At 39.5% G+C, this 487587-nt stretch overlaps 2 protein-coding genes and 1 non-coding gene across 13 annotated transcripts; all 3 read right to left on the bottom strand.

Annotated features, from left to right (window-relative positions):
- Positions 1–246: 246 nt before the first annotated feature.
- FANCC (FA complementation group C) lies at positions 247–285568 on the bottom strand. Of its 7 annotated transcripts, none has more exons than XM_036856712.1 (15): positions 285365–285568; positions 192530–192772; positions 190777–190861; positions 185392–185486; positions 82228–82341; positions 81246–81310; positions 54980–55144; positions 37188–37344; positions 28123–28175; positions 26706–26805; positions 19364–19439; positions 17044–17125; positions 12184–12364; positions 8352–8558; positions 247–2321 (listed from the first exon to the last, which is right to left on the bottom strand). In XM_036856712.1, exons 2-15 carry the CDS (start codon positions 192692–192694, stop codon positions 2178–2180), a joined length of 1689 nt encoding a protein of 562 aa, XP_036712607.1. In that variant the 5' UTR covers positions 192695–192772; positions 285365–285568; the 3' UTR covers positions 247–2177. The 7 variants fall into 7 exon arrangements, with proteins under 7 accessions (XP_036712607.1, XP_036712603.1, XP_036712606.1 ...); XM_036856708.1 differs by having other exon boundaries at positions 495–2321; positions 185392–185501; XM_036856711.1 differs by having other exon boundaries at positions 495–2321; positions 185386–185486.
- Positions 2990–3095, bottom strand: LOC118897565. The gene has a single exon (XR_005020460.1). It is a non-coding gene; the product is annotated as a U6 spliceosomal RNA (small nuclear RNA).
- An 89481-nt stretch (positions 285569–375049) lies between the features above and the next one.
- Positions 375050–433677, bottom strand: PTCH1 (patched 1). 5 transcript variants are annotated; one of them, XR_005020401.1, is made up of 25 exons: positions 433336–433634; positions 431535–431727; positions 413838–414027; positions 412142–412211; positions 411949–412040; positions 410385–410583; positions 409963–410084; positions 409000–409147; positions 408039–408170; positions 407462–407617; positions 406623–406721; positions 405972–406097; positions 400469–400587; positions 399443–399845; positions 398711–399020; positions 393764–393906; positions 391472–391655; positions 389729–390009; positions 388157–388294; positions 385122–385264; positions 381696–381795; positions 380890–381144; positions 378718–379273; positions 378068–378169; positions 375050–377366 (listed from the first exon to the last, which is right to left on the bottom strand). XR_005020401.1 is itself a non-coding variant. In XM_036856437.1 (24 exons), exons 1-23 carry the CDS (start codon positions 433531–433533, stop codon positions 378719–378721), a joined length of 4356 nt encoding a protein of 1451 aa, XP_036712332.1. In that variant the 5' UTR covers positions 433534–433677; the 3' UTR covers positions 375050–378169; position 378718. The 5 variants fall into 5 exon arrangements, 4 of the variants coding, with proteins under 4 accessions (XP_036712332.1, XP_036712335.1, XP_036712333.1 ...); XM_036856437.1 differs by having other exon boundaries at positions 375050–378169; positions 433336–433677; XM_036856440.1 differs by lacking the exon at positions 433336–433634 and adding an exon at positions 432402–432563 and having other exon boundaries at positions 375050–378169.
- Positions 433678–487587: the final 53910 nt, after the last annotated feature.

The raw sequence follows: 487587 nt of genomic DNA, 5'->3' as shown, positions 1-487587 counted from the left end.
CGTGCTTCAAGGATGAATGGAGCCGCGGGCCGAGTCCCTCCTTCCTGACACCCAGGGGAGCCCAGGGAGGCCGGAGCGCCAGGGCCATGAGTGTGAAACAGCAGAACGAGCAAGAGGGTGGGCTGTGCTTTGTCAGATGCATTCCCTCTTGAGAAATGGGGGGAAACAATGTGTAGATCAATTCAACTTACACTCAGTGGTAATATTTAAGTCTGGCTTAAAGGAAAAAAAGTGTATATATGTATGATGCATTTCATTTGGTTTTAGCAGCTCCTGCTGACTGCCTGCCCTACAGTCACTCTCCTTGGCAGTTTTCAGACATCTGGTGGCAAGATTCCCAGGCCTAGAGATAAACCACAGTTGGTCTTTTCCAGGGGCAGACCTATCTAGGTTTTGTGAGACCTGAAGCTTCCATAATTGGGGAGTAGAGGGAAGCTTTCTCTGAGAAAGATGATAATACTTAATGAATACAAAATTAGGTGTCATGTGACTTTTTATTTAGAATGACAAACTATAAAACAAATTACAAATTTTAAAGAGCTAACAAATTCTGCAAACATCATGAAGTCCCGATGAATAACAAAACCTCTGTATTAATGGGTGGTCATTAATGCCTTTTCTCCCTATAGTTTTGGGCTCTGTCCTCTTTGATCCAAGTCCAAGGCTTAGGAGAACGTTAGAGGCTTTGTAAAGGAATTGGGAAACACTACAAACAGACTGAGGTAAGGTCAGGACAGGAAGGGGTTTTCCAGAAATGCAGCTTAAACAATCTGAGATAACCGTCTGGTTTTTATTGTTTGCTGTGAAGCACAGTGTGAATGGATGTCCACGTGGCAGCACACTCCCCACAGGGGGGCTGGTTCCCAGCGGCCACTCGGTTTAGGGGTTACTCGCTGCCACCAAACTAAGCCCTTTTCTTCCTGTCCACAGAGGTTGCTCACAGCTTCCCTGGCAAAAGCCAACACAGGAGAGGCGTCCTCAATGCCAAGGGAAGCATATGATGATGGCACTTGTGATAAAAGTATTTTAACAATATACCTTTCATACTGTAACATTTTTCTAAAGAAAGGCTCAGGTCAGAAGGTCTTGGAATTTTCCAGATCTTCAGGTGGATCCATATACCAAAACAAGTAACTCCCCTAAAAGCTCAACCTCTAATACATCAAAACTTTACTTATACCTCAAACAGGAGCCAAGAATGAGGGAGATTCAGAGATGACTGATGCAGAAATCCAAGTGGTCAGAAAAGTCTGGACTCACTCGACAAACAGATCATACACAAAAGAAGCAAAAGAATAAACCTGAAAGGAAAAAAATATCTTCAACTGATGTGAAATAAATATTAATGTTAGCACTGCCAATTCTTTATTAGAAGTTTCCAGTTCCCATTTTAGTTAACAGAGAACTGACACCTAATCTCTTCCAATGTTTCTAGAACACATCCTGTACCCTCCCCTGTCAGCCACCTTTGAGGTAATATGAGCTCTTTTGGTAACAGCCAGTGCTTAGCCAGTATAAAGCAAAAAGCCCCAAAGCTGGCTTTATTTCATTGCTAAGCAGTGTCGCTCCCCCGTCACCACTCCTTGCTACTGGGCTTGGGTGGGCTCTGCTCAGGGGGCATGGGAGGGAAACTTGAGGGATCCTGACCATCCTGGATGAAGAAGAACGTCTTAGGGGAGCAAGAGAGTATCCCGGTGGATAAGACGAAATACCAGTAACAATTACAGGACTTCTTAAAAAAGAGATCTGTGAAAAACGGCTACGTTACTTTCTAAATTGATCAGTGGTTCATGACCAATTTCTTGGTCCAAAGAGTTTGAAACATCCAAATAATAGTTGTGCATCTTGGTTTGATATGGGGGGGGGAGGGCGGCGGGGAAGGAAATAAAAATCTGTTCTCCCATCCAAGCCTTTTCTAGAGTGATTCTCTAATCGACATCCGGGCTGAACAGGCACAGGGAATGCTGAACCATAATCCCGTCATTAGTGAGTAAATCTCACTGAATTCAAGCTAAAGCACCTGACTTCTCATTCTGTAAAATATGTACTACCAGATCTTGCCAAGATGTTTATGGCTCATTCTTGCAACTCAAAGAGGGAATGCATTCTACAAACGGAGGCCATAAGAAGCGGCCCCACCATTTCATCGCGTAGCCTCCCTGGTTAACTGGCCTGGGCTAGGCTTGCCCACGCAGCTCTGCAAGGAGCTCTTGGGCCAGTTTTCTTGACCTAGGGGCTTCCACACAAAGACGGTCCCATCTGTACAAGGTCTGGTCCAGAAAGCCAATAATCTCGTGCATTATTGCATCCGTCTGAGCCATCTGCAATGAGGACAGAAGAGAAGGCAAATTAAAACACTTTCCAGACGGATTCATCTCTTCGTCCAGTGGACCAGCTGTAACCATCCCGTCCCCAAAAAGCACCTGCATTCCTATCAGCTCCAAAGGGCTCTTGTTTTGTCTTCAAGGTCATGAGCAAAGCGAGTGTGTTCGCAGAAGTGGGCCATCTAGTGAGCAGAGCCATTCCTAACGCTGGCCCTCAGACCCACAGCGGCTACAGACAAATGCTGTTTCTTGGAACGCCCATCACAAGCTTTGGGGTTATTTGCCGTGGGGAGCAGAGGCCAATGAGCACGCCGTGGCTTGACTTTCTGCAAAAGGCTCACACTACTATGAGAACTGGAAAATGCTGAAAGGAGAGTGCCACCTGTTCTTGCACAAACAGCTTTATAAATGGCGTTCTTGGGCTAGCGGCAGGCCCACTTGTTTGTTAATAGGCACCTAAGGTTTTAACACTTGATTCCTAAGGGAAGCAGGAAACACAGGAGCTGTCAGTTCTGCTAAATACAGCCTTAGCTGTTGGCACCCATAAAGGGAGGGTGAGAATCTAACGATTTATCTGCGTGGAGAACTTACTGTGATTTTTTTAGACGCAAGCATATTAAGAACCTCTGTTTTTGAGAGTAGTCCACATATTCAGCTTTTTTCTTTTAAATATGGAACACGTCACGAATTTGCATGCCATCCTTGCACAGGGCCATGCGAATCGCCTCTGTGTCCTTCCAGTTTTAGTCTATGTGCTGCCAAAGTGAGCACCACACGTTCGTTCTTCATGTGTGAGGCAAATATTTAAGTAGCCTGAGCAGCCCAAGGTCAGCTCCTCCTCTGTGTCCACACTGGGCCCTTCTGGTGGGGTGACCAGCCGCCCTGGGCCACCCGGGACTCTCCTAGGGCCAGGACAGCCTTTAATCCCAGGCCACCTCTGGGCATGAGTCAAGGCAGACTCTCTCTGCAGCATGGGTACTAAGTGAGTGGCAGCGGGGGACGCCCTGGGCCCCCTGGACAGCACTGGTGCTCCCCGGCCATCTACTGGCAGTGGCCCAAGCTGAGAGGGCTCTGCTGGGGTCGGGGGGCAGGCTGCTAGCCTGGGTGGGGTTCACTGTGGCTCTTGGTGTCTACAGAATCCTCTCTTGGTTTTACTCAGAAGTCACAGATGCTGTAGACTTTATGGATGAAACAACATGAGCTTCCCTGGGGCGCCTTAGAAGAGCTAATTTACTACCTCAGACCCGAGTGGGGGGAAGATTGCCTCCCGCTCCAGTGCCCAGGGACCACGGGGGCTCCTCGGAGCCAGACGCGGGGCAGCAGTGCCATCACTGACCCTCTTTACAAGCCACCTCAATGCCCATGTTCCACTCCAGGTGTCCGGTCACATACAAACCCCGCCTCACTGCCACTGAGGGAGGGGAAGCCGCGTCCTTGAGCTGAGCAGGGCTCAGCTGAGGGCATCCTTGTGGAGGTCAAATTCATTTTGAGCTCAACAATTATAGAACTGAACTCCTCTATATTTCAGATTCTGGCTAACTTTTGGCTGCTATTGCTGTGGTCCAGCAACAGAAGACAGAAGGAGAGGGAGAGAGAAACGTGAACTCAGGGCAGGACGAGGGGCAGGAGAGGATGAGCCTTGGGGGCGGGAGGAATCCAGGCACCAGCCAGGCTGCTCGTGCCTCATGCTCATCATAGAGGCTCAGGAGAGGAGAGAGTGGAGATGCTAAACCAGGAGCAGGGGCAGAGAAGCAGAACAAGGGGTGGGAAGGGCAGGGGTTCTGACGAAGGGATTCAGTGGACACTCAGAAGCTGAGCCCTGGGGCCCGTGCGGGAGCCTGAGGAAGTGGGGGAGCGTGCTGTGGCCGAGGTTGGGGTGTGAGGCCATGAGAGGAGGAAGGAGGAAGGTGAGCCGATGGCACAAGGGGCAGCTCAGAGGAGGATCGAAGGCCGCAAAGAGGCAGGGCTCAGACACGCAGCCTACAGCGAGCACGGCTCTCCAGAGCTGAGGGCAAGACAAGAGGGCCGAGACCAGGACCCAGGCCCAGAAGCTGGCCCTGCTCCCGCCTCTCTGGGTTCACATCAAAGCCAGGCCAGGGCTAGGGTCCTGAGGGTGGTGATGCCAAAGCCCCTGAAAGAGAAAGGCCGTCCACCTGCTCCTGGCCAAGCAGACCTGGCCAGGGCTCTTCCCAGGCTGCTCGCAGGGGGAGGCACCGAGGAGCCCACGAGGGGCTGCCTTCCACCCGTCCTGTTTGTAGCTGCTCTGCCGGGCAGCCTTCAACCAACTGTGTGGCCACTGCAGGAAACCTTCGAGTTAGGAAGGCCGGTATGTTGTTAGCTAAAACAGTTTCTGAACATCTGCAAGGACAGCGCCCAGGAGGCGCTCTCAGCTGTGACGGGCTCCGAGGTGCCCGGGAGGCCAGCGCCCACCTCCTAAGGAGCCGGTGCAGGAGGAGAAAACACCGAGCTTCCTCCTTTAGTTAATCTTTTTGGCAGCTGAGCTGACTTCTGAACGTGAACGAAGGCGCCGGGGTCTTCCGCGTTGCCCCAGGCTCAGGTGCCGACTGGCAGCGCCGACGTGAGCTGTTCTGTGGCGACGGGGCTCCAGCATCGGCGGCAACCCCGAGCCGGGTGACACGACCCAGCTTCGAGCCCCAGCAGCCAGTCTGTGGGTGAGACCTGAGGGCGGTCCGCTGTGAACCTGGACCGTCTCCCCGGGATGGAGGGAAACGTGATTGGAATACAGAAGCAGAGACCTGCGTGTCTCCGAGGAGCTTTCTCTGGGTTACGTTCTCGCACACCCTACGTGCTGGGCCGGCCGTGGTCTCCTTGGCCTGCTCTCCACTCCCAGGGTGACAGGACAGCAGAGGAGCAGGAGGGTGCAGGCTCAGGGAGGCGGGGCAGCCGGGCCTGAGCTGGCTCCACGGGCTGAGGCCCCTCCCACAGGTGTCCAGGGCCTGGGCAGGAAGTCAGGGGTCAGGCAACAAAAATGCCACCAGCACCTGCATGATTCAGAAGTGTCTGCCTTTGACTTTAAAAATAACTTTCAATTTTAGAACAGTTTTAGATTTATAGTTTGACCCAAAAGAAAATAGAGAAATCCCATATCCCCTACACTCAGTTTTCCTGTTAACATCTTACATTAGTATAGTACATTTGTCAGAATTAATGAACCGATATGAATATGTTTTATTAACCTCATCTTTAGGTGAGACTTTATTCTGATTTCCTCAGTTTTTCCCTAATGTCCTTCTTCTGTTCCAGGATTCCATCCAAGACACCACATTACATTTAGTCATCATCCCTCCTTAGGCTCTTCTTGGCTGTGACAGTTTCTCAGATTTTCCTGTTTTTGATGACCTTGACAGTCTTAAGGAGGACTGGTCAGGTATTTTTGTCAAATGTCCTTCAACTGGGGTTTCTGTCAACTGTTTTTTCATAATTAGACTGGGGTTATAGGTTTGGGTTAGGAAGGCCACAGAAGTAAAGTGCCATGTTCATCACTTCATATCAACATGACTTATCCCTGCTGATGCTGACCTTGATCACCTGGCTGAGGCAGTGGTCGAAAAGTGACTATTATAATTTACACTTGGCCAGAGAAAAAGTTGGTTGATACCAAGTTCTACAGATATGAGGACATTATTTAACTCTCACCTATGGAGGTCCCCACCCCAAAAGGATTTGGAGGTAAGTGAGATGTGCATTTTATAAAAGCACGTGATAGATCATTGTGCTAGGGCGGGCCCTGAGGAGATGGCACCCAGCAGGTGACAAGCAAGTCCTCCTCTGCTCTCGGCCACACCCAGGCTCTGGGAGGTCTTCTGTCTGTCTGAGCCTGAGAGGGCGGACTGACAGGCTGGCTGCGTGGTCTGCCCACCCCACACACGTTGTTCTCCTAGGACCAAGGAGAACCTTGTGGGCACTGGTTACTGAGGTTCTTGGCAGTCCCACTGGTCACTGGGACTTTCTTCATGTTCACATTCAAACAGAGCCTGCCCTGGAGGGGGGCGGGAGGGGGCCTCTGGGTACTGCAAACATTCCTTTCTTGATTTGGTTGCTGGCTGCATGGGTATTTTTGGTTTGCAAAAATTCATCAAGCTATACCTTTCTGTATATACCTTATATGACAATAAAAAGTAAAAACAAAAACAGAAAAAAACCTAACAACTCCAAGAACCAGCACGTTGTGTTTTTTTTTTTTTTGAGATGAGCTCATAACATAAAATTTGCTATTTTAACCATTTTTATATGTACAATTCAGTGGCATCAAGTACATTCACAATGCTGTACAACCACCACTACTATCCATTTCCAAAACTTTTTCATTATCCCAAACAGGAACTCTGCACCACTCCCCAGCCCCTAATAACCTCTATTCTACTTTCTGTCTCTATGAATTTACTTATTCTAGGTACCTCATATAAATGGAATCATACAATATTTGTCCTTTTGTGTCTGGCTTATTTCATTTAGCATAATGCCCTCAAAGTTCATCCATGTTGTAGTATGTGTCATTCATTCGTTTTTTGGGATTTTTAAAATATTTATTTCTTTATTTTTTGGCTGCATCAGGTCTTAATTGCGGCACGCGGGATCTTCGTTGCGGTGTGCGGGCTTATCTCTAGTTGTGGCACGCAGGCTTAGTTGCCCCGCGGCATGTGGGATCTTAGATCCCCGACCAGGGATCGAACCGGTGTCCCCCGAATTGCAAGACGGATTCTCAACCACTGGACCACCAGGGAAGTCCCCATTCATTTTTAAGGCTGAATAATATTCCATTGTATGTATAGGCCATATTTGGTTTATCCATTCGTCTGCTGATGAGTATCTATCTGGGTTGTTTCTATCTTTTGGCTATTATGAACAACACTGCTATGAACAGGCATGAACAAGTATCTGTTTGAGTCCTTGCTTTCAATTCCTCTGGGTACATACACAGAAGTAGAATTGCTGGATCATATGCTGATCCTATCTTTAAATTTCTGAGAAGCCACCAAACTGTTTTCCACAGTGGCTGCACCATTTTAACATTGCCAACTGGAAAGGTGCAAGTGTTCAATTTCTCCATGTCCTTACCAAGACTTGTTTTCCATTTTGTTTGGCTTGGTTTATAGTATATGTCCTCGTGGGTATGGAGCGGTACCTTATTGTGGTTTTGATTGCATTTCCCTAAGAGCTAATGATGTTGAACATTTTATTCATATGGTTATTGGCCATTTGTACATCTTCTTTGGAGAGATGTCTAAATTCATTGCCAGTTTTTGAACTGGGTTGTTTTACTGTTGTTGGGCTGTACGAATTCCTTTTATAATCTAAACACTAAACATTAAACCCCTATCAGATACGTGATTTCCAAATACTTCCAAGTATAAATTCGAAATTTTTCTCCCATTTCAAGATCTGTCTTTTCACCTTCTAGATAGTGTCCTTTGATTTGCAAAGGTTTTTATTTTGATGAAATCCAATGTATGTTTTCTTTTGTTGCCTGTGCTTTTAGTGTCATTATTCAAGAAATCATTGCTAAGTCCCATGCCATAAGCGGTGCTCACGTTTGACTTGGACCGTAAAGAACCCCTCATGTCAGCTGGGCTTCCACAAGGAGCTCTTTGTAATTAGCAAACGTTTTTTTAAATTAACAAATGAAATTCTTTGAGCCACTGCAGTGACCACATTCTCACTGAAGTCTTGTTTCTCTTCATGAGGAGGAGAGTCATGAACTGTAACTGAAAGACGACAGCCTGGGGAGACAGGAGATGAGCCTTCACCGTGGGCCCTGGCAGTGCGCTGTGTGACCTGGGAGAAGTCCCCTCTCTTGTCTGAGCCTCCCTTCCCTCTCCTGTGCCACGCAGGTGTCGCATAGGGCGGGCTCTGGGTCTGGCCCAGCTGTCCCCTCCCAGCCTGTCCAGCCGCATTTGGACAGCATCTTGGTATCCACACTCTTCAAAAGCTGGGTCCTTGGGTGATAACCCACCTTTTCCCTGGGATGAGAATGAGGACCAGGATGCCAGAAAAGGGGAGACTTACGAGCGTGATGACTTCCCGGGCAATCGCGTGGCCTCCGGGAGCCCAGAGCAGGAAGTTCAGGAGGAGGCGCCTGATCAGCTGCTGACAGGCAGGCGGTCTGGGAGCTCCCTCTCCGCCCTCTCCAGCTGCTGCCTGCAGATCCCTGGCCGAGAGGGTTGGACTCCTGAGCAGCTTCATGAGGCAGCTGAGCACTGCCTTCACCTCCACCTGGGAAGTATAATTTCAAAAGGAAGAGATTAGGGAAGAGTAGGGACACGCAGGTTGTAGGATGACTCAGTTCTTTGAAGCAACCCCCAGAAACAGGAGAGGACTGGCGCCCGAGGGAGGGCAGATGGGGCGGACCATGTCAGAGTTTACACACTGCTCCACACAAACCCAAATGGGCGTAATGGAAATTTCTTGACTTTCTTTCGTCCTGCTCACTAAGCAGCCAGGGCATCATGCCAGGAATCGACCTTTTTTTGTATGAAAGGAAATGGAGAAAAGTCCTCAGCAGAATGTAGTCAGATTTTTATATTGTGGGAAAAAGAACAAAAGGCTCCTTGAAGACTTGCTCACTATCACAGCCACAGGTCAATTAAAGCCCAGTGCTCGGACCTCCGCGGAGCCAATGTGCTGATAAGAATGAGGTTTGCCTTTCTGCCACCTTCGGCGGGGAGGAAGCGCGTGTGTTGCACACACACACACACACACATACACACCACACTGGTTTGGTTTAGACACTGGGACACTGTTCATACATGTTTAAAGCTCAAGCAGAGGTCACAAGTCTGTGGAATCCACATAACAATAGTGGCTGTTATAGGTCTGTGGGTTGTTTTTGCATAAAAAATATTTCATGCTGAGATTTCTGTTTGCTATAAGAATGGTACATCAGGTTGTGACTTGGAAAACAGTAAAAACTGAAAGCTGTAGATCCAAAGTGCCACATGGAACTCATGAACAGCTATGTTCCCTCATTTTCAAAAGAATACTTAGGCCTACTCTGAAAATTCCCATGACCAATTTTATGGATTTTGTGTGAGTCGTTTTTTTCCCTGGAAGTTAAGGCTTCATTCAATGAAGTCTGTCATAAGCTCCAGTACACTAGCAGTGCTGTGTGAGCGATTCCAACCACAAGGCAAGACCGTGAGAAACTGCACCCCAGGGCCCTTCCATGCAGGAGGGCAGCGTCCCTCACCCCCTCTTCTCGTGCTGGGACCAGCCTGCCCTCGTCTGACAGCGTCTACGGGGTCCCACGGCCGTCCTGCGTCTAGGTAGGTCTGCAAAAATGTCAGGGCTTAGGAAGCAATGCCTCTGTATCCATTTTCTTCCTGACTGGCATTTGATTTTCTCCTCTCATCCATTATTCCCTGAGGCTTGTCTTCTTCCTTTCTCTTTCACTCCAGGCCGTCTTTCCCTTCAAATACCTTCCTCACATGCCCAAAACTTTAATGCTTTCTAAAAATCTTTTCAGGAGAAAAATATAAACTTTCTTTTCTAAGTATTAATTTTTGTCCTGCATTATGAAAATTTATATATGCTCACTGTAAAACATTTGAACAAAAAAGTAAAAAGAAAAAAAATCAAAATGACTATAACTCCACTATCCAAAGAGACTCATTGAAAGTGAGGTTTACATCCTTATCATCTTTTTTCTATGCATCGTGAACACAGCACTCACTATACACAAGGTATTCTAGAGTTTTCACAGTTCACTATAAGCAATTTATCATTATCTATAGCACATGTTCTTTGATAACATGATTTTTCATGGTAGAATGCTATTCTGTGGTTGTAATACACCACAGTTTATTTAGCCGATATCCTTACTATTGAAATGTAGGCCATTTTCAGTTATTGCAGTTACAAACAATGCTGCAATGATCTTGTACATAAATCTTTATATGGCTCTCTAACTACTTCCTTAGGATAACTCCTAGAAGTAGAATGACGGGGTTAAAGAGTATGAACCCTCACCTGATTCTTTCTTAAGAGTATACAAACATAGACAGTTTTTGTTTTTTATCATGATTTAATTCAAAGTTAGCAAAAGAAGATGAACACTGGCTGGCAGAGAACATGGTCTGCAGAGTGGAGTGGGTCTCTGAGCAGGCCGTACGCGTCCCAGGCACCCCCTCCCAAACCCGAACCTCAAGGATGCCCAGGAGAGGTGACGGTTCCAGTCACAGAACACTGCTGCGTACGGTCTAGTACCGTGATTTAATTATGCCTTTCAAGGCAAAGGCACAGATATTGTCAAGCTCAGTCAAATCTTATAAGAATCATGCTTTCAAAGACAGTTCACAGTTTGTCAAGTCATCCAACAGACCATCAAAGGTCAGGAGAGCGAGAAGTATGCACTACTAGTTAAACTAGGAAAACTGGGCCCCATTTGCTCCCCGGATGCTGCACAAACCGGTGCCTCAGGCTGAGCACCGAGAAGGAAGAGGAAGGAAACAGACAAACGGGCACTAAACTACTCTGAGTGAGCTCATCTGTTTTTACCCAGGCTGCCAAAGCACCCCCTGAGTAAGAACTAGGCGTAAGTTTTATTAAAAAAAAAAAAAGAAGACCAACTTAACTAGTAGAAAGATAGGCCAATGCAGAACTCTCTAGAAAATAAACCTTATTGGACAATTTATTTCTCTACACTTCAAAAGTAATCTGTCAGCTTCTACGATCGATTTGGAATTTAACATATAACCTACCAATTTAGCTTATACAGAATCAAATATAAAGTGTATATAAAAAGGCTTCAGAAATCATTAGTGCTTCATACTTTTTAATTATTATTAAAATTAAGATAATGAAAAAATAGGATTCTCTTTAATTAGTTTAATGTGATATTTTAAAAGGGAAAAAAATAGGCTTTCTTTTTAATCAGATAGCAATTCTGAAATACATGTTAATTTCTAAAACAAAAATGTTCTATTTTTGATCCAAAATCATCACCAAATTTCAACTTTTTAAAATCCCAACTCTTTTCTTTCTCCTGCCATATAACATGCTTTTAAACAAGTAAAATATACAGCCATATCTGAACTAGTCTCTGTTTTTTTCAAACAGAAAACATCAAGCAAATAGGAGCACTGCTCTCTACATAAAGAAACCTGCTCCGTTTAACTATTAAAATCAGCAAAAAGTGCTGGCAGTTGAACTTTTAAAAACCAGCAAATAAATGTTTGCAAGGAAGGCGCAAATGCCTTTAATCAAAACATTGCTCCTGTAATTATTACATTCCACACAAAATAACAACTGTCTTTGCCACAGACAGTTAGCCACTCCTGTACTTTGCTGCTCTGTTATTTAGGAAATGACCAAGTCCTTTTTCAGAAGCAAAGTGGTTAATATCATGTGATTACTGTCTTAAGAGTTCTAAACAAAGCCGGTACTGTGAGGACCTACTGACTGATCCAAGAAGGGAGTTGAGTCAAGGCGGAAGCAGACAGTGCCAGGCCACTGATCAGAAAGAGGACGGTGCTCCTCAGCAGGGCGGTCACACCCTGCACGGCATTCCCTGGAGGGAGCGGCCCCAGGGCCAGGCGCGCCTGTGGAGCATGACAGAGTGGCAGTGACCAAGAAGAGATAAAATGACCCAGGGATGGAAGGGCTGCACCTCATCTCCTCGGTGCCTCCCAGGACAGCAGGCGGTGCCTGGCCTCCAGTCCACTCCTGAGGGCAGGAAAACACCTCGACCACAGGCCCAGCTCCCACTCACTCGTCCGGGTGGATGTCTGCATGTACCTGCTGAGGTGCCTGGGGGTCAGTGAAAGCCAAACCCACTGCAGGGCCCCTTCCAGCCCCTGAGAGACTGATCCTGAGGCCGCACACCATAGGCCTGGCCACCCACCATGGTCTGTGCTCTCTGCTGACGCCCAGCGCCTGGACCGCAGCTGAAAGCCAGGAGCCACAGCAGGGCCTCTGGAGCTTCAGCCTCAGCTTCCGACGTCAGTAACTGCTCAGCCGCCATATCAGCCCATCCTCCAAAGTGAACGAACAAAAACCAGCTCTCAAAGGGGCCTCCGTAGGACCTGGAACAGAACCAAAACACATGGCAGCCGGGCAACTTGATTTCTTTTTCCTTTAGGTTCTTAAAGCAACTTAATGTTTGTGAATGGTTGGCTTCAATTGTTCTTATCCACTGAAGTACAACTTGCAAGGAATACGAGTTAGCCTCAGAAAAAGAGCTCACAATGCCGCCCTGAACCTGTCACAGGACTTTCAATGGCATGCCTCTCAAAACCTCATGTGCCCTGAGGACCTCAGACATTTAAATCTTTAAATCAAGGTCATCCAGGGACCTTGAGTGAGCACAGGCCTTCGAGAAAGGAAGGTTTTGGCCCGTATCATCGAGAACGATGCAAGATGAGAACCTGCAGGCCCACCGCTCTGCCTTCTGCGTGGCCTGCACAGCTGGGCTGCTGTGGAGGGTGCGGCCCCTCAGCCACCAGGCAGCCACCCAGGTAGCCCCGAGCAAGAAACAAGGGGGCTCCCTGGGGTCCAGATGGAGACCAGAGAAGGGATGCAGGCCGAAACACGTGCTATTCATTTTCTCACAAGACAAAAGATTCTGGTCAGTATTTTGGCAATTATGAATTTTTAATGAGCTGTATATTGTACTCTTTCCTGTCATCAAGTATACATCAATGCTAAAAAGTTAAAGCTTTTGTGAAGCTATCCTCTTGTCATACAGGGAACCGGGAGTTGCAATAAAGGGTAGACTCTACTTAAGGTAAGGACCCACTAATTTTGCATAGTGACAGTCCTAGCAGTTTAACATCTCCCCTGGGAGAAATGGAGCAGGACTGGCCTGAGATTAACGTAGAGCAGAACTTTCCTTCTGAACTGGGGAAGCTCCTAGAACAGGAAAGCTCTGAGCCCCCCCGCAGTGCTCCGTCTTTGCTGGATCTGGGTGCGTGGTCCTCTGCTTGGCCCCTGGAATCCCCAAGCCAGCACTGTCCCCACCTCTCCTAGTCACTGCTTTCCTCCTGTTCAAGTCCTCCCCGAAAACAAGTGATTAAATGTTCTGAAATCTAGCTTGCAAAACAGTGACAGAAAAGGAAGGAGGAGGAGCATGAGTCTTACTCCCTTGTCCCCACAGGAGGGAGAACTGATGCTCCAGGGGCCACGTGAGTGGTGGGCTGGGTTATGTCTCAGAAGCAAGGAGCCAGCTCCACGGGGTCTCCTTCCTGCAGGCCTCACGGACGAGTGAGCTGAGCAAGGGCTCCCCCATGCTCGCTGCTCCCACATGGGCATCCCTCCTGGATCACGGCTCAAGGCCTGGTCATTCTGCCTCTCTTCCTCTAGCAGCTGAGTGTGCAATGCAGTCCCATGGGGCTGGCTGAGAAGGTGCCTAAAGCTGCTCACAGACCCCTCCCTGCAGGTGGCCCTGAAGCCTAGTTGAGGCAGATCTGGGTTAGGCAGGAGCCCCAAGAGGTTTGGGGTCCAGGCCCTGCTCTTCAACAGAGACAACCAGAAGGGGTGTGTATGGGGCTGCCAGGGTATGGCAGGTCGTTAATATGGCCAATCCTCTGATCCCCACTTGGCTGACAGTTCTGTCTGTCTCCTCTACTGGTAAGAGTTCGGGGGCAGGGTCGGGGAGGGAGGCTGTGTAAGTGAGTAGCTGGCACCCAAACCTGCATCAGTGATGATAAACAGAAGAGCACCAGCCATAATATGTGATGGCTCAGTAATGAGATCATAGAGAATTTCAAGAAGGAAAAGTGGCAACAAATAAAGACAGTATTAGTAGGCTAGTATAGACAATGAATAAAATATGTATACTCTAAAAGCAAGGAAGTTAAGAGGAAGCCGAAGGGTACTATGTTACAAAGAACTTAGCAAAGCCTAAATGTGAATGCTTCTAGGGAAATAACACATATAAGAGGGTACCTAATATCATAATGTTAGAAATTACTTTATGTTAGAATGGATTTTCTAATTTTAGACAAATATTTATTACAAAGAGGAGGAAAAGAAACATTTCATCCTACTGTGCAGGAGAAGTTTAGAATTTCCTTCCCTAGAGAGGTAGAGAAGACCGAAGGGCCCAGAGAGGTGCCCTTCTCGTTCTGCAGGCCAGGGGTTGCAGCATGTTAGCACTGCTTTTTTCCTAAGGTCTATTCTTTTTATTGTTATGCTTGTACATTTCAAAGCCTAACACTAGCCATTACTCAGAACAGTTTCTGTGCCAGGTATTTACACATGCAGCCTATTTATTCTGAGCTGCTCGAAGTGCTTCCTCCACTTCTTACTCAGCGGTGTGCTTACCTGTTTGGGGATGGAAACAGACCAATACAGCCATACCTCATTCTACTGCACTTCACAGATAATTGTGTTTTTTCACAGACTGAAGGTCGTGGCAACCCTGCGTCCAGCAAGTCTATTGGCTTCATTTTTCCAACAGCATTTGCTCGCTTCCTGTCTCTGTGTACATTTTGGTGATTCTCACAATATTTCAAACTTTTCCATTATATTTGTCATGGTGATCTGTGATCAGTGATGTTCCTTGTTACTATTGTAATTGTTCTGGGGTGCCATGAACTGTGCCAATATACGATGATGAACTTAATCAATAAATGTGTGTGTTCTGACTGCTCTACCAATTGTCCGTTTTCTCTCCTTCTCCTTGGGCCTCCATAGGAGACACAACAATATTGAAATTAGGCCAGTTAATAACCCTACAATGGCCTCTAACTGTTCAAGTGAAAGGAAGAGTGGCATGTCTCTTGCTTTAAATCAGAAGCTAGAAATTATAAAGCTTAGTGAGGAAGGCACGTCTAAAGCTGAGATGCGCTGAAAGCTAAGCTTCTTGCGCCAAACAGTCAGCCAAGGTGTGAATGCAAAGGAAATGTTCTTGAAGGGAATTAAAAGTGCTACTACAGTGAACACATGAATGATGAGAAAGCAAAACAGTCATTGCTGATATGAAGAAAGTTGTAGTGGTCTGGATAGAAGATCAAACAAGCCACAACATTCTCTTATGCCAAAGCCTAGTCCAGAGCAAGGCCCTAACTCTCTTCAATTCTATGAGGGCTGAGAGAGGTAAGGAAGCTACAGAAGAAAAGTCTGAAGCTAGCACAGGCTGGCTCATGAGGTATAAGGAAAGAAACCGTCTCCATACGTCAAAGTGAAAGGTGAAGCAGCAAGTGCTGGTGTAGAAGCTGCAGCAAGTTATCTGGAAGATCTAGCAAGATAATTAATGAAGGTGGCTACATTAAACAACAGATTTTCAATGTAGATGAAATAGCTTTATATTGGAAGAAGATGCCATCTAGGACTTTCATAGCTAGAGAGGAGAAGTCAATGCCTGGCTTCAAAGCTTCAAAGGACAGACCAACTCTCTTGTTAGGGACAAATGTAGTTGGTGACTTTAGGTTGAAGTCAATTCTTATTTACCATTCTGAAAATCTTAGGGCCCTTTTAAAAATCTACTGTGCCTGTGCTCTATTAATAGAACAACAAAGGCTGGATGACAGCACATCTGTTTATAATATGTTTTACTGAATATTTTACGCCCACCGCTGAGATATACTGCTCAGAAAAAAAAATTCCTTTCAAAATATTACTGCTCATTGACAATGCACCTGGTCACCCAAGAGCTCTGATGGAGATGTACAGTGAGATTAATGTTGTTTTCATGCCTGCTAACACAACAGCCATTCTGCAGCCCATGAATCAAAGAGTCATTTCGACTTTCAACTCTTACTATTTAAGAAATACATTCCTCTGAGGGATCTGGGCAAAGTAAACTGAAAATCTTCTGGAAACGATTCACCATTCTAGATGCCATTAAGCACATTTCTGACTCATGGGAAGAGGTCAAAATATCAACATTAACAGGAGTTTGGAAGAAGTTGATTCCAATCCTCATGGACGACTTTGAGGGGTTCAAGACTTCAGTGGAGGAAGTAACTGCAGATGTGGCAGAAACAGCAAGAGAACTAGAGTTAGAAGTGGAGCCTGAAGATGTGACTGAATTGCTGCAATCTCATGATAAAATTTTAATGGACGAGGAGTTGCTTCTTATGGATGAACAAAGAAAGTAGTTTCTTGAGACGAAACCTACTCCTGATGAAGCTGCTGTGAGACTGTTGAAATGACAACACAGGATTTAGAGTATTACATAAACTTAGTTGATAAAGCAGTGACAGGGTTTGAAAGGAATGACTCCAATTTTGAAAGTAGTTCTGCTGTGGGTAAAATGCTATCAAACAGCACTGCATGCTACAGAGAAATCGTTTGTGAAAGGAAGAGTCAACTGATGTGACAAACTTCATATTGTCTTATTTTAAGAAACTTCCACAGCCACCCCAACCTACAGCAACCACCACCATGATCAGTCAGCAGCATCAACACTGAGGCAAGATCCTCCACCAGCAAAAAGATTATGACTCACTGAAGGCTCGGACAATGGTTAGCCATTTTTAGTAATAAAGTATTTTTAAATTAAGATATGTGCATTGTGTTTTTTAGACATAATGATATTGAACACTAAATAGACTACAGGATAGTATAAACATAACTTCTATATGCACTGGAAAACCAAAAAAGTCGTGTGACTCACTTTATTGCTGTGGTCTGGAACGAAGCCTACAATATCTCTGAGGTATGCTTGTAATGCCTTCCCGTCAGGCCTGCTCAAAGGGAAGATAAGGATACAGAGCAAACGCGTGTGAAACAGACCTACGAGCCATCAGTGTTTGCTTACCCATGAGTTTGGTCTTCAACTACTTCTTTGAGCATTTCAGAGATATGTTTCAGTGCCTGGTGCCAAAGTCCCTGTGGGATATCTGTGGGTGGAGAGAGCCATCAGAGAGGAGCTGAAGAAAAGTCAAACCTATTAGGAATCATCTACAGCTAAGACCAGAAGAGGGCTTTTGGAGGAAAGGCCTTAATTTTCCTGGTCCACGGAATCCGTACCACTGCTCTCATGCTGATCCCAGCCAGAATCTATGTCCCTGGCCTGGGAAGAAAGACGTGTCAGTGTTACACAGGGCTAAAGAGCTAAGGCTCTTTAACTCGGGTACATGGGAGTGGACAGAGACTGCACAGGCAGCCCACTGTAGGGTTTACAAACATTATGTGGAAGATGCCCCAGGTTTTTTTCTTTTCTACTCACCTACCCCCTCCTCTATCACTAGTAATCTGTGATTTCAACATACATGGAGATTATAATAAAATAATCAACAAGGAATTAGGAATGGGCTGCCCAACTGTTTTTCTACGATTGTGATGAATTTAGAATAAGATTTCAGGTGTATAGTTTTTTTAAAAAAAAAGGTCAGAAAAAAATACATGGGTATCATACAGACAAATGTATTTTCTTTAGTTAGTTTTTCTGGTTTCACAATTTTCCCATGGTCTTAAACACTTCTGAGCATGTATGTATCTGTAGTTCTAAACAACATCTGAAAAAGGTTACCACATTTCCATGTAGTGATAGGTTCTGTAATTAAATACACGAGAAAGATAATGTAAGTGATACAATAACCACTACTACCCCACAAATGTTAAAGAATCATAAATTATCTCTCTCCCTCTTCTGAACTCCCATAACTCTTGATTTGCAGGCTTTGAAGGCATTCTTGTTTTCTTCTTTTTATTAGTTGTTTAGATATGTATTTTATGTCTCCTTTACTTGTAGCTCCTGGATAGTCAGGGCTCATAAGTGACCCATCTTTTATGCCTACAAGACTTTACAGTGGGCACAAAATCAATTTCTGATGAATAGAAGATTCTACTGTTAAAAAACACTTCAATTTGTGAATGTAACATTATTTTTCCAAATGTAATATGCAGAAAACTGTTCTAGAAACTAGCAGCGGTAGTCTTTTGTTTATAGATTTCCAAATTTAAAAAATAACAACCCCAATACTTTTTCTGGAGCTCATTCAGCTGCTCACATAGGTTGACCTTAGGCTTTGTTGATCTGACTTAGGCTGTGAGACGTGGCCCTGGAAAGTGAATTACTGACTTTTCTGTCTTGTTATTAAAGTTTTCCCGTTGTGTCCCCACAGGTTAAGTTCCACAAAACTGTTGACTAGAGATCCCACCAGGCCCGTCACCACCTCCACCTCTAGCATCTGAGAGGACAGCATCAAGTGGGTCACTTTGGGTGAGAACCTCATCTTTTAGAACAAGGAAGAGGAATTTTGATTTTGTAAAATGCTCTGAAACCTCGAATCATACTTTCCTCAAATAAATTTACTTACTCAAGTCTCAGGAAAAAGCCAGGGAAAAAAACGGCATAAAAAGGAAATATTATGGATTCTTTTACTCTTTTCTCTCCTCTTTCCTTCCATGGTCAGATGAATGCCTTTTTCTAAGGCACAGAGTCTGTCTTGTGTCAGTGTTGCCTCTGCTTCAGATTTCAGGCTTTAGACGGGAAGGATGTCTATATTCTCTATTTCTGAAATGTTTCCTAAACAGGAGCTCACAGGCATGTTAACAGATCAACATCAGTGGAATCAGGGCAGAATCATCACTTCCCCAACTGGATATGGCCTCTGGAAGGCTGGTAAATGAAATCAGAGAGGGCTGTGGTCTAATACACTTACTGAATTCTTTCAAAAGGCTTCTCTTGGCTTGGTTAGGAGAAATTTCCACTAAACTTCTTGGCTTCATTCATCATTTTATCTTTTCTTTTGAAACAGGGGGCACAGAGTAGAAAGAATGAAATACAAATAAACGTACTGTTTGATTCCAAATCAGCCAAGTCTTAGCCTGTTCCTGGCATCCAGGTAGATCTGGCTGGCACAAGCAGAGGCCTTGTGTTACCCAGAACAGACTATCAAAACCCAACTAGAGGCCATTCTGTTCTTTTTTCTTTCTTGTGGTAAATGATTGTAACTGGGAAGTCAAGCAAATTCTCACATCAAAATCCACAGAATGTGAGACCCTGAGAGCTTAAAGGATGTTAGCAATGACCAATTCCCTTTACAGATAAGGAACTGGGAGGAAACAGTTATAATTTAATCAGTGTATTCCCAGAAGTTATTTTAATATGGGCAGAATCAACCTTCACATACCTTGTGGGTGTTGGAGTAGCACCATGACAAGAGACGGAGAAGCATAAGGAAAGTAGGTCTTGAATGCAAACTTCAGCTACAATAGAATCAAAAATTCAAAACCATTTGAACATTAGCATTGGAAAGGGTGTTAAGAAAATACAAAATCTTGCATCCTCTGCCCAAAAAAGACCCTCTACTTTATGTGGTCAGAATGTTTCCTTGCACGCTTATCAAAAAAAAAAAAAAAAAGATTCTCCTAATAATCTTGTAAATATGTTCCAAAAAATTAAACCTTTTTAAAGTCACCTTCTAGGACTTAAGAAAAATAGTTATACTCCTGATGTCTTTATATCAGTTCTTCACCTCACATGAACTCAATTATACACATAAATCTTCTAGTTAAGTGAGAGTTTCCAAGGCAGGCAGTTGCGAGATGGTTTTTTTATAATCAAAAAAGCATAAAACAACGGTGCTCACAATACTTTGAGGGCCAAAGCGCTATCCTATCTATACCCTCAGAAGGCACAGAAGTTTTGAAGTACTTTTGTACAAAGTTGAGGTAAAATCTATAAGCAGTTAAGTGCAAGGGCTTTAAGGGTACAATTTGATGACTTTTGGTAAATGTGTAAATCCAATGTGACCATCACTCCAATCAAGACACAGAACATTTTGATCACCCCAGAAAGTTCCCTTGTGGCTGTTATAGTCAATCCCTCCACCCCATCCCGGCAACCAATATTTTATTTCAACAAGAGAGAGTAGTTTTGTATTTTCTTGAATTTCACACAAATAGAATCATAAGAGGATGTATTTTTTTGTGTCTGGCTTCTTTGGCTCAACATGTTCTTTTGCAACTCATCCATGTTATTGTGTATGCGGAGTTCATTTTTTAAAAAATTGCTCTGAAGTAGTCATTGTATGAATATGCCATAATCTGTTTATTTATTCTCCCATTGATGGGCACTTGGGTTGTTTCCAGTTTGGGGCTGTTATGAATAAAGCTGCAGTTAACATTCACATTTATGTCTTTTTGTGGATGTGTGCTATCATTTCTCTTGGGTAAATACCATAGGAATGGAATTAGTAGGTCATAGAGTAGATGCTTGTTTAACTTTATATGAAACTGCCATGTAATTTTTCAAAGTGGTTGTACCACTTCACACTCCCATCACAATTTATGAGAATTTCAGTTGCTCCACATACTTGTCAACTTTTGGTATTGTCAATCTTATTAAGTTTAGCAATATTAGTGGGTGTGAAATATTACCTTATTATGACTTTACTATTCATTTTCCTGATGTGTTTACTGCCAACTTACACATATTTTTTGAAGTGTGTATTCAAGTCTTTTGTCCATTTTTAAAACTGAGTTGTTTCTTATGTTCTTGAGTTGTAAGAGATCTTTATATATTCTGGATACAAGTTCCCTGTCAGATATATGTATTGAGAATATTTTTTACCTGCTGGTGGATTGCTTTTTCATTTTCTTAAGGATGTCTACAAACACCAGAAGTTTTAAATTCTGATGAAGTCTAATTTATCCATTTTTCTCATATTGTTAGTGCTTTTCTGCATTTCTTCTAAGAAATCTTAGATTATCCCAATGTCAAAAAAGATATTCTCTTCATTTTCTTCTAGGAGCTTTATGGCTTTAGCATTTATTTTGAAGTCTATGATCCATCTCAAATTAATTTTTGTGTTTGTGAGGTAGAGGTTCATTTTTTCCTACCTGGATATCCACTTGTTTCAGTGCTGTTTGTTGAAAACTTTCCTTTCCCCATTGATTTTCCTGGCATCTCTGTCAAAAATCAGTTGACTACATATTAATATATGTATGGATCTATTTCTACACACTATTCTGTTCCACTGATCTATCCTTTTGCCAGTACCTCACTGTCTTGGTCTTGATTACTATAGCTTAAAGTCTTGAAATCAGGTAGTTTGAATCCTCTGGTTTTTTTTTTTTTTTTTTGCCTTTGAAATCTTTTATTGTCACTTTGGTTAAGGAATAAGTATTGTCTCACAGTGACCTATGGTCTTATTTGATCAAGTGTTTTAAAACTTTTTGACAAACTTCCCAAAATATCAAATTTTAATTAAAGTTCTTTTGATTTCCAGCTAACTTTGGGATACCTTAGAGGGCCCCTGAGGTATCTCAAAGAGAAATATTTAATGAGGATTATTTCGTATGTTAAATTGAATGTAATCGCATGTTTAACCATGCCTTTTAAGTCTTTTGTCACTTACAGATATTTTTGTACTCTGATGCTGTTACAAAAAGTGCTTCATCATCAAGGAGATTCATGGAAAGGCTATGGAAACCGTTACAACAGTTCCACATCAAGATGATGGCTATGCGAGGATTCCAGCCCATACCAACTTAAAACAAGGAGCTGTCCTGCCCCTGGGGCCCCTAGATCAGGCATCCAGAGATTTTTACTTCCTGACAGGCCCCTACTCAGCCTTGAAGCAGTTACAGAAGATGGACCATTGCCCCTCTACTTCCCATAAGAATATGGAAGTCTGAATTTTTTTTTTCTCTTGTTTTTTCAAAATTGTTCTGGCTACTGTAGGTCTTCTGGCATTTTCATGTAAGTTTTAGAATCAGCCTGTCAGTTTCTGTTTTGAAAACCATGTTGGGATTTTAACTAGGATTACACTGAACCAGGCATCTCAACAATTCATGAATATGGTTTCTCTCTTTATATGTTTAAGTTTTCTTTAGTTTGTCTCACCAGTGTTTTATAGTTTTCCAAGTAGAGGTCTTATACACCTTTTTTTTTCTTTAATAAATTTATTTATTTATTTATTTATGGCTGCACTGGGTCTTCATTGCTGCGTGAGGGCTTTCTCTAGTTGCGGCGAGCGGGGGCTATTCTTTGTTTTGGTGCACGGGCTTCTCATTGCAGTGGCTTCTCTTGTTGAGAAGCACGGGCTCTAGGCATGCGGGCTTCAGTAGTTGTGGCACGCGGGCTCAGTAGTTGTGGCTTGTGGGCTCTAGAGCACAGGCTCAGTAGTTGTTGCGCACGGGCTTAGTTGCTCCATGGCATGTGGGATCTTCCCGGACCAGGGATCGAACCTGTGTACCCCTGCATTGGCAGGTGGATTCTTAACCACTGTGCCACCAGGGAAGTTCCAGGAAAACTGATACACCTTTTTAAAAATTTACTTCCAAGTGTTTTATGTGTGACTGTAGATTTGTCTATTTCTCTTTTTACTTCTGTCAGTTTTTGCTTTGTGTATTTCAGAACTCTGCTATTAGGCATATATCCATTTGTAATTGGCATTTCTCCCGATGAACTATTGCATAATTATAAAATGTATCTCTTTTTGTCTGGTCATACTCCTTATCTTGAAACCTAATCCATCTGCTGCTAGTAGAGTGATACCAGCTTTCTTGTGCTTATTATTTACATTAGGTATCCCTTTCCTTCCTTTTAACTTATCTGTGTCTTTATAATTAGAACGGGTCTCTTGAAAACAACAAGTGGGTCTTGGTTTTTCATCCAGTCTGACATATTTGCTTATTTATTTGTTTATTTATTTATTTATTTTTGGCTGCGTTGGGTCTTCGTTGCTGTGCACGGGCTTTCTCTAGTTGCGGTGAGTGGGGGCTACTCTTCTTTGTGGTGCGCAGGCTTCTCACTGCAGTGGCTTCTCTTGCTGCAGAGCACGACTCTAGGCGCGCAGGCTTCAGTAGTTGTGGCTCACGGGCTCTAGAATGCAGCTCAGTAGTGGTGCACGGGCTTAGCTGCTCCACGGCGTGTGGGATCGTCCTGGACCAGGGCTTGAACCTGTGTCCCCTGCATTGGCAGGTGGATTCTTAACAACTGCGCCACTAGGGAAGTCCCATATTTGCTTTTTTACTAGTATATTTAGTTGATTTTCGCTTAGTTTTTGTAATTAATGTACTTGTAGATATATTTGGGTTTATCTTTTTATATTAGTTTCTTTTGCCCCATCTATTTTTTTGTTCCTCTGGCAGCCCACAGCTCTGTCTTTTGACACCTCAAGTCAATCAGATTGTGCCTTGAGTTCTGGCCACCCCCTCACCCCTCCACCCACTCAACCCCCCTTCCACCCCTTACATGAGAGCCCTCATGGAAAAGTTAGAAGATTACCCAATGTGGTTTCCTTTTTCAAGGGTTGAATCCCCTCCACTTTTAATCTGCTTTTTGGGTTGCTCTCCAGTACACCTTCAAATAGTTTAAAAAAATATTTTCCCCAGGGTTTATAGTTTTTATCTGTGGGAGATTTAGTCTAGTACATTATTAAACTCTGCACTACTGGCACCAGAACCTGAACTGATTTGCTGTTTGTACTGGAGCCATTCGTTATGCAAGCTCAGAAAAGAGGCTTGTCATGACAGCCTTAAGTTTTTGCCTACTAGTCCGACTGGGCACATTGATGGAGCTGCACTGTGCTCTCCAACTCAAACAAGGGTGAGAGGAAAGGATGAAAAGAGAATGAGAAGCACTGAAGATAAACATTTCTGACAATGGGAAAGAATGTGGATTAATGGGATTTCTCATAAACTGCTGGGGGGAGGGACTTCCCTGGCGGTCCAGTGGTTAACACTTCACCTTCCAATGCAGGGGGTGCCGGTTTCGATCCCTGTTCGGGGAGCTAAGATGCCACATGCCTCGCAGCCAAAAAATGAAAACATAAAACAGAAGCAATATTGTAAAAATTCAATGAAAAACTTTAAAAATGCGCCACATCGGGGCTTCCCTGGTGGCGCAGGGAAGAATGGTGGAGAATCTGCCTGCCAATGCAGGGGACACAGGTTCGAGCCCTGGTCTGTGAAGATCCCACATGCCGCGGAGCAACTGGGCCCGTGAGCCGCAACTGCTGTGCCTGCGCGTCTGGAGCCTGTGCTCCGCAACAAGAGAGGCCGCGATGGTGAGAGGCCCGTGCACCCCCGCTCACCGCAACTAGAGAAAGCCCACGCACAGAAACGAAGACCCAACACAGCCAAAATAAATAAATTAAAAAAAAAAAAAGGTCCACATCAAAATAAAAATGTAAAAAAAGAAAAAGAGATATCATTCTAAAAAAAAAAACAAACTGCTGGGGGGAATGTAAATTGGCACAAGCATGTACGAGAACAATTTGGCAGTATCTGCCAAAGCACTCCTAATAACCAGCACTTCCAGTCCTAAGTATATGCCCCAGAATGTTCAGAGCAACACTGTTTATGAAAGAAAACAAAATCTGGAAATAATCCAAAAGCCCACCACCAGGAAGATAGCTACATTGTGGTACACTTCCCCAGCAGAGCACTACACAGCAATCCCCACCAGGACCACGACCACGCACAGCACAGAGCAATCCTGGTAGCACGATGCTGGAAAGAACAAGGCTCAAAAGACTACATACGGTGTGCTACTCTTATCTGTTGTTTGTTTTATAAAGTGCAAAAACAGTCACAGGTAAAGAAAACATGGGTTAGCAATCATATACACGTGATCAAACTACTTTCAGAAAAAGCAAAGGAGTGATAAACATAAAATCAAAACAGCAGCTACCTGAGGGGAGAAAGTCAAAGTGACAGGATTGAGGAGGAGCACGTGGACACCTGAAAGTTGCTACTAGTGGGCCAGGTCTTGTTGGGCGTCAGGTTGGTAGATACTCATTTATTAAGAATGAATATGTGGATGGATGAATAAAACAGAAAGAAAAGAGGGCCATGCATGGAACTAGTAGGACAAAGGATGTCATGCATCAGCGATTATGATTAATCTACAAAGGGGCACTCAGGAAGGCAGGGGATTGATGATGAGAATGGCCTCGACTAGAAAGGCAGGCAATCAGGAACAGCCCCAGGGAAAGAAATGACATAACAAATGTGGATGAAGGCATTTGCAAAGTTAAGAGGCTATTGCTCTTGTATCCTGAACCCCAGGTGAGGGCAATGAATTCCTGTTTCTTTTTGGATCCCTGCCCTGCCTTCCACCAGAACCCAATCTGTGCCCCTCACACCAGCAAACACATGTAGCCTGGGCAGGGTACTATTTTAACTTAAAAGTGACTGTAAGAACAGTTCAACCAGTCCAAATCTAAAGTGCCAAGGCCAACCCTGCAACTCAGGGGAAAAGCTGGTAAGGAAAACAGACTCAAGCTAACGGTACAGAGCAATACTTCTTTCACCAATGCCCTCCGCCCTAACCTAGGTCTGTTCCAGAAGTCAAAGGCACAGGTTTTCTAGAGGTCAGTTCCTAATTGGAAATACTAAGAATATTCAGGGAAGATAAAAGATATTTATAGTTATGCCTCAAAATAAGCGTGAGGGCCAGCCAGTGCCTTTCAGCAGAGCTCTCCTCCCGAATTCCAGGCTGGGTACCATTGATAATGCTGTTTGCTACAGTCTAGCTAACTTCCCTTGGGAAAGAAAAGATGGGAAAAAAGCATCATAAATATTTATCATTGCCTTAAAAAACAGAAACCTCTGCTAAAACCTGAGAGGTTTCTTGGCGTAGGAGTGTATGGGATTTTAGTACAACCAAGCATCACAGCAGTGCTCTCCTAAGTCAAACTGCAGAAGGCATACCAAGGGACCATGACATCTCACAGGAAACTGCAGTGGACTTGGGCACTTGAACAGGCAAAGCACCACACAGACATTAGGTCTGTGGCCGTCAGAAGTACAGGCCAGTTAGAATGCCCAAAGACAGAAGCTCTCTGGTAGAAAAGGTTCCTGTTTACACAGGTCACTCTGATCGATCAGCTGCCTCTGCTGACGGCCCCCCAGTGCAAGTCCTCCTGCAGATCCCTAGGTCCAGCTTCTTGCTTACTGAGTCCAACTGACACCTCTTGATCATGGCCATTCCTAGCTCCTCCTCTACAATTATTCAAATATTTCCTTGTCACTCTATCTCCTTTCTCCCCTGGAACTCAATTCACATTTAGGTCTCTGATATGAATGGAAACTAATAATTAAGAATGTCCAGTATTGCTTTGTAATAAGTGGCATTTCCTTCTTAGCACATGCCATATAGACTCCAGAATACCTCTCTCTAGCCTGGGAGGGGCAGAGTCCTGCTTGACAAACAGCATGCAACACAGGGCCCAGAAAGTTCACCCTCTGGGGTGGCACGTGCTGGCATGGCAGAGTTCTCTGCGCAGCAGTAGATAAATGCTTCTGGGTACCAGGACACAGGACGGACAGGAACCATCTTGATTTACTTTCAATTAAAATGGTTTTACCTTTGCTGGGGTTTTCATTTGGAAGCTTTCTTCTTGAACAAAACAGTCTATCAAAATCACTGAAAATAAAGTGCTCCCATCTGGTGATTAATCAAATACTCTTAACAGCTTCTTTTTCTTTGGGGGAATGAATAATATCTGCAATATAACGAACCTGCTTGTTTTCTTTTTCCAGAGCTTCTACAAAGCATCGTGTAAACACTTGGAGAGTGGCTAGTACTTCTAGGGCTCCATCAGTTTCCAGGAGTGCGTACCTGAGCAATGCAAAGCCAGATCACAACACATTCAGTGATTAACCTGGCAAACACGTGAACCTGAACATGTAAAAGGGAAAAATGGAAACATTTTTTTGTGCCATAAGCTTCAACAGTATCTCAACTCATCAGTTTTCAGTCCTTGCGTGAAATCCCTTTTCTAAAGATTTTCTTTAAAATTGCAAACATGCAGAGCTCCCTTTCTTGTTTTCTAAATTATTAAGCACTTCATATCCCTTCCACATGGGCCTGGAATGCTCTTTACAAATATTTGCGCACTGTATGCCCAGAAATGCAACATCCACAGAACTTTTGCTTTTGCAAGTGGAGAAAGAGGTGCCCCCGGGGTTAAAATGGCTCAGTCAAATCCACCCAGCAAAGTGGTGGAAGAATCTGCATGTTCCTGGTTTGTTTTCTATGCATTTTCACACAACTAACTTTTCTTTATGTTTGTTTAAACAATAACAAAAAAATCAACTGAAACTTTGCTAGCTTTAAACTAAAAACAGCATTCTGACTTATTTCTATACTCATTTAGCTTAAAGTTGGTATGTTTCAAGACCAACCCAAGTGCTGGATTACTTGCTATTGTAAAAATTCCTTTCCCCAGTGTCTGCTGTCTGCCATGGGGCCTCTGTTTGCTGAGTGTGAGGGGGATGGGATAAAGAGAGTAGATACCCTGGCTTTACCAGCACCCAGAAAAGAGGCTGGAAACCCTCCCTGGGTGGGCAAGTCCGGCCCCCCACTAACTGTCAGCCATAACCCAACCTAGTGTCCAGGGGTCTCCTCATCTTTCATCATTGTAAATCCAATGCCTTTACCAAGAAGTTCTGGTATTTGCAGAATAAAAACTAGTGTGCTGTAAGATAACATGCATAGTTGATTCTGCCTTTCAGAAGAGCTCTGTTAAGAATGGCATCATTTATTTATTATTCTTGGTTTTCCTTAGCTTTCAAATCCTTTAAAAAGATTGGTCAGCCCTCATGTGGTGAAGGGAGAACACTACTACCCTTTATTCTGAGTTGAGAAAAATTCTACATGAATATTGAATGATGTAAATCTAAGGCAATTTTGCTTTTCTACCATTATTATTAGAATTCTAAAAGGTTAAAAAAAGATAGCTACCTTAATTTTTAGGCATTGGCTTTTAAATATACATTGACATTTGGGTTTTACCAAAAAGCTCAGCAGGAGGGGATGGAAGCAGAAACTAATTCCCTCATGGTACAGCCAGAGACTACCACAGAGGTTTTTATTCGCATTTGGAAGCTGAACATATTTAGACCAATTTACTAGCAGAAACAGCACAATACTGACCTGAACATTTCATCAACAACTCTGAATATGGCAGGGTGGCAGGCAGCTGCAGGCTGTAAGGAAAAGATCATGAGAAAGTAAAATATCAGAAGCATTTCATCAATAATGACTTGCTCTTATCAGGCAAATGAGTTGTCTAGAACTGCTGGTGTCTAGAAAATGGGTACATTCCTGTGAGTTAGAAAAAAAAACAAGAACCAGTTCATAGCCAAAGCCCTACATACAAACAGTAGTTCTCTTGGGGCAAGGGGATTATGTACAACCTTTATTTCTTCTTTATACTCTGTACATTCCACACTTTCAACAATAAGCCCATATGATACAGAAAAAAGAGTCATTAAGTATCATGGAACATTAAAATATACCTTCTACCGGCATGCTGTAATGAAGACACAGAGCCTACCTGTGTTGCTAGTTTTACATAATGTGCCCTGTGTGTCTGACCTCCTCACATGACTTAAAAGTGCCTCAAGGTTGAATCTGGGCCGGCTATCTTTTCATTCCTGCTTATTAGGAAATGAGTGCATAATTTAGAATTATTATTGAGGAAAGCAGTGACCACTACCATGCCAGACTAAATAATATTACATCTTAGTGCACTATGAATTTAGCAGCTTAAATTACTTCAGATGAAAAAAGAATAAAGATACCATCATCTTGAATGATGAAAGCAATCTAATTTATTCCATGAGTATTTTTATGACAGGTTTTGATTGTATAAATCTGCAGAAGCCGACCTACTGTGGCCTGGGTGGGGCTTCAGTGGGCCTGACCCAGATTCCATATATTTTTGGCCAGAGCTCAAAGCATGACATTAAGCCAGAGGAAGATGCCATTTGGGTTCTAAGATATTTTACAGTAGCATCCAAAGGCTAGTGAATTGGCTCTATAGGGAATTTCTCTGAGTCACATTGAGCTTGATATGACTAGTTTTGGGAAACATTTTTTCATACCCCCTCAATTAGGAAAACAGAAAAAAGGATATGCGTTTTATCTTAAGTTTTCTAGACCAAGCTGAAGAAAGAATGATGCCTATCTCCATAGACTCTCTTCCACCCTGTTCTGTGCTGGCATTTCGAGTTGTAACATTGAATGTGCGCCATCTAGTGTTCATACACCACCATACAGGCTGTTACAGAAGGCTCCAGGCAAGAGCATTGTCACTTGTTAAAATGATGGGATAATTCCTTTTATTTGAAGAGAGATTTGCGATTTGTAAGTTACAGATCTCTATTTTCTGAGTAATCCATACTCCCTAATCCTTCATTGATGTCCATTTTTATCTAAAAGAAACCAACTAAAATTTTTCATAGATAAATTCATTATATACTCAGAGTGATTTGGCAGAATTCAAACAGAAGAGAGGCAGAAGAAAGGCAGGTTCAACAGAAGAGAGGCAGAATATTTTTTGGCTTTGATTTCAGACAAGTTAGTTAATCTCCCTGCTTTTCAGCCTCACTGTAAATAATAACCGTTATTAAAAGGTCACTGGATATATGCCCAGAAAATATCATGGAAGTTTCTATGTATTCATAATGGAAAAATCAAACAAGAAGGGAAAAGCAGGGCTTCCCTGGTGGCGCAGTGGTTAAGAATCCGCCTGCCAATGCAGGGGACACGTGTTTGAGCCCTGGTCCAGGAAGATCCCACATGCCATGGAGCAACTAAGCCCATGGGCCACAACTACTGAGCCTGCACGCTAGAGCCTGCACACCACAACTACTGAGCCTGTGCACCACAACTACTGAAGCCCACGTGCCTAGAGCCCATGCTCCACAACAAGAGAAGCCACCGCACTGAGAAGTCCGCGCACCGCAATGAAGAGTAGCCCCTGCTCACCGCAACTAGAGAAAGCCCGTGCACAGCAACGAAGACCCAATGCAGTCAAAAAATAAAATCAATAAATTAAAAAAAAAAAAAAAGGGAACAGCAAACTGCATGTCCTGAAGAAATGTGATTCATCAAATTTGCCAGAACAATTTTTCAAAGTCTTATATATAGACAATGTGTGTTTAAGACCAAACAACACTGTCATGTGACACACAGAGCCTAAAAATGCATTGATAGAAAATAAGACTAAAATTGAAAATGGTAAAATAAAACCATTCCCTTTGTTCTAAATGGCTTAACTACTCCAGAACCACTCTATAAATGTGATGCTAGTAGAAAATCATTCAATACTGATTACAGGGATTTCCAAATGGCAAAGAAAAGCCTGATCCAACATGTAGAACAGGGCTACCTTGAAAAGCAAGGGGGAAAGCAAGAAAGCTCTAACTCAGTTTGCTGAAAGAGGACAAGAGCTTGGACATGCTCTTCTTTTCTGCAGTGTTTTCTAGCAAAACAGCTCAATCAAATGTTTTAAATATCTACAGACTGTGTGGAATCTGCCTGTTCTCTCCATGCCAACGGACTCTCCTCTTTGATTTCTTTCTGTCCAAATATTTCAGACCTTTGGTTGCTCTCAACCTGCTTCTACAACCTGTTTTAGCTTTTAAAACAGATAAGATGTTAGGAGGCAGGGGAACCTCCTGGAGGTGACCAGGCTTGAAACAGCAATAGCAGAGATTTTGATTTAAAAACCAGTCTCCCTCGCCACTCCAGAGTTGTGAACAGCTTTCTCATCTGCAGCCTTTACGGATGGTTTTAAAAATGACACTCTTCACACTTCCCGAGCACATAATTTCAAGGTCAGTGAGTCCCCTCATGAAGCCCTGAGTGCTCACAGGCCAGGCATGTGTCCCAGTGACATCAAATCACAAAAGCAAACGCAAGCCGCTTTTCTTATCAAGGGAATCCTCTAAATAGAAATAAAGTCTTAATTTATGCTCCTCTGGAAGCCATAAATTACCCCCCCTAAATCTTTACAGCATCCATGTGAAGGAAGAGGCAAACACTTAACCCCTCTGTATCCTGTTTTATTTTTAAAACGGGACCCTACATTAACACAACAGGTCACTCTGCAACCCAGAGTTCCACACCCTAGCTCCGAAGCCCCACGATCCAGGCAATTATCTTTCCTGTTAAAATGGGGACAGAAAAGAAAACCTTTCTTGGGTTCCATCTGTTTGTCTGTTTTTCTCCATCCTACCAAAATCTGTTCCTTCTCAAGTTCTTCTCTTCTCCATATGGTCTAACGATTTCCGTGTACAGATTATTTCAAGTCTAGGGAAACTGTGTTACCAGGAGGCCATCAATAACAGGAGTTATGCCGTCCTTCTCTCCCCTCACGCTGCCCCCAATTCTTTCACTAAACGTCAGAGGATGAATGGAAGATGATGACGGTGAGCTCCAGCCTCTGGTTTCCTTTTCTTATGGACCAGATTGTTCTGGGGTGCTCATCCCTTTACCTCTGCCACAGCTACCCAGAACTGCATTGCTTATCTCCTCTCTGCCCAGAAGGACAGCCCATTCCCATCCCTCGAAAAAACAAGGGAAGACTAAGCAACATAGAGAAGTGCGCGGCGGCTGCATTCTCTAGGCCTGCATTGTAGGCAGAGGTGAGGGAGAGGCCAGCTTGTCATCCTGAGCCGTGAACTGTACAAATAACATCAATGCTTGCTCTCTGTCCTTAGTGTCTAACCTGTTTTCATCCCGATTCATCAATGATTATTACAAGCCACCTGCCACTTGAAAGAGGCCCAAGAACACGGAAGAACAGAATTCTCAGGAAGAAATCTTTCCTTTTTTCTATCATTTTTTGATTCTTTGTGTGTGTGAGAAAGAAAGAGTATGGGTAGAGGGGAGAAAAAAGATAGAATACAAACCAGAAAGGGAAATTATACTATGATTTGAGGTAATTCACAGAGAAAAGTGAATGCCTCTCATAAAAAACAAAAAGGCAGTGAAGACACAGAAAAAAAAAAATTCTCAAGCCGTCTTCATTTATCACCCTTCATAGATATTTTTCCTAAAAAAATAAAGAGAGAAATTTCAGGTGAGAGATAAACTGAAGTTCAGTAAGCCTGGGATAGCTTCTCTTTCATAATCTATTTTTATGTAGTTTCATATAGTTTACTCCGGAATGGAGTTGTTTTTTTTTTAAAACTAATGGCTGATGACGCTTTTCCTCCAGTTTACCCGACAGCCGGCAATCACGTCCCATTGTGTAGCTGACTCTTCCAAACCCCTGACAGGGAGGAGCCCTTGTCTTAATATATAAATTAAAAGGTGACTATTCATCAAGAAATAACACTCTTCTTTAAAAAAAAAGATTCGTCATAAGTTTCATTTCAAAAAAATCCTTTACTGAGTTCATAAACAATTTGGTTTAAAAAAAAAATCTACTTATATAAAAAATCTTCACCTCTGTCATGTAAAATAAGGGACCTTTATAAACATGTATTTTCTTTTATTATGCCACTTTCTTCTTTTCTTTCAAATACCAAACTTAAGACTGTAAATATCCCTTTTGCATTTTAAGATCTATTTTGTTTCAAAACATTCACATTTCTTTCAACAAATTTGAGCTTGGAAAAATGATTCTTTCTTTTTAATCTTTACCAGATGTTGTTTATACTACAAGCAATTTTTTTTTCAGTACTCCATAATGCAATTATTGTTTAATTAGTGATAAATCTGTCATTTCTGGGCTTAAAAAAAAAAATTAACAAGTACCAAATGTACTTTTGTATTTTGAATTTACCCGTGCTCTCTGAGAGGGTTAAGACACAGGGATGCCAGCTCTGGAAGCAGAGCAAAATCCCCCAAATCTGAAGTTCCTCTTCTAGCCTCGCCCAGTGGCCTCTATCCTGTTGGTTTGTGTAGCCTGAGTGGGGAAGATAGCTCTTCAGGCCCCTGCTGCTTCTTGGCTCAGCCTCTGAGTGGCAGTGACCTCCCAGGTCAACTACTGCCCTGTTTTGTTTTCTTTTTTTGGTTTTTTTTTTTGTTTGTTTCTCTCCCTTCATCCCTGACTGGCTGCCAAGTCCTGCATCCCCAGCAGTGAAAACAGAACTTGAGATCTAGGCCTCTTTCTTTACAGACAATGCTGGGTGATCTGGTGCCCCCCTGAGGTCAATGCTGGAAAGTGCAATTACTGTCTGAGATTTTTTTTTTTTTTACCTCCTAGCTACAAGCAGAAACCACCTCCACACTTTTCTATTCGATCACTGCTAAATTATCTACCTCAGCTTTTGTTAAATTACATGCATCACATTAAAGAGCTCAAAAAAGAAATGCTTAAAAGACTGCTAATGAGAAAGCAGGAAAAGAAAACCCTAGAACATTAGTAAGAAGTTATTCAAACAGAGAAAACTGACATCATCCAGGATGTGAAGTTAATTCTTCAGTATAATATTTTATTAAAGGGGAGCTGTGTTTGGAATTTTGTGTAAAAGAAGTTTCTTTTTCTTTTGGAAGTGGCTATGATTGCTATCTGGAGAAATGAAGACAAGAATGCATCTTATCTCATATGAGGGAGGTCAAGCAGGACACTGAGGTATCTGCATGTTTATTATTCTTAAGCTCTTATTAGATCAAGAACTACTTTTTCACCCTATCTTTATTGAGGTATACTTGACAAGATAAAGAACTAATTTTAAGGGCACTATGAAGAGAATACCCGGAGTGTTTCCTGATTTAAAATCTGAATAAACAAAACCAACCCCCCCGCCCCACCCCCACACTCTTTCGTGGGCAAATCTCTAGATCCCGCTGGAGGGGCCAGCTAGCGAAGGATCAAATGGGAGGGCATGGGAACCAGGGTATATCCTGGCCCTGGCATGCAGCAGGGCAGCCAAGCACACTGCCACCCAGCCAGCACTTTTCATTCAAATGTGGAATATAAACAATAGCTTTCTGGGCTCCACAAACAGAATTGTAACTGGAAAACATAACATCCTTCTGATTTGGGGCCAGCCTTGGGAAACCAAACAGTGCCAAGAAAGCTGAATAATTAGCAAGTGGCTTTCACTGCTTTTGGTGACATCAGTTTTTAAGGTCAGGTCTGAAGCTATGGATTAGGTCTTCCATTGCCTGTTCTGTCAAGGGACACACAAGACCATCTGCTTTTGAAAAGTGTCAGTCTGCTCAGTAGATGACAAACTGAGGTTAATACCTTGGTTTATTTAGGAGCACCAAATGTGGCAGGTGGGCATGTACTTGGGGGAGGTCCAGCCCACGAGAGCCAAAGGGTGAGTCTCAAAAGTAAACAGGTTTTGAAAACTTACTTTTATTTTAGAAGTCAAAAACATATACATGCACTTAGAATTCAGGTGATTATTAGGTTAGTGCCTTATTATTCATAGTCTTAATGGAAAATACCAAGCCTCGCGTCCTTGAGAGGCCAAAGAACATTTGGGGACATTATTTCACTTTGTACAACCTGTACTACACTTTTATCTTTTGTTTTTGCAACATCTTGGTAACTATAGAATTTCTAGGGCTAATTCTGGATAGTCCCAAGAGATGGAAACATAATTAACAGTGCTCCATATAAAATACAAGTTATATAGACCATCACACTTTAATTACTCTCAGAATCCAGCTCTAATGTAATAGGCATCGAGTTTCTTCTGGAGGAAAGTACCGCAGTCCTGTGCTAGCTGAGTCTTCAAGATCTCTCTGATACTTATGCACGGTCCTGTCACTGCACCAAGATACTGTGCTATGATAAATGAATCAGATGATGCAATTAGGAAGCACGTTCTTCAGGTTACCCTTCCAATCACTCAGTCACGTCACAGGCTTATTCCGGCCTGCCTGGTTTTTTGGCTCAGTATGCCTGAGGAGAGCAGCCCACGCCAATCAAGGACTTGCAGCTCTGTATTATAATTACCTCCTTGAACCATAAGGCACAGAGGGGTTACATCCTGCCAATGCCACAATACATTAAACCAAATAACACCCTCTGGAATCCCCCCTTTAACCATAATGGAAGCTCTGAATGTCTACACACATGATCCTGATAAATGCTCTTGGTAAATCAACTGACTTCAAAACTGTTCGGGGGAAATCATTTTAAACTGTAAATTGGAGACCGAAGGTTATACAATGCGATGTTTAATGGGAGCGCCTGCTCTCTCTCTCTCATACACAGTATCCTGTGTTTACTGAAGTGCTGCTCAGGCCCTAGGGCCACAGGGAAAAGGACGCAAAGAGGCTCAGAGAAGAACCACAAGGTTGCTGAATCAAACCAACCTAGAGAAGTCGATGAAACTGGAATTTTTCTATAGGGAGAACACTTAAAGGAAATTTAATGAGAACTTTGAAAGCAAGAAAATAGCCCAGTTACTATATTTTGCCACTGAAAAAGGACCAGAGAAAATTAAATTACAGCATGTATATTTAAGTTAGAAATAGATTTACCTGATAATAAAGGTAATGTTTTGAATGGGTTGCCAGGGGCTTCTAAAAGCCTTTGTTTATACTGAATTTTATTATAATTATTTTTATATAAAGTGACTTCTTATTTTTCACCATAATATGCAACTCTTTTGAATGATGAGGTCAAGGAGAATTTTCCTAAAAGTAACTCTCTTTGGGCTCTCTCAGTCTTTATACCTATCTTCTTTTCTTTTTTTCTATCAAACACTATAAACTTCTAAATCAGTTGGGTTCTATTTGTGCCAGCTAACTTGCAGATGAAAGCATCATGGCTGTTGGCGACTACAACACTATCCATGGTCACCTGGGAGGCCCCAGAATGGGAAGGCAAAGGGGAGCCCAGGAAACAGGGAGAAGGCAAGCACGGCCATGGTCACACACGTGAGCTGGTAGGGACTGATCAGGACCTAAAAAGAGAACTGGGATATTGTAAGACGGCAGCAGGTTCGGTTTTGATTCTCTTACACAGCCTCCAATTTAAAAGAGAAAGAAAAAAACCAGGAAGTTCTAAGTGAATTAAACAAATAGAAGGTGTTGGAGGCGGGGCTGTGCAAACTCAGCCAACCTCAGCAGCACACTCTATGCAGAGACTCACCCGCCCCCGCAACACACGCCTCAGCTCAGCAGGGAGGCACGCACGCTCCTCCGCCCAGTTTCCTGAACACCAACATAAGATCTGACGGTTCACCATCTCCCTCGAGCTAAGTTTCTCCATCTGTACAATAGGAAGCAAATCTCTGCCCCATATCTCCCCTAGGTTACAAAAGCTAATGAGAAAACATGTTAGAGCCCACTGAGGTTCCTGTAAGAGGCCCCAGAAGCATGACACCTCCTGCAGTTTTTTAATTGTTTTTTTCAGAGTGCATTGGTCTTTATTCCTGTTCTTACAAAAATGCACATAAATTCCAGAGCTGCCTCCCACAGAGGGAAAGCATCCCCATTGGTCGGTTCCTAGGACTGCCTGAGGGCCTGGGCCCCTGACACTGGATTAGGCAATGGGGCCCATTTGGCCCACTGAGCGCCCGACTTCCCAGGCCTGAGAAGTTCTGAGTAGAGGGGAGACTGGCAGCCCCTGAATGGAGGGAGGGTTCAAGGCTGGCAGGCTGACACCAAAAGAAAACTGACAGGATTCTCAGTTGTTTTTGTTGTTTTAACCATTTTTCTGGGGTTTTGTTTTGTATCTTTTAAGTATTTTATTTTTCCTCTAGTGAAGGGTTAAAAGTTTATTTTTTGAATGCTTTTCTTTGTTAATTGATCCCTCCTATTGTTCATAAGATCCTCACTTTTTAAAACTCAATTTTTCATGTGGAAATGAGAAATACTGTTTTAAAAAATTTGTTGTCCAAATGTCACGTCAATTCTTGTGAATATGCAATATAAGGTGCAATGATCAAATAAATCTTGAAGCTTGCCTTTTTTTTGCCTGTGCCACTCAGCTTGTGGGCTGGTGGGATCTTAGTTCCCTGACCAGGGATTGAACCCGGGGCCACAGCTGTGAAAGCACCAAGTCCTAACCACTGGCCCACCAAGGAATTCCCTCACCTTATTTTTAATACATGCTCTAAGTATGCAGAAAAGCCCCCTACATTAGGCATTTCAAAAATAAAATGTAGATAGATGATTATTTTAAAAGGTGCCAATTGCTCTTTAGTTTACATTTTTTTCCACTTGGGCTGACTAAAAGAAATGATACCCAGCATCGTCTTTAAGGATTTTTCTCCTCATCAAAACCTGGCACATACCAGCAATGAATCTTTCATAAAGCATTCGATCCTCTTCAGAAAATTTCTCTCACTGGAGATAAGCTTTTCAAAAAGATGCAGCATTGTATTTTCAAGGCTGGGAAGGTGCCGAAGCCAGAGGCAGAGTATAGCTGACATGGGGAGAGAAATCTTCTTCCTTTCAGTAAGAAATAAACAAAACTTTAATATAAATGAGTCACTGAAAAAAGAAGCAACTGACAAAGGATTAATCTCCAAATTATACAAACAGCTCATGGAGATCAAGATCAAAAAAACAAACAACCCAATTAAAAAATGGGCGGAAGATCTAAATAGACATTTCACCAAAGAGGACATACAGATGACCAAGAGGCACATGAAAAGATGCTCAACATCACTAATCATTAGAGAAATGCAAATCAAAACTGCGAGGTATCACCTCACACCGGTCAGAATGGCCATCATCAAAAAATCTACAAACAATAAATGCTGGAGAGGGTGTGGAGAAAAGGGAACCCTATTGCACTGTTGGTGGGAATGTAGATTGATACAGCCACTATGGAGAAAAGTATGGAGGTTCCTTAAAAACCTAAAAATAGAACTACCATACGACCCAGCAATCCCACTACTGGGCATATACCCTGAGAAAACCATAATTCAAAAGGACACATGTACCCCAATGTTCATTGCAGCACTATTTACAATAGCCAGGACATGGAAACAACCGAAATGTCCAATGACAGATAAATGGATAAAGAAGATGTGGTACATATATACAATGGAATATTACTCAGCCATAAAAAGGAAACTGGGTCATTTGTAGAGATGTGGATGGACCTAGAGTCTGTCATACAGAGTGAAGTAAGCCATAAAGAGAAAAACAAATATCGTATATTAACGCATATATGTGGAATCTAGAAAAATCGTACAGATGAACCTATTTGTAGGGCAGGAACAGAGATACAGATGTAGAGAACGGACATGTGGACACAGTGGGGGAAGGAGAGGGTGGGTCGAATTGGGGGATTGGGTTTGACATAGATACACTGCCATGTGTAAAATGGATAGCTAGGGGGAACCTGCTGTATAGCACAGGGAATTCAGCTCGGTGCTCTGTGACGACCTAGATGGGTGGGATGGGGGGGTGGGAGGGAGGTCCAAAAGGGAAGGGATATAGGTATACATATAGCTGACTCACTTCATTGTACAGCAGAAACTAACACAACATTGTAAAGCAATTATACTCTAAAAAAAAAGAAAGAGTTCAAAATGCAATAACAAATCCAATCTGTGACTTTTTTTCATTATGGTCATAGTAGCAGTTAATATTTATAGTATCAATGAATATGTACCAAGTATCCCTTTGCAAATATGCTTCCACTTCAACTCAAGAAAAAAAAATGCTTTCAAAAAGGACAAATAAATATATAGTGAAGAAAGAAAGTGATAAAAAATGTGATGGAAAAAGCCCTTGAGATATCCAGGTAAATGCAGTCCCTAATTTAAGAAACAGTTATGTTTGAAAGTGCATCATAATGGTTTAAAATGTGGAGTCAGCCCTGGGTTTGAGTCCCAGAGCCATCACCTACTCACTATATGACCTTGGGAAAGTTACTTAACCTCTAAACCTCAGTTTACTCATCAGAAAAATAGGCCTACCTCCCTCCTGGTGTTGTCAGAAGGATCAAATGCAATAATAACACATGTACAGTGAGTGCTTAGGACAGTTCTTGGCACATAGTAAATATTTAATCACTGTATTTGTAAATCTGTTGAAAATTTTCTTTAGTAATAGTTTCATAAAAGGTGGTTGGACTGGTTGATCCACAGTTGATCCACAGCATGATACACTATAGACCCTAACCATTTTGTATAGTTACATTTCTATAGGATAATGTATTTGGAGATTCCTCCTATGTCAGGTCAGTGAATCAGGGATTCTACTTCTCCTGGGAGGGAGCACTAGGGGGACATCTGTCTAACTCTGAGCCACCAGCAGGGGGCCCTCCCTGTGAATGCTGAGCCTATTCTGGCCTGGTGGAGCTTGGCTTTCTTCTCTCGGCCCTGCTTTTCCAAGGCCTCCTGCCCTTTCACCTGCAGGACCACAGAGAGCAGAGTGATTTTCCAGGTTCTGCTAAAGATATTTACTGCTTTTAATAAGAAAAAGGAAAGCTGGGGACACAAAGGTTTCCCATTACCCAACAACCCCTTCAGGGTCTTTCCCTTCACCATCACTTCTGGGCCATTTCTCTGCAGGAGCTGGCATGAAGCCCAGGGAATGGGTACAGGGGCAGGAAATGAATAGGCAAAGACACAGGGTAGCAATTTCTAGTAGTTTCTTTTTGTTCTTTGCCCATAGCCTAACTCCTGTAGACCTTGTCCTAGATTAACTCTGGGGCAAGACTGGAAGAGGCTGAAGAATTGTAGGGTCTGTCACAGCAGCAGGTAGAACGGCAGGAGAAAGGGAGGGAGGCATGGCCCTCATCTGACCCTCTTTATAACTCCCATCTCACCCTGAGCTTCAGCTCTTCTGGGAAGTCTTACAGGACCCCCTTCCCTCACCTCTCCGTACCTGGCAATGAAGAACTGCCATGGTGCCCCAAACTCGTATCACCTGGCACATTCTGGGGCCACACTATGGATGTCCTCTATTGTGGCACCAGTGCTTTGGGCTGCCATTCCCATGCCACCACCCCTGTTATACTCGATGGCAAGGAGCTGGTAGTCACGCATTCAAGGAAGATTGACTAAGCACTTCCCGTGTGGCACTCAATGTGCTGGGTGCAGGCCAAACAACTGGGAACAAACAGACCTAATCTGTACCCTTAGCGGTTTAGGGCCCAGTGGGAGGTATACATACATATATACATGCACACACACACCAAACTGTGATAAAGGCAATGAAGGAAAAGGACAGGCTGAGGAAAAAGAGAATATCAGGAGGGGCCCAATTTAGATCAGGTGGTCAGGGACAGCCTCTCCAGTTGAGTTTAGCTAGAGACTAGCTTGCTGGGATAGGCAAGGTGAAGAGCGGTGGGAAGAGCACCTCAGCAGAGGGAACAGCAGCTGCATCAGAAGAGAGCAAAGGTGAGGCGGCCAGTGATGAGGCTGTGCAGGACCACAGGCAAGGCAACGGTCTGGTGTTTTATTCTGGCCCAGAAGGTTTTTGGTTTTTTTAAAAAATTTATTAATTTATTATTTTTGGCTGCATTGGGTCTTTGTTGCTGCACGCGGGCTTTCTCTAGTTGCAGCGAGCAGGGGCTACTCTTTGTTGCGGTGCACGGGCTTCTCATTGCAGTGGCTTCTTTTGTTGCAGAGCACGGGCTCTAGGTGCGTAGGCTTCAGTAGTTGTGGCATGTGGGCTCAGCAGTTGTGGCTTGCGGGCTCTAGAGCGCAGGCTCAGTAGTTGTGGCACACAGGCTTCATTGCTCCACGGCATGTGGGATCTTCCCGGACCAGGGCTCGAACCCGTGTCCCCTGTATTGGCAGCTGGATTCTTACCCACTGCGCCACCAGGGAAGCCCTGGCCCGGAAGGTTTTAAACAGAGGAGTGCCAGGATCCAATTTACATTTCAAAGATCACTCTGATTGCTGCATGGAGAACTCAGTTCAGAGAAAAGAGTGGGTGCAAATTTCCAGGGGGAGCTGGTGTTAGCTTGGACCTGGGTGGCACTGGAGAAGGAGAGATAATGTATTTTAGCAGTAATATCAAGAGATACTGGCAATGAATTCGATGAGAGCTGGTGAAGATGAGGTAGGAATCAAGGCTGTCGCAAGTTTCTTGAGCTGCAAGATGGATGGACATACCATTTACTCAATGGAAAGAAGGGAAGAAAAGATTTGTGAAGGATTTACTCAGAGCTTAGTTTGGGGTGTGTGAATTTAGAATGTCTGAGGCACAATCCAACAGAGGTATGACGTAGGTCCTTGAATGTATCCATTGGCAAATAGCTAAATAAATTAAGGTCCATTCATATCAGGAAATATGTTCCTATTTTATAATGAATTGGATCTGTATCCCTTGAGGGATACCCAAGATACATTGGTTAAAAAACAGGTTCCAGAGTCATGTGTATGATGCAATGCTGTTTTTCTTTTTTTGTTTTTTTAAAAAGCTTATTAAAAAAAGAGAGAAAATTGAAATTGTTTCACATAGATTTCTAATGTTTACAAGAGTATAAGGTATGGTTACCAGAAGTACTACAGTGTGATAAGGAGGGGATAATTGACATTTTCTGTATATACTTCTGCATTGTTTGACCTGACCTGATAAAATGTATATATTTCTGTGGAAAGGTTAAAGAGCCAATAAAGTAAAAAAAGAAAAATGTTTTTAGGGACACTGAAAAATTTCATTCTGTTCAACATGTGTTAGTTACAGAAACTCTAAGGCTGTCCTTTTCCTACTTTGTCTATAGTTATTCCATCCATCTAGCCTGGATACTGATCAAAATGACAAATTCAAGAAAAAGGGATTAAGATTAAAAACTTGGCTCTCCAAAATTCCTACCTAATAATCACAGGAAGTTTTCTGCATTATAGCTGTTTTATAATTTCTGACACAGAGCAGGAGAGGCCTGGACAGGACACTCTACCCTGTCCAACATCTCCTACTATTAGACTCTTCTGGACAGATGCCTCCTGGACATTTAAAAAACTGTACTTTGTTTCCCCAAATACTCAATTTAGTGAGTTAGTTGTGTGCCCCATCCTCTTGAAAAAAGATGTAATTAGGTAAAGAAATTGGTCCAGATGCTTATTAAATAATTTTGGCTCCAAATGTTTTTTATAGCTATAATACAAAACCAGAATATGAAATTCAATACTTTGCAAGAGAGGTTCCGGCGGGCGGCGATCATCGGTAGGGAACGTGTTCTAACACTGTCTAAGAGGTAGAGGAGAGAAAGGAGCTTCCTTACTCAAGAGGAATGCAGGCAGTGTTCCATCTTTCCAAACCAGAAAGAGATCAAGGGCTGCCTGGGCTGCTGGAGTAGCCCACAGAAATCAGGACCAACTTTTTTGGAGAACTACTTAATTCCAAGGACCCGGAAAGAATATTCTCTATTACATTTCAAAGGTGAATTTCCATGAAAACTTGATCGAAGAAGTATATCAAATTTGAGGAAACTGTGCCATCGTTATCACTTATATGTGCAGAGAAGTCACTTCTTAAAGCAAAGAGCAGCAACACCAATCAAAGGAAATGTACAAATCCAAACATACTGGACTGTCTATTACAAGTCAGTATCAGCAGGTTTTTACTTGAAAAGTAAACTTTTTCAATAACTAATTTTGTGATATCTTAGTAAGATTAAAAAAAAAAAAGAAAAAAAGAGGATGCCAGGATAGATAGAAATGGGAGTATTAGTTACTACTACTGCTTTGCTAACTTTTTGTCCTTGGTATTACACTAGCTTTTCTTCATTTAGACATTCACCTATACTGACAATATTTAAAGCCTGATTTTTCTTTCTTTTTTTTTTTCTGGCCGTGCTGCACGTTTTTCGGGACCTTAGTTCCCTGACCAGGGATTGAACCTGGGCCCCAGCAGTGAAAGCTCCGAGTCCGAGCCACTGGATTGCCAGATTTAAAGCCTTAAAGCCTGATTTTTTCTTATCAGAGCTGAAAAAACACAAAACTAGAAGCTTGGTTGAAGGTTAGCCTTTTCTTGTAATTTATTTTTTTCTTATTTAGCATCTTTGGAGGCTGTATTAGCTTTTTAAGCAATGGAAATTTAGCTACATCTGGCCTTAGTTCAGTGATAATTTCATTAGGAGGAAAAGATATAAGCTTGAGAAAACCTAATAAAACATTATCAAAAATAATATAATAATTATTAAAGTCAACAACAATAATAACAGCAACAAGCGAACAGTTATTGAGTATTTATTTTGGGTGCCAGGCACCGTGCTAAACATTTTATAGGCACTGGACCCATTGAAATATGTTCCAGTGTGCCTGGGACAGGTTTGTGTCTGTTATCCCACCATAATTATAATAGGTACCTCTTCTAACTCTCAAAAGTGTCACAGTCTACAATTTATAATTGTATGGTCACCCTATTTGACACTCACAGTTACTGCATGAGGTCAGTTGCTTGGTCAGTCACACACCCACTCTTTCTTTCATTTGTTCATTGGCTCATTCATTCCAGTATGTAGAAAAAATTCTCCAACTAGTCATCAAACTTCTCAATATTTTTGAAGCAATGGACTTATGTTTACCTTAGAGGCCATGTCATGCAGAATTACTTGTACTCCACAGACTTATGAAAGGGTTGCAGCAGCCCTCCCAGAAAGGTTTTACACAATGTGCAGCCTGCAGGTGGCTATTACGGCAACCCCAGGGATAGACTTAAGGAGTTAGGTTTGACTTTTAAGCCAAGAAATTATAAAGTTCCTCTAGGTTATCTAAACTGCAGAGAGAAGCAAGCATCTGCTGTTTAAAAGAAGACAGGCTGCCCATTTCTGAAAATACATGACTGTATTTGGAAGCCAAGGCCAAAGACACCCAACCAATTGTAAACCAGATGAAATTCCACTGGTGATTGTGGTAAGCAAATAGTTGGAAGGCTAAACACAGGGCAGGGCACCTTGGTCAAAGAAAGTACGTGGTTTCTAAATGACCACGCAGCACATCTGAGGAACTCTTTAAGGGGCTGGGGGAAAGGGGGTACCAGTGCGGAGGTGGTAATGTGAATCAGCCTCCCCGTGTCAACATGTGGCTGGGATGCTCTGTCTATGGGAAAGTGTCCATGGAAAGGCTCCAGCCCTTACGCCACTGCTTGGGGAACTTGCTGAGCTGAAGCCATAAGAATTGGACAAGTTGAAGACCACCCAGCATTTCTCGACAGTCTGTCCCCTGTGGATTAGCAGACATAATTTTCCAAACCAAATAAATTTTATTAGTTACTGAGGGAGAACATGCTATCACAAGTAAAATAAATAGCAAAGGAGTTCAGGCCTACTCATGGAACGGCTACCCTCAGCTTTCCATCTGAGCCCTGCTGGTCGAGGAAGAGTGGCTATTCTCTAAGCAGGCCTCCTTCTCGCCAGTAATTTCTGCAGCAGCTTTGTGGGGTTTCACAGAGGATGCCGAGGGGCATTCCCCTTCTCATTCCCTTTAATTCAACTCTTGTTGAAAAAGTAAGACTGGAAATACAAGTTGTTAAGACCATATTCTTCAATAAAATGTATTACTAAATAAATCGGAAATAAAGCTACCAAGGTGAAATGCAAAGAGCATTTTACTTAAAAGTAAATACTATGAATAATTGCTTTGGAGGGTAAAAAATGAAATTTGCTGGGGTGAGCCACTAGAACCTGCAGTGTGTACTCAGGTAAATGATGTGACGGACACATGCATGTGGAGCACACTTACCACATTATACAGACTTTCAGATTGATTATTACCCAATATCTTACATAAATAACAAAGATAACTGATCAGACTCCTCAGGAAGTTCAGACTCTTGGATAAATTTTGACATAAGTTTAAAGTAGACAGAAAAAAAGACTTCATGTTTTTAACCATGAAAATTATGTTCTGACCTTTTTTTAAAGCATCAAATGTAACATTCTATATCTCTTTCTAAATCTTACCTTAACAAATTCCTGAGATAACTTTCATAAAAAATGAAATTAAAATATACATTATAATTTTTAGGAATTATATATGAAAAACAACAAATACTCTATTGGTAACTACTTCTTCTGAAAGAATGATGGCAGCTTTGAGGTTGTTCACTTTCCAAATGTAATAAATCAATTTGAAAATGGGAAGAAGATCCACTTACTACAGCATAAATAAATAAATGAAACCATTAGGAATAAGAAATGTCTAAAACCTATATGTGAAAAATATGTAAAAGACTCCTTAAAATCATAAAAGTAAACCTGAACAAAATGGAAAGACATAAGTGTTCTTGGATAGGTGGATAGAAACCCTTAACATCATAAAGTTGTCCATTCTTCCTCGGTTAATCTACATATTTAACATGAGCCTCCCTCCAAATAACATGAGTTCACTTTCCTGGAGCTAGACAAATTGGTTTCAAAGTTTACTTGAAAGATAAGACAATCAAGAATTGCCAGAAAAACCCAGAAGAAGAAGAGAAATGAGTGGGAAATAGCCTTACTTTATATTAGAAAGACTCTGTTATTAAAACAAAGTGGTACTAATGTGTAAACATATGATAGGCCAAAGAAACAGAACAGAAAATAATAAAACAGGCCTAAATGCATATAGAAATTAAGTACAATTCAATCCACGGATAAGGAGGGCTAACTGTACTACCAACTGTACTCTGCCATTTTATATAAGGGACTTGAGCATCTGTGGATTTTGGTATCCACGGGCATCCTGAAACCAATCCCCCATGGATACTGAGAGATGACTGTATATGACTAAGGGAGCATCTTAAGTCCGTGGAGGGTTGAGGGGGCGAATGCACCCTTTATCACACTCAAGGTGGTAGGATGCTCTGTAACCTGAGAGTGGGGAAAAGCAACAAAATTACTTCAAGAAATAATTTGCAAAACAAAAGGAACCTATAGATTGAAAGAGATTTGTGAACCCATCAACCAAATGCAATGTGTGGACTTTGGATTCTTTTTTTTTTTTTAAAGAAATTCACGTTCTTTTATTTATTTATTTATGACTGTGTTGAGTCTTCGTTTCTGTGTGAGGGCTTTCTCTAGTTGCGGCAAGTGGGGACCACTCTTCATCGCGGTGCGCGGGCCTCTCACCATCGCGGCCTCTCTTGTTGCGGAGCACAGGCTCCAGACGCGCAGGCTCAGTAATTGTGGCTCACGGGCCCAGTTGCTCCGTGGCATGTGGGATATTCCCAGACCAGGGCTCGAACCCGTGTCCCCTGCATTGGCAGGCAGATTCTCAACCACTGCGCCACCAGGGAAGCCCTGGACTTTGGATTCTTAATTCCAGAAAACCAAACAGGAGAATTTGTTCTCTGCCTAAATACGTGGTGATGATCATGAATCAGTGTCAATTTTAAGATAAAATAATGGTACTGTAGTTAATGCTTTTAAAAAATGGACCATAGAGAGACTTCTGGTTTCCCATTCTGCATGTCAGAAGCTTGGAAGTCACCACTTTGTCCTAACAAAAGTAAAAAGCAGAACAGACTGAAAAATCAACAACTCTTCTTGCATCCTTAAGAGAAGGGAGGACACAGGGCAAACCTTGGTCCCCAAGACTGGAGATAACAGGTAAGCGAATACCGGGAATCATGGCTGACTGGAGCAGAGATCCACAAGTAGAAACCACCACAGGCACCAGTGCTGGGTAGGAAAACCTGAACTGGAATTAGCAAATGGCTGGAGGGTCAGTGTGAACAACTCTGAGAGATAAAAACTCCAGGGAGACTCAGTCCTAGAGCGGCCCCCACAATATTGTGAGATTTACCTCCAGGAGTTGCCACCAAGTTCACATAGTAAATATCAGAGAAGAAGTCACCCCTGCTTTAGGCAGAAAGACGGGAAAGGGAATCACTTTTAAATACAACAGAGCTCTCTGTTTTTCTTAACAAGGCCTGACCTCAGGAGTATTATCAGAGCCTAACTGACCAGGAGGAAAGGAAATAACCACTTCCAGACAGCTCTAGGCATACTATTCCACTTAAGAGGAAGAAAAAACTGAGAAAAACTTATGAAGTTCCCAGTGCAGAGGCACAGGCTCACTGAAAGACTGAGACCTAATCATAAGACTATAGAACACTTCCCCTCCCCTCACATCTCACCACCACATTACAAAAAGCCTATTTACAGCAGTTCCTTTTATGTAGTATACATCTTGTCCAGCTATTAAGAAAAAAATTACTTGACATACCAAAAGGGGAAAAAAACACAATATGAAGAGACAGAGGAAGAATCAGAACCAGACATGGCAGAGATGTTGGAATTATCAGACTGGAAATTAAAAAGAACTATGATTAACATGCTAAGGGCTCTAATGGATAAAGTAGACAGCATGCAAAAACAGATGGGCAATGTAAGCAGAGAGATGTAAATACTAAGAAAGAACCAAAAAAGAAATATGAGAGATAAAAAAACACTGTAAAAGAAATGAAGAATGCCTTTGATGAGCTTATTAGTAGACTTGGTGGGAAAAGAAATCTCTGACCTAGAGGATATATGAATGGAAACCTTGAAATCCGAAAAGCAAAGATGACAAAGACTGAAAAAAAACAGAACAGAATTTCCAAGGGATGTGGCACAGCTTCAAAATACAGCATATGTGTAATGGGTCTAACAGAAGAAGAAAGAGAGAAAGGTTCAGAAGAAATATTTGAAACGATAATGACTGAGACTTTTCCCAAATTAATGTCAGACACCAAATCACAATTCCAGGAAGCTCAGAGAACACACGCAGGATTAATGCCAAAACCCTACACCTAGGCATATCATTTTGCAACTACCAAAAAAAAAAAAAAAAACTAAAGATAAGGAAAAACCCTGAAAGAAGCCAGAGGAAAAGAAATATCTTACCTATAGAGGAACAGAGATAAGATTACAACCAACTTCTCAGAAACCATGCAAGCAAGCAGAGAGTAAAATGACATACAAAAGTACTGAGAGAAAAAACCCACCATCTAGAATTCTGTACCCTGTGAAATTATCCTTCAAAAGTGGAGAAGAAATAAAGGTTTTCTCAGACAAATGAAAATTGAGAGGATCTGTTGCCAATACACCTGCTTTGTAAGAAATGTTGAAAGAAGTTCTTTAGAAAGAAGGAAAATAATATAGATCAGAAACTCAGAACTACATGAAGAGCATTGAAGAAGAAATAACTGAAGACAAAATAAAAACTTTTATTTTCCTATTCTTAATTGAGGTAACAGATAATTGTTTGTTCAAAAATAATAATATGAACAATGTATTCAATTATGTATGTTTATCTGTATGTATATGCTTACGTATGCTCATATGTATGTGAAACGAATGACAGCAATGATATAAGGAACGAGAGGGAGGAATTAGGATTATTTTGTTATTATAAGGTATTCACACTACCTGTGAAGTGGTGTAGTGTTACTTGAAAGTGGATTTGGATTAGCTGCCGATGTATACTGCAAACTCCAGGGCAAACACTAAAAAAGGTAAAAAAAAGAAGTGTAACAAATATGCCAAGAAAGGAGATAAAATGAGATCACATAAAATGTTCAATTAGAACCACCAAAGGCAGAAAAAGGGTAGAAGACAAAAAGAGGAACAAATAGCAAGGACAACAAATATAAAGCAGTAATAAATATAATAGATATTAGTCCAACTATAACAATAATCACGTTGAACCTCAATGGTCTAAATGCATCAATTAAAAGACTGAGATTGACAGAGTGGATCAAAACAGGACCCAACTATACCTTGTCTACAAGAAACCTATGTTAAATATAAAAACACATATAGGTTAAAACTAAATGGATGGGACTTCCCTGGTGGCAGAGTGGTTAAGAATCCGCCTGCCAACGCAGGGGACACCGGTTTGATCCCTGGTCTGGGAAGATCCCACACGCCGTGGAGTAACTAAGCCCATGCGCCACAACTACTGAGCCTGCTCTCTAGAGCCCATGAACCACAACTACTGAGCCCTCCTGACACAACTACTGAAGCCCACGTGCCTAGAGCCCATGCCCTGCAACAAGAGAAGCCACCACAATAAGAAGCACGCACACTGCAATGAAGAGTAGCCCCCGTTCACCACAGCAAGAGGAAGCCGGCGCACAGCAACAAAGACCCAGTGCAGCCCAAAATAAATAAATAAAATAAATCAAAAAAAAAAAAAACAACGACTAAATTGATGCAGAAAAATATACCACGCTAACACTAATCAAAAGAAAGCAGGAGTAGCTATATTAATTTCAAATACAGCAGACTTCAAAGCAAGGAAAGTTATCAGGAATATAGAAGCTCATTACATAATGATAAAGGGGTTCAATTTTCCAAGAAGATATAACAATCCTTAACTTGTATGTGCCCTAACAACAGACTGTCAAATTATGTGAGGAAAAAAACTAATGGAAGTGTAAAGAGAAATAGATGAATCTACTATCATAGCTGGAGACTTCAACATCCCTCTATCAAAAATGGACTGATCCAGGAGCCAGAAAATCTATAAGAACATAGCTGAATGCAACAAAACCATCAATCAAGTGAATATGATTGTCATCTATAGACTACTTTATCCAACCACAGCAGACACACATTCTTCTTAAGCTCACATGGAACATTCACCAAGACAGACCATTCTGGGCTATAAAACATACCTTAACAAATTTAAAAGAACAAAAGTCATATAATGTCTGTTCTCAGACCACAATGGAATTAAATTAGGAATCAATAACAGAAAGTTAACTTGAAAATCTCAAATTATGTGGAGATTTAATAACATACTTCTAAGTAACACACAAATCAAAGAAGAAACCTCCAGAGAAATTTAAAATTATTTTAAACTAAATGAAAATGAAAACATAACTTATCAAAATTTGTGGAATACAGTGAAGCAGTTCTTAGAGGGAAATTTATAGCACTGAATATATATTTAGAAAAAAAAGAAATATCTAAGATGAATAATCCAAGTTTCCAACTCAGGTAACTAGAAAAAGAAGAGCAAATTCAATCTGAAGTAAGTAGAAGAAAAAATAGAATTAGAGCTGAAATCAAATGAAAATGCAAACAGGAAATCAATAGAGAAAATAAATGAAACCAAAAGGTGGTTAAGGAAAACACCAATAAAATCAACTAGCCAGGCTAACTAAGAAAAAAAGAGAGGGCATAAACTACTAATGCCAGAAATGAAAGAGGAGACATCACTGCAGATCCTATAGGCATCAAAAGGATAATAAATGAGTATTCTGAACAAGTTTATGCCAACAAATTTGATACCCTAAATGAAATGGACCAAATACTTGAAAGACACAATCTGCCAAAACTCACACAAGAAGAAAAAGACTAAATGAGTAGGCCTACATCTCTTAAGAGAAATGGAATGAATAAGTAATAACCTTTCAAAACAGAAAGCACCAGGCTTGGATAAATTCACTGGTGAATTCTACTAAACATTTAAGGATGAAATTATACCAATTCTTTACAATCTCTTTTGGAGGACAGACGCTGAGGGAATACTTCCTAACTCATTCTATGAGGCCAGAATTACACTGATACCAGTGTCTGAAAGCAGACAAAGATATTACAAGCAAAGAAAACTTAGAGACCAATATCTCTGATGATCATAGATGCAAAAATTCTCAACAAAATACTAGAATCCAACAATGTATAAAGAATTAAATATCATGCTCAAGTGGAATTTGAGTGGTCTGGGAATATCCCACATGCCGTGGAGCAACTAAGCCCATCTGCCACAACTACTGAGCCTGAGCTCTAGAGCCCGCGAGCCACAACTACTGAAGCCCACGTGCCTAGAGCCTGTGCTCCACAACAAGAAGCCCACGCACCGCAACAAAGAGTAGCCACCGCTTGCCGCAACTAGAGAAAGCCCGCACAGCAACAAAGACCCAACGCAGCCAAAAATCTTTTTAAAATAAAAATAAAAATAAAAAAAAATAAAAACTGTCTTTGTTCACAGATTAACTGATTATCTACGCAGAAAATCCAAAATAATTGATAAAAAAAACTGGAACTAATAAGCAATTAGAGCAAAGTAGCAGGATACAAGTTAAAATACAAAAGCCAATCACCTTCTTACATACCAGCAGTGAACAAGTGGAGTTTGAAATTAAAAAGAAGACACCAAGTACCTCCCAAATTAAATAATTATGTATAAATCTTACAAAATATGTACAAGATCTAGAGTAGAAAAAAATACGAAACTCTGATGAACAAAATCAAAGAAGAACTACCTAAATGGAGGATATCCATGGATAGGAAGACTCAATATTGTCAAGATCTCAGTTCTTCCCAATTTGACCTATAGATTCAATGAAATCTCAATCAAAATCCCAACAAGTTATTTTGTGGATATCAACAAACTGATTTTAAAGTTTATATGGAGAGGCAAAAGACCCAGAATAGCCAATACAATATTGAAGGAGAAGAGCAAAGCTGGAGGACTGACACCACCTGACTTCAAGATTTACACAAAGCTACAGTAATCAAGACAGTGTGATATTGATAAACAGACCACTGCAACAGATAGAGAGACCAGAAATAGACCTAAGTATAGTCAATTGATTTTTGATAAAGGAGCAAAGGTAATACAGTAAAGACTGTCTTTTCAACACATGGTGCTGGAATAACTTGACATCCACATGCAAAAAATCTGATTCTAGACACAGACCTTATATCCCTCATAAAAATTAACTTGAAAATGGATCCTAAATCTAAATTTAAACCACAAACTATAAAACTCCTAGAAGATAACACAGGAGAAAACCTAGATGATTGAGTTTGGCGATGGTGATGACCTTTTAGATAAAAAAAAAAAAAGATACAATCCATGAAAGAAAGAATGAAAGAAAGAAAGAAAAGGGAACCCTTGTGCACAGTTGGTGGGAATGCAAATTGGTGCAGCCACTATGGAAAACAGTATGGTGGTTCTTCAAAAAATTAAAACTATAACTACCACATGATCCAGCAATCCCACTTCTGGGTATATATTCAAAGGAAATGAAAACAGGATATCAAATAGATATCTGCACTCCCACGTTTATTATGGTATATTCATAACAGCCAAGATATGCAAACAACCTAAGTGTCTATCAATAGATGAATAAATAAAGAAGATGTGGTATATATATCTGTATCTATATCTAGTTATATATATGCTATATATACATAGTGTGTGTGTATATATATATACACACATACACAAAATCGGCTATTATTTAGCCATGAGAAAGAAGGAAATTCTTGGCTGTGATAACATAGATGGATATTGAGGGCATTATGCTAAGTGAAATAAGCTGGAAAGAGAAACACAAGTATGATATCACTTTATGTGGAATCTAAAAAAGCTGAACTCATAGAAACAGAGACTAGAATGATGGTTATTAGGGACTGGGGGGTGGGAGAAATGGGAATATGTTGATCAAAAAGTACAAACTTCCAGTTATAAGTTCTGAGGATCTAATAATGTACAGTACGGTGATTATAGTCAATAATACTGTATTGCATATTTGAAAGTTGTTAAGAGAAATGTTCTCATCACAAAAAAAGAAATGGTAATCCTGTGATGTGAGGGAGGTGTTAACTAACACTATGGTGGTAGTCATTTTGCAATATAAAAGTGTACATCTTAAACATATGCAACGTTATATGTCACTTATATCTCAATAAAGCTGGGAAAAAATAAAATGTAATAAATTAATATAAATTCTGATATTTTCTCTTGTGCCTATATGGAAACATAACAAGAAGCAAGTGCATTTTTGTCTTATTTGGTAATAATATTAAACTTTTTTTTAAACTTTCCTAAACTTTATCCAAATTATTGTAGATATAAATATATTTTATGTTTCATATATTTTTACAAATTTTATATAACGTATTTTTAGATTTATTTTAGAATTTAATATTTTATTCAAAAATAAAATTTATTTATAAAATATTTTCTTATATTAAAAATGGACCCCTGGGGCTTCCCTGGTGGCGCAGTGGTTGAGAATCTGCCTGTCAGTGCAGGGGACACGGGTTCGGGCCCTGGTCTGGGAGGATCCCGCATGCCGCAGGGCAGCTGGGCCCGTGAGCCACGATTGCTGAGCCTGCGCGTCCGGAGCCTGTGCTCCGCAGCAAGAGAGGCCGCGATAGTGAGAGGCCCGCGCACCGCGATGAAGAGTGGCCCCCGCTTGCCGCAGCTGGAGAAGGCCCTCGCACAGAAACGAAGACCCAACATGGCCATAAATAAATTAAAAAAAAAAAAAAAAAAATGGACCCCTGGCTTTACAAAGGAGAATTAAGAGATTTCTCTTCTCATCTCACAAGTGTTTCATCAGGAAAAGATGAAACCAAAACGTCAGAGATTTCTCTGACTTCTGAGAGTGGGACGTCTACTCCAAAGTAATGCGCTAAACTGTAAATGAAAAACAAATATGAGGAAAGTTATTTTTCCCTTGGCTTTATAGATGTTAATAATTTACCTTACTGTGTCTTATTCAATAGATTGTTTTCAAATACTATTATAGTGTTAATTAATTGCAGCAGCAACTTGAGACCAATCATTCAGAATCTAAACAAAAAGGAATTAAATAATTCAAATGTGTATGTGGTAAGTTAATATTTCATCAACAGAACTGTACTTCTGCCTTAAAATTGAATCTCTAGATATGGCTGGACAAGTTGTGTTGCTTGTATTCATCTGGTATTAGCACCAACTAAGGACAGGAGTTTTTTTAGGTGAACTTGGCAATACACACATGTGGTACAGACATACTTGAAGTGCTGAGTAACTATGCTGAATCTCATGGTTTTCCTAGAACAACTGTGTTGACATATGCATTCATAGTGCAAAAGCAATAGTGAGTAAAACTGCTATGCCTAACACAAATCAAAGCAGGGACAGTAGTCACTGTATTCTTTACTACTACATACTCACAGTAAAAACACTGCCAGTTTCACATAAAAATGCATTTCATGAAAAATATTAATATAAAATATTGATTTCATTAAATTTTACCCTTGAGGATACTTTCAATTAAAAAAATTCTGTGTGGTGAAAAGGTATGCATTAAGCATTTCTGCTACATACCAAAAAACGATGATTGTCTAGAGGAGAAGCACTTGGGCAACTTGCTGAGCTATAAGATCAACTAGCCACTTTTTTCCTTCTTGGAAATTTACTTGAAAAAAATGACTGGCAGACAAACAATGGTTATTCAGACTTGAGTATTTGGCACATACTTTCTCAAAAATTAGAGAAGTGACCCCAGTACACTAAGGAAAACAACTTACAGTATTTATAACCAATGATAAATTTGAGTTTTTAAGCTCAGAAATTAGAATCTTAGAAAATCTGCTTTCACCAATGTGAGCTTTACAGCTTCCCAACACTTATATTTCTGATGAGACTGGTGGTGAATGAATGTAAATTTTGATAGTATAAAATGAAATATGTCAATGTTTGGAAGATCTGCCTAACTTAATGAACCAATATTTTCCAAATGAACCATGTATGAAGCTATAAAATAAGATCCATTAAAAATGCAAGGCTGACCAATTGGTTTTAATGTAATAGCATGAACAGCTCATTGATATAATTTCAGATTCCACATTGCAACTAACCTTTAAAAAACCACCATTTTCAATTTTTGGTGAGGTATCCATGTCGAATATCCACAATTACCTGAGATGGTTATTAAAATATGTCTTTAACAAGTACATATCTGTGTGAAGCTGGATTTTCTTCATATATCTCAACCAAAAAAACATATTGCACCAGACTGAATACAGAAATATCTGTGAGAACCTGTCTTCTTTTAAGTCAAACATAAAGAGGTTTGCAAAAATGTGAAAACAATGCCACTCTTGTTAGACAATTTTTTTCTTGGAAAAGGCCACTGTTTTTCATTAAAAATATGCTATTTGTATTAACATGTAATCAATTTATTGTTATTTTAAAATGAAGTGATAAATATTTTTTAAACTTTTGTTTTAATTTCAAATATGGTAAATATTGATAGATAGAACCCACATTTTTTAGAAAGCTCATTGAGATCCTCAATAATTTTTAGGAATGTAAAGTGGTACTGAGACCAAAACATTTGAAAATTGCATTTCCAACATACTAAAGTATTCTAAGAAAAGGAAAAATAAAATTGGATGATAAGGTAAATGGTCATCACTTACAGCAAAAAAGCCTCATTCACAGCATCACAGAACTCAGGCCAGAGCACTTCCTGAGGTTCATGTCCATGGTAGGTGAGCAGAGCCTCCACCAATGGTTCAAAATCTGGCAGAGTAACAAGTGGGACACAAACTCGTGACAGGGACCTTACTCGTTCAGGAGCCATTCTATGGAATAAATAAAATGAGAAATAAGTATCCAAATCTTAGAGCCACAGGTACTGATAGTTAAAGGCATATAAAATCTTCATGTTAAAAAGGTTCATGACAGGTCACTTGCTTTGCCCCTCATATAAAAAGGCGAACCCTAACACCATCTATGACCTCTATTCTCTTACATAGTTCTCTTGGAAGAAACCCTTTAGCTGCAGTTCCCATTTTGATCTCCCTCATTGTCAGGACTGTGGCTTAACCCTCTATAGGCACCTCCAGCTTACCGTGCCCAAAATAGAACTTGAATTCCTTCCTCAAATGTTCTCTTCCCCCAGTGCTCCCTATCTCATTTGCTCAAGCCCAAACCCTTAAGTCCATCCTTGATTCCTCCTTTTTCTCTCCTGCCCCTTATCTGATCCAGTGGTTAATACCATCAGTTCATTTCATTACTTCTCTACACATCCATCACTACCCCCTAATTCACCATCACCTCCAGCCTGGGTTACTGTAGGATCCTCCTAATTTTCTCCCTGCTTCTGCCCTCACCTGCCTTGTCTACCATTGGAACAGGTACAGACCCCTTAAAAATTCAGATCACTTCACTTGTCTGCTCAATGGCTTTCCACCTCACACAGAGAACAAGCCAAGTCTTATATTAGTTGCCAAGGCCTTCCATGGCGGGCCCCCCTCTGTTTCTCTGGCTTCATCTCTTTCCACTCTTACCTTGCCCATTCTGCTCTGGCCTTTCCAGCCTCTGACTACTCCAGATAAGGTCCTGTTGTTCATTCTGCCTGGAACACATGGTTAGCTCCTTCATCTCGTATAGGTCTCAGCTCAAATCTTGCTTTATGTAAGGGAGTTCCCTGACCATCCCATATAAATGCACTGGCTAATATGGTAGCAATCAGCCACATATGGCAACTTAAATTTAAATTAATTGGAATGAAATGAAACTTAAATTCCATTCCTCAGTTGCACTAGCACAGATCAAGAGTTCCAACAGCTACATGAGGCTAGTGGTTTACTGTATCACAGTGCAAATTCACAAGGCTTGTCCATTACTGCAGAAAGCTCCACTGACAGCAGAGCTAAACATAGCAAGTGTCCTCTTATCTCACTGTGTTCTTCCTATCTCTCTTACCCTGTTTTACTTTTCTTCACAGTACTTTTCATCACCTGACCTATAATGTATTTGCTTGTTTATTGTTCATGGTCTGTTTCTTCCTGCTAGGACATCCACTCTGTAAGGGCAAGCACTTTTCCTATTTTGCTCACTCCTCTATTCCTAGTATGTAGGGACAACTCCAACTTATAGCTCCAGAAACAGATATCAGATATTAATAAATGAACAACTAGAAATCAGGAAAATGAAAGTTTGGGATGTATGCTATTAGATCATTCTTTAGGTATCTTCATATAAAACCATAAATCTACAAATTTAGTTTTTTGTGAAACACAGATGAAACCACAATATAGAACATATAGCTGTCACTCATTTCTTTTTTTTTACTTGCTGCCTATTATTAAAATATATGTTTTGTAATTTAACAGTATCTCCATTTATGGGCATTTAGGTTGTTTCTAATTTTTCACTATGAAATACTGCTGCAGCAGTATCCTTGCACATGCCTGTTTGTGTCCCCATGTGAATATCTGCATATTGAATTGCTTTCCAAAAGACTACCAATTTACTTTTCTACCCCTGACAGTGATATTATTCTGGATATTTTTATTTCTTCCTAATCTGGGCAAAAATTATCCCATTGCTTTCATCTGCATTTCCCTGATATTTTTTGAGATTGAATATTTGTTTGTTACCCACTTGTATTTCTGCTTCAGTGAATTTGTTTTTAAATTTTTGTATATTTGTCCTATTTATTCATCTAATAAATATTTTTGGAACCCTTACTATATTCAAATCTGTTTGCAGTGGTAGTGCTACAGAAGCAAAGACAAGACAAAGCTTAGTAATGAAAAGCATAAAATGCCAGATGATATCAAGTGCCATAATGAAAGTAAAGTACACTGAGGGGTAAGAGAGGGCAAGAATTTACTGAGGGGAGCATTTAAGCAGAGATCTAAAGGAAGTGTATGAACAAACCATATATGTATGTGGGAGAAGAATGTCACAGGCAGATGCAAAGCAAACACGAAGGCCTGGAGTATCTAAGTACAACAGAGTCCGAGGTGGCAAGTCCACAGTGAATGCGGGGGGTGGGGGGAGGAGGAAGGCAGGTTTTGAAGAGACCAGTGTAAGAACCTGGGATGTTAGTCTTTTTTTTTTTAACTTATGTTTTAGTTTTATCAAACTTACAGATACAACTACCTTAAGTAGTCAAATAGCTCTTCGAAACTTATGAAAAAACAGCAGCTTTTGAACGAGCACTCCCACTCCCATTTTCTGATCTCAGAGGCAACCACTTTCAAGCCTAACTCATGCTTTAGATATTCAATATGTTTTGTGTGGGTTTAGTGACTATTACTTGGCTTGCTTGTTTGCTTTTTTCTTTTTTTTTTTGGCACTGATGATTATTTTAACGTTAAACTCCCGCCCAAGTATGTAATCTCCTTGCAATACATTCAAACATATCTGATATTCTGCCATTTTCATCTTCTTATAAGAAATTTCTCCTAGAACCTTCTGACCTGTTCCAATCTGAACAGGTTGCTTTTTACTCCCTCTGTACAGTTATCGTGGGACCTCTACCATAGGGATTTCCTTCACTTCTCTCTTGGATCCCATATCTTCTTTCTTGGTTCATTCTTCTTACATGAGAAAAGGTACAAGAGAGGTAAAGTATTTGAGACCTTGCATGTTTGAAAATATCAGTATTTTACTCTCATACTTGATTGATACTTCGGCAGATTATAGAATTCTGGTAATTTTTCTACAGAATTGTGAAAGTGTGGTTCTACTATCCTTTAAATTTCAGTGTTGTTCCTGAGAAGTCCCATGCTGTTATGAATCCTGACCCTTTATATAAGTCCTGTTTTTACTACCTGGAGGCTTTTGGGTATCCCCTTAGAAATTTCACATTGATGTGTCTTGGTATGGATTTATTTCTATTCATTGTGCTGGACATTCAGTGGACCTTAAATCCAGAAAGATCTTTTGAATTATTTCTTTGATGATTTCCTTCCTATTCTTTTCTCCGTTCTCTCTTTCTGGGGACTCTGATTTTTTGGATATTGAACTTCCTAGACAGTTCTCTCTTATCTTTTCTTTCTTATTTTTCATCTCTTGGTTTTCTTGCTCTAGATTTTGAAAGAATTGTTCAACTTTACCTTCCAATCTTTTACTATGTTTTTAATTACCACTCTCTCATTATTAATTTCCAAGAACTATTTTCTTCATTCTCTGGATGTTTCTTTTTTTTAAAAAAAAAAACAGCATTCTGTTCTTTTTTTAAATTTTATTTTTGTCTTAGGACTCCTTTATTAATTTATTTTTTATTGAAGTATAGCTGCTGTACAATATTATGTAAGTTACAGGTGTACAATATAGTGACTCACAATTTTTAAAGGTTATACTTCATTTATAGTTATTATAAAATATTGGCTATATTCTCCAGGCTGTACAATATATCCTTGTAGCTTATTTTATACCTAATAGCTTGTATCTCTTACTCCCCTACTCCTACATTGCCCCTCTCCCCTTCCATCTCCCCACTGGTAACCACTAATTTGTTCTCTATATCTGTGAGTCTAGCTAGTATTCTGCTCTTGTTTAGTGGACATAATATTACCTTTTATTTTAATGGGGACTTTTTTTTTTTGGCTGAGTTGGGTCTTAGTGGCGACAGGCAGGATCTTTTTGTTGCGGCGCGTGGGCTTCTCTCTAGTTGTGGCGTGCGGTTTTTTCCTCTCTTTAGTTGTGGCGCAGCAGGCTCCAGAGCACGTGGGCTCTGTAGTTTGTGGCATGTGGCTCTCCAGTTGAGGCGGGCAGGCTCAGTAGTTGTGGCACACAGGCTTAGTTGCCCCGTGGCATGTGGGATCTTAGTTCCCCGAGCAGGGTTTAAAACCACATCCCCTGCATTGGAAGGTGGATTCTTTACCACTGGACCACCAGGGAAGTCCCTTAATGGGGACATTGACATGAATTTATTTTAGATGATCTTTTCTTTAAATAATCTTTTTTTCTTTATTTTTACTGGTTTCTACTTTCAATACTATATGCTTAATATATTTCCTTAAATATGTAGTGACCATTGCCTGTCATCTTTTTTTTTAAACACCTTAAATATATATATATCTCAATTTATTTTATTTTACTTAACACTTTCAAGAACCTTTATTGAAACCAACATTCAAATAGCATCTCAAGGGTGAAATTCTGTTTCAGCAAAACCAATTTAACAATTTCAAATATATATAAAAACATTTAAAAATTAATCTTGTTAAAGGTGATCATTTCTCCTTCCCCCATTTTATCTTCTATACTTCACTGCACCAAATAAACAGGGAAGACTCTGTTCAATCATCTGCACCAAAAAAAAAAAAGAAGAAGAAAAAGAAAAGAAGGGAAAATTGCATTTTGACAAGTGCCAAATATCAGAAATCACATCAAATCAGAGTGTAATTATAGGCTTAATGTGTTATAACTAAGGCTTTCGATACTACACTCCACAAACCCAATGTGAATTCCCACCATTTTAAGGGCTCCCATAGCTTGACTTTGCTGGACTAAAAGGAACAGGGGCCCCTACCTATGATAAATGAAGTGATGCAGTACTTTTGGAAAAGTAGAAACGGGCAGTAACTAAGGCTTTACTTTCAATTATTTCAGCAATAGTCTGGCTTGACCAGCCTGAGAAAGATTACATTTCTGGTTCTTGTTTCTGAGTTGGGCCCAAAGAGGTGAGCTGCTAGTGGAACAGAAGTTATGGCCTGTCATCTTATATTTAACAGTCAGGCACTAAAAACCCAGTAGTGAGTAATATGTGCATGGGTGGGGAAAGCTGACTGTGATGTTCACTATAGGACAGTAGTTTTTAGACTTTTTGAGTTTCAAAAACCCTTAAAAATTACTGAAAGACCAAACAGCTTTTGTTTCTGAGGTTATAACTATTGATACTCATATCTGAAATTAAAACAAAGACACCTAAAAGTATTTATCAATTCACTAAAAGTAACAATAATAAATCCATTAGGTGTTAACATGAATAACATTTTTGTTGAAAAATTACTATATTTTACAAAACAAAAATATTTAGTGAGAAGAGTAGCACTTTTTTTAAAAAAAATTCTTGGTAAAACTGGATCTCTTAGTTACTTGATTCTCAATTGAAAGTTCTTTTATTTTTTTAAATTTATTTATTTTTGGCTGCGTTGGGTCTTCGTTGCTGCACACAGGCTTTCTCTAGTTGCGGTGAGCGGGGGCTACTCTTTGTTGCAGTGCGCGGGCTTCTCATTGCGGTGGTTTCTCTTGTTGCAGAGCACGGGCTCTAGGCGTGCGGGCTTCACTAGTTGTGGCTTGAGGGCGCTAGAGCGCAGGCTCAGTAGTTGTGGAGCACGGGCTTATTTGCTCCGCAACACGTGGGATCTTCCCGGACCAGGGCTCAAACCCATGTCCCCTGCATTGGCAGGTGGATTGTTAACCACTGCGCCACCAGGGATGCCCGGCACTCTTTTATATGTTTGCAAATTTCTTTCCTATATAGCTTGAAAGAAGACGGCTGGATTCTTATGTTTACTTCTGCATTTAATTTGTTGCAATACGTTTTTTTTTGGTTGAATTATATGGAGAGTCTAGCCCCACATAGATATGTAGTTTCAAAAGGCAGGACTATTATAGTAGCTTCTTCACACAATTACACATATTCTCCTTCGATACTACACCAAAATTTATCAAGCGCTGCTCACCCTTTTTCCTCCAAGCTTATCTAGGAATGCAGGTAGAGCTGCCTGCCATAGGTCTAGGGGGTTGGTGATGGGTGGTCTCTACCATGAGAAGGGCTGAAATTATCCACAATTTACTGGCCAAGCCTTACCCTGAAAGCTGAAAGTCCTCAAACAGACTAGAGTACTAAAATAGTTATATCAAACAGATCCTGTCAATGAAATTTTTGTCTAGGTCAAGAGATGGATTCCTGGCACTTCCTAATCCACCATCTTCCTTGACACCCCTTTTGATCTCTGTATTAAAAGTTATAAAAAAACAAAAAACAAAAAACACTTTTCTTACTTTCCATTTCTTTGTCCTTTTGTATTATATCCTAGGAGAACTACTCAGCTCTATCTTTGGAGTCATTGTTTGTTAATATTTAGCTTTATCTCCTATTCATAAACTCAATAAACTCCTGTTTATTGAATTTTCTTTTTTTTCCCCCTGTAAGTCTCTTTAGAAAAAACCTCAGCTTATTCCTACTTCAAGGATTTGATAGTTTCTCTTACTATTTTTTTTTTTTTTTTTAGAAATTTCATGTAATGTCTGAAACATTTATATTAACATATTTCCATACAAATAACCCAATGAAAGTTTAGTATTAGTTGTTTTGTTTGTTCTTTTTTTATACTGCAGGTTCTTATTAGGCATCAATTTTATACACATCAGTGTATACATGTCAATCCCAATCGCCCAATTCAGCACAACACCATCCCCACCCCACCGCAGTTTTCCCCCCTTGGTGTCCATATGTCCGTTCTCTACATCTGTGTCTCAACCTCTGCCCTGCAAACTGGCTCATCTGTACCATTTTTCTAGGTTCCACATACATGCGTTAATATACGATATTTGTTTTTCTCTTTCTGACTTACTTCACTCTGTATGACAGTCTCTAGATCCATCCACATCTCAACAAATGACTCAATTTCGTTCCTTTTTATGGCTGAGTAATATTCCATTGTATATATGTACCACATCTTTATCCATTCGTCTGTTGATGGGCATTTAGGTTGCTTCCATGACCTGGCTATTGTAAATAGTGCTGCAATGAACATTCGGGTGCATGTGTCTTTTTGAATTACGGTTTTCTCTGGGTATATGCCCAGTAGTGGGATTGCTGGGTCATATGGTAATTCTATTTTTAGTTTTTTAAGGAACCTCCATATTGTTCTCCATAGTGGTTGTATCAATTGACATTCCCACCAACAGTGCAAGAGGGTTCCCTTTTCTCCACACCCTCTCCAGCATTTGTTGTTTGTAGATTTTCTGATGATGCCCATTCTAATTGGTGTGAGGTGATACCTCATTGTAGTTTTGATTTGCATTTCTCTAATAATTAGTGATGTTGAGCATCTTTTCATGTGCTTCGTGGGCGTCTGTATGTCTTCTTTGGAGAAATGTCTATTTAGGTCTTCTGCCCATTTTTGGATTGGGGTGTTTGTTTCTTTACTATTGAGCTGAATGAGTTGTTTATATATTTTGGAGATTAATCCTTTGTCCGTTGATTCATTTGCAAATATTTTCTCCCATTCTGAGGGTTGCCTTTTCGTCTTGTTTATGGTTTCCTTTGCTGTGCAAAAGCTTTGAAGTTTCATTAGGTCCCATTTGTTTATTTTTGTTTTTATTTCCATTACTCTAGGAGGTGGATCAAAAAAGATCTTGCTGTGATTTATGTCAAAGAGTGTTCTTCCTATGTTTTCCTCTAAGAGTTTTATAGTGTCCAGTCTTACATTTAGGTCTCGAATCCATTTTGAGTTTATTTTTGTGTATGGTGTTAGGGAGTATTCTAATTTCATTCTTTTACATGTAGCTGTCCAGTTTTCCCAGCACCACTTATTGAAGAGACTGTCTTTTCTCCATTGTATATCTTTGCCTCCTTTGTCATAGATTAGTTGACCATAGGTGCGTGGGTTTATCTCTGGGCTTTCTATCTTGTTCCATTGATCTATGTTTCTGTTTTTGTGCCAGGACCATATTGTCTTGATTACTGTAGCTTTGTAGTATAGTCTGAAGTCAGGGAGTCTGATTCCTCCAGCTCCGTTTTTTTCCCTCAAGACTGCTTTGGCTATTCGGGGTCTTTTGTGTCTCCATACAAATTTTAAGATGATTTGTTCTAGTTCCGTAAAAAATGCCATTGGTAATTTGATAGGGATTGCATTGAATCTGTAGATTGCTTTGGGTAGTATAGTCATTTTCACAATGTTGATTCTTCCAATCCAAGAACATGGTATATCTCTCCATCTGCTGGTATCATCTTTAATTTCTTTCATCAGTGTCTTATAGTTTTCTGCATACAGGTCTTTTGTCTCCCTAGGTAGGTTTATTCCTAGGTATTTTATTCTTTTTGTTGCAATGGTAAATGGGAGTGTTTCCATAATTTCTCTTTCAGATTTTTCATCATTAGTGTATAGGAATGCAAGAGATTTCTGTGCATTAATTTTGTATCCTGCAACTTTACCATATTCATTAATTAGCTCTAGCAGTTTTCTGGTGGCAGTTTTAGGATTCTCTATGTATAATATCATGTCATCCGCAAACAGTGACAGTTTTACTTCTTCTCTTCCAATTTGTATTCCTTTTATTTCTTTTTCTTCTCTGATTGCCGTGGCTAACACTTCCAGAACTATGTTGAATAATAGTGGTGAGAGTGGACATCCTTGTCTCGTTCCTGATCTTAGAGGAAATGCTTTCAGTTTTTCACCATTGAGAATGATGTTTGCTGTGGGTTTGTCATATATGGCCTTTATTATGTTGAGGTAGGTTCCCTCTATGCCCACTTTCTGGAGAGTTTTTATCAGAAATGGGTGTTGAATTTTGTCAAAAGCTTTTTCTGCATCTATTGAGATGATCATATGGTTTTTATTCTTCAATTTGTTCATATGGTGTATCACATTGATTGATTTGCGTATATTGAAGAATCCTTGCATCCCTGGGATAAATCCCACTTGATTGTGGTGTATGATACTTTTAATGTGTTGTCGGATTCTGTTTGCTAGTATTTTGTTGAGGATTTTTGCATCTATATTCATCAGTGATATCGGTCTGTAATTTTCTTTCTTTGTAGTGTCTTTGTCTGGTTTTGGTATCAGGGTGATGGTGGCCTCATAGAATGAGTTTGGGAGTGTTCCTTCCTCTGCAATTTTTTGGAAGAGTTTGAGAAGGATAGGTGTTAGCTCTTCTCTAAATGTTTGATAGAATTCACCTGTGAAACCATCTGGTCCTGGACTTTTGTTTGTTGGAAGATTTTTAATCACAGTTTCAATTTCATTGCTTGTGATTGGTCTGTTCATATTTTCTGTTTCTTCCTGGTTCAGTCTTGGAAGGTTATACCTTTCTAAGAATTTGTCCATTTCTTCCAGGTTGTCCATTTTATTGGCATAAAGTTGCTTGTAGTAGTCTCTTAGGATGCTTTGTATTTCTGCGGTGTCTGTTGTAACTTCTCCTTTTTCATTTCTGATTTTATTGATTTGAGTCCTCTCCCTCTTTTTCTTGATGAGTCTGGCTAATGGCTTATCAATTTTGTTTATCTTCTCAAAGAACCAGCTTTTACTTTTATTGATCTTTGCTATTGTTTTCTTTGTTTCTATTTCATTTATTTCTGCTCTGATCTTTATGATTTCTTTCCTTCTGCTAACTTTGGGTTTTGTTTGTTCTTCTTTCTCTAGTTTCTTTAGGTGTAAGGTTAGATTGTTTACTTGAGATTTTTCTTGTTTCTTTAAGTAGGCTTGTATAGCTATAAACTTCCCTCTTAGAACTGCTTTTGCTGCGTCCCATAGGTTTTGGGTCGTCGTGTTTTCATTGTCATTTGTCTCTAGGTATTTTTTGATTTCTTCTTTGATTTCTTCAGTGATCTCTTGGTTATTTAGTAACGTATTGTTTAGCCTCCATGTGTTTGTCTTTTTTACGTTTTTTTCCCTGTAATTCATTTCTAATCTCATAGCATTGTGGTCAGAAAAGATGCTTGATATGATTTCAGTTTTCTTAAATTTACTGAGGCTTGATTTGTGACCCAAGATGTGATCTATCCTGGAGAATGTTCCGTGCACACTTGAGAAGAACGTGTAATCTGCTGTTTTTGGATGGAATGTCCTATAAATATCAATTAAATCTATCTGGTCTATTGTGTCATTTAAAGCTTCTGTTTCCTTATTTATTTTCATTTTGGATGATCTGTCCATTGGTGTAAGTGAGGTGCTAAAGTCCCCCACTATTATTGTGTTACTGTCAATTTCCTCTTTTATGGCTGTTAGCAGTTGCCTTATGTATTGAGGTGCTCCTATGTTGGGTGCATATATATTTATAATTGTTATATCTTCTTCTTGGATTGATCCCTTGATCATTATGTAGTGTCCTTCCTTGTCTCTTGTAACATTCTTTACTTTAAAGTCTATTTTATCTGATATGAGTATAGCTACTCCAGCTTTCTTTTGCTTTCCATTTGCATGGAATATCTTTTTCCATCCCCTCACTTTCAGTCTGTATGTGTCCCTAGGTCTAAAGTGGGTCTCTTGTAGACAGCATATATATGGGTCTTGTTTTTGTATCCATTCAGCAAGCCTGTGTCTTTTGGTTGGAGCATTTAATCCATTCACGTTTAAGGTAATTATCGATATGTATGTTCCTATGACCATTTTCTTAATTGTTTTGGGTTTGTTTTTGTAGGTCCTTTTCTTCTCTTGTGTTTCCCACTTAGAGAAGTTCCTTTAGCATTTGTTGTAGAGCTGGTTTGGTGGTGCTGAATTCTCTTAGCTTTTGCTTGTCTGTAAAGCTTTTGATTTCTCCATCAAATCTAAATGAGATCCTTGCCGGGTAGAGTAATCTTGGTTGTAGGTTCTTCCCTTTCATCACTTTAAGTATATCATGCCACTCCCTTCTGGCTTGTAGAGTTTCTGCTGAGAAATCAGCTGTTAACCTTATGGGAGTTCCCTTGTATGTTATTTGTCGTTTTTCCCTTGCTGCTTTCAATAATTTTTCTTTGTCTTTAATTTTTGCCATTTTGATTACTATGTGTCTCGGCGTGTTTCTCCTTGGGTTTATCCTGTATGGGACTCTCTGCGCTTCCTGGACTTGGGTGGCTATTTCCTTTCCCATGTTAGGGAAGTTTTCAACTATAATCTCTTCAAATATTTTCTCTGGCCCTTTCTCTGTCTCTTCTCCTTCTGGGACCCCTATAATGCGAATGTTGTTGCGTTTAATGTTGTCCCAGAGGTCTCTTAGGCTGTCTTCATTTCTTTTCATTCTTTTTTCTTTAGTCTGTTCTGCAGCAGTGAATTCCACCATTCTGTCTTCCAGGTCACTTATCCGTTCTTCTGCCTCAGTTATTCTGCTATTGATTCCTTCTAGTGTAGTTTTCATTTCAGTTATTGTATTGGTCATCTCTGTTTGTTTGTTCTTTAATTCTTCTAGGTCTTTGTTAATCATTTCTTGCATCTTCTCAATGTTTGCCTCCATTCTTATTCCGAGGTCCTGGATCATCTTCACTATCATTATTCTGAATTCTTTTTCTGGAAGGTTGCCTATCTCCACTTCATTTAGTTGTTTTTCTGGGGTTTTTTCTTGTTCCTTCATCTGATATATAGCCCTCTGCCTTTTCATCTTGTCTATCTTTCTGTAACTGTGGGTTTTGGTCCACAGGCTGCAGGATTGTAGTTTTTCTTGCTTCTGCTGTCTGCCCTCTGGTGGTTGAGGCTATCTAAGAGGTTTGATGGGAGGCTCTGTTGGTGGGTAGAGCTGACTGTTGCTGTGGCGGACAGAGCTCCGTAACACTTTAATCCACTTGACTGTTGATGGGTGGGGCTGGGTTCCCTCCCTGTTGGTTGTTTTGCCTGAGGCAACTCAACACTGGAGCCTACCTGGGCTCTTTGATGGGGTTAATGGCAGACTCTGGGAGGGCTCACGCCAAGGAGCACTTCCCAGAACCTCCGCTGCCACTGTCCTTGTCCCCACGGTGAAACAGAGCCACCTCCCGCCTCTGCAGGATACCCCCTAACACCAGCAGGTAGGTCTGGTTCAGTCTCCCCCAGGGTCACTGCTCCTTCCCCTCGGTCCCGATGCGCACACTACTTTGTGTGTGCCCTCCAAGAGTGGGGTCTCTGTTTCCCCCAGTCCTGTCAAAGTCCTGCAATCAATTCCCACTAGGCTTCAAAGTCTGATTCTCTAGGAATTCCTCCTCCCGTTGCCGGACACCCAAGTTGGGAAGCCTGACGTGGGGCTCAGAAGCTTCACTCCAGTGGGAGGACTTCTGTGGTATAAGTGTTCGCCAGTCTGTGAGTCACCCACCCAGCAGTTATGGGATTTGATTTTACTCTGATTGTGCCCCTCCTACCGTCTCACTGCGGCTTCTCCTCTGTCCTTGGACGTGGGGTATCCTCTTTGGTGAGTTCCAGTGTCTTCCTGTCGATGATTGTCCAGCAGCCAGTTGTGATTCTGGTGCTCTCGCAAGAGGGAGTGAGAGCACGTCCTTCTACTCCGCCATCTTGGTTAATCTCTCTCTCTTACTATTTTTAAGATAATTAATTATTCATTTTTTATTTAAAAAATCCATTTGCTTGTCCTTGGGAATGCATATAATTGGTACATTTGCATTTTCTGTTTGTTGCATTTGGTTCATTTTTCCCTTATGGTGTCAACTTTTCATGAATGTCTGGTGATTTTCGTTTATTTGCTCTTTCTGGCATTTGGGGTTCCATGTTAGTCTCTCCGTGAGTGCTCTGTTCAGTGCAGCCCGCCTCCAGTACTTGGTCAAGGGTCAGGACTCGGTGCTGGCCGGGGCTGCCAATAAACTGCATTCTGGGCGTTACAGCATCCCCACACTGCTGGGAGTTGACAGCCATCCGGTGCTTGTTCTCCTCCAAAGCCTCCTCTCTCATTCTTGTGGGAAACAGGACACCTTTGTTGTCTCTTTTTTGGGGGCAGCGGATGAGTTGGAGGAGTGTATGAGGGACTAGTCAGCTGGCTGCTATTACTGCAGTACTCTTAACAGGTATCTTGTTGGCTGCCATGTACCCTCCTACTCCTTGAATCCACCCCCAAAGTAACCCTCTTGCAAGCTTTCTGGGATGTGATATTTGCCTTAAAAAATATCCCACTACCAACCATTTTAAGCCTTTCTCACAGTTTGTGGGTCATCAAAAGCCCCCCTTATTTCACAATATTATATATTTAATTGTTAAAATTTCCCTGTAATTTCTAGAGGTCGGAAGCATAAAAAGAATGCTAGGACATTCAGGTGCTTAGTTCATCACTTGACTTAATTTTTTAAATTACATTTTCATCTTAATCTCCTGGCTAGATTATTAGAGTTGCTATTACTCATAGGTCTTGCACTTAGTCTTTAGGATCTGTCCAAGTTCTCTACTGCAGAGCTACTCAAAGTATGGTCCTGGGAATCAGCAGTATCAGCATCCCTGGGAGTAAGGCCAAGAAAACTGTTTACATTTTTCCAGGGGAATCTTATACACATTGAAGTTTGAGAAACACTGCTCTACACTTTAATAGCAGTCCCCAGAACTAGATATCAATCTCTAGCAATAATCTGAACACTTTAAGGAAACATGATAGAACTGCATTTCAGGTTTATACTTTTATTAATTAATTCCTACAAATTATTAGTTTAGCTGTATTATTTTCTTGATAATCAAGAGTAAAATTCTCATAATTTTTTTGTCGAACTACACAATGATATCTTCTTTTGTGCGAACAGTTTGTCTTTTCTCTTTAAATATTCACCCTTTCTGAAACTCACTTCTTGCTCTTTACCATTTTCCTAAATGACTGAGGTCTCTTCGACAGCATTTATCTTCCACAGCGCTCTATCATCTTTCTCTAACTTACCATCTAGGTGGTTTCAGACCTAAAATTAATTCATGAGTTTTGTTTTGTTTTTTTTTTTTTTAATTCATGTGTTTTTGAGTCTATCATCTAAGTTGTTAACAAAAAGACATATTTATCTTGAGTTGTAAATACCTTAAATTTTTGGAATATATGAGCTTACTGGGTAGGATAAGAGAAGGGAAAGTTGTGTTTGTGTGTGATGTAGGATGCTTTTTTGTATGCATATTTTGTACAGAATCAAGCAAAATATTTTGTATAGCGCAAGGGCTCTATGAATGTTTGAGAAATTGAAAAAAAACCCTGAGAATTACATGCACTCATAATAAATCCAGAACTCTGAAATATAGGAGGACAGAGATGGTGATCTTGCCTCCACAGCCTTAACTCATCAGTCCTCCTCTTTAAAAGACCTATAAGTACAACTTTTCTCTCATTATCTTAAAAAAAAGGAAGAGAGTCAGAGACTATCACTGGTGACTGAGTGGGTGGAAAAGATGACCTCAGCACCAAGGGCATTTATCAAGCACTGAAGCTTATGGGCTGCAGATTGTATCTCCCATTAGACTGAAAATAATCCAAGATAATTTTCCTGAAAAATTCTAAAGTCTCAGGTAAACTGAGGTAGCTCTTGGTTCTACCAAAATGCAGGCAGGCCAAATGATAATCTTCTGAAGGGCTGCAAAGTGCTCACAGCCTTCAAGGCTCCCTCTTTTGGCAGAAGCTTGCCAGAGAGCAGAGATCCAACTTGAACCAGAGTTACGCAATGTTTTCCAGACTGGATTACACTAAGCATTAGGTCTTGACTGATTGCCAGAGCAGCACTTCCAAATGATTTCTGCACAAGAATTCAACTACAGAAGGCTCAATGGTAACCATATACTGCTGGAGACATCCTTCCTATGTGGTTGTACTGAAGTTTCCAAACCATCTGCAGCAAACCATAGAACTACAAGATAAACTGATCATGCTCAGAAAGTCCACAATGTTGCTCCTTCTAGACAGTTTGTAGCAAAGAGCAAGAGAGATTCTAAACATTCTGTCATTGGATTGTTGATTTTACTTGGTGGCAAGTGAAACTCTATTTAAAGCACTATGACAAGACCGTTTATCAGGCGTCTAAAAATAATGCAAAAAGAACCAAACAGATTTTCCTAATTTCTCCTTTTGTTCCACTGACAATTTATGCATTGACGTTATTACATTAATTTCTATATTTTCTATGAGGCTTTCAAATCTTTTGAAATGAACTTTAAGCATTCAAGTGGCAAAAAGAAAAAAAGTGTAGAAACCCTCTATAAAAAAACAAACCCCAGAAAAAAAAGCAGTATAAAATCATTTATAAGCGATTTAAGTTTGAGAGTCTTTTGGTTGTTTTAACATTTGAAGCCATACAAGTAGAAGGAAAGTAATGATAAAACTCAAGTTTCATAAATAATAGGAATATCTGGATTCAAGTATATCAGAAAGTAGTTTTGCCCACCATGCTGTATTCAAATTAAACTTTTTTATTAAAAATGTACAGATAACTTCAGATATATAGTAGGACGAACACATTATTATGATACATATTTTAATTATTATAATAACTTATTACAGCAACAACTGTAATGGCTCCAGCATGTTTGGTAGCTCTTTCAAATATTATCATGATGCCATTCCACTAACTGATTTCACAAGATCAGTTCCTACTCAAGACAAAAGAACACACTTGGTTCAATTTATAATTCACTAGAGAACTGTAGACTTAAGAGTTCTGAGTCTCACACAAGGTTTTATGGACCCGGGTCTTTTCTGGAGGTAGAAGAGAACTTCTTGGTTTTAGGTCTTCAAAGTAGGATTTTCAAAGCTCTCTCTCTTTATGAGACTCAAAAAGTATGTTGGGTATCAAATTCCTTTTTAAATTCAACCTTCTGGTAAGTATAAATGAACCTAATCCAAGAGATTGAATTTCCCTAAAAACACAACACATTCAGAAAAATATCCACAAGAAGTTTCTCTTGTTGAATTCTAAAATTCCCTCCAAAAAGGAAAAAAAAAAAAAAAACTCCATAGAAAACATCATTCAATAGAGCAAATTAGGAATGTATCGATGTGTCAGTGTCTAGAGGACATTCTATTAGCACAGGTATCTCATATTCCTGGTAAATTCAGTTAAGAATTTTACTAATTAAATCACAGATTTGCCTTGACTAAGAATGTTCTTAACTACTAACCAAATTAATCACCATTTTATCCTTGCTGCTACTGCCAGCTGGGGTGCCAGCATGGACTCCCTTCAGTGGACTTTGCTCTGCACCAGGAAATTTGTCCATGTTGTTTTTAAAAAACAAAAATCCTTAATGAAGAAACAGTCATGAATTTGGAAATGAACCTGCCCCACAAAATGGCCCAATGTGCTACAAATGGAGCCTCAGCTATAAAGAGAGGATCTGCTAATATCTTCCAGCAGGCTCTCCTGATTGTGGTCAGCAGAGTTTAGACACTTTTCTGAACTGCTGTCTTCTCTTGTCCAAAACTGAGAACATGAAAAGCACAAATAATTCTGAGAAAAAAGTCTGAAGAGACCAGTATAATTAAATAATGGATAGAGTGCAAAAATATGTAAATAAAGGGGAAAAATTGCAGAGAGGAATACATACTAAGCAATCTAAGGCTGATTAAAGATGATTATTTTTTCATGAACTACACCTGCTATTTTGGAAACAAGACCTGGAAGCAGGAAATCATTTCTTTATTTTGAATATTATCTAATTTTTAGCATTTTACTAGGTAACACTGCATTTTAGTTTTTAAAAGTTTAATTATAAAACTTATGACGTATACAAAAACATAGAGAATTATTAAACATCAACTGTATACCCACTGCCCAGATCTTACAATGCTAACATTTTATTAATATTATATTTGATGTTTTAAGAAATAAAATGTTTCAATTACAGTTGGAACACCTTTCTTCTCATCCCATTTCCTCTTCCAGGAGTTAGCACTCCCCTAAAATGGTGCAGATAATTTCTGAATAGTTTTAACACTTTTACTTTATATGTAAGTATTGTTTTGAGTGTTTTGAAATTTTATGTAAGTAATGACATATTACAGGTATCTTTTTGCAACTTCACTGCTAGTCTGTTCCATGGGTCTACATGTCTGGCTTTATGCCAGTAGCAAATTGTTTTGATGAATGTAGTTTTGAAATCATGGAGTATGAAGGCTCTAGTTTTGTTTTACTTTTCAAGATTGTTTTAGTTATTTGGAGTCCTTTGAGATGCTATATGAATTTTAGGATGTTTTTCTATTTCTGCGAAAGAAGAATGCCATTTGGATTTTGACAGAATTGCATCACACCTATAGACTGATTGGGTTGTATGGATATTTTAACAATATGGAGTCTTCTAATACATGAACACAGGATGCCTTACCATTTATTTGTGTCATATTTAATTTCTTTCATTAATGTTTTGTAGTTTGCAGTGTGCAAGTCTTTTACCTCCTTAAGTTTATTCCTAAACATTTTTTTCTTTTTGATGCTACTGTAAATGGGATTGTTTTTTAAATTCCCTTTTTGGATTGCTCATTGTTAGTGTATAGAAACAAAACTGATATTTTTAAAATTAATTAATTAATTAATTTATTTTGGGCTGTGTTGGGTCTTCGTTTCTGTGAGAGGACTTTCTCTAGTTGCGGCAAGCGGGGGCCACTCTTCATTGCGGTGCGTGGGCCTCTCACTACCGCGGCCTCTCTTGTTGCGGAGCACAGGCTCCAGACGCGCAGGCTCAGAAGCTGTGGCTCACGGGCCTAGTTGCTCCGCAGCATGTGGGATCTTCCCAGATCAGGGCTCGAACCCATGTCCCCTGCATTGGCAGGCAGATTCTCAACCACTGCGCCACCAGGGAAGCCCAAAACTGATTTTTGAGTGTTGATTCTGTGTCCTGTAACTTTGCTGAATTCATTTTTTAGCTCTAACTGTTTTCTTGTGGAGTTTTTAGGGTTTTCTGCATATAAGATCATGTCATCTATGAACATAGATCATTTTACTTTTTCCTTTTATACTTGAATGGCTTTTATTTCTTTGTCTTGCCTAATTGCTCTGGCCAAGACTTCAGTACTATGTTGAAAACAAGTGGTGAGACAGGGTATCTTTGCTTCCTGGTTTTCAAAAAACAGCTTTCAATCTTTCACCAGTGAGTCTGATGTTAGCTGTGGGCCCTTTACATATTGTCTTTATTATGGTTGAGGTAGTTCCCTTGTTCCTAGTCTGTTGAATGTTCTTATCATGAAAGGGTATTGAATTTTATCAAATAATTTTTCTATATCAATGGAAATTATTGTGTGGCTTTGTCCATCATTCTGTTAATATGGTGTATTACATTGATTAATTTTTGTATGTTGAACCATCCTTGCATGCTAGGAATAAATCCCACTTGGTCATGCTGCATCAGTTTTTAATGTGTTGTGTCATCTTTTGCTAGTATTTTGTTGAGGATTTTTGCATCAATATTCATCAGGGATATTGGTCTTGGTTTTCTTTTCTTGTGGTATATTTGTATGATTTTGATATCAGGGCTGGCTCCATAAAATGAATATTGAAGTATTCCCTTCTCTAACTTTTTGAAAGAGTTTTGGGAAGGACTGGTATTAATTCTTCTTTAAATGTTTAGTAGAATTCTCCAGTGAAGTTATCTGGTCCTAGACTTGTCTTTGTTGAGAGGTTTTTGATTACTGATTCTATCTCCTTACTAGTTATAGATCTGTTCAGATTTTTAAGTTTATAATTCAGTATTAATAGGTTGTATGTTTATAAAAATTTACCCATTTCTTCTAGGTTATTCAATTCATTGGTGTAAAAAAGTTCATAGTCTCTTTTATGATTCTTACTATTTTTATGGCATCAGTTGCAATGTCTCCTCTTTCATTTCTGGTATTTATTGCTTGAATATTCTATTTTTGTTAGTCTAGCTAAGGGTTTGTCAATTTTGTTGATCTTTTAAAAAAACCAACCCTAGTTTCTTTGATTTTTTTCTATTGTTTTTCTATTCTCTATTTAGTTTATTTCTGTTGTAATCTTTTTTTTTTTTTCATTCATGCTGTATCTTTGGGTTTAGCCTGTTCTTCTAGCTCCCTGAGTTATAAAATTATGTTGTTGATTTGAGATATCTCTTCTTTTTTATTTTTATTTTATTTTATTATTTTTTTAATATTTATTTATTTGCTGTATCAGGTCTTAGTTGCGGTGCGCGGGCTCTAGAGTACCCAGGCTCATTAGCTGAGGCATGGGCTTAGTTGTCCTGTAGCATGTGGGTTCTCAGTTCCCTGACCAGGGATCGAACCGGCATCCCCTGCATTGCAAGACTGATTCTTAACCACTGGACTACCAGGGAAGTCCCCTCTTCTTTTTTAATGAAGGCATTTACCACTAGATACTTCCCTCTTAATAATGCTTTTCCTGCATCCTATAATTTTTGGTATATTGCGTTTTTGTTTCCATTTGTCTCAAGATATTTTCTAATTTCCCTTGTGATTTCTTATTTGACCCATTAATTTTTCAATAGCATACTGTTTAATTTGCACATATTTGTGAATTTCCCAGTTTTCCTCCTGTTACTGATTTTTAGTTTCATACCATCATGATTAGAAAAGGTATTTGGTATGATTCCAATCTTGAATTTGTTAGGACTTGTTCTGTGACCTAACATGATCTATCCTGGAGAATTTCTGTGTGTGCTTGAGAATAATGTACATTCTGCTATTATAGAGTGTTCTACATATAACTATAAGGTCCAGTTCATTTATGATGTTTTTCAAATCCTCTGTTTCCTTATTGACCTTTGGTGTGGTTGATCTATACATTATTGAAACTGGGGTATTGAAATCTCCTATTATTATTGTCCTGCTTTCTATTTCTCCCTTCAATCAATGTTTGCTTCATATATTTTGGTGCTCTGCTGTTAGGTGCATATATATTTATAATTGTTATATCTTCCTAGAGAACTGATCCTCTTTATCATTATATAATGTCCTTCTTTGTCTCTTGGAACAGTTGTTGACTTAAGTTATACTTTGTCTAATATAAGTATGGTCACCCCTGCTCTCTTGTGGTTACCATTTGCATGGAATATCTTTTTCACTTTCAGCTTATATATATCCTTACATCTAAAATGAGTCTCCTGTAGACAGCATATAGTTGGCCCTGTTTTTTATCCATTTAGTAACTCTATGTTTTTTGATCAGAGCGTTTAATCCATTTACATTTAAAGTAATTACTAACAGAGAAGGACTTACTATTGCCATTTCATTGTTTTCTGTATGTCTTGCAGTTGTTCTGTCCCTCTTTTCCTTACTTGCTGCCTTCCTTTGTTTTGTTGAAAAAAAAATTTTTTTTTTGGTGGGGATATGCTTTGATTCCCTTCTCATTTTCCTTTGTGCAACTTCTATAGGTATTTTCTTTGTTGTTACCATGGGGATTACATTAAATATCTTATGGTTAAAGCAATCTATTTTATTTTAAAAATTTTTTTAACTTTTTCTTAAATTGAGATGTAGCTGATGTACAATATTATATAAATTACAGCTGTACACAATTTTTAAAGGTTATGCTCCATTTATAGTTATTATAAAATATTGGTTATATTCCCTGTGTTGTACAATACATCCTTGTAGCTTATTTATTTTATATATAATAGTTTGTACCTCTCTATCTTGACTCTCCACCTTCCCTCTCCTCACTGGTAACTACTAGTTTGTTCTCTATATCTGGGGAGTCTGTTTCCTTTTTGTTATAGTCACTAGTTTGTCTGATTTTTTAGATTCCACTTATAAGTGATATCATACAGTATTTGTCTTTCTCTGTCTGACTTATTTCACTTGGCACAATGCCCTCCAGGTCCATTCATGTTGCAAATGGCAAAATTTTGTTTTTTGTGGCTGAGTAGTATTCCATTGTATACATATATACCATCTATTTTAAACTGATAACTTCAGTTGCAGAAAAAAACGTTACTGCTTTATATCTCCTCCCTCTGCTTTATGTTTTTGATGTCATAAGTTACACCTTTTTAATATTTTGTATCCATTAACATAGTTTTACAGTTACCGTTATTTTTTCTGATTTTATATTTTAAGTTTTATAAAAGAAATAAAAGTAATTTATGCACCACCGTTACATGGTTTTGTATTTGTTTACATATCTACTTTTACCAGAGAATTTTGTATCTTGGGATGCTCCTGTGTTGCTGTCTAGAGTCCTTTTGTTTCAACTTGGAAAACTCCCTTTAACAATTCTTACAGCAAGTCTAGTGGTGATGAACTCCCTCAGCTTTTGTTCATCTGGGAAGGTCTTAATTTCTCCTTCCTGCCACAGACAGTTGGCAGAATATTATCATCTTGGTTGGCAGGTTTTTACTTTTAGCACTTTGAATATATCATCCCACTCCCTTCTGGCCTTAATGTTTCTGCTGAGTAATCCACTTATAATCTTATGGGAGCTTCCTTGAATGTGATGAGTTGTTTTTTCTTGCTGTTGTCAACATTCTCTGTCTTTGACTTTTTTTTCCCCCTCCAACCTCTTGTCTTTGACTTTTGACAGTTTGATTATAACATGTCTCAGAATGGGCCTTTTCGGCTCATCCTAGTTAAAGTTCTTTAAGCTTCTTTAATTTGGATGTCCAATTCCTTCCTCAGATTTGATAAGCTCTTTGCCCTTTTCTTTCTCTCTTCTCCTTCTAGGACTCCCACAATGCATATAATTGGTCCACTTGATGGTGTCCCATGAGTTCTTAGGCTTAATTTACTTTTCTTTATTCTTTTTTCTTTACATTCCCCTAATTTAATAATTTCAAATAACATGTCTTCAAGTTAACTGCTTGATCAAGTCTACTGTTGAACTCTTCCAGTGAATTTTTCAATTCAATCATTGTATTCTTCAGCTCCAGAATATCCATTTGGTTGTTTCTCAATAATTTCTATCTCTTTGTTGATAGTCCCATTTTGTTCATGCATGATTTTTCTGATTTTGTTTAGTTGTTTATCTGTATTCTACTGCAGTGCATTGAGCTTCTTTAGAATGATTATTTTGAGTTCTTTGCCAGGTAATTCATAGACCTCCATTTCTTTAGGGTAGGTTTGTAGAGATTATTTTTATTCCTTTGATTGGGCCACGTTTTCCTGTTTCTTTGTGTGCCTTATTATTTCTTTCTGTTTTGTGAATTTGAAGAAACAGTCACCTCTCCCAGCCTTTACAGACTGGCTTTGTACAGAAGACTTTCACAATCAACCTGGCTAGAGAACCTGTGGGTCCTTCAAACATTTTCTGGGGATGCATCTTCTCTGGGCCTAGGCACATAATTTCCCAGTTAGAGCTTTGCCAGTTTCTTTTTCAGGAGTTTATAATCTCTTCCTCCCTCTAGTGTTTATCTGTGGTACCACAGGTTCTCTGATGCTGCAACAAGCCACTAAGCTCTTTTGTTCTCTCCAGCCCCCCAGGCATCCAAAGTATGCTGGTTCTGTTACTGCCTCAAGTCAGGGGAGACAGAAACTAATCACTAGGGTAGCCCCTTTAAAAGTTGTAACATTGTATGCACATTCCACTCTTCTCCCCACCCCCACCCCAAAAGAGAAGCTGTGAGTTGGGTACTTTGTCCTAATCATGCTGACCTGAGCCAACCTGTCTGTGGCACTGCCAGTTCTCTGTTGCTGCAAAGAGCAGCTGAGCTCTCTTTAACTCTCCACGGTCTCCAGCAATTGAAAGTATGCCGATTCCCTGTCAGTGGTCAGAGTCAGGAAGGACAGATAGCAGTCCCTCAGGTAGCCCCCCAAAAGTTAGAACACTGGACACATTCCAGTCTTTCCCTCCCAAGGGGGTTACTTCAAGCTGGACTTTTCCTCCCAATCCTCCCAAGCCAGGCCAGCTTAGGGGAGGGGCTACTGTGGTTGATATGAAATGGCTTTCTTACCCGTTTCGATATAGCTATGCTTGACTTTGAGTTTGCCAGGAGTATTGTGACTTTGTAATTGATTTCTGAAGTCTCATAAAGTCTCTTTGGGTCATACACTATTTTTAAGTTAGTGTCTCTGTGGAGGAACAGGACTAGGGCTTCCTATTCTATCTTGCTGACATCACTCCTAAAGAATTTTTTAAATGTTTATTATTTATTCAGTTTTCCTCTTTTGGTAATGACCTGCTTATATAGCTTGTCCATTTCCATACTGGAGTGTTTGCCTCTTTATGAGTGATTTGCAGGAGGCATTTCTATAGTTTGCATACTAGTCCTTTGTCTGTTTTACAAGTTGCAAATATCTTCTACGTCTGGCTGCTCTTTTCTATTTGTTAACAGCTTTTTGTTTTTATTTATTCTTAGCTGAATTTTAAGAAATCAACTTTACCTCCATTGGGAGTTTGGTGTGGGGTGTATGTACACATTGCATCTTATTGATTTTTGAAGTCCCCTTCAGTAATTTTTAACTCTATTATTTAAAAGATCCATTATTCAACATTCACCTCAAGGCTAAATCAAAGTCTTTACCTGACGTGTAAATGATGGTAAGTGCTTTCCATGCACCCTACGGGCTCTTCTTATTACTTTTTAAGGTATACTTTATATACCACAAAATGCACCTATTTGAAATGTACAATTCAAAGATTTTTAACAAATTACTGACTTGGACAACCATCATCATCATCATCATCATCCACTTTCAGGACATTTCCATCACTTCAAGATCTTTTGTGCTCATCTGCAGGAAATCCCTGTATCTACCTCTAGTCCCAGGCAACAACTAATCTACTTTCTGTCTCTATAGTATGATTTGTCTATTCTGGACATTCTATAAGCATGGAATCATACAATATGTGGTCTTTCATGACTGGCTTCTTTCACTAAGCATTATGTTTTTGAAGTTCACACATATTATAGCATGAATCAGGAGACTGTTCCTTTTTTACTGAGGAATAGTATTCTATTGTATGGACATACTATATTTTGTTTATCCATTCATGAGTTGATGGATATTTGGGTTGCTTCCATTTTTTGTCTACTATGAATAATGCCACTTTGAACATTCATATACAAGCATTTGTGTGCTTATTAGCCATTTGTATATATATTTTTGGTGACATGTATTCCAATCTTTTGCCTATTTCATAACAGGGTTATTTGTCTTATTACTGGGATATTTGTATATTCTGGGTATGAGCCCTTTATCAGATGTATGATTTGAAAATACTTTCTCACAGTCTATGACCTGTCTTTTCATTTTTTAAAAAGTGGTAAAAGATAATTTTTTATTTGTTTATGCATTCACTTGCAGATGGTCCTTTGGATTGTTTCTAGTTTTGAACTATTACAAATAAAGCAGCTATGAATATATAGAAATATTTGTGAATACTTATATTTTCATTTGTTATGACAATACTCAAGAGTGGAATTGGTGGGCTCAGTGGTAAGTGTATGTTTAACTTTATAGTAAACCGCCACACTGTTTACCAAAGTAGTCACCCCACTTTACATTCTTAAAAACAGTGTCTGAGAAATCCAGTAGTTCCATATCCTTTCCAACACATAATGTGAGTGTTTTAAATTTTAGTCATTTGAGGGAGTGTATAGTGGTATCACATTTGGTTTTTTTTTCTTGTTTAATTTTTTTTTTTATTGTGGTAAAACACACATAATAGTTATCATTTTAACCATTTATAAGTGGTAACCATTCCATGGTATTAAATACATTCACCTTCTGTCACCACAGTCTACACCCAAAGTTTTAATCATCTCCAACATTAACTATGTACCTATGAAACAATAATTCCATTCCCTCAAGCCCCTGATAACCTCTATTCTGTTTCCTACCTCTATGACTTTGCTTATTTTAGGTACCTTATATAAGTGGAATCATAGAATATTTGTCCTTCTGTGGCTGGCTTATTTCACAAAGCATGATGTTTCCAAGGTCCATCCACGTTCTTGCATATGTAAAAATTGTTTTCCTTTTTATGACTGAATAGTATTCTTTTATATTTATATACCACATTTTGTTTATCTGTTCACCTGTTGATGGGCACTTGGTTGTTTCCACCTTTTGGCTATTGTGAACAATGCTGCTATGAACATTGGTTTACAGGTATCTGTTCAAATCCCTGTTTTCAATTTTTTGGAATATATACCAAAGAGTGGAATTGCTAGGACTTATGGAAATTCTATGCTTAACTTTTTGAGGAACTGCCAAACTGTTTTCCACAAGGGCTGCACCATTTTACATTCTCATCAGCAATGTATAAGGGTTTTACTTTCTCTACATCCTTGCCAACATTTGTCATTTTCCATTTTGTTTGTTCAGTTTTTAAATTATAGCCATCCTACCAGGTATGTTGTGGTATACCACTGTGATTTTAATTTGCATTTCCATAATTGGTAATTTTAAACATTTTTTAATGTGCTTATTGGATAGTTGTACATCTTTGGAGGAGTGTCTAGTCAAGTCTCTTACCCATTTTTGAACTGAGTTTTTTCTTGTTGTTGAGGTTTAGGAGTTCTTTATATAGTCTGGATATTAGTCCCTTATCCGATATATCATTCCCAAATGTTTTCACTCACTTAGTAGGTGTTGTCTTAATATTAATGAAATCCAATTTATCTACTTTTGCTTTGTTTCTTCTGCTTTTGGTGTCATATTCCAAAAATCCCTGCCAAATCTAATGTCATGAAGATTTTCTCCAGTGTTTTCATATAAGAGTTTCATAGTTCATTTTAAGGTGCTAAATGCAAAGGATTCCTAAAGGCTGAGGGCAAAGACCATTTCTGATAGAGCTTTAATTGCCAATAGCTTTACAAAAAAAAAAGCCACAAATTTCTTTGGCCCCCAGATTCTCTTAATGAGTTGTTAAAAATGAAATGCTCACCAATAAAAACAACTTTGAATTCCTTCATATAGTGAAGAAACATTTTGTAATATGATTAACTGACTTTTAATTTGTCTGAATCTGTTTGATTTGTTTAGTCTAGACTTTGGAATATTATGTTTCTTAAAACAGGTTATTTGTGTACATCAAATATCTATTGCCTTATAAATATTCTGATCGTGTATGTGTGTGTCTGAACGATACACACTCACACTGAGCTGCACACTTCTTCCTTTTGTGTTCCATACTGCATATGTGGGGCTTTTTACTCAATGGGTGCCCAAGAGTCATTGCATGATCTACTTACTGACCTGAGAGTTGAGAGAACAGTAATTAAAAAAAGAAAATTTGTAAAACTTACCAATTTGCCATGTATCCCCTGAAAATAATCTCGCCACATAGAATACAACCATAACTATGAACATGCATTTCCTAAGAATTATAAAATTTTTCTCTCATAACCAAACTGATACATTTTGAAACTTGAGAATAGGGACGTTTAGTTTAACACCTACCGCCTTTGAGTGTTAAATCCATTAAGATGATTCTCTCTGAGTTCAGACACTAATGATAAAACCATCTGTAAAACAAAATCAGTTGCAGGTTAACTCACGCTGCAAACAGGATTACATCAGTTCTATTTTTCTTGATGTGAGTGATATTTCCGTTGAGATTCCCTACTCTCTTCCCCCACCAATCCTTTCCTTGTCTTACTTTGTCAAAGCAGTGCCAAGTCACATTTACTAATAACTTGGATTTTATATTTAATGTCTGTTACTCCAAATTCTGATGTAAGCAAATGAGTAATAGACAAGTCATTGATTTCCCCCAAATTAAAACCAAACCTGTTAAAAATAAAACCATGTTAGAGTTAGCTTACTTTTTTTTCTTTCTTAACTTAGTTCTTTATTCTTTTAAAATGCTATTCATGTATAAAGCTTCCAAAAGACAGGAATAGTTAATAAACATTAAAAATCTCATAACATTTTTTAGAAGAGCTATGTTAAGACCATAAGTTAAAATTTCTTGAATTTGGCTAAAATTTAAGGTAGACGAAATCACAGCTTTAATACTAAGATGTAAATATATAATACTATTTACAAGATTGTTATTTATTGAATATTTTGCTTTAACATAAAATTCCTATCAGCTTATTTTTAAATATGAAATTTGTCCAACAGTAAAAGGCTGTGTTTATATTGGTTAAGGAAATCTTTTCTCCCAAAAATCTTTGAGAGAATAAATGAGATGTATGTGTTAAGGGACAGAGAGGTTGGTTGATTTAGAATAACCTCTCCTGGTTTCCTTCTTCTTTCTCATAATCTCCCAACTCACATTTTTTCCTTACATGGCCATAAGTCCGCCCAAGGTAAGAAGAGATAAACATAGAAAAGTTAAACATCTCTCCTGGAGAAGTGAAATATTTCCGTTTACCTTTTTTGCAGATGGTACATTAAGCAATGAAAATTTCAATACTAATAAATTAAAAATACTCACATTTTTAAGTAAACCAGGATAGTAATCTGTGGGTGCATATCCAAGAACTTGAGTAAAAAGATCAACTTCTTTTATATCAGATCTGAATGTGGAAAGTATGTGAGATAACAACCCCTAAAAAACATAAACAGAAAGAGAAAAAGGTCTTAAAAGTGAATGTAAGTCCCCATTATATATAATGCCTAGAATCTGGGTCATTTGTAAATGGGGTGGTCTCTGTGAAATGAATAATCTTAATTTGTCCAAATAACCCAGGTCACTTTGATTCAGATATAAAGAAGAAATAAGTTAGTGATAAAATTATTACATTAAGTAAATTTAAACAAATACTAACAGTGAAAAAAATGTATAACTAATGAACAGTGCTTTAACCATATTAAAAATGTGATCTTTACTGTTTTCAAACTCAGTAAAATATTTTTATCAGAGTAGAGATGATAATTTAATACATAACAAGGAACACACCACAAATCACAAAGGAAAGATTATGCAATAAATGGTGCTAGGAAAACTATTTGAAAAAAATTAGATTCTCACCTTACGTTATTTATCAAAATATACTTGAATTTACTGTAAATTAAAGAGATCAATGTAAAACTGAAATAAAATAATAAACAAGAAGAAAATACAAGTACTTTTCACATGTCTGAATGGGGAAGAACTTTGTAAACTGAAAATCAAGGGAGCAAATCACTGATCGTTCTAAATTAAAAGACAAAAAAACTCTTGTGTTTTCCAGCGAATAATATAAGCACAAAACTATGAAGAATATTAACAACAAATAATATAGACATATGTAATCAAATTAGTGTGCAAAATACCATATGACAAATACTAAGAGCATAAAAAAGGAGTATGAACAGATAATTCCTAAAACAAAACACAAATGCCCAAGAAACACATGGATAAATGTTCAGCCTCATAATCCAAAAGGCAAATTTAAATATCAACATAACATTTTCCACTAAATGAATTAAAGAGTTTTAAAGACGTGAATACCTAATGCTAATCTGGGTTCTCTGAAACAGGTACTCTGTGTGAGCTTTTGGAAAAATACAAATGGGATCCACACATCACTGCTACTGTGAACTGCACGAAGGCATCTATAGAGTGTAAGCAAGTATAACACAAACCATACCCACGCCCAAGCTTGGACTGCCAGGGCTATGTCTGCCTAGATATTTGTAACATGAAGACACCTGATAGGTTGGTAGAGGCGTACTTTATAGAAAACAACTTGAGAATGTATATTAAAGGTTTTAAAAGCATTCAGAACTTTTAACATACATTTAAGGAAATAAATCCAAATATCATGATGGGGATTATGCTCAAAGATGTTCACTACAGTGTTATTTCTCATAGTAAAAAATGTCTAACAGCAGGGAATGATTAATTTATAATACCCTCAATACCATGGCTCACTGTAAGCCATTAAAATGCTTATAAAGAATTTATGACAGCATTTTAAATGGTTATAAGGTTAAATGAAGAAAGGAAGATGCAAAATTGTATATACAGAAATGATCTTATCAATATAAAAACAATCCAGACATGGGAATGAAAAAATAATGGAAGAAAATATCAGCAAATGTTAACAGTCTCTGGGATGGTGCTAGTACGGGTTTATATCTTTTTTCTTCTTTCTACTTCAGTACACTTTCCAGTTTCGTATATTTGTTTGTACTACTTTTTAATCAGGAAAAATATCTTTACTTTCTGAAAAGTGTTATTTGGAAATATTTTATGTTTTAACAACAGCTTTATTGAGATATAATTCTTATACCATAAAATTCACCCCTTTAAGTGTATAAAACCCAGTGGTTTTTTGTATACTCATTAGCCAGCCGACAGTCATTTTAATTCTTTTTTTAAAGTCTTGTACTGCATTTTGTGAGTACACATTACAAGATAAAATGAATTTGTATAAATGTGTGTGAGTTCATACACAAATACTTAAGGCAGTCAAATCTAGGGAAGAGGCTATGCATCACTTCAGTCACGGGTAGGCCCCACGAGGCTGGGGCAACAAACACACCAGTTAACACAAAAGGGCATATATCACTAATCCATCATGTCACTCTTTTCAAATCTATCATGAACTATTTCACATATTCAAAAGATATAAAATGACAAATTTTGCCCACCATGTAACTTAATAAAGCATTAGAAACACCAAGGAAGACTTCTGTGCCATCTCTCCTTTTCCCCACCACAATTCTACAGCAGTCCTTCCCCCCAGGGAAAAATCTACCCCAATCTGGTGTGCATCCTTTCGTGTGGATCATGGTACTTTCTCCCTGTGAGCTCAGACTTGCCTCAGTATCCTCAAAACAGAACTCCAGGCAACACTACTAAGTAATAGAGATTGAAACCTGCTGTCCTTACATGAGATCCCATTTACTGTTTTCAAATTATAAGAGTTTATAGCAAGCTAACAAAGTAACTTTGAAATATTACTACTCAGTAGAAGATATTCATGATTTAAACAACAACAAAAAACGGCCCAGCCACATGCATAATGTGATTCACAAAAAATGAAACAACTGGAGAGGGAGAAAAACAGAAAATTTACAGAGTTAAAGTGAACTTTTTAATAAGGTATAAGATAATGAAAAGGCTCCTTCTAGAGTGAAGAAAAGTCTGGATGGAAGCTACCTGCATGTATTGGCCTTTTTTTCCTTTCAGTTCAAAGCTGTCCTTTATAAATACAGAAAGCAAACAGGAGCTGACAATAGCCCCAGGAGAGTTCATCTCCCAGTTATTTTCAAACACTAAGTGCAATCTGGGTGAGATCAAGCAGTTGTGGTTAGGTTGGCAGAGCCAGGAGAAGTAAATTACAGCCAATGTACCATCCTTTGAGAGGCGGTGTTTACTGGTGGATTCTGCTTAGTTCACCACAGCAAGGAGCACACATGGTGCTCTCAGCAAGTGGGACATGACTCCCTGTGTGGGGTGCAATGTAGGTGTTCTGGTGAAGGAAAGTCCAGGCTTGGCCAACCATATGCCGCATCCATGTGGAGGTGCCCACACCAGACCAGGCAGGGGGAGGGAGGAAGCCCAGTTTCCTTATTTGGAAACGAGGCAGCCAATGGTTCAGAGTCAGGAGCAGTCTGGGTTTTTCACAGAGGAGGTCAGTCTGATGTTAGATGGAGGGAGGGCAGCACTAGAACTGCTTAACTTTCTGCTACCAGACTTTTGGCATTCTATTTAACAAACATTTAAAGCACTTATATGCTGGGAGCTGTTCTATCAATATCAACTCATTTAATCCCCACAGCCTATGGGGTAAGTGCTACTATTAAATGTGTTATAGATGAGGAAACTGAGACACACTGAAAGTAAGTAACATGCCCAAGGCTGGTTACCTACTCTGTGGCCAAACCTTGTAGGGAATCTCCCTGTATGCATTCTCCATGAAGCAGCTAGAATAGGTTAACAATGCAAATCTGATTGGTATTCAGCTTAAGACTCCCAATAACTCTTATGGTGAAGCCCAAACTTCTCTCCAAAGGATGAACCTGGCCCCACTGGTTTTGCAGCCCTTGCCTAGGGCTGACTTTCCCTCACTAGCTTGTTTGGGGCCCTGAAGGCTCTCTGGTCCCCCAAGATTTTAGTATGTTCTAGTCCATTTACCTGGTTAAGTGTTGCTTCTTGAGGGAATTCTAACAATTATAACAACCAAAGTTTTTTGAGTGCTTACCATGAGTGAAGCACTGGGCTACATTCTCTAAGTATGGCATATCACTTAAAGTCCCATAAATTCAGTTTTTAATACAATTCAATTAAGCAAAGTTTCAATTAAGCCACCTAGAAACCGGTGGCTGCCATCATAATTCACTTGTCACTTTTAAAAATTAAAGCATGAAGTACTACAGACCCAGTTGAGATAGAAAGTAACACACTGTATGCACAATAGAAGAAAACCAGTTTCAACCCAGTAACAGTTAAGGATCAGCTAAGATTGTAGGTCTTAAGGAAAACCATGTAAAGGCTTTCCCTTGTAATCCAGTGCTGTCCAGAAGCACTCACATGCTGGGTGCTCGACCAAGGCATGGAGGCTGTCTCCCCAAAACTGCATGGGTTACTCCGGTAGTTGAGCCAATGAAAGTTAAAAAAAAAAAATCTAGGACATTCAATAGATTCAGAAGGTGCAATCAGGGACTGTAAATAATTCCTGAGTAATGTTTAAAATAGCCATAAACAGTTTCCTCGATAGTATTCACAACACCTGCATTATACAAGCTGACTATAATGCTTAAGGTCTTGGAAAGACGAAAATAACTTAACTGGCAGACCTGTCTTGGCTTAAATTCCCAAAATGATATGGTTAGAAACTGATTTTTTAAAAAATCAAATGCTATAAAGATTAGTTCCCCACCCTACCTCTTGCTCTGTTTAAAAAAGAAAAAGAAAAACAACCCTATACCTTAATACTCAGTGTTGGCAAGGATGTGGTAAGGGGCACTCCATTGCTGTTGGTTGCACAAATTTTTTTTTAAATAAATAAATTTATTTTTTATTTACTTATTTACTTATTTATTTTTGGCTGCGTTGGGTCTTCGTTGCTGCGTGTGGGTTTTCTCTAGTTGCGACGAGTGGGGGTTACTCTTCCGTTGTGGTGTGCGGGCTTCTCATTGAGGTGGCTTCTCTTGCTGCGGAGCACAGGCTCTAGGGCACGCGGGCTTCAGCAGTTGTGGCGCATGGGCTTAGTTGCTCCACGGCATGTGGGATCTTCCCAGACCAGGGCTTGAACCCGTGTCCCCTTCACTGGTAGGCGGATTCTTAACCACTGCGTCACCAGGGAAGTCCTGGGAGCACAAATTTGTAAAGCCTTCCTGGGAAGTCACTTGATAATATGTAACCAAAGCACTGAAATTCATATCCTTTTATCCAGTAATTTGATTTCCAAAAATATATCCTAAGGAAAGATTTAAGTTCATGACAGTATTACTTATAACAGTGAAAAACTAGAAGCAACCAAAGCACCCAACAACATTGGATTGGTTGAATCCATCATGGTTTATCCAACAGCATGAATCACATTGTAAAAAAGATATTTAATGACATAGGAAAAGACAATGTAACATTAATTTGAAAATCAAGGTGTAAATACTGTATATTCAATGTGATATTAATTTTGTATGCAAAAAAATACTAGGAAGAAACATGACAGTTAACATATATTATTTCTGGGAGTGATTTAAAATTTCTTCTTTATACTGCTTGTATTTCCAAAGTTTCTACAATTATCATCTTACTTTTTATCATAAAAAAATGTTTTGTAAAATGCAATTACGCGCTTTAACTTATGTGTTTTTCTCATAATTCCCTAATACAAATTGCTATGAAGGGACCCAAGAGTTTTATCCCTGGATGAAATAAGCATAAGTCCTAGAAACAACATACTGAGGCCTGGCTATGGGTGCATAACTTCAAAACAGACACCTTAAACTTTAGACCTCCAAATCTCTCTTTTAAAGTAAACTTAAAAATTGATAAGCACTTCTCATAGCTAAGAATAATTTTTCTTACTGCCACCTAGTGGCAAACATTCTAAAGAAAAAACCATTAAAGATTCTGTAGGCACTGGCCCTTGGACAAAAATTAATTCCTACAGTCACAAGATAATTGACTCATTTTAAAATGCTGACAAAGCAATCTTGGAAATCTTCTACTCCAACCCCCTCATTTTACTTATGAGGAAGTGAGCTTCTAAATACATAAATCATTATCTACAAAAAGATGTGCATGTATATGAATAGGCTCCGATTTGAAAGGCATAAAGAAAACATGCAAATGCAACACGCTGACTAGTGATCTAAAATCCTTCAAGCGTGGAAAGTGCAGGAACCAACATAGCTGTGCATAAAACATTTTAAGCCCAATTTTGATTCATGTACGAGTTTGAAGAACTCTGCTAATGTTTGAAAAGCCACTTAAAACTGCTTATACCATGAAAGTGAACTTTTGAGAAGAAATGTTTTAAATAAATCAGGGGAAAATCCATTTCCCTTGTTTTCAGGTGTTCTTTCTCGTCCTAGTCTCATTGTATCTGCTCCGTCTTGTAACAGGCAGCACATTCACAGGCGGGTTAGTAAAGCTGGAGCTATGAGGCTGTGGTTTGGCACAGGGTATGGGTGTGGAAGAAGGGCTGTGGTTTATGCTCAGGCAAAGGGTTAGGAGAGCCAAATTGTGGTCAATACTCTTGAACTGAAACAGAGCACATATTTTATACTTCTCCAAACCATTTCTTCATCTGATCATTAAAGTCCTTTAGAATTTCCACCACTTTGGTCTCTACTACATCTATCTCTTTACACATAATATAAATAAACTTTTGTAAACAAGGATCCCTTATTCATTCATTCATTCATTCATCAACAAACATATATTAAGTATGATCTGCATTCAAGCCACTCTACTGGGGCTATTGTGATAAGAAGTTCCCTACAATCTGATGAAGGGAGATAGAGATGGAAATATCCATAATACAAGACAGAATGCACTAAGTGCTATAATGAAGGGGTAAGACAATCACTGTGGAAACAGAGGAAGTAATGATTAATTCTAACTGTAGGGTTTCAGAGTGCTCCCAGAGATGATGACTTCTGAGCTGATTCTGACAGCTAGGGAAGCAGAGAAGGAGAGAGGAGAAGGAGGTACAGGAAAGAGAGGGTATGTAATGTTGGCTGCGCTAGACAGAGAAAAATGACTAGAGGGATTAGAGAAGGGTGGTGGAAAAGTGGCCATGGTGTGTGGGCAAAGACATGGGAAATGTTCCTGTAACCCCTACTACTCCAATCCTTCACTGGATTCCTAAGCATAGCCTCCCCTACAGGGCCTCAGCCTACCTGGTCAAACTTACTTCTCCTGAGGAGGGACCTTCAAGATGGTGGAGGAGTAAGACGTGGAGATCACCTTCCTCCCCACAAATACATCAATAATACCTCTACATGTGGAACAACTACTGAGCACCTACTGAATGCTGGCAGAAAACCTCAGACTTCCCAAAAAGCAAGAAATTCCCCATGTACCTGGGTAGGGAAAAAGGAAAACAGAGACAAAAGAATAGGGACGGAAAAAAAAAAAAAAAAAAAAAAGAATAGGGACGGGACCTGCACCAGTGGGAGGGAGCTGTGAAGGAGGAAAAGTTTCCACACACTAGGAAGCCCCTTCACTGGCAGAGATGGGGAGTGGGTGGGGGGGAAGCTTTGGGGCCACGGAGGAGAGCGCAGCAACAGGGGTGCAGAGGGCAAAGCAGAGAGATTCTCGCACAGAGGATCGGTGCCGACCAGCACTCACCAGCCCGAGAGGCCTGTCTGCTCACCCGCCGGGATGGGTGGGGGCTGGGAGCTGAGGCTCAGGCTTCGGAGGTCAGACCCCAGGGAGAGGACTGGGGTTGGCTGCGTGAACACAGCTTGGAGGGGGCTAGTGTGCCACAGCTAGCTGGGAGGGAGTCCGGGAAAAAGTCTGGAGCTGCCTAAGAGGCAAGAGACCATTGTTTTGTGGTGCGCGAGGAGAGGGGATTCAGAGCACTGCCTAAACGAGGTCCAGAGATGGGCGCGAGCCGCGGTTATCAGCACGGACACCAGAGACAGGCATGAGACACTAAGGCTGATGCTGCAGCCACCAAGAAGCCTGTGTGCAAGCACAGGTCACTATCCACACCTCCTCTCCCAGGAGTCTGTGCAGCCCGCCACTGCCAGGGTCCCGTGATCCAGGGACAACTTCCCCGGAAGAACGCACGGCGCGCCTCAGGCTGCTGCAACGTCACGCCGGCCTCTGCCGCCACAGGCTCAGCCCACATTCCGTACCCCTCCCTCCCCACAGCCTGAGTGAGCCAGAGGCCCCTAATCAGCTGCTACTTTAAGCCCCTCCTGCCTGGGCGGGAACAGACGCCCTCAGGCGACCTACATGCACAGGTGGGGCCCATCCAAAGCTGAACCCCAGGAGTTGTGCGAACAAAGAAGAGAAAGGGAAATCTCTCCCAGCAGCCTCAGGAGCAGCGGATTAAATCTCCACAATCAACTTGATGTACCCTGCATCTGTGGAATACCTGAAGAGACAACGAACCATCCCAAAATTAAGGTGGTTGACTTTGGGAGCAACTGCAGACTTGGGGTTTGCTTTCTGCATCTAATTTTGTTTCTGGTGTTATGTTTATTTTAGTTTAGTATTTAGAGCTTATTATCATTGGTAGATTTGTTTATTGATTTGGTTGCTCTCTTCCTTTTTTTTATTATATACATATATATTTTCCTTTTTCTCTTTTTGTGAGTGTGTATCTGTATGTTTCTTTTTGTGATTTTGTCTGTATAGCTTTGCTTTTACCATTTGTCCTAGGGTTCTGTCTGTCGGTTTTTTATTATTTTTTTTAAAGTATACAGTGTGCTCTTCTTTTTTACTTATTTTGGGCTGCACTGGGTCTTTGTTGCTGCGTGTGGGCCTTCTCCAGTTGCAGCGAGTGGGGGCTGCTCTTCGTTGCGGTGTGTGGGCTTCTCATTGCGGTGCGCGGGCTTCTCATTGTAGTAGCTTCCCTGGTTGCGGAGCACGGGCTCCAGGGGCAGGGGCTTCAGTAGCTGAGGCAAGCGGGATCAGTAGTTTTGGCTCATGGGCTCTAGAGCGCAGGCTCAGTACTTGTGGAGCATGGGCCTAGCTGCTCCAAGGCATGTGGGATCTTCCCGGACCAGGGCTTGAACCCGTGTACCCTGGATTGGCAGGCAGATTCTTAACCACTGCGCCACCAGGGAAGCCCAGCACTCTTTCATATGATTGCAAATTTCTTTCCTATATGGCTTGAAAGAAGACAGCTGGATTCTTGTATTTACTGCTGCATTTAATTTGTTGCAATATTTTTTTTTGGTTGAACTATACAGAGAGTCTAGCCCCACATAGATATGTAGTTTTCAAAGGCAGGAGTATTATAATAGCTTCTTCACACAATTACACACATTCTTCTTTGATACTACACCAAAATTTATCAAGCACTGCTCACCCTTTTTCCTGCAAGCCTATCTAGGAATGCAGGTAAAGCTGCCTGCCATAGGTCTAGGGGGTGACGGGTGGTCTCTACCATGAGAAGGGCAGAAATTATCCACAATTTACTGGCCAAGCCTTACCCTGAAAGTCCTCAAAGAAACTTTTACCTTTAGTCCTAGGGTTCTGTCTGTCCGATTTTTTCTGTTTTTTTTTGGTTTTGTTTTTTGTATAGTTTTTAGCACTTGTTATCATTGGTGGATTTGTTTTTTGCTTTGGTTGTTCTTTCCTTTTTTTTTATTACTTTCATTTTTTAATTTTTAATATTTTTTTAACTTTTTATTTTAATAACTTTATTTTATTGTTTCCTTTCTTTCTTTCTTTCTTTTTCTCCCTTTTCTTCTGAGCTGAGTGGCTGACAGGGAATTGGTGCTCCGGCCGTGTGTCAGGCCTCAGCCTCTGAAGTGGGAGAGCCAAGTTCAGGACACTGGTCCACCAGAGACTTCCTGGCCCCATGTAATATCAAATGACGAAAGCTCTCACAGAGATCTCCATCTCAACACTAAGACCCAGCTCCACTCAACAACAAGCAAGCTACAGTGCTGGACACCCTATGCCAAACAACTAGCGAGACAGGAACACAACCCCACCCATTAGAAGAGAGGCTGTCTAAAATCATACTAAGTTCACAGACACCCCAAAACACACCACTGGATGCGGTCCTTCCCACCAGAAAGACAAGATCCAGCCTCATCCACCAGAGCACAGGCACCAGTCCCCTCCACCAGGAAGCCTACACAACCCATTGAACCAAGCTTAGGCACTGGGGGCAGACACCAAAAACAATGGGAACTACCAACCTGCAGCCTGCGAAAAGGAGACCCCAACACAGTTTAAGTCAAGCAAAATGAGAAGACAGAGAAACACACAGCAGATGAAGGAACAAGGTAAAAACCCACCAGACCTAACAAATGAAGAGGAAATAGGCAGTCTACCTGAAAAAGAATTCAGAGTAATGATAGTAAAGATGATCCAAAATCTTGGAAATAGAATGGAGAAAATACAAGAAACATTTAACAAGGACCTAGAAGAACTAAAGAGCAAACAAACAATGATGAACAACAATAAATGAAATTAAAAATTCTCTAGAAGTAATCAACAGCAGAATAACTGAGGCAGAAGAACGGATAAGTGACTTGGAAGATAAAATAGTGGAAATAACTACCGCAGAGCAGAATAAAGAAAAAAAGAATGAAAAGAATTGAGGACAGTCTCAGAGACCTCTGGGACAACATTAAACACACCAACATTCGAATTATAGGGGTCACATTAAATGCACCAACATTCCAATTATAGGTGTTCCAGAAGAAGGGGACCCATATAGGACATTAAACGCACCAACATTCGAATTTTAGGGGTCCCAGGGACAACATTAAACACACCAACATTTGAATTATAGGGGTCCCAGAAGAAGAAGAGACAACATTAAACACACTGGGACAACATTAAACGCACCAACATTCGAATTATAGGGGTCCCAGGGACAACATTAAACGCACCAACATTCAAATAATAGGGGTCCCAGAAGAAGAAGGGAAAAAGAAGTAGTCTGATAAAATATTTGAAGAGATTATAGTTGAAAACTTCCCTAACATGGGAAAGGAAACAGTCAGTCAAGTCCAGGAACCACAGAGAGTCCCATACAGGATAAATCCAAGGATAAACACGCCAAGACACATATTAATCAAACTATCAAAAATTAAATACAAAGGAAAAATATTAAAAGCAGCAAGGGAAAAGCAACAAATAACATACAACAGAATCCCCATAAGGTTAAGAGCTGATCTTTCAGCAAAAACTCTGCAAGCCAGAAGGGAGTGGCAGGACATCTTTAAAGTGATGAAAGGGAAAAACCTACAACCAAGATTACTCTACCCAGCAAGGATCTCCTTCAGATTTGACAGAGAAATTAAAACCTTTCCAGACAAGCAAAAGCTAAGAGAATTCAGCACCACCAAACCAGCTTTGCAACAAAAGCTAAAGGAACTTCTCTAGGCAGGAAACACAAGAGAAGGAAAAGACCTACAATAACAAATGCAAAACAATTAAGAAAATGGTAATAGGAACATACATAACAATAACTACCTTAAATGTAAATGGATTAACTGCTCCAACCAAAAGACACAGACTGGCTGAATGGATACAAAAACAAGACCCGTATATATGCTCTCTACAAGAGACCCACTTCACACCTACGGACACACACAGACTGAAAGTGAGGGGATGGAAAAAGATATCCCATGCAAATGGAAATCAAAAGAAAGCTGGTGTAGCAACTCTCATATCAGACAAAATAGACTTTAAAATAAAGGCTATTACAAGAGACAAAGAAGGACACTACATAATGATCAAGGGATCAACCCAAGAAGAAGATATATAACAACTGTAAATATTTATGTACCCAACATAAGAGCACCTCAATACATAAGGCAAATGCTAACAGTCATAAAAGGGGAAATCGACACTAACACAATAATAGTAGGGGACTTAAACAACCCATTTTCACCAATGGACAGATCACCTAAAATGAAAATAAATAAGGAAACACAAGCTTTAAATGATACATTAAAAAAGATGGACTTAATTAATATTTATAGGACATTCCATCCAAAAACAACAGAATACATCTTCTTCTCAAGTGCTCATGGAACATTCTCCAGGATAGATCATATCGTGGGTCACAAATCAAGCCTTGGTAAATTTAAGAAAACTGAACTCGTATCAAGTATCTTTTCCGACCACAACGCTATGAGACTAGATATCAATCACAGGAAAAAATCTGTAAAAAATATACACACATGGAGGCTAAACAATACACTACTAAATAACCAAGAGATCACTGAAGAAATCAGAGGACATCAAAAAATACCTAGCAACAAATGACAATGAAAACACGATGACCCAAAACCTATGGGATGCAGCAAAAGTAGTTCTAAGAGGGAAGTTTATAGAAATACAATCCCACCTCAAGAAACAAGAAACATTTCAAATAGACAACCTAACTTTACACCTAAAGCAATTAGAGAAAGAAGAACAAAAAAACTCCCAAAGTTAGCAGAAGGAAAGAAATCATAGAGATCAGATCATAAATAAATGAAAAAGAAATGAAGGAAATGATAGCAAAGATCAATAAAACTAAAAGCTGGCTCTTTCAGAATATAAACAAAATTGATAAACCATTAGCCAGACTCATTAAGAAAAAAAGGGAGAAGACTCAAATCAATAGAATTAGAAATGAAAAAGGAGAAGTAACAACTGACACTGCAGAAATACAAAGGATCATGAGAGATTACTACAAGCAACTATATGCCAATAAAATGGATAACCTGGAAGAAATGGACAAATTCTTAGAAAAGAACAACCTGCTGAGACTGAACCAGGAAGAAATAGAAAATATAAACAGACCAATCACAAGCACTGAAATTGAAACTGTGATTAAAAATCTTCCAACAAACAGAAGTCCAGGACCAGATGACTTCACAGGCAAATTCTATCAAACATTTAGAGAAGAGCTAACACCCATCCTTCTCAAACTCTTCCAAAATATAGCAGAGGGAGGAACACTCCTAAACTCATTCTACGAGGCCACCATCAACCTGATACCAAAAGCAGACAAAGATGTCACAAAAAAAGAAAACTACAGGGCAATATCACTGATGAACATAGATGCAAAAATCCTCAACAAAATACTAGCAAACAGAATCCAAGAGCACATTAAAGGGATCATACACCATGATCAAGTGGGGTTTATCCCAGGAATGCAAGGATTCTTCAATAGACGCAAATCAATCAATGTGATACACCACAATAACAAATTGAAGGAGAAAAACCATATGATCATCTCAACAGATGCAGAAAAAGCTTTCAACAAAATTCAACACCCATTTATGATAAAAACAACCCAGAAAGTAGGCATAGAGGGAACTTTCCTCAACATAATAAAGACCATATGTGACAAACGCACAGCCAGCATTGTTCTGAATGGTGAAAAACTGAAACCATTTCCACTAAGATCAGGAACAAGACAAGGTTGCCCACTCTCACCACTATTATCCAACATAGTTTTGGAAGTTTTAGCCACAGAAATCAGAGAAGAAAAAGAAATAAAAGGAATCCAAATCGGAAAAAGAGAAGTAAAACTGTCACTGTTTGCAGATGACATGATACTATACGTAGAGAATCCTAAAGATGCTACCAGAAAACTACTAGAGCTAATCAATGAATTTAGTAAAGTAGCAGGATACAAAATTAATGCACAGAAATCTCTTGCATTCCTATACACTAATGATGAAAAATCTGAAAGTGAAATTAAGGAAACGACTGCAACATAAAGAATAAAATACCTAGGAATAAACCTACCTAAGGAGACAAAAGACGTGTATGCAGAAAACTATAAGACACTGATGAAAGAAATTAAAGATGATACAAAAAGAGGGAGAGATATACCATATTCTTGGATTGGAAGAATCAACATTGTGAAAATGACTATACTACCCAAAGCAATCTACAGATTCAATGCAATCTCTATCAAACTACCAATGGCATTTTCACAGAACTAGAACAAAAAATTTCACAATTTGGATGGAAACACAAAAGACCCTGAATAGACAAAGCAATCTTGAGAAAGAAAAACGGAGTTGGAGGAATCAGGCTCCCTGACTTCAGACTATTCTACAAAGCTACAGTAATGAAGACAGTATGGTACAGTCACAAAAACAGAAATATAGATCAATGGAACAGGATAGAAAGCCCAGAGATAAACCCTCGCACATATGGTCACCTTATCTTTGATAAAGGAGGCAAGAATATACAATGGAGAAAAGACAGCCTCTTCAATAAGTGGTGCTGGGAAAACTGGACAGCTACATGTAAAAGAATGAAATTAGAACACTCCCTAACACCATACACAAAAATAAACTCAAATTGGATTAAAGACCTAAATGTAAGGCCAGACACTATAAAACTGTTAGAGAAAAACATAGGCAGAACACTCTATGACATAAATCACAGCAAGCTCCTTTTTGACCCACCTCCTAGAGAAATCGAAATAAAAACAAAAATAAACAAATGGGACCTAATGAAACTGAAAAGCTTTTGCACAGCAAAGGAAACGTATAAACAAGACGAAAAGACAACCCTCAGAATGGGAGGAAATATTTGCAAATGAAGCAACTGACAAAGGATTAATCTCCAAAATATATAAACAGCTCATGCAGCTCAATATCAAAAAAACAAACAACCCAAGCCAAAAATGGGCAGAAGACCTAAATAGACATTTATCCCAAGAAGATATACAGATGGCCAACAAACACATGAAAGGATGCTCAACAACACTAATCATTAGAGAAATGAAAATCAAAACTACAATGAGGTATCACCTCACACTGGTCAGAACAGCCATCATCAAAAACTCTACAAACAATAAATGCCGGAGAGGGTGTGGAGAAAAGGGAACCCTCTTGCACTGTTGGATGGGAATGTAAATTGATACAGCCACTATGGAGACCAGTATGGAGGTTCCTTAAAAAACTAAAAATAGAACTACCATATGACCCAGCAATCCCACTACTGGGCATATACCCTGAGAACACCATAATTCAAAGAGACATGTACCACAATGTTCACTGCAGCACTATTTGCAATAGCCAGGACATGGAAGGAACCTAAGTGTCCACTGACAGATGAATGCATAAAGAAGATGTGGCACATATATACAATGGAATATTACTCAGCCATAAAAAGAAACGAAACTGAGTAATTTGCAGTGAGGTGGATGGGCCTAGAGACTGTCATACAGAGTGAAGTAAGTCAGAAAGAGAAAAACAAATACTGTATGCTAACACATATATATGGAATCTAAAAAACAAAAACGAAGGTTCTGAAGAACCTAGGGGCAGGACAGGAATAAAGACGAAGACGTAGAGAATGGACTTGAGGACACAGAGAGAGGGAAGGGTAAGCTGGGACGAAGTGAGAGAGTGGCATGGACATATATACACTACCAAATATAGATAGCTAGTGGGAAGCAGCTGCATAGCACAGGGAGATCACCTCAGTGCTCTGTGTCCCCCTAGAGGGGTGGCATAGCGAGGGTGGGAGGGAGACACAAGAGGGAGGGGATATGGGGATATATGTATACATATAGCTGATTCACTTTGTTATACAGCAGAAACTAACACACCATTGTAATGCAATTATACTCCTATAAAGATGTTAAAAAAAAACACAAAAACTTATTTCTCCCAATCTTTCTCTTTGATCCCTGTGATTTGGTAACATCAGACTCCCTGATGGTCACCAGACTCACCCAGCCCTTTCCCACTGCCATACCATTTCTTTCTCCTGAGAAACCCAACAACCCTCACTCATCTCTAGCTGCCAAAGGTATACCAGTCTTTCAAAATCCATCTTTCTCCAAGATTCCTGTTCCAGTTCCCAACAGTATGAGATAGAATTCTCCTGAAATTTCCATGGTACCCTATTTGTATTTCTCTCGCAATGCCTTCCAAGTTCTGCCTTGTAGTTATATTTCCCCATTCTACTCGTTTGCACACAGGCTCTCCAAGGAAAAGACTGTCTTACTAATATTTATATTCTTTAGAGCAACTGTTAACTTGCCCTTGGCATTTCACACACTAGGTGTTCAATAAACCTTAGCTGAATCAAACTCATTAGAATGAATTGCTCATTTACACTCACTGAACAATAAAATTATTGCAGGATTCCTTTGTGACCTCATTACAGTACAAAATGATAAATCTTTTCACAATTTCCTAAGTTTCAGTCCATGAAATACCCACATAATACTGGAAAAAACCATTACATTGCTATGTACTTTTACTTCAAAGAGTTTTACTTAATTTCATAACACTGACTGGAACCTGGCACATTGATGTGGATGTAATTTCATTGAATAAAACACTGCTTTGGTGCAACTCTGCCTGTGGCAACCTATGAGTATGCCACAGTATTAGAGCACCCAGAAGGGACAGGAGAATCAGTAAGTAGCAAGGACCATCTTTGCTGAAAGGGGCACTGGAAAATTACAAAATTATCTCAGATATGCTTAAATAAGAATTATACATTTGAAAAACTTTTTTTCCTTAGCAAACCCAAATAAGAAAACAAACCTTTTGTTAGTTCAATCCAATTTATTCAATTATCTTTGGCCCAAAAATTTAATCCTCGAGGTACAGCACAACATGTTTAATCTTCTCTTTTCTCAAGCTTTCACAGAAGTATCTGGTGTATTCAGACCTTGGCCAGCAGAGATGCTGCCATTTTGAATATCTGGCAGGTTCTTTTACCATATGAAATAACTGTGCCCAAACACTGAATTAGTCACTTTCTTTTTTATGTTCCCATGACATTTTATGTAAATATCTAATAAAACATTTATATTCTTATCCTGAAATTGTTTGTTTACTTAAGCAATATTAAAATTCCCAAATTACTAAATCACTGGTAAGTGATTTAGATTTTTCTAAATTAGACACCATAGTGAAAATTGTCTAATTTTCTTAATAACACAATCTTAAATTATCATTTCTCCCTGCCAAAAAAGGCAATCTAGAAACTAGACCAACATGTAAGCATCAACTAAATATATTACTTCACTGAAAAAAAAGTTGCCCTCTATAAAGTACTAAAATGGCAAGAAATGCTCTGTGCACAGCACTACATAACAAAACAAGAAAGAAGACAAGTGTTATAAAACTTAAAAAAACACATAGTAAAGACCTGCATAAATGGAGAGATAAATCAATACTATGGTCGTATCAAGAAAAATTCAATGTCATAAAGATGTCAATTCTCTGTCATACAGACTCAATGCAATACCATCAACAACCCTAAATATGTTTTTTAGTGGAACTTCAGAAGCTTTTCTAAAATTTCAATAGAAAAGCAACTGGCCAAGCACAGCACATGCTAAGGGAAGAAGAAAATTATAGAAGTAAACATATAGGGTGACTCCATTTCTATGAAGTTCAAAAACAGGCACACTAAACAAGATGCTGATCGGGGTACATATACAACGGGCAGAACTACATATTCTTCAAATTACTTCTGGATGCAGGTTCTAAGAAACAAGGAATAAATCAAATGAAATATTTCACACCATCACAACAGCTATTCTGTGCCTGTTAGTCTGACACACCCATAATTCTGAGACTTCTCAGGAAGGAAATATTATTATGATGTAGTTTCACTTCTAAGTCTTCTAAAATCTGAAATCCTTAATATCTGAAATTATAAGGAAGAAGACTTCATTATATAAGATATAATGCATACCCATTGCTGATAAAACTAAAAAAATATAAGATAAAAATTGCTTGAAAACTTATTTAGAATTCTGTTAGTTAAAATTTCTTTAAGCTTCCATGTATTTGTTATTTCTATAAATTAAGAATTAAAATATAGTTCAACATGTAACTGGTACACCCAATACTAGAATAATCTATAATTAAGATCAAGAAGAAATGAATCCTAAACTAAGGTATAGGTTTATTTCTAATGCATTCTTTCTAAAAATCAGACATGTCTAAATTAATTTAAAATCATTTTGAGGAGAAAAATACCTCATTATTTTCATTACAAATATTTGTCATAATGTATTCTTTAGCAAAGTAATAATGGATGGTTAAACTTTTTAAGGAATAAAGACAGGCTAAGCTTAGGATCTGTACATTATTTCCTTCAAACACAAAACGGCAGTCTGAATAAATTAATCTAAACAATGCCAAAGAAAACAAACAATGCCCAATTCCCAACCTGGAACCCAACAACTTGTTTCCTATAGTTAACGGTCTTGCTTATTAGTCTTACTAGGGCATCATAGGTTCAAACTAATAGATCTACAATTACAAGAGTTCCTTTTATTTCAATACAGTATTTCCCTGTTAAATGACTTCCAATTTCACAGAGTCTATATCTACTTAAGCACAAGTGGACAAAGTTGAATTCAGTGAACAACTTACTACTGAAGAAAAACTAACCATATAAAACATGTGTTGAGAAACAGTTTTCCCTATTACATGGTTGGGAAGCAAAATTCAATTAGTAGTTAGTCATTGATTATTTTGCCTCCTTCATAAACCACACATAAACCACACTCTGAGATGTATAAAATTTCAAATATGATTTCAAATCAGGGAAGAAGCCAGAGTATAACAGTTTTTTTTTCCCTTAGAAAGCCTGAAAGCCTACCATTTAAAACAAATGGATTTATTACCCAGCACTCTTTTAAGTAAACGTTAGTACTGAGAAACTATGTATTGATCAAGCCCCTTCACGGGGCTGCTGAAATGCCTTGAGATGAGTAGGTTTTCTCAATCTCGGTATTATTGACATTTTGGGGCCTGATAATTCTTTGCTACAGGGGTGGTGGTGCTGGTGAGGGGGGTGCATTTCTGGCCTCTATCCACTAGATACCAATAATAACCCCCCCTCCAAGTTGTGATAACCAAAATTGTCTCGAGACCTTGCCAAATCCCCTCAAGAGCAAAATAGTCCTGGCTAAGAAACTCTGGTTTAAACATATACAATCAGCCCTCCATATCCATGGGCTCTGCCTCTGCAGATTCAACCAACTGTGGGTTGAAAATATTTGGGAAAAAAAGTTTCCAGAAAGTTCCAAAAAGCAAAACTTGAATTTTGGTGTACCGGCAACTAATTACATAGCATTTACAGTGTATTTACAACTATTTACATTGCATTTACATTGTATTAGGTATTATAAGTAATCTAGAGATGATTTAAAATACACAGGAGGATGTGTGTATGTTATTAGCAAATATTATGCCACTTCATATAAGGGACTTGAGCATCAGAGGGTTTTGGTATCCTCAGGGAGGGGTGGGGATGGGGTATGTGGTGTTGGGGGTACTGAAACCAACCCCCTAGGACAGGGACGGATAACTGTCTGCTTTTTAAAATCAGTTTGGATTATACTTTTTGAATATTCCTTTGTCTCTGGTATAAAGATGAATACTGGCAATATAAAGGAGACCTTGTGACTGATATGGAAATAACTCCAGGAGTTAGTATTTTATGAAGAAAGTAAGTTGCAGAATAATACATCCAGTAAAACTCCATTAATGTGAAAAGAAACATAAAACAAATTAATATATTTTCATATATAAATGCAGAGAAGACTAGAAGGATCTACAGTCAATTGATATATCAGAGTTACTTCTGTGGAGGGATATAAGGTTGGGGGAAGGCTGCTATGTTTGGATTTATTAGATTTTCTTTTGAGACTATTAATGACTTATTTGTATAATTTAAGAAATAAAGAAAAAGAAAGGTCACGGGACTTTCAAATTAAACAGACTTTGAGTCCTAGTTACATGACCTTGGGGTAATTTTTTTTTTTAACAGTGTTAGGTCTCCTCAGTTCCTTCTTCTATAAACTGTAGATTATGAAATTGATTTTATAGGTTTGTTATAAAATTAAATGAGACTTATACACGGGAAGTAGCTAGTGTGTCAGCTCACAGTGCATCCTTGACCATCAGTGGCTGCTGTATCTTAAGTCTCAGTTTGGGTAAAAATGAAACCTATTCCTGGGTTCTGGGTACCTTTAATCTTCTCTCTCTTCATTATCACAGTCAAGGTCTGTGTCCTGCTCTCTGACTCATCATAAACGCCTGGTCTCGCATATACTTACCTAACAGTGAGGAGAGCATCTTTGGGTTTGCCACAATCAGATAATAAATGTATGAGGAGACCCAAGAGGAGCTGTATGTGAAAACTGGGTTGCCTACCTCAGTGTTTCTCCTGGTGTGATGTGTAAATACCTGGATCTGAATCATCTTTTTTTTTTTTACTACCATACAGACAGTCCACTGAATCAAAACCTCAGGCTGTAGAGCTCTAGAATCTGCTTTTCCAACAGGACCACCACCCATCTCACTGCACTGTGACCCGAGCACCTGACCACAGCTCAAACACTATGTATCTAAACGCTATGTATATTTATCTCCTATGCACTGGGGAGAAAATTGAGAGAACAGAGAGAAGCCCAGGTCTGGGGTTCCTGGGAAGGCAGAAATTATTGCCCAGTGAAAGGAAAAACATTAATTTTCTTTGTACTTATTATTTCTGTCCACACTTTTAAGTCTTTATAATCAATAAAACTTATATCCCTAAAATTGTTGTTACCAGGAAGTCTGAAACAATTAAGTGTTTGAGTTTGTTTTCTCTATAGGTTATCTGTTTCCTACTAATTTCTACTCCTGCAGTTTCCCGTTCTCTCATTGTATAAAGTCCACCTCTCATCCCCCAACTAATAATCCTTCCCTGAATGACTTGTGGGCCCCTGTCTCTTCTCTTAACCCTTTTCTCATTTCACTCTGGATACTCAAAATTATGGTATGATATCCCTGTATAATTTTTTAAAATAATATTACAGATGAAAAGTTATGAATGATATCTAAAATCAAATTCAAAATGAGAATTTCTTTTAATTTAAAACTTGGTATATGTAATATTTTCACAATGGCATATTGTGCATTCTGGTATGCTATTATTCAAGTCCTTTGAACATCAATTAAATGTACCAATTTCTCTCACTTAAAATATGGAACAAAGTTATTCCCATTCCTTTTGCACTTTTACATCCATAGCCAGAACAAATTACTGCACAGATTTCTGTAGCTTTTCCTTCAAAATCCTGCTTTCAAATTTTTTTTTAAATTTATATGTCCCATTGCAGTTTAAATGAAATGATCTACAATAAAAAACTTAACTGGCCTGTTATTTTTAGAGTCTTTTTTACTATGAAATAAACACTCAGAAATCTGGAGAATTGCAGTGGTTAAGTTTGTAAGTGTGAAAGAAGGCTGCTCATTCACAGAACCGCCTAACATCCATTGTTTACATAGCCTACTCCATGAGCAGGATGCTGACATGACACAATTCACAGAATTTCTAAACACAGCTCCAATCATAACAAAGTCTGCAATTTTTACTTTTGCTTACAGAACCTCTTGCTTGCTCACTCATTAGTTCCAAGGGGCAGGGGAGAGAGGATAGAGTTAGTTTTCCAAAAACCAAAATCAAAAGGCTTTAGAAGATAAGCCTGAACTAAATAACAGTATGAATGATTTAAACAACAGCATTAAAACATATCAATAATCATGTAACATAGAAAGACTATAAGTAGATAGACCTAGAAATGTATACTTTACTAAATACACTTACTATAAGCCAGTCACGTGTTTGATAAATACATTGCCAAGCTTAAATAATCACACCCTCAACTCCCTGCTTTCTGCCCACTCCCTTTCTAAAGTACTATGGTACTTGCCTTGTAAAACCCTGACCCTTGTGAATCCAATTCTGCACTTTCTCCTTACCAGTCAGTGCCCACAAAGCTGAACTGCTAAGAACATCAGACACCTGAGCCAATGACTCTGATTTCATTACCACAATCCTTGACGGGCTCTGTGCTGCCTCCCAACCCACCCTCCTATGCTTCCCTAGTCAGTCTGCTTGGCAACTTCCTGAGCAATTATTTCACGTCTTCTCTCTCATCACTTCACCCCCGCTTCCCCGCTGAGGACCTTGCCTCATATACAGTTGAAAAAACAGCAATTAGCTTGAACCTCTCATCTTGTCACCAAGCGGCTGACAACCCTACACGCACCTACACACACCCCTTTTCTGTCTTCCCTCCTGTTCTGAAGGAAGAAGTGTCTCTGTTCCCATGAAGTGGAGTTGGCCACTTGGTCTCTGACCCCCTCAACTCCCTTCTTGTACCTCTACAGCAGTGATCCCTACTCCCTCTGGCATGAGCACTGAATTGCTCATGTCAGCTTACAAACATGCCCTAAGATGTCCCTACATTAACATCTCCTTCCTTCTAATCACTGCCCATTTCTTTGCTCTCCATTTAACAGTTTCCTGAGAAAGATGTCTAAACTCACCTTCTCTACTTCCCACCTCACATTCATTCTTCAGTCTTCTCTAATCTGGCTTCTCTCCCTACCAACTCACCGATCAGAACTCCATGATGCAAACCAATGGATCCGCTTCTGCCCCATCCTTGCTCATGTCCTCAGCAGTATGCTACTGTTGACTCTCCTCCCAGGGGACCACCCTGCACACCTCCAGTTCAGACATAGACTGCACCTCATGGCACTGTGGCACACACCTGTGCGGATACACATGGTGTCCCTAGCTTCTGCTTGCTTGAAATACTTTTGTCTTAGCTGGTAGCACACTACACTATACACGTTTCTCCCCTCATCCTGTCTAATTTGCTGCTACTTTCTCCTCAACCTGATTTTTAAATGCTGGAGTCCTCAGAGTTCAGTAATCCCCCAGGAGATCTTATCTAGTTCCATGATTTTAGATACCACTTATTGCCAATATCTTCTGTCATAAAGAGTTTAAATCCATTTTTGATGTCTGACTGCTGACAGCTTTCAAGTCCCACTGCTCCCCTTTCCCCACATCTGGGCAAGCTGATAAAGAAGCTGATACGAAGGCCTGGGTGGAAGTTCAAACCTTGCGAGGCCCAGCTCACACAGGGTAACTCTTGCCTCAAGTGCATCCTCTATTCACCATGAAAGCTAAACCAGTCTCCTTTCCTGCTCTCTCAAGCCACTTTGGAACAGCTGGGGAACCAGCCCTGCTCCCCCATTATGTGAGTAATAAATCTTTTCATACCCTCTTGGTATGGGTGTGGTACCCTCTTGGTTTGGGTATAAGACCATCAGTCTCTATATCAGAACCAAGTTGGGGGATGGTGTGGTAGGAGGTCCATCCTCTCCTGTAGGGTGACTGCAACACATTCCAAAATTCTAGCTCCAGCCCTGCCCCCTCTCTTATGCTCTAAATTCATATACGTAATTGGCTTACTTGATATCTTTTAATGTGTAATAGATATCTCAAAAAAAATTCCTAGTTTCCCAACTTAGCCAGCTTTCTAAATGTTTCTTGACTTTCAGAGCCTCACCTTTTTGGAGTGAAGATATGATCTTTTTCATAGTGGGTTGGTTAAATACAATTATGTGTGAACAAACTATAGAGCACCATCCAAATATAAGTTGTTAATATAACTCCCTTTGACATGCCCTTTAGACAAAAAGTACTTTTAATTTGGCTTTTTTTTTTGTTTACTAAAAATTATAGGAACAACAGATAAAGATCATTATGGAAGTTTAAGAGATATATAAAGCTATATTCATAAGGTAAAAATTCTTAGATATTGCAATAATTATAGAATTCTATTTCTAGTTTGTTTTTCCCCGGATATCAGTCTTTTCCTATACAGTTTTGTTTCCTACCACATTCCTGGCCTCCATTCATCCAAAGGTTACATGTGAGAGACTGTGAATACAAAGAATTTCATTAAACAAAACAATTTCATAAATTAATATATGTTAAAATCAATGGAAACCAAGATTCTCTTGTCAGAGAGTTGTTTTAATATAAAAACTTTACCATAAGTATCTATAATTCAAAAAAATTAGAGGATATTTATTGAGCACCTACTTTGTACCTCACAGCAGTGAACAAGACTGTTTAGTCACTGCACTCATGTAGTTTTTACTCTAGTAAGGGGAGGGGAAAGAGGTAAACAATATAATGACAAGTGTTGTAGAGGAAATAATCAGGATGCTGTGATTAGAAAAGAAAAAGGGAGGGAGAGAATGGATTTACGTCAGATAAGTAAGGAAAGGCAACTTTGAAAACTGAGCATGGGACCAAAAGCTGTTGAAGGAAGAGCATTCCAGGCCAGAACAAATGCAAGAAAGAAAGTACTGCTGAAGAAAGCCCAAGAAGGCCAGTGGAGCTGGGCCGTGGTGAGCAGAGGGAAGAATGGTATGAGATGAGGATGGAGATGAAACAGGATTCAAAACAGTGTCTTATAGGCTGTGGTAATAAGGACAACGGATGTTATTTCCAGTGCAACAGAATGACACTAAAGTGTGTATAGTAGGAATGTAACTTGATTTGATATTTTTAAAGGTATTATGTTTGAGCTTTATTTTGTGGATAGTGAGGAACAATGAAAATGTTTCTCAGTGACATTAGCTATGCTTATGAAGATTGGGTTGGCAACACTGTGCAAGACAGACTGGAAGAAGAGGAAGATACTGGAGGTTGAGAGACTAACAGCCAGCTATTATGTAAAGCCAAAACGTAGTAAGTGCTTGAATTGCAACGATAGCAAAGAAATGAAAAAGAAGGATGAAAGGGACATACACTACACAGGCAGAACAGATAGAATTTGGTTTGACTGGTGCAAAACAAGAGGAATCAGAATTGTGGAGGAGGTTTTCAACCTAGAGACTAAATAATGCTGCCATAAGGAAGACATACAAAGTACAAAGGCATAGGCTTGCTAAAGGGAAGATAATAAATTCAGTTTTGGCCATGACACTACTTTCTTTTCATTCTGCTACCTCACTACATTATTCTGGTCCAGCATTCCAGTGTGTCTCATCCAAGGCTGGGCATCAGTGTCATTAGGGACCCCAAGCCACACATCAATCCTACAGAAGAACGTGGAGGTTATTTTCTTTTTAATTCCATTGGTGATTCTGATGTGCAGCTAGAGCTGAAACTTACTGGCTCGCACAGAGTACAAAAACAGGATTGATTTCTTGTATTCTTTGCTGGAGGATTATTTTGGTCATTTTCCTTCTGCCTGAAGAAAACTTTCAGTATTTCCTTTAGTCTGCTGGTGATAAATTCTCCCACTTTTTGTTTACCTTAAAATGTCTCATTCTTAAATGAATGAGTCTTTTTCCCCCCGCTGGCATTTGAAGATATCATTATCTTGTCTTCCATTACTTCTATTAGAAGTCAACGGTCAGTCTAATTATCAATGCTGGTACTAGAGTAATGCAAGTAAGGTGCTTGCCACGGATGCAAAACTGCATCCACTGTCACATTCCTACCAGAAATGTAAGCGATCCAGTTCCTCCACATCCTCACCAGCATTTAGAGGTCTATATTTCATTTGAGCCACCGGACAGGTGTGTAGTGATATCTCATTGTCATTTTATTTTTTGCATTTCCTGATGGCCAGTGAGGTTGAACATCTTTTCATGTGCTTATTTGCCATCTGTACATGTTTTCTGATAAAATGTCTGCTCATGTCTTTTGCCCATTTTCTAATTGTGTTGCTTGCGTTTTTACTATTGAGTTTTGAGACTTTATACAGTCTGGACACTAACCCTTCATCAGATATGTGGTTTGCAAATATTTTCCTACAGTCTGTAGCAAGTCTTTTCATCCTCTTCACATGGGTCTTCACAGAACAAAAGTTTTTAATTCTGATGAGGTCCAGTGATCATTTATTCTTTTATGTACTATGATTTTGTTATCAAGTCTAAGAACTCTTTGCCTAGCTCTAAGTTCTAAAGATTTTCTATATTTTCCCCCAAAGTTTATAGTTTTAACTTTATATTTAATTCCCTGATCCATTCCAGTTAAATTCTGTGTCAGCTGTAAGGCTTAGATGGATGTCCAATTGCTTTGGCACCATTTGTTGACATTCCTCCATTGAATTGCTCCTGTACCTTTGTCAAAATCAGTTGAGCATATTTAAGTGGGTCTATTTCTAGGGTCTCTGTTCTGTTCCACTCATCTCTGTGTTTATGCCTCTGCCAATATCACGTGATCTAATCTTATAGTAAGCCTTAATATTGAATAGTGATTCCTCCCACTTTATTCTTTTTTGTTAAGATTGTTATAGCTAGTGCCTGTATCTTTCCATGTAAGTTTTAGAATAAGTCTGCCTTTGTCTGCAAAAAACCTAGCTGCAATTTTGATAGAAAATGCTTTAAACTTATAGATCAATTTGAGGAGAACAGACATTTTTACTATGTTGAATCTTTCAATGCACAAACACTATATGTCTCTCCACTTTTAAAATTTAATTCATCAGCCATTTTGTAACTTTTAGCATACAGATCTGTTTTGTTAAGTATATACAGAAGTATTTCATTTCTTAGGAATGACTGTAATATTGTTTTTAATTTTGGTTTCAACATGTTCATTGTTATTATATGGAAATGTAGTTGATTTTTGTGTATTGATCTTATATTTCGTGACTCCGATGAACTCATTATTTCTAAGAGATGTTTTCTTTTCTTTCCTTTTTTTTTTTAGGTAGCTTCCTTGGGGTTTTCTACATAAAGAATTATATCATCCGCAAACAGGGACAGTTTTATTTCTTCCTTTCCACTATGTAGAGCTTTTAGTTCTTTTTTGTGCCTTATAACAGTAGCTAGAACTTTTTTGTGCCTTATAACAGTAGCTAGAACTTCCAGTGCTGTGAGATCAGACATCCTTATTTTGTTTCTGATCGTAGGGGAAAAACATCCAATCTTTCACCATGAAGTATGATGTTATTAGTGTAGATAGCTGTAGATGCTCTTTATCAAATTAAGGTAATTCCTCTCTATTCCTAACTCATTGACAGATTTTTGTCATGAATGGATGCTGGATTTCATCAAATGCTTTTTGCTGCATCACCTGATATGATAATATGATTTTTCTTCTTTTGCTTGTTAATATGGTAGAGTATACTGATTGATTTAGAATGGTTATTTTAAAGTCTGAGTTCTATAATAATGCCAGTATCTGGAGCCCTTATGTGTCAGTTTTGTAGCCTGTTGTTTCTACTGATTCAGTTTTGCTGTCTAAACTTTTCACCTGACTGGTTATTTTTATTTTGTGCCAAACACTGTTATTTGCAAAACTGTTGGTAGAAATAATCTGAATCACCAAGGTGATGCTAGTTTCTTCCAAAGAGGATTCTGCCAGACCTGAAGCACTAGCAATCCAGGATCACCTTAATACAGTTTCAGCAACTGAGAAGATCTGAACCTAAGCTGCACTCCTTGTGAGGGTCTGTTTACTTCAGTTAACACTTGCTCTTAAGGTATATCCTTTCAGAGTTCCAACCTAAATTGAAGGGTTGACCAGGACATCCTCACTTGGCAGGCCATGAACTCTAATTCCTATCCTCTTAGCCTGCAATGCTGTAAAAGCACCTTGCTTCTTATAAGGTTGCCCCCTTTGGAATTGGTAGACACACCCCCAGCCCAAACGATGGATTTACTTCCCTTGGCCTCTGTCCTTACATGGATCCTGATTTGTTAGTCTTTACTAGTTTATCAGCTTTTTCATTCCTTCAAGCATGTTTTTAAAATATTGTTCATCTAATTGTTGAGTTTTCAATTGTTAGAAAAAGAAGTCCCTCAAAACCTATTCTGAGTATCTGAGAAAAGGAACGATCTTTCTTCCAGGAAAACTGTACAGACCTACAACATTCTAATACAATTTCGTGGAGTTTGCTGACCCTCTAAAGCCCATCCATGAACTCCAGGGTCCAAGGTCCTCAAGTTAAAAGCTTAATATAGTAAAAAGAAATGGAGACTGTATGGTTCACATATACTGACAGCTTTCTCTGCCAGGTATGATGCTAATAGCACAGCCCTATAATCATGCTTGTTTTTGTGCTTACCCCTTACAGTCTCTGCAGGAAGCATAGCTTGTTGGTATTGAAAGTGCTGGGCTGACTCATGAGGAAAACCATCAGTGCTAGGGGCAGAACTTTCTACTGCTGCTCCTGCTGAGATGCTACTGAACCGAGTCAACATAAAGGAGTTGCTAGGCAGAAGGCCAAGGAACAATGTCTCAGACCTGGCCATGGTTTGAACTGATGGAGCCATCCAAATAGACCTTCCTGGTAGGAGGAGTAAAAAAACAGAGGTCCCCATAGGATCCAAAAATGGTAGTCAAGAGGGCAATAGTGGTCATTTTCCAGGAATCCATAGGGAAGGGGTCAACCTCAAAAGGGGAGATGGCCTACAATCAAGAATATAATCAGAAGCTTGAGACTCAGACCCCTAGAATGGGCACATGGCTTCACACCAGAGGCAACAGCTGTAGCTAAGTAGGCCTCGATGTATACTAAAGGCACCCAGAGCCAGCACTCAGAGGAGTGAGACACGCTTCATGACCTAGCAGTAGCTAGTGATAATGGAATTTCCAAAATGCTAACACACTTGACTTGTGTTAAAGGCTGTAGATTTGGGCAGAAAATGTCTATAGTGCAGAACAGTGGTTCTCAATGGGACTAATCAAAATCCACTTTTTTCCTTTAAATTTGTGGCTCTAGTGGCATTTAATGGTTAAGAAGGCAAAGCCTAGAAATAAACCTTACAATGATGAACTGTCACATACAATTTTCAGATGTCCCATGTATGTGTCTTCATGCATCTGAAACCTATTGTTAAAGCCTAAATCTGTTTTATACATAAACACAAAGCATTATTTGCATGTTTTGACATCCTCTGACTTCTCCAAAAATGTAACTACCATGTTGTCAGGGCAGATCTTACGGCATTTTATATTTATGTATTTATTTTTTTAGATTTTACGGCATTTTAGTCAGAGCTTTATCAGAGTTGTCCATCATTTTAGAAGATCACCTCACAGAAGGCAAGGTCACTCATGGTATTTGCCTCACTGCCACATCACCCTCCTATATCAGCCTTCATTTGTGGTGGTCACACTCTCACAGAACCTATGCATACATCAAGCTGTTATTATGTCTTCTAGGGTCATAGTGTCCAGGTACTTACATTTCAAAATGTACATTATTTTATTTAAAATTATTTTCCTTTTATTTTTTCCTTTACTTTAGTAAAGGCAATATAATGATTTTTTTTTTAAAGAAAGTATTTATGGATTTTCACAGTAGGCACTCTGAAGGGCTGGGTATGAGGCCTCTGCGTGTGGCCCCCTATGAGCAAGTGAAACTAGTCTAAGCAGAAAGGAGAAAAAGAATCCATTGCCGGGGATTGGAGACAAAATGGCTGAGCAGAAGGACTCTGAGATCACCTCCTCTCACAAACACACCAAAATCACAACTAACTGCTGAACAACCATTGATAAAAAAGACTGGAACCTACCTAACAAAGATATTCTACATCCAAAGATGTAAAGAAGAAACCACAAGATAGTAGGAGGGGCATACTTGTGATATAATCAAATCCCATACACCCTAGGTGGTGATCCACAAACCGGAGAACAATTATATTGGAGAAGTTCTCCCACAGGAGTGAGAGCTCTGAGTCCCATGTCAGGCTCCCCAGCCTAAAGGTCGCCATTGGTAGGAGGAGCCCCCAGAGTATTTGGTTCTGAAGGCCAGCAGGGCTTGATTGCAAGAGCTCCACAGGACTGGGGGAAACAGAGACTCCACTCTTGGAGGGCACACAGAAGGTCTCTCCTGTACTGGGACCCAGGCCAAAAGCAGAGACTTCACAGGAACCTGGGGCTAATCTACCTGCTGGTCTTGGAGGGCCTCCTAGGGAGGTGGAGGGAGGATGGCAGTGGTTCTCTCTGGGGTCATAAAAGCTGGTGGCGGACATATTAGGGACTGTTCACCTATGGGAACTCTTGCTGGAGACACATAGCAAGACCCTTGCTTGGGTCATAAGCACCAAGACCTGGCCTCACCCAGCAGCCTGTAGGCTCCAGGGCTGGATGCCTCAGGCCAAACCACCAATGTGTCAGAACACAGGACCACCCATCAGCAGACAGGCTGCCTAAAGAGTTCCTGAGCCCACAGCCACCTCTAGACACACCCCGTGACACACACCTGCTCACCAGAGGGCCAAGACCCAGCTCTACGCACCAGTGGGCAGGTGCTGGCCCCTCCCAGCAGGAATCCTGCACAAGTCTCTAGACAAACATCAGCCACCAGGGGGCAGCCACCAGAAGCAAGAAAACTATCATCCCGCAGCCTGTGGAACCGAGTCTGCAAACAGAGGTCAGAACCTACCCCAGAACTAGCCAGTCCCTGGCCCTTGGGTGACGAGAGGGGAGTGTACTGCTGGGACACACAGGACATCCCCTACAGAGGGACATTTCTCCAAGGTCAAGAAACGTAACTAACCTACTACATACATAAAAATACAAATAGAAATTTAAACAAAATGAGACGGCAAAGGAATATATTCCAGATGAAGGAACAAGATAAAAGTCCGGAAGAACAGCTAAGTGATGTGCAGATAGGCAATCTATCCGAGAAAGAGTTCAGAGTAATGATCATAAAGATGATCCAAGAACTCGAGAAAAGAATGGATGCACAGAGTGAGCAGTTATAAGAAGTTTTTAACAAATAGTTAGAAAATATAAAGAACAACCAAACGGAGTTGAAGAATACAATAACTGAAATGAAAAATACACTAGAAGGAATCAATAGCAAAATAAATGAGGCAGAAGAAATCTGGAAGACAGAGTGGTGGAAATCACTGCCACAGAACAGAATAAAAAAAAAAAAGAAAATAAATGAGGACAGTTTAAGAGACCTCTGGGACAACATTAAACACACCAATATTCACATTATAGGGGTCCCAGAAGGAAAAGAGGGAGAGAAAGGGCCTGAGAAAATATATGAAGAGACAATAGCTGAAAACTTCCCTAACACGGGAAAGGAAACAGTCACCCAAGTCCAGGAAGCACAGAGAGTCCCATACAGGAGAAACCCAAGGAGAAACATGCCGAGACACATAGTAATCAAACTGATTAACAATTAAAGACAATTAAACAGAAACAGAAACAGAAAAAAACAATTAAAGAGAAAATATTAAAAGCAACAACGGAAAAGCAACAAATAACATACAAGGGAATCCCTATAAGACTGTAGCTGATTTTTCAGCAGAAACTCTGCAGGCCAGAAGGGAGTGGCAGGACATATTTAAAGTGATGAAAGGGAAAAACCTACAACCAGGAATACTCTACCCAGCAAGGCTCTCATTCAGATTTAATGGATAAATCAAAAGCTTTACAGACAAGAAAAAGCTAAAACAATTCAGTACCACCAAACCAGTTTTACAACAAATGCTAAAGGAACTTCTCTAAGCAGAAGACAAAAGGTCACAACTAGAAACAAGAAAATTACAAAATGGGAAAGCTCACTGGTAAAGGCAAACATACAGTAAAGAAAGGAGACCTTCTACACACAAATATGGTATCAAAACTAGTAATTGTGATAGGAGGGTACAAATGAAGGATATTTAAAATGTACTTGAAATTAAAACACCAGCAACCTAAAACAATCATGTATATATATAGACTGCTATACCAATACCTCATGATAACTGCAAAACAAAAATCTATAATAGATATACACACAGAAAAGAAAAAGGAATCTAAATACAACACTAATGGTAGTCATCAAATCACAAGAGAAGAAAAGAAGAAAGGGGGGGAAAAAAAAAGACCCACAAAAGCAAGTCCAAAACAATTAACTAAATGGCAAAAAGAACATACATATCGATAATTACCTTAAATGTAAATGGATTAAATGCTCCAACTAAAAGACACAGACTGGCTGAATGGATACAAAAACAAGACCCATATATATGCATATATGCTGTCCACAAGAGACCCACTTCAGATCTATAGACAAATACAGGCTGAAAGTGAGGGGATAGAAAAAGATATTCCATGCAAATGGAAATCAAAAGAAAGCTGGAGCAGCAATACTTATATCAGACAAAATAGACTTTAAAATAGAGAAAGTATTTATGAATTTCACTTCAGGACAGCCAAGGCGGCATTATAAAATATCTGTTCTAAGAAACTGGTGTTGGGTCTGAAAGTACCATACTATTTACCATGTCCTTAAAACAATCTGCGCTCAGGTCACACTTTCAAAGTTCCCCCACCCCTTAAAATCCCTTCCATGTCCTCCTGCTGCAGCTCAGATACAAACAAACCCCAGGGTCGACCTCTGCAGCCCTACCTTGTACCCCACAGCCTTCACTGCTTCATTCAGCCCCTTATACTCATCATGTTCCCTCCCACTACATGTTGCCTGTTTCCTGTATCCCCTTCCCTCTGCTCTTCACCTACTAAACCCCTAATCCCTCTTTACGTATTAGCTCCAACCAAGAGCACTTCATGTCCATTTGCCATGATGTTACTGGCCCACCCTTCTCCCAGGTATGGTCCCCTGGTCTGAGTGAGCACTGACTGATGGCAGTCTGCCCCCTGGAAAATATGCTCCACAGGGCAGGGCCTGGGTCAGTTTGAGCACCACTGTATGTTCAGCACAGAACAGGTAGGGCCTGGTACAGACAGGCATTCCATCTGGTGAATGATGGAGTGGAAGAACAGAGAGAAAAACACCGTTAGAGGCCCCTGGTTTCCACTCTAAGAATGAGTGTTTTACAGCAATGACTTCCTTACAGGGTTCTAAAAGGTGCACATTCACCTTGGTACAATGACTCTCTTGTTTAGATGAGACTCTTCCATACCTCACTCCCCTCTCAAAGTTTTATATTACATTATTAAGAACCTTTTATATGAGAAAGGACATATATTAGGTTAAAATTTTCAAAGCTCATATGAGGCTTCTTTCTCAGCAAACATTGGTCTTACTTTTATACTAGTTAGCATCTATCTGCTCCAGGTAGTATATCTACTGACAATAATAGATAATTAACATTTACAAATGTTTTCTCCTTCTTTCTTTTGGTGTAAATCTAAAGAATAAAACCTCTTATTTCTAAATTTTCATTGTCAAATCTTTAAGATTACAGGCAAATGCAAAAAGATGCTATTAGAAATACTAGTGAATACTTGGAGTTTGAAAATTAGTGCAGATGAACCACTATTGGGAGCTAATGTAGCACAGCAGTTAGGAATCCTGAATCTTAGAGCAAAACCTCTGGGGTTCATACTGGTGCCCACCACTTACTGGCTTTATAACCTTAGGAAAGTTACTAATCTCTCTTTACCTTAGTTTTCTCATCTACAAAATAGGGAGGCTGTTGAAGGGATTAAATGAGATAAGACATTATCTCAAAGTGTGTGGCACTTTGCGGTCAATAAATGTGCATTATAAACAATACTACTACTGCTCTTCATCCACATGTAAAATACAAAGGAGATCTAACTGGAAGCCAATGTGGCTGTTTCGCTTTCATAGAGGAGCAGCAAGATGTTCAGTGAAGAACCTTCATTTGCCAAATGGGAAGTTTCAGGCAAATTCTTTATGGGTCTCATCTCATCTACGACATGGAGATAATTATATCTGCCCTGTCATATCACGAGGTTGTTGTGAGAATTAAGTTAGATAACATATGGATTTACTTCAAAATCTACTAAACAGAATCAAATCTAAAGTATTAATACAGTTTTATTTTCCTTAGAAATTCACTATTCCTCAAATAACTGACATGTATAATAAGCAGATCACATATAAATGGCAGATCATTTTTTTCTTAAAAACTGTAACAATATAAAGAATAAAAGGCATGTATTTTAACTTCATGATATTTATTTGAATAAGAATAAGACTTTCCCAATCATGAACATAGTCAAATGTTCTTTTCAGACAATCAAAATATACTCTCTAGAACAAATCAACTAAGATTATACTTAGTTGTAAACTGAAGAACATCTCCCAACAAGAAAACAAATCCACACAATACAATCTGGTACTAAGCAATATAAAAATACAGTTGACAAAAGATCATTTCAAAAATCTTTAAACAATGTAACATTAAGCATTTTTGAATCATTTGATTTGCTTCCTTTTTAAGCAACAGGCAAATGTTAATTCTGCTAAAGCATTCTTTATTACACAAATCAAGAGGGAAAAGGCCAAACCTAACACACACACACACACACACACACCCCACACACACCCATGCACTGCTAGTCTCTCATCAATTCCAGCTCAGTTAACCTCTGTGAAACTAGTACAGGAAAAATAAACTGAGCTGCTACTGTGGCTAAGACCACACAACTTTTTAATGGAACTGATCCAAGATCTGAAGTTCCACTTGAAAGTCACTAACAAAACCCTTGGAAATGTTAAGGGGAAAAAAAAAAAAAAAAAGCCAAAGACTGAAGTCCTGGCAAGCTCTGAAGCCTATGCTTATCCACACTCATGAAAAGTAATCACAGGTCCAGTCCAGTTCTCTCCTTCCCTCTGCATTTTCTTCAAAGCAACCCACTAACAAAATTGCTAATTTTTTTTTCAGTGAAAAAAAGGAAAAGGATGAAGGAATGCAGACAGACTCTGCATAAACGAAATGTGGAAAAAACCCATTTATGCCACCACATAACAAAAACTACAATAGTTCTTAACTAATCCACAGTGAAATCTGTTGGTTTAGCACCTAGTGATTTAAATTTCTTTATGCATAAGAAACACCACACTCTCATACTAACCAAGGCACAGAAGGCCACCTACTTAGACAGTAGTAGATCCATTTTTAAGTGATAGGTAATAGCTGGTTTAAAAGGTTTCCAAGTTTAAAAAGATTTCCAGAACTGAAGTCCAAAGTCCTTTAATATACTCCAAACCTCAGATTAGGATATTGCATTACTTTCTATAATAAGGTACACACCTATATTTTGCTTATTTAAAGAAAGCATTTACAGCTGTACCCATGTAATACAGAAGGCCGATGGTTCTTGACTACTATAATCTTAGAAGAAAACTGAAAATACCAGTTAGGTATGTATTTGGTAGAACTCAACAAACAGCATAAGCTCATTATCATGCAAATCACCTGCAATGCCAAATATATAGAATTGCTGCATTAAGTTCAGAAGAGGAAAACTTCCTCCCCATCCATGTGACTACAGACTAAATGGAAGACTTCAGAGGTGCTGCTGGCTGCTAGGGCTGGGGAAACTCCCCCAGCAGAGGTGGAAAGGACAGGGTGTAAAGGAAGAAACTCTAGCCTCAAGAAAAAGCCAGCTCTCTTAGCACAAGTCAGAAGTTAGACAACTTCCTACATAGATGAGTGAATCAACCCAACCCTAAGTTGCCAAGTAATACTCTCTGTTTCTGGAGATACACAGAAGATAAGCAATCACTTGTCCCAAAGATTTAAGAAAGGAACTGGATCAGATCTTACATGACTCCATTTCCAATACAGAAGTTTACTCCATAGGGCAGTTAGCCCCTTCTAAGTCAGAAGTAACGACATTCTAAGAGATTAGTTACAAAGCAAGATAAACTAAAAATGGAAGAGTTAAGGTAAGACAGAGACAAATGAAAATGACAATCCAAAACCTATGTGATGCAGCAAAAGCAGTTCTAAGAGGGAAGTTTATCCCTATATAAGCTCACCTCAGGAAACAAGACAAATCTCAAACAATCTAACCTTACACCTAAAGCAACTAGAGTTGCCATACTGAGTAAAGTAAGTCAGACAGAGAAAGACAAATATCATATGCTTTCAGCTTTTCACCATTAAGAATGTTTGCTGTGGATGTGTCATATATGGCTCTTATTATGTTGAGGTAGGTTCCCTCTATACCCACTTTCTGGAGAGTAAATATATGATATCACTTATATGTGGAATCTAAAAAAAGAGTACAAATGAACTTATTTACGAAACAGAAGTAGAGTCACAGATATAGAAAACAAACTTATGGTTACCAGGGGGTAAAATGGGGGAGGGATAAATTGGGAGATTGGGATTGACATATACATACTATTATATATGAAACAGATAACTAATAAGGACCTACTATATAGCACATGGAACTCTACTCAATACTCTGTAGTGCGCTATATGGGAAAAGAATCTAAAAAAAAGAGTGGATATACATACATGTATAACTGATTCACTTTGCTGTACACCTGAAACTAATACAACATTGTAAATCAACTATACTCCAATAAAAATTTTTTAAAAATTATAAAAAAATAATAAAGGAACTAGAGAAAGAAGCATAAGCAAAAGCCGAAGTTAGTAAAAGGGAAGAAATCATAAAGATCAGAGCAGAAATAAATGACATAGAGACTGAGAAAACAATAGAAAAGATCAGTGAAACTAAAAGTTGGTTCTTTGAAAAGATAAACAAAATTGATAGCCAGACTCATCAAGAAAAAGAGGGAGAGGGCCCAAACCAATAAAATCAGAAATGAAAAAGGAGAACTTACAACCAACACCACAGAAATACAAAGGATCATAAGAGACTATTATGAGCAACTGTATGCCAATAAAATGGACAACCTAGAAGAAACAGACAAATTCTTAGAAAGGTACAATCTCCCAAGACTGAACCAGGAAGAAATAGAAAATATGAACAGACCAATTACCAGTAATGAAACTGAATCAGTAATTTAAAAATTCCCAACAACCAAAAGTCCAGGACCAGATGGCTTCACAGGTGAATTCTACCAAACATTTAGAGAAGACAATCAAAATACACTTATCCTTCTTAAACTATTTCCAAATAATTTCAGAGGAAGTAACACTTATGAACTCATTCTATGAGACCACCATTACCCTGATACCAAAACCAGATAATGATATCACAAAAAAAGAAAATTACAGGCCAATATCACTGACGAACATAGATGTAAAAATCCTCAACAAAATATTAGCAAACCAAATCCAACAATACATTAAAAGGATCATACACTATGATCAAGTGGGATTTATCCCAGGGATGCAAGGATTTTTCAATATCCACAAATCAATCAATGTGATATATACCACATTAACAAATTGAAGAATAAAACCCATATGATCATCTCAATAGATGAATAAAAAGCTTTTCATAAATTTCAACATCCATTTATGATATAAATTCTCCAGACAGTGGGCATAGAGGGAACATACGTCAAAATAATGAAGGCCATACATGACAAGCCCACAGCTAACATCATACTCAACAGTGAAAAGCTGAAAGCATTTCCTCTGAGATCAGGAACAAGACAAGAATGCCCATTCTTGTCACTTTTATAAACATAGTTTTGGAAGTCCTAGCCTCAACAACCAGAGGAGAAAAAGAAATAAAAGAATCGCAAATTGGAAAGGAAGAAGCAAAACTGTCACTGACTGCAGATACACAGAAAATCCTAAAGATGCCGCCAGAAAACTATTAGAGCTCATCAATGAATTTGGTAAAGTTGCAGGATACAAAATTAATATACAGAAATCTGTTGCATCTCTATACACTAACAATGAACTATCAGAAAAATTAAGGAAACAATCCTATTTACCAATGCATCAAAAAGAATATAATACTGGAAATAAACCTACCTTAAGAGACAAAAGACCTGTACTGGGAAAACCGTAAGACACTGATGAAAGAAACTGAAGATGACATAAACAGATGGAAAGATAGACTGTGTTCTTGGATTGGAAGAATCAGTGTTATTAAAATGACCATACTATCCAAGGCAATCTACAGATTCACTGCAATCCCTAACAAAATACCAATGGCATTTTTCACAGAACTAGAACAAATAATTTTAAAATTCCTATGGAAACACAAAAGACCCTGAATAGCCAAAACAATCTTGAGAAAGAAAAACAGCTGGAAGAATCAGGCTCCCTGACTTTAGACTATACTACAAAGCTACAGTAATCAAAACGTAATGGTATTAGCACAAAAACAGATACATAGATCAATGCAACAGGATAGAGAGCACATATACTTATGGTCATTTAATCTACAAGAAAGCGGGCAAGAATATACAATGGAGAAAAGACTCTTCAATAAAAAAAGTCTCTTCAATAAGTGGTGCTTGGAAAACTGGATAGCTACATGTAAAAGAATGAAATTAGAACATTCTTTAACACCATACACAAAAATAAACTCAAAATGAATTAAAGACCTAAAGGTGAGACCAGATACTATAAAATTCCTAGAGGAAAGCACAGGCAGAACACTCTTTGACATAAATTGCAGCAATATTTTTTGGATCCATCTCCTAAAGGAAATAAAAGCAAAAATAAACAAATGGGACCTAATTAAACTTAAAAGCTTTTGCAAAGCAAAGGAAACCATCGACAAAATGAAAAGACAACCTACTGAATGGGAGAAAATATTTGGAAATGATATGATCGGTAATAAAATTCAACATATCTAAACAGCTCGTACAACTCAACATCAAAAAAACAAACAACCTGATTAAAAAATGGGCAGAAGAACTGAACAGACATTTTTCCAAAGAGGAAATGGCCAACAGGCACATGAAAAGATGCTCAACATCACTAGTCATCAGGAAAATTCAAATCAAAACCACAATGAGATACCACCTCATACCTGTCAGAATGGTCATCATCAAAAAGAACACAAATGACAAATGTTGGCAAGGATATGGAGGAAAGGGAACCCTCATACAATGTTGGTGGGAATGTAAACTGTTGCAGCCACTGTGGAAAACAGTATGGAAGTTTCTCAGAAAACTAAAAATAGAACTACCATATGACCCAGCAATTCAACTCCTGGGTATATATTGGAAAAAAACAAATACTAACTCAAAAAGTTACATGTACTCCAATGTTTACAGCAGCACTACTTACAATTGCCAAGATACAGAAGCAACCTAAGTGTCCATCAAAGAGGAATGGATAAAAAAGATATGGTATATACATGCAATGGAATACTACTCAGCCATAAAAAAAGAACAAAATTTTGCCATTTGCAGCAACATAGACGGACTTGGAGGGCATTATGTTAAGTGAAATAAGTCAGACAGAGAAAGAGAAATACTGTATGATATCACTTATATGTGGAATCTAAAAAATAAAACAAACTAGTGAATATAACGAAAAAGAAGCAGATTCACAGATATAGAGAGCAAACTAGTGGTTACCAGTGGGGAGATGGAAAGGGGGAGGGGCGACATAGGGGTAGGGGATTAAGAGGTACAAACTCTTACATAAAAAATAAGCTACAAGGATGTATTGTATAAGATGGGAAATACAGCCAATATTTTATAATAACTATAAATGGAGTATAACTTTTAAAAATTGTGAATCACTATATTTTACACCTGTAATACATAATTTTGTATACAACTATACTTCAATTAAAAAGAAAAAGATTTAAGGTAAGAATAAAGGCAAAAGTAATGGTTATTTTGCCAGTTACTTTCTTTTTCTTCTTCATTCCCAAACTAGAAATCAATTGAAAAATAAAAAACATTAGGTAACTGACAAAAATGTGGTAAAAAACATCCCAAGTACACATAAGAACAAGGTATTCTACGCTTATTAAAATTGCTGTGGATTCTATGATTGCCATGGAGTCATACATGAAATATGGCAATCTATAGTGTTTGTTAAAAGCCATGTGTTAAGATGCAGATGGGAGCATATTATGTCAAACTACAAAGAATATCAGTTATATAAGTAAAAGGGATCATAACTCTATAACCTATGTCTCCTTCTTAAATTTACAAGAGGACATTGGCAGCTTGCTTGATATTTCATTTATAAAAAGACACATCATGAAAACATCCTGAAAATGTAAAGGAGACATTTCATTAAAACCTCATGCCTGTGGGCTAATTTTATACATTTTATAGGCTCACTTGGATCAGACTCTCAGAGGAGCCAATGGAAGATTGATTTGAGAACCACAGCAACAGTCTTAATATTTAACACAACAGTTCTTAAATTTTCTGGTCTTAGGACCCCAAAGAAAAATTTTTATATAGATTTTATATATCAATATTCACTATATTAGTAATTAAATCTCAGAAAATTTTACAATATTATATATTAATTCATTAGAGATAATAATAAACCCTTTACATGTTAACAGAAATATTATTTATGAAGAAAACTATATTTTCCAAAATAAACAAATTTTGAGTTAGAGTGGCATGGTTTTACATCTTTTTGGCAAATCTCTTTAATGTCTGGCTTAATAGAAGACAACTGTGTTCTCATGTCTGCTGCTGCATTCAATCTGTTGCAATATGTTGCTTTGGTTCAATTTATAAAGGAAATCCAACATAACAAAGATACATAGCTGGAAAAGGAAGGACATGGCAGGCTTCCTGGAAGGGTCTCAGAGACCCCAGTGTCCTTGAACCACACTTTGAGAGCTGCTAATCAATGACACAAAACATAATGATGAATATTTACACTTTGGGTGAAGTGAGGGGAATACAGGACTGTAAATTCCACCAGGAGCATATAAACACCACATTGGTATATGTTAGTGTGTTCTTTATAGACCAAAAGCCAGGAAAGGAAATTAATTTCAAGAACAGTAATCTAAGTTCATGTAATATATTTGTGCTTTAATTTCATTCAAGAATCAAAAAACATAACATACAGAGCATTATCTTCCAGTTTTATTACTTTTTTCTCTTGTATTGCTATATATCTTTTTTTATGAAAGAAATTCAAGGGGCTACATCTGTATAAACCCATGAATCTCCCTTATGAGGACATCGGCATAATTACATACTGGTAACCAGGGAAATGTTCTGAAAACAGGTCTGTGACAGAAACCTGCTGCACCTCCACTGGGTCTCATGCAGTGAGGAACCACACATGAGCCTGAAATGAGACTTTTAAGACTCTAAGGCACATTTTCTGTGAAGGAGGGTTTACCCTGATGTCTTAGGCAAATTCTGGGAACCATCAGGAAGCTCAGGAAAAGGGAGATGGAACACTCAGTCGTAAGTGTATATTAACCAGTACTATTAAAATTTAAAATGTCAACATCCCTGCTTTTGATATTGTTACTAAACTCCAAATGGTAATTTCTAAAACCAAAACCAACCTGCCTTACCCCTACTCCATTTAAAATTAAATGTAATCCTTCAATTTATAGATGAAAGACAATTCCAAAAGAAAGTTAATTTCAGCATCCTTAACTTATCCCAGTTGCACCCAGACTCTCAAGTTCCAATCCCCTCTGCCAGAGGGTCCCACATCAAACACCCGATGGCTCCCCATAAACAGACTGTAATGTACCATAGAACAAAGGGTGCCCAAAATAGCTTCAAAATACCAAAGGGGATTAGCCAGCAATTTTTTTTCTTAAATTAAGCCGTTGTGATCTAAAGCTTGGCAAGTAGCATTAGAACAGAGAATTAGATTAGCTTTATCATAAACGAAAATGACTAAAGTATTTTTTAAACGCTTTCATGAATAACAATAAAATTCTCCAAAGATCTATGTAGAGTACTGGATTTTTTACAGGTATGACTTTAAAAGGAATTTATTTCTTCCAAAATGTATAATCACTCTACTTTCTCTTTAAGCTGGTTTTGACAATGTCGTTATACATTATAATTGTAGGCAACTTATTTATAATCAGTTTACGGGAAAGAAGTACAATAAATGTGACTTTATTAGGGACTATATCTTATATAAAAGTTTGCAAATTATTTTCTCCTTTTTTACATACCTTCTTTATATTACTTATGTATGCTAACATAAAATATCAACTAAAATGTCATGTTTTATTTAAAAACTTGACAACTAGAAACAGTCTGTTTATAATTTTATATATGTTCTTATATATAGGAACAGCCTGTCTATAATTTTAAGCAATAAAACAGAGGGGTGAGAGGAGGTAAGGGTACACATTTGTAACATTAACTGTTCTTTTATTAACATATTTACATTTTCCAAGTCTTTCTTTTAAAAATCCCTCTTTCAGAGAGAAAATGTTAAAGCTTCAGATAATACATTACCATTTGTACACATTTATCATTTAAAATAATTCCTCCCTAGAGAAATCGACCAAGAGCTGTAATAAATTCCATTAATTCTCATGAATGGACAAAAACTAGTGACTTTGCATTTCCATCACTTGCTTCTTTCTTTGATATTCATAAACATTAAGGACTAGGACAATACAAGCTTATAAAAAGGGAAAACAGATTACTAAGGAACAAAATAGGGTAGCAAGGACAACATTTTTGAATGGGGAAGAAAAATCTTTGCAAATGATTCAAATTTTCTTTCAGTCAAACAAACATCAAAGGAAACAAGGGACAGAAGTTAGATGTTTTAAAAAATGAAATAAGAAAATAAGTTGATTAAATGCAATTTTCCAGGGCTTACTGCAAGAAGTTGCTAACTTGTAATGATCACAACATCCTACTGGTCATTTTCAGCTTTTGTGCTGAAATAGAACTTCAAAGTGTTAAACATATTTTATTTTGTTGCCAAAAAAAAAAAAAAAAAAAAAAAGCTGAACAAAGAAAACAAAAGCATATGCAATAAGGTTTCATCTGATAAAAGCAAATAATCTAAGCAACAAAATTTAGAGGAGGAGGTTGGAGGAGGAGAGAAAGTGGAAAAGCAACCTAAAAGAAATGGAAATCCTGAAAAGCTTGTGAAATGCTGTTTACTTGTGCTCTGCTTCACAATCCCTCTACCAAGGGGGCTGGACTGCCTGAAATGTCTGCGGACTGTGACCACCCACACTATGGGAAGCACCGTGATTAAAGAGAGTGCTGTACGCCAGTATCTGCCAGCACAGTCTATGCCATGTTGTAATTATTAAATTTGCAGTCTTTTTGTAATCTGTTGCATGTGTCATGACAAGTTCCCTACACTGTCTAACAAGAAAACCACTGAACATGAATAGCAAGTTATTTTTAATGTGCATAAATGCCTAGAAAACTGAATTCTTTTAATATTACACTTTCAACTTTCACAAAAATGGTTTAACTTACCATACATCTAACACTACAATGAAAACAGATATGCCACTCCAAATTCCCTTCAATCCTCTTAAAGAAGATATATAGCCCAAGTTAAACCCCTTAATAAGTAGCTAAGAGGCAGGTTAAACATATACCAAGGAACAGTTCACCCGTATCTCTCCAGTGATTAAATACACGGGCGAATACCAAGGAATACAGCAGTTGTAAAATTCTGCAGGTCTGTTTACCCCCCCAAACTTTTGTTTTCTATAAAAAATTTGCTTTCCATTGTAATTTTTTTCCCCAACAGTAATGTGGCTTTAAAGACATAGTTTCAAGAAGCATTATCCCAGGTAGTGTGAAAACGTTAGTCAGAACACCCAGAATAGGCATTCAGAAAAGGATGTGAACTAAATGAATGGGAATGCTACCAAATCCTGGCTCAACAACTTCCCCCAACCCTACCCTCCCACCCCACTGGAGAAGCTGTTGCCCCAGCATAGCTGGCTCCTCTGCAGGAGCCAGGATAATATGAAGTTGGGGTTTTTTTTTTTAAGTCTTTTTAGAAAAGAACAAGTCATCTCAACCAGAAATTGGCAGGCAGGCCTGGCCCAAAGGCAAGTAAGGAAGACCTCCAAACCTCCACCTAAACCTGTCTACTTCAGAGCCCCTGCCTTGGGAGGGGTGCATGAGTGAGCTCACACAGACAGCTGGCCATGGCTTTTATCACTAAATAGGAGGGAAACCGAAAGAATAAAAGAAAACAAAATAACCATAAGAATTTTTTACAAGATCCTTTATAGGAGCATAAAATCAAAACAACCAAAAAATCATGACCCATCTCTGTAATGCTCCTGCCAAAATGAGCCTTTCATCTGGAGGACAGATGACAGCCTCGTTTTCCTCTTCCCAATGATCAAAGTCCTTAAAGATTATTTGCATAGGTTAAGCAAGGAATGAGGATCCTTCATTCCCAAACATACCTCAGAAAGCCATAAAATCCCCAAAACCACAAGACCAAGACTGAGAAAATCAACTTTGAACTGTGCTGGCCTCCAGGAGACAACATTTCCCATCTCTCCCCTGGATGTATGCTCCCGTGAATTGCAGATGGCTCCACTACTCAGTGATGGGGCAGAGAGAAGAAGGAACAATCCGAAGTCTCTCTCTCACAACCTTCCCACGACCCACTCCAACCTAACTCATTATGTATATACTTTACATGTGGCAAAATGCTACATAGATAAAAAATGACACAAAGCTGTGTGAGCCATGAATTGACCTTACAATCATAAAGCAGTTTATGTTTAGAGGCTTAATTTAACTTAAATTTTACTTCGTTCCAAGGAAGGGGAAAACAAAAAAATAGATATATTTAAGTTTGTAAAGTTATGTATTTGAGTTAAAGGCCTCAGATTGAGAGTTCCTTTTTGAGGTTTATTTTAAAACTTTACTAATACAGATTAGACTGTGCTTATGAGTATGACACGAATGGCTATGATTGCAATATTTTGTTCTGGCTCTTAATCTCCATCTTCTAATAAACTTTTTAGGGAGGAGGCAAGGGATTCAGGGAGGAGGCAAAGGACTGGAAAGTAGTAAACTCTTTAAATGACTTCTGCTAATCTGCAAGCCTTTTAAGAGAAAAGTCACCCATATATATCCTTTACTACTTTACTGCTGTTTTATATGAAGGCTATTTTCTTTTCTTTTTATAAATCTAATACAATTTCAAGTTTAAGGAGTTTTCAATAGAGCCAGAGGTCTTGGGCCCATAAAGTTATTTGTCCCTGACCTAGCTAGGAAATGGGGATTAGAGTATGTGTAATACACATTTAAAATATCTCATTTACACACATTATACAAAATACACTAAAATTCATACAAATCTCCTGAATTTTAAAGTGCCTGATTTATGGACACACAGATACAAGCTTAAAGTGGATTATGAGCCTTTAAGGGTCTTCTTGTATTACATACTGGCTTCAGTATAAATTGTAACAAAAATAACACTTGCAACATTTGCAAACTGTTTATTTTTTTAAAGTCTTCCCCAAAACCCCCACAACTGTTTGTCTAAATCTGGAGGTGGGTGGTGGCATTATTATTGTTATTATTATTATTATTAATTTCATAGATAAGAAAGCTGCTCAAGTTGCCCATGTGACTGGTCTATGGACATCAAATTTGTGGTAGGTGTGCATGTGTGCACATAAACATGTCCTATTCCCTGGAAATTGTAAATACGTTACTTTATATAGCAAAAGGGAATTAAGGTTGCAGATGGAATTTAAATTGCTAATCAGCTGACTTTAAAATAGGGAGGTTATCCTGGATTATCTACATGGGCTCAGTTTAACCGTAAGGGTCCTTCAGAGTAGAAATAGGAGGCAGGAAAGGAAGAACCAGAGATGGCAGTCTGAGAAGGACTTGTTGGTTCTGAAGATGGAGGAAGGGGCCACAAGCCAAGGAATGTGGGGTGGCCTCTAGAAGCTGGAAAAGGCAAGGAAATGGATCCTCCCCTAGAGTCTCTAAAAGGAACACAGCTCTGCTGACACCTGATTTTAGCCCAGTGAAGACCCATTGGACTTCTGACTTGCAGAGCAGCAAGGTAAAAATGTATTGTTTAAGCCACTAAATCTGTGGGAATTTGTTAAAGAAGCATTAGGAAACTAATACACATCTCATCAGTAGCAGGGCCAAGATTCAAACAAAGAGCTTCAGACTTCATCTCATTTGCCATGGCCCTTATTTTCCACTGTCCTTTAACAGATAAGGCATAATCTTTTACCTCCAAATGTCACTGCATTTAAATTACTTAAATATGGATAAAAGACCTTAACAGGATCATACCTAACCTATATGAAACTTAGCCAACTAACAACCTCCACCAACACAGCTCAAAACTGGGTGTAATCAAGAGATATCAAGTTCAAATCTCAGGATATTCCTAAGGGAGCCTCTTGTATCCATATTCAGTGTCATTACATATAATCCCAAACCATTTAGTTCTTATTTATGTTTAAAGCAGATCTAAAGCAGTATATGGGAAACAGAACAGTACAGTTTATAGGCAAGCATACTGACATTACGAATAGTAGCTAATGGGATATTAAAACTTAAAAAAAAATACCCATGGATGAAATGAAATGAAATAAAATAAAGTGTCTTATCTATTGTGAGAAGTCCCCATTTCAGTAAATGGGACCTCCATTTAAAATCCTGGGAGTCATCCTTGTTGTAGCCTTTTCTTTTCCACTTAGAGAAGACCCTTTAACACTTCTTGTAAAGTCAGTTTAGTACTGATGAACTCTGTTAGTTTTTGCTTGTTTGAGAAGCTCTTTCTCTCTCCTTCAATTCTGAATGATAACCTTGCTGGGTAAAACATCCTAGGTTGTAGGTTTTTTCCTTTCAGCACTTGAAATATATGTCACTCCCTTCTGGCCTGCAAAGTTTCTGCTGAAAAATCAGCTAACAGCTTTATGAGGGTTCCCTTGTATGTGACTCTCCATTTTCCTCTTGATGCTTTTAAAATTCTCTTTTTATCTTTAACTTTGCCATTTTAATTATGATATGTCTTGTTGTGGGTCTCTTTGGGTTCATCTAGTTTGGGACTCTCTCTGCGCTTCCTGTACCTGGATATCTGTCTCTTTCTTCAGGTTCAAGAAGTTTTCAGCCATAATTTCATCAAATACATTTCCTACCCTTTTCTCTCTTCTCCTTCTGGGACCCCTATAATGCAAATGTTAATATACGTGACGTTGTCCCAAAGGTCCCTTTAAATTATCCTCATTTTAAAAATTTTATTTTTCATTTTGCTGTTCTGATTGGGTGGTTTCCATTATTCTATCTTCCAAATTGCTTATGAGTTCTTCTGTATCACCTAATCTGCTGTTAAGTCCTTCTAGTATATTCTCCATTTCAGTTATTGTATTCTTCAACTATTACTGGTTCTTTTTTATATTTTAGGTTCTTTTTGAAATTCTCACTGTGTTTGTCTGTTCTTTTCCCATTCTTTTTCACTATTGCTTTTTTTTTAAAAAACTATTTATCAGGTAAATTATCTGTTTTTATTAGGGTTTTTTCTTTTGTCCTTCCTTCTAAAACATGATTCCTCTCTCTGCGGTCTGTATGTGCCCAGTGGCTTTGGTGGGAGGTCTGGATATGAATTGAGCATGGGTCACGTGTCCCAAGGTGTGCTGGCAGCCGCCGCCTTGGTGGGAGGTAGGGCTGGAGTTGCAGGGGCTAGAGCCAGAGTCAGGTGCAAGCAGGGGCTTCTCCTATGCTCAGTGGCTGTCACCATTCTATCAGGGGTGGGGGAGGGACCCAAGGAGCCTTAGGGAGTTGGGTTTCTCCTGGGTGTGATGGCAGTCTCTGTCTTCGTTGGGGCCTGGGAGTCATCCTTGATGCTCCATCTTCCTTGCATGGTCCCCCTTTTTATGAAATACACTATCAACACCTGTTAATTTCCAAACAGAATCTGAAATACATCTGCTTCCCTTCATCACCTGGTAACCCTTATGGTTCAAGCCCCAGAAATCCTTTGCCTGGCCTACTGCAACAACTCACTTCCATGCTGACTGCTTCCTCCTGGCAGCTGGCTGAAAATTACAACCTGAAATTTCTGTTTCTAGACATATACTCAGAAACTCTAGCACATGTATACCAGGAGGCATGCATAGAAATATTCAGAGCCACACAATCTGTAACAGCAAAAACCTAGAAGATAAATACTATATAGTAGTGAAAATGAATGTACTACAGCTACATGTGGCAACATATATGAATCTCAAAAATATATATAACATTGAGCAAAACAAGCAAGAAGTAGAAGAACACATCATCATATTTAAATGAAATTCAAACAATATGAAAAATTAAGTTATATACTATTTATGGTTAAATCAGTATATAGTCAAACTATTTTTTAAAAAGGGCAACAATAAATAGAAAATTCAAAATAAGAGAGAGAATGGAATATGTGAGTGGGGAGAGCTGTATGGCTGACTTTGAACATAATAACATTCTATTCCTAATGCTGAATGGTACATATGTTATTTATTATTCTTTAAATTCTACGATGATATATATGGTTAAAAAAAAGGGGGTTGGGGCTTCCCTTGTGGCACAGTGGTTAAGAATTCGCCTGCCAATGCAGGGGACACGGGTTCGAGCCCTGGTCCCACAAGATTCCACATGCCGCGGAGCAGCTGGGCCCGTGAGCCACAATTACTGAGCCTGCGTGTCTGGTGCCTGTGCTCTGCAACAAGAGAGGCCGCGATAGTGAGAGGCCTGCGCACTGGGATGAAGAGTGGCCCCCACTTGCCACAACTGGAGAAAGCCCTCGCACAGAAACAAAGACCCAACACAGCCATAAATAAATAAATAAATAAAATTTAAAAGAGATAAGCAAAAAACATTCTCTCTATAAATTTGATCTTTAAAAAAAAAAAAATCAGGTTTTAAAAAAAAAAAAAGGGATGTTTCGGGACTTCCCTGGTGGCGCAGTGGTTAAGAATCTGTCTGCCAATGCAGGGGACATGGATTTGAGCCCTGGTCTGGGAGGATCCCACATGCCATGGAGCAACGGAGCCCGTAAGCCACAACTACTGAGCCTGCATTCTAGAGCCCGCGAGACACAACTACTGAGCCTGCGTGCCTAGAGCTCATGCCCCGCAACGAGAGAAGCCACCGCAATGAGAAGCCCTCACACTGCAATGAGGAGTAGTCCCCACTCACTACAACTGGAGAAAGCCTGTGTGCAGCAATGAAGACCCAACACAGCCAAAAATAATAAATAAAATAAATTAATTAAAAAAAAAAAAACAAGGGATGTTTCCACTAAAATGGTAAAAAAATTTTTTGAGGTTTAGAGGAATAAACATTAATCTAATCAGAAACTCAGTCCCGATATGACAGTCACAACAATGACAATAATAACTAATATTTATTGATCACTTAATGTCAGCCATTGCTATAAAAACTTTACATACACACAACACAACACACATGTACACACATGCACATATATCATACATATAATCATTTAATTCTCCCAACAATACTATGAGGTGGTAAAACTATTTTCCCTTTGCAGAAAAAAAATTGTGATTCTGAGAAGTTATGTGATTTGCCTAAAGTAATACCAAGCTAATAAGTGGCAGACCCAGAATTTGAACCCAGTCAGTTATGTTGCAGAGTGCCTACACACAACCATTCCAAAACACTGTCTCAAACTGGAATAATTCCTACTAGATCTGACATGAATGCCCAACAATGTTTAAAAATTTAACAATCTTAACAAATGACAATTATTAGAGAACAAAGACTCTTAAAACATTTCATGTACATTCTGTAAACTTTTACAATTTATATGCTTATAGGACAGGTCATAATAGAGCTTTGTTACCTGAAAATGTTAATTATACAGAGGCAAGTAGCATGTTACTATATATGCTAATATATAAAACTGATTTGGAAATTTCTTAAAGCCTTATTAATTTGTTCAAATATTTTAAAGCACCCCAGTCATCCTCAGGACTTCTAATCATAACATACGTTCTGAGTTCCTGACTGACAGAATCCAAAAGGGTATTAAAATGATTATTATTTCATCCCACTAATTTTGGGATGGCTTGTTACTTCAGAATAGCAACTGGTACAAAAGTTTTAAACCCAGCACATCAAGAATTACATTAAGTACAGATATTTAAACACTTTAAACATGAAGAGACAGCAGTTGTCAGACTGAATAAAAACCAGGAACCAACTACATGCTACCTGTAAGAAACCCACTTTAAATATAAAGACACAAATAGTTTAAAAGTAAAAGGATGGAAAAGGATGTACCATGCAAACAGTAATCAAAAGAAAGCTAGGGTGTTTTTTGTTTTTTTTTAAAATATCAGACAAATTGAACTTCAGAATAAAAAGTATTACCAGGACAAAAACAGACATTTCATTAACAATAAAACAGTTGATTCAACACGAAGACGTAACAATTCTAAATGTGCTTGCACCCAATAACAAAGCTTCAATATAAATGAAACAAAAAAATGACAGAATTGAAAACAGAAATGGATAACTCACAATTATAATTGGAGACTCCAACATTATCTCTTAGTAACTGATGGAAAATAGAAAATCAGTTAGTCTACAGAAGACTTGAATGACACTATTAGTAAGAGACAATTCCCATGAGTCTCTTGTAATATGTATGTTTTGTGAGCAGATGCATTGACTGCCTTTGTGCCAGACTATCTTTTCAAAGACGCTTCTATAGCAAAAAGCTTTGGAAGAGAGAAGTAGGGTCTCAGTCAGAAACAAAAGGCAAGTTTGTTTACTATCCAATATATTATGACTCCCTCCAGGATAAATGAAGTTTGTCTTTAGCCTGTTATAAAAGATTTGAGTACTCCAAGCTGAAGGTTCCTCAGCTGTGACTGAAACACACGTATGAACGGTATTTACCTGGGACTCTCTGAATCTCCCCCATAAGATATGGGAGACACAGGGAATAGACACAAACATCTAACTCATACTGTTTCTTGTGCTCTGAGTAATAAAGTCCTTTGTGGCTGATTCAGGAGATCTATGTCTTCTGCCAGCGGGCATTAAACAGTGGCCGGCTAACTTGTCAGCTTGCAAGGAGGGAAAAATCTCAGACCATTCACAGTCTTCAACAACATTCAACTACTTGACTCAACTGACATCTACAGAATACTCCATGCAATGTTATTTTCAAGTTTACATGGAATACTCACAAACACAGACCAAATTCAGGGCCATAAAGCAAGTCTCAGACAACTGAAAAGGACTGAAATAATATAAATATTTTCTTAGTCACAATAGAATTAAACTATGTATCATGAACAGATATATATACATATACACATATGTATATATACCTGGAAAACCCTCATATACTTGGATATTAGACAACACATTTCTAAATAACCAATGAATCAAAGAAAAAACTTACAAGCAGCAAATGTAGTGACTAGATGGAAATTTATAGCAGTTTTATTGTTACAGATGCAGAAGGGTCTCAGATCAAGTATTTAAACTACAGCTTAAGAGTTAAGGGAAAAAAAGATTCAATTAAATCCAAACTAAGCAGAAGAAAGGAAATAATAAATATAATAGCAGAAATAAAAGAAACAGAAAATGCACCAATAAGATAAAAATCAATGAGGCTCAAATCTGGTTCTTTAAAAAACAACTTAGTAAATTAGTTAAAATCTAGCTCCTTTCATGAGAAAAAAAGGGAAGAACACACAGGTTCTAATGTCAAAAATAAATGTGAGTATATCACTACATATCCTACAGAAACTAAAGCATTTTAAAAGAATGTTATGTCAAGATGAGATGAATAAATTACATAAAAGTGAAAAATTACTAAAACTGACTGAAAAGGAAATTAAGAACCTCAATAGAATTACCTATTAAAGAAAATAAACCCATAATTTAAAAACCTCCCACAAAGAAAATATCAGAACCAGATAGTTTCATTAATCATATTAATTAAACATTTAAGAAATAAAAATATACTATTACTACATACACTTAGAAAATAAAGATGAATTACCCTGATATCAAAACCACCAAGACATTATAAGAAAACTACAGATCAATATTCTTCATGAACATAGATATAAAAATCTTTGAACAAAGTTTTAGCATGTAGAAAGCAGCAATATACATAAAAAGGATTACACTACATCACTAAACGGGGTTAATCCCAGTAATTAGAGCTGTGGTTAACAATCTAAAATCAATAAATGCAATTCATGATACTAGCATTAATAGTATAAAGGAAAAATATTATCATTCCAATACATGAATAAAAAAGCATTTTCTTATTATTATTATTACTTGGCCGCACCACATGGCATGTGGGATTTTAGATCCACAACCAGGGATCAAACCTGCACCCCTGCATTGGAAACGTGGAGTCTTAACCACTGCACCACCAGGGAAGTCTCTTACTATTTTTTTAAAGAAAGATTTTGTGATGGATTGTTTTCTTAATTAAAATATAGTTGACATACAATATTATGTTAGTTTCAGGTGTACTACATAATGATTTTATATTTGCATACATTATGAAATCATAACCATGATAACCTGCCCTCATACAAAATTATTACAATATTACTGATCATATATCTTATGCTGTATATTACATCCCCATAATTTATTTATTATATAACTGGAGGTTTATACCTCTTAATCCCCTTCAGCAATTTCACCCACTGACCCCAACCCCTTCTCTCTGGCAATCACCTGTTTGTTCTCTGTATCTATGAATCTGTTTTTGTTTTGTTTTTTAGATTCTACATATTAGTGCAATACTTCTCTTTCGCTAGCTGACTTATTTCACTTAGCATTATACCCTCTAGATCCATTCATACTGTCCTTAATGGTAAGATTTCATATTTTTTATGGTTGAGTGAATTTCCATTATATATTTAATTGCATCTTCTTTATCTGCTTATCAATGGACATTTAGGTTGCTTCCTTATCTTGGCTATTGTAAATAATGCTGCAATGAACACTGAAATTCATATATCTTTTTGAATTAGTGTTTTTGGTTTTTTTTTGAGGGGAGGGTAAATATAAAAAAGCAAAATAGTATGGTAGTTCTATTTTTAATTTTTTGAGGAACCTCAAAACTGTTTTCCATTGTGGCTGCAACAATTTATAATCTCACCAACAGTACATGAGAGTTCCCTTTTCGCCACATCCTCAGCAACACTTGTAATTTCTTGCCTTTTTTTTTTTAATTAATTAATTTTATTTATTTATTTTTGGCTGTTTTGGGTCTTAGTTGCTGTGTGTGGGCTTTCTCCAGTTGCGGCGAATGGGGGTCACTCTTCATCACGGTGCGCAGGCCTCTCATTATCACGGCCTCTCTTGTTGCGGAGCACAGGTTCCAGACGCGCAGGCTCAGTAGTTGTGGCTCACGGGCCCAGTTGCTCCGCGGCATGTGGGATCTTCCCAGACCAGGGCTCGAACCCGTGTCCCCTGCAATGGCAGGCAGATTCTCAACCACTGCACCACCAGGGAAGCCCTCTTACCTATTTAATGAAAGCCATTCTGACAGGTGGTATGAGGTGGTATCTCATTCTGGTTTCATTTGCATTTCCCTAATGATTAGTGATATTGAGCATCTTTTCATGTGAATCTTGGTTATCTGTATGTCTTCTTTGAAAAACGCCTACTCAGGTCCTCTGCCCATTTTTAAATTGGGATATATATTTGACGCTGACTTGTATGAGTTCTAACATATTTTGGATATTAACCCCTTATCATATCATTTACAAATATCTTCCCCATTCAATAGGCTGCCTTTTTGTTTTTGTTTTCTTTTTTTCACACACACACACACACACACACTATATTTTATTTTTACAAGAGATAAATAGACTGACACCAAGCCTTGTAAATGGATGACCACAACAAAAGCAACAATGATTGCAATTACCAAACATGAAACACACTCATACTATGTCATAATATTGACATTCAGTCCAGTAATCCTCCACTGTAACAGCTCCTTTACTTTGCAGTGAAAATTGATTTGTATATTCTTTGCCTCTGAGTCCTTGTTGGATTATTTTTTTTTAATTCAGACAGAAAGTCACAAAAATTATACTCATCCTCATCAGTTCACTCAGTCCCATGTAATTAATTTTTGTTTTCATCTTGATCTTTTGTTAGCACTTTTATGAGTTCATCAGTTTTTCATTAGAGTTCTGAAAATTCAGTTCTGCTTATTCATTCAGTTCAGCAGTACAGTCAGTTATCAGAAACCTGTACTTGTCAGAGTCTTTTCCATGAATTTCTTAAAGATGAAACCCTTTTATAGGAACATATTTGCAATAGCATCAGAGTACACACAGAACTGTCTGTAAATGACAAAAGACTTAAAAATGACCACAGTTAAAAATTTGATGAAAGTTCATAATAATGCAGTTGACAAGAAAATTAGTTATTTCTGAGATATACATTTTAAGGTAGTAACTAGGATTATGACTTATAACATTATACCAGAACATATAAGATTTTTAGAAATTTCATGTAATGTCTGAAACATTTATATTAACATATTTCCATACAAATAACCCAATGAAAGTTTAGTATTAGTTGTTTTGTTTGTTTGTTTTTTTATACTGCAGGTTCTTATTAGGCATCAATTTTATACACATCAGTGTATACATGTCAATCCCAATAGCCCAATTCAGCACAACACCATCCCCACCCCACCGCAGTTTTCCCCCCTTGGTGTCCATATGTCCGTTCTCTACATCTGTGTCTCAACCTCTGCCCTGCAAACTGGCTCATCTGTACCATTTTTCTAGGTTCGACATACATGCGTTAATATACGATATTTGTTTTTCTCTTTCTGACTTACTTCACTCTGTATGACAGTCTCTAGATCCATCCACATCTCAACAAATGACTCAATTTCGTTCCTTTTTATGGCTGAGTAATATTCCATTGTATATATGTACCACAACTTCTTTATCCATTCGTCTGTTGATGGGCATTTAGGTTGCTTCCATGACCTGGCTATTGTAAATAGTGCTGCAATGAACATTCGGGTGCATGTGTCTTTTTGAGTTACGGTTTTCTCCGGGTATATGCCCAGTAGTGGGATTGCTGGGTCGTATGGTAATTCTATTTTCAGTTTTTTAAGGAACCTCCATATTGTTCTCCATAGTGGCTGTATCAATTTACATTCCCACCAACAGTGCAAGAGGGTTCCCTTTTCTCCACACCCTCTCCAGCATTTGTTGTTTGTAGATTTTCTGATGATGCCCATTCTAACTGGTGTGAGGTGATACCTCATTGTAGTTTTGACTTGCATTTCTCTAATAATTAGTGATGTTGAGCATCTTTTCATGTGCTTCGTGGCCATCTGTATGTCTTCTTTGGAGAAATGTCTATTTAGGTCTTCTGCCCATTTTTGGATTGGGGTGTTTGTTTCTTTAATATTGAGCTGAATGAGCTGTTTATATATTTTGGAGATTAATCCTTTGTCCGTTGATTTGGTGGCAAATATTTTCTCCCATTCTGAGGGTTGTCTTTTCGTCTTGTTTATGGTTTCCTTTGCTGTGCAAAAGCTTTGAAGTTTCATTAGGTCCCACTTGTTTATTTTTGTTTTTATTTCCATTACTCTAGGAGGTGGATCAAAAAAGATCTTGCTGTGATTTATGTCAAAGAGTGTTCTTCCTATGTTTTCCTCTAAGAGTTTTATAGTGTCCAGTCTTACATTTAGGTCTCTAATCCATTTTGAGTTTATTTTTGTGTATGGTGTTAGGGAGTATTCTAATTTCATTCTTTTACATGTAGCTGTCCAGTTTTCCCAGCACCACTTATTGAAGAGACTGTCTTTTCTCCATTGTATATCTTTGCCTCCTTTGTCATAGATTAGTTGACCATAGGTGCGTGGGTTAATCTCTGGGCTTTCTATCTAGTTCCATTGATCTATGTTTCTGTTTTTGTGCCAGTACCATATTGTCTTGATTACTGTAGCTTTGTAGTATAGTCTGAAGTCAGGGAGTCTGATTCCTCCAGCACCGTTTTTTTCCCTCAAGACTGCTTTGGCTATTCGGGGTCTTTTGTGTCTCCATACATATTTTAAGATGATTTGTTCTAGTTCCGTAAAAAATGTCATTGGTAATTTGATAGGGATTGCATTGAATCTGTAGATTGCTTTGGGTAGTATAGTCATTTTCACAATGTTGATTCTTCCAATCCAAGAACATGGTATATCTCTCCATCTGTTGGTATCATCTTTAATTTCTCTCATCAGTGTCTTATAGTTTTCTGCATACAGGTCTTTTGTCTCCCTAGGTAGGTTTATTGCTAGGTATTTTATTCTTTTTGTTGCAATGGTAAATGGGAGTGTTTCCATAATTTCTCTTTCAGATTTTTCATCATTAGTGTATAGGAATGCAAGAGATTTCTGTGCATTAATTTTGTATCCTGCAACTTTACCATATTCATTAATTAGCTCTAGCAGTTTTCTGGTGGCAGTTTTAGGATTCTCTATGTATAATATCATGTCATCCGCAAACAGTGACAGTTTTACTTCTTCTTTTCCAATTTGTATTCCTTTTATTTCTTTTTCTTCTCTGATTGCCGTGGCTAAGACTTCCAGAACTATGTTGAATAATAGTGGTGAGAGTGGACATCCTTGTCTCATTCCTGATCTTAGAGGAAATGCTTTCAGTTTTCACCATTGAGAATGATGTTTGCTGTGGGTTTGTCATATATGGCCTTTATTATGTTGAGGTAGGTTCCCTCTATGCCCACTTTCTGGAGAGTTTTTATCATAACTGGGTGTTGAATTTTGTCAAAAGCTTTTTCTGCATCTATTGAGATGATCATATGGTTTTTCTCCTTCAATTTGTTAATATGGTGTATCACATTGATTGATTTACATATACTGAAGAATCCTTTCATCTCTGGGATAAATCTCACTTGATCATGGTGTATCATTCTTTTAATGTGTTGTTGGATTCCGTTTGCTAGTATTTTATTGAGGATTTTTGCATCTATATTTATCAGTGATATTGGTCTGTAATTTTCTTTTTTTGTAGTATCTTTGTCTGGTTTTGGTATCAGGGTGGTGGTGGCCTCGTAGAATGAGTTTGGGAGTGTGCGTTCCTCTGCAATTTTTTGGAAGAGTTTGAGAAGGATAGGTGTTAGCTCTTCTCTAAATGTTTGATAGAATTCACCTGGGAAGCCATCTGGTCCTGGACTTCTGTTTGTTGGAAGATTTTTAATCACAGTTTCAATTTCATTGCTTGTGATTGGTCTGTTCATATTTTCTGTTTCTTCCTGGTTCAGTCTTGGAAGGTTATACCTTTCTAAGAATTTGTCCATTTCTTCCAGGTTGTCCATTTTATTGGCATAAAGTTGCTTGTAGTAGTCTCTTAGGATGCTTTGTATTTCTGCAGTGTCTGTTGTAACTTCTCCTTTTTCATTTCTAATTTTATTGATTTGAGTCCTCTCCCTCTTTTTCTTGATGAGTCTGGCTAATGGCTTATCAATTTTGTTTATCTTCTCAAAGAACCAGCTTTTAGTTTTATTGATCTTTGCTATTGTTTTCTTTGTTTCTATTTCATTTATTTCTGCTCTGATCTTTATGATTTCTTTCCTTCTGCTAACTTTGGGTTTTGTTAGTTCTTCTTTCTCTAGTTTCTTTAGGTGTAAGGTTAGATTGTTTACTTGAGATTTTTCTTGTTTCTTTACGTAGGCTTGTATAGCTATAAACTTCCCTCTTAGAACTGCTTTTGCTGCATCCCATAGGTTTTGGGTCATCGTGTTTTCATTGTCATTTCTCTCTAGGTATTTTTTGATTTCTTCTTTGATTTCTTCAGTGATCTCTTGGTTATTTAGTAATGTATTGTTTAGCCTCCATGTGTTTGTCTTTTTTACGTTTTTTTCCCTGTAGTTCATTTCTAATCTCATAGCACTGTGGTCAGAAAAGATGCTTGATATGATTTCAATTTTCTTAAATTTACTGAGGCTTGATTTGTGACCCAAGATGTGATCTATCCTGGAGAATGTTCCGTGCGCACTTGAGAACGTGTAATCTGCTGTTTTTGGATGGAATGTCCTATAAATATCAATTAAATCTATCTGGTCTACTGTGTCATTTAAAGCTTCTGTTTCCTTATTTATTTTCAGTTTGGATGATCTGTCCATTGGTGTAAGTGAGGTGCTAAAGTCCCCCACTATTATTGTGTTACTGTCAATTTCCTCTTTTATGGCTGTTAGCAGTTGCCTTATGTATTGAGGTGCTCCTATGTTGGGTGCATATATATTTATAATTGTTATATCTTCTTCTTGGATTGATCCCTTGATCATTATGTAGTGTCCTTCCTTGTCTCTTGTAACATTCTTTACTTTAAAGTCTATTTTATCTGATATGAGTATAGCTACTCCAGCTTTCTTTTGCTTTCCATTTGTATGGAATATCTTTTTCCATCCCCTCACTTTCAGTCTGTATGTGTCCCTAGGTCTAAAGTGGGTCTCTTGTAGACAACATATATATGGGTCTTGTTTTTGTATCTATTAAGCAAGCCTGTGTCTTTTGGTTGGAGCATTTAATCCATTCACGTTTAAGGTAATTATCGATATGTATGTTCCTATGACCATTTTCTTAATTGTTTTGGGTTTGTTTTTGTAGGTCCTTTCCTTCTCTTGTGTTTCCCACTTAGAGAAGTTCCTTTAGCATTTGTTGTAGAGCTGGTTTGGTGGTGCTGAATTCTCTTAGCTTTTGCGTGTCTGTAAAGCTTTTGATTTCTCCATCAAATCTAAATGAGATCCATGCTGGGTAGAGTAATCTTGGTTGTAGGTTCTTCCCTTTCATCACTTTAAGTATATCATGCCACTCCCTTCTGGCTTGTAGAGTTTCTGCTGAGAAATCAGCTGTTAACCTTATGGGAGTTCCCTTGTATGTTATTTGTCGTTTTTCCCTTGCTGCTTTCAATAATTTTTCTTTGTCTTTAATTTTTGCCATTTTGATTACTATGTGTCTTGGTGTGTTTCTCCTTGGGTTTATCCTGTATGGGACTCTCTGCACTTTCTGGACTTGGGTGGCTATTTCCTTTCCCATGTTAGGGAAGTTTTCGACTATAATCTCTTCAAATATTTTCTCTGACCCTTTCTCTCTCTCTTCTCCTTCTGGGACCCCTATAATGCGAATGTTGTTGTGTTTAATGTTGTCCCAGAGGTCTCTTAGGCTGTCTTCATTTCTTTTCATTCTTTTTTCTTTAGTCTGTTCTGCAGCAGTGAATCCCACCATTCTGTCTTCCAGGTGACTTATCCGTTCTTCTGCCTCAATTATTCTGCTATTGATTCCTTCTAGTGTAGTTTTCATTTCAGTTATTGTATTGGTGATCTCTGTTTGTTTGTTCTTTAATTCTTCTAGGTCTTTGTTAATCATTTCTTGCATCTTCTCAATCTTTGCCTCCATTCTTATTCCGAGGTCCTGGATCATCTTCACTATCATTATTCTGAATTCTTTTTCTGGAAGGTTGCCTATCTCCACTTCATTTAGTTGTTTTTCTGGGGTTTTTTCTTGTTCCTTCATCTGATATATAGCCCTCTGCCTTTTCATCTTGTCTATCTTTCTGTAACTGTGGGTTTTGGTCCACAGGCTGCAGGATTGTAGTTTTTCTTGCTTCTGCTGTCTGTCCTCTGGTGGTTGAGGCTATCTAAGAGGCTTGATGGGAGGCTCTGGTGGTGGGTACAGCTGACTGTTGCTGTGGCAGACAAAGCTCCGTAACACTTTAATCCACTTGACTGTTGATGGATGGGGCTGGGTTCCCTCCCTGTTGGTTGTTTTGCCTGAGGCAACCCAACACTGGAGCCTACCTGGGCTCTTTGATGGGGTTAATGGAAGACTCTGGGAGGGCTCACGCCAAGAAGCACTTCCCAGAACCTCCGCTGCCACTGTCCTTGTCCCCACGGTGAAACAGAGCCACCCCCCACCTCTGCAGGAGATCCCCCAACACCAGCAGGTAGGTCTGGTTCAGTCTCCCCCAGGGTCACTGCTCCTTCCCCTGGGTCCCGATGCACACACTACTTTGTGTGTGCCCTCCAAGAGTGGGGTCTCTGTTTCCCCCAGTCCTGTCAAAGTCCTGCAATCAATTCCCACTAGGCTTCAAAGTCTGATTCTCTAGGAATTCCTCCTCCCGTTGCCGGACCCCCAGGTTGGGAAGCCTGACGTGGGGCTCAGAAGCTTCACTCCAGTGGGAGGACTTCTGTGGTATAAGTGTTCGCCAGTCTGTGAGTCACCCACCCAGCAGTTATGGGATTTGATTTTACTCTGATTGCGCCCCTCCTACCGTCTCACTGTGGCTTCTCCTCTGTCCTTGGACGTGGGGTATCCTCCTTGGTGAGTTCCAGTGTCTTCCTGTCGATGATTGTCCAGCAGTCAGTTGTGATTCTGGTGCTCTCGCAAGAGGGAGTGAGAGCACGTCCTTCTACTCCGCCATCTTGGTTAATCCCCCCTGCCTTTTTGTTTTGTTGATAGTTTCCGTCGCTGTGCAAAAGCGTTCTAGTCTGATATAGTCCCATTTGTTAATTTTCTTCATTTTTTTCCTTGCCTTCGGAGACAGATTCAAAAAACTATTGCTAAGATGTCAAAGAGCATACTGCCTATGATTCTTCTAGGATTTTTATGGTTTCAGATCTTACATTTAAGTTTTTAATCCATTTTATTTTTATACATGCTGTCAGAAAGTAGTCCAGTTTGATTCTTTTGCATGTAGCTGTCCAGTTTTCCCAACAACATTTAGTGAAGAGGCTGACTTTTCCCTATTGGATATTCTTGCCTCTTCTGTCATAGATTAAGTGACCATATAAGTGTGGTTTCATTTCTGGGTTCTCTATTCTGTTCTATTGATCTATTTGTTTTAGTACAAGGACCATAATATTTTGTTTACTGTAGATTTGTAATATAATGTGAAATCAGGGAGCATAATAACTCCAATTTTGTTCTTGTTTCCCAAGATGGTTTTCGCTACTCAGGGTCATTTGTGTTTCCATACATATATTAGGATTATTTTTTCTAGTTCTGTGAAAAATTTCATGAGAAGTTTTACAGGGATTGCATTAAGTCTGTAGATTGCCTTGGGTAATTTGGCCATTTTAGCAATATTAACTCTTCCAATTTGTGTATACAACATATCTTTTCATTTCTTTGTATTGTCTTCAATTGCTTTCATGAATGTCTTCTGGTTTTCCATGTAGAGGTCTTTTACCTCCTTGGTTAAATTTATTCATATTTATTTTATTCTTTTTAAAACTATTATAAATGGGATAGTTTTTAAAATTTCTTTTTCTGATAGTTTGTTATAAGTCCATGGAAACACAACAGATTTCTCTATATTAATTTTGTATCCTGCAACTTTGCTGATTTCACTTATTAGTTCTAAAAATTTTTTTGGTGGCATCTTTAGGATTTTCTACATATAGTATCATGTCATCAGCAAACACTGACCATTTTATTTTTTCCTTTCCTATTTGGATGCCTTCTCTTTTTCTTGTCTGATTGCTGTAGCTAAGACTTCCAATACGATGTTGAATAAAAGTGATGAGAGTGGGCATCCATGTCTTGTTCCTGATCTTAGAGAAAAAGTTTTCAGCTTTTCAATGCTGAGTATAATGTTGGCTATGGTTTGTCATATACAGGTTTTATTAGTTTGAGGTATGTTCCCTCTATAATCACTTTGTTTAGAGTATCATAAATGGATGCTGAATTTTGTCAAAAGCTTTTTCTGCATCTATTGAGCTAACTATATGGGTTTAGTCTTCAATTTGTTAATGTGGTGTATCACATTTGATTCTTTGCAGATATTGAACCATCCTTGCATTCCCAGGATAAATTCCAGTTGATCATGGTGTACGATCCTTTTAATGTTGAATTCAGTTTGCTACATTTCTGTTGAGGATTTTTTCATCTATGTATATCAATGATACTGGCCTGTAATTTCCTTTTACTGTTGTGTTTTTGTCTGATTTTGGATTCACGGTGATGCTGGCCTTATAGAATAAACTCTGAAGCATTCCTTCCTGCAATTTATTGGAATAGTTTGAGGGGAATAAAAGGGTATTAATTCTTCTTTAAATGTTTGGTAGAATACACCTGTGAAGCCGTCTGATCCAGGACTTATGTTTTTTGGTGAGTTTTTTGATTACTGAAACAATTTCATTACTGGTGATCAGTCTGTTCATACTTTCTATTTCCTCCTAATTCAATCTTGGGAGATTGTACATTTCTAGGAATTTATCCATTTCTTATAGAATGTCCATTTTATTGGCATACAATTATTTGTAGTACTCTCTAATGATCCTTTGTATTTATGTGCTGTCAGTTGTAACTTATTTTTCATTTCTGATTTTCTTCATTTGGGCCCTCTCTTTTTTTCTTGATGAGTACCACTAAAGGTTTATCAATTTTATCTTTTCAAAGAAACAGCTCTTAGTTTCATTGATCTTTTCTATTGGTTGTTAGTCTCCATTTCATTTACTTCTGCTCTGATATTTATGATTTCTTTCCTTCTACTAACTTTGGTTTTTGTTTCTTCTTCTTTTAGTTCCTTTAGGTATAAGGTTAGATTGTTTATTTGAGATTTTTCTTGTTTCTTGAAGTAGGCTTGTATCACTAAGAACCTCCCATTTACAACTGCTTTTGCTGCATCCTATAGGTTTCGGAGTGTCATGTTTTTGTTTTCATTTTCGTGTTTCACTGTCTCTAGATATTTTCTAATTTCCTCTTTGATTTCTTCAATGATCCACTGGTTATTTAGTAGTATATTGTTTAGCTTCCACATCTTTGTTTGTTTGTTTTTCTTTTTGCAGTTTTTTCTGGTCTCATACCACTGTGGTTGAAAAAGATACTTGATATGATTTCAATCTTAAGTTTATCGAGACTTGTTTTGTGGCCTAGCATGTGATCTATCCCTGAGAATGTTCCATATGCACTTGAGAAAAATGTATATTCTGCTGCTTTCGGATGGAACTTTTTATATGCATATATATATCCATCTGGTCTAATGTGTTGTTTAAGGCCAGTGTTTCCTTTTTTTCTACATAGATGATCTCTCCATTGATGTTAGTGGGGTATTAAAGTCCCCTACTATTATCAGGTTACTGTCACTTCTCTCTCTTTATGTCTGTTTATATTTGATTTATGTATTTAGGTGCTCCTATGTTGAGCACATACATTTACAATTGTTATATATTCTTGTTGGACCGATCTCTTTATTATTATGTAGTGTCCTTATTTGTCTCTTGTTACAGTCTTTGTTTTAAATTCCATTTTGTCTGATAAAAGTATTGCTACTCCAGCTTGCTTTTCCATTTCCATTTGCATAGACTACCTTTTCCATCACCCCTCACTTTCATTCTCTGTGTGTCCAGATCTGAAGTGCCTCTTATAGACAGCATATATGGGTCTTCGTTTTATATTCATTCAGCCACTCTTTGCTTTTTATCAGAGCATTTAATCATTTTTTTTTTTTTTTGGCAAGATCTGTGCACAGAGCTATGAAAATCTTTATTCATCCCGTGGTACTCAGGTGTGTGCTGCCTCCTATGGGTCTGCCCACCATGGGTCAAATCTGCTGTAATCATTCATGTTTAAGTAATTATTAATAAGTATGTACTTACTGCCATTTTGTTAACTGATTTCAGGTTGACTTTGTAGCTCTTTTTTATGCCTTTCTTCTTCTTTTGCTCTTTTCCCTTGTGGTTTGGTGTCTATCTGTAGTGTTATGTTTGGATTCCTTTCTTTTTTGTGTGTGTATCTATTAAAGATTTTTTGGTTTGTTCTTACCAAGAGGTTTATATATAGCAAACTCCATATGTATGTGTGTGTATATATATATGTATGTATGTATATATAAATATAAAATATGTTCCCATATATATATACACACACACGATTATTTTAAGTTGATGATCTCTTAAATTTGAACACATTCTAACAACCCTGCATTTTTACCCTTTCCCTCCCCATTTAATGTTTTGACATCATATTTTACATCTTTTTGTTCTGTGTATCCCTTAACTACTTATTCTGGATGTCAATAATTTTATTATTTTGTCTTTTAACCTTCCTACTAACTTTATAAGTGGTTGATCTACTACCTTCACTATATATGAGCCCTTACCAATAGGACATTTCCTTTTGTATGGAATATTTCACCCAATAATCCCAGAATACACATGTTTCTCAAATGCACATGGACTGTTCTCTGGAACAAACCACAACTTAGGGTGCAAAACAAGTCTTAATAAATTTAAAAAGCCTGAAACCACACAAAGTATTTTTTCCAATCACAGTGGAATGACACTAAAAAACAATGATAAAATAAAATAAGGAAAATCCACAAATATGTGGAAATTAAACAACACACTCTTAAACAACCAATAGTTCAGAGAAGAAATCTCGAGGGAAAGTAGGAAATATGTTAAGACAAATGAAAATGAAAACAAAATATATGCAAACTTATGGGATGCAGGGAAAGACATGGTAAGAGAAAAATTTACAGTTATAAATGTTTACATTAAGGAGAAAAACAATCTTAACAACCTAACTTTAAATCTTACGAAACTAGAAAAAAAAATAAAAACTACATCAGTTACCAGAAAGAGGGAAATAACAAACACTAAAATAGAGAGAAACAAAATAGAGAATAAAAACTAGACAAAAATCAACAAAACCTGGAGTTAGGTCTTTGTAAAGAACAAAGAATAGGGGCTTCCCTGGTGGCTCAGTGGTTGAGAATCTGCCTGCCAATGCAGGGGACATGGGTTCGAGCCCTGGTCTGGGAAGATCCCACATGCTGAGGAGCAACTAGGCCCATGAGCCACAACTACTGAGCCTGCGCGTCTGGAGCCTGTGCTCCACAACAGCGATGCCGCGATAGTGAGAGGCCCACGCACCACGATTGGAAGAGTTGGCCCCCCACTTGCCACAACTAGAGAAAGCCCTCACACAGAAACGAAGACCCAACGCAGCCAAAAATAAATAAATAAATAAATAAAAATTAAAAATGCTTTAAAAAAAAAAAAGGAGGGCTGGGCCAGATGAGGAGGCAGCTCTGTAAAAAAAAAAAAAAAAAAGAACAAAGAATAAAAATTGACAAACTTTAACCTTGACTGAATTCAAAGAAAAGAGAAAACTCAAGTAACACAATTGAAAATGGAAGAGGAGACATTTTACAGAAATAAAAAGGATTGTAAGAGAGTACTCAGAACAACTGTATACCAACACATTGGATTAGCTAGATGAAATGGACAAATTCCTAGAAAAAAATAAACTACCAAGACTGAATCATGAAGAAATAAATAATCTAAACAGATGTATAACAAGTAGGGAGACTGAGTAATCAAAAAACTCCCAACAGCTTTTGGTCCTCCAAAAGCCCAGGACCAGATGGCTTCAGGGGAGAATTCTACCAAACATTTAAAAAATAATTAACACCACTCCTTCTCAATCACTTCCAAAAAACTGAAGAAGAGAGAACACTTACTAAATCATTCCGAGGACCAGTATTAACCTGATACCAAATCCAGATAAAGACACTATAAAAAAACTATAAACCAGCATCTCTGGTGAATACTGATACAAAGAACTTCAACAAAATACTAGCACACCAAACTCAACAACACATTAAAAAGTTTATACACCATGACTATGTAGGATTTATTCCTGAAATGAATAAATATAAAATAAAGATGACTCATTATACAAAAATCAATTGATAAATGAACCATAATAACAAAATGAAAAAAACACATGACCATGTGAATTGATGTAGAAAAAGTATTTCACAAAATCAAAATTCAACACCTGTGCAGGATGAAAACACTCGAACAGGAGTACAAGGAAACTATGTCATATAATAAAGGCCGTATGTGAAAAGTCCACAACTAACATCACACTCAATGATGAAAAACTGAAAGCTTTCCCTCTAAACATGAGGAACAAAGCAAGGATGCCCTCCCTCAACACTTCTATTCAACACAGTACTGAAAGTTCTAGCCAGGGCAATAAGGTAAGAAAAAGAAATAAAAGATATCCAAACTTGAAAGGAAGAAGCAAAATTATCTCTTTTCATAGATAACATGGTCTTATATGTAGAAAAATCTAAAGATTCCACCAAAAAAAAAAAAATGTTAGAACTCACACATGAATTCTGCAAAACTGCAGGAGAGAAAGTCAACACACAAACATCAATTATGTTTCTATACATGAATAATGATGACCCGAAAAGGAATCTAAAAAAAAATTTCATTTACAATAGCATCAAAAAGAATGAATTACTTATGAATAAATTTAAGCAAGAAGAAAATTTATAAACTGAAAATTACAACACAATGCTGAAAGAAATTAAAGAAGATACCAATAAAGGCATCCAATATTCACAGACTAGAAGATTTAATATTACTATCAATACTCCCTAAAGCAATCTACAAATTCAATGCAATCCCTATTAAAATTCTAATGATGCTTTTTGCAGAAATAGAAAATCTATCCTAAAATTCAAATTAGACTTTCAGGGGTGTCCAAATAGCCAAAACAATCTTGAAAACAAAGAACCAAGGTAGGGGTCTCACACTTACTGATTTCAAACTTACTACAACTCTGCAATAATCAAAACATGGTGGTAATGGCATAAAGGCGAAAATATAGACCAATGAAACAGAATAGAGAACTCAGAAATAAACCCTCATGTATTTGTTTAAATGATTTTCAACAGGGGTGTAAAGTCTCTCTGATGGGGAAAAAGTCTTTTTGTCAAATGGTGTTCGGAAAACTGTATATCCACACGCAAAATAATAAAATTGGACTTTTACCTTACACCATATACAAAAATTGACTTAGAGTGGATCAAGGTTCTAAATATAAAACCCAAAACTATAAAACTCTTAGGACAAAACATAAGGAAGAAGCTTCATAACATTAGATTTGGCAATGATTTCTTGAATAGGACACCAAAAAAAAAAGGCAACCAAAGAAAAAAATAGATAACCTGGACTTCATAAAAATTTAAAACTTTTGTGCATCAAAGGATGCTATCAACATAGTGAAAAGGCAGATCTTAATATACTGGATCTCAACCTTTTTCATACATAAGAATTTTCTGTATGGCTTGAGGAGACTGGTTCAAGATGGTGGACTAGAAGGACATGCGCTCACTCCCTCTTGCGAGAGCACTGAATCACAACTAACTGCTGAACAATCACTGCCAGGAAGACACTGGAACTCACCAAAACAGATACCCCACATCCAAAGACAAAGGAGAAGCCACAATGAGATGGCAGAAGGGGCGCAATCACAATAAAATGAAATCCAATAAGCACTAGCTGGGTGACTCACAAACTGGACAACAATTAAACCACAGAAGTCCACCCACTGGTGTGAAGGTTCTGAGCCCCATGTCAGGCTTCCCAACCTAGGGGTCCGGCAGCAGGAGGAGGAATTCCCAGAGAATCAGACTTTGAAGGCTAGAGGGATTTGATTGCAGGACTTCGACAGGACTGAGGGAAACAGAGACTCCACACTTGGAGAGCACACACAAAGTAGTGTGTGCATCAGGACCCAGGGGGAAGGAGCAGTGACGCCATAGGAGACTGAACCAGACCTACCTGCTAGTGTTGGAGGGTCTCCTGAAGAGGCGGGGGGTGGCGGTGGCTCACTGCGGGGACATAGACACTGGCAGCAGAAGTTCTGGGAAGTACTCCTTGGTGTGAGCACTCCCGGAGTCCACCATTAGCCCTACCAAAGAGCCTGTAGCCTCCAGTGCTGGGTTACCTCAGGCCAAACAACCAATATGGATGGAACTCAGCCCCATCCATCAGCAGACAATTGGATTAAAGTTTTACCGAGCTCTGACCACCAGAGCAACACCCAGCTCTATGCACTACCAGTCCCTCCCATCAGGAAGCTTTCACAAGCCTCTTAGATAGTCTCATCCACCAGAGGGCAGACAACAGAAGCAAGAAGAACTACAATCCTGCAGTCTGTGGAATGAAAACCACATTCACAGAAAGACAGACAAAATGAAAAGGCCAAGGACTATATACCAGATGAAGGAACAAGATAAAACCCCAGAAAAACAACTAAATAAAGTGGAGATAGACAACCTTCCAGAAAAAGAATTCAGAATAATGATAGTGAAGATGATCCAGGACTTTGGAAAAAGAATGGAGACAAGATTGACAAGATGCAAGAAATGTTGAACAAAGACCTAGAAGAATTAAAGAAAAAAAACCTAGTAGAATTAAAGAAGAAACAAACAGAGATGAACAATACAATAACTGAAATGAAAAATACACTAGAAAGAATCAATAGCAGAATAACTGAGGCAGAAGAACAGATAAGTGACCTGGAAGACAGAATGGTGGGATTCACTGCTGCGGAACAGAATAAAGAAAAAAGAATGAAAAGAAATGAAGAGAGCCTAAGACACTTCTGGCACAACATTAAACGCACCAACATTCGCATTATAGGTGTCCCAGAAGAAGAGAGAAAGGACCGGAAAAATATTTGAAGAGTTTATAGTTGAAAAATTCCCTAACATGGGAAAGGAAATAGGCACCCAAGTCCAGGAAGCACAGAGTCCCAGGCAGGATAAACCCAAGGAGAAACACTCCGAGACGCATAGTAATCAAACTGACAAAAATTAAAGACAAAGAAAAATTATTAAAAGCAGCAAGGGCAAAATGACAACATACAAGGGAACTCCCATAAAGTTAACAGCTGATTTCTCAGCAGAGACTCTGCAAGCCAGACGGGAGTGGCATGATATATTTAAAGTGATGAAAGGGAAGAACCTACAACCAAAATTACTCTACCCAGCAAGGATCTCATTCAGATTCGACAGAGAAATCAAAAGCTTTACAGACAAGGAAAAGCTAAGAGAATTCAGCACCACCAAACCAGCTCTACAACAAATGCTAAAAGAACTTCTCTAAGTGGGAAACACAAGAGAAGGAAAGGACCTACAAAAACAAACCCAGAACAATTAAGAAAATGGTAATAGGAACATACATATTCATAATTACCTTAAATGTAAATGGATTAAATGCTCCAACCAAAACATGCAGGCTCGCAGAATGGATATAAAAACAAGACCCATATATATGCTGTCTACAAGAGACCCATTTCAGACCTAGGGACACATACAGACTGAAAGTGACAGGATAGAAAAAGATATTCCATGCAAATGGAAATCAAAAGAAAGCTGAAGTAGCAATACTCATATCAGATAAAACAGACTTTAAAATAAAGAATGTTACAAGAGACAAGGAAGGACACTACATAATGATCAAGAGATCAATCCAAGAAGATATAACAATTATAAATATATATGCACCCAACATAGGAGCAGTTCAATACATAAGGCAAATGCTAACAGCTATAAAAGAGGAAATAGACAGTAACACAATAATAGTGGGGGACTTTAGCACCTCACTTACACCAATGGACAGATCATGCAGACAGAAAATTAATAAGGAAACAGAAGCTTTAAATGACACAATAGACCAGATAGATTTAATTGATATTTATAGGACATTCCAAACAAAAACAGCAGATTACACTTTCTTCTCAAGTGCACATGGAACATTCTCCAGGATAGATCACATCTTGGGTCACAAATCAAGCCTCGGTAAATTTAAGAAAACTGAAATCACATCAAGCATCTTTTCTGACCACAAAGCTATGAGATTAGAAATAAATTACAGGAAAAAAATGTAAAAAACACAAACACATGGAGGCTAAACAATACTTTACTAAATAACCAAGAGATCACTGAAGAAATCAAAGAGGAAACCAAGAAATACCTAGAGACAAATGACAATGAAAACACGACAATCCAAAACCTATGGGATGCAGCAAAAGCAGTTCTAAGAGGGAAGTTTACAGCTATACAAGCCTACCTCAAAAAACAAGAAAAATCTCAAGTAAACAATCTAACCTTACACCTAAAGGAACTAGAGAAAGAAGAACAAACAAAACCCAAAGTTAGCAGAAGGAAAGAAATCATAAAGATCAGAGCAGAAATAAATGAAAGAGAAACAAAGAAAACAATAGCAAAGATCAATAAACCTAAAAGCTGGTTCTTTGAGAAGATAAACAAAATTGATAAGCCATTAGCCAGACTCATCAAGAAAAAGAGGGAGAGGACTCAAATCAATAAAATTAGAAATGAAAAAGAAGTTACAACAGACACCGCAGAAATACAACGCATCCTAAGAGACTACAACAAGCAACTCTATGCCAATAAAATGGACAACCTGGAAGAAATGGACAAATTCTTAGAAAGGTATAACCTTCCAAGACTGAACCAGGAAGAAACAGAAAATATGAACAGACCAATCACAAGTAATGAAATTGAAACTGTGATTAAAAATCTTCCAACAAACAAAAGTCCAGGACCGGATGGTTTCACAGGTGAATTCTATCAAACATTTAGAGAAGAGCTAACACCTATCCTTCTCAAACTCTCCCAAAATATAGCAGAGGGAGGAACACTCCCAAACTCATTCTACAAGGCCACCATCAACCTGATACCAAAACCAGACAAAGATAGTACAAAAAAAGAAAATTACAGAGCAATATCACTGATGAATGCAAAAATCCTCAACAAAATACTAGCAAACAGAATCCAACAACACATTAAAAGGATCATACACAATGATCAAGTGGGATTTATCCCAGGGATGCAAGGATCCTTCAAAATATACAAATCAATCAATGTGATATACCATATTAGCAAATTAAAGAATAAGAACCATATGATCATCTCATTAGATCAAAAAAAAGCTGTTGACAAAATTCAACACCCATTTATGATAAAAACTCTCTAGAAAGTGGGCATAGAGGGAGCCTACCTCAACATAATAAAGGCCATATATGACAAACCCACAGCAAACATTCTCAATGGTGAAAACCTGAAACCATTTCCTCTAAGATCAGGAAAAAGACAAGGTTGCCCACTCTCACCACTATTATTCAACACAGTTTTGGAAGTTTTAGCCACAGCAGTCAGAGAAGAAAAAGAAATAAAAGGAATCCAAATAGGAAAAGAAGAAGTAAAACTGTCACTGTTTGCAGTTGACATGATACTATACATAGAGAATCCTAAAGATGCCACCAGAAAACTACTAGAGCCAGTCAATTAATTTGGTAAAGTTGCAGGATACAAAATTAATGCACAGAAATCTCTTGCATTCCTACACACTAACAATGAAAGATCAGAAAGAGAAATTGAGGAAACAGTCCCATTCAGCACTGCAACAAAAAGAATAAAATACCTAGGAATAGACCTACCTAAGGAGGTAAAAGACCTGTACTCAGAAAATTATAAGACACTGATGAAAGAAATCAAAGATGACACAAACAGATGGAGAGATATACTATGTTCTTGGACTGGAAGAATCAATATTGTGAGAATGACTATACTACCCAAAGCAATCTACAGATTCAATGCAATCCCTATCAAGTCACCAATGACATTTTTTACAGAACTAGAACAAAAAATCTTAAAATTTGTATGGAGACACAAAAGATCCCGAATAGCCAAAGCAGTCTTGAGGGAAAAATACGGAGTTGGAGGAATCAGACTCCCTGACTTCAGACTATATTACAAAGCTACAGTAATGAAGACAATATGGTACTGGCACAAAACAGAAACATAGATCAATGGAACAAGACAGAAAACCCAGAGATAAACCCATGCACCTATGGTCAACTAACCTATGACAAAGGATGCAAGGATATACAATAGAGAAAAGACAGTACCTCCAATAAGTGGTGCTGGGAAAACTGGACAGCTACATGGAAAAGAATGAAATTAGAACACTCCCTAACACCATACACGAAAATAAACTCAAAATGGATTAGAGACCTAAATGTAAGACTGGACACTATAAAACTCTTAGAGGAAAACATAAGAAGAACACTCTGACATAAATCACAACAAGATCTTTTTTGATCCACCTCATAGAGTAATGGAAATAAAAACAAAAATAAACAAATGGGACCTAATGAAACTTAAAAGCTTTTGCAAAGCAAAGCAAACTATAAACAAGATGAAAAGACAACCCTCAGAATGGGAGAAAATATTTACAAATGAATCAACGGACAAAGGATTAATCTCCAAAATATATAAACAGCTCAGGCAGCTCAATATTAAAAAAACAAACAACCCATTCCAAAAATGGGTAGAAGACCTAAATAGACATTCCTCTAAAGAAGACATACAGATGGCCAAGAGGCACATGAAAAGATGCTCAACATCACTAATTATCAGAGAAATTCAAACCAGAACTACAATGAGGTATCACCTCACACCAGTCAGAATGGGCATCATCAGAAAATCTACAAACAACAAATGCTGGAGAGGGTGTGGAGAAAAGGGAACCCTCTTGCACTGTTGGTGGGAAATGTAAATTAATACAGCCACTATGGAGAACAGTATGGTGGTTCCTTAGAAAACTAAAAATAGAATTACCATTGCTTTGGATTACCAGCAATCCCACTACTGGGCATATACCCAGAGAAAACCATAATTCAAAAAGACACATGCACCCCAATGATCACTGCAGCACTACTTACAATAGCCAGGTCATGGAAGCAACCTAAATGCCCACTGAGAGACCAATGGATAAAGAAGATGCAGTACATATATACAATGGAATATTACTCAGCCATAAAAAGGAACAAAATTGGGTCATTTATAGAAACGTAGATGGACCTAGAGACTGTCATACAGAGTGAAGTAAGTCAGAAAGAGAAAACCAAATATTATATATTAATGCATACATGTGGAATCTAGAAAAATGGTACAGATGAACCAGTTTGGAAGGCAGAAATAGAGACATAGATGTAGAGAACAAACGTATGGACACCAAGGCGGGGAGGGTGGTGGTGTGATGAATTGGGAGATCAGGATTTACATATATACACTAATATGTATAAAATAGATAACTAGTAAGAACCTGCTCTATAAAAAAATAATAAAATAAAATTCAAGAAAAAATACAGTGAAAAGGCAACCCACAGAACAGGAGAAAATATTTGCAAGTCATATATATGATAAGGACTTAATATTCAGAATATATAAGGAATTCCTACAAGTCAATAACAATAAAACAAGCTGGTTAAAAAGTGGGTAAAGAACTTGAATAGACATTTCCCTAAAGAAGATTTATAAACGGCCAATAAGCATGTGAAAAGGTTCTCAATGACATTATCATTAGGAAAATGGAAATCAAAACCACAATGAGAAACCACTTTACACCCATTAGGATGGTTAATATTAAAAAAACAAATAAAAGATAAAAAGTGTTAGGAAGGTTTTGGAGAAAGTGGAAACCTCATGCACTGCTGGTAGGAATATAAAACGCCCCAGCCACTATGGAAAACAATATGGTGGCATCTCAAGAAAAAATATTAGATGACTCAGCAATTCCACATTTGAGTACCTGACCAAAAGAACTGAAAGTAGAGATTCACAGAGACATTCGTACACCCATGTTCTTAGCAGCATTATCCTCAAAAGACAAAAGGTGGAAGCAATCCAAGTATGTTTTGACACATTAGTGGATAAATACATGTGGTATGTACATACAATGGATTATCACTCAGCCTTAAAAACGAAGGAAATTCTAACATATGCCACAGCACGGATGAATTGTGAATACATTATGCTGAGTGAAAAAAGCCAGTCACAAAAAGACAAACGCTGTGTGAAACCACTAATATGAGAAACCTGGAGTAGTCAAATTCATAGAGACAGAAAGTAGAATGGTGGTTAACTAGGGCTGCGGGACGTGGAGTTCTTGTTCAGTGGGTACAGGGTTTCAGTTCTTTAAGATGAAAAAAATTCTGAAGATGAATGGTGATGGTGGTTGCACAGCAGTGTGAATGTATTTATGCAACTGAACTGTACACTTAAACAGTTAAAATGATAAATTTTATGTTTGTATATTTTATCATCATGTTTAAAAATTAAATAAAATTTTTAAAAATTCACCATTCATTTATCATAAAACTTTCAATAAATTATAAATAGAAGGGAATTTCCACAACTTTATAAAGGACAACCATGAAAACCACAGTCATGCTTAATGGTGAAAGGCTGAATGCTTTCCTCTTAAGATCAGGAAACAGGCTAGGTGTCTACTCTCACAGCATGTATTCAACATTGTAGTGAAGTTTTAGCCAGTTCAATTAAGCAAGAAAAAAAAGTTAAAGGCATACAGATGGGGAAGTAAATATTAAAACATGACTATCTATGTACAAAATCCTAAAGAATCTATGTAGAGCTAGTAAGTATAGCAAGGTCCCAGGATACTAAGTCAATTTTAAAAAGTATATTTCTATCAACTGGCCACCAAAGACTAGAAAATGATATAAATTATAAGCATCCCAAAACATGAAATACTTGGTATAAATTTTACATGAGCAAGAAATGTATACTATAAATTATAAAATACCAATGAGAGACATTAAAGACTTAAATGGATAAATGGATAAATGGATAAATACTATGCTTACAAATTGGAACACTCAATACTGAATATTCAGTTGTCCCCAAATTGATCCATAGATTCCAATCAAAATCATTTCACACATTTTTGAAGAAATTGATAATAAATATGGCTAATTGAATAACTGGATATCAATTTAGAAGAAAACAAACCTCTACCCTTACCTCACATCTATATAAAAAGTTAACTCAAAATAGATCATGTATCTAAATGTGAAGGCTAACACTATAAAACTTTTGGAAGAAAACACAGAAAACCTTTATAAACTTGGTATATGCAAAAATTTCACACACAGAAGTCTGAATCATAAGAGAAAAAATTGACAAACATAAATTTGAGCAAAATTTAAAACTTATGCGCTCTAAAGTATACTATTAAGAAAATGAAAATGCAAGCCACAAATGGAGTGAATACTTTCTCTAAGAAAAGACAAAGGAGCACTATCTGTAATACTTAAAAAAGCACTCTTACACTTTAGTAAGAAAGCAATTTTTTTTAAATGAGGAAGATATTTGAATAGACACTTTACAAACGAAAATATAAGTACATAAAAGTTGCTTTAACACTAAATCATCAGGAAAATTCATATTAAAATCACAAAAAGAGACAGCCATGAGAATGACTAAAACAAAAATAAACTAAAAATACTAAGCGTTGGTGACTATGTGGAGGTACTGGAACTCTCATACATTGTTGCTGAGAATGTAAACCACTTGGCAGTTTCTTATAACATTAAGCATATACTTATTACACAATCCAACAATTCCAAACTTAAGCATTTATCCAACAGAAATAAAAACATATGACTACACAAAACCTGTACAGGTATGTTCATAGCAACTTATTCATAGTAGTCAAAAATTAGAAACAATCTAAATCAATATCAACAGATAAATGGATAAACAAATTGGTATATCAATACTAGGAAATATACTCCTTAATAATAAAAAGGAATCAACTACTCAGATAAGCTACAACATGGATAAATCTCAACAACATTATGCTGAATGAAAGAAGCCAGACAAAAGAGAGTATACTATTATACTCTGTTTAAATGAAATTACAGAAAAGAAAAAGCTAATCTGTGGTGACAGAAAACAGATCAGAGTTGACTAAGACCAGGATTGAGAGAGTGACTGACTATAAAAGGGCAACAGAGAACATTCTGTGATGAAAGAAATGTTTTATTCCTTGATTACAATGGTGGTTATAAGGACATATACACATTAAAACTACCCAACTGTACACTTTAAAAGGGTAAATTTTATTCTACATAAAATTTGCCTCAATAAAGTTGATTTTTAAAAAATAATATTGCAACCACAATAATACATTAGCCTAATTATATGTAATAAAAGTAACAAATTAAAAGAAACATTAAAAGGAAAAACCCACCTAGATCCCACTTTCCTAACAAAGCCTTTTCATTTCTGTGTTCCCTCCTGATCTTAGTGAATGCATATGTACTTTGCACAGCTGTTATCATTTTGTATAAACAATTTTGCATTCAACTTTTTTACATATTTACATTACACACATTCTTTACATTCTTTCATAGGCTATATAAAATGACAATATAATATTTCATCAAGTAGATATAATTTGGTTATTTACTAATGCCTAGACATTTTGGTTACTTCTCACTCTTTCCGATCATAAAAATTATTATAATGAACATCATGTATTAAGATCCTTTCTTAATTTGAATATTGCTTGGGATAAACTCCCAGGAACTATGGCTAACTTTTTTTTCTTTTTCTTTTTCATTTTAGAAGTTATAGTAGAGGGCTAGGGCTACTGTAAAAAAGTACCACAAACTGAGTAGCTTAAAATCACAAAAATTGGGACTTCCCTTGTGGCACAGTGGTTAAAAATCCGCCTACCAATGCAGGGGACATGGGTTCGATCCCTGGTTCGGGAAGATCCCACATGCAGCAGGGCAGCTAGGCCCGTATGCCACAACTACTGAGCCTGCGTTCTAGAGCCTGTGAGCCACAACTACTGAGCTTGACAGCCACAACTACTGAAGCTTGTATGCCTAGAGCCCATGCTCTGCAACAAGAGAAGCCACCACAATGAGAAGCCCACACACCACAACAAATGAGTAGCCCCCCCCCCCGCCACAACTAGAGAAAGCCCGCGTGCAGCAATGAAGACCCAACACAGACAAAAAATAAATAAAATTAAAATAAATAAACTTAAAAAAAAATCACTCCTTGGCTCAAAGAGTATCACCCCAATCTCTAACTTCATCTTCACCTGACATTCTCCCTGTGTGCCTGTCTCTGTGTCCAAATTTTCCCTCTTTATAAGGACACAAGTCATATTGGATTAGGGGCTCACCCTACTCCAGATGACCTCATCTTAACTAATTACATCTGCAATGATCCTACTTGCAAATAAGGTCACATTCTAAGGTACTGGGACTTAGAACTTTAACACATGAATTTGGGGGGAACACAATTCAACCCAAAACAAAATTTATACTTGTTATTAAAAACTCAAAAGGCAGAAAAATATACAATGAAAAGGTGAAGGCCCTTCTCAGTCTCTGAGAACCAAGCCTTTCTAGAGAAGTAATCACTATTAGCACCTTAATTTTTCTAACATTTGAATAACACCTTGGCCTGCCATAAACAGCAACTGGAGCTGTTGATGTACCACAGACTAAATCTAGTATGGCAATTTTTATTCACTATAAATGGTAGAGGGGTAGTCTCTGAACACCGAACATTGAAACTTTTTTTCCCCCTCACTTGTAAGATCTCTGCAGGGTCCCTGGGGCATCTCAGAATCATAGAATCACATATTCCAGAGCTAAAAAAGCAGGAATAGTATGATTTATGCTTAGCTGGTAGCACTATATTTTTTGAATGGGTTTAGAGTCACACCTAGATCCAAAATGGCCTGCCACTTACTAGCCAGTAAATTACTTCTCTAAATCTAAGTCTTCTCATCTATAAAACAGGGTAATAATACCTGCCTTCATGGAGTTGTGAATATTTATTGAGATAATGCATCTAAGGTACATACTAAGCACTCAATTAACAATAACACTATTAATTTAAAAAATTAAAACATTTAAAAATTGTGAAAAAAATAACAAAGATTCACCATCTTAACCATTTTAAATGTACAGTTCAGTAGTGTTAAGTATATTCACATTGTTGTGTAACAGATCTCCAGAACTTTTCTTCTTGCAAAACTGAAACCCTATGCCCTTTAAACAAACCCCCATATCTCTCTCCCCCCACCCCTGTACTTTGTTTCTATGAGTTTGACTACTTTAGATACTTCATGTAAGTGGAATCATATAGTATTTGTTATCCTTTTTTTAAGACAAGGAAATGAGGGTATGTGATTCATAAAAGGTCTCACTAGCAGAGCCAGAACAGATTTGGATTTTCTGATTCTTAAAAGAGTGACTCATTTGAGGTCATTTTTTAGTTCCAGTTGAACTATGAAAGCCTTCTGATAGCCAGAATTTTTATAAGTACTGCTATGTCTACCATAGAGTAAAGGACTATTTTAAACCACAAAGCTTTTAAAAGATCTGGAAATCAAGATTTATGGGTTTAAATATGCCTGGTTCTTTTGCCATGCTGCTAATTTATAGAAACTCCAATGTTGTCAATATTAAACAGAACCAGATCTGATAGGAACAACAGTCAGTAAACTAAGACAAAGTAGACAATCTCTAGGTCAAAAAGAATAAGCCAGTTATAGTTACCAGCTTACAATGCCTGGGTGCTGGGAGGGATGTCAGTCCCCTAAAGAAATACACATGTAGTTTGGGAAACAAATGACCTCAAAACAGATGTAGAGATCATGCTGCCACATGTAGTATAGATATCCACACAGCCCCTCACCAGTGGCTATTCAAATGCCTCCCACTACAGACATTACTGTTTAAATTTGCCCTTCACAGGGACTTATTCCTAAACAGCCCAAGGAGCACCAGCCAGACAATTTAGATTGAAACACAGTGAGCCCATATCTTAGAAACATATATTTTATCTGTAACCCACAGACCTAAAAATTCCAGTCACTCCAGACTAAGGTTGGGGCACAATAAGAGAATTGGGGGGAGGGGTGTGGAATGAGGAGAGAGCTGGGAGTTAGAGAAGGGGATCTGGTTAATGTTCTATTTACTAAGCCAACTCAATTAAAGTTATAGTTTAATGGAAAAGCCAACATGATCATAAAAAAAAATAAAACAAAATAAACAGAAAACATAAAACAGGTCATCCGGAGAACATCACTAAACATCTCAAACATCCTGTTCCTAATTGGCAATAAATGCCTTGATCTGGCCTATTTGAGCAGTGGCAACTTACTAAGAAACAATCTGATACGATTTAGAGTTAAAATGAGCAGAACTCCATCTAAATGAAATCAAAAACAGAAAAACCTAGCCAAAACACAAATGGTATCTCATTTTGCCCCTTCAGAGGAAGCAAATTTTCAATCTGGGAAGTTTAATAATAAGTTCAGTGTATTTCAACTCCCTCAAAACACGGACATATAAAGACAAAAAACATTCACAATTAGACTTCATATATGCAATGAACTGCTGATCACATCAAATGAACTTAAAATACTTGGGAATGAGAATTACAGTGATTTTCCATTTTCCAGAGCCCTGAAAAATCCTAAATATCATATTTATACTGCAAAACTATGAAATGTTGAAAAAACTTTATCAGACTAAATAAAAACATGATATTTAGTAAGGCAGATGCCATTTTGTGGATTTACTTAAGTATTTGCTGAATCCAGCCTACTACCAGACTCCACTGCCCAAACACAGTATGACGGACAGCTCTGGTGGTTTCCAAAACCCCAGGGAACATACATTAACAAAATTATAAAGAAGTTTTCCACACTTTCCCTTTCTCAGTGGCCTGTTCCCCGCCAGTTCTACTCAATAACAGACAGGAAGATAAATGGAAGAGGACTCAATTTGTATTATATTCCCTGCACTATGGTCCCAAGCATGTATAGGGGCAACAAAAAGCAGTGAGGAAGGCAGGAGAGAAGACAGGGTCTCTACATGACACTGTGCTGGAACATGACACAGAAGAGGAATATGGGACACTTGCTGGGATGACCTGATCTCCACCTCCTCACTCTTATATGTTCTTTCTTGGCTTATTTCAGGGATCCTGCCACCTCTGCCCCTTACATTTCTCAGTGAATGGTACTACCATCCACCATGATGCCCAAGTCAGAAACCTAGGAGTTCTCTCTTAGAGGGAAACATATTGCTTAGTCCTCGTATTTCCAGAGAAGATAGAATATCCACCCCACTCCCTAGGAGGGAAGCAGAGAAGGAATACTTTTGGTACATGTGATGGATGTTGTGATGTCACATCTATATCATCCTCAGCTGTCTCTACCTTGCCCAAGATCACACCCCCTTCCCAGAGGTGGCCACACCCCCATGACTGATAGACAGAGAGGTATAAAGGCCCAGTCCTCTTTCCCAAAGCAGAAAAGCTCTGAATGGTCTCCCATCTTTGCCCCTGTAGGCACAGCAGAAGCTTCTGTTGAGACTACATTGAAGCTAATCTTTTCCCTCTGCACAGTCCTGCCTCCTTCCTTTCCCTTCCACAACTGTCACTCCCCCAAACACTCCCTGCACACTAATCTCCATCTCAAAGTCAGATTTCCAGCGAGCCCAAACTATGACATCATCTCTCAATTCCCTCACTCTCTCCTCTCCAGGGAAAGAATTGGTCAATTTGCAAGAAGAAACTAAAAATGCCCAGCACCACACACTGCTCTCCCTGTGTCTTTCTGATTTACCTTACTTGAGAAGGGATGTGATCTGATCTACTGCTGCACCATGCTTAGCCAGGAAGGCTTACTCCCTGCCAGGCAGGCCCTATGGTGGTTCATCTTAGCTGTGACTGGCTGATTTGTCTACCAGATCCAGAGGAGCCCAACTGAACCATAAGCTACATTCTTGAATCTGTTTTAACAGTTAAGGGACAGATGTTTTGATTTCCAACTGTCTACCTCTGATATCTTATATCTCAACTGGTTCCTGTCTCAGGAGAAGACAGAGGTGTTCTTTATTAGTTCCTCCAAAGCTCAACATTATTCTTAACTGCTCTTCTTTCCTTTCCCTAACAACTAATCAGTACCAAGCCCTGCCCTAATACACTCTCAAGTGTATTTTCAACACTAAAGCTACTATCTTATTTATATTTACTGAGGGAATAAATATATTTATTTAGAAAAAAATATACATTTAGGAAATATTCCCTTTTTAGGAGTACTCATATTTTCCTGGCCATGTCCAACCTTCCGTGTGTTCATTCTCTTCTTTCCAAGTGGAAATTGCCTCCACCAATCACCACCACCAGATTTTACCATCTAAAACTGTACTCATTTATTTACTAATTCAGCAAACAATCATCAAATGCTTATGTGCCAGGCACTGTTCTAGGCTTTAGAACAAAGTCTCTGCTCTTATGGAACTTGAAACCAAGTTGGGAGGTAACAGGGAGACAAAAAAAAAATCAGTCTGTCAGGGGATGATCAGCACTAAGAAGAAAAATAGTTCAAAATAAGAAGAGCAAGTGCTTGAGACAGGATGAGAAGGAAGGCCTCTCAGATAAGATGATATTTGAGCTGTGGCCTGAAAAAGGTGTCAGAAGAACCATGTGACTCTCTGGGAAAGAGCTGTGGAAACGCTTGCATAAACTCCAGGGACGGGGTTGCTGGGTACACATGAAGAACAGCAAGGCCAGTATGGCTGGAGTGAAGTGAGAAAATGGGAGAGAAGATCAGAGAGGTCACCTGGGGCCAGGTCATGGAGGGACTCATACCCCAAATACACATTGCATTTCACTCTGAATAATATGGGAAACTGTCAAAAGGTTTTGAGCAGAGGCCCTTTTAAAAAGATCATTTGGACTGAGACTATAGGAGAGCAAGGGTGAAAGCAGGAAGACACACGAGGTATACTGCAGGGGTCCTGATGAGAGGTGATGGTGGCTTGGATGGAGGCAGAAGCATTGAAGCTGGTGAGAAGTAGTCAGATCCTGGATATATTTCATAGATAGTATCAACAGATTTGTTGACAGACTGAAACGCAAGAGGAAAAGAACAGCCACAGATGATTCCAGAGTTTCTTAGTTGAGAAACAGGAAAGATGAAGGTTGCTTTTAACTGGATTAGGGAAGCCTGTAGGAGAAACAAGTTTTGGGGAAAAGATAGGAATTCATTTTGGACAGGTTCAGTATAAGATGCTCATGGACATCCAAGTGCAGATATCAGACAGGCAGTTATGAGTCTGGGGCTCAGAGGAGAGGTTTGACCTAAAGATGTAAGCTTAGGACTTAGTGCGTATGCACACACATATATCTCCCCGTGCCCTCCCCCGGTACAACAATTTATCCCTCTTTCATGGCTCCTTCCACATTTGATCTGGAAACAGATTCATCTCAAAATAAAACAAAAAGTATGATAATCTACAGTTTAGTAAAAAGAGAATGAACAAAATTCTGAATTAAAATTTACTTAATTTTAATCCATTCAGTAGTTTTAAATTTTGTGCCTGTTATAAGCTAGAAATACAATGCTAAACAAAACAGACACAACTCAATTATGTGGAATTTAACATCTGGTAAGCTGACAAATACTGCTTAAACAGTACTTCCTTAATTTTTTTTAGTAATAAAAAAATTTTTTTTAAGTATTCAATTCAGAAAAAATAGAGACTTTTTCAAGGTCACATGAAGAAAATTCTGCCCTCTGTTGTCCCCAGCAGTCTGGAGGACAGCGAATGAGCTCTCCTTCACTGGTTACTACCAATGTCCCGCTCCAGAAAATGCAGACACAGTGCAATCACACATACTGCATGAACTTTGGGCCACTGGCCAGAGCAGGCCAGATGTCATGTAGCACAGAGTCTAAATGCTTTTCACACAAGGGAGTGGTTTTACCAGGTTAAGTCTGTTTTCATGGGTAAGAAGTCTGGAGAAGCACATATCTTGCTTTCTACATTGCATCTGGCCTACGGATGAATAAAAGACCATCATCTCCAGTGCAAAACTGTTTAACCTTAGTAGGAGAATTTTTTTGTTTAACTTTATACCATTTTAAAAATCTGACTTATTATATTCAATTTTAAGCCTGAACCTTTGAATTCTGCAAATTTTAACAAGTACTATTTTTAGAACATTAGTTTACCCTTATGCTTAATTTTTCTGAGATGGTCTACATTGCAATATTTTCAGAAAGTAAAAACCAAGTCCATAAAATATCTAAGTTATGTCAGTTTTCCAAAGGAGGTTGCAAAGAAGCTTTTTAAAAACAATGATTCATCAAATCAAGGTCACACTATATTTGAAAGTTTCAAATGTGGACAAAGAAAGAGGTATACGGCTCATGATTGACTTGAAGAAGAATTTTTATGGAGACGCAAATCAGAGAAAGGGACATTTTAAAAAGAAATTTATATTGGCCAGTCCTTTATTATATGGTAAGCTGTAACATGGGATAAAGGTTATCACATGCGGGCTAGTCTCTCTTTCAGCAAGATCTTGTGGTGACACTTTTTTGGTTTATGCCATTTCAGTCTGCTACTATGTAAATGAGTGTGAGGTGACAATTACATTACAATCTCACTTCAGGACTGTGCAAAACAGTGAAATGAACTAAGGCTAGGAAGGGCCCTAACCGCAACCCAGAGTTTTTCTGCCTATTACCCAATGCACAGGCAGGCAAATATATGGCTGTTAGCATGACCGACACCATTTTGGGCCCTTACAGTTTCTCCTATCCTTTCACTGACTCTACCCAGGACTGTACTGTGCAGTGAATCACTTCTCTGCTGTTAAGGGCTTTGTAGTTTGAACAGATACTGTTTAATAATCATTAGGACTAGGTGGATTCTAGTCCCCGAACAATGATGAAAGCCTTCCCTAACATATTCCCAGAGCCCACAACACTAGTTACTCATTCATAAATCTTGACTTTGGACTGTATATCCTGTTGCCAAGCACCTACCCCCACACCTTCGGTTAACTATAAAATTATCCCCATGTCCCCTCAGCAGAGTGGAGTGGGTCTGCGAATGCTTCCAGATCACTGTCCACCCCATCCGGATCCCACCTGTGAGTAACTTACCCTATACTAAACGGATCCATTGATTCCATGGAGCTGTCTGCCTCGTTTTTCCATCTCAAGATGCGTTCTCAGTTCAGTAGGCACTTTCACTCCCTCCATCTTCCAACAGTGAGACTCCTCCTGGGTCCCCTGGTGTACAGTGCTAGATCCCACAACTCCCACAGAGGCACTTTTGTTCACAGACAGTTGTCAAATTATAGACGCTATGGGGAGACTAAATTGAGGGAAGTCTTATGTCACCATGATGCTGCTGTCAGTCTTTTAAGGACACCTTCTTCAAAACATATCTTCCACAAAGAGTGGTAGTGGTAAAAACAACTATGAATCAAGTATGAATTAAAAGCAACTTTTAAGAAACTAAAAGTATTTCATTAAATTCACTGTTTATTCAGAGTATCCTTTGAATAAATAAGACTTTAACCCAGCTTTGTCCCTGAATTTCACCTTGCCTCTACTGTGTTTTACTAATCACCTCCAGGAAAATGGTATTTTCTCTTTTAAACTACCATTCAAATGTGGACAGAAATTCTTTCCCTAAGTTTTGATATCCCAGCCGCACCAGGCTAGCATTTTCAAATCCAAAATAGCAAAAAAACAAATAACAGTAGAAACTACCAATAACACAGACATCATCATGTTTCCAAAATAACAGTGTCTGTCCCTTGGCTGACCAATTCCTAGTGCACTTGGGCTGCATCAAACCTGCTGTCTGTTTCTTCTGAGTCCCCTGCCTGTCTTACATCTTGCTGTACATACCACCATCATGTCTAATAATACTGGTTTTCTAAAAATGCAGAATGCTCTCTGTAGAATGCCCTGACAATGATATGTTACACTAAAAATAACAAAATGTACAATTTGGGATTCACTCAAGAATCACTTTTTTTCCCTCCGAGTGCACAACATAATGATTCCATATTTCTATACACAGTGAAATGATCACCACAGTAAGTCTAGTTACCATCCATCACCATACATAGTTACAATTTTTTTTCTCATGATAAGGACTTTTAAGATCTACTCTCTTAGCAACTTTCAAATATGCAATATAGTATTATTAACTATAGTCACCATACTATACATTACATCTCCATGACTTATTTTATAATTGGAGATTTGACCTTTTAACCATCTTCACCCTTTTACCAACTCCCCACAACCCCTCCCCTCTGGCAACCACAAATCTATTCTCTGTACCTATGAGCTTGGGCGTTTTTTTGCTTGGGTTTTTAGATTCCACACAAAAGTGAGATCATACAGTACTTGTCTTTCTCTATCTGACTTATTTCCCTTGGCATAATGCCTTCAGGGTCCATCCATGTTTTTTTTCACAAATGGCAAGATTCCATTCTTTTTATGTATGAATAGTATTCCATTATATATATACACACCACATTTTCCATTCATCCATCAATGGACCTTTTGGATGTTTCCATATCTGGGCTGTTGTAAATAATGCTGCGATAAATATGGGGATGTATATGTATTTTCAAGTTAGTTTCTTCATTTTCTTCAAATACCTAGAAGGAGAATTGTTGTGTCATATGCTAGTTCTAGTCGTAACTTTTTGAGGAACCTCGATACTGTATTCCATAGTGGCTGCACAAATTTACATTCCCACTAACAGTGGACAACGGTTCCCTTTTTCCATATCCTCAGTGACATTTGTTATTTGTAGACTTTTTGATAATAGCCATTCTGACAGGTGTGAGGTGATAATCTCATTATGGTTTTGACTTGAGTTTACCTGATGATTAGTGACATTGAGCATCTTTTCATGTGCCTGTTGGCCATCTGTATGTCTTCTTCAGAATAATGCCTATTCAGGTCCTCTGACCTTTCTTTTCTTTTTTTTTTTTTTTTTGCTATTGAGTTCTCTGAGTTTTTAAATGCATTTTGGATATTAGCCCCTTATCAGATATACAGTTTGTAATATTTTCTTCCAGTCAGTAAACTGCCTTTCCATTTTGTTGATGATTTCTTTTGCTGTGCAAAAGCTTTTAGTTTGATGTAGTCCCACTTGTTTGTTTTTGCTTTTGTTGCCTTTGCTTTTGAGGTCAGATCCAAAAAATCATCGCCAAGACTGATGTCAAGGAGCTTACCACATATACTTTCTTCTAGGAGTTTTATGGATTCAGATCTTACCTTGAAGTCTTCAATCCATTTTGAGTTAATTTTGCTGGCCTAGTTTTATTCTTTTGCATGTGGCTGTCCAGTTTCCCCAATACCATTTTTTAAAATTTAAGTACCATTGATTTACAATATTGTGTTACACTGGTGTACAACAAAGTGATTCATTTATACATATATATACATATTCTTTTTCATTTTCTTTTCCATTATAGTTTATTATTGGATATTGAATATAGTTCCCTGTGTTATACGGTAGGAACTTGTTGTTTATTTTATATAGAGTAGTTTGTATCTGCTAATCCCAAACTCCTAATTTATCCCCAACCCCCTTTCTCCTTTGGTAACCATAAGTTTATTTTCTATGTCTGTGAGTCTGTTTCTGTTGTAAATAAGTTCATTTGTGTCATATTTTAGATTCCACATATAAGTGATATATGGTATTTGTCTTTGCCTGACTTTATTTAGTATGATAATCTCTAGGTCCACCCATATTGCTGCCAATGGCATTATTTCATTCTCTTTTATGGCTGAATAGTATTCCATTGTATATAATACCACATCTTCTTTATCCATTCATCTGTCAATGGACATTTACGCTGCTTCCATGTCTTGGCTATTGCAAATAGTGCTGCTATGAACACTAGGGTGCATGTATCTTTTCAAATTATAGTTTTCTCTGGCCTAATACCATTTATTAAAGGAACTTTCCATTCCCTACTGTATATTCTTGGCTCCTTTGTCCTAAATTAATTGACCATGTATGTGGTTCTATTTCTGGGCTCTTTATTCTGTTCCATTGATCTATGTGTCTGTTTTTATATCACTATCACACTGTTTGAATTACTATAGCTTTGTAATATAGTTTGAATAAAGAAGTGTGATCCCTCCAGCTTTGTTCTTTCTCAAGATTTCTTTGGCTATCTGGGGCCTTTTGTGGTTCCATACTAATTTTAGGATTGTTTGTTCTATTTCTGTAAAAAATGCCATTGGAAATTTGATACGGATTACACTGAATCTGTAAATTGCTTTGGGTAGTATGGTCATTTTAACAATATGAATTCTTCCAATCCACGAGCACAGTATATCTTTCCATTTATTTGTACCTTCTTCAATTTCTTTCATTGGTGTCTTATCATTTTCAGTACACATCTTTCGCCTCCTTGGTTAAATTTATTCCTCGGTATTTTATTCTTTTTGATGCAACTGTAAATGGGACTATTTTCTTAATTTCTCTTTCTGATAGTTCATTATTAGTGTATAGAGACACTAATATATTATACTGCATACTGGTTTTGTATTCTGCAACTTTATCGAATTTGTTTATTACAACAGTTTTTGGTGGAGTCTTTAGAGTTTTCTCTATGTAGTATCACGTCATCTGCAAATAGGGACAGTTTTATTTCTTCCTTTCCAATCTGGATGCCTTTTATTTCTCTTTCTTGCCTAATTCCTCTGTCTAGGACTTCCAATACTATGTTGAATAAAAGTGACGAGAGTGGATATCCTTGTCTTGTTCCTTATCTTAGAGAAAAAGCTTTCAGTTTTTCACCACTGAGTATGATGTTAGCTGTGGGCTTGTCATTATATGGCCTTTATTATGTTGAGGCACATTCCCTCTATACCCACTATGTTGAGAGTTTTTATCATAAACGGATGTCAAATTTGACATATGCTTTTCCTGCATCCGTTGAAAGGATCATATGATTTCCACCTTCATTCTGTTAATGTGGTGTATCATACTGACTGATGTGCAGATATTGAACAATCCTGGAATAAATACCACTTCATCATGGTATACAATCCTTTCAATGTATTCTTGAATTCAGTTTGTTAATATTATGTTGAGGATATTTGTATCTATATTCATCAGGGATATTGACCTGTAATTTTCTTTTCTGTGGTGTCCTTATCTGGTTTTGATATCAGCGTAATGCTGGTCTCATAAAATGAGTTGGGAAGCATTACCTCCTCTTCTATTTTTTGGTAACTGATTGGTATCAATTCTTCTTTAAATGTTTAGTAGAATTCACCAGTGAAGCCATCTGGTTCTAGACTTTTGATTGTTGGGAGGATTTTGATTACTGATTCAATCTTCTTACTAGTAATTGGTCTATTCAGATTTTCCATTTCTTCATGATTAAGTGTTGATAGGTGGTATGTTTCTAGGAATGTATCCATTTCTTCTAGGTTGTCCATTTTATTGGTGTATAATTGTTCATAGTGGTCTCTTATGATCCTTTGCATTTTTTGTGGTTATCAGTTGTAACATCTCCTCTTTCATTTCTCATTTTATTTATTTGAGCTCTCCCCTTTTTTCTTGGTGAGTCTAGCTAACAGTTTATCTTTTCAAAGAAGCAGCTCTTAGTTTCATTGATCTTTTCTATTGCCTTTTGAGTCTCTATTTCATTTATTTTCTCTCTGATCTTTGTTATTTCCTTCCTTCTACTAACTTTGGGCTTTGTTTTATTCTTCTTTTTCCAGTTACTTGAGGTGTAAGTTAGATTGTTTATTTCAGATTTTTCTTGATTCTTGAGCTAGGCATGAATCACTATGAACTTCCTTCTTGGAACTGTTTTTGCTGTATCCCATACATTTTGGTATGTTGTATTTCCATTTTCATTTTTCTCAAAGTATTTTATTGATTTCCCTTTTCATTTCTTTGTCAGTCCTTTGGTTGTTCAGTAGCAGGTTGTTTAATCTCCACATTTTTGTGATTTTTCCAGTTTTATTCTTGTAATTGATTTCTAGTTTCATACCATTGTGGTAAAAAAAAAGTCCTTAATATAATTTCCATCTTCCTAAATTTGTTAAGACTTGGTTTTTGGCCTAACATATAATCTATCCTCGAGAAAGTTGTAGGTGCACCTGAGGAGCAGATCTTCTGCTTTTGGATGGAATGTTCTATATACATCTATTAAGTCTATCTGGTCTAAAGTGTCATTTAAGGTTGATGTTTCCATATTGATTTTCTGTCTAGATGATCTATCCATTGATGTGAGTGGGGTATTAAAGTTCTCTAATATTATTGGATTGCTGTCTATTTCTCCCTTTAGGTCTGTTAATATTTGCTTTACATATTTAGGTGCTCCTATGTTGACTACATAAATATTTACAAATGTAATACCCTCTTGTTGGATTGATCCCTTTACTGTTATTTAATGCCCTTGTCTTTTATTATAGTGTTTGTTTTAAAGTCTATTTTATCTGATATAAGTATAGCTACTCTAGGTTTCTTTTATCTAAAGTGAGTCTCTTGTAGGCAGCATATAGATTATTATTATTATTACTGTTTTTGGCTGCATTGGGTCTTCATTGCTGTGCACAGGCTTTCTCTAGTTGCGGCCAGTGGTGGCTACTCTTCGTTGGGGTGTGCAGGCTTCTCATCGTGGTGACTTCTCTTGTTACGGAGCCCAGGCTCTAGGCACATGGGCTTCAGTTGTTGCGGCTCGTGGGCTCTAGAGCACAGCCTCAGTAGTTGTGGCGCATGGGCTTAGTTGCTCTGTGGCATGTGGGATCTTCCCAGACCAGGGATCAAACCTGTGTCCCCTGCATTGGCAGCAGGATTCTTAACCATTGTGCTACCAGGGAAGTCCTGGTCTTATTTTTTTTAACCCATTTAGCTACTTTGTCTTTTTAGGGAATTTTAGTCCATTTACATTTAAAGAAATTATTGATATGTATGTACCTATTGATAGGTATGTACTTATTGCCATTTTATTAACTGTTTTCTGACTGTTTTGTAGTTCTTCTCTTCCTTTCTTCTTCTCTTGCTCTCTTCCTTTGTGGTTTGATGACTTTCTTTAGTGGTATGCTTAGATTCCTTTCTCATTAATTTTTGGGTATATACTATTGGTTTCTGCTTTGGGGTTACCATGAGACTTACATGTAACACTTATATTTATAACAGTATATTTTAAGTTGAAAACAACTTAAGTTTGAATGCACTAAAGCTCTACATTTTTACTCTCCCCCAACACATTTTATATATCTTATTACATCTTTTTATCTTGTGTATCACTTTAAAGATAAAGATTCTCCTTTTACCTTTAACTTTAGACATTTTAATCATAATGTGTCTTGGTGTGGATCTCTTTGGGTTCATCTTATTTGGAATTCTCTGGGTTTCCTGAATCTGGATGTCTGTTTCCTTCCCCAGGTTAGGGAAGTTTGCAGTCATACTTCTTCAAATAAGTTTTCTCTCCCTTTCTCTCCCTCTTCTCCTTCTGGGACCCCTATAAAGTGAATGTATTCTGCCTGATGTTGTCTCATAGTTCCTTAACCTATCTTTACTTTTTAAAATCCTTTTTTGTTTTGCTGCTCTGTTTGGGTGAGTTCCACTGCCCTGATTTCAAGATCACTGATCCTTCCATCTGCTTCATCTAGACTCCTGGTGAACCCCTCTACTGTATTTTTCAGTTCAGATTATTGTATTCTTTGGCTCTGTAATTTTAGTTTGGTACTTTCTTTAATCTTCTTCCTTTTTGTTGAAGTTCTCACTGTGTTCATCCATGCTTCCCCCAAGTTTGTTGATCAACTTTATGACCATTATTTTGAACTCTTTATCAGGAGTTACTGATAATTACTTATCTATGTTTCACTAAGGTTTTTCTTTTTTTTTTCCCTGAGGTTTTACTTGGTTCTTTCATTTAGAACATATTCCTCTGTTTTCTTCATTTTGCATGACTCTCTATGTTTCTATGTATTAGATGAAACAGCTACCTTCCCAGTGAAGGAGTGGCCTTGTTAGGAGGTTCACCTTCATTCAACCTTGCCTTAGCAATGGTTGTGTCTTGGACCTTTGTGATTGTCCAAGCAGCCTATTTTATTTTTAACAGCTTCTAGAGCTTAAGCATGTGCCAAGACCTGTCAGTGTCCCAACAAGAGGGATCTCAGTCAGCACCTAGTTTAAGGCTAGAGGCCAGACCTACAAGTAAAAGCTTTTAAAGTATGCAAATATATACAGTTGTATGGGACCCCAATCGTAAACTCTGGTGGTCTCTAGACTAGGCAATCTGGAAATGTCCAATTGTTAAAGTCTGTGAGACTCAGGAACACAAGCTCCAATGGCCACCAGAGCCAGGCAATCAATGAGTGTCCCCCATGTGGCAGCTGCAAAAACTGGGGAACCAGAGGGCAGGAAGGTAGAGCCCACCTTCTGAGGTCCCTAGAAAGGTTAACAGTCATCAATGAGATGTATGTTTAATTAGAAGCCTGCCCCTCACGCTGCAGCTATGATGATGAGCTTATAGGCCTCTTTCACAGGAAGACTGATCTCCTGGGTCTGTTGCCTCTTCCTGGTGGAGGACGGTAGCTGTTTAAGAAGTCTTTCTCTGTTGGTTACAGTCCTGTGGGATCTGTGAGTATAAGCCATGATGACCTCCAGAGCCAGATGATATACAGGTGTCCCCTGGCAACAGCTACAAAAAAAAATCAGGGCACCAGACTAGGGAATTAGCTCCTTTCTGGGAGATACCAGCAAGCTGTAGCAAGGCAGAGGGGGAGCTCAGTGACTCATCCACCAGCCTCTGTTCCCTGAGTATTCCACAAGCCTCGAGGAGTGTGCCAGACTAGAAGCCTGCCCCTCAAGCCAAAGCTTCTGGGCATGCAAATAGGCTTCTTTACCAGAAAGATGGGAGTTGTGTTTCAGTCTGCTATCTATGCAGTGCCCTTGGCGTGGCAGACTGCCAAGAACTGTCTCTCCAACTGTTACAGTCCCATGGGACCCAAGATGGACCCCCACCATCCTTCAGAGCCAGGCACTCAAGGGGTGTCCCTCAGCTATGGTTGCAAAAACTGGGGCACCAGGTATATAAAAACCTGGGCACCAGGCATGTGTAAAAGCTCCCCTCCAAGAGATACTGGCACTGTGGAGCATGGCAGAGGGAGAGCACAAAAGATGGCCTGCACTAAGGAAAAAAGAAAAAAGGAAAAAACTAAGCAAAACTAAAAAACCACTGTTTATTAGATTCCAACAGAGAGAAAACTTAGGGGAAAAGCAAAAAAAAGAAAAAGAAATTATACCTCTAAATTTATTTTTCTTTGCCTGAATATTGAGATCAGACCATCATATTCATTTAGAGGCAAAGTCTTTGTTAAGCTTAGGGACAGCAAAGTTTAACACACAATGTTATAATATAATATATAATTATTATAATATAATATAACCAAAAATCAGAATATATGATATATCTACCAGACAAAATGTTTAAAATTATAACTTTTCCCCAAAACCTAGGCCATTCAGTTCTATACCTTTGCACCAACATGATAAATGGTCTTAGGGGCCTGAGCTTCAAAGTCACACAGATCTGGATTTGAACTGCAGCCCCACCACTTACTCACTGTGTACTTTTGAACAAGCTCCTTAATCTCTCTGTGTCTTCATTTCCTCATCTATTAAAATAGGGCCAATAATACCTCCCTGACAGAGTTGCTATGAGGCTTACATGAGATCATCTATGAGAAGTACCTAGTACAAGGCCTTTCCCATAGGAGATGCTCACTCCTTCACCTCACAGGACACTGTTTACGTGCAGCAGTGACAGACACATAAAAGATACACTAAAAATCCCAGAAAGTATTTATGAAAAAAAAAGTATCATAAAAACTGAAAAAGAATTAATGAGATAGATACAAAAGTAAAATATTTAGTACTTAATAGGACACACATCCACCAAAGGGCATAAAGGGCAAAGAAAAATCAAGAGGTCAGTATATAAAACAGGTAAAGAGAAGGAGGAAAAATGTTCTGATGGAGAAAACAAGTGACAAGGTAAAGAGTGTCTTCAGTGGATGGAAGTGCATAAGATGACAATAAGAAGGAGAAGCAAACACAAGGACAGATGTTCAGGTCCCAGGTACTGCACACCAAAACATATTAAGAAAAACAAAAACTACATATATGATAAGTTCTACTACCATTAAAAGGAGTGAAATAGAGCCAGGGTAAAGGAAGACCCTCTCAATGGTCCCCCAGAGACCTCTCAGTGCAGCGGCCCTGGGTCTACTCCTCGGCAGGGCAGGAAATCTGAGAAGCAGCACACTGAACACAGTGAGGCTTCTCACACACTGACCCATGCTGGCAAAACTTATAGGAAATGATATATAGTTCAGACCAACAATTTACTGATTATAACAAGAAATATATTTTTCCATTTGAAGAGAATACTTAATGGTTTACTCTTCAGGATATGAGGAATACCAATTTTAAAAACTAGTAAAAACTAAGATTGGTAAAAATCAAAGTATCATTGGTCATTCAACAACAATCATATATCCAGCAAATATTTATTGAGCACTGACAGTATATGGTAGACACAAAGCTACATAAGCTTCAGCTACAAGGATTACTATGACACTGCCCTGCTCTTGACCATGGTAAAAGATACCTATAATACAATTACTTTCAGTATGAAAGACTAAGAAATATAGCTACCATGCAAACAGAGCAATCCTACTTCAGGAGAACTAGGGAAAGGAAAGGGACAAATAAGCTGGATATTTTAAATTACCTTTCAAATATGAGCTTTCTAGAAAAACAAGGGTTGAAAACCATTCCAAGAAGAGGAAAAGGAATATGCAAAGTACAAATCTGTGAAAATGTTTGCCATATATGGAACCAATGTGGTAAGATCCTAGGATGTAGTAAGATCCTGAGATGGCCTTCCTGGTGTGTGGGGTGCAGACAATGGGAAATGGCAGGATATGAGGATTGAGAAAAGGTTGAGAAAAGCTGCATATACCAAGGTAGCATGTGGATTTTGTCAATTAGACTAGTAGTCACTAAACTTGGGGATGTGCAAGCCAACTTGTGTATAAGATAATCCACTGAGTTGTGAAAAAAAGTTAGAATTTTTATATAAAAGAAAAAATTAAGCTTTAGTAAGATTTCATAAATGGATCAACCCTGCAGCCTCATTCAATCTTCACATAAGGTGGTCATGTGTCACAAACTGTCCAAGTGGTATCTTGAAGAAAGAGTAGTGGTTCTACCACATGCAGGGAACCCTCAGGCTTTCGTTCACTTTCAGGATATACATTACAGTTTCTACAGGACCAGCAAGGAAGATGTACTGAGTATACTATTTAACTAAAGTAACCATCAAATGGACACATTGCTTAAAAAGATTCTTGCAAAGAAGTCAGAGATTAAAGATAATACTATCAAGGCAACAAAAGCTGGAAACTAGGAAATGATAGAGCTGACACTTCTATTCCCACTGTGAACTATTCATCAGCCTCATTAAGAGAATAAGCTAATAAGAGGTCAGCAAAAATTTTTCAAAATTATCAGGAAGACCATTTAAAATAACGAATTTATAGACCTTAATAAGAATTCATTCACTCTTTCAAAATTTTACTGTGCAGGTATTGTTCAATTTGCTAACAGTTAAAAAGCTGATAACAAGCAATTTTGCCCTAAGGGTACAGTGTTCACTGAGAGTCTCACCAATTGATTGATTATAATGTCAGTCAAAATCCCAACAAGTCATTTTGTTTTGGGGTGAAACTTGACAAACAGATTCTAAAATCTATATAATGGTAATGCAAAGTTCAATCATCAGTCAAGATGATTTGATGATTTTTTTTGACAAAAAAAAAAAAACCAAGCTGCAAGGACTGCCTCCTTGATAGTAAGACACTTAGAAGGCCACATGAACGAAGACAATGTGGCATTGGCATAAAGATACTGTTTTAGTGGGGAATCTCCAGAGAAAAAGAACTAACAGGAGATTATATAGATACATATAGAGAGACTTATTATAAGGAATTGGCTTACTTAATTATGGAGGCAAGCTGAAGACCCAGGAAAGCTGATAGTTTAGTTCTAGTCCAAATTTGAGGGCCTGAAACAAGGAAAGCCAATGGTTTCTGAAGGCTGGCCAACTCAATACCTAGGAAGGTCCAATGTTTTAGTTTGAGTCTGAAGGCAGGGGAAAAACTCAGGCCCCAGTGCAAGCCCTGTCAAGCAGAAGGAATTCTCTTACTCATGGAAGAGTTCAGCCTTTTTGTTCTACTCAGCCCTTCAACTAACTGGATGAGGCCCACGCACATGAGGTAGGGTAACTGCTTTATTCAGTCTATTGATTTATATGTTAATCTCATCTAAAAATACTCTCGCAGAAACATCCAGAAAAATGTTTGACCAAATATCTGGGCACCCTATGGCCCATTCAAGTTGACACATAAAATTAAGCATCGCAGATAGACAATGAGAACATTGGAGACATTTAGGATCAAACCTGCACATAAAAAGACATTTGATTTATGGTACTTCCCTGGTGGTCCAGTGGGTAAGACTCCGCGCTCCCAATGTAGGGGGCCCGGGCTCGATCCCTGGTCAGGTAACTAGATCTCACATGCATGCCACAACTAAGAAGTCCCCATGCCGCAACTAAGACCAGGCGCTGCATAAATAAATAAATACTTTAAAATTTTTTTTTAAAAAGACATTTGATTTATGATGAAGGTAGCACCACAGCTCAGTGAGGAAAAAAGACTTTTCAATGATGGTGTTGCGACAATGGGGTATCCATGTGGAAGCAAAGTGAAAATGAACTCCTACCTTAGACCACACAATGAAACAGTTACACGTAGATCACAGACCTAAATGGGGAAGGCAAACCAATATACTTTTAGAAGATAACGTGAAAGGTCTTCATGACCCTAAAGTGGGGATAAGTTTTCTTAAATAAGATACAAAGTTATTAACCACAAAGGAAAAGACTGATAAATCTGACAACAATAAAATTTTAAATGTCTTTCTTAAAAGAAGGTAAGACAGGTACTTCAGAGGCCAGCCCAAGCCCATGTTGTTACCTGTGATTCTGACTGACTGGCTACATTGTGACTGGAGGTCCCAATGACCCCCTCCAACTCAGGATGCTAATCCCAAGTCCAGATTATTACCTGTACTTCTGACCAACTGGCTAAATCAGAGGTTCCCACAACCCCCTCACTGGGTTCAATTAATTTGTTAGAGTGGCTCACAGAATTCAAGAAACCCACTTACATACTAGATTACTGATTTCTTATAAAAGAATATTAAAGGATACAAGTCAACAGTCAGATGAAGAGATGCATAGGGCAAGGTCCCAAACAGAGAAGCTTCTGTCCTTATACAGCTTGGGGTCTGTCAAGGTGGCATGCAGAAACATTCTGCTTCCCCCATGTGGAAGCTCTCTGAAAAGGGGCCAAAAAGCGGTCCTTTGGGTTTTTATTGAGGCTTCATTATATAGTCATGATTGACTAAATCACTGGCTAACGGCAACTGATTCAACCTCAAGCCCCTCTCCCCTCGCAGGAAACCAGACGGTGGGACTGAAAGTTCCAACCCTCTACTCACAAGGTTGGTTCTCCTGTCAAGCAGCCCTCATCCTCAGGTGCCCTCCAAAAGTCACCTTATTAACATAACACAAGACACCTTTTATCACTCTCAACACTTAGGCGATTCCAAGAGTTTTGGCAGCTGTGAGCTGCCAGGAACTGCAGACGGAGACCAAATATAAATAAAAAATATATTTTGGTCATCTGAATGACCAAATATATATTTCTTATAAATCACAATATCTCAAATACATACTGCATTATTCCATTTTTACCAAGATAAAATAACAGGCCAAACTGCATAATTAAGTGGTAAAACCATAAAGCAATGTAAATAAAAGTCAGGCTAGTAGTAACTGCTAGCAAGGCACATAAGGGCATATAAATAGGAAGGGGCACTTGGGAGCTTCTAGGAGGGAGACAATGTTCCATTCTATTTCCTGACCTGGGTGGTAGTTGAAAGGGTATTTATTTGCAACAATTTGTTAAGCTTGGCATTTATGCTTCATGCACTTTTCTGCATGTTGGTTAGATTTTGTAATTTAAAAGGGTTTTTTTTGTTTTAATCCTAAAGAATGAAGTAGAGGACTGAAGCAATACAGGAACATCTGGATATTGCTTACTACTGCATTTAAAGGGAATAAAGATTGAATAAAACCCTTCTGACTGATCTCCACTCCTGGTATTCTGCCATTCTTTTCTCATCAGAATAAAATATAATACTGGTATGGTCTTGCCCAAAGAAGATAAGTAGTTGCTAAATTTGGCAGGCCCAGAGACCTTCCCTTTGGATTATAAACTCTGAGAACAGACTGTCTTTAGATCCACTACTGTATCCTCAGCTTCTTTAATAGTGCCAGGCAAACAGTAGGTTCTCAAAAAGCATCTGTTCAATGGATTCACTGGTAAAACTAAGTTTTTCAAGAACCAAATATTCCAAAAAGATGTGAAAGAGTCCTGTGACTTCAACCAGTCTCTAAGGGCTGTAAGAGGAGCCATAGAGGTGGTGTTATTTGACAGTACATTTGAGGTTACTAGTAAGACTCCAAAAAAATTAATGTATTTCCAATATAACATATTAACAAAGGCTAACATATGGCAAGCATCAAACAATTTCTAGGACAGGTGTGGAATTTGCCTCTGCGCCATCTTCCATTGGATGCTGTTTGTGCCGTCATTGGAGGGCTGGCAAGATGACGGAGTAGAAGGATGTGAGCTCACCCCTTCCTACAAAAACACCAAAATCACAACTAACTGCTGAAAGACCACTGACAAAAAAAACACTGAAACCTGACAAGAAAGATACCCTACATCCAAAGACAAAAAAAGAAGCCACAAGATGGTAGGGGGGGCACAATCACGATAAAATCAAATCCCATACCCACCTGGTGGGCAACCCACAAACTGGAAAATAATTACACCACAGAAGTTCTCCCACAGGAGTGAAAGTCCTGAGCCCCACGTCAGGCTTCCCAGCCTGGGGGTCTGGCAACAGGAGGAGGAACCCCCAGAGAATTGGTTTTGAAGGCCAGTGGGGTTTGACTGAAGGAATTCCACAGGACTGGGGGAAAAAGAAACTCCACTCTTGGGGGGCTCACACAAGGTCCCATGCTCACCAGGACCCAGGGAACAAAGTAGTGACCTCATAAGAGACTGGGCCAAACCTACCTGCTAGTATTGGATGGTCTCCTGCAGAGGCAAGGGATGGATGTGGCTCACTGAGGGGGAAAAAGACACTGGCAGCAGAGTTCCGGTGAGTACTCATTGGCGTGAGCCTTCCTGGAGGTCACCATTTCCTCCCCAAGGCCTAGCCCTACCCAACAGCCTGTAGGCTCCAGTGCTGGGCACCTCAGGCCAAACAACAAACAGGGCGGGAACATAGCCCCACCCATCAGCAGTTAGGCTGCTTAAAGTCTTCCCGAGCATGGCCCTGCTCACCAGAGGGACAAGACCCAGATCCACCCACCAGTGGGCAGTAATCAGACCCTCCCAACAAGAATCCGGCACAAGCCTCTTAGATAGCCTCATCCACCAAAGGGCAGACAGCAGAAGCAAGAAGAACTACAATTCTGCAGCCTGCGGAACAGAAACCGCAATCACAGAAAGTTAGACGAAAAAAGACGGCAGAGGAACATGTCCTACATGAAGGAACAAGATAAAACCCCAGAAGAACTAAGTGAAGTGGAGATAGGCTATCTACCGGAAGAAGAATTCAGAGTAATGATAGTGAAGATGATATAAGATCTCGGAAAAACAAAGGAGGCAGAGTTTGAGAAGATGCAAGAAATGTTTAACAGAGACCTAGAAGAACTAAAGCACAAACAAACAGAGATGAACAACACAATAATTGAAATGAAAAATACAGTAGAAAGAATCAATAGCATAGTAACTGAGGCAGAAGAACGGATAAGTGAGCTGGAAGACAGAACGGTGGAAATCACTGCCGCAGAAGAGTATAAAAAGAATGGAAAGAAATGAAGACAGTCTAAGAGACCTCTGGGACAACATTAAATGCACCAACATTTGCATTACAGGGTTCCCAGAAGGAGAAGAGGGAGAGAAAGGGCCTGAGAAAATATTTGAAGAGATAATAACAGAAAACTTCCCTAAAATGGGAAAGGAAACAGTCACCCAAGTCCAGGAAGTGCAGAGAGTCCCAGGCAGGATAAACCCAAGGAGGAACATGCCAAGACACATAGTAATCAAACTGACAAAAGTTAAAACAAAGAAAAAATATTAAAAGCAACAAATAACATACAAGAGAATTCCCATAAGGTTATCAGCTGATTTCTCAGCAGAAACTCTGCAGGCCAGAAGGGAGTGGCACGATACCTTTAAAGTGATGAAAGGGAAGAAACTGCAACCAAAAATACTCTATCCAGCAAGGCTCTCATTCAGATTCGACAGAGAAATCAAAACCTTTACAGACAAACAAAAGCTAAGAGAATTCAGCACCACCAGACCAGCTTTGCAACAAATGCTAAAAAACTTCTCTAAGCGGAAAAGAAAAGCCCACTACTAGAAAGAAGAAAATTATGAATGGAAAAGCTCACTGGTAAAGGCAAGCATAAAGTAAAGGTAGGAAATCATCTGCACAGAAATATGATATCAAAACCAGCAATTGTGAGAAGAGAGCACAAATGTTGGATATTGGAAATGCATTTGAAATTAAAAGACCAGCAACTTAAAACAATCTTGTTTATATATAGACTGTTATATCAAAATCTCATGGTAAAAGCAAACTGAAAATCTACAATAGATATGCATTTCTTTAAATGTAAATGGATCAAATGCTCCAACCAACAGACACATACTGGCTGAATGGATACAAAAACAAGACCAATATATATGCTGTCTACAAGAGATGCACTTCAGATCTAGGGACACATACAGACTGAAAGTGAGGGAATGGAAAAAGGTATTCCAGGCAAATGAAAATCAAAAGAAAGCTGGAATAGCAATACAGACAAAATAGACTTTAAAATAAAAACTGTTACAAGAAACAAAAAAGGACACTACATAATGATCAAAGGATCAATCCAAGAAGATATAACAGTTGTAAATATATATGCACCCCGACATAGGAACACCCCAATATATAACAGAACAGCCATAAAAGGAGAAATCTACAGTAACACAATAATAGTGGGAGGCTTTATTTATTTCTTTGTTTGTTTGTTTATTTTTATTGGAGTAGAGTTGCTTTACACTGCTGTGTCAGTTTCTGCTGTACAGCAAAGTGAATCAGCCATACGTATACATATATCCCCTCTTTTTTGGATTTCCTTCCCGTTAAGGTCACCACAGAGTAGAATAGAATTCACCGAGTAGAATTCCCTGTGCTATACAGTGAGATCTCATTAGCTTTCCATTTTATACACAGTAGTGTATGTATGTCAATCCCAATCTCCCAATTCATCTCACCCCCTCTTTTTCCCCCTTGTATCCATAAGTTTGTTCTTTACATCTGTGTCTCTATTTCTGCTTTGCAAATAAGACCATCTATACCATTTTTCTAGATTCCAATAGTGGGGGAATTTAACACCCCACTTGAATCAATGGACAGGTCATCCAGACAGAGGATCAATAAGGAGACACAGGCCTTAAATGTCACATTAGACCAGATGGACTTTATCGATATTTATAAAGCATTCCATCCAAAAGTAGCAGAATACACATTCTTCTCAAGTGCACATGAAGCATTCTCCAGGACTGATCACATGCTGGGACACAAAGCAAGCCTTAGTAAATTTAAGAAAACTGACATCATATCAAGCATCTTTTCTGACCACAATGCTCAGAAATTAGAAATCAACTACAAGAAAAAAATCGTAAAAACACAAACACATGGAGGCTAAACAATATGCTACTAAACAACCAATGGATCACTGAAGAAATCAAAGAGGAAATCAAAAAATACCTAGAGACAAATGAAAACAAAAGCACAACAATCTAAAACCTATGGGACGCAGCAAAAGCAGTTCTAAGAGGGAAGTGTATAGCAATATAATCTTACCTCAGGAAACAAGAAAAGTCACAAACAACCTAACCTTACACCTAAAGCAATTAGAGAAAGAAGAACAAACAAAACCCAAAGTTAGTAGAAGGAAAGAAAACATAAAGATCAGAGCAGAAATAAATGAAATAGAAACGAAGAAAACAATAGCAAAAGTGCATGAATAAAAGCCGGTTCTTTGAAAAGATAATCAAATTAGCGAGACTCATCAAGAAAAAAAGGGAGAAGGCCCAAATCAATAAAATTAGAAATGAAAAACAAGAAGTTACAATGGACCCCACAGAAATACAAAGGATCATAAAAGACTACTACAAGCAAGTATATGCCAATAAAACTGACAACCTAGAAGAAACGGACAAATTCTTAGAAAGGTACAAGCTCCCAAAACTGAACCAAAAAGAAACAGAAAATATGAACAGACCAATCACAAGTACTGAAATTGAAACTGTGATTTTAAAACTCCCAAAAAACAAAAGTCCCAGACCAGATAGCTTCAGAGGCAAATTCTATCATACATTTAGAAAAGAGCTAACACCTATCCTTCTGAAACTATTCCAAAAATTGCAGAGGAAGGAGTACTCCCAAACTCATTCTATGAGGATACCATCACCCTGATACCAAAACCAGACAAAGATACTACAAAAAAAGAAAATTACAGGCCAATATCACTGATGAACAGATGCAAAAATCTTCAACAAAATACTAGCAATCTGAATCCAACAATACATTAAAAGAATCATACACAATAATGATCAAGTGGGATTTATCCCAGGGATGCAAGGATTTTTCATTATCTGCAAATCAATCAGTGTGATACACCACATCAACAAACTGAAGAATAAAAACCATATGATCATCTCAATAGATGCAGAAAAAGGCTGTGACAAAATTCAACACCAATTTATGATAAAAACTCTCTAGAAAGTGGGCATAGAGGGAACATACCTCAACATAATAATGGCCACATATGACAAACCATAAAAAGAATTAAAAAGAATGAAATTATGCCATTTGAAGCAACATGGATGGACCTGGAAAATTATAAATGATCACATTAATAATTTTTATATTGATTACATATTTAAATAATGGTATTTTGGATATACTGGGTTAAATAAAATAATCATTAAAATTAGTCTCAACTTTTTCTTTTTACATTTCTTCAAGCAGCTGCTAGAAAACTGAAAATTATCTATGTAGAATGTACTTTGTTTCTATTGGACAGTGGCATGCTATAGCATTCGATATAAATGACCACTCATTCCTTCTTAAAATGCTGCTGCTTTTCTCCTCCTTCTTCTTGGACTCCCCCTTTCTAGTGTGCAGTGTAACTTATTCTTCCACTCACTCCTTAAATGCCAGTGTCTCCCAAGGTTGTCCCTAGGCCCTTTCCCGTCCTCACACAGGTACTTTCCTTGGGTGATCTCACCCTCACGCATGGCTCCCACTGGTCCTGTACCCTGAGGACTGTCAACCCTCTGTGCAAATCAGCCCCTCTCCTGAAAACACTAAGTTCAACTCCACCTACACCTAAGTACACCTGCACTTAATTTGCCGTTACATCCTTACATATTTACCTTATTAATATCATAAATCTGGTCCTTCTTTTCCATTTCATTCAGGCCTTCATGATTTCTCACTTTTATCACTACAACTGCTTCGAAAGTGCTATCCCTGGCACCTTCCAAAGCAACTTCCTTTTGCTGGTAAGTTTCTAAAATTCACACCTGGCCACATGATTTCTCTATTTAAAATACTTCGGTGGTTTCCCCACTGCCTTCAGGTTAAAAGAAAAACTTCTTATAATCATACATAAGGCTTTATGGTTCATCATCAACCCTATAAAATCCCAAGCTCAGGGATATCTAAGCACCTGCAGCTTCCTGAACACAGCATTTGCTTCTTCACCACCATTCTTTGCACATGCTCTTTTTGCTGGCAGGAATATCGTTCCTAAAACTCTATCCCTGTTCTCTTAGTCATCCTTCAAAACTCAGCTGATATATCATCTCTCCCAGGAAACATCTCCAAACCATCAAGTCTGAACAAGTGTCCCTCCTCTGCGTCACCATCATCCCTATACACAGCTCTACCAATAACCCAATGACACTGCCCTAGAATGACCTGGTTACTAGTCTGTAAACTCTCTGAAGGTAGGAATTAAGTGTTTTAACTTTACCTCCCTGTGCTACACTTAATGAGTACCTATTTATTAAATGGACACAATATTAAACAAGGGAAACCCACAGAATAAACTGCAAGGCTAGAAACTTAAAACTAGGCTAATATAAGTCACGAGTTAAATGAAGAAAGTTAACCTAATCACTCTAAAAAACACTTTATTAGATGGCCTATTTCTGGACTTAATGAGCTAGCCAATAAAAATATATATCCTAAATAATCACTAAAATAGCAAATACTCAACAAAAGCAATAATTTAAAAAATTGAAAACTAAATATGTTATTCTATTTCTATAGCCTTGTTTTTCATACCTTTTCTTCCCTAATTCTACTTATCAGTTCCTTCCTTCAGCTCTTTAACTTTCCTTCCAGTTAAATGTTGCATTTTTTCCTTCCCTCGCCCAATCCTTTTCACTTCTACTGTCCCTCCAATTCTTCTTTTAATCTAACAAAAATGCAAATACTGTCTTTGTCATCTCTGTCAGCAATTCTGTATAAAACAAAGGAATGGTAAAAAGCAGTGAACGGAATGATATCACCAGTCAGATTGGTAGACAAAACCATATGCATTAATCTGGGTGGTTGGTTTCGTAATACTAAGCAGCTAATCTAGACCATATGCATAGTAAGTGCAGTCTGACAGGCATCAGCAAGTCCTTGAGGTTACTGCAGCAGGACAGTGGGGGGTAAGAGAAAAGACCAGCCAACTTGCTGGTGGTGAGGGCAGCTACAGCACAGCCTTACAACATTCTCCTATTTGTGCCCACCATTCAAGAGGAAGCAGACACAGGGGGAATTCAGGAAGCTGTCAGCTATCTGGACTAGCACGGTCAGGTAACCGATTTGACGGTGTTTGCAGCATTAGCCAACCAGCCCTAGATGCTAGTCTGAGCACACTGGCCAGGGTACCAACTTTAGGACACAAAATAAAGACTGCTGCTCCCTGGGCACTTCTGAATTTTAGTTTTACTACAGAATAGATTCTGAGAGAGGCAGAGAAGTACCTGAAGAGAAATTATGTAAGTATTTAAAGTAGGTTGGTAGGAAGAAACAATTGTTAGAAGGAAGGAGAGTACATTATTTTAATTACCTGAGAGTAACTTTCTAAAACCACTCAACATTAGTTCTTGCAGGCATGGGGAAGTTCACCCTGAGGACCTATCTCTTAAGGAATTCACAATCAAACAGAAATGAAATCTCTTGTAAAGCTTTACAAGTTTAACAGTGAAGGATGTGTTTGAAAAAGTTTCTGGACTGTCAAAGCAGCACCTTTATTGAATTCAAAGCAGTATAGTGCAAGATTTACTTTTACCCGTGTCCAGGAGTTAAGTTTCGATTCTCCAGAATTCTGTGGATCTTTCTTAATCAGACAACACAAGCACCATATTAGAATTTTTTGGCTTTCATCTGCAAAAAGGAAAACTAAAATGAGTAGGTTTTATCAAATAGAAAGAAAAGATAATCAGTAGAAAATTTGTAACATTATATACTAAAGGAAATATATTTATTATATTTTAGGAAAATCACAAACTACTAAGTTCATAGAACAAGCATCCAGGACCATGTGTGAAACTTTGTGGTTTTTTTCCTTCTTGTGGGTTCAGGATCACTTATGCTTAGCCCTTGTGAGGTCAATTCTCTTTCTGTCACAGCAGCAATTTTTAAAGCCAAAAGAGAATGATGGAAAGAACTAAAAGAACTAGCTTTTTCAAGATCAGTTCTTTATTTTATATTCAAACCATTAGTAATTTCAACCTTTTTAAGGCAGTATCACTGCTATAAGCAGTAGTCGATATTTCTGATTTAATCTAATTGGCCAAAATACCCCCACTTAAATAAATTTAACAAAAAGAATTGTTTTAAAATACATTCTTGGGCTTCCCTGGTGGCGCAGCGGTTGAGAATCTGCCTGCCAATGCAGGGGACACGGGTTCAAGCCCTGGTCTGGGAAGATCCCACATGCCGTGGAGCAGCTGGGCGCGTGAGCCACAACTACTGAGCCTGCGCGTCTGAAGCCTGTGCTCCGCAACAAGAGAGGCCGCGATAGTGAGAGGCCCGCGCACCGCGATGAGGAGTGGCCCCCGCTCGCCGCAGCTGGAGAAAGCCCTCGCATGGAAGCGAAGACCCAACACAGCCAAAAATAAATAAATAAAAATTTTTAAAAAAATTTAAAAAAAAATAAAAAAATAAAAATTATAAAACACATTCTTTTTAATACCAAATGGTTTGGATAAAATAGAAGCCTTTTACATGCTCCTAATTCTTTACTCTAAAATGTAAAACTTTACTAAATATGTGATAACAATGCTGACCTTTGAAATCTATTTGCCTAGAACATCTACTTGGTAAGCCATTTTCTCTTTCCTCCTTTGGTAACTAAGTCCATTCAAGTTGGAGATTCTATAACACAACTGAGAAGCAAAAATGAGACCTAAAAACTGAAGATGTCAGTACCTGAACTAGAACCAAGCTACTATGGACTTTACCACAAGGCCATGGAGGTGACGCTGAGGAAACCCAGCACCTGGAATCACTCCTCTGCAGGATCACCTGATGCTCTTTACTTTGTTATCTACTGCAATTTCATAAACACAGCATTTCTAAGGGCTTCATTAACAAGAAATAAGGAGAATACAAACTACAGTAAGCTATCTCGGCATTTTCAACCACAAACCAAAGGACCCTGATAGTAATTTTAAATCCATTTTCCCCCCATAAACTTAGGCTCTCCTAATAACTAACATCTCTGAACAAACTTTATCAGGGGTTATCCTGAGGGATATTCCTATTTTTCCTAGCTTTTATGAGCTCAAATACATCACTGGCTTGCCTGAAATCAGTTCATTGCAAGAATCACATAATTTAACCGCTGGAGATCCTAGGGTTCTTCAGGTTGAACCAATGCCCCTGATTAAAAATCTGATTGTTGTACTTTCTATGTTTTAAATATCAGAAGAAATTATAACTATCTGCATGTCACAAGTGTGACAAACACATCTAATGATATGCTTATGTAAGCAGCTTCCCATGTTATACAGAATGCAACCTGATGGGGAGCATTTCCAAAAATCAGACACTCACCACTAAAGAGAAAAAAGACAGAAAATGTTAATTATGGAGTGTAAATCTAAAAGAATCCAAAAGATAGGAGTTTTCCCCAGATGCTGAGTGACTCTGCACATTTAGTTCAACAAGCATATTATTTTTTACTTTTCTCTCAAAAAGAAAAAGAAGAGCAAGAGTAACTTGCCCCCAGCCTTTATTCCTTTGCCCAGAGTCAATGCACTGAAATGCACTACTAATGAGCTTACTTTGTTTTAGGGATTTAAAGATGCAAGCCATCACCTATTATTCATGAATGCCACCAGCACTGTCTACAGGGGATGGCATCTGTCAGGCTCCTCCCTAGAGGCTCAGACATCGGAGCTGGAGCACTGGGGATAGAAAACTGCCTGGGATTCATCATGCAGACAGTCATTAGTGCAAAGCACTCATCTAAAAATGAGTGTAAGGGAAAGGAATATACCAACATATATTTGCCACCTAATATTTTATTTTTTGATATCTTGAACTGAAAGCTCAAATGAAAGCTAAATTAATTCTTTAAATTAATTCTATAGTTTAAAAGTGTGATGGCAGCATTTTTTTTAGACAATAAATATTTGTTTTAAGCTGCCAAGTTTGGGGGCAAACTCTCACACAGTAATAAAAAGCATGAGGAAAACAGGTTATAGCTATAATATGTTAATCATAAGTTCAGACCTAGAACCTACCAGCCAGAACTCCAAGGAGGTGAAGGCAGTAATTTTATGGAGAGAACACCACTGAATAAAAGGTGTTTTTTCCCTTTCTATTACCTCTTTTTTCTCTTCCCTTTGCAGAGGCTTTTAATTTCCAAATCCTTCCTCGTCCTCCTTCCTTATTATCCTTATTTCTGATCCTATTCTCATTTACTTACTTCTTTCCTTGATGGAAATTGTTTACTTTTACTGTACTTAAAAAATAATTTTGATATTACAAAACCATAAGAAAAGATCCTTTCCTGGAAGAAAGTGCCCAACTAGTGAAACAACAGTGGCAACACAGGCAAGATTTGATTACTCATGAGTTCTGTGCCTGTCAGTCTCCTCTACGAGCTCAAAACCAAATGCATACCTCAAACAGGAAACTGAAATTTAATGGGCAGTTCAAATGGTAACACAGGCATTTAAACAGAAAGAGATGGAGAATTTGTTTCTGGTTGATAGAGGGGGCCAAAGCAATGGAGATTAGGTGCTAAGGAAAGATCACAGACAGATACAAGTCTAAATCCACAGGGATAAATCAGTCCAGCCTCTCACTTTTACAAATAAAGAATCGGAGACCCAGTGAGTTCTGTGGCTTGCCTTAGAAAATCCTATCTCATCTATTTTCCTCCAAAAGTCAGCACCCACAAAACCTCCCCTGTGAAACTCTCCTTCCCCTCAGCAACTTATTCAAAGCTCCACAGTACCAACCATCATCCTGACTCTGGCTGATCTCCTTAGGTTTCCTTTTTCCCTGACTGGAAGCTCCTAGAGGGCAGAAATTGTGAGCCATGTTCTCCTAGGGCTTGACATTAAAAAAAAAAAAAAAAAATAGTGACTATATACATTCACATGAAGCTGGCTGGTGGTAAAGCCAGGACTGGAACATTTCAACCACAGTGGTACAATCCATGGGGGCAGATCATTACAACAATATGGGCTTTAGAGGAGTAGGATCCTGGATTTTATTAGTTGTGTATTCTGAGAAAAGTGACATATTTAGGCTAATCCATAAATACCTATCCTGCAAGCCTATCAAGAACTCAATTAGACCCACTATGCAATCCATAGAGAATAGTGCTCAGCACAAAGTGAGCAATGCCCCTCATTCTACTTCAATTCTACAACCCAAACTTTCCCACATTTTAACATTTCTCAATTAAGGATGTGTCCCAAATCCACTAGGTACATTTAAAGGGCATATTATTTCTTTTTTCTAAAAAGTGGTTATTCAATCCATGAAGTATCTAACAATGAGTGATGCCTTTAAATGGAGGAAATCCAACAGTTTCTTTTCCTTTCTCCTGCCATCAACAGCATTGGCCTAGCTCAATGTTTTTCACACTTTTGGTCACGACGTATAGGTGGATTGTAAAATCAGTTTTGGGTCATAAAAATGGTATAGTGAATATGAATTGCGCATAATAAAAGCAAGCATTTTTCCATGAAATGTGTGGGTGTATGTGTATAACTGTATGTATGCATATATACACATGTATAGAAAATGTATTTCTGGTCAAAGGTTTTTTGAGAAACACTGGCCTAGTTGAAATATATAAATTTAGGGCAGGTAAGCATGGCCCTGGTAGGCAAACACAGTGATGGCTTTGCCATTTTAGATCAAGAACTTGAACAAGCTAAGTGGGTAAAGGAGGAAGCGTCAACTTAAGGGGGAGGAGGAAGCAAGAGGCATTAAGTGAAGAGGAAAAGGAATAGAATGAAGATGGGGGTGGAGCCAGTAAGTTTGAGTATATGCAGTGCACCCATGCATGTATGCTCATGGAACCAAATGCAAATGTTGTCCCTTCCCCACCTAGTTCAAGCTCCTTCTAACGACTTAGAACAGGCTAGGAAAGAGATACTGTATAATTCTCTAAACATCAAAAGGGAATATTCATATTATTTTTGATTCTACTATCATTATATTATGCAATTAGTCTCTGACTTTAAAAATATGAAAAGTAAGTATTACATTAGCTAACAATATAGTCAAATCAAGGCAATAAACCTCCACTATATATCTTCAGATGTGCCTATTCACCCTCTGCTAAGCTCTGGGACAACAAAGAGAACTAAAACCACAGTTCCTGCTCTTGAGAGGCGTTCAGTCTTCCAGGGCATCAGACAGGCAAACCAACAATTACATAGCAGGGTAGTAAGTGTTTTAATTAAGGGAGATACTGGCAGCTATGCACACACTAAGAAAGGTTCCTAACTCAGCCCTAGCAAGGCTATTTCGAAGAAGATTTGAGGACATGAGATGAGAACAGAGTTCCAGGCAAAAAGAACTGCATGTCGCAGGCCCAGACATCAAGCACTGTTAGTAATTTAAACTGTCTACAATGCATGTGGTATAGCTGTGGAGGATTAAACAGGAAATGAGGCTAGACAGGTAGGCAGGAGGTCAGTGAAGGGACACCTCCCCCAAAGTATCCCCAAATTCCTCTTAACCTTGGGTAAAACCAAACTGTCACCCCTAAATAACGGCAGAGTCATGGCAGGATTCAAACACTGAAGAATTTTACACATGGAAAACGGCGTGTGAGTTAATATGAAATTGCAAAACAAAGAAATTATTTCATTATTATAACCATTTTACACTGAATTAAAAATGAGGTTATAACAGTCATCTGGGAGTTTCTACCCTCTAATCAAGGAGTTCTATTCTCCTACACATCTGCATGTATGTGTTTGCTTGTGTGTGTTTATCTATATACACATACACAAACATATATGGACAACAATAAAGGATGCCTTCTTTGTAATGGAACAAGGAATATATTTGGTAAGTTGTTTCATGAAAAATAAGAGAAAGGCTTATAATTTAAAGTTCTGTGTTTTGTTAAACAATGCAAAGATTAAAATTATCATTAGAAGTTTGTATTTTGAGAGGACATGCTTTGGATTCTTACCATATGCTAAGATAAAAGGATTCCAGCAAGTTTTTGCCAACAGTTGACCAATTGTGGGGAATCTTTCAATAATTGCATTTGAATCCTATAAAAGAAAATTATGTTTTGGTCAGTAAAAGGACACTACACAACTCAGAAAAGCCTGAACTGCCATTTTAGGTTGAGGGAGCTTGAATGTTTCTTGTTTAGCATATATTTTAGAAAAGTAGGGGGAGAAAAAGGTTAGAGAAGATCTTTAGGTAAGTAATTCTAATAAAGTTTAACAAGCAATCACCATACTTCATCCTTAAACCAGGCCACCAAAACTAAGAAGTACAACAAGTTTAGGTAAAATCAATATTATTGCAGAATTAACTTTATTTTACTCATATTTAAGTCAAGAAAGGCCACTTTATCTAAAAAATAACAAAGACTGCATAATAGTGAAAAAAAATTATAGGTGATTAATATCTATGTAACACCATATGTTCATCCTGGGTTTTTTTTTCTAACATAATAAGAGAAGTTCCTGAGTCAGCTCCAGTAGCACTATCTCAAAGAAGGTTTAGCAGGACAAGAACTCTGGAACTTGTAAAAAGAAATAAAAGCAGCCAAAGCATATAGATATATATCTCTGTTTATTACTATTTTGATTACTATATGCTAAATGACATCATACTTGTCTGCAACGACCTAAAACCTGACACAAAAAACAATCAACCAAATAGAAAACAGCTTAAGATTAAAAAATACACTTGCTGTTGTACACTTGGCCCTTTCCCACTTCTTTACCTTTCAAGAAAGTTAAAAAATAAGACCAAACTGGGCTAACATGCACATAAGCTGAAATGATAAGCATTTCCTACTGCTGAAGCAATAAATTCTTCACATTCGTCTGAGCATCAAGGTCAGTCTTGGACTTTCTGGAATCACTTTAAGGTCAAGTTACAAAAGTCTCATTGCCAAAAAACAATTTTAAAAGTTAGCATTAGTTGTTCATACAGACAGTATCTTTTCTTCTACTTTCTAAAGACATGTGAACTCATATCATCACTATGAATTATTCTTCAAATTTCCTACTTGCTTCTTTGATTAAGGAAAGAAAAGTATAACACAAGAACACCTACATTAAATGACAATTTTGCTTTTCATTTTGAAATTAGAAAATAAGTATAAACAAATAATATTTTCATATTATGAAAATACATTAATTCACAAAAATACCTATTGCAATGAAAATAAGAAATCTTATGTCAAAATGAAAAAATACCAAATTTTGAACACAATAACTTATACAATAATAGTGAAGACGCTCATAATCTTAATATCCACAAGAAAAGTCTACTTAAAATATTTATAAAGAAGAGATCTTAACATTTATCATCTCTTATTAGAGCCCACTTTAGAAGAGGGCTGAGAAAAGAGTAAGCATTTCAGCAAACCCTTCAATATTTAAGAGATACAAAGGCCTTTAAAAGAAACCCAATTATTACCTGACAAGTGTCAAAGTCTTGTTTATTTAAAAACAACTTGATTGGTCGGGAAGTCTCATGTGACAATATAACTAATCAAGAAAGAAAAGACTGAAGTCATAATGAATCAGACACTAGGAAACCACATCCTGTCTGCAATATTTACAGGTAATTTGTCTGTCTAATCCTTCAATACGTTAGGTCAATAGCACAAGTCCCTGGACTGCATTCAGGCTTAATAAAATCTGGTAAAGAGTTCCTGATGTCACAAAATAACCTTATTATTTTGGTCCACTACTCACCATCTCTTTCAAGGCTTCATACAACTGCCTCAGGAACTCCTGGAACTGAGGCAGGTGAAGACAGGTGTCTTGTTGGGTTTCCAAAGTGGATGCCTGGTCCCATACGGAAAGCTTCCGCATCCAAAACTGAAAATCAGAAGGAAGGCCTACTGAATCTTGAGCCATCTCAGAAAAAGGGAAAAGGTGATGTACCTTCACAGTGGTTTGTCACACACTGAAGGAAACAGTGAACACACATCGAATCTATAAGAAAGGGGGAAAGAAATGAAACATTTAAAAAAGGATCTTTTATCAATGCCTTCATAACCACTGATGAGTGAAAGGAGGATTACAAGGGACCAAAATAGCATGCCTTCTGTGAAGTCATCTTTGAGTTATTTTAAAATGTGTCACCCAGCTGTATCTCCAATTTTTACCATCTGAACTTTTTATCATGAGTAATATCATTACACTAAAAGTCATTATACCTCCACAGGCACATGCTAATTATGTACAAAAAGCACAGCTGATAATACTTTATATCTTCTTTTTAAGATTGAGCTATTTTTAAATGTTCTGAATATGAAGTTCATTTGAGTATTTTAATGTAATGGGAAATCAAAAACATCCATGGGAGTTTCATAATAGTCTATGCCTAAGAAATGTTTTTGAAGTTCTTATGTTTTATATGTACTTCTGGCTTCTCATTTAGGTGTAAAAAAAATCTCTATGCATTACTGTCTAATGAATTTTCTTCCTAGTTTCTCAATTCTGAGAAAAGAGTAAAATAATTCATTCCACATGCACCAATTTGAACAATCTGCTTAATTTAGTTAATGACTGCTGTATATGCTTGGTCTCCATTCACAAGAAGAAATCATATTTTGGTAAAATAAGATAAACTCCAATTGTTGAGGAGATATGCCAGTCCTAAGTGACAGAAAATAAAAACTCATAAACTTGACTTACCACATCTGAAGTACATGTTAAAAAGAATAGTGGAGTTACATGCAGAGTGAGTGAGTACCTCAGGCAGAGATAGGTAAATAAACTCCAGGTGCCTCACCACCATCCCAGCTCCTTGCCATCCACACCCATGGGAAGCATACTGGGCAAAGAAGGGAAGGCTGCTTCTCAACAGGTGCAGGCTTTTACAGACTCATAGTTTCCTGGGGCAGGGATAATACTCAGCTATCTAATTTCAAAAGATTACTCTGCAAGTGGTAAGTGAGTTTAAATCTTCAACAGCGATAATTAACAGATAAAGTGCTCCCAATTAAATGCCAATAACATCAACAATGGAGGTTTTCATTACTAAACAGGAAAATAAGAAAAAAAATAGGAAGATTGTACAATTTTGCTGCAGTGCAAAAAAAAATCTAGACCAGGAAGATGAATGTTTTAAAATAGTACTAAAAATTTAGCTCTGAAAAGTACCATAAAATTTTTTTAAAGTTTAATTATAGAGGGAATATATGCATACTGTCAAATGGCACATACATAAGTCAAAAATCTAGACGTCTGATTCCTCTTTCTCTATCTTCTTCATCCAAGCCACCACCAATACCTGTCAATTCTACCTCTAAAATAAATATATGTGATTTCATTTGACCTCATTCACTTCTCTCCATTTCCACTACTGCCATCCCATCCCATTCCTGTCCATTTCTTCCCTAGAGTCTTCTATCTGGTCCTACCTATTCATCTCCAGTTCATTTTCTACACTGTCAACAAAAACAACTTTCCCAAATGTAAATCAGACCTAGTACACTCCTGCTTAAAACCCCCTTCAATACATTCCTTGGAAGGAAATCTCAACCCCCTACAGAAAAGATACCAGCTCCTTACCAGAGTCTCCAAGGCCTTGTAAAACATAGCTCCAGCACACCCTCCCACGTCCTATGTTGCCTCTCCCCAGCTGACCAGAGTCCACTGCAGGCCTTTCATCTGTTTACCAACACACCAAACCCTCCTTCCAGGCCTTTCTGCTGATGCCTCCACAGCTCTGAGCACATCGGTTAATTACCCTGGGCATTTATTTGTTCACTCAGTTATTATTGCCTCTACCGGTACATGCATTCTCTGTCTTCCTTGAATTTAGCCCAGGCCTGGAAAATACTCAATAAATGTTGAATGAGGAAATATTTTTCAAAGTATAGTTCTAAGCTAAATGTTATAACAAAATGCTTTTCCAGGTAGAGCAATTTAATTTTTAAAAGGTAACTCCCCCCAAAAAGAAATTTTGAAGGTATTTTATGTTATCTATGTAAAACTTAATTATTAATATTCCATTTTATAAATATAGTAATAGCTTACATATTCATATAATTACTATGCTCTTGGCAATATATTAAATACCTTATGCATACTAGCTAATTTGATCCTCACAACAACCCTATGAAATGGGTATGTACTACTATTCTCATTTTACAGAAGCACAGACAGATTATGCAATTGCCCAAAGAAAGATTATGTAAAAGCCAAAGGAAGTAACTGTTAGTAAGTAGCAAGGCTATGGTTGTGGAATTTGAATTCAGACTTCAGCCCTGAAGTCTGTGCCCTTAAACAAAGAAATAAACTGAAGAAACAAAGTGATGAATTTCTAACATGTTTCATATGGCTCTACATGTAAGTCAGCTTAGATATTTGGGGACATCAAATTGAAGAACTTTTTGATAGAAGAGACAAGAAACTATTTTATTTTAACAAAATTAAAAACAACCTTTAGTTTAGCAATGGAAATGCATCTGATTGTTTTAAATGGAAAAAGCTTTAGGGATCATGCAGTGCAGTGGTCCTGGACGCTCTATTTCACAGCCTATCTGGGGAGTGGGGGCAGTGGGAGTAGGGAGATGATAGTGGTTGTGAAACAGGTGGTGCCCTGGTTGTGATGGTAGCAGTGGAGGTGCTGCTGGCATTTACTGTCCAAGAGCCAAGGATGCTGAACACACTGCAATGCACTGGGACAGCAGCTCAAAAAGGACAATGGTCTTCCCCCAAAGGCCAACGATGCCCCTGCTGAGAAATGCTGACCTAATCTGCACACTCTAGAATGGGCATCTGTTGGTTTTGCCTGTTTACCATTCCTCCTCCATTTTTAGTTATAACACCTTACTTTTCCTTTAGCAAAGTATCTCCACTATATTCCCCAAGTCTTGGCAGGTCCATTAATCAAGGTACCTATGCCATCAGTCAAGGGGTGAGATGATGATTCAAATTAGGCAAACTAGACTCTCTACTGGGACTCTGAATGTTGAGCAGATTGCCATAAAGGTGGAACTAAGTCATTCAAAGATTCTCTTAGTCTAGATCCCTATGTCGTCTTCTTAACAAGGTATGACTTTTCAGCTTTCTCTTTAATTCCGTCAGCTACCCAGGGGCCGTCTAATAATTTTTTTTTTTTTTTTTTGCTTAAATTAACCACTCTTGGTTTCTGTGATTTTCAATAAAAGAACACAAACTGATATAGTCTGATGTTATACAGTATCGGATACAAACTGATACCAGATAGTGGGCTGCAGACAACAGACCTTTGGAGGAAGGAGGGGAATTTAGAACTGCTACTGGGCCAAGTCAGGTAAAATGACAGTGAAACTTCTGTTCCTATTAGGGAACTGGAAACCAGAAGTCCATGGAAGAAGAAGGTAATACAGATCAATGAGGTATCACCCTCACACAGGGGTCCTGAATCATTATACTCTTCTAGAAGGAATGGCCAAGTGAAACCACTTGACTATCAAAAAAAAAAAAAAAGGCACATCTGATGACTTGCAGAGAACCTCACTCCCCAGCTGAGGGGCCAATGGGTCTTAGTCAGTGATATTAGGCTGTCAAAAACGTAATCAAATGGTGACTCCAACTCAAGGTGTACTTTTAGATATGAATCCTAACTGGGGCAAATTAATACCACCCTTGCCACCTAGAATACAGTTACGAAGCTGGTAAATGCATTTCTCCATGGGGATAAACTGAGGACATGAGAAAGCAGGTGACTTTCACCTGACTCAAAGATATCAACTCCAGATACAGCACATTACACTGGTCTACCATATTGAAGATACCAGGCTGATCAAAGTAGGAAGATACGGGTGCCTTGTTTGTATTCCATATGGTGGGATATAAATCCCATGAACATACAGGGCCTGCCACTTCAGGAAGTTTCTTGTAATCCAATGGTCTGTGGTCCGGTCAGGATATGCCCTTTAAAATGAGGATACACAAGAATCTAGTACCAGTGGTTGCCTCCATTGTGGAGACCTAAGTAGATGGATAATAAGTGCAGGAAAGGAAATGTCCTTTTCTGTACTTTTACTGTACACCTTTTTGCACCTTTTCAATTTAATGCCATGTGTACTAGTTACTGACTCAAAATTAATAATAATAAACAAACAAAAAAGAAAGTGAATGATAACTGCTATACCTTACACCTGCTAAGAAGCAAAATGCTTGGCTGATACCTCTGGGATTCTGAAGGTAACATATACTACATGGGTTTTAGACCATTTATCTGCTTCTACCCACTTGCCTGGCAAGGAGAAAACACGGGTAGGCCCAGAGGACTAATCACTACACAGCTTATCTGTCCATACTGAAGTGCTCTGCCACTCAGCTACGACCCAGCAGATCCTACACTCTTTAAAGCTTGTGTGGAAGATCTGGATTCTGGAAAAACCTTATGGCAGGCCTCAGTGACTGGACTGATCTTCCAAGCCACAAAGCTGGGTGTACCCAGCAGCACTCTATCATCATGTGCAAATTATGCCTGCTTGGTCAAAATGCATGAGTGAGGTTTTTGGATGCTATCTGTATATGTCTTGCTTACTATGTCATATAATTTTTAAAAATTCCCTTCTCTTTCATTTTCCCCTCTCCTACTACTGCATATATAAAGTATATTATTAGTAGATAAATTTGCTTAAATCTATAATTTACAGATAATAACAAAGATGGGAAAAGGAACTGACATTATCCAGAACTTCTGGACTTGAAGCCAGATGCATTAACTAGGCATTACTTTGAATTACCTCCCTTTTTGGAAGGAAGAGAAAGCTAAATTATGTTAGTGGAAAGTGTTTTAAAAATTCTGTGTATGGAAAGCAATAGGTTTGAATGTCTTGAGTAACCAACAAGAGACAGTGGGCATATCTGTTGTTTTTGCCCGCCTAACACCCTTTTCCTGTTCTTTTAATATACAGTCAGTGCTCCCTATCCACAGGTTCTGCATCTGTGGATGGAAATTTTTTTTAATTTCAGAAGGTTCCAAAAAATTTGCCATGCACCCACTACTATTTACAAAGCATTTATCTTGTATTTACAACTATTTACACAGCATTTATTGTATTAGGTATTGTAAGTAATCTAGAAATGATGTAAACTATATGGGAGAATGTGTGTAGGTTATATGCAAATATTATGCCACTTTATATAAGGGAATTGAGCATCTGTGGATTTTGGTATCTGCGGGGGTCCTGGAATAAACCCCCTGCAGATATCGAGGGACAACTGTATACGCACCCCACTTATGCTCTGAAAAACTGCCCTTCTTTTCCGTATAGTTTTAATGAGACTGGTTTGCCTCCTCAGAAGTGGAAGAGTTAACACAATTCTAACAGACAAAACTAACAGCTAAGGAATACACTATACAAATAAAATGAGTTTATGCCCTTTTTATCTGACATAAACCGTAGACTTTCACCCATTAAGGAGAGTACTTTATGATGATCTCACTTAAAACACAAATTGTGTGGCACAAGTGAAATTCTGTTTATGATGTTTTCTTTTTTTTTTTTTTGGTACTGTTCAGTGAGTATTTTTTAGTATACAAAAAAAAGTAAACAGCCAAATGAATCCTATGTACCCTTTAAACAGTTCAAACAATTATCAAGATTTTCCATTTTTAAAGCAAATCACAGATACCATATCACTTTACTCAAAATACCTTGATTTGTGTCTCTTTTTTATAAAGACTTAAAATAGAAGAAACTTAACTACAATATCTCTTTCATATCCAATAAAGCCAACAATGATATCATCTAATAGCCCTTCTATGTTCAAATTTCTTAAAAACTTCCCTTTATATTTGGATCATTTATATTCGGATCCAAACAAGACCCACACATTGAATGTAGTCAATATTGATATTTCTCCTTTAATCTGTAACAAAATGATGTAAAAAAAAAAGGCTTCTCTAATCTGTAACAAGTACCCCTCTTTCATTTTTTTTTAACCTCTTCATATCATTTATCCCCGGGAAAAACCAACACATTTGACCTACAGAATCTCTCACATTTGTGCATTTAGCATTTCTTGTGGTGGTCTTTAACATGTTTTGCTCTCTCTTCTATACTGCTTGCAAACTGATAGGTAGACCTAGAGGTTTCATTAGATTCAGAGTTAGTTCTTTTGCAAGAATACTTCGTTTGTGGTGGTGTGTTCTTTGAATCAAATCAGAAGTAACATAATATTTGGTTGTCTCGTGTATCATAATGTTGAAACTGATCAGTGGTTTCAGGTACTGTCAAACAAATCCATCCATTATAAAGTTCACCACCACCTTTTCTCTAACGGTTTTAGGATCTTCTGATGATCATTTTAGGTCCATGAGAGGTTGAAAAATAGTGATTTTTCTAATTTTATCCATTCTCCTGCTTTTATGATGCTTCCTGACGTACAGAAGTTTCACATTTTTAGGTAGTCAGGTTAACAATCTTACCATTGGAACTCCGATGTATATCTCTCCAATCCTGTGAAATTGCCAAAAGTTCTGCTAACTTCTCTCACTTTTAGTAGTACAGGCCCTCTTCTAGGTTCTTGGTCTCTCCCAGCTTCTCAAGAAATGACAAATGCCCTGAGGTTGAAAAGCTGCTGTGAAATGTCTGGTCAGAACTTTGCACCTCCCTTCATCCCAAGATCTTAACCCCTTGAGTCATGAGTACCTTCATAGTCCTCCAGTATCTTCCAAATATGTTTTATCTGGCTTTTCTAGCCACTCTAAAATAGCTGGAGGTAAAGTCTATAATAAGTTCTCTTGATTAACCAGGATAGGTGAGGTAGAAAAAAGTATGATACAGACTATTTAATGCAAACATACTTTCTTTAAAATTGCACCCAATTTCAGTTCTATTTCAGACTACATAGTTGAGACCAACCTTCCTGCTGAAAGTTATTCTATAAGGCTACATGAAATATAAAAACATAATTCAAAAATCACCAAAGAAACAGCAAGATAGTGCGGAATTTTCAGAGAAAGATCTTGGCACATAAGGTGGCACAGGCCTAGGGAGGCTTTTCTGATCCTGAAGAGGTAGTTTAAAGACAAAGCAGCAATTCTAACAGCCTTGCTAAAGAGTAAAAGTAGGAGGCCAGGCCTGTCAACATGAGGTCCTGGTAAACCACCCCACATTGAGGACTGCACCCACAGAGGTCCACCCTGAGAGTATGGGTGACCCAGAAGTAAACCAGCCTGCATACAGACTACAGCCTAACTATGAAACTGGAACTGAATTAAGGTGGTCCCAGGTCGCTAGTGCTGCTAGGTACCTGCAAGATGCAAACAAAATTCCTCTCTGGAGAAAAATAACATCATCATACCTTTCTAATTATTTCTGAAAATAATTTTTCAAATCCAACAAAATTAAATAATTAAAGACAGGCACACAGGAAGAAAAGAACACATGAACAAGAACCCAAAAACAATGGACAAGAACAACAACAAAAAACCCCAAAACAGAGAGGTACTCAAGATAGTTCAAAAACTAGACAAAAACTATAAAGTAACGAAGAGGGTCCCTTGTGAAGATAAAAGCCAAAATTTCATCAAGGAACTGAAAACTATTAAAAAAATGACCCTGTAGATGAAAAACAAACAAACAAACAAAAAAGCAGGAATTCCAGAACTAAAGAAAAACTGAAATTAAGAATTCAACAGATGGGTTTAACAGCTAATTAAACACAGTTGAAAAGGGATTTGATAAACCTTGAAGATACATTAGAAGAAACTATCCAGAATTCAACATGGAAAGTAAAGACAATGGAAAAATACAGAAGAATGGATAAGATACACAGAAATACAGTGAGAAAAAGCTAGAAAACCTATCTTCAATGCAATGAAAGGAAGAAAGGACCAACCTAGAATACTACGCCAAGCTAAAATACTCTTCAGGAATAAAGGTAAAATAAAGCCCTTTTGACACACTGAAAGAATCTGTCACCAGTAAACCTGCTCTAAAGGATGCTCTTCAGGCAGATGGAAAATGATTCCAGATGGAAGTCTAGAGATGTCAGAAGAAATGAAAAAACAATAAAAAATGATAAATACATGTGAAATTTTAAATTAACACTTATGATATAAAATAAGAATAGTATTATTGGGGTTTTATACATATATATACTGAAATTAAAATATACAAAACAATAGTACATATGCCAGGAGAATGACAGACTTAAAGAGTTCTAAAGTCCTTGCATTTTCCAGGAAAAGGAGGATAAAAGTGTTAACATTCGACTTTAATAATTCAAAAAAGCATACCATAATTTCTAGGCTATCGACTAATGGAAGAATAAAAGACAGTATATAATTTCCAAGTTATCAGGGGGGAAAAATTCATAGTAAAAAACACTTAACCCCCAAAAGGGCAAGACTGGAGAGAAAAGGAATATAGAATAGACAAAATAAATAAAAAGCACACAATAAGATGGTAGATTTAAACTCAAATATATCAGTAATTATATAATATGCAAATAGATTAAATTCTACAAGTAAAAACCAAAGATTATCAGTTTTGAATTTTTTAAAAAGCTAAATGTTGTTACAAAAGACACATCTAAAACATAAGGATATAGGGATTACAGACAGGTTAAAAGAAGAATAGGGAAAAAAATGCCATGTTAACTGAACCAAAAGAATCAAATAGAGAGGGTGGGAGGGAGGCACAAGCAGGAGGGGATATGGGGATATACGTATACATATAACTGATTCACTTTGTTATACAGCAGAAACTAACACAACATTGTAAAGCAATTATACTCCAATAAAGATGTTAAAAAAGGAAAATCAAATAGTTTCAATTTAAACACACTTTGGGGCAAAAAGCATTACTAGAGGTAAACAGAATCACTTCATAATGATAAAATGTTTAATTTACCAGGAATATGTGACAATTTAAGTCTGCATGTACATAATAACATGGGATGTAGAACAACATATAAAGCTTAAAATATAACACAGAAATTAACATAACTTACAATGAAAAATAATAAATTCCAATCATAGCAGGAAATTTTCACACACTTCTCTCAGTAAATCATAGGATAATCAGACAAAAATCCATGAATTACAAGTTTTCCCTCAAAGCGCACTCTAAGCTTATGTGTTTATGTACATTAGTAGAATGCTCATAGCAGTATTATTCATAATAGACCTAAATTGAAAACAACCTATATGCCAATCAAAAGTATTCATACAAGGGAATACTATGGAGCAATGAAAATGTAGAAACTACTACTACAGTCATAGAGATGAACTGATAATCACTGGTTGAGAGAAAGAAACCAACCCATAAGCATATAAGGTATGGTTCATTTATATAATGTTCAAAAACAGGTAAAACTAAACTGTAGTGATTACCCCAAAAAAGCCAGGAAACCTGCTACATTTAGAGGAAAGGAAGCAGTATTATTGGGAGGGTATGTGAGAAAGGCTTTCAAGATGCTGGCAACATTCTATTTATTGACCTGGATGGCAGTTACATATGTATTAACGTTTTAATAATTTATTAAAGTGTAAATCATGTTTATGCACTTTTCTACATGTATTATTTCCACAACTACAGAAAAATTGTTTTAACTTCTAGCTACAGATTTGCCATACAGATATCACCCCAAAGGTAAGGAAAAAAAAGAAAACATAGTATAGTTTGTAAATGCGAATCAAGACGTAAAGTACTTGATGAACATAATAAAAGGTTTTTTTGTTTTTGTTTTTGTTTTTATAGATTTGGCAGGAGGTTTCATGGGGTATGGGGCTTTAGAGTTCAACTTTGGAGCCCCTGAGAAGGGCTGATGCTTTCACCTGTAACTGTGCGGGGGGAGCTCCCTATGATTAGAGCTTCAGACCTTTTTTTTTCATTCATTTATTTATTTATTTATTTTTGGCTGTGTTGGGTCTTCGTTTCTGTGCGAGGGCTTTCTCTAGTTGCGGCAAGTGGGGGCCACTCTTCATTGCGGTGCGCGGGCCTCTCACTATCGCGGCCTCTCTTGTTGCCGAGCACAGGCTCCAGACGCGCAGGCTCAGCAGTTGTGACTCAAGGGCCTAGTTGCTCCGCGGCATGTGGGATCTTCCCAGACCAGGGCTCGAACCTGTGTCCCCTGCATTGGCAGGCAGATTCTCAACCACTGTGCCACCAGGGAAGCCCCAATAAAAGGTTTTAAATTGTTGAAATAGTCTGCATTTTCTATTTTTTAGTTGAGTTCTCTGTTTGAAAAAATTAAAACCACCAGAATTGGCCAGGGATACAGTTCCAGCGCTTGCTTCCTCTTCTTCATTCCTGTCCTCAAAATGGCCCCATTTTCCCAATCCTGGCTCTGAGGAAGAGAAAATCCACAGCCTTCTCCCTCCATCTCCCTTCCCTTAGCTATATGGCTACTGCTTTGCCCGGTGAGGGCCACTGCCACAAGAAGGGAGAGATATCCAATCTACCACGCAGGGGAGGATAACTGGTGAGAGCATGAGGTGGTCTGTGCTCAGGTATGAGGCAGTGTCCATGTATCTCAAAAAAAAAGAGAGAGAAATGCATGCCTTGTAAAATGGGATTCACAATGATTTCAACTTTTTTCACAAATCCACTGATTTTTTTATACCAGTTATTCTGCACACTTACTACACAACTGAGAATTAACTATACTTTTGATTGATACCACATCTTTTGATTGGTACCAAAATCCTTGATACTGCCCTGAATGTAAATCCTTGGCTTTCTTATGATCCTGCTGAGTGTATATGCCCTCACATGGATGTCTATGCCTATATTCATTTCATACAAACAACTAAAGAAATATTGTTTAGCATCTTTTATTAAAGAGCATAAAAGAAAGGTGGACGTTCAATGACATATTTCCTCAAAACTCAAGATTTTAACACGTATTTTGTGCACACACACACACACACACATATATTACTAACGTATACTAATGTAGCAAAAGCAAAGGGCATGGAAAGTTAGAAGGAAATCCCCTTTTACATTTCTTGAATATTTCTCTTTTAGCACATTTACACAGGTTCCTAAGGAATCAAACCATGATTTCACCTTCTCTACATACAGAGACTAAAAATAACAGAAATTGCTAGTCTCCTCAGTATATATATCCAAAACAAAATAAAATGACCTTCAGAAATTCTTATGTAGAGTGAACTAAAGGGAAAGTCCTATGAGCAGAGAGACCTAGACACCTGAATGGAAATGACTGTCCTGTGAAAGAGTCCCATGTGCTTGTTCATGTCCCTGTTTCCTGCTGATCAGAGGAAAGCAGGAGGTGGGAGGGGGAGGAGTAAAGTGGCAAGGGAAGCCAGCTATGGGGTCCAGCAAACATCTGAGATACCGAAAAGAGACAGGGTCAAAATGGTGTCAGGTTGGGATCACTGCATTTGCCCTTCCCCTCTCATCTATAAATTGGTCAAAAGTTACTTTGTTGCTTGCCAAGTACTATTCTATGAACTCAAATCACATGGCACAAAGATACACTATTGCATATGTTCAATACCCTCAATGTCTATGAGGGTTCATACTCAGACTCAAAGTACAGCAGGTGAGAGAGAAGTAATACTTCAGGGCTAAAAGATTCCCCATCTTGGTTGACTTCTGTTCTTTAGAAAAAGGATATATTCAAAAACTTCATAGAAATGTCGACACAAGGTATATGGATTTCACCAGGCACAATTCATTTGAGTAGAAGAAGGAAATAAAAGCATCAAAACACTTAATGTACTGTCTGAAGAAAGACAACAAAAAGTGAAGAAACAATTGGGAGACAGGTTGGAACAAAATGTCCTAATTCATTAAAAACAAAAACATTTCCCTTAATTTAGAAATCAAGAGGTTTAAGAACCTGGCAAGGGACAGCCCTAGGCCAGTGGTTCTCAAATTATCTTTCAGAAAGCAAAGTGGGTTCCTAAAGTTCTATGTTAACACCTGAGCATTTAAGCAGCCCCGACTTCAAAAAGCCAAAGGCAGGGCTGCACAGTATGTCCAATCTACCACAGTGCTAGGACTAGTGACCAGTAATGACATGAGCAATTTAGCCTCTTGCTTAACATTATATGACATTATTTCCCTCTCCTAAGTTACTACGTTTCAGGATGGAAAAATAAACATTCTATAATTTAACCTGTGATATTCTGGTTCTCCATTTGCATTACTGTTGGTTGAATGATACTTTCACATCTCAAATGGTGGTTCCATCTAGGAACATCTTAGAACTCAGCCTTTTAAAGATTTTCTGAAAAGTCTAAAAAGAATCCCTACTCAGCTGATAGAATCTGGTACCTTTAAAGTTCTGTCAAAGGCTACAATTCCCATGGATGAAAGAAAAAATATTTTAAAAATCATTTAGCCTTAATCATCGTTTTCTTTCATGGCAAATATGAGGTAATCTATAAAGCCATGTATACAAATAAGAGTAGCCAGTGTCACATATGGAATAGTGTGAGAAATTCTAAAGCAGTTATTGTAAATTAATCATGAGCACTGAAGTAATTACCAAGGTCCTACCATCTATACCTTCTAAACCAGTGCAGTGTGTAAACACCTAGGATGACAAACATGAAAATAACAACAGTGATATAGAGCTTTAAAGCTCTTTTAAAAATCATTTAGCAAAATGAAACCTTGTGTAAAAGTTCTACATACAAAATGGACAGACCCATGCAAATCATATATCTGATAAGGGATTAATATCCAGAATATACGAAGAACTACAACGCAATGACAAAAAAACAAATGACCCAGTTTTTAAAAAATGGGCAAAGGGCTTGAACACACATCTCTCCAAAGATATACAAATGGCCAATAAACACATAAAAAGAAGTTCAACATCACTAATCATTAGTGAAATGCAAATCAAAACTGCAATGAGATACTACGTTATACCCATTAGGAGGGCTATCATCAGAAAACACAAAAAACTACTACTACAAAGCTACAGGAATCAAAACAGTATGGTACTCCTACAGAAACAGAACTATAGGTCAACAGAACAGGACAGAAAGCCCAGAAATAAACCCACACACCTCTGGTCAATTAATCTATGAAAAAGGAGGCAAGACTAGACAATGGAGAAAAGACAGTCTCTTCAGTAAGTGGTTCTGGGAAAACTGGAGAGCTACATATAAAAGAATGAAACTAGATCATCTTCTAACACCACAAACAAAAGTAAACTCAAAATAGATTAAAAACCTAAATGTAAGACCAGATACTATAAAACTCTTAGAGGAAAACATAGGCACAACACTCTTTGACATAAATTACAGCAATATCTTTTTGAATCTACCTCCTACGGTAGTGAAAATCAAAACAAAAATAAACAAATGGGACCTAAAGAAACTTAAAAGCTTTTACACATCAGAGGAAACCACAAATAAAACAAAAAGACAACCCACACAATGACAGAAAATATTTGTCAAACGAAGCAACCAACAAAGGCTTAATCTCCAAAATACACAAGCAGCTCATACAGCTCAACATCAAAAAAAACAAACAACCCAATCAAAAAATGGGCAGAAGATCTAAATAAACATTTGTCCAAAGAAGAAATACAGATGGCCAAAAAGCACATGAAAAGATGCTCAACATCACTAATTATTAGAGAAATGCAAATCACAACTTCAATGAGGTATCACCTCACACTGGTCAGAATAGCCATTATCAAAAAGTCTACAAACAATAAATGCTGGAGAGGGTGTGAAGAAAAGGGAACCCTCCTACACTGTTGGTGGGAATGTAAACTGGTACAACCATTATGGAGAACAGTATAGAGTTTCCTTAAAATACTAAAATAGAACTACCATATGATCCAGCAATCCCAATCCTGGGCATATATCCAGCGTAAACCATAATTCAAAGAGATACATGCACCCCAATGTTCACAGCAGCACTATTTACAATAGCCAAGACATGGAAGCAACCTAAATGTCCATTGACAGATGAATGGATAAAGAAGATGTGATATATATATATAATGGAATATTACTCAGGCATAAAAAAATGAAATAATGCCATTTGAAGCAACATGGATGGACCTGGAAATTATGATACTAAGTGAAGTAAGTTACTTATATGTGGAATCTAAAAAATGAAAAATGAACTTATTTACAAAACAGAAACAAACTCACAGACTTCAAAAACAAACTTATGGTTACCAAAGGGGAAATGTCTGGGGAGGGATAAATTAGGAGTTTGGGATTAACATATACACACTAGTATATATAAAATAGATAATCAACAAGGACCTACTGTATGGCTCAGGGAACTCTACTCAATATTCTGTAACAACTAGATGGGCAAAGAATCTAAAAAAGAATGGATATATGCATATGTATAAATGAATCACTTTGCTGTACGCCTGAAACTAACACAACATTGTAAATCAGCTATACTTGAATATAAAATAAAAATTAAATTTAAAAAATAAATAAAACTAAAGCACATTTTGGATAAGCTGAATCTATGGCTTTCTTTGAGGGAGTTTTGGACCTAAGTGCTTGAGTTTCACCATTTAACACTGGTATGGGATATATGAGATCTTGGCCTTGAGTGGAGCAGGGAATCAGAACTGAGATGCCTACATGAAGGCTGTAACCTTTGAAGAGATCCACCCTCAATAAAAAGGCAGATTAGTGAAAAACTGATTCACCAGCCTTGACAAAAACAAAGCCTGTCCTAGTCTAGGCTCTGAAGTAGAAAAAACTTCCCTGTGAATATCTATGGGACAATATTTGGGGTTCAAATTTACCTTACCCACATCATTACAGAAATCCAACACCAAGAAATTAACATACAAATGATCCTGGAGGAAGGATACCTCTGTAATATCTGGCAGAAGCAAATATAAAAGTTCTCCAGAGTTGTGGTTTCTAAGGGGGAAGGGAAGTGGGGGAGGGGTGGGTTGGGAGTTTGGGATTAGCAGATGCAAACTATTATATATAGAATGGATAAACAACAAGATCCTACTGTAGAGTGCAGGGAACTGTATTCAGTATCCTGTGATAAACCATAATGGAAAAGAATATGAAAAAGAATGTATATATATGTTTAACTGAATCATTTTGTGGTACAGGAGAAATTAACACAACACTGTAAATCAACTACACTTGAATAAAACTTTTTAACTATTTAAAAAAGAAGCTCAACATCACTAATCATTAGGGAAATGCAAATCAACACCACAATGAGATATTACTTTATACCCATTAGGCTGGCTATCATCAAAAAACACACAAAAAAGCAAGTGTTTGTGAGGATGTGGAGAAACTGGAACCTCAACTGCTGGTGGGAATGCAAAAGAGTGTAGCTACTGTGGAAAATGGTATGGTGGTTCCTTTAAAATAATTAAACATTGAATTACCATATGATCCACTTCTACGTACATACCCCAAATAATTGAAAGTTGGGCTTCCCTAGTGGCACAGTGATTAAGAATCCGCCTGCCAATGCAGGGGACATGGGTTCCAGCTCTGGTCCGGGAAGATCCCACATGCTGTGGAGCAACTAAGCCCGTGTGCCACAACTACTGTGACTGCGCTCTAGGGCCCACAAGCCACAACTACTGAAGCCCGTGTGCCCTAGAGCCCGTGCTCTGCAACAGGAGAAGCCACCACAATGAGAAGCCCGCACGCCATAACGAAGAGTAGCGCCCGCTCGCCGCAACTAGAGAAAGCCCGCACACAGCAACGAAGACCCAACGCAGCCAAAAATAAATTAATTAATTAAAAAAAAAAAGAAAGTAGGGACTCAAACAGATAATTTGTTTCCCCATACTCACAGCAGCATTCACAGTAGCCAAAAGGTAGAAACAACCCAAATGTCCATCAACGGATGGATAAACACAATGAATATATACAGACAGTGGAATATTAGTCATAAAGAGGAAGGAAATTCTGACACATGGATGAACCTTGAAAACGTTATGCTAAGAGGAATAAGCCAGACACAGAAGGACAAATACTGTATGATTCCACTGATAGGAGATACCTAGAATGGTCAAACTCAGAGGCAGAAAATACAATGGTGGTTGTCAGGGGCTGGGAGAAATGGAGGAGGTGGGGATATATTGTTTAATGGGTAAAAAGTTTCAGTTGAGAAAATGAAAAAGTTCTGGAGATGAACGGTGGTGATGGTTGCACAACAATGTGAATGTAATAATGCCACTTAACTGTACACTTTTAAAAAATGGTTAAAATGGTAAATTTTATGGTATGTCTATTTTACCACAATTTAAAAAATAAAGGATAGACCTGGGTGGAGTGGCTCCAGTCAAAGCAGAGGCAGGGCCTGGAGCACACCCTGGGTCTCAGCCATGCCCTCCCTGCCAAAGCCCCCTCCTCAGAATAGTTCTATAAACACTGCTGGTTGCCCATCCAACAGCCTAACCCCTCTACTGCTTCTTTGTTAACAGAATCAGTTTCGTCCAGGAATCTCACAGCCACTGAGTCTTGGGGGAGGCTGGGATTTTCCCAAATGCCAGGGGTGAATCTTGATTAATGAAGACCAGTGGATCTCAAACATTTTGTTCTCAGGCCCCCTTTATACTCATACATGTTATTGAGGACATTACTGAGAGCTTTTGTTTAAGTGAGTTATATTTATCAATATTTACCACGTTAGAAATTAAAACTGAGAAAACTTAAAACCCAAGAATATATTCTATTAGTTGCCAGAGCAATGATGTCATCATATATCATGTAACCTCTTAACAACTCCACTGTAGACTAGTGAGAAAATTAGACTAGTAAAAAACACAAATGATGTTTTAGCATTATTATGAAAATAGTTTTGCTCTTGTGAATCTCCTGAAAGAGTCTCAGAGATACCCAATGCCACATTTTGAGAATGGCTGGTGCAGACCAGTCATGGTATTTCCATTTGTCTTCCGACTAACTGTAGGAATGTAGGGATGGGCAATGTTACGCAACTCTGGACAATAAGAACTGAGTTTCAGCTGGAGGATTATTGAGAGAGTCTTTCTCAATCTTAAATAAATTCACTTTTTTCCATATTAGACACTGTAGTCTTCATGTGACACAAAATAACAGCAGTAGTTACCTTGGGACTCAAGCAATAAGTAAGCCTGAGGGGACTGGCCAACATACTGCAAATAGCAAAGCAAAAAGATGGACCTGGGTCCTCTCACTAGCACAGCTGAGGGAATGAAGGAGCCAATCTTGAAATTTTCCTTTTGGCTTAAGTCACCTTTCATTGGGTTTTCTTACAGTCAAATGTGTCCTAGCTGGCACATCTCCTCAGAACCTAGTTTGCTGAACACATTCTGAAAACCACCATTGTGTACATAGCTGGCACACAGTAGAAGCTCAATAAATATTTGTTAAACAAATGTGTGAATAAATAAATAAGTAAACAAACAAATCCACTAAGGCTGTTGTAGAGGAGAGACTAAGATAAAATGTTGACTGATTTTGTGTTGATAGAACATTGTGTAGCTCCCAGATTGTCAACATTTAAAACAAAGCTCATTATAAACCTCATAGTACCAAAAATGGCTGCATACTGTACCTGTCAGGGGGGTCAAGAGAGTTAGAAATTGCTTTCTTTTAGTCTGCACAATCTCCAAGCCAGAGGTATGAGAGGTAAGTCTACACATGCCAAATACAGACCATAACCTACTCAAAGTGGCAACCTGATAAAAAGCACTGGTTTTTATTTTTCCTCATTTCCCCTGAGCATGAGTCAACTGAAGTCACTTCTCCCAGGAAATAAGCACCAAACAGAGATTTATGGACAGAATGCTAGAAAACACACTGTTTATGGAAGAAGGAAAAGAGACAAATCAAATACCTAGCCTCCAATCAATGTCACTAACTAGGGGCACGATGACCTTGTCTGAAACTACTTAAAACCTCCATAAATATAATCAAATATAAAGTTAAGAAATTTAAGCAACTATGCTTAAACTTGACAATATTCCTCCTCTTCCTTACTGAAAACCTGATACCAGTATTTTTAATTTACTTTAATGTTTCTTTCCTTCATTACTTTAAGTAGAAGTGATCGATTTGTCTTTTTGTTTGTAGTGTTCTTAAAAAATTCACAATAAAATATTCTTGTTCCCATAAAGCACTTATGATAGAAACAAGTGATATTTTTTTCCCTTAAAAACAATGAGGTTTTAAGAAAAGGTCCACTAGGAGGAGCTGGCTTTTTTCTCTGTTGAGTCAGGAGTGTTTGGCCTCTGAGCTACTCTAACCAAAAACACAGACCTGAAATTTGTAGATAATTTGAAACAAACCCCAATCATAAACAAAATCTGGGCCTAAGGAATCAGAGGAGGCAACTGCAATCCAGGTGCAGAGTGTACACACTCTTCACTCAACCTTGCAAAGAATTAAGGAAGTTTAATCTAGCAGATAACTTTCTGGGGGTTTACTGAGCTCCATTCTCCCACCCATGTCCCTAGCCGCGTGGGAAGTAGAGCTGCTCCCTGGATCTGGCTTCCAAGTAGAAGCATCCCTTCATGAGTGGTTTACCTTTGAAGCTGCTCAGATAGAAACCCCTGACCTTGTTCTCCATCAGAGAACCGAAGACCTAGTACTGGGACTTGAAAAATACCAGTCTTCCCACATACATTCTGTTAGAAATAGTGGTTACTTACTTTCCTTGCATTCTTGTTCTCAATTCACTTAACTGACAGTAAGACTGTGAGCTTTCTGTGAGACCAGATACAAAAATGGGCTGAGGAGCATCTAAAAGTAGTGCTACCTGGTGCCAAGACAGGCACAACTGCAGGCACTGACATCTTAAGACACTAAGACACTATTCAGTTAGAACTGTGGGCAGTTAGTTAGGTGTTTGGAAACAACTGAATTCTTAAAATTACCATCAAAATGAAAAATAAGGGACTTCCCTGGTGACGCAGGGGTTAAGACTCCTCCACCTGCCAATGCAGGGGAACAAACATAACAAAACAGAAAAAGACTCATAGATACATAGAAAAAACCAGTGGTTGCCAGAGGAGAAGTGAAATGGGCAAAATAGGTGAAGGGGATTAAGAGGTACTACCAACTTCCATTTATAAAATAAATAAGTCATGGGGATGTAATGTACAGCACAGTGAATATAGTCAGTAATATTGTTATAACTCTGTATGGTGACAGATGGTAACTGGACTTACTGTGGTGATCATTTTGTAATGTACAAAAATATCAAATCACTATGTTGTGCACCTGAAACTAATATAACATTGTAAGTAAATTATACTTCAATTAAAAAATCAAAATAATTGTATTTAAGATGTTATAAAGCTAATTAAAAACAAGAAATTATAAAGCAAAAAATGCAGAATTAAAACAATAGATGGTTAAAAAAGAATCAATTGAAAATTATGTAAGTGAAGAACACAGTCAGTAAAATTAAAAACTCAGTATACAAGATACTTTAGACCAGAAAAAACTGAAGAAAGAACTGGTAAATTTGAAGATAATACTAAGGAATTCACTCAGAATGCAGCCCAGAAAGAAAAACAGAAAATTATGAGACAGCAAATAAGAAACATATAAGGATAATTCCACAAACATCTAGGAGGTGGCATAGCAAAAAAAAAAAAAAAAGTGAAGAGAATGGAAGAGAAGCAATGTTTAAAGAGATAAAAGCTAGGAATGCTCAAGAAATACATGAGTTCTCAGATTAAAAGTACATTCTAAATACTGAGAAGGACAATTTAAATAATGAGATAAATAAATCAAGTGTTAAAACCCACACAAACTAAAATATTAATTGTAAAAAGAAAATCTCAAAAGCTACCAGAAAGCACCCTGAACATCACTGGATCTGCTGGGTCACAAGGCTTAAGAGGCAAGCTGCTGGAGCTCCGGGTGAGCTCACTGAGACCTGACAGCCTGCCGAGACAATGGAGAATTAAGCAGCTCAGATCAGCACACCCAGGCTGATTCAGAAGTCCCACAAGAATTTTGCCTCTTCCTTAACAGTTGGTGGATACAAAGTGAAGTGACTGTCTTTCATTTTAGAGACAACCCCAAGAAACTCCCTGAAAAAGTAGAACCTTAAATGTTTCCAGCAACTTCTAGCAACAAGAGATTTGTCCTCCCTGGAATGATACTCAGTCTGGATTTAAATTTCTCTTCCTTGCCCACCACGCTTCTGCCAGCAGCATCAAACATGGACTTTCTTGGATGCCTTGTTCACCATCATGGTATCACAACCAACTTCAGACCAAGACTCATTATACAGCGAAAGAAGTGAGGCAAGGAGCTGATGCCAGCAGGGTTCACTGTCAGCTCTGGTTATTACTAGCTGCTATCTAAACTTGATGTTTTTCATCTGTGTTCCTTCATCACAAATTTCTCTACCACATATTATTTCATTCCATTGCATCTTATCTGAAAACATAAAGAAACAAGAATGATAGCCTGAGTTATCTGGAAAAGAACTTGATTTGGAGGATCATAGCTGATTTCCAGTAGAACAAATGGTCTCAGAAAATTCGTAACACACAACACACATCATAATTGTTTGGAAAAAGACTAGAGCCACAAATTTTTTTAAAAATGTCAGCAAACCTCTCATTTAGGTTCCCCTGGAAAGCAGAGCTCAGGCAAGCTAGAGAAGGTGAAGACCTAAATTCACCTTATTTCCAGACATAAAATCTCTCACCAAAACCACCATATGACACTATCCAAGTGGTGCATCTGGTAGTCACTCAAGGGGATCAATAAGGACAAAGGCTCTAGAACTCGCCACCGGGTCTCAGAAATTTTCTAAAAAGATTTGTTATATTATGACACAAGAGCACCACCTACTGAAATTGTTCCAAGGGACAAGTTAGTCCATTTATTGGAAAATGGCTAGCTATATACCCACCTCTGACCAACTGTTTACCTTAGCTTCAGAAAAATATGACTGTGGAGGGATGGACTTCAAATCGTTTCAATATAACTGGCTGTGTCTCTTTCTTGTTTAAAACTAGGGCCCTTGCCAAGACCACCTGAAAAAGAAATCGCTCTCTTCATTTTTGCTTTAATAACCACAGTAAAATGAGTCTTGCTACCGTCAATATCCTCTTTCTCTCCTATCCAGCTTCAGCTATCTCAGTGAATACCACTATTTCTAGAACTCTTCCCCTACCTGTTTTACAAGAAGCAGAGAAAACTCAAGGGGAGAACCTATAGTATTTCTAATGGGCCTGGAAAGGATATATATGTCAAGTCATTCAGTCAAATTTTAAACCATACAAGGCACAATACTAAGATTAGGGAATTGTGCTTTTTTTTCCAAACTCATTTAAAGATGATTACAATAGTCTCCCAACCCTCAAGGAGCTTAAAATGAACACAGAAGTTCTAGACCAGCAAAGCTGGAGGCCAAATGAGATACTAGTAAAATAGAAAAAAGAAGAAAACACATAGGGAAAGACAATTTATGGGATATTATAACTAATATCAGAGTATGACATTGTTTCTGCAATGCTATATACATACAGAATAAAACTAAAGCCATGGCAAAAACAGGGTTCTTTCTGTAGCCCTTCAGGCTTTCATGAAGCTCTTAGTTATTGCCAAACCCTGGCCCAGACTCACTTGAACAATTCACATAAATTCTAGCTTGTAAGTCATTTAGTTTTGTTACATTTTATTGGTCTGATGGGGGTACTCTATTTATGAGCCATTGTATGTGTAACCTCTACTAGGCCTTAGATGTAATGAAATTCTAAGATAAAGAGCAACTGACTAGTTGACATAAGTAAAGCAGAAAAAAACCCAACAAGTGATTCACAGGCCCATAGAATTAAAAAAATAAAAGGCATAATATTGGGTTTTATTTGTCCAACATAAAAGACCATAATGTTAGACTATACCAACAAGGACCTAAAAAAAATTTAGTAGGTCTGCTACATTTGACCCAATTTTGGTCCTCATTAGAATTTCAGGTGTAGTGAAAATTCGCAGTTACCTCTCCAACACCCATTTTCTACATTCCTCCTTCCTAACAAGACCCGAAATTTCCTAGCCAGCAGATTTTGGTGAGACAAGAATAGCTCTGACTGGTTCTCAATCAGGGGCAATCTTGACCCACAGGGGACCTTTGCCAATGTTTGAAGACACTTGTGGTTGTCATAACTGGAGGAGTGTGCTGCTGACACCTAGTGAGTACAGGCCAGGGATGATGCTAAACGTCCTATAATGCACAGGACAGTCCTCCAAGACCAATAATTATCTGGCCCAAAATGTCACTCCCTCGCCCATGCTAGAATACTCTTCTCTCACTCAGGAGCTACTGAAAAAAGACTCTCTCTTTGTCAGATGTAAAGGAAATAAGAATTCTAGTTGCTGCTGGGAGCCATCTCACAACCACACGGAAGCCAGCTTTAGGGTGAAGTGTGGTAGGCAAACACAGATTTCAGGTGATGACCTCCTGCCAATAGGGCTCTTAAAAAGATATACCACTTTTTGGACAATGACTCCTTTTTTTCCCCCTCATTATATGACCTTTTCACCCCATAGCACACTACATAAATCACCAAAGGTAATATATCGACATTACGATTTCAGAGAAAGAACACTCACTAATTTACAGATCACAGCAGTTTTTTGTCAAGAATATCATAGAACAAAAAGATTTTAAAAATCGTTCAAATATGCCACCTCATCTGCAGTAGGCTAAATGACGGGCCTCTCAAATGTAAGGTCCCCCTGAGACCTGTGATTATTACTTTGAAGGAGTGAATTCATATTCACCTTGTAAGGCAAACGATGTGATAGTTAAGGATCTTGAAAGGAAGTATCAATACTTATAACGGATTATCAAGGTAAGCCATAAAAGTAATCAGATGTACCCTTATGAGAGAGGGAGAGGGCGTTTGAGACAGACACACAGAGGAGGAGGCAATGTAAAGACAGGCAGAAATTGGAGTGACGTAGTCACAAGCTCAGGAATGCCACGCTGGCAGCACCAGAAGCCAGGACCAGATTCTCCTCTAGTGTCCCCAGCAGGAGAGCGGCCCTGCCAGATTTCAGATTTCTGGCCTCCAGAACTATACAAGAATAATACATTTCTGTTACTTTCAGCCACTAAATTTGTAGTCATTTGTTACAGCAGCCTCAGGTAACTAACACAGCATCCTACAAAGAGGTATAAGAATTGCAGACTACAAAAAGGGAAGCAGGGCTTCCCTGGTGGCGCAGTGGTTGAGAGTCTGCCTGCCAATGCAGGGGACACGGGTTCGAGCCCTGGTCTGGGAAGATCCCACATGCCGCGGAGCGACTAGGCCCGTGAGCCACAATTGCTGAGCCTGCACGTCTGGAGCCTGTGCTCCGCAGCAAGAGAGGCCGCGATAGTGCGAGGCCCGCGCACTGCGATGAAGAGTGACCCCCGCTTGCCGCAACTAGAGAAAGTCCTTGCACAGAAACGAAGACCCAACACAGCCATAAATAAATAAATAAATAAATTTATAAAAAAAAAAGGGAAGCAAACTTGTATCTTGCTATTTTTTTGTTCCCAAAGATACTTCTTCTTTGATGCCAAAGGTTTCCACAATCACAAGTTTCTCCTGTCAAAGTCCCAAAGAAAAACAATTATCACTAAGCACTCCTGATATTGAATACATGCCTGAAAACCCATCACCTGACTCTACCATCTTCCAAAGAATGGCTCCTTCCCTCTTCCATCAATCCCCACAGCCTGTCAAGATGCCTCCTTCTTATTTATTGAGGCAAGAAAGCAACATTTTATTATATTTTATGTATAAACTGTAGTTGTTTTCAAATTATTGTTTACTTCTTACATAAAAATGTTTTCATTGCTCGATATATTTGTCTATTTGTGGAAAATGTTTGAGTATCTTAGGTTAGGTTGAAACACCTCATAAATTTTCCCATTAAAATTAACAGAAGTAGTTTTTTCTTCACTAGCTTTTCACTTAGTGACTGAGTTTACAGAAATGAATTAAAGTCATTAAAGTATATCTATTTCATCTATAGTAAATGCCTGGTAAGTAGACTGATTTCTTAACCCTCTTCATTAATGCCTTATCAAGAATATGGAACAAAAAGTTTTAAAAATAGTTCAAACATGCCATCTCATCTATTGTAAGTTAAATGGTACTCTCCCATTCCAAAATATTGAATATATGTCCACATCCTAATCCCTGGAACCTGTTAATATTACCTTTAAGGAATGCAAGAGCTATAAGTTGGAAATCAGTGATCCAGCCCAACCCTTTCACTTCACTGAAGAGGTAACAGGGGCAGGATGAATGAAGTACCTTCCTTAGACCATCCATCTGGTTGGAGTCCCAGCAAGAACAGAATCCAGGTCTCCTAGCACCTAGTCCAGTATGCTACCTAAGGTTATATGAAGGAACTGAAGAAAAATGCGATGAATAAAGAGTCAGAAAACAACAAAACTTTTTTCTTTTTCGAGAAAAGATGAAATGATACAGACATTCTTTAGCCTAGAAAAGGGAAGGGTAGTGAATGAGTTAATAAATGCCTAGAGGTGAAGAAAACACTGACTGACTAAAGGCTACATGACATACATTTATTTTGCATTGATAACAAGACCTTGACTTTCTTTTTTTGAGTCTTACAACCCAAAGAGTCTTCAAGACTTTAATTATACAAGACTCTCTTATATTAGATTCTACTAGCACTATCTCAGTTGCAAAACAAAAACTCACACAACTAGCCCAAGTCAAATGGGGGGTGGTTACGAAAAGGCTACAAAAGATATCACGGATACACAAGGAAAGAAAACAAAGTTTAGGTGGACCAAATGAGGACTGGAACTAGAAGCTCCCACCACCGTCTCTCATGGGTCCCTATACATCTGCTCCACTCTACAGCTTCTCACTATAGACTAGCTTCCTCTGCTTTTTTTGTTGCCTCTGACTTGCACATGGCTTTTATGGTGTAGTTCAAAACCTGGTCACAACTCTATATGATCCTTCAGCCCAAGGATTCATCATCAACCAATTAACTCAGAATCTCAAGGTCCCCATTCTCAGGAGGAAAATTTAATTGGCTCAATCCATCCAATGGAGTCTCTAAATTGTTTTCTATTGGGTCAGCTGCTCATCCCACAAAGACTGGTGTTCGACAGATACTAAAGTCTGTGCAGATTCTTCAAAGGCGGGTATAGCAAAGAGGAAATGATCAGCATGTGCATTAAGGTACTCAAGAGTTATATAGCTCTTTTATTGGGTTAGCCAAAAAGTTCGTTCACGTTTTTATGAACATCTTACGGAAAAACCTGAACAAACTTTTTGGCCGAACCAACAGTTAAGCCTACCCAGGAAGATTATGTCATTTCTGTATTTGAGATCTGTGGAAGAGATGACCACAATCTGTAAACAGAGAGAAGAAGTCATTTAAAAATGTCCTTCTAGCTCTATGGGTCTAAAGCAAAACCTTACTACTTAGGGCTGTATTATCAGATTGTATCATTTATCCAGAAGTATCTGCAATTAGCAGACCATCAAGGAAATCTCAGGAAATGAAAGAACATGTCTGTTATACAATATGGTCACTGACTTGCCATTATTGGGGGAAAGGAAGGGAGGAAAGGAATAAAGGGAAGATATCAGCAGTCCTTACAGAAGTAAAAATCCTCTGAACTAGTTATGGTCAAAGTACAGTGCAACAGTTCAACAGAGCAGTGGAATTGTAACACAACTGGTCCTTGGGTAATTAAAAAAAAAAAAAAAGCCTGACAGGAATTGAGGAGAGGGGAGGATGAATAGGCAGGACACAGAGAATTCTTAGGACAGTGAAACCACTCTGCATGATACTCTAATAGTGAATACATGTCATTATATACTTTCCCAAACCCATAGAATGTACCACACCAAGAATGAACCCTAAAGTAAATGATGGACTTTGGATGATTATGATATGTCAATATAGGTTCATCAACTGTAACAATTGTACTACCGTGGTACAGGATGTTGAGAATGGGGGAGATTGTGCATATGTAGGGGAAAGAAATATATGGGAAGTCTGTACTTTCCACTCAATTTTGCTGTGAACCTAAAACTCCTCTATTAAAAAAGAAAAGTCTTTTTAAAAGGCCATGGTGACAGGAGCAATTTTGGCACAACAAACCCAAACCTACTCTAGACACTCTGAGCATAAGGGTCAGAAATAGCAGGAGCAGAGTGAAAAAGGCAAGAACAGCTCTCAACTATTATCTGGCAGCAGCTGCAGCCCTCATACCCTATATAATAAAAGTAATCAGTTCCCTGAGTTACAATTTCATAAATTCAGACAGCCAGATGCTTGCTTCCTCCAGACACAGAGGATAATTCCTGTTGGTTATACTATGAGGTATTATCTGCTTCAAAGTCTACTATGTGAACTCCTCAACCACCAGGAAATTAAAATACAGAAGTTTTTTATTGGGTCTCCCCCTAACTCTACCCTCAAGATATTATGCATTTCCAATGTCAACTAAGAATTTCACAGGGGAAATCTCTCACATGTAAGATATGAAGGTTTTTTTGTTGCTGGGTTTGTCTGTTCTTAAAGAAGTTTTCATCCCAACTTAGACTGTAGAATATTCTAACAGTACCATATGGCCTCTGGCATTAATTCCATGGACCAACTTTTCTTTAATCCCTTCCTCTAACAGATGTTCCTCTCCCTGTCACAAGGAACCTAGTCTTTTTCTTACCCTCCTCTACCTCATCTTCAAGACCCCTCATTTAGGGGCAAGGTAATCTCAAGTAACAGCTTAGTTATGTATGTATGTACCGAGCCTAAGTATTAATAAAGTGCTACTCATCATTCCTTGTCACACCCCAAGAATTGTATTTGGTCTGGCAATCCTCAAAAGGTTTAACCATATTTATTTGGCTAAGATCTTTAAAAAGGGCTTCCCTGGTGGCGCAGTGGTTGAGAATCTGCCTGCCAATGCAGGGGACACGGGTTCGAGCCCTGGTCTGGGAAGATCCCACACGCCGCAGAGCAACTAGGCCCGTGAGCCACAATTACTGAGCCTGCGCATCTGGAGACTGTGCTCCGCAACAAGAGAGGCCGCGATAGTGAGAGGCCCGCGCACCGCGATGAAGAGTGGCCCACACTTGCCGCAACTAGAGAAAGCCCTCGCACAGAAACGAAGACCCAACACAGCCATAAATAAATTTTAAAAAAAAATAAAAACATTAAAAAAAAAAAAGATCTTAGAAAAAAGAAACAAAAAAAAAAAAACAAAGAAAGAGTATGAGTCCATTTGCTTACTAACTGTGGGTAAAGATCTTGAAATTTTCCACTAGCTTAAGAAGTATAAATGTAACCTTTGGCTAATTAAAGTTAAGACTTGAAAATAAACTAGCTCATACATAATTACTTTTGTCTACCTTGTCTTCTGTCTCTATGCCTCCTTTCTAATAGTACAGATTTCTTCCTTTAAACATTTGGGAAGGAAGGTCCTATGAAAGTACAAAATGTTTACATGGTATATCCTGGGTTTTACCCATCATTTTCATTGGAGAAAGAAATTTACAAGCCATACTTCTATTCATTAAAAAAAAAAAAATTTCCCAAGCACTAGTTCTGAGATACTTATAGGGACTCCACAATCAAAGGGTTCAGGAGTCAGGTAAGGTTTCTAACTGTATGCTATAATCTCTCTTAGGGTATCTCAGTGCACAGTAACTTGTTAAAGACTGGGAAGTCTGGCATTCACATGATCATTCAACAAACATTCATTAAATGGCTACTGTGTACCAGGCACTGTGCCAGAAATTAGTGACAAAATGTAAGTCCCAGGAACAGTCCCTTGCCTCAAGGAGCCTCTGTCTAAAGAGTGATTTTCAAATTGCAAGTTGTGAAATCAATTAGGTAGATTGCAACCAAGGATTTTTTTAAATGAAGTAAGATATAATAGAAAATATCATAGTGTATCATACACAGAAAGAGTAGGTGCTATTTGTTGAAACCTTTTAAAAAATTATGTGTGTGTGTGTTCTAAATAGGATATAAAGTGTATTTTTTATTGTGAAACACAGTGAAAAAGCTTTCGAAAACCCTGCTCTAGCAGAAGAAATACATTACAATAGAGATTATAATAAAATATAATGGGTGATGTAAGAGAGTAAATAGAGGATCCTATGGGAACAGCAAAGAGCATTCCCAAAACTTTTTTTGAGCCTAAACCCATTATCACTTCACACTCGTTAAAAACCTACAGAAGAATGGATCAACTTCCAGCAAGACAACATGAGGAGCTCTGCTGACCTGCTCCCCTGTGAAACTGGTGAAAATTATTAAAACACAACAATGTAAAGCCTCTGGAAATGGTCCTACAGGCAAACAGCAAATGAAAAAAATTCAAGAAAATGTATGAAAATTTGGTAAGAGTGAGTCTGTGGTATTTAAACCAGACCACTATCTACTTCCCTCCTCTCAACTCAGTGTGGCCCACTCCACACAGCTTCATCCAGAACAGCTCATGCTCCCTCCAGCTACTAGCCAAAGGGCTTTCTTTCTAGAAGGAGTGGGACTTTAGCTTTTCTCATCTTGCCTCCAGCCACCTGTTGTTAAGTCCCAGAGGAGTAAGACTAAACGGTGGGAGCTCCTTTCTTCCACCCAGCCCCCACTTGCAGAATGGCAGCTCTACCTTGTGTGTGGCACACAGAGAATAATGCAGCCCTGAACACTTCTGTGCCAGTGGTTCCACACCAGATATGGCAAGCTGAGAAGACCTCAGGCTATTGCACTCCCACCAAGTGCTCACCCCCTGGAGCAAGAATGTCACTCAAAGAAGCTTGTCATTGTCACCAACCCAAGCTCCAGAGCCCCAACTCAGAGATTTTACCTGAAAGGGGAAGCCAGCCGTAAAAGACAGCTTCTAATCTTTACCCAAAGGAACTGATTTCATTTGCAACAGAGTCTGAAGAAGTTCAAGCCTAAGTGTGCTCCCCAAAACATTGGAAAATGTGGGAAAAGGCAATTGGGAGGAGATTCAAGATACAGGCTTCAGTGCAGGCTAGCTAGTTTGCAGGAGAGAACTGTGGATAAGTCAGGAGAAGCCCTTCCCGGCCTGGAACAAATATCAAACTCTGATCTCAAAAACTATACTTTCAAAGGAGTCACAATTTGATTGGATTAGTTTGTAGAGCAATGTATGTCCCAGGGCACTGTTAAAAACATAGAGTAATTAGCCAGCAATCAGTGGAAATCATCAGCTGGGTGTGGTCAGAGAAAGAGTTGAACAGAGCCCTACCACTATCACTGTCATCCCAGGGTGACAACTGGCATACCAAAACTGCTGAGGAGCAACATCAGAGGCTTAACACTGTAAAGGAAAATAAACTAACCAGTTGTTAAAGAAATAAACAAGTAAATAGCATAACAGGCCCTGGAAGGGGGTAGGGGAAGACAACCAGTGTCCAGGTTTGCTACAATATATTATTCAAAATGTCCAGTTTCCAACAACAACAACCAAAAACACCTATGAGGAATGAAAACAAACAGGAAAGTATAACCCATACTCCTGAAAAAGCAGGCAACAAAAACTGCCTGTGAGAGCAATCAGATGTTGGATTTATCAGAAAAAGATTTCAAAGTAACCACTATAAACATGTTCTCAGAACTAAAGAAAACCATGATTAAAGAAATAAAGGAAGGTATGATGACAATGCTGCATCAAATAGAGGATATCAATAAACAAATAGAAATTATAAAGAAAGGACCAAATGGAAATTCTGGAGTTGAAAAGTACAGTAACAAACAATTAAGAAAACACCTCACTAGATTGGCTCAATAGCAGATTTGAACTGACAGAAGAAAGAATAAGCAAACTTGAAGACAAACTGACATAGATCAACTCAAAGAAGAAAAATAATGAAAAAAATGAAAAGAGCCTCAGAGAAACGGGGGATCCATTAAGTGCACCAACATCCTCATAACAGGAGTACCAGAAGAAAAGAATAGAGGGAAGGGAGCACACAAATGCGCACATGCGCGCACGCACACACACACACACACACACACACACACAACTAAAAATAATGGTTAAACTTTCCCAAATTTAATGAAAAAAATGCAGGAAGACCAACAAAGCCCAAGTAGAATAAAAGCAAAGAGATCCACAAACAGAAACATAGTAATAAAACTGTTGAAAGTCAAGGACAAGGAAAAAATCTTAAAAGCAGCAAAAGAAAAATAACCCATTACTTACAAGGAAACCCCAGTGAGATTAAAACCTTGAGTTCTCAGCAAAAACAACAGGTGCCAGAAGAGACTGGGGTAACATATCAAAGTGCTCAAAGAAAAAAACTGTCAACCAAAAATCTCATATCCAGCAAAACTATCTTTCAAAAATGAAGATGAAATAGAAACTTTCCCACATCAAAAAAATAAAAAGCAGAAGATTTGTTTCTTAGAAGAAAGTCAGTTCTTCATATTGAAAGCAAGTAACCAGAGTTCACACAATAAAACAAAGAACACTAGTAAAGATAATCATGTAATTGTAATTGCATATTTTTCTTTCTTCTCATAACTGTATAAAAATCAATTAAAACATTATGTATATAATGTACTGTTGGCCCTATAACATAAAGAAATGTAAGATATGTGTGATATATTTGCCAATACCAGTGCAAATGAGGCGTGTGGGAGCAAAGCCCAGTAAGGCTAAGGAAATAACTACATATGGTAAAATAATACCTATAACAACATATGGTTGGGTTTGAAACATTAAATGATGTAATCTGTATAACACAAAAAGGTGGGGGGAGAAGGGAATAAAGATATATAGGATTAACATTCCTATATACCACTGAAATTAAACTGGTATAACCTGAAAATGATTAAAATAAGTTAAAATATATATGGTTAGCTTTCGAGGAACCTCTAAAAAAAAAAAAAAAAACTCAAGCTGGTGTGGCCAAGATGGCAGAGTAGGAAGACCCTGAGCTCACCTCTCCCATGGGCACATCAAAATTACAACTATTTACAGAGCAACTATCTATGAGAACAACCTGAAGATTAGCAGATAAGATTTTCCACAATTAAAGTTACAAAGAAAGAACCACGTGAGATGGGTAGGAGGGATGGAGATGTGGTACAGTCAAGACCCACACCACTGGGTAGGTGACCCACAAACAGGAGTTTAATCAGAATTGCAGAGGATCTCCCCAAGTAGCAAGGAGTCTGAGCCCCATATTGGGCTCCTCCGACTGGGATGCACTGGGATGATGAGCCTCCAGAACATCTGGCTTAGAAGACCAGTGAGGCTTGGGTACAGGATAGCTGGAGGGCTGTAGGAACCAGAGACTCCATTCTTAAAGGGTGGATGCAAAATATCACAAGCTCTGAGTCCCAGCACAGAGGCAGTAATTTTGAAGGAGCCTCGGCCAGACCCACCTGCTGATCTTGGAGAGCCTCCTGGAGAGTCAGGACGCAATGGGGACTCACCCTGGAGACACAGGCGCTGGAAGCAGCCATCTGAGCGAGTTCATTTTACCACCAGGACAGTAGTGCTGACAGTGCCGTTTTGGAGTCCTCCCCCAGCCTCTTAACACTAGAGGCTTACCCATCCACCAGCTGATTGACATCAGTTCCAGGGACCCCCAACCCCTGCAGCCAGCCACCCCAGAATCATGCTCAGTAGGCAAGCACCAGCCCTGGCCCTACCCACCAATGGCCAGCAGCCTCACCACAAAGCAGAATCTGGTGGGCAACTGGCTGAGAAGCCAGCCCCACCTACCAGCATGCTCACAGCAGTTGGCCTCATGACAACAGAAGGGCCCACAAAACCCACCTAGGGGGCACCCCTAGAGCAGCAGTCCCCAACCTTTGTGGTACCAGGGACTGGTTTTGTGAAAGACAATTTTTCCACGGATGGCAGGGGTAGGGGGGGATGGTTCAGGCGGTAATGCAAGCAATGGTTCAGTCAGTAATGCAAGTGATGGGGAGCGATGGAGAGCAGCAGATGAAGCTTCTCTCACTCGCCTGCTGCCCACCTCCTGCTGTGCGGCCCAATTCCTAACAGGCCATGGACTGGTACCAGTCTGCAGCCTGGGGGTTGGGGACCCCTGCCTCCTAGAGTATGTTGCTCTGATGACCAGAGGAGAGTGTGTTGCTGGGCCCCATAGAATGTCTCCTACATAAGACCACTTTGCCAAGATCAGGGACATAACCCATCTACCTAATATATAGAAATAAAAACAAAGAATTAGGCAAAATGAAGCGACAGAAGAATATTTTCCAAACAAAGGAACAAGGTAAAACCCCAGAAGAACTTAACAAAGTGGAAATAAGCAATCTATCTGATAAAGAGTTCAAGGTAATGATCATAAAGTTGCTCAACAAACTTAAGAGAAGAATGAATGAACAAAGTGAGAAGCTGAACAAAGAGTCAGAAAACATAACAAGAACCAAACGTAGCTAAATAATACAGTAACTGAAATAAAAAATACACTAGAAGGAATAAATAGTAGATGAGAGGATACAGAAAAACCAATCAGTGAACTGGAAGACTAGTGGAAATCACCCAAGCTGAACAGAAAAAAGAAAAAAGAATTTTTTTAAAAAATGAGGATAGTTTAAGAGACCTCTGGGACAACATCAAGCATAATAAAATTTGCATTCTAGAAGTCTCAGAAAAAGAGACAGAGAAAAAGGGGCAGATAACTTATTCAAAAAGATAATAGCTGAAAACTTTCCTACTCTGGGGAAGGAAACAGACATTCAGGTCCAGGAAGTACAGAGATTCCAAACAAGATGAAACCAAAGAGGTCCACACCAAGACAAAAATGGGAAAAACTAAAGACAGAGAATCTTAAAAGCAGCAAGAGAAAAGCAACTAGTTAAGTACAAGGGAACTCCCCTAAGACTATAAGCTGACATTTCAGTGGCAACTTTGCAGGCCAGCAGGGAGTGGCACTATTTATTCAAAATGATGAAAGAAAAAAAAAACTTAAAACCAAGAACACTCTACCCAGCAAGGCTATCATTAAGAGTTGAAGAAGAGAGAGAATTTTACAGACAAGCAAATCTAAAAGAGCTCAGCACCACTAAGAAATGTTAAAGGAACTTCTCTATGTGAAAAAGAAAATATCACAACTAGAAATATGAAAATTACAAAAGGAAAAATCTCATTAGTTAAGGCACACATCATACAGCAAAGGCAGTAGATCAACCACTTATAATCAGATAGGAAGGTTAAAGACAAAAGTAGTAAAATCATCTATATCCACAATAAGTATTTAAGAGATACACAAAATATAAACATGTAAAATAGAAAGTCAAAAATAGAATGTCAAAAACATAAAAAGTGGGAGAAGGGGAAGTAAAAATGCAGGGTTGTTAGTGTTTGAACTTAAGAGATCACCAACTCAAAATAATCACTCATATTCATATTCATACTTATATATGTTGTTATATATGAATCTCATGGTAACCACAAACCAAAACCTATGATAGATACATACAAAAAAAGAAAAAAAAAGAAAGAAAGAAAAGACTCCAAACATAATACTAAGACAATCATCAAATCACAAGGGAAAAAAGCAAAAAATGAGGGAGGAAAAGAAACTACAGAAACAAGCAGGGAACAATGAACAAAATGGCAATTAGTACATACTTATAAATAACTACTTTAAGTGTAAATGGAACAAATGCTCCAATCAGGAGACTCAGAGTAGCTCAATGGATTAAAAAACAAGACCCATATATATGCTGCCTACAAGAGACTCACTTCAGATCTAAAGACACACACAGACTCAAAGTGAGGGGATGGAAAAAGATATTCCACGCAAATGGAAATGAACAGAAAGCAGGAGTAACAATACTTATATCACACAAAATAGACTTCAAAATAAAGACTTTAACAAGAGACAAAGGACATTACATGATGATAAAGGGATCAATCCAACAAGAAGATATAACAATTGTAAATACAGATGTACCAAATGAAGAAGCACCTAAATACATATAGCAAATATTAATGGACATAAAGGGAGAAAGTGACAGTAACACAACGATAGTAGGGGGCTTTAACACTCACATCAACAAACACATCAACCAGACCAAAAAAAAATCAATAAGAAAACACCGGCCTTAAATGATCCATTAATCAGATGAACTTAATAGATATATACAGAACATTCCATCCAAAAGTAGCAGAATACATTCTTTTCAAGGGCACATGAAACATTCTCCAGGATAGATCACATGCTAGGTCACAAAACAAGTAATAAATGTTAAAAGACTGAAATTATATCAAGCATCTTTTCTGGCCACAATGGTATGAGCATAGAGGTAAACTACAAGGGAAAAAACTGCAAAAACACAAACATGTGGAGTCTAAACAATATGCTACTAAACAACCAACAGGTCACTGAAGAAATCAAAGAGGAAATCAAAAAAATACTTGGAGACAAATTAAAACAGAAACATAATAATCCACAATCTATGGGACCCAGCAAAAGCAATTTTAAGAGGTAAGCTTATAGCAAGCCTACATCAGGAAACAAGAAAAATCTCAAATAAACAATCTAACCTTATACCAAAAGGAACGCAGAAAGAACAAACAAAACCCAAAGTTAGTAGAAAAAAGAAATCATAAAGATCAGAGCAGAAATAAATGAGCTGTTTCTTTGAAAAGATAAACAAAATTGATAAACCTTTAGCCAGGTTCATCAAGAAAAAAGAGAGAAGGCCCAATAAATAAAATCAGAAAGGAAGGAGAAGTTACAACTGTCACGAGAGAAATACAAAGAATCATAAGAGATTACTATGAACAATTATATATATGCCAATAAAATGGACAACCTAGAAGCAATGGATAAATTCCTAGAAATGTACAATCTCCCAAGACTAAATCAGGAAGAAACAGAAAATATGAACAGACCAATTACCAGTAATGAATTTGAATCAGTAATACCAAAACTCTCAACAAACAGAAGTCCAGAACCAGATGGTTTCTTGGATAAACTCTACCAAACATTTAAAGAAAAATTAACACTCACCCTCCTCAAACTATTCCAAAAGATTTCAGAGGAAGGAACACTTCCAAACTCATCCTATGAGCTCAGCATCACCCTGATAGCAAAAACAAAGACACCACACACGTGCGCGTGCACACACACACGCACACACACACAATTACAGGACAATATCATTGATGAACATAGGTAAAAAATCCTCAATAAATATTACAAACCAAACTCAGCAATACATTAAAAGGATCTTACACCATGATCAAGTAGGATTTAGCCCAGAGATGCAAGGATGGTTCAATATCCACAAATCAATCATTGTGATACACCATATTAAAAACCTAAAGAATGAAAATCGTATAATCATCTCAGTGCAGAAAAGGCTTTGGACAAAATTCAACATTCATTTATGATAAAAACTCTCAATGAAGGGAGTATAGAAGGAACATATCTAAACGTAATAAAGGCAATATATGGCAAACCTACAGCCAACATCATACTCAAGAATGAAAAACTGAAAGCATTTCTCCTAAGATCAGGAACAAGATGAGGATGTCTACTCTCTTGCCATTTTCATTCAACATAGTATTGGAAGTCCTAGCTACAGTAATCAGAAAAGAAAATGAAATAAAAGGTATCCAAATGGGAAACAAGTAAAACTACCACTGTTTGCAGATGACTTGATATCATATATAGAAAATACTAAAGATGCCACCAAAAAAATATTGAAACTAATAAATGAATTCAGTAAAGCTGCACGATACAAAATTAATATACAGAAATTTGTTGCATTTCTATACATGAACAATGATCTTTCAGAAAGAGAAATTAAGAAAACAATCCCATTTACAATTGCATCAAAAAGAATAAAATATCTAGGACTAAAATAACCAAGGAGTAAAAGACCTGTACCCAAAAAATTATACGACATCGTTGAAAGAAACTGAAGATGGTGCAAAGAAATGGAAAGATATACCATGTTCATGGATTAAAGAATTAATATTGTTAAAATGACCATACTACAAAAGGAATACAGATTCAATGCAATCCCTATCTAAACACCAATGGCATCTTTCACAGAACTGGAACAAATAATTCCAAAATTTGTGTAGAAACACAAAAGACCTTAAATAGCCAAAACAATCTTGAGAAAAAAGAATAAAGCTGAAGGTATCACATGCCCTGATTTCAAACTATACTACAAATCTACAGTACAGTAATCAAAACAGTATGGTACTGGCACAAAAACAGACACATAGATCAACGGAACAGGAGAGCCCAGAAATGAACCCACGTTTATATGGTCAATTAATCTACGACAAAGGAGGCAAGACTATACAATGGGGAAAAGACGCACTCTCCAATAAATGGTGTTGGGAAAACTGAACAGCTACATGCAAAAGAATCAAACTGGAATACTTTCTCACACTTTATACAAAAATCAACTCAAAATGAATTAAAGACTTAAATGTAAGACCTGAAACCATAAAACTCCTAGAAAAAAACAGAGACAGTATGCTCTTTGACACTGGTCTAAAGGAATATTTTTTTGGATATATCTCCTCAGGCAAGGGAAAGAAAAGCAAAAATAGACAATTGGGACTCCATCAAATTAGAAAACTTCTGCACAGCAAAACTTTTACACAGCAAAACAAAGGGACCATTCAAAAGATGAGCACTGATAACATTTCTGAAGGCACCCACCAAAAATATCACCACCACCCCATACTCTCCTTAACAGCTGCAATTCATATAACATTTTACTTTTATCTTTAATAGATTATTTTCAAAATGTATAAAATGTTTACATCATTTTAATCAATTGTGTACTAGGAATAATTTAAAAGATAACTAAATTCAGGAAAAAAGTTAAATGCATCATCTTAAATTATATACATTTTATTGCAGAATTTTAACTCTATTACGTAACATACCTATATTGTTTCACTGTATTCTACTCAGTCAGAAGTTTCTTCATCTTTGAACTATCTATCCTGAATATCCTCAACTTCCCATACTTGCCTCATTTCCAGATGAAGATTCATCCTTTCCTACTTCCCTGAGTTCCCTCACTTTTCCCACCGATGATCCCTCACTCTTCCCACCCATGATCTACTCATATCCCTTCCCATCTCATTTAAGACTTTCTCCATCTACTGTTCTCCCTGTCCATCACCTCTTCTTGAGGTCTAGACTTGACAGCAAATCAGAGAGACTGCTGGAAGAGAGATGAGGATGAGAAGGAGAAATCTCCTGAGCCACATGAAGAAGAGAGGCAAATAGTGAAAGTAATTCTGCACCCTGGCCTTTGATTTTTTATTAAATGCAAATTCCCTGAGAAGATGAAACATAATCTTAAACATTAATATGAATATCTTAGGAGGGACTTGTTGACAGTGAGCAAAGGTGGTTAGGCACCCCATCCCACCTAGTAATGGGGAAAGGCAGAAGAGACCAAGGTGCCAATGATAGGTAAAATGAGAAGGTGTCAAAGACAAATTCTGCCTACAGCCAGCCTGGGCAATTCCAAACTATTTAGCCTGTCATTTCTAGAACATTCAGTTATAAAGGATGGAGTACAGGACCAATAAGGCATGGTCTATTTATTACAGAGCATTAACAAGATCACTTGATCATTCTGTGACTATCACTTTGATTCTGAACCCACTCTTCATATTTTGTTTTAAACACTGTCTTTCTAGGAGACCATTTTATTTATTAGAAATGCAAGCTTATCTAAATTTTTATAATCACATAAGAATATGCTTTACCCACTGTTTCCACCATAATATTAGGTACAAGACAATTCATTTTTAAGAGTTAAGAATTTAATGAATGGCAACAGCTTAACTATTTTGAGTTGCCAGTAGACATAAAATTAAACCTTTTCCAAAAACATGAACAGCTACTTAGGAGTCATCTATCCCCCTCTCTCTTTTCATCTAATAAATGTCAGTATAACAGAGTAATTAAAGAGTCTGCCTCTGGAGGCAGACTGCCAAGGTTTGAATCCCCACTCTGCCCTGTGACCTTGGGAAATTATTTAACCTCTCCATGCCTCAGTTTCTGCATCCATAAAATGGGGACAACCTAGGAGGGTTACTGTGAATAATAAAATATATTACTATCTAGAAAGCACTTAGACTTGTGCCTGGCACATTGTAAGCACTCAAAAAATGTTAGCTACTATCATTAGTTATGGCATTTCTAATAAAAAGACTATGATGGCTTTCTCCAAGATTTCTCCACTAGGTAGAGATAATCTCTCTTGGCGAATCTAAATGCCTGTCAGCAAAACTGTTCATGAAAGCAAGGGAGTCAACAGTGAGAATCAGCATCAAAGCCTTGGACAGGCTGCACCACACAAACCTGAAAGCCACAAAGTTGTTTGTTTTACTATACCACAAATATTAGAGTCAGAAGTTTCAAGATTTTGCTAAGCCAGTTTTCCTGCTACATTCAAAATATGGTAATATAAGATGGTTTGGTCTGCTGTCAAGTCATGGGTTGTATAAACACTAGTTTACAACAAAAATGACTGTAAAAGTGGTATGGTTCTTAATGGTTATATTAAATTATATTTGAGGCCTTTTATTTTTCTAGCTGAAAATAATAGCGAGAAGAGTCTACTTGAAAGCAAGAAACAAATTTAAATAAACTGTAAATTTCTCAACATAACTTGGAAACTTCAGTTCAGTCTCTTTTTATGTGTAAGACCAAACACAGTACAGTTTATAATGTGAAATCCAAACACATCACTAGCAAACTAGGTTCCAGTCTAGCTCTACCACTATTAGCTGTGTGTCTCAAAATATTTCACCTCTCTCTAAAAGAAAGGGGTAATGATAACAATCTCCTAGAACCAAAAAGTAGATTAAATGAGATAAATGTTAACAATAAGTAGAGTTGTAACTATTAAAAAATAACACAGGAAAATATCATTTACTTGAGCTCTGAGATTACACACACACACACACACACACTCTCTCATACAATTAAAAAAAAAGAAAAAGAAAAAAGAATCTGATCTAAGAAGTGAGAAGGAAAGCTTAGAAAGAACATAATTTAAAATTCCTCCTATATAGAAAGGTTTTTATACCTGGGAGAAAGTGAAGATAAATAAAATGCTATGTTGTCAAAGCAAAGAAATGTGAGTAAGAGTCACAGATATTTACTAAATAACATAAAAGAATCTGAAAAGAAACAATTTATTTTTCAGTCAGTATCAAAGATGAAGTTTATACGTAATTAGGAGCACCAGGAAGGATGGAATAACTCACCCAATCAGAGTTGGCTCTAAGAAACTATAATATTATGTTCTTTATGTATATTATAATAAAGTAAAAATAATGATGCCACGTAAAGGAGATCACATCAAGAAACACACATTTATTCTTTCATTCAACTGATATCTGGATTGCTTGACTAAATGAAAAAGTATTCAATAACACTGGTAATCCAAAAAAAAATTAAAAACCAGAGTAAAACAGAAGAATACCACTTCTTGCCTATAAAATTAGCAAATAAAAAATAATTCCCAGTGTTGGCAAGAATACAGTTAAATAGTCACTCATATACAGGTTTATGGGAGTGTAACTGACACAAGTTTTCTGGACTTCTAGGAACTGAGCCTAAGGAAATAACCAGAGGCGTAAGCAATGATTGATATAAAATGATGTTCACTGCATATTTACAACAGTAAAAAACCACTATCTAAATTTCCAACAACAAGCAATTAATTAATTTGTAATATAGCCGTATGAAGGAACCAATGAACTCCTGTCTCATTTTAGATGAACGTGATTTAGTGGCATGGAAAAATGCTTGTGTCAGACTGCTGAATTTAAGACTCTAAAACACTATATACAATATGATTGCAATTTTCTTTTATACACACAAAATATATCCATATACAACCAAAAACTGAAAAGTGAACACTGCAATGTTAACAACAGTTATCTTTGTGTGATGTTTTTATTTTCTTAATTATACTTTTCATTATTTTCCAAATTTCCTATGATAATTGTGTATTATTTTTATAATCAGTACAGACATCTTTGCGGTTTACCCAAAACACTTATTCCACCTAAGTCTATCAGGGTAATCCCACTCCCCTGTCATGACTATATCCTGGCCAAGGAGATACAAGGAGACATCTGGGACGGAGGCTTCCAGGAAAGGTTTCCTTGCTTCTGAGAAGAAAAGTGGGAGAGGTATTGCTTTCTTCTGAAAACGGTCACATCTAGATGTGATTCATTTATTTATCATTCAATACACATGTACCTGAACACCTACTGTGCAGTTCTCAACCCATACCTAAATAGAGAGATTATGTTTGCTATTACTTCTAAGAGTCCTAAATTAATAGCTTTAGTAGTTAAATACAAAAATCTTAATTATCATCCATCTTCCACTTTATTTGTCACAGGTAAGAGAATTTGCTGACTCCATGGCAGTATTGTACAAGAAAACAAAACAAACTTAAACACAACAACAAAAACCTGACCAATTGCATAGGTTAAGCAAAACAAAACAAAAATAGACAAGACAGCTTCAAGCCATCATTACCGTATTACACATTATAGACAGACAATATTACAAAAGACAAGAGGAGTATGAAAGTCTGGAAGGAAGATTAAGGGCTTTGTTTCTCTCATGCTAACTTTAAGGCTGTGAAAAAAATACATGAATCTTTCATTTCAATGCACCTAAGAATACACTAAACCTGACAGAAGTTGCTAAAATCACAGAGGAATTTTAAGTACCAAAACTTGCTATATGTATTCATGATGGAGATCTTTTTCAAAAGCAGATATACAATTCCATGTCTTTTTAAAAGCACATCTGAAAATCTGGATGACTTTGGGGCTGGCCACCATTAAGAATATTACTCAGTCATAAAAAGAAATGAAATGGAGTTATTTGTAGAGAAGTGGATGGAGTTAGAGTCTGTCATACAGAGTGAAGTAAGTCAGAAAGAGAAAAACAAATACAGTATGCTAACACATATATATGGAATCTAAGGGAAAAAAAAAAAAAAAAAGGTCATGAAGAACCTAGTGGCAAGACGGGAATAAAGACACAGACCTACTAGAGAATGGACTTGAGGATATGGGGAGGGGGAAGGGTAAGATGTGACAAAGTGAGAGAGTGTCACGGACATATATATACTACCAAACGTAAAATAGATAGCTAGTCGGAAGCAACCACATAGCACAGGGAGATCAGCTCTGTGCTTTGTGACCACCTAGAGGGGTGGGATAGGGAGGGTGGGAGGGAGAGAGATGCAAGAGGGAAGAGATATGGGAACATATGTATATGTATAACTGATCCACTTTGTTATAAAGCAGAAACTAACACACCATTGTAAAGCAATTATACTCCAATAAAGATGTTAAAAAAAAAAAAAAAAAGAATTGCTGTGTAGCTCCGTAATATAATAATGCCCTTAGGGCACACTGGGGTGTGTAGAGTTCTTTGCCCCTACACTAAATGGCTTCATGTGGCTGTATTTTTATGTGACATTTACTGGCTCATGTTTTAATTAGGAAAAATGCTAAGAAAATACTTACATTTTTCAAAAGTTAATTTTTCAAAGGTAACATGGACATATTACAAATCACCTTAAACACTGAACAATTAATTCATTCCTAATTCATTTTCATAAAAATACATCAAATATACTTAGGTTATTAGAAGAAGTAACTTCCTCTTCAAGAGACTTTCTTAATCTATTGATATAAAAATGATGATGATAATTATTATTATTAGACCAGCTAACACTTAAACAGTGCTTATTCTATGCCCACAACTATAAGCTCTTTTGACATACCTCAATTAATCTCCACAATCCCATTATATAGATGAGGAAACTGAGGCAAAGAGAGATGAAATTTCTTGCCCAAGGTCATGTATCTTGTGAGATAGAACCATTCACTGAGGAACAGATCAAATACTCATCCACAACACAATCACTGATGCCATGTCACAAAAGGAAAGAAGCCTGAATATAAAAAGTAACTTTTGTTTGTTTTTATCTATAACAAAAGCAAAATTTTGGGGGGACCTTGACCTAAAATTTTTGGCTTATTTCTTAAGGAGAAATTGCCATTTTATTCTGAGCATTTGCATTCCTCATTTACATTCAAATTACTTAATTCTTCTCTCAAATCTCTCTAACAACCCTGTCGAATCCCACATCATCAGGGTCAACTGTCTCATTCTAAATTCTCAGTGGGTCCTTCCAACTGTCAGAGGCAATCTCTCTGTCTGCTGTTTCTATTTACACATCCCATTTCTACCCACCCAAACTTCTGTGGGGAAACCACAGACAATGTCTGCCTCTGCCAAAGGATAAAGGGAGCAAAATGTTTTCCACACAGTTAAAAGAACGCCTTTTGTCAAATCAATCTGATGATGCTGAATAAACTGAACACTTCCCTCTGACCACCTCATCACCATTAAATTGCATAATTTCCAAGATGGAAACTATTCAAATTGCCCTCAAAAAGTTAAACTAGAAAATCTTTTTTGTCTATAACAAAAAGGCAGGCATTTGCAGACAGAAGCTGTTACCTGCAATATGCTTTTTCCTGAATAAAAATGTGTTTCTATTCTCTTATATAAAAATTCAAGACACATATCCAAGATAAGGGATTTGGTATAGATGTTTTTACCATGGCTATACAGTAGTAAAATCAGTTTTTCTAGCTGATAAGGTTTCCCTATCTTCCCAAGTCCAATTCACAATTTCTCTCAAGAGCTCTGAAATTTAATTTCTAAATTCATGTCCTCAGTTGTAGAAAATTCATGTCCCCAGTTCTTGATAATCTATGTACGTATTAGAACAGGGTATGTGACAGAAGTAAAATGTTTGGCATTTAACATTAATGAATGGGATTAAAAATTGTTTCTTTTTTATCTAAAAACATTCGTGCTTCCTCTACAACAAAGGCTAATGTTTCAGCAAGGAAGAATAATTTTCAAAGTAGGGTTTTATTTACAATTTCATTGTCCAAGTGCTTGTGTCTTTTTTATGTAAGATGACGTGTCTTTACTTAGACCATAATAAGAGAAAATTAAACTTGGTATGGAACTATTTTCTCCAACAGATCTTTTTTTTTTTTTTAACATCTTTATTGGAGTATAATTGCTTTACAATGGTGTGTTAGTTTCTGCTTTATAACAAAGTGAATCAGTTATACATATACACATGTTCCCATCCAACAGATCTTAATAGTTATAAATAAGACATTGATGTATTTTATTTATCTGCCCATGTACTTGAAAACTGGACCATTTCAAGGTCATTGCTTAATCTTAGCACGCCCTGATACAAACTCCCCTGGCAAACTGCACTCTCATAAAGGTGTCCGTGTTTTTTGTGTTTTATGTAAATTTCCTTTTAAAAGTTCTCATAATAGGTAATAGTTATAACACATAGCACATGGATTCAGTGTTTAATGCTCGTGCTGCATTAATATCTTGCATTATCAAGCTCTTGCCAGGACACAAATTTCCTATGCTCTTCCACCTTGATTAGTTTCTTCAGTATTTGCATCCAGTGCTTCTACTTGATTAGCATTATAGCACTTTATTCTTTTTCTTATTTCCAATCACATTTCTCTTTCTTCACTGTTTTCTGTTCCTCTAAGAGTTTCATTTCAATCTATAGTTTCTCCTTTTATATTTCACTAATGTGTCTTTTACAGTTTGTCAAAGGTACTACATGGGGTTCAGCCTTTCTTTTTTAAATTTTCTGAACCTTTGAAATGTCTGGTGCAGTAAATGCTCAGAAGCATATATAATTCCTATATATAGCACTACCTATCTCCTGACACTGAGGTATACATAAATTAATGGGTATGGTTTTCACACAATCACTGAGTGTTTGCATTTCCACTGGTTGGAGTAGGAACCTAAAAACTATACAACTGAACCTTGACAAAATATACATAAGTATATTATAAACAGAGCACACCATAAAAGGGCAGTTGTCTTTTACACTTGTATTTCACAGGGTAGTAATAATTTCATGTGTTAATATCTATAGTTAAAGCTTCTGATCATGCTAAAATTCATAAATCATTCTTCTCCACAGAATTCATATAAATTCTAATATTCATAAATTCTCTATTGTTCTCAAATTTTTTAAAAATTTAATTTTAACCTGAACTGTAGCACACAGATGTCAGAACATGCTTGGACATGTCTTAAGTTTAGGCCTGCTGAGAGAATGCTCCCAGAAAACTGGTCTTCATGTCCATCCAATCTTGCAGTAAACTCTGAAGAATGTGTGGGGATTGCTATCTATTACTTCTACCTATTGAGTGGGTAGGCATGTCACTGGGTTCCAGAACAATAACATTCAAGCATGAGGGGTGCTAAATGACCAAAAATGTAAAAAAACTCATGAGAACTACTAAGGGGGCTTGATTCACAGATCTCCAAATCTATTACCATTAAGGAAACTGAACATCTTCCAATTGTATCTTTCCATCACCAATATGCACATTAATCCACAGATCTTAGAACTCTAATTAATGCCAAGAACGATAAATGCCTTATTTTGGGTTCCCTAGAAGTAGTTTATTTGGAAGGTAAACTGTTAGGGAAGTGGAGAAAGGATACAGGGAAGAGAATTTTGAGGATAACCATTAAAAGAACAGACATAGAGTATGTAATTTTGAAACTAATAGAAATAAACTATGGAATGATTTTTTTAATTATCAATCAAAAAGAATGCAAGAAAGGAGAGAAAATGGAATGCAGAATAGCTGGAGTTCAAAGAAGGAAGGAAATAAAAGACTGATTTATCATTGGTCACACCAAATGTAAATATACTAAAATGATCTAGTTTGAAAAAGATGATCAAATTGGATTTTTAAAATCCAAACATACAACGTTTATCAGGGTGACAAGTAAAACATAAGGATAAAGAAGGGCTGAATATGGATACAAACATTGTCAAAAATAAGGTTGGTGTAGTGATTTCTATTAAACAAAATAGGCTTTAGAGCAAAAATCATTACTAGAGAAAGAGGTTCACTTCACAATGACAAAATTCAATTCACCAGTATGCTATAATAATTTTAAATTTGTATTCATCAAACAATATAGTATCAAACTATATTTGATACTATAAAGTGAAACATAAAGCAAAAACTGGCAAAACTCCAAGAAGAAATGGAATAGTTCCACAAGCAAAACAAGTGGGACATAATTAAAGCATTTATAGCTGTAACTGTGTACATTTTTTAAAGGCTTAAAAATTAATGTACTCTAACCTTATACCATATACAAAATTAACTCAAAATGGAACAAAGATCTTAATGTAAGTGCTAAAACTATAAAACTCTTAGAAGAAAACATAGGGGGAAAGCTTCATGACACTGGACTTGGTAATGTTTTCTTAGATATAACATCAAAAATACAGGTAACAAAAGAAAAAGAGATTGAACTTCATAAAAATTTTAAACTTTTATGCATTAAAGGACACTATGAAGAGAGTGAAAAGAACACACAGAATGAGAAAAAAAATTTGGAAATCATATTTCTGATGTTAATATGGAGAATATATAAAGAAGTCCTATGACAACAACAAAAAATACAAACAACTTGATTAAAAAATGGGCAAAGGTCTTGAATAGACATAACCCCAACAAGATATACAAATGGCCAATAAGCACATGAAAAGATAGTCAACATCACTAATCATTAGGGAAATGTAAATCAAAACCACCATGAGGTATCTCTTCACACCCATTAGGATGGCTATCATCAAAACAAACAAACAAAACAGAAAATAAGTGCTAGTGAAACTGTAGAGAAATTGGAACCCTTGGGCATTGCTGGAATGAATGTATCATGATGCAACCACTGTGGAAAACAGTATATGACTGTTCCTTTAAAAATGAAACAGAATTACCATATATGATCCAGCAATTCCACCTCTGGGTATATATCCAAAAGAACTGAAAGCAGAGAGCAGAACATGTACACCCATGTTCACATCAGCATTGTTCACAATAGCCAAAAGGTGGAAACAACCCAAATGTCCAACAAGAGATGAACAGACACATAAATTGTGATATATACATACAATGAAACTTTTATGTTCTGTATATTTTATATGTTACATAACTTTTATGTTAGGTATATTTTACCACAATGAAAAAAATTTTAATTAATAAGTTAGGTATCTCAAGAAGTTAGGAAAAAAAAAGAAGAAGAATCCAAATAAGAGCAAAAAGGAAGAAGTACTAGATTATTACTCAGAAGAAACTGTTCAAGAAAAGTTTATAACCCAGTTATGAATCTCTGTTATAAATTAAATTTCCTAACTATAAAAGACCTTATAAGAAATAGTTCTTGAGACCTTTGTCAATACCACTAAAGTATATTATAGAGCAAAACATAACTAAAAGTTTTAAATGACTCTTTCAGACTTTAATTGTTGTACCAATCAAAACCATCTATGGTCAGGCAGAGAAAGAAAAATATTATATGATATCACTTACATGAAATCTAAAAGAATAATACAAGTCAACTTATTTACAAAACAGAAACAGACCACAGACATAGAAAACAAACTTATGGTTACCCAAAGGGAAAGGGGAGGGGGAGGGATAAATCAGGAGTATGGGATTAACAGATACACACCACTATATATAAAATAGATAAAACAACAAGGATTTACTGTATAGCACATGGAACTATATTCAGTATCTTGTGATAACCTATAATGAAGAAGAATCTGAAGCTGTACACTGAAAACTAACACAGTATTTTAAATCAACTGTAAATAAATTTTAAAAAAATCATTTGTAAACTAGTGATACAAAAAAAACAATAACAAATGCTGATGGGTTGTGGAGAAATCGGAATCCTCATACACTGCTGGTGAGAATGTAAAATGGTGCAGCAAATTGTGGAAAACAGTTTGGCAGCTCCTCAAAAAGTTAAACATAGAAATACCATATGACCCAGAAATTCTACTCCTGGGTATAGCCCCAAGAAAATAAAAAACAGGTATTCAAACAAAAATTTGTATACATATATTCCTATCAGCATTATTCATAATAGTCAAAAAGTGGAAGCAACCCAAATATCCATCAACTGATGAATGGATAAAATATGGTATATCTATATGATAGAATATTATTTAACCATAAAATGGAATGAAATATTGATACATACTACAATGGGGAACCCTGAAAACATTAGAATATTATTTAACCATAAAATGGAATGAAATATTGATACCTACTACAATGGAGAACCCTGAAAACATTATACTGAGTGAAAGAAGAAAGACACAAAAAGCCACATATTGTAAGAATCCATTTATACAAAATGCCCAGAATAGGCAAATCCATAGGGACAGCATATTAGCAGTTGCCAGGGATGGGTGGGGGTCAAGGGTTCAAGGGGTGTTGGGAGGATAACAGGGATTTTCTTTGTGTAATACAAAGTTAATGTGAAGCATAAACCAATCATAGTGCTAGGGACAAGTTTCCTCTTGAGTTCCAGAAGGTGAAGATGTTATTGACCAGAAATGTACTCCATAAGATGACAGAGACAAAACAAGTGGTGAGGAATATGAATAAGCAGTGTGTGATGTTCAGAACCCTGGAGAAGTACTCTAATATTAGAAGTTGCTAACTGCCATATTCAATCATTTGTGACATACAGTAAGTCTCCTACAAAGGAACCTTCAAGTTGCGAACTCTCAAAGATGCAAACGTACGTTCCATCAACGTCAGGCGTGAGTGAAATTGCAGCTTGCCCTCCGTCTCCTATTGCTGATGATCCTTCAGCTCTACCATCTCCCACCTTCTCTCCCTCCTCCAGTCAGTAACTCTTCTTGCCTATTCACTCAATACCAGTCCCTGTATGCCAGCTGTTGTACTGTACTACTGTACTTTTCAAGATACTGTACTGTGAGATTAAAAATGTTTTATTTTTTGTGTTTGCTTTTTATGTATTATTTGTGTGAAAAGTATTATAAACCTATTACAGTACAGTACTATATAGCTGATTGCGTTAGTTGGGTACCTAGGCTAACTTTGTTGGACTTACAAACAAATTAGACTTACAAATGCGCTCTCGGAATGGAACTCGTTCGTATGTAGGGGGCTTACTGTATTGATGAATTGAAGAATGCCTGAGCAGTAAATTTCTCATTAGCCCCATGTAAAATAAATTTATAAGAAGGTAGAAAGGGAAAAAATAGTTATTAAATATTCTTTAAGGGGCAGTAATAGGGTAGCGGATTAAGAGGTAAAACTACTATGTATAAAATAAAAAAGCTAGAAAAGATATATTATACAGCATGGGAATATAGCCAATATTTTATAATTACTATAAATGGAGTATAACCTTCAGAAATTTACCTCATGTCTTAAAATTATGGACCTTTAAAAGGAACAAAGGATCATCTAATCTTACCTTCTACATATTAATTACAAATAGTTTGGTGACTATTCATTTAGCCTTTGTTTTCTATGTGTAGTATAACAAAAATATAATTTTCTATTCTGCCCCCCCCCAAAAATTATGGACCTTTACTCTCATTAAAGATTATTTTTAGAAATTGACTAGTGCCTTCAATACTTGATGTTTCATATTTTATATCCATGACCCTGGTTTTCTACAGAATATTTCCACAAAGAATAACAGACTTCTTCCTATCTTCAGAGCACAAACTAATTACCTATCCAACTTCTACAATTTCTCATTCGCTTGAGCAACTTTCACACTGGCTGCAGTACTCAATGCAACAGGTTCACTAACTTGATGACTACCATGGACTCATTCACATTTTAGTTCAGAATTACAATTTAATTAGACATCCTAATCTTTAATTTATACAAAACTTTACTATTCACACCTAGAATCAACATGTTCTTAGCTCTTAATATTTTCACTTCTCTTTCTTCAACAGGACTAGCAGTTGGCTTTCTTTATAAAACCATTTAAAAAATGTTTTATTAGTACTTCATAAGAACTATTGTGTAAGCTCTTATGATGAGCAGACAGCAAAGTCACTCTGAAAGGCAGACTCTGAGGCATGAGTTAAGCTTACTCACTAAGTCAGGGCCTCATGCCCACAAACTTGCCTCATAGTATCGATTACTCAAATATGAGTCTCAGCAAAACTACAACTTACTGCATCTCATAGATTTTTGAAATCAATTGCAAATTGTCAAAACTGCACATGTTAAATCTGAAACTATCTAAAGTCTACTGTATATTATACTGAAAACCCTCTATATCACACTCCAATTTAAAATGAAATAAGGATCATGATATAGACATACTGATTTAATATATCAGGAGGCTTCATTGCCTAGAAAATAGAAAAGAGACAGAGGCCCCAAATGTCATGTCTTTTGGATGACAAAGACGACTGTGATAAAGTGAAAAAAACATATTTGAAAAGAAATGTACTCTTTTTTTCATTGCTCCTTTAGATTCCACATCAAACCCATATTTCTTTGTTAAGTATTTTTTTTCTTATTCAAAGGTAATTTATTTGGATTTTCCAAAAGGGTTCCAGTAAAGCATAAATTAGGAAATTACATATCCTTATTGGATTACAGTATGTCAAGCATATTAAACTCCTCTGAGCATAGAAATAAAAGTGGTCTCAGAAACAACAGTTCTAGACAACACCACCTGAGGAAAAACACCTGGTTAATAAAAGGTAAATATCCATTCTAACAGGAGGGGATTTAGGGGCTAAGTGCTAAAGAGGGCAAAGAAAACTTTTAGGCTGAAAGTGGAGAAAATGCAGGTAGGGTATATCGAGTTAGCCAAACAAGCACAGGTCATGTATTGGGACAAGACTGGGCTGGCTTTAAAGCTGGAGTATATACCAAAATAAAGAACATTAAACATGAACACCAGCATTCACATTCAAGTCATTCACAGCTAGACTGGGGCAGGCTAGCTCTCCTCCACAGAATACCTTATGGTATGCTCTGCCTAAAATTTTCAAAGTTGTAATTAGGTTCAAAGGCAACTCATGGCTTTATTGGTTTCAGGAGTGGAGAAATGCCTCGTGACTCTAGTCAATTCTCTTTTAAAAACCTCCTAAAATCCCTTTCATTTTAAATGGTAAAATTAGTCACAGTCAATGAACATAAACTAAAGCTGCAGTATGAGAAGTGTTCTGTGGTATGGGAGACTCAGCAGAACACTTAATCCAGACTTGAGGTGTCAAGGAAGGTTTCCAGAGAAAGAGACCTGAACAACATGTGAGGGTTCATCAAGTGAACAGTAGGCAGAATGTTACAGGTAGAGGGAACAGCATGTGCAAAGACTGAGGCAAGAGGACCTGTCAGTAGACAAAGCACAGACTAACAAGAGAGCTGTTTTAGGATCTTGCCAAATCAAGAAATACTCCTTTCTCTGGGAGAGGCCAACACTGACTTCTTTTTTAATCATGAAAACAAACATTTTAGGGCATCTAGAGATAGAGACCAGCCAAAGGATTACTCTACTGGTGCTTCTGTATTCTGACCTCATCATTTATATCCTTCCACCAGAGACATTCTTTTCTTTGTTCCTTCCTTCCTTCCTTCCTTCCTAAGATTTTCAGGAACCCCACTCTCTTAGAGGGAGACTTACCTACAGCCAACCTCTGTTGGCATGTTTGGGCAACTGCTTCAATGGGAGCTGTTGTTAACTCTTTTATTACCTTGTCTGGAGAAAAATGACAGGCTGCGGTGACATCTAATCACCTCCATTACTTTATTTGAGTCAGGCTCAATAAAGTAGATAGCCTCTCTATAGTCTGTAATAAAAACATTAAAATAACATCAAGCATAACTTCTAGAGATTTCTCAATGGAATTTGCCAACTAGTACAACTATCTACTACAATATGTATAATGTATCTTTAGGAAGAAGGGCACACAGCTCTGACTGGGGTTTACTAATGGACAATAGACCACAATAAAATTTCTGGCTTCTCATAAGAAAAGCATCATGAATGATAAGTGTTAGGGGGACTTCAGGCTAAAAAAGTAAATTTGACCAAGGCTGTCACCTTGTTTAGGCAAGCAGTAGATGGATTTGAAAGAACCTTATAAGATTGGTAAGGACGCCAGACTATATTCTAAGAGCAATGGGAAGCCACTGAAGAATTTTTAGCACAAAAGTGATATAATTAGGTTTGTATTTTAGAAAGATCACTAAGAAGTAGTGTAGAAAATGAGTAGAAAACAGGAAGACTACACTGTAGGATAGAAGATCATCTTTTAGTAATCGAGGCCTAACCTAAATGCATGAAAGAATGTAGAAAATTGTGTAGATATGAGAGATACTTAAGACGTAGAGTATATAATATTTAGTGTCTGATTGAACATGGCAAAAAAGGAATAGGGAGGAACTAAAGATGGTGTTCAGGTTTCTGATTAGGGAACTAGATGCCTGGTACCACCATGTACTAAAAGAGGAAACAGAAGAACAAGGACATACTTAGATAGAAAGATGAGTTCAGTTTACAGCATGTTGAGTATAAGATACTTGACGCATCCAAGTGAAAATGTCCAATGAGCAATGGGCTATATGAGTATGCAGGCTAGGAGACAGATATGAGCTAAAGACGTAGATGTGGGAACCATCAAAAGATAGAAGGTATTTAAAGCCATGGAAATGGATGAGCTAACCTAGGGAGGATGGAAAAAAAAAAGAAGGATTGGGCCAAGGACATAGGGATGTGAGAGCTATGGAGGATTTCGTTGACTTGCAGATATTTAAATGAGGAGGGGAGGGAAGTTAATCACGACAATAGTCATGTTAAGAGAGCAAGGTCTTGCATTCAGGGAGAAATTGCACTGATTCTCCTGGGACAAATTAGCCGACCTGTAGTAGGGAACAGGAGTGTCCACCCATTCTGTTCTTGCCTCTAGTTTCTAGGTTAAGTCTGCCACCTTCACAAGGACTACAGTCATCCAAAATAAATAATCAGTAAAAACTGGCAAAATCATTGTTGTTCTAGTTTTCTTTTACTTAGTAATTCAAAACTGATACCATCTGTGCAGCGAAGCAATGTATCTTACTTAAATATAAGAATCATTCTTGTACCACTAATGCAATCCAAAAGCCATATTAGGGCAGCACAAACATAAAAGTAATATCAGATGTAGTTTCAGCTGCTATAAAACACAGTGATTCTACATTTTGGTTCCAGGCTTTAAAAATACTATAGTATATGTGGTTTTGAATAAGATTCTACATTGTAGTCGGATTCTTAGACTAGTTTTTTTCTATTTAAGTGTTGACAGGAAAAAATATAGTTTTAGTCTGACCTTACAGGCACACACCATTTACCCTACTTTTAACTTGATTTGAACCTTAAGGGTATCCTTGCAAAGCAACAAAAATGTGTAAAACTAAGGTCAATTAATAACTAGTTTCTAAAATCTACTGAAGTTTTTTGACTGAACAATATCAAATCCCTATAATTTGTAATGAGCAATAATAAAATTAAAAATTTTCCAGTTTCAACTAGGATTTCCCCAAAGATGATGAACAGGTTCTTTTAAGAAATTCTGATTCATCTATATGTCCCTTTAACGGCTTCATTAACAATTATTCTATTGTTAGATATAAGGTTAGATATAATAACCACATTCAGACCACATTTTAGTAAAAAGCTGTCCAATTCAATACTGAAATTATTATTCAAATTTAACTGTCTTCTAGGAACAAAACCTTGTTTTCTGAGGCCCAGAATAGGTTCTATCCCTTAGTACTTAACCTTTCTTCAAATAAGAGTAACTAACAGTATAGCCCTGTTTGTTACCAACACAAAATATCTCTGTATACTTAAAACTCAGCTCCTTCTGAAAGTCTTTCCATTTTTATCTATCATCCATTCACAATGTATGTGTCACTGATACCATAGTTTCTTACTGTCATGTTGGTTTATCTTTGCTGGCATATTTTTCTTGCACCTTCTACACAGGCAGGTACCTTTTCCCACAATGCATCATGAACTCATGGGAAATGGGGACTTATCATTATCTCTTTGTAAGGCTTTGCACACAAAAGCCACTTGATATTAGTGTCCAACTGATTCTACAGTCTCCCAAACACGAGGAATCAAAAAGAAATTACGTTCTTTAATGTCTTCTTTAACATTATATGAAACAATTAGCAGGTGGTATATTTACCCCCACCTTCCTATCTCACCCTCCTGTCCCCACCCAGTGAAAAACTAGATCATTAGATGCAAGCAGAATGAAAATCTGATTAGCACAGGGCTGATTAAGAAAAAGGAAAAAGTCTGAGGAATCAGAAATAGGGAAAATGTAAGAAAAAATGAGCAAAGTAAAATGACTAAAGGGAAATTTAAGCCAAAAAAATTAAAAAGGAATAAGATAGATAATAATAAGGCAATAATGTCAGATGATGACCAAGAAAAAGAAGCCTGTAGGAAATAAATTTAATCTCTTGCTTAAACTGATCACTAAACCACAGCTCACAGGACAACTAACAACTTTCAAATCCCAGTCCACCGACATGTGGTTATCCCACCGTGGTACTTGTTATGCCAAATATTACTGCTGACTTGGGGTGCTCTTGAGTCAACTGAGAGGACCACCATCATTTCCATTCCCTGCCAAGAGACACAGCAGTGACTGGGGGCTGGAACAAGAGCCAGTGGCAAATATACCACAGCAACAGGCTAAGGACTGCACAAAAGAAGTCTGGTATTGAGGTTAAAATTAAATGAAATGGAAGAGAAATAAAGACAAGGGAGGATGAGAAGAACAAACACAGCACCAGTGTGGGTTCTTTCTACACGCAGGGAAAAGCAAACATCTGGAATTATTTGGTGCTGAGTACCACCAGATTTAAGACTTTGTTCCTCTCTTGCAATTATTTCTTAGTAATCATACAAAGAAAAAATAGACCTAAAGGCTAAAATGAAGGAGAGTAGTTAAAGTGGGTATAACAATAACCATTAAACACACACACACACACACACACACACACACACACACATTTTTAAAGTAACAGAGCAGTGAACTGCACAAAGAATATTCCTGACTGGCTTGGAGAGATGTTCATCCTAAATTCTGAAGTTCAACGAGGAAGCTGCAGACAAATACATATAATAACATGGTAACATTTTTGTAAAAATATGCCTGTACAAACACAGGAAACATCTTTAAATGATTCCAAAATAAGTGCTGGTATTATGAGTGGTTTTTACTTCTTTTTCACTTTTCCTGCATTTTTTAATGTAATTATTGATAAAATAACAACAACCCCCTAAAATAAAAGAAAAAATATCCCCTTGCAGGTCATTCAGTCTTTACCTTGAACTAAATGTGTATTCAGTCTACAAAAACCCCTTTTACATAGAGCACAGCTTTGAGAGACCTGGTCCCACCCAGTGGAGAGGAGGGGCCCCAGGTCAAGTCCAGCTGCATTACGGTGGAAAAAACACAAGCTGTGAAGACCAATGAAAAGACTTGAATCCAGCATCTCTATTCACTAGTTCAGTGACCCAGGGCAAATTACATGAAACTTCTGAGTGCTACCTTCACTTGGCTTCAGGAGTGGAATAATATATACCTCACAGGGTTGTTTTGAGGATCATCAAGACCAGCTCCCACATATGACGACAGACTGGTGGGCTAGGTACCAGGGAGATTTTGACCCTTCTGAACAATGTTATACTGTTTATCATCTCATGAAACAATCTGTTCTGAATCATGCCACGTTGTTTGCCACTTTTACTGACCTCCCCTCAGTCTATGATTCCTCAGACTAATTAGTGTTCAGCAGAGCAACCTGGTTACTGATGCTTGCTTCTACAGCATCTGTATCTACTGCCTCCAGGAGAGAGCAAACATCCAGCGGAGAAAAACAGGGAAGCAGGCATCAGATAACAAAGGCATGTTTATCCAAGTTCTTTGTCCTACAAATACATAAGCAAGCCCAGAAGGAGTAGAAAACAGTTCTCCTAGGGGCACATACTGCAGAAGCATGACCAAATGAATAGCTTGATAATTGCAGATATTGTTACAGACTCAGCTTGACATATTATACTTTAACAGAGTTTGCACTGTAATTGTGTCCATTTCTTAGTGTTATTATTTTAAAAACTTTAAGGATGCCCACCAAAAACTTTAGTATTCATAAGTATGCCTTGAACCTGCAGAAGTTTGAAACCATTGAGACAGAAAATAAATAGTGAGAGGTTTGAGGCAACGATCTAGAAAAGTGCTGCTAAGAAAGACTTTCCTCAATGACGGAAAATTTTTCTCTATATTTATGTCATCCAATACCACAGCCACTAGCCACATGGGGCTACTGAACACATGAAATGTGGCTAGTGCAACTGAGGAACTTAATTTTTAATTTTATTTAATTTTAACTAATTTAAATTAATTTGTTTCATGAAATATGGCTATAGACTATGGTATTGGATGGCACAAATCTAGAACACTGGTTTAATAACTTGTGCTAACCCAAAAAAGGTGGTATGTGGATGAGTTAGTGAAGCTTAAAAGCTAACAGACAAGAAGAGAAACGAACAAAACACACACAAAAACAACAACAACAACAAAAAACCCAGCACCATGTTAATATTTCTCTTGCTTCACACAGGATTCACCTTGATAAAGCTGAGGTCCTACTCTGACCTCAACCTGTCATAGTCAGCTCAGGCTGCCACAACAAAAAAACATAAACTGGGTGGCTTAAACAACACAAATTTATCTTCTAACAGTTTTGGAAACTAAAAAGCCAAAGATCAAGGTTCTGGACAAATTGGTTCCTGGTGAGATCCTCTTCCTAGCTTGTAGATGGCCGCCATCTCTCTGTGTGCTCACATGACCTCTTCTTTGGTGGGTGCAGGGAAAGAGATCTCTTTTCCTCTTTTTATAAGGCCACCAAACCTATTAGATTAGGACTCCACCCTTACTGCATTAAACCTTAATTATCTCTCTAAAGGTCCTATCTCCAAATACAGTGACACTGGGGGATAGGGCTTCAATGTATGAATCTGGGGGTGGCAAAATTCAGTCTTTGCACAACCTTCCACTCTCCCACAACTAGCTTTTTTATCATGAGTTCCAATATTCCATAAGCCATATTTCTTGCCCTTAATTCATAATCTTCTAGAGGCTTAGTTTTCTGCCTTTTCTTACTACACCACCAGTTTACACCTGAGTAAGGCTTTAACCCTGCCATCAGACAACTCTGAAATTCACTGAGATTAAAACTTATCTTTGGGGTTTCCCTGTTGGCGCAGTGGTTGAGAATCTGCCTGCCAATGCAGGGGACACGGGTTCGAGTCCTGGTCTGGGAAGATCCCACATGCCGCGGAGCAACTAGGCCCGTGAGCCACAACTACTGAGCCTGCGTGTCTGGAGCCTGTGCTCCGCAACAAGAGAGGCCGCGACAGTGAGAGGCCCGCGCACCGCGATGAAGAGTGGCCCCCACTTGCCACAACTAGAGAAAGCACAGAAACGAAGACCCAACACAGCCAAAAATAAATATAAAAATAAATTAATTAATTTTTAAAAAAAAAGATAGGCCTAGAGCTACAGAAATTTAAAAAAAAAAAAAAACTTATCTTTGGCCCTCAAAAATGACTTCTTACCTCTTAAACTGATTATGCAGAAAAGAGTTATTTAACATAGCAGGCCGGATACTGTTTTCCTTAGAAAAAACTGTTTGTAAGGTTGGCCCCTGGATAGGGTCTGGGAACTTGGATACTGGAAGAGTTCCCACCTCTCTAACTACTAAGAGGGACTCTCCCTGCCCAAACTGTTTGTACAAACAATGTGATTGATGATGAACATCTGCTTTCCTTCTGAGGGTCTGGAATTTTGGTACTTGCTAGACATACGATAACTATGTGACCAACCCCCAAAATAAACCTTAGGCATTGAATCTCTAATGAGCTTCCTTGATGGATGACATTTCACATGTGTTGTCACAACTCTGCTAGAGGAATTATGTGAGTCTTGTGTGACTCCACAAGGAAAAGACTCTTAGAAGCTTGTGTCTGGTTTCCTCCAGACTTCGTCCCATGCACCTTTTCCCTTTGTTGATTTTGCTTTGTGTTCTTTCCCTGTAGTGAATTATAACCATGAGGATGCTGAATTCTGCGAGTTTTCCTAGTAAATCATCAAACCTGGGGGTTATCATGAGCACCCCCAACACATCAAACCACAAACATTTTTATATAAAAAAAAAACTTGCCCCCCTATCTCTTAGAGAACATTCACCCCAGTTATAGAAGTATTAATCCTGGAGGTCAAACTCCAAATACAGGAGGGCCAAAGAAAATGAAGGGAAGGATATAATCAACAAAACTTTTTTTTAGAACTAAAAGACAAGCATTTCCAGATTGGAAGGGCTGACCAAGTATCCAACACAACGGATGAAAAGATGTACCACAGTATGTCATCATGAAATCATAAAAACACTGGAAGGCAGAAGGAAATGGAACAATGCTTCCACAATTCTGGAAGAAAATTATTTCTAACCTGGAATTCTATATCCAGACAAACTATCAATCAAGTATGACTAGTACAATGACACATCAACAGTCAGTGACCAAAAATAATTTACCTCCCACACACCATTTTAAGAAGAAACTAGAGGATGTGCTCCACCAAAAGCAGGGAGAGAAGATATAGTAAAGAGAAGATATAATATCAGCCAAAGGATAGAAGAATGGATGATAATGAAGGAAAGTCCTAGGATGGTTGCAAAGAAGTTTTTAAACAAGAAAGGAAGGGCCTATTTGTATCTGCCCAGATTACCATCTCAAGATACAGAAGTTTATGTAAATACCAAAAGAGATTAAAAAAAAAACCTCCACAAGCTCTTAAGTTAAAAGAAGGGGGAGGGAGGCAAGAAAGAAGAGGGAGGCAAAAGCAACAGCAGTAGTCATAGTGGTATACCAATCTTTTATGTTGATAGAAATATCCAAAGCTCTTTTGAATGAGAGATTACCAAATCAGCTATGCGCTTTCAAAATTACCAACTTTAGGTTACAACATGGTACTTGACAATGGTTGGCAATTCTCCTGACCAAAAAAAATATGTTCAACAGAAGTTAAAGAACAAATGTAAATGAGAGATTCCACTGGCCTCTTTTGATAAAGGTTGCCTCTTTTTATTCAGGGACTAGGGATAGCTTATCAACAGACACATAACCACTCTATTACCCAATTTAAAGGCTCCCTCAAAATTCTAGTTAAGAAATTCAGAAAAGGCAAATGAATTTTAAAATCTAGTCAACAATAAACAAGCGAACAAAACCAAAACAACCACCTTCCTCCTTCCCACCCCCTCCCGCCCCCTGCCAGAACTATTTGGCCCAATTCATTCAAAAAGCCTCCAGTGGACCCTTATAGACCCTTAAATTTGACCTTTATATACTCAAAATTCATACAAGATTTCATAGGAAATCAGAGCACAGAATGTAACTCTAGAAAATATATTGCTGAATTGATACCTAACCAGTCATATCACTAAGTGGAAAATGAGGAGAAAAACAAATTAGAGTGGTGCAGATTTTGAATGCTTGTCCCACCCTGGTCTAGCTGAAAGACAAAACCACAAGAAACATGCTCAGAATCATTTAAATAAAATTCTTTCCTTAAATACAGCATTCTAAAATGTCAAACTACAAAAGACCCTGAATAGCCAAAGCAATCTTGAGAACGAAAAACGGAGTTGGAGGAATCAGGCTCCTGGACTTCAGACTATACTACAAAGCTACAGTAATCAAGACAGTATGGTACTGTCACAAAAACAGAAATATAGATCAATAGAACAGGATAGAAAGCCCAGAGATAAACCCTCACACATATGGTCACCTTATCTTTGATAAAGGAGGCAAGAATATACAATGGAGAAAAGACAGCCTCTTCAATAAGTGGTGCTGGGAAAACTGGACAGCTACACATAAAAGAATGAAATTAGAACACTCCCTAACACCATACACAAAAATAAACTCAAAATGGATTAAAGACCTAAATGTAAGGCCAGACACTATAAAACTCTTAGAGGAAAACAGGCAGAACACTCTATGACATAAATCACAGCAAGATCCTTTTTGACCCATCTCTTAGAGAAATGGAAATAAAAACAAAAATAAACAAATGGGACCTAATGAAACTTAAAAGCTTTTGCACAGCAAAGGAAACCATAAACAAGACCAAAAGACAACCCTCAGAATGGGAGAAAATATTTGCAAATGAAGCAACTGACAAAGGATTAATGTCCAAAATTTACAAGCCACTCATGCAGCTCAATATCAAAAAAACAAACAACCCAATCCAAAAATGGGCAGAAGACCTAAATAGACATTTCTCCAAAGATGATATACAGATTGCCAACAAACACATGAAAGGATGTTCAACACCACTAATCATTAGAGAAATGTAAATAAAAACTACAATGAGGTATCACCTCACACCGGTCAAAATGGCCATCATCAAAAAATCTACAAACAATAAATGCTGGAGATGGTGTGGAGAAAAGGGAACCCTCTTGCACTGTTGGTGGGAATGTAAATTGATACAGCCGCTATGGAGAACAGTATGGAGGTTCCTTAAAAAACTAAAAATAGAACTACCATATGACCCAGCAATCCCACTACTGGGCATATACCCTGAGAAAACCATAATTCAAAAAGAGTCATGTACCACAGTGTTCACCGCAGGACTATTTACAATAGCCAGGACATGGAAGTAACCTAAGTGTCCATCGACAGATGAATGGATAAAGAAGTGGTGGCACATATATACAATGGAATATTACTCAGCCATAAAAAGAAATGAAATAGTTATTTGTAGTGAGGTGGATGGACCTAGAGTCTGTCATACAGAGGGAAGTAAGTGAGAAAGAGAAAAACAAATACCATATGCTAACAAATATATATGGAATCTAAAAAAAAAAAAAAGAAAAGAAAATGGTTCTGAAGAACCTAGGGGCAGGACAGGAATAAAGACACAGATGTAGAGAATGGACTTGAGGATGCGGGGAGGGGGAAGGGTAAGCTGGGATGAAGTGAGAGAGTGGCATGGACATATATACACTACCAAATGTAAAATAGATAGCTAGTGGGAAGCAGCTGCATAGCACAGGGAGATCAGCTCGGTGCTTTGTGACCACCTAGAGGAGTGGGATAGGGAGGGTGGGAGGGAGATGCAAGAGGGAGGGGATATGGGGATATATGTATACGTATAGCTGATTCACTTTGTTATACAGCAGAAACTAACACACCATTGTAAAGCAATTATACTCCAATAAAGATGTTAAAAAATAATAAAATAAAATGTCAAACTAATACCATCCTAAAATATCAACTATTTGTAGTGTCTTTTAATATTTTAATTGACCAATGCAATTGGATTCCATTAATAGCTAATTTTTGCCAAATTTAATTCTAACAAACTCATTTAAGTTAAAAGACCATAATGAAAGAATAAAAATACTTATACCATATTTTTGCATTCCTACAATTCAAAAGCAACAGGATCAAATTTTTTCAGGCTGTGAATAAACATGCCATACTTTAGGCTAAAAGCATATTTTATCCCAAAATTAGAAGTGAAAATGAAGCTCAAAAGAAATGACCTCCCAGTCTTGAATTCAGTGGCATTAATATTAATGACAATCCCACTCATTTCAAAGGCATGTCCCAGAGTGTTTATATTATGAAAAATGGGTCTGGAATGTCATCTTCAGTAAATTTTAAACTGTTTAATCTGAGGTTTTGCTAGATTTGTAACAGCTGCACTTGTGTTTACAACTATAATTTACAGCATGGCACTCTTTTACACATTTTTTTTGGGATATGATTGGTACAAACATGTTGTACTGATCAATGGAAATGAGTTTGGTATCTCTCTATAGCTACAAGTTTAGTCAGAATATAGTTTTGTTTTGGATTAACACTGTAAAACAAATGCATCATGGACCTTCAGAAGTCTTATGGTATTGGTTAAAGAAGGAAAAGACAAAAACTTCCATTCATATACAAACATTTGGAAAATGACTCAATTTGTGTTTGTTGAATTCAAATTTTGTTTGGGGAAAAGATATGCATATCAAATACACTGTGGGTCTAATTTGTTTGCTGGCATTCATTGAGGGTCTCAGGGCACATTACCAAGCAGAAACTGGTTGGGCAGTATTCAAAAATTACATTTCTTCTAATGCCTCTATTTACACAGTAGAAAGACGCAACAAAAAAGCCTGCCAAAGACTTGCTTAAGAATGCTTCAGGGGCTTCCCTGGTGGCACAGTGGTTAAGAATCCGCCTGCCAATGCATGGGACATGGGTTCGATCCCTCATCCAGGAAGATCCCACATGCCGTGGAGCAACTAAGCCTGGGTGCCAAAACTACTGAGCCTGTGCTCTAGAGCCCATGAGCCACAACTACTAAGCCCGTCAACCTAGAGCCCGTGCTCCACAACAAGCCACCACAATGAGAAGCCTGCACACCTCAACAAAGAGTAGCCCCTGCTCGCCGCAACTAGAGAAAACCTGCACACAGCAACAAAGACCCAACACAGCCAAAAATAATAAATAAATAAAATAAATAAATTTATTTAAAAAAAAAAAAGAATGCTTCAATAGGAAGCATCAGCAACCCTTGATGTGGAGTTGCTGGTGCAATGAAAAGAGCACCAACAAGAGTTAGTTTCTCAGGGTAACACTCAACAGCTTTGCCACTAACCTCATCTTCCTCCTCTGCAAACATTTCGAAGAGAAGTTATTACTGAACGTGAATGTTTTCTGCTAAAATCAGTTGAGTCTGAGTAACCAGAAATGCTCGGCTCTTTTAGTAACTGAAAAGGTTATCATACCATAAGAATTAAGACACATGTAAAAGTTGCACAATAGAAGTAACCCCAGCAGTTCTCTAGCAGCTATCTTCTTTTTGGGCAATCTCTCGGGAACCCTTAATCCTGGTCTAAATTAATTTTTTTGAAAAAGCTCCACTCTATTTTCCTTTTTGTTTTAATACCTGTCTTACCTTGGTACATATGGTTACTGTAAGAATCACATACAATCTATATGAAAATAATTTGGAAAGTATGAAACATATTTAGTAGGGCTTATGACCAAGGCAATGTTAGAAATGAACCAAGACCCAAAAGTAGTGGAAAAAAAAAGCTTATAAAATCAATGAACTTTTTTAAAAAATCAATAGAACAAAAGCTCTGATTTCTAAAGGGTATAGGGTATATTATTGTTCAAGATAATAATAATAAGCTTTTTTCTACAAGTATGAAACTTTGAACTCACCAGAGAACATAGACTATTGTAGTAATTTCCCCAATAAGTATGATAAATTTGTTTTGAACTACCCATTGTTTTTTCTAAGTGTCAGTCTGGCATTTCAAAATGATTCAAAAGTTAGTAAATCACTCACTTTAGACAAAGGTCATAAATTCAAATGTCCACAACAGGTAAGTAAAATGAGTAAAGCAATCAGATGGGCTTGAAGCAACCAGAAGACAAAGCACTATCCAAAGAAGACGGCCAGAACTTAGCTCCTGCCAGCTGCTGCCAAAAAAAGAAGTCAGATTTAGTGTTGCCAGATTGCTTTTCATCTAAAAGATAAGCTGAAAATATGGATTTTTAAAGGTAAAATAACTCAGTGTTTAAATGTAGGTAAATGACTCAAAAAAGCTTAAAACATCATGCAAGCCACACATATCTGCAAAGCAGATCTGGTCTCAGCTTTATCATCTCTACCATGTTTGTTCTATATAGATCTATTTAAAATACCATTACAAGATTGAGAAGAACTTTGGTGACATTTTTTTAATGCTTCAATTATACTATGAGTCATGTTAATGTACTCAACAGAGTTTGCTTTTTCCTATAAAAATTATTACCTGAACTTCATCAAGCAAGAGAATTCATCTGGCCAATCGCAAATGGAAAACAGTAAACGATTCTTCTTTTACCAAATACCCAAGTATGCCACGACACCCTCTCCCCCCAATCCATCCTGGAAGGTAACCTCAGCTAGAACAGGAATCAAGTCTACTTTGCCCACTATTATATCCGCAGCACCTAGCACAGTGCCTAACTCATAATAGCTGTATGTGACAGAGTTTAACAGTGCTCCCCACATCTGGGGCAAATGAGTATTTCCCAGCTCCCTGGTAGTTAGGCTGGCCATATGACTAAGTTCTGGCCAAAGGAATGAGAGCATAAATGATGTACACTACTTCCAGGCCTGGCCTCTAAAACATCCTGCGCAGTAGTCTAGCTTCTCCCCCAATACACAAGGCTGGAAGTAAAGGACTGAGTCAGTGCAGCTAGAAAATGGAAGGAGCCCAGAGAAATTGGGGACTCTGCAGAAAATCTGTACTATGGAAATATGCACAAAAGAGACATTTGACATACAGGGGCCTGTGACACCAGCAAAAATTAGCACTTGTATTATGTTAAGCCACTGAGATTTAGGATTTGGTTACCACAACTAGCATTTACTTTGACTAATACTGTGTTCAATATTTGTTAAATGAACACCTAAATAAATAAATAAATGCCTTAGGCAAGTAAGAATCTAGGCATCAAAAGTGCAAAGATTCCTGTCCCTCTGAGTTGGCTGACAAATGTTAAAGTAATGATCTTCAACCCCATTACAGACATTATGGCTTGAATTTCAAAACAGGAGATTGTGGAAAACAACCACAAAATTAGCACAAAGGCAGTCAAAACAGTTAAATGAGAATAGAATCTCCAAGAACTTATGTGTACCTCAAAAGAGGCAGAAAAAGCATGTAACAAAAATTAATATCCATTCGTGTTTTTAAACATCTCATCAAACTAGGAATACAGAAAAACTTCCTCAGCCTGACAAAGGACATCTACAAAAAACCTACTACATGTAACATTATACTTAATGATGAAAGAAAGAATACTTGGAAAACTCAATATTGTTAAGCTAACAATTCTCCTAATGTGATCTACAGATTCAATGCAATCCCCATCAAAATCTCAGGAGGGTTTTTTGGAGATATGAACAAGCTAATTCTAAAATGTATATGTAAATAACCTAGAATAGCCAAACAACTTTGAAAAGAACAACGTTGGAGCACTTACACTACTTAATTTCAAGACTTATCAAAAGGCTATAGTAATCAAGGCATACAGACACGTATATAGACAATAGAACAGAAAAAAGGGTTCAGAGATAGAGCCACACATATACTGTGTGATTTTTGACAAGCTCCAAAGCAATTCAATAGGGAAAGAATAATCTTTAAAGTATGGAACAACCAGAAAGGTACATAAAAAAATGAACCTGAACCCTTTCCTCATACAATACATAAAAACTGAACTCAAAATGGATCATACAACCTAAAATGTAAGAGCTAAGCTGGACTGCATCAAAATTAAAACTTCTTGTTCTTCAAAAGATACCATTACAAAAATTAAAAGGAAAGCCATAAACTGGGAAGAAAACATTTGCAAATCAGGTATCTGACAAAGGTCTTGTACTAGAGAAGTGCAATTTAAAATGACTGTGAGATATCACTACAAACCCATTAAAAGGGCTAAAATTAAAAAGACAATCAAAAAAAAATATCAAAAATAAAAAAAAAAAAAAAAAGACTGACCATACCAAGTATTGGTGAAGATGTGGAGCAACTGGAAACTCTCATATATTGCAAGTGGGAATATAAAATGGTATAACCCCTTTTGAAAATAACTTAGCAATATTTTTATTGAAGTATAGCTGGTTTACAATATTGTGTTAGTTTCAGGTGTACAGCAGCAACTTCTTAAAAAGTTAAGCTTTTACCTACCCTACAATCTAGCCCTTCCACTCTAGATTTTTACCCATGAGAAATAAAAGCTATGTTCATAGAAAGACTTGTACATAAATATTCATAACAATTTTATTTGTATAGACAAAAAATGGAAACTACCCAATGTCCATGAAAAGGAGAAAAATAAACTGTGCTATATCCAAACAATGAAATACAACTCAGCAATAAAAATGAACTAGTAATACATGCTATATAACACAATTATCAAAACAATTATACTAAGTGAAAAAAGACCAAAAAAAAGAAAAAAAGAGTATATATCATCTGATTCAATTTGTATAAAATTTTAGAAAATGCAAATTAGTTTACAGTGACAGAAAGTAGATTAGTGATTGCCTGGGAATGGGGGAAGGGGTAGAGTGGAACAGGGGAGAGGATGACAAAGAAGCACTAGGAAACTTGAGGGTATGATATACATTTTCATTATCTTAATTGTGGTGATGGTTTCAAGGATGTATTCATATTTAAAGAGTACAATTTGATTTGTTTTGACATATCTGTAGCTCACTGTCTACCAATAAAACCTCAGTTAATCTGTTTTAAAAAATAATTAAGATATAGTCAGATACTCATAGCTACTGTGGCCACAAAACAACATAACCAAAGATTGTTCTAATCAAGTATAACAGTATTTTCAAACGCTTGTCTTATTTTAACTATTTTGTCTCAAAAACAGATAATTCTTTTAAAACTCACATTATTTTAAAGGTAAAGAAATTAGACAAATTATTTTAAAACTTAAAGAACTTAGTGCAGTATTAGCCATATATTAAATGTGTACTGTACACACTTGTAGAACTAAATGGAAATACAGATCTTTCATATAATGAAATAAATTTCTAGCTTTTAATATAGTTCCAAAGGAATGTCACTACCAAATTCAAGACATTGTTCATTGCACTTATCTTAATTTATAATCACTCAATTTAAAAATAAAGTCATTCTTATTACAGTACTTCATATAAAAGTATTTTTAGGTGTGTGACTTCTAAAACTGGCTGAACAGTTTCAAAAAAATATCAATTCATCAAAATACTTATCAGCAAGCAAAACTTTCACTAGCTTTGCCAACATTTTTAGTATAATGACTAAGAAGTCTAATGGTGCTGATCAGAATCAGAAACAGGATATTTTTCTGTGTGCCAAATACTGCAGAAAATACCACTTGATAAATAAAATATCACACTGTTATACCACTAACACAAGGTTACTTACTCTCAAGGCCTATGATTACAGATACATAGCTAACAGCTTCAAATAAAAGCAAAAACGAGTCTCGCTAGAAATTGGAAATGTCCAAATACACATTCTATATAGCCTTTTGTTATAGATGCTGATTTGCAGGGATAGGCTAAAGGAATCATCACAATCCATGTTTTACAAGGTCATGTTTGAGTACCCCAAGTTCAGAAAGCTAGGGTTAAGTACAAATGATTTCTTCAAACAAGCATAAGTCTTACAAATCAGTTTGCATGTATAATCTGCATACACTGTGTATATCACATACACAAGTAATTATAAACCATATCACTTAGAATGCTTTTGGTTTCTAGTAACTGAAACCTAACTTTATTCATCAAAATAAGATAAATTATGCTATGGTAATTTTTTGCTCATGCTGCATGTTCAATGCCTGTGTGGGAGGTGAAGGGCATGAGAATGGTCTGCTTACTCACTTGTGGATCCAAGATGACAGATGCTCTGACATCTTAGCGCCTGGCATCTATAATCACCACTGCAGGGAAGAGAGACAGCTAGGTCATTCATCTACTACTAAATGTTTCTACCTAGAAGTAACCTGCTTAAAACCTATTGGCTAAAGAATCACACGGCTGTGCTTAGCTGCAAGTGAAGCTAAGAATTAATATTGTTGAAATGTCCATTCTACCCAAAACAATATACAGATTCAATGTAATCCCAATCAAAATTCCAATGGCATATTCACAGAACTAGAACAAATAATTCTAAAATTTGTATGTAACCATAAAATATCCTAACTAGCCAAAACAATCTTGAGAAAGAAGAACAAAGCTGGAGGTATTAAAATCCCTGATTTCCGACTATACTACAATGCTAATAAAATCAAAACAGTATGATACTGGTACAGAAACAGACATATAGAGCAATGGAACTGAAAGTCCAGAAATAAACCCACACATACATGAACAATTAATTTATGAGAGGAGCAAACAACATACAATGGATAAAGGATAGTCTCTGCAATAAACAGGAAAACTGGAGAGTCACATGCAGAAGAATGAAACTAGACCACCATCTTACACCATATACAAAATTAACTCAATGTGGATTAAAGACTTGAATGTAAGGGAGTGGCCAAGATGGCAGAGTAGGAAGACCCTGAGCTCACCTCCTCCCATAGACACACCAAAATTACAACTATTTACAGAGCAACTACTGATGAGAAAAAAACAGAAAATTAGCAGAAAAGATCTTCTACAACTAAAGGTATAATGGAACTGCAAAGAGAAGGGCAGGAGAAGTGGAGATGCAGTATTGTCAAGACCCACACCCCCGGGTAGGCAACCCACAAATGGGAAAATAATTACAGTTGCATAGAGGTTCTCCCCAAGGAGCGAGGGGTCCAAGACACTCATCAGGCTCTCCAGCTCGGGGGTCCCACACTGGGAAGACAAGGCTCCAGAACATTTGGCTTTGAAGGTCAGAGGGGATTATCTTCAGGAAAGCCAGAAGGCTGTGCAAAATAGAGACTCCACTCCTAAAGGGTACACACAAAATCTCACACACTCTGGGACCCAGGGAAAAAGCAGTAATTCGAAAGGAGCCTGGGTGAGACTCACCTGCTGATCTTGGAGAGCTTCCCAGAGAGGCAGGAGGCAACTGGAGCTCACCCTGTAAACACTGGCAATGGTAGCAGCCATTTTTGGAAGCTCACTCTACCTGGAGGACAATGCTGCTGATGAGCACTATTTTGGAATCATTCCTCTAGCTTATTAGAGCTGAGACCTGGGCCCACCCACCAGCCTGTAGGCAGCAGAACTAGAGCACCTCGGGCCAAACAACTAGCAGGGCAGAGACACAACCCCACCCACCAGGAGACCTGCTGCCCTAAGCCCCTGAGCCCACAGCAGCCCTGAGATTGGTCCTGATCACCAGAAGGCACAGGATCCAGCCCAGCACACCAGCACACCCCCAGGGCCCTGCAGCCAGAGACCCTGGGACATGGCCCCATCCCCAGTGGGCTAGCACTAGTGCCAGGACCAGCCTCACCCACCAATGGAGAGACACCAACCCTGGGAGCCCTGGGACCACTGCCCCACCCAGGCAGGCAGACACTAGCTCTGGGACCCCCAGGGCTCTGTAGCCAGCCACTTCATGACTCAGCCCCAGCTACCAGCATACTAGCACCAGGACTGGGACTCCTCTGGCCATGCAGCCAACAATGCCAGGACCCAGTCCCACACACCAGTGGCTGGCAGCCTCCACGCAAGGCCAGACCTGGCAACCAACTGGACCAGGACTAGCCACTTCTACCAGTGTGCCCACAGTAGTCAGCCAGCCACAACAGAACGACCCATACAGCCCACATAGAGGGCATCCATAGACAGTACAGTTATGGTGACAAGAGAAGAGTGTACTGCTGGGACACACAGAACATCTCCAACAAAAGGCCACTTCTCCAAGGTTTGGAAATATAACCAATCTACCAGATATATAGAAATAAAAACAGCAAATTAGACAAAATGAGGCAACAGAGGAATATGTTCAAAACAAAGGAACAAGATAAAACCCCAGAAGAAAAACTAAGTGAAGTGGAGATAGACAATCTACTCAGTAGAAAGTTCAAGGTAATGATTGTAAAGATGTTCAAACAACTCAGGACAAAATTGGATGAACAGATTGAGAAGTTAGAAGTTTTTAACAAAGAGTTAGAAAATATAAAGAAGAACCAAGCAGAGATGAAGAATACAATAACTAAAATGAAAAATATGGGACTTCCTTGGTGGTCCAGTGGTTAAGAATCCACCTTCCAATGCAGGGGACGTGGTTTCAACCCCTGGTCAGGGAACTAAGATCCCACATGCCATGGGGCAACTAAGCCCAGGTGCTCTAGAGCCCACACACTACAACTAGAGAGCCCATGCGCCACAACTAGAGAGCCGCCCACATGCCACAACTAGAGAGAAGCCCGCGTGCCGCAACGAAGAACCTGCATGCCACAACGAAAGATCCCGCATGCTGCACCAAAGATCCCGCATGCTGCAACTAAGACCCAATGCAGCCAAATAAATAAATAAATAAATATTTTTTAAAAAACAAGAAAAATACACTAAAAGGAGTCAATAGTAGATTAGAAGACAGAGGAATGGATCAGCGAGCTGAAAGACAGAGTAGTGGAAATCACTGAAGCTGAATAGGAAAAAGAAAAAAGAATAAAAAGAAATGAGGACAGTTTAAGAGACCTCTGTGAAAACATCAAACATACTAACATTAGCATTATAGGGGTCCCAGGAGAAGAGAGCAAGAAAGAGACAAAGAACATATTTGAATACATAATAGCTGAAAATTTCCCCAACCTGGGAAAGGAAACAGACATCGAAGTTCAGAAAGTACAGAGTCCCAAACAGGATCAACTCAACAACACATTGTAATTAAAACAGCAAAAATTAAAGAGAGACTATTAAAAACAGAAAGGGAAAATCAATAAGTTAAGTACAAATGAACTCCAATAAGGCTACCAGCTTACTTTTCAGCAGAAACTCTACAGGCCAGAAGGCAGTGGCACAATATACTTAAAGTGATGAAAGGGAAAAACCTACAACCAAGAATACTCTGCCTGGCAAGGCTTTCATTCAGATTTAAAGGAGAGATCAAAAGTTTTACAGACAACAAAAAGCTAAGAGAGTTCGGCAGCACCACACCAGCTTTACAATAAATATTAAAAGGACTTCTCCATGCAAAAAAAGGCCACAACTAGAAACATGAAAATTACAAAAGGAAAAATCTCATTGGTAAAGTCAAATATACAGTAAAGGTAGTAAATCAGCCATGTATAAAGATAGTAGAAAAGCTGAAAGACAAAAGCAGTAAAACCGTCTATATCCGCAATAAGTAGTTAAGGGATACACAAAACAAAAAGATGTAAAATATGATGTCAAAACAGTAAAAATCCAGGGTTGTTAAAATGTGTTTGAGCTTAAGAGATCAGCAATTTAAAATAATCATAGATAGATAGATAGTAAGATAGCTATGTACAGTGTGGGGAATATAGTCAGTAATTATGTAATATTTTTGTATGATAACATTGTAACTAGACTTATAGTGGTGATCATTTTGAAATGTACAGAAATACCAAATCACTATGTTGTGTAATGGGAAATAACATAGTACTGTAGGTCAGTTATACTTCAAAAACAAACAAACTCATAAAGAAAGAGATCAGGTTTGTGGTTACCAGAGGTAGGGGGTGGGGGGAAAGGGGAATTGGATGAAAGCAATCGAAAGGTACAAACGTCCAGTTATAGGATAAATAAGTACCAGGAAAACACAGGGAATATATCCAATAATTTATAATAACTATAAATGGAGTATAACTTTTAAAAATTGCAAATCACTATGTTGTACACCTGAAACTTACAGAATATTGTATATCAACTATACTTCAAAAAAAAGTTACAAAAAAAGATAAATAAGTCCTAGGAATGTAATGTACAACATGATAAATATAATTAACACTGTTATATGTTATATATGAAAGTTAAGAAAGTAAATCCTAAGATTTCTCATCACAAGAAAGAGATTTTTTTCTATTTTTTAAAAATTTTGTATCCATATGAGATGACAGATATTCACTAAACTTACTGTGATAATCATTTCATGATGTATGTAAGTCAAGTCATTATGCTGTACACCTTAAACTTACAGAGCTGTTATGTCAATTATATCTCAATAAAACTGGAAGGGAAAAAAAAAAGACTCGAATGTAAGACCTGAAACCATAAAATTCCTAGAAGAAAACATAGGCAGTAACTTCACTGACATCGGTCTTAGTGATTTTTTTGTGGATTGGACTCCAAAAGCAAGGGAATCAAAACCAAAAATAAACAATGGTGCTGTATCAAACTAAAAGTTTTCTCATAGTGAAGCTTCCCCATCATCAAATGAAAAGGTAACCTACTGATTGGAAGATATCTGCAATCATATATCCAATAAGGAGTTAATATCCAAAATATATAACCTCATACAACTCAACATCAAAAAAACAAACAACCCAACTAAAAAATGGGCAGAGGTCCTGAACAGATACTTTTCCAAAGAAGACATAGAGATGGCCAAGGGGGTTCATGAATTGCTCAACATGACTAATCATCAGGGCAAATCACAGCCAAATTACAGCCAAATCACAGCAAATCACAACCATAATGATGTATCAACTCATACCCATCAGGATGGCTATTATTAAAAAAAAAAAAAAAAAAAAAGAATAACAAGTGTTGATGAGGATGCAGAGAAAAGGAAAACCCTTGTGCACTGTTAGTGGGAATGTAATTGATGCAGCCACTATGAAAAACACTATGGAGACTACCATATGATCCAGGAGTCCCACTTCTGGGTATTTAACTGAAGAAAACAAAACACTAACTTAAAAAGATATATACACTCCTATGTTCACTGCAGCATTATTTACAGTAGCCAAGATATGGAAACAACTTAAGTGTCCACTGATAGATGTATGAATAGAGAGTATGTGGTACATATATACGGTGGAATTATTATTCAGCCCATAAAAAAGAATGGAATCTTGCCATTTGCCGACAACATAGACGGACCTGAGGACATTATGCTAAGTGAAATAAGTCAGACAGAGAAAGGCAAATACCGTTTGGTCTCACTAAAATCTGAACTTATTGATACAGAGATGAGATTGGTGGCTGCCACAGTGCCGGGAGCGAGGGACTGTAACAGGCCAAATAGGTGAATGAAGTCAAAAGGTATAAGCTTCCAGTTATATAATAAATAAGTCATGGGAATATAATGTACAACATGATGACTACAGTTAGTAATACTGTACTGCATATTTGAAAGTTGCTACGAGAACAGATCTAAAGTTCTCATCACAAGAAAATAAAAATTCTGTAACTATGTATGGTGACGAATATTAACCAGACTTATTGTGATGATCATTTAGCAATATATACAAATATTGAATTATTATGTTGTATACCTGAAACTAATATATGTCATTATACCTCAATTAAAAAATGAAAAGTTCACATATACTTTGATTTGGCAATCCAATTTCTAGAAATATATACTACAATTATAGATACACATGTGCAAAATGACATGTATGCGAATATTTCTGGTAGCACTGTTTGCAACAACAACAGAATTAATCTAAATCCATTGTGTTGCATTTACAAACTGAATAAAATGTAACTATTTAAAAGAATGGGGCAACATTCTGTATACTATTAGGAGAGACTGCCAAGGGATATTATTAAGGAAATCCATTCTCATTATTCACTAATTCTGCATTTGTGAATTCATCTACTCAGTATAATCTTCCTGTAACCCCAAAATCAATATCCGTTGAACTTCTGCGTTCATTTGTGGATATGCACAGAACAGCAAAATACCTGCATCACCCTGTACACTCATTCTTAGCTGACTGAGGTCCAACAACATGTCTCTCTGCCTTCTTGTTCACTGCTCATACTATAAACAAATGTTATTTTGGGGTCTGTTTAGTGTCATATTTTTCACATTTTTATGCTTTTTGTGAGTGATTTTGCTGTTTAAAATGGCCCTCAAGCATAGTGCTCAAGTGCTAACTAATATTACTAAACACAAGAAGGCTTGGATGCACCTTATGGAGAAAACATGTGCCTTATAGTTACAGTGGCAAGCTCTGCGGAAGGCAACTTGTTAATTGTCTGATAGGCTTTTATACTTTGGGGAATTTTATATCACTTGCATGTACTACTAAATCAAAAGATACATAATTTTATAAAAGAAAAAAAAAAGAAACTGGCAAATCCTGAGACAGGGCAGACTTCATGATTGATCCACCTCCATCCTATTCCCCTCATGATAGCAAAATAGCTCAGTCATTATAGGAGTCCCATTACACACCATACCACCCAAAAAAAGAGTATAGATGAGATGCTGTTACAGCATCCCCCCAAGTAAAAGACCTCAGATGTTTTCAGACTGTACTTGTTTAAGCTTATGTCCATCCCTAAGCAATGACTGTGATCATGCAAATTTTATTGCCTATTTTAAGGCAGATTGTTTTAAGCCAATCAGAGTCTACCGCAGGAGCTAGAAGTGAGATGCATGCTCCCTAAAGTCTATATAATGGTGACTTCTGAAAGAAAATCCAGACCCTGTTACGAAGGAGAAAAGCAAGAACAGATGCTGGGTAGGCACCCAGCAAGGTCAAAATCCTGAAGAAGCAGGCTAAGAGTTGTGGAAATAAAGCATACACACATAAGACAACATTATAAATTACAGTGCATAAGGACCAGAAATGATCATCAAGCAATCAGGGCTTGGTAAGGAAGTCTATGGATACAGCACATAAATGTACAAACAAAATCAGAGAAATGGGGTTAGGGTTAAGTACAAGGAGGACTTATAATGTGATTGCTCTAAATAAACAACAACAACAAAAAAGGAACCAGCCCCAGGAGGATGTTGGAAGTCATTAAGGTAAATAGCACCTCCAAATTCCTATGAAAGAAGCAAATTAGTTTAGCAGTTCTGCACCTTCAAACCTGACCAGGTAAGGGATCATAGAGCCAAACTCAAATTCTTAAATAATGCCTGACCTGAATAATTGTGTGTATGTGAAAAACAGCAGTCTCAAACTGTCTTATTGGTAGTTACCAGAGTATCAGACCCCAGATCTCAGATTATGCTAAAATAGATTAAATTTACACAAAATGTTTATATAACATATATATTCTGTATTACAAAATCAGTGTTGGGCCTCTAAAGGAAAATGAAAAAACAACAGTCCTAAAAATCTGAAAAATGAAAATCATGGGGTAAAAGGTAATAAGAAGTATAGCCAGACAGATGTAAAGTCATGCCATCTGGGGGTCCTACCCACTGGATGCCATTAACACTGACCACAGCACCAATTCCCTTCCTCTTCCCCTTCCTTCTTACCCCCTAACCCCACTTCCCTTGGTACCTGTACTATTTCTAATTTTCGAAGGCCTGAAAGAAGCAAAGGAAATACAAAGTCCAATTCATCACTGTACTTTTGTACAGTGACATACATAAGTCATATTCTCACCAAAACCTACCTTTTGTGATATGGAAGTGGTAATAACCCTAAGGTTTTACTTTCACAGTTCAAGAAAATGAATAGGCTAAATACTCTCACCACTCACTATCTCTTGAGAAGGCTGGAAGCAAAGATAATGGATCAATCTGGGTCCCATCAGGAGAGAGAAATCACACAGTAATTTGAATAAAGAAAATCAAATATAAACAATTAGTCACTATAACAGGAGATTGGAGTAACCAGGGATTGGCTAGTCAAAAGTAAAAAAAAAAAAAACTAAAAACTAAAGAATATAGGCATAGCAGATATAAAAAGGACCCACTACCTTCTAGTGCTAGAATTCAGCACCCAAGGAAGAGCACCCCCTTTGACCTTACCCACCATGCACACAGTAAGATCTAGATCTTGTTGGAGAGGGCATAGCCATGGCTCACTGAATGACAGTGAAGTGTCTATGGGTGCTGTGCCAGTAGAACTTGCTGGAAATCCACCTTTTGTAACTTGCCGGATACCTACCCTGTAGGGTGCCATGAAAAGCTGGCCACAAGGAGGTGTCTCACCAGAGGCACTCTGTTACAAAATCACCTGAGGGGAATGATGGGGTAAGTTGCTGGCAACTGGGTGCTGCTGGCCATAGTGCACAATAGGACTGGGCACTAAAAAAGCCACACATGTCCAGGAGCCTGTGAGAGGAGCCACAAGTCCAAGGAGCTGGGCAGTGGGGGAGCCGTGCTCTGGAGGAACCACTCAAGCTACAGGAGCTGGGCACTGGGGAAGCCATGTGGGCTGCAGGAGCTAGAAGTACTTGTCCTGACAGTACGTAAAATATCACACTGGTCTACTACTTGAACAACATTATGCTGATTGCATCTGATGAACAGGAAATAACAAGTACTCTAGATGCCTTATTAACACACATGCCAATAAGTGGATGAGAGATAAACCCCACAAAAATTCATGGGTCCCCCACCTCAGTGAAGTAAATGGGGTTTAATAGTTTGAAGCAGAAGTTAGCAAACTTCTATAAATATCCACATAGTAAATATTTTAGGCTTTAGGGAGTCTGTCACATATTCTTTTTGGTTTTTATTTCAAACACTTAAAAATATAAAACACATTCGTAGCTCACACAAAAGCAGGAAGCAGGCCGAATCAGACCCACAGGCCACAGTTTGCTGATTCTTGATCTGGAGCATGTCGAGGTATCCTCTACAAGATGAAATAAAAGCTTCTCCACCTTGCACCACCTACCATGAAAAGAGTCACAATGATGCGGTAATTTTTTTGAATTTTGGAGGCAAGATATATCACATTCGCATGTACTATTTTGACCCGTCTATAGAGTCATGGGTAAGCTGCCTGCTTTGAGTGGGATCAGAGCAAGAGAAGGCTCTGAAGCTAGATCCTTCAAGAATAAAGATTTGCTCATTTACCAGGCAAAAAACCCCAGGCATCTAAGGCTCTGGCTGAGGGCAAAGGAAATAGGGAATAAGTTGTGGAAAGAAGTCATAGATATCAATTATAGCCCTGTGGTCAACTAGAGAACAAGGATTGTAAATAGTTTTGCATATTTTCTATTTGCTTATTATATGTGTGTGTGAATATATATATATATATATATGTATATATATATATACTCACACGTACACATATGTTAGCAAATTTCCTTCTCTTTCCTTCCCATTTTTATCTTATGTACAAGTTGTTAGAAGTTAGCTTTACAATTTTGTCTTTAAGCAACAGAATATTCAGTGGGACTACTGCTGATTTTGAAAAGTAATATAGTAAGCAATTAATACAATGACTCTTGGGATTGTGCATTTGCTCATTTGGGGAAAAAGTAAAATTTGTTCATTTGTAAGGATAGCTTTACCTTGTTGGGTAGAAATACAGTTGTTTTGTTGTTATACAGCCAAAACAACAGGCCTTAATAAATTTTAAAAGCACGTGTTCTGGGGGACTTCCTTGGTGGTCCAGTTGCTAAGACTCCACCCTCCCAATGCAGGGGCCCAGGTTCAAACGCCAGTCAGGGAACTAGATCCCACATGCTGCAACTAAGAGTTTGCATGCCACAACTAAAACCCAGCGCAGCCAAATAAATAAATAAATACTTTAAAAAAAAAAAAAAAAGCACATGTTCTGACCACAATGGACTTAAATTTAGAAATCAATAACAAAAATGTATGAAATCCTAAAATATTTGGAAATTAGGCCCACACTTCTAAATAACCAATGGGTCAAAAAATGAAATCACAAAGGAAATTAGAAAATATCTTGAACTGAGGACAAAAACACAGCATATCAAAATTGGGGGGATGCAGCCTAAGCAGTGCTTAAAGAGAAACTTGTAACTGAACAGGTGTATTAGAAAAAATAAAGGTCTCAAATCAATAACTTAAGCTTCTACCTTAAGAAACTAGAAAAAGAACATCAAACTAAACCTAAAGCAAGCAGAAGGAAAGAAATAATAAAGATCAGAGTGGAAATCAATGAAATAGAACACAGAAAAACAACAGGTAAAATCATGAAACAAAAAGTTGGTTCTTTTTTGATTTGAAAAGATCAAAACCAATAAACCTTTAGCTACAACAGCAGTCTCCAACCTTTCTGGCACCAGTTTTGTGGAAGACAATTTTTCCACAGACCAGGTCGGGTGGGGGGCGGTGGTTTCAGGATGATTCAAGCACATTACATTTATTGTGCACTTTATTTCTATTATTATTACATTATAATATATAATGAAATAATTATACAACGCACCATAATGCAAAATCAGTGGGAGCCCTGAGCTTCTTTTCACTTGCCACTCACTGATAGTGTTTTAATATGTCTGCAAGCAATTGATTTATTACGGTCTCTGTGCAGTCAAACCTCTCTGCTCATGATAATCTGTATTTGCAGCCACTCCCCAGTGCTAGCATCACTGCCTCAGCTCCACCTCAGATCATCAGGCATCAGATTCTCATAAGGAGTGCGCAACCTAGATCCCTCACATGCGCAGTTCACAGTAGGGTTTGCACTCCTATGAGAATCTAATGCCGCTGCTGATCTGACAGGAGGCGGAGCTCAGGTGGTAATGCAAGCTATGGGGAGCAGCTGTAAATACAGATGAAGCTTCACTCTCATGTCCGCTGCTCACCTCCTGCTGTGCAGCCCAGTTCCTAACAGGCCACAGACCGCTACTGTGCGTCAGGCACACAAAGTTGCATTTGGTAACAAAAGATTAAATGTTTTCTCCCTAAGATCAGGAACAAGAATGTCCACTCTCCTCACTTCTGTTCAGCAATGTATTGGAGATTCTAGGAAAAAAAAAAAAAACCTAAAGGCATCCAGATACAAATAAGTAAAATTGTCTATATTCACAGTGACATGATACTGTATGTAGAAAATTCTAAGGAATTCACAAAAAATCTGCTTACAGTAATAGTCAAATAAGGTTGCAGGATACAAGATAAATATACAAAAATCAATTGTATTTTTACATACTGGCAATGAACAATCCAAAAACGAAATTTGAAAAATAATTTTACTCACAATAGCACAAAAAAATGAAATACTTCAAAATAAAGTTAACGAAAGAAGGGCAAGACTTATACACTGAAAATTATAAAACATTGCTAAGAGAAATTAAATATCTTAAACAGAAAGACATTCCATGTTCATGTTAAGATGGCAATGGCAATTCTCCCCCAAACAGATCTACAGATTCTATGCAATTTCTATCAAAATCCATCACAGTAGGCTTTTTGGAAAAAATGATAAGCTGATGCTAAAATTTATATGGCAATGTAAGGAAACCAGAATAGCCAAAACAATTTTGAAAAAGAAGAAAAACACTGGAAGACTTATACTACCCAATTTCAAAATTTACTACAAAGATACCCTATAATAAAGACAGTGTGTTGCTGGTGTAATAAGAGGCATAAAGATCACTCAAACAGAAATGAGAGTCTGGAAATAATTTATGGTCACTTGATTTTTAACAAAGGTGCCAAGGCAATTAAATGGGGAAAGGTCCTTTTTTTTTCTGAACACATAGTGCTAGAACAACTGGATATTCATATACAAAAAAAGATGAATTTGAACTCATACCTCATACCATACACAAAAGTTAACAGAAATTGATCATAAACCTAAAGAATGATCCAAAAGAAAACTGATAAACTGGACTTCCTCAAAATAAAAACTTTTGTATTTCAAAAGATACCATGGAGAAAATGAAAAGACAGATAACAGGCTGGGTAAAAAAATTATTTACTGAAATAACTTACAAAACATATATCTGATAATGGACTTGTACTCAGAATATACAAAGACTGCCTACAGCCCAGTAAGAAGGCAAACCCAATCCAAAAAATGGACAAAAGATTTCAGTAGACATTTCAAAGACAACATAGCAAGTTAATAAGAACATGAAAATATGTTCTACATCATTAGCCAGTGGGGAAATGCAAATTAAAACCAATATGAGATACTACTTCATAGTAAGATGGCTATAAAAAAGACACAATAACAAGTGAAGATATAGAAAAATTGAAACCCTCATACACTGCTTGTGGGAATTTGATATGGTACAGCCACACTGGAAAACAGTTTGGCAATTTCTTAAAAAGTTAAAACATGAACTTACTATACAACCCAGTAATTCCTTCATAGGTATCTGTCCAAGAAAAATGAAAACGTATGTCCACACAAAGACTTGCACATGAATGCTCACAGCAGCATTATTCATAATAGCCAAAAAGTAAAAAACAACTGAAATGTCCATCAACTGATGAATGGATAAACAAAATGTGGTATAATCATACAACGGTTATTCATCAATAAACAAGAACAAACTACTGATACATGCTACAACATGGATGAATCTCAAAAACTTTATACTAAATGAAGCCAGGCACAAGACAGCACTTATTCTATACATCCATTTATATGAAATGTCCAGAAAAAGTTAAATAGAGACAGAAAGCAAATCAATGGTTGCCTGAAGCTGAAAGCCAGCGCCAGGTTTGAGTACAAAACTCGCATGGGCAAACTTGTTAAGGTGATGCAAAACTTCTAAAACTGAATTGTGGTGATCACTGCACAATCCCCAAAATTTACTAAATTTACTAAAAATCACCTAATTATTTAGAAAATGAGGATATTGTTTCCAAAAGGTGATTTCCATATGAACTCTACCTTCCTATAACTAGAGAAAGGCACCAGGAAGATTATAGATGTTCCTATATTAGAGATCTTACCAGAGATCTACACGTGCAGCAGAGTTTATGAAGAACCTAAGAGAATGGACCAGATAACTTTGCAAAGTCTCTTCCAAAATCAGTCCAAAAGAAAAAATTCTGATATTTAGCAGAAAATTAAAAATGCTCAAGATTTGCCTTGTTATCTAACTTTTCTGATGAAATTTTTAAAGTTTTTCCTTCTCTACTTCTACTGCATTTTTATTAAAACACTGCAAAGTCAGTGCACTTCCCCTATAGGTGTTCTTTCGTATTAAAAATCAGTCATTCAAGATCTATGAACAAAAACAGAGAATGTACATACCCCAGCCTAAAATAAAATTTAATAAATCCATTTAAGGGAGGGGGATCAAGATGGCAGAATAAGAGGATATGGAGCTCACATCTACATGTGGAATAATTCTCAAGGAAAACTAACTGGAAACTGGCAGAAGAAGTCCTATTAAATCAAGGCTGTAATAAAGATACATACATAATTGGGCAGGACAGAAAGAAACGTATCAGTTGGACCTGTGCCCCTAGGAAGGGACTAAGAGGGAAAGGGAGATGGCACGGGCAGACACTTACCCTGGGGAGTGAGTGGGACCTATGCGGAGGAGACAAACCCCCTTGGCTGACTGGAGAACTGCTGGGACAGACAGAAAGACTGGAGAAGCCAAGACTCCACTAGTAAGAGGTACATGGGTGCTGGCTCACCACCAGACAGGGAGGAGAGAGGTCTGCCCTAGCAGCTGCTTCCTTGCCACACTCCCCAATCCACACCAATCCCATGCTTGGCATGGGATCTAGGGTAGCCAGGACCTGGGGAAAGACTCGATCTAGGGACACAGAGGAGACATGGGGGCCTAAGGTGTGGTCCAGGTGAGGCAGCAGTGGCCATTGTTGATGCTTACTCAAACAGCAGCACAGAAGCAGCCCAGACTTCTGAAAGCAGCACAACTGCTTCCCCCAGCCACCAAACCATGCTCCCCAGTCCCAGCTCAGTGAATGCTCCGGCCCTGCCCACTCCACGCCACACAACAACCTAGCACTAGATCTGAGACAACCACAACAGGGGAAAAGACACACCTTGAGCTGCGTCTGAGCAGAGCTGCAGATGCCTACAAAGGCAGAACATCAGGTCTTTGTAAGCACACGAGTCCCATTTGCTACAGTACTCCCCTCCTTTGGGGCAAAGGCCCTAGTGCAGGGAGAAGGAAAAACACATACTTAAAGGAAACAGAGCCAGCTTCAGTTTGACATTCAGGGTATCCTCTTCAGCACCCTGGGAGCAGAAGCTGCCCCTTACAGGGTGGCTACAGCCACTGAGCAGAGAGGAAGCCCTGCCTTACACCCTGCACAGACTCTAGCTCCCCAATCATCAGCCACACCCCCTACCAAAGTGATAGCAGCCAGCACACTCTGAGGAAAAACATGACTGGCATCCACATCAAATTCAGCCCTAACACCAAAGGCACTGGGCACATGCAGTCTACACAGGGATGCTCCCACATAAGAACACTCCTTTAAGACCACAAGATATAACTGTTTCACCTAAATTCACAGAGACAGAGAAAGTTATATAAGATAAAAAGGCAGAGAAACTACCCTCAGTTGAAAGAGCAAGAGAAAACCCCTGAAAAAATAAATAATGAAACACAGATAATCAGCCTACCAGATCATAAATTCAAAACATTGGTAATAAAAATGCTATCTGAATTAGGGAAGAGAACTGATCTCAGCACAGATCATTTTAACAAGAAACTAGAAAATATAAAGAAGACCCTATCAAAAACAGTTCAACTTCTGAGATTAAAAAGCACTCTAGAAGCAATGGATAGCAGACCAAATGACACAGAAAAACACGTAAGTGATCTGGAAGATGAAAATAATAGAAATCACCCAATCAGAAGAGCAAACAGAAAGACAAATGTAGACCTTTTAGAATATGTTTGAATTTAAATGACTATCAGTTTAAAGCAAGTAGATATAATTATGGGTCAACATATATGAACCCCATGGTAACCACAAATCAAAAACCTATGATAGATACACAAAAACCAAAAAGAAAGGAACCCAAGCATAGGAGAAAAGAAAATCATCAAACCACAATGGGAGGAAAAAAAAAAGAAGAAATGAACAGGGAAGAACTACAAAAAACAAACAAACAAAAACAAAAAACTGGTAAACAAGGAATAAAATGGCAATAAGTACATATCTATCAATAATTACTTTACATGTCAATTGGACTAAATGCTCCAATCAAATGACATAAGGTGGCTGATTGGATAAAAAAACAAGACCCATCTATAAGCTGCTTACAAGAGACTCACTTCAGAGTCACACACAGACTGAAAGTGAGGGGATGGACAAAGATATTTTATGCAAACAGAAACAACAAGAAAGTGGGGGTAGCAATACTCATATCAGACAAAGTACTAGACTTTAAAACAAAGGCTATAATGAAAGACAAAGAAGGGCATTATATAACCCTCCTACACTGTTGGTGGGACTGTAATTGGTACAGCTACTATGGAGAACGGTATGGAGACTCCTTAAAAACCTAAAAATAGAGCTACCATATGACCCAGCAATCCCACTCCTGGGCATATATCCAGAGAAAACCATAATTCGAAAGGATGAATGCACCCCAATGTTCATTGCAGCACTATTTACAACAGCCAGGACATGGAAGCAACCTAAATGTCCATCGATAGAGGAATGGATAAAGAAGATGTGGTGCATATATACAATGGACTATTACTCAGCCAATAAAAAGGGACGAGGGACTTCCCTGGTGGTCCAGTGGTTAAGACTCAGCGCTCCCAATGCAGGGAGCCCGGGTTCGATCCCTGGTCAAGGAATTAGATCCCGCATGCCGCAACCAAGAGCCCCCATGCCACAACATTCCCCATGCCGCAACTAAAGATCCCACGTGCTGCAACAAAGATCGCACACGCAGCAATGAAGATCCTGCGTGCCGTGACTAAGATCTGGCACAGCCAAATTAATAAATAAATGATAAAATAAATAAAAAGGAACGAAATAATGCCATTTGCAGCGACATGGATGGACTCAGATATTGTCATACAGAGTAAAGTAAGTCAGAAAGAGAAAGACAAATATCATATAATATTGCTTATATGTGGAATCTAGAAAAATGGTTCAGATGAACTTATTTGCAAAGCAGAAATAGAGTCATGGATTAGAAAATAAACTTATGGTTACCAAGGGGGTGACGAGGGGGTGGGATGAACTGGGAGAATGGGATTGACATACACATACTACTATTTATAAAATAGATAACTAATGAGAACCTACTGTATAGCACAGGGAACTCTACTAAATGCTCTGTGGTGACCTAAATGGGAAGGAAACCTAAAAAAGAGTGGATATATGTATATGTATAACTGATTCACTTTGCTGTACACTTTGCTTTACAACATTGTAAAGCAACTATACGACAATAAAATAAATAAATAACTTTTTTAAAAGGGGCATTATATAATGATAAAGGGATCAGTACAAGAAGAGGATATTATACTTGTTAACACACATGCACCCAATACAGGAACACCTAAATAATCAAGTTTTATTTATTCCAGGGTCACAAGGATGCCTCAACATACACAAATCAGTCAATATGATACACCACATTAACAAAAGAAAAGACAAAAACCAAATGATCATCTCAATAGATGCTGAAAAAGCATTTGACAAAATTCAACATCCATTCATGATAAAAACCCTCATCAAAGTGAGAATAGAGGGAACATATCTCAACATAATACAGGACATTTACGACAAATCCACAGCCAACATAATACTCAACAGTGAAAAGGTGAAACCCTTCCTGCTAAATTCAGAAACAAGACAAAGATGCCCACTCTCATCACTTCTATTGGAAGTCCTAGCCACAGCAATAAGACAAGAAAAAGAAATAAAAGGTATCTAAATTGGAAGGGAAGAGGCAAAACTGTCTCTATTTGCAGATGACATGATACTCTATGTACAGAGCCCTAAAGTTTCCACCTAAAACTATTAGAGTAAATGAAACCAGCAAGATTGCAGGATAGGGCTTCCCTGGTGGCGCAGTGGTTCAGAATCTGCCTGCCAATGCAGGGGACACGGGTTCGAGCCCTGGTCTGGGAAGATCCCACATGCCACGGAGCAACTGGGCCCGTGAGCCACAATTACTGAGCCTGCGCGTCTGGAGCCTGTGCTCCGCAACAAGAGAGGCCGCGATGGTGAGAGGCCCGCGCACCGTGATGAAGAGTGGTCCCCACTTGCCGCAGCTAGAGAAAGCCCTCGCACAGAAATGAAGACTCAACACAGTCATAAATAAATAAATAAATAAATAAATAAAAGAACGTGAATTTCTTTTAAAAAAAAAAAAAAAGATTGCAGGATACAAGATACAGGTTTAACCCTCCCAGACTTCAGACTATACTACAAAGCTACAGTAATGAAAACAGCATGGTATTGTCACAAAAACAGACACATGATCAATGGAACAGAATACAGAGCCCATGCACCAATGGTCAATTACTCTATGACAAAGAAGACAAGAATATACAATAGAGAAAAAACAGTGTCTTCAACAAGCAGTGCTGGAAAAACTGGACAGCCATACATAAAACAATGAGATTAGAATATTCCCTCACACAATATACAAAAATAAACTCAAAATGGTTTAAAGACATAAATATAAGACCTGAAACCATAAAACTCCTAAAAGAGAACATAGGTGGAATATTTTTACATAAGTTGTAACAATATTTTCTTGGATCAGTCTTCTAGGGCAAATAAATAAAAGCAAAAATAAACAAATGGGGCCTAATTAAACTTTAAAGCTGTTGCACTGCAAAGGAAACCATCAACAAAATAAAAACACAACCTACAGAATGGGCAAATACTTGTAAATGATGCAACTGACAAGGGGTTAATATCCAAAATGTACAAAGAGCTCTTACCACTCAACATCAAAAAACCAAACAACCCGGGCTTCCCTGGTGGCGTAGTGGTTAAGAATCCGCCTGCCAATGCAGGGGACACGAGTTCAAGCCCTGGTCCAGGAAGATCCCACATGTCACAGAGCAACTAAGCCCGTGCGCCACAACTACTGAGCCTATGCTCTAGAGCCCACTAGTCACAACCACTGAAGCCCGCGTGCCTAGAGCCCGTGCTCCACAACAAGAGAAGCCACCACAATGAGAAGCCCGCTCACCGCAACGAAGAGTAGCCCCCGCTCACGGCAACTAGAGAAAGCCCGCACGCAGCAACAAAGACCCAAAGCAGCCAAAAGTAAATAAATAAAATAAATAAATTTAAAAAAAAAAACCAACCAAACAACCCAATCAAAATATGGGCAGAAGACCTGAATAGACATCTTTCTAAAGAAGACATACAGATGGCTAACAGGCACATGAAAAGATGCTTAACATTGCTAATTATTAGAAAAATGCAAATCAAAACCACAATGAGGTATCACCTCACACCTGTCAGAATGGCTATCATCAAAAAGTCTACAAATAACAAATGTTGCCAGGGATGTAGAGAAAAGGGAATCCTCCTACACTGTTGGTGGGAATGTAAATTGGTGTAACCACTATGAAAAACAGTATGGAGGCTCCTTAAGAAACTAAAAATAGAACTACCATATGATCCACTCCTGTGTACGGTCTCTGGAAAAAATGAAAACACTAATTCGAAAAGATACATCCACCCCAATGTTCACAGCAACACTATTTACAATAGCCGAGATATGAAAGCAACCCAAGTGCCCATCAACAGATGACTGGATTAAGATGTGTAGTATATATATGCAATATATTAGCCATAAAAAAGAATGAAATACTGTCATTTGCAGCAACATGGATGGACTTAGAGAATATTATGCTTAGTGAAATAAGTGAAACAGAAAGACCGACAAATACTGTATAGTATCACTTGTATATGGAATCTAAAAAATAATACAAGTGAAGGTGTATGCAATAACAGAAACATGCACAGATGTAGAAAACAAACTTGTGGTTACCAAAGGGGAAAGGAAAGGGGGGGAGGGACCAACTAGGGGTATGGGATTAACAGATACAAACTACTATATATAATATAGATAAGCAACAAGGATACACTGTATAGCACGTGGAATTATACCCATTATCTTGTAATAACCTATAATGGAGTATAATCTGCAAAAATACTGTATCACGAGAGCCTCCCATCAAGCCTCTTAGATAGCCTCAACCACCACAACAGGGCAGACAGCAGAAGCAAGAAAAACTACAATCCTGCAGCCTGTGGACCAGAAACCACAGTTACAGAAAGACAGACAAGATGAAAAGGCAGAGGGCTATGTACCAGATGAAGGAACAAGAAAAAACCCCAGAAAAACAACTAAATGAAGTGGAGATAGGCAACCTTCCAGAAAAAGAATTCAGAATAATGATAGTGAAGATGATCCAGGACCTCGGAATAAGAATGGAGGCAAAGATTGAGAAGATGCAAGAAATGATTAACAAAGACCTAGAAGAATTAAAGAACAAACAAACAGAGATGACCAATACAATAACTGAAATGAAAACTACACTAGAAGGAATCAATAGCAGAATAATTGAGGCAGAAGAACGGATAAGTGACCTGGAAGACAGAATGGTGGAATTCACTGCTGCGGAACAGACTAAAGAAAAAAGAATGAAAAGAAATGAAGACAGCCTAAGAGACCTCTGGGACAACATTAAACGCAACAACATTCGCATTATAGGGGTCCCAGAAGGAGAAGAGAGAGAGAAAGGACCAGAGAAAATATTTGAAGAGATTATAGTCGAAAACTTCCCTAACATGGGAAAGGAAATAGCCACCCAAGTCCAGGAAGCACAGAGAGTCCCATACAGGATAAACCCAAGGAGAAACACGCCGAGACACATAGTAATCAAAATGGCAAAAATTAAAGACAAAGAAAAATTATTGAAAGCAGCAAGGGAAAAAACGACAAATAACATACAAGGGAACTCCCATAAGGTTAACAGCTGATTTCTCAGCAGAAACTCTACAAGCCAGAAGGGAGTGGCATGATATACTTAAAGTGATGAAAGGGAAGAACCTACAACCAAGATTACTCTACCCGGCAAGGATATCATTCAGATTCAATGGAGAAATCAAAAGCTTTACAGACAAGCAAAAGCTAAGAGAATTCAGCACCACCAAACAGCTCTACAACAAATGCTAAAGGAACTTCTTTAAGTGGGAAACACAAGAGAAGAAAAGGACCTACAAAAACAAAACCATAACAGTTAAGAAAATGGTCATAGGAACATACATAGCGATAATTACCTTAAATGTGAATGGATTAAATGCCCCAACCAAAAGACATAGACTGGCTGAATGGATACAAAAACAAGACCCATATATATGCTGTCTACAAGAGACCCACTTTAGACCTAGGGACACATACAGACTGAAAGTGAGGGGATGGAAAAAGATATTCCATGCAAATGGAAACCAAAAGAAAGCTGGAGTAGCTATACTCATATCAGATAAAATAGACTTTAAAATAAAGAATGTTACAGGAGACAAGGAAGGACACTACATAATGATCCAGGGATCAATCCAAGAAGAAGATATAACAATTATAAATATATATGCACCCAACATAGGAGCACCTCAATACATAAGGCAACTGCTAACAGCTATAAAAGAGGAAATTGACAGTAACACAATAATAGTGGGGGACTTTAACACCTCACTTACACCAATGGACAGATCATCCAAAATGAAAATAAATAAGGAAACAGAAGCTTTAAATGACACAGTAGACCAGATAGATTTAATTGATATATATAGGGCATTCCATCCAAAAACAGCAGATTACACGTTCTTCTCAAGTGTGCACGGAACATTCTCCAGGATAGATCACATCTTGGGTCACAAATCAAGCCTCAGTAAATTTAAGAAAATTGAAATCATATCAAGCATCTTTTCTGACAACAACGCTATGAGATTAGAAATGAATTACAGGGAAAAAAACGTAAAAAAGACAAACACATGGAGACTAAACAATACGTTACTAAATAACCAAGACATCACTGAAGAAATCAAAGAGGAAATCAAAAAATACCTAGAGACAAATGACAATGAAAACACGACGACCCAAAACCTATGGGATGCAGCAAAAGCAGTTCTAAGAGGGAAGTTTATAGCTATACAAGCCTACCTAAAGAAACAAGAAAATCTCAAGTAAACAATCTAACCTTACACCTAAAGAAACTAGAGAAAGAAGAACAAACAAAACCCAAAGTTAGCAGAAGGAAAGAAATCATAAAGATCAGAGCAGAAATAAATGAATAGAAACAAAGAAAACAATAGCAAAGATCAATAAAACTAAAAGCTGGTTCTTTGAGAAGATAAACAAAATTGATAAGCCATTAGCCAGACTCATCAAGAAAAGAGGGAGAGACTCAAATCAATAAAATCAGAAATGAAAAAGGAGAAGTTACAACAGACACCGCAGAAATACAAAGCATCCTAAGAGACTACTACAAGCAACTTTATGCCAATAAAATGGACAACCTGGAAGAAATGGACAAATTTTTAGAAAGGTATAACCTTCCAAGACTGAACCAGGAAGAAACAGAAAATATGAACAGACCAATCACAAGTAATGAAATTGAAACTGTGATTAAAAATCTTCCAACAAACAAAAGTCCAGGACCAGATGGCTTCACAGGTGAATTCTATCAAACATTTAGAGAAGAGCTAACACCCATCCTTCTCAAACTCTTCCAAAAAATTGCAGAGGAAGGAACACTCCCAAACTCATTCTATGAGGCCACCATCACCCTGATACCAAAACCAGACAAAGACACTACAAAAAAAGAAAATTACAGACCAATATCACTGATGAATATAGATGCAAAAATCCTCAACAAAATACTAGCAAACAGAATCCGACAACACATTAAAAGGATCATACACCACGATCAAGTGGGATTTATCCCAGGGATGCAAGGATTCTTCAATATACGCAAATCAATCAATGTGATACACCATATTAACAAAGTGAAGAATAAAAACCATATGATCAACTCAATAGATGCAGAAAAAGCTTTTGACAAAATTCAACACCCAGTTATGATAAAAACTCTCCAGAAAGTGGGCATAGAGGGAACCTACCTCAACATAATAAAGGCCATATATGACAAACCCACAGCAAACATCATTCTCAATGGTGAAAAACTGAAAGCATTTCCTCTAAGATCAGGAACGAGACAAGGATGTCCACTCTCACCACTATTATTCAACATAGTTCTGGAAGTCCTAGCCACGGCAATCAGAGAAGAAAAAGAAATAAAAGGAATACAAATTGGAAAAGAAGACGTAAAGCTGTCACTGTTTGCGGATGACATCATACTATACATAGAGAATCCTAAAACTGCCACCAGAAAACTGCTAGAGCTAATTAATGAATATGGTAAAGTTGCAGGATACAAAATTAATGCACAGAAATCTCTTGCATTCCTATACACTAATGATGAAAAATCTGAAAGAGAAATTATGGAAACACTCCCATTTACCATTGCAACAAAAAGAATAAAATACCTAGGAATAAACCTACCTAGGGAGACAAAAGACCTGTATGCAGAAAACTATAAGACACTGATGAGAGAAATTAAAGATGATACCAACAGATGGAGAGATATACCATGTTCTTGGATTGGAAGAATCAACATTGTGAAAATGAGTATACTACCCAAAGCAATCTACAGATTCAATGCAATCCCTATCAAATTACCAATGGCATTTTTTACAGAGCTAGAACAAATCATCTTAAAATTTGTATGGAGACACAAAAGATCCCGAATAGCCAAAGCAGTCTTAAGGGAAAAAAATGGAGCTGGAGGAATCAGACTCCCTGACTTCAGACTATACTACAAAGCTACAGTAATCAAGACAATATAGTACTGGCACAAAAACAGAAACATAGATCAATGGAACAAGATAGAAAGCCCAGAGATTAACCCACGCACCTATGGTCAACTAATCTATGACAAAGGAGGCAAAGATATACAATGGAGAAAAGACAGTCTCTTCAATAAGTGGTGCTGGGAAAACTGGACAGCTACATGTAAAAGAATGAAATTAGAATACTCCCTAACACCATACACAAAAATAAACTCAAAATGGATTCGAGACCTAAATATAAGACTGGACACTATAAAACTCTTAGAGGAAAACATAGGAAGAACACTCTTTGACATAAATCACAGCAAGATCTTTTTTGATCCACCTCCTAGAGTAATGGAAATAAAAACAAAAATAAACAAGTGGGACCTAATGAAACTTCAAAGCTTTTGCACAGCAAAGGAAACCATAAACAAGACGAAAAGACAACCCTCAGAATGGGAGAAAATATTTGCAAATGAATCAACGGACAAAGGATTAATCTCCAAAATATATAAACAGCTCATTCAGCTCAATATTAAAGAAACAAACAACCCAATCCAAAAATGGGCAGAAGACCTAAATAGACATTTCTCCAGAGAAGACATACAGACGGCCACGAAGCACATGAAAAGATGCTCAACATCACTAATTATTAGAGAAATGCAAATCAAAACTACAATGAGGTATCACCTCACTCCTGTTAGAATGGGCATCATCAGAAAATCTACAAACAACAAATGCTGGAGAGGGTGTGGAGAAAAGGGAACCCTATTGCACTGTTGGTGGGAATGTAAATTGATACAGCCACTATGGAGAACAATATGGAGGTTCCTTAAAAAACTAAAAATAGAATTACCATATGACCCAGCAATCCCACTACTGGGCATATACCCAGAGAAAACCGTAATTCAAAAAGACATATGCACCCGAATGTTCATTGCAGCACTATTTACAATAGCCAGGTCATGGAAGCAACCTAAATGCCCATCAACAGATGAATGGATAAAGAAGTTGTGGTACATATATACAATGGAATATTACTCAGCCATAAAAAGGAACGAAATTGAGTCATTTGTTGAGACGTGGATGGATCTAGAGACTGTCATACAGAGTGAAGTAAGTCAGAAAGAGAAAAACAAATATCGTATATTAATGCATGTATGTGGAACCTAGAAAAATGGTACAGATGAGCCAGTTTGCAGGGCAGAAGTTGAGACACAGATGTAGAGAATGGACATATGGACACCAAGGGGGGAAAACTGCGGTGAGGTGGGGATGGTGGTGTGCTGAATTGGGCGATTGGGATTGACATGTATACACTGATGTGTATAAAATTGATGCCTAATAAGAACCTGCAGTATAAAAAAACAAACAAAACAACTAATACTAAACTTTCATTGGGTTATTTGTATGGAAATATGTTAATATAAAAAAAAATACTGTATCACTATGCTGTACAACTGAAACTAACACAATTTTGTAAATCGAGTATACTTCAATTAAAAAAATAATAATAATCCATTTGGTGCTGATTTCCAGCCTGACTTGAGGCTCCACCACTACCAACCTGGAACTGCCACAGATGTGAGATTTCCTCAGCTGTCTCTGTGGCCTGGATAATCAATCCAACTTTCTATTGGCTAGGCTAGCCTCCCTGTAACTGGTTTTCATAATACAAAATTTGTATAATTGTTACTGGAACTACTTGCTGAAATATGGAACTTGTTAGAAGTACCATTTATTTTAAAATGTACATGCACAGTTTCACATACAAGCAGCAGCACATCTTTCACATCCAGCCAATCAATCAAGTTAATGTTTCGTATTAGAGAACAGAACAAAAAATTCAGATATTGCACTACAGAGTTTGCCTTTCTTTTCTGGGGCCTTAGTAAACGTTTTTCAAGAAATCAATAGGTATATGACTAAATAATGAAAAGAATGAATTAAAATGTATAATATACCAAGGTATAATTAGCTCAACTCTAAAGAAGCAGGACCTAACTTTTACTCTGGGGGAAAGAGGCCTTTGATATAACTGGGAAAAGTAAATTCTTTTTTGATGCAGTCTTTCTTGTACACGTATATGAGTAATGTATATGAGGGCTTATTTCCCTGCGAATCTGGCACAGTACATTAGATTGAAACATCAATTTGATTTAAGCTTAATGGATAAAGTCACAATGAATATATTTTTATCTAAGTTTATGTATAAATGACCCCAACACACAGTATGAATTCTATCATTTGTAGAATGTACAACCTTTCCACCTCTCATGAGGGGAGTAATGAAAAACTGTTCTGAGCTGCACATCACTAAAGGTGAGTGACATCCAGAAAGAAATGAAGTTGGGTGGTCCAAAAGTGCCTGCTCATCTGATAAATAACTCAGTCACATCTCAGTTAAGATGCATTAAATGGGACACAGGTTAGAATGAAACCAGGAGCCCGGGAGCCTTCCAACAGTTTCAGATTAGGACAAACGCAGAGGCACATACAGGTCTTTGCTGGAAAATTCCTTGGCCTTTATTTGACATTCTGGTCCCAAATTTCTGATGTTTTAAAAACTCCAAATCTTTTTCCCCCTCCCGACTTTTCTAGCCCACACAACATGACCACAAAGGGTTCATGGTTGTAAACGCGTCCACGTAAAAAAATTCGAAAAAAGCAAGCTAAACAAACACACCCCACCCCACCCCCCAAAAAAAAAACACCTCTCAAAGGCTTTGGACGCTATTTGGCCTGTCATTCAAAAAAAGTGAGTTACTGGGAGATGATCGCCCACCAGAACCCTCCTCCCCTCACAGAAGGAAAAGCCCGGAGAGTAGGAGGAGTAACAGCCCGCCCCGGGCTCCTCTAATTGGCCTCCCGCTCCCAGCGCCCTGAGGAAGGGGGGCGGTGCGGAAAGCATGCGGCCAGCTGTAAAGGGTGATGAATTTTAAAAGGCGAGCTTTTCACATCTCCCACGGATCCAGGGCGAAGAAATTCCCCTTTGCTCCTGTCCTTTTAAGAAAACATAGCTAACCTAGGCTCAATAAACAGAAAGAAGCAAAACGCCAACCCCGAGCTCCCACGGCTCTGGGGGACTCCCTTCCTTGCGACCCCTCTGTCGGCTCCACCCCCTGGGCCTGCTCCGCCCTCTAACCACGCCCCTCGCCCGAGGCCCCGCCCCTACGGTTGGCGCCATCCCATCCCCTACCCACTCTCCTCAGTCCCTACAGACCGCGAGAGCCCTGCTCACCCACCTAGAGGCGGGGAACGGAGAGAACGTCCTAGCGAGTCTCCCCCACCCCTACCCAACCCACACCCCCAGGCTGACGTGTCGGCCAGACCCCCGAAGGAGGCAGCTGCCTTCGCTGTCGTTCTGCGGCCTCTCTCTTACCAGCTGGTCCGCGCCAGAGCTGCTTCAGCAGTTTGGGCAGTGGCGGAAAGGCTGCCACCGCCCGGTTCTGTGGCTTGAAATTTTGACTTTGCCTCGTATTGGTTTTTTTGTTTTGTTTTGACTTTTTTAGAACTTTCCCGCGGTCGCTCGTCAATGGAGCCGCGCGCGCACGTATCCGCAGTGCACTCTGGGGCCTGGCCAGCGGCTCCGCGCCCCCGCGGCCTCGCGGGAAAATTCCGACGAATCTCTTGCTCGTGGGGCGGGGCGGGGTAGGGGCCCCGGCTCAACCGGAAGTCGGTCTGGCGGGGCGGGTTCCCTGGCGAGGGGGCCTGCTGAGGCTGCTTTAGATGTCACCGGTGTCTGGTTGGTGTCGCTGGCCACGAGTAGACAGCAGGAAGTACCTGGAGGGGAAAAACGCGGATTTTTTAATCGTTTGTTGCTCAGTTATTTCAAGATTCTGTTCAAAATGCAGAGAATTTTTATAAGAAAAATTGGGTCTTTGTCAAGAAGGTAAAACCTCTAAAGAAGGCCTAGAATATGATTTTCTAAGTGTGGTCACACACAAAAAAGGAATCTTTCTTGGGTTGATGCCCCTCACCACCACCAAAATCATTTCTATACACTGTTTGATTGGGGTTCAAATCAGTTCTGCGCTGCATTTAAACCTAAGTGTTCTAAATAAATAAATGGAAAACAGCATTTTTAAATTAACTTCCATTAATGTCATTAGTATTAGCGTGTCTTGGTGGATTTTTTTTTTTTTTAATTCTTGAACTTAGTAATACACGAAGGTTTTTCACAGATGTTTAAATTTTTGCAAAAAAAATTTTTGAGGAAACTACCTAACCTTAAGCCTTATTTTTTTTTAAATCAATGAAATAATTATAAAACTACAACTTAACAGGTGCTTTCAAAAAATTTACTACAAGGCAATGTACACACATAATTAAAATATTCAGACACCTCCAGCCTTCTATAATAAAGGAATATCCACTTTACCAAATATGCACTTTACCGAATAAATTGAATTCAGAGATTAGATAATCTATTAAGGTTATACAGCTTGTAAGTGACAAAGTTAGTGTGTAGGGTAATGGTGACAACAACAACAACAATTTTTTAATTAAAGGGAGATGCAAAAGGAACCAGACCTAGAATTTGAGACAAAATTGGCAGGATCTGTATCAAGGAATAAGGTGTTAAATATATTCTTGAAAATATTCCCTGCCAGCTAAAGAGGTCTGTGCTTGTTTGATGTGTGCATAGCTCAAGGTGAGTAAATCTAAGGCAGGGCTTGTGCAGAGAGACACATGCTTGAGTGATATTTACCATGACACCTTGGCCATAAGAAGAAAGTAGCCTTTGTGGTGACAAATGTGACAAGTTTAAGTTTTGTGTTTACCAGCAAAGGAAGCAATTAAACCATGTATTTCTTTAGAGAAAATATCTGTTTTGTTACTCAGGTCCTTTTAAATATTTGCTGAAAAATCATTTCTAGTGTTTGTAGTGTTAATAATTGAGGTCTTGCCATATTGTAGTTTTATGTCTTTTTAATTCAGTGGTTAATAAAGAGTTGCATGGCTCATTACAGTATATGAAAGGACATCATATTTAAGCTTAATTTAGACCTAAATGGGTAGCGTGTATACTATAAATTTCCAAATATAAATTTATGGGAATTTATAGACATTCATTTTATCTGGCATCCATATGTATGGAGCTATCCTAATACTTTAATACTGAGATGATCACTATAAAATGCCTGAAAAGTTTCTTGAGAAAAATACTTAGATATGAATCCTATTTTTAACTGCCTCATAAAATTGAGTATGTGTGCTTCTAGAAACAATTTTGGTTACAGTATAGAGTCAAATCACACAAATAATATGGCAAAAATGAAAAATGGCATGTGTAGGTGAAAATTATTTCATCCTTAGACACAATTAGAATTAGAATTCATTCTAATGGAATCCATCCTTTAGAATCTTTACATTCTAGAGAGAGGAAACACCACAGCTGCATGCTGCAAGGTTACTGACATTAAATCTTCCTTTAAAATTCAACAAACAAATAGAATAAACTGTCTCGGATTCTAGCCATTGTAGTAAGACTCATGTTTCCAGAGTTAGTCCAGACACCCACCTGGTTTCCAGCTCTCATATGGCACCCCAACACTTAACACTATCTTGTCCTTGGCTCTAATATTTGCCACTGGTATCTCAACTGTGAATATTTAATAAGTGTTTATTAAGTCCCAGGCAATAGGCTGATTATTTTCTTTAATTCTCACAGTGATCTTTTATGGCAGACAGTATTCCAGTTTCACAGATAAAGAAATCTGATGCACAGAGCAATCTCAACTAATAGGTGTTATACCTTCGAATACAAGTAGATTGATTCTGGTGCTTCTTATTACTTGCCATTCTCTTGCTCTTGCCCCAGTCTGGGTACCAGACCACTTCCCAAGATTTTAGTGGGGCAGAAGTGGGGGAGGGGCGGTGTGACCCCAGAGGCTGTGCATGTTCATCACCACACTGCTTTCCTCTTAAAACATTCTGACTGAGGAAATGAATGTTGAATTGCAGTTGAAAACAATAATAATAATGCTTGTGCACGAAATGCATCAAGAAATGGTGCAAGTAATAGTGAAAGTCTTTGATCTGTCATGTTGATGGCGGAAAAGCACCTGAGGTCAGGAAACAGGGCTGCCAGAGGTGGAAAATAACAGAAAAAGGGAAATGTATTATAACTGTTGCATGGTACTGCCACCCTCCCCCAACATGCTCATTCTCTAGGCTCTGCTGAAAGAATGAACCTTAGGAAAATATATTTGTACTAATCACCCAGCTCCCTGCCACAACTACTTGAACCAGAAATAGTAACCTGATCCTCACTGACCCAATCAAACGGTTGCTGGGGAATTTGAAATCTCAGCGCTGAGACTGACTGTACCACCCCTACATCACAGAAGCCAAACCCCACGCCAACCAAAGACACTGGGGGAAGAAAAAATATAAGTAGCAAATAAAGTTAGTTGGCAGAAAATGTTGAAAGACCATGTTATTCCATGAGAGATAGAGGGTAGTTACCATTCCCAACTTTCCATTTTTAAGCCCAATTTTAAGGCAAACTGACTAGCTTATTTTTCTGTTCTTAGTTGTCGGTGAGATTCCCTTGTATCATAACAACAATCACTCCTTCACTTATTCTGACTTCAGTGAGTTTCTCTCCCTTACTGCAAAGCAAGCCCTGACTAAGGACCTGGCGGTGGCAGCTCTTCTTTGTATTACTGGGCATTAGCACTTTGGATAAAACCTACTTGATAAATTAATCAATGGATACCTCATGAGAACCTCCCAAGCAGAAGGCATGAAGCATATAGGCTGCATTGAAAACACAGATCCATCTGAGTATATTGAAGTTTGGAGAAATCTCACAGCTCACCTATATTGTCCAGCAGTTCCCTGTATGTGGGCCAGTAAAGTGTCAATAATATTAGAAGACTAACAGAGTTAACTGTTTATTGGGTCAAATAAAGACTTTGGGGAACAAGGGGGAATCTACCATCATTTCACTTTTTTAGTAACATTTTTGACTTTCAAAAAAGATGGGAAGGAGTCTCAAAGAACAGTCTTATAAACTGAATAAATTTTGCTTCACAAAAAACTCATTAGATTGTCCTTATTAATCTTGTTTTACCACTTCCTCTTTCCTTGTTAGTATGAGAACACTGCTTTCACTTAGCATGGCAATGTGCCCAATAAAAAAAGACTACATTTCCCAGACTCCCTTCCTATTAGGGGTGGCCACGTAAGGAGGTTGTAGCCAGTGAGAGAGAACTGGAAGCTGTCGGGTAGGACTTCCAGAAAGGTTTCTTGAAAGGCAGAAAGACAATAGAGAAGGAGCTTTTTAGCCCTTTCCCTCTTTCTCTTGCTTCCTGCTGGAGGTCCAGTCATCTTGGACCATAAAGTACCTCAAGGACAATGGTCATGGAATACGGACGGCAGAACAAAGGAAATAAAAGGACCCTGGGTCCTCAGTAATCATAGGAGTCACCTCGTTTGCCTAACTCTGGACTTCTTTTATTTTATTTTTTTAATAAATTTACTTACTTCTTTATGGCTGCGTTGGGTCTTTGTTGCTGCACGCGGGCTTTCCCTAGTTGTGGCGAGCGGGGGTTACTCTTCTTTGAGGTGCGCGGGCTTCTCACTGCAGTGGCTCCTCTTGTTGCAGAGCACGGGCTCTAGGCACGCGGGCTTCAGTAGTTGTGGCATGTGGGCTCAGTAGTTATGGCTCGCGGGTTCTAGAGCTCAGGCTCAGTAGTTGTGGCACATGGGCTTAGCTGCTCTGCGGCATGTGGGATCTTCCCTGACCAGGGCTCGAACCCGTGTCGCCTGCATTGGCAGGCGGATTCTTAACCACTGTGCCACCAGGGAAGTCCTGGACTTCTTTTAGAACAAACAAAAATAAATCTGTTTTGTTTCTAAAATAACTACTGTTATTTTATTTTATTTTTTTAACATCTTTATTGGAGTATAATTGCTTTACAATGGTGTGTTAGTTTCTGCTTTATAACAAAGTGAATCAGCTATACATATACATATATCCCCATATCTCCTCCCTCTTGCGTCTCCCTCCCTCCCACCCTACCTATCCCACTACTGTTACTTTAGATCTTTCTTGCTAGCAGCTGAACTCAGCTGAGGCACTATAGTAGGATCTGTGGTTACTGTGATGAAAAAAATAAGAGAAAGAGAAAAAAATACATATCCTCTGCCCTTGTGAAGCTTAGTCTAGTGAAGGGGATCGTCCTTTAATTAATCAACATCTTCTCTGCCAGTAGCATAGATGTTGTCAAAATGAGATATACTCAAGACACTAGCACGTTTCATTCAAAAAAGGGGGTGGGGGGGTTCTAAACCACCTCTAGAGACAGGAAGGCAGGAGACTCTTATCCACTTACTAAAATCCTATAAATGTCGTAGAATGGAGAAACAACTTTATCATTTTGCAATCTCTGACACAGAATTCCCAGAAAACAAAAGTTTGTTCTTTTTCCATTGATCAATGATATACCCTGTTTGGAAAAAAAAAGAAAAAGAAAGAAATATATATATATAAGGGCAGTTTTCATCTGATTTTCTTTAGTTCAGTAAAAAATGCATTCCTATTTAGAGCATGCATTCCCACTAATCATGGTGTGTTGTAACTAACATAGCACATTTTTACTGCCTGCAAAAAATAATAAATTACATTTTGAAATAAGCACATGGCTTAAAAATAATTTTCTTCTTAAGTATTTCATAATGATTCATTTAGCATGAAATTAATAGTAAAGAACTGCTAATAAGCACTTTAAAATAGCAAATGAAAAGAAATTCTGCACATTTATGATTTGATTAATTCTGGAAACTATTAAGTCAAAAATAAGTAAGTTTTTTCCCATTCTTGTGTCAGTTTCAGATTGACACTTAATCGCTTAGCATTTCTCAGTAAGACTAGTTAACTGCATTTATTAATGTGCTACATTTAGGTTTCAATACACTCAAATCATACAATAAAACAGCTGCTGGTAAGTGGCGGAAATGTGGAGATGTGGCTCAAATGGTACAAACTTCCAGTTATAAAATGAGTGAGTTCTGGGGATCTAATGTACAGCGTAGTGACTGTAGTTAACAATACCGTATTATATACTTGAAAGTTGCTAAAAGAGTAAATCTTAAATGTTCTCATCAAAAAAAAAAAAAGGTAATTATGTGAGGTGATGGAGGTGTTAACTAACCCTATTGTGGTAATCATTTCACAATATACACATGTATCAAATCATCACATTGTATGCTTTAACTTATACAATGTTATATGTCAATTATAATTCAATAAAGCTAGAAAAAAACCTGCTGCATGATAAAGGAAAAAACCCCAAACATGACACCAACATGTTTATATAAAGTATAGTATTATACTATAAAGTATAGTATAATATATACATATATGAATATATTATACTGTATACATGTATATAGTATAATATATACATATATATATATATACATATATATATAGCTTTCATTCCTCAAGATCCAAGATCTATAAGGGTGAGTGGGAGAAACTAACATTTAATGAGCACCTACTATGTCAGGCATTTTGCTAAGCGCATAACGTGTATTATCTCATTTGATTACTTTCTCTGGCATAATCTCATCACATTTAAGTGTAATTAAAAAAAAAATGTCACTCCCATTTTGCTTGTAAGCCAGTAGAGACAATGTATCAGGAGAAATCATTTTAACTGTAAACAAAATCAGGACTGCAAGTGACAGAGCATCATCTGCAGTCTCACTGGGGCTTGATTTCACAACTTCCTTAAATGTCTTGGATCTATTTTCTTCTCACACTTGCAGACACCTGTCTTTGCATTGCTCCCTGGCTTCATGTGCATATATCTTAGCTCCCAACAAGGCCACAGTCATCTTAGGAGCCGAAACCAGGTCCTCTTCTTCTGTATCTCTTGAGGATCTAACAAAATATTGGGCCAGAAAGAATAAGCAAGCACCCTGAAGTTTGCATCTTGCCAACAGAATTGTTTTGTTTACCTTGAAGGCCGTTTGAGAAAAAAATTGATTGAAAACATTTAGAAATCAGAGGATCTCACAAAAAATTCTCTACATCCCACTTTTCTTTTAAAAATGGAAAATATGGGCACCCTGGGCCAGCGTTTCTGCCTGGGAACCATCACCTGTAGTTCAAGAGCAGTACCTCCTGTAGATAGGCAGTGGTTCTCCAGCTGGGTCGCCTCCATCCAGCCCCAGACTGACCCCAATAAGCACTTGACTTTGGGATTCCTGTACTAAACATGCCACAGAAATCTTTAGTGATGTCCTAATAGTATCCCATCATTTTTCAAGTGTGGAACCTGCTTGCTAAACCCATGTTTGGCCCAGGATCTATTTGAGGGAATCTTCGCAAAACATTTTTAACGTGTAAATTGTCCTCTAAGACCTTGCTAATCAAAGTGTAATCCGTGAACCTACAGCATTAGCATCAACTGGGAGCTTGTTAAAAACTCTACTGAACCAGAATCTGCAGTTTAGCAACATACCCATGTGATGTGGATATGAATTAAAATTTGAGAAGTACTCCTCTAGATGAAGTTCCTGGCTAACCCTATCTCTCTCTCTCTCTCACACACACACACACACACACACGCACACATGCACAAACACCCCAAGGCCAGGCCAAATTCACTCATTTTTGTGTCATGGAAATAATATTTTGAAAATTACTAACAAGTCTTTCTCTTTTGCCTTTCTGAATGTAGAGTCAGAGGCATTCTTCTAAATGAATGGAAAGAGATTAAAAATACAAAAAATATGAGGTAATGTCTCTAGGCTTAGGCCACGAAAACCCAACTCATAGAATTTACCTATTATTCTTGATGACAGAAGGAGGATACACTGCAAGAACAGTAAAAGAAAAGCACCACTCTTTTTAGCACTAAGAACTGAGGGCAGAATATAGAGGCAGGAGAGACCTTCAGTCCAGGGTCTGAGCATGTCCTACATGTCCTCCCTTCTCCAGAGAGGTGTATAGATTCCGTAAGGCCCACATGAAGGCACAAGGGTTTTTTTGTCCTCACTCTTCTCTTAAAATCTGCCTCTGACAAAAGAACAGACAGCACAATGTAAAAATGGACAAAGTACTTGAATAGATATTTTTCCAAAGATCTACAAATGGCCAATAAGCACATGAAAAGATGTTCAACATCATCAGTCAACAGAGAAATGCAAATCAAAACCATTTCACACCTAATAGGATGGCTATTATAAAATAAAACAAAACAAAACAGAAAACAACAAGTGTTAGCATTTATGTGGAGAAACTGGAACTCTCATACATTGTTTGTTAGAATATAAAATGGTTTAGCTGCTGCAGAAAACGGTTTGGCAGTTCCTCAAAAAGATAAACATAGAACGACTGTATGATCCAGCAATTCCCCTCCTAGGTATAGACCCAAAAGAATTGAAAACAGGGGCTGAAACAGATATTTGTACACCAATGTTCATTGCACCATTAGTCTCAATAGCCAAAAGGTGGAAACAACCCATATCCACCAACAGATGAATGGATGAACAAAATGAGGTATATGCCTACAATGGAATATAATATAGCCATAAAAAAGGATGAAGTTCTAATCCATGTTGCAACATGGATACATTTCGAGGACATTATGATGAGTGAAATTAGCCGGACACACTAAAGGACAAATATTGTATGATTATACTTACATGAAATATTTAGAATAGGCAGATTTATAGAGATAGAAAGTAGATTAGAGATGACCAGAGGCTGGGAAAAGGGAGTAATGAGGAGAATTTCTGTTTCAGATGTTGAAAAAGTTTTGGAAATTGTGGTGATGAATACTATGAATCAAATTAATGCTACTGAATCGTACGCTTAAAATGGTTGAAATGACAAATTTTATGTTATGTATTTTTTGCTACAATAAAAAAAATACTTTTTGCCTCTGGGGCTCCCCACAGTACTGTGGGTGATTTGAAAGTTGATGGTCAGAGTGAGTGGACAGTAAATGGACCTCTGGCTGCTTAGCCCATAGGCTGGAGGGAATATGTGGCATAGACCCAGGTGTCTACAGCCAGTGAAGGTCAGTGTGATGCCAAGTCAGGAGGGGTCACCTCAGACCAGTGACCAGTCTGACAAAGAGACCAAACCAGAGGTGAATGACATCCAGGCAACCTGCAAACAGGACTAGAGCCATGGTCCCAGAGGCCAGAGAAGTCAAAGGACACCTCAACCAGACATCCCAACCCTTCTCTGTCACCATAAGAGGGTATAAGACACTCTACCACTCATATCTCTGATATTATCTCAAGAGAAGAAAGGGGGAAGGGGCAAATGAGAAACATTTCTATCTGAGAAGGCTGAGCAACAGCTAAAGACACTGATACGATCTTTAAGCCAGAGAGAACTAACAGTTAATTTTTTAACTCCCTCTCTACTCCCCACCCACACCATAAACCAAAGGGTGGGCTTTCATGAGGAAGATCAAACTGAGTAAACAAAGAAATTTCGAGAGCATGGCGGTGCGTCCCCCAGCTCCTGTTAAACCTCTTACACTGATTCTGGTGCCCCTCTTTTGGCTTCTATGTGCTTTTGTGCTAAGGGTCAGGCTCTGTGGGGACTGTTTTTGAAAAACTTGACTGGGGATCCTGGAACCAGCTCACCTGCAGGTGCAGACTCTGAAATTGAACGTTTGCTTAGTTTCTTCCCCTTCTCTGTCCTTCTTCCTCCATCCCCTTCCTGGTTTCTTTAGGCACCCCCCCCCCTTAATAAATCACTTGTATACAAAAGCTCATCTCATAGCCTGCTTCTGGGGAACAAACCTACAACATGCATTTTTCTCTGCACTCCCAAGTTACAATATAATTTAACATCTTCCACCTTGCCACCTCTGTTACTTGGCTGACTCCAAAAGTATTTGAGTTCGTGGCCCCTGTTGTAGGTGTTCTGCATTGTTTGTGGGAAGCACTGAGCCAGCTCTGTGGTAGGAGTACCTCAGGGAGGGAAATTTCAAGCAAGGTTGGAAGCACAGTTGAAGAGCAAGATCACAGAGGTGGGCCCCTACCTCCTTCCTCCTCAATTTGGCCACCCCTCCCCCAAACCCCAACTCTGCTTCTAGATGTTAGACTCCAGGCTGTTGAAGTGCCTCCAGGAGCCCAAGTCCAGCTTTCCAAAGTGAATCACAGGAGGGCCCGACTCTTAGAACAAAAACAAACTCTTTAAAATTTAAAAGGTAATATGGGTTTATTTCAGAAACCATAAACTAGTAAGAAATAATAAAAATAAAAGCAATTAATTCAAATTTTCTGTTTTATATCCATGAATCCATTAATTTTTTTCTCTTTTCCTGTTTTCCACTGGATACTTTGAGATTTCTTCTGCTAGTTTAAGTTATGTAATATTTTTGTTCAGTAGTGGTTGTACTCATGTTTATCCCCATTGACTTCTTAAACTTTTCAACATTTGCACCTTCCCCTAAAAGTACTACTCAACTGCTACTACTCTAGTTCCAGGTATCACCGTCTCTCACCTGGATCACTACAAAGCATTGCTGTTGGATTTCTCTGCTTCCACCTTGCAGCTATACAGTCCTTTTAAAAGCCAAAATTGGCACTTCTCCACTGAACATCCTCCAGTGGCACCCTATTTGACTAAGGAAAAAAAAGTCAAACTCCATAGCTTGGCCGACAAAGGCTCACTGCGTCTGAATTCTTGCTATTGATGTGGCATCATCCCCCTGTTAATCCCCCCTTAGCTGACTGGGCTTCAGTACATTGGCCTTTTTGCTCTTCTTCAAGCATGCTATGGAAGGTCCCACCTTGGGGCCTTTGCACTAGCTGTTGCTTCTTCTTTCTCTCACCTCTTTCATGTCTTTGCTCAAATGTTCCTTCTTAATGAGGTATTCCCTAATCCTCCTATCTAAAATGGAAACAAAAACCAAAACAAAAAGCCCTCCCAGCGCTCCCAATTCCCTTATCCTGCTCAATTTTTATTCTTTTTGACCAAAGCATCTCCTAACATATTATGTAATTTACTTATTTATTATGTTTATTGTTTATTTTCTGGATCCTCCAACTAACATGTGAAGCCTTGAGGGCAGGGATCTTCTACTGGCTTGCTTACTGATATATCCTGAATACCCAGGCCAGTGTCTGGCACAAAGCAGGCATTCAGTAAATATTGGTTGAATGAATGAATGAACGAATGACTAATGTTCTACTTTTCTTATGATTTATCTTCCAATTTTCTGTCTAATTATCTTTCTCCTTTTAATTACTGGATCATTTCTTCATCTTTATTTTCTGAATATTGGATTGAATTTTACATTTCTGCAATCATATTTCATTTTCAAAAGCTCTTCCTTGTTTTCTAAATGTTGCATATTTATAATCCCCCATTTTTATCATGGATACAATATGTTCTCTTATTTTGAAGTTTTCTTGCATTGTCTTTTCCTCTGTTTCCTTTTTTTGTTTTTGTTTTCTATACTGAAAGATTTCTTCAAATTTATGATGAACTTTATCTATTCATATTTAATATTGAGGCACTAAAGGCCCATTGGAAATTCCACATACCTGGTTGGATCCTGTCAATGGGTGGTCCTCAATGGGTGGTGATAGGTGTCAGCCTGTCCTTTCTGTAGGGGAACCTTAAATATCAGTATCTACAGAATTTCGGGGAAGGGACTGGTTAGTCCTCCAGTAGAGAATCTCCTTCCTGGGAGCATACTCCTGGCTGCCAGCGGTAAGGGACCTGAGCAGAATACAGGGGGCTGCAGTTCTCCCAGTTCAGAGTGTAGATTTTCACTGGAGTTTTCCAGTACAGAACTTTATCCCTGCCATAAATTGGAGTGTAGCCACAAGATCAGAGCCCATGTGGTTCAATCTTCTTGTCTTCAGCCAGTGTAGGGGCAGGGTAATTCTCTAGCTGCGTGGTGGGGAAGGGGAGGGTTGCAGCTTGGGGGTCTATTTCTTACCACCAATTTTACTCCTGCTTTTAACTCTGCACTGCACCCATGTTTCTGAAGTACCCAGCACCTCCAATTCCTGAGCCATCCCAGGGTTTAGTAGTGCAAACCTGCTCACTTCTGATCTTCTCAAAAGGTGGAGATTTTAGCTTCCAGTTTGCTAAGACAGATGTCAGCCACTGATTTGCTTGCCAGCTTCCAAAATTTTATTAAGCTCTTGCCTCTGCTGTTGTCTCTTCTGCTTTCTTTATTCTTATGGGTTTATGTCTGTTTAATTTATTTTGCCCTATTTTAGTGGGGTTTTGGGAGGGAGCAAAAATTAAATTATTTAATTGGAAGTGATTTGTGTTATGTCCAATATAAATTTTATTTATGTAAAAATAAAAGAAAAACACTTGCATTTTTCTTTTTGAGAGATTGTATTTACATCAGGACACTGATTATCAAATGAAACCAAGTTTTACACCATATATGCTTATTTGTGCAATACTATCTAAAAAGGATCTAATTTTTAAAGACATTTAAACATTTAAAAATGATGGGTGGAAGCATTGTAATTTTACCCTCTATAACATGAATCATTTGTTCTGCTGGGACACTGTTTCCCAATATTTTTAAACTCATGTCTCTTTTGAACAAATATAAAACTTTTCATTTTCCCCAGTCCTTGCCATTTCTGATAAATTTCTCTTAAGGGCCTAGAAGATATTTATTAAGCTTTATATTCTATATTTTGAATTACAAAAGTAAGGTTTTATTTATATTTCCAAATATAAAGTATTGAGTAAATATATTTATTCAAATCGTATTTTCTCATTTCTCCAGATTCTAATTAGTTCCCCCTGCTGGGGGTAGGAGGGAGGACAGGTGACTTACCAAGTTGGTAATACTATGTTTAGGATGATTTTAGAAGCAGTATTTTTCACCCTGATTCATGAGCATAACTATTCTGTGAAATTTGGGGCAAGGGGAAGAAGTTTCAAACAATGTATGTTTTAGACAATGATTTCCACCAAGGTCTATTGCCTTCCAGACTTGACTAAATCATTGTGATAATTAAACTGCTGGTATAATGTGAATTTAAGCTGACTAACTTATCATGGGAAGTTTATCATCTTCATCATGGGAAGCAGTCCCAAGCTACCTTAATAAAATTAAATGGACTGCATTTAACATCTCCTCCACAACCATGACAGTGGTTATTTCACCATTTTAATAACATATTTAACCACATTAAATTAATTGGTGGAAAAGTTATTTGTAAAATCCAGCTATAGAAATATAAAGAAAAGCACAAGTGAAAAAAGAAAAATTAATTAAAACAGACTTCATCAAAATTTAAAACTTTGTGCTTCAAATGGTACCATCAAGAAAGTGAAAAAACAACCCACAGAATGGGAGAAAATATTCACAAATCACATATCTGATGAGGGACATATCTAGAACGTATAGAGAATTCTTACAACTCAGTAATAAAATGATAAATAAACCAATATAAAAATCGGTAAATTATTTGAGTAGACATTTCTCTGAGGAAGATATACAAAGGTCCGATAAGCACATGAAAAGATTCTCAGCATCATCAATCAATAGAGAAATGCAAATCAAAACCACAATAAACCACTACTTCATACTGACTAGGGTGGCTATAATATCAAGTATGTGGAGAAATTTGAACTCTCGCACATCGCTGGTGGGGATGTGAAATGTGCAGCCACTTTGGAAAAAGAATCTGGTAGTTCCTCAAAACGTTAAAATGGAGTTACCCTATTATATGACCCATCAATTCCACTTCTAGGTATATATCTCAAAGAACTGAAAACATATGACCACACAAAACCTTGTACATGAATGTTCATAGCAGTATTATTCATAATCGTCAAAACATGGAAACAATCCAAATGTCTATCAACCGATGAATGGATAAACAAATGCGACATATCTATACAAAGGAATATTATTCATCCATAAAAAGAAATGAAGTACTGGTATCCTGCTACAATGTGTGTGAACCTTGAAAGCATTATGCTAAGTAAAAGAAGCCAGACACAAAAGACCACATATTATATCATTCCATTCATGTCCAGAATGGCAAATCCACAGAGACAGAAGACAGATTAATGCTTACTAGGGGCTGGGATGAGGGGGAATGGGCAATGATTGTTAATGATTATGGGGTATCTTTTGGGGGTGATAAAAATGGTCTAGAATTAAATAGTGGTGAGTGCTGTGTAAGATTGTGACTATACTAAAAATCACTGACTTGTACACTTTTAAAGGGTGAATTTTATGGCAGGTGACTCATAATTCAATAAAGCTATTATTAAAAAGCAATTTCCCTAATTACCTAAAAAGAAAATCTCTGATCTACCAGGTAGTTGTTGGAATCAAGATATAACAAGGCCCACACAATTCATTTGGTTGATAAATCTCTTAAGGCTCTTTTAAAATCCATCCATTTCCCTTCTCTTTTTCATGCCACTGATTTGTTGAAACAATCCCTTAATTAATACATCAGATTACTGTATTGCTTGTGTTGCAGTTGTAGGATGGTGTAATGGTGAATTTCCTTTATTTAAAATTTTCTTTCAGCCCCTTTAATGTTCCATTTTCATTCTGGAAGAAATAAGCCTCATTCCCTGTTATGGGAAACTTCCGAGCTTTCAGAGACTTAGATCCTCATTAGCCTGCCTCTCTCCACATCCCCCACAATCATCCCCTCGACCTCCCTCATTGCTGACCTCGGCCTGTTCTCCATTACCCTTCAGCCCAGCCTGGCCTCCCCAGGGTGGCACACAGAATTGCAACTCCAGATGTGGACTGACCAGGGACGCGCCTATTGGGATGGTTATTTCCCTTGATCTGGACGCCATCCTTTAGTTAATATAAATTAAGTTCTCATTAGTTAGTTCATTCATCAGCTCACATTTTTGGCTCATTTTCCCCTTGAAATCAACTAAAACACCTAGAATGTGTTTGCATGTGTGTGTCTGTTTTCTCATATAAACTTATGCCAGGTTGTGTACTTTACAGTGGGATTTTTGAACCTAAAGGCAGGTTTTTATTTTTACTTCGGTGCATTAAATTTCATTTTGTTGATTTTTGTCCATCTCTACAATCTTTAGAGATTCTTTGAATCATGAGTTTTACATACTTTACAAATCTGAGAAGCACATTTCTCTGTTGCAAGGTCAAATACAGAGCCCTAGAGCTTTCCTTTAAAGGCCTTCTTTCCCATATAACATTGATACATTGCCTCTTTGACCTCTTAGGTTTAATCAACTATAAATCCACCAGACTGTACCATTTCCCAGGCCTTAATTCTCCATGTGCTCTACAATAGTATCAGGAAGGACTTTGAGAAGTGCTTATCCGAAGCCAAGAAACTGTTCATTTATTTCCAGACTCATTTCATTTTTCCTTACCTTTCCTTGCAGCTCACTAAACAATAAAGTGTTTCCTTGATCTCAAGAATGAAATGAGTCCCCACATTGCAAGACTAGATTGTTTTGCTGAAAATTTTGATAACTACATTATTCTGCTCACAAATCCATAATTTCTAATCTTTGAAACATAGTCTTTAAAAAAAATTATCACTAAGTTGTTTTAACAGACCTCTGCCTTAATGAATATTTCCCTTCTTTTACCTTGTTAGTCTGAATTTTGCTTATCCGGATAACGTGTTGGACAAAATATTCATTGACTTCAACATTTTGTTTTCAGGAGAATACTTTCTAATTTTAAGAAATTTCTTGAGAGTATATTTATTTAAGCTCTCTTAAATGTGTCTTATGATAAATACCATATGTATATAGTAATATGTTAACTGCTTATTCATTTTGACATCCTTTGTAGGCAACAGCATGCTTAAATCTATACACTACTCTACAGAAAATCAGAATGTGAAAAGTAACTGCCGAATACAGCCACGAACACAGTGAACTCGATAAGGCAGGCTGAGAGACTCAGAGACTTCTTTCTGTCAGGTTCTGAAAGAAAACCCCACACTCCCATAGCTCATAAATGATAGGCATTTATGAGAGATCCACAAACTGTGTGAATGGCTGGAGAGTCTTTCCATGACTGGTGCTCTTGCAGGACCACATTAGGCTCTGCATCTGAACTGGCCACATTCAGTGATGTGGATGTGGACAGGTGAGCTTGATGCTCTGCCATTTTTACTATCAATCATCCAAAAAACATTTGCACTCAGGAAATACTGGTCGGTTTAGGATTGCAAGGAAATGGCAGAGTTCCCTCTGCTTGATGAGGTGATCCACTATAGGAAGATCTCACATTTTTTTTCAACCATTCCAAATGGAAAACAGCCAAGCTCTGGACAAGAGCACATGGTTTGGTCTCTGCAAGATGCAAACCTGATCCTGCTCAGATAATTTTTTTCCTGCTAAAAGAGTAAACAAAGCAGTAAATAAAGCAAACATTCTGTAGGAATCCTATGTGGAGAGTGTGGGGAAGGCTGCTCTGTCAGAGCCGACATTTCAAGAAACATCTTCAGCCTGAAGGAGACTTATGACTTTTGCATCATTCAGCCCAGTAATAGGTATACTATGTTTTAGGGAAACATTCTAAATGTAACCATATTAATGGAACTCATAACTTTACTAGTAGATTAATGAGGATCTGAAAGATAGGGTAAGTCTGAGCTGTTACTGGATAATGTGGTGATTAATGTTTGTGATGTAATAAGGAAGCCCTAATTAGGAAACTACGGGGGAAAAAACCTCAACAGGATTTTTCACTTAACCAAAGCTTCTACCACCTAAAGAAATTTTGCAGTGTCATTTAATAAGCTTTATGGACTCAGGACATAAAGTCAGAGGAAAGCCTATTAAACGTTGAATCAAGAGTAAGCAATGTAACGATCCACTGAGACTTCATATCTTTCCTTATGAAAATTCCAACATCAGAACAAATTACTGTGAAAAATATGATTTGAGGTTATAATAATAAACTGGCCTATGTTTGTGATATTTCAAGTATACTTTATACTCGGTTCTTTTAAGAATATGGGAAACATACGGCATCATTTTCAAGTGAACATTCACCTACAGTCCAATTTTCACTCTCATTATGACTTTTAATAAATTCATCCAAAGTATTGAGGACAAAAACAAACACCCCCATCTTTAAAGTGAATCTTATACCCCCTTTTCTTTGGACCAGTAAAAACATTTTAGGATGCCAGATATTAGTAATAGTTTCCCCTACATACATAGCATATTTATGTCAAATTATTCTTTTGTATTGGAAGAACATTCTAGAAATAAAAACCTAAAGAAACTTTAAACTACTATGCACATACATATACAATATGAGAGACATCTTCTTACATTAAAAATATATATATATGAAACAATTATACAGCCTTTTAAATGATACTGGTGAAATCCTTTTTTGCACCCTACTTAGTGGTTTCTGGAGGTTAATGACCAGATTCTAGAGGTTAATGACCATCTGAGGAGGATCAATGAGCTAAGCCTTCGTCAGAACTATTAACCTCAACCAATCATTAATTGCTAGAAATGTCTTGGGTCTGGGAGGTTAGCTATAGTACAAGATTAAGGAGAAGGAACTATAAACTCTTAATACCATCTTTATGCGCTATACCCTTTAATTTGGAATGTACATGGCAATTATTGTTTCATACATTGGCTGATCAGATGATTTAAATCACCATTCAGTATTCTGTCCAACAGTGCTATAATTAAAGGCCTTGGATTTAAAAAGAAAATAAAGTCTATTAATTTCTATCTATTTCAGTTGCTTATGATTTTTATATCCCTTGCCAGAGTTAGTTTTGTATTTTTTCTTAGCATCTTTGTACAGGGGTTTTTATTTCTTAAAAAAGTCTACCTATTTGTTAATCAATTCACTAGCGTGTAATCAGTACTCAAAATGATCTAGAACAAAGTCAAGAAGTCTTCTCAAAACACTGCAATTTAAGCAACCACCTGCATTTCTCAGGTCCCAGAGAACTCTCTCTGAATCTTTCAATTTCACGCTTATCACTGAATGTTTTGTAATGGGCAGGGAAAACATCTTAGGTGTCTATGCAATGTCTATTTTGTTTTTAGTACATGGAAGTCCCCCAAAAACATGTATTGATTTGACTGTATACATGTGAACCAAGTCTCTGTACATGCATCTTTAAACACAGTAGCTATTCTTATTTTCAAATACTCATGCTATACATGATTAAACATGTTCAGAACAGTGATGCCCATAACATATTACTACATGAAAGAAGGAAGTATGTAAAATATGATCCTATTTTTTAAAAAAGAAAGGAAAATATTCTCAAATTATTTGAATTATTAAAGTCACACAACTGTGAACTTATTCAATTATGTGTCTCTCTTTTTGAAAAAATTCCAGGTTCCTTGAAGAACAATCAGTTGGGAAGCTTTAGGCAAACAAATCAAAACTCCTCAAAGCATTCTCCTTAATCTTGCCTTATATCAATTACCCTTTCTTATTAACTTCTCACTCTTAAGAGGTGCTGCAGTGGGGGAAAAGTATGTGGTAGGCTTGCGGGTGAGGAGTGAGTTATAAAATGCAAATTATATAGAAGGGAGCTACAGCTATAACAACCACTTATGTTTATTCTGAGCCTTGCTCAGTGTTTTGTAAGCACAATCTCCTTACTCCTCTGGGATGAGTAGGTTGCCAGACTCTTGATCTTTACTTGACAGACATCTATGATATAGAAAATTAAATGTGAGCATAAGATCTTAACAGAAAGCAATTGGATGATGAGAAAGGTTAATTTTAATGTATGCCCTCAAGCGCAGTTCAGAGCAATCTACACTACACACTTGATTTTCAGCTGCATTTTTTAGCATCTTCCAACATGCAAAGTTCCCATGTGGTAGGATTCCCAAAAAACTGGTCGCAGTGGTTGCCTTGAGGGAGAGAAATTTGGCAGATGGAGGGAGGGATTAATGAGGGGGAGATTTTTTCACTGTGTACTCTTCTGTACCTTTTGGATTTACCTATTCAAAATTTAATTAAAATTTTTTAAAAAAACACAAAACCTCCTAAAACAGTTTTCAAGAGGGCAAATTTAATCAGAAGATCTGCTCCCTTGATGTTTTCCCTCCATTCTCCAGGAAACTTGGTGGCTGTGCTTTATCCTTCATGTTTCTTTGTAATACTCTGATAGAAATCGTTGCCTACAATTAGCCTACAATTTATAGTTTGTATTAAATGTATAAATTAGCCTACAATTAAATGTATAAATTCAGAGATTTAATAGAAATGAGAAGTGCAGTGTCGAAAGGCACTTTGGCTCTCCCTCTCTGTGAATTCATATATGTACTGCACTTTCTTCATCTGGGCGGTGGATCACACCAAAGACGTTTCAGGTGTCTTTACAAACCACAAAGAGTTTTTAAAAGAGGAGGTAAGTGTCCTCCTTTTCCTGATTTCACCCAGTTTTCAACTCCTTATCAATTATAGTCTTGATTGAATAAAATAGATGTGAGGTCTTAGGCTGACTAGCAATGAAATACAACTTTTTAAGCAGGAACAAGAAAAGAACTAAATCAGGGTAATGGGTGTGTGTGGGGGGGGCAGTGAGAAACATACTTAATGATTGTACATATACAGTTTTGCTCCCACCTCCCAGTGTTTGAAATTTATCCCAGTAAATCCCAAGGGTAACACTGTTTCCAGACAGACCATATCTTTCAGCCTAGGAGAGAAGAACTAAGGAAAATGTCCTTCCCTGACCTCTGTGAGCTCCAGAGCAGTGCTCCTCCAATTCTTTTTTTTTTTTTTTTATAAAGTAAGCCCCCAGAAGAGAGTACAGAATCTTGTTCACTCAGTTTTTATTTATTTATTTATTTATTTATTTATTTATTTATTCATTTGTGGCTGTGTTGGGTCTTCGTTTCTGTGCGAGGGCTTTCTCCACTTGCGGCAAGCGGGAGCCACTCTTCATCGCGGTGCGCGGGCCTCTCACTATCGCGGCCTCTCTTGTTGCGGAGCACAGGCTTCAGACGCGCAGGCTCAGTAATTGTGGCTCATGGGCCGAGTTGCTCCGAGGCATGTGGGATCTTCCCAGACCAGGGCTCCAACCCGTGTCCCCTGCATTGGCAGGCAGATTCTCAACCTCTGTGCCTCCAGGGAAGCCCGCTCCTCCAATTCTGAAGTGCCTCTAGATCAACCCCAGCAAATGAAAGTGCATACTTTTCTTGTTAAAATGCAGATTCTGCTTCAGCTGACCTGGGGAAAGGCCGTAGATTCTGCATTTTAACACACTGCCAGGTGACATCCTTGCTGCTGGTTCAGGGAGCACACCTCGAGTAGAGAGGATTTAGACAGAACCCGTGTCTCAGTTGCATCAGTTGTGAATCAGTTGTATGAACAGATTACGCTGATGCCAACAATTAAGGATTTCTTTTTCTTAGCCAACAAGCCGGGGGACTGGCAGAATTGGGCTAATGAGACATTTCCACAATGCCGTCAGGGATCTCAGATCCTTTGACTGTTTTTTCTTTACCATCTTTCATGTGTGATTTTCATTCTCATTCTGTCAATAGAGTGGCTGCCCTTCTGGGTATCAGATTAATTTTTTTATACAGGATATAGAGTTAATGGAAGAGGGAAAATGGTATATGACAGCTGAGTCTGCCTCTTTTAATCAGGAAAACAGTAGCTTTCTTGGAAGCCAGAATTCTATTTCTCATTGGCCAGTAGACTTCTACCGACATCTCATTGGCCAGACATGTCACATGACCACATGCAGCTTCAAGGGAACTTTGTAAATAAAAATTTTCGACCAATCTTCTTGTCACCCTGAACAAAGTGTTAAAAAGAAAGAAGGGAAGACTAGGTATTGGGTAGGTGTGGTAGGCAGAATAATGGCTCCCCAAAGATGTCCCTGTCCTAATTATTGAATCTGTGATTAAGTTACGTTGCATGGAAAAAAGGACTTTTTGCATATGCGATTCACTTAAAGCTCTTCAGATGAGGAGATTACCCTGGATTATCTGGGTGGGCCTAAGGCAATCACAAGGTCCTTAAAAGAGGATGGCAGAAGGGACAGGGTCAGGCGAGGAGATGTGATGATGGCAATAGGAGTCGAAGTGATGTGGGGCCATGAGCCAAGGAAAGTAGGCACATCTAGAAGTTGGAAAAGGCAAGGAGATGGATCCTCTAGAGCCTCCAGAAGGAATGCAGCCCTGCATTTTGTGTGACTTTGTGTGACTGTGACTTTGATTTTAACCCAGTGAAACTTACTTTGAAATCTTGACCTTCAGAACTGTAAGATAAATTTGTGTTGTTTTAAGCAACTAAGTGTACAGTAATTTGTTACAGCAGCCTTAGGATACTGATACAGTAGCCAACTAGCATTGCCTGTCATAAGATTTGAGTTAGGAGAAGGTGTGAAGAGGCCTGCAGTGAGGAGGGAAAGAAGCATGAGAACTCAGTACTGTGGCAGGGCCATGCCCTGTCATCAACAAACTCACCAGATTGGGGTGAGTACTTAAAGGAGAACTACTGAAAAGTTAGAACACAAACACACAAATACACTCAGCAAATGAAGACAACTGTCCTGAACTATAAACATTTTAAAATTCATCTGTTTGTTTTATTTTGTTTTGGCAAGTAATGTTTCTTTAATGGGATCATGGACGACAAGGGAACCATAGTGAACATCCCGGTCAAGCCCCTCATTTTCCATCTGAGGAGTCAGGCCTGAAGGTAAAGTAGTCATCTGCTTCCTATGTGAGTATGTTTTCTACCAAGTCCCACTGCTTCATGCTTTTAAGCGGGTTGCCAGATAAAATACAGGAAAATTAAATTAAGTTTGAATGTCAGATAAACAACAAATGATTTTTAGTGTAAGTTCTGTATGTTTCCTATTGCTCCTGTAACAAACTACCACAAACTTAGTGGCTTAAAGCAACACAAATTTACTATCTTACAGTTCTATATGCCAGAAATCCCACTGGGTCTCACTGGGCTAAAATCAAGGTGTCAGCAGGGCTGTGTTCCTTCTGACGTCTCTAAAGGAGAATCTGTTTCCTTACCTATTACAACTTCTAGAGGCCACTGGCAATTCTTTGGCTTGTGAACCCTTCTTCCATCTTCAAAGCCAGCATTGTAGCATCTTCTAATCTCTCTCTGTTTCTGATCCTTCTGCCTTTCTTATCAGGACCCTTATGATTGCACTGGGTCTACTCAGATAATCCAGGATAATCTTCCATCTGAAGAATCTAATTTTTTTTTAAACCTCTTGAAGAATCTAATTTAATCACACATGAAAAGTCCCTTTAGACACATAAGATAAACTGTTCAGAAATTAAAATGTGGACACCTTTTTGGATCATTTTTCTGCCTACTACAAGTATGTCCCAGATATTGCATGGAACCTACCTACACTAAAATATTATTCATTGATTTTCTGACATTCAAATTTAACTGGGTACGACTTCCCTGGTGGTGCAGTGGTTAAGGATCTGCCTGACAATGCAGGGGACACGGGTTCGATCCCTGGTCTGGGAAGATCCCACATGCCGCAGAGCAACTAAGCCCATGTGCCACAACTACTGAGCCTGCGCTCTAGGGCCTGCAAACCACAACTACTGAGCCCGCGTGATGCAACTACTGAAGCCTGCACGGTTAGAGCCCGTGCATTGCAATAAGAGAAGCTACCGCAATGCTAAGCCCGTGCACCACAACGAAGAGTATCACCCACTCACCGCAACTAGAGAAAGCCCACGCGCAGCCATGAAGACCCAATGCAGCCAAAAATAGATAAATTAATTTTAAAAACATATATACATAAAATTTAACTGGGCATATTGTGTTTTTATTTGCTAAATGTGGCAACCCTAGTGGCGTATATTCTCTATGGCATGATAACTATTACACCTAAGACTCAAACAATAAACAAAATTGTCTTTGCACTGGTGAGCTGCTTTTTCCATTTTGTGAAAATGGATATTCGCCTTTTAATATTTCGTACTGTGTTTTTAGTGAACATCTGCTAACCAATTTCTATCAAGTTAATCTTCCATGTGGACGTTTTACCCCTAAGAATAAATGAACATATCACAGCAGTCAGAGAAAGGATGCCAAGTATTTATTTTAAACATTTCCAATTTTCTCAAACACCAAATGGTTCAATTCTCTCAACCAGCCCATTAATAAATCTGTTATCCAAAAATGTGGAGCTAAACATGGCTTAGCTTGGCCTTACTTAATTACTGAGTGTATAGAATGTTTTTCCCTTTTAACCAAAACATTTCATGGGCAAGAGAGGGGCCAGGAAGTAGGACTATCACAGTGTAGGATGGTTTCAGATTTGATGCCTCCTTGACTGGCAGTGTTGAAACGCCCCTGATTTCCACTCCAGCTGCTTTCTAAATAATCCCTGGAACAATGGTCTCTGTGGGCACTGGAGGTCCCTAGGCCTTCTCATTTCTGCCGGCTTCTCTTACTTGACTCTTCTCTAGTCTGACGGTAGCAGGACACCTCTCCTCCTAGTGGAGCGTGTCTAATTTCAACTACTTCCCACTCAAGGAATCAGTCAAAATGTCTCTTTCTTTGAGCAGATCTCCTCAAGCTCCCTTTAAAGACTATGTTACAATTGATTACAATTAGCAGTATTTACTGACGTGTAGGTACTATAAGGCTCAAGTCCGTTAAAAAAAACACACACACACAACAAACTTGCCTTAAATAGATTGCCCTGGTGGTATTAGATAATAACAAAAATTATTCAGAACTTAGAAATAAACCCAAGAAGATTGTCTGTCTTTTTAATGTCCTACTAGAGCATGGTTTAACAGGCCCATCTAAGGATTATTTCATTCTGTGCATCTAGGAAGTTGTACCGTTATTTTACTTCTCTAGCTACTACTAAAGACTCAGACTTCATGCAGTTAGCTATTAACTTGTAGACCTGTATCCTGTCCAACAGAAGTGTGAGTAATTTCTTTCAGGTAGAAAAGATATCCCCAAAGGTTATGATTTCATTGCTCTGAAGCATATTAACCAGTTTTGTCTTTAATTTAGTAATGTTATTCTAACCCCCTTTTTTAAAAAAAGTGACTTTCCTGATGAGTGATATAAACCCTTGTCCCTGAGATGCTCTTCAAACCAGCTTCACACTCTTATCAGATTCCTTATTAATTAATGAGCTGAATGAAATCTTTGACGTGTACCCATCCTAGATTTATATGAGTCATGTTTTAACTTTTTGAAAATTATGTCTTGACACTAAGTCCATTTGGCTTATGCTATGGATTTGCTTTAACAATGTCTTTCCTCACAGTTTGAAGGTCCAGACTCTTAGCATGACATTCAAGGTTCTTCATATTCTGGTCCCAGCTGGCATCTCCTTTTCTGTGAAGCATTCCCCAACCTCTTCTTTCCCACCCACACCATTCCTTCCTCTGGCAGAGTCAGATGTCCCCTCATCTTTTGCACCCAACATCCCCAAACACATGTTTTTTGATAAATCGAAATATTTTCCTACCCTTGTGGTTGACATGTAACCTAGAGGTTAATTAAGATAACGCATTTCATCTCCTGGTCACAGTGATTGCTTCAGGTGGGGTTCAATAAGCACTGTTCTCAGGACATTTACAGGAATGGTGTGACAAAATCACTCTTTCTTTTCTGCTGGATGTGGGCAAAAGCCTGCCGCCCTGGAATCTGGTGGCAACCATCTTGGGACCATAGGAGGAGTCACCTCAAGATGAAGTGGAAAGCAGTTCTGAGAACTGGAAAGAAACCGAGGCCTTGGTAACATGGGACAGCCTCTGGATCAAGCCTTAAAACAGCCCTGTTTCTCGACATTTTAGTTCAGTGAACTAGTAGATCTCTTTGATCACTTAAGCCTGTTTGAAGCAGGTTTTCTATTATTTCCAGTCAGAAGCATCCTAGCTGATACATACACCTGTATCACTCATTTGTATATCCATCAATGTTTCCTGAATAATTTTGTATCTGCCTAACTTCCGGCCAAAGAGAAACATCTTTGGAAGGGCTATATTCTTGTCATTTCTGCAAGCAGTAAAATAAAAACCTACTTTCCCCACTTTCTGCAGCCCCCAGTGTCTATAGAATTCCAAGTTTTAATCATATTTTCTGGCATCCCTCTCATCACATCTGGAGCCACATGAATCTCTGTGTGCTTCTACCCTACTGTGCCCACCCTTGCCCACTTCCTCTGGAAATTTTCAGAGAGAAAAATGCCTGGGCTGGCAAACTGTGGGTCTAATAGAGCTCTACGTAAATATGCCTACATCATATGTCAACAGGATGCACTTTGTCACTTGCTACTTCGGATCTTGAAAGTGATTGTGGAAACTCAGCATTCAATGTGGAGATTTCCTCTGAAAGTTATGGGTCCCACCCTCTGAGCAGCCACGCTTGAGGACCAGGCTGAGAAATCACCTGGGAAAGAGATTTTGCTGCCAGATTGAGAGGGCCTGGGAATGAATCTCTTCTTAATGACCAGGCACAGATGCTGGGAAGCACTTTGGAATCATCTCTCTCAACGGACATTCACAACATCTCCATCTGACAAGCATACTTGTCCTGCCTGAATAACCACTTTTTGACAAGCATGCCAATTTTGTTTATTGGACTTGTTTCTCTCGTATGAAGAGTGAGAACTCAAAATATCTGTGGAAAGAACAAACCTGGAGAATTAGTTTGTGCTTAATATATTTGCATACCTTGAGAGTAGCAAGGGAAAAACATTACTTTGAACTGGTTCGAGTAGGTAAAAGCCAGATAGATTTGGTAATTTAAAATCGCAATTCAGTAAGCCCTTAAATGCCCAGGTAAGAAATTTGTCTGCTTCAATTCCTAAATAAAATTGGTAACAGTGCTGAAAAAAATACTGAAAGAAATCAAAGTGGTCTCTGCCAGTTCCATATTTCAGATGTTATTTATATTGTGTTAGTTTCCCAGAACCCACTTCATCTGGGACAAACCATTGCTAATAATTTATATATGATTCCCCATATCTCCATGTTAAAATAGAATGAAGTAACCAGTATCAACCTGGTTTTTACACCAAAGGCCAGAAACTTCTTTCCTACTCACCACCTGGGGTCCCTTAGGGGTGTGGCGCTACCATTTAAACATGAAACACCCTCAATCCCTGTATTTCTTCCTCTCCATCTCGACTCATGAAACACTTGGAGTTAAAAACAAGAAGTAGGTGTATGAGGCAGACACCCACACAAGGAAGCAGAACTTATGATTTGTATCTTACAGATTTAACAGATTCGCTAACACTTCTTCCTTTCATTGAATTTCATAGTATCTGATGCTACTACAATCATATAATATTAAACTCATGGAGTTCCCAGTTGAGGCGTGGCAGTGAGTATACAGCAGATGGACACCCATAAGTTATTTTTAGCAATGATAACCTGTCCCATCGGGTCACTGTGGACTTTCATTTTGAAAGGTGAACCTGGAATATTTCACATCATAGGGACATATGACCACATCCACATTAAAATGAATGTTTTCTGCCCCCAAATTGAAGATGCTTAAAGGAAGCAAGATTAGCACTTTTACATAACAGAAGGGCAGCTGTTACCTCCATGTTGCCTAAGATGCTCCCATTTTTATTTTGGCAACATAGCCATCATATCCTCAAAAAAGGTTAATAATCACATTAGACTATCTCAGTGTGGGTTACAGAACACAAATTTGCAAAGCTTAATGTGGCAATTTCTCAGTGAAAATGGAATTTCTAAGCTGAGGAGTCTAGGCCTCTGTCCATCTATATGAATTTATTAATCAGTTCACTAATACATATTGAATATTTAATCCATGCAAGGCTAATGATTGTAAGGGAAACTGAAAAGTCTAAGGCATGGTGCCTGTCTTGAATTGCTTATAATTGAATAGATGATAAAAGATTATATTATTTTTAAAACCCTCATATTCATCCTTCAAGAATCAGCTCAAGACTCTCTACCCTGACCCTCCTTTGGTATTCCTTCCTTGAAGGAGTTAATCATCCCTTTTTCTGGACTTTCCAGTACTTTCATTCTGAACTGTAATGCTTTCTACAGCTATCTTCTCCCCCACAAACTATCTTTGTAGTTACTTAATATAGTTCAACATAGTAGGTGCTTGAAAATATGTGGGTTAACTAAATAATGAAAAAAGAGTGCATTAGAAGAACCAAGAGAACATTCTGGATTGTATAATAATATGCATGAGACAAGTGGGGCAGAATGAACCCTCCCTCCAACCTGGTTTGGTCAAGAAAGATTACACTGAGGAGATGGGAAACACACCAGATCTTCACGGCTGGACTTGTCAGATGTAGGTAATTGTGCATGGGACAGTGAAGACCCCATATCCCCCCTCCCCCAATCTGGTGTTGCCTTTTTTTTTTTTTTTTTGAATTAATTAATTTATTTATTTTTAGCTGTGTTGGGTCTTTGCTGCTGCGCGCGGGCTTTCTCTGGTTGCGGTGAGCAGGGGTTACTCTTCGTTGCGGTGTGCGGGCTTCTTATTGCGGTGGCTTCTCTTGCTGTGGAGCACAGGCTCTAGGCGCGCGGGCTTCAGTAGCTGTGGCACACGGGCTCAGTAGTTGTGGCTCGCAGGCTCTAGAGCAAAGGCTCGGTAGTTGTAGCGCACGGGCTTAGTTGCTCCGCGCCATGTGGGATCTTCCTGGACCAGGGCTCGAACCCGTGTCCCCTGCATTGGCAGGCGGATTCTTAACCACTGCGCCACCAGGGAAGTCCTGGTGTTGCCTTTTGATATTTAAGTCAAATTAACATAAAATAAGAAGAGGTGGACTATTCCTACAAAAGTGCTTGACAAGAAAAAGCAGCTTCACCAAAAAGGGACACACATTTGAAGAAAGAATGCCTCCACTAAGTGTCTGTCCAGCTCAGAGAATTAGAGTGGAGAGAAGCAAACTTTAGCAGTGGGTGTGTAACATTGTCAAATAGAGAAAGAAGATGAATCTAATTCCTTCTAAATGGTCTTCCCACTCACCAGAAAACTATTTTATTCAATGAAAGGAAGAAGTGTTAGCAAATCTGTTAAATCTGTAAGATACAAATCATAAATTTTCAGCTAGCTAAACTCAACATACCTCTGATTCATGAAATCCTAGTTTGTACCCACTATGGAATATTTAATCCATCCTTAATCATAGCCTTTTCCCATTCCACTGTGCATCTCCTTCCCCGACCCAACTTCCCTCTGTCCTAAACCTTCAAAACTTCCTCCACCCCACTCCATGCCCTATTCCACCTCTTGTCCCATCTGGTCTTTGTCACTCATCATTCACTGAAGCTTCTTGCACATTATTCACTTTTTTAAATAATAAATGAGGTTTTTTATTGTGGTAAAATATACATAACGTAAAATTTACCACTTTAACCATTTCTGAGTGTACAATTTAGTGGCATTAAGCATATTCACATTGTTGTGCAACCATGACCACTGTCCTAAATGATGTATTTTTCATTACATCATATCTATTAATTTGCTTCTTAATTCTATCAAAATTATGTAAATGCAGAGTTTTGAGTAAAATGGTTCCGTGAGGCTTGTTATTTACATTAGCAATTCCTGGCCCACCCATTCCCCATTTCTTGCACCTCCCTCATCAGGATCAACCATTTCCAATTCTTTCATCTGTTCCTTCTGTACTTAGGTCTACATATCAAATATGTTGCTACTTTTTTATTTCTCTTTTTTCTTTTTTTTCTTTTTTTTTGGCCACGCCATTTGTGGGGTCTTAGTTCCCTGACCAGGGATTGAACCCGGGCCCTCAGCAGTGAAAGCGCAGAGTCCTAACCACTGGACCACCAAGGAATTCCCATCTTTTTCTTTTTTTTTCAGTTTTCATAGGCACTTTATTCATTGAAAATTACCTCTCTGACTTTATCAGGCTCTGTTCTGTGGCAAGATCTGTGTTATGTTTATTTTATTTTTTCTTCCAGTTTTATTGAGATATAATTGACATACATCACTGAACAAGTTTAAGGTGTACAACATAGTACTTAGACTTACATACATCATGAAATGATTATCACAATAAGTTTAGTGAACATCCATCATCTCATATGGATACAACATTAAAGAAATAGAAAAACATTGTGACTGAAACTCTTAGGATTTACTCTCTTAACAACGTTCATATATATCTACAGCAGAGTTCATTATATATGTCATGTTGTACATTACATCCCTAGTACTTATTTATCTTATAACTGGAAGTTTGTACTTTTGGCTGCTTTTATCCAATTCCTTCTCCTCACGCCCCAAAGCCTGTCTCTGGTAACTACACATATGATCTCTTTTTCATTGTTTGTTATTTTGAAGTATAATTGACTTACAACGCTATGTTAGTTCCACATAGTGATTCAATATTTCAATACATTTCAAAATGATCATCATGATAAGTCTAGTTGTCATTTCTCACCATACAAAGATATTATATAAACTCCCAACCCATCCTTCCTCCACCCCACCTTCCCCTTGGCAACCACAAGTCTGTTCTCTATGTCTGTGAGTCTGTTTCTGTTTTGTAAATAAGTTCATTTGTGTCATATTTTAGATTCCACATGTAAGTGGTATCACATGGCATTTGCCCTTTTGACTTACTTCACTTAGGATGATCATCTCTAGGTCCATCCATGTTGCTACAAATGGCATTATTTCATTCTTCTTTATGGTTGAGTAGTATTCCATTGTGTGTGTGTGTGTGTGTGTGTGTGTATACCACATTTTCTTTATCCATCATCTGTCGATTGCTTCCATGTCTTGGCTATTGTAAATAGCTCTGCTGTGAACATTGTGGGGTATGTATCTTTTCTAATTATAGCCAAAACCATTTCTTGAAGAGGCTGTCTTTTGCCCACTGAATATTCTTGCTTCCTTTGTCACAGACTAATTGTCTATATAAGTGTAGGTTTATTTCTTGGCCCTCTATTCTGTTCCATTGATCTATGTGTTTGTTTTTGTGCCAGTACCATAATATTTTGATTACTGTAGCTTTGTAGTATAGTTTGAAATCAGGGACCGTGTTACCTCCAGTTTTGTTCTTCTTTCTTAAGATTATTTTGGCTATTTGGGGTCTTCCGTGTTTCCATACACATTTTAGAATTATTTGTTCTGGTTCTGTGAAAAATGCCTTTGGTGTTTTGATAGGGATTATATTGAATCTGTAGATTGCCTTGTTGTAGTATGGTCATTTTAACAATATTAATTCCTCCACGAGCATGCTATCCATGTGTTTTTGTCATCTTTAATTTCTTTCATCAATGTCTTACAGTTTTCTAAGTACAAGTTTTTTACCTCCTTAGTTAGATTAATTTCCAAGAATTTTATTTTTTGTTGTGATTGTAAATGGGAATGTTTTCTTAATTTTTCTTTATGATAGTTTGTTGTTAGTGTATAGATACACGACAGATTTCTGTATATTGATTTTTTTATCCTGCAACTTTACCAAATTCATTGATGAGTTCTAGTAGGTTTTTGGTGGTGTCTGTAGGATTTTCTATGTATGGTATCATGTCATCTGCAAACTGACAATTTTACTTCTTCCTTTTCAATTTGGACAACCTTCCTTTCTTTTTCGTTTTTGTCTGATTGCTGGGGCTAAGACTTCCAATACTATGTTGAGTAAAAGTGGTGAGAGTGGGAATTCTTGTCTTGTTCCTGATTTTAAAGGAAATGTTTTCAGCTTTTGACTGTTGAGTATGATGTTCCTGTGGGTTTGTCATATATGGCCTTTATTATGTTGAAGTATGTCCCCTCTATACTCCCTTTGTTGAGAGTTTTTATCATAAATTGATGTTGAATCCTGTCAGATGCTTTTTCTGCATCTAATGAGATGATCATATGATTGTTTTTCTTCAATTTACTAATGTGGTGTATCACATTGATTGATTGTGGATATTGCATCCCTGGGATAAATCCCACTTAATCATGGTGTATGATCCTTTTAATGTATTGTTGGATTTGGTTTGCTAATATTTTGTTGAGGATTTTTGCATCTATGTTCATCAGTGACACTGCCTATAATTTTCTTTTGTTGTGATATCTTTGTCTGGTTTTGGTATTAGGGTGATGCTAGCCTCATAGAGTGAGTTTAGAAGCATTCTTTCCTCTGCAATGTTTTGGAATACTTTGAGAAGGATAAGTGTTAACTCTTCTCTAACTGTTTGGTAGAATTCACCTGTGAAGCTGTCTGGTCCTGGACTTTTGTTTGTTGGGATGTGCTTTTGATCCCCTTGCTCCTTGGGGAGAACCTCAGCAATTGTAATTATCTTCCTTTTTGTGGGTTGCCCACCTGGGTGTATATGTCTTGACTATACAGTGTCTCTGCACCTTCCACCCATTTTGTTATGATTCCTTCTTTGTACCTTTAGTTGTAAAAGATCTTTTTGCTAGTCTTCAGGTTGTTCTCATTGAGAGTTGCTTTGTAATAGTTGTAATTTTGGTGCCCTCATGGGAGGAGGTCGCTCAGGGTCTTCCTACTTTGCCATCTTGGCCACTTCCCTTGATTTTTTTCAATTTTAGAAATTATCTATTTTTTCCTACCATGAATATGAGGATTTTATTCTTGTACTGGCTTACTACTACCTCACACATGTACTTCTTATACTCCCATCCTCCCCATATAATTATACAATAATTTTAGATAGATCAATATGCATTGTTGACATTTTCATGATGGTAGCTTTGGATGGAACACAATTTAGAGCAGAGCCATGTAGAAGATATTACTTTCTTGCACAGTATTTTGTTTTCCCTGGAGTTATTTTCTTATTTCCTCATATGCTGAGTTCTCTATATGTCTACTATAAGTTATCCCCAGACTCTTCTCAGTTTGACTAAATCCCCTTTCAACATATTAGGACTTACTGGACATTCTATCAGTTTCATTTTTTTGAAGAAATCTCTCCAGGAGCCTTCTTACCTGGTCATATCTGAACTGGTTGCTCTCCAAATTTCCTGAATAGTTGTACTACTGAGATAGCCTTTCATCATTATCCTGGGATTCCCTTTTCTTTCCCCTGCATTGAATTCCCTTTATCTTGGATCCCCTGTCTTCTTCTCTCTTTGTTTAGTCCCTTATTTTTGTGGACCACACTCTATAGTAGCTTCTTTTTTTTTTTTTAGTAGCTTCTTGAGAAAGGGTACATGGGAGGTAAATTGAGATCTTGCAGTCTTTCTTTTTATAGCTTAATTGGGGTATAATTGACTAAAAATAAATGGCACGTGTATGCACTTGTGAAGCCATTACTACAATTGCGATAATGAACCATCACCCCCAAAAGTTTTCCTGTTCCTTGGTCGTATCTCCCTTCTGGTGCTCCATGTGCCTCTCTTCCACCTGTAAGTAAGAACTGATATCTTTTGACATTATAGATTAGTTAGAATGTCCTAGAATTTTATAAAAATGAAGTCATAGGGTTTCCCTGGTGGCGCAGTGGTTGGGGGTCTGCCTGCTAATGCAGGGGACATGGGTTTGAGCCCTGGTCTGGGAAGATCCCACATGCCGCGGGGCGGCTGGGCCCGTGAGCCACGATTGCTGAGCCTGCGCGTCTGGAGCCTGTGCTCCCCGACAGTGAGAGGCCTGCGCACCACGATGAAGAGTGTCCCTCGCTTGCCGCAGCTGGGGAAAGCCCTCGCGCAGAAACGAAGACCCAATGCAGCCATAAATAAAATAAATAAATAAATAAATAAATTAATTAATTAATTAAAAAAAATGAAGTCATAGAGGGTGTACCTTTAACAGAATTATTTTGAGCTTATTCCATGTTGCGTTATATAAATTCTTCATACCTTTTTATTGATGAGTGGTATTCCATGATACACATACACCACAATTTATTTATTCTACCACCTATGCATTTACATTTGAATTGTTTCCAGTTTTAAGCTGTTACAAATAAAGCTGTTATGTACATTCATGTACAGTTCCTCTCCTTTTATGTAAAAATGCTATCATTTCCTTTGGATAAATTCCAAGAAATTTAGATCTGATTCCTGGAAGTCAAATGACTGGGTCTTATGGTAGGTATCTACTTAAGTCTAAGAAACCGCCAAGCTGTTTTCCCAAAGTGGTTGTGCCATTTTAGATTCCCACCAGAAGAGTAAGAGAGCTTCAGCTGCTTCTCACCAACACTTGGTGTAGTCAGTCCTTTTAATTTTAGCCATTCTAATTAAGTATGTACTGGTATCTCATTGTGGTTTTAATTTGCATTTTCCTAATGACTAATGATGTTGAGCATTTTTCATGGGCTTATTTGCCATTTGAATATTTTCATTGGTCTGTTCAAACCTTTTGGCAACTTTCAAAAAATGGGTTGTTTTCTTATTATTGAGTTTTGAGAAAGTTATTTTTATATTCTGATTCAAATCCTTTATCAGATATCTAATTTACAAATGCTTTCTCCCATTTTGTGACATGTCTTTTCATTCTCTTAACAGTGTCTTTTGAAGAGTAGAAGTTCTTAATTTGACAAAATCTAACATCAATTAAAAAAATGTATTATACTTTTGCTGTTCTAAAAAGTTTTGATCAACCCAAAGTTTCAAAGATTTTCTCCTATGTTTTCTTCTACAAGATTTATAGTTTTAAGGTTTACATTTTGGTCTGTGACCAATTTTGAGCTTATTTTTATATATTGTATGAAATATAGACTGAATTCCATCGTTTAACATACAGATATTTAATTGTTCCAGCACTATTTGTTGGAAAGACAGTCCTTATTCATGGAATGAACTTTGCATTTTTGTTGAAAGTTGAATGACTGTATATATTTGGGTCTGTTTCTGGACCTAGTTTTCTTCCACTAATCTATCTTTATGCTAATAAAAAACTGTCTTGATCATTGTAGCTTTTTAGGTAAAGTAAATTCTCTATTTTGTTTTTCTTTTTCAATGTTGTGTTGGATATTCTAGGTCCTTTGCATTTCCATATACATTTTATAATCCTATTATCAATTTGGACCATAAAAAAGGTCTTGCTGAATTTTGATTTGGATTGCATTGAATCTATGGATTAATTTGGGGATAACTGATATCTTAACAGTATTCTGTCTTCCATTCTATGAACATAGTATATTTCTGCATTTATTTACATTTATTTAGTTTTCTCAACCATGTTTCATAGTTTTCAGTGTACAGATCTTGCACATCTTTTGGTGGATGATATACTTACATTTTCAATACACTCAGATGATAAAAATAAGTTGATGAAAAAGATGGGAACAGGGGACCCTCAAGATGACGAGGAGTTAAACATGGAGATCACCTTCCTCCCCACAAATACATCAAAAATATATCTACAGGGGCTTCCCTGGTGGCGCAGTGGTTGAGAATCTGCCTGCCAATGCAGGGGACACGGGTTCGAGCCCTGGTCTGGGAAGATCCCACATGCCGCGGAGCAACTGGGCCCGTGAGCCACAATTACTGAGCTTGTGCATCTGGAGCCTGTGCTCCGCAACAAGAGAGGCCGCAATAGTGAGAGGCCCACGCTCTGCGATGAAGAGTGGCCCCCGCTTGCCATAACTAGAGAAAGTCCTCGCACAGAAATGAAGACCCAACACGGCCATAAATAAATTAATTAATTTAAAAAATACATCTACATGTGGAACAACTCCTACAGAACACTCACTGAATACTGGCAGAAGGCCTCAGACTTCCAAAAAGACAAGAAACTCCCCCACGTACCTGGGTAGGGCAAAAGAAAAAAGAAGAAAACAGAGACAAAAGAATAGGGATGGGACCTGCACCTCTGGGAGGGAGCTGTGAAGGAGGAAAAGTTTCCACACACTAGGAAACCCCTTCACTGGGGGAGATGGGGGGTGGGTGGGGGGAAGCTTTGGAGCCACCAAGGAGAGTGCAGCAAAAGGGGTGCGGAGGGCAAATAGGAGAGATTCCTGCGCAGAGGATCAGTGCTGACCAGCACTCACCAACCTGAGAGACTTCTCTGCTCACCTGTCAGGGCAGGTGGGGGCTGGGAGCTGAGGCTCAGGATTCAGAGGTCAGATCCCAGGAGAGGACTGGGGTTGGCTGTGTGAACACAGCCTGAAGGGGGCTAGTGCACCACAGCTAGCCAGGAGGGAGCCCAGGAAAAACTCTGGACCTGCCTAAGAGGCAAGAGACCATTGCTTCGGGGTGCATGAGGAGAGGGGATTCCTTCCCCGTCTACCCACAGAAGGCAGAGCACCGCCTAAGCCAGCTCCAGAGATGGGTGCAATCTGCGGCTCTCAGCTTGGACCCCAGAGATGGGCGTGAAACACTAACGCTGCTGCTGCAGCCACCAAGAATCCTGTGTGCAAGCACAGGTCACTACCCACACGCACTCCCCACCCCCACCCCACCTCCAGGAGCCTGTGAAGCCCGCCACTGCCAGGGTTCTGTGATCCAGGGACAACTTCCCCAGGAGAACACATGATGCGCCTCAGGCTGTTGCAACGTCACGCCGGCCTCTGCCGCCACAGGCTCGCCCCACATTCCAATTATAACTACCATACCCCTCCCTCCCCCCGGCATGAGTGAGCCAGAGCCCCCTAATCAGCCGCTGCTTTAACCCCATCCTGTCTGGGTGGGAACAGAAGCCTGACGGCAACCTACATGCAGAGGTGGGGCCAAAACCAAAGCTGAACCCCAGGAGCTGTGCGAACAAAGAGAAAGGGAAATTTCTCCATGCAGCCTGAGGAGCAGTGGATTAAATCCCCACAATCAACGTGAGGTACCTGCATCTGTGGAATACCTGAATAGACAACGAATCACCCCAAATTGAGGTGGTAGACTTTGGGAGCAACTGTAGACTTGGGGTTTCCTGTCTGTGACTGACTTGTTTCTGATTTTTATGTCTATCTTAGTACAGTTTTTAGCTCTTGTTATCATTGGTGGATTTGTTTATTGGTTTGGTTGCTGTCTTCTTTTTTTTATTACTTTTTAATTTTTTTATTTAGTAATTTAAAAAATTATTCTATTTTATTTTTTCTTTCTTTTTTTCTGAGCCGTGTGGCAGACAGGGTCTGGGTGCTCCGGCCTGGTGTCAGGTCTGAGACTCTGAGGTGGAAGAGCCAAGTTCAGGACATTGGACGACCAGAGGCCTCCCGGTCCCACATAATATCAATCGGCGAGACCTCTCCCAGAGATCTCTGTCTCAACACTAAGACACAGTTCCACCCAACAGTCAGCAAGCTCCAATGCTGATGCCCCATGTCAAACAACTAGCAAGGACTTCCCTGGTGGTGCAGCGGTTAAGAATCCGCCTGCCAATGCAGGGGACAAGGGTTCAAGCCCTGGTCCGGGAAGATTCCTCATGCCGTGGAGCAACTAAGCCCATGTGCCACAACTACTGAGACTGCGCTGTAGAGCCCATGAGCCACAACTACTAAAGCCCGCACACCTAGAGCCCGTGCTCCACAACAAGAGAAGCCACTGCGATGAGAAGCCCACACACCGCAATGAAGAGTAGCTCCTGCTCGCTGCAACTAGAGAAAGCCCGCGCTCAGCAACAAAGACCCAACTCAGCCAAAAATAAAAAATAAATAAAAAATAAATAAATTTATTTTAAAAATTAAATACAAAGAAAATATATTAAAAGCAGCAAGGGAAAAGCAACAAATAACATAAAGGGAATCCCCAAAAAGTTAACAGCTGATCTTTCAGCAGAAACTCTGGAAACCAGAAAGGAGTGGCAGGACATATTTAAAGTGATGAAGGAGAAAAACCTACAACCAATATTACTCTACCCAGCAAGGATCTCATTCAGATATGATGGAGAAATTAAACCATTACAGACAAGCAAAAGTTAAGAGAATTCAGGACCACCAAACCAGCTTTAAAACAATGCTAAAGGAACTTCTCTAGGCAGAAAACACAAGAGAAGGAAAAGACCTACAAAAACAACCCCAAACAATTAAGAAAATGGTAATAGGAACATACATATCGATAATTACCTTAACTGTAAATGAATTACATGCTCCAACCAAAAGACATAGACTGGCTGAATGGATACAAAAACAAGACCTGTATAGATCCTGTCTACAAGAGACCCACTTCAGACCTACGGACACATGCAGACTGAAAGTGAAAGGATGGAAAAAGATTCCATGAAAATGAAAATCAAAAGAAAACTGGAGTAGCAATTCTCATATCAGACAAAATAGACTTTAAAATAAAGGCTATTACAAAAGACAAAAATGGACACTACATAATGATCAAGGGATCAATCCAAGAAGAAGACATAGCAATGTAAATATTTATGCACCCAACATAGGAGCACCTCAATACATAAGGCAAATTCTAACAGCCATAAAAGGGGAAATGGACAGTAACACAATCACAGTAGGGGACTTTAATGCCCCACTTTCACCAATGGACAGATCATCCAAAATAAAAATAAATAAGGAAACACAAGCTTTAAATGACACATTAAACAAGATGGACTTAATTGATATTTATAGGACATACCATCCAAAAAAACAGAATACACTTTCTTCTCAAGTAAATTTAAGAAAATTGAAATCGTATCAATTATCTTTTCCAACCACAACACTATGAGACTAGATATCAATTACAGGAAAAAAACTGTAAAAAATACAAACACATGGAGGTTAACAATACGCTACTAAATAACCAAGAGATCACTGAAGAAATCAAAGAGGAAATCAAAAAATACCTAGAAACAAATTACAATGAAAACATGACTACCCAAAACCTATGGGATGCAGCAAAAGCAGTTCTAAGAGGGAAGTTCATAGCAATACAATCCTATCTCAAGAAACAAGAAACATCTCAAATAAACAACCTAACCTTACACCTAAAGCAATTAGAGAAAGAAGAACAAGAAAACCCCAAAGTTAGCAGAAGGAAAGAAATCATAAAGATCAGATAAAAAATAATGAAAAAGAAATGAAGGAAACAATAGCAAAGATCAATAAAACTAAAAGCTGGATCTTTGAGAAGATGATAAACAAAATTGATAAACCATTAGCCAGACTCATCAAGAAAAAAAGGGAGAAGACTCAAATCAATAGAATTAGAAATGAAAAAGGAGAAGTAACAACTGACACTGCAGAAATACAAACGATCATGAGAGATTACTACAAGCAACTCTATGCCAATAAAATGGACAACCTGGAAGAAATGGACAAATTCTTAGAAAAGCAAAACCTTCTGAGACTGAACCAGGAAGAAATAGAATATACAAACAGACCAATCACAAGCAGTGAAATTGAAACTGTGATTTAAAATCTTCCAACAAACAAAAACCCAGGACCAGATGGCTTCACAGGTGAATTCTATCAAACATTTAGAGAAGAGCTAACACCTATCCTTCTCAAACTCTTCCAAAATAGAGCTGAGGGAGGAACACTCCCAAACTCATTTTACGAGGCCACCATCACCCTGATACCAAAAGCAGACAAAGATGTCACAAAGAAAGAAAACTACAGGCCAATATCACTGATGAACATAGATGCAAAAATCCTCAACAAAATACTAGCAAACAGAATCCAACAGCAAATTAAAGGGATCATACACCATGATCAAGTTGGGTTTATCACAGGAGTGCAAGGATTCCTCAATATACTCAAATCAATCAGTGTGATACACCATATTAACAAACTGAAGGATAAAAACCATATGATCATCTCAACAGATGCAGAAAAAGCTTTTGACAAAATTCAACACCCATTTATGATAAAAAGCCTTCAGGAAGTAGACATGGAACTTACCTCAACTTAATAAAGGCCATATAAGACAAACCCACAGCCAACATCGTTCTCAGTGGTGAAAAAACTGAAACCATTTTTTCTAAAATCAGGAACAAGACAAGAATGCCCACACTCACCACTATTATTCAACATGGTTTTGGAAGTTTTAGCAGCGGCAATCAGAGAAGAAAATGAAATAAAAAGAATCCAAATTGGAAAAGAAGAAGTAAAGCTGTCACTGTTTGCAGATGACACGATACTATACATAGAGAATCCTAAAGATGCCACCAGAAAACTACTAGAGGTAATCAGTGAATTTGGTAAAGTAGCAGGATACAAAATTAATGCACAGAAATCTCTTGCATTCCTATACACTAATGATGAAAAATTTGAATGAGAAATTAAGGAAACACTCCCATTTACCATTGCAACAAAAAGAATAAAATACCTAGAAATAAACCTACCTAAGGAGACAAAAGACCTGTATGCAGAAAATTATAAGGCACTGATGAAAGAAATTAAAGATGATACAAACAGATGGAGAGATATACCATCTTCTTGGATTGGAAGAATCAACATTGTGAAAATTACTATACTACCCAAAGCAATCTACAGATTCAATGCAATCCCTATCAAACTACCATTGGCATTTTTCACAGAACTAGAACAAAAAATTTCACAGTTTGGATGGAAAAAAACCCCCAAAAACCTGAATAGCTAAAGCAATGTTGAGAAAGAAAAATGGAGCTCGAGGAATCAGGCTCCCTGATTTCAGACTATACTACAAAGCTACAGTAATCAAGACAGTATGGTACTGTCACAAAAACAGAAATATAGATCAATGGAACAGTATAGAAAGCCCAGAGATAAACCCACGCACATATGGTCACCTTATCTTTGATAAAGGAGGCAAGAATATACAAAGGAGAAAAGACAGCCTCTTCAATAAGTGGTGCTGGGAAAACTGGACAGCTACAGGTAAAAGAATGAAATTAGAACACTTCCTAACACCATACACAAAAATAAACTCAAAATGGATTAAAGACCTAAATGTAAGGCCAGACATTATAAAACTCTTAGAGGAAAACATAGGAAGAACACTCTTTGACATAAGTTGCAGCAAGATCCTTTTTGACCCAGCTCCTAGAGAAATGGAAATAAAAACAAAAATAAACAAATGGGACCTAATGAAACTTAAAAGCTTTTGCACAACAAAGGAAACCATAAACAAGACAAAAAGACAACCCTCAGAATGGGAGAAAATATTTGCAAATGAAGCAACTGACAAGGGATTAATCTCCAAAATATGCAAGCAGCTCCAGCAGCTCAATACCAAAAAACAAACAACCCAATCCAAAAATGGGCAGAAGACCCAAACAGACATTTCTCCAAAGACAATATACAGACTGCCATCAAACACATGAAAGGATGCTCAACATCACTAATCATTAGAGAAATGCAAATCAAAACTACAATGAGGTATCGCCTCACACCGTTCAGAATGGCCATCATCAAAAAATCTACAAACAATAAATGCTGGAGAGGGTGTGGAGAAAAGGGAACCCTCTTGCACTGTTGGTGGGAATGTAAGTTGATGCAGTCACTATGGAGAACAGTGTGGAGGCTCCTTAGAAAACTAAAAATAGAACTATCATACAACCCAGCATTCCCACTATTGGACATATACCTTGAGAAAACCATAATTCAAAAAGAGTCATGTACCACAATGTTCATTGCAGCTCTCTTTACAATAGCCAGGACATGGAAGCAACCTAACTGTCCATCGACAGATAAATGGATAAAGAAGATGTGACACATATATACAATGGAATATTACTCAGCCATAAAAGGAAATGAAATTGTGTCATTTTTAGTGAAGTGGATGGACCTAGAGTCTGATGTACGGAGTGAAGTAAGCAGAAAGAGAAAAACAAATACCATATGCTAACACATATATATGGAATCTAAAAAAAAAAAGGTTCTGATGAACCTAAGGGCAGGACAGGAGTAAAGACCCAGATGTAGAGAATAGACTTGAGGACACGGGGAGGGGGAAGGGTGAGATGGGACGAAGTGAGAGAGTAGCATTGACATATATACATTACCAACTGTAAAACAGATAGCTAGTGGGAAGCAGCTGCATTGCATGGGGGGGATCAACTCGGTGCCTTATGACCACCTAGAGTGGTGGGATAGGGAGGGTGGGAGGGAGACGTGAGAGGGAGGGGATATGGGGATATATGTATACATTAACTGATTCACTTTGTTATACAGCAGAAACTAACACAACATTGTAAAGCAATTATACTCCAATAAAATTGTTTAAAAAAAAAAAAAGAAAGAAAGACAGGGAGATAAAAGATGTGATGTTATACCACCCAAGGAAGACCTTAGAATGGGCAGAGTGGGCATATTTTTACATTGGTGTTGTAGAGGGTATTTGCCACCTCTTCTATTGTTTGCCCTGCATCTCTTCTTTTGGGGGAAATCAAGCCAGAACCAGAACAAACCAGAGTTTATTGCTACTGCCACACTGCTGGTAGATGTCTCATGCTCAGCCCACGCAGTTCAGATGGAGCTGTTCCTGTGTCAGCACCTCCCCACCCACCGCATCACAATGATTGGGTTCATGGTTATCGGAACAAAGCCAAGCCAATGAGGCTCAACTTTCAGAGCCTGGCTAGAACTATCAAGAAGTAGTGTTTTATTTTTAAAAGTGTTACCAACTATGACAAGGATATCATAAGCCTGGAACTATGGAAGGCTACTTTTGTCATCTCTTGTTGAACCTCCCTGCCTGAGAAATTTAGAGAACTACATCAGATCGGGCAATTATAGAATGCAATTTGTGGTAACCAGCCTCCAAGGTAGCCCCTTAGATAGCCTCCCACTGATTCTTGCCACCTGGTATCACCTTTATGGAGGCCCCACTTTGAATAGGGCTGATCTATGTAGCCAGTAGTATATTGCAGAAATGATGGAGTTTCATCCCCAAAGCTAGGTCATAAAAGATATTGCAGCTACCACTTTGCCCTCTCTTGGAATACTTGCTTTGGGGGAAACCAGCTGCATGCCCCAAGGACATCAATTAGCTTTGCGGAGAGTTCCACATAAGGTGAAACTCAGGCCTCCTACAAACATGTGATTGAGTTACTCTCCAGCCCCAGCCAAGCCTTCAGATGACTGAAGCTCCAGCCAACATCTTCACTGCAACCTCAGGACAGACCTTGGTCCAGAACCACCAAATAAACTTTTCCTGAATTCCTGACTCATAGAAACTGTATGAGGTAATAAGTGTGTATTGTTGTTTAAAGCCACTATTTTTGAGGTTAATTTGTTATGCAGCATTAGATAACTAATATACAGTCTAATAAAGCTCAGTCAGATTTGCCCCAGCTTAAAGACAATCATCTTTTTCCCTGACTCTTCTCATTTTTATTTTCCTTATGGGTCAGCTCCTTCTGGACCATGATCCCTTGCATGATCTTTCCTTAATAATTTACAGTACTTCTTTCCCAGTCAGAGTCCTGTTGCCCTCCTTTGACACTGGTGATGCACTTAAGTTCATTCCTCACAACCACCAGACCTCCACCTCTGCAGTCCCTGAAATATTCCCATGTGCTTATTAAAAAATTTCTTTTCTCCTTGTCCAGTTCTTCTATTTCCAAGCAGCTCTCTGTTCCTTGCATCATGTTTTTCTTATATTCTCCATTCTTTTTTGCCCTAACCATCTCTCTCTTCCTTCTCTCTTTCATAATTATATAATTTTCCAAATATATCATTCCCTAAATGTTCCTCCTTTTTCACAATACTGATGACTTTGTATATGCTGTTTGTTACATTCCTTTATCCATTCATTCACCCATTATTCATTCCTTCAATAAGTATGCCTTGTGTTCCTACCATGTGCCAGGCATTATTTATGCTAAGTGCTGGAGGTACTTCTGCCTGGAACATCATTGCCTCCAAATGCCCTCTTTCTCCACCTGAACTTCCACTTAATTGAATTATCTGACTTTTACTGTGAGCTTATTCAAGGTCAGACACTGTGCTAGACATGCTTTAAGCCTCTGCTCAAATTACCATCTCTTATAAGAATTCCTTTTTCCACCAGAGTTAATTGCTTCTGCCATACTCCGCATTGGTAATTCAGTAATGTTTTGCTTACTCATTTGTTTATTCACTCATTCTTTCATCAGGTGTTTTTCAGAGCCTGCTATATGCCTGTGTTAGGAGCTGGGGAAACCATGGTGTGAGGTAAGTGCCAACAGACATTTGTGCCTAATGTAATGGAAATTCTAAGTTGGAGTAACTAATTGTATGCTGTAATTATTTCCCTTGGTCCCTGGGTTCTTCAAAGATCTTGAGCTACCTGAAGGCATAGATTACATCTTCTTGTTATTTCCAGTACCTAGCACAGCCTCTGGCACATGGAAGGAGCTTACTAAAGGTTTGTTGTGTGTTTGAAGCCCACTACTATGCTATGTAACAACTGGAGACTGACCTGCGTTGGATCATCATACAGTCATCAAATTAATGATCTCTCCAGGCACCCACATTTTGGCTTATGTCTTTTCTCAAAGTTGATTCAAAACAAAAGCTCATCTACAACTCAATTGCATTTCAGATGCTCTGCCCTGGTCAGACTGGCAACACGCCAAATTCACTTAAATTTCTAGGAGAAGGTTTGTAGATTCTGAAGGGTGGCTCATGAATATTGGGTGCTTAGTGAGAGGTGAAGGAGAAAAACAAGCTGTTGGAAAATGAGATGGAGGCCACACACAAGGTTGGTCTCCTTCTTCATCTTTCTGGGGCTAATAAAAGCTCAACAAGTTAGCTTTAGCCTGGGGTCTGAAAATAAATGAAGCATCCGAGATGAACCAAAGACTGAAAACAGAAAATAACTGAATAGCATTTTAAAATATGCCCCCAACCCTGTGTAAAGTTATTGCAGTTGTTGACCTGCTGATGTCTGCATTCTTGCCAACTTCATATTTTTACTGATAGATATACTCAAAGTTGATGAAACAATTTGCACTTTTTATACCTAACAATGAAAATATTCCCTTTATTTCCAGAAAATAAGATATGCTAAAGGGAGTCTCATGAATTAGTTTTGGGAGTGTCATCAGATTTTGTGGATAAAATCTATCTCCAGGTACCCTGGTGGTTGATGGGGTCAAACTCTAAGCAGATTAATTCATTCTAGAAAATGAGATGATGAGATAACAGTAAGCACAGAAATATTCTACTGTTTGGAAGACTTGCATTCCAATGTGTATATTAAGCTAATTTGCTTATCCTAATCCTATCTTTGTATTGACCTGCATTTCAAAATGATGACATGCTCTGATACCTCAAACCTCCACATAGAAGAGTACAGGCAGAACAGATTGATTAGATTCCCTTAATGTCACTGTCACTTTGCTAAAAACAAATAAAAATCCTCCTATAATAAATACACTATTGTAGAAATCTCTTGTGTCACAGAGTCCCTAATGAAAGTATTGACTCATGTATTTTTCCATATTATATATGAGAAAAATTAATTTTATCAACAAAATTTTTACATTGATTACAATTCAGAAGTTATCTCCAAATTTTCTAATTCTGTACCAGCAAGTTAATTTATTTTACTAAAGTGGATTGCAACAGACAAAATTTCATTTAAGTTAAATTGACCTTCTGACTACCCCCATGCTTGGATGATTCTTTTGGGGGGCTTAGGCATTCCTGGAAATGCCCATTAAGGAGTTGATACACCCTGAACTTGTCTTCCCCTCTCTGGACAAGTTTGTCTACCCATCTTGGAGGAATATTTTCTCTAATTCCACTGCCTTTTCTCCCTTTCTTTGTCCATCTGGAGAACATCCGCTTACCTTGCAAGATCAAGTCAATGGCCATATCATCCATGAAAATTTACCTAACTCCACACTTAACTCTGGGAGAACTGCATTCCTCCTCATGTGTACATTTCTGTCTCCTATTACTTTGTGTGTGTGTGTGTGTGTGTGTGTGTGTGTGTGCGTGCACGAATATTTTTAAATTAAATTAAGCTTTCAACTTTATGATAACTGTAGATTCACATATACTTGTAAGAAATAATATAGGGAGATCTGTATACTGTTTATCCAGTAACCCTCCAGTGGTAACATCTTTCAAAACTCTGTACAATATTACAACCAGAATATGGACATTGATACAGTCAAGATACGGAACAATTCCATCACCACAAGAATCTCTCTTGTTGCCCTTTCATAGCCATACCCACTTTCTCCCTAGGTGACCAGTAATCTGCTTTTCATTTATATAATTTTGTCATTTCAAGAATGTTATATAAATGGAATAAAACAGTATATGACTTTTGGGGATTGGTTTTTCTTTTTTTCACTCAGCATAATTCTCTGGAGATTCATCCAAGTTGTTGCATGCTGCATGTATCAATACTCCTTTTTATTGCTGAGAAGTATTCCATGATATGGATGCAGCAAAATTTGTTTAACCATTCACACATTGGTTATTACAAATAAAGCTGCTGTGAATATTTATGTGCAGATTTTTGTATAAAAGTTTTCATTTCTCTGGAATAAATGCCCAAGAGTAAAATTGCTGGGTGAGGGAATTCCTTAGTGGTCCAGTGGCACTTCCACTGCAGGGGGCGCAGGTTCGATCCCTGGTCAGGGAACTAAGATCCTGCATGCTGCATGGCACGGCCAAAAATTTTTAAAAAAATTGCTGGGTGATATGGTAGTGGCATGATCAGTTTCATAAGAATCTACCAACCTGTTTTCTAGAGTGGCTGTACAATTTTACATTCCCACTAGAAATGTACGAGTGATTCAATTTCTTCACATCCTTGCCAGCGTTTGGTGTTCTCACTACTTTTTATTTTAGCCATTTTGATAGGTGTGTAATAATATTTCACTGTGGTTTTAATTTTTGCATTTCCCTGATGGCTAATAATGTTGAATATCTTTTCATGTGCACATTTGCCGTCTGTGCATTTTTTTGCTAAAATACATGTTCAGATCTTTTGCCTGTTTTCTAATTGGATTTTTTTTTACTATTGAGTTTTGAGACTTCTTCATGTAGTCTAGATGCTAGTCCTTCATCAGATATGTGGTTTGAAAATACTCTCTCCCACCTGTAGCTTGTCTCTTCCTCTCTTTACACAGGTTTTCACAGAAAAAAATGTTTTAAACTTTGATGTGGTCCAGTACTTTTTCTGCATCAGTTGATATAATCCTGATTAGTTCTTTTTAGCCCATTGATTAGTAGATTACATTGATTCATTTTAAAATGTTGAATCAGCCTTGCGTACTTAGAATAAATTCCAGTTGGTCATGGTGTAATTCTTCTTATGCATTACTGGATTCGGCTTGCAAATATTTTATTGAAGACTTTTATGTGTAAGTTCATGAGAGATATTGGTATGTGGTTTTCTTTTTGGGGCTGTCTTTGTTTGGTTTTGGTATCAAGCTAATCTCACAAAATGAGTTCGAAAGTATTCTCTCCTCCTTTATTTTCTGAAAGAGTTTGTGTAAATTGGTATTATTTCTTCTTTATATGTTTGGTAGAATTCTCCAGTAAAACCAGGAATGAACAGGGGATATCCCTGAAGATCCTGAAGCCATTAAAAAATGCTAAGAGAATAATATTAAAAAAATACCTACAGGATCTGCAGCGATAGCTCCTGTTTCATTCCTGACACTGATGATTTGTGTCTTCTCTTTTTATCTTTGTCAGTTGTAGTAGGTTGAATTGTGGCCTCCAAAAGATATATCTACCTGGAACCTCAGAATGTCACCTCGTTTGGAATGAGGATCTTTGCAGATGTAATTAAGGTAAAGATCTTGAGGTGATATCATCCTGGATTTAAGTTGGGCCTAAATCCAAGACTTGTGTCCTTAGAATAAAAAGGAGAAGGAGACGAGACACACACAGATTCAAAGAAGATGATGTAAATATGGAGGCAGAAATTGCAGTGATGTGTCTACAAGCCAAGAAAGTCCAAAGTTTGCTGGCAAGCATCAGAAGTTAGGAGAGAGGCATGGAACAGATTCTTGCTCAGAGTCCCCAGGAGGAACCAATCTTCCTGAGACCTAGGTTTTGGGCTTCTGTTCTCCTGAACGAGAGAATGGGTGTCTATTGTAAACCACCAGTTTGTGGTAATTTGTTATGGCAGTCTTAGTAAACTAATACATCAGCCTTATGAAAGGTTCACAAATTTTATGGATTTTTTTTGAGGAACCAGCTTTTGTTTCATTAGTTTTCTCTATTGTTTTTCTGATTTCAATTTCATTGATTACTGCTCTTGTCTTTTTCTTCTCTTCTGCTGGCTTTGGGTTTATTTTGCTCTTCTTCTAGTTTCTTGAGAAAGCTACTTAAATTATTGATTTGAGACTTTTCCTCTTTTCTAAATGTAAACATTTAGTACTACAAATTTCCCTCTCATCACTGTGTCCCAGAAATTTTGATATGTTGTATTTTCATTTTCATTTAGTTCTGTGTATTTTTACAATAGTTCCTTTGAGACTTCCTTTTGAACCATGGATTAGTTCGAAGTGTATTGGTTGATTTCCATGTGATTGGATATTTTCTTGTTGTCTTTCAGTTATTGATTTCTAGTTTGATTTTATTCTCAGAGGATATACTCTGTGTGATTTTGATTCTTATAACTTTTTGAGATCTGTTGTATGACACAAGATATGGTCTATCTTGGTGGGTCAGATTTCATAAGCACTAGAAAAAAATGTGTATTCCACTGTTACTGATGGAATGTTCTACATAAGTCAATTAGATACTGTTGGTGATTGTGTTCTTCAATTCTTCTGTATTCTTGCTGGTTTTCTATCTAGTAGTTCTATCAATTGCTGAGTGCACAGTGTTAAGACCTTAAACTATAATTGCAGACTTTTCCATTTCTACTTTCAGCTTTATCAGTTTTTGCTTCATGTATGATGTTTGGTGTGTACACATTTAGGATTGCTATGTCTTCCTGATGGATCAATCCTTTTATCATTATGTAATGTCTCTTTTGATCTGTAGTATAGTTTTTCTATGTGAAGTCTACTGGATCTGATATAAATATAGCCAATCCTATGTTTTAAAATTAGTGTTTGCATGGTATATCTTTTTCTGGTTACTTTCATTCTTCCTATGTTGTATTTGAAGTTTCTTGTAGACTGCATATTGTTGGTTCATTTTTAAAATCACTCTGTTAATATCTGTCTCTTAATTGGTATTTTAAGACCATTTATATTTAAAGTAATGTTAAGGTCTGAATATCTGTGTTCTTCCCAAATTTATATGTTGAAACCTAATCCCCAAAGGTGATGGTATTACTCTGTGAGGCCTTTGGGAGGTGACTAGGTCATGAGGGTAGAGTCCTCATGAATGGGATTAGTACTCTTATAAAAGAGATCCCATGAATTCCCCTAGCCCCATCCTCCATGTGATGATAAAACTAGAAGTCTGTGACCTGGGGAAGAGAGCTGATACTACCCAACTTCAGGACTTACTGTAAAGCTACAGTAGTCAAGACAGTGTGGTATTGGTAAAAGAAGACAAATATATCAATGAAACAGAATAGAGGGCCCAGAAATAAACCCAAATAAATATAGTCAACTGATCTTTAACAAAAGAGCAAAGGCAATATAATGGAGAAAAGGTAATCTTTTCAGTAAATAGTGCTGGAACAACTGGACATCCACATGCAAAAAAAAAAAAAAAAAAAAAATCTAGACACAGATCTTATGCCCTTGACAAAAATTAACTCAAGATCCTAAACCTAACTTTAAAACACAAAACTATAAAACTCCTAGACGATAACAGGAGAAAACCTAGGTGACCCTGAGTTTGGCAATGACTTTTTAGGTACAACACCAAAAAGACAATCCATGAGAGAAAGAACTGAGAAGCTGGACTTCATTAAAATTAAAATTTTCTCTTCTACAAAAGATACTGTCAAGAGGGTAAAAAGATAAGCCACAAACTTGGAGAAAATATTTGCAAAAGACATGTCTGATAAAGGACTGTTATCCAAAATGTACAAAGAACTCTTAAAACTCAACAACCAAAAAAATGAACAACCCAGTTTTAAAAATGGGGCAATGACGTTAACATACACCTCATGAAGATATACAGATGACAAGTAAGCATATGAAAAATGTTCCACATCATATGACATAAAGGAAATGCAAACTGAAACAACAGTGAGATACTACTACACTCCTATTAGAATGGCCAAAATTCAGAACACTGGCAACACCAAATGCTGGTGGGAATGTGGAACACCAGGAACTCTCATTCATTGCTGGTGGGGATTCAATACAACCATTGTGGAAGACAGTTTGCTAGTTTCTCACAGAAGTAAACAAACTTTTATCATAAGATTCAGCAATTGTGCTCCTTGGTATTTACTCAAAGGAGTTGAAAACTTATGTCCATACAAAAGCCTGTATGTTTATAAAAGCTTCATTCATAATTGTCAGAACTTGGAAGCAACCAAGATGTCCTTCAGTGGATGAACAGATAAACTGTGGTACATCCTGACAGTAGGATACGCTTCGCTGTTAAAAAGAATTGAGCTACCAAGCCATGAAAAGACATAGAGAGTCTTTGAGTGCATATTACTAAGTGAAAGAAGCTGGAAAAGGCTACATACTATATAATTCCAACTATATGACATTCTGGAAAAGTCAAAACATCAGAGAAAGTAAAAAGATATGTGGTTGCCAGGGGTTGCAGAGAGGGAGAGATGAAGAGATGGAGCACAGATTTTTAGGGCGGTGAAATTACTCTGTATGATACTATAATGGTGGATACATGTCATTATATATTTATCCAAACCCATAGAATGTTCAACATCAAGAGTGAACAATAATGTTAACTATGGACTTTGGGTGATAATGATGTGTCAGTGTAGGTTCATCAATTTTAACAAATGTGTAATATTCTGGTGGGGGATATTGATAATGCGGGAGGCTATGCATATGGAGTAGGGGGAGCGGAGGGCATATGGGATATTTCTGTACCTTCCTCTCAATTTTGTTGGGAATCTAAAACTGCTGTTTAAAAAGAGTCTTAAAAAATAGGTGCTAGAGTCACTTAAAGTTTTTATGAGTTTTTTTTAAATGTTTCTTTTAAAAAATTTTTTTTTAAATAATTAATTAATTAATTTTTGGCTGTGTTGGGTTTTTGTTGCTGTGCACGGGCTTTCTCTAGCTGCGGCTAATGGGAGCTACACTTCATTGCAGTGCACGTGCTTCTCATTGCAGTGGGCTCTCTTGCTGCGGAGCATGGGCTCTAGGTGCACGGGCTTCAGTAGTTGTGGCACGTGGGCTTCAGTAGTTGTGGCATGTGGGCTCAGTAGTTGTGGCACGTGGGCTGTAGAGCACAGGCTGAGTAATTGTGGCACACGGGCTTAGTTGCTTCGCAGCATGTGTGACCTTCCTGGACCAGGGATCAAACCCGTGTCCCCTGAATTGGCAGGCGGATTCTTAACCACTGCACCACCAGGGAAGTCCCTAAAGTTTTTATGAGTTTAAATGATACAATATATGAAAAGTACTTTGCTCTGTGGTTGACATATAAGAAGCCCTTAGTAACTGGTAGCCATTAAATATAAATAACATGATAGGGCAGCATTACAGCACAAGTAAATGACAACTGGGTAATGCAAAGTACAATAGGGACGACCACAGAAAGTAGTGAGGAAAGGCTTTATGGAGGAGGTGGGCCTCATCTGGCCCTTAATAAGAGAGCAACGCTTAGACAAGCCTCAAGGTGGGAGTGGTGAGGATGGCTACAGCATTCTAAACAGACAAGACATAATGCGCTGTGGTGAGGAGTGTGCAAGGTGCATGGCAGGCTTGAAAAAAGATTATTTGGATGATCCAAGAGGTCTTGTATAGAAGTCATAGCAATATGTCCTGAAAATCACTCACCTACGAAGTCCCTAAAAATTCTGGATTATTCAAGTCTTTTAAAATGTATAGCTAAATTTTCAAAAAATAAGGGAAACCTTCGAATTCTAAAATGTGTAAAAAGGATGGATATAGGGAAGTAATGAGCACTGAAGCCAGCTGCTGCTCTGTGAGCCTTTGTCAGTCCCTGACTGCCTGGAGCATTGCTCTTTAAAGGGCTGCCCAAGGGTGACAAGGACAAAGGGTGTCATATTGGAGATCCCCACAAAAACCTGAAACTACTTCAGTGGGTTACCTGTACAAAAATCTGCCCCCTCAAAGGGAGATTGGAAGAAAACTTGTCCTCTTCTGGTTTTAGCTCAGGGAAAAAAAAAATCACTGAGAATTCACAACCACAGGCCAGCTCCTTAAGGTGAGTGTGGCCTAAATTCACACTGCCCATAGGATTTGATAAATATCAAGCTAAGAATTTAGTTCAGAGTGAACCAGGGTTGATAGTGCCTGAGATACATGGCAGATGCAAACTAAAATTCTCCCTGGAGGAATGCATCTGAAACCAGGCCTCGAAGAACTTCTTTAGAGAAAATTATAGCGAATGTGCGTCAAAATTTTTTTTAAAAAGTCAGAGGACATGCGAGAAAACAAGGTACTATGAGTGAGAGTCAGCAAAACAACAAACTGTAGAACCAGACCAGCAAATATACCAAATATTAAAGTGATCATAAACAGAGTATAAAGTTACTATGTTGAATATATTTGAAGAAACAAAAGAGGCTATTAAAAGTACAAGTAAGCAACTAGAGACTTAAAAATGACCAGGCAGATAAAAAGGGAAGTGATGAGAGATGAACCTGCAAAGCAGATAGTGGCATAACTGTGGGGACCCTTGCCAGGTGAAGAACGTGGGACTTTGTATATAGACACAATGGAACCATTGAAATCTTCAGACAGTGAGACTGACATATGTTGAGTGGAGTTTAACTAGGACTAATCTGGTAACTGTACGCAGAAGAGACTAGAGGCTAGAGGGTGCCATAAAGATCAACTGGAGGGGCTTCCCTGGTGGCGCAGTGGTTGGGAATCTGCCTGCCAATGCAGGGGACATGGGTTCGAGCCCTGGTCTGGGAAGATCCCACATGCCACGGAGTGGCTGGGCCCGTGAGCCACAACTACTGAGCCTGCGCGTCTGGAGCCTGTGCCCCGCAACGGGAGGGGCCGCGATAGTGAAAGGCCCGCGCACCGCGATGAAGAGTGGCCCCCGCTTGCCGCAACTGGAGAAAGCCCTCGCACGAACCGAAGACCCAACACAGCCAAAAATAAATAATAAATAAATAAATAAAGTAGCTATAAAAAAAAAAAAAAAGAAAAAAAAATCAATTACTTTAAAAAAAAAAAAAAAAAAAAGATCAACTGGAAATTCCATGGCGGGAGTGCCAGTGTGTGCTCCTAAGAGAAATGAGAATAGAAAGAATTTGTGGAAGCGGGAAAGCCATCATAATGGAGAAACCAACAGTATTTGGTGCCTGGATGTCAAGCGAGTAGGGAGGATTCTAGTCTAAGCCTTAGAGTCTCTGATTGACATCTTGTATTCCCTTCTCCTAGAACTTCCCCCAAACCCAAATCCCTGGATTCATCCTCAGCTTCCACTTGGTCCCCATGACCTGGGCGTGAGCGATGTGTGAGCAGAGGGGAGCTGCACGACCCTTCAGGAAGCATCAGAATGCAGTAAGCTTCCTACTAACCAAACATATGTGGGCTTCACACAACTCTGCTGACACAGGGTAATAATAATCATGCACCAAATATTACAAAGCCCTCTTATACGCCCTGTCTTGGTTGATCCTGGAAGCAATCCTTGAAGTAGGCTGACGAGACCTTATTACTTACCCCTATTTTATGACTGGTGAAGCTGAGGCTCAGCGATATGAAGGAAGATCCCCCAAGTCACACAAGTTCTTTAGTGGTGAAGCCAGCACTAGACTCTCCCAGGCTAGAACGCTGTTAATTCTTCCACATCTTGGAGGGGGGGGAGTCTTAGGATGGACCCTGTTGGGTTTTGTTATGTTCTATTGTATTTTGGTCCTTGCAATGATGCAGGGCATAAAAAGAAGGGAAGTTACTGGAAATTTTAGTTCTAGCTTGTTCAAAGCTATAAAGAGGGAATTGTGCAATGGCAACGCATTTTGCAATTTCTCTGATGCTTTGATCATAAGCTAGAATATTGAGTGGGAGGGGTCTACTATAGGAGGGAGGGTTGAAAGAGACGAATGGAGTTGCTTAGAGAGATACAGTTGTAAAAGGGGATAGCAGCTGAGTTTCTGACCCTAAATTTTTTGGTGCCCTATGGTGTTAATTAGACATTTCTTTTCAACCTGATTGACAGTGCATTTTAATGAAGAAATAACAGAGCCCAGCAGAGCCTGGCAGTATACTCTTTTCTAACAATTTACAAGCTAAACTTCCCTTGGCAACCTACATCTGGTTTGCTCTGCTAGTAAGTCTGTCAGTAGAACAATGTATAGGCTCTTTCATTTCAATAGGTTTGCTGTTATTAAAGCCTTCTACATTTTCCTCAGCTTAATTCATTAAGGCTGTTAAATTTCTTCAAATTATTTTCCTTAAATTAAAAAAAAAAAAAAAAGCACAGTTTTGACCTGCCTGAATAAAAGTGGGATGGTATGGAAATGTGAAGGCTTTTAAAGGAAGAGGCTGTATGTTTAAGGGTTATATAGTGGAGGCTTCATGGAATTCTTTTGAATTATTTTTTCTCTCCCTTTAAATGGGATGTTTCCTGGAAAATTAGAATAAATCCTAAAGGATCCCCTAAGCCTCCTGTGACCAGTTAGAAGCAGAAGGTCCCCACGCATTAAATGCCTTGACCACCTCAGAGTGCTGATACTTGGCAAGTGTTTTGGAACACTTAATTTTTTTAAGGTTTCACTTTCATTTTATATTTACAAACAGACTTAAAAAAAATAGTACATTGTTTATTTTTGACTTCTACCCAGAAGCAAATGTCCATCTCTACCAGAGACTAACAGGGATCCTTGCTTTTCGTAGATAATCCAGGTGACCGGGGAAGACAGGCAGGAAAGACTGGGTTGACATACCTCCCGCTGTCTGGGACAGGGTTGGGAGTAGGGCTGAACCTACAAATTGGGGGTTAAGTGACTCCAGTAGAGGCTATAAAGGCAGAGAGCCAAGCAGATCATTATAAGCTTCTCCTCCAGGAAAATGGAAGCCATTTAAAAAATTCTGGGAATTGCTTGGAACATGAGTATTCTTAAATAAAGGACCTTTGTGACATTCAGAATTACTGAATTTAGAAGAGGAAAAGACTCATACCTCACCTGCCTCCCTTCCCTTGGTCTACTGCCACTGCTTTGTCAAGATCAGTTGAAAAGACCTCCAAATTTGGAGTCTAACCACAATCCCACATTTTCATGAGGAGGGCAAATGGGTGTTGTACCCTATTAAGGATTCTGCCCACATGCTATTTCCAGGTGTTTGCCCACTTGGCTTTCATGATCTTCAATTCTGTATTAAAATTATCTTAGGTCAGAAAAATGCTTGAATTCATATTTCATACAAACTTCTATTGCTGCAGGGATATGATAGAAGAAGATCATAACAAGAATAAAGTTAAAGCTCCACTCAGTAACTTCTGCTCACATCTTGTCGATTAGAACTGGGTTGTGTGAACACTCTTGGCTGCAAAAGAAGGTGAGTGATTTCTGGGCCCAGTGCTGCCCCAGACAGAGTCATGGATTGATGGTAAGGAACAAGGAGAGGATGGACATTGGATGGACACTAGCAGGTTCTGCCAACTCACCATCTTTTGGGCATTTCTAATGTTAGTTTCTATGAGCCAGTTACAACAGCTCCAGACTGTTGTAAAGCTCTTATTAGTTCCTTATTATTCAGTAATACAAGTTCATTGTAAATTTCTTTAAATTAGAAAACAAAATTGAGAAAAAATACTTTTAACCTATTCTGTAGAAAGAACCCATGTTAACCTTGAGGTGTATTTCCTTTCAAACATTGACACATACACAAACATACACACACAGACACATGATACATATGCATACATATAAAATACTTTTTAAAAATGGACTGATTAACTTTGAATATCTTTATTTTTATTCCTGGCATTGCCATACTATAAGCTTGATTCTAAAGCAGAGTGAAGGTATAACCTTGCCCAACCCAACAGGATGTTCATGTATTTCAGCTGATACATAGATTCTCTCTCTCTCTCTCTCTCTCACCTGTGTGCACATGTGCACATGTGCACACACACACACACACACACACATTTGTTTTATCTGTTTATCTGTTGATAGACACAGGTTGTTTTCACATCTTGTCTTTTGAGAATAGTGTTGCAACGAACATGGTAGTGTTAATATCTTTTTGAGATCTTGATTTCAATTTTTTTTGGATAAATATCCAGAAGTAGTGTTGTTGGATCATATGGTAGTTTTATTTTTTATTTTTTGAGGAAACTCCATACTGTTTTCTGTAGCTGTGCACCATTTTGCATTCCTACTAGCACGGTACAGGGTTCCAATTTCTCTACATCCTTGTCAGCACTTGTTGTCTTTTGTTTTTTTTTATAAAAGCCATTCTAACAGGTGTGAGATGATATCTCATTGTGGATTTGATTTGCATTTCCCTGATGACTAGTAACGTTGAGCACTTTTTCACGTACCTGTTGGCTATTTGTATATCGTCCTTGGAGAAATGTCTATTCAAGTCCTTTGACCATTTTTTAATTGGGTTATTAGTTTTTTTGTTATTGAGTTGTAGGAGTTCCTTATCTATTTTGGAAATAAACCTCTTATCAGTTATATAGTTTGCAAATATTTTCTCCAATCCTGTAGGTTGCCTTTTTATTCTATTAATTGTTTCCTTTTCTGTGCAGAAGCTTTTTAGTTTGATGTAGTCCCACTTGTCTATTTTTGCTTTTATTGCCTATGCTTTTGGTGTCATATCCATGAAATCATTGCCAAAACCAATGTCATGAGCTTTCCCCTAGACCTCACTTTTAGGGTCAGACCTCAATTCCAGAGATGCCATGTCCTTGAGGTGCCTTCTAAGGTGAAGGTGAAGAGTGGGATTTGAATCCCTTTGCTCCTTTCCCCAGGGACTGGGAGCTGGCCTGAGAAGAGGGTTTCTGGGGGCCAGAGCTTGTGCCAGAAGAATGACCGGAAGTGATAAGAGTGCCTAAAGCAGAAGTGGAAAAGGGCAGATAGGGTGAAAGACCAGGACACTAGAGAAGTCCAGAGATTTCCTCAAACAGATGGGGGAGGCCAGGAGAGGGGGTGTGCTTGCCTGGGCTTGTGTAGGCAGCCGAGGCAGGACTGGGTGAACCAGGCTGCTGTGTTGGATGGCTCATGGCACAGGCAGGGGCCCCCACTCCAGGTAAAATTGCTGAGCCAAATAGTGATTCCATTTACAAATGTCTCATTATCAACATCTGCCCAATGACTTTTACATAAGTCTGCTATGTTTAACGTAGCCTTGACTTAGAGCATTTTGGATGTTTAAACATTTCATCTGCTTTGAAATTACTTTAGCAATGCTGTTGGGGGCACTTCCTAGTGTTTTCGCAAGACTGTCATATGCTTACACATTTGATTCATGAACTGCCTGATTCAGGAAGGGTCTCTGTTTCTCTGCTAAGAAAACTGATGTGCACAGAAGTAAAATCACTTGCTCTAGGCTCGACTGCTGCCCGTTTGGAGGCTCTTCTTTCTCAAGGCAATGAGCATGACGGTACTGCACAGTAATCTAATTATCACTTATAGATATAGACACTCACAAAAGGCCAGGTTGACTAGAGGCTTTGTGATCACAAAGACTGGCCCAGTCGATTGTCAGGGACTCTCCCTCTGGACTGTCCACAGCTCCCTCCTCAGGAGTAGGACCGTTTCACCCTGTCAGCTGCTGGGCGCCAAGATGCCGCTGTGGGCTGTGAGGACAGTATGGTGGTGGCATAGGAGATCAGTGCTCAGTAGCTGAGCATAAAGGAAAGGCCCTTTGGGGCACACGAAGTTCTCTTCTTCTGAAAATGAGAGTAATAACGACTGACTCACACTAAATGTGAACATGAGAAAACAGGGTGAAATATGTAAAATCAGTTTATAAACCGAAAATTGCTACACAACTATAAGGTAATATAATGACTATTTTTATTATCAATATTAATAATAATATCTAATATTTACTGAGCACTGTGCCACAAGGTATACACGAATGATCCTATTTAGTCTGCAGAATAACCCCATGATATGGGTTTTATTATTATTAGTCCATTTTTATAGGTGAGGATACAGAGGCAAGGTTAAGTAGCTTTCCCAAGGTCACAGCTGGTAAGTTATAGAGCTGGGGCTGTAACCCAATTCTATCTAACTCAGAACTCTGTTTTCCTAGGTAATCTAGGTATGATTATTTTGTATGGTTTCCAGATCCTTCATTATTCAGATTGTCCTCCTTGGTTGCTTTCTTATTTATTTATTAATGTCTATTTTAAAATCCACCACCTATAACTGAAAAAATATTCCAAACATGGCCTGACTATAAAAGAGTACTATGGGCCCATCACTTTCCTTGTTTGAGATATTTTACTTTTATTATTGCATCCCAACATTTTATTGGCTTTTTGAACAGCTTGGTCCCACTAATGGCTTATCTGAGTTTAAAGTCTTCTTAATTCCCTAAGTCCTTTTCTCTTGAACTGTTGTAAACTTGGTATCCCCCATTCCAAACTCCTACAAATGAAATTGGATATTAGTCTTTAATATATCGCCTTGTTTGAGGCCCTAGCCAGAGTGTGGAAACTCTTAAAGAATCAATAAAATATTCTGCTGGGCGTTCCAAGCAAGATTCCCAAATGCTAATTATTGTTAAATGAGTGACTCATCTGAAAGAGTTTCCTTTTCAAGACACATTGCATCATGTGGGAACTGTTTTAAATAGACCACCCTGTACACAAACATATTCTCATCTTAAAGCATTCAGGCACCACTTCTGTGCAGTAAGAGAGTAATTGTCCTCTCCACCTCACAGACGGGGCGACTTCACAGACAGCACGCGACGTGAGAGCTTCCATGAGGCCCAGAGCTCCTGGGTCTCCTCCCGCTTCATTTCCAGAGGGTGAGACTGTATCTCTTCCATAAAAGGGAAAATTTAGCAGAAGAGGGAAAAAAGGGCTGAGCAACCCAATCCGTTTTCCACTGAATTAAAAACAAGCCCTTCATGAACAAAAGAGGATTCTTTACAGTGGGGTTTAAAAAGAGGGACATAGGGGATAAGAATTCGAATTAAAATATTTTCAGGGCTACTTTTAACAAGGCAGGAGGAAGATGAAACGAATTTCAAGCTGCTCTGGAGGAGGAAAGACCGTGATCCTGGTGTACGTAGAATACATATGTAGAAAGAATACATATGTAGAATATGTAGAAAGGAGGGCCTTAGCTAGGAGAAAGTGAGTGAATCGCACAGGAATTTAAGTTAACTGGTTAAATTGCAGACAAATAAGAACAACATAAATTTCACTGTTTGGAGGAGGGAGAAATCTCTTCTTAGAAAAACAACAACAACAAAAAACAAAGCAAATCTTCACCTCTCTGTGCATATTTTCCTTCTTTGCAGTGATGAAAGTGTTTGCACTAATTTTCCAGGGAGACCAGAAAATATGTATGGTGTGTTTTGTCTCCAGTGGCATCCTGGGTCACTGAGCACCGTCATTCAATGCAATTTGTTGATGGATAGGTGGAAGAATCGAACATTTTCAGCATTAGGGGGAAAAAAGTAACCAGAACTTAGTGTCTATATAGGATCCCCACTAAAAATAATTTAAAATGTTAAATCTAAAAGTTATAGAAAACACCACGCCATGGGAGGAAGCACAGACATTGTCACTGGGAGAGAACCGGCCAGTTGGATTTTGCCTCTGTTGGATAAGGTCATGTTTCTAGAAGCTGAGTGACAAAAACAGAGTGTTCCATGTGGTTTTTGAATGCACCAGATTCAGGCTCTCCACCTCAATTGTGTGCAGAAAGAAAGGCCCAAACTGCAAACCAGGGTTGCCCAGAGAACTGGTGGGCTGGGGCGGGGGTGGGAGTGGGGACGGGGGAGGGGAAGAGCATTCTCTCTGCTTGCAGGGGGAAATTCTCCACCAGCTCATTCCCAGCTGAGCGCAGAAAGGGGATACATCCTGATACCCCCCTCCAGTTCCCAAGGGAACAGGAGGCAGCTTGAGCCCTCCCCCTCGGTGCCTCTTGGTTCACTGAATGCAGTGGCCTCTTCCCTGGGGCTGGGGTGAGAGATCAGGGTGGCCCCCCGCACCTGGAAAAACTTGTTTGCTCATGTCCTGCCCTTCACTGCAGGCGCAGGTGGCGTCTGCTCTGAACCTGAGCTGAGCCCATTTTCCTGATCTTACATAGGATGTTCAGAGGGAGGGGTGAGGGTGGCAGACTGGGATATGGTACAACCTGGCGTGGGGCAAAGGAGACAGGAATGGGAAGGACAGATCCCTGGGCCCCTGTGATGTGCCAGGCCTGTGATAAATGTTTTCCAACAGTTCTCTCGTTTATCCTCATTCTAGGTGGAGGACGTGGAGGCTCGGGGGCAGTAAGCAGTTTGTGGAAGGGAGGTCCCATCAGTAGAAAAGTAGGATTGCAGCCTGCGTCTGTCTGAGCGGCATGGTCAGGAGTGTCGCTGTCGGCTTTGGCCCAGAAAAGCACCAGCCCTTGGCCTTAGGAAGTAAGTCAAGGCTTCAGGTGTGATGGTGTCATTTCCACACAGACGGGGATGATCCTGTCAGGCCTAAAAACCTCAAATGCCAGAATTCTTACCTTCGTCATGAAGGGAGAGGCCGAAGTCTGAAATTAGACTTAGTCCCAGGTTCGGATCCCAGCAGATTTGCATTCTGTGGCTCTGTTGGGGAGCATTCTCAGATCTGCACCCTTAGTGGAGAAGGGAGGCAAGCAGGACTGCGCAGAGGACGGGATGAGCTGCTAGACAGTCTCAGCAAAGGCCTCAGCCAACCCCAGCAGCTTTGGAGCTAAAAGTGACCTCCGAGGGCTGGTATTTCTCACCCCTGCCCCACTACTCATTAGGTGCGAGCTATTCTGGGGAAGGGGTGTGAACTTGGGAAAGGTAGTTCTTCTGAACCAAAGGCAAACCATAAAGAGGGACTCAGTTGAAAGCTGTTGGCAGCCAACACTCAGCACAGCTGAGGGAACAAGGGCCTCAGTCCTAGAGGGGACTCTGGTGATGCATTCACAGTACAGGTGTACCAAAATACCAAAGCCGTCAGGCCAAGATGGAACAAGACCAAAAAACAGGGCATTTTAAAGTATCCCTCAGTTGAGAGATACACAGTCTTCACATGTTAATATATCTGAAATTGGGATGCATTTTGCAATTCATGTCAAAGTAGGCTTGCCAACTCTTCCCCACCCTGCCTACTCCAAAGCTGTTATTAAATTGATGGTGGATATTAGAGTAGAAAATCTTAGAACTGAGGAAATACTATAATGAATTGACTGGCTGATAAATAGGACTCTGGGGGCAAAGGGATCTCAGGTCTGCAAATTGCTAGAGAAGAGGGACCCTGGCTCCACTCACAGTCAGGAGGTAAGTGCTCCGATCTTTTCTTTGCTTCTAAGCTACTTTTCAATTTTGTTTGTTTGTTTGTTTACTTGTTTTTAGTCTGAACCTCTGAAAATAAGGAAACAAATAAGTGCGTAAAGAAAAATTGTGGAACCTGTCCTGTGTGTCTGTAAGGCCTCTTGAATTAATAAACCTTATTAAATTGCTTCAGATTTTTTTTCCAAATTGCTCTGGAAATCTCCCTAGAAAGTTGAACTCTGGAAAAGAATAATGTTGCCTTGTAAATAGAATTTAAAGTCCACAACAAGTTTTAGGTAATTTTTATTTTGTCAATGCAGTACATGCACGATATTTATAAAGTGAAATAGTATTCAACAGCTTGTGCCCAAACCGTGGTATCTGCTCTCCTCATCTTCCACTCCTGTCCTAGGGACAACTACTTTTTTTAAGCTATTTTTTCCTGCCAGTTACATGTCCATGATTCTAAGTAATGTATGTACTGAGTGAATTATTTTGACTCATCTGTTTTTTGCTTTTTTTTTTGGCCATGCCCTGTCATGGTGTGTGGGATCTTAGTTCCCCGACCAGGGGTCAAACCCATGCCCCCTGCAGTGGAAGCGTGAAGTCTTAACCACTGGACTGCCAGGGAAGTCCCTTGACTCATCTGTTTTATCTACTGACTTCATACTATAGTAGAGGAGCCATCCCCTCAGCCTTCCTTCCTTTTTTCCCCCAATATAATTATGTCACAAGTTTTAGAATTAGTTAATATTTAGTGTTTACATTACTATGGCTATACAAATATTCTCAGCTGAGCATTGTATTCTTTCTTATCTTTTCCCTCCTGAAGTTAATGATCGCCTTTCTTTTTCTTTTGTTTAGTTTTCTTTCCCATACCTTTTAATAACCTCCTGGTACAACTTTCCACAAGGAAAGTCCTCAGGCTTCCTCATGAAGGAACCTATGCATTCCATTTATTTTCTTGGAGATCCTACAGACCTCCATTCTCCCTCTATCTGGGCAAATGGTACAGCTGTCATCCTGAGACTTCTTTTCTGTCATCCTTGTAATTGCCTTGACTTTGTCTGAGATTGTATCCCCTAGTTCCTAGATCTTACATCTTCTCAAGGGAGGAATGGAAAGGAGTGGGGCAAAGCACAGATACATACACATACACAACACATATATTTGTATACACACACATATATCACATGTTAAGTTTATTGAGGTATCATTTACACTCAGTAAAATGCATGGATCTTAATTGTATAGCTCAGTGGGATTTGATAAATGAATATCCCTGCATAAGATATAGAACATTTCTATACCCCAGAAAGTTCTCTTGTGCCATTTCCCAGTTAGTCCCACCCCACACTCCCCAAACAACTATTGATCTGATTTCCATCACAATTATTAGATTTGTTTTGCAAATTCTAGAACTTTATATAAAAAGTATTTTTGAGGGTCTGGCTTCTTTCACTCAGCATAATAATTCTGAGATTTATCTTGTTGTTGCACATAGTTTTGATTGCCAGTACAACTGTATTTTATTAATGCCTTTCAGTACTATTTGGCTTTTAAAGCTATGTGTGCGTGTTTGTTTGAGGACAACAAGCAAGTTGTACAATGGCAGAGGGCATGGTGATGAGTGTGCTCCCCCGTGCTGTCCCCTGAGCCATGCTGTCTCTGTCGGGATTGGCTGCACTTGGCTTACAGCTGTATCTTGGGCTCTCTCTTCACAAGCATCCTAGACTCCCTTCGATTCTATGTTATGTAGAATTTCCTGTTTTCTATATCCCATATCTTCCTCTTTCTTGGTTTACTTCCTCATTGTTGTGAAAGTATCCTCCAGTAGCTTCTTGAGAAATGGTGTGTAGGAGATAAATTTTTTGAAACCTGGAATATCTGAACTTGTCTTTATTTTACTCTCATTTTTAATTGACAGTTTGTTGTACATAGAATCTAGATTGGAGATCATTTTCCTTCAGACATTTTTTCTGAGGCATTGCTCCATTACTCTTAGTTTCCAGTGTTATTGTTGAGAAGTCTAAAAGCATTTTCATGTCTATCAGATTGTGACCTTAAAAAATATTCTCTAGAATATTGGAGGTTCTGAATTTCTCAGTGATGTGCTTTGGTGTGGGTTAATTTTCATCTGAAGGCCTAAGCCCTTTCCATCTAGAAACTTGTATCCTTCAGTTTTGGGAATGTTTCTTACATTATTTCATTGTTAATTTCCTCCCCTTTATTTTCTCTATTCTTGTTCTCTAGAACAACAATTATTTGAATGTTGGATAACCTGAACTTTCCAACATCTCTTACCAAAGAATCTAGACTCAATATGATAGCCTGCACAATTGGAAGTGGTCTTGATGGTCTTCTCGGGTGGTTTACTGAAACGTGGACTCAATGGGTCAGCAGGACATTGGCGAGGAAAATCTTCCTAGTTTTACGAACTTTAATTGATACAGCTCATTTTTTACTTTTCCTGAAAGGTGAGATTTCCTGAAGTAAGGATCTTTATTGTTTCATAGGCAGTGGCTATCATTTGGACAAATGATCAGAGACTTGGAAGGACCAAGATTGGAGGACTGGTAACAAGGAAGCTTGGAGAAGAAGATTTTAAATGGACTTTTTTTGCAATAGTGTGTGACGATACTTTTATCCCATGTGATTGGCCAACCCAAAGCCCCTATCACAGAGGTGGCTACAAATATGCAGGTGGACAAATGACCCACCCTGTGGACATTAGTTAGCCTCTTTCAATAGCCTCCCAATTGCTTGTTCAATGGGCTTTTTAAAAAAGTGGCCACAGTAGTAGTAAAGAAGTCTGTCAATAAACAAAACCATGTCACTTCCCTTCACATCATTCCTGAGTTCCTAACTTGCCAGCAGCAGTGACCATGCCTGAAACCCTGCCAAGGTATCATGCCTGGCAGGACAAGCTAGTCACCTGTGGTAGGTGAAGAGGGCATGTAAGAGATTTTTTCATTTAAAAAATAGGCTTTATTTTTTAGAGCAGTTGTATGTTCATAGCAAAATTCAGCAGAAGGTACAGAGATTTCCCATATACCCCTTGAACCCATCTATGCCTAGTTTCTCCATAATCAACATCTCCCTCCAGAGTGGTGCACTTATTACAATTGATGAACCTACATAGATACTTATTTGGGGTTTGGCTTTTTTTTCCCTACCCACCATGCTTCTTCCAGCAATGACATTCATGAATATACTGAATACCTAAGCATCTTTGTGTTTTTGACAAAGAAGCTCACTTCATAAAGAAGTAAGGTAATAGAAAAATAAAAATGGGTTTCACCTCCCACATACCCAGAAGCATCTGAATTCATAACAAAATAGCCTATAGAAGATGGGTGTGTTGCTAACAACACCTTGTGACGTTGGCATGTTGTCTCGTGAGACATGCTGTTTGCTTGGAATCAGTGACCAATGGTGTGGTTTCTCCCATGGCCAGAATTAATGAGTTGGAGAGGGCATGGCACCTCTTATTATTACATTCAGTCACCTACTTAGAAAATTTTCCCTTATTGCCCTTGCAAAATTTTTGTTTATTGCCTCTATGATTCTGGTCTGTATGGATTTAGAAGAGATCTTAGAGCCCAAGAGAGAAATGTTTCCCTTGGGCACACAGTTACTGAATTGAAAGCTGTGACTTCCACCTTGATTATTTGAGGCTCTTCATATTATTAAGTGATCAGGCAAAAGTTGGATTAAGTGTTGGTTGGGTTGATTTATACTAATTGTCCAGGGAAATAGGGTTTATGCCACCTAACAAGAACCGGGAGGAGTATGAGTAGAACCCACAAGATCCACCTGCTGGTTTTACCATATTCAGTGATAAAAATTAGTGAGCAACCAAAGCAACCCTGTGCAGTGAGACCAAGGGCTCAGATCCATTTTGGGTTACTCCATTGGATAAATAACTCTGAAATGTAAACCCTGAATTGAAAGGGAACATGGAATGGGTAGTGGAGGGGGGAATCATAAATACCAGTTAAAATCTTATAACCAGTTACAGACATGAGGATTCTAGCATTTAAGTCTCCTATTTTATTCTGGGCTGGTAGCACTTTAGCCAGTATAAATACATAAAAAAAAAAAACTTTATAGGCTTCTAAGTATTTGATTCCAGTCCACCAATTGCAAAAACCATACCACGATTCTTACGCCATTCTATCCAGACTTCATTACTGCTAATTGAGGCATATTGGGCTGTTGTGGGATCACACACCCCTTAGCTTCTAGGAGCTGTTATACAGCTTAAAGAGTCTCCTAGATGCCAACTTGTGTATCTGTATGGAATAGGAAATTATAAAACATGACAAACATGTATACATATGAAGATGAGTCAAACAAAATCTGTAGAAGTAAAAAATACTTTTATAAAATAAAAAACTAAAAGACTTGTTTAGCAGCAGAAGACAGAATCCATGAACTGCAATACAAATCAGAAGAAATTATTCAGAATGTAGCACAAAGAGACAATAAACATGGAAAATACAGAAGAAAAGGTAAGAGCTATGATGTAGTGAGATAAATATAACAAATACTTGATTTCCAAAAAGGAGAAAAGAGAAAGAAATAGCAAAGGCAATATTTGAAAAGGTAATGGCTAGGAATTTTCTAGAACTGACCAAAGACATCTGTACACACATTTGAGATGCACACTGAGCCCCAAGCATGCTGTTTTAGTTTTCTGTGGCTGCTGTAACAAATTACCACAAATGTGGCTTAGGAGAACAACAGAAATTTATTCCTTCACACTTCTGCAGAATAGAAGTCCGAATTCAAGATGGTGCAGGGCTGTACTCTCTCTGGAAACTCTAGAGAAGAATCCATTCCTTGCCTCTTCTAGCTTCTGGTAGCTGCCAGCATTCCTTGGCTTGTGGCTACATCACTCCAATCCTTGCCTCTGTAGTCACATTGCCTCCTCCTCTGTGTGTCTGTCACATCTCTCTTTGCCTACTTCTATGAGGAAATTTGTGGTGGCATTTAGGGCCCACCTATATAATCTTCTCATCTCAAAATCCTTAATTTAACTGCATATGCAAATATTCTTTTTCCAAATAAAGTAAAATTCAAATGTTCCAAAGATTAAGACATGGACATATTTTTTTAGGGGCGAGTTTTCAACCTACCACACATAATAAGTGTAAAAAAAAAAGAAATCCACATGTAGTCACATCAAAATGAAAATGCAGAAAAACAAATTAAAAAAAAAAGAGCAACCACAGAATAAAGATAATTTCTCTTCAACGGATTAGTAGTTAGATTAAAGGCTCATTAGGAATCATGGAAGCCCAAAGTCAGAGAGATGATATTTTCAGTGTGCTGCAAGAAGGTAACTATCACCTAGAATTCCATACCCAGGAAAACTATCTTCCAAAAAGGAAGGAGAGATAAAAATATTCTCAGAGAAAAGAATTAAGAAAGTTTGTAACCAGCAGGTACTTACTGACTTTAATTCTAAAGGATATATATTTTAGGCAGTAGGAAATTATTCCCAGATGACAGGTCTAAAATACAAGAAAGAATGAGGAGCAAAGAAAGTGGTAAAAATATGGGCAAATGTAAATGAACACTGACTATTAAAAAACAGTAATAATAATGTCTACTTGTGAAAAAAGAACAAGATAGAACTAAAATAAAGACAATAATAACATTGGAGTAATTCATGGAGTTAAAGCTTTCAAAAATTCTTGTATTATTCATTCAACAAAAGTTTTGGAGGTTTTGTTATGTATCTGACACTGTTCTAGGCACTGGGAATGCACTGATGAACAAACAGACAAAACCCTGGTTTCTAGAGCTTATTTATATTCTAGTGTGAACAGAGAAAATAAACAACAAAAAAAAGTTTCAAAAAAGTATTTTATAAGGTGATAAGTACAGAAATAACTAAAACAAGTCAGGGGAATGTAAAATATTGGTTGTTGGCTTTTACATTATATACGGGCTGGCAAGGGAATATTGCACAGAAAAGTGACTTTGAGTCAATCTGAAAGAATCGAGGAAGCTAGCCATGCCTGGGGTATGTATGTGTTGGGTGGGACAGGGAGAGGGGCAGATGGAGAAGGAGAGCATTCCAGGCAGAAAGAAGACTGCAAAGGCTCTGAGGTGAGAACAAGCCTAGAGTGCTCAAAGAACAGGAAGGATGCTAGTGTGGCTAGATCCGAGTAAAAGGGGAGAATAGAAAGAAATGCAATGAGAAAAGGAATAGGGACCAGATCCTGTGGGTCTTTTATGTCATGGTAAGGACTTGGTAAGTTTCACCATGAGTAATATGGGATGCCTTCAGAGAATCTGAGCAGAGTGACATGATCTGACTTGAGTTTGAGCAGGATCACTTGGCTCTAAATTGAAAATTCAGGCAAAGGATAATTGTGACTTGAACTAGGATTGTGGTGGTGGGGTGGAGGACAGTGAGAAATTGTCAAATTCTGCATCTATTTAGGAGGGAAGCCAATATGATTTGCTAATGTAATAGATGTGAGGCATGAGGGGAAAAAAGGGGGTGAAGTATACATCAAGGTCAGGGCTGTTTGCACAATTTGCAGGGCTCAGTGCAAAATGAAATTGTGGGGCTCCCTGTTCAAAATTTGTGAAGAATTTCAAGACAGCTACTGCAGGGCAGTAAATCAGGCTCAAGGCCCTTTGAATGTGCGATCCTGTGTGACTGCACAGGTTACAAGTCCATGAAGCCTACCCTGATCAAGATTTTAGGCCTGAGCAACTGGAAAAATAGAGTTATCATTAACTGATACTGGGAACTCTGGAGAAGTGATTAGAAAGGTATTGATTAACTTTACCTTTCATCAATTAAATATGCATACTGTAAATTTTAAATTAACCATAAAATAGAAACAATATGTATAACTTCTAAGCTAACAGAAGGAGAAAAATGGGATTGATATAAAATCGTCAATGAGAAAGGAAGAAAGTTTAGGAAAATGTACAGAACAAGTGGGATAAATAGAAGGCACATGATAAGGTGGTATATTTAAATGAAAACATACCAAGAATCATATTAAATGTAAATGGACTAATTTCAGATAAAAGATAGTCTGTCATATATTTTTAAAAAACACTCAACTATATGCTGTTTAGGAGAGACACATATAAACAATGGAAAAAAACCCTGCATATATTAACCAAGGAAAGTTTGTATACCTTTATGAATATTAGATAAAACGGACTTTGAGGCAAAAGGCAATATAAGAGTTAAAGAGAGTTAGCTCATAATTACACAAGACAGATTTGCAAGAATAATAATTTTAAATTCATATATGCATATACTATTGTTTAGCCTTAATATATTTAAATTAAAACTTCACAACTAAAATGAGAAATAGACACGCTTATGATTATAGGACAAAATTTAACATCATTCCTCTCAGTAGTTGAAAGAAAAATTCATGATATAGATTTGTGCATGGTTAACAAACTCAACCTAAATTATGTGTAGAACCCATGTCCAACAATTGCAAAATACACAGTCTTTTCAAGCAAACAGGGAACATACAAAAACTGACGATCTAGTGAGCCATAAAAGTGAATCTCAATAAATTTTAGAGGAATGTTCTCTGACCACAATGAAACTATGTTAGAAATCAATTATTAAAAGTTAAATCAATTAAATTAAAACATTTCCATTTGGTTGGAAATGATCAAAGACACTCCTCAAAATATTACTGGTCAAATAAGAAATCACAATGGAAATTAGAAAATACTTAAACTGAACTAAAATGAAATAGTATATATTAAAACATATGGGACATAAAACATCTTAAAATAAAAGTCTAAAAATCACAACTGAAGTATACACCTCAAAAATTAGAAAAAGAACAGCAAAATAAACACAAAGAGCATTTAAAAAAGGAAGTAATAAATATAGGAGTAGAAGTTAGTGAAATACAAAACAAACATATAAAATGAGGACCAATAAGGTCAAAAGTTGGTTCTTTAAAAAGATTAATAATTGACAAATTCCTGTCATGACTGATCAAGCAAAAAAGAGAAGGCACAAATAACCCAAATCAGGAATTTTATGAAAATAGAGACATCACTATAGTTGCTGTAGACATTAAAAAGATTATAAGAGAATATTATGAACAACTTTAAGTTAATACATTTGAAAATTAGATAAACTGGGAAAAATTTCTAGGAAAAAATGTAACTATAAATTTTGAATTAAGAAAAAAGTAGAAAAACCAGATAGTTCTAGAACAGTGCTTGTCCAGAAGAAATATAATGTGAGCCAAAAATATGAGTCATGTGTGTAATTTAAATTTTTCTAGTAGACACATTTTAAAAAGTAGAATAAAAGCAGGTATGATTAATTTTAATAATAATGTATTTTATTTAACCCAATATATTAAAAATATTATCATTTTAACATGTGATCAATATAACAATTATTAACAAATATTTTTCATTCTTTTTTGGTACTAAGTCTTTGGTGTGTATTTTACACTTATAGCACATCTCAATTTGAACTAGCCACATTTCAAGGGCTCAATAAACACATATAGCTAGTGGCTACTATATTGGACATGCAGATTTAGGCCAAGGTTGGAGAAGCTGCTCTACCAGATATCAAGATTTTATTTTTTAACAATGTAGTCATCAGGACAGTATAGATTTTGTGCAGAGCTAGACAAATACACCAAGGGCTGTCTCATCAATAACCAAGAAATGCAAATTAACACCACTTGATTTTCAGAAGCCTCAGAGGTGCAGTGAATAGTCATGTGTGTCAAAATATTAAAACAGTCAAGAAAGCTGAAAGGTCTTTAACATTAACATTTATCAAGAAGGGTTATCTGAAGTAGAGTATGAACACAATGGGAATCTAGATCTAGAATTTTTAAGACTGCTTTATAATGCTTATTGACTTCCATACAGAGAATAATTTTTTTGTTGTTAGTTCATGGATATTCTTTGTGTTATTGTTCTTATTTAAAAGTAATATTTAGAAAACACTAAAAGCATGAAGAACATAAAAATCACTCCAATTCCTATAACTGTATACTTTTGGTATATTTCCTTTCAGTTTTTAGTGTGTGTGTGTGTTTAAAATAAATTTTAATCATGCGGTTTTGAGAAAAGTAATACACAGGCATTGAAAACAATTTGGAAAATATAGAGAAGTATAAAAAAAGTCATCCATAATCTCAACAGCCAGTGGAACCCTTCCAGCTTTAATCATCTTGCTTCTTTATAAACTTTTTAATACAACCCAAGCAAGGCAGCTTTTTAGCTATACATTTAAGATGAGGGGTAGTGAAACATTTCTCCACTTCAATGAAGCTAGGAAATCAGACAGGGTCTCCCTCACCCAGTCATCGAAGGAAGCTGGAGCCACATAATAAGGGTCTACAGTGGCATGTATAATTAAGGGGGTATGTTGGTAAATGTATTACGAGCAAAGAAAAATGACAAGATCTAAGGAGCCAAGCATGATGGATTGCTTCAAAGCAGGCTGCTTACCAAGTGGGGCCTATATCATGATGTGCAAGAGAACACTGCAAAGAAGATCATATTGTTGAGGATCCAAAGGATGTATTTACACGTATATATATATTTAAAATCCCTTGGATGGACATCTGATTTGTGTTACCCTCTTTCTGTTTCAGAGTTTCCATCTGGAATGTTACCTCACCAAACCAAACTACTGTTGGGTCAGTGAGTTTGAAGTCTAATTAATTTTTTTTCCCATTACCAGAAGGCAATCTTGGAGTAAGATCTTCAAAAACATTGTAATCTTTCTGTAGGCATATTTATCTCTTTCCATCAAAACAACATACCAGAGTTTACAACAAATTCTTTCAGATGAAATTCAAAATTCTATGAGTGTTTATGTACTAGTTGACAGACATTCCACTCTAAGCTAGTTAGAAAACTGAATTTTTTTCCAGGCCCATAAAACTGTGGTTGAGCTTATGATGCATCAAAACAGAGAAATGAAAAGTGAAAATGAAGTCAGATTTGACATTTACCATCCCAATGACAGATACACAAAAATAGTGAGTTGCTTCAATGTCTGAATCAAAAATCTAAAGGTATAGACAGAAGATATAGACATAGACAGTACATTGGACTTTAAACTTTTCATTAAATTTTTTGAGTGTTATGTAGACACAGTAGATGCTCAGAATTGAAGTTGGAGGCAGAAGGCAGCAAGGAACTGAGAGTCCAGCTACTTCAGGGCAGAGTCTATGTCAGATTTATTTCTTCTTTCCATAATCTTTGGACCAGTCCCTGGAGCTTGTGCTCAAAATATGTTTGTTGACTGAGTGACTGACCAACTGACTGACTGAATGAATGAGCATGTGAACATATGGAGTGGTAGTCTGTGCTGTAGATTGTATGTTGTAGCCTATGTGCTTTGCTGAGTCACTGATTCTATGACTATGTTGATAAAAAAAAGCTTTTAAAATATAAAATCAAAATCAAATCAATAAATCAGCAACTTTACTCATGAATCTAGGCTAGGTATTGTGGTAAACATAAAGATGGTAAACCTTTACATGTGGAACATGTTGGGATGAGATTAAATAACAAACACTAAATACGTTTGTGAATCCTGAGAGCCATGGGAACATTGAACAGCTTTTAACTGAGAACTTGTCCTACACTACTGTACACCTAAATTAAAAACAGCTTCAAATTGCTATTATTTTGACATATTTCCCTCCCTTTCCCTCTACCACTGCTACCAAAGGCCAAGTATTTCTGCCTAATTGCTATACATTGAGGTCAGGCTGACACGAACGGCTGGATGAGACCTAACCTGAAGTTTTGGTTGGATCAATTCACCAACCCCACTGACCCAGAATTATAGAGATGACATTTGCCATTCACTGTATTAATCATTCTGACTAGATATTAAATTTGTGCCTTACCTATTGGAGTACACAGACTTAGCCCAAGGGATAAGTCTCACCTGAAGTGAAATAAAGTGAAAGTTTCACATCTTGTATCAATGTGACATTGAAACAATCAGTGAATATGATAGTAGAAAGTCAAGCCAGAAGGGTTTTCATGTCTGGGGTAATGATGGCTGCCTGAATCCAAATTTCTCTCTACGTATCCTTATACATCTACTTCCCAAATATAAAATCACCAAGTAGTACAAATAAAACCACACATGACCCATGTCTTCAGCATTACTAGTATACAGAGAATACTACAAGCCTCAAATTACCTGAAAATAGAGAAATAAACACCAAATTTCAGGAGAGTCCCACCACCACTTCAAGCCTGTGGATGCTGAGAGTAAAGAGAGGGAGACTTAAGTGACTCAAAAAAAATAAGAGACAGAAGTGAAAGATACACGAAGCATAGGCAAAATCACCCCAGAAAAGCCTAACAGTAAGTGTCAAAATATTGAACCCATGTCTGGACTTAGTAGCTCAAAGCACCAGCTACAGAAGAGAGGCTTAAAATGAGCAGCCCTGGAAGTGGAAACCTTGAAGAAGCATTGCTGCTTCAGTGGAAAAATCAGATAGAGAAGTGGTTGTGGCCTTGAAGACGTTGCCCTGAAGAACCAGAAGGAAATAAGAGAGAAAATTAAAGAATGAAATTAGAACACTCCTTAATACCATACACAAAAATAAACTCAAAATGGATTAAAGACCTAAATGTAAGACTGGACACTATATAAAACTCTTAGAGGAAAACATAGGAAGAACACACTTTGACATAAACCGCAGCAAGATCTTTTTTGACCCACCTCCTAGAGTAATGAAAATAAAAACAAATGGGACCTAATGAAACTTAAAAGCTTTTATAAAGCAAAGGAAACCATAAACAAGACGAAAAGACAGCCTTCAGAATGGGAGAAAATATTTGCAAACAAAGCAACAGACAAAGGATTAATCTCCAAAATATACAAACAGCTCATGGAGCTCAATATCAAAAAAACAAACAACCCAATTAAAAAATAGGCAGAAGACCTAAATAGACATTTCGCCAAAGAAGACATACAGATGTCCAAGAGGCACATGAAAAGCTGCTCAACATCACTAATTATTACAGAAATGCAAATCAAAACTACAATGAGGTATCACCTCACACTAGTCAGAATGGGCATCATCAGAAAATCTACAAACAATAAATGCTAGAGAGGGTGTGGAGAAAAGGGAACTCTTTTGCACTGTTGGTGGGAATGTAAATTGATACAGCTGTTGTGGAGAACAGTATGGAGGTTCCTTAAAAAACTAGAAATAGAACTACCATATCACCCAGCAATCTTACTACTGGACATATATCCTGAGAAAACCATAATTCAAAAGGACGCATGTATCCCAATGTTCACTGCAGCACTATTTACAATAGCCAGGACATGGAAACAACCTAAATGTCCAATTACAGATGAATGGATAAAGAAGATGTGGTACATATATACAATGGAATATTACTTAGCCTAAAAAGGAATGAAAGTGAGTCACTTGTAGAGTTGTGGGTGGACATAGAGTCTGTCATACAGAGTGAAGTAAACCAGAAAGAGAAAAACGAATATCGTATGTTAAGGCATATATGTGGGATCTATAAAGATGGTACAGATGAACCTATTTGCAGGGCAGGAATAGAGACATAGACGTAGAGAATGGACATGTGGACACAGTGGGGGAAGGGGAGGGTGGGATGAATTGGGAGATTAGGATTGTCATATATACACTACCATGCATAAAATAGATAGCTAGTGGGAACATGCTATAAAGCACAGGAAGCTCAGCTCGGTGCTCTGTGACGACTTAGATGGGCGGGATGGCGGGGCCGTGGAAGGGAGGTCCAAGAGGGAGGGGATATACATATAGCTGATTCACTTCATTGTACAGCAGAAACTAATACAACATTGTAAAGCAATTATACTCCAATAAAAACAAAAACAACAACAAAAGAGAAACATGATGTTTAGGAGATATAATGGCTCACAAGGACTGATAGCATCTCTTCCTAACCCTGTGTTCAATGACATCCCATTATTAGCTTGAAATCCACCGTGGAGGAAGTATACACACCACAGAAACTAGCAAATGCTACAAATCAGGCTACTGATGCCCCTGGAGATCTGGTTGTTAAATTTATCAGCAAGCTGTTGCACCAATCAATCCCCTTTCTCCACCACCACCACAACAGCCAACAACATCACCCATTAAAGAAATTGCACTTCAATAAACTGGCGTAAGAAGGCACTCCAGGAGCCCTGCCCACAAAACGCCTATAAATTGAAAAAAATCAAGCTGATTTCTTAAGAAACAATTGTAAGAAGAAAACAAGGTTAAGCTGATGAAAATCCACCCCCAAAAACCATTCACAAAGCAGAAGAAAACTTAACACAACCCTGCAAACTGAATTAAGTATCCCAAAGCAAATATGTGGAGATAGATTTTTTTAAAATCCTAGAAATCATAAATTTAAAAAACTAAGAATATAAATGGATGCAAAATAGGAAGAAATGCAATATGAATTGATTAAACTCAAGAAAGGTGTTGAGAAAAAGACTCACTTCTCTCAGAAATTAAGAATAAATTACAAATCCCAATGGAGAATATATTTCAATGAAACTTTAACAAGGGATGCTGAAGAAAGCTAGACAACCAACCAAGAGAATTAAAGTGAGACAGATAAGTCAAAAGGGTCCAAGAGAAAGTGGCTGAAATGAAAGGCAGACAAAAAGGTCCAGCACATGAACAATTGTAGTTCTTGAAGGAGCAAACAAAATACTGGAATGGAACACTAGTATTTAAATGTATATAACTTTCTGGAAATAAAAGAAAAATTCAGTCTATATATAGAACAGCTTACTGTGTAACTATGAAAGTTGATGTGAGACAATGATTTCCAAGACATATCCTAGTAAAACTATTAGACTTTAGGACAAAGGAAAGAAATTCTTAGAGTCTCCAGGCAAAAAGATCCAGTTACTCATAGGAAAAAAATCAGGCATGGCATCAGCTTCTCCTGAGCCCCACACAAATTAAGATAACAGTGAAGCAGCATGTTCATGAAACTCCAGGAAAGTGCTAGTCAAGAATTTTATATCCATCTGAGCTATCCAAGCCGTGGAATACTTGGAATACATGGAAGAATATACTAGAGAATGAGCTTTATTCAACTGAGTGATAATAGAAGAAACTTCAGCAAAATAACCAATGGTGAGTCCTTCAAGTAGTTAATTATAGAGCTAGGAGTAAAAAAAAGGAGGGAACATGAGTGGCAAGCATATAAAAATTGTATTTTCTGATAAAGTAGAAATAATGTGACTGAAAAATGGAGGAGAAAGGACAAAGATAGGGGAAAGCAGAATAAGATCCCTGCCTGTTATAATAACTGGGAGTCAAACGATACCATTGATGGGTCAGATAATAAGAGGTTAAGTAGGAAAAAAGGAGTTAGAGGAACTATAAAATATATAAATACAAAAGTAATAACTAGAACAAAAAAATTCTTAAATACCAAAAGAAATTTTAAAATGTAATTTAAAAATTTTAAAATATAGATGATATTCTAAATAGGGAAAGAACCACAGTAAATACAACAGAATATACACTGTAATTATAACAAAATAGTATGATGAAATTGAGACCAAACATATGTCATATTGTTAATATGAATCGCTCTAACTTGTCTATATATTATGACAAGATCTTCAAATTGGATTATATAGCACCACCAACTCTTTGATGTGATCAAAAGACACACCTAAAGCATAATGATTCAAAGAGTAAAAATACAGAGATGGACAAAGAGTTACCAGGCTAATGGCTTAAACCAGGCTAATTCTTAAACAATAAGAATACAAGGATTGTTATTGTGATATAAGACAAAGTGGAATTTAAGCCAAAAATCATTAAACAAGATAAACACTTATTAAAATTAAAACTATAATTCACAAAGGACTGGAACCTGTTTTGGAAGGGAAAATGCTGTAAAGAAAATTATTGGAATAATTGTCAAAACTGCAATATGTACTGTAGTTTAGATAAAAGTGTCATAGCAAAGTCATATTTCTTGAATAAGAGAATGGCCTTGTTCTTAGGAAATATACATAGAATTATTAAGATGTAAAGATACACGATGCATGCAACTTACTTGTAAATGGCTAAAAAAAAAGCAGTGAATCTGGGTAGAGGGTAAATGGGAGAGCTTCGTATTATTATTGCAACTTTTTGTTAAATTTGAAATTATTTTTTTAAGAAAGCAAATTGTATGCATTTGTTAAAACTCATCAAATGAGGTCCACTTTAAATTTGTGCATTTTACCTTAAAAATTCCACAAATCACAAGTGAATGTTGAACTCTAATTAATAGATATATGCTAAAGTGTTTAAGAGTGATGTCAGCAATTTAAAAACTCTTAAAAAATAAGATGACTCGATGGACAGGTAAGAGCAATGTATAGATGGTTACTAATGTGAAAAAAGCAAATATAGCAAAACGTTAATTACAGAATGCAGATGGTGGGTATATGAGTATTAATTGTATGATTATTGCAACTTTTTCGGTATGTTTGAAAGTTTTCATAATAAAATGGGAGAAAAAAAGGTAAATCAGTAGTTTGATGCCATGTAGACTTTATAAATAACTAGAGGACTGACTAGATTTTCCACCTTCCAGCACTTTCTCTTTTTACTTGGCCTCTTTTAGAATCTAACATCCGGTCCAGTCACATAAAGTCTCGGAAACACAGGGAACCACTACCTGTGTCTTACTTGAGTCCTGATGCTCTATTGGATGGGCAAGTTTGTTCACGAATCGAACCGGCCCTCACAACTCTAACTCCGATTTCCTTTTTCTTTAACTTGGAATGAACTAGGCCAAGGCCCCCTCATACTTTGAATTTACTTCCTTTAAAACATACTTTGAATTTGCTTCCTTTGTGGGTACATGTGCATCACACACACACATACACACACACACACCTGTCTTCGCTGGGTTGAGGCAGAGCCAGTTCCCACTGCTGTGGAAGTCTGGTTCTGGTTTATTTTTTAGGGTAAGAAAAAGGCCATTAAAATTCTCTCTGATGGTTGAGTCAGTCCTTGTTGGGGGAGGGGAGGGACAGAACCAAGGGAAGAAATTTCCTGGTAAGCAAAGCCCCACTTAAAAATTTTCCCTTTCTTTCTTTTTGTTTCTCCTTTTTTCCCTCTTGAAGCGGCTCTCTCTGGAGTCAAAGCATTTTACAAAAACAAACCACTCCAAAGCTTTCAAGTCCAGGGAAAGCTCAAGCAAAGTTAATTAACATGAAGGTTCTCACAAAAGTTAATTAACATGAAGGGACTCACAAAAGCTGTCTGTTGGCATCTGCTCGCCTCCCATGTGCAGTGGTTCCTTTGTCTGATGGCAGATTCTAGCCCAGCCCTGCCTGCCTTGCAGCATCTCCCAGGGCCCAGGCTGCCGTCATTTCTCCCAAAGCACGTCTGCTTCCTCCGCAAAGTTACACGACGTTCTAGGAGGCTCTTTGCTTCCATGATGAATTGTGGCTGCTTTAAGACATCCCCGAAGAAAGCTAGTTTTTAAAATGCTACTTTGAAAAGGAAAAAGAGGAAAGAAGGATAGGGAGAGAGGGAAAGAGGAGGGAAAGCAAATGAGAAAGGAAGATTAAAAAAAAGTCCTTGTAACAGAGAGATGATTTTTTGTAGACCTATTAAAAAATACAGACACACGCAAAATATAAATCACTCAAAGAAATAATAACATAATGAAATAAATAACATAATAAGTAATGAATAATGCAACATATTAAGTAATAATATGTAACTATCAAATAATATTACATTAATATTGATACATAATATTGAATACTATTTGCATGAACACTATAATGAAAATGTACACCCTCTCTGTCTTTGCCTCTTTTTTTTTTTTTAAATATCAAAACTCATTAAAATAATTTTATTTCTTTTTTGTGCCTTTACCTGAATGGTTATGTTTTCTATAATGAAAATGTATTATTTTTTTGCATTAGGACATTTCAATAAAGGTTATTAAAAGATTTAAAGTCTTGGGTTTCATTTCTTTTGCATTTTATTTTTAAAAATTATCTTCATTTTACGTATGGTTTTCAGGTTGCTGTAATTTAGCTTTTTTTTTTTAAAACATCTTATTGGAGTATAATTGCTTTACAATGTTGTGTTAGTTTCTGCTATATAACAAAGTGAATCAGCTATACATATACATATATCCCCATATCCCCTCTCTCTTGCGTCTCCCTCCCACCCTCCCTAACCCACTCCTCTAGGTGGTGAGCTGAGCTGATCTCCCTGTGCTATGCAGCTGCTTCCCCCTAGCTAGCTATTTTATGTTTGGTAATGTATATATGTCCATGCCACTCTCTCACTTTGGCCTAGCTTACCCTTCCCCCTCCCCGTGTCCTCAAGTCCATTCTCTACGTCTGCGTCTTTATTCCTGTCCTGCCCCTAGGTTCTTCAGAACATTTTTTTTTTTTTTTTAGATTCCATATACATGTGTTAGCATACAGTATTTGTTTTTCTCTTTCTGACCCACTTCACTCTGTATGACAGACTCTAGCTCCAACCACCTCACCACAAATAACTCAATTTTGTTTCTTTTTCCATTGTGTATATGTGCCACTTCTTCTTTTTCCATTCATCTGTTAATGGACACTTAGGTTGCTTCCATGTCCTGGCTATTGTAAATAGTGCTGCAGTGAACACTGTGGTACATGACTCTTTTTGAATTATGGGTATATGCCCAGTAGTGGGATTGCTGGTCATATGGTAGTTCTATTTTTAGTTTTTTAAGGAACCTCCACACTGTTCTCCATAGTGGCTGTATCAGTTTACATTCCCACCAACAGTGCAAGAGGGTTCCCTTTTCTCCACACCCTCACTAGCATTTATTGTTTGTAGACTTTTTGATGATGGCCATTCTGAAGGGTGTGAGGTGATACCTCACTGTAGTTTTGATTTGCATTTCTCTAATGATTAGTGATGTTGAGCATCCTTTCATGTGTTTGTTGGCAATCTGTATATCTTCTTTAGAGAAATGTCTATTTAGGTCTTCTGCCCATTTTTGGATTGGGTTGTTTGTTTTTTAGATATTGAGCTGCATGAACTGCTTGTATATTTTGGAGATTAATCCTTTGTCAGTTGCTTCATTTGCAAATATTTTCTCCCATTCTGAGGGTTGTCTTTTCATCTTGTTTATGGTTTCCTTTGTTGTTCAAAAGCTTTTAAGCTTCATTAGGTCCCATTTGTTTATTTTTGTTTTTATTTTCATTACTCTAGGATGTGGGTCAAAAAAGATCTTGCTGCAATTTATGTCAAAGAGTGTTCTTCCTATATTTTCCTCTAAGAGTTTTATAGTGTCTGGCCTTACATTTAGGTCTTTAATCCATTTTGAGTTTATTTTTGTGTATGGTGTTAGGAAGTGTGCTAATTTCATTCTTTTACATGTAGCTGTCCAGTTTTCCCAGCACCACTTATTGAAGAGGCTGTCTTTTCTCCATTGTATACTCTTGCCTCCTTTATCAAAGATAAGGTGACCATTTTTCATCTATGTTCATCAGTGATATTGGCCTGTAGTTTTCTTTCTTTGTGACACCTTTGTCTGGTTTTGATATCAGGGTGATGGTGGCTTCACAGAATGAGTTTGGGAGTGTTCCTCCCTCTGCTGTATTTTGGAAGAGTTTGAGAAGGATAGGTGTTAGCTCTTCTCTAAATGTTTGATAGAATTCGCCTGTGAAGCCATCTGGTCCTGGGCTTTTGTTTGTTGGAAGATTTTTTAATCACAGTTTCAATTTCAGTGCTTGTGATTGGTCTATTTATATTTTCTATTTCTTCCTGGTTCAGTCTCAGAAGGTTGTGCTTTTCCAAGAATTTGTCCATTTCTTCCAGCTTGTCTCTTTTATTGGCATATAGTTGCTTGTAGTAATCTCTCATGATCCTTTGTATTTCTGCAGTGTCAGTTGTTACTTCTCCTTTTCATTTCTAATTCTGTTGATTTGAGTTTTCTCTCTTTTTTTCTTGATGAGTCTGGCTAATGGTTTATCAGTTTTGTTTATCATCTTCTCAAAGAATCAGCTTTTAGTTTTATTGATCTTTGTGATTGTTTCCTTCATTTCTTTTTCATTTATTTCTGATCTGATCTTTATGATTTCTTTCCTTCTGCTAACTTTGGGGTTTTTTTGTTCTTCTTCCTCTAATTGCTTTTGGTATAAGGTAGGTTGTTTATCTGAGATGTTTCTTGTTTCTTGAGGTAAGATTGTATTGCTATAAACTTCCCTCTTAGAACTGCTTTTGCTGCATCCCATAGGTTTTGGGTCTTCATGTTTTCATTGTTATTTGTTTCTAGGTACTTTTTGATTTCCTCTTTGATTTATTCAGTGATCTCTTGGTTATTTAGTAGTGTATTATTTAGCCTCCATGTGTTTGTATTTTTTACAGTTATTTTCCTGTAATTGATACTTAGTCTCATAGCGTTGTTGTCGGAAAAGATACTTGATAAAATTTCAATTTTCTTAAATGTATCAAGGCTTGATTTGTCACCCAAGATGTGGTCTATCCTGGAGAATGTTCCATGAGCACTTGAGAAGAAAGTGTATTCTGTTGTTTTTGGATGGAGTGTCCTATAAATATCAATTAAGTCCATCTTGTTTAATGTGTCATTTAAAGCTTGTGTTTCCTTATTTATTTTCATTTTGGATGATCTGTTCATTGGTGAAAGTGGGGCATTAAAGTCCCCTACTGTGATTGTGTTACTGTCAATTTCCCCTTTATGGCTGTTAGCATTTACCTTATGGTTTGAGGTGCTCCTATGTTGGGTGCATAAATATTTACCATTGTTATGTCTTCTTCTTGGATTGATCTCTTGATCATTATGTAGTGTCCTTCTTTGTCTCTTGTAATAGTCTTTATTTTAAAGTCTATTTTGTCTGATATGAGAATTGCTACTCCAGCTTTCTTTTGATTTCCATTTGCATGGAATATCTTTTTCCATCCCCTCATTTTCAGTCTGTATGTGTCCCTAGGTCTGAAGTGGGTCTCTTGTAGACAGCATATATACGGGTCTTGTTTTTGTATCCATTCAGCCAGTCTATGCCTTTTGGTTAGAGCATGTAATCCATTTACATTAAAGGTAATTATCAATATGTATGCTACTATTACCATTTTCTTAATTGTTTTGGGTTTGTTTTGTAGGTCTCTTCCTTCTCTTGTGTTTCCTGCCTAGAGAAGTTCCTTTAGCATTTGTTGTAAAGTTGGTTTGGTGGTGCTGAATTCTCTTAACTTTTGCTTGTCTGTAAAGGTTTTAATTTCTCCATCGTATGTGAATGAGATCCTTGCTGGGTAGCATAATCTTGGTTGTAGGTTTTTCCCTTTCATCACTTTAAATATCCTGCCACTCTCTCCTGGCTTGTAGAGTTTCTGCTGAAAGATCAGCTGTTAACCTTACGTACAAGGGGATTCCCTCGTATGTTATTTATTGCTTTTTCCTTGCTGCTTTTAATATTTTTTCTTTGTATTTAATTTCTGATAGTTTGATTAATATGTGTCTTGTTTGCCTCTGTTCTTATACAAAGATTTTTTTTTCGGAAACAAGATTATAATGTACCTACTTTTTGTAACCTGTTTTTTAATTGATGAATAGATTGTGAACTTCTTCAATGTCAGTAAACATTGGTCTCTGCAGACCCTCAAGGATTTTTCTGATTTCCCAGATAATCAAATTGTCCCAAATAAATATGTATATAGGTTTTGCTATGTCACTTATCAGGCCTCTTATATATACGCATATAGTCAAATATAGAGTATGTGTGGTATATATTGAACAAATCACATGAAGAAAGGTTATGTCTCTTAAACAAGGGCTTACTGTGGGGATTCTTCCTTAGAAAGCAGCGTACACTTGTTTAGATTTATAAGATTTGGAAGTTATGTATCATTTACCTAGAACTTTGATACTGGGAATGTTTGCTAAGAATGCTGATTTGATTCCCTTTAGAGACTTTATAATATCTATTTCCAAGTTCCTAATGGTTATGAAAGAGTCATACTGACCATGTGTAAATCTTTCTTCATTCAGGAACTGCCCAAGTGGACGGTCATGGTCCTTTGATGCTTTGTGCTGCTGCATTGTTGTCCCTGCCCAGGTGTGTTCACTGGGATTTATTTAGGAATTTTGACATGTGGGACTGATGTAACTAAGACCCAAAGGCCGAGGAAGGCTTGATTCCCATTGCAGATATCTCCTATTATCATTGCCAGAAGTTTGTTTTGTTTTTCCAAATACTTCTTATAATTCCAAGCGTCACTAAGACCCCTGGGTTTACCCCAGTTACCCCAGTAACTGCTTTGCTATCTTCCATAAACAGAAGCATTTTGAAGTGACTGGCTTAGGAAGAAAAGAGGGCTGTACATACCACAGCCTTCCCAATGCCTGAGGTGATGTGGACAGGCTAGAAACAGGGTTGATTGCTTTTATTTTCTCCAGTATAGGCTACATCAGAAAAGTCTGCAGCTGATGACAACAATGGAAACTGTGGATGTATTAGGTAAATGCAAATTTAGAGACCAGAAATATTTCTAGACAAGCCCCAGACAGCAATGAAAGACCATTCTGGATCTTGGGAGGAAGTGTGGGGGTTAAGCGCATGACCTGAGTTTGAATCCTGGCTTTGCTCCCCAATGGCTGAAGGCGGTGGTGTATATAATGGCTGCATATTATGTGGTGGATTGGTGTCCTGCATCCATTCCAACCATCTTACATTTCAGAGGTGAAGAAATAAAAACACTTCCTAGACTCCCTTGCAGCTAGGGGTTAGGATGTGGTTTAGTCCCACCCATTAAGTGCAGTCAGAGAATGCAGAAAGCAGAAGTGCGTTTGGGGGCCATATTTGTGTTGTTTCTGGTGTTTCTCCTGGGAAGCATGGTTGTGGTGGTGTGGTTCAGAAGCTGCCAAGAACTTTCCAGTTTGACTGGTGGCTTCTTGATCTTAAAAGAGGCAGAAACCCTCTTGGTAGTATGTTTCTGTGGCATTGGCATTGCTCTTCAAAACAGCCCACAGCTTTTCTTCTCCAGCCTTCTCAATAATTCTGTTATTATTCTCAATCATTCATTACCTTGTAATAAATCTCTTTTTGCTTAAACCAGCAAAGAATGGATTCTGTTCTTTGTACTGGAGCCAACAGAGCTGCTTAACCTCTCTGTAATGGTTTCTGATGTGTCTCCTTGGCTAGGCTCAATTGCAGTCCCCAGCGTTCTCTTTCCAGTGTATTTCTGGTTAGGGTCATTCTCTTTCCAGACTTGGAGCATGGAAGGGAAGCAGTGATCATTTTGTAGCATGCACACACCTTCTCCCAGGTGTTCAATCAAACACTAACATAGGTGCTGCTCTGAAGGAGTTTTGCAGATGTGATTAAAATCCCTACTCAATCACCTTTAAGTTCATTAAAAAGAAAATTATCATGGGTGGGCCTGGCCCAATCAGTTAGAAGGCCTTTAAAAGAAGGTACAGGCCTTCCTCAGCTTTAGAGGTTCTCTCCTGTGAACAAGCTTCAGCTCATGCCTGTGGGGTTCCAGCCTGCTCATGATCTTTTTTTCCTCTCTGCCCAAAGAAGGACCTTCGACTTGCTTAGCCAGCTCCACAATTGCATTTGTCAATTTCCTGTAATAAATCTATCTATCTGTCTATCTATCTATCTATCCATCCATCTATCTATCATCTTCTGTCATCTCTTTTACTTCCTCTGCTTCTCTGGTTGAACCCTAACTGATACACTCTCTGAGCCTCAGTTTGTTTGACTGCCTAATGAGACTTACTGTCTCACACTAGGCTTGCTCTCTAAGGGTTACATAAGAGAGTGAATGTGAAGCACAGTACCTGACAAAGATGTAACTCTATTTTGCTCCCATCCAATCCTGGACATTCATTCATAGGGTGGCTATAGCTCTGCCAGATATGTAATCTCAAAAAAACCAGTCCTCTCTCTGCAGAAATATCAAAATGACTCTGCCAGATATGTAATCTCAAAAAAACCAGTCCTCTCTCTGCAGAAATATCAAAATGACTCTGCCAGTTCACAATGATCCTTCCAGCCTCTGAATTTCTAGGTTTTGGTTACCTTTTCCTGAAGCTTAACCCCTATTTTCCTTTTAGTATCCTTTTATCATCTGATACACTACATTATGCATCATTTGTTCCCTCCTTAGCTCCCACTAAGGTACCCAAAAAGATTGGGGTATATACTGGTTAAATTGAATCCAACTTGGACATTTTTGTAAGCTGCGTAATACTCCTTGCAAGCAAAATATGTGTGTTATCAGGATCAATGGACCCAACCTATTCTTCCTTTCCTCATCCCACCCGCAACAGGTGGTGATGGGAAAGGGTGGGGATATGGTTAAATCTATGGCTTCTCTGAGAACCGAATGGGGCCTCCCTTTGGTACTGAAGAATTAGAATCTCAGAGGTTAGATCATTCCTTAGGATGGTCATTTGCTTGGTTTGATTATTACCACATATTTTCACATGGGAAACACTCACACTCATCCTGTGTATCTCTCTCCTCAAATGACTAAACATAGGGTTACCATGTGACCCAGCAATTCTACTCCTAGGTATATACCCAAGAGAAATGAAAAAATATGTCCACACAAAAACTGGTACAAGAATGTTTGTAGCAACATTATTCCTAATCACCAAAAGGCAGAAACAACCCAAATGTCCCTCAACCGACCAATGATAAACAAAATGCAGTAGAGCCATACACTGGAATTTTATTTGACCATGAAAAAGAATGAAGTACTGATACCTGCTACAACATGGATGAACCTTGAAACATTATGCTGAGTGAAAGAAGCCAGTCACAAAAGACCACATACTATATGATCCCATTCATCTGAAACATCTAAAACAGAGCAGAAGGTAGGTTAGTAGTTGCTTAGGGCTGGGGGAGGAGGATGGGGTGGATAAGGGAATGAAAGCTAAAGGATGATGAAAATGTTCTAAAACTGACTGTGGTGATGGTTGCATACCTGTGACTATACTAAAAACTCTTGAATTGTACACTTTAAATGGGTGAACTGCATGATATGTGAATTATAGCCCAATAAAACTATTAGAAGAAAAGGAATCCAGAAAGTAGAGTTAAAATTTATTCAGCAAACACACGCTATGACTTTTATGTTTTAGTCAGCAAATACACATGCTTCAAGTACACCTGCCTCATGCCCAGATTCCAGATTTAAATGCTCTAATTTAAATGCTCATCAACTGATGGACCCCCACCCAACTCAATGGGCATCACCTTTTTAAAGTTCCACATCCAGAAATGAATTGATATAAATTAAGAATGCAGAACACAGTAACTGTTCACGGTCTGGCACAGAGTAAATAGCCTGTACGTATTTGCTATTATGACTGTTACGGTGGAATTTGCAACACTTCCCTGTTTATGTTGCTTCTTTCACTGCTCCTCATTCCTCCCTTTGTGGGTTCCTTTGCCTCCTCTGCTCCCTAAGTGGGACACTCCTCGGGCTCCGTCGTTTCTATCTACACCCTCTCTCGGCAGGTGCCCGTCAACTATGGTTTCTATTCCAATGGTTCCCAGATTGACATCTTTCTGGACCTCTGGGAGCATCTTTTCAAGTGTTTAAATGCTACCAGTTCAAAATTAAATCCATCCTCTCCCTGACTCCATCTGCTCCTCCTCTCTCCCTCATTTCACTTGCAGGCATCCATGTCCTCACGGCGGCTCACCCAGGCAGGAAACCTAGCTGCCATGCCTGCTAGGCTGCTCCGCCCGTGCCAGACTCAGCATTCTTTCCCCAGCTGCGGGAGTATCGGTGACTGACGTCTCGGCTCAGTCCCTCTTTGGGAGTTGTGCTTGATGGAAGAGAGACACCTGGCCCAAGATCGTGCCTTTTTCCTGAGAGCAGCCTGCATCCAGTGACTAGTCAATGTGAGGGTGTCAAGCTCTGGCCTCCTTGCCATAATTTGAGCCGACTCTGAAGGGCCATCTCGGCTCCCCATGGGACCAGCTGCATGGCAGTTCAACTTCTCCCTCTGCCCAGTGCTGCGTCTTTCACTTTCCCATCGGTTTTGACCCTGTACACAAACCTCCTTCTCAGAGTCTGCTTCTCTTGGAATCCAACCTTCTGCACTGTCAATCACTTTTGACTTCCCCAATCATCTCTTCTCCTTTCAATGACAGTCTAAAGCCTGTCAATGTCCTGTGAATCTGTGACTCCCATATCAAGTCCAATACCATGGCTGAGTTTAGATCATTTGGAACAAAAAACCTGATTCCCGTTGGCCTGAGCACAAAAGCCGTTTCAGAACTGAAAATTTCAGTCATAGATTTAGCTTTAGGTACAGCTTGATCCAGGTTTGAAATGATGTAACCAGTCTTGACTTCATCTTCTTTCTTCCTTGGCTCTACTGACTCCTTTCTAAGAAAAACTCTCTACCCCTCCAGTTGCAAGGAAGCTTCCCTCCCTTCCTCACTGCCCCACCCCTCTCTCTTCCTCATCTTTTCTGTTTCCTCCTGCATTTTAGTGCCCTTTCCTGCTCATTTTGAGTCTCTGTTAGTGTCATATTTACTGGGTTTGTTTGGTGAGTTCAGTTAGGGCCTGACACATATTAAGCAAGAAACTGTGGTTTTATTGCTAGTAGCACTGCTACCCAGGGTGGAGCTCCACCTTTAGCATCTGTATTTTGGATAGACTTCTATTGGCGTTGGTACTGAGAGAGTCTAACTCCACTCAGTATGCGAGAGGACAACCTTCTTATGGGAGGGAGAATGAGAGTAGAGAGGAAGGAATTCAGAAGGGGTCAAAGCTGACAGGTCAGGGCTTCCTACGCATGTGGGTATGTTTGGGCAAGCACATGCATGCATGATGTGTGTTTTGCAGTCCAGGGTGGATGCAAGCTATGTCCTCAGCAGTGGAAGAATAATTCATAAATACAGGCATCCTCTCTTACACTTTGAAAAGCCCACCTTAATTGTGTGCGCCTTATGATTACAGGCCATTAGAGACCATTAGTAAATGAACTCTGAGATTTCAATCATGAAATGCAAACTCTCTTGTGAAATGCAAACCTAGTTTCACATAGTAATTTCTTCTAATTAAGGAGGAACATTTTAGCCAATTAGCTTTTGGAATTTAAGTGTAATCAGAAGGATACTTCAGAGATTTGCTAACTGCTTCCCCCATTGCAGCTGTTTGCATTTAGTGCAGACATATACTCTGTGTGCATGATTATGCATATACCCATGGTGGGCGAGAGGCCCAGAGCTCTTCGGTTATAGTAGTTATGTGGACGGCAGTCACCCATACCTCTGAAATTATCACATAAAACAAGTAGGGGAAGGAATGAGGGCAATAAGAGAGAATAAGAACATCTGACTGAACTAGATCCACCTTCTAAATCTGACTTGACCGCTGAAGGTGTTGGCTCGTGTTAGGCACCTAATGAGGTCTCCAGATTTCTTGGATACAAGATGACAACAGTCTCATACAGCTTTAGTCTTCCATGATTCATGGACAACTCCCATGATTCATGATAACCTCCCATGATTCCATGTAAGGCAGGAGCTGTACAGGAAAAGATAAAGCATCCACTGATAGAAGGGCCAAGTGAGCTTATTGACACTTCAGCATCTGGCAACTGCTCTTGTAGCCCATGGGTATTCTGACCATCTCTTGACAACCTGTCCCACTCAATCTTTTTCATACCTCTTCCTCATTTTAACGGTCTTTTCCATAGTATCGGCCTCACTTTCTGGACATCTGACCATGTCCCCTCTGATGGATAGCTGTTCTCTCTCGCAATCCATAGCAGGGAGCTTCCTGCTTTTCTCTGTCTCATCCTGCCTCATCTCACTTCTTCTCTTGCTCAAAAGAGGCTCTCACCAGGAGTCTACCTACCGCTGCTGCTGCTGAACTTTGTAATTACAAAGATCATTCTTTTGGCATCTTGGGCTGAATGCTGCAATCCTCATTATTACATAATAACTCAGCAGTCAGAGCTTGCTCATCAATTTCTCCTCCATCTGTACGATATTTTTCTTTATAAAAATAAAACAGGTTCTTTTCTACCACTCCCCCTTCCACAAAAATACACGCTGTTGTCCACTGTGTACAAAGAGGGTGCTGCTGCTGACAGAGGTATTTCCCGGGCTTACTTCAGTGTGAACTCTTATCTTTATTCTTTGTCCTGTTGGTAGCTTACATCACACTCCTATACCTTCAAGTCCTGTGGATAGGAAGGAGATGAATGAAGAGGACACTTCCCAGGGAAAAAAGGAATATATATATAAAGGGGTTTAACTGAGTTTGAGAAAGATTTGGCTGTGGTTGCCTCTTCTGATCGCCACTGCTCGCTGAGGTGTGTCTCATTCTCAGAGCAAATGCTACCTCTACAGGTATTGTAGAGGCCTCTATTGGCCTAAGGAGAAGTTTTCAATCAGATTTGTGTCTCAAAATCCACCAGATTTATTCAGGACTTAGGTAAACATAAGGCCCCACTTTTTTTTGTCACGACAGACATATTTAACAGCTTCGGGAATGCTTGGCTTGGTTCCCTTCACAGCATCTTGGCTGAAAGGTCTCCTTCCCTTTGTCCCAAGAAAGGAAATCCCTAAGGGAGAAGGCATAAATCAATGATAATAACAACCTGCCATGTAGAATGTTTTGCTTTGGCCATGCCAAGCTGAGTTTGGGTTATCTCTATTGGTCACTTCTTTTTGTAGCAGAGTTCCCTGTGTCCCTCTGTTTTCCTGAGGTCCACCATGTTCCCAACAGACCAGAATGTCCTTTCAAGATCCTTCTGATGGCAGCTGTAATTTCCTGGCAGGGAACCTATACAGAAAAGGTGTCCAACATGCCTTCCAATGTGAACAGTTAAACAGATTCGCGTTCGAGGCATGCTCTCATTAGGTGCAGGCTTCATTAAAAGTAATTAAAACTTGGCAAATATTCTTGTTGGATGATTAAAAGGTCATCTCCACTTCTCCTTTTGGGAGGTCACTGCCAGTTACCAAAAATGAACACCTGCCTTTACATCAACATGGCTGCTGCCTGAAACTTAGTGGCACACAGCATTCCCGAAGCTGTTAAATGTCTGTCGTGACAAAAAAAGTGGGGCCTTATGTTTACCTAAGTCCTGAATAAATGTGGTGGATTTTGGGACACAAATCTGATTGAAAACTTCTCCTTAGGCCAATATTAAAAACTAAGTTAGCTTACTTGGGTGTATGTAATTTATAAAGAATATAAAATTGAATGGCAATGAATGGTCATCTTAGTGGTATAAAAAACACATCGAAAAGAAAGTGTCTCTCAGTTTGAATCCCAATTAACGCAATTAGTGTTTTCCATGCTTAGTTTCAGGGAGTACAGATTCCCCATGACTTCTGAATGAACCAAGAGAGCACTACGGATGAAATTCACCACTGGAGGTAACAGGTAGCTGATTATACCAGGATGTAGGAAGATGAGGTTATATAAGATAGAAAACCCTGCTTAATACTTTATTTTTTCCCGGTAAAGTATCCGTTAAGGAGGACATTGTATTACCCAAGCACCTTATTCCTTGGTCGGTGTACTGTATATCCGAAAACCTTCCCCTAGCTACTCTCACACTTCTGTATGAGGGCCTGTGTTGCCTTGGAGGCTGAGAGGTGGTGATTGAACCAAACTCAGTGCAGGGTCCAGAGGTTCTTCTGAGTCTTTCAGTTGACTCTTCGTATCCCCTCTGGTCCAGACCTCTTCACCACCACCATTGCTTTCAACCTTCAGAAGTCTGCGAGGGACATGCATCATCTTTAATTTACGTACAGATGAGGACACAGAGGCCCCAAGGTTTCAAACGACTTGCCCAAGTCGCAGTTGGTCAGCTGGAGCCCTCTCGGTGGGAAGGGTGGCAGAGGGTCTGTCCTGGCATGGACCTCCCCTTCCCCCCCTGGCCTGTTAGGTCATTGGCCCACACCCTCCAATGAGGCCTGCCCCACAGCCGTGGCAGAGCACTAAGAAGGGAATTCCTCTCTCAAGCCCCAGGCACAAACGCAGAGTTCACGGGTCTCCACTCTCCCACAGATGAACACGTGTTTTTGTGGAAAGACCACACAGAGGAGCTGGGATCTCTATGCTGTTTCCAGATCTGGCCTGCGTTGGCTGTGTAGCCCGAGTCAAATTATAGAACCAAGGCCACATTCAGCTGGAAGGAATTTAGAGATCGCCTCTGCTGGTGCATCAGAACCACCAGGACAGCTCATGAAAGCACAGATTCCTGGGCTTCAGTCCCAGGATTCTGACTCAGTAGGTCACTGAAGATCCTGCTTTTCTAGTAAACTTCCCAAGCATGAGAGTGCCGCCGATACAGGCACCCCACGTGAGTGTCACTGGCCTATGATAACCTTGTCTTAAGACGGGTCAGCAAACTTTTTCTTAAGGGCCAGTTAGCAAATATTTTAGGCTTCGCAGGGCGTACAGTCTGCGCTGCAACTATTCAATTCTGCCGATGTAGCTGGTAAGTGGCTGTGTACGATGGCTACATGCATATGAGCGTGTCTGTCTTCTGATAAATCTTTATATCAACAGGAGGCCCCAGGGCTGCAGTGTGCTGACTCCTCACCCCATGCTGATAGAATCTGAGTTCTTCCCCACCACTCCTTGCTTTCAGCTGTAAAATGGGGATGCTATTCCCGGTCTTACTTTTCTCCATGGCTATGATGAAGACAAGGTATGATAAACACTCAGAAAAAACATTTTGTATCAGGTTCAATCAGTCCCATATTGTCAGCTATACTGTTTTTAAGCACAACACCTTTATTTTAATAATCATTGAATTGGACTTATAAATACTCCCTTGAATTATTAGGTATCACATAAAAAAAAAACACAAAAAGGCTAAAAGATGACAGAAGGAATCATTTTGAAGGGTAATTTAGGAACTTTCTTCGTGTCAGAAAATAAAAATGTAGAACTCTTCCTATGTCAATAATGCCTCCGTGAAGGAGAACAAAAAAATGAGTATTTAACAAGGTTAGTCAGACGAAAAACAACAAAGTTTATGACGGCGTGACGCACTAACTGCCTTCGTAAAATATTTTAATTAAAAACCATTCCAAAAACAAAGATGTAACCAACAAGTTATATTATTTTTTATTCATGTTAGAATTTCTATCAGTGTTTGAACATTAATATTTAGAGAGTTTGTACATTTTTGCCTTCTGAGGTTTAAAATGAGAACCACACTAGGTCACAAATGGTAACTAATACACATTCCACAACTGCATGAATATTCACTCAATCTCACTCTCTTAACACTGTTAAACATTTTCTTTTCCTTGCTGTACTTTACAATGAAAAGTGTGCCCCACTCATGTCTCAGCAAAGTTCCAGACATTATGGATTCATCACATATAAATTCTTTAAAAATATACTTCTGTCAAAAGACTTGATGACTACTATGTACACTACAAAAATAAATTTTCATATAAATAAATTATATGGCATACTTTTATCTTTGTAACTGAAATGACACAAACCCATTTCTGCCAAAATTGGCAGACAATGAGACCCAGTTTGAATATTTCCTTTAAACTCCTTACACTAAAACCTACCATGAGTCCTTAATGAAAATGTTATATACTCTGAACTATTTAACATTAGTAAGCACTCTATACAAATAAAAATTCTGTTCAAAGGTAAAACATAGCTGTAATAGTGTTTCCAATAGAAATAAAATCCCTGCATTTTTCTGTTATAAACTGGCATGACAAATACTGTAGGAAAACATTCTTATGATACAAAATTATAAATATCAGCAAAGTTTTTTTTTTTTAAAAATTAAAACATCCAAATGAACAAACAAGACAGACAAAATAAAACTATTTTAAAAAAGAGGGAGAGAAATTCTGGTTGCCTGCCAGCCCCCGAGTTCTCCCTTTGCCAATGTGACTACCGGAGAAAGCTCTATGCTGTGCAGAAAGCAGGGGCCAGGCAAGCAGTCAGGCACCATGCAAGCTGGGCTCAGGAAAGGAGCGAGGGCACTCCTCGAGCCAGAGGGAAGCAGACCTCTGAATTTTGCATCATCTCTCTCCTGAATGTGGGATATAAGTTTTCTGAGCAGAGCTTGAGTGTTAGGTAGACAGACAGTGTGGCTGACAGAGGCACCAAACAGTAGCAGTGGGGCCATTGGGGCCCCTGGCATATTAACACACACATCTGGTAGCCACAGTCTTGTGGCGAGTTTTAGAGTCTGAGGTCACTACACTGCTGGTACTACTGGGGGCCGTTGCCTTTCGAATAAGATTTTCCACGTAAAACAGGAAGCATAATGGGAGCTGCCATTTGTGCACTCCTACAGTAGCTTAGTCTGGGTACCGAGTGCTTCCCCAACATTTGTTGGTCTCTGGCTAAGAGCCTAGGAAGACCAAACCTCAGAGCAAGAAAACAGAATTGATATGGAAGCAAATCTTTAAAAATAATGCCTGGTTGAGAGATATGTCTCTATATACATTCTTCAGTGGGGGGTTATGCAATTAGCATCTTCCTGCTCTTCAATAAATGTCACATTGAAAGAATACTAATGATGGTGAGAAGAGGGGGATGAGTTACTTACGAAGCGTGCACCCATAATGTTAATATTAACACTTGGAGGATCACCCTTCTGAAGCTCATATCCTATAGAATTTCTGATTCCGTATCACCCTATTGGATGCTCACTATTTTAAAGAGGATGCAAACAAATCCAGAAAGCCCCAACCGTGCCATTTAGCAAGAGAGGGAGTTTAAATTGTAGGGACTCAAAACATCACCTCTGGGTCTGTTGTGGACCCAGAATTAAGAGGTCATTGTCTCCAGAAGATTTCCAATCCACTCTTAAATTTGGGTGGTGATAGTGGTGGTGGTGTGTGTTAAGTGTGTGTGTGTGTTGTGCGTTGGTTACAAGAGAGGTACAATGAAGGCTGCATACTTTAGAGGATACGCTCACGGCCCAGCTGAGGCTCCCACTAGGTATGTTCTCTAGGTCTTTAATACCAATGAAGATGAAGAGATGTGAGCTCTGTACCCTGAGGTTCCAACATCCACCACAATGGTCCATGCGAAGGAACTTATCTCCTCTGAGGCACGAGTTGGGGTGTCTGGAAGGCAGCCAATGATCTTAAGAGATGCCCTGAACTTGAAGTGAGTCTGGCAAAAGGATAAGGAGATGTTTAGGGCTAGCCCTCCACCAGCGCTAGCACTAGAGATATCCTGACTCTTCTGGCCTAAGGTAGAGCCCACCACGGGTCACTCACAGACAGTAAAAAGAAAAAAAGAAAAAAAAATCACAGTACAGTACATTGGGAAATCACACACGTGTTCACACACACAGCCAAACAAGAGAATCTCATCCAACTACACCTAGAGAAGCCACCGGGGTTAACGTGCTTTCTTCATATTTGCTCATTAAACAACAACAAAATTATCACGCATAGCGTGTTTGAAAGTTAACAGTAACATTTCATACTACCACAGGGTTGTGATATGCAAATTTAAAATATTTTAAACAGAAACCTTTACAAAATAATCCTATTACATAAGCAATATTTGCATAGAATTATACAGGTAAATTATACAATATTTAAGCAGCAGCAACATATGCTGAAATTTAAGACTAAGTTAAGCTTGGTTGTGGCACAGAGACCAATGTACAAATAGGGAGGGGCTCCGCTGCGGTCTCCCCACTGCCTGCTCTGGAGGCAGGAGTGGAGAAAACCCAGATCACACTACTTTACATCCGTTCCTTCGTATATTACATATGTGTACACCTCTTAAATATTTATAGAAATATTTCACAAAATAATACAATCAGTTACAGTAACAATGAACTGCTATCTGGCACAGCACACCTTTCTAACTCCGCAGTTCTCTTCAAGCGGTTCTGGTGGGGCAGGGTAGGGGTAGGGAGGGGCTTCCAATCTTTGGCCTCTTTGCTTCAGATTTTACTCACCCTTTAAAAGAAAAAAAAAAAAGGAAGTCAAAGTAACAGGTCTATGAGTCCCTACTTATAAAGCACAAACACAGGCAAAACGGGTCTGGGGTATAGAAATCAGGAAGGTGGGGGATGGGTGAGGGCCTGAGGGGCTTCCAGGGGTGGGTCATGATCTCTCCCTTGACCTGGGGGCTGGTGACAGGGATGTGCTCGCTTTGCGACCGTTCGCTGAGCTGTGCGTTCATCAGACATACCTGCTATGGCTTTAAAAGACTGAAAAATAGGTGAAAGGGGCAGCTGTCAGGGTCTCTGCTGAGATGCATTAACCCTCCACAGGCTAACTGTGAGGGACAGACCCAATCTGGAACTCAAGTGGTTCTCCAAGGATGACGAAGCTTAGACAGGCAACCCTGCCTGTGGGTAAGAGGTCACTGCGGTTCAGCAGGGGACACATCAGTGCCCAGGGCTCCAGGAGGATGCAGCCATCTGCGTCCCTCCAAGTCCCTGAGGGGTCACTGAAGAGCAGCGCCTCTGAGGCCCACCCTCCTGCCCACCGGCCTCGCCCACCTCAGTTGGAGCTGCTGCCCCGGCGCCTCTCCTCACATTCCACGTCCTGTAGCTCAATGACCTCCACCTTGGGATCCCTCCTCTCGCAACGGACGTTAAAAGGCACATGGGGGTCCTCAAACAGCCCGTGGTCAGTCTCGGGGTAGTCCTCGTAGCCCGGGCGAAGCCCCCCTCGGGGGTTCCGACCGGGCCCGGGCCCGGGGGCGGGCGGGGGGTGCACTGCAACAGTCACGGACGCCGAGGCCGTCACGGTGGTGATGGGCTGGCAGTAGCTGGGCACGGAGCTGCCCGTGGCAGTGAATGCTGGGTGCCGAGGGTTGTGAGAACGGGTTCCCCGGGGGCCCGTGCGGTCCCTATTGCTAGGGCCAGAATGCCCTTCAGTAGAAATTTCGAAAGCGTCTCTGCGCGGTCTGTAGGGGGGCGGCCTCAAGCATTCTCTGGGGGCTTCTCTCCTGGGCTGCTGGCCTGGCCGTCCGGGTGGCAGGGACCCTGAGTCCAGATGGGGCTGCTGTCGAGGGTTGGAGGGTGGGTGCTGCCTCGGTTCAGGATGGACCACCTGCAGAGGGCAAGGGCAGGTTGAAACAGGCCGGGTGCTAATCCCAGGCTGGGCATCGGCCCCTGCTGCCCGGCCCTCCCTTCTTGGCTCTGGCTCCTGCCTGGCCACCCACACACAGCTCTTTCTGCACTAGAGCTTAGTCAACCCCACAGATGGCTGGGAGTGCCCCAGGGAGCTAACAGGGGCCTTCCACCCACAACGACGTGGCAGAGGTACGCCCTGTTTGGACCCTATGCCTAGGCTTTCTCCAGCACAGCTGGCTGGACACATATGGCTGCTGCCCATAAATGCAGGGCTGTGGTCTAAGTACCCGAGCTGCCTCTCTCCCACAGTCCGCCACCCCACCCTGCTGGGCAGAATCAGATCTCGAGCTCCTCATCTTCTAAAATGACTAAACGTCTGGCCCTGGCTCGCCCAAATGCAGGACGTTGCCCGGACGTTACCTACACTGTTGAATATGGTAGCCATTAGGGACATATGGCTATTTACATTTAAATTAACTAAAATTCAAAATTCAGCCCCTTAGGTCACGCTAGCCACATTTCAAGTGCTCAACAGCCACACGTGGGCAGTGGCTACTGCACTGGAGAGCATTTGCACTGTCACAGAAAGTTCTACCGGGCAGTGCTGCTCTGTCCTGTTGTTAGGAATCTGGTTTCTGGGTCTCTGTACAAAGCATGGAGCAACACAGTGGCCACATCAATCAAAAGGACCGTGACCAACTTCAAAGTCGTTCAGCTTGTACCTATTTTTAGGCTCCTGCTGAACAAAACCAGATTCACACTGCAGCTCAGCAGGCATCGTCACGGGGGGTAAGAGGAAGAAAATTTAGGTTATTTGGTTGGCCTCTCTCTCTTTCATGGAAGGGCAGCTCCAGCCTGGGACTGGAATACCCATTTCCTGGAGGGACAGCAGGAGGCCCCCAGTCAGAGCAACATGAGCCTAAGAACATTCCTTGGGTTTTGTGTGCTGTGCTCCAGGCCTGGGGGGCCGAGGACATCCTGGGGAGCACAGAGAGGGGAGAATGCAGTTGGGGCTCTCAGGGCCTCTGAGAAGAGGCTCCGGGCTGCTCATGGTTTTCCTGAATTACTGAAGGCTGGTTCTCAGCGTCTCTGCTCCTTCCAGCCACCTAGAATACGAGCTTGGAGCCACAAAAGCTTCTGGTGAAGTCTTAGACAATAACGATTGAAATAATTTTATACCAAGGGCAATTAAAAGTAACAGAAGTGGAAGGGAAAAGAAATCACTTCTGCTGGCAATAAAAATACCATTACATTTTAAAATAGGTATCATCCTACAATGATATGTAGCTTTTAAAAAAAGGGGGCAGGGGGAGCAAGGCATGCTTTACCTCTGGTCCTTAAGCTCAAACTGTACTTAGCTCAAACAAGATACATGCTGATGGATGTTTTTGCGTAGCCACCAATATTGGTCCCTGCCCTTTTCAATCTGTATGAGATACAACCATAGGAAACTGACATTTTTATAGTTTAAGAAGAGCCAAATATTGGCAATTTCATGTGAGTCCACCTAACCTATACATTTTTTGGCATGCTGTCTGTGATTTGCTGTTCAGAGCAGGCAGGGGCTGCCTCCTGGGGTGAATTATGACTTACGGTGGAGCGGGCGAACACAGGGTTCTCTGTGGCTTCCACGATCACTTGGTGGGAAGGGCCCCCGGTGCCCTGCTGGGCCTCGTAGTGCCGAAGCTCCTCACTGATGCCCGACACTGTCGTCTGAGAACTGTACTCTGAGTCAGAGGAATCAGACCCGTTGTTCGTGTGACCAGGGGGCAGAGCAAACCGGACCACGCTGGGGGGCGGCTCAGGGGAAGGGGTGGGCAGCCGGTTCAGCCCGTTGGCTGGAGACACCTATTTAAGGGGATTCAATATCACAGGTGTTTATCAACCATTTACCTGGTGGCTACACTTCAGGTTCAAAGCACAATATTGTTCAGGGGTCGCTGCCCCTCCCCCGCTCCCCCTCCCGGCCTCTCACGCTACCCTGTATTCACTTGGCCCAATCCCTGCCACTTTGAAGACCCTTGGGCCTGACAGCTGGAGCGAAAGAACTGCCCTCTGCTTTCACACTCTGGAAAGGCAGGCTGTGCCCTTTTAACTCCTGTTCAAGCCCCGATATTCTTCTTGAGTGGAAAGTGCTTCATTGATAGAGACCTACAAGACTCAGGTTGCCAATCACTAGGTTTCAAAAATAAACAACCTAAACCAAATCAAACCATTCCCCCTACATCCCCTAGCACTATTAAATTGAAGGGAAAAAAAGCCATAGTTATTTGTTTACTGAAAAAGTAAACAACCAGCAAATGTGGATATACTTAAATATCTAAATTAAGAGTGACACCAGGAAAAACAATATTCAGGTGGCCTGAGGACTGCACATTACACTGGCGACAATCACTGACCTCAGGATACGGTCCGAAGAAGGACAAAAGGACCGGCAGCAAAACCAGTCCATTGAGAACACCCAGGATTGTTAGGATTGCCAGGACAGCAAAGAAATACCTTGAAGATAAAAGGGAAACAGGAACATTTACCATGGCAAAAGTAAATTAAGCTACCCTTCACGTGCCCAAACGCCAGAGCCAAAAATTAACAAAACCCACACCAGTGAAAAGGCTGTTACAACACTGCGTTTCAAATTCAGCACAAGATTAGTTTTTTTTTTTTTTTCTTTTAACCTTATGACTTTGAGGACTACATTCTACAACCCAAAGTGTTAGTTCATGAAGGGAAGAAAAAAAATCAGGTTTGTTAATTTGCTGAAATCTCATGGCATGTAATGTTATTTATGAATGTGTTACACAAACACAAAAATATGGAATGTGAACTGAATGGCCGAGCAGACTGAAAGCACAAATACAATGCAGAGGGGCCCCGTCCGTGAAAACCCAGCAGAAGCAAACAAATGAAGTGAAGGGTGTAGAATTTAAACAATTTAGCCCAGGAGGAAAAGCAGCCCACTTCTGCAGGCAGCTAATCCACTGTGAAATGCTTCTGCATCTTAGAGCAGAATCTCTAATTAAGTCTCCAGCGTAGCAGGTAAGGCTTTCCCTGGGCTTTCATTAACCGCAACTTTCTGCCTAGAATTCTGTGAGTTCCAGTTTTACCAAATAGCTCCAATTGCAATCTTTTTAGAACACTGGAACCAGCTTTCGGCAAAGAAAACACTGCCCATTCTGTGGTTGCTGGGGCATTCTCGGGGGAGGGCGGTCCACAATGACGGGCTGCTCTGCCGGCCAATCTTTTGTTGAACAATTTAGCATCTCTGAATAACTCTTGTTTTGCGTCAGCCAATTCAAACATAAAGGCCGCAGCACCATGAAGAAGAGGAGAGCGCACAAGTGGCCCTGCTTTCCCACCGTTGAGGGCTAAGGTCTGGGATCCTTCACGAATACCAAGGTGAACCTGTCAGCCAGGGAGAGTCGCTGGAGGATGTTGCACACAGCTGGAGGCAGCAGGCTCCACGCAAGCATGCGTTTCTGTAACTAACGGTTTCTAGGGCAATTCTGCTGGAAGTGGGCTGGGGTGGGGGACAGCTCAGGATGTTCTGGGAAGAGGGAGGGCAAGATATCTATCTGTTAATGGTCCTCTTGATCATAAAACGGAACAGGCACCAAACTCTGCTGTGCCTATATATGTTTCAACGTTAGATGAAAGGAGAGAGAATCCCTATAAAAATACAAATACCTCGCAGCTATTGTAAACATTAGAAACTTCTGAGCTGCATTAGTAAAAACCAAGCAGCCGATGTCTTGCACTAATGTAAACTGCTGCAACGTTAGGCTGAGGCATATATCAGCAGCAGGCATTAAGACATTTGCATCCCATCCATCTAACTGTAGAATAAACAGACCAATTAGATTTCTGACAGCTTAGTGTATACAATGTCTGCTCATTTAGTCGACCTCAGTGAGGGCTTTATCAGGTTAATCCATCCAGTTCTAGAAAATGGGAAGCCCTTTTAAGTGCTTGAAACAAGAACCCTGATATCTCTGGGAGAGAACAAGACGCCATGGGTTAGATGAGAGAGCTGGGATCCTGCTCTCCACCCAGGTCCCAGATGGTTGTTCTAATTCAGGCTATGTTTCTTCTCTGTGGCTCCCTTGGCATCCCCCACAAGGCTGAGTTAGATCCTCTGAGATCCCATCACACTCTGTTTCCCATGGTTTTGAATTGCCTGTGACCTTGTCTCTCTCCCCCCATAGACCGTAAACTATGTAGAGGGGGACGGGGTCTACATTACTTGCAGTTGTGTGAAATGGCACTTATGAGGTGCTCACTACATTGTGTTGAATGAGAAATTACACAAAGGAAACTCTATTTGACATAGGGTTTTTACATCACAGAGAAACAACCACTAATGCCCGAATAAAGGAAGAGTCAAAATCAAATTAAGAGCTTAAAACAAAACCCAGACCAAAACCTTCATCTAGTTTAGGCATATGTCTACCTGATATTGGCAAACAGGGTGTACGAATTGGCTTGTTAAGTGATCAGTCGTCTGTGCTGAGAGGATCAAGCAACGTGGCCATCATCTGGGAGCTGGCTGGAAACGCAGACTCTGCTCCCCACCCCCAGTGAAGTCTGATCTGCATTTACAGAGAGCCCCAGATGACTCACGAGCACGTTACAGTTTGAGAAGTACTGGTCTACACCTCTCCACTCACTCTCCACCCAAGCGACACTGAGCCAACCCTGGCACTCATTCTAGCAAGGCTAAATCTCCATGATGCCGACCCGCCCAATGGGGTACGTCACAGACCAGTGGACTGATCTTTTCTCGTAATAAAGAAACTTTGGCTACAACTTAAAATCCTCTTCTTTTCACTTGGAATTGAAAGGCCTATCGCAACATACACATCAGGAAAGCCTGTTTAGATTCTCTTTCTAGATTATCGAAATGTCCCTAACGATCAAGTCATTTCTCACATTTCATTCTGCTTTACCATGGTCCTAATTCTGGACTATCTTTTACTTATGGATGATTCTGGCCTCGCCTCTCCACAGAGCAGCAGGGTTACATCCAAGGGCAGCTATGTCAAAAAGCTGCGGAGGCTGTTCAGAGAAGAAAATGGTCTTTCCCTGCAGTTCTCAAATTCTTTTCAAAAGGAAAACTTGCTCTCCTTTTATACTTCACAAAGTCAAACCCTTAATTAAATTCACCAGAAACTGCTTGCCATGAAATCCAAATTGAAAGATGTATCCAACTAGGCTTGGATTTCAAAAATTTGGTGTTAAGTCACACATTAAATGCTTCTTAAATCTTAGTGGCAACTCAAATGTGAAATCAAGGCATGTCATCTTCACTTCTTAAAAGAATAAAATCTATGTGAAAATTTTAGGTTTCTGTACGTTTTCCTTTCTACAGTTTTGAAGGAGAAGTGAAGGTCAAATTCAGTCAATTAATGGGAACCAGGTCATTTCTTTCTGTTGGTATTTCTAACCTCAATAGCAATAAATGGGATATCGGTTTCAAGTTGTAGAGTTGCCTTTGTTGCTAGCCCCAAACCCTCCATCTTATCTCCCTAAGATATTCCCCAAGACAGCTCTAGAAGAGAGCTTGCTTTTATGCCTCTCAGGATACCTCTGAGTTAATAAACTCAAAAGAAAGTGGAGTCACAGATTGTGGCAATCACTGCACAATGTATGCATATATCAAACCACCATATTGTACCCCCTTAAATATATACAATTTTCATTTGTCAATTATACCTCAATAAAGCTGCGGGGTTAGGGGTGGGGAGTAGAGTCACAATGAAGACATGCTGCAATCTTCCAGAGACAGAAGGAAATAAGCAACAGAGATCACATTAGAAACTAACGCTTACCTGACAATGAAATCAAACTCGGATCCTGCAAGCATCAGCACTCCTAACAGAGTGGAAACAGCACCATCCAGAACAGGTGCAAACATGTGCTCCAGGGCGAGCACGGCCCTGCGGTTCTTATCGCCAATGGCTGTTAGAAAGGCCTGCGCAACGAGGAGAGTTTGGATGATCAGATTCCTGGACTTTACTTGGTCAATGGCCAGCTTCGTCTTAAATGCTATTAGCCACTTTCATCTGCCTCCACTGAACCTCTCAGATCTTACCCTCTAGCTACTGGAATGTTTAATTGGGGCTGCTCAACTAGCTAAATCTAGGCTTACACTAAATTGACCTGTTCATGATAATGGGTTGTATTTGGTATTGATGTAAATCTTGAACAACAAGAATAAAAGAAGAAAAGCATATTTACTTTAAATTTAAAAACCATGCCAAAACTATACAAATGAGCAAAATGTTCCCTTCTTTTCACTGTTACTCACGCTTGAGTTTACTCCCCACACTTAAATGCTCTAGCATCATTCATATGGGAGACCTACAGTTGTGAAAGCGACAGCGTTTTGCCCGATTTTTTGAAAGGTCAAGATCTTACTTCCAAGTGGGCTTAGCACCTGGGTGCTAAATACATATTTCCTCACTATTATGCTGAGGTTAGAAATTCTGTCACTGTGTTCAAACTAATGTGTTTGTAGTACATGTAAGTACCATGAAGGTATCACAAGAAAAACACAGGGCTGTAAATTCAATCAAGCCCGTTCTAAATATGTGTGGATATATCTCACCTCTTATGCATTCTCTAAAGCTCTTCTAGTTCAAGGACACTGTTGATACCAAATGGGAACTTTATGGAGATCTTGGTATATCAGACTATTGGCTTGAATGTGTGACCCAGGACCATTTTACTGTGGCTTAGTTACTGTTACACCCTGCCTGCTCCCCCAGTGGGATGCAACAGGGAGGGCTGAGCCTGGCAGAAGCTTGCTCTCTGAAAGTTCAGGCTGCTCTGGGATGTGCTGAGAAGAGGGCTTGGGGCCCTTGCAGGTGGCATTATGCGCACTAGGGAAGGACAGGAGGTTATTCTACTTAACGGATGAAGAAATAAAATTACACAAAAGTATGCAAAGGTGCATTATGAATTTTCATATTTTTCTCTAAAGTGGGGTCTATGTATGGGTGCTCTTTCAGAGTTGGGAGACTTTAGGGTCAAAGTAGTTGTCTTTTTCTCCTGGGAGGAAAGCACCAAGATGGTTTGGAACCATGTCGCTCTGTGCTGTATTTGGGCCATGAGGCCCTAAGGGTCAAAGTTGGGTTGATCTTCTTGCATATAACTTATGCTACTAAAACAGTAAACTGCCAGGCACCCATCGATTCCTTGACGACTTTCACATACAGGACATGGTAAGAACACCATGTCCTGTGTGTGGATAGTCTCTTGATGAAGACTTGGGCTAGCAGCACAAAGCCAAGTTGGCTCTTCAGACTCCTTAAATTCTCAGGATTAAATCTTGCATGAGGAGTAGAGGAGTTCCTTCACTGTTTATTCAGCACCAGTATGGATATTTATGTTCATACGACCTCAGAGATCCAAGGTGCCGCTACAGTTTAAAGACTGTCATTAGCATTTCCACTGCAAAAATCTGTTCTAGGACCACCCTTGTTTGTAATGCTAGCTACCAAGAAGAGTGGTTTTCATTCACATCAGAATAAAATGATTTGTGGATTTTTAGCTCGCGTGTAATTTTTCTCCTTTTTTAAAGAAATGATATCATAATTATGTGTTCTCTAAGCTCTAGGCTCTTCTTTCTAAAAATCCCCTCTCCTTCTTCCCAGCTCAACTGAGGAAAGTAATTTGGGTAGGCTCAAAATTTAGAAAACTGTTTCTATATATTATCAGCTTTTTATTATACACTGGGGGAAAAACAGGTTAACTGCAACAAAACATTCCTTCTGAAATACAAACATTTATAATCTCTAAGTAGCATACATATGGCCCTGAAAGAAGACAACAGAAGGTAGAAGGCAGAAGCATCTGTCTAGACACCCATATGTGTAGATATGCATGTGCCATGTGTTGAGCCCAAAGAAAATCAACGCTAGAGATTGCAAAAGCAAGGCTTTTTGCAAGAGCAAAGGCTTTACTCAATCGAAGTAATTTGATCCAAGTCAAATGCTTGGTTTCCTAGCTAAGCATTCCAAACATCAGTATTTATTCAGTCAGTAAGTATTTACTGAAAGCCTACATAAACCCAAGGACGCAGACTATAAACACAAGTGTGGACGGAACATAATTTACACATCGCTATAGGGCTTTTGAATAATTCTCTGATAAATGTATACGACGGGCTTGTTTCTTGGGTTAGACTCCTCTTGAAGTTTACTTTTCTCCCACAAAGGATTCACAGGACTGTGCACAGAAAGAGCGGGGGAAAAATTCCTATTGAGAGAAACACTAGTTCTCTTACTTTCTGCCGTCATGAATTTGGAGGCTGGGAGGTCGAAGGAGCTGGGTGGGCTCAGGTGGGAGAGCTAGTTCATCAGCCCCAGGGTATTTCCTCAGCTGCCAACTCACCTCACCCTCCACTATGCCATCCCCACCAAATCTGTGAGTGTGGTCTCATTTTATCCCTGCTTTGTTACTGTGATTTTAAAAATTGTGTGTATTCATGCACACGTATACACCATCTGTCTTAGGAACAGCAGACGAGTTCAGGACCCGTGGTGACACAATTGACAACACCAAATAAGCAGAATCCTTCCTGGCCCACTCGGACACACCAGGGACACTGCCTACTGCTGACGTGGCCTGGCTTTCACCTTTGACACCCTTCTTCTTAGATTTCCCCCAGAGGGAAAGGAGTCCAGCTGAACTTCAGCCACGCCCAGGGAATGTCTGTGCTCTGAAGCCTTTCTGCTGTGATGTGTGTCAGGTGTGTTCCTTGATGTTGGAGAAAATGAAAAGGTTCCCAACTTGGAAACTAAAAAGAGCTAGAGGAAATAGGTTGCCTTTTCATAGCTTTCACTAAAAACGTCTCCCATACCAGAGCAACATGAACGGTGAACTCCACTCCGATGCCGACGGAAGCGATCAAGATGACCACAGGCACGGCACTCAGCTTGATTCCAATGAGGCCCATCATGCCAAAGAGCTCGACCGTCATCAAAGCCAAGACTGTCACCTTTAAAAAGACACACAGGATGAGTGACTGGGCACAAACACACTCTAGGTGTTGCAAAAATTTTTTCAAAACTATTCCCCGAGCGCAATCTATAAGGAATTATAGAAACACGCACTCATTGCTGGCTACAAATTTAATATAGTTTAAAACAAGGTGTTTCCTTCTGTTTTGATCTTAACCATCAGAGACCATCCTTCAACTTATAACTGAGTTGAAACTAGAGTTTTTGGTTGCCTTGCCCTCCATCCTAAAGAAAGCTGATAGGACGGGGTGAATAAAAGTTCTTTTACGTAAAAGTAGCTTTGCTTTTGCTTGGAGAGTCCATGGACTGAGTGAGGATGACTTGGGAGAAAGGGGACGTGTGGTCAGCTGATGTGGGTCAGGTTACAGCCCCTTCACTTTGAAGAAATGTGGAGTTACTGGGGTGGACAAAGCAAACAGTCAAATCCAAGGAAAAGCTTTTATTTGCCTTTCTTTCATCTGCCTTGTAAAAATTTCTAGGGGGATGGAAAGAAAATCTGTGTGGCAGACTTTGGAGTTTTTTGGGCCAAAGAGGAGAAAATACAAATAAAACAATAAACTACACAGGGACAAAAGAAGGAGAGAATGATCTTTCCTTCTGGAGGTGGGGGGGCAGCAGGCAGTGAAGGGGGAACAGACAAGTACAATAAAAGTTCCCTTTGCTTTCTTTTAATAAGCTAATGAAAGATGGATAACATCAATTGCTTAAGTACCATGAAAACTCCTATAGACTAAACATTTACCTTTAAACATACCTGTTGCACAGACTTATGGTGCAGAAACAAGACCTGGTCTCTGTTTTTATAATTCTGGCATTTTGAAGGCTATACCACAGTTCATGGAATTTAAATACTGCCATGATTTTATTAGCCTCTACACGAAACTTGTTTCAAATCTGAGAGTACTATACTTGGAGAAAGAATGCAAAAAATAGGTTGGTAATACTCGTTTATCAATTCTGCCCAAGAGTTAAAACAAACACACCACACAAAACCATCCCTAAAACCATTTATCCATATACCACCGTCCTAACTTCTCGAATTATCCCTCCATTTAGAAGAATCTTCTCTATATTTGGTCTGGGTTGTAGTAACAAAATGACACTTGAATTGAAAAAACAGTTATGCTTTGCGTGTTTGTATTTAATAAATGCTCAGCTCAATTATGGAAAGTGTGCTCAAAAACTCCCCTATCTTTACATAAAAAGTTTAAAGGAGAGGGGACAGAAGATTAAGGCCATTAAAGGCTCTACCTAACCATGAACCTCACCACCTCCAGTAGAATAAATACAGTATGGATGATGCAATCTATACCCTCCTCCAGAGGCCCAGACATAAACAAAACTTCCCGGCTGCAGAAAGAGCTATGCTGAAAGGAATTTGACTTCCACAAAGACCCTTAGAATAAACTCACAATGATCCCGGCCGTCCAGGGGTTCAGGAGGAAGACAGCACACACGAGGAACGTGCAGGCCAGCACCACGCTGATGGATAGGAGGAGCCAGTGGCGGAGGCCGATGTACTGCTCCCAGAAGAGGAAGGGGTAGCCGTTGGGGTAGCTGGAGAGCCCCAGGCTCGTGTAGTTGTTGCAGATCGTTCTGACTTTTTCAATTGCTTCGACGAAGTCTGAGGTGTCACGCAAGCCGTTGAGGTAGAAAGGGAACTGAGCGTATTCGATGGGCTCTGCTGCTGGGACTGGAGAGAGAAGGCAACAGGGAGAGGGCCCAATGGTCAGTGGCTCCTGGCAATACTGAGAAAGGCAAACGGACGCCATCCAAGGGTGGAAGAAATGCAGCAAGCTCCCACTGTTAGCCATCCCAGATGTGCATCCCCGGATTCTCCACAATTGCAATGAGAAGAGAAAGAACTCGGCAAGAAAGTCCACTTAACCGCACCTCTTTCAACATGAAGGACAAACGATACCAATGGTGGTCTTCAGGTCTTTACAGTTTCAATCTTTGGTTTAAGAAATTTTAAACAATGATCAACCTTTGATTTTGTGGGGGGGGGTGTGTGTGGAGGAGGAGCCTGTGATCTGTGTATTGATTTACCCTTAGATTTTAATCTTCTAGAAGCAGTCACTCTTTGTAATGGGTCTAAACAACTTAAGAATTCAATTGTGAGAACCTTTTTTTTGTTCAACTGACACAAGTGAAAATACTAAGTTCAAACTGTTTTACTCAATCACTTATGAGAACAAAATAACTCGAAAGCCATGCTTTACTGAGAAAAATGCTTGACTTTCTTATCCTTTTAGTGATCTAACACACTTAAACCTTCCATGCTTCTTTTTTTAATGCAATGCTAAGTCTTCAGCAGCAGGGGAAGAAATCCTTATACAACAAGCATTTAGTTGCTGCCGTTGTGTGTTCCAGACCCTCTGGGGTCATTCAGTTGACTTGCTAAACATGATTTGCCCTATTATAATCTCAACTATAAATTTTCATTAAGACAAGCCTTGGCTGCTTGCCACAAGGCTCTGAGGTTTAGATACAGGGAAGCACAACCCGCCTGCTCTCCAGCCATGTTCGCAAAGGGACCTGTCTTCTTTCTCACGTCCTCCCTTGGCCTCGTACCCAAGGTATACGCTACTAATATCTCTAACACAAATGCAAATTAAATCCATCCAGAACCACCTTTCAAAGTCGGGGCTGAGAGGTGAAAGGAAGAGGACGCTGATGTATACAGACTTTTCTGCTCCGGTTTAAACAGCTTTGACAGAGTACAGGTGCTTGGTGGCTTATAGGAATGACCCAACTTGCCAAAAATCCCTTCAACACCAGAGTTGACAAAGTTAAGATAAACATATAATCCCCAGCGATAAAACTCTGCAACAGTAAAACAACACTCAACCTGGAGGCGTCCCCAACTTTCACATGGAACAGCTGGCATTAAAGAGAGAGGCCTGGTGGACGTATTAGAGTCAAAGGCACGAAGGGAGATTAGAGACTCTTATTTCTCAATGTGATAGAGCATGAGTTGCATTCGATTACACATCCTCATCTGTCTCCCGGAGTTTTAAACTAAAAGAAATATATTGTTCTGTTTACACTGTTGAACCCTGGGTAGTGTCAATGGATGAGGGCTGTGACTGAGCCTGGAGGTATGGGGTGTAAGGAGCCCCATAAGCTTGCAGGCCCAGTGGAAGGCTACTTACTTCTCAGCCTGGTTTCTGGCATGTAGTCGGCTTTGTCGTGGACCCACTCAGGACGGTGAGGCCGGATGTTGGCTTGGGAGGCGGCGTAAGCCACGGGGTCATTGCTGACCCAAGCGGTCAGGTAGATGTAGAAAGCGTTGGGATTAATGATGCCGTCTGCATCCACCAGGCGCCGTTTAGTCAGCTGCAAAATGGGCAGAACAGAAGCCTTTCAGAGGGGTGCTTGGGGTAAACACACTCCTGCCTAGAGAGAATAGGAGCGGAGCTCTGCACCAGCATTTGCAGCAGAGGAGAGAATGCCCACTGTTTGCAAGTACAGAAAATCCCATCAGAACACCTTTGGTTTCTTTCAAAATGCACTTATCAGAGGATGCAATAATCGGCATGTTTATAACACACACACACACAGTTCTGCAGAAGGCCCAGGAATGGACTGAACCAATTAAATCTGAATGCTAAAAGGCTGTCTGCAGCCAAGGCGGAGAATGAACAATCTGAAGAAACATATTTATAGGAGAGGAAGGGGGAAAAAAACCTGGCAAGAATCCCCATACACGTCTGTGTGCAGTTAACCTCTGCTGTTAACACTAAAGGAAATGCCACCCAGTAAATGGAGGAGAGCTATAAAAATAAAACAACATCTGTATAAATTTTGCTAACACTAGCCTCCTATGACCTGTGTATTCAAAAAATGCCCATCGCCAGAAAGTGGAAGGGACGGGTGCACAACCTTGGTCTTTCTGGGAATCTTATTCTGAGAGGTGGTCACACATAGTACGCCACATCCTGTGAGGAAGCCAAATACTATGCTCCCTCTAAAGTGGGCCTGTGGGCCTTGCGTAGGTGAAAAACATCAGGAGACAGATATACATAGACACACACGTATGTATGCATATACTTTTTCCTGTTTACTTTAGATTGAGAACTGGTTCCAATGCTTTCGGTCTTTTTTAACAAAATGAAAACACCAGTGACAGAAGTTAATAGAGAAAGAGTGAAGGAAGAAAGTGGAGGAGAGTGAGAGAACTAAATTTTAGGGATCTGGATTCAATTAATCCACAGGATATGTAACAACTGTACGTCTTCAAGCCGTCTCTGGAATTACATAGTACAGCTCACGGCCTCCGCGCACAAAGCACGCTCTTATCCCTCCCAGGCAGAGGAAATGATGTCCGGGGGCCTGGCCCAATCACATTTGTTCCACAGTGTCCCTGGTCCCTAAAACCCAACCCAGCCCCCGGGCATCCCCGCTATCTCTCAGACGCCTCTGCCCGCATCCTTGTCAAACCAGACAGCATGCCCCATGTGGCCACAAAGCACCAAGTTCACACTCCATAATAACTCTGAACAATGTACTTTGTAAATCTGTCACCTTTAATGCCAGCAAAAAAGGGGAGACAATAAACAGAGCTGCTAGGAAGATCATTAGCATGACGGTTTTCTGCCTGAAGTAAGTAAGTAAGTAAGCAAGTAAGCTACAAAGACCAGAGGGAATAGGACCTGGGGAAGCCAGTAGTGGGGCTGGACTCATCTGAAATCTGAAGGGTCCAAACGCCCTCCCCAGCATGCCCAAGGAATCAAAAGGGATATGCTGGAATCCAAGTGTCACAGCGAAGAGGCAAATGCAGTTGGAGAATATGATTACCAAATAGAAACAGTTCTTCTTACTTAGGGGGTAAGCACAACAGTGAGTCCACTCAGATTCCAAGGATCTGCATTTCCATCTGCCTCGCTCATGAGAGAGCAGTCTGTCTGTCCTCCTCTACCCCTTAGGCCACAGTGATGCAAAGGAATCAAACAGAACAAATCTTCCTATCCTTCTAGTAACCTCTCCTAACCCATCCGTCCACCCCAAATTCTATTCTTTCAAATTCTGCTCCCCAATGGATCCACCTTTCCAAGTTTGAATAAAACCAAGACTGACATGGTAACAAGCACTAGAATTCGAAAGAGAACAACGCAACACAGTATGTCTAACATCTGAAAGAGTCTGCATTGCCTCAACTATACTTTCTTCTGACAATTGCTCTGAAGGTAAGTAACACACTTGTCCCCACTTGACAGATGAGCAAGGTGAGGCTCTCTGGGTTGCCCGCAGTCACACCATTTACTGGTGGAATGAAGAGAATTAGAGCCAACTCAATATTCATTCTTCCAGCCCCCGATGCCTCAGATCTGCAGAGAGCACAGGCTGGGATTGCATGGTGTCAAGCAGTCTTCAGTGGCAGCTGCCCCAAAGCCCTGCTCCACGACGCCCTCCGAAGCTCCCATGGTGTAAGGCAGTGAGTGTACCTGGCTGATGTCGATGGGCTTATCACGGCTGCCGGTTTGCACCAGGAGTTTGTAGGCAAGGACCCCATCATCTGATCCATTTTTGTAATTGTTTGGCATGATTTTCCCAGTTTCCCAGTCACTGTCAAATGCATCCTGAAGTCCTAGAAAAGGGAAATGTGTGTAATACATTATAACTCTTAACCAGAATGATCCTGGTCCTAACAGGGTGCGCTGAGGACAGTAGAGTGTTTGCCATCAATCCCAAACACTCTATGTTCTACTTGTATTTGACTTCATGTGACACTATTAGATTTTTCGTGAATGAACTTCAGGTTGCTGATAATCACTGTCTCAAAGGCAGAAGGGGAGAATATTCATTTCTAGGAAACAAATACACATGTTTTACCTCAAAAAGCCCCCCAAACTCCCCTTCTTCTCCCCCATGACAAAAGCAAGCAAGAGGGCTGGGTGAGAAAGACACGCCAGGCCCATTCACCGTTTAGTGCCACATCAGGTGCTAAGCCATGGGTTCTCCGATACAACCAGAAATTCCACTCAGAGCAGGAAAAACACATTCAAACTCCCAACTTCAAACGGCAACTCAGTTGCTTCTCCAGCCCAGGGTGAGTGAACATGATTCTGTCAATTTGTTCCATCTGTTCGACTTGTGGAGCTAATACAAGCTGTGGGATCGGCTGCCAGGTTGTGTAAAGATCACAGCCGACACCTATTCACTCTGGACTGTTCTCTTCCTCTCTGCCACCCTTCCTCCAAGAGGGGGTGTGGAGGAGAGAGGAGCAGGGATCTTGTGTGCATGTGTGCGCAGGGAAATACCTCACAGGGTAAATTTGGATCAGATTGAGAACAGGAAGCCACAGGCCAATAGAAGGGGGCTCTGTGAGAACAGATGACAAACCGCAAGGCCAAGGAGGGGAAGGAAAGAGCTTTCTGGGCTTGGGGGATGGGCGCCCACCAGCCCACCACACACAGCTGCGCTTGGCCTCTGTAATCAAAACCATCATTACAGACCTGACGGTTTGGCTACAGCTGTAAAGAGATAAGCGTGTTGGAAGAGAAAACAGGGCCCTGGTGACCCGGCCCTCGGGTCTGAGCAATTGCTGGCTCACACACACTCTCCTCTGACACCCCCCCCTCTTCCGTAGCCCTGCTCCCCCAAACCACCTCCCACGTTGAGCTCCCAAGCCCCAGCAGCCCAGGAAGCCACATCTTCTGAACCAGCTGCACGTGCATGGGTTAGACGTGGCCAGTAAGGAGGGAGAAGGGTTTGTTTCATTTCACGACACGCCCCCGCTCCCCGCAACACACAGAACTGGTTCCGTTCGTGCTCAAAATGGTTAAACTCTTGGGGTTTGGAGTTGGGGGGAGAAGGGAACACAGGACTCTCTCTCTCGTTCTCTCTCTCTGTCCCCAACTAAGCCTTCCTTCCGACATTGCTGTGGGCGTTGTTTTCACAGGAACAATTTGGGGATGAGGGCCTTGGGCTCGGTGGTGAAAGAAGGCCCTGTTTGGGGAACGTGGAGTGGCCGCAGGGCCGGGCGGGGAGACCACCGGGATGGCTGCGTTCCCCTCTCACACAGACGGTTTTTCATAGCGAGGCATGCATACAACCATCAGTATTGAACAGATGTTATTTTATTACCTAAAGCCTTTTTTTTCTGTTTTTGAAAAAAATAAACAGGAGGGAAAAAAACAACCCCTACCAGGAAAGAGGCCTGTTTTGTTTTCCTCACCATAATAGAATTTCCATCACTTTGTGGCTTGTATGGCACTTTAACCCTTTCCTCTTGACCTGCTAATCCTGAGGGGCAGCTCATGCTTGTTGTGAGTGTGGGGCTGTCTAAGCATTTTACATTGATTACCCCTCGTTGAATTCTTAAAACGACCTCAGGAGATAGCCTACTAGTATTATGGTTCCCACTTTACAGATGAGGCTTGGGAACGTGAAGTAACTTAAGGAAAGCCACCCAGCAGGTAAGTGCTGGAGCTAAGCTTTGAACCCAGGCAGCCTCTTCCAGAGTCAGCTGGAACCACGGATGCTCTTAATTGCCCTGAATGCACTATGGTGCCCAGGAAACAAACATCTGTTGAAGGCACGAGAATAAGATAGCAGAGTTAACGTGGGCACCAATGACATCTGGTGGCAAATAGGGGGCCCCAAAAATCTGAGTGCGGTTTTAAGATATTTATACTCTAAGACTCTGGGGACACCCTACAGTGAAACAAGGAAAGAAAGATCTGATTTGGGGAGGTCAACCCTGTTGGCAATTCCACTCAACTCATCACCTACGCTGCTGGCCCCCTACTTGCCATTCACTCTGCTGGGGCTTCACGATGAATGGGAAATAATCACTGACTTCACAGAAAAGTTAAGTTCTTTCATAATTAGTGTATTATTTTCTGATTAATTATCAAAAGGCTCAAGTCACAATGGTTTGGCCTAAGTGCACGCACACTATACAGTCTTGACACAAAACAAGGAACAAGGATTTGCTTCTTCCCTTGGCCAAATATTTCACATTCCAACACATGCATACTGTAGGAAAGAACTGTGATGTTTCACTTATTTTATGGCAAAACATGAAAGTTTTAGCTAGACCTTTTTCATTTAAAATATTTTATACTAGAAATGATTTTCTAGTGTGAAGTTCTGAGTTAATTATCTCAATTGCCAATTTTTCTTTGATACAGGACACTAAAAAGAAAATGCTAACCTAAATTTTATTTGCATATTTCAGTGTGAAATATAAACAAATACCATTTGTACAGTGTGGTTTTTATCTCCAAGGTCACCTTATTTGCATGTATGTTTAAAGGTGACATTTGAGGTAATTTCTGTATTACCAATATACATTTTTATGAGTAAATCCCTCCTCCCCCCAAAACTACTGGAATGTTGCTAAAGACCAATGGGATGACATGGTTTGTAATGGTCATTCCATTAAAAACTAATGAGGGTCCCATCACTTAGCAACCACACAAAGTGCTTTGAAGGAAAGCTGACTCAAGGATAACTACTTCCTAAGAGGAAATGTTCAAAGACCAAATCAACCACTCAATAGGCCTGAAAAATGTCTAGGCAGCCGGTGGTCCCAGGATCTGGCCATTCCGGGTACACTGCTCTGCTGGACCTTGGCAGAGTCAGATGCAGAGGTCTAGCGCTGGCTGGGACGCCGACCAGTGGGCATGAATGGATCTTACTTGGTCTAGGTGGGTGCTGTTCACTTAGCAATCAAAACATGATTCAAACGCACCTTTTAAAAAGATTCCCAAGTCCAACTGCTTTAGGTCTTTAAAGGGATGAAAGCATGGGGATAATTTACAATAGGCTATAAAAAGGCTAGCCCTCTGCACTGCCTGGAGACAATGCCCCTCTACCCTCTTCCGAAGCTCCGCCTAACATGCCATATTGAACATCCAAAGGAATGGCCAAAGACACTGAAATCAATTCCAGGATAACCCTCCTTTGCTCAGATACTGGCAGTGCTCTGCAGATCTCTTTGTTATTTGTGGCAAGTTATTTGCATGTCTTTGGCCAAAGGGGGAAAAATGAAAAGCAGGGAATCTCTCAACTTTCTCTTCCTCTTTTGATTCATTATCTGAAAAAAAAAAAAACCCCACTGCTTCCCAAACTACTGTAAAAAATAAGACTGGGAACAAATTCAAGTTAATCTCACGAGCATGTTAAAAAATAATGTTAATGTCATGTAGTTCTCTTTGCCTTCCTCAGAAAAAGAGGTCAAATCTGGTATACATGCACGAACAAAATTCTAGGAACACGAGTCAAAGACAGAAACTGTACTGAAGAATTTTCAATCAAATTCAAGTTGTTTACCATTTCATGCAAACTCACAGGGAAATTGGCTGCTTAATCTTTACATACAAGTGTATTGACTTAAGACCAAAAAAGGCACTTAAATCTGTGTTTAAACAAGCCTAATTAAGTGGGAAATTAAGACAATCATTTGGATAACTTAAGCCAAAAAATGTTGGGGCCATAATTATTTGGGTATTTCAGTAAGAGTATTTTTGCTTGAATTGTGTGGATAATTATCTTGATTCTCCACTTTACTTTGCATGTGTCAACACAGAATAAATGAACAGATGTTCTTAGAATCACTGAATACATTCATATTCAGTCAGCAGTTAGGAGCAAGTTTAGGCCCTGTTTCTCTCCAGTTGACTACTATTTCCTAGAAATGTTTCTAAGAGCAAGGTAAGAAGCTAAGAAAGGCATTTTAAAGCAGAAATTGATTATTTATGATATACTGTGCGATGTGATCAAGCAATTAAGCTTACTCCATGTTAAGTCAAAAGATGGTCAAAATATGGAATTTTAAATTATATTCACTAATGATGCAAAACTACTGATGTAGTAAGTTACAATTTGGCAGTGAGTCAGCCTAGAAATTCCATTAACACTTGGATTTCACTTGGTCACCAAACTAGCCACCATTAAAAAAAAAAAAGAGTACTAGAAGCATCCAGCTCCATGTTTTATGACCTACTTTCCCATTTCCTGCTTTAAAATGCCTTTCTCAGCTTCTTACCTTGCTCTTAGAAACATTTCTAGGAAATAGTAGTCAACTGGAGAGAAAGAGGGCCTAAACTTGCTCCTAACTGCTGACTGAATATGGATGTATTCAGTGATTCTAAGAACATCTGTTCATTTATTCTGTGTACTCATAAATTCTTACAGAAGTTCCTGAATCAGCCATTTGAACTGTTTGCATCGTTTTATAGGTAAAAACCAGATTTGGGAGCTGCCCCAGAAAGAGTCTATATAAGAATTTTAAGCAACACTTAGAAGTCAATGAAACATGTCAGTGTTACATTATAATCTAACACTTTAATAAAGTGAACAAAGGGAACTTGTAGAAGCTGAACACACCAAAGACCAAATGGTGAATGTTTACAAAGGACAAGGGCCCTCCGGCAGCATCTTACCTTGCAGCCAGTCTCTGAAGTAGTGCAGCCACATTTTGGGAAGCTGTTTATTTTCTTCCAACATGACATACTTCACATTACTGAAACTCTTATGAAGGTCGTAAAGTAAGTGCTGGATATTCGGGTAGTCTGCTTTCTGAGTGACTATATACATGTTGTAGAAAGAGAAGTATTTGAACTGTGCAGCAATAAAGTCATATTCTCTAGTTTCCCGAGGCACAATGTCTGTAAGGTCCAGCCCATCACGCACTCGGGTGGTCCCATAAAGGCTGACCCCCAGCAGGCCCAGGAAAAGGAAGATCACCACGACCTGCAACAGAATAAGGGGCCCGAGGTCAGACCCGGAGGAACATAACCGACTCTCCCTTGACAAAGATGGGCAGTTTGGTTTATACCTCACTCTTACCATCACACTGTCCAGATGTACAGTGTAGGGGTCGTTTTCTCAGAGGAAAAAACATAAAATCATGGTAATCGCATTTTTTAAACAAGCTCATTTAGAATAAAATCTTTTAAATGCAAGGAGTTGACGTAAACTGAAAGAAACATTTGCCACATAGAGATGCACTCCTGTAGAAGATGAGCTCATTACAATGGCCTCAAGCTCTAAATGGACTGACTCGTTAGGAGGCCTAAAATACATCACATCTGAGGAAGCAATCTGATGAATTCCAAAGGTGCCTGCTCTGTTATTTTTTGCAGACAGTACAAGTCTTCTGTTTTGGTAATTACCTTGGCTTTTGGTTTCAAGAGGAAAGGGGCATAGTGCTTCTCGGCAAAAGATGAGAGAGTCCACTTGCTGCAGGGGGGCTCAAGGCAGTGGAGGCTAGAGTCAGAGAACTGGGAGAGCAGGTCCCTCGTGGAGCTGGTGCTCTCGGGGCTCTGGCAGCTGAGCGTGTCCTGGGCCACGGTGACGGGCTGCACGGAGATCTCGGAGCGCGGCTCGGCAGTGGTGTAGTACACGTGCGTGTGTGGGTCGTACTCCGTGCGAAGCTGCACCGTGGATTGCATGGTGATCTGGGTTTCGTGGGCGAAGCTGTGGCTGCTGTAGGGGGGCGGGGGGCTGTAGCGGGTGTTACTGTGAGTCTCCGTGTAGGCCTGGGGTTCAACCTGAATCACTCTGCTGACACAGGGGCTGAAAGAGGGGGAAATATGTTGGAATGGTATACCGAAACAGGGAAAAGGCGCTTTCATTTTTGCCAATGACTGATATTATCCACTTTACACAGCTCTGATTTAGGAGCAAAACATAGCACTGAACTCCACAAACACCACCCGGTTTATCTATCTGGACGCAGACATGAGTCAATCAAAGGAGGCCAAATGGATGGTTGATCCTGAATTTGGCTGACAAAAATCAAATTACATGCTGATGAACCTCTTAATGCATAATTCCTTTAAAAAAACCCAAAACCAAACCACCCAAAGGGTGATATGTTTTCCAGATGGTGGTTTTCAACCTTTGTTCTGCCCTAATCCATAGAGATACAACACATTCCCAACAATCAGCAATATTGGTGTGTGGTAAACTATGATCATGTGTATCACAACCTCGGGGCTGTAAGAATGTTCAGTCGAGGGAGGGGAGAACCCCAGTGACTCCGATGTCCCCCAGAGGAAGCATCCTCTGTCCATTATCTCCCCTGCGTTCATCACACTGTTAACTACGCTTCCTTCTAAGTTCACAGACTGAAAATTTCTCTAAACATTACCACTCTGTTCCTAACAAATAAAGGCCACAGGGGACAGAAAATGTACCTTGTAAAACAGCAGAAAATATCCAATCTCCTGTCCTCACGTCGATACAAATCCATGCTGAGAATTGCAGGAAAAATCAGCAGAACCATAGCAAAATTGAATACCACTACTACAGCCGCCTGGGAGAAAAAAAAATGTAGAGGTCACTAATACATTTCCTCCCAGTCAGAGGACTGCTTTGAAAATAAAGATGCTTTAAACAAAATCTTTCTTTCACTTTCCTAACTGAGGTGTTTAAGCCTGAAATAGATGCTGGAGTTTCTCATCACTTTGTTTCTCGTCCTTCATTAAGAGACCATTTGACTAGAATAGAGGCTCCCATCATTCCTTTCCATCTCTAATAATTCCATGAGCCCACAGGGTACAAACACAGGAACTAAACTAAACCAAACTGACAAAAGCAGAACAGAGAATATGCTTGAGATGTTTTACTTTAAGATAAAAAGAAACATTTCCCTCTTAGAACATTTCAAAGAGTTCACATAGCCCTGATTTTACACTTAGAAAATTTATATATAAAGTGGATCGAGTATATCCAAATGTCACCTTTAAAACACAAAATAAAAATTCAAACATGTCCCCTGAGGTTTTTAATAGGCACATTCCAAATAGCCTCTGGAGTAGCCTGTGGGGTGTGCGAGCGCAGTAACATAAAAGGTCAAGGAGAGTTAAGCAGAAATTCCTGTGTGTGATTCTAGTATGCAGAATAAATAAGTACGGATTCAAAAGTCACTCCATAACCTAGAATAAACACAGGGCTAGATTCTGTAGCGCTTTGGCAAATCTCCTGCTGACCTAGTAAAAATTACACAATTGGGCTGTTAATAGGGGAAAGTCAACAGAGGACAGTTGAAAGGGCTCTCCCGTACAGAAAGGCATGGAAAGAAGCAGCATGATAAAAAATGCAACTGGAATGCTAAGTAACCAAGAAATCATCAGAAAGTTTTTTTGAAAAATAAAAACTCTTACAAGGTTTTTCAAAGAACTGCTTAGTTCTAAAACCTTCTCAAACTGGGTAAACATTTCAGGGTGAGAAAAGAAAACCTGATTACAACTGGTACCGAACAATATCAGAGGAGAACCTTGCAAAGGTCTCTGGATAGTAATCTGTGAATTTATGCTTGAGGTGAAATAGCAAGCCCAAGTTCTGGAGAGATGCTTTTTTCGATAATTAATTCCCTGTCAAGTCTACAAAACCAAAAATTAACCAAGAGTCTCCTAAAAATGACCCAACCCCTCTCTTCTTAGTCTGCCTTGAAAATTCCTCATCAATTCAAAATATATGAAACATGTTAACTGGCCACTCTAATGTATATAAGGTACTTTAAAGACCTGCCTAACATGTTATAAGCAAACCACTATTTTGACTAGAGGATTTATCTAAGAGGCAAATAGAAAAAAGAAAAGTCAGGGCAGCGTATTGGGTATGGAAGACACAAATAAGACAAAATCCTGCTCTCAAGGAAAGACACAGCCAGAACTATAAACAAATTACAATCTAGACTGACAAATGTAGTAACAAAAGCATGCCAGGGTTCCAGAGTGGCTCAGAGGAGGGGGAGCATGCAGGTGGGGGTACACATGGGGGTGGGGAGAGTGGTCAGAAAAGGTTTCTTGGGAGATGGAGAAGACAAAAAAGGATTTGGGGAGGACCAGGGAGGAAGGATGAATGGAGGAAATCTGATAGGCCGTGTCTGAGTTTAAAAGCTATGCAGCACTGCTGGGTTTAAAATTCTGCTGAGGGAAGAGAAAGGAGGAGGAGGAGTGATGGGAGGTCAGGTAGTTAAGTTACACACGATCCGTTCGATTCTTACAGCAACCAGGAGGCAGACGTTAGTCCTGCTGTCGACCCTTTACCTAATAAAGACCCGTGGTGCAGAGGAAGGTCACCTGCCTGAGGTTCCCAGTAAATCGGATTCAAACACAGGCTTGATGCCTAAGCACCCAGCCCAGCTGGGACCTGGGAGTTCTTGTTAAGATCTGATCACCTCCGGAAGGGACAGACACGGGGGCAGGGTTAGGATTCCTGACCAATCAGAACATAGGGGAGAATGCGTCTGATCCTCAAGGGTTTTCTAGGAAAACTTAATCTTGGGGGGTGGAATCCTGTCAGCTTTTCTTTTTATTACAGTCATGCTTAGAATTCAGGAGTGTAATGCAGACAAGAAACTCTGGGCATCTCACTTTGAACAGAAGTTTCTGGGGATGAGGATAGAGACTGTGAAAAGCTAAGCCATGCAGGTGTATACAGGTGGCCCAGATGTTGTGGCCAAAACAACACTGATGCTTTCTGCCGTGGCTGGGGAATGTATCCGATACCAGCCTCATCCATCAGAGAAATCTGATGGGCATCTTGCTTGGTCTGTTTGTGGTGGAAATGGAGAAATGAAAGAAGAAACCCAAGGTAGCTTCCCATCTAAACTTACTGTCCAACAGCTTATTACATATATAGGTAGGACATTTACTGATGAGAAAGTAGTAGAACTTCAACATCCTCTAAAGTGCACTGAAATAATAAAAACAAACAGCAAGGATTTCTCAGTTAGGGAGAAGTGTCGCTGCTAGAGCAAAGAGCACTTTAAAAAACTTCAAGTAAATCTGAAAAGATGACGGGGATGATCCTGCACCGTCAATCAATTCTAATTGCTGTGCTTAAAGGAAATGTCCCATTCCCCTGCAAAGCGTCTATGGGTGGCCCCACTGAGACACTTGCAGAGCAGAGAGGAACTGGCCCTGCCTAGAGGGGCCCTCGTCTAAACCCTCTTACCATTTGGAACAATAAGGCATTCTGTTCTGGGACTTTTCATTGAAGAACAAATGCCATTCAGTTACCAGCAAAGCCCCAGTGTAGGGCATTCGTTCTCAAAGAATTATAGACAGTGCCACTGCTTTCTGGTATAGAGGTGGCATTTGGACAGATGGATAAAGATTGACAAGGAGATTTCTTTGGGAAAAAATTCTATTTATTTTGGCAAGGTTACAAAATTGGAAAGGCTCCACAAGGAAAAGTTCTAAACGTGGGTTTATTACTGGACAGAACCATTTTGGATATGTCCTTCTGATGCTTAATCTATAGTATCCTGAAAATACAAATACAAATGAATACCCAAAGTTACAACTTGACACAGTTACTAAAGTAAAGAGAAACTATATAATGGTCAATTTCAAATGTCAATACCTTTTAAAGGGAACCAAGTGTAAAATTTCTGATGGCTACTGCAAAAATCATGGCATGCTCTTTTTTCTTAAGTTTTCTATTCTTTTCTTTTACTTTTTGTTTTTGTTTGTTTTTTGACAGAGAATGAACCAGTATCACAGGAAGCCATTCTCTAATAAATGAGAACTTCTAGAAGCTGTAGATGCAATTTCTAAAGTGATACTCCAGTGCCTTGGAATAGAAATGCAAAACCAACAGTATTCATTTCATCTCAGTAAGGTGCTTACCTTGGGAGAACTTAGCGTACTGGATTTTCTAAAAGGCGTAAGGAAAACTCATGTAGCTTTTCAGACCACCACACCATAGGATATCATTAAAGGAGAGTATGCCTTGATGAATCATCAGTTTGTACTGAGAGAGGAGAGGAGAAAATGAGAGAGAGGGACAAGAAAAGAAGGAGTGTGAGGTAAAGCAGATAAAGAACAGCGAGGGAAAAGGCAGGCAGAGAAGGACAGAGGCAGGAGGGAGGGTCCCACTGTTAAAAGACTCTAGGACAGTTTCTCAGTACCAGAATCTGCTGTATACAAGACAAGAGCAGGCTATCAAAGGGTGCTGCACACGTGCATGCCTGTGCAAAAGGCATCCTAAAACTTCAGTTGTACCAATAAATTAGTGGGCATCTTTTATTTACTTTCCATATTACTGAGCAGTTAGATATATTTTCATTTTCCTTGGACTTTGGTCCCACTTTCAGATTTAATTTATTCATTTATTCACTCACTACTTCTATTTCTATTTTCTATATGTTTATAATAAAATGAAAATAAGCTTTTTTTTAGTATTTTTCTTTTGGGGGGCCTGGTGGTCACAGTGATGGGTACAAAATCTTACACCAAATAGTACACAAGTCTAGTGTCCCAAATGCAGTAAGATCACTAGCTGCTTAGGCCTTTATCGGTAATTAGTGAAATAAGATTCATATCTGAAGGCTAAAAAAAGAGCTAAGTGTGTTGACAAAAATACAAATAGAAACCTAATCTATGATTTGTCAATTTCTCTTCCTGGTCACAATCCTTAGAACCTTTTGGTGATTAAAAGGAGTAAAGCAGTATGAATAAGCTGGATGGATGTAACAACAGTTTAAAAAGTGACACCAAAAATAGTTTCCTTTAAAAACCTGGCCATCTCATGAATCACTATCACATTGTAAGAGAGAAGGAAAAGGGAAAGCCACTGCTCCTTTAATCTTCCTTGGAAAACAGTTGGAGCTTTAAAATTTGAATTTAATTCACAAAACCTCAATAATATCCTTGAGAAATCAAAACCCTAAACCATTTCAGGCTTAGGAAGACCACGCCACAAACTGGGCAAGTAGCCTTCTTTATCTGCTGCGTTGACCAATTTCAGGATTTCCCACGAGTTTCAAGCAGCTGAAGAGCAATGCCAGTACTTTAACACCAAGGATAGAACTGACCATAGCTACATCCCCAGTCGCGGGAACTCTCCATTCTTACAATTCATGTTAGCTGGCTCTTTGGAAAAATATCTCAGAGGCCTCTAGATGTGAAAGGGCCTGGTTTGGAAGGACAGAACAGAACAATGATGGACCAAATTGCTCTGCATATAAGAAAGGGAGAGGAATTCTGTGTTTTCTTGGGCAGCTTGAGAGTCTGGTAGGGAACCAAAAGGAAAGAGAAGAGGGGCCAGGAAGAACAAGGAAGGAGAGGTGGCAAGTAAGGGCTGGCCAATCCCTCCTCACACAGTGAGGAATCTAACGCTCAATTTTAAGTTATGGCCTGGGCTACACTGCAACCTCACCCTCATATCAGTGAAGTCTGCTCTGTGCAGCGGCTTTGTGCTGGGGGCTGCTTTAGGGAAATCAAGAGGTGGTAGCCAGCAGGGGAAGGGGGTGAGCACAGAAACTGAGAGTGGAGTTTAGAAGCAGGGACGAACAAGAGCTGGTTGCACCAGGCCCCAATCCAAAGGACTCCTGATTATCTGGAGTATAGGCTTATAGGCGTCCCACATGGAGTACCATTTTAGTTTAACTATAAAGGAAAGGGCAACTCCCAAGGCACTGGGTCATGAGGATACCCAGGCCTCAGGCTTCTGAGCTATAGGGCTTTAAAGGAAAGAAAGAACCCTAGAACTTTCTTTCAGAGGGAGTGTCAAGGTTATTGCTTCAAGAAGCATCCACCCAGAAGAAAGAGTCCCAAAAGCTGGCATGCTGCTTTACTTCATGGTGGTAGTACTGCAAGCACATCACTGGAGAAAAGCAGACCTGGAAGGCTCGCTGCTGAGTGCAGCGCTCACAGATCCCCCCAGATCTAGTCACTGGAAACTCACCTGCAGGGAGAATGCCCGCAGAGCGGGAATTGGGATCAACGCAGCCATAAAGAAGGCTGTGACGTTGCTGATGGATGTGAGGGCCACGCTGGCTCCCGTGCGCTTGAGACACTCCCCGGTCCTGTCCTAAGGATGAGAAACCACAGTGCTGAGAGCTGCACAGGGCGGAGTCCCCTCAGACCACAGACTGTGTGAACAACTCAAATACGTGGCAAAATAAGACAACTGGTAGTTTACAATGCTGACGTGAGGGGATAAGAAAGCGATATCTCTGCCTTTCCCTCTAACACCAACACTGAAATTCAAGTTTTCAGTGCTATCTATACAGTCATGTGTTGTTCATGGTTATTACTACCCAAAGCACAAAGCTGCAAGATAATGATTTAAGTCAATTTTTAATATGATTAAAAAGGGGCAAGGAGAAATGAGAACAAAGTAACCAAAAAACCCAAAGAAACAAATGTGCACTTTGGAACAAGTGTCCTGAGATGCTTTTAACTTACTTTACTTATTTAGAGTCAGTAACGTGTCATCTGACTTGGGACTGAAATATTTACTGGGCCAGATTGAGAAAAGTGAAAGGACAAACACTCAGGAACAGAGAGGGGCTTCTGCTGTCCTCAAAGGTTTCTTCTTTCGTTTTTCTATTACCTCAAAAGGGATTCTTTTATTCTGTCCTGTTTCACTAAATGCATGCGCCAGAAGGAAAACATCATCCACACCAACGCCAAGAGCAAGAAATGGCAAAACCTGTAGTGAAAACACAGCACAGTGACATTAGACACATGAGGTCCAATTCTGAGAATTCTACAAAGCTATTTTAAACATTGCCACCAGCACCCCAAGTAGCTTACCCAAAGGATGGCTTACATGAACTCATGTGAAGAATTTAGTTTTATCTGATAGTTAGACCCCAAAGTCTAGCAGTTGTAGCTCACAGTAGATCTTGTCCATTACTATTTCTAAGCTCCACATACAATAATTTTTTTAAGTTAATAAATGAGAAGGAATTATACTCCAATAAAGATGTTAAAAAAAAAAAAAAAAGAGAAGGAATCTAACTCATTTAACGCAGTGGTTCTCAGAGCGTGATGCCTAGACCAGCAGTGTTAGGAGCTGGCTAGAAATACAAATTCTCCACCCTCAGCCCAGATGGACTGCATTAGAAACTCCGGGGATGGGGCCCAGCAACCAGTTTTCACAAGCCCGCCAGGTGATGCTAATGCACACTCAAGGTTAAGAACCACTGCTTGAATAAATGATCTAAATTCCACTGATAAATGAAGCATCTCTAACTAATCAACAAGCCCATTCAGACCTGCCCACTGTCAAGTGGTCCATTTAGAGACAGCACTCCCCTGAGAAATGGGGCATCTTAGTGGAAAAGGCTGGAAGACCCTTTAGGTGACATGGACACACTAGAGGCCAACTGGGCAAGCCCGGAGAGGGGTGTTTGTCAATGAACAGCAGACGGATGGCTCCTTTAGTACCTGAGTTGTTGCAGCATTAAAGGAAATCCCGATCAATGAGCACAGGCCCAATCCTGCAGCCACTGACAGTGCAACCAACAGGACACCAGCCAGCCCCACGGCACCCTGGGACTTGGAGCAGTCCCAGCGCAGCATGGTTAAACAGGCATAGGCAAGCTGCAAGCAGAACAGTTGGGCAGGGTGGTGGGGAGGTGAAGGAATGAAGGGGAATTGGAGGAGGGGGGAGAGGAGGAAGGGGGAGACACAAAACAAAAGCCAAACATTAGAATGTGTAAAGATTCTAATGTTTTCCCCCACCCATCACCCCAAACCAAAAGGTAGAACTTATTAAATCCAACAACGACAAAAATTTACATTACAGACATCATACGAAATGATACGAGTCAAAGATGGGCAAACTGCAAATGGTAATAAATGCTTTACACGACCACTTTTTAAACCGTTACAAAGCCGAGCTCTCTCTGTCTTGGATGCACGTGTGTGTTAAGAGCAGTTAAAAAGCAGGGGCAGTCATGGAAAGGTAAAAACTAAAAAACAAAACAAAGACGCCCCCTGAGAGAACTGAATTGATTGTTACCATCAGTAAATAGCCACTGGCCACTCGGATGACGCTGACATCGGAGAAGGACTTGAGGATGTCGTCCAGGGTCGTCGTGGTAAAGGAAAGCACCTTCTGAGAGGAGTTCTGAGCGACGCTTTGATGAACTACCTGCGGTCACAACGCAAGGATAAATTCCCAGATGGGATTAAAGCTACAATGAGCTTCAGGAGCACAGACCTCAGGTGACATGTCCCCTTAACCCAAGCCCCACTTTTTTCTGATGCCTTGAAAAAGAGCTCTACATGACTGGGGTTTGAACTTGGACTAACGTTGAAGGACCTGAGCCTGGGACAATGAAGGCTATTGCTAATCAAGTGAGAATGTGGTGCTGTGGTGAGCCGGTCAGCCTGTGTAATTGAAGTTTACTCCGACAGCCTTATTTATGCTATGTCCAAGACTACTATTCTCCTCTCCATAACTCTACAACTGATTTGCGGGCCCATCAGTTCCCCCCTAATCCAAAACAACTCATTCTTATGGGCACTCCTCCCCCTCTTCATTTGCTGGCCACTTTTAAAAGGTCACATGCAGCTCAGTAGAGGTCACTGCTTGGGAAACAAAGGCCAGCTCCTGTCACATGACCTAACCAAGGGGACTGCAGCTGTGAACAGATTCTATGCCTTGCTAATGTTTTCCAGACACCTTTTCTTGCTAACCAAGTGTTTTTTTAAACACTGTTATGCCTTAGCTCTGGGGTTCACAATTGGTTACTCAAAATGTTTCAGGGCATCACAATTAGAATTAGCATCACCCAGATAGTGAGATTTTCAATATAAAGAAAAGGAAAAAGTCTTCATCCCACCAAGTTCCCAGAACTACAATCAGTTTTGAAAATAAATTCTAATGAAAACAATGCTTTAAAACGTTAAAATGAAGTATTTAGTAACTAAGGGGTTTGTACTCAGATTCAAAGGGCGTCAGAACGCCACCCATTTACCTCCACATACGTCCTCTGCCAAGCCTCCAGGATGGCTGCTGCCTTGTCCTCATTCCAGTTGATGTCCGAGACATACTCATAACCCTTGAAGTGTTCGTACATTTGCTTGGGAGTCATTAACTGAAACATGGTCTGCAAGGCGTGGGCACTGTGATGGGGTGGAAAAGGCACAACATCAGCATCCCCAGGAAGCAGCTCTCACTGTGCAAAATCCCCACCGAGCACCCCCGACTCACTCGCAGCCATTCTGTCCTACATGAGCACATGTTTCCATTAAAATGGGACCTGGATGGTTATTTTATTTAATAGATTGATGTACCATATTAAAGGTGTAACCTTACAAACCTTTTACAGATACACCCCCAAATTAAATTAATAGGCAATTTCCTTTCTCAGTTTCTAGTCAACGAAACAGGAAGGGTAGTGGAGTAGATGGCCTGATCAGATATGCTGGGCTCAGCGCTGCACGCCTGCTTGTGCAGAAATCCCAGACGACAGCTCTCCCAAGGGAGAAATCTCAGACGGAGTGCCTGACACTTGACGGAGAGGAGTCCACAAGTGCACAGAGGATAATTCTTATTTAGCCGTCAGTCGTTGGTCTTTTCCTTTAACAGTCTGTGATGGAGTTCAGCTCATATCATATAACTCCACATGGTATGACCAATTCCTCTTGCCTACTTTACAGTTGCCCCGATTTTCTACATCATGGGTAGATCTTCTAAAATCCTACAATCACTAACTACAGTCTCGATGAAAATGATAAATCTGCTCTTGAAAAATTCCCCATAAGGTGCTTTTTTTGAGCTGGTCTAGTCCACTAATATTTCCTAATATTCTATTACACCAGACAGCTAGCTAGGATAATATTAATACAAATACACTTGCAGACGTCAGAAGGGAAGTGGTTTCTGAGGCAAGGACAAAAAATAGATGGCTTGGATTTTCCTCCGTGTGCTGGATTACCTGACAAGCTTTCCAGTGCTGTTCTTGACTGTGCCACCCACAATCAGTTCCTCCTGCCAGTGCATATACTTTCTGGATAATCCATGACACCCACCATTCAAAACAAGGGCCATATCAAGAGGCTAAAAATAAAAAGACAGCCTCATAATTACAGGAATTAGTAGGCAGGTCACATGCCTTGTTAAAATCCAGTGCATTAAGGGCTTGTTTGTTTCAGTGAGAACATTAATAACAAGGCTAATGAGAGGCGTATGGCAAATCTTACAGCAAAATTGAGCTCTTTAAACAAACTTAGTTCCATAGACCAAAAAAGTCATTGAGGATGAAATCTTAAAAAATAAAAATAATAGAACTAAAAATGGGGGCAAATATCAGGTTTTTCTCCCTTCCCCTCCTGAGGAGCAATCAATGGTTGTACTTACTTTGGTTGCATTTTTGTTGGGGGCTGTGGCAGGGCAGTCTGGATCAGCCGGATTGAGGCAGGGCCGGTCCATGTAACCATGACCAACTTCAGCCTTATTCAGCATTTCCTCCCAGCTGTCCACTTGATAGTTTATTTTCTTTAACTCTTCTAGGAATTCCAAAGGGTCAAAGTTTGTCCACTGCAAAGGAGGCTTACCTCTGTGAAAGAAATTAGGAGGCAAGACAATGAAAAAGAGGCTTCCAAGCCCTTAGTAAAATAACAAGACTGAATCTCTTGCATCTGGATTGTATGATGCTTTTTGGGGATACAACTGTAATTCTGGGACCTTGGCACAAAAACCAAATGCTCCTTTCCAGTATACCTATATGCAAACCTAAGTCAGGAAAATAATTCGTGAATGAACATGGCAAACAGAGAGCTTATAAATTAACAAAGGTACCAAAGAATCTTAACTTGCTCATATAGTATACTTAATACCTAAAACCAAAATTAGCCAAATGGGTGCTTCTAAGCAGAAGACTGAGACCCAAAATTAAGGGGGGGGGCACGCAGAGGAAATCACAATGTCAAATTAGCACTTGCCAGCCTAATAAATGCTTTGTAAATGTCATCAATCAAAATATTTGATCTCCATTACCTTTAATAATCCCATACTTATGAGCTCTCTCTGACAGCCTGGCAGTCAACCCCACAAGCCCCCTGCTGCCTCTGCCATCACCGCCATCAAGGCCACTTCCCCCCACACTCACTTTTGAATTTGTGCTGCTGACAGACCAGAAAGGCTTTTGGCTGCCTGTTATGTGGTTCAAACCACACTGTAGCTGCTTAACCAGGCTGAAGTCATTATTCAGAATCTCCCAACCAGAAAACACAAAACCCCTTATTTCCCACCTAAAACTGTACACTGAAGGTCAGGGTATGGCCACTGCAAATTGCTTTTGCAGATATGTGCAAGCTAGGAGAGAAACAATAACCCAAGCACTAACTCTTGCATAATTAACTGAAAATGTCTACACTGATTAACAATTATTCCTTAAATGATGCGGTGTACATAATATTCAACTGCTAAACTGTGAAGCATCCCCTACCATGACCTTCAAAGATAGTGGATTTCCCTCTTAAATGCCATTAATGTGATCCAAAGAAAGGTTAGCATTTCACTTAACAGGAAGATCTTGAACTTCAACATGTACCCACTAATAAATTCTCTCCTTAAAAAATAAGCTAAACCTACGTTAAGTGCTTGGTCTGCAAAACTGCAAATATTTTAAAGAGTTAAAAATCACACATACTCTGAAATAATTTGCATTTTATTTGCATATAAATAGGCTGGTAAAAGTGAATGAAATTTAATGATGCCTACAGAACTTTTTTTGAAAAGAGGAGAAACATTCTGCCGAAGTGCCTTCTCCCCCAACTATTCACTCAAAACATGCACATGGAATTTCAATGTTTTTATTTCTTGTTCAAAACTGAAATAGAATAAACAATGATAAGGTAACATCAGAAACATTCTAGAGTTTAGAAATCACAGACATCAGAAAACAAGATCACACACTTACAGTAGGTATGCTGTCCCAGACTGTAACTTCGCCCCTTCCCAGAAGCAGTCCAAAGGTGTAATAATTAAACAAGGGTAAAGATATTCTATTATCTGTCAAAGTTGAAAAGAATAGGCCACGCATTAGGCTAATGTATACCACTGGGCTATTTGAGAATTTTTGAGAATTTTTTGCAAACAAAAAGAAAATATACCTGATCCATGTAACCTGTTTCTGTGATAAGTTCTCCAGATTTATAACACAAATGTTCCAATTTCCATTGCCTATTAAAATAAAAAGCAGAGACAAAAGTTTCTTATTGTAATAAAGGAAATGTGTGCAAAATCAAAACTACAGAACATAGAGAACTGCAATTTTGATTATTTTTCAGTATCTGTCAAAATGAGCAGAGCTTTGCCAAATAGATTCAACAAGCTTGCTTTAATGAATAGATAATACTCAACTGTAATTAACATGTGGGGTGTTTGTGTAAATGAATGCTACCAAAGTACTTGAAAAGTCTTGTTTTCTTAAGTGTTCTCCCAATAATCTTGTTTACACCATTAATCTGCTTTTCCACATACATTAAACAACTTCAGGGCAGATGATTCAGAGTTGAATTATCACAAATTCAAAATAGGTGGGGACTAAATTAGTAAGGTTTATAATGTATTAACATATATTGAGGTGGGAAAATAATACTTTTTTTACTGGTAGATTATGTCCTTATTAACAGATAGTGTTCAAAATGAACTTTCCTGCTCTTAACCACAAATGCTATAAAGAACATTACCAGGTAGATTTATTTCCCACTTTATATTCTTTTATTCTTGTCCTACAGAAATTATATCAAATATACTGATCAACAATTACCTCTACTATCCATCATCTATTATTATAGCGTTTTGTTATCCCTAGAAGAGTGCTATATAAGCCCAGGCCTTCCCAAGTGTATTAGGGAAATGAGTCTAATTTGAAAAAAGAGAAAATTAGGAAAGGTGGGGATGGGAACTCCAGGAAAAGAAAAAATATAAAACTCCTTCTAGACTGCTCTGTTTCATTGGTCTCTTTTTTCTCTCTTTTATTAGTCACCCAAAAGAACGTTCTGGACTTCACCCTCTTCCTTGTGGAACCTTCCCATCCATCCCTCAGTGCCCCGCTGAAATGCCACCTTTTTGCTAAGCTTTCTTTGATCAGTGCTGTTGAAAGTGACCCCTTTCTCTTGAACCCCAGAGCAATGCTGGTCGGCTCTCCTTCTTGACACTGGAGCACCTGTAGGAGGGACTGCCTGTGTCTTGGCTTTGTACATGCTTCTCTGTATTGTCTTTCCTCTCCCTAACTTAGGCTGTGGTGGTTTCATTCCAGAACTCTTCCTATGCTTTTACTACATCCACAGCATTGCTAAATTAGCTACAAAGCTAAAGGGTAGTATTTGGTAAAGGTGTGTGAATCCACCTTACTCTGCCTACCTGTCCCCAGGAATTCACCACCGTGGCTCAACCCCCTATTTTTTGGTGACACATACCAACCACTAACATCTGTAATGAATACAAAGTAATGAGAAGTAACTTCTTTTCCTTTCTTATTCTTTGTGAGGTGACTAAAGGCAATTCAAAATGTAACCGTTCCAAAAACAGGTTAAGCAGTGAAACATCTTCAGAACGGTGGACAGCCATCCAAATGGCTGCTTGAAGGACCATACTCATTTGGGTATGGTGCCAAGATACTCACTGAAAATACATTATAAAGTAATGTAGTTCATATGTTACTAAACTTTAGAGACAAATCAAGATTTTAAAAATCATTTCACGAGAAAACCGTTTGAACTAACACTTCCGCTGTATTTCCAGGGCAACTTTATTTGCTAAAACAAAGGGGTCTAAACCAGCAGCCTCTCCCCACCACCTTACCTGTTATACATATATACATGGACCCGGCTGGCCTGGAGCGCCGAGTCCAGGTGCTGTCGGAGTGCCTCCGTGGTCAGGACATTAGCACCGTCTTCCTTGGGGGTCTGAATCATGAGTTGAGGATTAAACATAGCCTCTTCTCCAATCTTCTGGCGAGTGTAATTTAATTCACGACTTACTCGCCCACCAACTGGTAAACATGTACAGGTTTCAATTAGAACAGCAAAATCCCCGCAAATTCACATTCTGTTATCTCACTAACAGGAGCAGGGTACACGATAAATGAACTCTGGTCACGGAAATGTATGGCTGATGTTTAAGGGGTAACATTCACACTTTATTATGATTGGCAATGTTAACTCTACCAATAACAAACATATAAAAAATACTCACTAAACCTATTAACAATGGTCCTGCCTGTCACACACGCAAACCTAATGCGTGCGTGCTTTGTGCACCTTCTAACTAACACACCATATGTAAAAAGGGGGAGGGGGAAGGAAAACTTGAGACACTTTTCCTTGCAGACCAGACCAAATACCCCTGTTACAATTTCTTTCACTTGTATAAACAATGTGCCCCTGCAGCACATTTCAAGATAAATGGCTTCAATTTACACTCTTCTCCTAAATAATCTGGCAAAGGTAACAAGGAAATGTTTCTCCTTGTTGGAAAAAGAAACAAGGAAAGGTGGCAAATGTGTATTTAGCACAAAACTTGCCAGGAGAAGATAAATAATGTGATTTATGTCAGATGCACAAGGGGAAATCCCACTTGAAAAGAACCAAATGTATCAGCCATGGCTGTCTTGGGAGGCCCTGGAACCTACTCTCTCAGACTCACCTGGTCAGCATCCAGAAAGCACAGGTGCCAGGTTCTGAGTCACCTGGGGGCGGGCTGCCTGTGTTCTGGAAGCTCTCCTGGTGATTCTGAACCGCTGCCCCAGCTTCTCCAGCAGGCAGCCAAAGCTGGGCATGAGAGAAGCCAGCACAACAAAGCACGAGTAATGCTGTTACTAAAAACTGCTTTTTTGTCTTCTTCCTCGGGTTCTAGGGTGTATTTCAATTAGGGTTTTAGAACACGCCAAGCTCAGGATGCTGCACTGTCTGGGACATATGGAGGGACAGGAGTTTTACTTCTCAACAGGGCCCTGATGGGAGCTGTGAAATGAAGCTCTGGAGAGGCTGCTTTGATTCAACGCGGCGAAGGGTAAGGGCTTTGAGGGAAGGCCCGCAGGGACAGCTAACAGAAGAGAATCCTCGAGCACCCTCACCCCTACTCACTCCAGTTCCAAAAGGCAATGTAAGCTGAATGTTTACTGAAAAGCAGGCCTTCAGCTCTATCTTTTAGAAAGAACCCTCAGGGATCATCTTAGCTTTCCCACGAGGAGAAATCCTTTTTCTTCAAGTTTAGTATTCAAGGACATAAACATTTGGTTTGAGCAAGTAAATAAGTACTGGGAACAGCGGGTTGTTTAGTTCTCTTGGCATATTTTATAAACAAGGGAGCAAGCTAAAAAGCAAATAATGCCCTCATTAGGAAAACTAGTCCAGATTCGCAGACTGGCAGAGTCATCTGTGCAGGTTCACGCAGATGGCCAAGGCCACCGTGGAACTCTGTGAGGTGAGGTTGAACATACTGTGGTGTGTTGGAGAGAGAAGAGGAAGAGGGAGGGCAGGGGGAGGGGGAGGGGAAGGGAGGTGTAGGAGAAGAGAGAGGGAAATGATCATTGGCTATAAAAACTATTTAGATGCTGCAGAAAACTTTGGCAAATAGCCCAGGGAACTGCTGAGGCCCCTGTAATCAGTTTGAAGTTAAAGACCATAGGAAAAAATAGGAAACAACTTGCAACAGAGCATGAATTTACATAACGCCATAGGCCTTCTCAGGATGCTCCATAAAAGCTGCCTGCAGGCAGGGTCTGGCTCCTTCTGGCAGGAATCCCTATGTATTATGTCAACCAATTAGTGAACTGAATTATACTCAATCCACATTCTCTAGAGACAGAAAAGCTGTTTGAGGCCCCCCCCCCTCAAAAAAAGCCAATTATTAGTCCAGAGGTCACTCCTGAAAAGCTACAGAGTTGCACACCAAGGAGCTCCAAATAGGCTTTTCGAAGAAAAGCTCAACCCCTTCTTTTTTCTGGCTATCAGACATCAATGCCCCGTGCCTATCAATCATCTGTACCTGCCTCCTTAAGCACTGGCATAGCACGTGACTTCTCATGCTGCTTACAAAGTCGTAACGCCAGGTGAATTAAGACCATGAGGTAGAAACCACCACCACCAAAGCAGGACCATAGACCTCCCCGCGGCCCACTGACCCCCCCCCCCGGCCCTGCCCAGCAGAGCAGCTGCCTACAACTATAACCAATAAGGTGATGACCCAGGAGAGGAGTGCACACAGAAATAAAAACCAAATGCAAGGTTCATGCTGCTAAGAACTAACTAAACTCTTCTAGACCAATCTCATAATGGTTCGATTAATTTACCTCAGGGGGTTTCAGAAATGATGTTATTTCCTACAAGATATAAAATGTACCTCAGGGATTCCATAATGTCAACTTTTTAGAGTTTTTAAGATGTATATTTAAATAAACACCTATATTTTAATAAAGGGGTACATTTTTCACATCTCTAGAATTGAAAACCTTTTTGCTCTTCCACCTCTTTACGCTAGTGATAAATATGAATATTTTGCTAACGTGACAACCAGTTTCAACCAGGACAAGACTATTATCATTGGTAGATTTAGCAACTAGAGTTGAAGGACCCTGAATTCTAGTTTCCACAACCAGCTATGCTGTATCCTACTTTTGAGTACTGTTAAATTAGATTTACTTTTCCATATTACATGACCATATTTTATTTAACACTTCATCTTTTATAAACAAATATGAATGTTTCTGCAAAACTATTCAGTAACTTTTTTAAAAGTTTAGTTGATATCCACTTTCTTTGATAAATAGTTGTAACATGACTCATTCAGCCAGCAAGCATTTGTGGGGTTCATGCTATGTGCTGTGTATTGGGGTGTGTGGTAGATAAGACAGCTCCAAGAGGCTCGCCGGCCAGTGAAGCAAGCAGGCAGTACACAAGCAAACCAATGTGGTAGTTTCATGGCATGACAAGTGCTATGGAGGAAATCAAGGTGGCGATGCCATGTGAGTTACTGGGTGGTGGGGCAGGGGAAAGGGCACTTCAAATGGAGTTGCCAGGGAAGACCTAAAAGGAAGAGATATTTATGTTGACTCCGAAGAGCTGGGGAAACAGCATTCTGGCCAGAGGAACTAGCAACCACAAAGTCCTCAGGTTTGGCTTGCCACAGGGAGAGAAAGAAGGCAAGAGTGGCTGGAGCTTGGTGAGACCATAATCATGTCATCCGCTTGGTTGCACTGGTAGACTTAGCTCCTTCTCAGGTGCACCTGTGTCATAAACTGCACAGCATTCATATTGGTCCTACATCAGTATTCACCCAAGTCACTCTAGAACAAGCTACGAGGAACAGAAATCCTTTTGGACACAGTAATTTTACAGATTCACTGACTTTTGTGACTCTAGCAAATGCCTATCCTACATCACAGCTGAGTGATGGCCCCGAGCTGTTCCTTATCTTGCTGTCTTCCTTACCATGCAGGAGTGTGAAGCTATGGTCTCAGGAAGCCCTTTCAAGTACTGAAATTACAGGTGTGGTTTGGGGGAAATGGTTTGCTCCCTTTTCTTTACCATTTTCAAGGTCAAAGTCCTTTTTTAATTGAAAAATAATCTCATATTTATGAAATACTGCATAGTCATTTTTGACTACTGAGCAGAATGACCCGTAAGATCCAGCATTTGTGATACAGATGTAGGTATACAGCCATGTGAACAGTGGTTATTACTGTGCAGTGGTTTATGAATAACATTTACCCACTTTCCTTTTTGGGGTTTATCTCTATTTCTTAATCCTTCTGCAGTAAACACGTATAATTAAAGACTCCCATGTGACAAAAAGAGAAAAATACAAAAGCTACTTGACAGGCATCTGAATTAAAAACAAACTCAATGCAAAAATATTATACATCTCTATCATATTCTGAAGTCCTCTGATATTTTTTTCCTTCTTCCAAACTGAACAACTGTAACAACAAAATAACAACCAAGCTTTCTGAACAACCCTCAGGAAAACTGTTACTTAGGATCCCGGACACAAAATAAACGTTTATATGTGTGTGGTGCTTTCCACTTGCAAAGCCCTTCACACTCATTATTTACTTATTTTTAAACATTTTGCTTACTGCTACTCCCCAGTCAAGATGGGGCAAGGTGGAATGGACAGGCAATGGGAACAGAGATCAGAAGACCTGGGTTCTGAGTTCCAGTCTTGCCACCCGAGGCACTGAAATTTGGGATACAGTTGAGTCTCAGTAACCTTCTCTGTCAAGTGGAATAAAAATGATACTACTAACCTCACAGGATGGTGTGAGCACTGACAATTATATGAAATTTCCCAAACCCTTAACCAGGAGCTGAGCAGGCAGCCGTTCATTTATTTGTTTATTGCAGGGCACGTATCATCACCCTTATTTTACAGAGCAGGAAACAGCTGCAGAGTTTGGGTGACTTGCCCAAGGTTACCAGCTGATACTAGGTGGAATGAACCTTTAACTCTGAGCCCAACCTCAGGGCTTCTGTGCACCAGCTGAGATTATGAGTTCAGGAGCGCCAAATTACACATACCATAAGCTCACAGATAAGAGTTTTCAGAATGCACAAAAGTACTGCACAGGACAAATAACTGGTATCTTTATTTAAAGGACAACAATGTTACCTCTCAGATTTTTCACCACCACTGAAAAGATAGTTTTTTTTTCCCATAGGGCCCCATGGGCAGTAGAAGACAGGCCCCATTTCCCTCTGGTCCTCAGAGGTACCTGTCTTAGAGGGGGCAGAGAGATGAGGGCACACAGAGAACAAGTAGCCCTAACCCTCTTTACCTACAAATTCTGCCATTTTGTTTTCCAGAAATCTGAGGCTTAAACCAATTCTTTGAAAGAGGCAGGGTAAAAAGCATCACTTCTGCAAAAAAGCTCTTGATCAAGTTCTGCTGATCCTTTCCTCCGCAATCAAACTAAGTATAGTTTTCCAAGGTGAAGAGGGGCCAACATAGGTAGGAAACCATTCCGCTCAGGGGTCCATACCCCCAGGCCAATGACATTCCAATCCATGGTAGACACCAGACGGTCCCCATGATGTTCTGCTGGATTGTTCCTCAGCACAGCCTTTCACACAGAGCTTAATAAACATCTGTGGCATTCATGCAAAAAGCTTTTGGCAAAAGCTTATTGTGATTCACATAAAGATGTTCTGAAGGACCAACCAAAGTGTTTTTCACAATAAATTCCAAGTCCTTTCAGGGAGGCACTGTCCGCTGCCCACTCACCTCGGTGCACACTCAGTGTGTCGGATGAATAAATGAATGAACAGCCTCAATACAGAGCCTTGGGAACAGGCAGTCATCTGTATAAGATATTAATTCTCCCCAAAGCCTCAAAAGTCAATCAGTCAAAACAAATGACCCTTTCAGCCTGAAAAGTACCCACTCAGAGTCCAATTAGGAAAATGGGGTCTGTGTATATGCAAGTGGGGCATTTGCATTTGATTAATCCCATGAATTATCTAACAGCCTCTAGACAGATTTTCCCCCCCTTTAGTTGCTTCAGGTCCTTCTTTCAATCTTGTGATTAGTTATTGTGAGCATGAAAAAGTGCAAATCTCTAAAAGGGTGTAACTGTAAAATTATTAGCACCAGCTCATTTTCTAAACTGAAAAAAATGAAGATTCAGTAATTTGGGCAATTGGCTGAGAACTCCTGGGCTGTGAGTTTTAGTCACTCTTCCACCCATCTCTTTTATTCATGACTAGCCAACTGCTGCTTAAGCTTCTGGGCTGTTTTTCTCCTGGTGGGATTGTGCCCTTGGGCGTTGCCATGGGAAAATGCTAGAATCATATAGCCCAAAGAGAATCTGTCTTCATGAAGTGAGCCCAGCGCGATGAAGACAGCAAAAACAAGAGCAGGACAGACACACTGCGACGCCTCCCCAGGGACTGTGAGGGGGGAGGAGGAGGGCCAAGTGCAGTGGCAGTAGCGGCTCTGAGCATGTGCCTGCTACTAGCCCCCGCACCAGCTGTTTGCGGTACCATCTGTTCCCACCCGGGCTGCTTCCTCTGAACGGCGTTCCCCGAAGCTGCCCGCTCGCCCCGTCGGACACGATCAGGTCAGCCCAGCACTCTGCCCACACTGGACCTGCTGCCTGCCACAGCTCCCCCGACCCAGTATTTCTCACAGGGCCACCAGCTCCCAACATGACACTGCATCTGTCAGGAGGCCCATTCTTCACTGGTCACTTGCTACTGTGGCAAATCAGGGCTGGGGTCAACCCCACCTATGACAGGCTGAGTGAAGTCAAGCCTGCAGACCCCAGGATGTTCCTGGTTTCCAGCAGAATGTGGCAGCGTAGAGCTCGGCTCTATCCCTAACTGCATACTTGCCCCGCTGTGAACTGTCCCAGGTCCTACCGTGATTTCACCCAATTGCTCAAGTGCTACGGGCAAGCAGACGCAAACCCCAGTCCTATCCTTCAGCAGGAGCTGAGCAAGCCCAGGAGGGTCTGACACAGAGCAGCATGCTTGCTCAGAGGCAATGCTGGACCAGGAAGCAGAACCCAGGGACCAAAGACAGCATGTTGTTATCAAGTTCTAAGTTCTTAGTGAAGGCCTCCTAATGTCTTCATAAGGACACAAAACAACTGAACAACAACAAAACCAAATGCTTGCAAAGCTGTGGGCTCTCTATCTAGTAGTCAGGCTGTTGCATGACATTAACCCCGGTTCCCTTCTCCCAGCTTCTGTGGGGTGGATATCACCTCTCTGCTCTGAACAGTCTTCTTGCCATGATCCAGCCTGGGCCTCTTTTCACTGGCCTCCTACTTGAGTGGCCTGGGGAGCGGGGAGACAATGTGAGTCCCCACCTTCGCATACAGGCTCCCTGGCCCCTGCGGAACGCCATGCTGGCCCGATTTATCTCCCACACCGACCCTTCCCTCTGCATCTGTGTGGGGAGACGCACGTCACTGGTCACTTGGGGCCACTTTCATGATTGTGTGGCCATCAGGATTAGCTGGATTAGGGGCTGATGCATAAGGACCCCCTGGTGCTGTGAGGAAGTTTCGTCACTAGGTCAGCATGGTGTGAACTATGTTCTGTCACCACCACCACTCCTTATGGCCACCAATCGAAGAAAAGTGGGGGTGGGGGGAGGATGGCAGAAAAAATGCTTCCAGAGCAAAAATGCATGAACTCCTCATAGCAATAAATTCCCCCATCATGCATTTCGAAGGACATGAACGATTGAAGACTGTCTCCCTTTTAAACAAGAAACCTACAGGATTCTTTTCTTACCCATAAAGAATTTCATGGGTCTGAGAGTGGCGGTAGGTGGAATGGTAAGCATAGCTGCCATAAGACACAAGGGAACTTCTATTCTAGCCCTTTGCTAAAACCAGTCAAGCAGTTTGGGAAGAGAGTCAAACTGTTGGAACCTTATTATGTTCAAGGCGAACTAACACCTCCACAATGGTCAATTCTCATTCTTCTAAAGATGCTTGCACTAGCTCACCTAAGGGGGATTCCCCTGTTTAATTAGAAGGAAAACAATATGGACAGGAGTAGTGGAGGGAATGGGAGGGGGGCAGGGGGAACAAGAGGATGGGGAGAAAAAAAGCAGAGGCACAACTCTTAACTCCTTTTAAAAATTCACCGACTGAAAGTTTGCCTCCCAGGAAATCATTTGGCCCATTCACCTACCCAAACCTCCCATCCTGGCCGCCACTCATGTGGACCCTGCATGAAGTAAACACAATTTGTAGAGAAAGTAATGGGATTTCTGCAAGTGTGTGTGAGTGAGTGAGTGAGTGAGTGTGTGTGTGTGTGTGTGTTTTATAGAATAGTCCCTCTTGCACAGAACCGGGCTGTTCCATCAAAGCCGTATCTGTTATATTTCTGTCTTTCTCTTCTGTTTGGCGTATTCACCAACAAGAGAAAAGGAGGTAAGCTTTGGCGGCCCTGACCTGCAGCTGGAACACAATACTTTCGCACAGCCCTGCCGACCCCTGACATAAATTTTACACCGCAGCTGGCATTTACACACTCAGCATTACCATATGTATAGCTGCTCGGTGCTAATTATGCTAATCACCTGTCTAACTCGCTGCTGCGAAAAATGGTTGTATTTAGCAGTCCAGTGCCTACCAATGCAGCTTACTGTGTGGCTGAAATGTACATTCAGACGGCCCTGAATGGCAAGATTTTTCCACGTTGCTGGCTACATTCAGGCCTCAGAAAAATTTATTCAAGTCAACTGGTTTCGGTCCGCAACAAAAAAGTTACGAGAAAAAAGTGAGTGTGTTCTTGCCCTAACATTCTGGATCTGCTTGCAAGCAAAATGATAAATCAATTGGTGTGGGAAACAAAAAGGGAGAGAGATTTCTTTTGGGAGCCATGTGAAACTGTAGCCTATTTAAAAAAAAAAAAAAAAAAGAAAAAAAAAGGGTCATCCTATTCCCCAAATCTCTAGAAAGAGCAGTTAATAGATATTTAGCCCTAATCCCAATTCTCTCAAATTGCAAGCTTTGTTTGCAATTAAGCAAGGTATTAAACATGTGCAGTTTTTTTCTGGATCATGTGTGACAAAAATGATGGTATCGTTTTTTAACTTATTACAACACTGTATGAACCTCATGGGGAAAAAATCAGGTAAGAGGAAAGAAATAATGTCTTAGGTAGTCTGGGAAAATTATTTCGTTACTTTATCTTTCAGAAAGCTTCTACTTAAAAAGACACTGTGTGATATTTACATCTATTTTGTGAAGTTTTCTGGCTTCTCCACTAAAGGAGCAAAAGAAATCAAGGGAATAGGGGTGGGGAAGATGGGAGAATTCAAAATAAGAAAAAATATGGTTGGGGAGGGATGGAGGGAGGGAGGGAGGGAGGGAGAGAGTAAAAAAGTCTACATTTTCCTTAACCTCAAAATTCCAGTTTTTATCATCAGTGTTTCTTAAAGCAATTTTCTCAGACCATTCTATAGAATGGATTTCTAAAATCAAGATAATATTATTACAGGTTGCTTTAACAATTTCCCAAGTCCAAACTGAAACCCCATTTCCTCCTCACAAAATACTTCCCTATTAATTTTTAAAAACCCTGAATCTAGTCATCGTAAGGAATGCTTAGTATTTGATTATTTGGGTGTACAGATATGTCTAGGCATTCCAATTTCCACAGCACATAAGACACATTCTACTGGAGGGATGGCCCAAAGTGCTTAGTTACTTTCTCACCTCCAAATGATTATCATTAGATTCTTTATTTAAATTTAGAAACTGGAAGCAAACTGGAAGGCCATTCATTTTGCAGCGTAACTTGGGTTACCAACCTCCCCCCAATGCTACAAAACACCAGAGCAGCTTTGTGATAAATCTCAGGTTTACACACAGAAGGTGTACCGACCCAGCAGGAAGGGGCTGTGAAAGAAGCTGGCCTCTCCTTGCCTTGCTTCACTCAGCTTTCAATTTAACTCACAGCTGATAAAAAGGGTGATGCTCATAGTAACTTGAAGATGCCACTATGAAGACAACAGCTTTCTTCCTGTCAGCTCACCCCACCATTCTGTTCTACTTTTTATAAACTTATCTGACCCAATGAAGCAACATTATCCAAGCCACATCTTGCTCTCTTTGGCATCCCAATTCAAGTTGCTTTTCCTTGCCCGTCCAAAGTATTAATTCAACTGGGTTTTTGTAGTTTCAAATCTTGACTATGCAGCCAAAAATACAAACGACACGATCACTACTGGGCTCAATGCAGAGGGCTTACTCCTCTCATTCCCTCTCAATCTCCTGCTCTTCTTAAACAGAAGATGGACCACCCTGCCTCATGGCACAGAGCAGTGTTTACATTGCAGTACTTGACTGTGTAATACATCTGGCATTTTTGGGCAGGATTCCTGAGCTAGGGGCCAGAAGCCCTTAAGCAATGATTTAAGGGGAAAAAAATCATGCATATTTACTTAACAAAGCCCACTTCCAGTTCCTTTTGCTTACTTTCATACATGTTTCATCAATAACTGAAGACTATCTTGGTTGATAAACTGGGGAAGTCTACTGTTTTTCATTTATTTTAACTATAATAAATAAAGCTTGTGCTGCGGTATGGAGACTTGCTTCTCACTAGCCTTGCCTTCATAGCCAGTTTTGGGACCCACAGGCAGTGTGGATTATTTGGGCCAACTCACACCTGGGTTTCTGGATTAGTAATAAGGCCCTGCCTCCACATTATAAATCTCTCCAACAACAAACTTGTCACTCATTAGCAGGTACCTGACTGCCCACCAACAATACAGTTTCCTTAACACATGACAGCTGTTTTTCCAGCTATGCTCTAAACCCCCAATACAACAAAATGGTCACAGTCTTGAAGGAACTGAGGACAGGATGCATATTTCTGTACACACAACTCCTAAAAATCTCCACAGTGGTCAAGCAGTTTCTCAATGGCAGCATTCTAATGATTTGAAAAGCTTATTTCTTCTGTCAAACTTAAAGATATATGTAGAAAAACTGAGATATTGCAGTGTAAAGGAAACAACAATCCTAAATCCAGTTTAAGAGGGAAAAAAAATCTAAGAAGTATTACCATAAAGCACCTAAATTCAGAGTTTGGAAGCAAAGAGTAATAAAAGTGTTTATATTTTGGTGACCCTGATGATATCTCCGTAGTCAAGGGAGGTTTCCACTGAGGAAATCCCAAGGAGCTTCCTTCCTCCTGGACTGCCAGAAACGCCTTCGTGAGCAAAGCTGTCTGCTTTCTGGGATGTCAACCGAGATTTCTCACGTGGATGGACCATCTAATACTGTAGCATCTGCCAAGATTTGGATGTGGAAACCTCTCCTCTTCCATCTCGATCTAAGCTCCATGTTCCCTTAGGTCTTGATGTGGGTTTCACCCAGGGAAAGCCTGAAGGTGGAACACCTGGGCTGGAATGTCACGGTGCACGTTTCACTTACCATCTCAGAAATGCTATGGGGCCCAATTCTTCCACATTTCATATGGCACATTAAGCACAGGGGACCGAGACTTGTTTCACAGTCCACATGTCAATGGATTCTAAAGTTACCTCAAAAGCTCATTAAAATGCTATGACTCTTCAATAGGGGAAGCACATCTGCTGATAAGACCCCATCAAAGAGTATGGTCTTGAAACAAACCCTCACCAACCTAAGAACCCCAAGGATGCAAATGGCAGCTCTGCATCTAGAATCTCCTACAGCTGATCTGAAATAATACATTTACTAATTTCTGTCTGTCAGTTTGTGATTAACCAGATTTACTACCATTTCAGATTTCACACTAGTAACTCCAGAGATCCACTGCGAGGAAATGATTTGGGCAGTTTATGAATAGGTGGGTAGAGGGAAGGGTGGGAGGCAGAGGGAGAGAAGAGAGGAGGGGAGGTGAGCAAAGGGATATAGGTGAGGAAGGAGGGAGGAGGGAAGGAGAATGGAGAAAAGGTTCTGGGAACAGATGAGCAGCAAAGGAGATAACAGTATTATAATAATAGAATCATACAGGTATGGTGATTATTTAGGGATGTCTCACATAGCAGGAATTCCCTCAACTTTTTTTTTTCAAAATAGTGTCAAAACAGTGCTAAGTTAAAATACTGTATTTCTGCAAAGTGGCTTCTATTAAATCTGGTCTCCTTTCAAATAATTTTAAATATTTCCATACTTGTTTTAAAAGCCAAAAAAATTTTTTTTTAAATAAAACAACCCCCTCCTCTCAACCAGTTGAATAGACTACTCCTCAGGGGCTAAATCTGGGCAGATTGCTGGCATGGACAAAGTGTGTGTGAGGGGGGGAGCCATATAAATGGCCCCTTCCATTGCATAATTGTGACCCCCCAATAAGAGAAGGAGGGCAGAGAAGTTACAGCTCAGCCCAAGTGGACAGAGCTCCAGGGGTCACAGGGAGGTCAACTTTGAAGGAGAAATCCCAATGAAATATAAACATGGCATTGTGGAAACCAGACAAATCTCCCATAGCTTGTCCAGCCTGCGTTAATCTCGCCATCAGCTGTGGCGCATAATCCAAACAAACCGATCCGGCGGTTCATACATCTGGAAACTGTCATCTTCTGGAGCCTCCAAGCAGCGTTCCGTGTATCTGAAACACCCCATCACCCAACCTGACTTCTAAACTTGTCGGCAGGCAGCAAAGAGATACGATGATTCACAGGGTCAACTACCCTGGGAAGAAGGCATCTGAGGCTATTTGTTATTTTTAAAGCAATTATTGTTGGGCATTAATTTTTTGATCATTTTTCTCCAGGTATGAAAGATATGCCACAATTGCTTCCACCTGTATGTATGTGTCCACTATCAGAATCTAATCAATACCTATCTAAAAAACATATTCTTGATTTTAAAAAGTGCCTAGGCGACCAAGGAGCAGAAAGGAGCTTCCGCATCTCATTCTTTTTGTCCCTTGTGAAATGCCCAAAACCCCAAACTGACAGCCCCAGAAAGCAGAAACTGGGTGATAACCTTGGAAAGGGCAGTAAGAGCAGAGCCCACGCACCGCCTGTCTGGCTGATGTGCCTCAGTCCCTCGCTGTCTCTTTGGTTCTGCTGCATAAGAGCACCTGGGGAAAAGTGGTGTGTGACAGGAACATCTGGAGAACTAGACCACCAAAGAGCCAATGTGCTACGTGGGCTTCGGAAAGGAGCTGTTATTGCAGTATGAACAAAGTCCAGTGGTGTCTTTTATTGCTTTTTACAAAGTCATGTTCATGCTAAAAAACCTTCAGTCTACTGTGTTTGAAATGCACCGAGGTCTATCTGCAAAATTAAGTTACCTGAAGGAAAAGGAAAAAAAAGTATTTGAATATAACACTTCTCCTTTCTTCTATGCCTACCCCCACCCACTCTCTCTCAACTTCATGATGTTTTTATTTGCTATGTAATGTAATTCTAAGAATAATCAAAAATTTAAATTATTTGCATAAAAAAAGTTAGTTACCTGGGTCAGTAAATACCGGGATGGGGAGGGAGGGTTATCTTGAAAATAAAACTTTTGCATTTATAGCAATGTTTTAGCAGCCACAACTCTGTCATAATAAAAGCCTTCCATCTGCACAGCATGGGACTTCCAATTGAAATCTATTATCTAAACCAGTGGTTCTCAATTGGGGCAATTTTGCACTGCCCCCCCCCCCAAAACACGTTTGACAATGACTAGAAACATGTTGTCACAACTGGGAGAGTGCTACTGGCATCTAGTGGGTAGAATCCAGGGATGCTACTAAACATCCTACAATGCACAGGACAGCTCCCACAACAGAGAATTATCCAGCCCAAAATGCCAATAGTGAGAAACCTTGCTCTAAACTGAAAAGGATGGTGAAGCTCAATTAATCTCCTCTAACTGCCTGACTTAGAGCCAAGAACAGCCAAGAACACCGAAGGCTTATGTTAGCAACTACAAACTCTAGCTACAAACTCGAGAGCACTTAGAAACATCAAGCAAGCATTTTTTAAAAAAACTTTCCATTTCCCTTAAAAAAAAAATCAGTCACAATTTGTGTCCTCTCTTGATACTGGCCTCCAGAGATGTTAATAACCAAACACAAGGCAATATGGATTCATTTCAAGGCTGTTATTTTTTGCAGTAAAGGAGGCTGGGGGCTGAGCAAGCTTTGAGAAAAAAAACCAAAAAGCTCAAAAAGATAAATGAACGTTCTGTCACTGGAGAATCATGACAACAAACTTGTGTCTGAGAGAGGGCTGGAGTGGGGGGTAGATATTAAGTGAGACAGAAGCATAAAAGTGCTAAGCAAAAATGAAAAGCCAACAGAGAAATGGGCAAGGTTAAAAAGAAGGCATTTCCCTTCTGTGCCCGAAAGGATGAGAAGCACTCTGGTACCAGGCAGGGCGCTGGAGGCCAAATACACCAGTGTAAATCTTGAGGCAGGCAAAGAATGGCTAAAAGGAAGAGCTGGCAGCCCCCTCAGCCAAACACCCTGCACACATCAGAGAACTTCCTGGACCTTCCAAGCCTCAAGGCTTTCCACATCAAACCTGATGCCCCAACCAAAGGCAAGCACTGGGAGTTCTCCCAGAGGCCACACCCCTGTCCTCTGTGCCTTTGCCCAGGCTGTTCCTTTGGCCTGGAATGCCCCACCACCCTCACCTCTCCAGCCCTGGTCCTGACTCAGTCACTCTCCCTCAGGGCTGTCCTGGAAGGTGACCCTGCCATCCTGCCACTTGTCTGTGTGTCCGCTGGGTAGAAGTCCTCTGAATGTATCTGAGTATAGATGTACACAGTTGCCTTTGTGTTTGTGTATATGTATGTCAATTTTTTACCCACAGGAGAAATAACATTTTCCAAACTGTCCCTCAGCATTCTCTCCCCTTAAAATCTCTTATGCTTTCCTTTCTTCTGTTGCTTTTTAACTAAGAAAGTATGCAGCCTCTATTCATTTGGTTTATTTAGTGTAGCAACCACACTTGCTTATGTCCAGAACATTTGCAGTCTCTATTAAGAAAAGACCATCTAACAGACTTCTTTGCTGATAGTGACGAAGAATTTATCTAAGACATTAAAGTACACAATTAACCTAAATTCCACGTTGCTTCTCATTCTACTCTACTAAAGTCTAGGATAGCAGAGCATTCTTACTCTGAAAAGTAAATGCTTCCACTACTTGCTGTTGACATGAACACTAAGCTCACTATGTCAGGAACAAGACTTCCTCATTTTTACCTCTGCTTTGAATTTAAATTAAAATTATAAAATGGTATGGTGGCCTCCCTGGTTGGGTTTACTTGCATTTATGAAACTGTTGCTTCTTCTACATGGGAAGAATCTAGCATGCAATGAATGAATGAGAAATCAAGGTCAAGGCAACAGGAGACCAGGTTGACTTAAGTCACTAGTAGGCTAAGTGGACATGGAAACATAGAGGATCCACAGTTTCTCATTTGTAAAATGGGACAATAATTCACTTGCATGTTAAAAATATTACACAAGTTATCAGGTTATAAAAATAAAGATAATAATAGATAGCTACTTTACTGAGTGGTAAGGCATGTAATAATATATAATAAATGGTAAGGGTAGTTGCTCAACAAGTGATAGTATTGAGTAAATAATACTTGGCCAAAGAACCAGTGCGCCACACTGAAACTGCCAAAACAGAACGGGAAGGAAAATAGCTCAGAGGCCCAAAGTAGGCAAAATGAGTCTTATCTCAGGTGTGTCACTCCCCAACACTCTGTCACTAAGCTAGAGCCCAAGTGAGAAAGCTAATAAGCATGTTTCTCCTCCCGGGACTTGACATGAGTTGTGTAATGCAAAAACATAGTTAATTCTAGAAATATTTATAAAATGTTACATAAATAAGTTACATTAGCTCTTTTTTTTTTTTTTACATTAGTTCTCTTTAAACTGATTAACAATCTACTGAAAAGTCTTGCTCAAAACAACAAGATATAGTCTTTTGTCATCATCATGACACCCAACAAATCTGTTGGCCCAAGTAGCAGAAAGTGAACATTTGGACAGAGCTGGGAGCCCCCTTTGCTCATCACTTGCTCTGTCTTAGAACCTGTGGTAGCTCCCCACAGTCTAGCCAATCACATCATTTCCAAACTGCAGTCCTGCGGTCCAGGGCCCAGTGGAGCCACTGTACCCTATCCCCGCCACACTGGGGGTCTCCCACTGCTGGCTGTCCACTCAAGCTTGGGCCTTTGCTTGACCCCCTTTCTGAGCTCTTGCCTAGAACTCCCTCCCTCCTCCACTCTCTAGGTCGCTCTAATTTGCCTCACCACCTCCATGGAAGCTTTTTCCTTTTTCCGTTTAACTTTCATGGCCTACTGCAATTGTGAGCTCAAATTTAGTGCAAGTCTGACATTCAACTCTAGTAGTTTTAAGTGCATGAATTTGTGCACTTGGAGTGTCTCACATCTTTAGTGTCACTTACAGTGCCTAGACAGTGCTAGGGCCATTATAGATGCTCAGTAAACTTGCTGCTAGGACATCTTAGGTGCTTATTAAAACCCTTCTTTATCTATCAATGACAATGAGGTGCCGAGTTGAGGTAAATTACCCCATGGATTCAATCCAAAGAACACTTGTATTAATTACCAAGCTTCTTAAGGCAAGAATGTTTTCTGGTCTTAATTATTTGGACTATTATTTTGTCACTACTCAACGGAAGACACCACCATATTCTTGCAAAACACTGAAAGCTGAATCTTCACAAACAAGGCAAGATTAACAAAATATTCTCCAAGGTTAGCTCTCCAGCAGCATTCTGAAAGGGATCAATTATGCAATTATGCATGTAACTCTTAGGCTTCCAAATTTTGTCTTAGATAGCTTTCACTAGGAATGCCTCAGATATCCTGGTGTGAAATATCTACATAATTACGGCAATCCTTCCCTCCCAGCTCATTGTAACAGATTCCCTAAGCAGTGTTTAGGGGTTAAAATGTTTCCAAACAGCAACTCTGTTACTTTCCAAAAAGAATAAAAAAACAACGAACAGAAAATAAAAACAACCGCTCCCAAAACAAAACCCCTGAATCAAAAGAGTTACAAAAAAAAAAAAAAAAAAAGTAAAATGTTTCTGTCTGGGGTGTCGGGGGTGGGAGGTGTGATCTATTTTAAATTTACAATCACTTAAAAAAAGGCTTCAAGAACCCCCAAATTGAGGAATGTGGATAAAAGACTGGCATAACCCCTAGGAGAGCTCCTGCGGCCCCTCCCTCCAAACCCGCTTTCTTAAAACACATTTATTCTTTCAGCCTCCAAAACGCAGCCTTCCCCCAGCATAATTCCATTTTAAAAGCCCCCACCCGCGAGGAAACATTAATCTACTTTGCAAACAAGCGTTCTAGTCTGTGCTTTACTGCTTTTTTTCCAACTCCTTTCCCCCCACCCCCCCTCTTTTTGTACCTTGAGACAAATGTTTTTTTCCCCAAGAGTTGAAAGCTGTCCAAAAACAGGACCACACACGCCGCCGCCTCCGCAGGCCCGCGCTCTGCCCGCCCCCCGCCCTCAGCGCGGCGGTCGCGGCCGCCGGGGGCGCGCACACTCCCTCCAGCCGGAGGGGTGGCCTCTCTCTGCCCCCCCCCCACGCCCTCCTTTCTCTTTGGACGCGGTGGGTGGGGGTGGGGGAGGGAAGGAAACCGAGGAGTACAGCCCGGAGCCGAGAGGCCTTCCTCTGGCCGCGTCTCGGCGCGCGGCGGAAGCGAGCGGCGGTGGCGGCGGGACCTGGGGGCCCCCTGGCCGTGCGGAGTGGTCTGTCCCGCGGAGGGGCCCCCGCGCCCTCGCCGGCCCGCCCTCGCCACTCTCTCCCACAACACCTCGCAAAGCGCAGTGCCCCGAGTAGATTACAGCGCGGCCTTTGTCGGGCGGGCCTGGCTCCCGGCCAGGCGCCCAAACAATAAACAATTCCCCCTGGTGCGGGCAGGGGGTTTTCGCTCTTCACAGAAAGGATCTAGGTGTATGCTGGCAAATATCTTTATCAATTGGAAGGAAGGGCAGGGGGCCCGGGGTGGGGGACGAGAGGGCGCTGCGGCGGGCGCTGGATCTCTTACCTTCCACCCACAGCTCCTCCACGTTGGTCTCGAGATTAGCTGCCTTTAATCCCACAGCGAAGGCCCCAAATATGAGGAGGCCTACAACCAAGAACTTGCCGCAGTTTTTTTGAATGTAACAACCCAGTTTAAATAGAAGTCTCTGAAACTTCGCTCTCAGCCACAGCGGCGCTTTCCGGCCAGTAGCTTTCCCCTGAGGATGAAGCAGAAAGGAGGAGTGAGCGCCGGGGAGTCGCGGCCCGCGCGCCCACGCCAGCTTCCGCGCACCCGCCCGGCATCCCGCGACAGCCGTGAGGGGTGCCCTTCGGGCTGGAACCCAGGTCGGCCCAAGGAAACACGAGCGGCGTTGGGGGGCCTGGTGATAAATCAAAGTCAGGCTGCAGCGTGGCAGCTGCACCTTGGTCACAGCAGGGGCGCCCCCACGCGCGGCCTTCGTAGCATCCCCGAGTGTGACTTGGAGGTCTGGGAGGAGGGGCTGCAAGAACAAGGGGAAGCCGAGGCAAAGAGGAGAGACACCATTCAACACAGGCAATATTCACACCAACCTGGGAAGGGAGGGTCTGCGTAATCCCCGCGATGGAGCCCAATGTTTAAGAACCAGCCAACCACGGCGCCCTTCCCCGCAAGTCCTGCCCCAGCCTTCACCCTTCTCGGGGTGCTCCGGCGAGGACAGAGGCTGGGGGACGAGAGCACTTTGGGAACAATGTTTGGCGGGCTCCCGCATCCTGATCCCCCGCCCGACGTGGTAGTAAATTGGGATCCACGTGGTGAGCGTGGGCGCCGGAGCTCACTCGCGACGTATTTCCATAGCGTTGGGAGACGCCGTGTGAGCTGAATTAGGAAGTGGGGCAGCCATCTGCAACTTACGACAATATTTGTGATCGGAAGAGGGCAGCCACATGGATCTTTCCCTCCTCTCCCTTCCCTTCTGGTTAAACGTGAAAAGCAGCAGAATGCACAGGGGAAGAGCCTGGGCCGACGCAGGCGGGGGTCCTGGCTGGGCGCTGGCTGCTCCCGGCGGTGGCGTTTCCCCGGCGCTGGCCGCGGCCCCGGCCGGCCCCTATCTGGGTGCTCGCCTTCCCCGGATTCCACACATTTCAGCGAACCTCGTAAACACAATGAACCCGGCCGCTCGGCAGACCCGCACCGCGGATTTAAGGTGGCAATTTGTTTACAACTTTCCCTTTCCCCACAGGCTCTGAGAAGAAGTAGCTCAAAAACTGGAAAAGAAGAGGGGAGATACCCTCTTGCGAGGATAATTTTTAAGGGAGCACAGATTTCATGCTCAACAAAAGCAAAACCGGCTGCCAAAAAGGGAAACCACCTTTATTTCGGCTCCCTCCCCACCCCCGCCTCTCTCCACTCCGCCTCCCCCTCCAAGAGGTTAAGAAATGTGGCAGTGTTACAGGGGTTTAGGCTGCAAATAGGGGCAGGGGCGCGGGAGTAGGGGGCTCAGGGGCAGGGGGTACAGGGCAGTGCCGCGCTGCGGCGGCCCTGGAGGTGGTCCACTGTGGACCGCTTTCCAGTGCTCCGGAAAAGGCACGCCGGGGAGGGCGCGTGCACACACACACACACACACACACACACACCCTCCACCCCCTGCGGACTTCAGACAGCCCTTTCCTCCCAGGACCGGAGGGAGGGTTTGAATTTTTCAATCCCCACTTGTCTGGTTTTTTTTCCTGGAAAGGGGTGTGTGTGTGTGTGTGTGTGTGTGTGTGTGTGTGTGTGGCGGGGACGATCCCAAAGAGGAAGAGGAGGGAAGAGAGAGTGGGAGGAGAGGAGAGAGTCTGAAATGCACCTTGGAAATCTGCTCCAGAGCGAAGGCGGCGTCGCAGTAGCTGGGCCGGTGCAGATAGTCCCAGTCCGGCGCGGCGTTGCGGCGCAGCCCCCCGGTCCTTCTGCGCCTCCCGCCACCGGCCGGCCGGCCCGGGGCCCCGCTGCAGCTGCCGTCGCCGCCGCGGTCCTGGGGCTCGGCAGCGTTACCAGCCGAGGCCATGTTGCCGCCGCCGCCGCCGCGGGAACCGAGGCTTCCCGGGCGGCCCGGCGCGCTCCTGCCGCGGCTGCGGGCTCCTGGCTCGCCTGGGCGCTCGGCTTGCGAGAACGCTGCTGGCCGCCGGCTGTTCGGGCTGGGGCTCCGGTTGACAGACCTGCTGCTGCTGCTGCTGCTGCTGCTGCCGCCGCTGCTGCTGCTCACACTGCGGGCGCTGCTGCCGCTGCGGCCGCGGCCGCTGCCGGGGAGTCAGACCCTGCGCCTTCCATTGCCACATTGCGCGGGGGTCCCGAGGTCTCTGCGGCTGCCGCTGCCCACATCCAGTTCTCCGGAGAGCGAGAGCCGGCGCGTGGAGCCAGCCTGTCCTTCGGACGCTCGCGCGGCGCTCCTCGCTGTCCCCAACTCCCCCTACCCGTCCCCCGCCCCGCGCCGCGACCCCTTCACTGCAGAAAGCGCCAGCAAATCCCCGCCGCTCCCGCCGGCCTCGCTGACTCTCTCGGCGTCTCACGGGTCGCCCGAGCGGCCGCGGAAGGTAAGCGCAGAGCCGCCGCCGCGGGGTCCGTGGGCGCCCGGTGGGTCTCAGCGCTGCCGGGCCGGGGCAGCCGCCGCCGCCGCCGCTGCTCCTGCGGCAGCTGCTGCTGGCGGTGGCGGCTCCTGAAGCTGCTGCTCGGACTGCTCGGGCTGCTTGGGCTCTGGCTGCTGGGTTCTCGGTGGCTGCTTGGTGCCGGACTCTGCTTTCTTGTGCTCCTCGCTGACCCGCTGGACCATTCTGCCCCAGTGCAGCGCGCCTCTCTCGCTCCCGGGACCTGGGGACTCCGCTCTGTGTGTGTGCAGCGGGCAGCGGCCGCAGCAGCTCCTTGATTCAATAGATGAGATGGAAGAAGAAAAAAAAGAACTCTCTCCATTTGGAGAAAGAGGAGGAGGAGGGGAGGGGGTGGAGGGGGAGAGAGAGAGCGAAAGAGAAAAAGGCTGGAGCTCCCGCCCCCGGGGCTGTCAGATGGCTTGGGTTTCTGCAACATGATTGGCTCGCGGAGGGCAGAAATTACTCAGCAAACATGACTATTATTAGCTGCTTAGCAACAGCTCACCAAAGTAGAGAGACCACCCAGGTAGGCAACCCCAGTGTGTGCATCCCCGGCTTCGGGGGGAGCCTCCGAGAGCGCCAACCTTCTCGCATGCAATACTTCCATTAAGGAATGCTCCCCCTCCCTTTCTTTCTTATTCCTTTTCTTTTCAACAGTGTCTTCTTTTTGTAAGATGCTTTTTGCGCGCGCACACACACAGACACCCACGAGCATTTGCCTCGCGATAGACACGGGGGAAAATGTAATATTTTTTTAAGCGCTTAAACAATTTCAGAAATTCCTCAAAGAAAACCCTTTCAGAGGCACCTTGGCCTCAAGCTGCAGCAAATACTGGGAGGTCCGGCTTGAATTCCCAGGCCTGCACCAATAATGACAGGGTGGTGGATAGTGCGCCAGTGTGTGCCAGATTTTTTTTTTTTCCCCTTCTCTCTTTTCTTTTATAACCAAAGAGAAGACTTAGGCTCTTGCAGGGAACAACGCCTCGCATTAAGATAAACAAAATGGAAAGTTAAAGAGGAAAGTAGGGACATTGGGAAAAGCCACCTTTCTTAAAGTTCGCTCCCCCCCCCGCCCCGCCCCTTTCCCTCTCAAAACCCCTCGGCAGCACAGTACTGGTTTGAAGGAGTCAGTGTTTTATAAACGTGGAATCCAGACACCGAAGTCTCATGGAGGCAGAGGAGTTTTTATTTGAATCTTTAATGCGACATAGGTAAAGGAGAAAAAACAGAATCCTTTTAACAACCCGGAGAAACAGAAATGTTTTCTTTAGAAAGAGAGAAAAGTTTTCTTATTTTGGATTCATTTGGACCCCCCCCCCCTTTTTAATTAACCACAAGTCCCTATTTATTTAAAGTCTGTTTTAAACGTCCCCCCCCAAACTGGTACGCATCCTGTTATATTTAATAGTAGCGTGACATAAAGGAGAATAAAGGCTTTGATGCTGGATTCATTTGAAACAAATTGTGCGCTGATTGCTAGGACTTGTCCGGACACTGCAGCCAGTGTCACCGAGACATGCCGGGGATTCGCTTCCCCTGGAGAAGAAAACACGCGACTCTGAGTTGGATCCTGGGGCCAGAGACAAATTAAACTGTCTACACAGCTCCGATTTTTACGTAAAAAAATTTTTTTTTGAGAGTATTTTTCTTTTGCAAGTTAAGTCCCTCCCTGAGATGGGGACCAGATCCACAAACCCTCGATTCTATCTCATCTTAGTATTTGTTTTTTTCCTTTTTTTCTTTTTTAAAAATTGGGTTGAACTGCAGAGGGACTCTCGGCAGCAAGTAGCCGACTGAAGCCGTGAAATGGGGCAGTGTGGCTTTAAGATGCACACGGTGTGTGTTCATTGAAAAAAAAAGAAAGAAAGGAAAGGAAAGAAAGAAACCCAGATGGAGGGAAAGGGGGAGGAGCGGGGGAGAAGGCGGAGCCCACGCGACCACGTGACCCAGGGCCCGGCCGGCGCGCGCTCTAGGGCACGGAGGCCTATTACGCGCGCGGGCGTGTGTCCGAGTGCGCCCGCTTGCGCGCGCGCTGGAGCTCCGGACTCCTCACGCCCGCTCAGCCCTGGTCAACCAGGTAGGGAAGTCGTTGCGCTCGGCTAGCGCTAGGCGGGCTCCAAGTCTCCAGCGCTGGCTCCTGGGAGCCCAGGCGAGGCGCACTCCCCGCCGGCGCGGACGGACGTGCCGGACGCGCCGTAGTACATTCCTGAAGGCGGTCGGCCCCCTTACGTTACCCAATGCCTGCGCGGCCTCCCCGCGGCCGGCCAATCGCTGAGCGCTCGGGTCCCTTACCATTTAGCTGCCCTCTATCGAAAGGGACTGCAGCCGGGCGCGCCGGCCACCCGGGCGACCCACGCGGCTCCCGCAGGGGGTCTGTTGGCCAGCCCTCCCCGCCGCCTTACTTTCTCTTCGGCGGCTTCCCCCTGCCTCCTTCTTTCAATCTCCCCTTTCCTTTCTCCTTCCTCTTTCACCCCTTTTCTCCCCCATCTCTCTTCTCCCTACCAGCCTCGCCACCTTCCCTCTAGCTTTTTCTCCTTCCTGGTTTCACTGGGAGGCCCTGCCCTCTGAATCCCAAACCGGCAAAACGTGTGCAGTACCCTGGGCAGGGTAGGGTGTCCTGCAGAATAAAGAGACAAAGAGAACAGAAGTGTCTGGGGGTGTTCACGAGATCAGGAGGAGGACCGGAGAACCAGGCCAGCGCGGAAATTCAAAACTCAAACTCCGAAGGAGCACGTGATTTTGTGCGCGGCTCTGGGAAGGGCTGCGAAAATGCAGAAGGGAAGACAAGCAGCGTGCATTTCAAATGACAGTAGGTTAATAAGTAATATCGCAGGAATATTGGGCTCGACACAGAGCAAGCTTAATCTTTGAGCAATATCCTGCTGTTTATTATGTTTGGTAAATAGTATAAATCAGGAAACGTGATTTATTATTCTAGTTTTTCTCACTGAAAGGTTCTACAGACGTTTCAAGTCAAACCATTTTGTTCTTGCAGCTGGAAATTAATTTTTAAAGATTGGGGGTGGAACCCCTAAAAAGACACGTCAGTCTTTTTATATTTGAGGCGTGCTGTATAGCAAAGGTAACCATGTAGCTATAGGCAGGGTGCTGTGTCTGTACAAAATTCTTTACAACGTTTTAGACCAAAATATTAGTTTTTCCACCCAATCTTTTATTTATAGCAATTTCAGTATAGCTACTTAGATTATGGAATTCTAAAATGAAATTATAGGCTATGTACACATAATGGTTCCCTATTACTCTCCGCACGCAGCTGCATATCCTCTTGTTTTGGCGCTGCTACATGTGCACCATTTCAATGGCAAAGCCTCTTCCACTCGGGCTCATTTCCCTGGGTTTGACTTAATTCCTAAACGTTTTGAACATTGATCTCTGGGGTTTTCAGCTCCCTGAGCTCCCTCACCCGCTGTTTGATAGGTTAACTTTTCAGCATTTCAGACAATGGTCTCGGCCTGTAAATTCTACCCATCGGTTCCAGGACGCAATCCCCAGCCTGGGCTCTAACAAGCGCTATCTTAATCTCCCCACCCCCACCCGCCGCTTCCCCTGTGGTCTGCTTTTTTCATACACAGAGATGAATTACTTTGAGGATCTAATTGGCCTTGTTTCTGTAACGTTTTAAGAAAGGGAAGAGGAGCCAGTGTAAAAGCCTGCTCGACTTGGGTGGTCAGGGCTGAGCCTGCCCCCAATTTGCCTCATTGCTGATGCATGTGAGTTCGACATTCCCAGTGATAATGTTGTTCCTAATCAATCTGCCCTTATTTACATTTGTAAGCATTGTCGGCTTTAATATGCATGCCCTGTGCGGGGGACCGCTGCGCCACACCGGGTTTGTTAACTTCAACTAGTATTCTCTAGATCTGAGATGAGGCTGACCGGAGGAGCCAGGGCTGTGAAGGTGTCTGCTGGGAAAAGTCCCTTTAATGGTCTTTCTGCAGCATGGCTCCCCCGTGAGAGTTACCCAACAAGTGAGAAGCTTGTTGCCTTTTCAACCAGCAGGAGTTGCTGGCCCTCTTTCTTGAGTATCCCATTTTCCCTTTCCAAGTAAAGTCCATCTCAACGCATTAATTGTCATTTTGGTCTCCCCATCATGATCCAAGACTTCATTGGAATTTGTAGTTTCAAAACACATTCCTTAAACTCTTAAAATATGATTCCCTCATATCTTCTCTCTTCTCTGCTCCAATAGTCAAACAGCCATGGCCATGCCACACACATCTCAGAAATGACATCTGATTATCCAAATGATGACACTGAAATAAAACATCTGCCCTTTGTGTTTGAACATTCCAGTGATAAGCAATTATGGGAGCTGCACTTGGTGGAGTAATGAAAAACCACGATAGGACTTGACTTTTCACTGGTTTCCCAGATCCAACTAATTGGGTCTTTAAAATGAAATGTAATTTAGCTAATATTTGCAGAGTACAAATGAATGAAGGAGTAAATATATCTAGTAATTTGACCCTTGGGCCATGTTATAATTTTGTCTACTGAGTTTAATACTATTTTCCACAAATGCAAAGAATTGCAAACATTACGTTAAGTGCCACAAGTATTCCTGTTGAGAGGCTATGATGGGGAGAGGAATTGGGGATTTGATGTAATATTCTATTTATGGATGGAGAGCCCAGGGTACAGGATATGAGTGATGGCCCAGAGCCTGAGCAGTTCAAAGCAGGTACCTTGGATAAGAGTTGACTCAATTCAAGCCATTTCTTGGCTCCCTAAGAATGCCTTATTATTTTCTCATTGGCAGCTTTTGTATTTGCTTAAAGGTGATGGTAGAAAATGAGTCTAAAAGGGGGAGGGAAAAAAACGATTCAGCAGTCACAAAATGTAACCCCCTTAAGCATGACTCCCCTCCCCTTCTCCCTTCCATCTTCTGTTTCCTCCCCTATCCCCCCTCCCCAGAACTGGAGGAAAGGGAACAGCTCTAGCCAACTTGTCAAAATAATGCTGCTAATTACCCCTGATCTCCTTTAATGGGAAGCTGCTCCCAATTCTACAAAAGAGTAAATGAGGGGTCTACAGCACAAACCCGGGAGCACTGGCATTTTTTGAGCTTACAGTGAGCTTGGTGGGGGGAGGGGGTGGTAGAGGGAAGATGTCCTGAGAAGGTCCCAGAAATCTCCACATTTATTACTCCAGGTTCACATACTAGTTTGAAAAAGGGAATTAGACTTTATGCAGTGCCAAAGCTATTGGTATTCTTTTGCTGGGAATGTCACCAACTGCAGAGAAAATGTTCAGTCTACAATGAACTTGAAAGAGAACAGCATTGACCCTTATATTGATTTCCTCCCTTGTCTGTATATCTTCTTAGCCACATTACTTTAAGCAATAGAGATGTATTCTGGAAAGACCTAGACTTCGAACATTTTTCCCTGCATCTCTCTCCTCGTCTCTGTCTCCCCATCTAATATATCCACATCAAGCTCTGCATTTGGCAGAAGGCACACCATTCACTTCCGTGATCTCTGCCATCGGGACTTACATGAAAAAGAAGCTGAGCAACATGATCCCTTTGACCCACTGCTGGAGCAACAAATTTATTAGAGATATAGGCATGAGAAATGAAAGGGAAGTAAAACAATTCCAGCTTATTGTGTGTCTTTCTTTCATACTGCTAATCCGGTTTACACATCACGCCTACACGTCTCAATAGGGCTTTATACACTGTGGCAGAGGCGGGAGAAAATAAAAGGTGTGTGTGTGTGTGTGTTTGTGTGTGTGTGTGAGACAGAGGGAGAGAGAGAGAGAGAGAGAGGGAGAGGAGGATAAAATAGGGAAGACAGATATTTTAATCCATTCAATACATATTGATTTGCCTCATTAGTTTTTCTATCTTTAGAAAGTTGAAGATAATTTGTAAAAAAACAGCCTTTTTTTTTCCACAAAATAATTCCAAATGGTGCTAACTCCTATTCCAATAGATTGTTACATTATGACAAGATTATAACCAGGAATTAGATACACTTCTCAGTGAGTTTGAAATGAAGCTAATACCCCAAATTCAGAATGGGCCCATTGGTGTCTACCTTGATTCAACATTTTAATATAAAAAGATCTTGGACTCAAAGGTGTTTTATAGCCTTGTGGAAGGAAGCTGGGTGACAACTGGAACACACACAAACTCACAATTGAAAGCCCTTGTTTTACAACATGGGTACACAATGCACCTGAGGCAATAATTCATCCTGAGGTACCACCCAGAAATAATAAGTGACAGTGACAAAGGGTAATATCAGAAAGCATTGTCTTTCTTTGTGGAGGCAATTAATTGCATGTTGAACTACTAGAGCCAAAAAAAAAAAAAAATCGAACACACAGAATGCTGAAAAAGGATTATTGTAGTAGTTCAAGACCTCAGTTATCTAATTATTAAATACTTAGAGCCACCCATGGTGGGTCTTTATGATTTACCTCTGGTTCTTTTATATTTTTCCTCCCTAGGGAGGAAGGAAGTATAGAAAGGGAAGAAGATGGTCTTCTCTCCCATGTCTAGGAAAATAGAGGTCTCTAGGTGTCTTCCATAGACATCAATCCATATGGTTCTTCTTAGGTGATGGAAATTGAGATCTGAAAACTTTGAGGTTATTTTTCACCCACCAAGGAGGGGTAATTTTTAACATGAACTTAAATACCTAGAGACATAGTATATGTCACCCCCCAAGGTACAGTCTCTGGAAGTCCTGTGGTCCCAGTGTTGGCACCGGGTCTAAATCGGTTTGGATCAGTCTGGCCCACCTCAGGGCTCCCCTCAGGCCACACTTAGCCCTCTCAGCATTGGGCTAGCCGCCCACCTCTTTAATGGTTGGCAGGCACCAGAATGCCCGATTCCGTGGGTGCAAGGGTCAACACATAGCTCTCCTACCCGTGGCCCCTTCCTGAACTCAGGAAAGCCCCTTTGGCTCTTCTTCCCACCAACTGCGGCCAGGAGAAGGATGTTTGCGCTCCGGGTTTTGATAAGGTGCTTCTCTCCTAGCCCTGGGCGTCCCACTCATTTAGCGTCCCGGCCCGGGTGCCGAGAGCACCGGGTGTGGGTGCGAGAGCATGTGCCCAGCCCCTCGGGCAGACCTCCCCGAGCTCCCGGGAGACGAGAGAACTCGCCCGGGTGCGCGCGCGCTCTCGGCCCGCACCCTCCCCCCGGCGCTGTCACTCTCCGCACCAGCCCTCCATCCCCAGCTCTGCCTCCGCTGGCAGTCAGTAGCCACCACCAGGCTGATGAGCGGAAGCCAAGGTGGCGACCCTTTCAAGCGTGAAAATGGGATCCCAGGCGACCCCCTCCGTGAGAATTCCCCTCGGAGCCGTTCCCCGGCCGGGCCCCGCAGCCAGCCCCCTCCCCGCCCCGCTGGGCCGGCCTCGGGGGGCGGGGGCCCGGAGCGTGCGAGAGAGCGAGCGAGCTGGGAGACGCGGGCCAGCGCCCCCGCGCCCCGCCGGCGGAGCCCACCCAGCCCCGCGGCCCCGGCGCGCCGCCCGCCCGGCCCGCCTGGCCCTCCGGCCGCCGCGCGGGGCGCCTCGGCCCCGCAATCCCGCGTCCCCGGGGCGCACGCCGCGCGAGGGCGAGGTGGCGGCGGCGGCCAAGACGGCTGCACTCACCATAGCCGGCCGTCAAGCCCTGCCCGGAGCGCGGGTGCCGATGGCGCGGACGCTGCGCTTGGATTTCACATCAATTCCTTTTTTCCCCCGTGCCCCCCTTTCCTGGTCCTCCGCTCCTCCGTCTTCTCCCCGTCTTCCCTGGTCTCCCCCTAGCCTTGTCGCCGCGGATCTCTTTGTCTTCCCTGTCGTCGTCTTTTTCTTCGTCTTCGTCTTCTCCTCCTCCTCCTCCGTCTTTACAAAAGGAACGGAAAGTGTAAAAACCCCGGCGCGCTGGGCCGCCGGAGGCTTTCGGCGGAGTGCAGCGCGGACTCACAATTACAAGCCTGTTTCTATTAAGCAGTTCCATGGCCCTCGGCGTGGGTGGTCTGCCGCGCCATAGGCAGGACCTGTCAGGGTCACGTGACAGATCCGAAAACTTTACCCCTTTACAATAAACTCAAGGAAAGCAAAGTAAACTCGAGGAACGTGCTATCAGCACAGCCCTCCTGGGTAAACAGGCGCTCCCCTCCCCTCCTTCCTGGGAGGCGCCCCGCCGAGCGAGCTCCTGCGAGCCCAGGCCTCCCCTCCCCGCCCCCCGCGGCCCTGTCTGCGGGGGGCCACCGGGCGGGGGGTCTCCGCTCGCCACCTCGCCTTCCCCATCTAGTGCTCCCCCACCCTACACACGTTATTTGCTGACATTTAGTCACTTGCCCGAACCCCCGGGTGGGGGGTGCTGGGGGAGCAGGGAAGCTCATTTCAGCATCCCCAGCACTCCGGGAAATGTGGGGTGCCCAGAGCTCTGCAGAGGGACACCACCTTCCTGTCCGCAGTTCTCAAAGCCCTTTCCTGCTCGCATTCCCACGGAAGCCCCGAGAAGCTGGGAGCATTCTGGTTGACAGGCCCACAGGCTGACAGGGAGGCAGAGAGCCAGGGGAGCCGGGCAGATAACAAGAGCCTCCCGGGGGGGAAATGTTCAATGTACTAAGATGTATGTGGATTCGTGCAGCTTCTGTCGGAGGTCCCTGGGAAGCTGATTCTTCTGAAGAGACTTAGGTGGAGTCCCTTGGAAACCAAGATTGGTAGCTGGCTGAGGAATCACTAATTTATATTTGCTCTTTTCCCTTACAATTACTGTGGTTTGGGGGGTATGCCACCCAAACACTCCCACCCACGCTGCCTTCCCAAATGAGGCCAGCTTGGGTGATTGGGCTAGACGGAAGTGCTGTGGCTCTCAGGCTCTTACCCTAAATGGAAAGTCCTATTCAGGAGACCCTGCTACAATGTTTAACATTTTATCTACTCAAACTTGCAGGGTAGACTGTTTCACACACAGACAACTGAAAGGTGCTATTTTAAATGGACCCCGTTTTGAATAAAGGTGAATTACAGATACAGGGGGAAGGGGTAAGATAATTTACTGAAACTACCAAGAGTTACCTAGCAGATCTTCAAGAAAAGCCAGACTTTCCTCACCTCATTCTGGGCTGACAGTGTGATTAGGTGTGTGTGCGCGTGTGTGTACCCGTGGTTATTAAAACAAAATAAAACAAAACAAAACCTAAGAGTCACAGTTCATCTCCTTATCCCAAAGACGACAAACCGTTCTTTCACAAACAGTGTCATTTGAGTTTACAGGGTGTTTGTGTTTGAAACACATTAGGTAATTAAACATTGGAATGCTGCACAGCCCTATGAATTAGGCTGGTCCAGAAAGCCATTTCATACCAATTGACTTTAGTATAAAATGGTCTCAAATGGATATTAGCTGAGCATGGATCCTAAGAGTAATAATAATTGGAAAAATAGACTCACCAATATTTCCCTCTGAAACACTACATTTTGGTGTCATATCAAAGGACTCTGTTCATATCCTGTTATAAACTTGGGTGGGGCAAGGAAGAGGAAGGTATAAGTACATCTCCAAATAGAGTGGTCTGGAATATGACAGAGAAAGAGGGATAAGAAAAAAGAGGAAACAGCTTAGCAAAGGACATTTAAACGGCCCATAATATAAAGTTGTTTGGTAAGCTAGTTTTGTGGGAAATTCCAGCAGAATTTGTGGAGTTTGCTTTTCCCAATTAAAAAGAAGACCCTCATGCAAGCACACTTGGCTATGTGCTCCTTGAGTGTGGCCAAGGCTTGGTGGGGTCTCAGGCATATGCAGTTTTTTGGGGGGGGGCTTCTTTAGGAAGTCAAAGTTACAAAGAAAATCAACTACAGGGACATGGAAGGGGGATTGTGCAATATGGGGCCCTGAAGCTGCATGAGCTTCCTGTCAAATTGCCCCTTTTATAGTACAGAACAGGAAGGTTACAGAGCTTCCCAGATTTTGTGGTCTCCATTAGTTAAGACTGAAAGTATTAATGTCATATTTCAGTCAAATGCTTTATAATTGGGAGCAAAGACGAGCTTGGTTTGGGTGTGAATTATTGGAGTTGGACAGTGGTGGTTTAGTGAATCAGGGAGATAAAACCTTTGGTGTAGGAACCTAAAAGCTCAGGAAGGAGGGGAACACACTTGAAGAGCTCTCGCTCAATAGCAGCTTGTCTTTCCTTTCCTTCCTCTGAAATCAGGCTTTGAAAATTATCTCAGTGCTATGCCCTCTCTTCCCTCTGTTCCTAGATGTTAGAAACGTTAAATCATCAATTCTGAGACATGTGTTCTCCAGGGCCCAGAACCCCATACGTTGTTACCTTCTGGCATTTCTCTGAGACTCTCTGCCGGGGTGGGTGGGCTCTTTCTCATCAAACAGCTGTGTCCACCATTCTAAAGTTGCTTGTGCTTCCCCTTCCTGCAAAGCCAGCTCCAGTGCTGCCCAGTCTGATAATCCACTTGGCGTGGAGGTGTCAATAACTGTCAAGGCTTCCAGGCAGCAGAGCTCAGTTGTAGCCTGCCCAATCTGATAAGCCAATTTGCATCAAGATGTTTGTTAGTGGCTTAAGGGGCTACTAGACAATACTTTTGCAAGTTAACTTGGACTTTTACAGCCATGCCCAGAGGGATAATCCCCAAGTTGGAGATTTCAGGGCATTAAGGCAAGACCCAATGGAGACATGTGGGGCATCTGAGGAGGGGACAATGGAGGGACCTTTCAAAATAGGTCTGAAAACAGACCACATGGGCATGATCAACTCTGTTGATGGGCAAGATCATCCCTGGCTCTGTTTGTTTCTGAATATCTGCTGCTACTTGAGATACAGCTGTTACCCTTGTCTCTCACACACACACACACAAAGGCACATGCATGCACGTACATTTTTCATTCTATGCTCCCCTCTTCCCTGTCCAGTAAAAGTGGGTGCCTAGTCACTTTTACTCATCCCCTCCCTAAGAGCAGCCTCCAGCAGCTGGGGGGCTTCAAATGAATAACTGAGGGTTCAGAAGAAACATTTGTCCACATTTGAGAAACTTTCCATCTCAGGATGAATGCCACTCTCATACTCGGTCAGTCACCCTAGGTGTGGCCATTCTTTAATACTGGATCAGACAGACGAAGCTTTCACAAAAAGCAATTTTGCCCAATGTAGGGATTTCCATTCTAAAATGACTACCCTCCCCCCTTCCTGTCAGGAAGATACCCCAAGCCAAACCAACTTGTAGAATTGGGGCTTTGAGGACTGAAGGGTAAGAAGTATTTGAAGGTGGTTGGTTGGAATTAGGAGACTGAACGAACAACTGAATTACAGTGCTAACTGCAATGCTGAAACACAAAAAGAAGAACTGTGTAAACAACAGCAAGAAGTAAAACAGGATTGAAGAATAGAAAAACCTGCACAGACAGCTTGGAAACAAAAGAGGTGGAGTGAGACATGGAATGTAATAAACCAAAGTCTTTAAGGGACAAAATTACCAAGTAGGGAGGCACATGGAGGAGTTATAGTATTCAAAGATAATTCAATAATTCAATAATCTCAGGAGAGGAAGAAGCAGGGAGAGAGATACCTGTGAAACCCCATACCTCAAAACGTGAAACTTATCCAAGTTGCTTACTCTTGTAATGGATGTCCACATAGGACTCCCTCTGATCAGAGGATTCCCTCTATGGCGACCTGCAGGGGCAGCCTTGCAAATGAAGAATGTGGTAAGAACTGAAATGCCAAAGGAGATTTTTAAACTGTGGGAGGCAGGTGTGCCCAGGCTGGCTGGTGATGATGGTGATGGTGATGGTAGCAGATCAGGGCCAGGAGAAATAGCTTATTGCAATCAAGCAGGTCAGAAAAATAATCAAAAGTTTCAAATTATATCTAAGAGGACTGAAAAATATATTAAATGTGGTAAATATAAAAAATAGCCTCTGTCTGGAAAAAGAACAAAGCTGGAAATATAATCCTTCCAGACTTCAGACCATACTATAAAGCTACAATAATAAAAACAGCATGGTATTGGCACAAAAACAGATATATAGATCAACGTAACAGAATAGAAAGCCCGGATATAAACCCACGCACCTATGTCAATTAATCTATGACAAAAGACACAAGAATACACAATGGAGAAAAGAGTCTCTTCAACAAGTGGTGTTGGGAAAGCTGAACAGCTACTTGCAAATCAATGAAATTAGATTGACTGCCTCACGTCATATACAAAAATAAACTCAAAATGGTTTAAAGACCTAAATATAAGACATGACATAAAACTCCTAGAAGAGAACATAGGCAGACATTCTCTGATATAAATCATAGCAGTTTCAGTCTCCCAAGGCAAAGGAAAATAAAAGTAAAAATAAACAAATGGAAACTAATCAAACTTAAAAGCTTTTTGCACAGGAAAGTAAACTATCAACAAAATGAAAAGACAACCTACAGAATGGGAGAAAATATTTACAAATGATGCAACCAACAGGGGTTGATATCCAAAATACACAAACAGCTCATACAACTCAATATTGAAAAAACAAACAACTCAATCAAAAAATGGGCAGAAGCCCTAAATGGATATTTTTCCAAAGACAACATACAGATGGCCAACAGGCACATGAAAAGATTCTCAGCATCGCTAATTATTAGAGAAATGCAAATCAAAACTACAATGAAGTATCACCTCACACCACTCAGAATAGCCATCATCAAAAAGTCTACAAATAAATGCTGGAGAGGGTATGGAGAAAAGAGAATCCTCCTACACTGTTGGTGGGAATGTAAATTTTTGCAGCCACTATGGAGCACAGTATGGAGGTTCCTCAAAAAACTTAAAATAGAGCTACCATATGATCCAGCAATCCCACTCCTGGGCATATATCTGGAAAAGACAAAAACTCTAATTCAAAAAGATACATGCACCCCAATGTTCATAGCAGCACTATTTACAATAACCAAGACATGGAAACAACCCAAGTGCCCATCAACAGATGATTGGCTTAAGAAGATGTGATATATATATATATATATATATATATACACACACACACATATATATATACACATATATATAATTATATATGTATAACGTGTATATGTATAAATATGTGTATATGTATATATATATGTGTATATATATATATATATAACTCAGCCATTTAAAAAAATGAAATATTGCCATTTGCAGCAACATGGTTGGACCTAGAGAATATTATAATTAGTCAAGTAAGTCAGACAGAGAAAGATAAATACCATATGATATCACTTATCTGTAGAATCTAAAAAAAAATACAAATGAATTCTATATACAAAACAGAAACAGACTCACAGACATAGAAAACAAATTTATGGTTGCCAAAGGGGAAAGGGTGGGAGAAATTAGGAGTATGGGATTAACAGATACAAACTACTTTACACAAAATAGATAAGCAACAAGGATTTACTATATAGCACAGGGAATTATATTCAATATCTTGTAGTAACCTATGATGGAACATAATCTGAAAAAAAAAACTGAATCACTATGCTGTACACCTTAAACAAACACATTATTGTAAATCAACTATACTTCCATTTAAAAAAATGGCAATGCTTACAATTCCAATTTTGCATGTAATGGTAATGGCACTATCCCCACAGGGATACAAAACAAAGCTATGTCCTTGGAAAATATATGTATTCATATATACTTGTATAATTTATATTTTTATTTAAATATGAAAATATTAAAGTCGGCTGTCTCTGAAAAAAATAGCTTCTGTCTGACAAAAAGTGCTGTTTTACACAATTAGCGTTGTTGCTTCTCAGAATTCATCATGTGTCTTAAGACTGGTGGGAAAATGTGCAGAACCAAACTTTATTTACTTGAGCCACATGGTTCAAAATTTGGAGCAGTGAGCCAAATTTCATTTCCACTCTGTGAGTGAAAGAGGCTGTGTGAAGGCGAGGCTCGGTGCGGGTGGGATTGTGGGGGAAGGTCTGAGGTGTGAGGGGGAGGCTGAAGCCTCCCTGAGCCTGTCATTACGTTGCGTTCTGAGGCCGCTCGGCTGCAGGTGGGCCTGCTGATGGTTCTGAGGCCCCCTCTGAGGAATAAGGGCCTGGAGAGGATGTGTGTTTCTGTTTCCTTGCAGCCCCCATGGGGAGGGCACTGGGCAGTGGCGCCTTCTCTGGCAACTCTGACCAGTTGTGGATGGAGGCCTGCTCTGTGGGGAGCTGGGGAGCTGGGGAGGCGGGAGCCTGGGTCTGCCTGTCCTGTTGCCTGACTCTAGGCTTGGTGCCTTCCCCTCCACACCTGTATTAGTTTGCCAGGGTTACCATAACAATGTTCCACAAACAGCGTGGCTTAAACAACAGAAATTAACTTTCTAACAGTCCTCGAGGCTAGAAGTCCAAGATCAAGGTGTTCTCAGGGTTGGTTTCTACTGGGGCCTCTCTCCTTAGCTTGCAGATGGCCACCTTCTAGGTCTTCACATGGTCTTCACTCTGTGTGTCTGTGTCCAGATTTCCTCTTCTTGTAAGGACACTGGTCTTATTGGGTTGGAACCCATCATATGACCTCATTTTAACTTAATTACCTCTTTAAAGACCTTATCTCGAAATACGGTTATATTCTTGAGATACTGGGGCTTCAACATATGAATTTGGGGGGGATACAGTTCAGCCCATAACAGCACCCAAATGTTGACAGGAGCTGGCTTGCATCTGAAGGGCGAGTTCCTCTCTCTGCCTGTGATGTTCAGAGGGAAGAGTCAAGATGGACCGGAGCTGGGTCCTTCTTGGCTTCTAGTGCTGAGAGGACCTGGCCTGCCACCTCCCAAGAACCTGTCCACACATTTGCAAAACTGATGCTGGGTGACACATTTCCCAGGAATGCTGGTGAGCTGAGAAAATGGCTTTAGGCAACCAGCAGAACTTTTTCCCCACCACAAAGGATGAACACTGTTGGGCTAATTATAAATCTGTCTTTTTCATTTATTGAAGCAAGTTCCTTCAGGCTGTGGTTTCCAAGGCAGGCTGCTCCTCAAAATCACCTGGGGAGTTTAAAAACAAAAACAAAAACAAAGAAACAAAGATAGATTCTTTTCTTCCATTTCAGAGCTATAGAATCAGAATCCCAGCCTTGGAGCATGACATTTTTCAAAAGAATCCCCCTAGAGCAAGTATAGTAAAATGCTAATGGGAGGATCTAGGTGCATGCTTTCACTGTAAAATCCTCCCAACCTTACTGTATGTTTGAAGTTTTTTCATAATGAAATGACAATAATAAAATAAAAGGATACCCAGGTGATTCCATTGTGCAACTAGATTGGAAGACGTAAGGGACACATGGTTAATTTACAAATATATTCTTAACATTCTTCTCTATAATTGTACTTGTCACATTGCATTATTGCTGTTCATTCACCAAATAAAAGATCTGTGAGCTTCCACTAACTTGCATAATCCTCTGTTAGGTGCTAGGAATTGGGGAATGAAAAAGAAGTCTTCTTTAAAAACATCATGAAATTTCATTTTATACCCATCAGATTGGCAACATTTAAAAGTCTGACCATAGCAAGTGTGAGCAAGACTGAAACAGTGGGAAATTTGGGGCACTGCTGGTTGGAGTGTAGATTGGGTTCACTGCTTTCAGAAAATAATTTGGCATTATCTAGAAAGGGTGAATCCCATTCCTAGATATAGCTCTAAGAGAAACACGAGGTCCAAGATGTGCATTCAAGAATGTTCACATCAGCATTGTTTGTGATGGCATAACACTAGACATGACCAAAATGTCAATCAAAGTAGAAAAGATAAACTGTGGAGAATACATACAATGAAATTCTACCAAGAGGTGAAAATAAATGAGCAATAGCTACTTGTAACAATATGGATGAACATTATCTTGGGTGAAATACCTAGGTCAGAAGCAAGCACCATGAGAATGCATATATAAATCCCATTTTTATAAAGTTCAAAATCAATACTTGTGAACAACCCATACCTTGTGAATAACCAATTCAAGGACAGTTACCTCTAGGGGTACAGGAGGTGAAGGGATTGGGGAGTTCAAAAACAATTCATTTTATTGTTCTTTAAAATGTACATACAGGTGATAAATATACTTTTGAATGTATGATCTATTTCATAGTAGAAACATTTTTTAAAAGACACCATTGTAGCCCTAGAAAAACTGGTGGCCTGGTGGGCTGTGAAGAAGAACAAATAACTGTAGAATAATGTGACAGGTGCAGGAGCCACAGTGTACAGGGAGTGTGTGCCTGAGCCCCACCTCCTGAGAGGGCAGGGAAGGGGGAGGGGGACACTGAAGAAAGGAAGAGGGACTGCTGACCAGATCAAAGGGAGAGAGAAAGTGAGCTCCTTGGAAAGGGACAGGGGAGAGCCAGAGGCACCCCAGAGCAAATCCTGTTGTTAGAACCCAGGCCCCTAGTTCTGGACCTGATCCTGTCAAACCTGTGAGCGACTGCCTTCATGCTTTCTCTATATCAAGACAATGCCCTAGGTACAGACTAGAACCCCACATAATCTTTTCCTAGGGAATGAGGATATATAAGCTTAAAGTCAAGTCAGAAAATGTTGTGCAAATGCACTGTTACTTTATGGGCCCAAACCTGGGTTTAAAAAAATCTGTATTATATAAGTCAATATATAACCCTTCCATGGGGTCATATTATAATGACATTTCAGTGGTTCTTTGTGTATAAGGTGATAACATTTATTTACTGTAAATATTATTAGGAGCTATAAATGTGAGTAATAGTAAAAATCCATAACATAGTGAATTTGCATGTTGATAGGATGTTTTATTATGAAGTCACTCACCTATGGATAAAGTGACAGACAGACTGCTTAAGAAATATTCAGTTACAAACAAGCATTGACCTGGAGGAAGTGAAGGAGAAGGCAGCTTACAAATTGCAGCTCATTATTTACTTTTACAGAAGAACACTTCTGTTTAACCTTCATGGATTGAAACAGGCTACCAGCCTACCCTTCACTGAATGGCCCACCTATTTCCATGCCCCCACTTCTGCAGACATACAATTAATTCCATTTGGCTCCACTAACACTTCTTTTTTTTTTCTTTTCATTTTTTTTAACATCTTTATTAGAGTATAATTGCTTTACAATGGTGTGTTAGTTTCTGCTTTATAACAAAGTGAATCAGTTATACATATATATGTGTCCCCATATCTCTTCCCTATTGCATCTCCCTCCCTCCCACACTCCCTATCCCACCCCTCTAGGTGGTCACAAAGCACCGAGCTGATCTCGCAAAGCTATGCAACTGCTTCCCACTAGTTATCTATTTTACGTTTGATAGTGTATATATGTCCATGCCACTCGCTCACTTTGTCCCAGCTTTCCCTTCTCCCTCCCCGTATCCTCAAGTCCATTCTCTAGTAGGTCTGCCTCTTTATTCTCATCTTGCCCCTAGGTTCTTCTGACCACATTTTTTTCTTTTTTCTTTTTTTTTAGATTCCATATATATGTGTTAGCATACGGTATTTGTTCTTCTCTTTCTGATTTACTTCACTCTGTATGACAGTCTCTAGGTCCATCCACCTCACTACAAATAACTCAATTTCATTCCTTTTTATGGCTGAGTAATATTCCATTGATATATGTGCCACATCTTCTTTATCCATTCCTCTGTTGATGGACACTTAGGTTGCTTCCATGTCCTGGCTACTGTAAATAGAGCTGCAATGAACATTTTGGTACATGACTCTTTTTGAATTATGGTTTTCTCAGGGTATATGCCCAGTAGTGGGATTGCTAGGTCGTATGGTAGTTCTATTTTTAGTATTTTTGTTTTTGTTTTTGTTTTTTTAAAAAATATTTTTAGTTTTTTAAGGAAACTCCATACTGTTCTCCATAGTGGCTGTATCAGTTTACATTCCCACCAACAGTGCAAGAGGGTGCACTTCTCATCATACCCTCTCCAGCATTTATTGTTTGTAGATTTTTTGATGATGGCCATTCTGCCAGGTGTGAGATGATATCTCATTGTAGTTTTGATTTGCATTTCTCTAATGATTAATGATGTTGAGCATTCTTTCATGTGTTTGTTGGCAATCTGTATATCTTCTTTGCAGAAATGTCTGTTTAGGTCTTCTGCTCATTTTTGGATTGGGTTGTTTGTTTTTTTGATATTGAGCTGCATGAGTTGCTTGTATGTTTTGGAGATTAATCCTTTCGCAGTTGCTGCATTTGCAAATATTTTCTCCCATTCTAAGGGTTGTCTTTTCGTCTTGTTTATGGTTTCCTTTGCTGTGCAAAAGGTTTTAAGCTTCATTAGGTCCCATTTGTTTATTTTTGTTTTTATTTCCATTTCTCTAGGAGGTGGGTCAAAAAGAATCTTGCTGTGATTTATGTCATAGAGTGTTCTGCCTATGTTTTCCTCTAAGAGTTTGATGGTGTCTGGCCTTACATTTAGGTCTTTAATCCATTTTGAGTTTATTTTTGTGTATGGTGTTAGGGAGTGTTCTAATTTCATTCTTTTACATGTAGCTGTCCAGTTTTCCCAGCACCACTTATTGAAGAGGCTGTCTTTTCTCCACTGTATATGCTTGCCTCCTTTATCAAAGATAAGGTGACCATATGTGTGTGGTTTTATCTCTGGGCTTTCTATCCTGTTCCATTGACCTATATTTCTGTTTTTGTGCCAGTACCATACTGTCTTGATTACTGTAGCTTTGTAGTATAGTCTGAAGCCAGGGAGCCTGATTCCTCCACCTCCGTTTTTCTTTCTCAAGATTGCTTTGGCTATTCGGGGTCTTTTGTGTTTCCATAGAAATTGTGAAATTTTTTGTTCTAGTTCTGTGAAAAATGCCAGTGGTAGTTTGATAGGGATTGCATTGAATCTGTAGATTGCTTTGGGTAGTAGAGTCATTTTCACAATGTTGATTCTTCCAATCCAAGAACACGGTATATCGCTCCATCTATTTGTATTATCTTTAATTTCTTTCATCAGTGTTTATAATTTTCTGCATACAGGTCTTTTGTCTCCTTAGGTAGGTTTAAACCTAGATATTTTATTCTTTTTGTTGCAATGGTAAATGGGAGTGTTTTCTTAATTTCACTTTCAGATTTTTCATCATTAGTGTATAGGAATGCAAGAGATTTCAGTGCATTAATTTTGTATCCTGCTACTTTAACAAATTCATTGATTAGCTCTAGTAGTTTTCTGGTAGCATCTTTAGGAGTCTCTGTGTATAGAATCATGTCATCTGTAAACAGTGACAGCTTTACTTCTTCTTTTCCAATTTGGATTCCTTTTATTTATTTTTCTTCTCTAATTGCTGTGGCTAAAACTCCAAAACTATGTTGAATAATAGTGGTGAGAGTGGGCAACCTTGTCTTGTTCCTGATCTTAGTGGAAATGGTTTCAGTTTTTCACCATTGAGGACAATGTTGGCTGTGGGTTTGTCATACATGGCCTTTATTATGTTGAGGAAAGTTCCCTCTATGCCTACTTTCTGCAGGGCTTTTATCATAAATGGGTGTAAAATTTTGTCAAAAGCTTTCTCTGCATCTATTGAGATGATCATATGGTTTTTCTCCTTCAATTTGTTAATATGGTGTATCACGTTGATTGATTTGTGTATATTGAAGAATCCTTGCATTCCTGGGATAAACCACACTTGATCATAGTGTATGATCCTTTTAATGTGCTGTTGGATTCTGTTTGCTAGTATTTTGTTGAGGATTTTTGCGTCTATGCTCATCAGTGATATTGGCCTGTAGTTTTCTTTCTTTGTGACATCTTTGTCTGGTTTTGGTAACAGGGTGATGGTGGCCTCGTAGAATGAGTTTGGGAGTGTTCCTCCCTCTGCTATATTTTAGAAGATTTTGAGAAGGATAGGTGTTAGCTCTTCTCTAAATGTTTGCTAGAATTCACCTGTGAAGCCATCTGGTCCTGGGCTTTTGTTTGTTGGAAGATTTTTAATCATGGTTTCAATTTCAGTGCTTGTGATTGGTTTGTTCATATTTTCTATTCCTTCCTGGTTCAGTCTCAGAAGGTTGTGCATTTCTAAGAATTTGTCCATTTCTTCCAGGTTGTCCATTTTATTGGCATAGAGTTGCTTGCAGTAATCTCTCATGATCTTTTGTATTTCTGCATTGTCAGTTGTTACTTCTCCTTTTTCATATCTAATTCTATTGATTTGAGTCTTCTCCCTTTTTTCTTGATAAGTCTGGCTAATGGTTTATCAATTTTGTTTATCTTCTCAAAGAACCAGCTTTTAGTTTTATTGATCTTTGCTATCGTTTCCTTCATTTCTTTTTCATTTATTTCTGATCTGATCTTTATGATTTCTTTCCTTCTGCTAACTTTGGGGTTATTTTTTCTTTCTCTAATTGCTTTAGGTGTAAGGTTAGGTTGTTTATTTAAGATGTTTCTTGTTTCTTAAGGTAGGATTTTATTGCTATAAACTTCCCTCTTAGAACTGCTTTTGCTGCATCCCATAGGTTTTGGGTCGTTGTGTTTTCATTGTCACTTTTTTCTAGGTATTTTTTGATTTCCTCAGTGATCTCTTGGTTATTAAGTAGCGTGTTGTTTAGCCTCCATGTGTTTGTATTTCTTACAGATTTTTTCCTGTCATTGATATCTAGTCTCATAGCGTTGTGGTTGGAAAAGATACTTGATACGATTTCAATTTTCTTAAATTTACCAAGGCTTGATTTGTGACCTAAGATATGATCTATCCTGGAGAATGTTCCATAAGCACTTGAGAAGAATGTGTATTCTGTTGTTTTTGGATGGAATGTCCTACAAATATCAATTAAGTCCATCTTGTTTAATGTATCATTTAAAGCTTGTGTTTCCTTATTTATTTTCATTTTGGATGATCTGTCCATTGGTGAAAATGGGGTGTTAAAGTCCCCTACTATGATTGTGTTACTGTTGATTCCTTTGATCATTATGTAGTGTCCTTCTTTGTCTCTTGTAATAGTCTTTGTTTTAAAGTCTATTTTGTCTGATATGAAAATTGCTACTCCAGCTTTCTTTTGATTTCCATTTGCATGGAATATCTTTTTCCATCCTCTCACTTTCAGTCTGTATGTGTCCCTAGGTCTGAAGTGGGTCTCTTGTAGACAGCATATATACGGGCCTTGTTTTTGTATCCATTCAGCCAGTCTATGTCTTTTGGTTGGAGCATTTAATCCGTTTACATTTAAGGAAATTATCGATACGTATGGTCCTATTACCATTTTCTTAATTGTTTTGGGTTTATTATTTTAGGTCTTTTCCTTCTCTTGTGTTTTCTGCCTAGAGAAGTTCCTTTAGCATTTGTTGTAAAGCTGGTTTGGTGGTGCTGAATTCTTTTAACTTTTGCTTGTCTGTAAAGCTTTTAGTTTCCCCGTCAAATCTGAATGAGATCCTTGCTGGGTAGAGTAATCTTGGTTGTAGGTTTTTCCCCTTCATCACTTTAAATATGTCCTGCCACTCCCTTCTGGCTTGCAGAGTTTCTGCTGAAAGATCAGCTGTTAACCTTATGGGGATTCCCTCATGTGTTATTTGTTGTTTTTCCCTTGCTGCTTTTAATATTTGTTCTTTGTATTTAATTTTTGATAGTTTGATTAATATGTGTCTTGGCGTGTTTCTCCTTGGATTTATCCTGTATGGGACTCTCTGTACTTCCTGGACTTCATTAACTATTTCCTTTCCCATATTAGGGAAGTTTTCAACTATAATCTCTTCAAATATTTTCTCAGTCCCTTTTTTTCCCCTCTTTTCCTTCTGGGACCCCCTAATTTGAATGTTGGTGTGTTTAATGTTGTCCCAGATGTCTCTGACACTGTCCTCAATTCTTTTCATTCTTTTTTCTTTATTCTGCTCTGCAGTAGTTATTTCCACTGTTTTATCTTCCAGGTCACTTATCCGTTCTTCTGCCTCAGTTATTCTGCTATTGATCCCTTCTAGAGAATTTTAAATTTCATTTACTGTGTTGTTCATCACTGTTTGTTTGCTGTTTAATTCTTCTAGGTCCTTGTTAAACGTTTCTTGTATTTTCTCCATTCTATTTCCAAGATTTTGGATCATCTTTACTATCATTATTCTGAATTCTTTTTCAGGTAGACTGCCTATTTCCTCTTCATTTGTTAGGTCTGGTGGGTTTTTGCCTTGCTCCTTCATCTGCCGTGTGTTTCTCTGTCTTCTCATTTTGCTTATCTTACTGTGTTTGGGGTCTCCTTTTCGCAGGCTGCAGGTTCGTAGTTTCCGTTGTTTTTGGTTTCTGTCCCCAGTGGCTAAGGTTGGTTCAGTGGGTTGTGTAGGCTTCCTGGTGGAGGAGACTGGTGCCTGTGTTCTGGTGAATGAGGCTGGATCTTGTCTTTCTGGTGGGCAGGTCCACGTCTGGTGGTGTGTTTTGGGGTGTCTGTGGCCTTATTATAATTTTAGGCAGCCTCTGTGCAAATGGATGGGATTGTGTTCCTGTCTTGCTAGTTGATTGGCATAGGTTGTCCAGCACTGTAGCTTGCTGGTCATTGAGTGGAGCTGGGTCTTGGTGTTGAGATGGAGATCTCTGGGAGATTTTCGCCATTTGGTATTACGTGGAGCTGGGAGGTCTCTTGTGGACCAGTGTCCTGAACTTGGCTCTCCCACCTCAGTGGCACAGCCCTGATGCCTGGCTGGAGCACCAAGAGCCTGTCCTCCCCATGGCTCAGAATAAAAGGGAGAAAAAAAAAAAGAAAGAAAGAAAGAAGATAAAATAAAATAAAATAAAGTAAAATAAATAAAATAAAGTTATTAAAATAAAAAATATTTACTAAGGAAAAGAAATTTTTTTTAAGTAATTAAAAAAAAAAAAGCAAAACAGACAGACAGAACCCTAGGACAAATGATAAAAGCAAAGCTATACAGACAAAATCACACACAGAAGTGTCCACATACACACTCACACAAAGAGAAAAAAGTAAAAAATAGATATACATCGTTGCTCCCAAGTCCACCTCCTCAATTTGGGATGATTCGTTGTCTGTTCAGGTACTCCAGAGATGCAGGGTACATCTAGTTGATTGTGGAGATTTAATCCGCTGCTCCTGAGGCCGCAGGGAGAAATTACCCTTTTTCTTCTTTGTTCGCACCGCTCCCGGGGTTCAGCTTTGGATTTGGACCCGCCTCTGCATGTAGGTCACCTGAGGGCGTCTGTTCTTTGCTCATACAGGATGGGGTTAAAGGAGCAGCTGATTCGGGGGCTCTGGCTCACTCAGGCCGGGGGGAGGGAGGGGTACGGATGCAGGATGCAGGATGGCCTGCAGTGGCAGAGGCCAGTGTGACGTTGCACCAGCCTGGGGTGCACCATGTGTTCTCCCGGGGAAGTTGTCCCTGGATCACGGGACCCTGGCAGTGGCGGGTTGCACAGGCTCCCGGGAGGGGCGGTGTGGATAGTGACCTGTGCTCACACACAGGCTTCTTGGTGGCAGCGGCAGCAGCCTTAGCGTCTCATGCCCGTCTCTGGGGTCCGCGCTGATAGCCGTGGCTTGCGCCCGTCTCTGGAGCTCCTTTAAGTGGCGCTCTTAATCCCCTCTCCTCGCGCACCAGGAAACAAAGAGGCAAGAAAAAGTCTCTTGTCTCTTCGACAGCTCCAGACTTTTTCCCGGACTCCCTCCCTGGTAGCTGCGGCGCACTAGCCCCCTTCAGGCAGTGTTCATGCAGCCAACCTCAGTCCTCTTCCTGCGATCCGACCGAAGCCCGAGCCTCAGCTCCCAGCCCCCGCCTGCCCCGGCGGGTGAGCAGACAAGCCTCTCAGGCTGGTGAGTGCTGGTCGGCACCGATCTTCTGTGCGGGAATCTCTCTGCTTTGCCCTCTGCACCCCTGTAGCTGCGCTCTCCTCCGTGTCTTCGAAGCTTCCCCCCTCCGCCACCCGCAGTCTCCGCCCGCGAAGGGGCTTCCTAGTGTGTGGAAACCTTTCCTCCTTCACGGCTCCCTCCCACTGGTGCAGATACCATCCCTATTCTTTTGTCTCTGTTTTTTCTTTTTTCTTTTGCCCTACCCAGGCATGTGGGGAGTTTCTTGCCTTTTGGGAGGTCTGAGGTCTTCTGCCAGCGTTCAGTAGGTGTTCTGTAGGAGTTGTTCCACATGTAGATGTATATCTGATGTATTTGTGGGGAGGAAGGTGATCTCCGCGTCTTACTCCTCCGCCATCTTGAAGCTCCTCCCCCAGACTCCACTAATGCTTCTTGATACCCTCTACTTTAGTGCTTCTCGTTCTTTCCAACTTATGTCATGGTACACATAGAAAAATTAATATTGGTACAACACAATGGAATAAAATGGAGGAGATTGGAAGGCACCTATCTGTGGGAATTAGTGGAAATTTTACATCTTCTTTACATTATAAAATTATGAGATAAATAAATAAATGGAATATTACAATGGAGTATTATTCATCCTTAAAAAGAAGGAAATCCTGAAATTTTCAACAACATGGGTGAACCTGGAAAGCATTATGCTAAATGAGATATGCCAGGCAGAGAAAGACAAATACTGTATAGTATCACTTATATGGAGAATGTTTTTAAAAGTCAAACTAAAGAACCAGAGAATAGAAAAGTGGTCGTCAGGGGTTGGAGGTGGGGAAAACAGGGAGAGGCTGGTGAAAGGGTATAAATTTCCAATGATAAATAAGGTCTGAGGATCTAAGGTATAATATAGTGAGTATAGCTGATAACACTGTGTTATATAACTGACATTTGCTAAGAAAGTAGAACTTAAACATTCTCACCACAAAAAAAAGTAAATATGTGAGATCATGGATGTGGTAATTAACTCAATATATTCACAATGTATATGTATATCAAAACATCATGTTGTACCCTTTAAATATCTTACTATCTTGTCAATTGTACCTTAATAAAGATGAAAAAACCCAAATTTACACCTGTTGAAATTATAGTCAAAGAATCTAACAAATTCTTTGTTAGGCAAACTTTTCTTGCTTTGACAAATTTCATATTGAAATGTCTTATGATAATATAAATGGATTTCTAATTTTCCATGTGTTTGTTTGCTAGGGCTGTTATAACAACATATCATACAAAAGGTGGCTTAAAATAACAGAAATTTATTCTCTCACAGTTCTGGAAGCTAGAAATCCAAAGTCAAGGTATTGGCAGGGTTGGTTCCTTCTGAGAGCTCTGAGGCAGAATCAGTTTCAGGCTTCTCCTAGCTTCTGGTGATGGCCAGCAATTCTTGGCATTCCTTGGCTTGTAGATGTATCCCTCCAATTTCTGCTCCATCTTCCCATGGTGTTCTCCCTCTGTGTGTGCCTTTGTGTCCCTTGTCTTCTTCTAAGGACACCAGTCATATTGGATGGTGTCCCTTAATCAGAAGTATCAGCATCACCTGGGAATTTGTTAGAAACGTGAATTCCCAGGCTTCACCCCAGACCTACTAAATCAGAAGCTCTGGGATGGGGCCCAGCAATCTGTGCTCTAACAAGTCTTCCAGGTGGTTCTGGTGACAGCTAAAATTTGAGCTCTATTAGTCTAGATCTGGCCAAAAAAGAAAGGGAAGATGCAATTGCATTGTGAATTTGGCCTCTGTAGGTAGCTAAATGGGGCTTCCCTTGGCCAAGACCTGCACCTCTCTCCTCTCTCTCCCAGGTACAGTCACTCATCTAACCGACTTAATGCATATTCAGTTGGTTTCTTACCCAGCAGAAAGACTCAAAAATGCTCCCTGAATGGAATGAAATTGGTCTCAGTATCAGAGTGTTGGTGTTTATGGCCCACAATCTTCATCTCTTTTTCTTTTTCATTTCTTTGCTAGGGCTTTCTTTGTTTCAAATTATCAGCCTCAATTGCCTTTCATGATTTCTCATTCAATGGCAAACTAGCCAGTACCCTATGACTGCTTCCCAAGAATACAAAACTCAATGTCACCAAAACTGCCCGTATTTTCCAACCTCCGAACTATTCATATGTGTCTGTCCTCCTTTGTTCTGCTTATCTTCCTATAAAGGACCTCAAGACAGGTTCTCTAGGCAGAACCTGGGTTCATGCTTATCCTCCAACTTGCTTTTAGAGCTTTGTCGTGCTTCTCCTAGTCATAAGGAAAGTAAAAGAGGTTAGTAAACTGGAATAGAGAACATAGGAATAGATCCCCAGTAAATACAGGAACTTAATATCTGACAAAGGTGATTTAATTCAATGGGAAAGATTTAATGGGAAATTTGATGGTGCTGACCTAAATGGATATCTCCTGGAAGAAAATGTAGTTAGATCCCAATCTCAAACATCTGCAAAAATTAGTTCTCGATGGAGTGTTTACATGTAAAAAGTAAAATAATAAAAATCATATAATTTAGCATGACTGCAGATTGGAGAAACCTTTTTAACAGAGGTAGGAAGTTAATTGTCTATAAGAGAAAAGAAATATTTTAAGCAAAAACAAATGAACCATTTTTGAATGGTAAAAAAATATTAAAAAAATTAAGTAACCAGAAAAACACAAGCTTCATATAGGGGAAACACTAGGGAGTGATGGACAGTATGGCGAATGCAGAGTCCTGTCCTAAGACGCCAGCAACTACTTAGCTCCAGCAGACGCATTGTTGCCATGTGGGGCTGTGGGCACAGTGCAGCCAGATATTCTTGTCCTTAAATCCCCTTATACTCAGAAAGTTTATAATTTCTACCTGAGTTGTCTACTGGTGTCCCAAACTCAAAATGTCAAAATAAAAATTATCATTGTCTCACCAAAATATTGTTCCTCTCCCTCTTTCTCTCTTCAGACACACACACACCCACCCAAACACACATACAACACACACACCCACACACACCCACACACACACAGAGACATCAACATCCATTCATGCCTGGCACTTTATGTAAATGTATATTTTTCATTTCCTTCTCTTGCCCAGCTCACTCCCTACTCCAATTCAAGCTGTCACCACTGCTGTTTCTGTCCCACATCTTTTCCCACTGTCATTTCTCTTATATTCCTTCACATTCCTTATACTCATGGGGGCCCTGGCCCTAGATACTCAGGACTTCTCATGTGGACTATTGTTATAGTTTTCAAACTGGTTCCCTGCTTCCCACCTCAACCATTCTAGTCCATCCCATCCATGATGGCAAAGTCCCATTCCTAAGGAACAGGTCTTTTCAACCAACTCCTGGGCCAGAAACCTTCGATACTTCCCCATCACTAACTGAATGAAGGGTGAATGCTCAGCCTGGCCACCAGCACCCTCCCACCAATATCCTCAGCCTTCTCAACCTCAGCTCCTCTGCTCTCACTATGAAGCACCCAGCTGAGGTGCTCTGTCTCCTAGCTGACCTACTTTCTCACCTGTGCTTATACTATTTCTTTTATGTAAAACATTCTATACCCCACCTCCTATCACTCACTCAGTTCACTTGTCACTTGCCCCAAGAAGACTTCTCTGGTCCCTCACTGAAATAAGCTTTCTTATCTCTTACATCCCACAATACTTACCTTATCCAACCCTCTATTCTCTTTTATACAGGCCAGAGTGGACAGCTGTTATTTTTGATACCCAGCCTCCACTTACCCTTTCTTCAGCTTGCATCACCTCAGTTTCTCCCTGTTGAACTCCTATCCCCACCTAAGGGCTTCAGGATGAATTGACTTTCTCCCACACCCCTGCACAGGTCCTTAGACTGGCCCAGCCAATTGGAGCATCTCATTTCCCTGGCCACGGTGATTGGTTCAGAAAAGGGCATGTGAACCAATCAGTCCATGAAACACAGTGAGATTTTCTCTGGGACCATTGAGAAAGAAATAATCTTACTTTCCCACTGAGATTCTCTAACTATAAAAATTACTATATCTGGATTTTGCTAGAAACACCAGCTGGGGCCTGATAATAAATTAAAGCCAATATCATGGACGACAGAGCAGAGGAATGGAGAGAAATTCCATCCTGATTACAGTTTCTGTTTCTGGATCAGGCATTGACTTTTTATTTACATGGCCCATTACATTCCCCTTTTTTGTTTAAATTAGTTAAAAGTGGACTTTCTGATATTTGCAATCTAAAAAAAATCTAGAATAACATGTAAATCTTCTGTTAGCCTGCAAGTTCCTTGAAGATAGGGACCATCTTGTTTATATCACCAATGATAAAATATCTTGCTCAAAAAGGTGCTCAATAAATATTTTTTATTGAATTAGTTAACTATTGATAACTCTTTCCTGGACTTCTCTCTGCTTTTCTTGACCCCATTTTACAGACATTTAATCCATGACAGAAGGATACAACAGAAACTAATAATCACCACCTAAGTATTTCACCACAACCTAGAAGTTAAAAAAAACACTAAGACTTTCTGGGGCTTCCTCAATCTCCTCATGCAAAGGACAAAGGAGCTAGTGTAGACAATGCTAATAGTAGCTTCTCTCCAGACTGTTAAGCATCGGAAGTGTATGTGAACCTCACTTTCTGGTTTCTGTGTTGTCGAAACGTGTCTCCTTGCAGGAAAGAATTTTCCTATGTTATCATATTGTCATATGCAACAGTTGTGCAAATAATTTTTAAAACAATTAGGTTCAAAGATATTTAAATATTAAATACTTCTTTTAATCAATTTTTAACATTGTGATAAAATACACTTAACATAAAAGTTACCATTTTAACCATTTTAAGTGTTCAGTTCAGTGGCAGTAAATACATACACATTGTTGTACAACCATCACCACCACCCATCCACAGAACTCTTTCATCTTGTGAAACTGAGACTCTGTACCCATGAAACACTAACTAACTGGCCTTTCCCCTCTCCTTTAAGTCCCTAATCACCACCATTCTACTTTTTGTCTCTATGAATTTGACTACTCTAGGTATCTCATCCAAGTAGAATCATACATTATTTGTTCTTTTGTGATTGGCTTATTTCACTGACACAATATCCTCAAGGTTCATCTACATTGCAAGCATGTGTGATAAGTTCCTTCCTTTTTAAGGCTGAATAGTATTCTATTGTATGGATATACCACATTTTATTTATCCTTTCATCCATTGATGGACACTTGGGTTACCTTTACTTTTCTGGCTATTTTGTGAGTAACACCTCTATAAATGTAAATGTGCAAATATCTCTTTGTAGGCTCAAAGATATTTTATGGGTTTATCTATTTTCTTTTTCTGGTTAGGACACTGTTTGCTGGTATCAGCTCCTCCATAATAAATCCAATTTTAGAAGATAGATTCTGATGGAATCTGCATATTCAAGGAAGTTCTATTTACTTTGAACTGCATATTCAAGGAAGTTCTATTTACTTTGAACACTTAGATGACTTTATGATTGGAGTTAGTCTTCACAACATATAGCCAATCAAACCTTTAGAATACTTCTGCCTACTTACCCAGAAACAGCTTTTGGTAGGAATTTTATGCCATTTTGTGGATGTTAGAGTTCCAAAAATTAAACAGATTAAAAAGAATAAGTGAGATGGCATGGAATCAGGATACATTTTAGGAAAAATTAAGGCATTGATAAAATTGATGATTTTTGGGAGCCTCTGGTAGGCAGAATAATGGTCCCCCAGAGATATCCATGTCCTAATCCCAAGAACCTGTGAATATGTTACATTACCTGGAAAAAGAGACTTTGCCAATGTAATTGGGTTAAGGATCTTGAAACATGGGTTGTTTACCCTAGATTATTTGGGTGGGCGGATCCAAACTAGAGTTCTTAAAAGTAGGAGAGGGAGGCAGGAGGGGAGCCCGAATGCCATGTAAGAAAGACTCCACCTGCCATTGCTGGCTTTAGTGGAGGAAGGGGCCACAAGCCAAAGACTGTGGCCAGCTGTAACAGATTTTCCCTAGAGTCTGCAGAAAGGAACAAAGCCCTGACAACACCTTGAGACAGTGAGACCCATGTCAGACCCAACACAGTGAGACCCATGTCAGACCTCTAACTTACACAACAGTAAGATAACACATTTGTGTTGTCTTAAGCCACTAAGTTTGTAGTAATTTGTTACAGCAGCAACAGGAAACTCATACGGGGACTTTATCTTTTTCTTCCCCACTTGCCCTCTTGTTTCCTGAGACCACACGCAAGAGCTTAGAAAGAAAACATTTAAAAAAATGTTATTTATGTTCTCTGGCTGAATATGCTGAATAGTCTGGCTGAACCATTTGTACCCTCTGGTAAAGACATGACAAATAGTTGAAATTTTGAGGGCCAATCTTGATAGCCTGAAAGTGGCTGCCAATCATCTTATGTTGAAGAGGATTCTGAGCCAGTGCAAGTCAAAGCGAAAGGGACAGGACTGACTAGTGGTGTCTGCCGTGGGTGGGAGACAGCACGTGGAACTTGTGCTTTCCACTTCTATTCTGGCACTGCCGTTCACCCTCTTTTCTAATCCTTTCATTTCCTTTGTTGTTTTCCACAGGGCACCCTGTAATGACTCACAGGCAAAGCTCTACCCGGGCAAATTCAAGCCCCAGGAATGTTGGGAACTGTTCCAAGGGTACCTGCTAGAGATACTCAGTGATGGTTGGCAGGTCACTATATTGACCTCAAAAAATCAGGCCTACAGTGGGTGTTGTCAGTGCTTCTCCGTAACTTCCAGACTCATCTGTGAGCAAGGAGTGCTCTTCAGGTTTCCAGCTGCTAGAATCTGCTTCTCTGTGTGTGGTATGATGATATAATAAGAAGTATATATTTGGTCTTTGTCTCCAGTTCCTTCCACAAGAGCTTCTAAAACCTTGGAATTTCCTGAGTGATAGGGTTGAGAGGAATGTCTTATAATAAGCCCCTTTCATTCATACCTGTTTGTGCTAATGAGGTGATTCTTGGTGAGCCCCTAGAGAGCTCAGGATTGGGGCTGGTTGCCAGAGGAACCAACCATGTGATTAGAGGGTTGGAACTTCCAGAAACAGCTCCTCCCTCCCAACCCCCTTCCCCTCCCCCCAACCCCTGTCCTGATCTCCAGGGAGGGGAGAGGGGCTGGGAATTGAGCTCAATCACCAATGGTCAGTGATTCAATCATTGGCTACATAATGACACCTGCACAAAATCCCTAAATGCTAGGGTTTGGGGAGCTTCTGGGTTGGTGAACACATGTGCCAGGAGAGTGTACCCTCCAACTCCATGGGGATAGAAACTCTGGCACTTGGGACCCTTCTGGACCTCTCCCTATGTACCATTTCCTCTGGCTGTTCATTTGATCCCTTTACAATGAACTGGAAATAGTAAGTAAAGCAGTGTCTGTGAACCATTATAACAGATTATCACACCTGAGGAAGGGGTTGTGGGGACCATCCAATTTGTAATCAGTCACACAGAGGTGTGGATAACCTGGGCACCCACTACTTGTGACTGGCTCCTGAGGTAGAGGGACAATCTGCACATTTAACCTGTGGGGTCTATGCTAACTCTGGGGAGTTGGTATCAGAATTGAATTAAATTGTAGGACACCCAGTTGGTGTTTACAGAGAAGTGGAGAACTGCTTGGTGTGGAAAACCCACACATTTGGTGTCAGAAGTGTAGTGAGTAGAACCAGATCGTAGTACTGTGCCTGAGGATTCTTGTCCCTCCCAACAGCCAAATCCACACTGCCCTTTAGTGCTTGGGAATCAACAACTTCCCTGCCCCCAGCAGCTCACAGTGGAGAATAACCGTTGCAGAAGGTGGACTCGAAGAGGTTGGTGCATCAATACCCCAGCTCCCTCAGCCTGGGTTGGATAATTCTGAGGCTTGCGTTGTGCCCAGAGTTTCCCTGTAGGATTAAGCTTCATTCTCTCCTCACTGCCCATGATTACACATTTGGATTTTCTGTTTCTCTGCTCCTGCTTTCTAAGCAGGCCATACATTTTCAAATATTCAGTACTTAAAAAGAAGAAATACACTTCCATAATAAAAAGCCACGCAGTGCTAAAGGGTATGGAACGAAGAGTAAGTATCCTAGTTCTACTCTTGACTTCAAATCCTCCATTATCTTCTCCAGAGACAACCATAATTTTGTGATTTTGTTTACCTCTTAGGATTATTGTGCATGTAATTAAGCCTATAGACATATAAGAGGTAGCATTATCAAACTACTGCTCTATCTTCTACTTAAAACCGCAGCTTAACCCTCACCCCCCTTTTTTTAAAACACAGAATTGCTTACTTCTTGGCATCTTTTTAGCACAGCTTAGTGCTTTTTCACCAAATCCGTGCTGATCTGAGCAGGTGATGTAATTTGGTATGCACAATTCATAATTAAAATGATAACATTGATGATGGGGATGGCAATACTGTGGGTTTTCCCTCACAGCACAACTCTTTACGCACATTCATTTATTCTGACTGAGTCTTCAGGAGTCTTACTATTTAATGTAAACTCTGCCTAGTTCATCTCACAGTTATAGCTATTCTTTTGCTTTATGGATGAGAATGCTTTAGTAGAGAAAGGGATCCTTTAAAAATGAGTACAAACCACAGTGCATTTGAGTCAGACTTCAGAAGAGCATGTATCTAAAGGAAGCCCACTGTGACCTGGAGAAAAGGAGATTGTGGCCGTTTAAATGGGGGAGGACACTGCAGAAACCTTAGAGGTCCCTGTGGCTGGGATAACAAAACCATCATTCCCAGGGCCATTTTTTGGTGGTTTCCTCTCAGGGGTTCCTTAAATGTTCTTTCATCTACTATAAATTGGCCCTTTTACAATGTCTATGTTAAGGGAACAAAATTCCCTCTAGAAGAGATGATGTCAGGGGATTCCTTATTGGCTGGAATACGGAAGACCCTTATGTTCCATGCTCCAGTTTGATTTTCAAGTTGTTCCAGATGCCTTTCTGCAGCAACACTCTTTTAAATTAATTGTCGCAGACAGTGGACTCTGCTCACACATTTTTTTTTTTTTGCATCCGGAGTGTGTAAACTGTAGTAGATAACTTTGCATGATAGAGATAACCAGCATCAGGCAGAACCTGGAAGTTTTGTGTCAACTGAGCTCCTAGCTTCTGCTTCTCCTCCTAAACATATGATCTTGTATTTTGTATAATTGTCTCTCGAGTATCTTTGAATAGTTTTGTAGTTTTAAAATGGATTAGGGACAAATGATTATTTTTCTTTGTAGTGGGCTTGCCATAGAAACAAAGAACTTAGGGAGATTCTTTGAACAATTATAAAAGAAAAAATGAGAACCCTGAGAAGTTACAAATATAACTTATAAAGAATTCAGGATTTTTTCAAGACTAAATTAAAGTGTTGTGACTTTAATGTAGGAATATATAGGAGGTCATTGCTATAATTTCTCAGAAGGATGGGAATTTGGTTGGTTCAAATTCGTTTTGAGTACACACAGCAAGGTTCATCAAATAAACCCCTTTATTACTGCAACAGCCTATTAAAGGGAGGTTATTTTAGGTAGGTAGGTTTTTCTCAATTGGAGGGAAAGTCTCTGAAAATAATTTCATGGTTTAGATCAGTGCTCTATCTAACTGGTCCAATTTTGCCCACGTGATGGGGGATAGCAGCTTTTATAGTGTGCTTCATTGTACAATTACCAGCTATTTCAGGAAATTCCTTTCCAACTTCAGATAAGAGTTACTTTGTGCACCGGAGCACTGGGACAACCCCCTTATAATTGTATTCAAGCTCGGGTGGTTGGGGCGCTGCTTTTAGTCATACACCATGGAGATTCATTAGACCTTCTTTTTCACTGAGCACTTGGCCACACGGAATGTTCATTTGGAAGTTTCAGTCAAAGGCCCATAGAGCCCCACTACCCTGCACAAAGTTGTCCTGTATTTGGTCAACTGACTGTTGAATAATTGGCACAGCTCTTGATGCCAACGTGAAAGAAGCAGTAAAGGCAAAGAGTGCAATGCCCGACAGTTAGGAAGGATATGCTGGTCTTGCATGAATTCCACTGTGTATGGAGTTGGTGGTACGTATGTATTTATTGAGGTGCAGGGAAAGTCCTTCCAGTATAGGGTAGTGGTTCAGAACTTAGACTTTGGAGCCAGATATCTTGTGCTGCACATTAGTGCATGACCTTGGAGAAGTTAAATACCCTCCCTCTTCGGCTGTAAAATCTCAATAATAGTACCTACCTCCCAGTGCTGTTATGAGTTGAAAAATGAAATCATAAATGTAGAGGGCTCTGAACAGAGCAAGCACTCAATAAATGGGAATTAATTCTGTACTATCTATCACTGTGGTAGATGCTATTGGTGCTCCTGCTATATTCCTTTGTCCCTACCACTACAGCCTATATCAGCCCAACTTTTCCTTGCTGCTTGCTTTTCCTTGCTGCTTTTTTTTCCTTGCTGCTTTTCCTTGCCAGAGGGCTTTCTCCGGCCACCAAACCATTTCTGCTGTCCTCATACAGTTGGCTGGAGGAGCTGAAGAATGAATATGTCTGGAAATAGCCTTCAAGCAAGGATTGACTGGTGTATAAATACCCCAGCTCTCCTGCCTCTTGGTTGGAATAAGCCTGACTCTGGAATTCCCCAGTGGGATTGAGTTCCATTTATCCGCAGGGATGACTTTCATAATAATGGACTTTTATTGGCTACCTTCCCTTTCTCCCTACTGCACACCCCCACTTGCTACTCCCAAATAAACCACTCGCACTCAGATCCTTCCTCAGGTCACTTTTGGGGAAACATACATTAAGACAATCACCTTCAACACGAGGAAAGGATTTTCAGTTGGACTCAGTCATGCGTATACATATGCGTCCAGGTCTCAAAATTCCTACAAGGAATCTTCTTGCAAGTAAGATTTGAGACCTTTTAACCAACTGAGTCATAAATGGTTTTTTTCTTTTTAAAAAAAATTTTTTGGCTGCACTGCATGGCTTGTGGGATCTTAGTTCCCCAACCAGTGATTGAACCTGGGCCCTCAGCAGTGAAAGCGTAGAGTCCTAACCACTGGACTGCCAGGGAATTCCCAAATGTTTTTTTTTCTTAATCCGCACAATTGATCCAAAGGAAAACTCTATAGGAGCTGCTGCAATAAAAAGGCTAAATAACTTTCAAACAGATTTGTTTCTTTTGCAGCAGTAATTCCTGATGTTCCATTTGCCGTTTTTTTCACCTTTCAACAGAGGTTTCATTTTAGAAGGTTGTGCAAAGACATCAAAACTCTTTTTGAGTTTTGGTATCTTTTTTTTGAGGCAAAAACAACACTAATACATATAAACAGTGGATATTCAATCTTTGGACATTATTTTGAACTGGATGCCTTCTAGTTATTTTTGAAAAAAGAGGAAACATTTAATGAAAGTTTTGAAGCTGGCAGTTATTTATTCCAGGAGCCTTTATTGCTAGTGGGTGGTGAGCATGTGGGCCTGAGCTGCGGCAATAAAAAGACAGGTAAGTCCTGCTCCTGCTATGGCTGAGGAAACAGCCATGTGAAAAACTAACTAAAATAGAGATGTGAGTTTGAAATATATTTACAAAATTTGTCTAACACTTTTCAAATTCTATAATATTTCATTAGCAACATCCTGATGAACTTTCCACAAAGTTATATGGAGTGTTCAAAGTAATATTTAAAAAATATTTTTGTTTTATTTCAATTTCAAAAAGTGTCCATATTATGTGTTATGGTAAAGGGTAAAATGATGAAGTAGCTTTTGACTAGACATTTCTAGCTGATTCCTTTTTTTAGTGGAGGTATGTCTAAGGAAAGGGACTCTCTGACATTTTTACATGAGTACTGTTTTAGTTTTTCAGTTCAACTTGTATAGTTACATCAGATGAATGAGCAACAAATAAACATTTTGTCAAGGATTATGTATATGCATATGTTGTTTAATCTTGTGTAGTAACTAAGAGGTGGGAGCAAAAGTATGTAGTGCTTATGCTTTGGGAGATATTTTTTGGTTAATAATTCCAAAGCCTTCCAAATATACAAAATAAGTATTTTAGAGAAAAATGGATATACACACTCATTCATGCATTCATTACTTCAGCAGATATTTACTGAGTACCTACTATGTGCCCTGGCACAGATCTAGGAGCTGCGGATGTAATAGTGATCAAAACACATATATAGGACTTACGGTCCAGCAAACAGACATTATTTATTTAATTGCACAAGTGAATGTATAATTATACAGTGAAAAATGTATATAATTATAAAGTGAGACTGTGCTCTGAGGGGTAGCAGTGAGTTCCATGAATTCACCTAAAAGTGGAATCTGACCTAAGCTGAGGAAGCAATGTTTCTGCTGTGATATGAAGGATAAGTGGGGTTACCTAGGCCGAATGCATTGGATTGGAGTGTGGGGAGTTGATGATAAGAATGTTCCAGGAGGAGGGAATAGCAAGTGCAAAGACCCTGGGGTGGGAAGGAGACAGCCTACATGAGGATCTAAAGGAAGGTCTGAGCACAGATAGCTCAGAAGACAGAGGGCCAGATGAGACTGGGGAGCGAGATTGAGGCCATGTCATGAAGGCTTTCTAGAGCATTTAAGGAGATGTCTTTATCCTGCGAGCCATAGGTAGACGAAGAAGGGCATTATATAGAAGGGAATTGTGATCAGGTCTGTGTTTTGAAAAAACAAAAAAACTCAGATTGGCATCAAGTCCATTGGGGGCAGGGCCAGAGGGAATAAGGGGCAGGATGGATAATTAGTAAGCTGTAGCAGAAGTCCAGTGGAGAGACGACAGTGCCTTGGAATAGAGTGGGGTGACGGGGAGAGAAAGTGACTAGATTCTAGAGGTATGTAGGATGTAAAGTTGACAGGGCTTGGGGATGGTGTAGCTATTGAAAGCAAGAGAGAAGGAGGTGTCAAAGATGACTCTTAGTTTTCTGACTTGTGTCTCTGCATGGAGAGTCGTGTGTTCACCATGAGTTGAGGGGAGAGTATAAGTTCGCTTTTCAACATAATAATTTTGAAGTGCCTTTGAGTCTTCTAAATGGAGAGGTTGAGCTGGCAGTATATAGATCTGGAGACCAAGATGTTCTTTTTTATTATTATATAATTTGTTCTTTCCAAGATTTTAAAAATTAGATGAATATGCAGGGTTTATATTTGCAAGTGCATATGTGTGTTTCTCATCCCTTTACAGTATTCACTTTAGCTCATAAAAATTTTTGAAATTACATAAAATGGATTTTTCTCCCCACCATAGGAGATTAAGAAAATCCTCTTCTTATCTCCTATTAATTTGGAGATAATTGCATGAAGGTAAGTCTGAAACTTTGATGTGTAAAACTTGGGAGTTCTTCATAATTTCCGTTAAACTTGAAATATAGAGAGTTGGTGTTTGGTGCTGGCAGTGAGAGCAGCGGAGATGTCCAACGAATTATCTCTTCTATGTGATTGAGTGTCCTCTGACCACTTCTCCTTCTTATTCTGCATTTCTACCTGGACAATTTCTTCACTCCCATGAGTTAAACTACTCTTTATCTAACAGATATTTATGGTGTGTACTGTTCTAGATGCTGGATATACAGCAGTGAACAAAACATATAAAAACAATAACAAAAAATTCATACTCTTATAATGCTTGAATGTGCTAATGATTCCCAAGTCCATGTTTAGCTCAGCCCTCTTTTCAGCGATTTAGACACACCTATATTTAATTATTCCTTGGGTCGCTCAAACTCAAGATATCTAAAACCAAACTCCTATCCTTTTGTTCTATACCTGCTCTCCTGAATTCCTTGTTTGTCCAACAGACCGTGCATCCATCCACCTACCCAACTGCCCAATCCAAAGAACTGGGAATCATACTTAATCTCTCCTTCTCTCTCACTCCTAAATCTTATCAGTAACCCAGTCTTCCTATTGCTTCTAAAATAGTTCTCACACCTGTCCCCTCATCTAATTCCCAAGTGATCATGCCTAATAAAGTTGGCTCTCACCATCTCTTGCCTGGACTGCTGTAAGAACTACCTTCCTAGTTTCCCCCAATCCTGTATTGTTTCCTTTAAATCCCTCCTCTATGCAGCTGCCAGAATGACTGGTCTAAAAGCAAAACTGGCCATGTTCCTCTTTAATGACTGAAACTCATTAACATGCCATTGAAAGCCTTCTGTGATTGTCCTCTGCCCACCTCTCCAGTTCATCTCCTCCCATCCTCTCCTTTCTCTCATATACAACAACACTGAGTCACCTGTAGTTCCCATTCCCCAAACATGGAGGGTCCTTCGCAGGACTCCTCAGCCAGCCACTCCTGCTCATCTTCTAAGTCTAGGCTCATGCGACATTTCTTCCATGAGACCATCCCTCATCCTCTAACTCCCTCCACAGGACTAGGTGATCTCCAGGGCATCGTGTGATAGTTCCTTTACATGCTGTCTTGAAATTTCCTGCTTAACATTGAAATTGCCTGTCTTCCTCACATTTTGAAAGTAGGAACTGTGTCTTAGTCGTGGGTGTAGCCTCAGTGCCTGCCACAATATCTGGCACATAGAAGGCCAACAATCAATATGTGTTGAACGGTGTTGCTGAATATGTCCTATTTAGAATACTTCTCTATTGGGGAAATTTCAAGAACGTGGTGTATGATTTTTCTTTTCTTAGAGGTACTAGGATAATGTTGTAGGAGTCCTTTAATCTAAAGTATGCTTGAAATAGAAGGGGAAATATAACTTTCTGCAGAGAAAAGCTCTTTCCTGCAGGAAAAAAAGTGAGACTCACCATGAAAATTCTCAGTATATTGAGACTCACTCAGTATACTGTAGTTTTTTCCTAAAAGAAATTGTCTTTTACAAGTGTCTCAAGTGTAATATAGCAAAAGATATACCAAGCAAGGGAGTCACTGATTATTTTAAATTCTAAAACCTTCAGCTTACAGACAAGCTAACACTGTATTGAATTTGGCATCCTCTCTTGACAATGCTATGTACACAATTGATTCTATCACCTAGTTCTTTCCTGTCTTAAACTTATTTTCCTACAACAAAGGATGGAAAATATTCACAACTCAGAACATATGTATATTTGGAATAGTTAGCTCTTTCTGCTTCTTTTTTTTTTTTTTTTGGTTCTTTGAAAAAATGTACTTTGATCTTCAGTGTACCACATGAAGGTCCTTTGAATGCAGTACCTAATGGGAAAAATAAATAAACCAAGAGCTGCTGTAACTTAAGATGTTCGCCTTGAGAACTATTGGTTTTTCTGTCAGTCTGTCAGCCCGCCTGTCTATGTGAGTGAGACTCTCCATTTTGAATGCCAGTGTTTTGTGTAAGTACCTTAGAGGTTTTGTTTTAATATCTAAACACTAGCTCCTCAGTGTTCTTGCCAATTGCTATAGAATTCTTTCATCACTTAGCAAGGGCAAATTTTCTTTTTTGTTTTTATTCAGCTTGGCTTGCTAAAGCTCTTAAACAGCTAAAGAAGACATCTCTACAGACCAAAAAGAATGATTTTGTCTCTTGATTGATTTTGTAAGCAAACAAACAAAAAAACAACACAATTACAAATTGATTTGGTGAAGGTGGAAACATTCAAGGTATAGTGGATGCTGTAGTGTGCTGCCCAGATTCCCCCTTCAAGATAGGGATACTTATTCTCTAATCTGCTGGGAACATTGGCTGTAACAACCCACTGCTAAGTCCCTCTTTGGGAATTGACTTCAGCCCAAGAAAGCTACCTGACACAAGGATGATGCTTCCTTGCTCTATTGCAAGAGGGGGCAATTTACAAAAGCCTGGCCTGCTAGCCTGAATTTGGGACAACTTTCTAGGGCCATGTCAGCTCCAGGACTCCCCACAGTCCAATTTCTCACTCTGCCTCACTCACTTGGGTGTTACTCCTGTGAACACTACTGCATAAACCTCTTGCCCACATGTATCAGAGTCCTAGGAATCTTTCCCAGGAAATCCAACCTAAGACATAAGATATTCAACAATGGATCAATTCAGGGAAAAAAGATTGGTGTATTAGAGTTCTTCAGAGAAACAGAACCAACAGGAGATACATATCCTAGTATATATCATATAATGCACATCCATCCATATATATACATCCATCCATATATATATATATATATATATATATATATATATATATACATACATGTAGTTGACACCTGAACAACATGGGAGTTATGGGTGCCAACCCCCCTAAAAGTCAAAAATTCCTGTATGATTTTTGACTCCCCCAAAACTTAACTACTAATAGCCTACCATTGACTAGAAGCCTTATAGCATAAACAGTCAATTAATACATATTTTGTATCATAAATATATATCTACATATATTTTATGACATACCTAACTTTTTAATTTTTTTGGATATTTCTAGGCTGTATGGTTCATCCATGAGTGTTTTCAAATTGTTGCAAATCTCCAAAAAATTTCCAATATATTTACTGGAAAAAATCCATGTATCAATAAAAGTGTGCCTGCACAGTTCAAACCTGTGTTGTTCAAGGGTCAACTGTATATCTATATCTATATATCTCATCTGTATTACGTATATGTAATAAACATTATCTATCTATCTATCTGTCTACCTATCTATCAATCATCTATTTATCATCTATGTATACTTCTTGCCTGGAGTAGGGGATGGATATGCAGGAACCAGGAAGACTGCTAGGATGTACAGGGGACATAAAATGTTCTAAAATTAGATTGTGATGATCTAATTCAGTGTAACTTTGAATCAGTTTAAGTGCCACATCAAGTACAATTGTCTTTTTCAGCTTAGGTTTTTGGAATGTTTGAACACGAACATGAACATGAACATTGCCTTGGAGACTGGTTGTTTTCTGCCTGGGAGACCATGGATTGAGAGAGTAGGCAACCCTGTTGATTGGCTGAGAAAATGAGGGCTGAAAAGAGCACTGGACAAGAAAGAGTCATCAGTTTTAAGGTTGTTTACTCACAAAAGCACTTTACACTCTGAATTTTCTCCAGCTCCTTCACCTCTCTATGTAGGTACATAGAACAGAGGTAGATAAAGCCTTGCGGAGACAGCCACATGGCACAGTGAACAGCACATAGTCTGTTGGTATGTTAGGAATATGCTACCTTTACTTTGGTTCCCAGTATACTTCCAGATCAAACATTTGAGCTGGTTGGTCTTCCTAGCTGTATCAGCATATTGGACTAATGTGTTTAGAGAGTAGTCTACTATAACAAATGTTTATTGAGCACCTGCTATGTGCCAGGTACTATTCTAGGTGCTGTGGATTTGTGGTGAGCAAGTTTGATAATGAATTTTAGATTCAACATTCACTCATCCAAAAACCATGCATTGAGCACCTACTGTTTTTCATGGCTAGGTTCCAACTAATGATGAAAACACAAAAATAAAATTGCAGCTATAGAGGAATCATGTTTCAGTGAATTGTGGAGTTAAATAAAGCCAGGTGGGCAATCCCAACTTCACACCCTCCTAGTTGTGTGACTTTGGAAAAAAATATTTAAGCCAAGGAACCTCAGTTTTCTCAGCTGTAGAATTGGTAGAGAGAGTGCGGAAACTACCTATGTCATTATACCTTGTAAAATTTATTGAGATAATATATCTCATTGGACACGCAGCTCAATGTCTAGCCCTTAGTATCTAAAAATAAATATTAGTTCTCTTTTAATTTTTAGTTCACTCCCATGGATTTAAATTATGGTTTATGTAGAAAGCCATTTGAATAACCCTGTAATTCATCTTCCTCATTTATAGGTGAAAAAATTGGGGCCTACATATCTTACCCAAGGTTGCATAACTAGTTAATGTGAAATCAGCCCTGAATGCCAGCTATGTCAATTCTTGGTTCAATGCTTTTCTACCACATCACAATAATTTAAGAGATTTGTTTGTTCTCTGTCTCTTTTACTTGCATTCTCAGTAGGGTTTAGTGTTATCTTTAAACCTGGAGATTTCACTGTGGAGTCTCAGAATGGTTTTAAAAATGTCACTCACAAGAGAATGATACAGATGAGATGAGATTGGCCATGTGTTGGTAATTCTTGAAGCTAATGGATGGATTCATTGGGATTTATTACACTACTCCTTCCACCTTAGTGTATGTTTGAAATTTTCCATAATAAAAAAGTTTAAAAAAAATGTCACCCAAATCTTATGCCAATACCAATTCCGGAAAACCCCTACTTCTACCACTTCTCTATCTCAAGATGGTTTCATTTATTCTTCATTTTCAGTCTTCAGTAGATTCTCAATCCCTGACAGATTATTTATCCCATTCACAAAGGAGCTCGGTTTTTCAGTTAAGGTTTGGTGTTTAGAATGTCTAAATAAGATGGCATGGTCAATTTCTAATAGATAACCTCCTTGGCCGCACTCAGTGGGTCACCTAGGAGCAGAGGGGGCTGGATGTTGCTCGTTGTACTTGCTTCTCGTGAGAGCACAGAGGCCATGCTCCAGACTGTGCCTCGTTTGAGCAGCTCTCTGAGGAGCCAGGGCACGTCTGTGATGATGAACACAGAGCTGGTCACCTGCTAGAGTAGGGGAAGAGAATTTAAAAAGGGCACTTAACTTAGTGTCTCAAGATATTGACATAACGCTTTAGGTAGGTAATAAAACTCTGAGGCCTAGGGGTGAGTAACTATTGTAACACAGAAAGCGCTGTTAAGTTAGTGTCTTCTTCCTTTCAAAAAACAAGAAGAGAATGAGAGTTTCTCTCACTGCAGCAGTGTTCAGGCCCCAGAGGAGCAAGTGCTCAGAGTAGAGAGATAAAGCAGAGGACCATGGTCCCTGGCCATGGATGGAGAGGTGATTTTTTAAATACCTTTAGCAGACATTTGGAGAGTGCTTTGAGAGAACGCAAGTCTTAGATATGCACATCAAATGGACTCATGGCTCTGCTGAAGACCCATGACAAGCTGCTTAAATTGTTAAGAACTTGTAATACTTTTTTATTGAAGTATAGTTGATTTACAATGTTGTGTTAGTTTTTGGTGTACAGCAAAGTGATTCAGGTATATATACATCTGAAAACGAATATATATATATATATATATATTCTTTTCCTTTATAGGTTATTACAAGATATTGGATATAGTTCCCTGTGCTATACAGTAAGACCTTGTTGTTCATCTATTTTATATATAGTGGTGTGTATCTGTTAATCCCAAAGTCCTAATTTATCCTCCCCTTTCCCCTTTGGTAACCATGAGTTTGTTTTCTATGTCTGTGAGTCTATTTCTGTTTTGTACATAAGTTCACTTGTATCATTTTTTTTAGATTCCATATATAAGTGATATCATATGATATTTTTCTTTGTCTGACTTACTTCACTTAGCATGATAATCTTTGGGTCCATCTATATTGCTGCAAATGGCATAATTTTCATTCTTTTTATGGCTAATATTCCACTGTATATATATATATACCACATCTTATTTATCCATTCATCTGTCGATGGACATTTAGGTTGCTTCCATGTCTTAACTATTGTAAGTAGTGATGCTGTGAACATTGGGGTGCATGTGGCTTTTCAAATTAGAGTTTTCATGTTTTTCAGATATATGCCCAAGAGTAGGATTGCTGGATCACATGGTAGCTTTATTTTTAGTTTTTTAAGGAACCTCCATACTGTTCTCCATAGTGGCTGCACCAATTTACATTCCCACCAACAGTGTAGGAGGGTTCCCTTTTCTCCAAACCCTCTCCAGCATTTATTTGTAGACCTTTTGATGATGGCCATTCTGACCGGTGTGAGGTGATACCTCATTGCAGTTTTGATTTGCATTTCTCTAACAATTAGCAATGTTGAGCATCTTTTCATGTTCCTGTTGGTGATCTGTATAAGACCTTGTAATAATTTGAACAATTAGTTATGCCTGAGTCCTGAGTATAGCGTGACCACTCAAGTTGTGCAGAAGCAGATGGAAAGCAAAGTCAGAACAGTGTGTATTCATGGAGGGTCTCAGAACTGGCCTGGCAGCAGTAGCAAAGCTAAGATAATCATGTGAAGGAGGTACTTAACTAACTAGCACAATAAAAGGATACCTTGGCTGTTATCTCTGAGCCCATGCCCACACCTCCACAGGAGATGTGAATTTACTTGTCCAATGGGAGCATCAGAGCCTGAAGGAGAACCCAGGTCTCTGACTTCTCCGCTCAGCACTCTTCCAGCTACCAGTGTTTCTCCACCTTCGCTGCACATTAGAATCCCCTGGGGATCTTTAAAAAATACTAATGCCCTGGTACCAACCCAAACCCATTAGATCAAAATCTCTGAGGTAGGGGCTTGGGTGTTAATATTTTTTAAAAAGTTCTCAGGTGATTCTAATGTGCAGCCAAGGTCCCAAACTGCTGTGCTGTACTTTGCTGTTGCCTCCCCCCTGCCAGCTACATCCTTGATCCGCTGGTCATGTCACATCTGCTCCCACAGCTTCATCAGGCCCCATCTAGCTGCTTGCTTTCTGGCTTGGTGGCCCTTCCTGTTTCTGAATGGCTGCATCCTTGCTTCTCCCCAGAGGTGGGGGCTGAACACTCACCATTTATTGTGGGCCGTTACTGTCTCCAGAAGTGCTCCTTGGGTGGTTTCAATGGTGGCTCCCCAAAAGCTATGTTGTGTCCTGGAATGTGACCTTATTTGTAAAGACAGTCTTTGCAAATGTAATTAAGTGAAAGTTCTCCAGAGGAGATCATCCTGGATTTAGGGTGGGCCCTAAATCCATTGACAAGTGATCCTTATGAGAGATACACAGGGAGAAGGAGGAGAATGCCACACGAGGACAGAGGCAGAGACTGGAACCACAAACCAAAGAATGTCCAGAGCTACCAGAAGCTGGAAGAGGCAAGGCAGGATTCTCCCCATGAGCCTTTGGAGATACCCTACTGCTACCTTGATTTCAGACCTCGAGCCTCCAGAACTGTGAGAGAATATATCTCTTTTGTTTTAATCCACCCAGTTTGTGGCAATTTGCTACGGCAGCTTGAGGAGACTAACAGAGATACCATCTCAGTACCCTGCTTTTTGCTTGGTTGTATCTGTAGCAGACAATCATCCAACTTAACATGCTTCCTCTGGACTTGCTTACTGAACTTACCAAGTTTTGCCTTATCTTATTATTACATCTAGAAAATTTTGGGGTATCTACTAGGGCAACACACCCCTCTTCCTCTCTCCCTTCCAGCCTTCTCCTGTCTATCCAGACGATACAGCACCCATCAATAGCCATCTCACAGTGGTCACATCCTAGCCTCTTCTTTTACAGGTTTTAATTTTTTCATATGATGCTTCTTTTAAGGTGATCAAAATTTGCACCTGGTTATTGTACACAGTTGAAACAATTTAGAAGAATAAGTTCTGCCTTCACCTGCTACTTTCCTCCATGCAACTTCCCATATGTACCTACGGTAACCACTGCTAACCAAGAACAGTCTGGCGAATAGCCCCCAATCCTTCTTTCCAGGCGATAACTGACTCAGACAGGAAATATAAGCTATGACGCAGTTGGAAACAGCACTGCACTTGTTGAAGCAGGCAGGGGTGGGGTGCTTAGAGCCCACCGACTACTTCTCCTAGGATCTCTCTGAACAACCCACAGGCTGCAAGGAACAAAGACACATCGAAAACCACTATCTCAGCCCTCTTGGGGTCTGGCCTGGGGGCCAAGGTGGGGACCAGGGCAAGGCAATCGTGGCACATTTAAGGAGGCACTCACGCTCAGGGCTATGCACACCTTAGGAAAGTTGCTGTTTGGGTGGTGAAGACCCCCATCAATGGTGGAGGAGGGGCCCTGGCTCCCTCTACTTGTGGCTTCTAGGTGTTTCCAAAGGAGGAAGAAGCTGCAGCACTTATTTCTGGCTTTGTACATCAGTAAGTCAGATCAAGTCTGACTTGAAGCCCTCCGATGTCTTTCTATCTCATCTACGGTGTAAGCCAACGTCCTTGCTGGTCACACACGGTCTGCCCTCCACCCTGCCCCAGGGACTCTTCCTCTCTGATCCAGCTCCCCATCGGTATTCCCGGCGCTCACCCCACCCCAGTCACACGGGCCTCCTTCCTTTTCCTTAAACACGCCAAGCGTGGTCTATCTCAGGCCCTTTGCAAACTTGCCATCCTCTCTGCCTGCAACGCTCTTCCGCCAGGGATCCAGGAAGTTCACTTGCTTACTTCTTCCGGATCTCTGCTCAGAGGCTACCTAACCAGAAAGGACTTCCCTGACTGTTCTACACCAGCAGCACCCCCTGCCGACCCCACCACTCACTGCCCACCTTGCTTCATTTTCCTCTGATTATCTCCTGACTCTGCAGTCACAGATAGACTACAACAGGTTTTGTGAGAAACGGTACAAAAACAAGCTAGATGCTTTCTCCCACTGACTTCACTGTGGGATGTCTGCTGAGTGCAGGGTCCACTGTGTTGAGTTTTGTTCCTGTATGAAGAGCCCCACAGACATGCCTTTTGGAAGTTGGACACAGGGAAGCTGCACATCCCTGAAAGCACTGGCCTGTGTCTTTGTGAACTTTCTATTCCAAGGTGCTAATTGAGTATCTGCAGGGCTGTCTTTTTCTCTTTGGCTTCCAGGAAGTTTGGGGCCAAATTCGAGACTGAACTATAACAACTTTGTAAGACTTGAATGTCTTTCTTTCTGGTTGGGATTTTCCAGACTTATTTACATTTCCCCACCCCAGATTGTTCCTGTTACGCTGTGTTACATGCTATAGTTTGTTCCTTTTTGTAATCCAGGGATGAGGTGGGAGAGAAATAAGCTAATTATTGGGGGCACAGATGAATCCACAGGCATGGTGAAAGCGAGACTCCTGGATTGACCGCACCCCTGGCATGAGCGGGTGGGACTCTGGCCCGGCAGGCACTGTTGGAAATTTAATACTGCCTTGGACAGAGAGGAAAAAGATGGGTGGAGACAAGGAGCACAGTCAAATCCTGAAGTCAAGTTTTTGCTCATATAGTCGTTACTTATAGTATAATATGAAGAATATGTATCCGTAAGTTTATAGAATTTTTGAGCTGAGAGAAATTGTTGGTAAATCCAAATATTTTCTTGTAAAAATGAGGAAACTGAAAACCAAGCAATTTGCTTAAGGCCCAAAACTATTTATTGGCAGAGACGAGATGAGAATCCTTTTCTCTCTCCTCCTGGCCCAAAGCTTTTTCCACAATACCACCCACAAAGTTGCAGTTCTTCCCATTTTGTGTATTAAGAATTTTTCATTTGAGATCCTTGGAAAATGTGTTAAGAGGTTATGCCTGCATACATATAATTCTTTTTCCTCCACAGACTTTCCAAATTCAATAAAGTAATGGAAGGGAAATGCCCCCTGATCGTTTCCCTCAAAGCCAGCAATGCTCTGATTTTCCCTGATTTTAATGCTCCAGCTCCAAAACACGCTCGTTCCCGTGGGCTGTGGACAGAGGGTGAAGGTTAAAACACAGGATAGAGGAAACCACAGGGCTTGGGCAGCTTGGGGCTGAAGATGGGCCGTGGGTGAATTCCGGGTGGCAGGTGGGATCAGCAGAGTAGGGGGTTTTCAGGGAAAGCTGCCTGCTGGGTCCAGGAAAAGAAAGATAGGGATTCCAGATGTGCCCCAAACACGTCTGGTTTCGGTCAACATTGGAGGAATCCTCAGCGTAGGTTCTCAAAAATGCATAGAATCTGAGGGGGAGAGCAGGCTGAAAAGAGAGAAAGGGAAGCCCCTGCTGCCTGCAGAATCACAAGTCTCCAGGAGAGTTTGAACGCAACAAAACGCAGCACAGGCTTCTTTGGCGGGTAGCATTAGGGATTAGGACCTAACTTTGAGGGGAAAATTGTTCTGATGAATGGGTATATTTGGCTAGTTCCAGCTAAGTGGTTTTCAATGGTGACTTCAGCCTAGAGCGCTGCAAAGCTGAGCTGCAGCCACCTGGTGTCACAGCTGCTTTGTTTTACCAGTTAGTCAAGCACAGAGCCCTGGGGGAGGGTCGGGGTGGGGGCACCTGGGAGAAGCTCTGGGTCTGGGAGCTGCTGCTGCCTGGAGAGAAAGCTCTGCCAAGCTTATTGTCAAAAAGTCAAGGAAATATTGGACCTGCTCATTCCACCCTCTTGCATCGCTTGGGTGTGTCTCCCTAGAAAACCAGAGCCTTTTCAGGCCCCAGTTGTACTGGACACGAGCTCTTGCAGATTTAATGCCGGCGTCAGCATGGGGCCTTGTGTTCTGTATTGCACATTGCAAAATGATGGCCTTTATGATGACAAATAACCAACAATGATCCCAGCAATGATCGTATAGCTACACTTTTAAAAGCTAAGAAAAGTGATCAAAGGTAGTTAAGAAATTTTGTAATGGTCAATCTTATGAGACACAGCTGTGACCTTAGACAGAAATGCAATTCTGAACTTCACCCTCAGTTTGTTTTGAAGGTTACCTAAACTGTTTCTGGTTTTGAGCTGTCTTTGTATCTCTCTTCCTTATGATGGGTACCATGCCAAATCAAAAGAGGACTTGAAGGAATGAACCTGAAGACCCTCAGCTGATCAAGCTAGAGCACTAGATTGGGAATCAGGGTAAGCTTTCTGACCATCCTTTAAATCTCTTTCCAGCTATGAGGTTGTCAATCTTCATTTCCCCAAGCCTGGCCTGAGGACCACATATGTTAGAATCTCTCAAGTTCTTTATTAAAAGTGTAGCTTCCTGAGCCTGAGTCACACTCATTGGATAAAACTATCTTGGATGTGGGACCAAGAACCTGTATTTTCAACTTCTAATTCTTACACGTATTTAGTTTTTTAAAAAAACAGTTCGATATTTGCCTGAAAGTGGATACTTATGTAGCTATCACCCTGATCAAGAAATAGAACTTTATCAGCAATACAGAGACCCCCTTATGTCTCTTCCTTTCCCCAAAGGTAACTATTATCCTGATTTTATGGCAATCAGTTTTCTGCTGTCCCTTTGCATTTACATTTAAGAATACATTGATTTTGTCTGGTTTTTCAAGTTCTATATAAGTGAAATCATATAGTATATAGCTTTGGCATCTGCTTTTCTTTTTTTTTTTTTCCTTCTCACCATTATGTTTGTGAAATTCATCCTGTGGTTGTAGTTGTGTTCTACTGTATGACTAAACCACAATTTACTTATTTAGTCTACTGTTGGTGGACACTGGGTGGTTTCCAGTTTGGGACTGTTATGAATAATGCAGCTCTGAACATTCTTGCACACATTTCTGTTGGTTATACAGTAAGGGTGGGATTACTGGGTATGCTTATCTTCAATGGTAGTAGGTAATGCAAGCTGTTTTGCAAACTGGTGACTGCAGGTCCAATTTTAAGAACCTTTATCTATATTTTTTTGCAGACTGGTAGGTGGAAACAACCACGGAGTGAGCTTTATGTGTAATTAATTGTCATTTCCTTCTCCTCAATTTATGGAGGTAATGGCTAGATTTGTTTTTAACTGGAGTTTTGTTGATAAGTTGGATTTCTCCTTTGCTGATTACTGCTAAATCACTCCTCCTAAGTGATTTCTTGATCTGTCCAGAAATTAAAACAGATATGCATAAGAACCTGCTATGTGCCAGGCACAGTGCTAGGCTCTAGAAACACAATGGTGAACAAGACAGGGAAGATCTTGGCCTTGGAGAAGCTTAAAGTCTAATGAGGGAGAGACATAAATGAGAAAAGACACGTGTAAATATATAATTATAAATTGTGAGATGTTCCATAGAAAAATAACAGGGTGCTGGGGGAGAAGGAGGGGCTGTGGGGAGGGGTGACACCACCTAGATATGAAGGTTCAGGGAGGGAGCGGGAGAGAGCTTAGCTTGAAAAGTGACAGCTCACACCTGGGTGAATCTATGAAGAGTCAGTGGAGGATGTTCCAGGCAGATAAGCCATTCTCTTGTGTGGGCTCTTACAGAGAGAGGAGCTTGGTGCGCTGAAGAACTGGAAGGATTATGATGGATTACGGCAGAGGAGGGTAGGCGGAGTGAGCCTGGTGAGGAAGGCAGGACCCAGGCATGAGTGTGGAGGCATGGGTGTGGTCTGCTGAGCGGCGCAAAAGGATGGCTCTGGCTCCTGTGAAGAGAATGGGTTATAGGAGGCCAGGTGAGGGAACAGGGAGGCCAGTTAGGATGATGATGTTAGGCCAGATGATGTTTAGCTGGACTAGGACACTGCCAGGAGACTTGGAAGATGTGGATGAATTCAAGAAACATGCTAGAACTGGAACTAAGAAGTCTGGTGAGGAGAGAGGGAGGGACAAGCAAGAAGAATGACTCCCAGGTCTGGCCTGTGAAACTGGGTGAGAGGAGTTTACCAAGATGGGGAAATCTCTTCTACGGACATCAAATTCCTTTTATAGCACTTAAGACCTGCCCACATCCTCCTGTAGTTCCAATGTCTTTCTACATTCAATGCCAAAATGAAAGAAGTCTCCTAGCTTTTGTTAACAAACTTAAAAAAAAACAACTTTTATTTGTATTTATTTTGTGCTGAATTTATTCTAGCCTTAGGTTTTTGTTTCTTCTGGGATATCTTTTTCTTCTGTTCAACTTCCTCCTCTGGTTTAGGTACAATCTGCTCTTTTTTAGTAAGGATCATCTCAATGTGGCAGTAGGAGCTCACATAGATCTGTAAGTTCAGTGGTGCATTTTGGGGCCTTCGTTCACCTGGATGTCCTCAATGACCAGAGAATCTACATCTAAACCCTTAAGTTCACCATTACTCTCTGCATTTTTAAGCATGTGCAGCAAAAATTCAGCACTCTTTTTGGGCTACTGACCCTATATCCAGCTCCACTCTTGGGCCTGGCACACTCACCAACTCTGCCATTGTAAGGATGGAATGGCACACATTGATTCTGTAAAATGACATCTTTTCAGATATGCATAACCTTGATGGCTCTGGGCAGTTTCCTGGGTGTTCTTAAAGTGAACACAACAATTTGAACCTCTTGATTTACATGATTTTGTGGAGTTTTCCGAGTCAAGTGAATAGCAAACTATTTTCAGAGACTGCCACTTATATGAAGAGCTTAACAGTCTTTCTTCTACCTTCTTCCACCATTATTACTTATTTATTAAGTGTTTATTTGTATGCTTATGGTGTCCAAAGTTTCTGGGCCATAGTTTTAAGGTGTGAATTAGTGAATGAGTTCTTTTTATTACATAAACCTACAGACCCAAGTCAACCTCCAGATTCTAAATATGGGTAGGCTGCCCTGATAGGGAAAATAGCAGATCTAAACATGATTCTCAGAAAAAGTGCACTTGCTTAAAAATTATCTTTTGAGGAGTACAGTTATGAAACATTGAAATATGATGTTAAAACCCAATAAAAAGTTCTAAATTCAGAAATGTAAAAGAAGTGACAGGAAAAAAAAAACTTACTTCAAACTCTTCTTTCCAATAATGAATTGGACTAACAACATTTTCTTTTCAAATTTCTTTTTCTTAAAAGAATTTTAACTATATTAAGGCCATTTGAAGTGGGCTTCCTATATAAAATACAAGATATAATCAATTTCTTTGAGATCTGTACCTTTGAACATAAACATAGCGGAAGTGTTTTTGGTTTAGAGTTTGTGAGGAAATTCCTAACTTTTCAGATTGTTCATCTAGTATACTTTTAAAATTAGGTTTTGGTCTCTTGGCTGGTCCTTCAGAATCCCTTTCCATTCCCTGGAGTCTGATTGCTTGGGAGCACTGGAGAAGAGAGAAGGAAGTGAACTGAACTGACCATGCGGCCATCCAGCTGCCACTCCATCGCCTGGAAACAATGAAGAGGCCAGGCTTTCTCAACCATAAGAGTCCAGCTAGTGAAGCATTTAGTACAGAGTTTCCACAAGTACCAGGGAACTAAGCTTGGATATTAAATAGTCAGGAATAAGCAACCAGAAGAAAACCAACCACACAATGAAATGGTTTTTTTAGCAGAAACCTCACTGTCCTCACTGCCAACTATCCAGATCATATGCTGCTGGGACCACAGAGAGAAACTTGGCCAAGGCTGTCATAGAACAAAAGCATTCCAACAAGTGCTTGCTAGGAGATCCCACTTCCCCTCACTATGCCACCTGCCATTGCTCACTGCTGATTTCCAAGTCTCTCATGGATGCATCTATTTGGTACAGTCTAGAACACTTGCCCACTCCCTTGAGAATGCAGTTCCAACTGAGTCTAATAATTGGTTTTTAGGGGAGTCTGGGAAGGGTGGTCTTTCCCTTTTTAGCCTCTACAGAGCAGGGACACATTCTAGACAGTGTTGGAAATGATGTTGAAATATTTTGCAGTATCTGCCACAGATAATTAACAAAATCACCCAAAGAAATGATCACCCCAAATCACGGGTCTCCTCCTCCCAGCACTAATTCCATTCAGAAGAAACAATTACCTGGGTCTTGCCTACATTTCCCAAACATTGTCATTTCAGGCACTTCCTCTTTCAGAACTGGTTCAACATTACTGTGCACAGAGCACCCAACTAAGCATCCATCTAAAGCCAGTAGACTTGAGGACCCTCCTTTCCCATGGAAGGCCCTTGGGCACCAAACAGTCAAGCAGTCACTTTCAGGTCAGTGGCCTTGCTTTTCCCTGATTTCTGTTAGGTTTTTTGATTCAGGTCAACTGATGGATTAGAGGGCAGTTCTTATCTTTAAGAGTGTACTACAAGAAGCATAAAACGTGAATAGTGGTGACACTGTTCACTTTCTTGTTTCACGGGATAGTGGTGGGGACAAAATGGCTTAAAAATTTTGGGGGGGACTTTCTGTTTCCATTTCCATATGTAAGGAGATTAGCAGTCACCACTTTGTCCTAACAACATGTAAAAAGTTGAACAGACTGAAAAATCAACAACTCTTCTAGGATCTGTAAAAGGAGTGAAGACACAGGGGAAACGGCTGCCCTCAAGATTGAAGAGACAGACAGGTGAACACAGGGAGCCGTGGCTCGCAGGAGCGGAGATCCACAAGTAGAAACCACTGTGGGAAACAGGGAGGCAGGAAAATTGGAATGGTAATTGATGAATTGATGGAGGTTCAGTGTAGATGACTCTGAGAGTTAAAAACTCCAGAGGGACCCAGCCATAGGAGTGCCCCCTACATAGCAGGCTCTAGCCATCATGTCCTATCTAATGGCGGGTGGGGGAGAAAAAAACTGAGAAACACGTGTGAAGTTCATAGTCTAGACGCACAGGCTCATTAAATGCTGAGACTTAATCATAGGACTATAGAATGCTTCCTCTCCTCACCACCTCCTTACTAAAGATCTATTTACAGCAGTTCCTTTTACCCAGTACACTATGTCCAGCTATCAAGAAAAAAATTACAAGGCAAACCAAAGGGGAAAAAAAACTCCATAGAATTTGAAGAGAAAGAGCAAGCTTTAGAACCAGACATGGCAGCGATGTTGGAATTAGCAGCCTGGGATTTAAAACAATTATGATTAATATGCTAAGGGCTCTAATGGATAGATAGACAGCATGTAAAAACAGATGGGCAATGAAAGCAAAGAGAAGGAAATCCTAAGAACCAAAAAGAGATGCTAGAGATCAAAACAGAATTTTATTTTAACAGAGTTAAAAATAATTCTTGGATCCAAGATGGTGGCTGAAGTACCAGTCCCTTGTTTCAGAGACCACAGTGTTGCCTGCAGCTGTGGATGCAGTGGTTCAAGGAGAACCAGCAATCCCTCATTTGACATGAAGAGAACAATATT

The sequence above is a fragment of the Balaenoptera musculus genome, chromosome 6, assembly GCF_009873245.2.
Source record: "Balaenoptera musculus isolate JJ_BM4_2016_0621 chromosome 6, mBalMus1.pri.v3, whole genome shotgun sequence".
Classification (NCBI taxonomy): Eukaryota; Metazoa; Chordata; class Mammalia; order Artiodactyla; family Balaenopteridae; genus Balaenoptera; species Balaenoptera musculus.
Note: the sequence above shows the minus strand (reverse complement) of the source record. Positions and strands in the feature narration are given on the sequence as shown.

Coding starts and splice junctions, on each gene's coding strand:
- FANCC (XM_036856708.1), bottom strand. CDS start 192,694: ATGGCTCAAGATTCAGTAGGCCTTCCTTCTGATTTTCAGTTTTGGATG. Junction 185,502..190,776: donor TCCTTTTATCTTAGCATATG/GTAAGAATCCAA, acceptor TACTCATTTTAG/TTTTCCTTTTTGCAGATGAA. Junction 37,345..54,979: donor GTGAATGAGGCTTTTTTGCT/GTAAGTGATGAC, acceptor TCTTACTGAAAG/GAAGAAGATTTCTCTCCCCA.
- PTCH1 (XM_036856437.1), bottom strand. CDS start 433,533: ATGGCCTCGGCTGGTAACGCTGCCGAGCCCCAGGACCGCGGCGGCGAC. Junction 407,618..408,038: donor CCAGTGGCTATTTACTGATG/GTAACAATCAAT, acceptor TTCTGCTTGCAG/CTTGCCTATGCCTGTTTAAC. Junction 391,656..393,763: donor AGCCCATCGACATCAGCCAG/GTACACTCACTG, acceptor CCCATTTTGCAG/CTGACTAAACGGCGCCTGGT.